The 510,167-nt window shown below is 39.6% G+C and overlaps 7 protein-coding genes across 14 annotated transcripts; 3 read left to right on the plus strand and 4 right to left on the minus strand.

Moving 5' to 3' along the window:
• Window positions 1-18,123: 18,123 nt before the first annotated feature.
• LOC131591382 (mitochondrial-processing peptidase subunit beta-like) lies at window positions 18,124-26,297 on the plus strand. 2 transcript variants are annotated; one of them, XM_058861998.1, is made up of 13 exons: window positions 18,124-18,327; window positions 19,728-19,868; window positions 20,143-20,229; window positions 20,694-20,823; window positions 21,181-21,379; window positions 22,025-22,104; window positions 22,673-22,785; window positions 23,413-23,556; window positions 24,046-24,209; window positions 25,422-25,507; window positions 25,582-25,670; window positions 25,882-25,957; window positions 26,053-26,297. In XM_058861998.1, the coding sequence occupies exons 1-13, from the start codon at window positions 18,139-18,141 to the stop codon at window positions 26,115-26,117; spliced, it is 1,563 nt and encodes a 520-aa protein (XP_058717981.1). In that variant the 5' UTR covers window positions 18,124-18,138; the 3' UTR covers window positions 26,118-26,297. The 2 variants fall into 2 exon arrangements, with proteins under 2 accessions (XP_058717981.1, XP_058717983.1); XM_058862000.1 differs by having other exon boundaries at window positions 24,049-24,209.
• On the minus strand, window positions 26,280-42,562 carry LOC131591381 (dnaJ homolog subfamily C member 2). Of its 2 annotated transcripts, none has more exons than XM_058861996.1 (17): window positions 42,369-42,562; window positions 41,616-41,806; window positions 40,966-41,041; window positions 39,146-39,244; window positions 36,768-36,909; window positions 35,540-35,620; window positions 35,088-35,153; window positions 33,222-33,313; window positions 33,004-33,125; window positions 32,034-32,183; window positions 31,640-31,728; window positions 31,487-31,556; window positions 29,743-29,927; window positions 28,410-28,510; window positions 27,346-27,453; window positions 26,925-27,079; window positions 26,280-26,416 (listed from the first exon to the last, which is right to left on the minus strand). In XM_058861996.1, exons 1-17 carry the CDS (start codon window positions 42,514-42,516, stop codon window positions 26,342-26,344), a joined length of 1,950 nt encoding a protein of 649 aa, XP_058717979.1. In that variant the 5' UTR covers window positions 42,517-42,562; the 3' UTR covers window positions 26,280-26,341. The 2 variants fall into 2 exon arrangements, with proteins under 2 accessions (XP_058717979.1, XP_058717980.1); XM_058861997.1 differs by having other exon boundaries at window positions 41,616-41,717; window positions 42,369-42,473.
• Window positions 42,563-42,593: 31 nt separating this feature from the next.
• LOC131591383 (26S proteasome regulatory subunit 7-like) lies at window positions 42,594-52,046 on the plus strand. The gene is made up of 12 exons (XM_058862001.1): window positions 42,594-42,852; window positions 44,724-44,761; window positions 45,928-46,009; window positions 46,859-46,958; window positions 47,282-47,413; window positions 48,036-48,108; window positions 48,247-48,342; window positions 49,005-49,169; window positions 49,664-49,751; window positions 50,369-50,571; window positions 51,583-51,679; window positions 51,774-52,046. The coding sequence occupies exons 1-12, from the start codon at window positions 42,642-42,644 to the stop codon at window positions 51,929-51,931; spliced, it is 1,443 nt and encodes a 480-aa protein (XP_058717984.1). The 5' UTR covers window positions 42,594-42,641; the 3' UTR covers window positions 51,932-52,046.
• Window positions 52,047-53,951: 1,905 nt separating this feature from the next.
• On the minus strand, window positions 53,952-87,083 carry LOC131591455 (prestin-like). 3 transcript variants are annotated; one of them, XM_058862175.1, is made up of 20 exons: window positions 86,986-87,083; window positions 86,221-86,340; window positions 75,340-75,553; window positions 73,561-73,700; window positions 70,306-70,416; window positions 69,569-69,750; window positions 68,893-69,057; window positions 67,423-67,575; window positions 66,107-66,189; window positions 65,865-66,012; window positions 64,137-64,250; window positions 63,749-63,826; window positions 62,290-62,385; window positions 61,396-61,502; window positions 60,198-60,267; window positions 58,693-58,785; window positions 57,665-57,787; window positions 56,590-56,799; window positions 56,290-56,344; window positions 53,952-55,736 (listed from the first exon to the last, which is right to left on the minus strand). In XM_058862175.1, exons 3-20 carry the CDS (start codon window positions 75,492-75,494, stop codon window positions 55,594-55,596), a joined length of 2,226 nt encoding a protein of 741 aa, XP_058718158.1. In that variant the 5' UTR covers window positions 75,495-75,553; window positions 86,221-86,340; window positions 86,986-87,083; the 3' UTR covers window positions 53,952-55,593. The 3 variants fall into 3 exon arrangements, with proteins under 3 accessions (XP_058718158.1, XP_058718159.1, XP_058718160.1); XM_058862176.1 differs by having other exon boundaries at window positions 86,221-86,306; window positions 86,986-87,051; XM_058862177.1 differs by having other exon boundaries at window positions 86,221-86,296; window positions 86,986-87,031.
• Window positions 86,347-111,970, plus strand: LOC131591456 (dapper homolog 3-like). Of its 4 annotated transcripts, XR_009280378.1 has the most exons (6): window positions 87,204-87,483; window positions 87,958-88,027; window positions 91,663-91,761; window positions 92,180-92,275; window positions 94,856-95,006; window positions 95,512-95,622. XR_009280378.1 is itself a non-coding variant. In XM_058862178.1 (3 exons), exons 1-2 carry the CDS (start codon window positions 86,547-86,549, stop codon window positions 87,958-87,960), a joined length of 492 nt encoding a protein of 163 aa, XP_058718161.1. In that variant the 5' UTR covers window positions 86,347-86,546; the 3' UTR covers window positions 87,961-88,027; window positions 94,856-95,476. The 4 variants fall into 4 exon arrangements, 1 of the variants encoding a protein (XP_058718161.1); XR_009280377.1 differs by lacking the exon at window positions 95,512-95,622 and having other exon boundaries at window positions 94,856-95,476; XR_009280379.1 differs by lacking the exons at window positions 91,663-91,761; window positions 92,180-92,275; window positions 94,856-95,006; window positions 95,512-95,622 and adding exons at window positions 107,742-107,878; window positions 111,834-111,970.
• Window positions 98,581-323,848, minus strand: LOC131591457 (reelin-like). Its single transcript, XM_058862180.1, has 63 exons — window positions 323,773-323,848; window positions 289,899-290,034; window positions 257,568-257,638; window positions 249,331-249,363; window positions 247,654-247,732; window positions 240,811-240,907; window positions 237,366-237,417; window positions 222,477-222,573; window positions 219,920-220,160; window positions 207,063-207,208; window positions 201,545-201,696; window positions 199,296-199,408; window positions 197,508-197,716; window positions 194,858-194,986; window positions 193,698-193,807; window positions 190,775-190,841; window positions 189,594-189,827; window positions 188,808-188,969; window positions 184,289-184,525; window positions 178,404-178,596; window positions 175,704-175,816; window positions 168,780-168,917; window positions 168,232-168,418; window positions 164,331-164,536; window positions 161,184-161,355; window positions 160,595-160,795; window positions 158,292-158,527; window positions 155,504-155,661; window positions 154,405-154,612; window positions 148,783-148,859; window positions 147,130-147,288; window positions 145,004-145,192; window positions 144,497-144,770; window positions 143,057-143,197; window positions 142,784-142,961; window positions 141,327-141,411; window positions 138,561-138,743; window positions 137,030-137,201; window positions 136,848-136,950; window positions 134,192-134,421; window positions 131,307-131,527; window positions 130,200-130,347; window positions 126,634-126,892; window positions 125,149-125,398; window positions 122,730-122,898; window positions 120,090-120,230; window positions 118,580-118,757; window positions 117,020-117,213; window positions 115,661-115,917; window positions 114,762-114,916; window positions 113,772-113,986; window positions 113,308-113,485; window positions 112,111-112,286; window positions 110,769-110,875; window positions 110,119-110,361; window positions 109,426-109,601; window positions 107,767-107,840; window positions 106,810-106,971; window positions 106,316-106,473; window positions 105,231-105,450; window positions 104,047-104,244; window positions 103,563-103,661; window positions 98,581-98,710 (listed from the first exon to the last, which is right to left on the minus strand). The coding sequence occupies exons 2-63, from the start codon at window positions 290,027-290,029 to the stop codon at window positions 98,581-98,583; spliced, it is 10,071 nt and encodes a 3,356-aa protein (XP_058718163.1). The 5' UTR covers window positions 290,030-290,034; window positions 323,773-323,848.
• Window positions 323,849-395,855: 72,007 nt separating this feature from the next.
• Window positions 395,856-459,217, minus strand: LOC131591743 (origin recognition complex subunit 5-like). Its single transcript, XM_058862761.1, has 15 exons — window positions 459,176-459,217; window positions 456,227-456,410; window positions 454,462-454,554; window positions 452,353-452,550; window positions 448,814-448,888; window positions 446,379-446,490; window positions 445,909-446,039; window positions 444,144-444,192; window positions 443,637-443,727; window positions 441,445-441,497; window positions 439,263-439,375; window positions 435,759-435,806; window positions 432,298-432,408; window positions 400,087-400,199; window positions 395,856-396,593 (listed from the first exon to the last, which is right to left on the minus strand). The coding sequence occupies exons 2-15, from the start codon at window positions 456,335-456,337 to the stop codon at window positions 396,548-396,550; spliced, it is 1,344 nt and encodes a 447-aa protein (XP_058718744.1). The 5' UTR covers window positions 456,338-456,410; window positions 459,176-459,217; the 3' UTR covers window positions 395,856-396,547.
• Between the last annotated feature and the right edge of the window lie 50,950 nt (window positions 459,218-510,167).

Consider the following 510,167-nt stretch of genomic DNA (forward strand, 5'->3'; position numbering starts at 1 on the left):
TTGAGGCACCCATAACAGAAGAATTGGGTTCTCAGAAATAAATGTATATTTTAAAAATATTTCCTTACTTCCTTAAGGACAGTTGGCAGCAAAAAACAAAGCTATGGAGGTGTGATGCGAAAAACGCCCCGTATTATCTAGCAGTAATATGAAATCTAAGACCATCTGGAGCTCTGATAACATGCTTATGTACATTTTATCTTGAAGCTTGGGACTGGATGTATGGTTCATTGGTAAAGACATCCTACCTATGTTCAAGGCCAAAGTTCTCAATGCATGTCTGGAGAGACTAGAAATATGGGCCCTCCTCTTTTGTTATCTGTCATTCTTTTAGTTTCCTTAAGTTAGAGGAATGATAAAACTATCAAACTGCCTTGTTCTGTATGAGTTATCTGTTTTCTATGTTCTTCACATATCGATACAGATATATATTGGTTGCTTATGGTTAGAAAGATTTGCTGACCTTTGCCAGTGGAAATTCCTAATCTATTTCTTACTTCTGCCCTTTCTCACCTGACATTTCCTGATCATTTAATCTACCACTATGTCTAATACTAAGATGGCCTTGTAGCAATGACTTTTACTCATTATACACAAATCTATATTGATTGAAGTTTTCTGCCTTTATGAGTCTAAGATCTCCTCAATGAGTTACGTGATAAAGCTATTCTGATTAATGACCATTAACAGTAATAATTGCTACTTTGTATAGCAATCTGTGTAAGCCACTAGTGCTCCAGGCAGATTTGGGGTGCTCATCCAACAGTTCAACTGAGTATCTCCTAGTAGGCAGCCCTGGCTCCACGTGTTGTGGAAGTAGTTTGTGTATCACCAGTGCCCCAAAAGCTGCAGCTTGGAAGGCTCTGCTTTAGTAAATACATTTTGTCTGTACTACAAATACAGATGTCAGTGGTTGGAGGCTGTAAGTAAAGACACTGGTATCTGTGCAGCAAGAAATTTTCAATGTGAAAGGAAACATGCCTGGTGAAGAATAATATTGTTTTATTGTTCAAGTAATTTCTGACACTCCTAGAAGTGTATATCAGTGTATTACCAACCGCCACACTAGTATGCACAACATGAGAAAATTCCATTCCAGAGGTGCTGTTCAACAGAACAGGATTTTAAACTAGTTTAAACTTTAAACTAGTTTCCTGTTTCAGTATTCCCTGGAGCCAGTTGAGATCTCAATCTAGTCCTGATTCTTTGGTGGGTTTTGATTTTTTAATGTCTTATGCACACAAACACATCTAAACTGAGGAAAAGTCCCAAGGGTATATCTGTGCTCAAGTTGTAGTGCAAACCCAGAACATGGATCTCTCTGACTCTTAATACTCCCCAGACATGCTAATATGCTTAGAAGACTGATGTTAGGATCCTGCAGGAGCTGGAAGCCAGAAGTTACTAACAGATGGGAAGGTTCCAGCCATCTGTGCATGAGGTAAGAATTTTTGCTTGGCGTCCAGTCTTAAGAAATGGAGATCTAATAATTTTATTTCCATCAGTGGCATGTACTCCTGACTACTCATGTACTTTTACTACTCAGACTGACTCTATATATTGTCCTTTGTTTATGAAAGTAGAAAGAGAGCTTCTTTGTACTGCAGAGAGGTACAAATACTGAGATAGGAGAGTGGGATTATTTAGGGGTCAGTGCATTTCTTTTTCCTCACAATGAAATTTAAAAGCTGAAACAGAATAATTTTTTATTGAAATTTTTAGGGTATACCATTTCATTAACTACTTGGAAGGATAAGTTCCTTAAACTAGCTCAATTTGCTTAATGCAACAACCTGTATCTTAATTAGAATCACATGGTTAGTATTTAATGAATTGTATCTGCAGCAGTGTCTTTCTCTTGGAGATAGTGCATTAATCATGGACGGGACAGCTTGACTAACTTGATTATAAAATTTCTCTTGATGAAAGGTTTAACCTTCTTCACAACTGAAGTTTATTATTATTTTGTTAAGACCTCTCAAGTGTAATGTTAATGTCTTTTTCACAAAGTCTAATTTAGTTGGTTGACATAAGCTGTGTCAGAGCAAAATACTCATTGTCTTGGCCAGTTACTGAAGCACAATCTAAAGGAAGAAAAAATTAGAAAATCTTATCGTTTAAATTTTATAGCTTTATAGCTGAACTGTCTGAACTTAATTGAAAATCCTCCTAGATGACAGAGTAAAAATGTTGTGCCATCTCTCACTCCATCCTAGAATATCAAGTCATAGTCCAAAATACCTTTTGGCTGAGGTTTGCTATATACTAAGCAATGTTAACTGCTGTTAGTGCAGATGCAGTTTATTGCAGAAAAAAACTCACACTTGCTGGAACGGTTTGTGCTGGATACCTGCGTGAAATAAACTACCTTAGCAAAAAAAACCAAACCAACAAACAAACAAAAAAAACCCCCACCAAACATCACTCTAGTATTGGAATACAGGAATTTTTAATAGCATAGAAATTTAGCACCAAAAGAAATTCTGCTAGGCTAATAAAAGGGTCTCTGGCAAAACTAGCCCACATTGGGAGGTAACCAGAAAGCCTAACCTTACCCTTCTAATTACAGTGTGCAGAAGTAACTACCCTTATAGTATCCACCCTTTCAGGAGGAAACTTGAGGGAGAAAATTTATTTGGCACCTGTTGCAGGCAGAGGCAAGCAGAATTTCAAATCATGTTGGATGTTAGGTTACTCAGTGAAAGAGGGATAGACAACCAGCTCAGATATAGATATATATATATATTGATATATTGTCGCTCTATTAGGAACGGCGAGAAGAACAACACAGACTCTCTCGGGAGTCGATCAGGAGAATTTCTCTTAGTTTATTGCTTCAGGTCTTTTTTATAGACCGATACATGAAAAGTGTGGAAAGGAAACTCTTATTGGTTAGCAAACTACTACATCACCATCATTGGTCAGTGGGGCATACCACCCCCTGACTTTCTCCTGCAAAGAAAACAAGGAACAGACAAACAGCACCTGCAAGGCTGTTTTCTGTCTCTGAGGATTGTTTTAAATCCTCCCCCTGAATTCTCAGGCCACTTTCTCAGGCAAGGCTGAGAAACTATGCGGCCTGTAATTTCTACAGGCACTCTTTTTCAGAGTTAGCATCCATAGATATATATATATATATATACACACACACACACACTCTCACACATGGGTACAAAATGCTTCACAGTAATGTTTAATGAAAACATTACATTGACTTATGTACAAAATTTATATATAATAAATATATAATAATGAAATTACTGTAAATGTTATGTTTACAATTACAAATCCAAATCTCTTCCACGTTAAAGAATGTGACAATTTTGAGAACTGTAGAGAAGGAACTTATGAGTTACAATTAATGCTCAAAAGCACCTTTTGTTTTGTTTTCTGTGAAATATTCTCTGATGCCTCACTGGTATATTTTAACTTCTACTTGGGGAACATGACTGGGGAAGACAATAAACTGGAACTATAAGAGCGACATTTACTCTGTGTTATACCAGTAACAGGCCAGGAACATTCTCCTGCCCTGACATTAAATTCTCCAATGTCTGTATTTTCACAGAGATAAAACCTTCCTAGCCCTGAGGAGCAGGTGGCTGTGTCAGAATTGCTGTTGAAAGTCTTACCAGGCCCACACTAATTCCTGACAATGCTTGGGCACTATGTGGGAGAATGTTATTCAGCAAAACTCAGGTAGCAACCTTGCTAGTGATTTAATGCTTATTAAAGCGCAGTAATGTTCACCATATGTTGTAATTTACTGGAACACATTAGCCTTGACAGCACTTGATCTTGAGATTTAACCTTGTATCTTAGAAGAAATGAAAGTTTTTAGCTTTGTTTCCAAAACTGGTAAAACTTGGCAGTGTCGTCGTGAGCAAGCACTACTATGAGATTATGCTGTTACAGTCAGTACCTGATACTGTATTGTTATTGCATAGCATTTTGCAAAATTGCTATCATTAAAATTTACTTAGGAAGTTCAATCACAGTGTTTAAAAGGCTGCATCAGATCCAGATTCCTTTGTGAGTGGCATTGTTCAGAAAGAAAAGTCCTTGCTCTTTTGTAATTGAATTTGTAATTGAGCACAAGGTAGGATAGCATGCTTAGTAAACAGAGAAAAACCCACAACATTCTGGATTTAAAAAGGAGAAAAAATTAAGAATATGTAGAATAGCTCCTAACACATTGGTATGAATGTCTTGACTTTTAATTGTAATTTAGAAATTATAGAACATTGTGCTGTTTTCATTGCAGGTAAGATGATGACAAACTGTTTCTTTGTGTCTAAATGCATTCTGGAAGAGCTGATACTAGAATGTATTGACTTTGTGAACTATCCTTTGTTTAAGGGAGTGTTTCTCATGCATTGTGCCATGGCCTGAATGTGAATGTTGGCAATTGTGAAGGTCTTAACCTGTAATACAAAAAACCCTGTAATTTCAATTTCTGATATGACCAGGTCACTGAATATGCAATATTCAAATATATCTTTTTTTTATTATTATTTTTTGTGGCTCTAAGAAGTATTTGGTTCTAGCTCTGTGTATTTATTCACCACAGAGCAAACAGGTTACTCTGAGACAGATACACATCATCTGACAACCCTGGTGCTGAGTCTCAATGGGTCTTTAAGATGACCTGTCTGCCTTCATGGCTGGGAATGTTGCCCTTCAGCAGAGTCTTCTGGAATGTGGGGTGAAAATTCATCCTGTCAAGACACTGTTTTCTTGTTTGGTATACAGTTGGCATGAAGAATGAGAGGGCTACCAGCACTACAATGTCCTCTGATGCGCAGATGCAAATGTGTAGGAAGGGAAGGAGGCATGGTAAGAAAGTATGGAAGAATGTACTCTTAGGGACTTCATAGTGGACATGCTGGGGCTGTACATCTGCAGGCATATCTAGATTGCCTCAAGGGGTGCTCATAGGGTGCACAGGCCTGAGTTCTCACTAGCAGTGTCCCAGATAGATTGATCTCCAGGTGATTTTGGAGCTGCACCCATACAGTGATGAGCTGATCATGGAAGTGACAGGTCAGTTTAACCGTTTATTTTATATGCTTCACAGGAGCTGTTTGTAAAGCTGCAGGATGTTTAAATTGTCTCTCCCTTCTCATGTATATGAATATAACACCTTCAAAATCCAATAGACAGTGTTGGAGGTTCATAGATGTTTATTCCCTGCTAAAAAGGGACATACCTGTTTGGAGAGCCTATGATTGGAACAACTTGTTTGAATTCACTGTCTGTCTCATTTTTGATTCTAAAGATGGTATAATACCACTGATAACAAGGTAGACTAAAGCCTGTGATAGTTATGGAAGATCTAGGGCTGCCATTTACTCATATACTTTCAGAGCACATGTGGAAAGACAGAGCCACATAGAAACCTAAAATCATGTAGAGAGAATGAAATTGTAAACAAGCTTGGTGTCCTCTTCATTTCTATTTACTGCTCTGCAGTTTCACCCTCTCAGTGCAATAATCCAAGCCCACTTCTTCCCATGCCTTCTATGACATCTCTTTTGGCAAGAGACAGTGAGTGCTGGGGTCAGTCCAGTTAGTCACATGTGCCAGCAGCCAGTACGCCTGCCCACTGCCAACTGGCTTGTGCTCAGATAACACATGCTGCTGTGTTCTGCCTGTGTTTCCCATACTCATGGAACTAATTTGAGTGTCCTTCCTGTATCTGGATACTGGTGTTAAAGAAAATTATAGGAACTTAATTACTTTGGGCCGTATTAGGCTTACTTCAGGCATATACTATTACCCTTCCTTTTCTTATTATGAGTAAAGATTTATAATATTTAAACAATAGTAAGGAACTAGTACTATTGAGATGCTCCAAGGCTTTGGTCCCTTGACTGACCAGAACAGATGGAGGATCTTTTATATCCTACCAAACACAAATTTCTAATGTTTGCTGTCTCTGCCCAAGAGGACAACACAGAGGTATATCTCAGACTCCAACATTTGCTTTCTATGAAAACCAGGCTGCAGGAAAAGACAAATGCACATCCAGGTTTCTTCACCATGTGAACTGGGATGCAGCTGAGTTGTCCACCTTTACTAAGAATGATGGGAATGCTCTAAAATTTCCTAATCCACCTAATCCATCCATCCTAATCTTCCCTTTTTTCATGTATCATTGAAATTGGCCAATAAGTTTGAGAGAAAAGCATAGAGCATGATTTCACATGTAGAAAAGAAAAAGGCTAAAATCAGATAATGATGATGATGGTATTGTAACAGACATTATGAATAATTTCAAATAAGTTAGGGTTTATATTACAATGAAAAATATATTGTGAAAAGGGAAAACAAGAAAAAAATCTACTTTTTATTTTAGTAATTTATAAAATTACTGTAGGGAAATAATCATAAATAAGGAAGTTGTATAACAATGAGGTGAGTTAGAGCGTCCTTGTGATTGCTTGTAGATATTCAGAATGACGACCATCTTTTTTCTTGTCTCCATAAAACTTTTTTTAGCTTTATCATATAATCATCACACAAATACAGGACTAGAAGGGGATTCAATGAATCCCATTGTCCAAATCACTACATTCAGTGAGGGTCTTTTATAATGGGAGTATTATTGTAACTGTCAGCATCCTATGCAGGCACGCTCTGTGCTATGTGGAGCTGCTTTCATCTGCCAAGCTGCTGCTCTGGCACTAATGAAACTTCTGGGTTCCCAGGCTGATGTCAGAACCCTGCTACTGCCCTCCTGAAATGTGTCTGAAACCTCTTCTTCATCCACACCTCCCAGGAGGGAGAGAGAAAGGAAATCCACTTTGGTTTTAACAGCTGGCACTGAATAGAGGAGCGAGTTATAAATAAATGGAAATAAAGAATGAGGGCATGTGACTGAAGCCATGACAGTCACTTTTTGGTATGGCAACAGATAAGCAGTGTTCTGAGTGACAAAATGTCAGTCTGAATATGTAGACACTATGATGATGTCAAAAGAGTCTCATTTGAATTGGGATTCAGGAGGATCCTCTATTTAAATCCTGTCTGAACTACTGACAGGCTGCATGACCTTTTACAATGTATGGAGCTCCATGGGTCAAATTGGTCTTTGCTGCAACTAAATTGACTACAATGGAATTATTCTGCGACTGAACTTGATTTCTCAGGCATCAGTCAACACAGCTGGTTCACTGAATAAATGAAAGAAAGCAATCATAGATGTCACTGGAAAGCAGATACATTTGAACTGAGTCTTTTAGTTTTGGAAAAACTGGAGCAGAAATGCAAAACTGTTCCTAAAAATGCATAAGTAATTGCTGACAGTGGGTTCTTGATAATGTAAACTCTCTGAAGGTAATAGATGTGAGAAAGTACCATTGTCTTTTCTAAAGGGAATGTGAATATCACATATGTTATTTAAAACTTGGAAAATGGTAGATGCTTCTCTAAATGTTCTGATATAAATTGCTTTTTCTTTTAAAAACTAATAATGACAAATGACTCGGGTATTTATGCTGAGTCATTTACATTACAATGCTGCACACTGGTAAGCTTCTTCCATAGAAAATGCTTTTAGAGTCAGATAACAAAATAATTGTGTTATTTAATAAAAGGTAATTGTTATAAGAGTGTCAGGGGCAGAATGAGAGCTTCAGACAAAGTTAATTGGGGAGACCTGTCTGCCCTGTTGAGTCACAAGGTGCAGAAAGGACCCTCTTGCTTTCTGAACTCCTTCTGAAAAAGAGTCTGGTTGGAGCTGGATCCAGACTTTCAGTGGTTTATTTCTGAAGTATTATATAGGTGTAATTGAGCCTTTATACAACACTGTCCCACAGGATTAAAGATGGCAAACCAAATATATTAATATGAATAAAATAGATGAGAATTTAAATTGATTATGATGATGAAAAGACTGAAAGACCTTAATCAGAATTATTTACTGCTCAGTATAGGTAGCTATAACTACTTGTATAGTGCACTATGTATTGAAGCAACATTGAAACAATTATATTAAAGCTAGCAAAATAATTATGGAAATTGATGTTATTCACTCATACAATGCCTGTGGGCAAATATCTTGCTCAGCTTCCAGGATTAACCTTGAGGGCTATCCCCACCCAAGGGAGGAATCTCCACACACACTCCGAGAAGGGGTATGTTAGAAAACCCTGACATTCAAAAGTGGGACTGAGCTTTTATAGTACAAACTGGTTGACTATCAGTCATGTCTCCAGGCTACATTATCAGTACTATCACTTGTTGGCTCCTTTATCAGGAACTCTGCCACATCCTCAGCGGTGCCAATTTCTGCCAGGAAACATTGTTTTTCCTCTGAATGTTAAATTTGGGGATTGATAAGTCAGGCTGGTCTCAGCACTCTTCACTATCAGTGTGACTTACATGAACTGTGAACTTCATGAAGTTCAGTGAGGCCATGTACAAAGTCCTATACACGGGTTGGGGAAATCCCAAGGAAAGTACAGGTTGGGCAGGGTATGGATCAAGAGCAGCCCAGTGGGGAAGGTCTTGGAAGTGTTTATAAATGACAAGCATAACATGAGCTGGCTATGTGCACTCCCAGCCCAGAAAGGCAAATATATCCCAGGCTGCATCCAAAGAAGCATGGCCAGCAGGTCAAAGGTGAGACTGCACCTGGAGTACTGCATCCAGGTCTGGGGTCCCCAAAGTAAGAAGGATGTCAACCTGTTAAAGCAAGTCCAGAGAAGCTGAGCCCCTCTACTGTGAAGGCAGACTCAGGGAGTTGGAGTTGTTCAGCCTGGAAAAGAGAAGACTTCAGGGCACCTTCCAGTACCTAGAGGGGACCTACAGGAAAGATGGTCAGAGGTTTCTTACAAGGGTGTGTAGTGTCAGGACAAGGGGCAACAGCTTCAAACTGAAAGACAATAGGTTTAAATTAGATCTTTGGAATAAATTTTCTCCTTTAAGGGTGGTAAGGTGCTGGAACAGTTTGCCCAGAGAAGTCATAGATGCCCATCCCTGGAAGTGTTCAAACCCAGACTGGATGGAGTTTTGAGCAACCTGGACTAGTGGATGGTGTCCCTGCCTATGGAAGTGGGGTTGGAACTAGATGATCTTTCAGCTCCCTTCCAACCCAGGCTGTTGGATGATGCTGTGAAATGAATCAGATCAAGAATATGTTTTCAAGCCTAGCTGAAAATCTTCTGTGTCTGTGCACCTGTGTCACTAAGTGTGCTGGTTTTGGCAGGAAGAAGGTAATTTTCCTCTTAGTAGCTGGTATGGGCTAAATGTTGTATTTGTGCTGGAAACAGTGTTGCTAATTCAGGGATATTTTTAATTTTGCAAAGCAAAATCAAGTATTTTTGATTTTGCTTTGTGCTTGCACAAAGTCAAGGCTTTTTCTGTTTCTTACCCCACCCCACCAGCAAGTGGGCTGGGGATGCACAACAAATTGGGAAGGGGGCACAACCAGGACAGTAAACCCCAACGGACCAAAGGGATGTTCTGTACCATACAGCATTATGCTCAGTACATGAAGCTTGGGAGAGAGAACGAAGGAGGGGTTTTACAAGTAGAAAAAAAATACTTGGCATAATTTAAGAAAACTTGGAGAGGTGACACTGGTACACTTCTTCATTTTTTCATGCCAATTTAGTAATGAGGACAATGGAGTTGCTTCTTTAGACATGATTGAAAAAGAGATCTGAAAGGGTTTTCCAGTTCATCCTCTTGCTTCAGAGCAGAATCCACTCTATCTAATCAGTTCCTAGCAGATATTTCTTCAATCTGACCTCAAGACTTTGCAGTTATGCTGTTTCTTCAGACCTCTCCACAGTCAGCTACTGTGTAACATTCTTTACAGTTCAAAAGCTTTTTGTAAAATATAACTGAAATCTTCAAGTTGCAATTTAAGGCTATTTCTTCTTGTCACATCAATGGTCATGAAGAGCACTTTGTATCTCTGCAATATTTTCTACATATTTGAGAACTGATATATCTTCCCTCAATCCTTCATTGCTAGACTAAAGAAATGGATCTTTCAGTCTTATCTCATGTGTCACATTTTCTATACCTCTGAAAATTGTTTCTACAGTGGTTTCTTTATTATTATTGTTATTATTATTATTTATTATTGTTGAGGGTTTTTTTACAGAATGTTGCTTTTAATTGATTGTTTTCTGGTAAAACCACATCACCTCTTACATATCACTACAGGATTGCAGGCTAATTTAATTTGCAGGGGATCATATGAAGTCCCTAGTCCAACCCTCTGCTGAATCCAGCTAAGAGTTCAGATCAGACTTGATCCTGGTGGATTTTGAAAAACTGGAAGAGTAGAGACTTCACAAGCTCTATGGACAACCAGTTCCACAGCTTGACTGACACACAACACACAAATGTTTTTTCCTTACATGTAGCTTGAACCTCTCACATTTCAATTTATGTCTATTACTTGTCACTCTCTCAATATACAGCAATCTGAGGAATATGGATCCATTTTCTTGATAATTTCCTCTTGGCTATTGTATAGATGCTTAGGAATACTTATTATTACTGTTGTTGCTGTTATTGTTGTTACTATTATTGTTGTTATTATTTGTAGTAGAGGGGTAGCAGTAGTAAAAAGGCAAATAAATTAATGAGTTTTGGATTCTCCCTTTTTTCCATTGGTATGCTTGACAATACCTTTCTTTTTTAATTTATGTTTTCCTTCTTTAGAGAGCAAATGAAGCATTTGCCTCCTTAATAGAGTACTAGTAGAGAATGGTTACAGGTTATAGCAGGCTGACACAATATAGAACATTTAATTTATCTAAGCTGTCTCTATCTGTTCTTTCCCTTTTCTACCTGGAAGTATTGTTCCATTCCCCAACTTACAAATGAAAGTAAGCCATCCCACACAAGTATTTGCAGAATTCAAAGCAAGAAGGTAATAAAAGAGACATTAGGAAACACTTCTTTACAAAGAGGGTGGGCAAATACTGGAAAAGGCTTCCTACAGAGGTGGTCAGTCCCCAAGCCACAGTATTTAAGGGGCACTTGGACGATGCCCTTAACAACACACTTTCAGTCAGCCCTGAATGGGTCAGGCAGTTGGATTACATGGCCATTGTCCGTCCCTTCCAACTGAAATATTCCATTCCATTTCATTCCATTCCATGTTCTCATTGTGGCAGCCACCATTATATGCAAGTAATCTGTTTAAAGGCAAGTACTTTGAATTAAGGTGAAGGTCTCATTGACTCTGCTGAACTTTGATTTGAGACTTTAGAGTCTATGGCTGTAAAGATCAGATAGCAAATCTCAATTATGCACATAGTTCCTAGTGCTGTAATGTAGAGACTGTGTACATGTGTTTTCTTTATTAAAATATACAAGATTGGGGGTGGAATCATAGAATGGTTTGGGTTGGAAGGGACCCTAAAGGTCATGTGGTTCCAACTCTCCTGCCATAGGTGGGTAAACACTAGCTCAGGTTGCTCAGAGCCCTGTCCAGCCTGGTCTCAAACACATACAGGGATGGGGAGTCCACAACCTCTCTGGGGTAGATTTTATGTAGACACAGAGAGGGTCAATCCATACATTTCTGAGAAATACATTAATACCTTATATGGATGAAATAAAAACTGGAATGCCACACATTTTTTTTCATTTATTTATCTGCAGGCTGCTGAAAACTTTGGAAAACAGTGGAACGGAATAGTTTCAAGAATATTTGGGGTGTTTACAATTTCTTGATAAATTCTTTATGTATAATTATATTAAAAATTACTCCTAATGCTTAACTTATAATTCTAAAAAAAAAAAAAAAATTGTTAAAAAAAGGTAGATAATTTCACTGCTAGAAAGCCAAGACTGGAAAATACAGGTTTATCATAGTGGCAAAAACAAAGGTGGAAAAGACAAAAGGAATAGCTGTGAAATTTGTGCACTGTGCAGCTGGAAGCAAGTTCTGAAGTGCTCTGGGTTTATTTTTTATTGGGAAAAATGTTTCAGGAAAAATAAATACATTACATAATACAAAAGTAGATCTGGCAGCATTAATAGACCAGCAGGATGACTGATAGGCATAGTCAGAAACACATGAGATTACGGCTAATGCTTGAATTAGTGCAACCCCTAAGCATTACTATCAATGCAGTAACTGCAATCAGCTAGAGGGAAACTGCCCATCCCCTAATTCTCCTGGATCTACTTAGTAGTAATGGCTTGGATTCCTATTCCAGACCTTATTTCATTTGACATACTATAGCTCATCTGCTATGAAGACCATGTCATGTTTGAAAATACCTCTTAGGTGGATCTCTTAAGCTTCTCATATTAACCCAGTTCTTACATACTTAGTTAAATGCGATTTCCAAATTGGAAAAAAAAAAAAAAAAATCTATTTCAGAGGCACACAGGTACTCTCATGCCTCACAGTCAGCATCTGAAGTTCCAAAAGCAAATGTGGAAGCAAATGTATTTAAGGTATACTGGATCTCTCTGTGTTTGAGTCAATTTGTTTGTCTTCTGGACATTGCAAACTTACAGCTTGTTTACAAATCAACTTATTAACACACATGCAGTGAAATTCTTGCACTTCAAGCCTGGTAGTTTTCTGAGCATACAACCATAAAAGCCTTGCATGGCTTCTGTGAGGGAAAAGCACCACAGTGCATATCAGCCACAGAGAAAACCTGCCCATGCACCACACTGTCTGGGTTCAGTAGATGTTTGGAAGTTTTCTTGGAATTACTGCACTGCACTAGCTGCCAAACATCTGGGAGTCAGAAGAAAAATGTAGAAAAGTGATAGGGAAGAAAATGACTAGCAAAACCAGCTGTCTCTCATAAAAAGGTGGTAGTCTGCCATTCTGGGCTATAATAGGATTTGAGAAAGGCATCAGTCTGGGACATAGAGCACTGTGGGTTTAAGAAGCTTCAGAAATTGTTTTCCTCCAGAGGACTGTAAAAAAGGCCAGTGAATCTGAAATCAGTCTGAAAAAATGCTAATTAGTGAAATGCATGAGTAAACTCAGTGCAATCAGATCATTAACTTGAAATTTAAAAGTTTGAATATCAGCTCTAGCAAGTTAGCCTCTTATGTGAGCAGAAATATCTGCCCAATTATATTCCACATTTCCAAACTTCTGACAGCTTCTCAGTACATAAAATCTCCAACTTTCTCTTTCCCAACCATCTGTCGACACTCCTAGCTTTTCCCTTGATAACTTCTACATTGTGGCTGTTCATCACACTAAAATCAGCACAAAATCCAGTTGCTACACAGTCTTTAACCTTGAATATATGCATGCATGAAAAAATAAACTTCTTGCAATATGAAATAAATAACTCAAGAAATACCCCTGTGATTACTGTGTATATATCTTTAAGCAAGCACTCAGTATTTAAAACTACATAAAGATGCTGCAAAATCTCCAGCCTCCTGCATTAAAATGTTGTAGGCCCTTACAGAATATAGGTTCAGATTGCTATGCCCTTGAGAAAATGCATTTATAATCTGTATAATATTCTCTAATATATTAAAATATATGGATCTGATATTTAGATAAGGGCTATTTAGATATATGCAATGAGCTCCTAGCCTGAAGTTCAGGATAAGGTTTGTTTTGCCTGAAGGTAGTCACCTGGAAGTTAGATGTTTGAGTCTGCTGAACTAGTAATTCATTCCTCTACAATCAGTGGGGGAGGGATGTACCATGAGGAGACATTTCTAAGTAACCACCCTAAGAGAGGTGTCCAGAGTACAAAGGATAACCCAAAAGTCAAGGTGCCTGTTTCCCCCTACTGACTACTGAAGGAGCACAGAGGAGTAGTTTTATAGAGCTGAGGTATGATGAGTGATACAACTTTTGTACATTAGCACAAGGGAGGCCCTAGAGCACAGAGACATGAGTTGGGACACAAATTTGGCCAGTCTGCAACAGTGTGATGAGCCCTGACAGTCTACAACACAATGGCAATCAATCAGGCTGGGAAATCAAGTAGGAAGCTGAACAGAGCTGTAAAGCAGAATGCTCCTATATGTTGTTTCCACAGTTAGAGTGCAACAGGGAAGCCTGATAGCTAAACAAAACCTGCCCTGGATCAATGACTATTTTGGGGAATCACACTCTATTATTATCAATATAAAACTACATGGTCTTTAGTTTGTGTTGGCTAACTTAAGCATTAGTAAGATTACAGGAATTAAAGAATGAGAAGGCAGGTTTTAAGAGAGGAAATAAAAGAGAAAACTCAGTTATCTGGACATTACAATAGTATGTAAGTGTACATTTACTGTATTATAAACTGTGATAAGTAGCATTAGCAGCATTTTTGGGTAAGAGAAAATCTAATTTCCTTCCACAGAATGTTGAAAAATGTCCATGGTATTGCTACCTGAACAATGCTGGACTGAGGAGGAATGAATCAAAGAATCAAAGAATGGTAGCTGTCTTGGCTGTATGAACAGGTGGCAAATTTTGATCTTTTCAGTAACTGCATTAATTTCAGCTTTCAGTGTGTTAGTTTTAGTTGAATCATACCAGAGACTCGGGTGACTTCTTAATAATTTTCTGGGGAAAATGTTCACTGAAGTGATCCTTTCTTAAAACAAGAAAAAGGTGGAAATAAATGTTGGAGTTTTGGAAACTCATCTACCATTGAATCAGACTAACGCTCTAAATAGTCACAAGGAAGGATGGAAATGACACTTGGGTACAATGCAAACAAAAGCAATAAAAAAGGACTGATCCTTATTCTGCAGTGAGTCTGATAAAGGGCAAGGAGAAACCTATCTGTTTAGCTAAATCTGATGAATTTACCCACAGGAATTTCCTGTTGAGTTACTGCATCTGGCAGAATCGTTTGTTTGGCATGTTATTATTGAAAATTTGTTGTTATGTGCTATTGAAACTCCTTCCATTTATCTTTCTGATAAAAACCCTCAGCTGTCAGGTAGTGGGCTGTCTGGTACTTACAGACTTATTTATTTCACTGCATAAATACAAGAAAAAAGAGAACTGCATTCAGACAGAATACTGTAATATTCCCTGAAGAAAGCTTTTAATCAACAGCTTCAAAAGAGTGCTCTGTTAATGAGCAACTGAAATGTTGTAAATTCAGCCAACAGCCTCTATGTTTAATTTAGACAGTCTTCCTTGCAGCTTGAGAGTACAAAAGACCAGTATCAGTGGCCTGTAGGCCTTTGCACTTGCAGTGCACAGTGGTTAACCATGGGAAAGAAAAGCTATTGAAATTTAATTAGCTGAAGGGTAACTTCTAGTTAATACTGATAAAAATAATCAGCTAGATGCCAGTGAACAGCTGGCATGAAAATCAGACAGCATAATGTCTGTAAAGTTTGATTTGTTTTCTCAAAACAGCTTTATTCCCAAAAAGCTCTCCAACTGACTCCTCTACAAAATAATGTATTGTTTCTTGAGCCCATGTTTTTAGGCTTGTTTGAATTCTGCTTGCTTGGCTGAGATCAAGCCAATTCCTGGCAGCTGGATTTCAGCATATTCATTAAAGGCAATACCGTATCATTGCTTTAAAAAGATAGTAGATTGTAAATAAACAGTGAACATGATGACTCTACAAAAAGCTAGCACAACATTAAGCGGTAGTTTAGCTGAAGGTAATTTCAATTGTTAATGTTTACTGTGTGATGGTTTCAGCAATTCTGAAGGTCTTTTTCCTGAGCAGTGCTGTTCTAAGGCTTAGCTAATTTTCCCTCTTGCTCTGGGGCTAGATCACCCTGTAACAGGACAGTTCTTCCCAAGTACTTCTGTAATAAGCTGATCATGATAGTGTGTCTTGATATGAACATTTTCTTTATTTCAGAAGAAATACTTTATATATACAATTGAAAGAAAAACCTTTCAAGATCATGCTTTCTTTGCTCCTATCAAGATTGCCATCCTAGTTCAGAGTTATAGAAGTGTGGATTTCACAGTGTTGTGTTCAGCCCCTGTGCTGACATGTGGTTAACACCAGATATGCATGAACAGATTTCTCATTTATATCACTGCTACCATGTTGAATTGTTTTATAAAGTAGAAATGTTACTCTAGAAGCAACAAGCTAGATCTATGAGTGCTGGCACCAGCACCAGCTGAATCTTTTTTCCTCTGGGGTAGTGTAGAGTCTCTCCCATGTGTGAGCTGATAGCACAGCACTTCCTCAGCTGGTGGTTCCTGGAATAGCCTTTTCTTCGAGATGCCTCTGTCATTTGGTTGATATTGTACAGTAATGAATGTGGAAACCTTATTTCCTCAGAAGATTTCCCAGTTGGAATTGTATAATTCAGATTGTGCATTACTACTGGTTTCAATGGAGTTCTTGACAAGTTTTAAGCTTAAAAACTGAAAGTGTCATTTGGTCCTTTTCCAGGCACCTCTTTATTAGGGATGCTGATCTAAAATAGCTACTTAGTGTGAAATACAAAGCTCCCATGCTTAGGGTGAAATCTGGAATCTAGATTTCAAGGAACCAGATTTTCATCTTGAGACTCTCACCTACATAATCCACTCAAAGGCTCTGTGGTATCTTGAAATTAGAAGGCAGCTATTTATCTATCATGCTGATGACACGGACATAATTTATATAGAACTTTCTTCTTTTAGTCTTGGCCTTTCTATTCCATTGTTGCTTGAGATTTGACACATTAGAAGTATTAAGGAAGGTCTAATTTTCTCCCTCTGGAAGCTGCAGGTAATGCTGTTTACCTAAACCAGAGGGATATTGTGAGCATTCCTTGTTGCAATAGCTCATTTCTAAATAATCTCATTGTAATTAAAAAAAAAAAAAAAGTTAAAGCCACTTAAAAAGTAGCATTTTGTAAAAGTTTATTGGTGAATATTTACATATTCAGCTTCTACTGTTAGAGCACCAGTATTTGTTTTATTTTATTGCATTTTTAGCTGGTTAATAAGATTTCTTAATTTAGAGTTGCACCTCTCGAATGACGTTTGCTGGATGCTAAATTTTAGATTACATTTACATATGAGACACTCCTATTTTGTTAAGTAGGAAACATGTTATGGGGATAATCAGTTTATCTTAAGCTGTAATTCTATGTCTAGCAAGGATTCAAATTTCTAGGATGGCTAATGGGTTAGTGAAATCTGGTAAAACATCTTTGAGATAAATCCCAGCATAATGAGATCAGTTAGATCTAGTTGTAAAATGGAAGAGAAGCTTAATTTTAATTTTCAGTTGCACAGTTCGGTGCTCTGCTTTTTTTTTTTTTTTCTTTTACAACTTGACAGAGCTCTATCAGAAATTTAGAAAAAATGCTGGAACTGGGTGGATCTTTTGAATATGCATAAACTAGATGGGAGAAACGAAACTAAAAAGAAAGAAGTAGCTACATTCATGTTAGGTTGGGTTTTCTATTCCATGGAAACTAATTTGACTGCACTGTAAATTCTCTGGTGAAAGGATGGGCATGCTTTGCCACTACAAAATCCTTATGTAGGCTATGTGGGCACTAAAATAGTACAGGCAGCAAAGTAACTAACAATTTCAATAAGAGATCTACAGTTCCATATGTGGTCAAGGCATCATTTTCAAATTAGGAAGCATCTGGGTTCTTGGCATTTCTAACACGTTTCTATGTGTTTGGAGTCCTGTCTGGAGCTGAGGTAGTTCACCAGCGCTGGCACAGGCTCGGCGGAGCGCTGAATTTGCTGCTGTGCACGAAGCCCTCCTATCCATAATAAGTGTTTCAGCCCCGTTGCATACACTTCCCAGCAGAGGCCGCCAGGTTATTCCAGCCTCGGGATTTCCCCAGCCAGAGCGGGTCTGTCCCGCAAGAAGCGCAGCGCCCTCAGCCAGCCCTGCCGAAAGGGCCCGGAGCAGCTGAAGGAGCCGCAGCACGCAGGGATGTACCCACAGCAGCTCACGGAAGGCAGCGCTTTGTGTTTGTTGAACCTGGCCATAAGGGGATCTCGGCAGGGAAATGGCTTTCCTGAACGGCGCTGCTCTGGGACACTGAGGAGAGCGGGACCATTAAAACCAAGGCCCAAGCCTGCCAGAGCTCCAGGAGCGCTTGGACAACGCTCTCAGATACACGGTGGGGTCGCTGGGCTTGTCGTGTGCAGGGCCCGCAGCTGAACTCGATGGACCCCGTCCGTCCCTTCCAAGCCGGGACATTCCCCGATTCCCACCTCCCCTGGCACTGCCAATGGAGTTTGCGCTGCCCCACTGCGCCCCCCCGCGGGGGCGGATGGAACTGCCCCGCGCCTGCGCGTCCCCGCCCCGCCTCGCCCACGACGGCGTCAAGATGGCGGCGTCAGCAGCACGCTTAGCGGCCCGGCGGCTTCTCTTGCCCTGGTCCGCCCGCCTGGTGCGAGCGCCCGGCGCGGCACAGCGGGTGAGACGGCAGGGCGGGGAGCGGAGTGGAGCGGAGAGCGGAGCGGAGGGAGGTGCGGGGAGCGTGGGCGCCGCGGTGGCTCCGAGCGCTGGTGCTCGGGCTGGAGTTGGAGGCCGTGGGGCGCGGTGCATGCTGGGAGTTGTAGTCGCGGCGATGGCGCGGTGCACGGCGGAAGGTGTAGTAGGTGATCAGTTGGCGCTGGTCAGGAGGTTTGTGTGTGGCAGCTGGTCTGGGGCTCTTCAGTGTGAGGAGAATGTCAGTAAACTGGAGATGTTCAGCAGGGATGAACTGGGCTGGAACATGTGTCCTGTGAGGAAAGGCTGAGGGCCCGAACTTTGTTCAGGCTGGAGAAACCGTGGCTTCAGCTGGACCTGTGAGAGGTATCTCTGCCGGCACCTAGAAAGTTGTCGGGAAGATAAAACCAGGACTGTCACAGTGGGGCACGGTGGCAGGATGACAGACAATTGGCGTAAGTTGAAACGAGAGTAAAACTGGATGTGTGGCAGTCAAGCAGCGGAGCAGGCTGCTCACAGAGCTTTGCATTTTCTCACCATCTTGGGGGAGTGTCATTACTCAGGTGCAAAAAGTCCTGAGCAAAGTTGTCTGACCAAGCTGATCCTGCTTGGAGCAGGAAGTTGGACTGGAGACCTCCAGAGGTCCCTTCAAACTTGAATTGTGCTGTGACTCTGAACTAAGTGAATTTTAAGAGCTCTAACTTATTCTAGGAGGAGAGTATGTGAGAGCTGGATTTTGTACTTTCATGTTTAGGCAGTTATATGGGGTGAGAAGTCTTTACTTATTTGAAACGTTTGAAATCACAGTTTTTGAGATAGTTGCTTGCTTTAATTTGGGATACATATTTGCATTTCTTGTTATTGAAAAACTGCAGTAAACTTCCCTTCTTTTCTACCCCGCTCTCATTTAATGTGCTTTAACTGCTACATGATTGTGCTGCTCTGATCAGTGGGTGATGGATTTGCAGTCCTGGCGAAGGCCCTTGGGCTTTATCTCCCTTCATTTTAGAAAGCAGGTATCCCAGGAGAGTTCCAGATGCTAAAGACTGCAGGCTCTTGCTGGCAGAAGTGGGAAACAAGCATGGCTGGCTGATGAGAGTAACAGCTCCTGCTGGCTGATGAAATTAATAGCTGCTATGTCAGACTGGAGGGCAGCAGATGCATCTCCTCACTTGTAGTTATCTTCAGGGTTTGTTTCAAATTCAGGTTACTGCTTCCTGTATGTGAAGTACTGGTGAATAGCAGTCCTGAATTCTTTTTCTTATAAATGCATGCTATAAGAAAAATCCACAGACTTAATGCTGAAGCTCAGCAATACATTTTTCAGAAAAGCATCCTTGGATATAACTAAACAATCTGAGTGTGACTGATGATTTTCCTTTCCAGTATGTACATGTTGGAACAGGGAGGCTCACAGTTTCCAAAGCAGCAGCAGAAGTAATCTTAAATGTCCCTGAAACTAGGGTGAGTCCTTTGGAAAATGGCTTGCAAGTAGCTTCTGAAGACTCTGGACTCTCAACATGCACAGTAAGTAACTTACAAAAGGAAGGGTTTTTGTATCTATTGCTGTGTGTTCATTTCCTTGTGGAACTAAATTGCATTTGCATTTCAGTATTTATTAATAACTGTTCCTAGAACTTAAGCCAGGACATAGAAGTCTTAAAGCTTTTGTAGATGTGTAATTAAAATTTTTGTGAAGATCAAAATTTTCTTTTTCATGAAAGCTTGCTCTGTTTAAGGAAAAAATCATAGCAAAGCTGTTAGCTGGTAAAACAACTTTTTTGTTTTGTTCTTCACTGAGGTTGGACTTTGGATTGATGCTGGAAGCAGGTATGAAAATGAGAAGAACAATGGAACTGCTCACTTTCTTGAGCATATGGCTTTCAAGGTGAGTGTGAATATTGACATAGATGTTTACAATGGATTTTAAGTAATTTATCTTTGAAGATCAAGGATGAAAACTTTGTCAGAATTGTGTAAATAAGTTTTCCAAATTGAAATGAGAAAAATAATATGGACAAGTAAGACTTTGGTTTCCATTAGAAAATGAAGCTAAAAGCCTAGTTCTGTGTAACTGTTACACTGCTATGGGTTACACGGATCTAATTTCTGACTCACTTTTACCTTCCTATAATAGTCTTAGAAGACACAGTCACCCTGTAGCCAACTTTTTATTTTCATTTGGGAGCACAGATTTATATCTGACTTTCAAGCTTGGAGAGGTTAGCATGCCAGTTTTATTTCCAGAACACATTTTCTTTTTCTTGATCATGCCTTTTCCAGACAAGAAGTAGTAACTATGAGTAGAAAAATTGAAGGGTCTAATGTGATTTTCTTATTGTTCTGTTTTAGGGAACGAAAAAGAGATCTCAGTTAGACCTTGAACTAGAGATTGAGAACATGGGGGCTCATCTCAATGCATATACATCCAGGGAACAAACTGTGTATTATGCAAAGGCTTTTTCAAAAGATTTACCAAGAGGTAATTACTCTCATTCATCAGAAAAGCTGTAAAGATCAACATGCTTATCCAGCTTCCAGTGAGATGACACAGAATGATGTTTTTGCAGTGTTACAGTCCCTTCCTTGCCATGTGAAAAGTCCGTTCTTGAACTTCACAAGAACTTGAGAATACAGGTTTGGAAAGGAGCCAGGAGGGAAGCTGATATTTGACATATTTTTCACTTCAGAGTCCCAAGATACCTTTTGGACTTCTCTCTTCCTGTCCCCTTGCTATTCTTATTAGCACTTGCTCTTTGGGGTGGGTTTCACTTTTGGAGCTAGATTTTTCTAGTAGTCTGAAAATACTTTTTTTGTTTCCATCTCTATTTGCAATTAGCTGTGGAAATTCTTGCTGACATAATTCAGAACAGTACCCTGGGAGAGGCAGAGATTGAGCGTGAGCGAGGAGTTATACTTCGAGAGATGCAAGAGGTTGAAACCAATTTGCAGGAAGTTGTCTTTGATTACCTTCATGCCACAGCCTACCAGAATACAGCCCTAGGACGGACAATTTTAGGACCCACTGAAAATATCAAGTATGTCCAAAACTATGTCTTTAATTGTGTGGTAACTTTTATATATTGAAAGAGACTTATCTAAAAATGTAGAGAACAGTGTCAGATTTCATTTTTACCCTGAAATTGCACTGAATATAATTTAAGCAGAACCCCTGTATTGCCTTAGTTTCCCTGTAGGCAAGCATCAAAGGGTATGTGAGCTTCTGATGTTCTGTGCATGACTTTGGGTTTTTTTGCCATATTCTCCTGTTTCTTAAAAGTGTATGTGTCACAAAATTGGAAATACTTCTTTTTCCTATAGTTCACATGTTAGGCATTATTGAAAGCACACACAAATACTCTTTCAGCATTTGTTTGGACCAGTAGAGATCAGGGGACTGCTAAATGTGCTGCTTTCTAAGGAAAGGAGATCGTTAGTGCATCTTGTCTCCACATGACTGAGTTGGAATTCCCACTCTGTCTCAGGAAGCTAGAAGAGCTTTTTATCTAGTTCTTATTTGCTTTTTAGAAAGTCACCCTTATTTTAGCTTTCTGCCTCTGCTCTGAACATTGGCAGCACTTTTAATTATTTTGTTAATGTATTGTTATATACATTTATCTCTTTTTATTTTAAGTAAGTAAACTCTACTGACATAGTAGTGCTGTCTCCTTTCCTGTTTTTAGATCCATAAATCGTAATGACTTGGTGGAGTATATAACAACACATTACAAAGGACCCAGAATGGTCTTGGCTGCTGCTGGAGGTCAGTATGGGATATTCACCCTTGATCATGTGAAAATGTGCTTGAAACCATGGCCTGAATATGTGGGAACAACATAATGAACTAGCCATTATTCAGTAGGTCCTGTTCATTGTTAGGCCTGTGTAGCCCTGTGTGTTTTGTGTCTTTATACCCTTTGAGCTTTTGTTCCCTTTTCCTCTCAGTAATATTCCAGAAACCTTAAATCAAGAGCAAGAAGTGAATTGGAGGCCAAAGTCATTCTTCCACGTGGGCAGGAAAATAGGGTCCTAGAAGGTGTGAAGAGGGGAATACCAAGGAATGCAGAGAGAAAGAAGTAACACTGAGGCTTGAAAGAGAGCAGAGAGTTTGATTTGATGTAGTTTTAATGGAAAGCTGTTAAAGAGAACCAAGAAGAGGGAATCATGATGATCTTGTTCTGTATAAAGGGAATGTATGAAGAGTCCAAAAGTGGGGTATTAAAACAGGGGCACAAAAAATTACTGCTTGGTTGAGTCTTTAAACTGTGAAGCAATTTACATTAACTGTTTACAGAGTAACATGACAAAGCATATGAAATACCTTTGTTCAGGGGTTTCTCATGATGAACTACTTGACCTGGCGAAGTGCCATTTTGGTAACTTGCCATCTGCTCCAGAAGGAGGACTGCCACCCCTGCCACCTTGTAGCTTCACAGGTAGTGAGGTAAGCTGCTTGGTGGCTTTTTGATCTGGCCCTTACATCCCCTGACATGTGCTCTCTGGTGAGGAGAGGGGGTGCCACAGACTCAGCACATGAAAAGGTTTCTTGCCCCCAGTGATGGCAGTGGAGTAGCTGCTTTCCAAAGCAGTGCTTCCCAGTCTTTCTTGGACAAGCCTCACTACCACCACTTTTTATGCTTCATCACTTCCTGGAGGAATACCTTCCTTATCCCTGCTCCTACTTTCCTTTTATCCACTTGATTACAGTATTGGAGCATTGCTGCTTGTTAAGAATCACTCACTTGAAGGATTTGGTAGAGAACTGAAGCATCCACGTTCTATTCCCATCTCTTTTCAGATTTTACAAAGTCATCAATTTTCCTTGCTCCTGGTAGTCATAAAATGCTTTAATTTAAGCATTGTAATGCTTCTCTTTGTATATTGGCAAAGTCATCTGAACTTGCTCCAGGGGATACCAGTTAAGGCTGGTGTAAAATTAATCTTCATATGCTTTAATTTTAGTGCATGTTTTATAATCCAGCTGTAATGAAAAAGTCCATTTTCTATTATTTAACTTGCCCTATGCTTGAGTGTGTACAGGTTGCACTAGAGCTGTTCCCCTGTGTTCCAGATTCGGATAAGGGATGACAAGATGCCCCTGGCACACCTGGCCATTGCCGTCGAAGCAGCCGGCTGGTCAGACCCGGATACAATCCCACTTATGGTAGCCAATACTCTGATAGGTAACTGGGACCGGTCCTTTGGAGGAGGAGTGGTGAGTGAACCTGCAAGCACCATCCTGCTCTTAATGAGGTTGGTGGGATCACCCTGACTCGGGTACTGCCAGGACAGGAAAGGGGATCCAGTTGTGAGCCTGAGAGAGTTTGTTACCCAGGATCTAGGAAAATATTAGGAAGTGGTTCTAAACCACTAAAATAGAGGTGACTTGAAGTTTCCAAGCCCTCATGAAAAGTAAGATGTTTTATACCTGTATATCATGAGAACCTGTGGGTATCAGTAATTAATTGTCCCTTTCTTGAACCTAAGTGTCTTTATGATTTTGGCTAAAATCTAGGGTGTTATTTTGCAATGTGGTATTACATGCAAGGAAAGAAAGGGTTGAAATGAAGAGCTGGTAATTAACCTTGTAGCTACTACTGCATGCCCTGTCATAATTGAAATGAAAATGGGAAATCATGGAGATGACTAGTAAATTTTCAAAAAACTTTATATAAAGTAATATCTTCTTCTTCTTTTACCTCAGCAGAATTTGTCCAGTAAACTAGCTCAGATTGCCTGCCATAGTAACCTGTGTCACAGTTTCCAGTCCTTCAACACCTGCTACACTGACACAGGGCTGTGGGGACTCTATATGGTCTGTGAGCCATCCACTATTCAGGACATGGTGCATTTTGTTCAGAAAGAATGGTAAGCAACCGTTTCTCTGAAAGATTGTTTTTCGTGGAGGAATACAATTTAAAAAGAAAGTTTTTAAAGAGAATATTTTTCTCAGTTTGGGCTTGCCTGGGAACAACTAATGCCTCAAATTCTATACTTTGGCACCCAAAGCCAAGTCCCAGCACCCAGGCTTTGGCACTCTTACTTGGAGTGAATACCTTAAGATGTAGGTTTTGTTCCTTGTACAAGAAAATGCAGCAGAGATGTTGTGTTTTTTTGAGTGGCAAATGACAGGAGTCATAAAAGTGTCAGACCTTTTGGAATACTACTCAGTCAGTGTACAGCCTGCAAGCCTCAAGTGCCACCACTGAAGGAGTAAATGATGTGAATAATGAATGTGCAATTACCACAGTGTTAGTAGTTACCCAGTCTGCAGTTGCTGTAGATGATGTAGATGATGTACCACGTTCTGGTGTTAGACAGCTCTAGTAAATGCATAGGGAAATAAAAGTTGAGCTGTTACATATGGAATTTTGAAACCTACAATTCTAGCCAATATTCATTCATCTAAGGCTTAAATCTTTTGAAGGATTGAGGGATGTCTATAGATGCAACTGTAAAGCTTGAACTGCAGATGTTATTAAAAACACCTATATGTTGAAAGCACTTGATTGGGTGAAGTTGAAACAAGTCTTGAAAATGAGGAGTTTCTTTAATCACATAAATTACATATGTTGTGGAGGAAAAGGTTATCACTTTGACTGTGTTTGCTGCAGCTTAGCACCAAGATGATTCCTGGGACAAGAATTTAGTGTTAAGCTATTTAATGCATCCTCCTCTCCTCACAAAATGTTCTGCAGGCAGTGTGGCAAATTATTACCTCAGCAAGAGAGGAGCCAGGAAGTAATGGATTGTTTTCTGGCTAATTACCTCTTACCTAGTTGCTTGGCCCCTACTTTCTTAGCAACACCCATTCTCAAGATAACATAGAGACTGCACTTGCCTCAAAATATTTATTTAATAAAACAGAATACAGCTCTTTTTAAGAGAAAAAGCTTGCTCTTGGGTATATACTGCTGCTTTATATCCCTGGCTTGTTTTCCAAGCTGTCTTACCAGCTTTGTCTACAGAAAAGTAATGCCTGATAGGTGCAGTAATGCCTATGCACCACCTTATCACAGGTAATCTTGTATGCTACCGCCTACCATTATTTAATGACTTTGGATTTAAACTGTTTTTCAGGATAAGACTTTGCACAAGTGTTACAGAAAATGAAGTAGCTCGAGCAAAAAATCTTCTAAAGACAAATATGCTGCTACAACTTGATGGTGAGACTTATGAAAACTTTTTATTCTTTGTGGAGCTGTAGGCTGATAACTGAAGCATTTTTTCCCCATTTTAGGGTCCACACCAATCTGTGAAGACATTGGAAGACAAATGCTGTGCTATAAGCGCCGAATCCCAATTCCAGAACTTGAGGCAAGAATTGAAGTAAGTGGCACTCATGTTGCAGCTTTTAAAAGGCCATCAATTACTTGCTACAGAAAGTAGAAGTTGTATTTCTTACTCAGCTGAGAAAACATTTCCAGCTGAGAAAACTTTCAAGTGTTTTGTTGCCTGCTCCCTTGGATTATACAAAATTAAGATCAGAAATGGTTTTAAGATGGGATTGTAACAAAGATGCGTCTTTTACCCCTTTAAGGCTATTGATGCCCAGACTATTAGAGAAATCTGCACAAAGTACATCTATGATAAGCATCCTGCAGTTGCTGCCGTGGGTATGTGGTATAAATTTCCTTATCCTCCCATAACCCCTCTACACCACTTGCTGTGATTTGAGCATGTGTCATGGCCAACTTTCTCTAACTTCCAGGTCCAATTGAACAACTTCCAGAGTACAGCAAAATCTGCAGTGGCATGTCTTGGCTTCGTGAGTAGTGAATAACAAGAACTTCCAGCATATTTTAGCTTTAAAGAAACAGATAAAACAACAAAAAACACCTGACAAGCCAACTACACCCCTCTTTAAAACTTTGGAGTTGCTTTTGAGAAGATTAAAACTCAAGAACCAGCCACTCCTGTGTGTCTGTATAATGAAGAAAAAATTTGAAACATGTACAGTATTTGCATTTTTATTATAAAACAAGGATTGTCAGTAAGAGTCATTTCTTGACTTTAGTAGCATTCATCACTTGTTCTTGAGCAGCTTTCTTTGCCTTGACCATTTCCACGAGTTCCTGAAGAGAAGGTGGGGAAAAAAGAAACATAACTAAACATGTAACTTGTGCACAACGCTGTAGTTTTGAACAATACATATATTCATTGTGAAACACTCTAGTTCTCAACATAATGAGAAGTCTACATAGTTTTATACTGTAGAGCAATTTCTCTTAGAAACTAGTCAATTGACTGATGGAAGGTCAATGCTCGTGTACCAGGAACTTTACCTACAGGAGGCTAGGGATAAGATTTTACCGTCTGCTAGAGCTTGCTGTCAAACTGTAAGACAAATTTCCTGACACAGACTTTCCTTCCCAGCTTCCAGAGCCACCATTTTCACTTTGGAACATTTAGTCCTTACTGCTTTTTTGGGGTTGAGTTACCAAAACCAAAAAGTTTCCTGTAAGGCTCCATCATCTTGCATGTGTCAGACACTGTCTCTGGGAGGCAATGGAACACTAAAAGCAAAGGATTCTCTCAAGACCTGGACTAGTGACTGTCCCAGGAGGAGGTGAGGGACCTTACCTTATATCGCTTCATGCAGTCTTTTTTTGACCGGCCTGGAACAGCTGCTGCTATTTTCTCCCATCTTTCAGGAGTATTTACTGGATAAGTCTTCAATGCTTGTTCTAAAAGTTTTTGTTCTTCTGTAGTCCAAGGGGATGAATCTAGAGGTGATCCTATTTTTAAATGCAAAAATTACAGAAAGAATAGGTATTTTTTAAAGAGTATAGAAAATACTGTCAAACCTATTATAGTTAGTTTAAAATCCATGCAGTTTTGGGGTGTATTGTGTGTACCAGAAACCCTCAAATCTGGTGCCAGAGCCTGGATCACTTACTTGCTATAAGTTTGTAAGCAAACCTTGAGTAAGTTCTGGGTTACTTTCTTCCTAAGAGACCCAGGGGAGACAAGTGCACAGGAAAGTTTCCCTTTTCACCTTTACCTTCAAATCGTTCTGAGGGAGCAGCACTGTCCATCTGAGGCACCACACCATGTTCTTTTTTAAATTTGTCAAATGCTTTCTTGTTTATGTCATCTTTTTGATGAGGGTCTATGAGCAACAGACATTAAAGAGAATAATTATTGCAAGAATATTAAAGCCAGACGTAATAATAACAACAACACTCTGTAGCAGATTAGTTGCAATAATCACAAAATCTTAAAAAACAATTCCTACTTACTTTAAAACAACAGTAAAGAGGGTGGTAGATTAAAAAAAAAAATCATTCAGGATCCAATAAACTTTTCTCAGTGTAAGATTCTCCAACCCTTATCCTGCTTTATAGTACTCAGAAAAATACTTGTTCCATATAATCTTAAACCTGAATCTGCAACTTCACCAAAATCAAGAGGGATTATTCTCTCGCCTAAGGGCTGTGGCACAAAACTCGATGCATTTCCCAGGGTATGGCCATGTCAGAGAGGCAGGAACACAGAAAATCCAGGTGCTTCTTGTGCCACTATGTGGTTTATAATGCAGAATAACTGCATAACTATTGAAAACTTAGCATGGTTCTTTTTCCTTCTGTAGTGAAATGTGTAATGTCTTTGCAACCTTATTCCAGAGCTCTCTAGGCTTCATTTTTCATTTTTATATTCATTTTTGAAGAGGAAATGAGCCGCATTCATTTAGGTGTCTTACTCTGGTGTTGGATTCCATTAATTTTTTTTAAGTATCTGTAGAGCTTCATCAGTTCCATTTATTTTAGATGCCTTTCTTTGTAGGGAGCTTTCTGAGAGGCCCATTTATCTATCTCTGAGCCCTCATTTCATGTGTCCCAGACATCAGAGCATCAAGCTACACTAAGAGAGTTCCTGAGAGTTGCTGACTTACAAAAGAGCCGTTAGGATGAAAACACTGAATCACATAAATGCTCCTCTAAATCCTCCATTTCTTTTGGGGCTCTAAAGAGGATTTTATCAGGAAACACAGCACCATTCAGAGAAAAGTCAGATGTACAGAAGCAGGCAGACCATGTTATTACAAAAATAACATAATATAGATACCAAGCTTTTGGAGACTCTTTGCTTTATTGATGACATCTTTTGCTGTTCGTTTTATTCCAGTAGTAGAGTGCAAGTTCATGTAATTGGCAATAACTTCCCATCTAAAGCAAGAACAGAAGGGATAAACCAGCATATTATGTAATATCTTCATACAAGCAATGGTCAAGCTCCTGTACACTTTTTTATCAACTCTTGAGTTAAGTTCAAAAATACTTAAATATGTATAAAATTCCAGAGTAGCTATTCTGGAAAGCTTTCAGTCACTAACTGAAGAATTCAACCAGCTTGGGTGAACTTCTTGGTTCCAAGAAAAAGGATGGGGTAGAATGTAGTTAAGTGCCAATTCTCAAAATTCTGCTTAGCTACTGCTTTCCTGAATTCCCCAAACACCTCTGGCACTAAATACTGCAGGCTCCATTGAGGGGCTGAGAAGTTACTAACCCTATGTCCACTGCCCCCCAGAAGAACGCCTAAACATCAGGTAAAGGGGATTAAACAGGAGAGAGCTGGAACAGCCCTAGCCCCAAGATTATTCCAAGTGGATTCTTACAAAATGGAAGGCAGAATGTACCCCTGATCAGACAGGAGCATTGTGTGCCTTGAGGACTAACTGCTGAGCTGCAGAAACAGGCACTGGAGGTATCACCTCCATGGAGTATGGCAGCTTTTTTTTTTTTTCCCCCGTAAGCATCCAAATCTTGTAATGGAGGTTTGAAAGCTGTGTAATCCTAAATGGAAGAAGGCATTTCATTTCTGGAAAAAATACTTAAAGCATGCTCATTTTGATGCTTAGCACTAAGCTGAGTGCCAGTGCTGCTTTCTGTAAACCCCAGCCTTTCCCTTTTCTCTCTGGCTCTCCCCTAAAGAAAGCTGGTGCACTTAACTCCTATCTTGGGATATTTTCCTTCTACATGTAGAGGAGAAACCAGCCTCACATGTATTGTGGAGCTCCTGGAAGTAGCTTACACACTTGCACTCCTACCCAGCTGCACCCCAGTCACCGGTGTGGTTTTGTTCTCTCCTTTAAGGACTGGAGCCTACCCTGGAGTAAGCCCTGTGCAAACAGGCACCTCAGCACCATCTTGGTAGTGGACTGAGGCCCATATCTCAGAGGAAACAAGATATAGGGCCAGAGCTAACTCCAGTGACACAAAGAGCATGGTACCAAGGAAAAACAAACCACTGGCTGCTTGTGAGTCAAGGAAAAGAAAGATGTTTAGGAAGTCCTTATACTGACAAAATACTTTGGGTGATCTGAAAATATGTTTTATTATGCTTGTTTTTTAATTAAAAATTGTTAGTAAGGGCTTTTAGCACCAAACCTGAGAAGTACCTTGAGTTAGTCCCTGCTGGAAAGAGGTTCACAGCTTTAATTAACAACTGTAAATCATCCTCTGGCCAATTTTTGCTTCCCCCTCCACCGCCAGTGGTTGACTTTTCTGAACTCTTTGTTGCTTGGCGCATACGAGCTTCTGCCTCTTCTTTCTCTCGCCTTATTTGTTCATTTATTTCTTCTATCTAAAGATTGTAAATAAGCATTATTTATTTACTTACTGAATTATTGTTACCTTTTACAGTGACAAAACCACCTCTCTGGACTTGCTTTGAACCTTGGATTTTGTTTAGTTTCTGTTCTCTATATTATACATAAGGAAACAGAGGAGCTTATCTGTTCCAGTATTATTTCCCTTATTCCATGTGTATATTTTTAGGATTTAAAGAGTAGGAATTATAGCAGAAGTCCATCACATGTTCACTAGGAAATTAAATTAAGACCCCCAGAATTAAAGCAAAAGTTTTCAACCTTGTGTGAATGTCTAGGCTAACACTTGACTTAGAGGGACAGATCCACAAAAGTATTAAGACCAGTAAGGGCAATTAAACACCCATTCTGAATACACCAATTCTCAAATCTTGCAGCCCATCTGGTATGTAAGCCTGATTATGTCAGTACAACTGTAGTAATGGAGAACTTTTAACTTGGTAACTAAAATCTGGAGTTCATTCTAAGTGGGGTAGATGTCTATATGTAGTTTTTTAGTGAGCTAAAAACGACTTCAGTTAACCCACTGCATATTTTTGTGACCTGTAATCACATCTCGAGACTGTGGTGTGACACATCTTTAATCATCTGCTTCTGAGCGGGCCCAGTCCAATCTTGGCAGTATTAGAAGAGCTGTGCACTTATGGGTGTTGGCAGGATGCCCAAAGGTGAGAGCAAGATGCCTATTTCATAAAACCTTCCTGGCAAAAGAAAAGTTACCTGATAATTTTTACTGGAATAGTTTTAACAGCTAGGAAGGGGACTGCCCTGCATTTGGAAACCCTCCTGGACAATGGAATACTGAATTCAATTCCATGTAGAACAAGAGGCACTTCAGTCTTAAATTGTCTATGAGTAAACTTGACCCTGGGCTGGGGGCAGATCATATTCCCCACCATGGAAAAAAGTTTGCAGCTGTGAATCCACAGTAGATGAGAAAGCACCTTACTCTTTCTGCAGGATGTAGGTTCAGCTTTTAGTTCAAATGGCTTTTCCCCAACAGCAAACATAACCAGGTCCTTGCTGAGTTTTGTTAATTTTTGAGTCCGTGTGTCTTGCATTCCCATTCCTTGGAATCCAACCTACCAGCCCTTCTAGTGCCTACAGCCTGCAGCACACTTAAGTCCTTTTGTGGATCTATCCTCAAGTCATAAACACTAGACTAGTACCTTTCCTGTGCAACAGAATATGTTAAGACTGCCTTCCTTCCCTCAAGGTAACTGCTACACATTGTTGGGCAAAATGAAATTCCCCTACTGTTTCTGTATACTGTACAAGAGGTAGTTTTTGTATTCTTTACAGATAAAAATGTTTATTTTTTTTTCTTGGTTGACCCTGTTAATTTGACCAGCCATGAACTGCACAATGTAAAATGGAGCAGACAGAGATCCCTCTGCCTGTGGACTCTCAAAATCAAGTCTTCATGTTTTAACAAGCACGATTCCACAATAGCTATGCTGTATCTTACTTCAATTTAGACAAGTTGATTTCACAAATTATTCTGTTATTTTGATTCGACACTCAGCATAATTACCTGTTTTACTACAGCCGCCTTTCCTCCTTCCCTTGTTGTGGATGTAAGTGCTTCATTCAAGCATTGCAGACTAAAAATAAATTATTAAGTTACAATGGAGAGCTAGTAGAAAAATGGGTATCAAAATGAACAGAAAGCAGCAGGAAGACTTACCTTGCTAGCTCAAGACGATCACAAAGCTTTTCCACCTCCTCCATCATTTTAACACAATCTGCCTCATTATCAGAAAAGTAATTCCAGTTCTGGAAGCAGAAATACACGTTCTACAAAGTTCTTGAACTTTATTGTCCTATTCCTTCAGACAAAGGCTTAACACACAGTATTCTGCATTCCACTGCTGCATTTGGACCTATTTGGTCAGCTTTAGTCATAACTCATACCCATGTAAGTATGTGTTTTAGTGTTTTTCAGTAAACTCATATTCCACACCCATCTCCAGCCCTAAGAACAAGCAAACACCTGATACAGTCTGATTTAAGCACAGTCTGATTTTAAACACAGCAATTTGTCTGACATTTGTCTGTATTTCACTGTAATATTTAAATACCTTGCATGTTGTTCTCAGTTTTTGCCTTTCTTTCTTGATTGCTTTCTTCTGTATTTCTTTTTCCTTTTTTGCTACTAATGCTTGCTGCCTAACTTCTTCTTCCTCCTTTTCTTTTGCTAACCGTGCTGCTTCTAATTCTGCTTGTCTTTGCTGCAATCAAAAGGAAAAAAATTCCAAGTGAAGAAATCCTTGAAGTCACATTGTTACAGGGTCATTCAGTCATCCAATATCAAAATGTGTTGTTTCTGGTTTGGGTGAAGTTTTGTGTGTATGTTTGAGGGTTTTAAAATACATAAATACTTGAATGTTTGGTTTTCCAAGAATTTTGAGGGAGATGATGAAATACATACCATTTGGCATTAAGTCAACTACTCACTCTGAGGACCCTCAGTTTATAAATCCTGACTTCCTCTACAACAAAGATACAAACCCATATGTAATTTCCTACGCCTGTCTCAGGAGTATAAACTTCATGGTCCAATATTTCTCCTGCATCATTACTGACATTTTGCAGTGTTCTAATGTCTTCTAAGTCATTTTTCTGGACATTACAGTTCACTTTCATTCCTGTATTTCAGAGCCATCTTTTCCAAATTGTTAGTATTTATCAAGTATGTTCTGTTACCTCAGAGCATTTCATACCAACCAACCATTCACAAACCACATGCACAAGGCAAGCAGACATATCCATTTAGTGCACTTAATGCTTGCCTTGAAACTAGAGGAAGTGTTTGCAACAAAAGAACTCAGTTTTCAAAGGTGTTTTGTTTCAGATCTGCATTCCTTGTTTCCATCTCCTTCTCAGAAGACTGCCAGCCTTGCACTGCCTGCTGCACAGGCATAAAAGACAACACATCTTTGAACCCCAGTGTAATTCTATCAGTAGTCTTCTGACACATGTAGGACCTGAAGCAGTTCATCAGGTGTGAATGAAGCAGAGTTTTTCAACCCAATAAAGTACTTCACTTACTTTTTCTTTTGCCTCCTGTTCTTTTCGTTTTGCTTCTACCTTTGCTTTCTTCTCTGCTTCCTTCTTTGCCTTTTCTTCCTCTTTAAATTTCTTTATCCTGGGATCACAGCTGTATGCATTGTCTGGCAGAAGAAAGGAAACATCATGTATAGAAGAAAACCAGGAGATTTCCACAGTAAACTAATCTTTCTTTAAAGAACAGCAGTTTATGTGCTCACCAACAAGAGTCCTAATTCTGTTCATTTCTTCTTTTTTTCTCAATGCTCTGGCAGCTCTGTTCTGCTTTTCAATCCACCTCCTTTCATCTCGACTAAAAGGGAAAGCATAGTTCGGTGCTAATGCTCTACAGTACCACTGTTAGAAATTCATCAACAAGCTTCTTAAATAGTTTCCCCCACACATATGTTCTTCTTTGAATACTTCAAAAATAGACTTCAAAAAAATGAAGTTCCAGGCCCTAAGCTTGTGTAAAAAATGCTAAGTGTTTACATAGTTATATAAACCTGACAAACCAAGCTGCTTATCTGTCATTGTAGGGAATGAGATCATGGACTTTTTTTCCAAAATGCAATCCACTTGCTTACCTAATGTTAAACTTAAGCAAAACAACAGAGATGCTAGCATATGGTTCAATTAAAGGACAGCAGTATAAGCAATGTCACAATTATCTTGTTTTGAAGGATATAGTCATGTCAAGTAAATCCATCTGCACAGAAACAACACTATGAAGTAGCATGATACTCTTGGTAAAGTCAAGCCAGATCCATTCCTGTAAAATACGGCTCAGGTTATAGATAGGCCAACTGAATAATCTGAAATATTTACCAGTGCTGTCAAGAAAGGCAAATTTTTAGTGTGGGGTCTATAGCCTCATCCACACAACCACACAGAGAACAATAGAGGGGGCAGGGAGGTTGGAACTATGTGGTATTTAAAGCTCCTTCCAACCAAAACCACTCTATACCTCAGAACAAAGAAAACAATCCACATAACTGAAAAGGACACTAATATGAGTAGATTGAAGCTTTAAAACATGAGCAACATCACCTTTGGCAAGAAGGGGTAGCAAGAATCATGACCATCTGAACAGCAGCTGTAATGTAGTTCTCTCTCCTAAGTACAGCAGACTAGGTACCATTTGTCTAAATATCTTTGAGAAAGGACACTAATGACAGGAATGAGCAGAAAAAAAGAGCTATGCAAATAATTCAAGATCCTCCCAGTGAGAAGCCTAGAGGTTCATCTGTATGATTTACCACAAGTACAAATGATAGGGAATTGATTACAGTGTCTCCACAGAATCTTCACAGGAGAGAATAATGGGTCTCGTGAGGCTCAAGAAATTCAATAGCAGAAGAGGCACAAGAGAAGAGAAATGCCTATCTACAGCCTAAATATGGCAGTTTCTAACACAAAGAAAGCCAGCCACTGAATCTAAATACAAAACTGATTTCTAGCCAAACTTGAAAGAGATTCATACAATGCAAGTTATGGTCTCACAAGGATTACCAAGTGAAAGGTTGTGTCCTGTGAAATGTGTGTTAGACTAAATGATTTGGTGCTCCAACATTAACATTCTGTGTTTACAACTGTAGGAAGGATAAAAACAATGTATTTTCCAATGGCAACATGGGCTGAATAATTGAAACTATCACTACATCAACAAATACATAATTTTTATTAAAATCAAGCCATAAGAACTCATCTCTCCAAATTCTAGGAAGTATCACTTTCTCAGTACAAGTTAAAGAGAAATGATACCTGCATGCTCATCCACTCTGTCCTGGCTCCAGGCTCAGCCTGTGCTTGGGACTGGCAGGAATTGCAAGTCTGAACTTAAATGAACACACATTTCAATGCACCTCAGATATACCTCTGTGAGGCAAGCAGGAACTACTTCAATTACATGAACAAGCCCATGATAAGTTCAGTTCAAGTCCATGACTGATGCCTAAGCTGGGAGAGTGGAATTCAGACTTAGCTTAGCTACCTTTCTTCCTATGACTTACAGTCTAAGAGACAGTTAGAAAATCTTGCTGTATCAATCTCTCAGTTTCCTGTCAAAATTATTTTTACTTACATACCATTCTGCTTTTTCTTTTTCCTCTTCATCTAAATAGGAAAACTCTCTCCAGGAATCAAAATTATACCTAAAGTAAATTTAAGGAAAAAAACCAAAAAACCATTACTGACTTTTTTGGACTAAACTCACCTCCCTTTACTAGGAGAGCTTAAACACCTAAGACATCTCCACTAGAAACACAGGTTAGGTGAGATAAACCTGACTTCCAATCTATGGGTCAGTTCAGTTCTCAACCATTGTGGTCAGAAATTCCCACTGCAACCATGAATTTACAAGTGCATGGATTAGCCAGGAGAAAGCCAGGTCAGTTTGTGGAAGGCACAAACACCTGTGGGGTAATACTGTGACACTATGAGGTTGGGACAGCCCACAGCAAACAACCCACACACCAAAGCCCTTTATATTGAATGTCTTGAATACTGTGAATAGAAACAGAGGCATCAGCTAACTTACCAAAAGGAATAGAATGCATCTACCTCCTCAAATGAGGAGTTCATGTCCCCAAGTTTAGGTACATTTTTCTTATTTGACCACCTGAAAATACATGGATATATTCAAGAAATAATATATACAATCTTCATAAAAGGGCATTTGTTAAGTACAGAATCGAAGTCCAAGGCTCCCTCCCACCAATACAGAGGGGGCTCCAGGAAAAAGGAACAGAACAGGAAAGTTCCTCCTAAGTATCCTCCAGACTGGGCATTTTTGGGGGAGTTTCCCCAAAAAAGCAACCTTCTCCTGCCTGAGTGCCTCCTGCCTTGTGCCTCAAGACAGATGGAGCACAAGCTATCTTTATAGATAATCAGTTCTCCATGCATATTCTTCTGGTAGTGGAGCTTACAAAAAGTGGGCAGAAAGTGCTCTGTGAATAACACAGCTCTGTGGTAGCGTGCAGGAAGTCTCCACATATTCTAATGGAGTGCAAGGGAATCATGCATACTCTGCCTCCACTGCATTTTCTAGGGAAATCTTCCACGAACTCTAGAATTTGTTGTTCCATGACACAGTATCCATTTCTATTGCAGTGAATGGAAAAACCTCATCTGACAAGCACTGACCCAGGTCTGAAGTCTATGGAATATTTGATACTGAAAGATTCAGTAAGACTAAATAATAATTGTTCAGAATGTTGTTAAGTGCCTCATGCAATTAAACACTTCTATACAGGGAAAAGTTGACAGGTTTCTATTGTAACAACCTTAATACCAAGTTAATTGTCAACCATGAATCAAATTCAGAAGAAATCACACAATGTAAGAGAGAACCACCAATATTGACAGTTAAAATTATCTTCTCTTTTAAACAGCTAAATCATGACTATTACTACTGTCTTCTGTTAATGTCTCACTCTCAGAAGAAAGTAAGTTTTAAAAAAATGAATTTTTAGTCAGCAGCCCACTAACATTTGGTACTCTAAGTAATTTTAAGATGAAACAATGAGTTGTACAAAAAGAGCAGCAGGTAATAGGAAGCTGAGAACTTTTTTTAAAATTGGAAAAAAACTCAATGCCATTAATGTGACAGTTCAGATTATTTTTAAATTAAATAAAAAATAATTGCAACTATTTTAGTTGTATTACATTTCTAAGAAATTAATACATCTCTTGTTACAAACACAATCAAAATGAGTTTGCAAATGCTTATTCTCCAGCAACAGCAGAGGCTGTCAGACATAGCTTACCTGGCATTTCTTTCAAAAACTGGTGAGAAAACTTCAAAGAAGTTTTCTTTTGCTTCACTTTTGGAAGGTACAGAGTTATCGAAAGTTGGATCTATGCTGTTAAATGCTCGTCGTTTCACAGGATCAGATAATATTTCATAAGCTGAAAGTTACCAGACATAAGGTTGTAAATGTTTAAAAAGATGTTCTCAGATCTGTGTTTGATCTATCTGTAACGTTCTGTAAAGCTTGATGTTTAATTATTTCAGTGACATCAGAAAGCATTGCTGTCTATTCCTGTTAAACTAAGTAGGAGGAAAACATTTATGAAAAAAAACACATTTAACCATTAAGATGTAAAAAAACAGATAATATTTAGTTTTATAGCAGTAAATTTTGTTCAGACACTGGGAGTTTGGGCATGACATCTTCAGACTTTTATCCTACACCAGATCCTTGCAGATAAACTGACAAAATGGTCTCCTAAGGCACAGAGTAAAGGCAGTCCCTGAGTTAATGTGTTGTTAGAATGGGCAAGAACAGGAACCATTCATTAGAGTTTTTGCAGTTCATGATGAAGTTGTACTGAGTTTTGGATAGAATATAAAACTCCACACGAACTCTCCAAAACATGCAATCACTCCCTGTTTTCCTGTTCTTACACCCCTGCAGTTGAGGAGCATCACATTACTAATATTCTGGAAATCACACAAACTGTATCTTCAGTACTCACTTTGTCAATGAAGTGTGGAGTTTTACAATGACCACTATTTTTCAGTAAGAATGAAAAAGCAAAGGAATCAAATTTGTGTAGCAATCATTCATGGACTTCTGTGCCCGCACCCCTACCAGAGGACACTGTAGCATGAACACTGGATGTAGCAGGTGATAACCTGGAGGACACCTTGGTGCTCTGCTGTTCTGTAAACTGATCTCACCGCACATGTCAGTGGAGAGAGGAAGGAATGACAGTGGCCACCAGTGAGCTGCTGTCTGCCAGTCTACCCTTTCCCTCTGGGAAAGGACTTCCCTCCACCAATACTCCAAATGACCCCAATTATCCTGCCTCAGTAAACCTTATACCATTTTCCTGATACAGGAAATTCTGTGCACATCCATTGGTTCCTCTTCCATTTAAGAGATGTCCCTTCCACTCACAGATCCCCAGTTCTACTCACACTCAGTTCCCCAGCTCTGTATCTCCCATGCATTCCTTTGTCAAACCAAGTTCTGAATCAATCTATGTTCTCCCAAGTGTTTTCCAAGTTTTTTCTCCTTGTTTCATTACTGTTTGCTTCTACTCCAGGTCCCCCTTTCCTACAATTGCATTTTAGTATTTCCTTCCTCCAAAATGCTGCCTGGGAGCATTATTCCTTTTCTTTCCTACTTTGTGCTTTCCTTTCTGTTTACCTCTGAACTTGGATTATAAGCAGTTAGGAGGGAAGATTCTATCATAGTTTGCTCCATGCATGTAGAACACAGAACATATTCCTGAATTCACGTGCAGGTAGTTCTCAACATAGATATCTGACATAGATTTCTGACAGGACTTCAACAGAGAAACTATTTCCTTTGGCAACCTTCCTCCTCCTGACAACTCCAAAGGAGGCTGAAAACATCATCTAACATATCTCACACTAACTAGTATGTGTAAGAAGACATTCAGAGAAGGAAGTTCAGAAACACAAACTCCAAGATTTCCTCCTGCTTCAACCTTACTGAGTGGAAATAATTTGTTTAAAATAAATGAAAAAGCCAAGCTCTCAAGCTTTTCTAGAGAAGTAAGTCATACACCTAGAACAGGCCCTATGGTTTTGGAATTGGCCAGCAGTGGTATTCCGGGTCATAGAATCTTTACAGTTGGAAAAGACCTCTAAAATCAGAGTCCAGCCATTAATCCTGCACTGCCAAGTCCAATACTCCAGGCAAGAGGGAAATGTTATTTACTTGAGTACACTTGCTCATCTGTGGGCAAAAATGAGCAGCTAAAGAAACTGATGACCTGGATCAAATCAACACATGTTCTGTTGTCAGAGCAAGCACATTAGAATTCAGATTTTCTGACTGCTGTTGGTGCCTGTAGGGAATTGCTCCATGGCTCACTAGTTTATCCAAGGTATGGGACCACCTCCAGGGGTTCATCTGTGTGTGCACTGCTATGAGTGTCACATTTTGTAACAGTTTGGCAGCCAAACATCTGTCAGCTCCCATTCTGCTTCTACCCACTGGGAAGTTATACCTAATGTGATCTATTGATGCAGTGTTCTAAAATGGATAAAGAATTTCCCCAGCTGTTTAGTCATTGATAATTTCTTAAAATCCTAATGAAGCACAACAGATACATTTCTGATGATCAAGTAGATTGAGAGAATATCTAACAAACGAGATCAATTGCTTACCTTTAGTTATGCAAGTAAAATAATCGTTATCACCTTCTCCTATCTGTTCCCCTGCAGCTTTTCGCTTGTCTGGATGATGTTTCAAAACCATGGATTTATCTAACACATAAATGCATTACAGTTAGAAATGCTTCATCAGAAACAGTTTCAAACTATAAAGGAATATAGTAATTCCAATTTCTCTAGTTCGAAACTTAAATAAAAATATAAACCAAGCAGTCAGATCTGGCAAAAACAGAAGTTAGTGAATTTTCTTTGACCTAACACTATAGTTAGAGTTAACATTACTTCGTCTTTGCTGGGACATAACCACAACTTAGAAACTATATTCTCTATTTCACCTCAACATCTGAAGAAGTCTCTGAGACTTATTCTACTATTACACCTAGCAAAGTGCTTCAGCATCTGTACGTGTACAGTTAGCTTCATAACTGAAAAAATAATTAATGTAATTTTAGTTGTTACTTCTAATGAAAAACAAAATAGCTCAGGTAAAATAAAAAAATTGTATTCTATTCTTTTACTGAACTTCTGAACATGATCCAAAGTGAAATTTAGCAGAAAACTACAGTCTATAAATGCTGTAGTGCACTTCCCCATGACTAACACTGAGAAGACACACGAGACTTTGGGTTAAATTCACCCTCTACTCAGGCTTTGAATCCTAAGGCACAACTGGCACATACAGAGAGAGCATCTACTGAAGGTGCTACCAAGGCTGTCTTGGTGTTTAAAAGGTAAAACCAGATTTTAGACCGACTTCTTTGCCAGAAGATCTTGCCATATTACCTTACACCGCACACTGTACCTTCTTGGTTCTCTCTAAAATACCAGAGAAGATACCCTGCAAGCAGTTACAGCAACCTGTCTCCTGAGAAACAAATCAGAATCCTTCTTAGAAACAGGAAACCACACTATACACAGGTGGCAAAGGCTCACATCTCTACAGCACCATGGAATGCTGTAGATAGAATAGAGAGTGCTCTCCAGAGAGAGGCTCTGGTTCTTGCTCAGAAGATCAGTGAGATTGCTGACCACCACCACCAAAACAATTGCTATTCTATTCCAAAGCAGCAAATGCTCCACAGTGGTGTGGAGCACCTGCTTGAGTCAACATGATTTCCTGGGTAAGTTGGAAATTCACTGATTTTTCATCCATTTTCATTTGGGAGTATCTGGAGACAGTGATTTTTACTACACCAGCACAATTATACAGGCAATTGTTCACAAGACCTGTTCACAAAGCCATCAGCTAATACCAGAAAGCCTACTGAACAATCTTCAGAGTATTTTAAAATCTTCCTCCAGTAAATATTTGCATCCCTCTTGCAAAGTCAAGAACACTGCTTTCCAGAAATAAAGTTCTGAAGCCCAACATGCTCCATTCCCATGCCACAGCCACGCTAGCATGACTGCTAACAGCAGCCTTTTTGTAAACATTCAGCAGGAGTAACGTGGCAGCTCAACACTCTCAGGTGGGCTGCAAGGGAACCTCTGGGAACACAAGGGACAGCCTATTCTTCTGCCTTTCACTAAGCCTGACTGCACACTCAAAAACATAGACATCTATAGTTACACTCTCAAGGCTGTTGAAAAATCACAGGTCAGGAAGCTGAGATGTGAAAGTTTTTAATTCCCTAGATTCAGGCTTCTGGATTTCAGAGCAGTGACATAAATTTAAGAGGCTGGTAGGCAACACAAATCAAACTTTTACGCCTGGGAGAGTAAAAAACCTTGTTCACAACATGCAGGTATTTTCACTGGAAACCAGTTGTGTACATCTGATAAAAAGGTTATGCTTATGAGAGAAGGGTACTTACGAGCTGCTTTTATTTGTTTCTGAGTAGCCCTGTATCGTATATTTCCCAGTCCAAGAACTGCATAATGGTCCTGATTCTGAGAGAAAACAACCACAAACCCTAATAAACACTCATAAATACAAACTAAACACCACAACACATGCAGAAATCCAGTTCTCCTCCCCATCTCTTAAAGGCAAGAGAAAGAATTCTTCCCTCTCTCAATAAATATTGGGAAAAGACTATAGGAACAACTGTCATAAATTATTGAATAATTACTGAATAACTGAATATCGATAAAGTAAGCCACTGACACAGAAATCCAAGTAGCTTAATCTAAATTGGGTTGAAGCACTAGAAAATTCACTTATTGGAGAACTGAACTGCTGTTGTTAATATTAATGAATGCCAAGGTAACTCCAGAATAAAGGAGATGGTGACAGGGGGAAGATACACTTAATACTTTCAGGTAGTAAAATAAAAAGCCGCAGCTCAAAACTAAGATCTTACCCTGATGTGTTTGCCTTCACACACCAGATATTATGGTAAGGGACACAAACTGATTCAGATGGGTGTACGAGGGGAAGAGGAAGGAGATCTTTAGCACCTGGGCATGGCAAATAACCTTGATGGGCAAAACTAGTTAACAGTAACCGGTATTGACTGAATACCTTCCAGTCCTTTGGGTCAAGAGTTTTTAACATAGGATATTCCTCAAGCTGCAGTTCTTCATCTCCTGATTCTTCAGAAAGCTCCTTCTCATCTTCTAGCTCCTGGAAAGAGGCAGAAACATTTATGTTTCTCCTCTTAATAAATGCTTCAAACCATCTTCCCACAGGTTCCACTTGACAGAGTACTGATGCTATAAGCAAAAACATAAAAGCAACTTCACCTTCTGTGGTTTCCTTTTTTTTTTTTTTTTAAATTAAACCCCCATCAAAACCCACAAAAGTGCAGCATCACACAAGGTTACAGATCGCTAAATCGTCTTTGTCTCTGTATACACCAGAGTGTAAAAAGCAGCACACGTGCCCATCAGACGGGACCTCCGAACGCTTCGCCGTGCGCTCACATCTGGAAAGGTGCTTTCAAGTTAAAGGAACACGCGTGTCAAACGATATTAAATACAGTCCTATTGGCAGCGGAGGAGGCAACCGCGGCAGCGATATTAAATTTGGATTGATCTTCCCCGCGTTCCCGCTCCCCCTTCCCAGGCCACTCCCTCCGGCAGCGAACCCAGACTTGTTGCTCGCACACGGGCTGAAACGATGCCGGCGAAAGCACAGCACGCGAGACGGAGACAATTAAAGTCAAATAAACAGGGAAGTTCTTCGAGACCGGCCAATTTCCCAGCTCCGGCACCCGGGCGGGCGCTCGAGGGCGGCCTTTCCGCGGCGCAGGCCCCGCCGGCCCGCGGTACCTACCGGCCGAGAGCGGCCTGGTGACGGCCGAGCGCTGCCCGTCCCGCGCGGGGCCGCGCAGCAGCGCCATGGCCGCGGCCTGGGCCTGCCGCGGGACCGGCGCGTGGGGCGCCCACAGCGCTTCCGGGGCGGCGGCGGCGTGCGGCGCCATAAGCGGCCCGGCCGGACCTCCCCGGGCCCCGCGGGGTCCGCCGCGACCCCGCCGCTCCCGCGCCGCCCCCGCGGCCGGAGCGGCTCCCGCGGGGATGCACCGGCGGCGCCGCCCGGGGCCGCGGGATGAACCGGCGGCGCAGCGCGGAACTCCCGGTGGCGGCCGCGGCGCCGGGGGGAAGGAGTTGCCTGGGCGCGGGCCGCGGTGCACCCTGGTTTGTGTTCCGGGCGGAAGCGGCGCGGTGCTGCGTAAGGCGGGTGGGCGCGATGCCGGATTACCTGGGAGCCGACCAGAGGAAAACCAAGGAGGAGGAGAAGGAGGACAAACCCATCCGCGGTGAGAGGCGATGGCGAGGACACTCTACGAGCAGCGCCCGGGGCGGGAGTGGGGCGGCGCCGCCGGCGGCCATGTCGGTGCCAGGAGCGGCGGGGCTGGAGGAGCGGCGGAGAAAAAAGGACTGAAAAGGCTGAAAAATGTTTCTAATGCGCGCTTTGGCGCTGCGGCCGCCGCCCCGGGGCTGTCCCCCATCCCGACCCGGAGCTCGGGCTCGGGCGGTGCCGCCGCTGGCCGGGAGGGAAGCGGGGCCGGCCGGGCCTCACGTAAACGCGGCTGTGAGGGGCCGGCTCGGGGCCGGAGAGCGGGAAGGGCCTGCAGGGCCCATCGGGGGTGCAGAGCAGGCACCGTGTGCGGCTGGCCCGGGGAGCCGCCGTGATCCTCACGGGAAGAGGGGACGAGCCACAACCGCCTTTAAAGTCTGGTTCTTTCACAAAAAGGTTCCTAAAATATCGAATTTCCTCATCGTGAGAGAAAAAAAAAAATGCCTTTTGTGGTTTAATACTTAATTTTATACTTAAAATGTCCACAAAAACGTGATACAATAATGGTACACATCCGTGAAAGGAGGCTGTGGTGAGGTGGGGGCTGGACTCTCCCGTGCCCGTAGGGAGAGAAATCCCTCGATTGAAGGACTGAAGGTGAGAAGGGGAGACTCGGATTAGATATTAGAAAAAAAATAAAATAAGCAGGTCGGGTGATCAGACATTGTAATAGGTTGCCCAGGGAGATGGAGTCATCATCCCTAGGGGAGTTTAAGAGGCGTCCGGATCTGGTGCTGCGTGATGTGATTTCGGGGTTACAGGGGCAGGACTGGGTTGATGGTTGGGCTTGATGATCATGAAAGTCTCTTCCAACCTTGATGATTCCATGACAATTTCTTTCTCTTGCCGGGGGAGCGCCGCAGAGCTTCCCGTGTGCTGCCTCTTTCGTTCGGAGTTCGGGAAGCAGGAGAGGGAAAGCGGCAGAGATTTTTGAGAATACCGGCACGGTGTGAAAGTTGCCGGTTACTCCTCATGTTTTAACTTATTGTGGCTGTGGATTTTTATTTCGTGTTAGTAAATATTTAATAAAGCATCTGGAAGCACAAGCAGTGCAAAATGTAATTAATGGTGGACTTCGAAGTGCTCCCATTCAAGAAAGATTTCTAAATTATAGCAACTATAGAGTGTTCAGTAGCTATAAAAACAATCAATGGGGTGGTACAAATAGTCAGGAAAGAAGTACGGATCAACATAGAAGGACTTCAGAATCCTGTATAACACATGCTGCACCCAGATCACCAATGCTGTGTGGTTTGGGCTCCATCTGTCTTAAAAAGAGTGGAATTAGACAAGAGAGGAAATAGGGATGGGAAGGGAAAGGGGATATTGAAAGTCTATTAAATGGCAAGTGATGTGAGAGTGGTGTGGCAGAGAGTGGCCCTAGCAGAGTTGTATTTTTCTTAGTCAACGGAGAGGGGTCGCTGGAGCCACCTCTGTGCAGAGACATCGCTAGTGGAAAGTGGTGACAGTTTTTCACTGATGCTTTCTTGAACATCTCGAAACAAAATGTTAAAAAGATGAAGTTGTGATATCTTCCATCCCTTTTTTGAGCAGTCATAGTCTGGGAAACTACTCTGAGTGAAGCAGAGTTGAAGTGGCTTGCCTGCTATGAACTCTGAGTGGTGTAGGTTTCTGGACTGAAGAGGGTAGCAGGAGACCCTGTTTCATTTTTCTTGTATATCTAATACTTTTTTGTTCCACTTTGATTCAGTAAAAAGTGAAAACTCAAAAGAATCTCCAAAATACATGTTTTGATCTTTTAGCAGCAGAATCAATACTGCTGGTTTTGTTTTCAGAACTGGAAGCTAAGTCTCTCCTGTCTTGTTTCAGCTCTGGATGAAGGAGATATTGCCTTGCTGAAAACATACGTAAGTAGCACACACATGTGGGAGTGTTAAAGACACAAAGCAGTTTCTGTGGGGAATACAGTGCAGGAGTGGAGGGAGGGGTGTGCACTTAGCAGGTAGAGAGTAACTGCTTCTGGTGCTTGTCTCTCCTGCCAAAATCTTCCCTCCCTTTTCACCTTCCAATGAGAAGGTCACAGCATGCAATAAATATAAATAATCCCGGGTTTGTTAACTTGGAAGTGATTAAGAGTTCGTTTCTCTATTTTTGTTTTGTATCTCATCACTGATTGCCATAGGGGTATAACAGCCAGGGCTTTATTAGGGCTTTTTCACTGGCCAGGTTTCTTAGTTTATGAAAAAAATAACTTTAAGACCCCTCGTGCCACCAAATTGACTTGCTTTTAGTCATCATTTTGAAAGAACATAACATTGGGAGGCACTTCCACAGACAATAAGGCTTGAAATGCCAATCTGCCTTTTCCACTGGGAAGTACAGTTGATTGCCAAAGAACTCTTGGAAGATGAAACTTGCAGCTTAGGTATATTTGGCAGAAGTCAGAATTTTGTTGATAACAAGACTTCTTTACAAAGACCTGAAATACAGCTGTACTCACTGCAGCTTCTTTTTTTTTTTTCCCGGTGGTCTACAAAAGAGGTATTGTAAAGCAAATCCAGGTCTGAATCTGCCTGTGTTAGGCAGATCTGGATCAAAAAAACCATTTTATCATGAGCAAGAATTATGATTTGCCCCTTGATCCTTCTACTGTCCTCTGTGGATGATGGAAAGGTTGGGTTAGGCAGTTAAAGCACTTGCACGGATGGTTTTCAGAAAGTGTATTTAGAATTCTCTGTATATATGATTTTACTAAGTCTTTTTTTTAAACTTGAGAAGAAATAGTTTGAAAAAGTAAGGCTGAACAGGTTTACAAGAAAAACAAATTATTCAAGTTTACAAATGTGGAAAATTTCCACCTTCCCGGTTGGTCAGTTGTGTGTAGCTGCACATCACTTTTGTAAACAGAAATATTGTTACTGGAAGTTAATTCTGTCTTTTTTGGCTGTCATCAATGGTTGGCTGTTGTACCAAGACAGTCTGTTGAACATCTTGATGCGTGGGAGCGCTTGTCATTTTTTCCTAAACATGAGGTAATTTAACTTACGAAATCCACATGATATTCCTTTTCCAGGGGCAGAGCACGTACTCAAGGCAGATCAAGCAAGTAGAAGATGATATTCAACAACTGCTTAAGAAAATCAATGAACTCACTGGTATGTGTTTGTCTTAGAAAGATTTCAGTAGAAGAGCCACAGATACCAAAACAGGCGTTGTAAGAAGTTGATTTCCAACAACTTCTGCCTTGTTTTTTGTTGTTATTTTTATCAAAATAACACAGTTCTTTTGAACAAGATATTTGCTTGTTAGGTGATTTTTTCAACTGGGCAGAACTACATCCGATTCTGTAATTTTGTACTTTAACACATTTTTAACCAAAACTGTGGATTTTATACCTAATGTTGGTATGAAACAAATGCCTCTTTCTGTCACCAGATAATGAAGTAGTAATAACAATAACAATTAATTTGTTTCCTAATTTTTCTTTCACTGGTGTATGTTTTTTTGCCTTGTTGCTAATCTTGCAGTGGCTTTCAGTTCTGCCAGGAAGACCACAATTTCTCTTGTAAAATAATCTCAGTTCTTCTAAATACATCAGGGAGATGGTACTTGTTATATGCATGTTTTGGAAGATTTATGGGGTTTTCATCTGTGTGAATCCCTTAGTTTTTGATACTTTGCACTGGAGCTCAGTGTTTCACTCCTTTAGTGAAATGCACTGATTTCTACTATAAGTGCTCTGTCCTGCTGTAATCATCCCCACACTTCAAAATTGTCTGAGGGGGTGGCCAGGCTGGGATTTGAATGTTCAGCTGGTGTGGTCATGTGGGCTCTTTCCTTAGGAAACTTGTTTTTTAGGAAATCCATCAAAGATATGTCTATATGTTGTTTTGGAGGTCTTTCAAAAAGCTTCCTGCAGGGTTATCTCTAAGGTTTTGGTGTGGGAAGGATGGCTGACGTCCCAGTTAGCTGCTTCCTCCTCAGCTTCTTTGTGCTACATGCAGGAATCAAGGAATCCGACACTGGCTTGGCTCCTCCTGCCCTTTGGGATCTGGCTGCAGATAAACAAACTCTCCAAAGTGAGCAACCATTGCAAGTTGCAAGGTGGGAGCACTCTTATCCTTCCAGTAGAGCTCCATAGTATTAAAAATCTGATTTATAGATTTTGTGTGGACGAATTTTAAAAAATAAAGTTCATATTGTGCATATTGGAAGTACTTTTTACCACCAAATCATAAAGTAACTATGATTGTGTGTGATGTATTTCATACTTGTACTTATTCCTGCAGTTGTTGTATGATGCTGTAATGGTGTAATGACAAATACAACAGGTATTCTGTTGTATTTGGAAAATGTGACTCTCTTGATGCTTATGCAGATAGCAAACAGTTTGTCTGCCTGGAGGTGCAATTGTGTTTGTGTGTTAGGTGCACAAAGATCATCAATGCAGACTCTGAGGATCCCAAGTACATTATCAATGTCAAGCAATTTGCCAAGTTCGTGGTGGATCTCAGTGACCAGGTGGCACCTACTGACATAGAAGAAGGCATGAGAGTTGGGTATGCAAAATCTTTGTGTTCTTGTGAGTCTTCCTGCAGACTGGAGCTTTCTCATGTTGTAGTTTGACAGCTCAACAAGCCCTCATTTCCAATTTTTGCAGTAGTTGAGATTGCGCCACTAATGTCTTTCTCTTGGATGACAGTAACTCACCTGTATGCTCTGCTGGAATCCTGTTTTGATGTTCTTTTGACAAAAATTGACAAAACCCATGTGTCATTGGACAGAAACCTTTCATTTTGGGCCCCAGCAGTCCCAGCTTTCAAAGGAGCGTGTGTAGGCTCCTTCTTTGGCACTCTGCGGTTACACTCAGGGCAGCCAGGAAATGTTCACTGAGGACGTAAAACCTGTTACTTTAAGAGTCAGTGTATTGCCAGCTCTGTGGGATATTTTGAATGTTAATTTTCAAAATACTTTGGGATTAATAGTTTTGGAAACCTTAAAATTTTCTGCAGAAATAATTCCAGTATCTAGCCTACCTGACTGTTAGCTTTCAGGGCTGGGCTCTCTTGATGCCAGAGAAAAGAACAGTTCAAGAATTCAGCTTCTCATTTACAGAGTTGTTTCTACATAACACTTTACTTAACCAGTGCTAAAATAATAGTCTTTATGCTTCCTCACCAGGGTGGACAGAAACAAGTACCAAATCCATATCCCCTTGCCTCCAAAGATTGATCCCACAGTCACCATGATGCAAGTGAGAGTTTTCTTTAATTACTTTGATGTAGCTTTATCTTGTGATTCCTTTCGCTGGATTTTGTTGTGGGCTGTTGAAAGCCCATAGAGATTTGCAGCACCAGGCTGGTAACTGCTCACTCACCTCTTTGTTGTGCAGGTAGAAGAAAAACCTGATGTCACTTACAGTGATGTTGGTGGCTGTAAAGAGCAGATTGAAAAGCTGAGAGAGGTGGTCGAAACCCCTCTGCTTCATGTAAGTAACCTCCAGATTGAAGCTTCAGTTACTTTGGAAGTATTCTGGTCATCTGTTAGCATCTGAAAAAGCAAGAAAAGACAATGTTGTTAGCATTCGAGAGCACACATAGTCACAGATTGATTATATGCAGGTGCTTTATTGAAGCGCGGGAGCTAGGGGATTCAGCAACCCAAATCTAGCTCCATCATCTTTGTCCAAAGTGCACATATTTATACAGTTTCAGCTATAGCAGTAATCACTATAACAACCTTATCAATACTGCTTCATTAACATTGCTTCATTAACTTTATCAGTATTGCTTCATTAGAGTTAGCTCATCCTTGTATGAACATGTATGAATCTTATCTCTGGGTGGGTATCTTAGAGACCCCAAGTACCAGTTCCCGTTACCATAAACATTTTAGCTTGCTAGACCATCCCTAATACCAAGCATACTTGCAGCCTACTTCTACATGATTTTCAGAAACATTTAACCCCATAATAACAATGTCAGAGTGTAAACAACTTAATGAGAAGAAGTCAGGTTTTACCAAGTGAAATCCGGCCCAGCCTTGTTTATGTTGCTCTTCATTAATGATTTCCTTAATTTGCATATACACTTTGATGCACATAATCTTTAATTTGCACATAACCTTGCCTTCTGGCTCCCTTTGTTACAGCCTGAAAGATTTGTGAACCTTGGAATTGAGCCTCCCAAAGGAGTGCTTCTGTTTGGGCCACCCGGCACAGGCAAAACCCTCTGTGCCCGTGCTGTGGCTAACAGGACTGACGCCTGCTTCATCAGGGTGATTGGATCTGAGCTGGTGCAGAAATATGTGGGAGAGGTAAGAGCAAGTACTTGATGGAGTGTGGAGGGGTTTGCAGATTTCCCTGCTGGGTACCAGACACCACAGTGGGAGTGAGGGATGGATGTACTTGGAAGGTGCAGGGGGCAGGAGCTGTCAAGACAAGTCACTGCAGGTCAGGCAGTGGTGACATGACCTCAGCTTTGCTGTCACTGATGAGAGGGATTTTTCAGTACAGAGTTCAGTCTGCAGTTCAGGAGGACTTGAGTTAAAATTCTGTTCCCAACTCTGCCACTTACTTTTCAGCTGGCCCTGAGGTAAATGACTTAATCTGTACTTCTAAGAGCAGTAATTTTTCTCTCCTTTATAAATTGCTTTAAGCTTTGTACTTGTCCCATTATATATGTGAACAAATAAAAAGAGTTTTCTCATTGGAAGCTTAGAAGTATTTGGAAGCATGAGAAGTTTGATGTTGATAGTTTTCCTTTAACGTGCCTCAAATCTCCAACAAAATCTTGATTTTTTGATTTTAGGGAGCTCGAATGGTTCGTGAACTCTTTGAAATGGCCAGAACTAAAAAAGCTTGCCTTATATTCTTTGATGAGATTGATGCCATTGGAGGTATGTTTGTAGTAGGTACAGTTCTAATCTCCTGTGAGAGCTTCCAGCTTTGCTTGTAGTTCTGTATCTGGATTGCTGCATTTTAAGAGAAGTGCTTGTAAATACTGAGTTAGCACAACTTCTCCCAGCACAGCCCATGTCCAGGAAGCTGTCAGGAAGTGGTTTATGCAGGCCAGATGGGAAGCCATTTTTGCACATTTGGAGCATCCAGATTAATCGAACTTCAGTGAAGAATCTCTGTATTTTGTTTGCAGAAAAGTACCATTAACTTAAATCCCCTTCAGCTTCTGGACTAGACTCCATGTCTTTATTACTTCCTGAACATTACTCTTTTTTCTCAAAAGTGCTTAGGTCTTTTGGAAATAGGACAGTTTTTACACAGATAGGGGAAGAAGGATGATTCTGGTTGAGGGAAGGGCAGAACAAAGAAACTATTCCAGCGTTGTGGCCCTGTCATACTAAGGACCTTTTTAACTCATCACACCCCTTTAACTCATCACAAATATTTGTATGCCATTTAAAACCATTTTCCCAGGTGTCCTGTGTTGCAGCCACTGTGAAACCTCTGTGTCCATGGCCTGGAGCTGCCTCTGTGAAACTCTGTGTCTCCTCCACAGGTGCTCGTTTTGATGACGGAGCCGGGGGTGACAACGAGGTGCAGCGCACCATGCTGGAGCTCATCAACCAGCTGGATGGGTTTGACCCCCGGGGAAACATCAAAGTGCTGATGGCCACAAACAGACCCGACACTCTGGACCCAGCACTGATGAGGCCTGGCAGGCTGGACAGGAAAATAGAGTTCAGCCTGCCTGATCTTGAGGTGAGAGCTCTTTCACTGCCAAGTGGGTCCTGATAGAAGAGTGTTTCTTCAGTTAGCACATCATTGTCTGGGAGTTTATGAGAATCAGCAAATGCAGCACTCTAAAATTATGTGAAACTACATGGAAATACGGGGGATTAATGATGTGCCAAAGGTTTTCCCACACTGCACGGATTCTATCCTGGCTGAGAAGCCATAGTAAGCAGCTGTAATCACTGTATGTTCCTGCTCAACAGAGAAAAAATCCTTTAACCAGATCCACAGTTTAGTTCAGAAGTTGTAATGTGTTCTGTTTGGCTCTTTTGAGAGATTTCTTGAGGTACTTCTATGATGAAAGCCCTTTTTAAAGTTACTTTCTTACTTTAGTGTCATGGGCACTTAGACATTCCAGTCCAGACATGGGAAACTATAGTTGGGCAGCAAGAACTGATGCCTTGAGAAGGCTGACCTAGAACAGAGGCTAGACAGAGGTAAGAATAAAGTAGGTATTTATTGAAACGCCTTAAAGGGCACACCTTGGGCAGTACAAGAGTCTGGCTGGGGCTACACCGTATATGGACCTAAAAATGGTCACAAAATGGACGACTGTCCAAGTGGTGAATGAAGTCTCACCGACGATGAAGTCTCAAATTTTTAAAAGTTTTGGTCCATCTGCATATCTGGGTTAATTGTCCAATCACAGCTTCAGGTTGTGAAGTCCCATCCTTGTTTTCTCTCTTCAGTCCACCCTTTTTTATGCTTTTGGGCCTGAAACTTGTAACGACTGTCCTTGGTATCAAACTAGAAAAGGAATTGTTTTGTCTACCTACTCTGTGAAGAGAGCTCACTAACAATATAAAGCTCAAAACTACACACCTAGGCAGCACAGAATATGAAAAATATGAAAGCTAAAACGTAAGGCATCAATACAGGATGTATTTTCCATTTGCCTGTGCTGTGGACACAGCTGCAGGCTGGAGTCATCGCCTCTTTCATGCCATGAACCCCTCTGTTCTCCTCCCTTTCCTTCAGGGGCGAACTCACATCTTCAAGATCCACGCTCGTTCGATGAGTGTGGAGAGGGACATCAGGTTTGAGCTGCTGGCTCGGCTGTGTCCTAACAGCACAGGTAAGCTGAATGTATTTATTTCTTTACTTCAGCAGTTCTGTGCATGCTCCGTGGCCCCTGGCAGTGTTGAATTGCTTCTCCCTGTCTCTCCCAGGCGCAGAGATCCGCAGTGTCTGCACAGAGGCAGGAATGTTCGCTATCCGAGCGCGCCGGAAAATCGCCACCGAGAAGGACTTCCTGGAGGCAGTGAACAAAGTCATCAAATCGTACGCGAAATTCAGTGCTACTCCCCGCTACATGACCTACAATTAATACCTGGGAAGGTTCTTCCTGTCCCCCCAAAACTTTCTCTGGAACAAAAGTCCAAGAGTAGTGATTCATGTTTTGTTCTTGGAAACTAGAAATAAATGGAGTGTTCCAAGCAGTATGTGTGTGTTCATTGTGAGTGTTCTGCTCCAGGGGAGTGTTGCTGCTGTAGGGAGAAGATCTCAGTGAGGTGACAGAAGCATAGCCTAAGCCACAGATGATTCTAAGTCAGATACCTGGGCAACGTCAGACATACAAAGTTTAGATCCCTGGTCACCATCTATACCCCAAAAGTTTAAATCTGAGCCACAGAGGTGCTGGAAGACCCCTGAGTGACTCCAGTATTTCTGGATGTACTGAGAAATGCTTGTGTGTCCCAAGAAAACGGGAGCTGCTGTGGGAAGGCGTGTGTGGTGGTCTGAGGCATTGTCCAGCTTAGGGAAAATATGAAGGTACATTTTTTTACCTCCCTTGATGAATGCTCTGGTGCCATTCTTTTTATCTTCGGTGGTTTTTCTATCCCTTTTGCTGAGATTCTTTGTATCATCTTACAAAACAGTAAATGTGTCAAGGAGAAGGAAGGTGTAATTTCTTAGTGGTAAAAGATGGAAAATTCCTTTTCCCTGATGGTGCTGTGACGAGTTTGACATCTCAGTCTGGTGGTGAGCTCTTTGGTACATTGTATGACTTGTCTAAGATGCTGCTGCACGCAACCCTGACAGGGTCCTGGTGCTCCATGGCTGAGCTATGGCTGGGAATTGGCCACAGGCAGCCTTGGAAGGTTAATCTTCTTTCATGGGACATGTTCCTGTAGGGATAGGTGTGCTCAACAAAAAACAACAGACTTCCATTTTCCTTTTCAGAGGAAGAGCTGGAAGAACTTGAAATACCTGAGTGAAAAAAAATGCTTTTGGGAACTGCTTTGTCTTGGAAGTGAGAGAAGTTTTATTGTCAGTTGTATCAAAATGAGACCCATCTATTTATCAAGTTTATATTATGAAGCCACTTCTATTTTTTGAAAGTGGAAGTATGTGCAATAGGGAGAATATGCAGCCATGGACTGGGTTAGGATTCTGGTTAGTGTCAGTATCATGATATGGAAACTTGGGCACTCTCAATACTTGTGTGTCATTTCAGGAAGAACATTTTAGGGAGGGATGCAAGTTTATTGATAGGACAGAATGTTTCTTTTTCAGAAAGCAGCATTGACAGCATCTCTATTTACCTGGAGCAGCACTTGAAATAAAGTGTAGCTTTTATTTGAGAAGAGTAAGTGAGGTATTGAGGAAGAGTTTGGATCTTACCAGATATCCTGAATTCAGCTGTGCTCTTGCAAAAAAAAGGAGGGGAAAAAGACATGACCCTGATTACTGTGAGGTACCAACCCAGATTGATTGATTACCATCCAGTGCAATCTGCTGTGGTGGAGCTTCAGCAGCAGGCCCTGCAGACAAACTGGAGCTCTGTTACAAGGTTAAAGGACTTGGGGTTGTTTATTCTGGCACTGACAAGCTTAAGGCAGGATTTAATTCTGAGATAGTGGTCTCTTGCTCCGTGCAGGGAAGAGGAAGTGGGTTTCCTTTTCAGGGGCTGGCTCGGGCTGCTAGGGGGAAGCAGTGCTGGTGCCAGCAAAGCACAGGAAGAGATGAGCAAAAGCTGCCTGATTTTATTCTATGAGGTAAGTTAGTTACCAGTACTGCTGGGGAGCTGCAGGAGCACTTGTTCTGCATGGTCTGGGATGTGGGGCTTTCTTGGGCAAAGGTTCTTAGCCCAGCATTTCAGCAGCTCCCCAGGAAGGGCAGCTGCTACTACCAGGATGGGAGATCCAGCTTTAGTTGTGTCCCTGTGAGGCCTGACCTGGAGAGGGAGGGCACCGTGGAGGTGGCAGAAATGAGGAGCAGGAACCAGCACAGCAGGGAAGACTTGCCTGGAGGAGGAAACCTCTCCTGGCCCCTCCCTTGGCATCAGACACTTTCATGGTGGCCCTCAGCTTGTCCCTCATAGAGTCTCACCAAGACAAAGTGGAAAATTTTGATAAGTGACATCACTTTATTTTGGAAATTGACAGGATTTTGATGTGAACTGAAGAGACTACAGAGTTAAAAACTGAAGCTGCGACAAGCTGAAAGTAGAAAAATATACTGTATGTAGATACAAAGGCTTATTGAACTAGTTAACATTATAAAATACCAAAAGTTGTTTAAATAAGCACACACAATGTCTTGACATGCATGCACTTCATTCTTTGAACTCCAGCTAAGCAGCAGTTTCTGATGCAGAAAGCTTCCCATCCCTATGGGTAGGGGAGTCTGAGGAAATAACGTATCTTCCCTGACTTCCCTGGGTCCTGGGAAACAATTTACCTGAAGCAAGCCTGAGCTGCAACAGAGCCTGAAGTAAGAGTATTACATTCTGTGATCAGAAGTGAGGAACATGTCTGAATTCCTTATGCACAGCCCCTGTGATTTGAGGGTGCTGAACGAGATGGCACTGATGCCCCCCTGGCCCTGTCTTGTTAAAATAACCTACAGAGAAACACTTATGTTCCTGCCTCTGCTGAGTTTCACAGTGACTGCTGTGAGGGAAACAGGGGCATTGAAGATTTCTTTAGCATGGTTTTAATCTCACACCTTAAGTGAGGCAGTACCACAGTCGGCAGGCTGACAATAGAAAAAGAAACCCTATGCTTCTGTTTCTTTTAAAAAACCCAAACATGTACGATTTTTGAGTTCCATTGAACTCCATTTCTTAAAGCACTTAAAAGCTGAGGCAGAAGCAGTACTGGGAGGAAGATAGGCAACAGAAAAGTACCTTTTTTTTTTTAGGACTGCTGGGAATTTAGACCTTGCTTAAATTTTCATTCCAGATTAAGAGACTGCATTTAGGGCATCAGTTCTTAACTTAAATAGGCTTCCTTCCTGTCTTAAACCATTTTGTCTTCAAACTTAGAAGCTAAATTAAGTTTAGCTTAAAATCACCCATGTTCCTTTCTAGAAAGCCTAACAGTTTTGGCAGTGCAAGTACCATACTGATAATGTAATAATTAAACAATGAGTTTCTGACTTGAAGTTCACTTAGAGATCAATGAAGAACTGGGTATAGTTGAGACAGGTTAGGTGTTTTTAAAGAAATAACTCTACCATCCAGGTTTAAAAACAGCAGCAGCCAAATGCCACCTGTGTGAATTCATTAATCCAGCTGGCAGATTATTATAAATTGTTGAATCTGTTGTATGTAGAAGTTGGCATCAGGCTTTAAAAGTCATCTAAGAAAGTTCTTTAAAGACACTGGTACAGTGTACTGCACTTGCAGAACAGCTATCGCCTGCAAGATCCCACTCACAGTGAGTTAAAGTGCCCATTTTCTCAACAGGAATAGGAATGTCACCTTGTCCACCAGATTCTGATTGCAGCAGAATACACTGAATTTTCTTTTTTTGCATAATTTTGTGCTTGTGTATTATTGGAAGGCTATACCCTGTTCGAAGGGAAAAATTCAAGAGCACGAAGGCTTCCATTTCCTTATCCACTCTTGCTACAAAAAAGAAGCACCACCCCCTACCCGCAGATACAAACAGCCTCAGGCTCTCTTCAAACTGTGCAAATTAAATATTCAGAAAGAGTCTCCACCAGCATAAATCTGTCTCCCATTCTGCTCAATGCCACTCTTCAAAGGTTGGAGTCAGCCTTTGCAGCAGACCCATCTTTCACTTGGCAAGCAAGGACAGCGTCGTGAATACTGTGAAACACCAACTCTCTTGTTACACTTCCATCAAAAAAATTCAGTCTTGTCAGCTCATCCATAACAGGGCCTGCAAAACAAAACCCAAACATGGCATCAGCACATACACTTAAGTACAAAGATGGAAGACAATGGCAGGAATGGCAGGAAGAAGATGAGAACTTGTTCTCTTGTTGTTACTAAAAAATTTGAAATAGCCAGGTGCATCACATGCTACTTATACTCCAAACAGTTAATTCTCTTATGCAGACACAGACAGGCCTATTCTTGGCAGAAGATGCTACAATCCCAATTATCAGATATTGGAACATTTCAGGCTTTTTTCCTTATTACATTGCCGCTACGATTTCAAGATACTAAGTTCAGTGTGGCATTCACAACTTGCCAGCTGGAAGAAATGGAAGCAGGATCCTCACAGAGCTCATTTCATCAGTGCTCTACTTCCACTAAAGTTAAGGCTCTAATGCATATGGGCTTGCTTTTCCTCAAATCCAATTTTATGTAAAGTGCTGGTACTACTGAGGCACTACTGGCAGCAGGAAATTCAGGAGCAGAGGGAAGGAGATAAAACACAACCTGTCCAAAAACTCACACAAAAAAGAAAAAAAGAAGTCTCAACTCACCACTACAGCTGGAAATGCAGACATAGACACCAACTTCTTTGTATTCTTTTATAATCTACAACAGAGTTAAGCTGAAGTTAAATGTAGATCAAACATCATCATACACATCACAGTTCTGGAAGCCCAATACTGTGAAAGCTGCAGATTATACATTCCCCACACATTCAGCTACAACTTACAGAATTAAACCAGTGATTAGGTGAGATATTGGATTGTATTTGAGCAGGCAGTTATGTCTCATGCTGACACATTCCTTATTAGGTATCTGAAAAGTTTTCTGGGGAAAAAAATCCTACTTACTGCTTTTAGTGTTTTTGCTCCAACTGAATCCACAAAGTTCACTGGGGTGAAATCCAGAATTAGAGAATGAATATTTGTTTTGGGCTCCACAAAATGGTCATGCTCTTCATGAACATCTGTGTCTTGTACATTAGAATCTTCAAATTTTCCATTCACAGGTAAGTCATCACTTGCTATCTCATGTTTTACTCTTGCTTCTACGTCATTAGTCTGGGAGAGAAGATGAATAAAGCTTAAAGGCAGTCAATGCTTTTTCAATGTAAATCCTTTGCTCCCCCCACTCGTGTTCTTTAAGCCTTTAAAAGGTGACAAGCTCCTGGTCACTACAAAAACTGGCTTGACATGCACACACACTTCCATGTCTACATCAAAGTTTGTTCTCTTATGCCCAGCCTTTTTATGGTCACACATAAGCAGCTTAAAGCTGTTATCTCAGGACTGAATTATCCATTTCCTTCAAACACTGACACCTGATCATCTTTACTTATACATTTTTACTCCATTTCCTTGTCTTATCCCTGGCTGATTCCATCAAGACCTATATATTCAAAATAAAGAACAGCAAATGGGCTCTCAATTTAGGCCTTTTTTAGGTCTCTCATGGTAAAATCACACACTCCACCATGGCAGTGAATTTAAACATGCATAAAAGTATAAGCATGTTCCAAATAACCCTTCTCAGTGTATCTTGGCCATACCAGGATTAGCAGAGGGAATGGCACCTTCTTGTTACAGGGGCTGCTAATTAGAATTAATTTTATTATATCTTATTCCTACATTATTATTCCAAGTGTGTGGAGAGGGGCAGAGGCAGGGTGGCTTTGATTTCTGCCAACACCACTGGTGAGACAGCATGACAGTGTGGAGAGTTTCTGTGCTACTCTGTGCTACCTGAATGCAATCAAGGTCCAACACAATTATCCAATACAGCAGTGAGTCCCTATTCTTACACTGTCCCTTCAGCCTCCTGTCCCCACTGCACAGCACTTGGTCCCTAAGCAGCACTCCCTGTATAAAACACGAGTGGTAACATGAAAGCAGCCTGTATGTTGATAAAGCAGAGGTAAATATTTACCGAAGAGCTCGTGAGCTTCAGCACAGCTTTCTTTCTTTGTTCATTTGCTGCCTTTATCTCCCTGGCATGGCGCTTCTGGGCTTTTCTCCTTGCTGCTAATAAGGCACCAGGGTGCACTCCAGTCTGTCAGGAGAAGAAAGTATGATCAGAGGAAATTCAGCTTGTTAGGATGGCACTGGAGTATCAATTTGCATTGAATTAATCACTGCCATAAATTTAAACAAGCCTGCATTTTCCAGCTTCCCTTGGTGGGGGTGAGAACAGTGTAAAGAAGAAATCATCTTGGAAAGCACTGTGTTAACAAGATGAGGGAAAGATGCATCTCATTTTTTTCTTGAAATCAGAGAGTATCGTGTTTCAACCAAATGCTGATTGGAGTGCAGAGAGCAAAGGGGAGAGAAGTGAAATTGGGCAACAATCACTATCATCTCTTGCTTTGTGAGGGCAAGTACCACCCACCTGTTTTGTATAAGACTCTCCATGGGAGCTACAGAAAAATGTTCAGAAGTTAGTACAGGTGCAGGTGTCACTGGGTCAGGTTCTGCTGTTGCCACTGGCACCCAGTGAAAGCAGGGGTGACACAGGCAGTGAGGCACACCCTGTGTGCAGGTCATCTGCTGCCCATGAGAGGCACTAAATGCCCACAGTATTCCACCGTCTTACACTCCAGGAAAGTTTGACACCCAACAAGGAAACTTTTATTGCCATTTTGTTTTCAGCTCAGCAACTAGTTTTCTGCTGAAAAAATAAAGGTTTGACCGGTTTGTGCTCTGCACCCACCACTTGTAATTCAGGAGCAGTCAGTATGAAGCTACACTTTGTCTGTTTATTCCCTCTCACCATGCTGTTGCTTCCTAAGGTAATTTGTAGCTGGGTGGATCATCACCTTCTTATACTTCACAGATCACCAGGGACTGCAGGCTGAGAAACACTGTGCTAAGGACTACACTAAACCGCTGAAAGATGTTTCAGAATCCAGTTTGAATTTTCAGGACACAGACAGAAATTAAATACTTTACTTTACTCACCTTTTTCTTCAGGGCAGTTGTATATGACTCAGTATTAGCAAAATAAAGAGATGTATTAGCTTGAAATATTTTGATTCCAGGATATTCTTTAACCTAAGGAAAATATTGGATGTGCACAGTTAAACAGAATAAAAGCCTCTGTGTGATCACAAGACATATGAACATGCTGCAGTGCAACAGCCAACCCTGGATGGCTCAGCATGTTCCAGGTAAAGAAGGCTGGCACTGCTGTAAGCAAAGGCAACCAGGAGATTAAAAACCTCCCACTTTCCCAGTGTAATTCTGCACACTATCAATGCCTGGTAACATTTCTCCTTCTATATTGCACCAAAATGTACAGCCATAAAAAAATAAAAATAAAAATAAATATTTGCAGTTCTCTGATGTTGCTATTTGCAACTGGTATTACCATGAGGAAACCATGCGCTCCCAGAATTGCTTCCTTTTAGCCTCCCTTTCTACAGGCAGAATAACTTATTTCCCTCTTTCTCTCTTTTTTATTTTTCTTGACTCCCAGGTACCAAAAAAAAAAACCTTTCAAATTTTTGGTTTTATCCATACCTTCAGAAAGGTCTTGATATTCACTTCTTTCCCCTACTTTAAATGCAGTCATCTCTAAACAGGCTGAACTCTGACATTTTGCACGCAAATGAGCTGGCCAGCAGCAGACACCCAGCCTGCCACATGCTGCCAACCCCACCTTTACCCAGGAGGAAATGCTGACTGCATTCAGTGTAACAGAAATGGAGTCTCCTCTCCTTTGCATACAGATATAAATGTGTGCACCCATACTCCTGCTTTGCATCATATTTAAAGAAGAACTGCATTATCTTTTTCCATAGGTTTTTATAGACTGGTTCCTCAGTAAAGGAGGATGCAACTTTCACAGCAGCATCTCTGAGAACATAGCAGAGAGTGCAGAAAATTGTTGCTGCTGTTTTGGAATATTGATTGGTGTTTATATCCACTGCACTGACAAAATATAATTCTTTCATCAATTTTTTGTTGACCAAAATGGCATTGATGAGAAGCTAAGTGCATGGTGAGCAATTGTGCCGTTAATCACATATATGTAATGAACAGGGGATAGGTGGGATGCTGTTTTCAACAGTATGTGCAATTCTGAAGAAGATACAAGTTTGGATCCTGGGTTCCATGGATTCTGTGCACTACTGCCACACAAATAAAGAAAGTGGCCTGGTATGCACTTGTGTACCTAGCAGGTTTAGCAGTGCTATTCCTAAACACTCGGACAATGGAACTAGTATAAAAAGTACTTTTCATCACCACCTGCTGAAATGTACCTGCAGTACCAAGAGCTTGCATTTTGAACAAAGCAACTTTTACTACTAAACCCAAATTTATTTCTTTCCTTTCAACACAGGTGAATGCTCAGCAGCCAGCACTGCATGCGTGTGCAGTGTGGTAGGGCAAGGCAGCAAATTGCCACAGCTGTCTTTGCTCCACTGAATGAAACTACTCAGTGCAGAAGAGCACATTCCTACCTCTTCGTACTCTTCCACGTCACAGTAGATGTCAGTGTTAGGAATCTGACCAAGGATTTTGTATTCAGGCCTAGAGAGAAAGGACAAACATTTCTGTATTATCATTTATAAAGTGGAAAAATGGATGTTTAACACAGACTGAAACTTATTTTAAATGGTCATTCTGCAGGGCCTGTCTGGTACAGGATTATCTAAACATGGTTAAATGCAGTGAGCAGTTTATGGCACAACACAATTATAAGAAAGTTTGTTTCTGTCAGTGAAAAAACAATTTATAAGCTTAGCATGGAAATGTTGTCATTTTCCAAAAAGCATGAGTCAAAGCATCCAAAAGTACAGGGCAAATTCTCTGCAGCACCAACTGTTGCAACTCTATTGACTGTCTTGCAAATATGCAAACTCATACTGGCAGAAAACATGCTGCAATTTCAAAGAGCCACTCTGCTCCCACGACAATGCCTAAGGAGATAAATATTCACAGCTCACAAGAACTGTGACAGCAAAGTACATTACTGTTCTGTTTGCAGAGATGGCAGAAAAATACTCTTATTTATGCAGAGTGGAAATCTCACAATTTGCTTTCATTCCAAGGCAAATGGAACTGAGACTTTTACGGAATTTCCACCTGAACCAGACCTTGATTCCAGAGCCTCACATGCCAGTCCTATCCACACATGCAAGAAATCATTTCACTGTAGACCTGGAAAGCTTCACAATAAGAGCTTTGTCACACTGAATGGGGAGAAGTGACTTGAAAACTAGAACAGCCACAGTATTTTACAAGTTAGAACTTTCTTTTAAAATACGTAAGCATTCATCCTGTGATAACCTGACACAACTTCATCTTGTTCGTGACAATTAACGCACGCAAAACGTAATCGTGTACCAAAACTGGCAGCAAGAACACTTAAAGGTCTAAACTCTAAGCATTAAAAGAAATAATAAGATCAACCACTATGAGAAATGAAAAATCTTCTGTTTATTACTGAGAGTAAAGTTCATGCCCTCTAAAAATTTTGTTCTCAGAAAAAGAACATGTGAACATTGGATCAAAGGGCATGACCTGTATTAGGAAGGAAATTCCATACAGTGTGCAGTTGAAGAAGGTGAAATGGACTTCTGTTTATTTGCACCCCTTAAAAAACAAAACCACATAGAAGATCAGCAAACACTAATTTTGATAAAGAAGAAATCTGACCTTTGTGTTCTGTAAATAACGGTTAGCATTGCAAATGTTACTGCAGTAAGCAAACCATAGTCTAGTCCCAGGAAAAGAGAAGCCACAAAAGCTACCACCCAGATGGCCTAAAACAAAGAAAAGGTCTGAATTATTATGCATCCTTTCCTGTTAACAACAAAAACAACAGCATAACCCAGCCTCAAAACCTTTGTATCACTTCTGATCAGGAACAGGCTCTAATGTAACCCACCATGATGCCAGATGGGAATTACCTCAACCTTTCAGAAGGGCATAAAAGCTCCAGGCACTCTAACTAACATCTGACTGTCACAGTATTAATTAATGCCTTAAGTCCTGTTCTCCAAGGAATCCTGTTCTATCATCATCATACTCCAAATACCTTAGGATAAAAAAAAAAAAAAAAAAAAAAAAAAAAAATCAAGGCTTGCAAGTAGCTGTAACTCAGTTCCATCAGCCAGTTCATCCAGGAGAGAAATACGCCACCAAAATATTCCCTCCAATACACTTTTAGCTCTGGCCCACTCCAGCCAGGTTTTTGGTTTATCTTAAAAGATGGCAAATACCTTCAAGTGGTTTTCTTTGTTACTCTGTTTTCAAATTCTTCTCAGACATTCCCACAGCCTTCAGTGCAGTTCCTATAGCAAAACTGCCAGAGCTTTGCTTTTACTGCAACCAAACCATTTCTGACCTGACTTACAAGATTGTTGAGCAACAACAAAAATATTCTTGTCTCCAACAGATCACTGTCCCAGGGTACTTACAGCTCCCTGTCTTCTGCTCATCTGCAATACAACACTAATTTATAACTCCTTGGTAAGTTTCTATGCTGTTTTGGCAATAGCAATGAATTTAATATAGTAAAATATATGCACTGAGCTGTGCAATACTCACCAGCTCAATCCTACTGGTTTTCCAGAAGTACATGATATCTCCAAACTGTCTAAACATTGTCTTCAGGTTCACCATGATAATTGCAGCTAGCACTGTCTAAGAACATTACAAAAATGCAGTTTTCAGAAGCAAAATAAACCCAATGCCAAGTGAGAACTTCAAAGAATTACAAATAACAACTTCTGTACTTTATAACTGATATAAGTCCACTGAACAGATGTTCTATTTAAAAACCCACAACTTTTTAGGTAGTTCAGTGGACATGTGCTTTTACTGCAGCTGCAAAAATGGCAAACCTATTCAGTTCAGTTTGATTTACTCTTTCCTAGCAAGAGGAATCACATGCTCCTATACTTCCTGCTGCTACACTTACAGTGCCTGAAGCAGTAGACTATAATCTTAAATTCATGTTTCTCTACAACATGCTGAAACAATTCCTGCAACAGACATATAGTTGTAACACAAGGTCCAACTCCTATAACAAGAAAGAGGAATTGTGTATTGTCCTTTGCATAGCACCAAAAATAGATTTTTTTTTAAGCCAGAAATATACTTACATAAACATATTTTTATACAAATAAGTATAAATTGCAGCAAACCCAACTCATTATGCTGAGCCATTATGCAGCCCCAGCCTTCTACCAGCCAAGATGTGACTTTAACTTTTTAACCTCAGTCCAGAATTCCTATGCTGCAATTGAATGTGGCCAGCAGGATTAGGGCAGGGATTGTCCCCCTGTACTCGGCACTGGTGAGGCCACAGCTCAAATCCTGTGTTTGGTTTTGGGCCCTCACTACAAGAAGGACTTTGAGGGGCTGGAGCGAGTCCAGAGAAGGGCAGTGGAGCTGGGGAAGGGTCTGGAGCACCAGTCTGATGAGGAGCAGCTGCCTGAGATTGTGGTCAGGTGGGGATTGGACTCTTCTGAGAGGAAATTGCCTCAAATTGTGCCAGGGAGGTTTAGATTGGATATGAGGAAAAGTTTCTTCATAGTTTGTCAAGAACTGGAACAGGATACCCAGGAAGTGGTTGGGTCACCGTCCCTGGCGATACTGAAAGCGAGTAGATGTGGCACTTAGGGACATCATTCAGTGGTGGGCTTGGCAGTGCTGAGTTAACAGAGAGACTCAATGATCTTAAAGGTTTTTTCCAACCTACATAGTTCTAAAGGGGAATGTTCTAAAGGGGAATTCCTTGGAGGTATTCTTAGGTTCTAAAGACAGATAGGATATCCAGTACTAAAAACAACAACAAAGAGCACCATGGATCCTTCAAAACATTGTTTATTTCTAGGCTAATTTACAGCAAAAATGCATACAAAATTTAAAGGTTTCTAAAAAATTTTAGAGGTTTTCTGTAAACTGCTATTTACTATAACCCTCCCACAATCTCAAGTTTTAGCAATACTCATGGGCTTTTGTTCCCAGTCAATGCAATGCCTAATATGTAAAACTCCCTTACCTGTGGAAGTGGTTCAAAAAGGTATCCAATAGCCACAATTACCAACAGAACCATAATTGCAGAGAGTGTACCTGCAATCTGGAAAAAAAAAAAAGCCAGAGATTATTTAGAAGTGTCCTCAAGGGAAAATATTACTGATTAGCTAACCCCTTGTGCTTTAAAAGGCTGGTTATTGAAATGACTTTTGATTCCTTCCATTTACATCACCCATTTTGCCTATCATGTCGGTTTCTATCCTGACCCAGTCTGGATTTGAAACATGAGAAACTCCATTTATTTCTTCTGGCCCAGGCACAGAAATATGGCCATCTAGATAAGCTTCAGACTTTAGTTTTGGAACTCCAAAGGGTAAACTTCATTTGGCTCAGGATTTGAGTATTCTACATACTTGAGTTTTTCCACCGGTGCTTTCCTGGACAAGACTCCGAGACATTGAGCACGTGACTGAAAAGGTTTGGAAAAATGACCCCACAGAGTTGCATATTCCCAAGGCAATAAGTTCCTGTGTTAAACAATAGAGCAAAAAAAAATCTAAAGGCAGTTACACTTAGCAGGTGTACCAAGCTGGAACTATCCACAGACATTAACAACCACATCTTATTTATAGTGCTTTCTAGCAACTTCATTGTAGAGAATAAACAACCTAATTGTAGCTTATAGTTGTAGTTCCCACACATGCACAAGCTGATGTATGTTAAATCATCTGTGTAGTGGTTTCAGTTCTGTTAAATAAAGTTTCTGATCAAATGTTGGAGACATTTCCCATGCCTAAATCTTACAAGAATTAATCAGACTGAAAACTAAAATGAATGACAGCACTGCTTGTTTTAAGGATTTCTTTATCTTGGAGATAATTTGAATTTTAACCCTGAATATACATGGAAAATAACCATGAGTGAGGTCGGAGCTCTGTACTGCATTTCTGATGCCTAAGTAATTATTTGCTTATAATAAAGCCTCCCCAGACTACTCTGCATCTTGCTATTTGTAATTGAGTGATTTGAGTCACACATTTCCAATAGTTCTCAATGAGTTTTTCTCTTTGTGTTTGTACAATCCTTTTTGGATTCATTTAAGCACTTGGCATGAACTTGTACTGTGACAAGGAGCTCTACAGTTTAACACCCAGGTAAAATAGCATGTGGCACCTCCTGAGGAAAAGATTTAGATGCTTAACTTGGGTCAGTGATTATTATGTTTAAGACAAATAGAGCCAATCATATTCATGCAGCTACAGCTTTGTCCTCTTCTCTCTTCAGGTAACAGAGTACAATGACATGAAGGATGAGATTCACCTGACCAGATGTAAAACTCTGTTGGTAAACTTCATTTACTCTCAAAAGAAGGCAATCATTTAGATTAGGGGGTAACAGCTGATCTGTGCTGTGTCAGATGTATGCTCTAGGAGATGTGTTACAGCACAGGAACTCTGTCTCCCTTGACACCACAATGATATTGACCAATAATCCAATTGAAGTATTGATTCTAAACTGCACAGGAAGGCCAAAGTAGGTGAGGACATATAATTTCTTTCTAGGGAGTCCTAAACACAGTCCTTATCACTCAAATCATGCTCAGAATGCTAAGTACAGACAGGACCAATTGCTGCCTCAGAAAATGACAAGTTGCCCATTTGCAATAGGCAGGAATAAAAACAAACTATAAAACATAACTGAAATTTTTAAACTCCAGACAAGAGTTCTCTGACACTTATGTGTCACATAACTGTCACACCTGTCACATAAGGCACTGTATTTATCACACGAGACCTCTATGCTTTGCTGTATTACAGAAAGCAAAGAAAATGTAGCTGCACATCAGGACAGTATGGCCAAGTAATGTCTGTCCCAAAAATTAATATTCATGTATATGACCAAGTATAGCAGAAACAGGTTTCCCAAAATGAAGCTAAAAGTAAAACTGGTTATTTAAACACATCCAGAAAAAAAGAACTTAAACTAATTCCTGCCCTTTAAATGTGTAGGTTGTCAAAAATCTGGCTGGATTCCTCTAAATCCTGAAAAAAACCTAATTTTTGCTAATATTGCACTCTACTTCAACAATGTAAGAAAGGTGCTACTGAGAATTTTCAACAAAACAACCCTGCTACTTTTACCTGATTCCCGTCGATGGTGTAATCATGTTTAAGGGCAAAGGTCTTGGCCATTGATACAGTCATTGAAAATCCAACTACTGCTATTGCTACTGCATCCCCAAAAATTGCTGGGATTAGCTGAATCTCAGGAACTGCTGGTGCACGTAACCTTGGAGATGAAAATAATATTTATAAATTAATATGATAAGAACTATATGCAATACAGAAAAGGCACAGTCTTAATAAGAATGTATCATCCCTACCCTTGAGGAATATTCCCAACAACATCCACTTTGTATGCCTCATTCAGCTTCATTCCAGCTGAAACTCCTGTGCCAATAATGACCTAAAAATCCACAAACAAATTTGTAAACATTATCTAAAAAGAGATAAAGCCACCTGAAGAGATATAAAGGTTAGCTGACTATGATTAATACACACAAGGGGTTACATTTATTTGTCAATCAGTTTTCTATGAGTTAGGGACGAAAAAAGCAGACAAAAAAGAGGAAGCATCATGATTCTCCCTTCATCATGTCAAACTCATCCTGATTTTACAGTTTTTTTGTAAACAGTTAAATGGAACATGCTATGGTATGATATGAATCACTCAATTTCCCTTTGCCTAAGCCAAGCTCTGGCAAATTAGTGTATTGGAAAAATTAAACGCAAGGGCACTCCTGTCTGTGTGCACTGGCTTATCTGAATGTGCATACCCTGTTACCTGTAAAGAGAACTGATGCAACAGCAAAGAAAGGAACACTGTTTTGCTATTGCCTATCAAAAAATGCCCTATTACACCATTACTCCCTCACCTCTCACCAGCATCTCTTTTTTTTGTTCCTTCTACCTAGATTGTGCCCATAGCTTCAATTATTCTGTTTCCTGACTCCATTATGTGCAGGTTTTTTGAGAGCTGTAGTAATTGGAGAACTCATTTTTAAATCAAATCACTTTTAAAGGCAAAAGGTTGTCTGAGCTGTAGGCTTTGTGTGTATTACGACAGTCTGTTTTATACAGGTATTTTAGAATAGTTGTTTGAAACAGAATCAGTGCTGCAGCCAGTTATTAGTCTCAGAAACAGAGAAAGGAAGACTTATTAAGTCCTGATGGTTCCTGCTCTTCTTTCTGCTACTACATTTCAAAAAGCAAGCAAGTCCTGCAGAATCTCTGAACAGCACCTTCCTTCAGGAATGGGTTCTGAGCCCTCTGGCTCCAAGTGGGAAATTCCCCTCGAGACACTCTGCATTGTCTTGCAGAGAATTAGTCAGGTTCCAAGGAGCCCAAACTCCTGGATAAGAGAGGGTTTTACAATACACAGATACCTACCCATTGATATAGGGAACTGGGGGTGTTGAAATTGTTTTTAAATTGTTTTTTATGACTTTATGCTCTCCATATGGGCATTCCAGTTCTTAAAATTAAGGGAATCCAAACCTTCAATTGGATCAAGGCTCAAATGAATTATGTTCAATGGAAGTTACTCTCAAGCTGAGTAAGATAAGGTAGAACATGAGATGATTTCTACAGCTTTAGAATAGCTATGAACTTTAGCCATAGAATTTCCCAACTGGCTTACCACAATGATCTCCATAGGAATAGGAACTGGGAGCTTCTCCTTAAACCGGAAATTGATTTCCTTGCCAATCAGCAGCAAAACAATGCACGTTAATCCAACAATCATTGCAGCAATGTTGGTTGTTGTTATTTTTGAAAGCACGGCAGCTATGCTCTGTAACATAACAGCAGCATCATAATTATTCTTAAGAAAATAGACTCTTCATGGAGATTTGCCACAAAAGAGCAAATTATACATTACTTTTCAGCTGTGGTTTCATTCTAAATTTATAACCAGAGTGAACGAGGGCCTTACCAAAATACCCATTGTTCCTACAAAACACAGAGTATCTCAGTGAGAGAAATGCACTTGAATCATTTACAATATCAGTGTTCCTTAAAGGGGGCAAAAATTTGGAGAAAAAACTTTAATGGGGTAAAAAGTCTAAACTGAACCATGTCTCTCATCCTAAACATTTTCACACATATTCCTCAGTGGCAGCTACCTGAAAGCAATAAATGCAAACTCCTTCTAATACCATCAAATATTCTTTGGCAAGTCACATTTACTTGGAGCTGCATGAACTATTCTAAAACAATAAAGCTGCTGATAGAACTACTGAGGTTGCCATAACAATATGATTAAATAACAGTGATCCTGCAATGCTGCTGAACTGGCCATAATTCCAAATAACCTTTTAATTGAAAATGCTTACTATAAGGGTGTTAGAAAAAAAACCTGCTGGAATACACAAGTTGCTAGAGGGTAAATAATTCCCCATACTGATTATTCCCCCTTCTTCCACTGCATTAAAATAAATAAATAAGTAATCTTTTTGGTTATTTATTAGGTTTTTGAAAGAAAATCAACATACTCTTCCATATGCAGATTGAAAATTGGTTGTTATATATTCAAGATGTCCTGGTAGTATGCATTTGAATTTATAACTTTCCTTCTATTTGTTTGGCAATTAGTATGACTGGTTCCCAGATTAGTGAACTGAACAGCAAATTTTGGAATTAGTCATTAATGCAGACTTGCTTCCAACAGGTTTGTTATATCTGCACAAACATACAAAATGGAAGTATTTTCTATAACCTACATGTAGATGAAATCCTGAAGCTTCATTATTGATGGCTAGGCCATCAATCTACTCAAAGCTTAAGTTTTCACAGACATCTGAGATCTTCCCTTTTCATCCACTGAAGAGTGGAAAGATTCTGAGAGTAACATTTCCTAGCTTTGAAGAACACACCATTCAGCAGAATCCTAAAATCTGCCCATCTCAGACCGTGCAGATCTACCAAGTCACACTTGGGCTGCACTTTCAGATATTCATATATTGCTATGGCATTTAAAGACCTCATACCCAGAGTTCATTTCTGAAGATTATTCCATTTAGTGCCAAATAATACAAAAAAGCATGAAAAAGCTTAGGAGCTAGATCCAGACAACACAGAATTTGCATGTTTGGTAAGTGTAATTACTCACATATACAACTGAAAGGGGTCCACTGTACCGGCTAGTCTTGATGCCAAGAAGGTACTTGAATTGGGAAACAGAGACATGAATTGCAGCTGCAGTGGTAAACCCGTGCACCAGGGGCTCTGTTAGATAGATGGCCACAAATCCAAATCGAAGGAAACCTAAACACAACTAACGAAAAAGAGAAGCGCCAACCCTGTGACTCCAAGTATCGCCTGGATATAGCACACACACACACCCTGCTCTCCTTTCCTCAATGCCCAGGCCAGATCAGACAAACCTGAACTTGGCTTTTCTAAAGCCAGTTCAGTAAGCAGCCATCAATGCACCCCATCTTCCATGCCACTGGCAGATACAGTGTGAGATATGGGTATGTATGTATGCATTGTTTGTGTGCATTTATGGGCAGATTAGAGAACATCAGTTGAGTTTTTCTGATAGGATAGGAAAAAATGAAAAGGGGGAATAACCCAATTTTTTTCCAGTCAAGCTAAGATGCCAGATAAAGTCCTGTCTCCAATGCATCCATCCCCAGTTCCATTATGTAGCTGCCATAAAGCAGCCTGTGTCCTACACGGTGCAGTGCAGAAGCACGTCTGCTTACAGAGGACCCACAGTGACCCAGCACTCCCTGCAAGTCCAGCAGCAGCAGCTGCCCTTACAGCAAACTGTGAGCACATACCTGGATAAGTCCTGAAAGAAAGGCGAGAGCCACAGCTACCTGAACCCTCTTAGTATCCCTAGCACTGTAATATTCAAGGACATCTGTAATATTAGTAGAATTAGAGTCCAGAGAAATAATTTCATCAGGCACTTCTCTCACAGCAACGCCACCAACCATCATACTAACCACAGCAAAGGTGCCTGAAATAAGAGGGAGAGGAAAATAATTACTTAAAATCCTGACAAGTTTTTTTTTTAGGAGTGGTTCTTACTGAGATATGCAGAATTAAACTAAAATAAGAGTTTTCTACCTTAATAATGTATTTTTTAGTCCCCAGATTTGCTCCAGTACTCAGCACCATTAAAGCTAGTTAGATAGTAAACATATACCTCGGCAGCAGGCAAACACCATCATTTTTTTCTATCTCAGTTTCTATTTTGCAAATTAAAGATTCATCCTGGCCACACAGACAGCTGACTGCAGCAATGAAATCATAGATCAGGAGTTCACAGCAGTCATTTCTAGAATGATTTCTAATCTGATACAAGATGCTCTTCTATTGCTTCCGAAGTAAAATAGATAAACTAACAATAAAAAGTACTGGTTATGTTCCATACCTTTGTGTTTCTTCTATGCACTTACATTTAAATTTATGGAAAACAACTACATTTTCTATTTCTCCAATTTTATTTTTTACAGCTTTATTAAACACACACACAACACAGACAGACTTTCAGTTATCCATACAGATATACCTATTGATATGTGCTTGGAGGTTCCAAAGAAAGTATATAGAATAACAGGATAAAATGAAGAATATAGGCCAAATACTGGGGGAACAGCTGCCAGCAAAGCATAGGCTAAACCTAGGAAACAGACACAAATATGTATGTTAGGTAAACAACAAAAATAAACCATCTGAAGCAAAGGGATTTAAGCCTACTAAAACTAAACACACCTAATAGGAAATCTAGAGAGTTGTATCAAGTTTAAAAAACAGGAGATCTTTCAGTGAATAGCCTTGAAAATGTATAATCCTCTAGGGCAGTGCCTAGAAACATGATGGGGTGAGTCAGGAAACCAAAGTCCCTAATTACAGTCACTGCAGGTGTCTGTGTTTGTGTGCACACTTGTGCACCTGTTTTGCCTTTGTGGGTGGAAGCAATCCTTAATGGCCAACAAATCCCTTTTGTTACTTTTGTTTTTGTCTGCAGAAGAACCTAGTTAGAGACACCCATACCCTCAAAACAAGGGGGACACATTTGACTTTCTCCTCCTTTTCTGATCAGACATGGTGTTCATGGCAACCTTTAACTGACTAAACACTATCCTCCTCCCTCACCCCAGAATAACTGGGATGATATAATAGTTTATGTTTCCACAAAACATGCTTCAAAATGTAAAATAAGCAGAGAATAATTTCTGACAATCTGTAAGGTCACAGAGTTTATACAGTCTGGTATTCTTCCCAAAAACAAAGTCCTTTTGGTCATTAAACATGGTCCAGCTCCATGCAGGGGAATGCAATCCACATCATTCCTATCTCTACTCTGGCAAGCACAACTGTGGAGCTGTGGGGAGAACAGCTCTGAGGAACACCAGGGAAGAACATCTCCCACTCTCTGTGTGACTCAGGGTGTGCTTGTCATGGGACCAGGCTCACAAGCAAGTGGTGTACACCATGTGATATGGCACATAACTGTCCCAAGCAGTTGCAGCCAAAACAACAGCTCTACACAGCTTGTGTTAAGGAGAACTGACACCAGAACAGAACAAATGGGCCTCAAGGAGAAAACACTGTATCCTGGCTTGGCTTGGTTATGCACTCTCACAAGTGAAGGTTGGTAACACCTGTGTGTTCTTGCCACACTTGGGCAGACTGGTCCAAGTGAGGGGTAAAAATCTCAATGGGACAGTGCAAATTCCAAACAGAAGCAATGGTTCTCCCACCATGGCGAGACAGTGATATCCAAAAACACCTCTCCCTAATAATTTAAACTGGGAGACAAAGCATCACGTTACAAAAAAAAAAAAAAAAAAGAAAAAAAAAGAAAAAAAAAAGAGCTAAACCACAAGGGTCTTCTGTGCCATTCAAGTGCTCTTGTGCAGTGTAGTAACTCATACAGCCTTGTTCTAGCCCTAAGCAATATCTGAGTCCTAACCAAAAATTAATATTCTCACCAAAATTGGACTGATGGTATTGTTTATTCTCTTGCTCAAATGAGCATTTCATTAAGCACTTGTGAAACTCATCCCACACATCTTCTCTCACCCAAGGGGTACCTTTCCTGACATCAGCCAACACCCTGTATTGTAACAGCCTGGCCCTAAATATGATGATGAACTTAACAGTATAACTAACCAGAACTGAAAATCAGTGTTCAAAACTGGGAGGGTGAGTCTGTGTGAAGTTCCTGATCTGAATACCCTTTTATTCCCTTTCATTTGTACTGGCCTTTTCAGAGACTGTCAGTGCCAAGGAAATAAAAGAGATATTGACTTGATAGGAGGTCATGGCTTAAACACCATGGTCATTGTAATTCTGCCTGGAATAATTCCCAGGCTTCTTTGAACTCATTCTTGCTATAATTACATCCATTCCAGAAAAATGAAAGTTCAACTTTTGTGTTTTTAGAAAGGGAAAGATTAGGAGCAATTTAAGGGCATGTTTACAGTCACGAAATGAATAGTGTTTACTTTAAAAGAGAGTCACATAATTAAGTATAAAGTTCACTGCTGACCACTTAAATTTTAGTGTTCCTTCAGGTCTTGACATAAATTATATTTCAGTATACAACTGGCGATGTTTGTGTCTCATATATGACAGATATGCCTGAGATTAACCACATGAGCTATCAGTTTAAGATAAGTTGATACTTCCATGTGTGGAAGAAAAAATAACCTTAATCATAAAACTTACACAAAACCAGGAAGATATGGAAATAAAGAAATTATCTGCACAGGCTAAGTTAGGGTACTTAATTATTTTAATGGGTTACCACCTATAAAAATCTTGGATTTACAGATGAATTTTTCAGACCTGCCTCAGCTTAAAGTGGAACAAGTGAGGGGAAAATATGAAATAAGTCAACACAGAAATAAACTTATTCTGAATTACATCACCATCTGGACAGGGCTCTGCGCAAATCAAAGAATTTCCTTGACTCCAAGACTTCCCAGAAAAATCTACTGAGACTGTGGCAGCTATTGTGAAGCTGCCATTACCAGAGCAGTGGGCACCCCTTAATGATATTCCTTAGAAGTGCTATTGCTTTCTAACCTCCTAACACTTCTGAAACTGCTAATAGTAACTGCTGGGAAAAACAAAAGATTCTACTGGTCCAAGAGCTGAACAGAATAGTGAACACTGGATTTCTCTGACTTCCAGAGCCTGCTCCTGCTTCAGGAATGGGCTCCATTTACAGTGACACTTCCAAGTAATTTAATAGAAATTACCACAGATTTTCAGTCTTGTTACAGAGGGTACTTTTGAATTATTCCCACCATGTAAATCACTGCCCATTACTATGGTTCCAGTGTAAACTGGTGACTTCTAGCCTTAGGTATCAGTCTTTCAATTCTTGCATGTTCTTCTCTAGTTAAATTTAGTTTGGTTACTTTGTCTCAGTTAGTCTCTGAAACATAATGTCTATGTGTCTGTTAGATATTGCTACCCTCTGTAGGAAATATGCCATGACTTTCAGAACAATGAGATCAGTAAATAATATGGTGCATTCAGCAAACGTTTAGACATGCATTTAAACTGTGAAAAGCTAGTCTGCCATTGAGAACTGTGATACCGATTAGAGAGGGAGCCTCTCTCAGAGTTTGGTGCGTATCACTGACTTGCACTTTAAAGGGAATCATTCTGAGCTGGTCTGCAGAATCCATTCTGATCTCCACACAGAGCCCTGATATACACATCTGATGTTTCAGGATGCCAAGCACTAGCATAAAAGCACATATGGAAAAAGCAAAGAAGAGAGAATTAAATCCAGAGGTACACTCACCTTGAGGAAGCTGCATGATCCCAGTGCTTATACCTGAGATAATGTCACCCAATAAGTATTCCTTTACTGGGTAACGAGGAAGCCATTTTAAAATTGGTAAGAAATTGTAAAGATGAGACTTGGCTCTCTTAGAAGAACAACTGGAAATACAAAGCAGAAAGAAAGTTAGACACTAGGGGACAAACAGGTTGCAAAAATTCTTTTCATCCCTATATAGGAAAATAGCTCCTTCACAGACAGGCTCAGACTCCTGATGACAGTAATTTCTGGACATGCTTAAGCACAAACGACTATGCTTCCAGTTAATTTAGCCCTTAATCACATGTTAGTGCTATTCACAAACAAGACAAAAGTCTTGTGAGCCTGGAGGTCAGTGGGAAGTAAAACTTCCAGTCTATGCACAATTGAGTGGTCACACAACACCTTTTGCTGAGATCATTCCTAGTAACAAACCCCCTGAGCATAACTTGCTTCCTGATAGTGGTTTTCACTCACCAGAGTACTTTGCAGTGCTTTTTCCCATTTACTAGTTCCATGCTTTATACTGGTTTGATCATAATGTTATATATTACTATGCTTTAGATTTTTTTATATTAATTTAATCACTACTTATTACTATCACTACTAGTACTGATAGACCCTTTCAGGCTATTTGAGTGCATAACCCTTCTTCACCCGGAAAGGAAAGGCACTGAAGCCAGCAGCACTGACCCTTGTGGCTCTTAGCAGAGCTATTAACCTTTTGAAAACCTGACTCATGATAGAGCCAGGAAACCAGTATCTCTATCCAGTAGTGCTTTGCATCATATCTTGATTATACTGTGGTAAGTTTAACCTTGGCTAAAAATGTAACACAGGGATTGTATAAATGCTCTTCTGCATAGGGGAATTGCAAGACAATTGCAGAGATTTATTAGCATTTCTGAATTGCACAGTGAAGAAGCTTGTTGCTACAAGTGAGAGAGTCATCCACACTTCTCCATGGTTAAGTAGACTGTATCACAAGAAGGAGGATTTTGATCCAGTTTTTTAAATTCAGGACAGATTCAGATTTCTGAGGTAGAATTAAGTGTCTTTACCATTGAAGTCATTCCATAAACCAAAGCAAATCTCCTAATGTCAAATTATGTGAACAGGAATACTTTATAGAAAAGCAATTCTGTTGTCCTGCAGAACAAGGTTTGAGAAAGAAATGGAAAAAACTCTGCAAATGAAGCATGGATAAACATAAAGCTAATGAGAACTTCGCTAGAACTTAAATCCCCTGGTATCATGGAGCACAGCTAAAGACATTTCACATCTAACCAGATGATTCCAAGGCAGTTAATTAAAAGCTAGAGAATGCCTTTAGTAAATTCTTATTAGACTAATAATTTAGAACTCTACACAGCTATCACACTTCTCCATTCTTCTGTGAAATGATCATGTGAAGCACAAATTTGGCCATAAATATTTCCACATAAAAAGAATAGATATTTTTCTGAGTCTTATGAATTTATGTCATGCGATTTGACTAATACTTCACATTCCCAAGCTGCATATTTTCCTTTTGCACTTTGATTGCAATTCAACTAATTTATCCAACATTTTCTAATATAGTTATACATTAACATTAAAAACACATACACAGCTCCTTCCCAGTCTTGCTCAATAGTCAAAATAGAATTAGTGGCTTTATCTTATAGGTTTCTTTGAAGAGATTACCAGCTAAGTGCATGAATCAATTAAGAATTATAATATTTCTAACCAATAAAACAAAGATAAGACAAAAATCCCTACCGACAAGAATGTGCAATCTTCTGCCCTAAAGTCTGAGGGGTTCTCTGTCGCCTGTGCAGCTGTCCTTGCAGAAGCTCCTGGTTGTATATTGGTCTCTGTACACAATACATCTGGGTTTGCTCAAGGTTTGCTTCTTGCTCTTGAGCATGTTCCATAGCTGATCTCACAGAGTAGCAGTGAAGGAGGAACAGTTCCACGGGCTCCACTAAAAAACCTAGTTGCAGACAAAATAAGTTTGGTTTCCTTTTTAATTCAGATTTGGCATTTCCTTTCAAATAATGTATTTTGACAAGCAAGAGACAAGAATTGTGATTGCAGCCTAATTAAATGGTCTGTAACAGCAGTAAGAAAATAAATCACAGTCTTTAGTATATGCAAGCCATTAATTTATGCTTCTCTTGTATAATGAAAGCTTTTGCATGAATTACTTTGTAAATAAGAGCTGAAATGAACTTGGAATGTTGTATTCATGCTTATCTAGATTTTCCCTCAGTTTTTAAAGAACGTGTCAATGTAGGAGGGAGATTCCCTTATTGCTGAGTTACTTCCTGCTTACTCACAAACTGGCATGTCCATTTTCAAAGGACCGAACTCTGACTTTAACACTGAGAAACACACTTCTTTCTTCCAGATTGTCAGTTGCTTCCTGCATCCGTCCACCTGCTTTCCCCTCTACTTCAGAAGCTTCTTTTTATCCAAACAGCATCTCAAGGATACACAATCCACTACTTTCAAACAATTATTATTTCGAAGGATGTGCCACTTACTGCTATTCTCAATCTGCACTGACTAAAACAGGAATTGGGAGATATGCCCAGTCTTAAAACTAGCCAGAAGGTTTGTAGAAATCTATCTGTCTGCCTGATTCAGTGCCACAAACATCTTAACATGTTTAAAAGACACTCTGCTACTCCATTGCCCCATGTTTGCTGCTTTCAGAAATACCGGGCAAGAAACACAACTCCCAGCTCTGAGCGAAGTGACAGGGCTGCTATGTTGTTAGGCAGAGATGCTGGCTAGTGCCACATTTGATGACAGGACGTGAGTGCAGTGGGAAACAGAGCCATCATTATGAACAAGGCCTTGGGCTCAAGTCCAGCAAGTCACTTAAGCATGTGTTTGCCTTCAACCAAGGGTGCTAACCCAGGGGTGTTCCGTTTTTAGCTGTACATCAATACTTTTCTGGGAAAGAGTTACCACACAGACATTAAACAAATTGCTACCTAAACACTCAGACAAAGCTAACTATGATTGGTCCAACATTCTGATTCAGCAAATACAGTCAGACCACCGGAAAAATACCAATATTGCTATCTATGCCTTCACTCTGATGAAAGTGCTGGAATTTTCCACTCAGGTCTTGGTAGTCTCCTAGAGCTGACACAGCCTAGCATCTCTTCAGTTCTCAGTATTTCATAAGCAATATTCTCCCTAGTCAGCAAGAAAAGGATATTTTTACTAAAATTGTAATGTTTTATTTACTGCACACTCTATATTGACTTCAGCCTTATTGTATGAAATAAAGGTGATCCTACTTGAGGATCCATGATCCCCAGAAGTCTCTTCAAGCCTCAAAAATTCTGGGATTCCATAATGATCCCTTATGTCATTATTCACACAGAATCTATCTTTTCCAGTAATTAATTTATGTGTTCTGGCAACATTAGCTTTATCTACAAATTAAGAAGCAATTTTAATCAGTCCTAAACAGAAAATCCACTCAAATTAGAACAAAAACTGCAGCTGCATGCAAAAGACACAAACCAAATCAGTTCAATGACTTGGTTTTGGCCAAACTTCTCCAATGAAATGAGAATGCAACATGAAAACATTTTTAGCTACGGTTTTAAAATGTACACCCTACCTTCTTTCTGCTACAAAGGACTGCAACGCAAGACAGTGCCCGGCTAACCCCAAACAATTCAGCTCCTGAATTTCCACCTTAGAGTACGTTTGGCTTCAGGTAGATTGGTTAATATATGGAAGAGCCACATGAGCTTGTAATGTAAATCTAGACCTGGAGAGGTCTGGACATCTCCACTTCTCTACACATGCTCCAGCTCTTCCAGGTACTATAAGCATTTACAGAACAACAGAAGTTCCATCCTGCCTGTGTTTTTCATAGTGAAATAAATTATTCAAATGGTGTATTTGACTAATTGAACAAGGCCCAACTCTAAATCAGTTATCCAGATCATGGCAAGTGTTAGTTTGGAATACTACCAGAGGTCACAACCCACGTTTCACCGTCACTCAGTCTGAAGTTTTTAAACTGCAGATTGAATGTTTCTGATTCTGTTAGAATAAGGAAGTTACTGAATTGTGAGAACCAGCTAGAAGAAAAGTAACTTGAGGAAGGACATGATAGGATCTTATCTTTACCTTCAGGAGATACAAGAACATGGAAATCAAATCACATGTCATTAAAAGAGATCCTAAATCTACCTAAAACTACTGCTGAACGTATCAAATTCTTTTTTTCCATGTCATGTCACCAACTTCATCTTAACAGCCCTGCCTAAGCATGTTCCCTGCTGGCAACCTAAAATACTAAGATGTAGATAATAAAGTAACTATTAAAATATTTTATATCATACCTGTCTTGCAAAAGTATACAGAGAGCAAGACTGAGATGGTTATCTTTAAAAGAGATGATACACATTGTCCATAGAGTAGCAAAACAGTAACATTTCATGACTGGTTCGACTGTCTCTCCAAGTGTATGCTGTAGGACAAACTGCCAACACAATTATCCAAGGCTCAGAAACTGAGCCTTACCCTTCACTCCCAGAATGCTTGAAGAAGAACAAAAGCAAGGTACTGTCATTTTCATGAAAAGAATGCTTACTGCTATGATTTCTGAAAACTCATATACCTTTGTCCAGAGGAAGAGAAAGGCAATAGTGGTTACTGGAACACTGCTTTGTAACACTGCTTTTGGTGGTTGCAACACCAACCTTTGAACTTCATGGCAAGAATAAAGTTAAAAAGCTGTAAGAAACCCTGTCATTAATCTTATCAGCCAGATAACAGTTGAGTTGAAGTAGTTAAAACCTGTATGCAAAAGACTTAAGAGTTGGCAGTTCTTTATCTGACTGATAAAGGCCTTATGTCTTTACTGCTATTATCAAATTGACGGTGTTAAAGAAAAAAAAAAAGTGAAGCAAACATGAATTTATAACACTATCACTAATAAATTAGCACTTTCTCTTCCCAATCTTAGCTGATAAAGGAGGTCTGTCAAGCCATCTGCACTGATTCTTGTAGAGGACAATAATTTCTGATCCAAATCACATTAATCAGAGTGCAACCATAAAATTTATAGGGACAGAAATTTGACTGTTGTTCCTTAGATTCAAAACACAACTATGTGGAGAAAAAAGCAAGAAGGTGGAGACATTAGGAATGGTGTACCATGTGACTCTTGCAGCTTTCATAGGCACTTTCGCTCCTAACGTGTATCTAACCTGAGTGTGTCTGAACTACCTAAGGAAACAGGGGAGTCAAATCCATTGGCGTGCCTGTCTTAAAAGAGCAAAACCCCTTTTGGAAGCTAAGCACAAATTGCTTTGAGTAGCAGAAAAGCACAGGTGGACAGTACTAGTACTGTGTTAAAGTGTGTCCTCTGCTAGAGAATTCCAAGTTTGATCATGAACTAAAAAGTCTACGGAATATTTTTTGTCTTCAAGCTTACAGAGGTGAAGGGCTGGTGGAGATACTGTCACTCGATGTAAAATATGTTCTCCCAAATGTACTCTGAAAAGCAGTTACTGAAAGGTCTGTTCCTACTGTCTGAAGAACCAAGACACAAACCAGGTGATTTTAGGAAGCACATAATGGCTCATTTCTTTCTTTCCTCTCTGGACTCATTCCCCAGTGCCCTATGGCCTTCCATTTTTCACCCTGAGTGACATGTACAAAGTTGTTTTTAAAATAAGCACAAAGGTGAAAAATGACTGGGTGGGGTCATAAGGAATGTGTTCTTCTAGTTTTATTGGACTGTTCCCATCATTCTCATTTCTCCTCCATTACTCCCATTAAATCCACTAACAACTAGATATTTTAAACCTAAAGCCTTGATGTAAAACTTCATAAATTTAGAAGTAACTTAATAAACAAACAAAATTTTCCTTGTGTAGGTCCTAATCTAAGTAATGCACTCCTGTAGTGAACCTTCAGGGAAAAAAAAATCATGACCTTTAATTTCTATGCAGCTTTTAGACAGGCAAAATTTCCACCCTATTCATTAGAAAGGTAAAATGATTACATAAACTGTGTTTGGTTGTGTGATAAAAGCTTCTCCACACACCTAGAGTGTTACTCAGAATAGCAGGACGGAGAACCTGGATAATACCCTGGGGCGCTGCTGCCAGGGCCACCACATGAGCCATCAGCCTACCAAAAGCTCAGCACCACCAGTCCAGAGTAGTATAAAAGGGTCACCTATGGGACCCTGGAAGTCCCTGCCAGCTCTGGGTGTGAACAGCATCTGCTCATCTCTAAGAGTAAGAACACTCAGGGGCAACAGAAGGGGTCCTGGGAAGTCCTGGCCAGTCACACATGTGCACATGATGGTCTGTACCAACAACTCAGGTAGGTTGAGGGCTCGTATGTCCAGCTCAGCTGGGAAGATTGGGATGAAGGAGCTACTAGACAGACTGTGAGCCTGTGCACTGGAGGGATCCACCTTGCAGATGTGTGATGTATCTCTGCATTATGTACTTATAGTCTCAGTACTGGGCCTCCATCCTGCTCAGCTGGAGAGAGCAGAGGGGATGCAGCTGTCAGTGTTGCCTCTCTGATATGCATGACTTGCCATGGACAAATGTAAGTACATTGTGTATGTGTGTTGTCTGTGTGTGTGCTTATGGGAAACACATCTTCAGACTTGGTACTGCTTGGATCTGGGGATACGGAGCAGCAGCCCCACTTTCCTTAGGCTGTGTGATATATTTTCCTCTAGTGAACCTATCTTAGTCACTGAAAAGAGCATAATAATAACATCAAGCATAAGGATCCTTCTCTCAAATTGGTAACAAATTAGACATATATATATACACACACTTAAAAATAATAAGATTATGTAACTGGTAAGAAGTAATTTATATTTCATGTTTCTTGCCAAAAAATACTTAAGTCCCCAGAGGTTCACTCCATGGACTAACGAATTCATTAGTGTCTTAACAGTACCTCTTATCAACCAGCAATCTTATGTTTGTTTTCATCAACAGAATGTTTTAGGAACCTGTTACGATGATTGATCTGTTTAATCCATTCCACATAAGATAAACACCTGGAGCACTTTGAGTAGCAGAACATTTATATCTCAGAGGGAAGGAGACCAGAGATGGCTTCTGTTTCTAGTGTAAACACACTGATGACTATAAGAACCCATGGCAATATGATCATTCTTATTACCACTTTTTGTAACTTCAGTGACCTTGGATCCCAGTCTGCCATCCTCCTTCCCTTTGCCAAAAGCAGTAGCTAGTGATAGTGGAATCAATAAGTTAATCAGAATGGTACTGTGGCTGATGACCCCTTTGTTGTGCTCAAGCCAACTGATAAGGGCATACACCACCTCAGAGACAGGTAATCATTAGCCTGCTTAATTTTCCAGAGAAAATCCACTGCCAAAAACTTTGCTGGAGCAGTTTTCATCATAAAGCTCCAGATGATCAGAGGAGATAACATAAATCAAGATCATCTATACACACCAAGCTAAACCAGGACAATTTCTTTACTTCTTGTGATCTCAGTGCACCAATGACCTCCAGCAGCTGGTTCATTTTTTCAGGCAAAGTGGAACATGCAGAAAGCAAACAAATGTCTGTGCAGAAAGAAATTACTTCACTCTATGATACAATTCCTTCTGCAGAGAAGCCACCAGAAGAATTCTCCCCTCTCTATCTGTTTCATCAACTCTTTACACACATCATTACCCTCTCAAGTGCTGCATCAAGTTAAAAATAAACAACAAAAAAATAGAAGGTTGTTATTTATAACCAAAATCATCTCAGTCATCATGTTTACAGTGCAAACCTCTCAAGTCACAGAGGAAACTGAAGGAGAGTAAAAACGTGTGGGCAGAGGAAAAAATGATGGGGGTGCAGAGAGGGAAGAAGAGAGGGTTTAGAATGGGATTACAATTTCTATTCCACTTTCAGTGCTGAAAATATGGCATAAAGTAACTACATTACTTAAGTAACATGAGGTTTTGAAAAGTCTCCAAGGATCCTCTAAAAGGCTCTCTTTCCTCTGCAAAACAGGCTACAGCCACTGCCCTGCCTGAAGAAATTCCTGAAGAACCAATGCTTCTGAAAGGCAACACAACTTCAGCATAGGGCAGCCACTCCTTGGGAAAGTAGTAGTGCTAACTGTTTCTCAAAGCTGCAGCTCTCTTCTGGATAGTTCTAAGAATTTCCCTATCCATATCAGGATCTGCTAACACTTCATTCTTGGCAGCTACTTCATAACACATTTTCTGTGGTTTTTTTTCTGCACTAGGTATCAAACCAAATCCTACATGAGCAGAACATGATTTATGATAGATCCTGTCCCCATTTATGCAACTGTTGCTTGGTTAAGATGTTATCTAAACAACAGCATTCTCCTGTCTCCTATGTACTTGAATGCTTCTTCATGATCTGAAGGTGAGTGCCAGGCAGTGGGAATAACCTTCCTCAACATTTTGATGCTAAGGTTACACCTAAAAGCCATAAGTGCACAGCCAACACAGGCCAACACTGCCTCTGCTTGAAATATTTAAAAAGCCACTGTGAGCAAAGAATGTGTAGAGAAGTTTCTCAAATAAGTGTTTCACAGCAATACTCTGCTTTATTTGCAGCTCACCTTATGGCTTCATATTTCTTCTGTGCTGATGAAATTTTAATGTGAGACAGCCTCATGTCTGTTCTTAACTGCACAAACAAAAAGACCAACCCTCATAGAGGTGAAAACTTTCACAAATGGCCCTTTAAGTGTGTTTTGCAGAACAACCCTGCATGAAAAGATTCCTGCAACAGCTACACTAGAACAGTTTGTCTTGATGAAGGAACTGGAAGAGCAAGAAGGGTATCTGGGCTGAGCATCACCAAATGAAATGAAGAAAGGTTCATTGAGTAATCTGACGATTTCTTCTTGCAAGAACCCTTTTTTCTCAGGAACATATATGCAAAAGAAACAAATGTCACCAGAAAGCAAGGAAAAAAAAAATCAGACTCACTATAACTGTAGTTAGACTCAGGTCATCTGTTCAGCTATTCAGGCATAAATGAAACACACACACACAAAAAAAAAATCATACATATATATATATATATATATTTTAAACATGAAACTGGCCAAGAAATTTAGCTAGAATAATATAATACAAAACTGAAAACAAGCAAACAACAAGTACAGCTCAAAATTCCAAAAAAAACCCGCAATGAACCAGAGACAGTAGAAAAAGAAACAGTAAACCTGAAAGAAATTGCAAGGGCTTAGAAAACAATGTTATGTCAAAGCTGTAAGCTGGGGCAGGATCCTGGTAAAGCAGGATATGCAGGATTAGATGCTGACCATGCTGAAGAGTTAAATGAACTCAGGTACAGCTTCCTCTGGGAAAAGACTTAAACCACGTTATGCTATAAAGTTAAGCAATAGCAAAATTTCAGTATTTAGCAAAGACATTACAGTTGCCTGCATCTGTGAAAGATATGTCATTTTGTTACTGATGTGACTCTTCAGATTTGCCTGATCTTAGCAGAGCTCTGTGAGAACAGGAATGGGCAGCTCCCTGTGGGTACCTCTGAGTAGCAATCCAAGTTTTCTTCTGCATGGGGTATGGATTTTTCTATTCCATGAAAACCAGGTAGAAATTCTGTAATCCTTAATCAGTTCAATCCTTAATTGAGCTTAATTGATCTGTCCTGACTAGACTGAACTTCAACAAGGATGTTTCAAACAACAGACACACAGCAATCTTTGATTTGGATTGGAAAATTCTGTCTGTGCCTTAGAATGGCAGAATGATGGAAAGGACCTTCAAGACTACCTATTTCCAACCCCCTCCCATGGGCAGGGACACCTTCCCCTAAGATCAGGTTGCTCAAAGCACCATCCAACATGGAATGAGAGGTTTTCTGAGGAGTTCTCAAATCTCAGCCCTGCCTCAGAACCTAATTTCCATAAAATAAATTAAAAGGAGCAATTTGATGTTCGCTCTAGCCCAGTCTATGTGTCAGAACCTCAGATTTTCAATTAACAGATTAAAATCTATTAATTAGCTAACCCACACCCTCCTCAATAACCACAATACTACAAGAACACAAATAGAATTGGACATACAAAAGGGTACGCCACAGTCAAAGCACGGTAGTAAAACTTGATCCCCCGTCTGGGCAAAACCAGTAAGTTTTCAATGAAGGCTGGAGAAAAAAAGATTTCACCCAGGCAGTAAAAATATAGATTGTCAAAATCTCCCAGGAAGGCAAACACACTATTCTTTGTCAAATGGAAGGTTTTCCCAGCTTGCTACTGCACAAAACAAAATAAATAGTTAATGCAACGTTTTGAGAAGATTAGTCCAAGTTCCTACATAGGCCAGTAGTTCATATATGTACTCTTTTAATAATAAATAAAAAAATCTAAATCCTATCAATGCAACTGACTTGCAAAACTCATTCAACTGCTTGCACAAATTTACAGCCATATCTTCAAACTCGTGGAAAAACTTGATATTGTCTGTGTATAGCTTTCCCATTACCTGAGCACACAGTAAAGACCTGCACTTTGCTACTGCTTATATTTTTGAAAAGCAAAAAGCTATAGATAGCTGGTTAGAAAATAACAGCAATGGCTGGTCTTGTAGCCATATGAAGAAATATTATCAAGGACTATCAAGAAACACTGTCTAGCAGGACAACATTCTGCTGACTAACAGATCTAGGGAAAGAAACATCTGAATAAAATGGTGTTTAATTCATTAAAGTTAACTGGGAAATCAACAGGCTAATTAGAGCTGGAGAGTTTTAGATTCAGCATGGTTTTCTTGTGCTAAAAGTTAAAGGATATGAAACAATCAGATAGAAAAAAAAAACAGAAAAGAAAGCTTTAGAAAATCAGATCTTACAGAAAAAATACACCAGCAATAAAATAGAAGAAGAAATTGCAGTCAGCAGTTCATTGGGCAGAGACCAAGAGAGGCAGAGGAGCTCATGGGACTTTGTGCTTTTCTAGGCAACTCAGTGGCTGCACAAAAGTCTTGGTTACATTTACGGAGCCTACAGCTGCAATTCAAATTAATAGTAGCTCAGGATAATACTGGTCTGTCTATACTATAACAGTCAAAGCAGACAGACATATGTTCAGTTCTTCTTTCTCAAGTTATTAGCAAAAGAGCAACAGTGTGACAGCCATGTGCTAAATTTGTGCCTGTTTTCTATGGTTTTAGCATCACTCTAAATAATAACATCTTTCCTTGTGGTTTTGGAATACTGAAGCTCTAAAAACATTGAATTTTTGGGGACAGACTACTATACCCATGAAAAACTGTGTGCTAAAGGTATGATTTGAACCACAGTAATGGACTAGAAATTCAAAACAAAAGGTAACATGTAATGGCTGTTCAGTGCTCCAAGTTGTAAGATCTGATGGCTGAATCCAATAAAGCATTTAGTAAGTATTCAGCTTAGAAAACAGGGCTCAGTTTGTGCCAGAGGCTAAAAACAGCACCATTTCCTAGGCCTTTCACCTAGATCATGCTCAATCATCTGCATTTTTTAAAATTATGTCTGCCTTTAAGCAAACTGTTACCCTGCACACAGAGTTTGTACAGTATAAGCAGAAAAAGCACATCAACTCCAGACACAATACTTAGAGGAAATTAGTTTAGAACCCAAGCATGGATGCAGCAGCAGGCTTGTTTCTTACTGGACTTAGAGCTTTCCTTCACTGAAATCTGATTCTGAATACAACTCAATATTGCCCCAACTCCCCCCATAAATATATGCAGTGAAGCTTTAAATGCAATGAAGCTTTTAGAATGAGACTGATGAGTTAAATATCCTCAAGCCTATACAAGGAAGTAAATGTTATTGCAAATTAATATGCTTTATCAGCTACCAACAGCAGCTCTGCATGTGTGAAACTCCATTCTCTTCCTATGCCTTTTCCACACTACATTTCAGAGATGTTTCACAATACAGTGTAAGACTATTAACAAAACAGTTCGGAAATAATTCTAAATGCAGAACTGAAACATCTATCATGTCTTGGGAAGGCTTAGGACTGTCAGAAACCACACGTTTCAAAGTGTGATTACTGTCCCTTGAGGAAGGCAAGACGTGATCCCCACAGAGTTAATTCAGTGCCAGCCACCTGCATGTGCTTGCTTCTGAAACAGTAATTCACCTCAGTTTTTCTATTTCTACAGCAGCAGTAAAGCAGCATCCTACTTAGGAAAATTCTGTAATAGAAGAGACAAGACACCTGTTAACCCAAAATACCTGTTACTGCATATTTAGTAAGACATTTTGAAAGTCTGTTTTCAGATTTAGTCTTCCTTTGAGAAAACTTCAGCCAAAATATTCCAGTGACCAGACCCTTGTTGTCAGTCATCGACATCAAAACCAATGCTGTACAACTGTGTAACTGTGATAGATATGAAGAATTATGTCTATTCTGCTGATTCATCTGCAGAAATAATGACAGCAATCTAATGTTTTTTCTTTTCTTTACTCCTGGACTATCCCTAAATGCCTGCTGCAACAGCCTCTTGGGTCCTCTGAAATTTCGAAGTATCTGAAAGCAGATTTCAACCATATTTCAATGTTCAGACAACTTAAAATTTTGCAATAGCAGCATGAGCACGAGCATAGCAAATTTAAGCCTACTTACTTTTCTGTCTGGCTTGTCCTAGTTGCTTTCACCGATCCCTTGTAAGGAGTTCAAAACGTTCCCACAGTTCATGAAGCTGAAAAACACTGACATAGGGATAGGCAAAATCTTCCTCTTTGCCTGAAAAGTGGAAGGGCATGAGAGGGTTGAAGGGAAACAGTTTAATTGAGGCTTTGGAAACGTTTTGACGGGTTTTGGGCTGAAGCTAGTAATGAAGTGCAGAGAAGGTAGTTTTTGTCGCTACAAGACTTCTTGGGAGAGTCGCTCTGACCTAAACTGACAGCCCGCAGCTTACAGTCGGAGGGGTGCAGCCACAACACGAGGAAATGACTGATCTCTCCCCCTCCCTCCTGCTTCCCCTTGGGTGCTGCGCGTGTTTTACAGCACCGAGCGGCGCGGGCACCGCCGCTGCCCGAGAGCCGTTGGGCGGTGCGGGAGGCGCGGAGCGGCGCTGGCCCGGCTCTGCCCCCGGCTCTGCCCCCGGCTCGCCGCTGGCCCCGGCTCGCCGCAGCCGCACGCGGGGCTCGGGCCGCTCCTCCGGGGACGGCGGGGAGCGAAGGGAGCGGGGGCGGCACGGGGCGAGCACACAGGCTACCCCCGGCCCCGGGGTGACAGAGCGGGCGCCACAGGCACCAGGAGAGCCCGACCCCACCAACGCTCCACAGCGAGGCTCGCTCCCCTCAGGGGAGATCTGCTCAAGGGGAAAGACCCCCTCCGCCGCTGACCCCGCGCTCACCCCCGGCCGGCCGGCCGCGCTCCGCTCACCTCCAGCCCGGCACCCCCAGCCCGGCACCTCCACCGCCGCTCGCTCCAAGGTGAGGAGCACAGGGGTGCGCGCGGCCGCCAGCCCCCGCCCCCTCCTGCCCCCTCCCGCCCCGCGGCCGCGGGCGCGCCTGGGACTCGTAGTCCCCTCGCAGCCCCCGCCGGGCGCGTCCCCGCCGCGGCCTACAAGTCCCAGGATGCCGCGGGGCCGTGCGCGCCCCCGGCGGTGCGGCCTGTGCGGGCGGTGCCCCGCCGGTCCCCCCGCCCGGAGAGAGCCGCAGAGCCGTGGAATGGTGGCGTGAGCGCGGATGGAAGAGTCATTTAACATCACCGAATGCAGCCGTCAACCAAGCAGTGCCCCTGTAACACCGAAACCGCATCACCCACGGCCTGATTCTGACGCCTCTTTAACACCTTCAGGGATGGTGACTCCCAACTCCCTGGGCGATGCCAGTGTCTGACCAGCCGAACTGTTCAAATTTTTTTCAGATGTCTATCTAGGTATAATTTTTCATCTCTTTAGGGGCGCAAAGAATACGTAGGTATCAATTTAATTGTGAATATGGAGGAATTAGTAGTGAAATACCTTCACAGATCTCATCTTTCAGTCCTTGGTTTGTAATGTTTTCCATCATAATGATAGCTCTCTCTCGCCCAAGACAAAAATGTTTTCTCACCTCCCAGATTTGGGTTTGTACACAGAATTTGTAGAAGTTTTTTTTTTCCAACTTGGAAACTCATGCACTAAGAACATGAAAAAATTTGTGAAACAGGTCTTCCTTGACATGGTAGCCCTTGTTAGAATTTAAGAGTAACTTAAATGTAAATGTAAAAGTGAAATACAGCACTTTAAATTTAAGTATTGTCAAACTGAGAAATTTCAAGGTCAAAACAATTCTAAAGTTGCTTTTGAATATGAGGTTTGTTTACTCAAAACAGGCTGTAACAAAAAGGCATTTTGTTGAAAAAATTCAGTGAAAGATAATGCCACGTACCTCAGACTTCCTGTGGACTGATGTTGGATGCCATTGTTATACAGAACTGGGTAAGTGGAAATACTTTGGGTAAGGCATGTTTGTTGATGGAGTTGTTTATCCAAAAAGCTAATTCTTTCCTGAACTTGGAAATCTGTAGCCTGCGTTAGAATGCAGGTATGATTCACTTACGAGTTTGTGGCCTGGTACTGAAATTCTGCCATTCTTTGTTACCAGTACAACATACATTGCAGTAACATACCACAGGAAGACTTGTTTATGCACCCTGCACAAAGAGAAAGGAGAAGAGAAAGCCTCAAACAAACACAGATTAGCAGATTTCCTGCTAGTAAAGTCCACCCATGTATAAAGCATTTTGAATGTTCCTGTAATCCTGAGGATTATGTTTCACTGTTTGTGTCAATGGTTGCATTTAAATACAAGATGGTTTTAATTTCTTGTGTGCATTTTAGTGTGATGCACTTGAAGGTTACTAATTATTTTTATTGCTTCTTTCCAGCATTGTCTAAAATGGTAAAAGATGCTGCGGTTCTTCAGCTCTGGGAGAAGGAGCTGAATATATATTATCTATATATTATCTATATACTATTATATAATTAATAATTATATAATATATATTATACATTATACATTAATTTAGATTAATATAGTTTATTAATATTAATATATTAATATAGTGATTAATATAGGGATTAATATAGTGCTAAACTCAGTAGCAGTAAGATGAAAAGAGGATTTTTTGGTCAAAAAAAGAATAGGCAGGGAAAGTTAATACAGAATAAACAATACAGACAATTCAGGAGAGTAAAAACACTCCTGTGGAGGAAATATTAGTTAAGGATGCACACACACCACTGGAGCTGTGTGATGACAGAGGGCTCAGTGTGAGTTTTGGGTGCTTAGTGTGAGCTTTGGGGGCTCAGCTGGCGCTCAGGGGATGGAGCAGGGGGAGCTACTGCTCTCCTGCAGCATAGGGAAAGCTGTGAGGTGCTGTCAAAGGCTAGATCCAGCACTCACAGCTGCCTGGAGTGGAGCCCCAGCTGTTGGGCTGGTTATATCTCAATGTCCTCTGACAGATGCTGATGGTGAGTATGGGCAGGGGAGGTAGCTGAGGGGCTGGGAGTGCAGAGTTCCGACACTTCCCATAAGGAACATCCCAAATGGGTCAGATGGGATCCATCCACTGGCTCACTCCTTATCACGCCCTAACTACTCTCATGGGTCTTCTGAGAATGAAACAACTTTCTAAGGCAGAAAAACCCCTGTATATATTTGCAGTCCTACAGAGGCCCTAGGACAGGTCAAACCAGCTGAATTAGTAAAGCTGTGGTGGATATTTCCATATGAAGTGAAACACATTTGATGTACAGGAATTTTCCCACAGATTTCAGTGGCAGTAGGCTTGAGTCTCAAATGCTGCTGTTAATTAGTTGCTACCCACATCCTATACAGACATATAACTCATGCCAAGCTTTGTAATTGTCCATAATAACACAATTACTCTAGCAGAGGCCCAAACACTGAGACATTTTCCTTTTTTTGCACTGAAGTTCCTTGAAAATAGCTGAACTCAAATAATTTAAAGTTTTCCCTGAGAAGGGTGTGATTTTAAATCAGCTAAGCTGTGTGTCCAGTTGTGAGTATAAACAAGTTGAATGGCTTTGCATGTGCTGTTTCTAGCCCACCTGGAGCTATAGGGGATCAGCAGAGTGTGTGTGTATGTGCATGATCAATGTGCAGAGAAAGGGGGACCTGGGGATATCAGCCAGCTTCATGGTGTCAGCAGTATCATCCTAATGCAGAAGTGGCCCTTAAACCTGTGACTACCTCCCCGAGTTCTGCCTTTGGCCCAGACGCAGTCAGGCAAACAGCTGAGCTTTCTGACATAGCTTCCTTGCCACTAACTTGCACAAATCTCCCCTGAGTAGCAGAGCTTAAAAGCACAACCACATTCTCTGCTTTTTTTAAAGAAGCTTAAGAAATTTGTTTCAGTCTATAAACCTAGCATTTGTCATCATCCTCCAGTATGATATTATTCCATTTCTGGAACAGCATTTTTATTTGGGCTTGTCTTGCTGTGTGCCAGCTAAAACTCTTCCCATCAGGCTCTGAAGTAATTAATCGCACAGGGACTAAGTCTTTAGGCTTACTGCCAGCTCAGTCCCTTTAGCTGAACCAGGAATAACATGGGGAAGAAAAAGCAACAGCCACAAAACATCAGCAACAGAGGAGAACACTGGACAATTCATCCACGTGTCACCTGTACAATGCTTGCATATACATGCTTGCATGCTCATACCTCATGGGTTTTTTTCCAGCAATAAAATCCACCACCTCTGGGTGGTGGGTGCTCTGTCTGCTCCTTCACTGAAGCACTGCAAGTGGTTGCATGGACTCAGCTGCTCTGGGTTGCCAACAGCCCTAAACAGCTCTTTAGGGCCATGCTTAACATAGGAAAGCCCTTTTGCTGACCTGGTTTCATTCTGAGGCTCCCTTGCCAGCTCAGGATAAAGGTAGCTTCCCTCTACAGCTGGCTTGTTCCTGTTCCTCCAGCTTTGAGTCACTAGTTAAACCTCACCAGAGCTGATCTGAGTGGGGTTTATCTGGGGCCTCACACTGGCTTCCTGCTTTGATAATACCCAACCCCATTGACTACTAATAGATGAATGATGAGGTGATGCTGTGGCAGCATTTACACCCTGTAACATTTGCCCTGAAGGGTTAGCAAGTAAATAAAACAGAACTATGTTTATAGATGTTGTCATGTCTCTTTCCACATGTTTTTCCTTTCTAGACTAAACAACTCTCTCTACTTGGAAGCTCATGGTTCAAGGGTCTTTTTTTCTGCTGCAGTACTTTGCAATCTCTAAAATTTGTTTACATCTGTGTTTAAGTGAAGGGCTCAACAGCTGACAACTACTGTCTTCTTTAGGAGCACTGGCAGCCGTATTTATATTTACTGTGTTTTATCATAAACACTTCCACTGATACAATGCAAAATGGCATTTTTTAAAAACTGCTTTATACTGTTGATTCTACTTCTATAGTTTTGTTGTCTAGTCCAGTATTTACCCAATTTGAGTGCTGGTACCTTGCTCTTTGACAATGTCTTGTCCTTGAGTGTATGTGTTTTGTTGTTTAATTACTACCCTTTTCTGTATATTGTCAAGACCATGTAAAGCCAGATTTGGTCCTTCAAAAATATTGGTGCTCTGCACATTTCCTCCCATTAAGAAAATGTTTTCATCTTTGGGTGAAGCAAGCTTGAGAGAAAAACATTTAGGCAAAATTATGAGAACTTCAGGTTTTGTTTACTTCAGGAACTCCAGCGGGTCAGAGTTTAATTTTTCTGTGCTTATGTTTCATTTCTCTTATGTTCTCCTTATTCTACTGAAACATGGCTTAGTGAGCTGATAGGAGAAATGAGGAAGATTATAAGGCATACTGAAAGAACCAAAAGCCAGTTTTCATTGTTATGCTAGTGACAATTTTACACCAGTAGATAAGCTTATTAGTACACTTTATAGCATTTTTATTGCCATTGATTATCCTTTGTGTCACCCTTGCTATTTTAACAACTGTTTAATGTCAGATGACTCATTACTTTCAGCCATATGGGAGGAACAATAAAAAAAACCACATTTACTGAATATACCATATGTGTATGCTGTGTGGGGTGTTCTAGGAATGGAAAAGGAAGAACTTCCTGGAGTCTGGAAAGGGCAGATAATACCACTTGGGAATCTTCCAGTGAGGAAGAGAAAAAGCTAGTGCAGAGCTTGTGGTGAGTTTGGGTAAAATGCTTTGTGGTATTCCCCTGTGGTTGTGATTGCATACATTATTCAAAGGAAATAAATACAACTGTGAAAAGCAGCTTCTCTAGTTATGTTGATCTCTTGCCTGAAAAGTCAGGCAAAGTGCCTCATTGTATCTAAAATCTTTAAAACAAATTAATTCCCTGAAAGCACATTAGCTGCATACGCCTTTAAGATTATCACCCTTCTATTGACATATTAAAGCAAATAAAATTATCTTAAAAAATAGGAATGTTTAGATCTTACAGTTTTGTTTGTTCAATGGGCAAAACTCTTATTACAATGTTTTAAAATCGCTTGCCCAAACATTAAGTTGTTATATTCTTTAATACCCTCATGTTTTGTCTTCCTGCTATTTCTCTGAATAGAATCATTATCTTTTTTCAGGGATTGAAAGTACACAAAGTACACTGGTTCTCCAGAAAAGTACAGTGAGTTTGCAGGAGGCTGGACTGTTGCAGCAAGTTTACAGATCATCCAAAGGTCTGTCATGATTTTGACCACACCAAGCTTGACCAGTTGGTCACTGAATGACCTCCTCTTTTTTTCTGCACTGCTCAGGTAACTGTGATCAAAAACCTCCTAAAAATTAAACACATGGTTCAGCTGAAGATGGATCTGTAACAAACATCATTCTGGTTCAGACAGGTATAGTGCCAGAAGCAGATGTGCAAGATGTAAGATTACAGCAATGCTTTGTCATTCTCTGATAAGGAGAAGCTCCAGTAACTGTTTAGACCGGAGAAAAGGAAGCCCAGGCAGGGCCTTATTGCTCTCTACAACTACCTGAAAGGTGGCTGTGTTGAGGTGGGCAGCAGTCTCTTCTCCCAAGAAGCAAAGTATAGGACAAGAGGAAATGGCCTCAAGTTGTACCAGATGAGGTTTTGATTGGATATAATGAAAAATTTCTTCACTGAAGAGGTTGTCAGGCATGGCACAGGCTGCCCAGAAAAGTAGATGCGTCACCATCCCTGGAGGTGCAGATGTGGTGCTTAGGGACATGCTTTAGTGGTGGGCTTGGCGGTGCTGGGTTAACAGTTGGACTTGATGTTAAAGGTCTTCTCCAACCTTAATGGTTCTATGATTCTAAGAATTACCAGCTTAGTCTGTTTGGAACAAGTTTCCTTATGTGCCACATTCTTTTTTCTCAGAGCTTGGAAACAGTGGTTTACATTTTTTGGTTTGCAGATAAAATGAGAGTGCGTATTGATCCTGTTGCATTCATTGCGCCAGGACCTGTTCCGAGGACCGTGTTATGCCCAGAGAGGAGACGGGGAGATCTGGTGGTTTATTTTACTTGTAAAGTGCTGTTGTGATGTGCTAAATATTAAAAATGTCATTAACGTTTGCTTTAGATTCTAGGTATTTAGTGGAAGAATTTGGTTTATGATTTCATGCAAAGCCCCCATGGCTTGAAAAGTCTAACATCAGAGTTCTTTGTTGACATTATCTTTATTGAAGCATGGATCTTTAGCTTGGTTCACCATAAAGTGAAGCATTTTATTTATGATAATAGACAGTTTAGGGCTATCGGGGCATTATAACGTTGCTGGTGTAGATACAACTTTATCAGAAGATACAAACATGACCCGCAATAGAAACAAACACCGAAGAGAACACAATGAAACGTTCACCTTTTACAAAATCACTTCATTACTACAGACACCAAATGGCAGTTACTGTAAGTAAATCAGTTTCAAAGAACTGACTACATTTAGACAGGGAATTGGGAATTTCTGTTTGGGGCTTAATCCACAAATCCTTAGTAGAAAAAAGTTTAATGTCAAGCATTCTTTTTTTATCCACAAAACAATGCTAACCAACAGACATATCAAAGAATAAGACCGAAGGATATCAACACCTTTACAACTACTTTTGCCATTATCTTCTGGATTAGGTACTTTGATGATTTTTTTAATACATTTTGTAAGAAGGTAAATAGCCCAAAAATCAGCAGCAAAAATATTACAACAACAAAACAAGTAAATACAGTGCCAATATGTCATGTTGTAGAAGAGAATACAAAGAGGACAAACAATGATAACTTAATCATATAAAATGACACAGAGCTGAAATACAGTGCACTTAAATAACTATGTGACAAAGAATGTTAAATTCTGTACTTAATATGTAGGTTTTTATAAACATAAAATCTGAAAAGTCTTTGTGCTTAAATTTTTTTTCCTGTTAAACAGAATAAGTTGCTTACTTCCAATACTGCCACTGTAACTGATATTACAACAGATCACAATTTTCACAGACACATCAACATTAAAACATTTACCTATGAGAAAATAAGTCACTTCTCATTAGTTCACAGTGCGAAAAAGTGGTGTACACTCTGTCTTGAGAAAGGCTTTCAGTTATTCATCAAGCCAGTTGCAGAAAAGTCCTGATACCAGATGCAGTGCTAGATTTAAAGAATGGAAAGCAACACATCACATGTTGGGAGGAAAAAAAAATAAATTTCTCGTTTCTTCATGGATATCGTCTAAGTGACCTTCGTCTTCTGTTGTAGAAATGCCTGAGCCCATGTTGCCGTGAAAAATTCATCATGTAATTTTGTTTGCGAGTGCTGTTGAAATGAAAGGGTGAAAAAAGAGTGTCAGTTTCTTTTATATGTAGTGTAAATTCTTTTGTAGCAGTGAGCCAGTGGGATTGATTCTTCTTTGTCCTTGTAGACAGACTTTTCAAGTCTGTGCAAACTGGTGTGAAGCACCTTTTGTTTAACTTTTGTTTAAATTTTGTTTAACTTCTAAGGTACAAGGCAATTTAGAATCAGTCCCACTTGGCTTTCATTTAGAGTGAGTTATCTTAGGGAAAGGTTAAGAGCTTTCAGCTAATGAAAACTGGTGCTGCATAGGGCCAGACTCACTAAAACTGTGTGCACACCTCATAGCATTTTTCTACGGGGTTTTATACTTCAGTTATCCTTCTGTCTTTGATCTTAACTGCTTTATCTTGAGAACAAAAGAAAAGCTTTACTCCATTTCATTATCTTCTTTTCCCGTATAGGAAGTGAAGTACAACACTTTTATTCAGATTAATGTTTCCCTCCCCTAGGCACCCTCTTCCAAAATGAAAGGAAGGTCTGGGAAATAAGCATCATCATATCTGGCAGGAGACCGGGCAAGAGAGCCTACCTGCAGCTGAATTTAGGAAGGCACACTTGTTTGGAAGACCTACCTGGAGTACAAGGCCCATCCCACCTAATGTAGGTTTCTACTTCTCCCACTGATGGAAGAAGGAACCATGAGAGGGCAGATCTGTGAAGTGACAACCTGCACTCAACAAATCTCCCATTTGTGGGTTTGAGGAATATTTTCACTAGTGAGTTTTGTCTGTAAGAGGTACTTACTCATAATGTAGTAAGTCATACGTTCCTCTCTAGTACGTAAGCTTATTTTTAGTGAATATGGCCCTTAGGAAAAAGGAGTAATTGTGTGCTTTGCAAAATACCTATGATTCTCCACAAGCAAAACCAGGTTTTGCTGTAGTATGCTAATTTAACCTAAAACAATCTGGTTAACAAAATTATGCCCCTTTCATGATCTAATCTTGAACACAATTGATTAAATTGATTAATAGTTGTCATGTCAAAATCTAGGTTATAAACCTCTAAGGAAATCCAAGTAATTTCCTGACTTTGCAAAAAAATTTTTTTTATTTTTTTTTTTTTTTTTTTTTTTTTTTTTTTGCCACTGGAATGTACATGCTAGAATGAAATAAAGACCAGCTACTGGTGACAGTGAAAGAAAACAGATGTACACTTGGCACAACTTTTGGCACTCTCAGGGTAAGGTAGAGCTCAAGAACATCTGGCAATTGAGAGAGGGGTTAATGCTGACTTATGCAAGTGCAAAGGAAAAAGGTCTGTGCTGATTTTTAAGTTTTGTGTGAGAGATTGATATTGGTGAGTTTATGTAACTTTTAATGCCACTTGGTAGCTCAAGTGCAAAGCAGCTCTGAACATCAGTCTTCATTCTGGTCGTTAAGTCATCAGAGTGGGAGGCCACCCTCACTCCAATGCCAGGTATCTCACTGATGAAGGCAGGAGGGAAATTATGACCCTGAACTCACTCCTGACAGTGGCTGCCATTGGTCATGAAGCTTCAGAAGTTCTTAATGTTTCCTTTTCTTTAATTCTCATTGCCTGGAAAGTGTGTGGTTCCTCAGACACAGGGCCTTCAAGGCCGCATCCCATCTCTCAGAAGAGCATCCTAACCATGAGAGGATAGAGCACCTAGCTGCTGGGGAGCTCTGCAGCCAAAATACAGCAGATGGGCCTGGGAGAAAGCACAGCCCAACTCAGCAGATTTGCTCTTTGCTCTGGGTACATGGGACCAAACAGAGCCTGCCAGTGTTTGGCTGAAAAAATTGCCATTTCTGGACCTGGTTAAATTTACGAATGAGCTTGGTTTTGTGAGCCTCAGCTTGGACAGGACTTGGACAGATTGGGCACATGCTGAGCTGCAGTTCTTGGCCCAGGAGCCTTTTCTATCCTGCCTTTGGTCTGCTTATGTTCAGCAACAACTCGGCAGAGATGTTCAGAACCTGTTTTGGACACTGCTATGTGCACATGGCCTCTATTTCATGTCAAATGACCAACCATTTTGGATCTGGCCTTAAAGGGATGGTGAAGATGTTTAAAACAATAAACAAAGGCATAAAAAAGGAAAAGAAAGAATTGAAAAAAGGAACAAAGGAATGCTTACCTAGTAGTGTAGAAGGGATTTACTTATTTTTTTATGTATATAATTTTGTTACATTGAAAGATGAGCCAGGTGTTAGAAAGAAGCATGTATTTATGTCTTACACTGAATACCATAGCAGTGCAGTGTGTGAAAAAGAAGATAAATCTAAATTCTCAGGAACTAAATGTTTTTGGGTTTTTTTTCCCTTGCATTAATTTAGTTTAGACTTGTCCTCACTGACAGGAGACAGACTTTCCAACTACTGGTTGGATGCCTCAAAAAAATCTTGATGCCTGCTGAAGAAATACTATGATTTTCACTCTTTCCATGGGTACATATATATACCCTATGCATTATAATATTGTATCTTATGGCACCACAAAATCAGAGTTGATCTATATTTATTTTTTAATTAATTTTATATATTGTATGTATTTATATATTTTATATAGGAGACAAGCACTGTATAAGAGAGATCAATAGTGCTTTATAAAATCACAAGAATAATTATATAATATAGTCTGCAAGAGTACTTACACATTCCTTGCATTTAGTGGATGCAAAAATGTTTTCAATACTACTAGTCGTGATTTTAATTTTTATTTTCACAGAATGATTAAAGACTTTACCATATTTTTGCTATTGTTTTCTTGTTCAGAACATCCAAAATGTGCTGGGCAGCATCAAGCTATATTAGCAATAGACCCTTCCATAATGGAGGGTGTGGTTTTCAGAATCAGTGGCAACTTGAAGACTGCTTTGTGAGTGTGTAATGAACTGGTCAGCACTTGCTGAGCTTTCTGTCTTTTCTGTGCATTCACTGAACCATCAGTCAATCAGAGTAGTTCAGATCCAAAGTTATCATCTGTATGTTACTGATGGAGCACAAAGCAAAAAACAGTTACAGGAGTGACTGCTGTATAATCTGACAGTTTTGAGTGCACTTTTAAAAAATAAACAGAAGATAATACTGCTTGAATTTATGTAAGAAACCCTAAAATATGTTCCAATGAAGTACCTGGAGTTGTGCTAGTGGGATGAAAGCAATATGCTGCCAATACAGAAGAGTGAAGACAAAACTATCTAGGGCATGTTCAAAAAAATACCTACAATAAAGCAATTTAGGAGAAGGAGTCTCTCTGGACTAAAGTCTCTTTAGTCTTTAGTAGAGTATTATGTTTATTGCATGTTTCCTAAAGCACAATTTGAACTACAGAGCTGCAATTTAAAGTTTATGAAAACGGAACATAGCCAAATGGAATGAAAAATATGCAGTACATAACCACAGTAAATACTAATGTAATTCATTATTTGTGTGGTTTTAATTGACAGGGCACAAAACAGGAACAAAATAGAAACAAAAATATTTGGAGAACAAAATTAAACATGAAAAAAGCCTTAGAACACAGCAAAGGTATGTCCCTCAAGATTAGGTTTGGAGTAAATTTTGATGCTGAATTACAAATGCTTTGTTAGGCAGGTACTGTAGTGATAAAAGTCATGTGCTCTGACTGAAATTCTGAGGGCTCATATCAATGGCAAATATTCTTTGGCTTTGGTGGAGTCAACACTTGAACCTAGAGCTCAGGAGCTATACTGGTTAGTGTTATCTGTTAACTGCGACAGCACAAAGCAGCTGGGTTACATGAAATGAAAGCTCTACCTGGGGCCACTGGTTCTGTGCCTAAGGTGTGGCTATGCCATGGTGCACTGCCTGGCTGCAGCTGCATCTCTGTGGTCATTTCTTACAGAAAAAGTGGGAATTGCCCCTTGACTGCCCATACAAGTCTCTGGGTGCCCTCCATCAGCAAGTCTCACTGTACCCTGTCAGAGGCAGAAGTCCTTCCCATCACAGCTTGGTGAAATTCCCACTGCAGTATGGCTCAATCTACTGAACAATATCTGCTAAGTTTAACTTCCCCCACGGCTATCTGAGGAAGCACTGCAGGATCAGGGCCCTCAGGAACTGTGTGGCACATCTCAGAGTATAAATGATTTTCCACCAACCCATCATTGACAAAACTTTGTGAAAGAGCTCTAGCTGTAACAGAAACATACATTTAATACTGATTCAGGCAAAGTACTTACCTTATTCTAGTGTAAAACCAATGACAGCAAACAATGAAATACAACACAAGTTAGAAAATGCCTTTCAATGCATGCAGCACTGTGATTAGTCATAAAACCCTGATGAGGTTTAGAGGCAATATAGGACTTTTCGTCTCTTTTGAAAATAAAAATTGAACAAATTATTTCCTCAGATTTTAAATCAATGTTTAGATTTTTATTTTCTATAAAATTCAGCATGCACTTTTTAGAAACATAATAGAAATGTAATAGAAGCACAAACCACATCATATTAAATTTGGCATAAATGTTGTGAATATTCAGATAGTCACCTGATGTTTGAACTACTAATGTTCTTTATTGTAAATATCTTGATACTTAATTTAAATGCATTTTTCAAATCTTTGTTTTTTACTAAAAAAAAGGAAGCCAATGAAAATGCTTTTCCATATTTCCATATTCCACTTTTTTGTTAAATCTAGAATATATAATTTGTATTTAATTATTCCAAAATAAAGATAAACATTCTCTGCACCAAATGCAACATAACTTCTCACTAAATCATTTGTGCCAAAAATGTGAGACTATCTCAACAATGAAGAGCATGGAGTGATGGCTATGGAGGGATTCATTCTGTTATCTATCAATTAACCATAAAATAGTAGATGGAGATAACATTTCTTGCATTCCTTGCACAACATAAATTCCTTTGGATCACATAACAAGTTTTGGGGAAAAGAAAACAATATCAGACCCTTAGTGTTCATCTTATAACTGTCCTTTATTTCTCAGTACCTTTGAATTAAGTTAATGAGATGTCTCTAAGGGCCTGCCCTATACACAAGGAAATGGCAGTTGTGTAATGCACATGCAAAGAAGTGTGAGGTGTGTGTGCAGTGGGCAGGCTGAGAGCTGTGCTTCCAGAGAAAAACAATGTGCAAATGAAATGCAGAATTGGACATGGGCTCTTCTTAGGGCAGAAGTACAAGGGAAGAGAAAAACACTCTTTCACCTGTGATAAAATAAATTTTTATCCTAAGAAGAGCCACATGGAACACATGAGAGTTGTGCCCAAAGCTTTCTTTGCAAATGGAGAGAAAAAACACTGCACTAATGAGAAATAATCAGCACTAGCTATAAAAGGGACTGGATAATTAAACAACTTGTATCCTCTCCCTACCACAGGACAGACATCAACTGTTAAGTTGGCAGGATCAGTTTAATGTATAACATTGTCAACACAGGTGTTTGGTTTCACCTGTTTAAAAGAGGTACTCAATTGAAGCACCCTTTGCAGCTGCCTCACAATCTTAAAAATACAGCTTTTTATTGAGTGACTTAAATAGTTCATTCCAAAGTGGAATGATTTTAAGTGAGATACAAAAGTTTCCATCTTTGGCCTTTTTTATCACTGCTAGGTATGTTGCGTGCATGTATAATCTGCAGGTTGATTTTTTTCCCCACAGCAATTTTCTTGGGGATAAAAGGAATCAAAGAAATGGCATCCTGAAGGAATGTTTGCTGGTGAGAAGATGGTGGCTCTTGACTCAGAAATCAGCTGAACTGAATGGTGTCATGACCTGACTGTGCATCAGCTGTAGCAGTATCTGCACTACAACTTGGCAGCTAGGCCTGTGACAGAACTAATTTCAAATCTTTGGATTGCTGAGAAGAGTTGGGCCATGAAAGCATATATTCACAGATATGCCCCTGGGGCAAGCACTGTAGGGAGAAGCAGGGACATCCTCTGTTTTGGATGGGAAATAAAATCAAGAAAATTCTTACTTGCTTTACATCCCTACAGATCAGCTCTCCCTGCTGGCAGGTGCTTTCCCTGCTTGTCCTTTTACTGCAGTCCTTAATCTGCTCAAGGAGAGCATGGCTTACTTGCCCGTGGCCTGAGGAAAAGCTGACACAGCACCTAGGTGTGTGTCTGGGGAGCAGGAAGCCAAGCCAACATGTGGGCTGGGAAAATCAGACCTCTGTCAGCCCAGGGTAGTGAAGAAAGCACAAGAGTAGATGTGTGGAAAGCCAGGAATTTCTCTATATCCCAAACCACACCTCCTGGTGTAGGTTGGCTCCTTGCCCTAACACCTCACAGGCTGAGGCTTGCCTGCTGCATCAACATGGGTACACAGGTCACAAACATGAAAATCTAGGACTGAAACCAGGGCCAGTGAGGATAATTTTGGTGGCTCTGGAGAGGTGTTTGTGGGTCTCATCTAGGTGAGTGGTGGAATGCAGGGTTGTAAGATGACTGAATACAGACTGTATTGGACATGGACCATCAATGGTTTTTTATCTAGGGATGTTCATGGCCTTCTGAGACCAGGCCAGAGTTCCAAAAGAAACGACTTCCAATTTAGGAGGCACGGATTTTTCCTAAAGTATCCCAGCTTTGGGATGAATAAGCAAGACAGAAGCCTATTGACTCTCCAATGACTCCCTGTTATTGGGATATTATTGGAATAGTATCCAAAACTCCCTATTATTGGAATGAATGGGAAGAGGTAATTACAGAACCTTGGTGAATGGTTTAAGTTCAGGCTGTGCCTCTCTGCAGCCCTGACTGAGAGCTCTGGGGTGTCTATTACCCACAGAGCTCTCCTCTGGCAATCTTGGTGGGAAGGGAGAGCACCCAGAGGACTCTGCCTCCTGACCTCTTACTGGAGAGCTGCCTGGGAAAGGGGGCTTGCTCTTCCCAGGAGGAAGCAGTGCTTCTGTACCCTTCATTGGAAAATGAAGGAATATTAAGAATGAAAGCCAACTCCTATCCCTAGTACTCACAGTATGATTTCTGATAGCCCTGGTGTGTGCAGGATCATCTGGGGTAAGTACTAACAGATACTGATCCAGGCTCCCTTCTTGATACCCTGAAGCATTCCATGGAGGTGACTGTCTTCATCATTTAGCAGGGGAAGAAACTGAAGTGCTGGGGGTAAAGTGATCAGTGTGAGGTGGCCAAGTGAAATAGCAGAGCTATAGAAAAACCCAGGTGAGAGTATTTATTGCTAAGGAAGTTGCAGGTTACTTGCAAATAAATCTGAGGAGGCCTATAGAATATTTTGATGAATTACAATGTGCAGATAGAACTTAAGAAAAACAGAGTTAAAGGGACCTGTCAGATCTGAGCACATGCCAGCATAGGAGCCAGAGGCACCATGACATGTAATTCTGCCCTTCCTGAGAGCAGCATGTCTCATGTGTTGTAGTTAGCAGGGACTGGAACTCTCCATCTGGCCTTTGGGAAATAAGATGTTATGGCACTGTGTTTCACAGGGCATGGTAAGGGAGAAATCAGTCCAGTTTGGTCTGTCTTTCTCTGTGGATTGTACCAGATGTCACTTGAACAGGGTGGAAATCCTCTGTCTCTAGCCTGATATTTAGGGCAATTTTCAGAAGAGCCTTAAAGCTCTTTAACAGGACTAAAATAATAGAAAGGAGGAGACGCTGTCTGCCCACCTGGTTCCTTCTCCTGCTAAGGTGTGATTACTTGCTATGGCCATTCTAGTATAACATATCTCACATGACTTGTTACCACTCAACTTGTGTGTCTGGTGTACAGCCTGGCAGATCTCATTGTCAGAGAAGTTCTCCACATTTCAGCCTCAGAATAAATTTTAAAATATCTCTTTTATTCCTACTTATGCCCCCGAATGCAGCGCTTGGGCTGATGGTTAATATTATGTCTTATTTTTCCTCGTACATGGTTTGTTCTGTTAATTTTATTTTTAATTGCAAGGTAGAAAGACATGTGAATATTTCAGAATGACCAGTTCCCTTTTCTGTGGTTTCCTAAACATGGTGAACATCCTGCAGGCTCATACTCTTCCATATCTTTCCTGATGCAGCATCATACAGCCATTGATTAACTAAAACAGGAATCATATCCATCTCTCTCCTCTATTCCTTCCCATTTTAAGCTTAATGTTATGGAAGCAGAGCCCAGCAAGGTGTGTAAAAGCAGCAGAGGGTGTACAGTTACTCAGTGTTGGGACCAGTTTGGTTTGGGGTTGGTATGAGTGCCATGCAAGCTGGTGCTTCTTGGTGGAAAGGAGAACAGGACTAACTAGCAATCAGACAATTCACTTTGCTATTGTTACAAAACATTACTTGCAGTGCTTCTGCTAATTCAGAAACATCATAGCTATAATTACACACTCTGGAGGTTATCTAAGCCTAGTTTCTTCATTGCTTGTTTTTAAATTGTTCAGTAAAAAGAATGTTTGAACCTATCTATGGAGCAGGCTCGCCTCTCTTTGCCAACCACTGCCAGCGATGAGTTCCTGCCCGGGAAGCCACTAGCATTTCACTTCTACTGGAACTAAAGTGTTAGAGAAAAAGCAGGTCATCTCTTCGTGATGCAACACAGGAAAAACGGGTTAGCTGCCAGCGAAACCCATCTCAAGAATGGGAGAATCAGGAGGGTGCAGACTTGGTAAAATCTTGACAAGGGGATGAATATAGAGCTCGGACCATAGGAACCTGATATAGTGAACCCTGTTTCTGAACAGTATCCTTCTTACTAAAAAAAGGAAATGAATAAGGCATTAGTTGCTAACACAAATTTTTAAGAGGCACAACAACATTACTTTGTGCAATGAACAATACAGAAGAATCTTTTTTATCTTTGAAAGGATATAGATCAGCCTTAAATGGCAGCACAGTGTTGAACAGGAATATCCTTTCTTACATCCCGGCAAAATAGTTTTTTGCTGCATTACAGGACCACAGCAATACTTGGAGATGATAAAGCCCCACTTTCCCTCCTGCATTTTTCCACGATGCACAATACACCCCCCTGCTGTGACACTTACTTTGTGTCCACATTAACTACTGACTGTTGCAGTCAGGGCAGAGCATCAGGAAAGATAGGATTTTAAAGGTTTCCCTTTGAGAAAGGATTCCCTGGGCCACAATGGTTCTTAATGAGCTTAATACTCATGTCATGCTGGAGAAAGTTCAGTGCTTTCTGAGGTGGGGTGGGATGAGGTGAAGCTGATACTCACAGGACGACTTCTACGTGGTCCAAAGCCCACTGATCATGACCTGTTCCGTTGTGGCGGGGCTGCCACCAGCGCAGTAAGACTCCTTTCATCCGTGCCTCCCTGTCACACAAACACAAGAGCCTGTGAGGCCTCCAGACTTGGTGTTTTGCATATCCCTATCTATCCCCAAACAGGAACTGAGAGCAAAGTCAAATCACTTTTATGTCACTGAACATCAACACACTGTACACGTAAAATACTTAATAGTTAAAAATGCACACAGGTAGGGAGGATTTTTTCCCCTTATCTTCAAAACAAGTGTTCTTTCTGTTTTTAAGTGCATTGATAAACTCTAGCCTGGAATTTCTTAATCAGCCTTCCTCTTAAGTCTTTGTTCAAACTCTCACCAACATTTTTTCATCAACAGTGATGCAAAGATAGGTTATTTTTTAGCAGAAATGTAACTTGTGCACTTAGAGGTAATGAAATATGACGGGGTACTCACAAGGGAACATTATAAGACACTCTTTGGGCTTGTATAAAGTCCTTTGGCTGATGCTGTGCAATTACTTGCCATGTAATTCCATTATTTACACTGTATTGGAGGAGCACTGCCTTGTCTACAGTGTTAGGATCACTCAGATTGGTATTGCAACTGTCTGTTTGTGAAATACTTCCAATTTGCAAAACAAACATGATTTTGCTGTAAAACACAGAGAGAAAAGGTATTTTCAATATGCAAAAGTATTCAAATAGGAACAATAGTATTTCTAGGTTTATTGCAGTTAACTTGTAGCATTGTCAAGATTCATTACTTTAACATGCAAAATAAACTGTTCTCACATCTTTAAAACACAGCTTTCCTTTCAAAATAATAGTTTGCTATGTATAACATTGTTGCAGGCAGGATCAAATTCTGTGATATATCTGCACAAAACTGAGATGGATAAAAATGCAAACATGTAAATGAGTGTATGAAAAATTTAAAAAGGACAAAGAAAGGCTGAATATGAGAAAGTGCCTAAAATATATATATATCATATTCTACCTGTGTGTTCAAGTAAGAAGAGAAGAGCCTGATTTATATCTGGACCACTGGCCAATTCATTCTGTTTCTAATCTTGCTTTGGACACCTAAATATAAAACAGTCCTGAAAGCTGTCACTCTGGTAAGAGACAGCACAGGCTGGTTACATTTGTTTTCCATGGCCAAAGAGGCTCAATAGACGAAAAAGATACTCCTGTTCATTGCCAGGTGAATATAATTCTATTTGACAACTGAAATGGAAAAATGACCCTGTAATTACCAAATAACATCTTTAGTCATAACTATTGTGGAGGCACATACAAACATGGGATTTGTCTTATCAGATCAGGCACTGGTCCAGGCAGTCTGGTGTCCAGTCGTTGCCAACAGCTTCATTGTCAGTGCTGGCTTACATAGACAGTGCTCTTTGGGCATGATGAAAACATCTGACTTTTGCATCTGACATCCTCAGTCTCCATCTCCCAAATGAAAGTCACAAAGCATTTTGCCAACCCTAATGTTTTCTGCCAGCCACATCCAACTGCATGGCACAGCCAGGTCAGTCCATTCTCATCTGTACTGGCCCACATGGCTGCACATACATGTGAAGAGTTTCCTTTCTCATGAATTGTTAAAAGAGCTGTTTAGGCTCAAACCATTACCTTGCTCGGGTGAGATCCAGAGGCTTGGTCACAGCTTGTCTTACTTGACATCCATTAAAATAGAGTGAATCTCCATGGGCATAGGGTGCCAGCTGTCCACATCCATTCCCTATCACTCCCCCCTGAATGGTTTCCCAGTTTATTTCAGTGACTCTTTCAGATTCAAAATTATCTTTAATATAGCTTGGCAGATCATGGCTAAAAACAGAGCAGTCATCACCTAAAAATGACACAGCGAGGTTGTAAAACGCAAAAATGGAAAGAATGGAGAAAATTGAGTTACAAGTCATTGTAATTCCTTTCAAGGTTGTGGCTCAATATACACTGTGAGGACAGTCTGAATATATTTCAGCAGATTCATTAATAATGTATTAATAATGATATACAGCAGTATCTATGTGCACATACATATACAGACTCAGCTGAGACTGTAAGTCTAATTTTTACAGCAATATAACTTTAAGAACTACAATACAATTTCTCCTGTTTTGCATTGATACAATAGGAGAAACCTCAAATTGCTGGTTGAAGGCAAATATGTCTAAAAACTCAGAAGGGATCTGGTCTTATAAAGTTATGAGGCTCTCCTGGAAGACATTAAACACTGGCTCCACTCCCACAAAGCACTTAGAGGTTACCAAGGGCACTCAAGTACCATAAGGCATGTGCTTAGCTGCATTGAGACTTTAGAGCAGAACACTCTGTCCTGATGGGGCACAAAGTCCCTTACAGATGCCAGTCAGCAACATCTGGATCCCGTTTGTGCATCCTCTGGGATGCACCCTTGGAAGGATGCATGGGGTGGCAGCCAATTCTGGGTAATCAAGTGGCTATGTTCTGCCTTCAATAAAGTCTGGATGGACTTTACATACAGTGCCAGACAGGAGAGACTGCTGACTCAATACATAATGAGTAAGGAGAAGAAAAAGCTGTAATTTGGAGCCCTGAAAAATTACTAATTTTGAATTTGTTACTCAGACATTCCAGTGATGAATTTGGATGTGATACATCACTTTGTCTTTTTGTTTAATTTTGAGCTAGACTAGACAGTAGTAGATGTACAAGAGAAAAATGAAAAATGGAACCTTGGAATCCTTCATCACAGATGCAAATGGCTCCAGTTGTGCAATACCCGTGGCCACTGCACAGCTTTGGGCATGCTTCCCCAATGTACACATGATCAATTGCCCAGCTCTGCTTCTCTAGTTCTTCTCCCTTCTGAATCCACCTGAACTGGGTTGCACTGCAAATATCAAAATCCAAACACTCTATTAGGAAACATAGCAATTAAACACATCTGTACAGTGGTGTTCTAATACACCAGCAGCAATTGTAACCAAAACTGTCATATGAGGGGGCTGTGACTTCAATAACTGGAAAGACCCATCCTGCTACATCATTTGCAGTAGTGACTTCTATTAATAAAAAGCTTCCTGAAGATCATTAATTATGTATCAAATCTAAATAGGCAATAAGAAAGAACTTTTAATTCACCTAGTAAACCTAGTTTAATTGTTCGTAGTAAACCATGCCAGCAAGACAGCTGTCACTTTATTGAACTGACCTTTCAGTAACCTACCTGGATGAGACATGGTCAGGCAGCTGGATAGTTATTCTTCTCCACATAGAGCTGTTGACAGAGTTATAGATGGTAGCTTCATGGAATTGAAATGGGGAGCAGCCAATGCTATTAGATGAGGAAGGAAGGCAGTGTGTCTGGACAAGTTGCCATGAGTCTGTCCTGTAAGAAGCACAAAAATAAAATAGAAAAAAGTTTTTGAACAACTGAAAAAATAATGAAAGGAAAACATTATTTCTCAGGGTGATGAAATTGCCTGTTTTACTAAACAAACACAAGAGATTGTCAGCAATAGTTTCCATGCTCTGGAGACACAAATAAACAAGAGGTGAGAGGCCAAAGCACAGGTGCAGCCAGGGAGGATGTTTGAGTGTTGTGGAGCCCTTGGTGGTGGTACTCCCAGCAGTATGGTACATACATCTGCTCTGGGCTGCGTGAGAGAAAGATTTATTTAGGAGGCTGCTCCTTAGCCTCTTACAGTGTTCAGAAGAGACCCAGTAGACTTTGCTACATTTTCAACCACATTTATTTGAGCACAGAATATACCTTCATTTTTATAAATTATAATATGCTGTTATTCTACAGCACATGAGGCAGTGTTACTGTTAGCTAGTTAAAGACCAATTTGCAGTTAAGTAACTCCCACTTCATTACTTGGTCTTGTATCCTACTAAATGACTTTCTTGAAAATGTGTTTTCCTGTAAGCACATTTTTAACAGGAACGTGCTCATGATTGTAACTACAAGCTCAATGCCATGAATCTGTCAACATCTGGGATAAATTATAAAGAGAACTTATGGGAGTTATATAGACAAATCCCAGTGCTTGCACACAGGCTTTGTTCAGATTCTGTTACAACATGAATAGCAAAGCAATTGCTTTGATAAATAGAAGCTCTCTATGTTTTTAATGTCATACTATTTCTTTTCAGGTCTGTGTATTCTGCTGTCATTTACCTGGCATCCTTTGTATACTCCAGCATCACTGAGTGGAGGTCCCCACAAGAATTTGCCTCACAGCCAACCACGATCTATAGCACAAATAAAATCAACTGCTATAACAAGTCAGGTAGACATTTAAAGTGAAATATAATCAAGTTATGTTCTCCTTTTTTGTGTTTCTTTATTGGGTGTATGAGGGATTGTCAACTTAGAACTTGGGCAAAATCCATCAAAAGTGGATGGAAAACAAAAGACACAGTACTTCAGATACTGTTTTTACTTAAAGAATTTTACTTCCTTGCTTCGGTTATTTCCTACCAGAATCCTAACACTTTATTTCTAGTCCAAATTAAATATCTGAACAAACATTGTTTCTGAAACAAAATATATGGTAGTTCCTTGGCATTTCCAAAAGTGAAGCACCTATGAAATTTAAAATCAATAATGATAAACATGTGGACATAAGCTTTAAATCAGTCCAATTTAGGAACAGAATTATTCTGAATATTTAAAACAATAGACATATTTGTTCCATATTACAGTAGAAAGATTACACTACCCAGTGTACATTACTGATTAGATAATACAATGCTGAATTTCAAAACCAAAGAGAAGCCATGCTAGAGCTGAGTTCTTAGTTTAGAAATAAAATCTTTGCTGTGAGTGGTGAAGAAAAATGGGGAGAAGATCAGGAAAGAAAAACTTTGCAGTAAGAGTTTAGTAGTATGAGCTATTAAATGCTGATGGGTTATCATAATTTTGGTCTTAAAATAGAGGAAAAAGATGATAGGCTGGGTAAAATAAGCATCTTGGAGGCAGTCTTGACATTCAGTAGTAAAAAACTTAAAAGACTCCTCTTTTATATAATTTCTTTGGTATGCTGAGTGGGGAAGCAGTGCTTTAGGGATTATATTAGTCAATATAAAATAGGCAGTGACATTGAGAAAAGGTGAAAATATTGATCAGTGGAAGATGGAAAATTCTGGAACTATCTTGTCAAACAGAAGAGCAAGAAAAAAGCCAAAGTAAGAAAGTGGATTACTATTTTAATAACCCTACTTTCATGCTAGTTCCTGGTTTATTTAAGACATGGTGCTTGGGGAATGGCCAAGAACTTTTCTGGAAAACAAGTACTTGTTGCCTTTGGCCCTGTATAGAATTCTGCCTTAAATCAAATTAAAATACTCAGAAATGTTTCTCTGATGGTTTAGATCATTTTCCATGACACAAGGAAGTAGAATGGGCACTTCTACTTGAACACACTTGTATTTTCCTTATGATGCTCTTCTCCAGCCTTTTCTCCCTTTCCTTTTCTGTTGCTTCACAAATTAGGGGAAAATAACTTATTCTGCATGGCATCTATTCTCACCTTAGAAAGCAATTCCTACTGTATCTGATGATCCAGTCATTTCAGGAGAAAGGTATTAGACTTCCAATTCCTCTGACTAACCCCAAAAGCATACAGACAGTCAGAATATTTTGACATTTTTCATTTGTGCAGTCTTTCTGGTTCTCATTACCTACATCTCATGTTTTCCTTGAATTTCTAGTAAAAAGTCACTATTAATTATTCATCCAATTGGGCATCCTAGATGGAAGAAGATTAATTTTTGGAGACACATCAGATGAATTTTCATTGTGTTATTTACTTTGGAGAGAGGGAATATTTCTTACTTTAAACTGCATCATGTATCCTGGCTGTATAATGAGCTCCCTGGAGGACAGGATGTTGTGTGTTTTATCCTTTTTCTTATTTGGCCAGTAGAGATGGAATGATGGATTTCCACAGAATCCTGCAGTTCTGACTGCATTAGGGTAAAAGCTCCAGTTTTCTTCATGAGAGGTGCCTTCTATTAAGATGAGTTAAATAAAATTACTGCACTGTCTTGGTAAACATCAAGGCTTAGTAATGAATCCACAGAATCACTAGATAGAGTACTTTAGTGATATGGACACTACATTTATGCTATCTGCAATGACACACAGTAAGCTACAGAGACATAATAAAGACATTAATCACCAGTGAGGTGATAAAATGTTTAAATAATAGTACTTTTAAAAAATATGATGAAATAAAAGCATAATACCAGAAATATAAATGAAATGAGTTGGACTGAAAAATTTCTGTGTATATACATGTGCACACATATACATCTGAATATACATGTGTATATATTTATATATATGTATATATGTTTACACATTTCTATTAATAGCATGAAAAATAGCATATAAACAGCATTAACCTACAAAATGAAAAGTTTACAGAGTTAAAATAAAAGGAAGTCTGCTTGCTAGCTCACAGGGCTCAGGTAAGATAAGAACAGATAATGCCAGACAACAGATGAGGTGTGGCAGCTGTTTTACCATCGTCAAACGTATCCACCAGCTGGCTGGGGTTGATCTCTGCTCCCCCGATCAGGATGTTATCCAGAGCCCACTGTGCCCGGTCGGGGCCGGGCACCACGATCCCGTTGCTGAGGGTGAAAGGCTGCCACCAGCGCAGACGGGTGGTGTTGGTCAGGGCGTGCTCGGGGAGGAGGATGTAGTCGTGCCTCACTGAGATGTACTTTTGGTAATCCATCTCATGGAGCAAAGTCCAGGATATCCCTAGAATGAAAAGATGCAATAAACCCAAGCATATGGTAGAACCTTCTAAAGGATTAAAATAAGATAATAGGTAACAAAAAGGAAAGCTCTATCAGAAGACCATAGCTATAACTTCTAAGGCTAGTTGGCAACTGTTACTCACTGCAAGTGTAATCTTGTAATTGTAAAAAGGAATAATCAACTTGGGTGGGAGCCACCGATTACTGAAATAAAGCAGGAAGATTATGGAAAACTTCTGAGCAATAGATTAAATTTTAGATGGGGAAAAAAATCTTTAAATGGACAAAAATAACTTCACAATTAAGAATTAGCTTTTTATTTTGGATCTCTGACAACTTCTCAGGTATTCATGGTAGATGAATACAGAACCAGACTGTAGCTCATCTGTAAATACAGTATGTACTTGCCTCCATCAATGGAATAGTCTAGCAGCACTCCCTCCTTTCTGCAAGTCGGTCTGTGGCATGTTGTCATGTTGTTTTCACTTCCAATTCTCCCCCAGTACTGTAGAAACCTAAGAGTAAATGTATATGATCACATCTGTTACACTTGCACAAATAGAGGTTGCTTTCTGCTAACAGACATGCTGAAATTGTTCCAAATGCTAGCATTTTTAAGCAAGGAACATTGATGCACAAGTACTACAAATGTTTCAAAAAACATTGTCTAGTAATTTTCATGTGAACCTCATGGAATTCAGCTAAGAGCTGCCCCTGGGAGGGAGTAACCCATTGCAAATGTACCAGCTGGGACAGGCTGGATGGGAGCTGCTTTGCTAAGAGTTCCCTGAGAGTCCTGGTGGAATGGGAGCTCACCATGTGTTAAGGTGCCCTTGTATCAATGAAGGACATAAAAGAAGTTGGTAAACTGAGGCAGGGTCAGTAGAAGACACCAGAATGATTGGAACCAGAGCTCAGAGCCAGTGGTCATACACTGAAAAAATAGGAAGTTGCAAATGGATTTAACAGGGGGAAAGAAAAGAAAAAAAATATCACTCTGAGAGTAACTGAAGACTAGTACAAGTGTTCCTGTACAGACAAACAGTTGGATCTCTGTTCTTGGAGGTTTTTAAAGATCCAATGGGACAAAGTCCTGGACAAACTGGCCTGAATTCAGTGTAACCTGGCTTTGAGCATGAGGTTGAACTAGAGACTCCCTGAGGCCCCTTCCTTACTGTGATTCAGCAAACTTGCAGAATTTCAGGAGTCAGAGTGTGTGGCTTCATGAAAGCCATGTGGTCAAGAGAAATGATGTTGAAGTTGCCTATGTCATATCCTTAGCTTGTCTAAACTGACAGAATTCCACTGCTCTCCTGATAAGTCATCCTTTCCAACAGCATAGGAGTGGAATGGGTCTTGTATGAGGACACAAGAGAGGACACCCAGCAGAAGTTCTGCTCGGAACTCAGTGAGAGACACAGCTGGTGCCGCCAGGACTGATGCCCTGGTGACTGGTGTCTTGCCTCTTTGTAGGACAGAAGTTGCTGATTCCAGGACATCTCTGGACAAAGGGACCTAGTGCTTCACCTGGACATATCAGACCCTTTCCACTGTGCTAGGGTGAGCCTTGCTCTCTGTGACTCACCTGAAAGCATCAGCAGCTTGAGAGTCGTAATCTCATCAGTGTGTGCCTCAGGTAGTGCTATTCTTGTAGTGGCCTAAAATTCCCTGAGCTCCCAGCTATGCTGCCTGCTGCTTTGCCAGTGTATGACAGAGCTCCCTGTGACAATGACACAGAACCATGACCTACTTTGCCCCCCGCAGGTCCAGATCTTGAGTGACAGCCTGCCTCACAGTTGCACCTCCAAAATACAGAGTTGTGTCTTCTGCGAGAATCCCACACTCGGTACAGGTATTTCCACCTTCTAAGGACATCCATAAATCCGGTTTAATTTCCTCATTGTCAAAGCGCTCTTTCAGGAAGGTCTGTAAGTAAAGTATGTAACATGAAGCACAGGTAAGTAAGATTTTGAAGTCTTTTTGATAACCACAGCTGGAACTGACCTAAATGTGTTTGAAGGGCTCAAGAACACTGTAAATTTTTCTCAGGGTGACTGAACATAATCACTTCTGGCTGAATATTTGGCTACTTGAACTGAATTGGCTAAATGTGAAAATATATTAGGGCTGGATTTTAACATACTTGGGAGATAATGCAGCAAATTAAAATTGGAATGTGCAAATGAATGAGCTGTTGGGTTTGCATGGCAAAGTCTTGATGGCAGAGGGCAACTGTAGGGGACTTCTGTATGCATGGGAGAAAAAATATTCTCTTTCCTCAGCAAAACCAGCAATCCTGGCATTAAGGAGTTAGCAGCAAAACTCCCCTAAAATTGAACCATTTTATCCCAAGTGTCCTTAATATGATTGATACATTACTAATTTAAAATTGCAAACAGACAATGATATTTGTTCATGTAATTTGTATTTCAGATGAAAAACAGAAGCTTATAATAATTCAAATGACATGATAATTGACCAGTTAGTTATTTTTAACATTTAAATTAGCAATATCCAACTAAAGTCCACTTGCTTGTTATTGGGTAACATGAGTAACAGTCAGGTGAATTAATTTTCTAATTCTATGCCATTTTCCTTTTTTCCCTACTTCAATAAGCTCTTTTACAGTAAAGACAATCTTTCTATTTTGTTCAAATACAACCATATGTGCAAGGGTGATTTACATCCTGTAATGATCAAAAGATTAACAATGAACTTTATCACAGTTTTTTCAGGCTAAGTGTTATTTTCAAAGCAACAAACGCGTTCTTGAATAATGCAGTAGTAGTTTTGTTAAAAAACTGACGAAAGGGCTGAAAATGGATTTGACTGTCTTCAGGCTGACAGGAATCAAAGGTAAATTTCCAGTGAGATCAATCTCTCCTCTCTATCCTTCCCAGTCAAACACATGCCAAAATTCATTCTTTAAAACATGCAATAAAATTACCTTCAGTGTCTGGGTCAAGTAGCAGTTTGGACCCGAATACCCAGGATCACAGATGCATTGCTCATTCAAGCAGTCTCCATGACCTCTACAGTTTTCCAGACAACCAGGGCCCAGATAGAAATTATCAATGGCCCACTGCATATCTGAGTATTTCTGGTAGAACCGAAACCTCACAGGACTAGAGAGAAAGGAATGAAGAAAACCAGACATATGCGTAAAACAACTTTTCTCAATTGAAAAAATGTGATTAAACACAATATGCTCACGGCTGTACTATCTTCTGAGCTTCCACAAGCAGTGGAAGTATTTACTGAAATTGATTTTTTTACATATCCATAATGTAATGAACATGAACACTGCTATTCTGCAATATCCTTGAAAGAAAATAAATAGGCAGATGTCCTGTCATGTTTCCAGGAATGGATCTTAATCCAAGACAAAATGAGTAGCAAATTCATACTTACTTGCCCACAAGGCTTTCAGGCAGTGTGTAAGTCACTCTTTTCCATCCTTTTGTGGGAAAGAAGACAGATGGCTGTGAGACACTCCCAGAACATTTTGGATCGGCTGGTAAGCACTGAGGTACTAAGTAACTCCAGCTAACGCCAAAGTCAGTGGAGTACTGCACATGGACCTGATTTTGTGCAAGTTTTTCTGAGGTTTTACATCCAACAGAAACCTAATAAAGAAGAAACCATCAGCAATTAAGAATTAATTGAGGTGGGGGAGTTTAAAAAGGGTTTGAACCTGAAAACAGACTGCAGAATTTTGCTTGAAATGATGGCAGTATCAGTGCCTGTATGGTGCCAGTCACCTGCAGATCTCTGATATTCTCAAGACTGAGAACAGACACCATGTTGTGAATTTTGTTTACTTCTATATAGCTCACATTTCTGGATTTCCAGATTTTGACACTTGTGCCTTAAACCCCAGTACCACATAACAAATAAAGTTAATATCCTCTCCCGCACAACCTGAGATTTGAATATTTCAGAGAAGGCCACAGATTAGGCAGACCACCTTTATGGATGGATGTGCAAAAGGTTCTTACAATTTCCATATATTGCTGGGTTATTTTCTTAATTTAGGTAGAGGGGTGTACGGAGGCCAGTTTGGGTGCAGGTTTGATGTGAATACATGACAACCCAGGAGCAGAGTGAACTACTGTGGAGCTGCTTTTCCCTCACCAGCAGCTGTAGATGTGCAATATCTTTATTTCACTATGCCCATGGAACTGCAGTACTGGAAGAGAAGAATGTGCCACCTCTGAGAACAGCCTGTGGTATTGAAGCTGACCAACACAGAGTAAGTGAGAAAAATGAGGATGGCCTAATAACAACATTTTTCCCAGAAGGGAACAGCTCCTGTGTAGGCCTATACATCATCCTTCCTCCTGAAAGATATACTTAGACCTGGAACAAAATGTGGTTTTGAATCCTGCAGTCAGATTTTACCTTGAACTGCATAATCCAGCCTTCTGTAGGAGTCAGGTCATGGGTGACTGCATAGACCTCTCTGCCATCGTGGCTCCCGCAGATCATGACACCATCAGGAGAATCACAAAATCTCTCAATTGAGCAATCATCATGGAATAACCAGTGTTCATTCACTTGAAAATAAATGGCCATGTCAGTAATATACAGTGACAATATAAATTAAACCGAGATTAGTGTTAACCACAAAAGGTGATTCATAGCTTTATTTTTCAGCCTACATGAGGATTATTTAGTATTGCTCCTGAGAATGTCAGTACCCCATTGTTCCCACATATGTATTACATTTATCACATTTATTGCTGAAAGCACCTTTTACTACTGTCTTACAGAAGCATTACAGCATTATGTTTTAATGATCAAGAAGTAAGGATCTGAGACTTACTTAAAATACAAAGTTCTATTGCACTGAACATTTTGGGAGAACCTTTTAATGGGTGTTGCCTACATGTCTGCACAAAGTCTTCCCCAGTGCTGGTAGCTGTTAAGCCTTATAAACATATTTTCTACAAAATTTAGTTGTAAAATGTCATTTAACTTCCCTAAAGAAAATTTTAAAAAGTTAGAAAATAGGGAACAGACACTCAGGATAAGAAATACGCTCAGAATAACCCGGCACTTTTAATTTTTTTTTTTTTTTTAAAATGAATTTTCTAAAGATATTCATGCAGTAAAAAAAAGCTGCATCACATCTTTTCATTTTGTTTTTTTGTGAAGAAAAAACAAAAGTCAAGGCCTCTATAGCAATGGGATTGTCGTCACAGTAAGACAAAGATTCAGAGGCTCAGCAAGATCTGCAGATCTTGTATAACTTGCATTGGCTTCCTGCTCCCTAGCTCAGAGCCAGGTGGAATGTTTACCTGTGGTTTTGTCCTCCATGGCCATGTCAAAGGCGATCCTGCCGGTGGGCCCCGCGTCGGCCGGGGAGCGCTCGTGCTGCGGCAGGGGAGCGCTGCTGAAGGTGTCGAGCATCACCGTCCTCTGGTCGGCTGAGCCTGAGATCAGCACGTTGTCGATGGCCCAGTCGTTCTGGTCCAGCCCGTCGTGCTTGGGCTGCCACCAGCGGAAACGTGTCCCGATGCTTTTGGCATCGTAGGGAAGGAGGATGTTCACAAAGCTGGAATAAAAGGTGGAAATCAGTTGTAGGAAAGCTGCAGGAGGAGGTCACTGCAGTGTGCTGTGCTGGGTGCTTTGACCATGTCTGTTCTCAGTGTTTCCTAGAATACATGGAATTTGGGAAAGAAGAAAAAGACCGGTCTAGTCTATGTTCCTCTAGGAGATATTTCTGAAACAAAAATCTTTCTGATCGCTCCCAATGTCATCCCTGGGACAGGGGCTCAGAGAGGGATGGGCAGGATCAGCACCCAGACTGTGGCATGGTTTGAACAGCCTCACTTGCTCCAGCTGTCCTTATGGGACTGAATGCAATGGTCTGGACTACCAGGGTGTGGCCATAAGGCCCTTATTGAGGGATGTGCTAAGAAGGAGAATGTGGAAGTAAAATGAAGATTGCTTTTTTCAGCCTGGAGCCATTCAGCCAATAGCAATGTTCCAGTAGAATTTTATCTGTTCCATTGCAACAGTAGACAATAATACACTGAAATCTCATGTCGAATTAAAGGACTAGTGATTTCAAGGTGTGCTCAAATAAAATAACAAATAGTGGGTTCCTTACATCCCCATTCTCTGTGAATCTTTTAAATTAGTTAGTGAGAAAAAGGTCAGCTCATATATAGGGATGTTTTTAATCTCACAAACATCTGAAAGTAGGGCTTGAGTGTATCCATTCTTTTGAAGGATAACTGCAGAAATGCAGTTTCTCATCTCCACACCATTTTATAACTAACTTATAACAATCAGTGAGTTTATGATCTTGCCAATAAAGAAATAGATTGCAAAGGTTAGCAACTTTAAGAACAGGATGGACATCACTACAGTAGCTATTAATCTTCCTGAAACCATTTAGAAATCTACCAGACTGCTACAGGCTCCTAGCTATTCTTGTATTTCTGGCCTAGCAGCTGCACAAATGCTGATGCTCTCAATACATGCACCAAGGCAATTCATAAATACCTGTAAGACTGTACAAGCTGAACTCGTACATCCAAACCTGACATGCAAACCACAGCACTAATATATCCCACAGGTTCTGGTGAAACATTCAAGACCAGCTGACTTTAGAGAGAAATTTACACAGGCAGAAAGAAGGTATCACAAACCCAGGCTTGCTGAATTGATCATAGAAAATTTCCATTAAGAGGCTCCAGGTGATTCCACCATTCACAGAATACTCCAGCAGCACTCCTTGGTTGCGGTTATTAGGAGTTATCAGACATCCATACATGAAATAAAACTGGATGAATTCTGCACTGGTGAGGTTCAAATCCACTGTAACTAACATACGGCTGCAGCCCTTAAAAGCAATGAAAAAATATGTTGGCTGGTGTTGTCTGGCAAAACTTAAGTTCATAAAAATTGTTAGACTATGCAGTCACTATTAATGTGGATTCATCCTGCAAAAATTTTAAAACTGTACAATATTTTATTAATTATTTCAAAGGTAAAGCTATAACAGAACAATATATATATATATGTTTTCCCTGAAGACATAATTTCAGTCATGCTTCATCTTAAAAATTCCTGTTGTGTATTTATATATGTTGCTACTTGTACCTTCAGTTTTACAACATTCATATATTCACCTTTCTTCTTAATAGAAGAGTTGCAGAAATCCACTCCTCCATTGTAAATCAAGAAGTTTTCCATGCAGAATTAATGAATCACTGATTATGTGCTAATGATTCAACTTATGCAAACCAACAAATGGCAAAGCAATTTTAGTATGTGTGTTTTCCACAAGACCTTATGTATTTCACATTGCTTGGTCTGTTGGTGTCTACTTAGTCCTACTGGAATTAAGCAAAAATGTAATGCTTCTGTAAGTTTATTTTAGAAAACTTTCATTCATTTTTGAACTTAGTTATGAATTTGACTGAAGAGCTCCACAAGCATAAATTTTACATGTTTCTAAAATACTATTTTGTAATTTTTTATAATTACAATGTTATCTGTTAGCAAACTGTAGTTCAGCAGCAGTCAGGGTTATATACCTACATAAGCAGCTAACCTAGGAAATTTTACTGTGAGCTTTCCCTGAAAACACCCACCTGTGAGACTTCTGAAGGATGAGGCCACACATGGATGCAATCTGCTCTAGGATGACCCTCCTTGAACAGGGAGGTTGGACCAGATGACCCACCATGGTCCCTTCCAACCCAACCCATTCTGTGTTTCAGTGGCTCTGTATTGTCAAGGACCACGTGCAAGTTATACAAGTGCAAATAGCTAGTTATTAATTTACCTCTGCCATCTGATTAGAAGCCACACCAAACTCTGGTCTGGAAGTTTGAAGTGCTATGAAGAGAGTCTTAGGAGGAAAATTAAAAGTCTACGTACTTACACTGTGCTTTAACCTACTAGGTTCTGAAGATCTCTCTACAGCTCCTCTCAGGAGCCACACACACTATATCTCATTTTCCTGACTGCAGCATAGCATGGAACGTGGTATCAGCTTTCCTGGAGTGTTTCTTTCTGACCATAGTCTGTAGGACCTGTTTGACTTTGGTCTTCAGTCAAGCAAAGGATTTAATTTTTAAAAATATTTGATATGCCTGCTATGTTACGCTGTTATTTTTTTAATGCCTTGCTATTTAACTTTTAAAATCAGTCCCATAGGTAGTGTCAAATGGAACAAGCTGGTCCCTGTGCTGGACACACACCCCGCTGAAGTGAAGAGCCATCCCAGAGGCGACGGCCCCGCAGACCGTGCTCAGTTTGCCCCCGTTCACCGTCAGCCAGTTCTGGTTGGAGGGCGAGCGGTTGAAGTTGTCTTTCAGCTGTGTTGGGAGGGGAGTCTCTGGCTCGTCGCAGTACAGCCCACCCCAGTGCTCGTCACAGCTGCAGAGCAAAACAAATGCACAAATCAGCTGGCAAAGGCTCTCCACGGAGGTTTAATCAGTGCCGTGTTATTAAGGTACCATCTTATTCTGCATAGGGGCATCATTTACCAGTGCACAACTGGTATGTGGGGGTTTCAAACATCTGGCATTTTGTCATTAATATGAAACAAAAATGACTTTTTTGAAGGCTTAGTGTTGTGTACCATTCAAGCTTCTAATACAGGGCACCCTCCCAAACACAGTAAAAGCAGTTAAAATACATTGTGCTTGGATAGATAAACCAAGAGAATGTACCAAACCTAAAAATGTCCTGCTAATGTTAAAGTTCAAGTTTCTGTAAAATTTTAGTGGATGGGTGCTTTCTTATCTCCATATAGTTCTCCCTTTTTTTTCCCCTCTGAAAAACATTCTTATAATGTATCAAAGACTGGATAACACCTTGGAACTGTGTTACGCTTCTATGAGATTTCATCAGAGATACTGTGTCTTGGTACTTCAGTGTTGTCACGTTAGAGGAGAACACAATAATATGTCTATTCTACAGTGAAGTATATTTCTAAAAAATACAGTCACAGTGCAATTATACAACCATTCTCCCATTTCTTCTGCCATTTGTGTCTGGGAAAAAAGCAATACATCCATCTGGAAGATATTTCTCTGTTGCCAAGACAGGCAAATCTGGGGGTTGTTGTTTGCTAGCTTTGCAGGACTCTATGTGGATTGTTATGCAAACAGTTTGAGGATCAAGCCAGTCTGCCTCTCCTGGCAAACCCTACCACAGAGCAGAGTCATCAGACCATCAAGGTAATGCCAGTCAAAAAGCAAAATCTGGCTCTGTGAAGAACTGGCATATATCCTGCTTAGTGGCTATGTCCCACCTTCAGCCCAGGTTCTCTGCACCCAGCACTAGGCTGAGAGCACAGGGACATGGTGTGAAATCCCTTGAGAATAAGGAGAACATATTCTGGGAAGCTCCAGGATTGTATGTCCCTGGAGGGATGTGCAAACTCAAAGGGTACCCTCTCCCTACCTGGTGGGAGGGGAGTTGATGCAGCAGAGGCAAGAGCAGAGGCAATGCATTGCCACTGAGGAAAGAACTGTCTGCTTTGGCCATGGAGCACGAACAGTCAGAGGTCTGGCAGATCCAACCCCTGCAGCTCCCCTTCCTCTTGTTACTTCTACTCCCAAGTGGCCCCAGTGCCCTGCTCAGTTTCAACAGTGAAATCCACCTCCCTTTGTAGAATTGTATCCCAGGTTTTCCTGCAAATTCATCAGAATGACAGAGGAGGACTGAAATGCTGCAGCCCTGGGCAGGACAGACGGCACTTACACACAATTGTCCTGCGTGCACTTCCCATGGCCACTGCACATGTCTATGCAGCCATCCCCGATGTAGACGTTGTCAATTGCCCACGTTTGCTGCTTGTCAAAAGGAGCAGGCTGGTGCCAGCGGAAACGAGTTGCCTGAGACCTTGGGAGAGAAAGAAAAACAGAATTCCGTGTTTTCTAGTGAAGGCAATCTTTATTTCGACTGAAAGGAAATATTAGTCTTGAGGCTAGACTGCTCTTAGAAGGTTTGTTTGATACCAGCATGACCCAGGGCTGGTTTCTGACAATGACAATATCCCTCCAAGAAAAGGGTGCTCACATTTTGAGAACAGAACAAAGCACAAGTGCTTGGTATCAAGCTGAGAGTGTGGGAGGTAGGAAATTGATCACCGGTGAAAGCAAAGCAAGTGGGCCATGGTTGGTGCAGTGGAGAGGAGGGTAGGAAGAAGGTGGTACTCCCAGCTGGAAGCTCAGACCAGTCATAAGCATGTCCTAGCACAGATCCAAACCTGAGGGATAGCTAGGAGCTGGATCAAGCCAGAATAATCCAAACCCTCTAAATTTCAACCTCAGCCAGTCAACAAGTCCAAGTCAACAAATTTACCTGACTTTTCTCTATGAATTCTCCCAACTACATTTAAGCAAGAGCAGCTCTAGGGAGTGGGCTGGGGACAGGTGAGGAGGCCCATGCAGGGCTTGCAGCATGACACTGGCTTTGCTCCCCTCCATCCAGGGCTCAGCTGGAAATGCTAAGAAATTATCTGTAGTGTGATCCTGGCTCTACTCAGTAAATTATATTCATTTGGTTGATTAAAACTGGCTTAGCTCCCTATATGTGAATTAAGTGTCCCAGCTCCCAAGATAGATGATGAAAATCTATTCAAAACAGTCAAGAGACACCAAATAGTTCTACAGCTCCTGCAGGTGTAGACTGTGAGTCAAGAGCTGTGAGCAGATGAATTTCTCTATGAATTAAAGCTAATCCCTCTTTACAGTACAGCACTAGATGGCAGCATTGAACTTTCTGTAGTCTGTTTCCTTTTGAAACTCAAAGAGAAATCACAATTATTATAAACACCAAAACCAAATAAACAGCAAAATCCCCAAAACCTATTCAGTGTAAAAATGGACCTCATATGACATTATTCTCCCATGAATTATTTCTTTATGAAAATGCTTCATGAGCTGAATAAATAACATGTTTATCCAAAGAGAAATCTACTGCTCTGAGCTCAGCTCAGCTGATCACCAAGCAGCATTTTAAAATTAAATATAAAAATTGTGAGGAATCCCTTTCAGAATAAAGGCAAGCACCTATATCTTACACTGTCTGCTTTGGCTGGGCACCACTAGCAATTAATGGAGCTGATGCTCCTGTGGGAAGCTTTGTATTTGCGTTTTAAAATCAGCTCCAGGTTAAAAGCAAGTGTCCATTTCCTTCTCGAGGCCAGAGGTGAGGTGCACTCTGGAGTGCAGGAGCCCTAAGAGGCTACACAGACATGAGTGGTGAGCACCAGGCCAAGCTACTGACTACCCAGCCTGTATGTGCCTCAAACATTCAGGCACAACTGGAGACACACACACCTGCTATTATATAGCTTGAAATAATAAAGCAGCATAAAAATTATATTGCATCTAGACTAAAAGGCCTATTAGCTGCACTGTTCTTATCCTAAAGCTTAACATCTCTCTTGCTTATGAGATAAGGTTGTAATAACCTCTCTCATGGAATGCCTATCTTGATAACTTTGGGAAATGGTAGTACTTCAGCCAAAAAATACAATTATAGGATTGGACAGAAGTGCAATTTTTGCCTCAGTAGGGCATCAGACTTCTTGTGACATATATACTGCTCAAAAAACTCTTCAGTCTTAAAATCACAGTTATTTATAAACCTGTGTTTATCTCAGGTGGTATCTTCCTTTCAGGTCCAAATTTAGTTGGTTTGGAACATCTATCCCAGCCCTGATTTATCCCATTCAACCCTAGAAAGATTAGTCTCAACAAAAATTTACAGTCTTCAAACAAGAACTGACAGGGTAATGAATTTTTACAGACAATATGTAGCAAAGCTGCACAAAAGAGGAAGCACAGAAAATTCATGCTGGGAAGAAGTCCTAAAAAAAATGCTATTACTTGATGTAACTGCACTGAAGATAGAGAAGAGTCCAGATGCTCCAAATGATTAGTAACAGAACATGGACTTTTCCGCTACTAATGTCAAAACGTGCAGCAACTCTATAGGCGCTTTCAGTACAATTGCTAAAAAATAAAGGTCTCAGTTTCCAAACTTGTATGTGCCTTTGGTGGCATCTCTCATGACAACCACCTCAAGGCACTACCTGTGCTTTGATACTTCTGAGCCAGCAGCAAGCTCAGCCTATGTCTATGTGAGGAGATAAGGCTCAGCAGGAGGAGCAAAACTGTGGGGTCTAACAGTGCTGAGAGCCTGATGCCCTTATTCCCTGGGTTTGCAATTTTTATAGGCTAGAGCTTCATTTACCTATACTTATTTGTTGCTATTTACATGGGCCAAACAAAAAGGACAAGGTATAATTGCTTAAACTCTATAATGTATCATGCATTAAAAATACCTAGTTATACTTTTAGATTTATTCTGCAGAAAACCAGAGGGAGTTACCTAGTATAGGGAGGCAGAGGCAAAGTAACCCGGGTCCACTTGTTGAAAGTGTCTGAAATGAGAATCCTCTGGAGATGGTACTTGTTGCATTCCACATTAGTGGGCAGACAGTCTTTCAAAATTGGGTGCCAGGTCAGCCCAAGGTCCACTGAATATTCCAGTTCAATAGCTAAGATTGGAAAGATGGTTAGTTACTTGATTTAGAGACCTATATCCATAGGCCTATAATAGAGTGCAAGCTCCTGACAGTATCACTGTCTGAACTGACAGAATACCCACCCAGAACTTTTGAAACCCTTGTGCCAGAAGCACAAAGCTACCTCCTTTGGTGGCAGTGTGGGAGGATGTGTTACATGTTGCTGAGCAGGTGTAGCTCAGGTGGAGTCTGCAGTACATCTCTGCATTGGCCACCTAACTCAAGATGCCACAGATGAAAAGACAGAGCCAACATTAAATTGCCAGGGTTAAGTCAATATCTGTAGCAGCAACATGCAAGAGAATAATGTGACAGCACCATGGCTACCAAACTTTGTTTCTCAGGCTTGAAGAGTGAGATTCAGCTGGATGTGATTGCTGTGTAAAGCAGAGCAACATTCAAATTCAAACTTTTGGCTGTCATAAGATGGCTTAGTCAGCCTTCCACCTCTCCTGCAGACCAGCTCATTTCATTATTCAGCACAATTTTAATTTGAGTTTGTTAGTTAGTGAGCTTGTTTCCATTCAAACACAGCCTAGTCACATTAAACTAATGTATTCATTTCTCAGTGAAAATCAGCAATTTAATTGTTTTGATGTTTATGGCTTATAAACTTTTATTATGAAAATTACGGGTTAGTCAAGTTTACTAAATACTTCAAGTCAAACTTTCATGCAGCCATGAAAAAGTAAATAATAATAGGCGCAGAAATGGAACTTGAAGTAAATGTTCCAGCTGCCAGGCATTCTGGCTGAGCTGGCTGTGTAAAACATGGAGCATGGTGATGGGGGGATAAATCTGTGATCTTCTTTTGATTACTACAGACCCATTTCTTCTACCTTCATGCACAGGGAATGACCCTTAATCACCCAATCAGTCCTACTTGATGTTTCAGCACCAAAGACAGTGCTATAGAAATACAAGGACAAGTAGATACAAACAAGGGTGAGTTTTTAGTGTTAAATTTCCCTCACCAAAAGAAATATTTTTCTCATCATGACTGGAAGCATGATTAGGTAGTCTCCTGCCTAATTTAATATGAAGTTAAGGTAATGCTAAGGGTTGTAGACAAAGAAACAAACAAAACTGCCCCCAATAAAATAAGGATCTGTTTCTTTGCCAGTATATGGTTCAGTTGCTAAAGTGCTTCTAAATTTAGCAGAGACGATCTCAGGATGCTGCAGTGTTCTTAATAACAAAATAAAAAAAACCCTTCTAAGCTTGTGAGTAGCTTCAGGTTAGAAAAATCAGAGAAGCTAAATCTGGGACTACGTGTAAAATATTTTTCCATTTTTATACAGAATTGTAGAGGAAAAGTCAGCAACCTAGTAAATTAACACATGCCACATGATGCAATGTATTATATTTTTGTCCTCATTAAAATCATCTGTACCTCAAAACCCTATTTTAAGAGGATGTGTAAAATCAAGCATGAAAAAGCTTGTTATTTAGAGAAACTTATTTTTTGTGTGCCTTAAAATTCACATAATGAACCAATTTTTAATTTCCATGTGATGTGTATTGAGTACAGAGCATGCTTTTATTTATTTATCTGTATGTATATATCTGTATATACACATATAAAAGCTGTCTCTCCTCTCAATAGACATAATTTGAAAAAAGGAAGCTAGGTAATTAAAAATTGCATTATTATGTATACATAAACAGATATATACACATGTGCATAGTATGTATGCACATATTCATACATGGAAACATATAGGTCTATGCATATGTAGAATTTCATATGGACAATACAAATTTTTGCAGTTGATGCTGCCTTAGCAAGTGTCAGATGTATGTTGGTATAAATGATTTCTTAGATATATAGATACAAGAGAGATCAGAACTGAGACTACAATGCAAAAATGCAAAACCACAAAGCTAGAAACATATGCTGGAACACCCAGCTGCTTATTATTACACCACCAGCCCAAGCAGTGGACACTATCTACTAAATGGATTTGAGTAAGGCAGCTGTTAGTCTTTTTCTGAGATGGATTGAACTGCAACTTAGATGCTCACAGGGCATAATTTATTTCCGTTTATCTTAGGCGTCAGACACCTGGAATAAAAAAGCTGATGTTACAATTTCTAACAGAAACAAGCAGGTTTCTTTTGTTTCTTAGTTCTTGTTATGATGAATAAAGTAACCAGAAAACCAGTGAACTTTCCTCTGCAGTGAAGGAAGAGGAATGGCAGGAATTATTAAGAAGTCATTACCATAACAGGAGTCTGTGACAGAGCAGGAAGCTGCAAAATCTATTTGCAAGAAAGAGTCTTCATTGACAACGATGTCAGTGGTGACAACATAGCGGGTGCTGGCTTTCTCAATGAACACCAGAGCATCCCCAGCAGAGCCACAGACTGGCATCTTTGTTCCACCAGGGTGGAGCAGCCACTTCCTACTGTCCAGTGTGGTGAAGTCATCTTCCAATACTGTATTGCCAGAGATATTTCCTCCAATAAGAATCTGAAACATCAGGAAAGTAATTGTTATTGAAAAGGAAAAAATCTAGAAGTCTTCACAAGCATGCAAGTGACATAGCAACCTGTAGGAGGAAGAGATGTACCAGACTAAGTGTATTTATTCTGCTGGTCCAAAATTAGTAAAGAATCTAGGCTATGAAAAAGGGGAGTATTTCTTTCCTATAAAGGGAAGAGATTGGCTCAGCTGTACAAATCTAAAATTCAGGGAGGTGACATCCAATCTCAATGAAGTAAAACTGCTCACAAAAAGCGTGTTAGTAGAAACAAAGTGATTACGCTTTCCTAGTGATTGTTGTGCTCTTCTATAATCTCGTGAACTGCTATCAGATTGCTGATAGAAGTGGGGAAAAAGCCTCTGTTTTGTCATTGACTATAAAACATCATAATTTTACTATTCAACAGCAAGTAAGGCAGAATTATTTTTAATTTGTTATTCTGAATTCAGTTTCTGATTGTTCTGAACTGTTACAAGTACATTCAATGAAGATATCTAAACAATGAATATTTTTTAATTTCTAAACAGAGAGCTGGGAAGTAAAATTTTGTAACCACGACATTGAAATGGCTGGTTAGGTTTGTCCCAACAATCTGAGCTAATTAATCTCGAAACCAGTCTTAAAGGTGCAGAACTTAATATCCAGCATAAACAGAGCAGATAACGGGATACAAGTATCACAAAGCCACCCCAGGACACTTCTTTTAAAAAAAGTAATAAATATTAAAGCAAATTGGACAACCCAATGACACTACTTTGAACATTATCATTTTGGAGATAAATAAGTTGTGATTTATACCAAGTCATAAGTAATATAATAATATTCATAACAGAAAATCCCAAATATAAAACTTTATTTTCATACAGATGGTTATTTTTCTGTAGTCTTTTTCTATTACATTATACCAAGCTAATTACATATTTGGATACATTTTAAATGAAGCTTTTTGAAGTTTGAAGTCAAACTTGCATTTTGCATGGTAAGGCCTCCTGCAATGTGAACCTACACATATGTAAAAGACTTTCCTAGAGTCAAAACAGGCAATCAGTGCCCCACATGGAAATGGTGCATTAAAACCGCAAGTTCAGGAAATTGTGCTCTAAATATCTTTATATAAAGCATTTTTGCTTGTCTCAGTGACATACCAAAAAAAGGGAAATATTAAGACTGAATCCAGTCTAAGATTGTGTTAAAAGAAGAAACACCTGCAAGGATTCCTCACCTGGTCGATCACCCAGGGACTGTAGAAATGCCCATTCTCAGATGGTTGCCACCAGCGAAGCCGAGTGGAGCTCGAACGAGCCTTCAAGGGAATTTCCAGGGCAATGTATCGTCCCACATTGCTGGAGTTACTGAAGAGGAACTCCTGGAGAAGGCTCCATGTGAGGCCCCCGTTGAGTGAATACTGCAGCAGCACAGGCTGGCTCCTGGGGTCAGGTACCCCCTTGCCACATCCCAGTCTCATGAAGAACTGCACAAATCTAACAGGAAAAATCTTTCCACTTACCAGAAAGATCAATTTTCTACAACATCCCACACAGCAAACCAGAGAGCCTTGGAGTTTGTCTATTGACTAGCCCTGTGTTTTCTAGCTGTAAGGGTCATCTTTAGGAGATCTTATGATTTCCTTTCCAAAGCTTCTAGAATATACCTAGACAGACAGGTGTTACGACAAAAATTCATTTTGCCTGTGTGGTAGTTTGCCAGGCATAAGAGGCTGAACAAAGCTGGTCATTTATGTTTTCAGCTTTTGTCTGCATAGCAGATGGTGTTGCAAGTATCAGAAACATAATCCTGGGTGAAATTTTTATCCCTGTATCCCATGAGTACAGATTTTAGTGGCAGAAAAGCAACTGTGCTCTAAGTAGATCATAATTTGCTATGAATTTGCTGAAACGCTTAAATTCAAAATAAGCATCCCAGTTTTCCATTGGCATAAACCAGAGAAAATCTGGATGGGAGAACAAAGCACATTTCACTTTCAGGGATCATTTTGTCCATTTTGTCAGCCTGGGAAATTTGTCTAAATTACACCGTTTAAATGTGCTGGCTTCCCTGAAGCCAGCCCAAGCCACCCAGGGACACCAGTGCTTTCATCCCCCAGTTAATTGGCTTCTCCAAAGCTGCACAATGGACCTGTATCAAACTGCGAAATCCTTCCCGTCAGCTGATGCTCATAAATAGCTCCACTGTGCACTTGGAGTGGAGGGAACCGTGCTGTAATGATATTTACTTATTGGACTTGCAGGGATATTACAAGTATTAATTCATGTTTGCACAGCTTTTGCACAGCTTTAGAGTGTTTTATCTGTTCTAATTATTATTGCATTAGTTCTGCCTGGCTCACGGTTAAATGACATGGTGCAAAAGAAGTTTTGTGTCAAAAATCTTATTCTGGTTTGATCTGCAGGTAGATCTGCTGGGAGTGGAGGCTGCAGAGATGCTGGGCAGACAAAGCTCCAATAAAACACCAGACCTACAAGTCAATTAATTCTAGTCCTTGCTGCGACTCACAGTTTCTCTTGCTGTAACTGCTTTTGCTATAGATCATATCCACCTCCATGTCCCAGACATAACATACTGCTTGTGCTGTAAAGGAGCACTGGGTACCCTCATGGATCAACATATCAAATGTAAAGGATTTCTTCACTGCTGGCAAGTCTTTCTGCCTCCTCAGATTTACTCCAACATTTGCCACATAATTCAGAGGAAATAAACCCAGGTGACCTTGTCTCTGTTGCATCTGATTTCTTTGCATCGCTATTCTTACACCTCAGATTTTACTAATATAGTAATAACCCACCCAAATATAGATAACAATGTCTAGCAGACAAAAAAGTAATTTTAAATATCTTGTCCTACAGATATTTTGCAAAGGCTCTGCCTATTTTGAAATGGAAAACACTTTTTTTTTGTAAATCTAGTAACGCTGAAATGTGCGGATATTCTTTTAGTAATTCAGAATTGAAAGGAATTTGATCAGTTGTGATACCTAAAATATTCTCTCCTTAGTGATATTTCATGTGGTGCAGTTTCAGCTACCAGTATCACCATGATGGTGATACACTGTCCCCTGTGTTAAATTCTTTAACACACAGATGTGATAGCAGTGGATTCCAGAGCCCACTTGATTTCACTCCCCAGGTGCTGAGTGTGGCTTGCAGCACTGACAGACACAGCTGCTCTCCTGTGTTCTTCAGGGGATCTCCTCATAAGGAAAGGGGAAATTTTAATGTGGCTACTGAACCTAGCACTCTTAAAAGAATAGTTCTCATCACTCCTGGCATAAATGGAAACCTCTCTCCAAGCACTATGCAGAACTTGGCACATCTGTGTCACAGCCAAATCTGTTGTGCTTTGCAGGTGGTTGATAGAGTCAGTCTGGAAATGTAGAAAATCCTACTGCAATTACTTCAGGTTGCAAAAGAGCAGCTCCCAGCAATGCCACTGCAGTGTGCCTTGCTGTTCAGAACAGAACATATAGTTATTTGTTGATAACTGTTATTTTTCATAATCATATATACAAGAAATTGAATGTCCAGCTTTGTTCTCCTAAGACAGAAGTTATTTATCTCCATATAACACCTTGAGGTCAATATTTGCAAATCCAGCTACAGACCATAATGAAGAAAAGATAAATGATGGTTCTTTGAGCATGAACAATAAGGAAAATATAATTTAGTCTAATGGAGAAACTTACAAGATCTTTTGTATATTTTGTTAAACCATCTTTTAATTTCAGAGTGGTCTAGGAATCAAATTAGTGTGGAGAATTTTGGTTTTGGGGTTTGTTTTTATCAAGTTCTGAAAAAAGTTTGCTGGGAGGAATCTTACAAATTACAGGGGTCCTTAATATTAAAAATCAATGAGGTTTAGCTAAGTGCTGATCTAAAAACTAAATGGTTAGATATTAGGTCTTTTTATTGACCATGAGTCTTTCCAATTATACCATTATTTAAAGCTTCAATACTAATGCTGACAGGTAAAAAGTAGATAAAATACCTGTTAAAATGTTTCCCACAGAACATCAGAGAGGAGTAGGGTGTTTATAAGAGATCAGTAAAAAAAAGTCTTGGAGAAAATGCAGTCTCTCCAAAATCATAATACAAGAACATCAGCTAAAATAGAGAATAAATTAGAAAACAATGCCTGTTTGTTAGCATGCCCACAATGGGTATGAAGTTTAATCTGTAATAGTGTAAATTTTTTTAATGTGACTTGCTTAGCATGTCTCACTCATCACATGTCTCCCCTGCAGGCTGTAAAGATACAACATAAACTGTAAATAGACTAAAATATTTGGTTTTCAATAGCTGGTGACAGCTTGATGGGAATTTCTCAGTGAATTATTGGAAACAAATGTGCACAATAAGAAAAAAACAAGCTTCAGAAATGAAAGAATTATGAGATGACAAATGTAAGAATTATACTTTCAGCAGATACTCCTGTTTCAGCAATGGCTCATAACACACCAGACTGTAAGAAAAGCAGAGCATTTCTCATGTTATGGGTTTAGGAAATAGAAACTTGCATGAGCTACTGAAGGTGTGGCATCAGTTTCTGGAATTCTTATTTAAGGAAAAAGAGCACCATTTAAATAGTTAATGCAATGAAAATTCAATTTAAACTTAATTTAACATGGTGGCAGTGGTTAAAATGGAGCATTTGCAAGTGTGAGTACCACAGAATAGGTCAGCTTGCTTCTACTAGAGAAATATCACACATGTATATTCTTCAGTATGGTATTTTCTCAATGAAATCCTGAAAGAATTTTGGGAAGGGTGTTACCTGGCTTGTGACAAATCTAGGTCTCGAGTCATCAGCATCCGTAAACCCTCTTCATTAAAGAAAAGGTTGTTTCCTCCAGACATGATACCACATTTCCTTGATGGCTTTCCACCACTCACAAGGAGGAATCTATCCGACTCCAGCTGACCTGAATACACAGTGAATACATATTTATGATTTACTCTGAAGTGCTCCTGCTGCAAGACTGCTACTTCCAGAGGAAGAGTGATAAATTAAAAATCACATGCTGAGAAATATTCAGTGTTTCCAATGCCATGTATTCTAGAAAGCTGACATCAATCAAAGCAAAATAAAAAAAAATAAACCCAGAAGTATGAAATCTGGGATCTTAATTTCCAGTTATTCACAAGGTTTTCCACCATTCATCATTTATCTTAAGGTAACAATAGAGTACTCAGGTCTGTAAAGAAACTTTGGATTCCATGTGGTAGCATGCAAGCATGGGCTGGCAGAATTGAAAATGCACAGCAGCACCTGTGAAGGGATGAGTTTGGATCATGCTCCTCTTGCTGTGCTTACTAGTGGGGGAAGCCTCGAAGGGGTTTTAGAGTTGTGTGTGTGGATGCTGTGAGTGCCCAGGCATGTGTGAGAATTTGGGTTCCCTCCTGCCTTCCCTCTCTTGGCCTCTGCTGTGGCTGCTGAGCAATGGCTCCCACTGCTGAGACACTCGGTCTGCTCTGAAACCATGTTTGCTGTAGTAGGGTGAGTCAGGTTTCCCTTGTAGTGAGAAATGACACGACCTGAAAGCCCTCTGCTGTTTGCCTCACTTGCAAATGCTCTGTCTGTGCCATAGCCAAACTACCATCAAATCGTAATTTGCTTACAAAATTACTTTCTACATGTAGAGTTTCAGGACGTTCTGTTTCAATGAAGATTTTGTATCCCAGCATTAACAGTGCATTGGGCATCACAAACTGCACTTCCAAGTGGCATCTGAACTACTTGGTTCATGGGAATACCCCCACAGCATAAATTCTAACCAGAAGCATGCAGGGGTGAGGAAGGCTTTGCTGTTTAATCCCTTGGACCCTGGGTTGCACTAAGATGGACAGGCAGCATTCAGATGCCCCCTCCCAAAAGAGATACCTTCAAAGTCATCCTTAAGGAAGTCAGAGTTCTTGGTGCTTATTTTGCAGGTTGGGCCCGAGTAGCCGGGGTCGCAGATGCACTTGGTGCCGTTGATGCAGCTGCCGTGCCCGTTGCACATCTCCTCGCACTGGGGGCCAATGTACACATTGTCAATGGCCCAAGTCACAGGCTGGGATCCAGCAGGGTAAAATCCTTGGTACCACCTGAACCTCGCCAACCTGAAAATGGCATAAAGAATACTTATTTTAAATAATAGTTTCATCTTTTTTTGTATTCCATACATATACCATTATATACACATATATATTATTATTTCTGTTGGAACTGGCTTGATAAATAGATTAATTCTAGAAAGGGACTGCTAGGTCTAATTTCTTCAGTACCTCATGCATCTTTATGTCGATGTTCAACCCAAGTACTGACAGAAATAAAAAAAACATTATTCATTAGATGTAATCCCCAAACTGAATGACAGACATGATTTTCAAAATTTGAAATCCAGCTATTCTTAACTCCACCGTTCATGTGGAAGATGAATGGCCAAGGCGTGGTGGATTCCCTTCTGCTTTGGTGTACAGTGTGTGGGTCAGACCCAGCCACTTTCACCCTCTCCTGGAGGGTGAGATTCTATTTCATGCTTCCATTGCGTCCCCAGGGAGACCACCTGTGGGGTGGAGTGGTAGGATCTCACCCTCAATTACCCAGAAACAAAACATGATCTGTCATGTCACCAGGTATTCAGCTTGCTTTCAGGCAGCTTAATCTTAAACCAGCCTGATATTGCAAGTTGTTAATTTGAACTATATTCTCCTTTGGGTGCTGTCCTGTCATTTTTAATTCATCTCCTAAGTGCTACTTGCATCAATGCTGCATATAAAACGGAGCCAACTGGGGGAGGAGGAAAAACAAATTGAGATGAGGAAAATACTTGAGAGACTAATTTTATTCCCAGTTGAGAAATGTTTTAAGGGAGGAAGGAAACCAGAAGATTGAAAAGGGGGAAGCACTTAATTGCCTTGCGTGTTTAATGTGTCTTGTTAAAGATATCTAAATTCAGCAGTCAAATCAATTCCATAGGTAACTGTAGCTGACAATTCTTTTTCTTCAATTTGCTAAAAAGAAATTTTTATGAGGGGATGTAGGTGACAACCACTAATTGATGGGTGTGGACACTACTAAGTGTCACAAGAAAGATGCCGAAGAACCAGAGCTCTGTTAGAAGTCAAAATCATCGACTTTAGTGTGCCCTGAGAGGAAGGACACAAGTGTGAGATGGAAGGTATTGTAAGCTCTTTGTGAGAGTAGACTTCTGTGCCACAAGCTGGATTCTTTTTCCTGAGACAAGTCAGCTCCTCCTCTCAGGGTCACTCCTGCTGAGGGTGAAGCACAACTTGTGTCTGAAGCAGAGTGAATCACTGCTTATTTGAGGTTTCTTCTCTGGCTCAACAGGCCCTGAACTTTCCCTCCAGGACATAACTGGAATACTAATTATTACTTACATCTGTCTGCTGAGAACATATTAATTTCTAAAATTACATATGTAGTGGAAATAACTTAAAATGTCTTCATCCTCAGTTAAAATATTGGGGGATGAAAAGGCTGGGCGATATTTTAGAATTACAAAAGGAGAAAGGTTTGGATTTTTTTCTTGTTATTCCCTTGGATTCTGGTGGAGAGATACCCCCTTCAGCCCTCTGGACCAAGGATTTAATGCATTGAATGTAAGCTACTCTGCACTGCTGGTCTTGGCTAGCTGTCAGCTCCTGGCCTAGTGTGTTGGGAAAGGAATAGGAGAGAAGAAAGAGAAGAACAAGAAAAAGGCACTCAGGAACAGAGGACTAAATCAAAATCCTGGACAGTTTAAATGAGTTGGGAGTCTGCACAATCAAATTTTTTATTTGGAGGGATGCACTGATGGTTGGCTAAAGGGTAAAATAATTCTTTTGCACAAAATCAGGAAGTACAAGTGAGCTGCTGAAAGAGATGGTTACCTATTCCATGCTTGAAATGTTAACTGTCATAAGCGAGAAAACTCAAGTTTAAAATTTAATAGTTTCCTTAAATTATTAAACATTCAGTCTTTCCAGACTTGATTCTTTTTTCTTATATAGGTCTTCTCATACTTTCAGAGGCACACATGGGGTCATTTATTTAGTGGAGGACCCATTGACTGCAGTAGTTTCATAAATACTCAGTCTCATAGCTGCATAGATTCATAAAGTCTCATGGTTGCACAGCTCATTTTCATTCATACATGCTACAGTTTAATCATTGATGGTGTGATCTTTTACATAAAGTGAGTTGATGCTAGGTGACAGTTATTTGTGAGAAAGTAAACAGTGGTGTTTTTAGTTTGAAAAGTTACATATTACTATGCCTGCTAGCACAAATTATTTCTCTGTGTTATCATCCAACCTTATTGAATGAGACTGTATTTAGATCAGACCATTTCTTCATACTGAAGTGGAATCAAGCTTCTACTAGCTCCCGTTTTACTGTATGTTCTTATGAAGCTCAAAGTTCATGCAAGAATATCATCAGTGAATTCAAATGGCTGATGCAGTAAAGAACACTCAGAACACTCTAAGAACAGTCAGTTTTGCATTAATTTCACCAAGCAACTTTCTTCTATTAAATTGTCACTAATTAAATATATGGGTAATAGGAAATTCCTGTAGTTTTTCTACATCAGCATTAGGCACAATGGGATTTGAGGAATCACCTGAACACTAGCTAACATTCAGGGCAAAAAGCAGAGAACAATTGGTCATTTGGTCTGCTCTAGTGCTGCAGTTCTTATGCACCACTCTTATGCTGGATGAAAAACAGAAATAAAAGCAAAGCAACAAGCAGTGGGGCAGGAACAGAAGCTGGACACTTACCCACAGAGGTGCAGTTTTCCAAAGTGAATGACCTCTCTCCTCCAGCCCTGGGTAGTGCCTGCGTAGTAAGTGCTACTTGGGTGATGCTCAGTGGAGCAGAGGGAGCTGAGGTGGCTGCTGCTGCTGTAGCACAAGGGGAGCAGCAGGTGCCAGGTGGCCCCCAGGTCTCTTGAGAACTCCAACTTCACTGGGTCAGCAGAGGAGCTGTCAGTGGTGCAGCCAATATTGATCTGGGGGCCAAGACATCAAACACAGATGGTGACACAGGGCAGACCATGGGACTCCCAATCATTCTTCACCTTACTCAGCCTCCCACATTGGGTATGGTGTTTGTTTAGTCCAGGAAAATGGTGATTTGAGAACCCATTTAACAACAGGGATGATGCACTCAGAACACACAGATGAACAGGAATTCTTGCACATTGCTCTCCTGTCCATGAGTATATCTCACAATATGGGTTATGATAAAATTAATGTCATAAGAAATCCCCAACAACTTCTACCTAGAGAAAACTGTGGAGTTAATTGGGAAAATCCCAAAGGAGAGCTCCTAACATTGCTGGAATAAATGTACCAGCTCTTGCAGTCCTCTGGCAGACACTGAAGTTATCACAGCATCAAGAAAATGTGCATTATTAAAAGCAGAACTATTAAAACAAAAAATGCAAACATTAACTTTTTGTTTATGCCAAGCTGTTAATTGCTGAGCTGCACTATGATTCTCTTTTATGTTACATATAAAAAAATAAGTTTATCACCTCAATATGTTCAGCATTCACACTCACTACCTATTTGTTCATGGTTAATGCCAAAGCCCTAGAGCATCATAGCTGGACTGGACTTAGATTCAATGTCTTAGCTTGGCAGTGTCAGAATTCTCAGGGTGTGCTCACAAGATTCCTGATATAAACAACGGTAGAAAAAGCAGAACATGAAAACCAGTTCAAAAAAAATACAGAATGTTTAATACAGAAACTGAGACAACCAGTGCAAATTAGTCTGTTACACTGATATTTAGATCTTCTTATAATTTCAAATTGCTTTTGTAAAAGAAGACAAATTAGTTCTTTACAGAATGACTATCATATAAAATAAGATGTACTGTATTTACAATGCAACAAATAAAATCCAATTGCTGATGAAATACAAAGCCTATATTAAAACTGTGTAACATTTTAATATTTCTATATGTCTTTGCAGAAAAAAAAACCCCTGTCTTCATAGCATGCTGTTCTGTTAAGAAAATTTATTTGTTTCTAAAATGCAGTAATACTTGGAACTGTGCATGAATGTTGAAAGTGTATCCTACATCAAATTTCCTTCATCACTCTTCAGTGCACTTGAGTCCCATCAACCTACATTTGACTAGAAAGATTGTCTACTCATCTGGAAGCTTAGAGAGATGCTTGACCCAATATAGGTTTTGACTCTTGAGACACAGAGAGAAACTACTGCATTATGCATCACTCCTTCATTTACACTAATGTTCTCAAAAACGTGAGCTGAAAATGATGTTCTTATCACATATGGAAGTAAACATGTAGATTTTATGACTTAATGCTACCAAGGCTTATGAACATCTTAAAGTGACCTCAAACATTTTTGTTCTACAGGCTGTAATCTATATTTTAAAAGAGAAAATGGTTTGCATTCAATAATTTATGAATTAGTTGCATGACAAATTGAAGAGTGAATGAGTACACAGCTAAACCTAATTTTCTTGGAAAACCCTTAGTATCATTTTGGTAATTTTTATAAACTTGTATCATCTGCTGATTATTATGTAGCTCATATTAATGCAGCAACATGCCACATTGTTAAAAGCAGCCTAGTAGATGTGGCATGGCAATTTACATTCCAGATTCTTTTCCAGTTTCTTAATGACAATATAATGACCTCTCTAAACTAAAGAATTACTGGTTACTCCCATCAATAGCTGCCCCAGCCAAAGAACAGCTTAGATTCTAGGATAAGTCAGAAACACAGTTTAGTTTAGACTCTGTGTTGTCACTGGGGTACCTGTTTCCACTGACTATATGAAACAGAAAAATATGTTCCTTATTCATGTACTTTCTTTAATTCCCAAAAATGGGATGACCTCAGGTCACGAAAGCCAAAAACCAGCTCATCTAGAGCAGCTATGATGTGGGCACGAGCAAAAGAAAAGCAGAAGCTTGTCTCTCTGAGAAAGTACAACAGTGCAGTTAAGCCAGCAGGTAGGAAAAATTATCTTCCACTGTCACAGATGAAGTTGCAGCTCTCCACTGGTCAGCTTGTAGAAATGCTGCACTCTTACCTTGAGCAGGCTGTGAAGTGGCAATCTGGACCCTTACTATATTTTGCTCTTCCTCTTGCCTGCCGGCCATGACTCTCCAGTGCATAGGATGTGGACCGTAATGCTATCAGTGCAAGTGTATAGGCATGGACAAAGCAGTAATTTAGGTAAGAAAGTAGAAGACTTTGAGGCAGAAATTTCCCTTATCTGTGTATTAAAAGCATCATGATACATTTATGAGGGAGAGTAATGTCAAATCAATTAGAAGGGAAATTAGACAGGCTTCACTATTTGGCAATCAGAACAGCTGGGCAAATACACCAGAGCAGAATATAGAAGAACATGAAGCAAAAGGCAAAATAACTTTCTGAGGACAAGTACCTCAAATTGGATGATAGTATTTTCATTCACACTCAGGTCCCTTGTGGTAATGGAGTGCTCCCCAACTTCATTTGAAACAAATACCATAGCTGAATCTTCTTCCCTGAAAATCAAGGAAAGGAGTGCTTTAGACACAGTCTACAAAGTCACTTCTTTCTATGGAATTGCTCAGAGAATCTTACGGAGCTCTTTTAGATGAATATGGGCAATAAAGCCCAATGTTTCCACCAGGATAGAAAAACCAGTTGTCCTCTTTAGGACCGAAGTCAAAGGTATCCAAAAGAATAACAGGATTCTTTAGGTTATTTCCATCAATAATGAAGTCATCAATAATCCAGATTTCTTCTTTTTTGCCTACAAAGAAAATGGAAATATTCCTATTAAGACCTAATACTAATATTAGAGAGCACAACAGCAGTCAGTATTTATGGATTATGTGAAGAAGAGGGTCTAAAAGTGTAGGATCATTATTTTCACTTTCCATGACAATAGTTCCCTTACTGTTTTGCAGCCTGACCCTATGGAATTAACTTTTATTCCCTAAAATTTATAGAAGTCATAGCAAAACAAACAGTGAAAAGCAATGGGTGTTGAACAATTATCTTCTATTTAAATCACATTTATTTTGAAATTCAGTCATTGTCTTCTTCAATTAAGAATCATCTAAATGAGCAGCTGCTACAGAGTCAAAGCAGCCTGAAAGTGCAATTTCATTCTACATCCTTGCACTCAGCAGCTTGTGTTTGTCTGGGAGGAGTTCTTCCATAGAGAAGGAAATTCTGAAACTCCTTCTCTCCATTGGATTATGTATTCATATACATCAGAAAATTTGTATTCTCAAATTGAAGAGGAAGGATTAAATTGACAGATCTTCCATGTAATGTTTCTTCATTTATCTAAAAATATTTGAGTTCATCAGAGAAAAGTTTAGATAATTTTTTTAGACAGGACATATCAGAAAAATGGACTGAAGCAGGATTGCCAGGACCAGATTTGAATTTGACTTTTTTTTGTTAGGGGTGTGCTAGGAATTTGCCTACATGGAATAAACTCTTGCTGAATCACCATGTCTAAATGATTGCTGGAATTCTTCAGAGCTGTTAATGTCAGTTTCTGCTAGGAGCTGTGCTTAGAGTAACTGAGAGCAGAGGAGAGATTCCTTCAGCTGGCACATCTCCTGTAAGGAGGAGGAATGAGCTGCGTTCCTCTTGTGGTTTTCCAGTCCTTTACAAATTAATCAAAAGATTAACTGCTCACTACATGCTCTTTCTAAATGGGTTTTTAATGCCTAGTTAATTCTGAGTAAGGTAGGCCCAGTTCCCATTTACACTTGGGACACTTTTGTATAATTGGAGCATCCTAATGGGGCCTCAGTGTAAGTGAGAATTATGTCCATTAAAAATAATGAGAAGAACCTGAGTGAAGTTAACTTTATTGGTGTTGCTTGATCTCCCACTCCCTCCAGGGGAAAAGCTGATGCTTTCTGCACACAATCCAGGGCTATCAGGTGAAGGTACTTCACTTTAAAGCATTTGACTGCTTTATAAGAACAGTAAACATAATCCTGCAGTAATTCTAATTGAAGGAATTCAAACACAAAACCCCCATGATTTAGGAGTCTCTCTAATTGTTCTGTTCAAAAAATGCACTCTCTTAGAGATGCTGAGCTGTGCAAGCATGGACCTGGATTCCCAGGGTGTGTCTCTTCCTTACCATTGTTGTAAGGTTGCCAGAGCCGGAACCGTGTTGCGTTGCTTTGGGCTGCGTAGGGCAGAGGAACGTTGATAAAGAGAACATCTGTAGTCTGGGTGAAGTAAAACTCATCTATCAGGTGCCAAGTGATGCCACCGTTGACAGAATATTGCAGGAGGATGGAATGAGACCTCTCAGGGGTGCCTGGAGCATAAAGAGCATGGATTTATATTCATTAAAATCCAGTAAATTCCAACAAGTATAAATTAAATTATTTTGCTCTGACATGCACTACAAAGTATGGGCTTCCTTTAAGTACAGTGTAAGCTGTTGAGATGTTATATACACATTGTATACATACATCCTTCTGTGCTTTCCCTTGCTTGTTTGTCTGAAAAATGCAAATGAAATAGGGCCTAAATTTACTGTTCATTATACATATGAACATAGTTAATTACTTAGATGGGCAGCTATCTCAGTGCTATACTTTTTTAGATTAGATTTTTTAGATTAGAACCAGCTTCTTCTACCACTAACATATTCCAGTAATACAGTATTTATTTGCTTGTTTTGTCCAGGTACCAGACATTATCTTCACCATCTGTAGCACCCGCAGATAAAGTCACAGTTTCTATCCTCATAAATTTATGAGTCTATGGCTCTCATTGCAGACACTGGGATGAGGATACTCGTGCCCAGAAATAGCATAATTGATGGAGAGCACTGAGGATCTTTATTAGCATGTTTTAACACTAACAAAGCAATATTCTGTGTTTTAAGCTGGGCCTAAAAGTCAGTGGAACTGACAGTAAAATTTGCATTTTCTGGCAAACTACCAGCTTCTCCTATTTTTTTCACTTAGAGCTTTAAAGAGTAAAAGACAAAAGCTCTTTACAGCCCCAGTTATTAACACATGCTAATTAGAGCCCAGCACTCATCCCTAATGCTGGTTACTGTACACAAGCTCAGCCCCAGCCTTTATTTGTGCCTGTCCAGGAATACCAGTGTCCAAGTGATGGTACCTCTGAACTGAGGTCTCACTCAGACAAATTTAGTCTCTGCACCCTTCACGGTGTGGCACAGTGTTGGCATACCCCCAAAAACTCAGTCAGGAACCAGCAGAAGGAAAGGACTAAAGGACAGTTTCTTCATCCCTGACTCACTGCATGTTACTGTGCAAACTTGTCCCTTGTTCTATTCTTAAATTAACCACATTTGCTGAAACCAAAGTGCCTGGTGCACATGCTCCTGCTCCTCTCTGCTCCAGTGCTGCATACTCAACCACCGGCTGCGGAGCAGAGCAGGGAGGAGCTGTTTGCAGTCAGGAGCTGATTTCAGCTTATCTGTGGCAATTGTCAGTAAACAACACACTGCTTTTAACATTCACAGCTGAGAGATATGCCCAGCTATATCAATTTGTATTCAACATTAGGGAGCCTGTTGGGACTAAGTCTTGGATCCAACAGTCAAGCTAACAAGTAATACAGGTTCAATAAGGAATGATTTCTTCTGGAGTTTCACTCCTTTTGGGTCAAGTGGCAAAATCCAGGCTCGAGCCTTTGGCTATTCCTGCTTTCAGAACAATATTTTTACTAATTTTTTTTAAAATATTTTTTCAATGATCATATGAAGAAATATTACCAAGGCATAATTTTGTAAAAGAAGTCTTCACAAAGACTTCACTTATAAACATGAAATATTTGGCATGTTATCATTTTGGGGCATGTTATGTTTTTGGCTGTTACAGTTTTCTCTCTTTTTGATGAAGTTCTAAACCCAGTAATAAATAGCCAAATATATATGATTAAATGCCTGTTAAAGAAAAACAATAATAATTCACACAGAGCTATATTTTCACTTGTACTTATACAGATTTGGCTAAGATACTTATTTAGGAAGAAAGAGGGGCTTCAAAACTATTTTCAAGCTACTGGTAAGTGTTGAGTCAGAGTCTCAGAGCACTGAGCTTACCACAGAAACTATGGACATTTCCAGAGTGAGAGGAGTTTTTCGACATTAAGAGTTCAGCCTGGAAGTGCCGATTCTATCAGAAAATTTGGGGAAAACTACTGAAATTGCATGGGAGTGGCTCAAACCTTCAAGCAGTTTAGTGGTTCTCCATCATGTCTCTCCAGACTTAGGTATAATTATTTTTTAAAGCCAAGGATGGCAGGGCCTTGGAGCAGGGTAAGGCTGAATCATTGGCTTAGAAGTCCTTGTACTGGAGGAACTGTCAAGTTATTTACAGCAACACATAAAACTTGTCTTGCAAAGTCTGACTATTCCTCATATCAATTAAATAGAATTATGGAGTTTCAGTTATCTCTAAGATATCTACTAGGCAGTCAAATGTTGAGAGATTTTAATGCAGTGGATTGAAGCTTGAAAATGAAAAACACTGTAGTTTATTATTAATCCCTTAAGTAATTTACTGTAGGCCCCATTTTATAACATAAAAAAACTGGACAAATAATTTTTTCCTAACATAGTGGGAAATCTCTACAAAATCTTGAGATCTTTTGTTCCTTTTTTTGCCCAAAACCTTTACTAGGTGTGTTGTTTTTGATGGTACTACAGTCCATTTTTTCCTTAGGAACTGCACGGGCAGCCATGTAGGCTGGGAGCAAGGTAGGGATGATGCAAAATTTCAAACAAGCTCCTATATAATCTGCTATAAGCTGTTGATCACTATCATACACTGAAGTTGAAAATTCTGTATTCTTTTCTGTGTTGCTACTGTGTACTAATATAGCTAGAGAAGTGATAGTAAATCAACAGTGATCTTACCTTTGGCAATAAATTTAAATGAAAACTGGATGTACACTGTGTTAGTGCAGTCTAGATCTCTTGACACAAGCATTCTCAGCCCTTCCTGCAAATACAGAATATACAATGTGAATATCAGTTCCCATTATTGAGTATGTTCTGCAGCTTATTGTTGCTTGGATGTTGTCTGCTACTGAGTGCTGGTGGCAGCAAGAGGGGAAGTTCTCTGTACCACACGTTTCCCCAGGCAGAAAATGGGGGACAGTGACACCCTTGGTAAAGTGAGCCAAGATATGACAGAGGCACAACTACATGGCCAGGTCCAGGCAGTTCCAGCTCATTCAGTTCGTGCTCTGAACCCCTGGGATGTGATTGGATCTGCAAGCACTGACTTAGACACTGAGTCCAAGCTACTACACTATTTTTTTATGCAAACTGTACAGTTGCCAAGCACCCTAATTTCCAGGCAGGGACAGTCCTCTCTAGGAGTTCTTTTCTGTACCTCAAAACAAATTTTGTACAAATATCCTCTTCTGGGGCAACCTGCTGACTCGTAAGGAAAGGGAGCATACAGGAAACCTCTTAGGGACCAGATGAGCTCGCTGTTGGATCCTGGGGCCAGAGCCAGTCCCTGTTCTGCAGAACAGATCTGGCAAACCACCTCTCAGAGCTTCCCTCTTTCTCAGACCCATTCCCCTAGGGGAACAATCTGCAGGAGCAAGCAATGCTAATTTTAGACAATTCGCATCTCATGATTTGGGATTTAAATAATCTAAAGAAGTTCAACTGAAGCTTTTGCAAATAAATACTTCAATGAATTAATTTATACACCAAACATTATTTAACTTCTCCTTTTGGGGGGCACCTGAGTTCACAGTGTCAAATGAAGACTCGTGTGAGCTGAGAATTTGTGTGCTTGCAAACAAAAGTCTATTATTCATTTTGTTAAGAACTGAAAAATTTAGAAAATATATTTCCTGGTCTTTTGAAATATGCAATCAACAAAAATAAGTCTTTAAAGAACTAGAAAACAGAATTGAGTAAAATCAGGCAAAATACATAAACATTGATTACACAGACTACAGCCCTAACTAATTTGTATTATTCAAAATACTAAAAAGCCAATCAGGAGACTTCAACATGATTTTAATGTGTACCAGATTTCCAAATAGTTCACTTCAAGAATCTCAGTGTAGAGTTTCATTCTTTTCCTTTGGTGGTCAAGGAGGAGTTTATATCACAAACAAAATAATATACAGCCAAGAGATGAAACCCATCTGTTCATAAAAAACAACTGTGGAAAACATGGTGCTGTGGAAAACATGTTTAGGGTAGGAAAAGACAAGATAAACAAAATGTCAAATTCTAGCCAAAAGACTTCAATATAAACATATGGGGCTAACAAGAGAAAAATTACTTTCTATTTTTAACTTTACTGATTTTCATTAATTGTTGTTCTAATATAAGTAATCTCTCACCCCTTTAAAAATGAGAGCAGTTCCAGACTTGATGGTGTCACCATTCAGGTTTCCCCTCTCAGCACCGTAGACTTCAGGCCACAGGTCTGGATGCAAATTACCATTGAAATCATCCTTCAGAACAGACGGCAGAGGAAGGACAGGGACACAGTATGGACCTCCAAAGCCTCTGTCACACCTAGCAGCACATTGGGAAGAAAAGGTATTATTACCCATCTGGCCTGGATAAAACACATCCTTTCTGTGAAGCAGCTTAAGCAGTTTTCTACTCACATGCAATGACCTGAATCACAGATGCCATGCCCTGAGCACATCCAGGGGCATCCTGTAGCCAGAACCACATTATCAATAGCCCAAGAATCAACTCCAGAAGCATAGTTGTACTGAATCCATCTGAACCGTGTTCTGGGAGAGCTATTAAAGACAGAAGAAATGTATTTCAGGATTCAAAATTCTGATCCAGAAAGTGCTAAATACAAAAAAGAAAATCCCACAGACTTCTGAAGAAAAGCACATTAATAAGCATTGCCCACTTATTTAAAAAAGATTCATATTCTGGAGGAAACTGTGAGTTTAAATTTCTCAGGTTAGTCTTTGGCAAAATTCCAGCATATTCTAAAGAAAGGTGCCCAAAGTGATAATCAAGAAAGAACATTGCTGAGACACTTGCTGATCAGCAAAATGGTTAAGCAGAAATTAGTAATTCCATTAGCATTTGACAGCTCCATGTGTTGCTAGCAGAATGGAAACAATAAAATTGCATCAATAAAGTATGAAGTTATGAAAGTTCATTTATACTAAGTGTTGTGTGAAGAAAAAAACAATAGTTCTATATGTTTATATACATATATATAAGAATGTATAAATATAAATGTACAAATATGTACATGCATACACACTGCTGCCACTGCTGACAGCCTTATTATCCTCAAATGAGGAAAGTATTTTGGAAAAAATAAATTCTTTGGAAGATGATGTATGATCTTCTGGAAGGAACTGTGGAATTGGAAACTGTGAACTCCAGGCTCAGTTAATTGCCTATGTGTCCATTTTTACCACCACATTTTCTGGGTGATGAAAAGTACAGAAGTGTGTAAGGTGCTCTGAAGGATTACGGAACTTCTCAGAACCATGGTAAGCAGTGTCATCATTATCTGTCATTCCTAAACTAGAGCATGGTTTTATTTAGAGAGATGGATGCCAGAACATCTGCCACATCCATTTAGAGCCCTGTGATATCCTGAGGAGGTCGACAGAACTCTCCTCCTAGTCAAAAGGGTGAAGGTGGCATGTCCAGTGACGTGTTCTGACTCGTTGAATGCTGTGACTAACATGTCTGAATGTTGGATAACAACTTAATGTGCAATAACAGAAAACACTGCTGTAGGAAAGGATGGATCAGGGTATTTATTCTTGCTTCTTATTGCATAAATGTTAGAAAAGCTGGTTTAGCATTCTTGCTCTTACTGTCATAAATTATAGGCAAGACTTAAGAATTCATTCATTCATCAAAGTTGTAACATCCTTAAGTCCCTACACTTCACATTATAGCTGATGAAATATTTTGAAGTGAAATTTAAAATTCTGGTGGCGTGACAACACACGTTTAAAAATTTAAAAGACATGCAGAACATTCCCAAGCTGGAGGATGTTTGTTCTAATTAGATCAGCAAATCCTTTGTCATGCTAAACAGCCAGAAGAGCAGCGCTCACTTGGTTGAGGGTGGGAGGTAGACAGTAACTCTCTTCCAGTTTTGGAATCTTTCTGAAGTGTAGATGGAGCTCTCGGTGTACTGCTGACAGCCGATTGTTGGGGGGACACACTCCTCTGTCACCAGGTGCCAGTCTCTCCCGTTGTTTAGGGAATACTGCAGGTGAACACTGTGGGAATTGCTGTATGGCTTACTGCAACCCATGCTCAGCTCAAACTGCAAGAATGTGGAGGCTGATACGTGGAAGTCCCAAGTCTCAGCGTAACGAGGTTTTCCTAAGAAAAGAGAGGAAAACAACAAATACAACAACAAAGTGTACCTTCAGCATATGTTTTCAATACTGTCATTCAAATTTGTTACTTCGATCTTCACCTTTTTCCAGCCATCTCTTCCCTACAGATTACTAAATACCTGGATTTGCCTATACCTCCCATCTTGTAAAGCTTGATCCTTATATAATTTATAAAGTAGGCTCATACAAAATTTAGCAATGTTTGATGACACATACCAATGTTTTCACTGAACATCAGAGCTGTATCCATAGACAGGCAGTCAATGTCTACTTGACCTCCTTGTATTCTGTACCAGCTTGCTTGTAAATCCACAGTTCCATCAAATTTATCCTGGAAGCCGGTCTGAGAGCTGTCATTCATCCCTATAAGCACATCATCCAAAGCCCACTGAGCTGAATGCTTCCCTACAAAAACCAGAACAGACAGGTTAGTGGAGTCCCTGTAAGTTGTTTTTAATGCCCATATGCTGTGTTCACTCAGTGAGCAGTGCTCAATCACATAGACTGAGCACTGTTAAACAAGCCTAAAACATTGCTCAAGGATGCACCTGGGCTCTAGAGCATGTTTCTATTACAGACAAACACAGGTATCTCCCTCTTCATTTCTTTGGCTTCAGTGCCTTCGCCATCATATGCTCTCCCTCTGTTTGAATGAGACACTCCCTGAGCCTCTAGACTGGGGATTTTCATTTTATGGATCACAACCCTCCTGCCATTCCCCACAGCTAAACTAGAAAGGCCTCTGTAGAGTTCCCAAAATAGCTTTTGTATGAAAGTGAATAGAACATGAAGGAAAATGCTGAAGGCTCTGTGTACAGATAATATTTAGAGAAGTGCTGTTCTCCTTCCTGGAAATCTCTCTCCTCTTGCTCTCTAGCCTACAGGCATTTCACTTTCATCATCTCCAGCCCATTTCTTCGGCCCTCATTTCAATTCACCTTTCTACTGGCATGCTGAAAGAACATCTCACTGCACAATTACTACCCTCACAGGAGAAGGGAAGCCTTTACAATAAATGGTGAGCTTGCAGCAGTGTGCCAGGACTTTTGCCTTGCCACCAAGAGGAACGTGGGTCACGGCTGATAGGGCCACTCTGCACTGAGGAGTGGCAGAGCATAGTCCATGAAGGAACTAACATCTCTAATCAGAACTGGTTGCCACCTGTAGGTGCTGGTGTGGAAGGTGATACTTCAACTTCCAGTCATAAAACCTTGCTTATACTGGGAGCCATCAGTGGTCATCAGAGTGATGACCCTCAGCAGGGACAGATGTCATCCAGGTGCCACCAAGGCAAATAAAGGGAGCAACAGGTTGGACATTGCACCACTCACCAGTGCAAATGATCATCACAGAATGATGGTCTGTGGTGCGCCTGTCATTGCTCAGCATTTTTTGCCAAAGGAACTGTCTTCTTAACTAAATCACATCCCTCTTGTCTATTCTCTTACCTAGCAGGGACAATTATGTACAGCACATACTGGACCTACCTCAAGTAAATGTATTAATAAAATCAGTCATCAAATGATAAGTGATGTCTAAGAAGCTGTGTATCATAATGCATACCTGAATGTAAGCTATGTGCTTTGCTCCCCAAGGAATTGCTGTTGAAATGTACTTTGCTATGTTTCTCAATATTGCCTTATATTTCCGTCAGTTCAGGAGCTGCTGCCTTGTGCAAAGGTAAGACTTAATCAGGACAGTTTTAGTAGTGGTAATGTGTCCCCATGTGAGGGGAGCTCTCACAGTGGCTGTAGGAATCAGTCAGCACCAGGGTTTAACTTTGAGTTGAGGATGTGGGAAGTGGCTGAGTGGTTTTGCATGGGCAGGGGACCTGGGCTCTGGGACACTAGAAATGGTGGGAGGAGGGGGTCCTGTTCTGGAGTGTGGAGATATTAAAATAGTGAGATGGGAGCCACCAGGTAGGCAGATTCAAGGACAAGTTATGCCTACACTTCCAAAACAGAGAAAAAAATTAGATGAAGAGTGTAAGCCATTTGGCATCCCAGGTCACTGTATACTCAGGTAGAACTCTGATTTTATTTGGGCTTTTTTTTTTTTTTTTAATTGTAATTTTTTCCCCCCTCCCTCCTTTTATCTCAGCATCTTTGGTTTAAACCTAAATAATTTTACTCTTAAGTCCACTCATCATCCTGGTGCTATAAAAGAAAATCATGGCCACAGTGTGACTCAGGAAAGCCCAAATGTGCTCCTACAACATCCAACTGTTCAAAATACTGTGTTTTTATGAGCCGAGGTTTCTGCACAACATGTTTATGCTGAGTAGCACTGACATGTGGGTTGTGCAAAGCTGCTTAAAGAATTTTTAGGATGGCCTTGCTTACCATGTTGTGGCTGCCACCAGCGGAAAGCGGTGGCAGGGGTCTTGGCCTCTCGGGGTAAGTCTATGGAGACAACCTGGGGCTCCAGGTATGACATGAAGTCCAGCTCTCGCAGCAAACTCCAGGTGATCCCGTTGTCATTTGTGTATTGAACAACAAGTCCTTTATTTAAAATGAGGAAAAGAGTCAGTGTGACTGTGCAGAGCAAAGAGGGGGCAGTTCACCCTGTGCTCTGGAACTGCCAGCTCCCATCCTGTGCACAGACCTTTTGACATGTGCCCCACCCTTCAGGCAACTCCTGGTCCAGGAGCATTTAGTGGACAAAGTCCTACTGCAAAGGTGATGTGGTCATCAGCTGCCACACGCTACCTTGACCATTTTCACCAAACTCAAAGAATCAAATCTTTCACACCCTCAGGGAAACTAATGATCATACCACAGAAGTGATAGGAATAATATGATTTTCTTTCCACAGTATTTATTTCATGTTGGGTATACTTGCAGTTTATGTGAAAGACTAAGTTATAATTCTGATAGCTGGGATTACAATCCTCCTGCTATGTATGCAAGCTCACAGCATCCTTGGAAATTAATTATCACAGTATTTAGATAATTTAAGGTAGTCTTTGTATCATGCACACAGTATGGCAAATACTAGGATACAACAGAAGCCCAGCAGAGCTCATCAAAAGGGATAATACAAGAATGAAGCGCCTGTACATATTTCTTCTCTTAAAACTCTTTTATATTGGTGTATGTTCAAAGATAAAGGATATTTTTTTTGGTGTTTTATGCTGGTGCAAATGAGTAAGGAATCAAACCCTTGGTGTAATCTGTGCTGCAAGATTACGGCTTTCTTCAGAGAGTGAGTCAGTGCCAAATATCAGGAAACAATTCATTGATGTTAAATGCTTTATACTGAGAGGAAAATTAAATTTTATCATCTCTCATGTCAGTGGTCTGTCTTTATGTAACTAGACCACTTTATATGGGAATCTGCTCCCAGAATTCTGATCCTTCCCAAACACTATCCCAAAAGTATCAGTCCTCCACCACAGGAACTTTAAGCATATGGGCCAAATAAGAGTGGAGACATCTGGGAGAGATGAATTTATTCAGACTGAAACTTTATAATCTTGTGTTTTGGGTAAATCATGCATAAGCTTGTTTTGGAAGGCAATTTTTTATTAGACCCACTGGTGTAGTTGAGAAGATGAACAAGTTCTCAGGTACACAACTCTTCTTCAGGTCAGAAATGGAGTTTTCCCACTTTATCCTGAACTGGAATTTCATTTCTTTTATTTCAGACCTTATGTAAAGTCCCATGGACTTGTAAATTTACCCATTTTCCAACACTATCAAATAGTTTAATACAAGCTCTTATACCTTGTTTTGTAAATGTTGTCTTTCTTAGACCATCACAGCCCCCACAGTTACTCCTACAGATGGATCACCATTAGGTTTGGTGTAACTAATTATAACTAGAAATGTCTATCAAAAGTAAATAGCTTTCTCCAACATTTACAAAACCCAGGAGGTAACTGATTGATGTTAAAAAAACCCCAAACTTCTTGATTTTGTAAAGGCAGAAAAAAGTAAAAACACTGCTGAAGACACAAAATGAAAAAGGCTTATTATAAAGAAAAGGGGCTTTACCTTCATTCCTGGCTCTTGGTCTGTTGCAGGAGTTACCAACAGTCTTGCTTCCAAGTTGTACATAAAATTGAACTAGCCTTTTAAAAAACACAGGATAGAAAAGAAGTGTAATCATCTTCTGATAGCACAAGATCAGTCAGGATAATTTGCCTCTCTTAACTAATGGCATTTTGAGTTAGATCATAATTCCAGGCTTATTGATTAGGCAATATTCCCAGAGAAACCAAACACAGGCATGGTAAATAGTGAAGGACCCAAGACAGAAGAAAATGATGTGGTTTATTAATCTTGTGCCTAATAAATGTGTTTTTGAGTGAGTACAAGAAGTCAGCAGTTCCATCACACACACAAGTTTCAAAATCTCTGAAGCAGGCAAAGCTACTCCTTACATCAGATCTTACGTTGGCCTATTGTAACTGGAATTAGGTGAAGCTTTAAAACACAGCATTAGATTTGTAATAAAATTATTATATCCTCCTATACCACCAATTCTTTTTAGATCCTTAAATTCTCAATGTAAACAATTTTCAGTGAAATGAGTTCACTGAACATTTTGTGAAGTAAACCCTTTGATTCTGAACCTATAAATCATTACTTAATTGAATATTCTCTTGTTCTCACATCACGAAGTGGTGAAGAAAAATGTTCCTGAGCTCCTTTTCTTGCAACCTGCCCTGTAGTCAGTGCTTTTATCACTTCCCTACCTTCTCTTATTCCTTTCTACTGTAAACCATGGCAACCATTGCATCTGAGTCTCTGCATGAACATATTTCTTTGTCTTCAATTCTTCCCAAAACGACTTTCTGCAACCCTTCTAATGCCACAAAACTCCTTGAGATGGGATTGCTGATTTTATTGTCAGAACTCTGTATTAGTCTGGAACATCCCTGTTTAGCAATATTTGAATTAAGTATTATTCCATCCTTGTGCTCCAAAATATTGTTAGGTTGGGTTTTTTTCCCAAGCTACAGTAATGCCATATCCCTGCTGAGCTTGTTTATTATTGTGACTCTGTGGTTTTAGAGTAGTTTACATTTTACCCTAGATACACGCTATTCTGCTATATAGCTACAATTAATTTCAATTGATCGCCTGCTGCTCACTCCCCAAATTTCACTGCATGTCTCAGGCATTCATCTGAGTCTTACTGGGTCATAACTAAGGTAAAGAGCATTGAGATGACTCAGAATGCCATCACCCCCTAACCTACACATTCTTCACAGGTTGTCCCCATTGCACACCAAAAACAGCACCTGAGCAGAGAAACTGGACTCAGCCCCACGAGGAGATTTTGCATGCTGCAAGTTGGCAATGCCATTCTCCTCCTTGCTTCCTGGCCAATTTTTAAATTAGGATGATAGAAAAGCAGGCTTCATTAATTCCATTGCATGTAGATAACATCTATTTAAAACATAAATTTTGAGGTGTATTTTTGCCACTCAAATAATCCTTCACAAGGATAACTCTTTTTGCTCCAGAGGATTTGGTCCTAATTTGTCGCAATTTTGGTAAAATCACAGACAAGCTACAGGACTACAGCCAGAACCAGTAAAATGCAGACAGGACTCCAATTTCCCTCACCTGCTGTTACATACACAATATCATAATCCTCCTCTAAATCCAGATTCTAAATTCAGTCACTTTCCAGTTCTGTCAAAATCTGTGTCTACTGTCAGAGATGTTTTGTATATCCATAGGGTCTAGGACAAGCCAGAATATCCCCATCAATCTCATTGCTAAGATAACCCCATAGATAGCTCCAGACAGTCAGGCTCACAGTACTACACCATTTAGCCAGGTAGGCTCTATTAGTTTGCTGCAGCTCTGTTGTTGGAGACAGTATTCAGGCAATAAAACTCTAGACAGAAGCATCAGAGGTGAATAGATTTACAGTCCTGTTATGAAATTCTTTTATTCTTGCCAAATGTGAAGATCGTTAAAAAGCAAAACCAAAGAACAAAAACTCTTTCTGCAGAAGGGTGAATCAGCCCATCTGATCTCTAAGTGCCTGACCCAGAACAGCTCCCAGGGATGGTTGCACAATCAGCAACCACTCCATTAGCAATGGAGTCTGTAAAGCAGATGGGAGCCAAGTCAGCTAACAAGCCAGATGTCACCACTTGGAAAAAATATATGTATATTCCATGGTTTTCATCTAGATGCCAGGTAGGCACCGTGTGCAAATGCTCCCACCACCAGATAGTTAAGAGTGTCATAAGGGACAGGCCATCAAAATGGGAGGCAGCAGCTCATCAGCAACCAAAGTGCATCCATGTCTCACACTGTCAGTCAGAAGGATGGAAGCAGTGCCAGTGAAATTGTGCCTTTGGTGTGCTGGGCCATGCAATAGGGAAGGAATGGAGAGACTCCAGGGGGCTTCTGAAGTAGAGGGCAAAATAATGGTCTGGGTGAAATTAAGTTTGACACTTACAGCTCTCTTAGTGCTATGTGACATTCTCCTAATATCTGGGAAAAAAAGGTATAGTCAATCATATAAAGGAATAAGGAGGCAATAGGACAAACAAAGCTAAGATTACAATACCACTTAATGTATATACTAAAATTTGAGTGTCTTTTTTTTAATGGTCATTTGCTCCCAGGCACAACCTTTAGTTTAAAATGCTGTTAGTGTGACACATGCAAATGCAGACAGGACTCCTGTCTGTGGAGACATCCTGTTGTCTACAGGATGGATACAGGATACTGTGGAGGTATCCTGTTGGGCTGCTCCCCTGAGCAGCACCACACTCCTCAGGCTGGCAACCCCTTTGGAGCAGAGCAAACCAGGGACACCAAGCCCCATGGACCATGCTGGGTTGGGAAGAGAAGGGTGAAAGGGAAAAAGGTCTTTGTACTTAAAAAAAAGAAAAAAAAAAATATTCTTTACATAAAATTTACACTTCATGTTCAAAAAGCTGATGATAGGGAACATGCATAGATAGATCTGCAGGAATTCAGAATGAAAATAAAAAAAAATAGTGTCTTACAATATTTTTCAATTTTTCTATCAGGCTCTTCCATGCATGATTTAACAAAACAAGATCTTAAAAGGTCTGGGAAAACACTATTAACCTGAAAAATAAGCAGCTTAAAAAACTACTGCAGGAGTTTCAGCCTTCCTATTCACAACCCTAAATCCACATATCTAACAGCATGTCTTTCAAGGCATATTTTCCTGCTGTTTACTCAGTCACCAAAACTCCCCAGACAAAAAACCCTTGCAAAAATAAAAAATAACTATGCAGGGGCTAAGATGACCCCTAATAAGATAACTGAATTCTATGCAAGGCATTACTGAATGCAAAAAGTAATATCAAAATATGAAAAAGTACTTCTCTTTAATCTCCCCTTTCAAGTGACATTAATTTTAGCTCCAATAATGAAAAAAATTTCTAGGCTGAGGAATTATTTTCTTTTTAGTGTATAGGTCTTTCAGTTAACCCTTCACACGCTCACACATTTTGTGCGCCTTTGCTTCTAGAAAAAAAGACAGAGTTAATGTTACAGATGGCCTCAAACATGTAAGTGGGATGCATCTGTTTAGAGCAAGGTGTCTGAAGCTGAATGTCTGAGCTATATGCTGCCAACTCAGGCTGCCTTACAGTTAACGAAAGAAAGAAATACGTGTTTGCAGAAGACAAACCACTGGCTGCTGTTGGCTGCTTTTTTAGGATGACTTGTTGCCCTTTTAAAGTTGCCCTTTTAAAGCAGCTGCTCTCTCCTCTGAACACAAAAGCAGCCTGGGGTAATTCCTGTAGTCTAAAAAGTTCATGTTCTGGCCAAGCAGCATCAGGTGGCTACTACCTTTCAGCATACACTGAAGAAAGCAAAAAATCCATGTTAGTCCCATTTGTGTTTGAGATGACCACTCTGTTCTGTCTAGCAAACAGACCAGGGATGTGGCTTTGAGCTTGAATTGTTCAAGGGAGTTAACCTGCTCACTGTGATGCTTACAAAAAAAAAAATAAATGCTGATTTATTTTGACATTACAATCAGTTCCATCAAGAGAGCAGCTCACACTGTGAATACATGGCCAGAAGAGAGATCATAGCTGCTCTTACCAAGTAACTCTCTGGCCATTTATGTTTTTGAATCAATTTTAAGACACAAGATAACCATATCCTTGTGCAAAACAGAAGCAGTGGTATATTAAAAACATCTAGAAGGAGCATTGCTCAGAATTTTAAAACATCTTTTGGCTTTTAAAATAGTTCAAACTTTACAAAAATGGAAAGCTACAAATATGAATATCTGGCATTAGAAGGGTTTTTTCAAAGTAATATTAAAACTAAAGGGAATTCTTTATAAAAAGATTTCTCCATGAAAGAAGGAATAACTCAAAAATACTGTTTTAAATGCTGACTTCTTGAGGAAGTAGTCTAGACTACTTCCAATATAAGGCTTCCCAGGACTAATAACATAGGATTTGGAGACAGTGGAATAGATGTGCTCACATCTTCCCAGAGTTCCAAGGCACACATGTACTTGTCCAAAGCATATTTGTCAATTAATTAGTTTAAGTAATAACCAATTTACATAATTATACAACTGTGACATGTATTTGTCAGACATGCAGGGGACAGAAGAAAGGTGGCTGGTGCAGTGCTGTGCAGTGCCAGGGAGCAGCTGAGGATTTCCCCAAACCAGCAGACCCCACACTGTCCCTGCTTGCCTGAGCTGGAGAGTGATCACAGTAACCTCTCGCCAGTGTTTGCTGGGTGAGCTCACAAATTCCATAATGGAGCAAATCATGGCATTACTTACTCTCAGAGCAGTATTTGTCAGGAGAAATAACTTTTATTAAGCTAAGTGCCAAAATTGTAGGGTGCTCAAGGTTTCAGGTGCCTAATTTCTCATGAGACTGGACAAAGCAGCAGCAAACTCCCAGCTAAATAATGGTTAGAATTAACAGCCCTTTGTTCATCCTAATTACATTAATCAGCTAGGCAATTTGAGACAAGAGGATAATTGCTATCAGTGTAGTGCGATTCAGTACCAGCAGGGAGAGAGGTGAAGGCTTGTTAGCCTCTTGGCTGTGCAGAAACAATTCACATTCCATTCCTTTGCACTTTTGACAAGTGGAGTAATTCACATCTGGCAAGTAAACAACAGCTCCTTGCTATGCTATCCTCATGCCTGCAATTCAACACAGTCAGAGGAAAAGGAGCTTTTCTCCCCAGCTATTGCCAGAGTTTGAGGATTTGTACATTCTCAAGACCATGTCTTCTGCCTTAAAATACAATGCAAACTATCTTCTCAGAAAGATAAATATTTTATTTTATTTTATTTTATTTTATTTTATTTTATTTTATTTTATTTTATTTTATTTTATTTTATTTTATTTTATTTTATTTTATTTTATTTTATTTTATTTTATTTTATTTTATTTTATTCTGCTATTCCACTGTTTCTAATGTAAGTATTCTCTTTCAAAAAAAGGAAATAGTACACCAGGATGAACAAAAATGGATTTTTTCCATCTTTCAGAGTTCTTGTACAGATTACGACTACCATAAAAAGACTAAAAATATTTCCCACCTTCTCATATCCAGACTTGCAAGAGGACGGAAGAGAGAACATGAATACACAGAGATCTGTGAGAAGCAGCACTGAGCACTGACCTGATATTTGTGGTGTCCAGGGGGACAGTCCTTGCCTCCCTTTTGCCAGGTCCATTGAAGTACAGAGATTTTCCATCGCTGAGCACACCACAGCCTGTCCCGACCTGACCTCCTGTTATCTTGTACCAGAGAGGGCTTAGCTTCCTCTCAAACCTGTCGAACATCTCACTGTGATTAGGCACATTAGACACACAGGTTCCATGTGATGCTTCAAGAAAAAAGAGAAGAGGGAGATGCTTTGGTGAAACTGTGTTGGACAGAGTAAGGGTCATATGCAGTACACTGGCACACGGTTCTGTTGCATTTATATGTGACAAAGCACACTTTTCTAAGAAAATGCCCTGATGACTGGGTTGTACCTTTTTAAACCCACTTCACAAATTTCTGTAGGAAGAATAAGCCCTCTTCCTCTAAACTCTAAGATGGCTTATTTCACTAGGTGAAAAACAGCCAAGCTTTATGTTGATAAGACATTTTTTGCAAACAGAAAAATATTATCCTTCTATTTAATTTTAAACAAATCGAACAAAAGATGTTATTGCTTTGTTGCTTGAGGGTTGAAAAGACTGCAGTATGCAACTAGTTGTGTCAATCATTTTTTTTTCACAGGGTTTGCATTTTGGGATTTTTCCTATTTCAGCATAAAAGCCCCTAAAACCACAAGTGAGCAGAATTTTCCACAGAAGGGCCTGTCAGAACATATGTTCCTTCCTGGTCCCATGTCATCTGATGGCCAGGGGATTCAGAAATGGCAACAATTCTTTTGAAGATGATCCAAAGGCTTTTAAGCAGACTTTTCAGTTTATAATATTTTATTTTGTTTTCTCTTTTATTGCTAGTCCCTTCCCATTCATACAGATGGTGATGTTCAAAGATTGTGGTTGCTAGAAACATCAACAGTGTCCGCTGCCTTCAGCTGCTCTGCTTTGCCTGTGCCGAATTTAATTTAACAAAACAAGAAAGATTCCTCTTGGCAGCCCATGCAATATATGTCATCATATATTTCTGCGGAATATTGGAGAGGAAAAACGAGATGTCAGGTTTAGAGGTTTAACTCAGGCAGTGCTTACTGTAATCCCACTGAGGAGGGTTGTCTTACCCGTGTAGCCCAGGTCGCAGAAGCAGACCCCCGAGACGCAGTCCCCGTGGCCGCTGCAGTAGTTGGGGCAAGGCTCAGAGATGTAGACGCCATCCAAGCCGAAAGGAGGCACGCTCTTGTGGGAGCTGCTCTCCTGGATCCAGCGGAATCGGGTCTTACTGCAGAGAAAAAACAACACTGTTGCTCCTCCTGGCTTCAACAGCTGCTGATCCTTGCTTAAGATTAAGAGGACCTTTCACCAAATTAGCCATTTGCAAATAGGATGCCTGGATTTCTGTCATGCTACATTTGTGCAACCTTGCTTAAGGATATCTCTTCCAGACTTTTTGGCTGCATTTTGATTTCCTCTGTTTCTCTGGCCCGTATCCATCAGCGTGAGGCAAAGAACAAATACATGGTTTTATCAACAACAGTGAATGATTAGATGTGACTTTGAAGATGCTTTTTACTGCTCAGTCCAACCTGAACTGCTAATTATGTATCAAAATTCCATAATTTCATTTCTTAAAGTATTTTTGAAAGGAACTCAGTAACAGCAGTGATACAGAGTTTATTGTGGCATTGTACACTTTTGAGTAAAAAACCTTTAAGTTATTTGGATACAAGAAAAAAAGCCACTTTCTAAATAGAATGGCAAATAACCATTCTGACTCTTTAGTCCCAAAATTAAGCTTCCTGATGGTGAGATGGAGATATGGTAGACCTGGTAAAACATGGATGAAGGAACAAAAAAGTGATATCACTAATTACTTATCTAAGGCTGCTGAGCTGACACAGCTGGACCAGAGACAGTCCATCACTTCATACTCTAAAAGCCTAGTCCCAGATTTTAATGGCAGGGTCTTGTGACATACCCTTTCTTGGAGTGGCTGCAGATTCCTCCATTGGGTGGGGGTGCCCCTAAAGATTAATCCTTAAGACTGAGCAAGAAATTTGTCCATGGTCATTGTATGGGTGAGTAACATCAATCTCTACTTAATAATTGTTTTTGCTAGCTTTAATGCAATTGCTTTGATACAGTTGCTTCAGTGTTGCTTCACAGTACACTTTATTACAATAGTTGTTATAGCTCCAATACTCCGTAGTAAATAATTCTGATTAAGATCTTCTTGTCTAATTGTTACCATAATAAATCATAAATAAACATATTTATATAAATAGATCTAGTTTGCCATCCCTAATCCTGCAGGACAAATTTGTGAAAAGGTTCAGTTACACCTGTATAATCCTTTACATATAAACCACTGACAAAGTCTAGGGCTAAGATTGGATCCAGATGCACCCAGGCTCCTCTCTGAGAAGGAGTTTAGAAAGCAGTGGGGTCCTTTCTTGACCTCATGACTCAGTGCGAGGGTTTCTTTAATAAACTTTGTCTGAAACTCCCACTCTGCCCACAGCTCTGACTCGCTGCTTAGGAAACTTGAAGAAAAAAATATTGTGGTTATTAATTTCCAGTCTTTAACTTTTAGCTGAATCATTTTACAGGAGCTCCAGAGAGGGGAACAGATTTAAAATCTCACTGCCAAGAGAACAGGTTAACTAATATCCTCCTTGCTACTCTGCCTAAAAAATAATAAACCTATTGCTTTTTCTTTTTTGCTGTGCACTGGGATTTGGTGATCATCATGCTCATGCTCTGTACCAAATAAAGAAATGGCATGCTCTCCGGGTAACGCATGAACCATGATTTCCTAAGTGGCTCTCCATAAACTCAATTCTCAACATGCTAAAACACTCATTGCAGTCACAATACTTACATTTTTAATGTATTAGCATGAGCTTCTTATTCCTGATCACATTACTGAACATAATGCCAAACAGATTGCTGCTATTGATTCTGCCCTGCTTGTTTTGGGTAAATCAAATCAGCTGGTGTCATATCTGTGCGATTTGGCACCTGCTTTTATTGGCTAATTACTGAAGAAAGGACAAACTTGTTATGGTACACGCTGCTATTTCAAGTCCTTGCGGCAGAGGCACTGGCTCCCCTGCTACAAAATACACCACACACTCAAGTGGGATTGAGGATGAGGGAGGAGGATGGCTCAGAAACCCCGAAGCAGCGCTAAAGAAGCTGCTGGGGGTGAGAGACAGGGGCACATGGCCAGGGGCCTGGTGGGGTGGTTGTGCTGGCAGCGCTTGGTGCATACAACAAATTAGATTGGGGTGTTTCACTGTTGAAGTCAGAAGCTTCAGCCAAATCCAGATAAGACTGAGAAAACCCTCCTGATTTCAAGGCTTGTTTGTGTATTACACCATCAGGTGTTTTCTCAGTTGTATTAATCTGATGCTGAGGTTGTGCTTGCAGATGGGCACATCTGCCATTCTTCCTTCCTTTGCCTCTGGCTGTCCTGGCTGCCTCCAGTGACACAGCACATTATGCACCAGCTCAAATACCTTGCTAAGGTTTCTTTGCCCAGAATGGTAACTAAAATTAATCCTGTTGAAATGGCTTATTTAATTCATGTGACTTATTACACTCTTGCTGGTACCTCTGACCTAGCTGACATGGATAAAGACAATGAAGGGATTGATGTAAAATTAGGAAGTGCTGGGTACCTCGCTGCTTTGTAATTTAATTATTTATTACAGACCAATCTGACACCTTTAAAATGGAAAATTCTCACTGTTTTGGGCAGCATAGTACATTTTCCACAGATCTGCCATATTTTAACACTGCTTTTATTCACAGCTTTGCAACTTCTTCCTAATGTACCATTCTAGAAGCAGCTAAAAATCAGCTAATCCACGGGTCCCCCTGGCATCACTGGGTTACAGTGCACCGTACCTGGCTGCAAGCGACCTGGGGATAACAATAGTAACTCTTGTCCAGTCCTCAAAGTCTCCCGTGTGGTACACGGAGGGCTCGCTGAGCTCCCGGGAGCTGCCCTCGCAGCCCTTCGTGCCCGGGGACGCGGGGTAGCAGCCCTCCTTCACCAGCGACCAGAAGAGCCCAGCATCGTGTGAGTACTGCAGCAGAACGGGGGCAGAGCTGCTGTACTGGTTGGTGCAACCGATGTTCAGCTGCAAAGAAGCAGAGAGTCAGAAATGATATGAAGAAACCTGCATTGTTATCAGTATTTATTGGCTGCACACCAGCTTTGACTTTTTGTGCTGGAAGGCTTAACGCTCTGAGCACTTGCTCTGAACCCTGGTGGCAGACACTGACTGATGCTTGGAGTCTGTTTCCTAAACTTAAATGACATTTCTTGGTGAAAATTTCCCACTATTCCTTCATTAAGGTTGCTGAATTCATCACACAAAAAGGTGCAAAGAACTTTCCAGGGGTCCCTGTGCATAGCAAGCCCCAAACAGCAAACTCTGTGCAGGCACCTGCATGCCCAGGAGTGGGAAAAGCTGTATCCTCTGGGATCCATCACATCTGCAGCCCAGTGTGCCCAGAGGATTGGCCTGACTCCCAGGTTAGCCCTACTGGCCTTGCAGGAATGATGTCTGCGAGTTGGCACTGCAATTTGGGCCCCCAGAATAGAGTAAAATCTGGATTAAGAAGAAAAATGTATACTAAAATATGAAATGAGAATTCAACCAGGACTAAAATCAGCTGCTGATTTGAAGTTTCAGTTTCATTCCTCAAGCTATCAGAAAAATATTAGTTTTCATTATTTTATTACAGAAATTCTACTTGAGCTGTAGAATGTAAGATGTAAAACAAAATCATTCACGTAAAATGAAATAATTCTAACAAATTACTGTCTTTGAGCTTATCAATGCAAAATTATTCCAGTCTGCTATTTAAAATGGAAATTTCACACACTCACAAAAGCATGCAAATAGGACTAACACATTTATGTGCAGGCTGAAAAGCTTTCCAAAAAAGAACAAATTCAGTCCTTAAATAATAGACTTTTAAGGAAGAACACACTGTTCTGTGACACATTCTTATGTTTTATAGTTATGTTACATTGTCAAGTGCTTCAGTGATGGAAGGTGTATGAAACATTTTTAAGTATTGAATTTTTTTTTAACCTAGATGATTTTTTAATTGCTGGTGACCATCAAACCTAGAGAATGGAGACTTAGCCACTAAAGTACAGGAAGGTGGTAAAAAGGCAAATAGCATCTTTTCCAGGTTAAATGGTATTTATATATTGAGATATCCTTGGGTTCTAGACAGTTTAAAGTATAAAACTGCATGCAATACTCCAAGAAAATTGTACTGAAATCCCTCAGTTTGTATAGCATTTTATTAGCATATCTTTTAGTTGAAATTAGATTATTTTACAAATCCCAGTATTTCTAACGAACTTTCCTATTTATAGAACTGTGGGAATTATATTTGAAAAGCTGCCTGTAAACATCTGATCTTTTTAATAATTCCACTTGTAAATTATTCAGTGTCTGTATCCACCAATTATGTAAGGACCATGTATTTGTGGGGAGCTCATTAAAATTGCATTGCAACCAACTTCCAGAATTCACCAATGGGATTTCATTATAAACTCAATAAAATTTTGATTACGGTTCAGAAACAAGGGCTTGTCAAAGCAAATACACTTTCTTTGGAGCCCATATTCTGATGTATTGTCAGACCACTGAAATTTTTGTAAGCTCTTTAAAGAAGAAAATGCTAATTGGAGCCTATATTCATTGACACAATAAAAGCAAATTATATGGAAAACCCACACTGGAGTACAGAGCAGCTTGTAAGTCCTTAAATAGTTTAAAATACAAAAAATGTACCCAAACCACATTGGAGCTTTTGTACTCACAGAGCCCCAGACAGGATAAATCCTTTTTTGCTTGACAGTGCAGTAGCATTTCCTAGTACTGACTTGAATATAATGACAGTCAGTTCAACACACTTCTGAAACGTGCTGAAGAACAAAAACCTTTAAAACTTCTCCAGTAACAGCAGTAAAAATGCTTTCCTCCACCAAGATTTTGGCTATTCTTCTAGGAAGCAGGATGGGATTTTATCTGTATGAGTTCATACTTGTGCTCTTCACACCTTTTTACACAATTGTCTAATTTATCACCTTTGTTTGAACTGTGGCCCCAGTGGCATCTTGCAAGTATTGGCTAAGGGCAGTTTTACTGATATTCTTGCACAGATTAATGTTTAAGGAATACCTTGAACTGCAGGACATATCCAGGCTTCAGAGTTAGATCTCGAGTCACTGCAAACCGGTCTCCATCTGATTTACCGAAGAGCATGGCAGAGGGGGTGGCAGAGCAGAAACTTTCATTTTTGGTCATCCCTTCGTTGGCCAGCATTAACCATACACTCATCTGGTTCATAGGGTAATCAAATGCTGGCTTTTCATAAAAGTTCTGTTAGAAATGAAAAGGAAAGCCAGAGGTATTATCCCCTTGCAGTGTAACTTCAGAATAATTCCCAAAACTATGACATTTCAAATGTTGCAATTTTTCTTTTCTGTAGTTTTCTAAAAAATTTGATTTAAATAAAATAAGTTTAATTTCCAAAACTTCAGTCTTGACTTTTTGCAGAGATACATCATTACATCCTCTGTCACAAAGCTTAGGAGCCTGACTATTTTGTGGAAAGACGCAGGTTAAGCCCACACAGATACGCAGCTGCAAGCACTACAGCTATCTTTTTAAATAGACCCAGTATTTTCAAAGAAAACTATGTTCAAACAAGTCTCCTAACAGGATAGTTGTTATATGGGGATACCCACAGCCGGCTCTTGCTTGTTACCTGTGGTAAGGTGGGATTAACAACAGGAATGATGTGCTTCTGCTTCTCTGACAAAATGATGATGTCGTCGATGGCCCACTGATCGTACCCTTCCCCTGAGAACACTGGCTGCCACCAGCGAAACCTGGTACAAGGGGTCTTGGCAGCAGCTGGCAGCTCCAGATAGACAAACCTGAGGAACACAAATTGAGCAGGACTTCAGAGAACACAGTTTGTAGAAGAATATATCACACAACAGGGAAAAGAGGCAGGAAAGGCAGCATCTATCTTATGTGTACAAGTCCTCGGAAATTTGTGTGTCTAGAGAAAGGCAATGGAGCTGGGGAAGGGTCTAAGAGAGTAATTCATAAGAGCTTCACCTGAGGAAATTTGGGTTGTTTAGTCTGGAGAAAAGGAGGCTCAGCAGACACCTCATTGCTCTCTACAACGACCTGAAAGGAGGTTGTAGTGAGATGGGAATCGGCCTCTTCTCCCAGGCAACCGGGGACATGAGTACATTGCCTCAAACTCTGCCAGGAGAGATTCAGGTTGGGCAACAGGTAGAGTTTCTCTGCTGAAAATGTGTGGCCTTTGGAGCTCCCTGGGCTGCCCAGGGACCTGGAAATCTTCAGAAAAACCCTGGATATGGCACTTAGTGCTGTAATTTAATTGATATGGTGATGTTGGGTCAAAGGTTGGATTTCATGATCTTGGAGGTCTTTTCCAACTTTAGTGATCTATGATGCTATTGTTCTATTTTTTTCCATATATCTAGATACCTATTTAGATGCTGAATATCAAGAAGCCTTTGTTCTTCTTGTCTGTGAAGAATGTAAACTCTTCAAGACAATGTCTGTTTTTTATGCTCTATTACTATATTGCCAAACACAATAAGGAACTGATTTGAGCTCTAGCTTTGAATCAAACTATTCAGCTGATCCATGTTCATCAAGTATTAATGTTTTTCTGATGCCAGGAAGTAATAGTGGCATATCCTAGAAAAATTAATTTCTCATTCTCTTCTGCTGATTGGTCCTATTTGTAGACAAAAGCATCCTGCTGTTACAATGCAATAGATTATGTAGCAGTTTTCTTTGGGTAAAAATATTTCAGGCCTGCTATAAAGATCTTTGTAAAAGAACTTCAGGTCTGCTCAGTTTGCTTTATGTTCAACTTAAAAAAACACCTTACAAAAATTATGTTAAAGAAAAGTTCAAGTTTCAAGCCTAATCATACTTATGTCAAAAAGTACAAGTCCAGTATATCATATACATATCCAGTATAAGTGCCCAGTCCTATTTCAGACAGCTTATATATATGCATACATACATACATATATATATACATACAATCCTTTATACATACAAACTCTCTATATCACATTTTATTGTACCATGTACTCCGCTTCACTTGCCAGTTAGGCATAGAGAGGAGAAGGAATTCTTTTTCAGTTCTTTTCAAGAGAATTCTTAGGTTTACTGTTGGAGAATAGGAATTGGAAAATGAGATCTGGACCACATTTGAAACAAGAGAAAAATAAATCTGCATAGTTATGTTCAGTAAGGACCAGCACTCTTCTGGTGCTCAGAAGGGCAAATGTTTTGTCTAAAAATGTGTTGGATAGTCCATCATTGAAGCTTTCGTTATTTAGCTTCTTTGTTGGGTGTGTCCTGTAATTTTGACCAAGAAGAGACCAAAGCAGTCACCTAGTAGATGAGGGGAAGGGGGTAGCCATAGTTTGGATTTTAGTAAGGCTTTTGATACTGCACCTCACAGTGTCTTTATGGACAAGGTGTCCACCTGTGGGATGAGTAGGTTCACAATGTGCTGGGTGAAGGCCTGGATGAGGGGGTAGAATTCAAAGGGTTGTAGTGAATGGGGTCACATCTGCCTGGTGACTGGACACCAGCAGTGCTCCTCAGGTTCAATCCAAGGACAGTCCTGTTCAAGGCATTTATCAGTAATATGGATGCAGGAGTTGAATGCACCCTTTTGCTGATGATACAAGCTGGGAGGTTCCATTAGCTCTCTTGAGGGTCAAGAGGTCTTGCAGAGGAATCTTGACAGAATGGAGCATTGGGATTGATTCATGGGATAAAATTTAACAAGCGGAAATGTCGATTCTGCATCGAGGATGGAGTAACACTGAGCACAGTTTTAGGTCCCTTCTACCTGAAATATTCTATTCTATTCTATTCTATTCTATTCTATTCTATTCTATTCTATTCTATTCTATTCTATTCTATTCTATTCTATTCTATTCTATTCTATTCTATTCTATTCTATTCTATTCTATTCTATTCTATTCTATTCTATTCTATTCTATTCTATTCTATTCTATTCTATTCTATTCTATTCTATTCTATTCTATTCTATTCTATTCTATTCTATTCTATTCTATTCTATTCTATTCTATTCTATTCTATTCTATTCTATGCCATGCCATGCCATGCCATGCCATGCCATGCCATTCCACTCCATTCTATTATATTCTATTCTCAAGAGTTTTATACTTGCAAGAGCCTAGATGACCTCTAGAAAAGAATAGTCAGCCAAGTAGTTACAGAAATCCTTCTGAAAGCATTGTTCATTGCAATGCAAAATTACAAGATGAGAAGATAAAATTATTTGCATGTTGAAAAGACATGGACTGCAGGTAATAGAAATCAGATTTACATCTATGAAGACAAATACAGAAAATTTAAATTTTCACTGACAAGGAATTTGACAGTGAATTAGAATGGCTGAACATGATTTCTTCTCCCTAAATATTTATTTAAAGGAGCTTTTGCTTCATATGACATTAATACATGTTCAGTAGATCTGAAACCAGAGTCAGAGGAAATTAAAAATTTCTACACCTCTTTTGGGCAATTTCTGTATTTGCTTGCTAATGTTTTGCAGATATTAGCATTTTAGTAATGTTTCACATAGGAGATAAGTGATAGGAAATTTTATATTTTACTTCAGATTTAAAGGCCCACTTTCATTCCATTTTTCATTACTAGTGACAGGAGTTTACTGTGCCAGCCAGAAAAAGTTTCTATATAATGGTGACTTCTAAGCATTATAACTTTAAATTTTTTATTCATGTTTTCATAAGTTGAGAAATATATATTTTAAAAAGCTGATGCCATATGGGTTGGTTAATTTAAATCAAAATTATACCTGGGTTTGCTGAAGTCAGAGAAATACATTTCTGCTAGTAGCTGCCAATTGATCCCGCCGTTATTGCTGTACTGCAGCAGCACACCTTCTTCTCTGCTGTCAGGTTTATTGCAAGAAGAAGTCTCTCCTCCAATCTGGATGTAAAACTGTACAAAATCCACCCATGTTGTGTCCAAATCCCAGCTTACCAACTGTCTTTTTCCAGCCTACAATACAAAGAGCAGAGGGACAGTAATAATTTTAATTATGGCACCTTCACAATGAATGGGCATATTTAAAGTCCATCACAGATGAATATTACACACAAAATTACACAACATGGAGGACATTGACTTCTGTATCAAACTGGCATTTTTTGTCTCTCAGTTGTTCTGCTTGGCCATCCTTTATGTCACCCAGATTTGATCCCACAAGAACTTTATTATTAGATTCCAACACACAATGTGACTTCACAACACAATTTCCACACAAGAATTTAATCTCATTTCCCCATGGTCTCAAGTGACTTCAGAGAACAAAGAGCAGGTGCTGGATATCCTGAATCAACCCAGGCTAAATTTTTAAGTATTCAGCTTTCTATTGATAATGGATAGAGCAGTAAAAGGCCATTTCTCTAGTCTTACTTCCCTGGTCAAATCTTGCACTGCACAGGGCTACCCAATCACCTGAAATCAGCTCCTATAATACCTTGCTTAAAGTCCATCTCCTACACAAGAACCAGGGAGCAGCATTTTCTCTTCATGCTTCAGCTGAATAAGATTTGTTCCTATGCAAAACTATATTCTTTTCCTAGTAAGCATTGTAAATCAGGAGTGTCTCAACTAAAACCTGTGGATTTAGTTTCAAGTTTAAATGAGCATAGCTGAGAGAAACAAATAGCCTTGTAAAATTTAGTGAACAGCTTTTCCAAGTATGTTTTTGAACTTAAGAGGTCAACATGGTCACACTATGCATATTCAGAAGACAGAGCATATTCATCTAAAAAAAACTTTAAGGTTTAAGAGCCTTTTATTGTAACAGAAATTATCCCATACCCCTCTTCCCTTTGTGCCCTGGGGCTTGAGGCTGAACCTGTGGACTTGCACATCACCAAACCTACAAGATGCTGATAAGGAATACAAAGCTGCCTGTGACAAGGCAGGACACAGGATGAGAGCAGTGTCCCCAGAGAGGTGCCCTGCATGCCCTGCATCTGGCACAGCCCTGCCCCAGCACAGCATCCTGCTGCCACAAAGGGCAAAGCCATTTGTGTAGAGGTGGAGAGAGCATGTAGGGATTGTATTTCTGCATTTACTAAAGTAGCTGAAACCTGGCACCATCCCCCAAAATGGACCAGGACTGCTCATCATGACTACTGTTTCTAATTCCCCTAAAAAAAAAAAAAAAAAAAGAGGGTTTCTGTCCATCTCCAAGCATAAAACAGTTTATAAAAGGAAAACCAAGGCTAAGTTATGACACCTATGTTTTAAGTAATGTTTGTGTTTTTCTCTCTCACTTGTACATTTAGGATCTTTACGACAAATTTCCAAACAAACTTGAGATAAGCAAGTGACGTAATCTAGCTGGACACAAGTAACAAGATTTAGGAGCTGAGATTTAAAATACTATCTGTGTTTTTTAATAAGGTGACAGATGAATTTAAATCCTGTTTCATTCATCCTCTTTCTTCTTTCTACACAGCTGAGGGTAAACCCAGCAGAGATAAATGTCTACTGCTTTCCTTCTCAGAACATATTATTTTTGCTGGTGTAACAGCCTGGTTGCTGAGCTCATTTGCAAACCCTACCAAATAGGCCACCTCACACTGTGAGTCTGACTTCTGGAAGCTGAATACATGGGGGTCTGAAGTTTTGTTGGCTTGTACCATTGATGACAAGGCAGTAAAATCTGTGAAGAATCCTTTGACTCGCAAAAAGCTTATACAGCATGCAATCATACTGATTTCGTCTGGAATTGTTCTTGTTGTTTTGGTTTATTTGGTCATTTATTCCCAGCTGAGATGGGAATTCCCTCCTGGATGGTGCCCTGAGAGTGAGAACTCAGTCTTGGATGCAAAGCTTCCTGGTACAGCCCCACATGGCTAATGCTGGCCAAGGTGACACTGATAATCTTTCTGGGTAGCTTGCTTTCAGCTTCATAGGAGACACTGGAATTTGAAACTATCACCACCAAATCAAGCCAGTAAAGGGTAATTAAGCTGCAAACACCCTTGCTGGCCATGGGCTGGTGTGTCTTGGCTAGCTGGGGGCACCCAGCATACTGACCTGCAGTGGGTAAAGCTCTGCCTCTAAAACTATTAGAGGTGGGTTTCCATATCTGCACCCCACAGCAGCTCTGCCTGCCAAAGGGGAAATCACAGAACCAGGTTAATTGAGAGAGGGTATGAGTGACATGAAGCCTTGGGGGAATTGCAGGGGCTAATTGAAAGAGCTCTGAATTGTGAACACACCTACAATTGATTAAAATGAGCTGTAAAACAAAAGATAGAGGGTTGTCAGAACGAAGCCAACATTAATTCTGGCAGCAATAATTGATTATGGCAGCAAACATTAGACATTCAAATAAAAAGTGGCTGTTTGAGCAAATGAAAAGAAATGTGAATATGAGCTCCCCAAAACAATACAGAACTGTTTGGCAACTATAAAAATAATTTTTTATTATCTACCAGTATGGCCCCTTGGCACCTTGAGAAAGATCTAAACAGAAATTAAATAAACCACCTTCTGTTGACAGCACAGACTGCTACTTCTCAAGAAATGAGTGATAACATAACCCTTAGAGATCAATAGAAAGAAGCCAAGAATTTCTAAATGAGTTTTTCACTCCTCCTTAGCAGGAATCAGAAGAAAGATCATAGCAGGTTAATTCTAATTTAGCAAACTACTTTTGAGAAACTTGGCATAAGGAACCAAGCCAGAAGGAAAAACATCTAACAGGGAAGACAATTATGCATAAAAATCCAATTATCACAATTAGCTAGTTATACTGATTGGTCTATTACGAAATTTTCAGTGCAGAGCTCTATTTCCAGGGGAGCTGGATGTGAGACTATGTAGGAGTGCTGAAAATTATTTCATGGGTTAGATTTTTGTAATGAGGTAAACAACACACAATTACACAGTGTTGCATATTGGGTTATTCTTCTGGGACTAATCTGACTTTCATGACAGCAGTGGCAGTTTGATCAAACTTTTAAAAGAAAGCACATAGCTGCATTTATACACTTCCTTTCAATTAAGAACAAAACAAACCTTAGTACTAGACCTGAGGAGCAACAATACAAAAATAAATCTGTGATTACAATGCATAATCTTACATCTGGTCATAAAGATCTCTTTTTATTTTAGCTATAATTGCTACTAATTAGCAGAATTCCCTATATCTCCTTCCTGTTCTATTATTGTTTTTGTCTGCAAAGTATCCAAGTTATACAAAAGAATATACTCCTTCTGGTTAAACATTTTCTAAAAGCCTGAAAAAACAGGTTTTCTCAATGGTCCTGTTGCTGTGACCTCAAATTAAGCTGCTTGTGCCCCAGAAAGCCAACCTTTCCCTATCTCTTACCCAGGGCAGTACAGAAGAAACAAATGGGAGCTGCTGGATGTTGCGAACTGAATCTTAAAGAAGATGATGTACAAGTAAGACATTGTGAATTTACACGCTTCCCAGCACACTGGCAATTTATTACCTTTCATTACAGCTGCAATTTCTTGAATACATCGTGCTTGTGTCTTTCCCTATCTCTTTTGACTGCTTTGTTCTTTACCTGCAGAGCACAGCTGTGCTGTTTAACGCTCTTCTAATACTACGGGCAGCTTTCTGCCGCCTCCCTTTTCTTTGCCACACAGCCACAGAAACCTACAGTATGTGCCTTTATCAGACTCCCAGCCCTCTGGAGTACCTTGTTGAAGTAAAGAGAGGAGCCAGATGAGATGACCCCACAGCCCTCCTCAGGCTTGACGATCTCTCCCCCAATAACTTCCTGCCACTCTGTCTTCAGGGTATCTGCATTCTCAAAATCAGACATGATGGTTGAAGAGAGGGAATTTTCAGGCTGACATTCAGTGCCCCGAAACCCTGAATCACACCTGGAAGGAAGCATAAGCAAAACAATTTTTAAGGACTTTATCTGACACTAACAATTAGTTAAGGTAGCATGCTGACCTTATGAAATTCAATTTATTATAATAGCAAATATATTTATTATATAATAAATTTATTATAATTAACAAATCATTCTGGGACTGCAGTTTTGCATTGTGGAAACAAGCCAAAATAACTACTGTCTGCTAATGCTGCTTGAATGGTCAGCTCCTCATAGTGCTTTTGTTTTTCTAATGTTTCGTCCAAAAATAAGAACAACAGCCAAGAAAAGGAAAGTATGGAAAATAGTAGGGTACCTGAAGATCAGGAGAGCATTGTTAAGAGGGACTGACAAATGCTTCATACCTGCAAACACCGTGGTCACACCAGCCATGCCCACTGCACATGTTGGGACACTGCTGGCCGATGTAGATGTTGTCCAAGGCCCACTCATCCTGGGCTGTGTAGTAGCACTGACTCCAGCGGAAACGTGTGGCACTGGACCTTAAAATCAATAACAATGCATTCATTTTCGATTCTTTACAGAATGGCAGGAAAAGAGGTAAAATGTAACAACAACAACAAAATAAAGTGAAGTTAGTATCCCAGTCACAGCCTAGGGTGCAAAGGCTGGACCAGTCAAAGACAGATTCTTGCAATTTAACTTTCTAGATGATGCCACTCACTGCACAGGGCTATTTAATGGCCTTTCCAGTGATTGATGACTGATGACAGTTATATTTCTGAGGAAAAGCACATTGCAGGGGTTTTGAGCATTATTTTAAGGTAAGCCTAGATATGAATATTACTGGATTTTTATTGTGTTATAGTTGCATAATTGGAAAGGTGAATCTAGGGCATGATTTTGGTTTTTTTATTTTTGGTCACAGTTAACAGGTCATAAACTGTCTAAAGAGGTTTCTCCTGATATTTATTAAAGTTCTTGAGTGTAAGTGAATACCAACTATTTCCATTCAACAATAGTTGACTCTTTTTCTTAGATATAATTTTTTTTTTTTGTCAGGATGATCCTAAACTAGATTTTGCTCACATATCGCTAATGACACTGAGAGCACAAGTTTTTGACAAAGGTCCTGTTTCATTGCACCTATTTTTTTTCCACACTGCAAACAGCTTGCTCTTGGCCACCAACCCAAAATCTGTAACACCCAAAGTTCATGGTGGTGAATCATCAAATCAAATTTCTTGCCTAAATAAACTCTGGATATTTGTAATATTCTTCAAGCACAAAACCTTGCTTTAGCTTCTCCTTTCTAAATAGTTTTATCATTCACAGCTTGTTTTTCTTTACAATAGTGAAGTCAGCTAATATTATCCATTAAAAACTCTTCCTGTTGGGCCTTTAGGAGATTGTCCAATGGAACATTGACATTTTCCATGGGAGTGACTCCTGCTAGCCAAACCCAGCCTGACACCCACCAACCTCAAAAACCAAGGCTGGAGAAGAAAGTGAATCATGAGAAAAGCAATCTTTGTTATCATGAAGCCTTTTCAAGTTGCCCTGCCGAACTGGGCACATCCAACAGGTCACAGACACTGACTGGTGGCCACTCCCAAAGGGAGGACACAGAGACCTTCCACATGTGTCAGAGTGAGATTAAGAAAAATTCATTGCATGTGAAGTGAAACAAAGGTGGGAAATTGTTCTTCATGGAGGAGTGAAAGGAGCTGTGCTGGCTGCACAACCGGTCTGGGTAAAAAGGGGTGGTGGTGGCAATGTGGGCACTGAGGCTGGATTGCACTTTTGTGGAGGAGTAGGACACAGAAAGCAAGGCTGACTGAAGAGAATTAAAAATCCAGTTTCAAAATGGGACAGGACTATGTCTGGCCAAGGGCTGGTTGGGGGTGCTGAGGATGAGAAGCAGGTGGTTCCTATTAGAAGCTTCTTTTCTAGCTTGTTTCTGAGCCATATGGTTACTTAATGATGGCACAGGATATAATGCTGTTACTCTTCTTTGAGATACAAAGCCCTTTCCCCACCCCCAATAATTTATGTAGAATAAGACTTATTAAAATGAATATTGTAAAGGTGGCTGAGCCACCTGCTCACACGTATGGAAGTGAAAAAACGAATAGAGCAGGCCTGTGCAGCTGAAGTGGACAGAGTGTCAGAGCAATTAGCCACTCGGGCACATATGAGAAGTTTGGTACATGTGTGGATAAATTTTTAAAATATCAGTTTGGAATTTCTTTAAAAAACAAGTGAAGCTGCCCAAGGGCTTGATTTTTAATTGAAATGACCCTTGTTGCCTATTTTAAGTATCTGTTTGATATTGCAAATACTGTGAGCATTTTTACAGCACTCAGAGTTAATCTGCAGGGGCAAATCTGCTGATTAAATAGTCCCTCAGGATATAATGTATTGATGGGTTACATTACAAGAGCTATGAATTATCCATTAAAAGTGTACAGTGCCAGTAATCAGCACATGAAGGACTTCCTAAGCTTGTGTAGGCACAATGGGCAGTCAATATTGACTGCAATTATTTACTATTTATTTTTGGAGTGCTCTGAAGTCAGCACATCACTTTGGTGCTGAGGTTCATGTTCGCATCAATGGCACCACAGAGAGCCCTCACAGAGGCTGTAGGCTCTGGAAAGAGCTGTAATGACTGGTGTTAACTCTAATGTGTGCTGGGGAAAATGACAATACTGAAACCAAAGAACAGTGTTAGAGCAGGCAAACACTCCCCCTGTGAAATCCCAGCACAGTAAAGCTATCATGTTATTTTCCCAGGTAACAGGAGGGAGAGCACTGTGTTTGGGCATCTCTGTTTTTCATCAGGGAGGGTGTATGGGTGGAGTTGGGGTGTGAGACTCTGCAGCCCCGGGGTATTTACAGCAAACTGGGGGAGATTTACAGCGATACAGAGGCAATTTTGCCATGCCATGGAAGTCTCATGGTGCCCAGCAAGTGGTGGTGCCCCTCAAAGAGAGCTTGGTGTGGCATTGATGGCGTTGCCTCGGCTGCTCGCTGGCTGCTGGCAGGCGCAAACAACCCTGAAGGGTGGCTGTGCAGGGCTGGTCCTGGGCACAAGGCTCACACCTGACCTACACCAGCAGTGGGGAGAGCCCAGGCCTGAGCAGTGACAGAGGACACCTCTGTGCCCAGGGGAGCAGCACACATGAGCCCCAGCCGAGGAGATCCCTGTGCAGCTCTGCTTTGGGGCTGTTGCCAGGGCTGGGCGCGCACCGCAAGGCACAGAGCTGCACCGGAGCTGACAGCCCTTTGCTGGGGATCCTGTGGGTTTCACCTGACCGAAATGTTTCCCTGGAGAGCCTCATGGTCCCATTCCTGCTCCAGGGGACTGCCACCCTGCCAGGCACAGAGCTCCATCTGCCTCCTCGCGCTCCAGATGTTGGCTGCATGTCAAGCCAAGGGTGCTCTCAGCTCCGCTTGTTATTTAGAAGTGCCCCAGACGAATGCAGCGTTTGCAGGTTTGTTTCCCTCATTTGAGGGGAGGGGAGGAAGGAGGCTCATTACCACCTGGAGATGAACATGTGGCCACATCCCAGCAGGGAGGAGTTACTTTATCTGCAGACAGACAGCTCTGCCCTGGGGACAGCACAGCCCTGCCCTGGGGACAGCACAGCCCTGCCCTGGGGACAGCACAGCTCTACCCTGGGGACAGCACAGCCCTGCCCTGGGGACAGCACAGCTCTACCCTGGGGACAGCACAGCTCTGCCCTGGGGACAGCACAGCCCTGCCCTGGGGACAGCACAGCTCTACCCTGGGGACAGCACAGCTCTGCCCTGGGGACAGCACAGCCCTGCCCTGGGGACAGCACAACTCTGCCCTGGGGACAGCACAGCCCTGCCCTGGGGACAGCACAGCTCTGCCCTGGGGACACCTTTGCCACCACGGGAATCCCTTTGCCCCAAGCCTTAGGGGACAAGGGGCTGCCCTCACCTCCCCACCCAGGCTGCTGCCAGGGGTCCTGTGGGAAGCAGTGCCATTGTCACACGGCTGTGGGCAGGTAAAACTCTATGCATTCGGATTCCTCCCTGGGTGAGGGATAATGTGTGTGAGGCTGAATTGACAATTGTAAAAGCAATGCTGCTGAAAAACCAGTCCTGCTCCTGTTTTTGAAAGCTTTCCAAGGCTGCTCTGCTTCTCAAGGTAACAACAGCTTAAGAGGATTATGCTGTTAAAAATGGTAATCAACCATTTAAAAAAGCCATGTTAATTAAGAAAAGAGAATAAGGAGATGAGTGTCAGCTGCATTCTCAGTGATAAAACACTGGTTTTCTGGACAGTCACCATTTGGACATTATTGAAATGGGAAGTGCAGCACCGAGGAGCTATGAAAGCAGAATAAACTTCCCTAGCTCTTCATAGCTTCTTTTTTTTTTTTTTTTTTTTCTTTTCTTTCCTTTTTTTTTTTTTTTTAATGGGACTGAAAAGTAATCTGGCTCTCTAATGACATTATATCTAAGTCAGGTTGATGTCAAATAAAAGTCATTTTTGTTGTGTGACATTTTACATAAGCACAAGGAAATCGTCTCCCAGAAGTACTGTGAGTGAAATGATGTTCTGTTATAAAATTTTTCTGATATGTGAGTTAAAATAAAATCATTGCCTTCCCTCCTGATATTAAAAGCCTTAATGATCTAATGCAAATTTGTGGCTGATAAAATTATATTTGCTACCTTCTGAGTTACCATAATTACATTTACCCAATTATCCTGAAGCTCTCATTCAGTCATTAGGTGTTGATTTGTTTATGAAGTCAGCAACTGACAGCTGCTTGTATCTCATTAAAGCCTGTTCATATGTAAATGCCTTGCATGAAACTGAAATTAATTTTCATCAGTGTTAGAAATGTTCAGTTCAAGTACAATACAATTTCAGCAAGCAGGTGCTTACATTTCATTTCTTCAATACAACTCTCATTCTTGCAGGGGATTTTCTACCATCCCAAACCTCACGTAACATGGGGACTTTGTAAACTCATGCTTGCTAGATGCAGAACATCTACAGATCTGCAGAAATACCAGCACACCCAGGAAGTTTTACAAGAGAAATAGGTGCTGTTTTGAACAATTTTCCAGCTGCCTGAGCACAGTGCCGCAGCCTGACACCAGCCACACGCCCAAGGTGCAAACCCTCAGCTGAGAGCTCTGCATCCAGGGATAAAAGCTCCAGCAACCACAGCAGGGCTGCGCAGGGGTGTGAGGGCATGCCGAGGCCAGCAAGGGCCAGAACAAGGCTAATGAGACATTCCCAAGTCCTCGCTCAGGTGGTTTGTCTCCCTGGCTCTGTATTTGGTAGGCTTTGTCTTGTGTGCTTGAAACAGAAGGTCCAGGGATCTCTCCTCCTCACCCCAGTTTTGGGAAGGCAGACCTGGCTCTCCGCCTCTGCACTGTTCTTCCTGGCCATCACTAAGGTTTTGCCTCTGAGTGGTGGATGCAGGTGGGGAAGGGATAGGAGAAGGAGGGAGAGAGAAGCCCTGCAGAACACACTGCCAGGCCCTGGAACAGCGCTCTCTGTGTGGCTGGGCTGGCGGCGGAGAGCTGCACACCAAACTGTCACCAATAGTGCCCAGGCTTTGGAAACACAGAAACTTGCTCTCTGCTCACAGATCTGCTCTAAAAACCTGTAAAAAAATCCCCTTCCAATCTCAACCCAAAAATGCTGTTGAGCCCTTGGCCTGCTCCTAGCCAGTGGAAAGGAGCATTAGAAAGAGGGAAAGCAGTGAGAGACAGATGCGTGTGGTGTGCTGGATTGCGTTTGGTTGGGAACATGCAGCCAGCCTTCCTCTTCACCCTGATAACACAACACAGAAAATGTGTTCTATGAAGAGCAACGAGATTTTCTGTGGTAATTTGTGCCTTAATTACAAACAAAACTCTGCTAACAGACGGGAATCCCTTCAGATACCAGAGTGTGAAATATTTATGATTTGTGCACAGCATAGAACAGGAACCCGGCTATTACTTTATCATAATTTCTCCCTACAGTCTCCTAAATTAAAATGGAATTATATGCTTCTGTCACCTCATATGCAGAGAAAAATTAGTAGTAGATCCTAAAGAAAAAGAGGGCCACAACATTGGTATTTTCATCAAATACACAATGTATAATAACTTTGAGTACAGTAAATATTTTATAAATTAGGGATAACAGCCTACTTTAGATTGTAACCCACAAAGTTGTAGATGCTTTTTAAACTCTTAAGTGCCCAAGATTTTGCAGATGGTGGAACATAATGGCATGTAAGATTTACTACATTTATAATCTAACTACAAAGCAGTTACTTGTGGACTTATTTGCACCGTTTGGAATTATCTGATATGATATGTTCTAAGGATTCAATATTTGCCTTTGAGGTTTTGCCTAGAAATAGGAGATTCTGAATATTTGCTGTACTGTAAAAAGGGCCAGTGTGTTGAAAGAAGGTATCATTGTGGTGTGATTGATGGAAATAGGCTGTGCTGAGGCCATGCAGAGTGCAAAAAAATAATGATGAAAGATGGGGAAATACAATGATAACTTAATCTGAGCAAGCTCTCATTGCAATTGCTGTGATGGATTCAGGTCAAACATAATCAAAATGTAACTCTAATTGCGGTAATTAAATTCTCAAATGAAGGATGCCCTGAAGATTTTTGGGATTTATGACAACTTTTTATTTGTATGTTATAATAAAGATTTAAAAATAAACAATGACAGAAACAATTTAGTTAATAAACACAAATTTTAGGGGAGGCAAATCAAGTTTGATTACAAGAAGATGAATAGGCTTTCTGTTAATTTTTGTTTCTCTTTTTTTTGCAGGAGAGAATGTTATTTTTTAAGACATGCTATAAAAAGAAATAAGAGTTAAAAAATTCCCAGAAATGAATCATTAGTTATTGTTTATACAAGGCTTTGGTCTGAAGATAAAAACAATAAGGAATGTACAAAATAAAAATTAACAATCCAAATAAAGCTTTCCTTCAATAGGGCATTTATAGACAAGTGCCACTATTTTTGAAAAGTATGAACTTTATTAGGAGAGTCAGAGTATGTATTAAAAACAATCCTAAACAATAGTTTCTGTTGACTTCACCAACATTTCATTTTCTAGTTATGTAAGGAATGCATTTTCTGGGAAATACCTGGGACTGGGTCAGCCCTGGCACTGCACCTATTGGCTTGAGTATGACCTGCAGAGGACTCGATCTTTGTCACAGCAATTGATGTGATAAATTTTCTGCACAACATCCCCCTCCCCTGCCCCCCCCCGCCCCCCAAAATAATTTAAAGATAGGACATAAATGCTTACCAAGTCTTCTGTGGTAGAAGAACGGTAATTCTCCTCCACTGAGTGAATTCACTGGAGTGGTAAATACTTGCTGATGTAAACTCCTGACAGCTCGGCATACTGGGAAGACATTCCTTAAAATAAAACATTTAAAAATCAGATTTAATGCTGAGGAATAATTGGGAACAGAAACAAGGGTCAAACATTCACAGAAACAGGAGCTTGTCTGGGTCCAGATGTTGGAGTGAAAGACCCAGAAGAGAAAAATCCTGGCATGATATGGAGAAATTTCTCTGTAAACTAGTAGTACAAGTGAGGATGGAGGAAAGCCATATGAATCTATTTAAAGAGTTTAGCATTCATGACTGATAATGTTTTGCTTTCCTCCACGAGGAATGTCTATCTCTTTGTTTTTCACTATCTTCACCCCAGCATCCACCATGGACTATGAAGAAAGGCTACAAGACCAATATGAAGTAAGTCTATGGAAGTGACCTCCAGACTATCATAAAGGTCATTTTAGAAACCTGCTTGTGGGGCTTTGCCTGGGCATCCTGGCTGGCCCCACACCCTCCACCTGCAATGGGGAGCAGCAGTAGGAACAAACAGAGCCACACAAGACGGCCCAACCACAGCCTACTAAAGTTGTTTCCATAGGCCCTTCCCAAGCTCTGCAGCTGTGTTAGCTTTGACACGTACAGCAAGAGGTGTAAATTCTTCCCTACTGCTTCTAGGACTATTTCTGCATTTAATTCAGATTCCTGTTGAGGTCTGTTTCCCAAATTCTATATCTTTTTTTTTTTTGATTCAGAAAATATGATCATTGTCACATCTTTTTAATATTAAATATAAATGAAATCCATTATTCCAGAGTCTTACTGTTTTCTGTGTTACTTCATTTTTTGCAATGTTCCATTAATTTAATTATATTTTTCCAGAACAGCACCCAAGAAACTGCCCTATGAGGTATTAATAAAGTGCTTGGAAGCTACTACCAACCTGAATGCTCCTCTTACAGCTACCAATCTAGAGTCCCTTCTCCCCCTTCCTGCCACAGCACAGCTTCTCCTGACCATCCCCACATGCCCAAGAGTATTTTGCTGGTCACTGCTGTGTTCACCCCCAAGAAGGGTATCAGGCAAGAGAACAGACACCTGCTCATGCAAGTAGCTGACTTTAACTGTTCTGAAACTGATAATAAAGCAGTGACTCTCTACAGAAGTTATGGCAATTAAGAATATTCATTCTTATACAATTATACAGTAATAGTTATTAATTAAATATGAAGAAAGGGAGAATATATTATTTTACAGAGAAATTTATTGCTCAAATATCTTAGCGTATTAAATGAAGATCTGAGACCTTGTTTTGTTTTTTTAGTAGATTTTCTAAAGGCTTAGTTCCCTTTCTAGCAATTTTCAAACATTTTTTCTTGATTCATCTCCCCAAAATGATTGCAGAAAACAGGATCTGATCAGTGCTCACAAAGCAAACAAAATTTTCAAACATTTTAATTAATTAGTGTTTTGTTTATTTGCCAGATTATGTCCTTGAAATATACTACAAATACTCCTTTATCACAGCAACATGGGTGGTGTGAGAAAAATAATTTGGCTGCATGTTCTCTCTGAACTCAGCCCTACTGAACAAGGAAAGAAGCACTAAAATCTGAAGGCAATGTATCTTCAACTGATGGCAAGTACAAACCCCAAACACCCACTGCTAGGAACTATTCTTGGACACCATGATGATGCCTGCTAGGTATAAAATACATGAACAGTGTTTAAAATAAATGACTTATAGCTTTCCTCTGGATTCTGTTTAAGGTCAGAAATCATTATTTGGATTTCCAGAGTTTAAAAATTCATTTATTGCCATTTCTTTATTATGCCCACCAAAGTAAATGTGGCAAAACACAACATGGCAAGACTAACCAGCAAAGCTTTAATTGCTCATAGAAGGTTTGGAACTTGACACACAAATCCTTTGGTGAGCCTGCAGAGCCGGCAGTGAAAAGGCTGTAGGACAAGTTCCCTGACACCCTCTGAACCTGCTCAGAGGCAGCCAAAGGACCTTGGTGAGCTCACCCGAGGCCAGGGAAAGTCCAGCTTTCAATCTAAGAGGGAAAACAAGAGCATGAACTATGGCCAAATGTGCTGCTCACATTTGTGCTGAGACAGCACTGAGCCACCCAGGGAAAGAGCAGCCACGGCTGCTATTTGCACTTGGAGCAGAGAGGGGGAAACAGCCGGTCATTACAGCCCTGGACTGTGTTTGAACCAGGGGTGGGAGATGAAAGGCTCTACATTACAATCCCCTGAAGGAATGTGCTTTCCATTTACGAAATGGCTGCGCACAAGGGCAGAAAGAATTTCTATCCATTTAAATTCCAGGAAACAGTAGATGCATTTTGCTTAAAAAAACAAAGCAATAGCACAGGAAAGATCTCAGCCATTGCCCTGCAGCTCTAACTGTGGGTCAATTTTTTTTCCCAGCATTGGTGCATTCCTGTCACAATTTTGTATTTCAGGCTTTCAGATACCTTTCTTCCAAATATTACGAGGAACAGTCTAAATACCTCTATTAGTAATTTTGACTGATTACAACTGAGCATTTCTTTATTGGAAGGTGAAAAAAGGAAACCATCTTTGTTCAATGCCAAAAGTGTACTTCAGACTATCTTTATAAAAAGCAGAGTTTAAGGAAGACAAACGACCTCACCTCCTGAACAAGATGCCATGTGAGACCGTGGTTGGTGGAGTACTCCAGTTTCACCTGGTTGTCCATATGAGGGGTAAAGGCCTGACCACAGCCCATCACCAAGTTGAACTGGATCATATACGAAGCTCCAATCTGCATAGACTGTGTCTCCACGTAGCGCATGCTAGAGGCTAGCTTTGAATCTCCTGTGAAACTGAGAGATGTGAGGAAAGAATCAGGATGGTTCCCCAAAATAATTCAAAAAGAACATAATGAATGGTTCTGGGTTAAATACAGTGTTCTGTAGATTGGCATGTGGGACGAGACCATGCACGGGAGAATCCTTCTGCTGGTACTTCCGCAAATTACCAGGACAGACTTGATGTATCCCCCAGAATGTGAAACACTGAATTATTCTGTTAGTTCTTACTATGTACTCTTTGTATTAAGGATCAAGCTAGGATCTAGCAAAGGGCAACATAAGGAAAAAACAACATAAATAAAGTTCTTTCCTCTGGAGTGTCCATTGCCTAAGGTCATGCCACAGTCAGCAGTAATTTCATTCTAATACTGGATAGTTAAGATACTCTAAATCTAGTTTAAAATACTCTTATTACATAGACAGTTCATTTCATTGTTTTTCAAGTGATCCTATATGAAATTCATTCACTGACTCATAATTGTGATTCAGAATTAATCTTCTATCTTTGACTTCTTTTCTGTAGGATGTACTGATATAAGAGTTGTATTTTCCAGTGGATTGGAGAACAATAGTAATGTTTGGAACACACATATACACATATGTATTGCAAAGTACCCAGTTATCACATATATATATTAATACAATCTATAGTCTGAAATTTCGAGTTTATTTCACTTCAAATGCAGGTTTTTATCCTATGCACTATTCAAAATAAAAAGGAAACAACCAAATTCAAAACCTCAACTGTAACAGAGGCATAAGGAGGAAGTAATCACAACTTAAATTTGAATCCTGTTCACAACCCTTCAAAACAGTATTTTAATGAAAATTCACAAAGAATGAAAATTGCCTCCCTCTCTTCGTTTGAGATGTTTACTTAGTGTCTTCAGAAGTACTGTAGTCCTTTCAGCTTCAATATTTTCTAAGACTATTCTCAAATGTGAACAATTTAGAAAAGGTATTGGCTCCTTTTAAAGAAAATCACTGCAAATCATCATAAAAAAAAAGCTACATTCAATACAGTGGTGATGAAGAGAATAATCTAGTTCAAGGTTGCTCTTATGATTGAATAAGCTACCATTTATTATCTTAAGTAAGAAATCATAATCTTTAAATACAATACAGTAAAACATATTAGCTTCTACTCCTGTAAAATTCAAGGTCACAACACAGTGAGTGGGAGGACAAGGAATACAAGCCAGTGTCACTTAGGACTCTTCTAAATTAATTCACTGACCTACATTGGTTTCTATAGAGTCCTTTCCAGAGAGCACTTAAGCCATAAATGTCAGCATCCTACCTTAAAGCTTTAGAAGAAATTACTGAAAGCTGACATTAATTTTGTCATTATCAAATTTCTATTACTTGGCATAAGTTAAGATCCAGGCAGCTTTCTACTCTCTGAGCTTACTTTTTGTCACTTGATTTCCTAAAGGATGATCCAGCTCTTGACATTCTATGAAATTTTTCACTTTGTCTTGTTGCTCAGCAGCCCAAAGTGACTGGATGGACACTCCCTTCACTGCAAGGGCACAGGGGCACTGTCATGGACAACTGACAGTACAAGGCAGTAACCTGTCTTGAGAAACTGAACTGTTTGCCCTTCCAGTTGGTTTTGTCAGTATTTTTCTTCTCAACAGGAAGGATAATTTTAAGTTGAGCAGAGAATATAATGTACACTCATCAGAAGTCCAGCTGGCAAGCTATGGTTTGTGGCTTTGTGGTTAGATCTAAATGCATCTCAGAAGAATTTGACTGGATAATGTCTGAATTTATTTTCCTTCTAAACTGTATCTTGTATTTTATAGAACGACAAATATCTGGAAATTTAAAAGCTAAAGCTAAAGATTTGATCTGACATGGGCTGAAGCCCTATTGGGAAATCTGTGCCAATACAACCAGGCTCTTCAGTTATCAGTCAAACATGTGCAGTGTAATCAGCTGAAAGTTATGTGTAGCACTGCTTTGGAAGAGGATTTGGCATTGCACACAAAAACCTGGGTATAGCAGCACATCACAGTTACCTAAAGCTTATATGAACAGAATAAAGGAGTTGAAACTCAACAATTTGATGAAACATCTGCCCAGAAGCTGTCTTCCCAAAATAATAGAAGACAAGTAAAGGACTTGTAGTGAAAAAAGGGGCAAAGAATTAAATGTTACATTTTGCTCTTGTCTTCATAAAAATTCCCTTTACTCAATACTACTAAATAAAATGAGAAAAAAAAAGGTTTACACTCTACTGTTTTCTTTCTGGTACCATTCAGGTCATGATTAAAATATTTTAAATTTAATATTAATTTTAATTTAATAGCTTAGCCACTGGATATTGTACACATTATATTAAGTAAGTATATTAAGTAAGTTAAAAAGTCAAACCAGCTCTTTAAAATGTGTATTAAAGAAATGTGAAAAAGGAAGCTAGTGCTGAGATGCAGACAATATGTGATGCTCTATAAGAAGTTCTTTTGAGGGAAGGAAATCACATTACAGGTATACAAAGTCCTTTATCATCTACATTTTGCCTCCAGCTGAACACAAGTAGGATTAAAGTTGTGGGTCCACCTTACTTGTCACTTCTTTGCTCTTCAGATCTCTCATGTACATGGTTAGGGGTATGCTCTTTTGCTGGAATACCAAATGTTTTCTTTGTTCTGGCAGCCACACAGCTGGAATACCTTTCTGGATTTTGTGAAAGATGAAGTAATGTCCCTGGCGTAACAATAATTAACTAAAAAATCTTCAGAAATGAGAATGCAGAGGCTTCACTTTTGTATAAATTTGTTGCTGTGAGTGGGTTTCTGGCACGTGTATAATTAGACCAGCGGAGGCAGGAACACTATACCCATAGGTGCCCTCAGAACAATCACTCTCCCTCCAAGCACTGCCAACTAATTGGTACTTCTGGGAATGGTATCACAGTCAATGTCAGCCCAACCTGCATTGCTCCAAACTGCTCTGAGACCCCCAGAGTTACCATATTTTCAAGCCTTTTACTTTTAGGAATACTGAAAAGCCACATGGATACAGCTTGTTTTGTAAAGCTGCATTGACTGAAAATATTGACATGATGGCCCAACGCTCGCACCAGACACAGCTTTGCTTCCATCAAAAGCAGGGGATGTTTGTGCCTTTTTGCATCACATCATACCGACTTTGTTACATAATTCCTAAATGTATTAACATCATTAACATAATTAAGTTGATTACCTGAAAAAACTTTCTGCATGTTACACGGAGTAACAATTACTCTAAACAACGAAACATTTAAGACACTGGTAAACTAGCAAGCTGATGTAGGACCACAGTATTGCTCCATAAAGACAGCTCATGGCAAGGCAGGTTTACAGCCTTCCCCCTGGCTTCTACAGGGACAGTGGGACACTCTGTCACTTCCTACACTGAGTTAAATAATAATGATTTATACATATATAAACATATATATATATATATATAAAGTGTTAAGCATCCTTATCAGTATTTAAATGAATTTCAGCAAGTGGATGTATATAGCCTGAAACACCCCAGAGGTATTTGGGTCAAAACTTTGCCTGAATATGAGCATTTTGGAGAAGTGATGAATTAATGTAGATCATCAAACACTTCATTTTAAAGTTTTCCATTGTCCTTTAGTACAGTCATACACTTGATGTAACAAACTTAAGGATCCATTCTGAAACCAAATGATGATGATGACAATCAAATAAAATTACTTTTCAGACATAGACCATGAAAATACTCAAAAAATCACCTTTGATAGAAACACATGTCTATCAACAAACTTTTTTTTTGTTTTTTAACAAAGCCAGGTACAGAAAAGAATAGCCTGCCTCTTAAAAAAATTAAAAAAAATTTAAAAATCCCCTCCTCAGGTTTTTCCAGTTCCAAGGGTAAATGTTTCAGGTTTACAGGTTCTAAAGCAGAAGTGGAGGCCTAACAGACAATCAAAAGCAATTTGGTGAAAATGGGCCTGGGGATGACGCCCTGTAAAATGATTAATAGTGTATTATTTCCCATAGTTGTACTAATGAAAAAGCTGTTGTCAGACTGTTCTCAAGAGGATGGTGTCAGTGCTACTGCAAGATCTGGTTGCGACTTAGAAACTCCTGAATTAGAAAATGAGAACCAAATGGACTCACAGCTGGGAAAACCCAACAATAATTAATTTAACTAGCAACCATTTGTACAGACTTTGTGTAAGGTTAAAAATTTCCCTTGAGGGAAGCAAGGTCAATGAAGGATAGAGTTCATGTTTTCCAGTGATAATGAAAAATACTTACACAAAAATAGTGAGGAAGGCTTTGATTCTTTATTTGATGCATGGAAAGTTCAATGTTTCTACTATGACTGAACACTACAAATCCAAGTCCATCTCCATATGGAATGGAGAATTTAGCTTAGCATTTATAACTTTGATTCTGATTTAGAGTAATGGGAGGAAAAGAGAGGAACCTCTGCTATCTTATCTGCCCTCCTCCCCATTATAAACTGGTCTTACAGAAGGTAAACAGTGTCATTAAAAGGCTTTCATTCCAGATCTTTGATGAGGAAGATGCAAACAGTTTGAGCCCTAACATGTTGTTTCATTTTAATGAGCAGAGAGTACCTTCCTTGTCCTTATTAAAGTGGTTAATGGTGCTTCTACTGCCTCATTATCAGTGCTAGGACACATTTGGTGTTGTTCCTACTGCTAAGCCAACTCCTTTTAGTTTGACAGATGATCAGAAAGTCAAATCAGATTGCTCAGAGACACTTGTTAATAAAATTCCAACAGTGTTTCTCTGAGTGTCCGTGGGGACGCTAAAATTATTTTATTTTCTTCAGGTTTTCTATAATTACTGTGATTGTACTTTCTCCAAAGAAATATATCTATGCCAATTAAAACTATACTGGGTTTACAGGTTGATCAGACTAGCATGCAACTGTTATTTGGTTTTAATCAAAACACACAGATTAAATTGAGCTTCCCTTGTATTAATTCCAAATGTTACACTCAAGTGCTCCAGATTTTTTTTTTGTGAAGCATGTTAGTGTTTTAGTAAAAAGAGCTTATTTTTATGCAATCCTAACAATTTTCCCTTCTTTTGCTTCTTTTGCCTTTATTTCCTTTGAGAGGTGTGAAGTTTTCTTGCTTTTGTTTCTAAATACACAGCACATTTGAGGCCGCATTGCAATATGTTATAATGCTGATCACAGTGCAAATGCCTAAGTGTATATAATACCAGACAAAGCAACTACAAATGGATAATGTCATTCTGCCTATATTCTGCTGCCTTTACTTTCAGGATTACAATATAATGGCTATGTACACAGATCTGAACAGCACTTACAAAATATTCAGAGTCTGTACTTAAGAACTTATTTCATTACCTGCATACCCATATTATCTTGCCTGGATTTTAAGTGAAGATTATGAAACATTTCTGATTCTTTTTTTCAATTAGGATATTCTTTAAATATTTCATGGGAAAAGAATGCTACATTCAATGTTCCCATCAAACATAAATCTGTGCCATGAGGTGAAAAACATACTACTAATTGCAATGAGATTAGTGACTGTATTTTTGTCCACAATGTGAGGGTGATCACATTATTACTCTAAATAGCTGCCAGATAAATGCATTTCCAGGAGTCACTTGATCTTTAGCAGGATGAATAGATGAGAAAAACAAAAGCAGAACAGGAAAGAATACATGTTTCTCACCAGAGAGTCCAGTCATGCCCACAGTAGGGCTGAACATTTCCCAGGTAGAATCCTAGAGACTGTGTGACTTCAACCAGGTTGGTGAAGTCGAGACTGATGCTGTTGAAAAGCACAGAGGTCATGATGATTTCATCGATTGCCCACACATCTTCGCCTTGAGAAGAGTGATATGGCTGCCACCATCTGAACTGGATGCCAACCTGCCTTGCATCTTCAGGCAGCTCCACTGAAATTATTCTGGAGAACAAAGCAAAGTTATTATTGCCAGTTTTTGCAATAATTTTGTAATAATTCCGTGGGGATGTATTTTACGGTCATTTTTCCTGCCTGACCCTAAAAATCATGGAGTAAATTCAGCCCACAAATACTGTAGCATCTGCCAGTATAGCTCTTACCAGTGACAGGGGAATTGTTAGTTCTCTGGGCAATCAATTAATTTACTGCAAACTAGTCATGTGCAAAAGCCACCAGAAGAGTTTCTACCAAATCTGCAGGTTTTGTTTCCACTCTGGAGCTCTCAGTAAATTTAAAGGTGTAAATTAACAAAGGAATGATGAGCTGGCAAGGATTTAAGAATTCCAGTTTCCCTTTGTCAGACTCAGTGGGTTCTATCCTGATCTCAAGATATGCATCTTGTAAACATCTGCACTATTTCCTGCATAGCATTGACATCATTCTAATGGTGCTCTTGTCCTAGAAGAACCCACCCCTGTAAATTGCCAGAATAAGATGGGAAAGGTTCATCTTGTCAGACAGTGTGATTATGTGTAGTCTTTTTGGCAGACACTCCTTTTTTATAGCTGCATAGAGATGCAACTGGAGGTGAGTCCCAGGTGCTTCTGGTATGCAAGGCCACCTGATTTGTCATGGCAGCTATGTCAACACACCTAGAATTGACAAACTGCAAAGAAAATTAAGAGTAATATCTAATTTCCAGGAGCAATTTTCATACACTGCAGGAGGGAGTATGCATTAATTGCCACAGCAATGACACTTTCTTGAGAGCTCCATAAATCACTTGGACCATGGTACCCCACACAGCCACGTCAATTGTGAGACAGACTGGCAACAGGGACATTTGTCTCCATTGAGGTACAATTACTTGCTGGCTAAAGGGTTTTCAGCAAGCTCATCAAATAGATGATATTTTTCTTTCTCTCTTAGAAGAAATGTGGATAAAATGATAAATCAGGTAAACTGGAAGCAACTTTTTATACTCTAACACTAAATTTTTGTCAGACTCAAGGCTTTTTAAGCTGCCTATTGTAGTGTTTTGTTCTCTGCATATGAAAGAGTCTTGCACCTGTGGCACTCAGTGCAAAACCCACACTCTTAAAAATGACTTGCTACAACATCCTTGTGGAGAGTAGATTTATAATACTGTTGTTTAGTGTCACATTCATTTTAAAGAAGAATAAATAAATCCATTAACCAGAAAAAATTCAAATAGCTTGGCTAAACAGGTGGGAAGCACTCAAAAAGTCCTGTCTGGCTTTTCTAGGAGCTGCTTTCTGCCATCCATTGACTGGAGAGAGAAATGTGGAGGGACAGCCAGAGGTGACGTGGCTGTGTCCCTGTGGCACGGGACAGCACAGTACACACTTTATGAATTGGTGGGTACATTTCATTTACACTCAAATAAAGATGTTTGAATGACTCCATACTCTTCTAAGAGAAAGACCAAGCCCCACTGCTCTCTGGCACCTGACTAAACCACAAGGGTTTCTTTTCTATCAAGGATTCCCTCCTAAGAAGCAACTCTATAACCTTTTGAGTTCATTTTTAAAGGCACAGATGACAAGAAATTGTTACTGATGCCAAAAGGAACCATGTTTTTTTCTGCTATGATGCAGCGGTGTGAACCTGAGGAAAGCTGGTACCCTGGCTAGGAGGAGCACTGTATCCAGCAGGAAGCACCTGGCTCTTGTGTGAGCTAATGATCTGCCATAATCCAGGGCATATTTCTCTGCTGGTGGCTGCCTCAGATGCCTGTATCTTCCCTTTCATTCTTAACCCTCATAAGCTTGCCCACGTGGACACTAATTTTCACAGACAGAAATATACAGAAAATCCTAAATCATGATATACACCACAGACATGCATATCAGATGATAAAATATTTAACACATGTTAAAATAAATTCCCCATCCCAGGGGATTAAGCTAACACAATTTAAAAATGTAGGTGTAAACCACCAAGTATGGCACATATGTTAGTATGCAGAACCTGACTACACCTCCAGTTGTAACAACTCCTGTCTGGCTTTGATTTGTTGGAGATAGATGGAGAGGGAGGGGGATTCCTGCTAATGACTTTTCTGCTGCAGAGAAGAAAAGTGTTCCTACTTACATTACCAGCCACCATTAAATTTCTTAAAAACCAGCTGGGAGACCTTTGCTCTGATCTCATTCTTTCAAGCTATGCGCATACCTAATATTGAAAAGCCACCGCTGTTCTGCTCAGAAGAAAAATGCAGCTGTCAAATGTTAGCAGATTAAATGCACCTTTTCAGCAGAACATTAAATGTGTAATTATTTTTTGTATGACTGAAGATTAATTAAATTCATGGATACAGACTGATTGCCAAACTTTGCAGCAGTCCATCTATGTTACTAAAAATGCTGATATTTTCAGACAACATTATATGAAAAGGTGAAGCTTTGTTCATAATTATTGCCAGCATAAGTTTCAGGTTTGAATGCATGTCATTTTTCTGTCTACCCAGAGTGGACTGCATATCTATATCTATATCTATCTATCTATCTATCTATCTATCTATCTATCTAATCTATCATCTCCCACGGCAAAATCTCTCTAACTTGTGTGTATTGTACTTTGCTCTGTACCTTGTCAGAACAACAGGAATTGTCTTTCATACCTAACCTCAAAAAGCTAAAAAAGTCTCTGGCACCTATGTTATTTATTACATTTATATCCTAAAATTCACTAAAATCAGTCACCAGAATATGTATTTTCCTTTTAGTTATAAAAATTTCATAGTGCTATATATTAAAAACCTTTAGGGAAATATAATTTCTACAGTTGTAATCTTGAATCTAAGAATTAGAAACAGGGCTATATAAAATATATATGTGACTATAATGAAGGCAGGCAAAGGAAATTTTGAAGAAGACTTATAAGTGTTCTAGTCTGTGGCATCTTTTCTTTGGAAACATTTAGAACTTCAAAAAGTAAAGTCTATAATATATTTCTATCAAATACAATCCTCCTCTCACATTTTTGAGTATTTCTTATAGCTCCAAGGAAATATTTTTAATGTTACAAGGGTTTTTTTTCCATTAGAACATTCTTAATCACACTTTGAATACTGCAATTCTGTACTGAGTTATTGACAAGATGTGGAATTTTTTTTTTGTTTTTAAAAAAGCACTCACCTGAGCTCGATAAATATAAATAATGAAAGTTATGTGAAGCTAAAGTGACTTGCAGGCTATTTACAGTTCCACCCCTGGGGCTGACTAAGATGTTTTCCTTGCATTCAGAAGGGAAGAGGACATAGGGCAACACCCAGATCAAAGCTACCCTTGGGCAGGAAATGGACCTGCTGGAATGAGTCCAGTGATGCCACTGTCAGTTCTGCCTCTTCTGGGCCCTTTTGCAGAGCATCTCCTTTAATTGGCATTTATTGGCTCTGCTGCAGCACCCCGTGAAGGTGGCTGCTGCCAGGTTTGAGAGGGTTTACATAGATCCAGACCAGAGTGTTCCAGGCTTTTGCTACAGGCATGCTCATGGGGACTCCTGATTCTGTATTGCTTTACTAAATTGGGTGGATGGTGTCACAAACGCATCAGTAAGGAACACCTTCTCTAAATACAAGAGATACATTCCTCTCTAATCTGACACCAAACATAGGTGCTGCTAGATGAGATGAGCTCTTTGTTCAACTTCTTTTTGATTTGTGCGAGTCTCAGGCATGGTCACCAGCAGACTCTCCCAGGGCACCAAGCCCAGCCCAGGCAGAGGCACAGCCATGAAGTCATGCAAGTGCCTTGGGAGTGGGAGCAGGTGTAGTTTTCCTGCTGACCTCAGAGATCCTCACAATCCTGCAGAGATCTCCACAATCAGATCCTGTCTCAGCTGTCCTGTGCTGCCTGCAAACTCCTAATCCCAGAGGATGGTGTAGTGAGGGTATCTATGGCTTCAAAGCTACAAATAATTTATGTTAATTTTTCTTTACAAGTGGCTGCTTCCATGGGAAGAGACGTGCCCCTGTTTCCCACAAGTACACTCCTATCCCTCATCCTGCACTGCTTCAGCTTGTTCTGTTGTATCACCTGAGACTTGAAGGCCATTAAAGCGATGTGTTCATTTTTATAGAATGACAAAATGGGAAGTGCCTAGAACAGCTGCAAAATTTTAAAGATAGGTGGTAACTTTCAGAGTGCAATAAAAACTCTTCATTCCCTCTTGCACCACGTACTCAGTCTCCACATTGCAGTGACCACCACAACCAGCCTAACTGCATACAAATAATGCTCTGTAATATTTGTGCATGTACCTTGGCTCGTGGTAGTTGAGATAAGAGTAGTGTTCCAGCAGTTTCCAGGTAATCCCGTTGTCGTAGGAGTAGTGCAGCAGCACTCCTTCTCCGGGCTGGTCAGGTGCTTTGCAGGTACTCAGCACCGACTTGCTGCCCAGGCGCAGTGTGAACTGCAGGAACCTGCACCAGAATTACACAAATATTTGCAGGGTGTCATTTTCACTGTGGGTTTTTTCTTGTTGGGTTTTTGTTTGTTTGCTTGTTTGTTTTGGTTTTGTTTTTCCCCTAACCAGGTTGTTGTCAGATCTTCTCAATTTAGGCAAATTTTGATAAATATCGGTTATGGGGTTTTATACATGTGATTTGTTTTTATTGTTGAGTAATACATTGTGGCACATACAGTTAAAAAAATGCCAATCATTACTGCATTTAATTATTTATTAGGCACTGAAGGGGAGGGAGAGATAGTGGATGGATCTAATCAGTTGCCACAAGCTGTCAAATAAACACAACCTTATAAATAATTAATTAGCACTTGGCTTTGACACTCAGGTTTGATATTAACATTTCATATTTTCCATCCAAACTGTACAATAATTTCCCTCCAGTCTGTTTTGGACTCTGTTGTTTAAAAAGAAGGAGAAAAAAAAAGGCAAGGCTACAAAATCACTATTAAAATATGGAACTAGGAGTTTTTTAAAGGCTTTTTTCCTTGCTAAAACAACAGGTTTAATAATAGACAAGGCTGTAGCTGGAGGGGCTCCCCCATTTCTTTGCTTCACACTACTCCTCCTTCCCTCTCACCTGGACTGGGAGCTGTCCAGGAAGGAGGTGATGAGCTGGCGCCTGCCGTCCTTGTTGAAGACCAGGGCCTTGCCGCTGGCCAGGACCCCGCAGCCGAAGCTGACCTCGGCGCCCCGGATGGAGTAGAAGCTGTGGTAGGAGGAGAGGCGGGAGCTGGCGAAGCTCTCTGAGATGAACATGGGGAAGGTCTGTGATGCTGTCTCACACGCTGGCCCTGAAAAGCCGGGGTCACACCTGCGGGAGAGGAAGGGTGAAAACACGGTTGTGACCCATCTTTGGCTGTGGCCAGTGGTCAGCCAACATGGTGGCTGCAGGTGCTCATGAACTGAGGATACCCACAAGGTCCCTCTCAAATCTGAGGCCCAAGAACTTCTTTGAACTTCACTTAGGTAAAGTGCATAGAAAATGATTTCTGTTAGCTAGTATTTACTTTTCAAATTAAAAAAAAAAAAAGTATTTATGAGCACCCCATGAATCTACACATAACACAGTACAGAAATATTTTTATTAATTTTTGGAACAAAATCCCTGCTGACATAATTACGGTTGTTCTTATGTAAAATCACAAACTTGCTTTTATCTGTAGCATACTGGATGTGGTTACAAGAAATTAATTTACAAAGGAGAATGCCCTGTAGGTCACACTGTTGTTAATACCCAGATGTAGTTACACCAATATTTAGAATGTGCTTACTGGTTTTGAGGAAGTACCTTTTTATTTTTTAGAATGGAACCCTTTTAACAAGCCAGACTATCAGAAAAAAGTGGAATGCTGGTCTTCTGTCCTTGAGGTATGTTAGGTTATGGGATATTAGAACTATTAAAATTGTATTTCTTTCCCAACATTTAATACAAAAGTGATAAAGTCATAAATCACCTCTATAACCACTATAAAGTATACATCACTGACATTTCAGTGTGCTCTGTAACACATTTTAAGATGAACTGGAAGTTAGACACTATACCTGAAGGAAATCATTAAAATACATATTAAGCATGCTGCTGTTTAGAAAGATTGATCTTTAGCTTTCCAGTGAGCTTTATGAATTCTGAGGATTATTCTGCTTTTATATTTAGTCATCTAAAAGAGCAAGGACTGAAATGAAAATCACTTCAGCTTTCACACTACCAAGTGAACTCTGTGACAGAAATTGAACATGAGTACTGAATATAACACTTACTTGCAGCCATTTCTAGTACACTGTCCTCGCCCTGAGCAGAATTTGAGGCAAGATGGACCAATATAAACTGCAGAGAAGAGAAATCAATTAAATGGATGGTTATGCTATGTGATAAACAGAATATGATGACTACAAAAAAGTGTACAGATCTGATCACTCAATTATTGTATTTATCTTAATCCCACTACCTGGAAAAGGACTATGAAAGGATACGAAGCTTTTGACTGTGTCAAGGATAGTCAGGGATAATTTATTATTTAATGAGTCATGTCCATCTGTGGCTAAAGACACAATACTGTGGCCACTAGTACTGTTTTAATTACTAAGTCTGTGAATGAGATCAGATAATTTGGTAGGCATTGACCTTCTTCATCATTTTTCATTGACAGTCCTTTAATCTTAGTTTGGAGATGTAATCCAATCTATATATTGGTACATTCCAGTAGCAGTCTTGTAGACTTAAAAAAACCACATCTCTGCTTCTCTCATTGAAATCTTTATACTTCACTGGACTTAGGGGAATAAGAATTTGCCCTGATATGTCTTAAGTAACTATTAATTATCATACTGTTTCACTGATTCTTTTAAATGGAACAAAATTGCCCATCCTAAGTACTCAAAAATACACTAGACTTGTTTTACTCTTTTGCTTCATCTTCCTCCAATGACTCCTAATTGACAGTGTTGGCATTTTGTGAAATATATGAAGGATGGAAAAATGAGAAAATCTCAGTATAACCTCTTGCACTACAATAAAGAAAAGTCATAACTTGTGGGCAATATTACTTCAATACATTATGCCAAAAGGCCTTAACCATGAAGAGTGGCATATTTTCTGCTGAAGGTTACTTGGAGTTAATCCACTTGCGTCGTGACATTTGGAAGAAATAGCCACCAATTTGAAATAATCTATAAGAAGCAGTACTTCTTCCTTTTCCTAGTTTTATACTGTTGCCCATCACAGCAGGGTGTCACCTCTCCCTAGCAGACACACTCTAAATCCAGGTTAGCTACTCTCTATAACTAAGTCCTCATCAGATTTCATGTGATTTCTAGATTTTCTCACTTCTCAGGGTGCAAAAATTCAGTTCTGTCTCTTTGATTTATTTGTGTCTTTTGAGGTCTTTTTGAGGGGGTGGTAAAAGTAGAAGGGTTAAAGATGTAATGATGTCATTCAAAATGTAAAAACTTTACAGAAATTGGCATTTTTCCAGAGTTTCTGAAAGATGGCCAGCTTCCAGATTTCATTTAAAACTTAATTCACATAGGAAACAGTTGTGAAGCTGAAAGTCAGAGTTCTGAATTTTTGAAAATCTTCCTCTCTTCAAGAATTTGAGTGGTTTGCCAATACTTAAAGAGTTTTTCCCTACAATACAGTGTAAACTTCAGTGTCACTAGTATTTAACAAAGGAGGCATTGAAAACCTCAGAAATATGTCTTTAAGACTTGATTCCTGTGTCATGGTTCTGCACCCCAAATTCAGAGCAGATTTTCTTTTTAGGCAGATGGTTGGCAAACCTCTTCCTGGGACTGTGCACACAGGAACACGCAGCACCCTTTCATGGGGTTGTAGCAAAGGTTGTGCAAATAAATGAATTGTCAAATGATTTTCAAAATCTTGTTTTGTTCTGTTGTAAGGAATTTGTATCCTTGGACTGATTTCATCTTGCTGTGGTTTCTGTGAACCTTTAATGAGTGTCTCAAACACTTTGAGTCTGCGTTTCTTTTAGACAGCAACTCATCTTTGCAGACCCAAGATGACAGACATCTTCTCATGTTTATATACCTATCTTTTCCCTTAATTTTACTTCCTTTCTGACATATACCACATCCCTAAAGAGAAGCACTAATACTATATCCAGAATGTTAACATGATGCTACTTCCCATTATGATTAAGAGAACAAATTTCATTACTTTTAGAGACAAAATTTCCTTTATGATATTACCTTAACAGCTTCAAGATTTTCTTGTGAATAATAGTCATCAATATATTTTAAGAATTCTGCAAAATGTAAATATTTACTATTCCTAGGCACCATATCAAGCCTTACAGGGAATTACTGCAAAATTTCACTGGCTATTGTACAGTGTATTGTATAGGGTAAATCTCTAAATTATGTATTTCATGCATCTAACCAAACAAGTTCTGAATGTAGCTTACTTAGTTCCAAATCAATTAAGGTTAACAAGCAAGCTAAAAAAATTTGCAGTTACTCTTAGTTAGCCCTTTCAATCATTTAATACATTTCATGCATTTCATACATTTACTCCTGTGCTCCTAAATACTTTTTACTGCTCTTCAAAGTATTTCTTTTTAATTCTGGCCCTGGTTTTCCTCTGTAATAAGTCATAAAAATATTTATCAACATAAACTTCTCCCAGTTCTTCACATCTATTTAAAGAAAATGTATTTGAAAAATAATTTTCTAAGAGAAGAACAGTTTCCTGAAACAGATGGCACTTTCCCCTGAAGATGTGGTAAACAATGTAAGATTTTTTCAGTGTTTTGGTAGCAGCATTGTTTGAAGATGGTCTTCTGTATCTAGAAGCCAAATATGTCCCAGATGCTGCTCCTGTTGCTTAGGCTGGTGCAGTATATGTCTTTAACAGCCAGTGTGGAACCTATTTATGTAATTAGGACTAAGCAGACATAATAAATGTCACTTTAAGCCCCTGCCACCAATATTTTTTCCTGGAAAACATTCAATTAAATGGGAAAAAAAAATCTACTAGATTATTGTAGTTTCTAATGGCAGAATCTCTCTGTAGCTTCAAAATGCACGTGCTACCAAATGCAACTAAACAGAACAGGAATTTAGCAAACTGTAAATTCATTGACATGTAGTGGTAGAAAATAGAGCTTAGAGCAGGATATAAAATTTACTTTTCTGATGTGTCATGATTATGGATAAGAATACTAACTATTATCGATTGCCCACATATTTCCAAGGATTGGTCCTGTTTGCCTCCATCGAATCCTGGTGTCACTTGTTAGTGCAGCGTTGGGAAGGGGAATAGTTATTCTGTTCCACCTGAAATACACATAACACAGACTCTAGCATTTTATACTGATAGTTATTAAGCAACTGTATATTTTGCAGATATGTTTATGTATTCTGGAAGCTTTGTGAGAAGCTTAATTTTAAAATCTTCTCAAATGAAGCATAAATTTACAGCAGCTTTAGAAAACACAAATGAAAAATAAGTCTGTATTTTCATACAATATATGAATGTTCATTATTGTTTTGTAAAACCCAGCCATTTTCCCCCTGTAGGAATAACTGAAGATGGCAAAGACCATAAGCTCCTTTGCTGTAGCGGCTGAACTCTGCTGAAGACCCTCGGATGGTGAGGAGTGGTGCAGAGGATTTGGCATGCTGCTGCCTGGGCCATCATTCTCTATCATCCACAGAGGCTGCACTTCCTGCACACACCAGGAGTAATGGCTCCTATGAAAATTGCATGGGACTAGCGGCTGTGTGTCACCAGATCATAGCAATGCTTCAACTGCATTTTCTTTTTGTGTTATGGAAGTTGGCATACTGAGGGATTTTGTGCAATGCATCAAAATGCCACAGTTCATTTTTCAGTGAGAACAGTAGAGGAGAGACTTAATATTGAGAAGGGTTGATCCAAGAAAGTGACACTAATAACCGTCTCCATCTGCAGAAGTGCAGAGGATGTGCTTCACTGTAACCCAGTACTGGGATTCCATCTGAGTGAATGTGTCTGAGGGTGTACATACATCTTTGAGTAGTGTTTTTTCTGACAAAGAAGAAAACTTTTGTGGCTTTGGCAAGGTAAAAGTTTTCTTCCTCTTATGGACATGCTGTCCATAAGTGAGCTTTTCTTGTAATTTCTCTTTAGCATCAAAAAATTATTATTATACCACAGAAGCAGCCCCATACATTTCAAGTTTCATTGCGGGGTAGCCAGGGAGCTCAGAACACTCCTTCCTTGCTGTCCCCAGGTAGTCAAAAATGAATGATGACACAGAGCTGCGTGCTTTGCTGCTTTCTCCTGCCACCCACAATTCACTAATCCCTAATCCCGCGTCTCAGTTTTGCAGAGAATGTTCTCACCCGCTGTAGTTTTCAGAGGCGTAGATGGTGCTGTGGGGCAGGTGAGGCCCTGCACATATCTCAGGCAAACACTCCATGTGGAGCAGCGACCACGAGCGACCATGGTTGGTTGAAAACTCCAAGCTGACACTGGTGACACATTGAAGGAAAGAAAGGAGAAGAACACCATGAGGGTACCTGGCATAGATCTCAATGGAGGAGTACCAAAATTGAGAAACCACCAAATCTATTTCTAATAACTGATGAGGAAACAAGAAATAATTTCAAGCAGGATTTTAATACAAAAAACCCTGCAAATGCAAACATGAGACAAAATTTCATAAGTGTTTAAAAACCCAAAGTTTTTTAGACTGAGGATTGCCTGAACACAGAGTTCTTATTGGGCCACCATCTAGCCAGTGTTTTTATGCTGGTGCTGTTAAAAGAACTGCATTACTTTTATATTTCGTATTTCATATTTTATATTGAAATTGTTTCAGATGCAAGGAGAAACCTTGGATTAATCAGAGCCAGACAGCATCGTGTGAGCACAGGACACCCATAACTGCCAGCTGCTAACTATTACATCTGCAGAAGGTGGTAAAAGACCAGTAGCTGTTCATGCACGGGCTGTCTCTTTCCTGGAATAAAAAAGCCCAAATTGTTTACAGCCTATGAGTATAAAGAAATCCTTAGATGCCTTACACTCTAAAGACCTTGAAAAAGCAATATAGAAAGTGCTTGATTTTCCACAGATTTAGTATTTTACTGAATTATTCTTGTAATTTCCTCCATATAATTAGCTTGTAACATTCTGTTTTATTTTAAGTAATGCCAATGGAATATTATAAGAGTCATAATTCATCTCCTCAATATTAAATTATTGGATTCTGAATTTTTATTTTTATGATAATTTTCTGACAATATTACTTTATTGAAACGTACTGTCTCTGTGATATTGTGTCCATTAAAACAGTTTATGGAGGTTTCAACTAATTTATTTCAGGTTTAGCTGTAGAGATACCTTAGAGGGTTATATTTACTGCTTATATCCAGTATGAGTCTCTCACATTTGCAGTAATGAAAACATTATGAATAATGCTGCAGACTGGGAGATGTGAAATGCTGCAGTATTTGGGAAATACAAATAGGAAAAATGGTGACCTAATGCTTCTTTAGTTATGAAGAAGCTCACTTCTCCTTCAGAAATAGAAGAAAGAATATTAATCTTTCAAAATATATACTAATCTCCATCAGAAAACAGGTTGAGACAGAGACTTTATATAACATGTTTACTGGCCAGGAGTGTTTACAGGAAAAGTTTTCACTTTTCATGTAGGAAAATGTTGCTGCCTTCTCTTCCTATCCAATATAAGTGCAGTGCCATGATTTTTGCTTCCCCTTGAATTCTACTACCCTGCACGGATACAAGAACTGTCAGTGTTAATGCAGCTCTTTCCAGCTGGAAGTAGATGCCATGGGACACAGATGAAAGCACTCATAGTCTCTTACTTTAAACTCTCAGCTCTACAGAATATAAAGTAACTTAACCCTCATAAAATACCAAGATAAATATTCTCATATGTATATAATGGAAGAGGGACAGTGGCCAGTTTGGTTTTGGGCTCTCTGTTTGAAGAAGGATATTAAGAATTTTGATAGTGGAGTAAAGGATGGGCAAGATGTCCATGGTTTCAAGCACCAAGCCAGGATGGGCTCAGGAGCTAAGGAGCTTGTTCAGCCTGGTGAGCAGGGGTGAGCTATAGAATCCTGTGATGATGCAGAGGGCACTCAGAAGGAAACTGGAGTCAAACTCTCCTCAGTAGTGCCAGGCACACTACAAAGGAGAATAATCATAAAGACATGGTTTCATGTCTTTATGATTATTCATATAGTATATTATTATACTGTACATTAGGAAACACTTTTTCACTTGAGCAGGTCACTCAGAGAGTTAGCACAGTGTCCATCCATGGAGATTTTTCAAGTTGTGGATAGACAGAGCCATGTCTGACCTGCCCAGTAACAAGCCCTCCTGCAGCAGCAGGTTTCACCAGATGACCTGTGCAGGTCCCTTCCAACCAACCTTTCTATGATTCTACAAAACACGAAGCCTAAAATGACTCCCTTCTCTCCCTTTCCCCATGGAAAAATTCACAATGAATGTCCTGAAGAAGTAAAGCCAGCAAGAGCTCTGTGATCAGCTTACAGACAGTGAGCTCCTCACACTGATAGTTATTAAGATGAGGGTAATTTATCACCAGTCTTACAAGAATTAGACATGCTTGTGGCATCAGTAATCTCAGAGAGGTCAGCAGGGCAGGTTTCTACTGCTGCCTTTTCCTCCTTACACAGTATTAAGAAGTAAATCTCATATCCATTAGAAACTGAAGCAAAAGTCACTCTGAAATCATGAGCATATTTCAGAATAATGGGCTAAGAAAAGCAAGTTTTGACCTGGAAAGCTATTAAATTACTATTTATTGCATGAGAGATACATAAATCTGGGCCTGTAAACATCAGGAGAAACATTAGCTTTTGAGCAGCTTATATTTGTCATTATTAATGGGATACCTTCTTCTGAAAAAAGATTTACAAATCTTCATATAGATTTTATAAACCAAAATATACTAGAAAGCTGATAACCAAAAGAATATCTCGCCAGTTTTACCTGTTACCAGGTTGATAAGTTCCACAGCCCAAATTGATGGAAAACTGGATCATGTGAGTCACTGAGGAAGGGAGCACCGGAAGGACGTGGAAGTAATCCACAGCCCAGACATTCCTGTTGTGGCCTTGGTGACTCTTTTGCTTCAGGCAAAATTTGGTTGCAGGAGTCTGAAGGTCCGGACTAATGACAACAGAAACCAAAGATGGCACCTTCAAAAGAAATTAAATAAGGCTTAAATAAGTTAAAAAGGTCACAACATACCATTTAAAATTAAAAATTCACTCTAATTATGCTGAACCAAATGTGCTATTCTCTCTCTTTGATGAATTTTGTTAACTTTTTAGCCACCTTTTTCCACACATGATCCCAAATAAAATCATTTACTATTGTGTGGATAGGTATGAGTACCCTGGGTACCAGTGATGCTTATCACCTCAGAGGGATCACACTGTTCGGCTGTAAAGGCACAGAAGAAAAGACTGCACCTTCTGTGTTCTGAGAAGGGCAAGTTTATGTTGTCAGCTGCAGCTGGGAAGGAAAGGTGATGTTTGTCCTGGAGCCTTACAGCTCACAGAAGCTAAGGCAGGGTAGTGGCATGTCTTCTCTGGAGACGTGAGAATGGAGTAACAGCAGGAGTTCACAGGCATAAGTGGAGAGGATGTTATGTTGCTGAAATAAATGAAAGCACTGCCTCACAAAGCTTAGCCTTTGTCCTAAAGCAATGTAATTAGAATTTCATTATGTCAAAAGAGGATGTCAGCTTTAAAACTGCTTGTTTTAAAAAACCTCCACAATGAATTCCATGTAATTTCAGATCCTATCTCTCCCCAAGTTCCCTAATTAATATTTTATTATTTTACAGTTACAGTTTCCTTAGTTTTACAAAAGTTCTACCCAGTCTTTCACACAGAAGCAGCAAGGAGGGAAGCCATGCACAATAAAACAATGCAAGTGACTCAACTGAACTCAGGCCAAACCCTGCTGTAAACATTTGGTTTCTAAGTGCTAAAGTTACAGACAAAATGCACACAGACCTGGGCTTGAAATCATCAGCATCTTTGCCATCAAACTTCCCTCAGACTATGTAAGCACGCTGCATTTCAATATCTAGCACATCTATGTGCACATGTATGAAATACCAAATTTGCTTGTTTTACAGCATTAGAATAAGGAGACCTCAGGGCTAGATTATTCAGGGTAGACATAGTATAAGTGCTCCCTTGCCCTAGACAGTAAGGATCCTGAAGGCAAGTTCAAGGTGTTTATTGTCCTGCCTGAGGGTGGTGGATGTGGCTGGAAGGCAGCTGCACTTTGGGCAGAGGAGATGCTGCCTGCAGCTCCCTCCCACGGCTGAGTCCGTGCCCCCATCACTGCAGACCCTCTCCCAGCCCTGATCCCACCATGGATGACCCTCTCAGGACCCTGCTCCTCAGCATCACACTGTGGCTAGGACGAGCTTGAGTTGAAACAAGAGTAATCTTTAGTGAGAAGATGCTACCACTGAAGTTTTCAGCTAATTACTGACAATGTTTGCCCATTGCTTGCCTGCCTGTTTCCCCAGCCCCAGCCAACACTGCACAATCCTGCCTGGGGCTGGAGTGAACACCAGTAACTGCAGAGCTGTGCTGCAAAAGTGCCTGATCACTCACAGGTCTGCACATGATTTATGTGTTTGGGAAGGCCACTTTTGAGTGTCCCTGTGGAATTCAACACACAGTACTCTTGTGATGGCTGGGGAAGAGAATGATCTGTCCATCCCATCCACCTGCTTTGCTCATGACAATTTACCTTGTAAGCAGCATAGGTCAGGGTATCAAGAGGTATGTGCTCCCTCCTGCCTTCAATCTTAGCATACAGTATGACATCATTTTCATGGGATTCTCCAGAATCACAAGTTCCCCCTGTACAACACATATTTGAGTGAGAAAAAAATTAATTGAAGCCCTTGTTATTGGAAAGTAGAATCATATATGCAGCCTTAATTAAGAAAGTAATTAAAGTCAGATGCTATTTAACTTGGGATCTGAAACAAAAGAACACCATCCCTAAGGACACAGTGGATAGGAACCGTTTGATCAGATACACCATGGCGGAGATCAAGGGGGTTGACGATTACGAAAACCTCAAGTACCTCTTTTAATCAGCTTATCAAAACAATTTAAATAGAAAATGCTGTGCCTCAAGCAGTACTTCTATCTGTGTGCTTTAAATCCTATTTACATAGAAATGCTTTGCTTTTGAGTTTTCAGTAACATCTGAACATTGGTAAACTGCTATTTACTACTCACACTTCATGTAGTCACTGACTGCTGTGTACCTTATTAGTTCTGCTGCTCCTTCTACTACACCATATCCTGGAAGGGATGGCTAGCTGGCTGGAATTTATTGTACCACACAAAACAAGTGTGAAATGCTTACCCAGCTGGAACAGGGCAACATTTGAAAAATCTTCCTATCAGTAGAACCCAAAATACTCACTAAGCTTCTGTGAAAGCTTAGCGGATGTATTGGCAAATATTGAGCATTATAATTACAGGACAAACATCATCACACAACTTTGTTATTCTGGAAAAGAAGTTTTTAAAACAAAGTTTCTGTATTTGAAACAGGAATTATTAATTAATTATTTCCCTGTACAGTATGGTTACGGCAGGCATTAAAAAAAAAATCCCAAAATAGAAATAAAAATGGAATGAAGAAGGCTCTTTGAAAAGACTGCAGAGTAGAAAGATTGCACATATTGGAACATTTTCTCTGCCTTTTTTTTTTTTTTCCTACAGTCAGCTAGTTTTTGTAATGGTCTAGAAAAAGCAGTCCAGAGAACTGGATAAGATACACATCTTTAATTTGTTTTATACTGTAATAAGGAACATCCATTTGTACTTTCAAATATTTTTCTTGCCTGAATGCTTAAACAATTATTTATTTAATTAAAAAATATGCACAGAATACATTTTTCAAAAAATATCCTGCTATCCTCTGTGTCTGCATCTGCTGACAACCTCTCCCCTAAGTTCAGAAGGTTGACAAAATTTCTTTCCTGTTTCTCATGCAGGTGTTGTAATGCTTGGAAGAAATGGGAAAAAGCATCATCTTTTTCCTGTGCTTTATTCATAATTCATGTAACACAGAGGAGATGTGCAACAATTTAGGACAACAATATGAGGTCTTCCCCTCATTAAATAAAGTGTGTTTTTTCTTGTTGATACAGAAGGTTGCTTGTTGAGGTCACAGGTTTATTCTCTGCTTCCTCCTTTATTATTCTATTATTCTCTTTTAAGCAAAATTCCCCACTTTCTCTGAACATGGTGTTGAGAGAATAACCTCACAGAACTTCCTTTATGTGCAAAATAAAAGTCCTGGAAAAATACTGTGAGCATTAACTACCATGTTCATGGGGATTTTGGTCTGTTGCAACACCAAACCAGTGCAGTTGCACTGACAACAACAGCAGGGAGGGGAAGTGACAGGACAGGTTAGTTCTTGGCTGCCTTCCTAGCTCTGGTAAATGACTGATGTTGTACTTTGCCCCAGTAAATAAGGTCCACAAATGATGCTAACACCACACCAGTGTTTTCATGAGGGACGTTCCACATGTAGAACACACCTCCTCCAAGAGCATAGCATACTCTGTGTGAACCTCACCCTGGGCCAACACATCAGCAGAGGAAGGATTTTATGAATGGAGTAAGAGCTTTTGAGGTGAAACTATTCCATGGGCTCATCAGGGAAGGCTGCCTCACCTCTATGCTACTCCCATCTCATCCTCGTGTGCAGCTCTCTGGACTCTGATGGATTAACAATAGGGTCTACACAGATATGACTACAGGAGGATATGAGAGCTACCTGTAAAAACTCTAAAAATGACAAAGGTATGACCGTGTCTTCTAAGTATGGACTAAGGGACACTGAGCGAAATTGGTGCATACAAGACAAGAAGATGCTTCTCCACATGAGACTCGTTAAACTCTGGAGCACTGCATAATGTAAATCTCACATGCTTCACATCCTGTATTACATTAGTAATTTATACTCACCCATACTGAAATAAAATCTCAAGTTCCCATAACCTGTGGTGTCCATGTATGGAGTACATATTTTTCTTTCTCCATCTCTGAGAAATACCACAGCTGAGCCAGATTCCAGGGTCCCACATTCAGTACCAATGACGGCTCCAAAGATGTCCCACCTGCAGAGGCCAGCAATAGGTGGAAAAGGTGCAGAAGCACACTACTGAGAAACTCATATGGAACATGCCATAGGGGTTCATTGGGACTTATAAAATTATCTTTTTCTACTCTCACGGAGGACAAAAAACTGCAGTGTTTCAAATGTGATCCCTATGCCATTACTTACGTATTCAATATTAGCTTTTAAACTCGTAGACTCAACTAAGGCAAAGTTAATATAAATATTTAAAAGAATTTGGCAGAAATGCATGAATTAATAAAAAAATGAGGCTCTTAATGAATGCTGTTACCAAATACATAGTGTTGTACTGTTCTACCATCTTCATTATTTTTTTCTGGTGTTAAAAAATTTAAAATATAAATGCATTCTGATTAGTTTTGCATAATAAAAGATTTATAGATCAATGAGACTTGAAAAGGCACATGCCCACCATATCTGTTATACAAATATTAAATATGTAGGTAATAGCATAAAATGCTCTCTTTTCATCTTTTTGAGAATTTAGGGTAACAGTTTTTAACTAACACATGAACAGAGTATAAAAAAAGACTGCTGTGTTTCTAATATGTGATGATACGATCTTTCTCAGTTTTTCTGTACAACATTTTATCTTATTTTTATTCAGTGATAATTAAAAGAGCTGTTGCAGAATTTTCCAATTAAATATTTTACATTGGAAATCCATTTTCATCATGAAAGTGATGGTTACTTCAAAACTCAATCAAAATGTTTTTAAATATTAGAAAGTGTTGAAAACTTGTGCATTATTCTGGTCTGATACATTATTATTATTCATGTCCAAGTCTTAATTCATAAGTAAGCATTTAAGAATTATAAAGCTGATAAAACAATGAAATTATTTAGAATCATTAAATCCTGATAATCCAAACATTTAACTATTCAGCATGATTCAAGAGGAATGAGAAAACATGGAAGTTCAGAAACCTTTGTGGGAGGCAGTCTTTTCCTGTCTCCTTCCACAAGAGACAATTTCTAGCAGGTATGTGCCATATCATAATTTCAAAAACTGTCATTTCAAGAACTAAACAGTCTATTTATTAGTTTAACCATTTCAATGACTTCAAAATGCATTTCTAGGATCTTCTTAAAAGCTGCCAGTTTCCCTATGGACCTAAGCTATGACAGACTGGTGACATGCCTGTTTGGAAATCCTGCTTTAAACCTGTCAGTCATTTACACAGGAATTAGCAAGCTTAGTATCACTGAAAAGCTTTATGATATAAATATTTTAATGGAAGCACTGTTTAATCTAATCCTAATTCTATCGTGCAGATTTTTAAAGCTAATGTGCAATATAATCAAAACACAATTTTGAAAATGGGTCTCCCAGGCTGAAGGCAAGTACAGAATTAAATAGTTGTACCTACTTTAACTTACACAAAAAAAATCTCACAATGCTCCATTGATCTTTTGTATGCTCTATTTAGCTCAATTAAAACACTCTCTGTAGTGACCCACAAAAGAGCTCAGGGTCATGAATGATGCAGATCATGGATGTTTCCAGAGACCCTTTCCTTTTAGGCAGCATCAGGAATGAAAACCAGAGAATTCTACGTCTTTTTTTAAAAAAGGCACTTTAATAGAAGTACATCAACACATTGCTAGTAAAGAAAATGGAGAAGGATCCTAGGTCATGGCATGATTTAGTATTTATATTTGAATTAATTTATCTTTCACACGACTTGGAATTCCTCTTTATAAAACAGGTGATTTATTGACCTAAACTAGACCAACTGAACATGGAGGTCCAAAGGAACAGTGTGCCTGCTAGGCAGCCTAGTGTGGGGATCTGTCCATGTCGTGGTTTTAAACCAGTAACTAAAAAATTACTTATTTCCTGCTGTGAGATATGGATTAGAGCAAGAGCAAAACAGGCTTAGAACTTAAAAAGGAATAAGGAAAGTTTATTAACAAACTACAAGAATAAGAACACCAGAATAAACTTCCAGAAAACCCTTTTTATCCCCTACTACCCACCATTCCCTTGTTCACATGACAACAGAGACAAAAACTTTGAAACTTTGGTGTTTAAAACAGTCCCAATTCCTGCTACAGTCTTTTCATCAGTCTTTGTAGAGGAACGGAAGTCTCCTTCTGTTAATCTGTAGAGTGTCTCACAAGAAAACTATTTCTGTTACAGCTTTCTATTTCCCTGATGTCAGCTGCCCAAAAATCCTGTCATCAGAGCTCACTCCTCCCATCTCACATCACTCTGAGGTGTGTATGGGCCAGTGAGTCTAGGGATGTCATTTTAAGGATGAGTTATTCAAAGGCAAAAGTCTTCTTCATCTGTCTCTGTGAGCTCCACTAGAAAACAGTTTTCTCATCACCCCCTAAGGCTTCAAATCTTCGCTTCACTGTATCACAATTACTCTACTTTTTACTCAAAATCCACACTTTGAACACTCCATTCCTCCCTATATACTCTATCATGAATTAAAGGAGTTTTTTCAGGACCTTATTGTCCATCTCCATAGCTTTAACAGAAAAATATTTCAGCTTATAAAGCATCTCCTTATTCTCTACCTTTTCTGAAGCTTCTTTTCTTTACTGTCTCTGATAGTTTATAAAGTCTCTTTACATGTTGATTACTCTCTTTTTCTCTCTCTGGATAAAAGGATTAAAGTCTCGTCTGGGTAATGAAAAGGTTAAAATCTTGCCCAGGCTTTGTAGATGGTTCTGTGATCTCTGCCGGAGCAGCAGCTGGAGCTGTCTGCAATGGAAGATTCTTCATGGCTGCTCTGGAGAGTGTGGTCGCTGTCTCAGCCTGCCGCAGGTCCAGAGCTTTTACTCCTTTCTTTACTCGGCAGTTTCTGGTGAATTCAGTCACAGCAAAAACTGCAGCCAAGCCAGGGACCGGCCTGGCCCGGCCAGAGCCCGGGGCAAGCCCCGCAGGCCCCATCTCCCGGCCGGGAGCCGCTGGGCCCAGCCCAGCCCCCGCCCGGCCGCAAGGCCTGGGCAGGGAACGGGAGGCCAGCCGGAGCTCTGTTACCTTTCACAGCCAGGAAACAAAGAGCACTAAAGTGCCCTGACTTTACATCTTAAGGAGGTGTTCACAAGTTGATCTCACTTTTCAATGGTCAAAACTGCTGTCAATTCTTAGAAATGACTGATAATTGGTCAGGAGGAAAGACTCCCATCAGCCACCAGCAGCTTCAACTTCCCTAGCTCCCAAAGCTATCTTAAAGGTAAAGCCACCCCATGACAGTCCACTTTTAGGATCAGGCTGTAACTCACCCAAGTGAAAAGAAGCAGAATGACATTGGAAATATGTGTGGTATAACAGCCCTATCCACATAGCCTCTCATTTTAGGTGGTACACACAAAAAATACCAACCAACTCTTATTAAAAACAGTGATGGTTTCATCAGCCCTCATCTCCAAGAGCATTTGGTGCAGAGGAAAGTGGTGGTGACTATACCTGAGCTTCCTTTTGCTCTCCCTTATGAGAGATGCTTTTGCCTTTCCCTTGGGAGCTGGCAAGCTCCAGCTGATGTGACAAAGCAGTGCCTGAGAACTTCCTGCAAGCTCTCTCTCAGGTATACAGGATTCTGTGACTGTATGATTACAGTAAAACTGTATTTCAAATATAGTTTAAATAACATTCAAAAATATTTCTCTAAGAAGTCATTAAGGAAACTCATATGTGTTTGCATTTCTATACAGCACCCAGCACAAATTCCAGAGAAAGCTTAAAAGAGGAACAGTATTGGTGACAATTTAACATGATTAGGATGTAGTCCATAACATCACCCAAGTTCGGTGTTTATTTACCGTGGCATGCAATTTTAATCTCCATTCTTATAGAACAATAGAAAGAAGGAAGTTTCTAACATGGAGTAAAATTTCCAAAGGCAAAAATAGGAAGAGGTTTGAGGCCTTGGGCTGACAGAGTGGGGGCAGGTCAGGACCTGATTGCTGGGACACAGAATGAGAGAACTGAAGGAGGGCTGCACCCTCCCTTGCCACCTGCAGTTGGACCTTGACACCACATGATAGGGAACATGACATTTTCCTAATTCAGAAGAAACTGTACATTTGCTAACCCAGACTGCAAGTTGCCCAACTTAACAACACTCAGATGTGTAGAGCCAAGATCTACAGACAGGGAAGATGTCCACAGATAGCACTCCCATTCTGTTCTTTTTCAGGATGGAAAAAAGACAGAGACCACATCTCAAAGGTGTCCCACATGGTCAGATAGAACCCAACACATGTGAGCTCATTTTCTTCCCTTTGTCTGAAGCAGCACCTGCTGCCATCGGCTGATTATTTGAACTGGGACAGAGTTCAGAACGAATATTTTTTCTGTAAATCCTAAATATACCACATGTCCACAGGACATAATAGCATGTGTTTCTTAAAAGGTGCTCTTTACTTTCAGCACAGCATAGGCAGCATTTGAATCAGTTGCTAATGATCTGAAGTACTTTGTAGGTTAAAGTCAACATTCAGTGGAGACCCATAAATTAGCAGTGTATGTTTCTCATTGCCCTGGGGTTAGAGGGACTAATGATTTTTATACTTTTTAAATAGAAAAGAATTAAGACCTTACAGAGGTTATTTTCTTTCTGTCAGAATTTCTACAATGAGGTATATAAAATGAAGCTTCTTCAGGACACATTTTTTAAAGCTCACTCATATTCTGGTAAGAGTAGTAATATTGTTGTCCTGGACAGTTTTGATTATTTTCTGCATCCCTGCAGCAGTCCCTGCTGGATATGGCTTTACAGGGACCCTTTGAATCACAAAATATATATTCAAAATATAAATGGTAAATTATCAGCCAGACCCTGAGCTCTTGCCCAGCAGGTATGGCTATGCTCTTGGTGCTGCTAGATGAGAATGGACTGCTGCTTCAACTTTCCTGCCTCCACCTTCTCCTCCTTTTCGTCCTCCAGCACCTATAGGCATCTGCATAAGCAGGAGCTTTCTCTCAGTAAAGTGAGGCTCACAGCAGTGATCCAGAGGAGATTAATTTCTCAAGGAATTCAATTTTATATGGCTATGAGCTTGTTAACAACACTCTGGTGTGAATTATAAAAACAGATCACCATCATGTGTTTCTTTAGAAAGGCTACATAAGTAATTAACTACTTTTTAAAAACAGTGGTGACAGGATGGTCCAGAGACAAACTGTTCCTCCTGGAATTCCTGGTCTTGTTTCTTCCAAAAATCTGCAATCATGCTATTTACAGTATTGCAATTTATCCTAGTCCCAATCTTCCCCGACTACACAGCAAAGATAAAACATGATTCTCTGTTTTTCCTGTTTCCTGGAGCTCATCCCTGGAGTAATGCTGCTCGCCTGTGCAGGGCCCCGCTCGGGCTGGGGACACTCACCCTTTGGGCTGGCTCTCAAACTCTTCTGCCCACTGCTCCTGGGCATCCTCCATGGAGAGGTCCACATCCCGGGTGGTGGCAAAATTGAATTCACTGCCCTCTGTCCCGTGGAAGTAGATGGAGTTCCCATCAGACTGGCAGCTGTGCTGTGGGCAGGAGCACATGGAAGATGAGGTTATGTTGGGTTTGTACAGTGTTCACACATTGTCAGGGCTCAGCATGAGCTGTACTTTATCTAAGGACTTAATGATGCCTGAAACTAAATAAAAACCAGATGGTCATCTTGTATCTTTCTTATCCCACCCCAACAATTATTGCGTCCTAATCTTGTACCTGCTTCCCTACAAACCCACTACAGACCATGGTAAAACTGTTTGCAATGAAAAGTCGTGTACCTTATGTCTGGGTGTTTATTTCTGTTTTAAAGTATCACCTTTATGTCTGGCCCACACACAACTGTGTCTGCAAATAACTTATTTTTACAAAGTAGTATATCAAATATTGCTATGGGTATATTGTAGGCGTAAGAGTTTTGTGCTGTGAAACATGTCAGATCTCTGTGTTTGAATTTTTGCCAAAAGATGTATTTGTGTGTAAAATTGCTATGCATTGCCATACAGTAAACTTTGAGCCTCAAGTGTATGAGTGAAAAGCTGTATTTGCTGTATTTAGTCCAAATTGCATAACAAATAGCTTTAGAGGCAATGAGCTCTTGTGATAGAGCAATCTCAGGGGTCCTGAGGCTGCTCCCAAACCCAGAGTGTCTGCTTTTCCTGCTGCATTTCTGCACATACTACCTCAGCAACATCAAATGATGCCATGTGTCTCCCCCAGCATGCCATGACTACCACAACTCTCCAGGAGTATTGGCCTGGAAGGAGATGCCTGTGAGGTGTACGAGGGGGTTACAGTATAGATTTTCTTCTTTCTCCCATGCTACTTTTGCCTTCTTGTGTGTCTGATAACATGACAGTCTGCCAAATCTGTGAGGCAGAAACAGGAACTAGAAGTGTTTAAAGAAGCTCTACCTTGTCTTAATGCAAACTTAACACTTGGCAGATTTTTTAATTGTTCATATTACAAAAATACTGATAAAAATAATATTTCTCTCAAGCACTTCTTTTATTCATAGGAGAGTGTGCGTGTGTGTGTGTGATCTTGGTCTTCTTAAAAATGGAAGCTGAATTAAGCAATTATTAATTAGAATAATTCTGCATTCTTACAACATTCCAGTATTTAAAACAGAGATACAATAATGCCAAATTGCATTGACCTTTTCAGTATTGTCTATGCAGTGCCCTCCTGTCTCTGAACTCCTTCATAATGCGCCAAGGGAAAATATGACAATCACATCTTCTGCACTTAAAAAGGTCATGGTAGTGTCACATAAGGGAATAATTAGATTTTTAACAAAGAGAAAACTGGGGCAAGAAATGAAAACTGCTCAGTATGTCTTTGCCTATTGGTTTATTATGAGCTAAGTACAAAATAACACATTTTGTCAAATTCTATAACACTTTATTTATCAATGCAATAAAGTGAAGTAATTGAAATTCTTTTATTGATGATTTTCAAGTATGGTTGCCAATACCTCAGCAATTAATATATATAGAAGAAAGTAATTTTTATGTTTCTAGAAGTGCCTACACATTGTTAGAAAAAACTGTGAGTACTTGAAGCCCGATTTTTGTATATAGACTTTCTGGTCCATACTTGAATGACAAAAGCTCTGTGTTTATTAACACAGACTAAGTATCACGTAAAAATATAACACATTGTAAAAACGCTAAGACTGTTTCAACTGCTAAAATAAACAAATTGCTGTTAAAGTGTTTTTTTACAAGGAAAGGTCAAAGCAATAGAAAAATCCTGAAGTGTTGATAATTTATCACAGAAATGAAATAGATTTTGTCACAAGTCTCCTTTCTCCTTGGTCTGTTAATGCAGCATACACACAGTACACCATATTTGCCACTGAAAAGACAGAATAATTTACACATCAAATATATTATAACTAGCAGAAATTAATGAGACAGTTTTATATCTTCTCTTTGAAAAACAGGAGTTGTTCTATGCAGTTATTTATAACGGACTGAGAAATTGCTTTTGTTTACTGATTTTAACCGTCACACTCATCGGTATCGCTAACATCAGAATTTTAAGAATAATTTGTTTGTTGTGTTTCTTGATTTTCAGAATTTTCTTCATTTGCTGAACACAAATGAAGTATAATTTATCTGTCAAGCAATCTGCCACAAAAGTCTTATTATCTGCAGTCAAATAAATGCATTAAAAATAAATATTCAGACTAAAACTTTATTCAAATTTATACATAACCCTTCATCTCAGGGAAAAAGTAGATAAATAGATCTTAGTGAGCTAGATATTAGAATTGCATACAAGCATTGGAAAATCCTCTAGAAATCCAACTTATATCTCAGGTGCTAAGTTATATGTAAGTGTGCATCTGATAGTGGGTTTTTAATTAGTAATCTTTGCCTGATGAAAACGATCTATTAAAATAAACACAAACCAGATACAACCCCATTATCTTTTTAATATTTGTACATCCTTCTGCTGTCTAGCAGAATATTTATTGAATGGAGTTTTCATTTAGGTTGTCAGGATAAATAAATAGACAGTTTGGCAAGGGGGTATAAATAATTATTTATATAGTGGTGTATGATCAACCCTTTACAAAAGCTCAAAATCATAATTTATTTAATTAGTTCTATAAAGCTATATTTATGCATTTATACACAGCTCCCCAGTATCTATGAATATGTATTTTATGCATATTTTATGTGTTAACGAACCACACAACGTATGGCTCAAATCACAATCTGCTCATGTCAGCTTTGGCTGGTGAAACAGCAATGCAGAACAGAAGTTCAGACTGGGGTTTAACTCCCCCATTATTCCAAATACCTATGGAATGTCTAACAGAAGCTTATGACCTTAATGGTATTTTAAAATAGTGAGAAACATGCTCAAAACACAGGTATGGCTTTAAAAGAAGTTCTGAGGGAGTGCCACCATTTTCTTGTACGGTTTTGTCCCGGTGACACCACCTGGAACCTGGGACACCTGCCCATGGGAGAAGCAGATGTGGATAAGCTCCATAAGCTGAGCTGCCCAAGCGAGCAGCCAGGGCTCCTCCACTGATGATCTTATTCTCTCCCACCTGCCACATTTACCTTGCCTGTATAACCATCACCCTCAGGTTATTTTCTTTTAACTTGCCAAGCAGTCACTATCTGTCACTGCTTTTACTGCTCATTTTTTTTTACCTGATGGGCTGCTGAGGGAAGAAAAACCTCAAAGGGCACTCAGCTAAATTTTCCAGGAGCAAAAGAAGTTCTGCAGGAGATGGTCCCTCACCAGCATTGCCCCCAGCTACCTTGTCAGTCTTGTTCAGCATCCAGGAGGCTGCTGAATGTGTTGGATTATTTTGTGGGTTTGCAGTAGGGCTTGAACAGATTAAAAACAGAATTGAAACCATCAGACTCATTTTCTCTTGGGTTCAACCCAAGACTTGAATTAAAATCTTTAGAAAAAAACCCCTAAAGTACAATTTACATATTCTGTTATCTCTTTCCCAAATTAAAGGCTTTACACTTGCAATGGAAGTCCACATACTTCCAGTATAAAGGACTGAATTTCACAAGTGTTCATTTTGTTATTCTCAAGAGGTAAAATATGTGGAATGGACACATAATGAGTTTTAAAACTATCTGGATTAAGTCCTCCCTAAACTTGAGATCCTGTGGATTACGTAGTTTCAGGGTCCTCTTTTATGAATTCCAGATTAAATTTGTTCTCTCTTTAATTTTAATTTACGTTTACATAATTTATAATATAAGAGGAAATTAATTTGCTATGCAAAATTTGTAACTAAAAGAACTACATGAAAGCGACTTGTAGGATATTTGTCCTTGTTACCATGGAAGCATCAGCTGTAGGTCCAGAACTAAAGCACTGTTCAATTTTGTTTAAAGGGGATTAAATGCATGTGGAACATTTAGTGTGTCCTTGTGCAAATTACAACAATGAAATGTTAGCTAATTTGTAAGGAAAAGTTAATTTAAAGAATAAATATTTGACAAATCTGATACACCTCATTTAATAAAGTTTACTCCCAGATCACTTACATTACAGAACATAAGACATAAACGCTTGAATGAAGCCACTTCACAACAGTAGCTGTTTCCCATTGTTTGCAACTGGAATGGGACTATCAGCCTGTCATATGTAAACTGTTGTATTCATAAATAAACAACCCCTCCCTGTTGCCAAATGGAAAGAAGCCCAGTTCTGTTCAGGGACTGTGGTGATCCCAAGAGAAAAAAAATCCCCAAAAAACAACAAATAGTTTAATTTAATCTGGCACTACCTTATTCACTAGCTGTAATTGTTAAGCTATTTCTCTGCAAGAATAGGGAAAAATGAAAATTGGCTGGATGTATTCCTGAATCTCAACATTCTTGGATTTACTTTCAATCTAATCTTTACTCTGAATTTGCTGTGTTTCTGAAGTTTGTCTACTGGATAGTTATGGTATCACTGCTTCTTCCCCATTTTCAAGGCCCTGCATGGCTCATCCTCATCTCATGGGCCACTTTTCCTTGACTGTCAATGCTTGTCACTATGTTTGCTGGTGAGACAACCAAATTTTCATGCCCTTTCCCATTCTGCCTACTGCTCTTGTCAAATTCCCACATGATTTCCTTCAGACACTTCCTCAGTGTTCAAGTCAGCAAGCCTTATCCATGATTGCACTGAAGAGTGCACTGGTGACCAGCATGAGCTTTCTCCCCTCCTGCAGCATTTCCTTTTACTCCTTTTGTCCCCATCCCCAGCTTATCCCATTTTATAAATGGATGGCAATGTCCTGATACAAAAGCGATCTTTTTGGTTTGTCTGGAGAGGCAGCAATGGTACATTTCTTGATGAGAGCTCTTTGTTGCTCTTTTTGCAACTACACATATTTTCACTATAAAATTCCTGTTATCTATGAATATTTCCAGTTTATCAGTACAGTTCTTAGCCAAATTGTCTATAAGATGCAGCAAGTCTTACTAATTCATCTGAGATTTCTACAACACATTCTGAAGACATTAGTTAATGGAAGAGAGACCGATGTATGGTTTTAAAATTAAACTTTTGTCAACAGTCTGCCACACACTTTATCCTACATTACACTTGTTAGATTTTAGGTTCTTTTAGAAAAGCCTCTTGATCATATGAGATGCAGAATTGTTGAAATTATGACTGCTCAAAACCGTTGGTCAACAAAAGCAGGAAAGTCAGATTTGGTGAAGCAGACACTTTACAACTGGACCTCTTTAAGGTATCATGACTAAGTAATGACCCCTAACTTTCTGTAGCATCCAAATGGCTTAGGGGCTCAGGGTGAGATCTGGGATCCTACATCTTGTAGCATGTCCAAACAGTCTCCATATTTTCAAAGATTTGCATGCAAGCACCATGTAAGGAGACATCAGCTACCCTCAGTGTGACCTCTTGGCAAGGAGGATCTGGAGATCTACAGTTCCCCCTGCAATGGGAGGCAGCACAAACCTCAATCAGATCAGCCTCTGTCACAGCTGCAGGTAAGCACACAGCCCTGAAGATTTTTAGAAACTCAAAAGACAAATATAAAGGATGTAAACAGGAGCACTAAAGTTCATTCAAGCCAGCTTCTGTCCCGGTTGTTCAAGTCAAACTTGTGAATCAATAAATACCTCTTGGCTTTACAGTATGGGATTTCTTTACTTGGAGAGTGGAACAGAGGGCAACTAAATGATACAACTGTGCCATTCGGCAAAGCATCAACAGGAAACACTAGTGTGAAAATCCTCAGTGTAACAGATTTTTGGCTGAGGTCTTGCATATCATCTTCCTGAGGTTCATTCCTGCACTCCCATGAAAATGTTGTTCACCTCTACGCCTTTAAAGCATTCACAGTCATCTTTACCATCATTTAATTAGCTTTTTATCAGTGACGAACACTGATGCTCCTCTTCATATTATCTCCCCTGGGCCTAATGGCCCTGATGATTCTTTCAGACAGCTGTAGCCTCACAATTTATTTTTTGGCGACATTTCTTGCGTTGGAATGAATGTGTTGGGCATTTGGGCAGTGCCAGCTTGCAAAGGGCTGACGGCAGATGGAAAGAAATCTGCCCAGTATGCCTTCACCTCTACGCAAGCAGAGGGCCATCAATTTCCCCCATTAAGGAGTTGTCACAGAGCCCACCCAGCTGGAGGAGCATCTCTGATAGCCAGGCTGGCTGGCGTATGCTATTCAAATACAAAATGCACTTTAAAAAGAAACGAAAATATCATTTGTCGGCAAATTGAAAATGCGTGGCTTTGACCACAGCCAATTTTTTAATGACTGTAATATTTTAAGTGATTATTTTTGCCACTTCAGATTGCTCCTTAGAGAGGAGGGGTATTTTTAATTAAAATCTAGGCAATGCAAACAGATGAGATATGAGAAGCAGAGGAACAAGAAGAAAGATGAAGAAAATTAATTGAAGCAGCATTGTCAATGGAGTGATAAATTAGATATTGTGTCTTTCTGGAAATGAGTCATTCAGGTTTTAGAAATTTTAAAATTTTGACATGATTGCAGGTACAAGGATAGATTAAGTCCTGATAAAATCATATTTTGTATGCAATGCCTCAGTCAGCAAAGGTACGGTGACAGAATTTAGGGACAACTTCAAATTCTAAATTCTGTGGATTTGGCTGTTAATGCTCCTGGCCTGAAATCCCTTCTTTAACCAAAGGAAAGAACACAATGTGATTAGGATACCTTCCCATGAGAAAATCAGAGCTTCAGTATTTCCCATGTGCTACATTTTTACATCAATTAGTGTATGCTACAGAACAAAAACCTTGGCTGCACAATCAGGCCAGGAGCACAGAGGGTTATAGCGCACTTTCCAAAACAATGGGATGAAACTTGTCCTGTGATGCAGCAAGAAACATTTAATAAAGTGTGTTTTCACTCATCATTTCCGATTGTAGACTGTTATTCAAAGGCTACTGCTGAAAACACTTCGCTTGTTTATGAGTGATTTGTATGATTTGTATGGCTCTTAGTTTTCTAGGACATTTCATGATGTTTATACAACACTGATCACTCTGGCTATGACCGGTTTCCTTAATGAGTCATTTTACTGGCATGATCTGAGCTATTCCTCCATGCTTTCAGGAACTACTGATGTTTGGAGCACTCTGCCCTGAGCATCATCTGCTCTTCTGAAAGCAATGCTGTGCATTTACACCATTGAAAAATCAGTGACAAAGAGTCAAGCAAAGTCGTTTCTACTCTTTGGCATCTAATGGGTCAATTAATGTTGTTCTTATTGATGTGCATCTCACAGTGACCTGTGAAGATCAAATTCTTTCCTTCTAGGAGGCAGGAAAGACCCCCTGTGCTTTGACGCCAGCTCAGAGCTAATCCTGGCTCCCTGCCATCCTCCCAACACTTCCAAGCCATGGGGAACTGGCATGGAGAAAGGTGTAGGTTCAGCATTGCTGCTCAACATCAATTCTCAGCTGCCCAAATGACTCACAGCACTACAGCCAACCACCTGTCAGTTCTAATGAACTCCTAGGCATTGTATCTAAGTATTATTATTCTAATTACAAGTGTGATTTTTAGAAAAAAACCCAAATCCATCCATGGGCTAAATTGAGCCCTATGGATACACAAATGCCTCTTCATGGGCACAGCTCAGAATGGCCACAATCTAAAGGGAGCTAGTCGACAGGTTTTGTGCACCCTGCACTACTTTCTTCAGCTCTCCCCCCCTCTCACATTCCTCCTTCCACCCACAGAGAGGCAGGAATATCTCTCAGATGAGGTGCAGCAGGAAGTCTGGCCATCTCTTCCCAGGAAGATGTGGTGGATAAGGGCTCCTGCAAGGCAAAGCAGCTGCCTAGAAGGCTGGGTTTGGCCCACAAACAAAATACTGCCTTACTATATCTTACTCAAAAAATAAAGGAATCTGGTCAGAAGAATCTATATATTTTTAATTTTGACCAATATAAGGTCACAGCAATTTCAGTCTGCCATTTTCAAACTGGCATACATAGACTATCACCTCTCCTTTTTCAAACAAATACATTTTAACTGATTCAGAGAATGGATACCTGAACATTTTTAAGCATGAATTTAAAAGCAAAAGAAAAGGAAAAAAAAAAAAAAAGTGTACATTTTAGCACAAACAAACCCAAAAGATATATATATGGATCAGGATGTTTGTTTTTGAAGAAGACTTTTCATTAATTAACAGAGTATTCAGACATTTGGAAGTCTACTCTGGAACAAGGGAGGATCAAATAGCTTAATCAGCCTTTCTTTTTGCCAAATTCCCAGGCCTGTGTGCATGTCTTCTCTGCTCAGCAACACTCAACAATGCAGGTTCAGGAAGGACTTGCAGATCTAGGATGTGCACAGCCCTGCTCCGCTCAGGGTGTGGTAAAAGATCACAGTGTTTTATACATATTTCCAGCATATTTTTCTGAGTGTGTTTAGTTCTCCCACTCTTTTCTTACGCAACGTTCTCTTCTGCTACACTAGCATGCATATCTGGGAAATGAAAATGGGCTGAATGGTGATGACCTGTTATTTAAAGGGCTTACTGAATCTGGATACTGGGAGTGGAATATTTTCAGTGTTTATTGGTCATGCCCACAGTAGTAAATACATCAGTCACCATTCCCTAGTCCTAAACCCAGCCTGCTCAGTGAGGCTGGCATACACCTGCCCCATTGCCCCATCCCATGACAGGCTGCACACACAGAGCTCAGCACCAACAGCCTCAGGAGTAGTCCCCAAACCCAGCAGACCAAACAAACCAAGCTGTCCAGCTGAACGGCAACCTCCAGCCCCAAAATGAACAGTGGCTGCAACTACTGTGAGACAGCAATTCTGTAACTTGACTCTTCTCAAAGATGATAAGTGTCACTGGGTTAACACACCATGACCAAATACATTGTCACTCTGATGTCTGTAATGATCCATATTTCTCTTTCACAATGTGGAAAAATTCCAGAAACAGATGGTTTGGTCTCAATGTTATTTTTTTGCAATCAAAGCACAGCATAAATAAACTCTAGGATACTGAGGTTGTCTCCCTTCTCAAAATTAGTTTTACATCTTGCACAACCAATTTTGGACTAGGGCAACCAGAGAAAACAAAAGAACTTGCAAATTTTGTGCCTCAAAGCTCAGCACTTCCTGGTCAAATATACAGTATATATGAAGTGCCTGCTGAAAGCTGAAATCACTTCTCTGTTCCATAGGAGTAGAGATCCAAGGAGTTTCATTGACAGAAGCACAGCATTCTTCCATGCATTTCAGCAATCTCAACCTCCAGAGCAACTCTCTAACTACGCTCAGTTGTAAGGCCATGCTCATGCTCAGAGAATTTATCCTGTTCAACACCCTTCCACACAGTCCGACACAGATAAACACGTTCCAGTGGATCCAATTAATCTCCTAAGGGTTGCTTGGCCTTGCTAACAGCATCTCCCTTGCCTTTTGCTGTCTTCTTTGGAACCAAAACCCACAAGCTCAATGGCTTGTCTCTCAGCTTGCATCCTACTTCAGTAGCCAGGTCCAGCTGCGTCTGCAACCAGCCATGTGCTTTCAAATGAGTAGCAACTGCTCCTGAGGGCAACAAGAAATGTAAGGAAATCCCTGGGCCAAGCTTGAGCAGACTGGGAGAGGAGGAGAAACTGCTTTCCAAGCTGGGCACAAGAAAGTTCCCACAGTGTTTATTTAGAACACAGCATCCAAAACCACCAATCAGGAGTAAATACATTGCTGCAAATTTCCCAGTAATACTCTCACTGTCTGCTCCAGTGGCGTTATCTTCAAGGGATGTACCCTCAAGAATGAGCCAGGGACTCAGTAGGCAGAAAGGATGACACCACTCCTCTGGGAGGAGAGCATCTGCCCAGGTGGATGCAAACTGCTATGTCATTTACTGTCAAGGACAGAGAGTGGTCTCATGGCCTAATCTTACACATTAGATCCTCAAGAAACATTTTTAAGGCTAGTTTTTCTAAAAATAGTAATTGAGAGATTATGGGAGGATATGAATTGAAACTGGTATGGCACAAACAGGCCTTGTGAGATTGGAATGAAGTTCATCATCGTGATGCTGAGTATGGCAACTTCAAGCATATAGGTGAGAGTTAAAAAGGTATGATACAGCAATGAAACTTCATAGAATCATAGAATACCCTGAGTTGGAAGGTATTCTCTGAGACTATCAAAGCCCAACTCTTGGCCTGCCCAGGACATCCCAAGGGTTACAACCTGTGCCTGAGAGCATTGTCCAAATGCTTCTTGAACTCTGTCAGGCTGGTGCTGTGACCACTCCTCTGGGGAGCCTGTTCCAGTGCCCAACCACCTTCTGGGGGAAGAACCTTTTTCTCACAGCCAGCCTACATCTCCCCTGACACAGCTTCATGTCATTCCCTCAGACCTTATCACTGATCATCAGAGAGGAGATCGATGCCTGCCCTTCTCCTCCCCTGCTGAAGAAGCTGCAGACAGCTATGAGACCAGAATTTGTTGATCCCTTAATAAAAATGTAAAGAAAAAATTTAAATTGCTATGCAGACTTTGTGAACAAAGATCAGGACTATTTAGCAAGTTCTTGTTGTCTGGGAAGCAAAAAAGACTTGTAGAAAAAAGGGAACTAGAATTATCTGTGATAATTCTGTAACACTGTTAGGGTTTCTCAAATATTATTCTGTATGACAATGACTTTGGCTATGATAGAGAAATCTCCTATAGCCTTCCTTTATGCCATATTTAATGTCATTAGCACAATCTACAAGGATTCTTACCTTTCTACTTACACAAAACATGTTTGTGATGAACTGAGATTTGAGCTAAGCATTTTAAAGAAAATAATAAAATATTTTGTAAACTTTTATATAATATTCCAAACATGAAAAGCAAAAAAAAATTGTCAAAAAATTGTTCTTGGTGTTAGAATGCTACGACAGGTTTTATGCTGATCTGATGTAAATCTTGACCCAATTTATAGTCTTACTTTTGACATAACATGAAATTCACATTGCAAAATCTGTTCAAATTATATTTGGCAAGATTGTTCCTGAAAATCTAAGGAAGACTGTAGCAAGAGCTAAAAATGAAGGAGTGCTCTTGTGACAATACACACTGTGGGGTCCCATGAAGAACTGAAGTCCTGCCTTACACATAGCTTTAATCCAGCGTGCCTACACCACATCTTACACATAGTTTTAATCCAGTGAGCCTACACCACATCTTACACATAGCCTCAGCCTGGTGTGAGTGGCTGCACACAGTAAGAGGTCAGCTGGAAACAGGCATTTGCACATTTCACTTGTACCAAAACCAGAAGATTATCTTGGAGGAACGGGTTTGTGAAACCTCACTCATGTCACATATAAGGCTTGAACTTGATGAGATTTCTGTCTAGAAATTCTCAGTGCTCAGTGATCTCCAGGTTTAGGTCTTTTGTCTTTCATAAACGCCAAGTTGTGTATTGGCACAAACTAGCTGAGTTTAACTAAACAAATGCCAAAATAACCTCCACAACTAAACAAAAAAAAATCATTAACAGTAACAAAAAAGAGGCTTATTTGCTAAAGTTTAGATGCTGTTTATACATGTTAAAGAAAGAGCAAGCAGTGTTTAGACTTGGACAACTGAGAAAAGTAGCAGTGCCTGTGGTACATTAATCCTTGCTTTTCTTTCACACCTTCACATATGTGGGCTGGATTTCAAAATCCAGAGATAACAACAAGTATTAACCAATCACATAATATTCATTAAATACGCAGTACATTATTTGGTTCTAAAATCTCACGTAAAAACTTTGCTAATGTAGCCTAAATGATCTTGCTGAAGTAAAAAAAAAAAAAAAAAGTGTTAATAAGATGGCACTATGATTCGTAGATGAGTGGGAATATTTATTTCTTAAACTATTAATCTGAAGCCATTTGTATCAGCTTCTGTGGGAAAAGGATGAGGCCAAAACCAAACTCTTACTGCCCTCAGTATTCGACATCTGTTTCCTGTGCAATTGCCAAAACCATTAACAGCATCAGAAATGAACCTGACATCAAAACTGCTTTCGTGAATGAAAATAGGATGAAACCAGAAAGTCATCAGGTGTTGAACTTCTGGCTGCTTTGAAATATAGACAGCAATAATCCAGCTGTTTTCCAAATGCTGAACAACTCTGCATGTGAAGGGACTCTGTGCAGAGAGACTTAGGCTCCTTAGACTTTTTCTCAAATTAGAATGGATCTTGGTCTTGCTGTCTCTCACATATCAAAACAGGATCATACTGAAAAAGAGAATCCTAAGGAGCAGCCTCTACCCAAATGCATGCTGCAATGGAGATGGGATATTCACAGACAGAAGAAGTGGGAAACCTTATTTTTTTGTGATAATTTGTGAAGTGAGTAGCTGTAGCTGAACAAGACCAAGTTAAAAAGGTATTCAAAGTATCTAATAGAAAGACTTGAATTTGTTTCAAAAATATTGCACTGTTTTGCTAAAAGGAAGCTGTTTTCCATTTTCTGTTACATGATCTTTGACATGACAGCATAAACTGCCATTTGTTTTTGATAATGGCAGAAAAGTTGCATTGTTTTAGAGAGCCCCAATGGGATAGAGAAAGGGTGAAAACAAAGCTAAAAAGAGCCCAATGCTAGAAGAGGATGGAGCTGCCTGAACACCCTTGTGATCACAGTTTGGTTAGATGTTACTGTCTTCTTCTACTTGTAAGAGTAATAATAACATTAAGCCATGGAAAAATCAGACTAACCTTAACTGTGGCCCCAGGAAAGAAAAGCCAGTTGCCAGTATCCACAGGATCCAGATTATCTTCTAACACAACCTTTCTGTGAGCAGCATTTATGATCAGGACATTGTCCAATGCCCAACAGGCTTCATACACATCACCAGCAGGAACATAATCCTGTTTCCATTGAAAATGGATGTTCTCCCCTTTAGCATCCTCAGGAAGGTATAAGATGTGGATGATTGTGCTGATGTTGGAAGGGGCACTGAAAAACAATGATAGGGAATTAGACCAATTTTAAGCCACAGTCAGGAACAGTTTTCCCTCAATTAACACATTTACTAGGTGTGACACGGTTGTTATCCCTTGTATGATGATAAAGCTTCTCTGGAGATCAGAAAACACCTGCCCTGAGGCAGAGTCCCACTGTGCCAGGCAGTGCACATCCAGCCCAAACAGGCAGTCTGGCTTCAAAGAGAGTGCAATAAACAACAGATCAGTGCAGATGTTTGGAGAGCAGGAGGATAGAGCAGGACCACGTCCATGCTCAGTGCTGGTCACAGATGGCGACTGGGTATTGTCAGGTATTTTGCAGGTATGGCCAAAAGGAAATGTTAAGGAAGCTAATTACAAAAACAGGTCTCACAAAATTTGGTTTTTCCTTCATCAAAACAATCTGCTGACTTCTGATGTCTCAGTCTCTTAAGACTTGGATGGAGCAGAATGGTTGGAGACAAAAGCTAGGAATTTTCTCTGACAAACGTCCTTCACAAACTGAGGTTTGCAAGATGTCAGCTATTCAATGTTCTATCTACCTTGGTAGTGATGCTTTGAAGGGTGAATAGCTTGTCAGAGACAATCCAGAGCTTTTAGGGAAAAAGGGCACCAATAGCTTTCTTTTATAGCAGAAAATAGAGGAACTTCTCTTTAGAAAGAAAAGCAAAATGCCAAAAAGAACTGCATTTGTCCCATATTCACGCCCAGAATGTGCCCCCACAAATCGCCCTGCACTTGCTAAGCATTGTGTCTGTCACCGTCAGTGCAGTGCTGCTCTGAGGAGCGGTCCTCGCTTCTCCCGGAGCCCCCGCGCAGCCCCCGCTTCCTCGAGAGAGCTCTGCCCTGCCTCCCTCCCAGGGCTCCAGAGCTGACATCCCACTGACAAAACACAACACCTCCCCTTCGCAGCTGCCCTCCTGTCCCCTCTCCCAGGCTCTCCCACCGTTCCCTGGAGCTGCATGTAGTGCTGTGGAAGCTGCTGAAGCACATTCGAATAAACACTGCGATTCATACGGACCACAGGAGAAACGAGCATCCTTCCATAATTCATCCTCTCCACTTCGCACGGCATTGCTCTACTGACCTATTTTCTACTGCTGGCTCCAGCATCAAAGTTGAGGAAAGAGAGGTCAAACTGCATGCACATTAACTTAAAAAAAAATATGGTCTCGAGGGCTTGCGCTTGCATCCTCACAACCCTTAAGTTTCCTGGCTTGCAGAGCTATGAGAGCAACTGAGCTGATGTTGTGGACTAGGTGTGTAATTTTGCTTCAATGTAAGAAAAACAGAATGTATTGTGTGGTTACTCTGAGGCAACTTCAGTGCCTGCAGTGAATTACTCTTGCTTTATATTTTTCTGAGATAATTTGCACAAATTGTTTTACTAAAATTGAATACAATTTATGTTTTTGTCAATGAAATTGTAGTCCCACTCCCACAAGGAGTTGGAGGATGAGATACTGAAATACACAACCTTGCAGATAGAGTTTTGGTTATTCATCAGAAATTAAGGACCCTTTTGCTCTGCGAATTGCCTCAATGGACTGAAGATGGGCTCAAGCAAGTCACCTGTATAGCACTGACACTGAGGTAATGCAAGAAGGCACACTGAGATGCTATGAGTATATTGCATATAAACAACAGCTTTTTCTTTCCCAATTGTATAATTATATTTTTATGCTGTTGCACAAAATGCCTTTCCTATTATTACTTAATAAAATCTGCTCTTTTACAAAAGTCCATCTCTGACACTGGCTCCCTCTTTAAAGGTGCATATATTGTGATGAAAATATTTATATTTTCCATTCGTAATCCTTTGTGTTTTCATGTATGCCAGTTGGTTTAAAAGCAAGGCATCATTCATCAAAATCTTGTTATTACAAGAGTGATAAAGGCCAAGTGTTCATATCAAACTATAAAATGTTCTTATTGAACATTTTACTCTACCAAAGTAGAAACTTGAAACATTATAAAATATGGCCATTGCTGACATTAAAAATGGTGTTAAAACACAAAAAGTCATCAAAGTTTTGTTTTTTCAGGCACCTGAACCTGCTGGTTATTGGAGTTGCATTTTAAGTCTGAAGTGATTCTCTTCCTCACTTCCCACATAATCAAAGGATGAATTTGTGATTTACCAAACCTGGTGCTAGTTCTGCAATTAGCCAAAAATTTCACCCCTCATCTTTTGTATGAACAAGGAGAACTGAAAAGTTAACAAATAAAACAAGTTTTAAAAGAGCCAGGTTTAAACACCACCTGCTCAGCTGGAAAACATGAAAATTATTAAAAAGCTGTAACAAACCTAATTTTCTCCAGCTGAGTCCAATCTGCAGAACTGTTCTTACTGTAGGACACCGTGATGCTGGGGTCTGAGTAACTGAAGCGACATGAACCTGATCCTGGGAAAGCAATAAAATGAGAAGTGTTACGACACAATGAAGCATAAATGATTCTCCAATAACCACAGTTGCTGACTGTGCCTTTGTCACCTTATCACTTCTCCCTATTTTAAAGTGCTTTGATTGATGATGAAATTTCCTGTGATCTGTTGCTGAAAGTAAACACAAAATAATGCATGCTTTATGAGTCGGAAATAAAGTAGAAATGATAAATCACAGCAGTGCCACGTAATCTCTTCAAATTTCCCAGGGGAAGCCAAGTAAATTACTTAACACCCCCAACTGCAGAAAAAAACTCTCCATCTAATGTTTAAACAAAACCTTCTTATTAGAGAATAATCCACATAGCGGAATTCACAGGGAAAACAGTAAAAGACTGTTTTTCATGTTACTGTATAAATAAAAAAGTCTAGAAATAAAAATACAGTATTACAGTATAATTACAGTATATACAGAATTACTTGAGCCAAGAGCAAATGTGATTTAGGAATTTAAAAGAACAAAGATGTTACAAAATTAGTTATTTTAAGGTTGCCTGAAGGTAATTAAATTAAGAAATCATCCAATATACTCCCTAGATTCTATAATTAATAACAAACACTTGATGCTGATCTGGGAATCTCAGAACACTTTACAGAAATGAACTAATTAAGCCTTATGGCACCCCTGCAAGATAGGGTAATATATTTACTTTTGATTTATAAAAGAGTGCCTTCTGGGTGTTGTCACAAAAGATGAGATTAACAATTAATACATGGGGCAGTCAAAATAACACGAAAACAGGATTGAGAAATTCGTCCCAGAAAACATGATAAACAATCTGACTTTTAATTTAACACACTAAAAATACTATTTTTCCTCAGACACCAGATAATTCATCCATCTCAGAAAATTCGATGCTCGGTGAAACAGACGCATCCTAGCCTGTGCTCCAAAGATCAAAATTTCACAAGCACACGAGATTCAAAGCAACAGACATCATGTACTTTCCAGGTTTAAGAGAAGCAGCTCTCAGCATCTCTGACGGTATCAGAATACTACTGAGCGAGTACCACAGCTTTGCTCACACTATGAGTATGTATTATATGTGCCACAATTCGTGAGTTATGTTTATGTGTGTCTCAGATAAGTTTAATCACACAGAAAGTTGTATAAATACATATTTTAATATATGTATAAATATACATACACACTGCTGACAATAAAATACTATCATTTTCCTACCGGGGTGCTTATTTCTGTAAATGAAATAAATGGCCTGATTAAAAAGGTGTTAACCACTTTTACAGGAGAACAACTTACACATTCTAATGGGAACATATGTCATTTAGCACAAAGCTTGCAGCCCCAACTCCCCTGAGGCAGTGTTCACATTCACAGCTCTCAGCCCTACAGAGCTGCTTTTCTTCTCTGAGACACACATCACATACCTCTGCTGGGGGAAAACCAGTCCAAAACATGGGATGAAGTCTTGTGTCTATAATTTTGTCTGATACATCAACTAGATTCCTGGAAATGATCCACAAAGTTGTTTTCCTGTATCTCTCACCAATGTTAAATTGCTAATAGAGTAACAGATACTTCCGAGCCACTACAGCTGCATGTGGTATGTTCAGCTGGTCTGACACGTATTCTTGCTGTAAAGAGGCACAGAATAATTAATATTGCAAAGGCAGCAGGACTTTGAATTACCAGCCATGTATCCAAAATGACTACAAAGCAACTGTCTGGTTATATTTTACTGACAAGGCATTTTATTTCTATCAGATTAAAACCAAACGATGTCAGGAAAAGCCTTTGCGTTTCATATTTGCCCATCTGCTGAGATGGTCTACTTTACTGAGTGACATCTGCTGTCACTTCCTACTTCTGTGGAATTTAGGAGTTCCAACCCTTAATCACATTTGTTCATTTTATTTTAGAGGAATTCAGTTCAAAAATTAGGGAACTACAGCTGGTTTGATGTCTTTGGCCAGTCAGAAGCTGTGAGGTAAAACAGCAACATACTGAGTTTTATGTCAGACAGAAATTAAAAGAACATAAATAGTAAAAATAATCAGAAATATAGACTTTATAGCATGTGCCATTCCAGTAAGTGTTACAACCAGCTTTTGGTACAGTGCTCTTAAAGCTAAGTCAAAATACGCTGCTTAAAAAGGGGAAAAGGCCAGATTTGCTGCACAATCAACATGAAAAATGTTGTCTGTTAGTTGAACACCCTCAACTATGCAATGAAGATCAAAGGTATTGCTTAAAAGAAATGGGGCCACTCAGAAATGGTAGGTGTGGTATTTCACTTTTGATACTGGAAAAAGAGCAGTGAAGACAATAAAAAAAGACAAATTCTGGGATTTATTATTATTTTAACAAGCAGGGTGGACTTTATTAAGATTAAAGATAGAGAAAATTAAGATAAAAGATTAAGATTAAAGATTAAAATAAAGATTAAGATAAAATATTTTTTAAAATTAAGATTAAAGATAGGGAGATTAAAATTAAAGACTGGGAAAGTCCTCAAACAGCAATTTCTGGCTGTGATCACAAAGATGTCTTTATCAGCATTTAAACCCTCTTTTTGTATGTTCTTGACTTAGAATCATAAAATAGATTATTTTTCATGTACCTATCTAATTATGCAAAATGCAAACTAACAAAAAAATAAAAAAGTATTGATCTGGTACTCAAACCTTTTACAAAACTTACACACATCCTAGTTTACATTAAGAATTTCTCCCCAGGGAAGGGGAGGAGGGTGAATATGCAATTGCACTACAGGACAGGGTTTACTCAGATGTTTTTGCAAGTTACTGCCTTTCAATATAATTTTCAGTATTACTTTCAGTATTACTATTACTTAATACTATGGCTTTTAGTTCATATCACTGTTATTTCAGTAATCCTAAACTAGGATTATTTAAAACAGAAATCTGATTTTTGGATATTTGCCTCTATCTCGACCAGCAGAGCTATATTTCTGGCTTTCTGAACAAATATATGATCAGAGCTCAAGTAATAACATTGCAGGAATGGGGGGCCAATTCAGCTTGGGAGGGAGGTGTCCTTCCCACTGCTCCCAGAGATGGTAATAAACAGTTTGTCAGCTCCGAGCAGAGAAGCAGGGGCAGGATATCATGCCATAAATATTCACACCTTCCTGTTCTCTGAAGGAAAAGTTGTGCATAAAACCTTTTGAATGAGTTTAAATTCAGTTTACTTTAAATCAGGAAATCCCAGGATGTGAATTAGACCTGAAAATGGGTAGTAAAACCTGCACAATGATTGCTGTAAACAAGTCTGTGTTAGAAAGCTACTGCATTAGAGAAAAAATGCTGTTTATTCCTTAAGGTGAGTATGTCACAGCAAGATTGATGCCTTGGTGAGGTTATTGCTAGATAAATCTGGCTAAGAGTTAGGATTGTATTTTCAATATTAAGGGCTTGCATGTGTAATTATCTGTTGGGAGCAGGAGGTACCCCAAACCATCCTCTGAGCAAGAACAGCCAAATTTTTTCTTGACATACATACAAGGCAAGCTTGTCCTTGTGTTTCAGGAACAAAGTATTTTTTTTCCCTTTGGAGTTATATAATTCCTTTTGATAGACTTTCATCTGATGTTCACAGACTTCCAAAACTTTCAGAGAACAGCTAGAGTAAAGACAACCTTCATGGATTTAATTTTAAATGATGCATTTGAAGCTCAAACAGCAATTTTGTCTGTTGTCAAAAATTATGAGCAGCTTCTATTATAAAACCCAGCCATTTCCATATACTGAATATTCTGAAACACTAATTTATTTGGCTGGTGTTTTACATCTTTGGATTTTTTCCCAAGCCAAATTTCAATAAAACAAAATTTTCTCAATGTTGAGTCCAGGCACCAATACTAATAGAAGAGGGCTTTCACTGGTAGAGTATGGGAATGCTAAACATGTCCTGACAACTGCTTTGCTAATTCTGCTCAGCTAAACAGGAAAGAATAGAAAAGTGAAACAAAAGTATGTTTCTCAATTGTTTTTCTGCTTGTTTCACAGGAAGGGTAGCCCATAGCCAGGACCTGACTAACCCTGACCACACTCAGCATATCCAATTGAAACAGTCATTGGTTTTTTGTCTCTTTTAATTTAACGTCTTAAGCTGATTTTGGCCATCCAAAGTACTTGTGAATATTTTACCTACCTTACTTTTTAAATGTCATGTAGGTAGCAGTACTAAGAGCATAGTATTTCAGGAGAGATGTTGTGAAGGCACCACATCTCAGCTGTTTGTATCCAGGTATTCAGTTATTTGTATCCAGGCTGACAATGGCAGGCAAAATTAATTCTCACTCCAGCTTTGCCTCCAACAGTGTCAGATTTGCAGAAACCCAAGTCCTAAAGCTGTTGGTCTCTAAGATTTCTTAACAACACTGATCAGAAGCTAGTGTTTTGCTGAGATAAAACTGGGTGCCATCTGCAAGGGAAGCAATATTTTGCTCCTTATAGAGTGTGACGTCCTCCGCCTCTTGACAGCCTCTTGATAGTTCCTGCGAGTGCTTCCGTGGATAAGCAGATGAGATATCTAATGCTGGCTTTAAGGAGAATGAGTCTAATGGGGACTGCACAAGAAAGATTCACACAAAAATTGTGCACAAGGGTTCAAACTGTGTCCTGAATGCAGTCTGAAAAACAAAAGGGCGCTGGGAAGAATCCCTTTTATCTAATGCTACAAGATTACTTTTATTAATTTTGTTAATGGGATGAATAATGATTAGTGTTTGCTAAGGATTATAGTTCTGTTATATCAACTGAATTAAGTCAAACTGGATAGTATAAATTACTAGTGGTCAAATCTGTCTGGCTTTCTAATAGTTTTTTTCCAAAGTAATGAACCATAATGTTTGGTATAATGAATGGTCCATGGGTTCTGGTATTTTTTAGGTGTATGTTTATCTTGGATTTTGATCAAGAAGAAGATGGTTTCAATAATTTTAAAATATAGAATATTTCGTGCTGGATATATGAGATGCACTGGTACAAAAATATGCAATGCACTGTTCATTCCATTCTGCTTCTATAACTTTCTCAAGAGAAGATCACAAAAGCATTTTGATTTTTCTTTGAAGACACAACTTTGAAATTAGTTACAAATGTGTTTTTTAATTATGACACTGTAGATCTTTAGATTTTTAAACAGCTTTTCTGTATTTATAGAGTGAGTTCAGAGCACAAAGAGGTATTTTGAATGCAAAAAATATTCAAATTAAAAAACTGTAAGAACTGCATTCTATTTTCATAGTCTATCTGTTCATAGAAACAAATATTTTTATTTCTGGCTACTTTTCTTCCCCTGGAGGAAAAGGATTTTGACTATCTGTACTCTTGTATGTGGCCTGCTAAGCAATCTGAAAAAAATATCTGGCCTTAGGGAAAAAAAAGTCAATGGTGTTTGCCTTTCACATCAAAAATCAGATCTACTTTAGCATTAGTGAGAATTACAAATTTTGTAATATAAAGTCTCAGCTATTAATTTTCTGCAGGTTTCTGAGAGAAGCTATTTTTTGTTCCACTGGCAGATTTAGGCTGTTCCATTTTGGAAATGCTGGATAGTTATTTTGTATCTAAATAAAATTAAAGGGTTGACGAGCAGGCTAAAAGCCACCACTGTAAAACTGTAAAAGATGAGGAGAACAATAATTACTAAATACATTTGATAAAAATCAATCTGGAGAATTTAATAAATGAAGTCCTAAAAGTTAATCTGAGGCTAAAGCCTAGAGGATGGGGCTCTGAGCAGTCTGTCCTTGCCGGGGGTGTGATCCTGGTTGGAGCATGGAGCAGGTGATCACCCACGGGTCCCTTCCCATCCACCTCCTGCCAGGATTCCCAACAACAGCAAATGTACTTTTCATGATTAATGCAGCTAATTTCCTTTAGAAGAGAAGTCTGAGGAAATACTTATCTGGTTCAACTTCCTCTTAGTCTATTTATATTCAGAGTTCTGATGTGCTTCCTGTGCTCACACAAATTTGTTCTCTTCTAATGAACAAGCTCAGATCACAATTCATATTGCTTTTTGTGCTGAGAACATTAAGGAGGGGAAAATAATCCAAGCAGAAAGCTGTATTTCCCTCATGCCAGTGTCTGATTTATTCTGATGTAAAACTATTTATAGTGTCTCTTTCTCAGATACAGCCAGCAGGTATGAGCTTGGGTAATAAGTCTGTTGCCAAATAAATAATTAGCTGATGCTAAATTTAACCATGCTCTTAAGTGCACCAGCATCACATAACAAAACCCCTTGCTGAAGGCAAAGTGAGAAGACTTGTTTAGACCTGGCTGAAATGGACACCCAGGAACTGTAGCTACTGAAACAACAGCATTATTAATGCTCCCAAAATACCTGCAGTTGCTCTTGGATGTTCTGACAAAATAGTGCTCAGGAAGCATTTTCAGCTGTGGTACCCACATCCTACACTTCCACATTATTGCCATTAAATAGTTAATGTCAGATTATGTGGAGGTTCTCTAAGTGAGAGGGCGACCTCTCAGTGAAGCTGGGCAGAATGTAAATGATAACATGTGAAAGCAGCTCAGTAGTAGTACACTAACACATATCAATAAATAGAAAGAGATGTTTTATGTAACTGTGTTGAGCAGCCAGGGTCAGCTGTGAAGGTCTAGAATCAAGAAAATGAGCACCATAAGGTGCTGGTAAAGATATTAAAACACTGCAGGAAAATACATGAAGTTTTATTTAGATCCCTACAGCCAGTCCACTCTAGAGAGGTAGTAGAAACACACACTGGTCCCAAGAACTGCAGTGTAAAAGGAGGTATCTTGAATTACAGATATGAAAGCCCTTTCCTTGGCTGCTTTAGTGAAATTCTCTGGCATCAAGAAAATCTAGGAAATAATTTTTCTTAAGCCAATTCTGTGCTGAGGTATCTCTCTTTTCTGAAACCTAGTAAAATTGATTGTCTGCCTTTAAATGTATATGAGGTAGATAATAATTAGCTTGGTAAAAATTGTTTTTTTGTAATTCCTGATGGGTTTTTCTATCTTTACCTGCTTTTACTTTTCAGTTCCTCACCCAATTGAGGAACGGCCAGGGCTGTTTTGCTGAGGCGGGGCCCTCTCAGTTCCCCCCCACCCTGGGAACTACAGATGCTTTGTTGTATAATTCAAAAATGGACCTTTTTAATCATACAAAAGTGTTATCCTCATACAATGATACGAGCAGGATTAAGATGAGTCTGTCTGTAATCCGGCATTTATTATTTGCAGTGACCAATTCCATAATGGCCCAGGTTTGACTGCAAGGTGCTGGCACAGCCACCTGCCCTGGATCTGAATTCTGAGGCTCTTTATCTTTTCTGCTTTTCTCTATGTAGTAAATCTTTAACGCTCACATTTTAATTCCCAACAGAGGCTGAGAAACCCTGGTACAGAAGTAATAAAGACAATATTTCATTGTAACCTTGGGCTAGCCAAAACAACACAAATCATTTTGCCCCAAGGCCATTAAAATGTCTTTCAAATACAGCATCAACTTTAAACCCTGGTTTCAATCTAGGTATTACCGAGGCAGCCCCTCTTGTAAAACTCAGCAAAATCAATAAACACCACCTAACATTTCTACATGCTCTGTGAAGAGTACTTGATGATATTACTTACCTGTCTTATTCTTTCACATTAGATGTAATGTATAGCCTATGCATCAACACAAAGAGCTTTTCCACCGGAAAAGGGAAATTAGTCGGTTTCACGTCAGAGAATAGAAAATGGCAATTTGGGTAGCCAATGAAAAAAAAAATAACCCAAAACCCCACATTGTTTTACTGTGGGGAAAGGGGAAATGAAGCAAGAAGAAGAAATGCAGAATGGTGAATGACACCAATTTTGGTATTGAGTAATGTTATATTAAATTCTCAAGATTTTCCCAAATGCATAGGAAAGAAATTAGGAAAAAAGAGCCTGAGGGTTCAAATATTTTTAATGCTGTGCTCTTGTTGCTTAGAAGGGACAGAATTTAACTCTAGTAACAATTAATCTGTGGCCATCAGAACTACCCTTCCCTGCTGGTACCACTATCAACACGACTGGATGGATGTGCCATACCTGCACAGGAATCCTGGTGCTCCGTGGAAGGCACTGGAGGAATAAATTTGTGTGACTGAGGGAAATCATCCATGCAGGTGAGCAAGGCAAAGGAGGTGGTTCAACGTGCCCAAAACACTTGGCACCACAGCTTCCTCTGTGAGGCTTTTGGTGTTCAGCTAACAAGATAGTGATGAATTTAAAAGATCAAATGCTTTTCCATACTAAATTCAGAAGGGATTTATTTTTCACTTTGGTACTTCTCTAGAGATGTGTGAGTAAGTTTTGCTAAAAAACCTGAACGAAATCTCTTTCCAGTTCTGCTGATGTTGTTTCACCAAATGCTGTTACAGCATTTGTCTGCCATCCAATAGCTTCTGCTAATTGTAAAACTGACTAAAACTGAAAATTAAGAGAAAATTGTCTGCAGTGGTTCCTTTCAGCCAAGCTAAGACCTACATAGCACAAGATGTTTGGAAATGTTCTGAATGGTCTGAATTCAAGCAGAGGATAAACAGCATAAAAACACTACCGTCAATATAACAGCTGCCACCAGATCTGAATTAAAACATGATAACATAAATGATAAATGCATTCAGACTGTTACATAGGGCCAAATGCACTCATCATTGTTCTCATGGCTGAGCCAAAGTGGAATTGGGGTCTTTCTGGTGGGAAGCAGAAGGGATCATCATCCCATGCACACTTCTGCAGAGTAAGACAGAGGGGACAGCCCTGGCAGTGAGACTCTGTTTCCTCCACAGAAATACGTGGAGCTCAGTGAATCAGCTGCACTATTTATTTTTTAAGATTATTTTTTCATCATGATCTTCTGTTTGCTGAGGTTAATAGCAAAGTAAATGTGAGTTCTGAAGCACGGAATCCCATCAGGTAAGGACTAATCCAAAGAGCACATTTAACAATTCTAATGATGATGCTGATGATACAATAATAATCTGTAGATTGAACACACATCAAGGTAAAATAATATTTCCATTATCTACATAATCAAATAAACTTTATAATTTAATTCTTCAAGACTACAGTGGTAACAAAGGCAAATTGCTTCTACAAATAATAAATGGAATAAATATACCTGAAAAAAAAATAATTTTGCCTTGTAAAGATGAACACTATCCATGCTTTGTCTTCAACAACCATCACCAAGACCATTAGGCCATGGATTTTTCTGAGTAAAACAGCTTTCACATAGATCCTAGTGACCTTAATAGTTCAGGGAGAGAAATAAAATCTGCTGCTAATGATTCACTAACCTGATGTCTTAGGGTGAAGCAGACATGACATGAAAATCTTTTTGGAATCATTATGTCAAAGATCTGCACCCAAATCAGTGACCCTTACTCATATACTAATTAAAAGCAACAAATAGCAGATTTTAAGTAGTTTTCTGAATAACAGTCACAGAGGACAGTGAAATCAACATCATTAAAACCAGACTGTAAATAAACTAAGCCACACAGAAATCCTTGGTATGTGCATTGCACATACACCTCACCATTTAAAAAACATGACATTATAAATGTAAAGTCATCACAGGTACTACAATTACTCTGCAGTTAAGTACAGCTGATGGTCTGATGGATTTTAAAGGCTCAGGAAATCTGAAGTGAAGACAGGGGTGATTACTCAACCAGAAAATAAAGTTGCAAGAGTGGAAAGTGTGTTGAACAAGGTTGGAGAAATTATTACTTCTGCTAACAGTTTAAGTGATTACACTGTAAGATTGTCAATGAAATATTTATGCAGGTAAAAGCAGAGAGTTTGTAATTTTATTTCCTTTGGAGGAAGATAGAAAATGGGAAAATTTTACTATAGAATGTATACTATACTACAGAATAGTATATAGGTACTATAGAATGAAGATCACCCCTAGCAACATCTCTGCACCAAAAAGTTCTGAATAGCTGAATACCAATAGCAATATTTCTTTATAATACTTTAGCCATATTAAAACCAATAGAAACACACATTTACCCTTACTATAAGGTTCCTTTGGAAAGATAGTAAGGAACATTGATAAACTGCTGGCAGGTATTTTTAGTGGTTGCAATAGATTAATTTAATACATATGGAACCCTCTATGGAATACTTGTCAAATGCTGCAATCAACAATTAACTTGGTGAAATAATTTGGAACAATGGAAGGTTCAATAGCAATAGATGGCAGAGAACTGACCGGATGATGTTAATGAAGCTAACAACAAACTGTAATGCTTGGTCAGCCCTGAAATAGTTGGGTGGACAATCATTGTAGGTTCCTTCCAACTGAAACAGTCCTATTCTATCCTATCCTATTCTATCCCAGAAGCATCAGGAGAAAAGGGCCATTCTTAATCTACAAGTAAGGTCCAAATGCTTGTGATTCCCGACCAGCGAGCAAATCACGAGTGGCCCATCTTCCAGATAATATCTACTGGGATTTTCCTGAGAGGAAAAACAGAGTCCATCTGGCAAAATCACAAAGCATTCTCACAGATTAAAGCCTGATACTAAAACCTCACTGAAAACTGTTTTTACTGGAGGTTGATGTGCTAGATTTGATTCATGTCTTCTCTTTAGCAATAGCTAAGGCATTTATCATATGTTCTGCGCAGGGAAGATGGCTAAAGAATTTCCAGTGTCAAGGCCTGACAGCCTTCAGGCACTGAAGATCACCTTTGCTCATGCATTAACAACAAATTATACTCCCAGAGAGCAACCCCTTCCTTTCCAGCTCAGTGGTATTTTCAGGGTCCACCAAAAGTTTAGGGACAGGCTTTATTATTTTATTTACTGCAGGAAAAGTATTTTGCATCATGTTGAGATTCTTGTAAGAGGTTTCATTCATCAAAATAAGCATATACACCAATATTACTCACATGGAGTGACCATAACTCAGGTCTCTCATAATCAGTTAGGGGAAGATGGTTTATGATTACAAACAAATACTGAAGGTCATGGATTTTCCATACAAAGGCAGTTTGAAGGGGACTGAAAATAAGGATTAATGGTTGACTCAAAGTAAAACCTGATAGATTAGGGAACCCAACATTTGCAAAAGTTTGTTATAATAATATTTTGGAAGGGAGAGGCCAAGTCCAAGCTTTATCACCAAATAAAGCCAAAAAACCTTTTGAACCTGTGTCTGTTTCTTTGTTTGCAAGACTAATGGCTTGGTCCTTAAGAAACAGAGTGGAAATGCCAAATATTTGTAATATTTGAAGGTGTATTCCTTCTCAGAAGATAAAAAACCCTTCCCCCATAAACCAATTTTGGTTTATTGTAAAATAGTAGGGAGGTTAGATTTTTTTAGTAAATTGGGGGGGGAAGAATTGCTAATTTGCTCTAGTAATGACAGAGGATCTTTTTGACAATGGCATGAATGTTGAAGGGAAAGAAATTTTAAAGTAGGATTATGCTTTACAAACATAATGTATTTATCCAGTATATGATACTGACAAAGTCATCCTGTTTTCAGAGGAATGTGAAGGAATTTTCATAATCAAGATGAAAAGTGGGAGGTTTCCTTATCAAGGTATTATCATTTCCAAATACTTTTAAACAGCCAGAAATGATCTAGTAATACTAAGACATAAGGAGAGAGCCGTGGAACAAAGTTTTTCAAGGCAATATTTTCCAGTAACAACTTAACCTTGTTACACACCTGGCTCCAAGGAGCACGTGCCCTGGAGGCCAAGCTGAGTGTGGATGCTCATCACAGCATCTTCAGCTGCAGAGGAGGGAGGGATGGGAAGCAGCTCTGAACTGCCCACACAGAGCCTGCACAGCCACACACACCTCTGCCTCCAGAGCACGTGCTCAGGAGAACACCCAAGGAACAAATGTAAGCACAACAACCTGCACACCGCACACCTTGCCATTGCTCCCTCAAAGCCTTGCCTCTTCTCCCCAAGGGATTTTATGTCTCTTTCTCCCTGTATTTAGCTCAGTTTCTAATCTCTCAGTACAATGAGTCACTTTCCACCGCAGTGGCCTATGTGAATGACAGATCATGTTCAACCCTGGGGAAGCCCAGGGATGCAGCTGGGGGAAAGAGGCTCAGATTTGGAGTGAGAAACAGAGAATATTTCAGCTAATGAATCAAACTAATGTTGTGTGGCAGCTGAGTCCAGAGGCTTTTGTGCAATATCCTGCAATTCCCAAGCTGTTGAATCAGATGTTCTGGCCTTAGAGAGCCCAAAGGCATTGCTTTAAATATCTCAATTAACAATCCCTCTGAACATCAAGGAAACTGCTAGACATGTCACTGTTGGGTCTTGGAGAAATGTAGTGATGGATGATTAAGACAGTTGAAGTAATCAAAATTTTCTGCACACTTGTGCACAGAGTGCATGAGTGTAAATATCACCCCAGCCCTGGACCAGCTCTGAGTGGATGCTGCATGACAGACAAGTTCCTCTCATTCAGAAAGGATACTGCACATAAATGCTGTCCTGTGTGCTGAAAATTCCTTACTGATTACCTTTCATCCTAATTAAGCCGTCTCCTTAAGTACACCTTTCCAACTGCCTTGGCCTTTAAAGAGAAAAGCTAACAAATACATGATGCATGAAGGAAACCACACAGAATATCAACTAATGAAAAATTCACTACTTTGTTACCCTTCCTGACCACAGAGTTTAAAAGGATCTGGAATTCATGGTGAAACTAGAATTTAGCTTCAGAATTTTTAGCTTCATTTTCTAGTTCCCTACTGCCTGTATTCCTGTAAATACAAAATGCCACCTGGTAATTAGTGGCAAGAGCATTTAAAATGTGCGCTCTTTAATGATGCCAAAGCTATGTGACAAATTTAACATAAAGATACCCCCAAAAGGCTACAGCTTAAGCTGTTCCATGGTTGATAGAAAGTGGTAAGCATTCTTTTTTTTAAAAAAAAGCAATTCCCTTGGATCAATCCCTAAATAGGGTTATGATTAAATCGGACGTTTGGGAATAAGCTGGAAACTGGATTCTAAAGCCAAGTATTGCTGAGCTCAGCAGCAGTCCCCTGGCTCACGCTGGCTTCTATCAGTTACAAAACCAATCTGCATTGTATTTCAAACTCAACACAGGCACATGGGGAAATATGATCCATTTTCAACTGGAAGCCGAAATTTGATTTACTTGGATGTGCATCCACCCCTCTCTGCTCCATCATACTGAGGATTTTACAGGTTCCTACTGGTATGGGTTCAGACATTCTTAAGATATATTCATGAAAATCCTGTCATATAGAGCATTTCCTGCTCAGCCTTTTCTTACCCCTATTTTTTATTTGACCTTTCCCATATGATAGGCACAAAAGTTCCTAGTGAAATATCAAGTCTCATTTTGAAACTTTTGGGAGCCTGCATTGTTCTGCAGTTTACCTGCAGCAGACACCAGGCACTGGGCTGCTACAGCAAATATATACCTACCAGCCCTACCTTGCCCTGCAGTTAACCACCCTGGGTCACTGCAGAATAATCCAAAGATTTTTGTAAATTTTAATGAAAAGTGAAATTCCTCCATCATGGCAAACTTGCAGCTTTATACGAGTCACATCTCCTTGTGCTTCTGCTGGTGAGCAACACATCCCAGTGGATAAGTGGGCTACCACCCTTCCACTGTCTGAATGAAACTGCAGGGCAGTAACAGGCTGGTTTTCATCTGAGGTACCAAATATTTATGCACTAATTCAGTTGAGGATTGGATACATTTTTCTGGCTTTTTAAAACCAGTAATTCAAAATAAAAGGATAGATACCAGTTAGATGTATTAACATTGCAGTCAGTTGCAGGTACTGATGACTTGCAATACCCAAATGAACAGCTTCAGGTAAAAATCAAATTTAAATGATGTATTTCTGAGCCTTCTAGGATTTGATTTCCAATCCATTAAAAAACCCAAGCTGTTTTCCAAGCTACATGATTGTTCTTATTTTCAACTGAGATTTCCAGTGTTTAATCACACGTCTCTTGAGATACTTTTGGAGAATTACTTTTTAAAAAATAGGAATATGATTTGGAAACACATATCCAGGGGTCCAGAGAGGAAGCAGGCTACATTTCCTGCTTGCTTTTTTATTGAACCATTTATATCAAAAGAACATTTTTCCTTCATATTTTGAACACTGAGATATGAGTTAACAAATCAGGTGTGTTCCAAATTTGCCCTCAGCCCTAGCCACAGCCTCTACTGTAATTTATAGCCACAAATGCACAGTGAAATGTGCAATAACTCACAGTGTTCTAAGTAATATAGCATACAACCAGCTACTGATAATTTGGACTGAATAGCATTTAGTCTTCATCTGCCCTACCTACTCTCTTTGTACAAATGTGTTAAAAACAGCACTACCTAGGTGCAACTTGGAATACATCAGGAGGATTAAATGATAAAAGCCTTCTTCTTTTTTTTTTTTTTTTTGAAATTATAATCACACTTCAGAGAAAGAGCAAGAAATTATAATGTTAAACATCAGGCTATAACATAGGAGAAAAAAACAAAACTCAAACACAGCTCATCAGAGTATCCACTGGAGTCTTTCATTTCCAAAACTTAAAATGGTAGCTCCATATCATAAAAAAATACACTGCAGTTTTTAAAATATTTTCTTAATCCCTCATATTGATTGTAATGTCAACCAAAAGGTAACCCTGGACTTTAAGGCCATTTTCCTTTGCAGAAATGACCTTTTGCACTTTCTCAGGTGGAAAGGTAATCTAAACTTACCAAGGGAAAACTGAAGGATGGATGCAGTAGTTGTGTTAAGGCCAGTGGTGGTCTATGGGAAGAGAAGCAAATATTTTTGTTAGATCAGCAAAACAATACATTCATCACTTGTTTTTCTTTGAAAGCATGGGAAATCTCTAGACACCTACATCTCCAGTGCATAGGACTGTTAACCACCAGCCCTTTCAGGCTGAGTGATCATGGACATTTTTGTTATGTCATTTTGATTATTGAAATCTCATCATATGTCAAAGCCAGAATTTTTTTCCACCATACTAATGTCTACAGAAAAAAAGCACATTTATGTGCAACAGGGTTGCTTGACCACTCCTTAGAAGATTGAAAAAATGTACATATAGAAGAATCTACCCACGGCTGACATCCAGACAAGACCTAGAAAGAGAAACACCACCAGCTCACCCTGTAGTCAGCAACCCACCCTCCTCTGAGGCCTCTCTTTCTCCTTTCTTTGAATGCCTCCACATTTCAGTAGCTCAAATTAGAATGGTTCTTCTGAAAATACTATAAAATAAAAAGCCCTAGTGTGTTGTGAAGGACACCTAATTGTTTGCAATTTATTTTGAAAGTTTGATTTAACAATACTGCTACTTAAGAACCAATGCATCCAAGAGCAAAAGAGACTGGACTTCTTCCACTGCCAGTGCACACCTAGTTGAGCTATTCATTAAATGATGCCTTTGAAAGTAATGGATGGAGATCTGCATGAATTGGCATGAGGTTTTAGTTTTCTTTCTTTTCTACAGACTTATTACACAGAGAAAATAATATAAATATTAAGGAATGGGATCTTCACTAAAATGCATTCAAGATTAGCTAATAAAAAGACTACATGTCCTAACAGGTAATTTTAATTTTTTAAACAAGAATAGGAAAGCTGCATTTACATAACCCCTTTAAAAATACAGTCACATTCCCATTTAGGTCATTCTGCCAGGATCAATTCAGTATCAGGTATCACACTTACCCAGCCAAATAATAAATTGCTTTCTGATTTGATTTAAGACAACCTATTATATTATATTTCATTCAATTAATTATGTTGTGCAAGTTATAATTTGAAAACAAAACCTTTATTGAGGTTCAATAGCTCATATCATCAAGAAATTAAACATATCAGTTATCACAGAAGGGATGTTCATGTAGACTTAGACTGTGTTGAGAATCATTTCAGCAATGCTTTGGGAAAGAGCACTAGACTTACTAAAAATTTTTGCAAAATTCTGCATAGGGCTGCTTAGTTCAGACACTGCAGAGAGCATAGTAGGGAGCCTTTAGTAGGCATTTTCCTTTGCTTGCAACCTCTCTGATGCTGTACAACTTTCCAGTATTTTGCCAGTGGTAATTTTTCACCAACAGACAGAGACAGCTGTTATTAAAAAACCCTCTGCTTGCAGTAACAGGTGGCTGTTGGAAATCAGGAGAAAAGAAGGAGGTCAAGGTAGCAAATCAGCAGCTGTTAGAGCTGCTGATGTAAAATATTTCACAAATTCAACTCTTCTTGACTAAGTATTTTAAAGCAGTAATTCATGTACTAGGAGCCATTAACAGGAACAGAGGTTTCATGATCCATTTCAAGCAAGGACAGAATAGGACTAACAAAAATAATGGAAAATTTAAACAGGTATTAAAATTTGTGACAGAAGGAGGTATGTTGTGAAATTGCCAAAACAACTACAAATGAGAAACAGGCTGGTTCTAAGACAATAGGTATTAAATTTTGTCCATATGTATGATTTTGAGTATGTCCATACTCAAAAATAAAACTAGATCACACCTCTGGCATGAGCACTCTTGTGCTCATCCATAATGTTAAGCCTTTAGCATGTCCCTGCAGAAGTATTTGATTTTTCTGCAACACTGCTGTAATATTTATAAATACTTTTATTTTTAGGCTGGCAACTGTTTATAAGCATAACAATTTTTTCAGATGATTATTTAATCACACCACTTTGGTAGCATAACAATTTTTTTTCCAAATTCCTGATATTCCATGGTAGTGCTACTTTACCACACAGCAATATGACAAATGCAGTCCAAGAATGGATTTTGAAGCCAATTCCTGATTGCCAAGGATAGCCTAAATTGAATATCAGCAGGGAGAAGACAGCTAATGAATGACAGTTCAAAACCTGCAGAGCTGGGACCCTGGGTTTGTTAAATGTCATAAATAGATTTTTTCCAAGTAGTGTTACCTATGCTCAGTACTATAACTAAAAATGAATGTAAAAAATGGGAAAAAATATCCCAGTGGTGTGACTTTCCTTATGCACAGGACATAAACCAACACATTCCCTCTCAAGGCAGTTGGCAAAGCACAGCACATTCAAACAGGATGCAAAGTAGCAGAGAGGCCATTTAACACCCTCAAGAGGATTCCCTGGCTGGAGCTGGCTGCAAGGGAAATTATTCTTTATCTATAAAATCTCTAAATCAGTTTTATGTGTGTTTATGACTTTTATACGCCATGTCAGCACTATCTACATTGCATTTGTGTAATTCTGGTCCCGGTTAAGGAAGTAAAATCAACCCTCTGAAAAGAATTGTCAGTGTCTGAACTGAAGGGAAGATGCCTGGCCAAAACACTTATGGTTTATGGACCTCTTCCATGTTTGCTCTTCAAATAGCTTTAATCAGCCTTTCCCTCCATTCAGAAGAATGTTGAAAACATGAAAATTAATTTTGAATTACATGGGCTTTGATCTGGCCTTTTAATTTTTCAGTGCTTTCCAAATCTCCCCTTTTATGTACATCACTGCAGCTAGCTGCCCAGCACCAGCATGTGGGCGTTGGTTTATGTATTGCAATTCATTTTCCACTCCCGGATCACCTCAAGTTAATGCAAATTGCACCATGTTGTTTCTTACAGCAATTTTATGACCAAACTACCCCCAACAAAATTAATTCTGTCCCATTCATCATGACTCAATCTGTTACATACACCTCCCTGTGACTGGCAGGTGCTTGCTCCAGGCTGCATTTAAGTCTGTAGGATGCATTGTTCACAAGTAATGTTTTACAACCAAATTAACATCTATCAACAGGGACAAGAAAAAATGGGACAAGACTAAAAAAATAATAAAAGAAAAATGAACCCTGTCTCTATTTAATTGTTGGATATAAAAAGAGAATGATGCCAGTTCGAAAACACAGTTCTATGTCCTTGACTTTTCAGTATTTCAGAGATACTTTACATGATTCGGATACATGCTGGATCAAGAGACTGTCCCGTGCCAACTATTGCAATAACTTTTGCTTAGCATCTACAGTTTCAAGCGCTGGGATGTTGCTGGGTGTACTTCTATGGACCTTGCTCAAGAGCACCTTTACTAAATAGCAAACTTTCAAAGCACACCAACACCCCTGCAGCTGACACAGCTCCACAGCCTGCAGCCCCAGCCCCACAGACGAGGCAGCCTTCACTTACCAGCTCTCTGGGACCGTATGGCTCGCAGAAGGTGGCGGCGTTGCCGTGCATTATCACCCCGCAGTGTTCCCCCACCTCGCAGTTACTGCACTCAGACCTGCAGGGAGAGCACACCGTGTTCAGAATGGAAATCAGAGACTGCATCTTTGAGACTGTGTAAGATGTAAAATCAGGCTGCTGCATCTTGGTGCTCAAATTGGACGGTTTGTTATCACGGTGCTGAGCACAAAGCAACTGTGGGTATGATCCACTGGAGCTTCCTCTTGTGAAAGGCCCTGGTGATTCAGTACTTACTGCAAACTGCCCCTCTAAAGTGGGGTGTCCCTGCTTGCTGAATGCAAAACATCTCACCATGGGAAAACCAGTTGAAATCTTACATATATAATTTACCCTGAAGCTACTCTTATTACAAAATCCTCGTGAACGTTTGATTTACCATAGATAAACCCACCATCATGGAGTCACCACAAAGAACAGCTGAGAAGAAGCGGCTGGGATCAGCCCCCTTCCTGCTTGCAGGGTGATTTCCCCAAAGACCAGGCTTGAGGCTGCAGTGTAACATAGCATTTGCTGTTGCTTCTGTTTGCATTTGTCATATTCCATATTCCTAGAAACAGAGTTTCCACTCTGCTCACTTCTTAGGGGAAAAATTATAAAGAAATTCTCAGAGAGGCTGGTAAGTGCTGCAGAGACAACTAAAGACACCTGTCCTGATAATTCTTAATTTAATATGAAGGACTTTGTGGGCAGCCTGACTGTAGAACATAGGGAAAGGTCTGTTTCCCCCACCTTCTAGGACTGGGATATCAGATACTGGCATGAGGACCACATTTTCAAAAAACATTGGATATATTCCTGGTCCCCAAGAAGCTGCCCGCAACGGTTCTGACCAACATTGCCTTTGGGCATTCAAAGCTTAACTTAATAATCAAACCTGCAGGGAAATGTTTACTCCAGAAAAAAAGTCAGACATAAAAATATTTGAGTTGTTTTTCCTGTATGAACATGCCAGTTAAGTAATTCAGCAATTCACACTGACACCATTTAGGATTTTGAATTTAAGCAGCAGAATAAAATATTCTAATAAAGTAGAATAGTTCAAATCAACTTCAGTGAATTAATATTTACTTATAGATGTCACAGTCAGCAAATAATTTTATTTCTCAATAAAAGGCAAGAAGAGAGCACGTGAGTGAATAAAATATTATTTTAGAGAAAACACAGAAGCAGAGTTCACAGAGGACATGTTTAGATGCTATCTAATTTCACTTGATCCCGAAGTTCTGACAACTGAAGAGCAGAGGGAGAGGAACTAGAATTCCTGGGGTTCTGTAGGAGTCTGGCTGTTATAAAAATAATTTTCATTGTCTGCCCCTACATTTTGAATTTTATAGCAGAGCATCTACTCAGACTCCTGATAGGTGTAAAGAGACAGACACGGCAGGAAAACTTTGTCATGGATACATTGTAGGGATCACTTAGTCCTTCCTAAAAGGTCAGGCTACATAATCCAAGGGATATTTTAATTCTGTAATTCTCATATTTCAACGAACAAAAAGCATTTCATCTGTTCTACTTCTGTAATGTGGTCTATGAAATATTGTCTGGAAATCCAGAAACGCTGTCCTGCTAATACAGCAGTTTCATCATTGGTTGCCTTTCCTAGGATGACTCCTCTCATACAAAATTGGATGGCTGTTGGTAATCCTGATTCAAACCTTTGTGCTCTCTTTGAAGTGCATTACCTTTGACAATAAACTGCTCATTAGCTTGACAAGAATGCATGAAGAGCAAGATAATTGATCTGCTGTTCCTCAGATCATCGTCATAGTACTACGTGTTTAGAAACGATCCAATTTGCTCCTCTCCTGGTGCAGACAGGAAGGTTAATTCCTTTTCTATTTATACAAACAGAAGACACTATTAATTGCCCTAGCTGGGTGCAGCTTTCCACATTATCCTTCTCACCTGCCTCATCTAAGATCTTAGCGCATTAAAATCACTTCAGCTTTCTCTTCACAGCTGGTCCTCGCTGACACTGCTGACATGTGTCACATTTATCGAGATGACTTCTCCACAGACCTGCCATCTCTCTCATCTCTGGATTAGAGAGTCCCACCTCTCTCTGCTATTGTTCTTCACTTTGCTGAAGGGGAAACATCTGCTGTTTCCCCACCCCTATTTGTAATTTTTTTTCCCTCTACAATACCTGAGCATGTGGATATTATATTGACTGATGTCTGAACCATAAAGAAGATAAACATCTCAAACTGCCAAGAGATTTTTAAACATAAATCTTTCTGAAGTTTAATCCCACAGTTTTAGTGCAATTTGGAAACCACTTTAGAACCTCTCTCCTGTCACAAAGCTTTCCTCAACCTCTTTGCCACTGGAAATATCACTGTACCTGTACATTTCTCATATGCCATGAAGAAGTGATGACCAAGAGAATCTCTGTTTCTTATTGATTGATTTTACATGCTCAGGTATTCTTCATGTCATCTTTGACAAGTGTGCCTTCTGTAAGTGACTACTGCTTGGTGTGCTGATAGGCTTTGAGATGAAACATGACATCAGGTTGGGAAGGAGAATTAGTCAGCAATGCACTTCTGTACTGGCTCTTTCTCCTTTAAATGTACTGAAACCCTTATTTTCTGCAGTCCTACTATTAAAACTGTTTTATACAGAAACATGCACAAATGCCAACATTTATTCTTTAGTAATTTATGCATCTTCTTAACACTAAGAATATCTAATCATAGCATTAAACAGAACATTTTCTTACATTTGTTCTTGTTTAGCCTGGTTTAGTTCTTATATCACCTTTGCACTTTTTATGCTCTCCACTGAAGTTTGATGAGGTTACATGGAGGCAAGATGGTCACAGGAACAGGTGATCAATGACTTAGACAGTCTTCTTCATACTACACACATTGGACCTCTACTCATCCAGCCATTCCCTGGCAAGTGGTACCTGTTGCAGGTTCCCTTTCCCTGCTGAAGAGATTAGTTACTTCCATGGTTCCTGAGGTTTCTGATCTAACAGTGTCCTGTCAGTTTTCGGAAAGTCTCATGGACACTAATAGCTTATATTATTTCAATTTTCTAATTGAAAAAGGTACTAAACACTTCTAGTTAGTTCAACAAGTCAGCAGTGTCTGGCTGAGCATGGACATTGGTGCTACATTTACAATGGTGTGGGATCACCTACTTACCTTAAATTCCACAGCTAATGCACATCAGATGCATAACACATTCAACATTTATGATTGTGTGAAGCACACTTTTTTCACAAGACAAGAGATCTTTGTAAGGGTGGTGGCAAATAAAACCCAAGAAATGAGGAAATCTTTGCTTAAGCAAGAAGGTTTTGCCTATGGGTTGGGGACTTTGGGAACAATCATATTCTGACATGACAGGGTACTGGAAGAAAAGATTATAAACATTAGTTGGACAAACCACACAAGAAAATTCTCATGGTGGGTGGTTTCCCAAGAAAATGAAAAAGATGGGACATGGTCCCATTCCTACACTCCCAGCAGAGAAATCCTTCTTTGTTCTATGTATCTTCCGTTCACATAAGCATGCGTCCTGTCCTGTTACTTCCTTCTCTCTCGGTCCATTTCCCACTTCAGCAGTTTCTCCTGTTTTCATTCAGTCACCAAATTTTGATACAGGTCAGGAACTGTGGTGCTGTAACTTTTCTTTTACAAAGAGCCTTATCCCAACCTTCTCTTTCTCTGCAGCTCCAAACACACTTGTAGCCACTCCTCCCCTGTTTCAGAGCCTCCAAAGAAACAGATGGCTGCTGGGAAGGATGTGTCTTATAATGCATTTGACAGAGCAGGCAGTCACTCTCAAAATCATACAGTGCCCTTGTGCAAAAAAGCTATGAGATGTGAGGTCTCTCTCAGCAATGGAGTGACACACAGGCTCTGCTGGGACTCATAAAATTGGACACACAGAGAGGATATAAACTGCTTAGCTGTGCACTTGGATGGTTCATCTCTGCCAGAGCTGCACATGCCAGAAGGGCAATCAGGAGGGGTGGGAAAATATTAATTGCTTCCAAGCCAGTGTTACGTAGGATTTGGGAAGAAAAGCCAGGAGGAAAACACAAACACTTCTCTTTTCATCTGTACAAATAATGGCTTCAGAAACGATTAGAGTGGCTGGGTGTAAGTGGCCGCATGGCATGGCCCTGCTGGGGTGTCTGTGCACACCAGGCACTGCTCCCCACAGACTGAGAAGAGCTGGAAATACTGCTCCAGCACTTGCTGCAATTGGTTGTGGTAAAGATGGGATTTTAGCAGCTGCCAGGGGAAAAAACACAATTTTAGGGAGGATGGCAACAACTGTTAATAATTCCTGATTTTACTTCCACTAGACAATCAAATGAGAATGAGCTTTCTGCCACTAAGTGGGTCTTCACTGGAGGCAGGGCTACTGCAGAAATTCTGTGTGTTGTAAAGCTCATGGTACTTCATTATGGTTTTCTTTTATTTGTGTTCCACTTCTGTTTAGCACTGCTGAAAATGCTGGCTTTCTGCTATTACAGGAAAATCTGTCTCAGGACTGGTGAGTTTTGGGGACTCTCTCCTAGCACCCACCTCTCTGCACTGATTCACCAAGCAAGGTGGTGAAATTTATTCCAGAGGGACGAAATCCAAATCCTGGGGACAAAAGGAGCAGAAGACTGGGGGCTCTTTTAATCTGAAATTTCTCTGTTGAGACTTCTCTGAGCAAGGATGAATTTAAAGTTGAGAGCAATGGATAAATAAATTATGGAGGCTCCCAACAGACAAGCCCTCGGTGAGTTATGAGGCATCTGCAGGGAAATAATGCCTCTTCTCATTTCTTTCCACTCAAGTCCATTTAACACACTGCTGCTAAAGCAATCTACCTTGGCAGCTATTCTGCAACCCATTAAGAGTCCTTGATCTGTTCATACCCGTAAAGAAAGAGGGGATTTTATGTTGTAGTACTGCAGGTCCTTAATACCTCTAGACCAGAAAAAACATTTAAAGAGCTGATACAAAAGGAACAAAAGGAGCAAAAATTGTAGGTGCATATTGAAAACTATTAAAATGTGTATGTACAGAATAAAAATATCCATAAAATTCTGTAAACTACTGCATTTTTACATAAGATGGTTAAGCTATGAAAGACCTGCACAGATGGAAAGTTGTGACAGTCCTTAATAAAAAGGAAAATTAAGTCAAATGTCACAGAATGAATGTATTAACTAACAAACCAGGTAAGTGATAAAATGCTCATCAAGGATTTATTTGAACAAGATAAACTAACCCAGTAAAATATTTCCATGTCTTGTATGAATTAAAACAATAAAGTTAGTCATATTTTTGACATAAGATTGAAAGAAATAGAAAACTCAGAAGCAATCATATAAAAAAAGGAGGCTCCAACCTTCAAAACCTCAGATGTGTTTATCTGGGTATTATATACTGTATATATACTCACTATACAGAATAGAATCAGCTTTGTACTAAGGGAGATGTGTGACTTCCTCTTCTGGGACATTGTACACATATATTATCATCTATCTTTATGATCACTGTGGTGGTAAAATTATTAATATTTAAGATTCAGAGGTCTGCCTAAGAGTTATCTTTGCTAAAAGAACACTCCTTTTGACTAAAAGCTAACAGTCCATCACTGTTTCCAACTCCCCTCTTCTGAGCTAAGAGAGCACTAAGGGGTCACTCCTATAGGCTCCCCCAATCATCTCTCCATACTGTCCTGTTATTTACTGTTGGACAACTTAGGACTGTGACAGTGACTTTAGGAGTCCACCCCTCACAGGGATTGATATTTAACTTTATTAACATTGAAGTGATTATTTTTCCTCAACTTTTCCCTTGTTTTCTGAACCAGTGCATGGGTTTGGTCTCTGCAATCACTTGGCAGAGAATGGGGAAGCAGAGGGAGAGATGGTGTCTGAGAGCTCTCCCACTAGGGTCACAATTCATGAAGCTGCTGCCTGACCTGTCCCAAGGTGTACTTGCCTTATTATGTATGGGAAGGTTGAGATTCTTCTATAGCATTTATTGGTTAAAGAATGATAACATCTTGTGCTGGCTGTTTCAGATATAGGCTATGATAACATGAATGACCCTACTCATGAATCCCAAAACCCTCCAAACCCTAGCAATTTGGAATATATATATAGAGCAATCATATATATATATGTATATAGAGAGAGAAATCAACTTGCTCTATAGAACTGAGAAGCGTTTTCCTTCTTGTACAATACAAAACTTTTGAAAAAGTTTTGAAGAAAAAGCCTTCCACAAAAAAAATGAAAAAAAATTCAACCTCAAACACTTTCATCACATGGAAATTAGACAGAGGTATTTAATTCCAGTTGGGGTTTTTGGGAGGGTTTTCTTATGATTTTTTTAATTATTTGGAAACAATTTCAGTTTGGAAGGAATTATTGCTATAGTTAGCTTCACCAAAAACATGTACAACATGAAATTAAAATAAAAAATTGAAACAACAAAGTTTAATTATTGAAATTCTTCTCCTTTTTGATGAAAAGCTGTGTTTTCAGTAAACCAAAATCTTAATTTATAAATATTCACTGAGCTCAGCTCTAGTCCTACTATTTTTGGATTAGTTAAAAATTTGAAATCAACAAGAATTTGTCACCCACTTCAATGTGCTTAGAATTTCTCAGTCACTCATTAATAAATTAATTAATAAACCAAAATATTTAGGTCCTAATGAAGCAAACCCACACTTCAATTTATACTTCATTTCATTCAACAAATATAATGCTTTCATTTGCTCAAATTCATATAAAGGAGTGCAGAAACTCACCACATGGTAGGATTCAATTCTTGCTGATGGTAAGAGTCAAAGTCATCTCGTAGGATAATGCTGTCACTGTGCATTTCAGCTGCAAAGAAAACACAGCAGTATATGAAAAAAAAAAAAATCCAGTGCAATCATCCCATGCTTTCTAATTTAAAATTTTAGATTTCTAAAAATCTGCATTTTAGGTTATGCTACTAATGAAAGCCAGGGTTTCTTAGTTACAGGTTTTTTTGCTTACTATTGATCATAGTACCACAAAAAATTAAGAAGTGCCCCTATCATGAAAGTGTGATGGCTATGGAAAGATGGAGTCATCAACTACACACTAAATATTTTAAGAACTTTTGTTCCAAATTGTTGGTTTTCTGAATGTTTAAAAAAAATCCTTCCAAATCCAGATTTTGCAAACATGGGCAGAAGAATGAATGGATGAGAAGTCCTAATGAGTTTATTGCAGCTCTTATAGTCAGGAGATTCATTTTGACAACTCATAAGCAAAAATCCATGAGTTCATTGGAATTTCTCTGCTAGTATCAGCAGACGTGGCAGTAAAAGTCAACTTATCTAAGGAACATAAATTGTGATTTATGTTATGCAAATATTCCTTACCACTGTTCTGCAAACTTTGGACTCCAATATTCCACCTAGATTTACTGTCTCATTTATGTATGATGATCAGTAAACTCAAAGTCCCAAAACTTTGGCACCTGTGATTGTATTAGACAGACTCTTCTCTACAAATAGTTCCACTAAATGAATGAAGTAACTGTCACCTGCCATTTAAACTGAGGAAGAATTCCAGAATCTGTCCTGGACAAACCAAATTGCAGCACAAGCATTGGTGGTTGCAAGGCTGGAGAGCAGGAGCAGCAGTGCCTTGCTCCAGGGTCCACCTTGGAGATGCACTGGGACAAAATCTTCCTCACAGTAACCCTGCTCTGGTGTGAGGTGCTGTCCCACACTGAAGGTTATGGGTCATAGAATCAGAGAATGGTTTGGGTTGAGAGGGACCTTGAAGATCATCTAATTCTAACATCTCTGACATGGGCAGGGACACCTCCCACTATGCCAGATTGGTCGAAATCACATCCAGCATGGCCTTGAAGGCTTCCAGGAATGGGTCATCCACGGCTTCTCTGGAAACCTATTGCAACTGACAACCCTCACAGTAAAGATTTTCTTCATGACATCAAATCTAAACGTGCCCTCTTTCATTTTAAAGCCCTTTATTTCTCCTTGTTCGATGTCTACAAGCCCTTGAAAAAATTCCTCTCCAGCTTTCTTGTACCCCCTTTAAGTACTGGAAAGTGCTCTAATGTCTCACTGAAGCCTTCCCTTCTCCAGGCAGAGCAATCCCAACTCTTCCAGCCTGTTTTCATAGCAGGCATGCTCCAGTCCTGGTTCTCTTGCAAACAGATGCTCTAATACATAACGAGGAGGAAAAGGTCTGCAGCATGATATACTCACCCTGCAAGGATTTAAAGGCAATAAGGAGCAGTAAAAATCACAACGAAGAAACAACTGATCAGAATTAGACATAATTCAATCCATTTTACATGAACCTCCTTTTAATTTGAATTCCTCAGACCTAGTTTCTTTTGACATTACAGATTTTTTATTATAATAAAGTCAGTGATTCTGAGTTTAAGTAGTAAGAATGATTTTTGAAAAATCACCTACCTAGGTGAGGATGTACTGGAGCTTCTGTCGGGGCTGTGGAAAACAAAGACACACAGTGTGTGAATATCTTCTGTGAACAGGGATCAACTGCAGCATTAAAATCAATTCAGCTTAAAACAAATTGTACAGTATATACTCTCTTAAATCAGCTATCCCAGTAGTTTAATTGTGAAAAACATGATAGGCCCCAAAAGCTACAAAAATATAATAGGAAAACAAAAATAATTATTCTCTTAATTAAAATAAACATCAAAATAAGTGAAGGTCAGTACTGGTTTTATGGTAAAGTAAAAAAATAAATTCTAGTCTAGAGTTATGAGATATTGTTAAAAATAATTTGGATTAAGATTCAACACCTCAAGTACTGACAAAGAGAGAGGAAATTGGGCTCAACAACAGAAATAGTCTAGGAGAGGCAAAAAATCCCATACTTTGATCTTTTATACTGCACTGAGCAACATTTTACTGGGAATATTATTGGGGGAAGTGATTCAAATATTCTTAGGACAATAAGTAACAGATTACCTCTGCAAATCATGATATCAAGCATTTATATCAAAGCATGTTTTTGTAGGCAATGCTGATCAATTCCCCAGGGTCTCTGCCTCCCAAGAAACACCAGAATGTTGTAAGGACACACTGCATGGGGGGCACATGTGAAATGGCACCAGTTCATTAAGTAACCTTCTACCAGCACTTTGCAACAGGAGTCTTGGTGTAGCATTATACAAATGGAACCAGACTGTACCTGAAAGGGCACAGCTACATAAAAGTATATGGCAAGTCTAGAAACTGGCTACACAGTGTGTTAGATCCTCCGTGGCAGCTACTACACCCATAGCCTTGCTTGATCTTAAATCCAAAGTAGGTTACATCTCCTTCATGAAGGGTGCGTATAACCATTTTTTTGTCTATCAGTACCTCAGCCATGGATCTATATTTCCAGCTGTCTTTTGGACTTTGATAAAATAAAACCAGCAAAAAGGAGAATTTTGGAAGCCAGTATTCATTTGATGATTCTGTGTTTTTTGTTGGGCACTGACCTAAATTGTAGCAGTACTCCTGATTTCTTCAGCATATTTGCAATAAAATACTGAAGTACTGCAATTTCTGTCATAACATCTGACAAATTAAAAATAGATTAAAAATAAACATAAAAATGAATGCAGCAATCTGTGTAGAGCTCTCACATATAGTTATGTGAATAGAAAGTCCAATACAAATCTCAAGAATTTTGCTTTTCTCTTCCTGCTTAGTCCTTAAATACTGGGTTTGCAAGGATGCATTCCTGTAATGAAATTGCAACATTTCATGGAGAAGTAGGTGATGAAGAAGACCGAGCAGTCAACAAATGAGGTATCTGCAGACCAGAAAATGATGGCAAGCAATCTGGATTTACCACAGACAGAAAACTTTGATTTAACAGACTTAGCAAGTAGTGCTAAGAGTGACATGTTTCACACCATCCACTAACCACATAAATATATACATGTAAGTGTGTATATATGTATCTCTCCCCTAACCTTATGTACATCTATACATACATATGTATACACAAACACACACATAAATGTACATGCATACATATATACATAGGCATATATAGCTATGGACATATGCATATGTAAGGGGTGTGTATGCATGTATACATACACAGAACACTGAAAAGCACCACTGAAAACTTTACTGCAGCTGAGAGAAAAGACCTTCTTAAGAGTCTGTTGTTTCAGAAATCTGAAATGTTTCTTTCCTTTTCATGGCTAACTTGGTCCATTTTGTATACAAGAAATTCACCCATACTGCTTTGTCTTCCCTAGCAAAAATGCCAATAATGACTCTAACAATGGCAAAGACCTCTCATCATGCTGGTACAAAATCTGGAGAAATACAACTCATGCATGTTAAGCGTGGCCCTGTGTCCAGAATAGTGCTGGACTGTACTGGTGAACCCTCCAGTGAAATAGACTGCATTTGTCCTTTGCAGCCCCAGGTACTGTTTTTCTCCATGGGAATGTGTGAATTTCATAAACCTTTTAAAAATTATTTGCACAAAGAAATGGAATGAACTGGATTAACTGAATTATTTCCCAGACTGAGCAACACAATCTGTTCTGTATTTTTCCTGCAGGAAAAGAAGCACATTATGTCATGGGATTTGTAATACTTCTCTTCTGAGAGGCTAAGTTTCAAATGAAATCTCTGTCCCTGATGTTCTGAATGCCCCCTTCTCAGTAGTTCCAGAGCAGTACTGAGGGGAGATCTGCTGTGAACACAGGGGTGGCTGAAAGCCATCCTGCCAGGGCTCACCCACAAGGAGCACGGTCATGCCAGGGCACATCATGGGCAGACTCATCAGCTGCCCAAGCAAATTCCATTGGCCTTTGAAAGTAACCCAACTGAAAGAGACCACCTTCTCCAAGGAGAGCAGTTCAGACCTCCAAATGAAAGCAAAGGACTGTGTGATCATTCACACTAGGTTGTTTGGCTCTTTGGAAAGGGCTCCAGCCAAGGATACACACAGTCATGAGTGACACTTCCTGAAGATGGTATGCAAAATTTCAGCATTCAGCAGAAAGGCACAGGTATAGCACAAACTTGGTATCATTACATTTGCAAATTCTTTCAGCTTCACCATTATTTAATAAAACTGGCTGTTCATGTGATTAAAAAACATAGACTTGGGATCTGAGATTTTTTCCTGAAATGGCTCCTCCCCCATATGCATAGTACATTGCAAAACAAAACTGCTTACCGATGGAATGAAAGGAAGGAAATTGTGCAGGTACATACTAATGCCACTGATCAATCATTTAAAAACTAGAGGTGGAACTAAGCACACACTTCATTTTAGACAAAAAGGTTGTTGTTACAAGTACAGATTTTATGCTGGGGAGAGGTTACATTCCCTAAATCTTTACAGAATCTAAGAAGCCCAAGTATTTTTGCCTCAGGTATTCTGATTGTAATTCAAATTCGTGAGCTGAATATGACAAAGGACTCTGAAGGTACCACTTAATGAGTGATAAACATAGACTTTATTCTCTCTATAAATAATTTCTTTATTACATTTTATATTTCATTGCAAAACAGCAATGTGTTGATCTTCAAGGGTTGTATTTAAGGCTCACAAATAATAGAAATTCAAAACATAACACAAAACTAAATGTAGTTGCTTTAAAATATTTTCAGATCTGCCTTTCTAATCAAGTTATAGAACTACTTAAAAATAACATGGATTTTTCCATAAGCCATACAGTGTGGCTAAAGTCAAATGGAGTTTTTTTGTACAATATGACAAAGCTAAAAGAAATTATACAGTGTAGAGTAGCCATACAATGTAAAAATATAAATTTATAATTTAGAAGGAATCGTACAATACTTCAGACTGAGAGGGAAAGAGAAAGGCCACCTCAGTTCATATTTTAAACCATTATTCACTTTGTTAGATGTTCCTTAGGCACATGGTTGGATGGTTTTAAATTTAAAATCAGTATTTATGTGGCTCCAAAATACATCTTAGCTTGAATGAGAATGTCATACCTTTTTAAAAAGTAAAGTAAATGAATTTATTATTTGATTTTTTAACTAGCACCCTTAGTATATACAGAGCTTTACAAGAGATGAATTGTACTGAGCAAAGAATGGAAGCAGAGCTCAACTGAGGTCACCATCTAAGAGGCCTCAGCAAACACAACATGAGAAAATGTAAGGAAATGTAGAGTGCTTGCCTTGTCTTACAAGACAATCTCTTTGGCAAGAAAAAGCAGAGAAAGAAGCATGCAACACAAAGTGCTTCAGAGAGAGAAAGGCCACAGTCAAACTGGAAGCATGAGAATCTTGAGGAAGCTAATGGGAAATTCAAAAGTCAATGGGGACATTGTGGGGGTCTGTGTCAATGGGATGAGGGAGAATGAAGGCATCTTTTGGAGTAAAAGGTTAAATTTGTCTGCAGATGAAGTAAGGCTACTGAAAGGTTAAGCCAATTTAAATAAGACCCTTTTTGGTTAAACTGGAAGGGGGGGAAATACGAAAGAATTTCGTATTTCGGGAACGTCATCTTCTAGAAACTGGAATGTGAAGAGGAAAGAAACAATTTTTTTGTTATCTTGTTGTCACTGAAAAAATAAGAAAAAAAATCAGTAAAAATGGTAATAGTCAACTGCTAAGTAACATCAGTCTCCATTCAGATAAAAAGGGCAAGCATAAAGCAAATTAAACACATGTCCCAGAAATATCCATTTGTACTATTGACACCCATATTCCATAGAGTTCTAGGGTCAAGACTGTGTATAGGTATAGGTAAAAAATGCAGCATAAGAAAATATTCTTAAAATCCACTAAAAATATACCTTCTTTTTTTTCTCAGAACCATGAAGTTTGTGTATTTTTTAATAGAAAGGGGAAGTGAATTACAGTAACACAAATGTCCACATGCTCCCAGACAAACACAGTGCTCAGAGTTCTACAGCCAGTGGCCATCAGCTGTTGCTCATCAATTCATGACAAATGATGTGTGGAGAGAGGTATTTTCTGTTCTGCAGATTATGAAGTCTAATCTCCTTGTCATTAGCAGCCAGATGAGGATAAAAAAGGAAATAAATGCTTTCATTTAGACTCCCTCCAATACTTTCTCTCTACTGGTAAATGAAGTTGCAATTGAATGATAGAGGCTGAGCATCCCCTAGAGACAGTCAATGAGTTAAATATATGGTTTATTAAATATACTTTTACTGACAAGAATATCATCAGCTATTATGATCCTTACTTGTCCTTAAAAGGATTTACAAGACATCTAACTTTTCTAGCTTACAGGTTTTGTTTGTTTGCGTTTTTTCCTGTTTGTGCTAGATTAACTTTTTCTACGATAATTTTTATGTCCCCTTTCTTCAATATAATTCTCATAAAATTTAAAGCTTACATCAGCTCTCAAACATCTCCCTGGCTTCCTAAAATATGTATTATATTCTGAACACAGAGCTTTTTAAGCAATTATTTTACTTTTTCTACTATCTTTACTTTCCCTATGGCATCATTTCTTACTCCATTTACATTATACATATGGCATTGCCATCCCTTAACACTACCCTTTATCATCCTCTAATTCTCTTCAAAATACAAAAAACCACTTTCCTTTCACTGCACAAATTCCATTAACTCTACTAGGATTTATTAATGTACATCTGAGGGTAGAAAGTCACAGTGAACATGATATTTGAGATTCCTTGCTACTTTCACATCTTCATGTATATCCTTTTTACTAGACATTAGGAAGTCTGATATAACCTCTAGTGAACATCCTTATTAAGAAGGTGTCCCATAATAAATCTGTGAAGTTGCCCTGCGGTTTTATTTTTCTTTACTTAATATGTCACATCATTCAGTGCATTATTTCAGTATAGCAACGTTTAGGGCTAGAAACAGACCTCATTTATGTCAACCTACCTTGCTGTTTTGCATATATATTAATATGATATTTGCATCTAAATAAATTCAGTAATTCTTCCTGAAAGAATCCTTTGTTTACATTAGTGGTGTTGATAAAAATGGAATAAATGAAGTACGGTCTACTTCAAAGAAAGTCTCTTTTCTTTGAATATGAAAATTAATTCTAATAGTATCAGGATGGTAATGGTATGCAGTGGTTAGAGACTAATGCAATGCACACTGTGCTGAAGAAATAAGAACCAAAAGGCAGAGGAGAGCCTGGTGCTGGAAGGGGTGAGAGCCAGGGTAATGGCAATGCAGTGGTTGAATATCCAAGTCAAGGAAGCTGTGTCTGAGCTAGGAAACCAAGGGGAGAGAAGCCATGTGAGGATTAAAATGTGGGAGAAGAGCCATGAGAACAACTGAGAAGCTTGCACCTCAGTATTGCAGTCTCTGAGCACTGCTTCAGTTGTCATATGCTGTCCACTGCTCACAGACCAGCACCTCTGGGTGACCCTTGCCTAAGCCAAATCTAATGGTTGCAGAGGTACTGCTTTGACAATACATATTTAGGGGATGATAAGTCCAGGATGTGTCTGAAGTGACTGTGTATAAAGCAAAGAGAATTGCTGGGAAAATCATGGGAAACACAAAGTTATGAGGATGTGAGAGACTGTGACAAGTTGGGGAAGCTGAAGGCCCTTTCAGGGAGCTGGTGCAGGATGTGGCCATCAGTGGCTGGATGGAAGGAGGAGGCAGCAACGGGACTGTCACAGCCCAGCAGCCTGTGGGACATCAGCATCCTTCATTCTCTGCATATAACCAATATCCAAATTCTATTTTTAACTTGTTCTGCAGAGTTCCTCTGAACTCAGGGACAGCACACAGTAACATAAGGACTTACTGTTCTAACCAACATAAGTGTTGCTAAAATGTTGATCTGAGGTTAGGTTATGCTCCAAAATTGCAGAACTGTAAAGCAGAGAGGAGTGAAAGAATAAAAGATTCTTTTGTCAGCTCTCCCACTAAGATCTCAGTGAACAGAATGTCTGAAGAAGGATTGTCAAGTCTGTATAGATGGATATCTACCCGCTTGTCTCTGCTTACCAAGGTATTTTCTTCTAGCAGGGAGAAATCTTGTTGCTTGCCCATATTCTCCTTGCCCATGTTGCCAGTCACTGACACTCATGTATTTTCATTCAGCTTGCTTGTGCATAGCTTTCACTATCCTGGTCACTCCCAGCTCTTTGTCACTGCCATCAATATGACTCCTACTTCCCTGTCCCTTCCTTACCTGTGCTGGCTGCCCCAGACTGTCTTTGGCTGTGGCGTGCTCATTCTGTAGTTACACCTTGGAGAATTTCATCTGTTTATGAGGTTTTTTGTCACTTTATGCTGGTTACTCTGCAAATTTATTTTTCCACTCTTGACTCACATCCATCCAGCAAGCAGCCTGTGTGAGATATCCTTCCCATCCTCCTCAGCACATCCCAACTTGCGATCCTGCCAACCCTTCCATTCCAGCTCCCCATACACCAGATGCTGAAACACTACACTTTCACACTCCCATTACAGGTGCACAATTACCTCCTGTTAATTTTTCCAGATGCTCTTCCTTCCCCACAGCAAAAGTGTGGCTGGCTCAATCACTTTCCATCCAGATCACCAGAACACTCTCTTCTCATTGTCAGAACTGTGTTACATATTTCAAATTCCTCCAAAGTATAATCAACATCCTAGACTGCTTGCTGGCACTTTTTCACCTCTCTGAATCCCTCTTCTTACTTCCATTAAACTACAACAGAAGTGTAAACTTCAATATTGAAGTTGACAGTTGAAATATTTTTCCCTCATTATCACAGAGCCACTATTGATACCTTATAGGAATAACTCAATTTATGACCCTGAAATAATATTCAATTACTTTTTATTGCAAAAGCCGTATTCCAAAACTCCTGGGAAAAAAACCCCAACCTTATAGCTCTAATGATTCTAAGGGATGTGTTTTGTGGGATTTTCTCTTGTGTGTTAATTTGACAACATGTTTCCCATTTTAAAATCTTTATTTTAAATAATTTGGCCCATGTTTCATTGTTGCTTTTCACATGGAAATATCACTGGAATTTTGCCCATATAACTGGAAATTCCTTTCTTTCCTGTACCAAAAATGATGGATACTTTCTCTAATTCTCACTGTCTTAATGAAGCAGGTTCAAAGTAAAGTACTGTTTGTAGACAACAGAGGACAACAGGACATTTATTTTTTAGGTTATTCATTGAAAGGGTAAGCTGTGAAAACAATTAGACTTTTAAAGTTTGTGTAAGTCAAACACTTTGTTTAGCTATAAAAATGATCAAATGTTGTATGTGACAGGCAAAAATTCAATGGCCTGCTTTCACGAAATGGGAAGGCAGATTTTTCATGAGGACATGTGTGAACTGGATAGTAAACAAAGCTTTTGCTGCAGCCATATTACTTAAAGCTCATACAGTGAGGGTTAAAACTCAGCTTGTGGTTCTGACAGAAAAGAAATGTTGGCTATTACAGGCTGATTTCAGGCATAATGCTGATTTCATGTGCATAATGCTACTTAAAGTTTTGTGTGTTCCCCAACATCTAGGAAAGAGGAAAGGTGGGATTCCTGGATAGACAATGGGAAGTATGAAGCCAAATAAACTCAGTTTCAAGAATGTAAATAAGATCCTGATCCAAGGTTTTCTACAGAATAGCTTTCATGAAGAGTAATTTTGACATGCAGGTACAATGGAAAACCACATTTGCCACATATTTTTAGACTTATGGTGACTCTTACCTCCCTGTTCGCACAGCTGTTGTGCTAAGGCATCCTTGAATATAACTTGGCCCCTATGAGTAGCTGTAGCCCTGTAAACATAAAAAGGACAACAATAAATCATATAAACTTATTTATACATGTATATGTATATCTTTATGCATATCTTTATGTATATCTTTATGCATGACTAATCAAATCAGAAGTCCCATTCTGCTTTCTTTCTGTTTTCTTCTTTTTGTCCTCTTCTAAATTTATAGAATAATTTGAAGTTTGTTTTTGCATAACAAAAGAAAACTCCTAAACCAAAACATCTGGGTTGGTAATAAAAATCACTGTCAGGTAATGAAGGACATCTTTGACATATATCTGTAGCTTCACATGGAATTTCTATATTTGAGGCCTCAAAAGTTTTGTCTAAAGAATAATTACTTCCCATTAGTGACCCACATCTAGAAGACCTCTAGAATGTACCACAAAACTTGTCATTCTGTTTCCTCATGGTCAGGTAGAAATACAACGCAATGTGATTTGTTTTTCTCTTGCAGAGCTCTCATGCTAACAGTAATAATTTTATTTTCTTTCCAGTTGCTCATTTAATCTCTCTTTTCCAAGTGCAGTGCTTCACAACATCAGCTTTATCTCAGAAATTTCAAAACCTTTTAGTATTTGCAAGTGTTGTATTTGAAGTCTGATTTCTTTCAGCCAAAGTTCTCCCAATATCTGTCTAGACTCATACACAGTCTTCATACATGTTCTTTAGCCTTTCTCTAATTAATATTAATGAAATCAGTATAGATCCATGTGAAGTCCTTGAAATGGCCTCTCAGTTCAACAGTAAGATGTTGAAAGCTACTTTATGAGTGCAGTTTCTCAGTCAGCAGTGTGTCCTCTCTAATGGATCATGCCTAGCTTGCTTATAAAATGTCAGAAAAGACCAGAAAGGAATGGTGTGAAAATGAAAGTCAAAATACATCATCTTTTTCTTGGCTACTAGGCCAGTTACCCTGAAGAGGAAGAACAATAAAAGTAACACATCTAATACTAAATTTTTCCAATACAGTGGATCTTCAGGGTAAAACCCATCTTCAAACTGTCAGAGTACAAATAGGAGTAAACAAAAGCTCCTCTGGGATCTACTTTGCTTTCTGCACGTGTAGGAAAGCTCTATTTACACCAATGTGTGTTTCCTGAAATGCAAAACTATGCTCACCTGATGCTCCTAGGGCTCTTAGACACTCTCTTCCTCTGCCGGAGGAAGGAGAGCTGTGTTGTCTTTCCCATCTTGGACTTTCAGAAGCAGATGTAAAGCTGGAGCCTTGCCTCACCTGGCAGTGACAGTATTTTGGCCACAGGCCCAGGATCATATTACCAGTGTGAGGTTTTGGTTGCACTCCCTACCATGTGTCCCACTGAAACTATTTTAGGATTTTCAGTACTTTCATAAAATACAGCAGAACTTCATGCTACAGCTCTACATTATCATTTCTATATCTGCTGGCAAGACCAGTGACCATGCTAAGTACAGAGTAAAATAAAAACTAATACACTCCTGCAGCACATAAAGGCAAGAGAGCTGAGGCTTTAAGTCTCACATAAAAATATGAATGAAAGTATTTATTAAGGTCTGTTGTGATGAACATGCATGAAACTATGACTACTACATAAATTTCTGCAATACACCACATAGGTGTATTCAGTCATGCAAGTCAGAATTGGACCAAATAATCTCCAAAATTAAACATGTGCCCAGATTTCTTTAGAAGGACGAGATATGGTGGCTTCTTCTGGCAGCTGAAATGGCAGGGCATCCTACAGCCAGCTTTGTGGCCAATGCAGCATCAACAGACACATTTTGCATACATGTTCCAGTGTGGGAATTTCATGTATTGAGTTTCCCTGGCTCAACATACAAGAAAAAGCTACACCAAAGGTGCAGAAGGTATTTTGTACAACAATTCTATCCCCCAAGCTGTCGGTGGAAGAGAGGCCTCTTTGCAGACAGTGGGAAAGAAAACTTTTATTAGCAGTGGACCAGGACTTCAGAGATGCTGTTTATGTAACAGCCCAGGATATAATTCAGAATGTACACAACAATGGCAACCAGAGCATTCCTTTATGAAGCAGAGAAGAGCAAACTCTTGGAAAACAGACCACATGCAGAGGAGAACTTGAGTATGTGTCTGAATGCAAACAAATACCAAGCAATACCAAAAATACCAAACTCTGTACCGTTTACTGGATCTCTGCATGCGTGTGAGAAAATGGGGATTTGGGCAGAGAGCCAGCAACCAGTTGAATGATCGGCATCTTTCTGTGTCTGTCATCCCCTGCTTGATAATGCAGACTAGGAGCCAATTATTGCTGTTCCATAGCAGGAGAGATCTGCACCCTGGGGACAGGAGTGCCATGCAGGAGGGGAACTGCTTGCTGCAGTGTGTGCTCACATCGGATTTGTCTTGCCATGGGCATAAGCGCCGACAGTGCAGCTTCAGAGACTTGTTAAGGGTGTTGCTACCGCCACTTTACCAGTATTATCTGTTCCATCTTCTCTGTATTTATGCTTTATTAACGGAGCAAATGAAAACAATGCAGCACAATTATGCAGGAACTGAGCTGCTTCTAGAAAGAAGTTCAAAATATACCTTTTCTGTATTGAACTTTCTTTATTGGCGACATTCCTACCTGACAGGTGAGGTTCACAGAATAGGATCATGAATTTGGATTATTTTCTTATAAAGACATGTAACATATCCAAACACATTTCAATTCCTATATTCACACTCCAGTCTATAAAATACATAGTATTTGTGATAATTATTACAAAAATAATACTGGCAATGCCTGAAAGAGATCTACTAAAGAAAGAAAATTGTTCAGTTATAACTCTGGGGCTTTGGTTTTGTGGCATATATATAAATCCAGTAACTGAATGTTGTGCTTTTTTTGAAAAGTTTCTATGATGTTTTAAATGTAGTTAAATATTGCTTAGAGGAAGGGCACTTACTAACTACTATTTGGTGTTGCTCCACACCAGTCTATAGTCCCACTCTGACATTGTCTGCTATTTATCCCCAGCTAAAGGACAATTGACTAATCAGATTTAATGTGCCAGTCAGCCAAAAGGCAAGATGCATGTTCCATATATCCCCAGAGATATTTCCAAGTAGAAATTAATCTTTCCAAAGGGATGAGAAATAAAAGAAAAATGGGAGAGAACAGGAACATCCTGACATGGTGAGAGCTTTGAAAGAAAAACAACTTAGGGGTAATAAGGTTCCCCTTTATATTAACCTCACTCTTCCATTAGCCTAGATGTATTTGTGTGCTTGGGGCTATGCAAGATGGGGATGAACTGCTTAGAGAGGAATACAGAGGTCTGAACACAAAAAGACTACATCAGGTGCCAAGGCTCACTGGCAGTTCAAGGCATTGCTCACTGGGTTTCAAGGCAGCCTCATACTTCAATTACAGCAATTTTTAGAAGAATTTTTGCTTCCTAAACCACAACTACATGAATTGAAATCAGATGCCAATAAGGACTTCCAGATTATCTGTCAATTGGAAAAAAAACAAACCAACCAAACAAAACAAGACTTGCTGATTCTTTACTTAAGCTATTTGTAATGCATGTCACCTGTGAAACAGGGCTGGAAGTGCCACCCTGCTCAAGTGCCAACACACTAAAAAACACTTTTCTAGTGCAGTATTGCCTGCTCCTCTGAACATAGCCCCAGTAGTATCAATTTGTCTCCTGTGTGATGGCACAAATCCATTCCAGGTGATCTGAGAGGAACACACCCAGAGACACTTCCACATAATATCCAATAATGATTGGATGCAGCAGGCTGAGCTGTGCATCCAAGAGCAGAGTACCTGGCCTGGGCCTTCCCCTGGAGCTCTTCCCTGCTCTGGGGTTCACATGCTTGGTGCTCATTCTGTCCTTACACAGGTGCTTGGCCATCTGCACCTTTCCCTGGGACAAATTCATGTGAGAGGGGGTGTCAAAAAGGCTCAGGTGCCTTTTTGAAATAGTAAAATACCTCATCTCATTATGAGCCAAAAAGGGTATTCTACAGGATCAGAGAAAAGGAGGTTATTTCTTACCTGCACTAGCAGAGTTTAACCTTGTGCCAGTTGCTGATAGTTAGTGGCTGCTTCTACCTGAGGAAATTCAGAATGACATCCACAAACTGGCTCCAGTAAAATCAGTGACTATATGAAGCTGCAATTGGTCTTCCCCAACCCCACAGCACTGCCCCCTAAAATCAGGTCTGTGATCAGACTGTGCTGCTTCCCCAGCACTGTGGGGGACACAGTTGATGAGTTATGAGCCCAGGCTAGAGACTAAAATAATGCATAGCCAAAGACTGCTGTTGGCATTTTGTGTTGAAATATCTCATAGTTCACGCTGGCTCCACATGGATTGCTAATATTGCATTTTGGAGAGAATATTTGGTCTCAGGAGAGCTCAGGCAGGAGGCTGCATGGGTCTGACACTTGTGTGCTGCCTCTGCTGTCTGACCCTGCCAGCTCCATCTGTGGAAAGGACGTGCAGCCACACAGCCCAGAGGTGGATAGTTGCCCTCCTTAAGCAAATAAATGGTCTGATTTTCAATGCACTGTTAAATTAGCATGATCATCTCTGTAGGGTTGTCTTGTTTAACCCACTGCCTTTAAAAAATATATTCTACTCCAATACCACCTGATTAAGCGATCTCTGAATTAAATAACTTGAAAGCACAATGGGGAAGAGGCCTTCTGGGACATGGGGCTGTGTTGTGCACAACCTTTCATGGTGGGACTGTGAACTGTTTTCTTCCAGTGCCCTGCAGAGGTTTATTGACCATTTACTGTGTGGCAGGAGGTGAGGTTAGGCAGGGGTGCATTTTGGATTGTGTTTCCTACCAGGGCTGGAACCTTCAGTGACAATTTCTCCAAAAGCAGTCAGACCAACATGTTAAACCTGCCTGGGAGATGGGGCTGGGGCTGGTAGGGAAAATGCACAGAGCACTCGTGGCTGCTGATCCAGAAGGCACTTGGGTGGGAGGCTTCCATCTACTGGTTAAATGCCTCCAAGTTGTTATTTCAGTTTTCACTTGACATGCAAGTTCAGTCTAATTAAAGCAGCAGAAATGAGATCTGTGTGTTCTGAAATACACATTTTGACTCTGCTTTTCTCTCCCTGTCCCCAATGGTTTCCTCACTGAGATGTTATAGAGAAAGTCATCTGTCCTGACCATATTCAGCTGAAATTGTCAGGGAAATTTGGCAAGTAAGATGCAATTACTTATGTAGACATTTGTTCAGGAGACTGGAATTAGCACACTTGCTCTAAAAACCTCAATCAGAGGTGAAAATTCTTCAGGGGGAAAGGACTTATATGGCCAGCAAAGCCAGGGTGTGTGCTAAGCGCAAAAAAAAATTATTTCTTTTGGGGCAACTGTCCTGAGCTGAAGTTTGTGGTTCACATGAATAAATTATGCTCATAACTTACTTCATGGGTGAGCCTTCAGATAGGGTAAATGCAAGGGGAACAAGTGCCACCTGGCTTTGTCTTTTATCTCTGAGTTTATCTCGGGACTGCACATGTGGGGAAAAGTACCCAACCTAAAGGTTGTTTATAAACTGATTTAATAAACAAACAAATAAATTACATTAAAACAAACATTGTCAAATAGAAAATAAATGAGAAGGGCCTACAGAAATTTTGTTCCAGTACCTGAAGGGAAAGATGTAGAGAGACTTTTTACAAGAGCATGTGGTCACAGGACAAGGGGGAATGACTTCAGACTGAAAGAGGGCAGGCTTAAAATAGATATTAGGAAAAAATTTTTACTGTGAGAGTGCTGAGGCACTGGAACAGGCAGGCCATTCCATGATTCTGTTCTAGATTCTATAATTATAATCCATATTATAGAGGATGGATCTAAGAGTACAACACTGCAAACAGAGGGGTGCACAGGCACCTCCAGCCCCTACACATTATGATTTATAAGAATCCTTTTTTTGTTGTCCTAAAGAAAAAACAAACTTTTGTTTGGTTGCAAGGTGCATGTACAAAATCTGAATACAACATAACAAACTATATACCTCATAAAAGAGGTAAAAAGTAAGATTTACCATTTTAAACTCTATATAAACACTTTCATTTTTTCTCTTCTGTCTCAGAGAACAAAAAGATGTGTTTTTCTTTTAATTCTGTCTAGTTTTATGTGACTGGAATGATTAGAGCTTTTTGCTAACAAAAGCAGATTAGGACAATACTTTCTTCTCAGCTACAGGAAATCCAGCATTTTCATTAGTATTTTGCATTGTGTGATTATAAAGGAAACCAAATTCTATTTTTTCTATACTTGAAATAAAGGGTTATTGCAGTGGCATCTGCCAAGTAGAGAGCTCATATAAATAATAGAACAACCACCCATTGTCTCCCTACTGATGTGGTGCCAACAGCTAGATCCCTGTTTTCCACCTTCTTCAGTCTTTGGGAGAAGACTCTGTTCTTGTTTTAGGCTTTGCAATCTATTGTACTTTTTTATTCAGTGAAACATTGATTGGATGAATTTTAGGTTTTTAATGCATTGAATATTTATACCTATTTGAAATCTATATTTAACCATAAGCTAATGAATATATTACATTTTTTAATATAAAAATACTGCTTTTCCTAAATTTTGCTTATGTAGTCTTTTAAAGCCTATATTCAATGAAGATATTATTCAATCACCTAAATTATCCTTCAAGAACAGCAAAACCTTTGTCTTTTTTGGTATGAAAAGTAGAAATGTTGCAGTTACTGCAGATTTTAAAATTCTTGAAATCTCTAAATGATCACAGAGATATTAAGTAAATGGGCTTGTATGCTATGTCAATGTATGCTTCTACAATGACCCTTTTCTTAACAAAATGTACTACTTAAGTTTGGCAGTGCTGGTCAGCTGGGGGAAGCTCAGCTGCAGAGATGGGCTGGGCTGCAGCACCTACTCTGTGAGGAGAAGCTGAGGGAGCAGGGCTCATTCAGCCTGCAGAAGAGATGATTTTGGGGGAACATGGCAGCAGCCACCAAGTGAATTTGTGCAGTTCATCTCCATCATGGCTGCATTTAAAACCAGACTGGATAAAAGTCCTGAGTAACCTTTGAGCAGGATTTTGGACTAAAGACCTCCTGAGATCCCTTCCAGTCTGCATTTAACTGGAGAACCATTATTCCAAGGTTTTGAGTATCTGGTAAAAGCAAAGAAATGAAAGCAAGGTTTCCATCTAATCAGATTAATCATCACTTGAGAACTGGTTTTCACAGAACAAAAGAATTAACCAGTTCATTATGTTCAACACTGCATAAATATCTGTGACATTGATTCTCCCTAATCATGAGTTTATGGCTGGGTATTTCAGAGTATCTACCCAGAAAACCAGGAGTTTAAAGGTAGCTCTGGGGTTTTCTGAAGTGATACATTTTTAAACGAAAGCTCATAATAAATAACATACTCAGCTAACGAAGTGAAAACTTAAAAACATTTAAAATTAAAAAGAAAATTCTGGAACAGCGTATGAGATGTTGGTATGAAAACGATATTAGTTTTTAAAGATCCAAAATAATGGGAAAAAGGATTATTTTAATGCCATCTTTTCAGTTTGCTGCTCTCATGCCATCTGTACTCACTATCTATTTCCTAGTTAAGATTTCTCCAGTCTGCTCTATCCTGATTTAGCTGCCCACTGCTCCCAAAGGACATTGCCACTAGCTGTGGATGAGCTGGACCACATAAAGCTGGAACCTTATTCCCTGTATTTGCTTTACAGCCCCCACAAAGAAATCTTGAACAGCCAAAGTAATTCCCTTTCTTAAAGAGAGCTAATTTCAATATTAATTACAGATATGTAACTGGTGTGTCCACAATGTGCAAGTCAGCTTGCAAGAGAAGGAAAAAACCGGTCTCTTTAGTCTAATGCTAGAAAATAATACATCAAAAATCAAAATTTCCACAGACTTCACCCCACAGCACATGGGGCAGGCTTCCCTTCCTAAAGCTGCACCAAACTCTGAAATATTACACTCCTTGTCTAACGTTTCTTTGCACTCTTCTCACCAACCTAAATGTCTTTAGAGGACAGAAAATAAAAGAAACACGGTAATCTTTCACAGACTGATCAAAATCAAACTAAGAGACAACCTGATACAAAGGTTAGTGAAGAATTGTTATTCTTGCTGTGAATATGGTGAACCTCTGGAAAAAATTGCAGGGTCACTAATCATACAAAGGACAGTTATTTCTCCTGCATGGTTTTTAATTTTCATCCAGAATTATGGCTTTGAAGAAAGCATATATCCCTGAAGACCATACTTGCTCACAAATAGAAATAGGCAGGTGAAATATTGCCTTAGGAGAATAATTAATTCCATCAGACACTGAAAAAAAAGAAAAATCTGTGAAGTGTCACAGAACTCCAGACAAAAGAAGCAGGTGGAATGGCATCATGTACACAGCATAAACTGGAGAGACAATGGTGTGGAGCCCTGGCAGGAGCTGGTTGTGCTAGAGAAGGGTAGGAGGTCATTTGGGGACCTTAGAGGTATTGAAGGCAAGACTGAGGTGTAGTGCGAGGGCCCCTGGAAGTACTGTGGTGTGAGTGCTATTGGGATTTACTGTCCAAAGCTATAGGAAATTTGAATTCTTGGATCCTGCTGCTCACAGTACAGTTTGGCCTTTCTTCAACACAGACTTTTTTCAGAGATGCCCATTAGAGGGTTGTCTTAGGGTTGGTGGGATGTCTAAATCACATCCAGCCTTTCCCACCTCAACCAGAGGGGTCAAATTTAAAAGAGAAAAATCTGTTCTCTGTGTCCTTCCACAGCAAGTCCTGTGTTCCAGCCCTGCTTTCCAAGCCAGCAACTTTTACCAGCTCCTAGGGCCGAGCAAAGCCTGACTCCCCTTGCAGGGCGCTCAGCATCCCTCGGTGCTGGCTTCCAGCTGTGCTGTGGGTGGGAGCTCTGTGAGCCACAGCTGGGGTCAGGACCCACCCTCTGCCCCTGCTGCCAGCTCCAGAATGGATTAGTTCAGCTGCTTACGAGTTAAGGGCAGTTTTATCTTCCTCCATCCACGAAACCGTGGCCTGCCCAGCGACTCACTGTCACACCCCAGAGAGGATCATAAGAAAATCCAGTATGGAAGGGACCTTGGGAGGCTTCCAGACCAACCTCCTGCTAAAAGCAGGGTCAACTACACTAACAAAACACAAACAGCTCTGCTATACCTTCTACCACTTTGCCTAACAGCACATCAAGGCTCACAGTTCTGGTATTTGTGAATGCTTTTGCATAATAAAATAATAATAGGATTTTTAAAATTATGTGAAACAAAATCTGAACTTCACCTTGAATTGGTCAGTCACTTGACACAGGCATAAATATGCTGAATTTACAACTCATTGGGACAGCAGCCTCCCATATAATATACTGCTCCAACAATAATGAGTTTGAGTCCATGTTTCTCACTAGGAAACAATCTGATTTGTCTTACTCAGAAACAAATTACCTGCTAAGCTACATTGCTATACTATCTCCTTTAGATACGGTGTGGATAATAATTCTTTAAACCCATTATTAAAAAAGACATCAAAGCCTAAAACCTTTCTCTTAGAGTAAAGCAATAATGAAGAGATTTACAACCCTAGCCTCGAAAGAAACCAGAGTAACAGAATCCAAACAACAATGTAAGTACTTCCAGGATAGATGGTTGCTCTTGCTTTTTTAATACTGACTAATTTTTCCTGAGCACAGATTTGTTTTCAGAAGTCTGGCAGAATGAGCACAACACTAGAATGAATCTTTTTAGGAAAATATCCTGTTGATGCTCTGAGATTCTTTAGCACCAGCACTGGATTCCTTATGTCCCTGCTGAACAAAAAAATGGTGAAACACAACCAGACTTCAACTCTTCATTTATTTGCTAATGACAGATTCCTATCAAAATGAATACATTGGGAATTCAGTTCAGTAAAGTTGCCAGGAAGGTGAACTTTTCAAATACACACAAATAATTATTGCTTTTTTTAACACGAAATATTGCTTGGGAGCTCAAATTCCCCTGTCTGGAATCCCAAATTCTAAGTACTACAGATGAAGGCATTCATTGGAGACTTGCACATCTGCTGCTGTACACAACAGAGTGGTGCTGGAAATTAGAGAAATTCATCTGTAATTTGTGTAGCTAAGAAGTTTATGGTTGATTAATAAAACATCAAACTCAAGCTAACACTTAATGATAAAAGAGGATCTCTTCTCATAACTGATATTCTAATGGGGTTTTCAGAGTGATACAATTTTTAAGATTTTGTGAAAATACTGCATCAAGTAAACAAAAACAAAAAAAATATGGGTTTGTTCTTGCAAATCTCTCCTCTTCAGCTGAGGAACTTTATGTAGTAAGTCTACTGTTGCATTTAGTCCAGTTCCCTCTGCCCTTCTGGAAGGGACACTTCTCATGAGGTGCCTGGAATAAATTCACCATTGTCAGGGTAAATTGAACAGGTTTTCTACAACCTTGGTTTCCTGAGCACTCTCTTTGAAAAAAATATCCAAAGTATTGGCTCCAGACAGAGTCCCCAGGAATGGCAAGCAGTGACATCCCATATGTGACATAAATCTTCCCGGCGCAATCTAAGTAAAACTGACCAGACTAAGGATGGATTCATAACAGATATTAGATTTCCTGAAAAGTTACATAATGGTACTGCAAGTGCAATTAGCAATTTCCCATTTTGAATGAACATCATTCTGCTGATATCGGGAGGAAAAAAAATTCCCATGTCTGCACAGAGAATGGCTGAAATCTTGAAAAACTACAATGGAAAAGCAATATAACATAAGCTAGAAGGTACCTTGTTGCTATGAATGAAATGGATGTGGCAGTGAGTCAAAAGACTTGAAGCAAGATCCATCAGAGGGATGGAACAAATAGCAGTAAGCTGTTAGCTGGTAAAGGTGTGTGGATGACAAAGATACAATTATAAATTTAGAAGAAAATAAGACATATCTGAAAAACAGCATCTAAAACAATGCTGTAAAAATAGCAGCACTAACTGTGCTGTACCACTTGTTTGGCACATGGTAAGAAAACAGGCAGACTTCATCCACTGGCAAAGATAACTCTATGTTATTCCTGTATGAAGACTGTTAAAACCAGTATATTGCAAACAAGAAATAAAATGTTTTAAAATACAGCTGGTGATGTGTGGCTTTTAGCTTCCAGGTGCATCCATTTCTGAGGACCCCTCAATCAAACAGCTCACAGTAATTTTGGATGCCTTGCATGATATTACTGCCCTTTCAAAAAAGAAATTATATACTTTTAAAATTTTTAATTTTATTAACCTGAGGTCAATCCCTTGCATTTAAACTAAAGAATTTGGTTTATGTATTAATAATACCCAGTGGAGACATGTTAACCTTTCAGCTTAAGAATTTCAAATGGTCTATTTCTTTCTATCTCTCAATATGTATTCCACTTGACCATTGTTCTGGCTGTACTGTTGACTTCATAATTCCTAAAGTAAGAGATACAGAAAACATTATAAATATTTTAGATACTTTTAGTAAACCAGAATATGAGTCTTTTCTGAGTTTCCATTCACAAATCTTTTGATCTGTGCTTACCACAAAAATTTACATGTTGTCTGCTTGCAGCTGTCAATAGCATTGTGGAAAATTGTTTTCAATACTTCTCATGCTGATACTTGGTCTTTTGAGGCATTTACAATAGGAACATGGTAAAGAACTTTGGCCTATTGGTTTTAGGAAGCATGAAAATGAAACTGCTTTTTTTTCCCCAGGCTATATCATATGCTTCATTATGCACAACAAAATACATTAAACTTCCAAAGATCTTTGCTTTTCAAATGCTAAGATTTGTCCGGTTGAATGGGAGTTTAAATGAACCACACCTAGATTTTTAAATAATCTCTTCAAAATACTATACATGATTTGAAAAAACATTTATACCAATTAACACTTCTGAAACTTGTACCAAAATAAATGAGAAAATGCCATTTTAATTTTAATTTTTGGGAACATACTTTAAAAAGTTCCTGTTTGAAGCCTTGCATTCCTGAACTCAGGAATCTGTGTCTGCATTCCTGGGGTCAGGTATGCTAAATGATGCTACTTCATGACCTCATGACAAGTATGGGTTTATGTGGTATTGGTTTAACTTTGTGTATTTTCCTGTGCCTGTTCATGCAGAAGGAGTGTGTACACCTCCACACCTGACGTAAGGAGAAATGATTTCTAAGCCACAGAAAGCTCATCACTTGCTCATCATACTGATACCATCTTTCTCTTGGTCTCCCAACTCCATCCCCTCCTGGCTGAGGAGGAGTTTGCTGAAACGTGCTCAGCTGGACCTTCTTGCCAAGCCTGAGCTTCCTCAAATTCTTCTCCATTTGTATATAACAAAGCTTCCCAATATGGTCCTCTATAGTCAGACATCCAAGATAATATTATTAAAGACAGCTAAGTTGTTGTCAGCTTTCAATGGAATGCACCTAAATGTTCTGAAATAATTAATGCAGGGAGAAAGAGGGATGGACAAAGCAGCATTTTCACTCCAGAAATACATCCTATTCTACATTAAGCTGAATTTCCCTGCATGTTTTGTCATTCTGTTTTTAACTGACATGGGCACCTTTTAATGCTGGTGACAGAAAATTTTAATATCAGGTGACTGGAAACTGGACAGCTGCCCAGGAAATGGATCTGTACTGTGACACCCTGTACAGCAGTTACTCATTTTAGAACAGCACCCTCTGAACCAAAGGACACCCAATATAATGAAGAAAAATTACCCCAGTCACTGTTATTGCAGAAGTACTTGTAAATGAAATGAGCTTGCAGTTAATTCTTGCACCATTAACCTCTGATCCTAAATGAGCTCTGTGGTCTTGAGCACATTAATGACATTAAGTAGGTACATGACAGCTCTGTGCTGAGCACCGTTTTGCCCAGCCTAAGGATGCCATAACTAACAAGATATCCATTTTCTTTGCAAAACTGAGCAGAAGGTGTTCCAAACTACGCTGCAGTATGGGCAAGGCTGCCAGAAGAGGTGGGAGAGATGCCCCATGTACTGGAGGGAAGACCTGGAAATCTCTGGGCCACAACCTCCTGAGACCAAGGGATCCCTCAGAGCCCACACACCTTCCCAAAACTCACCTTAACATCACCCAGCACAACAATGGGAGGGAAGGCTGCTCGATGTCAGGTGGCAGGATGAAGCATTTTTGGAAGATTTGGGTAAAATACTAATGAGAATTTCTAATTTTTACATACAGATGCCTTTTGTTGTAAAATATATCTAAGTTTTGTTTACAAACTGAGTAGAATTATCCATTACAAGTGTCCTATTCCAACTAATTTTTAAGTGAAAATGTAAAAAAAAATTCCCAACATTCTCTTCCAGCTTTATATAAAAAACTTCATCGTATATTTCAATTGATTTTTTTCTCTTGTTAGAATGTTAGAAATGTTAGAAAATATTAATGAAAGGGCACACAGGATATGGCATGGAAGCTGGGACAAAAAGGACCTGAAGTCTGATTTCTCTGCTTCTCCAGAGATATGTTATTTGTTTTACTGTCCTTTGTTTCCACTGAGAGCAAATGTTTAAAATACTGAACAAAAAGAATTCTTTCATTTTCATAAAACATTTTTCTAGTTTTGATTTATGTGTAAACATTAGTATTCTCCCATGAATGTAATTCCTTCCAGCCATTTGAAATACGTGATGACTATTTTGTTAACTCCAAGAAGTGTCACAGAGAAAATGTCCTGCTTCTTGCAGAGTTGAGAAAACTTCTAGCAAATGACAGCCCCAGTTCCTGCATAAGTAACACTCCCAATAAACTGCATCCTAAGCACAGAGATTTAAATCTTACTTCAAAATGAATGATACTGTCAAGAGTTCATATGCGCTTGGATTAATAGGGAGGTGAAAGTGCATTTTCAAGTCAGTGCCAATCCTAAACTTAGGCTTTGTAAGAATAATTTTTTACAAAAGCCAAAGGAAGAAGAAATACTTATATAAAATTTATTAAAAAAAGTAAACGGACACTAGTTAATTATTTCGACAGGTTTTTCAATGCTCTGGATTTTAACATAGTAATTCAAGAGAAATTTAAAGAGCTAAGAAAAGAAAGACTAAAATAAAAGTTTATTTACATTTCTGCTTAGAAGTAAAAATAAAAGAAATACTACAAAATATTGGCTTTTTAAAGTGTAATTTATATAGTTAACAATTGTATTTATTGCAGAGAATAGGCAAGACTTGTCTTTAAATTTATAGATTCCCTTAAGAATAGTTTTAAGTATATTCATGTAAATATATTCCTTTTTGGCTTGTAGTAAAAATAATGATAGCATTTGCACCCAAATATATAAAACCAGAAATGTTATTCACTTGACAAACTGCACTGTATTGCTATCTATTATTCTTGCAGAGAACATAAGGGCATATAGAGAGGGTCTGAAATGCAATCAGAAGAGGTATTGTAAAGCATATTTTTGACACCATCTAGCCCAGCCTACACTTAAATGAGAGATTGGTGCTTCTTATGAATTAAACATAATTCTTGATTTATGTTCTGTTACCCTTGTATCAAAACCCATAGTTCCAGAGCAATGTCACTGTGAATTCATTTAATGATATTGATGATACACCTAACACAGAGAATACAAAGTAACAAGCAGTGCAGAGTATGGCTTTATAAATCACTCCTACAGAGCATTAGGCAATAAATAACAAGCCATTAATTCACTCTAAATTATGCTAAAACATGAAAACTACTTGTGCAGCAAATTATAAATACCTGCCATTCCTGGTAAAAATGTGAAACTTCTGATCAAGAAACTTTATCAAATCAGGATATACCTATCAGATATCAAATTAAGTGGGTTTGGATTAGGCCTCCTTTCTTTAAAACAAGACACAGACTGCAAAAACAGTACAGCAGTTAAGTCATCCTCAAGGCAGCCCAAGAACCCAGAGTCTCAAACTGCTTCCAGCACCTGCATTTCATGTGTGATTCTCAAGGTCCTGACTGCACAGGCAGCTCTCCCAAAAACAAATATTAGTGCTGCTGCAGCTCCTCAGCTGGGTATGAGGCCCCAGGTCCTGAGAATCTTGCACCAAGTTATCAGCACCGTACCACAAGGGAAGCTCTCGTGTCCTTGTGTACACCAATACTCACATTACTCACACAACACCATCCTGTGCATGGCACTCAAAAAAGCATGATCTGGTCTAAGTGAGATTAGGAAACATTTTCCTTGAGAAAATTGAAATTGGAGGGCAATGAATGATTAATTTGCATATAATCTGATGCTGAAGATTGTTAAGAGCTGTTATGGTTGAGAGATTTTGGCTAAGATAATTTGTTTCTTATGGTCTACTTTGTAGTATTTGAGGAAATTATATTTCAAGTGTTGGCTTTTCTGCAATTACTCAGCATGAGTTGAGTATCTTTTTGTCTGTGCCTAAGAAAAAGTTTTTGAATCCTGTAGAGACCCAAATTTGTACAGTCAACAATTCATGAGGTATCAACTGTAGAGCTGAATGATCACCCTCTTGTGAGGAGCAATGTCATGAATGTAACAACCATAGAAAAAAATAGTTTGATTCCATGACAGCCATCTCTCTCCCTCCTTGTTGGATCTGCTAAGGGCTACAGGGGCATGATGAGAGAAATGTAATTGTGCTAAAAATTACAGTAAGACTGTAAACCTAAGAAATCTGGTTAATAGACCATGCACTGACCATGCTGACTGAAGCCCAAATCTTTCAGGACACTGAAAAATTAGATACTAGCCTGGTTAGTCAAGAAACAGGGAAAAAAACAGTCTGACAATTTGCAAGCTGCTGAACTTAGGGTGGCTATTTTATTCCTCCATTCATCTATTAATAAAAAGGGAAAATTCTCCTATGAAAAATGTCATTGAGAAAGCTGAAGGCTGAGGCTGAGTGCAGGAGATGGACACTGTCCTCATTTCATATAAATGAAGATAAAACCTTTTCATGATCACTTTTTATCTTAGTTACCCAAGAGTGCTTAAGTGAAGAAACAAAATTGCCAGAATTATTACAATGTCAAGCCTTGATTTGGGCTTCCCCAAACTGTGTTGGCTCCTCTCTCTCTGCTCCTCTCCCCAGTGAACTGTAATCTCCAGTACTGAGTCACATCCTAACCTGAGATTTTGATAGTGGAAATTTGAGGATTGCCATAGGCACAGACATGCTACTAAAATGAAACAAAAAAGCTCTGTATGAATAACAAAGTTGTCTCTCAAAGGTTTTTACTTTTTCCAAATTTCTGTAGTCAAGGTGCTGACTTTCAGCACAAAGTCTTCGCAGACATGGCTTAACCTGTACCCCTAAGAGCTTTGCTCTCTCACCAAAAGCTCGCTGCTCTTTTCTATTTCCCAGACTGTATTTTTGTGTCCCCACCCATTTCTGTATTTCCCAAAATAATCTTAACAATATGCCAATGAGAAACACAGTAAACAGTTCTTTCTAACTATCTCATCTGGAATTATATCTCCCATTTTAACTTTTCTTTTGAAAAGAAACCACTTAGTCTTACATTGTTTTAAAGACATTTTTAGAATAAAAATGTAATTATACTCTGCTTATATGAACCTCAATGCTAAAATTTGGCTTCATCTATCCATAACTGTGCATCAGTTGCTGGGAGACCAAAGACTATGCTACTTACTGTCTTTCTCTTGCTTTGTATTTCAGCAGCCTCCAATATCCCTTTGCATACTAACAGCTGCACAGTACTTTTGCTCTTTAATTTGTTTCAGTGATTGGGTGAGCAGATTGAGGTCAGTATAATGCCCTCGAAATTCCTAGTGGCAAACCACTTGTGTTACAGACATTAAATCTGAGATGCCCATAGCCCAGACTTTTCTACATAAAAAATATACTGTCTCTGACCCAGTTATCCAGCTTTGGCCCATGTTACTCTGTTAAAAAAAAAAAAAAAAAAAGTCCCAAACAAACACATTGGCAGTAACTTAGATATTGCAAACATTAGACACAGGCAAAGCATCAGGATACCAGTCTGTAGAGACCAGCTCAATTGTAAAATTCATCAAAACATAGTTCTAAAGTATAAATACAGACATTCTATATGGACAATGATAGCCCTTGCCATTACTGGTCTTCTAGCTACCATCTCCATTATATTTCCTAATTCTCACAAAATCCTGAAATTAAGTACTGCTGTCAGTAAAAGTTACACTTTTCATGTTTTGCCTTAGTAATACTAAGCAACTGATAACAACAGCAATAACTCTGTAGCTGAAGACAGCTATTCTTAATTTGATGTTATTTTGCTAGAATTACTGCTGATTTAACTTTGCCCATGCAGACTCTCTGAATCCATAACTCCACATCCATGCAGCAGGCAGTCAGCTTTCAGGGGTGCATTGTCTGGGGGTGCTGCCCAGCCCTGGCTGGAAGTGCTCTGGTCTCTGGCAAGTGCTCAGTGACAGTCAATCTGCAGGAATGCACAGACATGAAAGGTATTATTACATTGCTATTTGTTATGCTAATTTTGTTAAGGGCCTGTCGGACTTTCATTATAAACCATATTTTCAAGGACCTCATAAATCAACCATGAAATGTATTCTGTGCTCACACTTTCACAGACTAAGACCCAATGACTTGATTTTGCCAATTTAAAGAAAAGGAAAAAAAAAAAAAAAAGAAAGAAAAAAGAGAAAAAAAGAGAAAAAGGGTTTCTTAAAATTCTATTTGTTAATTTTTTCAAACATAAATTGAAAATTTAAAGATATTATTAAAGCACTGCTGAACAGAACACTGCAAAGCTTCCAGCACTTGTGAACACTGAGCTTCACTTACTCTATAATATTTTTATTGTCTGAAAATCTAATTAAACTCATGAAAACTTAATAAACTTGGCTAATATCCCTGTTTTGGCTGAGGTTTGTATCCCTCCCTTTCTCTGTGTCACTGGGTGTTCAGTGCTGCTGAACCTTCCAGCCTCACACAATGAGCTGCACGCAGCTGGGAGCCCCAGGATGTGCCACAGCCTCTGCAGACCCAGGACAGGCTCTGGGGTCAGAGGACCATTAACTGCTCTGTGCTGCCTTTGGCACTCCCTGCTAGCTCCAGCTGGGAATTCACATTCCAAGTCACATTCTGCAACAGAAAATCCCCGCTGCCAAAAGTGAAACAAAAACTCAGCCTTGAAATCCAGCTTGACTACCTGTGAGACAGATCATCATCAAGAGCAGTGAGTTGCTGATGCAAATTAATTCCTGTTACCAAATTAAACTATTTCAACTAAACTGCCTTTACTGACCACTATAATAGCCATCCAATAATTATCTACATCACACTGCATGACATCAGTCAGCCTCAGAAGTACTTTCTTATAATTTCTTTAATTTATTTCTTCTCCTAGTCCACAGGGTTTGTAGTCAAAAGTATTTCAGAGCTCTGAATATAGTCACAATCAGCAAACCTAGCTACTAGTTAGATCCCTGGTGGGTTACAAATCAACAACAGAAATACCCTTACAAATACAAGTAAACATTCCTGACATATCCTAAACACTAGCAAGAGTTAAGATCTATTTTATTTTTATTTCATTCAGGAAACACATAATAAAAATTTTTAACTGCAGATTGTCCTCCTGTGAGATGCTTTGTTTTTGTATCACAGCAAAGCATTAAAAGATCAATCCTTAAAAGCTTAACAACAAAAAAGGCCAAGTGCAATCTACATACACTGAAACTAATTACTTTTATGACAATCTACTTATCCACCACATCAGTCTGGCAACCTAATTCATGAATTCCCAGAGTCTTAGTGTCTACAGGTTGTGCCATATGGCAGTGCAAAGTTAGATTTAAATGTGAGTTCAGTATCAAAATGGTTATGTCTTTAAATGCACAAACAAGTATACAAATACATGAGAAATTAAATTATTTTTAGAAATTTAACATCGAATAATTTGCACTTTTCTGAAGTGTGACTCATGGAGACCATAGTGCTCTGCCAGGATTATGGATTTTTTCACTATTGATGGGTATGTTGCTGCCACAGGAGAGCTAAGAACAAACCTCTTAAGAAGGAGGATGACATGGATGTTCTGTGCAATACTGGAGACGGGTTGAAAGAACAACAAAAAAAAGATGAACTGTTATGTTAGGGAAAATGCCAACAAGGAGAAATATTTGTGAGAACACATTTCATATTCCCTAATAAAAGACACTGAAATCCTTGCAGAGGTTAGGTGAAATGTGATGCATCCTTGATGTACTTCAGAACAAAGACAGTGTCATCATGAATTCCAGATCTGCTTGCTCTCCCCCCATGAGAAGTAAAGCTGACATTCCTCATCCATCAGCAGGGACAATGGCTCACAGTGATAAAACAGTGGTTTCCAGTCATGGGACACCTCATGTGGCTTTGAAAGAGGGAGGAGGATTGGAGCACCATGTCCTCTCCTTTCATGCAATGCAAGATGCAGATGTCTTCTGGTGGAAGAGTCAGGAGCCACCACAGTGCAGTTATTTCCTCCAGTCCAGATGGGCAGAGATGTCCCAGCATTTACAGTCACAGCCAGGTTAACCAGGAGAGAGATGTGAGCTACAGACACCAGCTGACAATGCAAGGAGCAGCTCAGACAGAGAGCTGCCTTTTCCAACCCTTTACTCACCTGACTCTGGGACTCCTGATGCTGAGAACAATCAGAAAGAAGTTCCCATAGAAGTTAAAAACTCCACAGAATAAGAAAGCCAGTGCTCAAAGCCACCGGGAAACACACCATTCTTAAGAACTGACATTTCATCATGTTAAGTAACAGCAGAGCTCCAGCCTTTTGGAACATTTTTTGAAACAAATAAGATAACAATTTGCACATAAATAATTAGAATGATGGCCTAATTGCCCATATATATTTAAAACATGAAGTTCTGACTAAGAACACTAGTGACTCGCAAAAGAGTGCTAGCTCCAAGAGCAAAGGAACAGTAGCTCCAAAGCTGGACACTTCACCCGAAGGAAAGGTCAGCTCTCCCTGGCAAGCAGGAAAATATCTGAACAGATTTCATGGCTTCTGGCAAGGTAAAGAGTCACAGATGAAATGTCTGCCCTTGCAGAAATCACAGTTGAAATTTTACATGACTTTCAGCATGATTCAAGCGCCGCGGGGGGATCTGGTGATATGTAGGGCACATGGGCCTGGGAAAGCAGCTGAGAAAGCCCAGCTCTAGATGCACATGGATGCCTCACCAGAAGTTTCCCAGGCACAGGGATTCAGGCACATGTAGTTTTCAGCTGATGAAGGAAGGGGGTCTCTCCCAAAATCTCAGAAGGGACTCCAGTAACTGTCCAGCCATGCTCCCACACGTCTGTGTGTCCTGAATCCAGGACTAAGAAAAGGGGCCTCAGTCACTTCACTAAGCCATGTATATTCTATCTTATCAGTAATAAATTAAAAGGCAAAGCTTTGAGCCTGTAAACAGCTGAGACTGACTCAGTGCCCAATTTGGTCCGCGGCTGGGCCAAGGATGTCCCCTCACAGAACAGGGCTTTTACATTTACGTACAAGTTAAACTTTTCATTAAACCCTGGCACTGCATAGCTTCTGACAGCCAGAGGAAAGAGTCAGAAAAAAAACCCCAAACAACAATGAAAAGCCTAGAAGATAGAAAATGGATCTAATATTTAATCCTTAATCCTTTCATGAGGCCAGAGCCCATGTGTCTCTGTGTCCTACCATGTCATACACAGCCGAGAGCTGAGCTCCCTCTCCTCCTAACCCAGAATAGCTCCAGGCAAAGCCACCTACAATATTTCAGCTTTCTCCATCCACTTAAAGCTTACATCATGAGACTTAATGAGCACACCCACAGCCCAGCAGAACAGGTGCCACCACTTCCAACCCCAAATTCAACCCTGCAGATGCAGGTCAGGTATCTCTGGCCACAGTCACCAGCACATCATGCTGTGGCTGGGTTTATAAAGAGCCTACACAGCAGCAGAGACCAAGTTTGGAGCAAGCATTTCCCAGGCACCTGAAATGTGTTGGAAAACATGAAGAAGAGACACATGTGATCACCACTACCTGACAAGCTCCTCCTAAGGCTGGATGCTGCAGAGGTTTTCATTTTGCTTTCATTTGTTTTCATTTGCTATGCTAAGAAATCTTCATGCTACCTTCCCCCAGACCAGAGAAGAAGTGACCATTTAACATTCGTTTCAGACTTGGTTGTGCTTCACTGAAGATATAGTTAATATAAAATTAGCAAAATGAAAAATCACTAATGTTAGTTGCTATTATTTATAAAGGATGAACATTGTTTTCGCTCCAATGTTTTATGACAATAAACCTTTCTAATTGTGCAAAATCAAAGAGGAAGATATGGTCCTCTGTTTTAAATATACTTCTTATATAGTTTTTGTTGGTTTGTTGTTGTTGTTGCTTTGTTTTTAAAGTTCAGTATCTTCTAGAGATGTCATTTTCCTTTTTAATTTTGGCAATTTTCCAAATTCTAAGGAACTTTCCCAGTACTTCACATGCTGTCACAGCATCTTCAAGCCATCTTTACAGCTCTTCCATCGTATTTTGTGCAAAGAAAAACTTTTAGCTCATCATTGCAGCAGCTGCTAATGAAGATCTCTAGGCTTTCTTCTAATTGATGAAGAGAGAATGACAAATATTTTAAGTATCCATTAAACTGTGCTAAATCAATGGTGATTTAGCCAGAATTTCTATAGAAGCATACAGCACATCCACTTTAATATCAAGTGAGTTAATTGTGATCAATGATACTACAGCAGAAGGCAAATGAATTCTTAATGACAAGAAACTTCGCATGTAACAAAAATAGATGCTAACAAGAAATCTCTTTGCTGCATTTTCCATATTACATCATTAGTAACCACTGTACTCAAAAAAACTAAAATGCAAATATGAACATTTTGAAGACTTCTATAGATCAGTCAATTTCACAAAACAGAATAAGGAAAAAATTGTAAGCTTTTCTATCATTCTTTTTCTGCATACATATATTTTTGAAATTTATTTTAACAGCTATTAGATTAATTAAAAAGTTATCATCAGAAAATTCAGGTGTTTTTTTTTTTTTAGCCACTGAATACAAGACTGGGGCCTCTACGGGTGTCCTTGTCTCACTTTTACAATCTTTTTTGTATGACTTGTAGGTTTTAATGTGCATCATAACACCTCTCATCCAGCAGTAAGAAATTCTCTGGGGAACACTTGCAGAAAATAGGACATTGAGTCCATAATTAAAGTAATCTCTTCCCAGGCAGATGCTTCAGTTGGCTCTGTTATCACATATTACAAAAGGCATCTTGAGGCCTATAAAATGTGTGGCAAATGGCTTTGGAGATGAGAAACAGCAATTTTTCATCTAATTTTGATCCATAGACATGTAAGTACTGTATTGCCACTTTTTGGTACGAAGCCAAATAACTATTGTGGTTGTTGAAATAAGCTTGGCAGTAACCAAAATTAAAGAGTACTCCAGCTTTTATCATCAGTCAGGAAAGCCATCTTTGCACTTAGCAAATAAGCATGCCATCTCAAATATGCGAGTTAATGCCTACATCTGGATTTAGAAGAAAGGCTTTATGCAGCTTAACTCACCATACATATTCTCTCTCTATTTGTGTGTTAAAACCATCGTTCAAATTACGGCCCTGACATCTTCACTGCTTTGCCAAACTGTCTGTGATACTGATTGGGAGTCTTTCTACAGTTTATTTTTTTGTGTTTTAGCATGTTTAGGACATTGCTCTTTGAATGTGTAAGTAGGTTCAGCAAAGTAATTTTTTCATATCAGCCATAATGCTTTGCATAAACACTAATGGTGATAGGAGCTAGCTGAATTTGTGGAGCGTGTTTTCAGTTCCTGACTGCAGCAACGTGTTCAATGTGGGCAAAATGTGACCTCAGACTACTGAAGTACTGAAAAGAAAGACAGAAAATTACTTTCTTCCATTATTCATTTCTTCAAAACTGTTATTTTAAACTATTCCCCATTTGGGTGGGAAATCACAGATTGCTGCAGAGCTTCTTATTCTTTAAGACTAAAAATGCATTTTTCACAGAAAATGGCTCAAGTGAATGTACAACACTACTTGAGCTAAACAGCTTATGTTGATCCAAGAGGGATATTTGGAAGGTTAAAAGAGAAAATGTTTTTGTTACATTTCTAGGAAGAGCTAAAAAGATTCAAGCCACTCCAAAACAGTAAAGAAAACAATGCCATTAACTTTAAAACATAATGTTACAGTGCAATTTTACCTGTAAAATATGTAATGAAAACAGCCATTAATCACCAACAAGATCTGAAGAACAGTATATGAAATACTTCAATAAAACGCTTTTAATTAAAAATGTATTATTTGAATTGGTGTAGCATCTTCAAATCTTCTTCTAAGTGATAACTCGGCTGTAGAACAGAGTTCATTCTGTCAGATAATTTGAGGTCATGGTCACTTTGAACACTCAAAATCAAATTTGCCAAGCAGGAGGGCAGGAAAAGCTGATCAAATTTTTTTGTTATCTTTATGTTTAGGCATTCCTTCTTTTTTGTTTTTAAACTTTTGCTAGAACTCATCATGAGGAGACCACTGTTTTACAGAAAAAGGGAGAATTTCTTTCTTGCTGAATATTACTGCGTGTCTAACATAGTATTTTGTAGATCACTCTATTAAAGTTCCTCCAAACAAATAAGGCAAGAAAAGTAAGTTAATTTGTGTGAACTGAGAATATGGTCAGAATCCTTATATGTCCTTGCTTGTGTACACAAACAAAGCAAAATTAAAAAAAAATAATGTGAAGGCACTAATTTTAAAAAATTTGAAAAGTGCAGCCTGTGCCTTTGATGACAGCATGAACACACCTGATTGCTCTGCTGGATCCAGGGCAGTGCTCAGCACCCTGCAGAATCAAGTTCCTCACCAAGTCATCTAGCAATAGCCCCTTACCAGAAGTCAAGGGCTTCCCAAAAACAAGACAATGCACTTGACTTCAGCTCATGCATGCACTGGACACATTATCTGCTTAAGAGATGGCATGGAAATGATCAGGCTCTATCAGTCCACCAGGAGACATTCCAGAGCTACCAGGGGTTTCTTTCCATGCAAGCATGGTCTTAATTTGTACAGGTTCATCTGCAGTACTGAAATTTATCTTCCTAAAACATCTTTTACAACTGTCCTCTGCCTGCACTCATGTTTTATGCACTATATGTCTACCTGTAGACAATGGTTCCATGTATGTTTAGTGCTCACTCTTCTGTGTCTAACATTTCCAAAAGAACTCCCCAAAACTGGTTTGTGGCTATTTCATTCAGCATATTTCCTCTAGGATGTCATTTTGAAAGGTTTGTTGTTGATCAATTATTGCTAGGCAAAAGACATTTCATCCAACTGCTCTGATACTGAGGAAAAACTTTTTAGTGGAAACAAAGTCTTAAGAGTGTGTGTAATATGTTCTGTACTCCAGTCATGTTTTCAAAATTAAGCCATTTTGAGAAAAGGGAAAGATAAAGCAATGCTTTGAATGAAACAAAGGTTTATGCTGTTGATGAATTAAAATACATTCTGAAAAAATCACCCTGAGGTTAAATTTCAGAGATATTTTTTATCAAAATTCAAGAGAGAATTTTAAACACAATTACTGATAACCGATTCACACATTGTGAATTGATGGTCTCATGCACAAAAATAATGAGAACGTTGCGAAGAAAAGGAAGAACGTAAAATCTAATCTCTGCTTCTAGAATTGCTAAGTGAATATTTATATGAAGGGAAGTAATTCTCACAATTACCATTTTATTATTTAGATAACACCAGTAGAAAATTACTAAATTTCATTTTATTTCATGCAGGAGGTGTCAGAGTCCTATATGAAGCCACAACAAAATCTTAATAGAAAAGCCAAAGGCTATACTGAGCTTCCTTCTGCTATCATACATTATGAGTATGTGATATAACAAATTTGCATCACACAAAGAAAAGAAACCATCCTAATATTGTATAACATTGCAGTTTCTTCTCTGGCATTACACAACATTGACAGAAGAAGCATTTTATGCTTCTTACTCATCTTTGGAATTATGTTAATTAACTAATACCAATAGAATTTTCATGTGCTTTTACTTTAAGTACATGCTCACATAACCATTTTTACTTTCTTTGTTGGTTCTGCTTTTCTTATACCTACAGCACAGGATGAGGAGTCTAAAATCACAAATGGCTAGTTGTCTGCACACTTGGAGAAAAGTTTAAAAAGCAGTCTTCTCATTAAAGTAAGCTTTTAGGAATATCAGTCATTTGAGAGAATATTACACAACAGATTTGACCTACAAGGAAAAAGGAAAAAAATTGCAAGATTTTATGAACTTTACACAGTTGCCATTTTTATTCATACCCTTCAGCAGATTTCAACTGTTGAGCAGCCCACTCATTGAAAATTCTTGACACAGAAAAAAGTTACTTACTGTTGAGGGTGGTGGTTATGAAAAAGTCATTTTATTACTTAATACAGATGCTTATGTTTAGGCAGCTGATTCTGTCTGGGTGGGATTCAAATTCACATTTAAAAAATCTTAAAACTTGTGCCTATATAAAGGTCTACAACCAAGCTATGTAGCTAGTGATCCCTTTTGGTCAGTGGAGATCTAGATGTTAATTCTGCTGCCTAGAAGTTTGAAAATAATTTGGAATATCCTAAGGAAGCTGAGACCTTCTATTCCTGCAGGTACCTCTCCCTAGATGTAGAACTGATTGTCTATGGAACCACCCATTAACCCTCAGGGGAATTACAGACACACAGCTCACATAAACACCTACCTGGAGATAAGAACATATCCTACATCCAGCTGAAACAGCTGGAAACCCCTTTTCAGGAGTGGACAATTAGGTGCAACCAGCTTTCATCCTCTCCCATGGTTTTTGTGCTTTGCTCTGAACACTTCTGAGTACTCACCATCACAGTACCCTTTGTGTTACTATTTTCTGTTAAAAAAGTTCATGAAAACACCCACAATTTCTCATTAGTCACCTCTGTCTGCTTTACACAAAATAGACAATACTAAGACAAAACTAACAGACAAGTTAAATTTAATTCCTCATAGTCAGATGAGTCTTTGCTGTTTGGGGTCACAGCTAGAGGAGCCAGAATTATTCCATGCACAGTGTTTGCATTTCACTGGAAATTAACAAACACAGAAGATGAAGGAGGTAATCTGGGCAGCACATCAACATGGGACATGAGAGCAGAGCCAAGACAGGAATCAAATATTGGCTCGTGATTTTCAGAATATTACACATAATGTTGATTGACGGCACAACAATGCCTCTACCCAGGGAAGTGGAAAACCAAGCAAGGGAGTAATTTTTCTTCATAGTTCCACTAGACTGACACACCAGCAAGGAATAATTGCTGACGATTTTTTTTTCTACAAAGCATAACTTATAAGCAATATGGAAAAATAAAAATTACTGCAACACTGGGCTAATGTTGGAACTACTCTGACTGTAAGCAATGACTGTCTCTTATTGGGTGCTGCCCATACAATCCCTGACTCAGAGTCCACACCAATATAACAAAGAGTGCTATGAAATATCCTGCTTCATGCTTTTGTTGCAGTAAAGAGAAGGAAGAGAAGTGCAGCACTTGTTGAAGCAGGGTTTCTTTACAAAACCCCAAAGCCAAGGCTATCTGCATTTTAAGGTTTCCATATGTGTTACGGCACACCTCAACTGAATGCAGAGATTTCAAACCGTGGCAGCAACTAGAATGCCGTGGAGAACAGTGTATTCCAGTGCACAATTCTGTGTCATCATAACAATGTGAGGGAGAAAGACATACATGACCATATAATTGAGAGATGATTATACATAAGTGCAAGGGACTTAAGGGACCTCACTTCTGATAGATGCTGGTTTCTGCTTACTTTTATGTTATTATTAGTGTGCATTTTCGTTGTGTTCAAACATAACTGTGTACTTAATCTTGAAGATTATCATTTGTACGTCTTTCAAACAGTTGAAAAAACCACAGTAGACAGTGTCTTAAGTGGCAATTTAGCTAAGTGGTTTACCAGGGGAATGTGTTTCCTTCAGACAAAATAGACCTTTCCCACCCTGGCTAGAGGACTAATATAGTAAAGCATGTAATCTTCTTGGATGTTTATTCAATATTTCCATAATTATTATCATCGGTTTTCTATAAATGCTTTAAATAGATAACCAAGTCTCTCAATCACAGTCTTTATGTTCTGTAGTGTTTGTACAGCATGATATTTTGAGTTCATACATTAACACCATTGCCAGTTCCTGAAACAGGCTTAAACACATGGGCATGAAAAGAGCAATTCTGGAACAGGGTACTTCGAACTTCCCAGAAAGGAGTTGTAACTTAAGGTGATTATGGGGAAAGGCATATTCTCAGCGAAAAACACTGAGATTTTAAATTTCTTGAAAATTTCTTCCAAGAGTTCAGCTGCCTGCCTCAGCATTCAGTCCCAGACTTTTCCCAGGAGCTGTGCTGAGAATCAGTTTCTCCTGCCTCAACAGAAGTGATGTGCCAGTGCCCTGCCTCATCTACCACTGCTCTCTCACCTCTCTTCATGCAGAGCCACCACCACAGCTATTTCCATTCCTATTGAGCCGTGTGCACCATAAGCTGTGCTGATTAAGCATCACATAATATGTGACTGGGCCTTTTAGTACTTACTAGCTTATTAGACTCTGCCTACAGACTCAGGCAGATACCTTTACAGAGGTCCAGTCTTCTGTTAATAGAAGTTATAGTGAATGTATAGACACAATCATCCTTATTAAACACCGGTTCAGTGACTAACACAGCTGGTTGCATAATAAAAATATATTTTTAGGTACATTCTACAGGCTATAATTCTATTTAGTACAATAGCTGAAACTTCTGCAATAAATCCTGCTGGTGGTCAAAACACAATATGCTTTTGCTATTTAGGTCAGCTTTATCACTCTTGCAAACTAGTAAGTTAAGCCATCTATAAAACAACAGGCTTAACAACCTAAGATGCAGCCCAGCAGGCCATCCTGCTTAACAGCCATTATTATCCCTGCTGTCAGGCTGAGCTTTAACTAGGTTAGTGTGAGCTTAGAGCAGAAATTACAAACCACGAAACCTAGCTGAAGGATTGTGAAGATAATATTTTACAAATTTGCACACAATCAGAGAAATTACTTGTTAGTGCAAAGGAGGACCTACTATTTTGTGGTGGTAAAGAGAATTTACAGATCCTGGCAATTTTCTTGGGAGGCCCTGTGCTCAATACCTGTTTAACATCCGTTATTGCTAAGAAAACTATTCTGTAATAAATTATGCATTTTAGCTTTTATTTCCTCAACTCAGCTGGAGGTACCTATGGTGAAAACACACTAAAGGATTTTGCTAAGATGTACTACAGGAACACCAGCAGCACTCAGAGTTTCTCTTAGAGGTGTATTTCAAAAAAAGGTACTTTCAATATTAATTTAATAGCCATAATAAGGTACTTTGAGGACAAAATCCCAACAGAGTGAAAATAAATTTGCACACAACTAGTGTAAAAAAACAGCCATTGCCTCATTTTGCACAGACACGGGTTGGCTCCAGCCACCTTCCCCCATGGAGCACAGGGCTCTGCACCATCCCTTTTCCTGGTGAAACTGGTGAGAAGGCTTGTTGAGTGAAACACTGAGACAAGGAAAGATGCAAAGCTCCATCAGGAAACATTACATTTCGATCCAGCAGTGGCACAGCACTGTGTGCAATGGAAATAACTGCACTACATCAAACTGCAGAGATTAGGAATATTCCAGTGGGGCTGGAAAGAAACTGAGCACTGTGCTAGCAGCTGGTGTAAATCCCTATTTGCTGTGCCTTTGCATCTCACATACACAGAAATAAGCCCATCTCCTTGCAGAACTGTGCCCCACATCCCTCCCCAGAGCATCCCTTCCTGCAGCACAGCAATACTTTGTGTGTCCCTCACTGGCTGTTTCAGTAACCTAAGTGTGGCCAGGAGCCATCCTCCTCCACCATGACTGGGAAATGCAAGGTGGACTGGGAACTGGGAACTGACACATTTATGCAGGAATATTTCTGGCAGTTTATAAACAAATCACGTTGTGGCAGGAAGGATTGTTGCTGGGAATGTCCAAATTTACAGGTATAAATGCTCTGCCTGGCTACTGATTTTTATGAAAATTAGTATCTTAATATCTCAACCACTTTGTCATGTTTGTTTGGTTACCAATGGATAAAAAAGCTGCAAGGAAGAACAGGCTGACAGCATCACTGCACAAATCTCATGTCTTAGCTCTAGGAGAGCACACCAAAAAGCACAGATGGAGTGAAAGGGAATTTTGCCCATGATGCCTACAGGGTCGTGTTACATCTACAGAATTCCACTGCTTCAGTGGAAGCCAGAACAGGTCAATAGTGTTTGTAGTTAATAAAATATATCTGTGCATCTATAGCAAAAGCTATCTGGCCTGTGAGAGATTTGCCTGGTGACCTTTGTCCAGTTCCTCCTGAAAATTGTCCAGGGAGAGTTATCAACACTCAAAAATCGCACGTCAAAGCTAATGCTAATTAATAACCTTATTATCCATCCGCAGAGAGGTCAGAGACTAATGAGCTGATCTGAATCACAGTCATGTTGGCAACAAACAGTATAGGAAGCTCTTACCTATACTGAAGTGTTGTCAGAGTCTATAAATTCACATATTTTGTAAATACTTTCAATTTATACTAAGTTAAACAAAAATTAATTAAATTGATACGTTAAATGTAATCTATACTAAATTTAAACTTTATATTAAATTTAAAATGTTTTAAAAACTTATTATTTGCTATAAAGGAGAAAAAGGGAGATAAACAAGATAGAGTACTCTAGAACTCTTTTATTCAGGGGACTGAGTAAGGTAGACAGACTAACACTGCTAAACAAAACACTAAACAAAAATAGCTTTGTTTACTGCAACTTGTGATTTAGTAAGCAGGATAAACACCAGCTGAAGCAAGAAAGTGTGGGCAGATGAAGAAAAATTGAGGAGGAGGATTAGAGGTAAAACATATTTGTCCTCTTTACATTTCCTTCAGCTGATGATCACGTTTACCCAGTATTCCTGCAGACAAGTGTGATCCTGGGGTAAACACCAACTTCAGAGAAGCTGAGCCCTTCCACTCTGGTCTGGATTTGTTCTCAGGGAAAGCAAACTGATAAAACGGCATCATTTTGCTCATCCTCAAAGATAAATCATGCACCCATGGAGCACCCTTTTACCTCACATGAGACATTCTGGGAAGCCACTGAGTCTGACTTGGGAACCCTGGGAGCAGCTGTGGTGCTGGGCTCCCCACTGCAGGATCAGACCTCTCAGCCCTGCCAGATGTAGGTTTACATCCATGCTGCAAATTACCTAGCCAACAATAAATTCAGATTTCTGCTATGCATAGCAAGGACTTCACTAACATAGCGCAGACCTTTGTTCAAGGGGTGCTAATGCCAAAGAGGTGGGTTACAACTTAAACAAACAGGAAATTACAGGTTTGATTTCCAAAACTGTTCAGTTCTGGTTTAACTCTGTTTCCACTGAAGCCAGTGTTGGATCTTCCATAGATTTCAAGATAGACAAGCACCCATTGCTTTAGAAAATAACCCTTTAATTTCACTTACATGAGAATCAGCACTCATAGTCGTATTTGAATTTCTGCAGTTATTTTTCAGCTCTTCTTCAACAATGGCAAACATGAACAAAAATCCCAATACAAAATCATGGAAAAAGTCACCCGCAGGAAAATGAATGGCTGGTTAGAAATTGACCTCAAAACTCACAATGGAGGGTCATATCTAATAGCAACTACATTCACAGTCCCTGTGCAAGTTAGGACCAAAAATTCAACAGTTATTTCTTGAATTCTAGGAAATCCAAAAAATTCAAGAAAGAAAGGGAGTAAGCAAGAATACACAGAGAAGCTGTACAGGCAGCTCAAACAAATTTTAGCTGCTTCGACTTTGTCAACAAAGGAAACTATTTTTAGAAAGGAATTAAATGTTGTATAAACCCCATAGTTGGCAGATTTCCTCCAGGTATATACAACTCTTATATTGACAACAAATATACTCTCACAATTTAGTTACCAATCATCAAAACTATTATTTCTCAATTTACTGTTAAATGTTTAGAAGAAAAGAGAGCTAGAAATAAAAATGTCTTGACATTGTCATCACAGCTAAGAAATAATGTATCCTGACAGTATAGGCAAAAAAACTCCCAAAACAACATTATTTAGGTATGGTGAAATATCAAAGTCACAGGTAAATCAATCTACAGGTACTGTGCTCACCATCAACAGCTTCTGTTCTCAAAGAAGTCAGTCACTTATTTTTATGTTTTTCAACAGTAAAAAAACTTGATTATGTAGGGCACTTACCTGCTGCTTCCCATTATGGATTGAAAGGGAATAATACTCAGAAAGTTTGTTCTGACAACAGGACAGTCACAGAAACATGGAAACATGTCTCTGAAATGCTGCAATTATTCACCTATTGAATTAGGGAGCCATCTGCCTTTTTTGTCTTTGAAAATGTCAAATTTTTCTACTTTTGATTGCATTTTTGGGGTATTTTCTCTCAAATCTGGTCTATAAAATTCTGGGACAACTAACTATAAATTACTTGAAGGAAAAAGATAGTAATATATACACTAATAATTCAAGATAAGCTATTTTGTTGGAATCGTTTTTGGTACTAAATCATCAAATGATAACTTATGCCTTTGAAACAAATTACAGAAAAAACCCCCTCTTGGTCATGCTTGGTTCATCAGAAGTTCAGAGTTTAAAATTAGGAACAGTAAATACTTGAGTATAGTTACTCTCAAATACTTGCATTTTATATTGATGCTTACAATATGAATAATATATTTATGTGATGTTCTAACTCATGTTAAATGCAATAGTTACAAGACTGTGTCAGTGCAAACGGGCTAATAAAGGATCAATGATAGGATTAATTACGAAGAAGAATCCATTTATTTTAAATGCTAGACCTCCTACATGCTTCAAAAATAAGAAGCTTCAATATGTACAGAAACTCTTCAGCCAGGAAGAACTCAATATTCTCAGTTCAAATTACAGTCTGCTCTTGGCAGTGAACTCTGACTCTTTCATGCAGACAGTGTGAGCAGGTGAGACTTTCGCTGTCTCCAGAGTGATTTTCTGCTCATGGCTTTGGTGTATACGTACATGAAGTTGACACAGCCCGTCCCTGCAGGTGGAGCAATCCAAACAAAACTGAGGTTTGTGGTTGGAAGATGGCTCACATGGGACGCAACCACGCTGCACATGAACTGGTTTCCAAACTGGTGGTCGGACATAATTCCTAGGAGAAGAACACAGAGGAAGGAAACAGTAACACGTGTTAATGGCTCGCTGCAAGGTGCTAACAGACCGAGAAATGCATCTGCCATGTGTTTTATCAAGGCAACATGGAATGAAAAAACCCCAGGGGTATGCCATCAACTAATTACAATTAATGCCAATGAAAATACTGAAGCTGGCCTTCGCCTGAGCCAAGACTGACTTTGCATTTACTGTGTATTTACTGCTATTCGTTTTTATGAGGCCAATACCAGAGGAATTAGCATTTTTGAAGGAGGAGCTGGATCACAGCTACTGTAAATCAGTTATTCCATTACCTCATTTACACTCATTACAGATCTAAAAGAAAGTAACACCTGAAGCAAAAAAAAGTTCTATTTTAATAAGCAAAATGAAGCTCTTAGAGAAAGGTATTATTTCCTAATAGACACCTATTTGGAAAAAACAGGTGAATATTGGATTCACAAACTCTCTGATCTGAAATAAAAGCAGCAACCTTCCACAGTTTTACCAGTACACATTCCTTTGATTTTTTTTTTAATTTATTTTTCATACATGCCTCTAATACATGAATGAATGTAAATGTCAGTTATTAATCCCTCCCTCTGGAATTCACTGCAGTTCAACATTAGACAAAAGAACTGTATTTTTTACATAAAACAATGCTTGACAGCAATCTTTCTCCCCTCGGAGTCTTTTGTAGTTTCCTACAAAGTAGTGCAAACTTGGTTGTTTGTTTGACATCTTTGGCTTAAAGGAAAGCAAACTTAGCAGAATGGATCACTACACCTTTACTCCTAGAAAGAGTAAATGATGAAATATTATTTTAAATGCAGTTATCAGAAGAGAATGCCTTGTTCCAAATTACTTCAAATATTGAACCTTCATGTCAGAAAACAGTGAATGGGCTGAAACATTGCTAAAAGGATCAAAAGGAAAAGGCAATGGGAGCAGGCACCACTGTGCTCAAAAATGTCACCGTGAGCTATTTGGTGATTGCATCTCAAAGTTTATAGTGGCTGGTATTTCCCAAATTTGCTTGTTGCAATTACAACAACAACTGAGAAATAAAAACCATCTCTGACTTTATTACTGGGTTTTTCATTAATTCTCCTGTAATGTGAATGCAGAAATTTCTCGTAAACCTCCACAGATCAGAGGTGGAAGGAGTTTGCAAGTGAAAGGTTTACATCAAGGAGAGGGATAAATCCTTCCTAATGCAAACAAACTGCTCCACCTGCCGTCCCCAGGGACCAGATGCCAGCAGCACCTTGCATGGTGTGGGGGGCTGTCTCACGAGCAAACCTTTCCATATTTCACAGACAAAAAGCAATGTCTGAAATCCCAGTCAGGTACTGGTGAGGATGACAGACTCTAGCTCAAGGCTGTGGATGCTATTTATCCTCAGGGCTATGAAATTCTAAACCAGCTCCATTTTTTTGGGGGAGAAATGAGCCACAGTGAATTTAAGTGATCCATCCCAGGAGTGACAGGAGGAAGCAGGTGATGATAGTGATGCCTGTATCTTTTACAAACAACCACAACCTCCTCATTCAGGGTTTTTCAGTTAGTTCCCCACTGAGAATCCACATGAGATTTGTCATTCACACAGTCACAGCTCAAATCCCCAAGTGATGCTGAAGCTCATCATGTCAGGACAGTCACAGAGAAGGCTCAAGCTCCCCTGAATGGAACCTCTTTTCTGAAGATCAGTAGTAGAGAAATCCAGGGAGATGGTATTTTACTGACTCTTCTTTATTGCAAGAGACTAGATACAGATGAGGTTTGGCCGCTCCTTGCCATGCTGTATTGCTTTCTTTGCCTTTCTTGGCTAATTGAGAGGGGTGGCAGTAACATCCTTAAGGAACACTGCTCGACTGGTGTCCAGGCTCACCGCCCTGCTCCCATTGCTGAAGTCCTGCAGCAGTGCTCTGCTGGGACAGGTGTGTCCAAAACTATGCCCAGAGAGGTCCCTCAGAGAGCAAATGCTATTTAGGCAACTGCTTTGCTTTGCCCAGGGTGTCGGGGGGTAACTGATTCTTTCCCAAAGCCTGTCCCTCTCTCTGAAGCCTGGGCTAAAGGCAGTGAGTGACTCCAGTGCTGTGGGCTGGGGTCCGGGGGCTGCTGAGAGCACCAGCTCTCATCTGCCATCATCCCTGGCTGTGCAATGGGAAACAGCCAGCCCCAGACTAGCAGGGTAATTAAACAGTAGATGCTGTCAGGGGAGAAGCAGGAACAGCCCTTCAGTTTGAAGAAATTCCCCTTCCTCCAGAGCCAGCCAAATACAAGGGAGGACAAAGGCTGTCCTAACACATCCCCCAGCCAGGGGACAGGCACAGCAGCCTGGGAAATGCGACTGCTTCACTCCCAGGCAGCAACTTGTGAGTTAATGAATTCCCTAGGTTTCAGGCAGTATACTGCAAAAATGTGTCTAACACATCAAACACATAAAACATCTGTGGAGAATTTCTTTTTCCTTTGATTTACAGTTTAAAAAAATAACAGTTTTGCAGTTACTAGAATAAATTCGAAACAAGAAAAAAAACCCAAGTTATTCAATTTTTTTTCCAGAAAAAAAGTCAATGAATAGTACAGCAATCGTTCGAAATCCCAATTTTATAATTTTATCACCATGTAATATTTATATTTTATTAATATTTAATTATTATATTTTTACAATAAAAACAAACCTCTTCCTCTGCTGGACCTTTACTGAGTACATCAACTCCATTTAGGAGTCCAGAGCCTCCAGGATATTTAACAACAATTAAATACTGAAACTTCAGTGAGTACAGAAATATTAAAAAACTTTTGGATGCTTAAATTCCAAGGTTCCCTATTGAAAAGGCGAACGTAAAAATGATAAAAATGCAAAAAAAAAAGGAAAAAAAGAAAATTCAATTGATACTAAGAACTTGTTAAATTAAGGGCAAAGAATGTTATTTCACCTTTTTGCTTCCATCCTTTTTGCAGTTCCTTGTTATGGAAGGCAACTCCTCCCTTCCCAACCCCTCTCCAAACTGCACTCAGCCTGCGTGTTTGCCCCATAGCAAACCAAAGGACAAATGTGAAACAACATTCTGCTACAAAAAATTTAAATTACTTTGAGATAAGCCTGATTCTACAGCAGCTCTAAGAACAAAACTGGATCCTCTATGTTCCTCTGACAGCTTCAGAGTGGCTCAGGTCAATATTGTCTGCAGGTACCTCCCTCACACCCTGATGACCAGTGCAACAATATACATTCAAGTCTAGTGTTTAGAAAACTAATGATGTAGGTAAAAATTTAAGATCTTCCTGTATAAAACTCTAGAAACACTTTAGCAAAAAATCAAGTGCTTCCATGTGACTTCATGAATACTGAGATGTTCAAAGTTTTGTGAGAGATACCCATCTACAGCTCTAAAATGTGCTGCATGCAAAGAAGCTGTTAGAGTCCATCTGAACTCCTTTTGCCTTGGTTTTTACAGCCTGCACTCATCATAATGACATGTTTCAGACATCTGCACTTTCTAGATTCTCCATCCTCTAAAATTTCTGAGGCTTTAGGAGTCTTGGTATAATCAGTATAATCATTCAAATCCCAGACATGCTTTGTACCTGCCAACAGCACTGCTAGGAGAGGAACTAGACATTCTCAGTCCCTCTCAAGGGGGAATTCAGCAGCTGTTTCTATAGTGTAAACTTTAAAAAAATATGGGTAGTGTTATTCAATACACTATCTATAGTCACTGAATCAAAGAACTTCTATGTGAAGAGGTAGATTTCAAGGGATAAAATTTCAAGGGATAAGAAATGCAGGGATAGAGGAAAGTATTGGAAGGAAAAGCTTAGGTAAAGTCAGATGACAAATACATAAGTTCAGTCTTTAAATGTTTAAAATTATTTTATTGGTAATCAGATCCACTAGTAGGGTTATAATAGCTAATGCAGGGAAATATCTTGCTTCTTTTATAAGATGGCACTGACAAAGGTCAGTGAGATGTGAAAATGGGGGTCCACAAATGCCTGAATTCAGGTGTTGATTCTCATCAACACTCTTGATCCTGATCAATCATTATTACTTCCACCTTGTTGTGTGACTTCTCCAAAAAGGAGAACCACAGATTATAGCAGCCATTCATCTGGGCCTCTGGAAGACAATCCAAGATCTTTTCTACTGATAGAGCTTGGGAAGCATCTAACGGTACAGATATATGCAGGAAAGAGCCATATCATTCTCTGCTTTCTAAGTCTGAGAAACATCCATCTGGAAGAGCTCTGACTTGCACCCTGTGTTTTGTAACTACATAATTTTATATATTACAACATATCCTCCTTAGAAAACAGTTTTCTAAACCAGAACTTCCCCGTGAAGGAGCTCATCTGCATGTCAAGGTCCTTGGTAAGCCCTTCATTAAAGCTAAGGCTCAACAGAATTTCCAGTGATGAAGCAGCTGGAAGGTGGTGCCATTTCCTATTTATTACATGAATTGAGTAAGATATTAAACAAAAGAGTGAATATTAAATACAGGTGTAAAATGAATGATCATGTTTCGGCTTTGCTGCTTCTAAACTGATTATCTTCTACGTGCTTCCATTTTCAAAGATTTGTGTAAGCGAGAGCAAAATGCCAAACATAAAATATTGATGAAATTCCAAGAAGAAAGAGCTCTAAGTAACAAAATAACTCTGGCATATTTGAGAAAGCAATAATTCCTGATTAGGAGATAATAAATTTGATTCAGAAACAGACATTTTCAAATTAGATTTTGCATTATGTAAAAATAAAGTACCTAGTCCTAGGAACCAACTTTTCCCTTGGGAAACAGAGCTGGAGGCTTACATTCTCCATCCAGGCTCTAGCATTTCAAAGGGTGATCTACAAATCCACAAGGTAAGCACAGTTCTGGCTGGTGTTACACAGCAGGGAGTGATGCAAAAGTGACTGTTCTTGAAAACACCTCCTGTGCTGAATCCCATGCTGAAGTGGCCAAACCAGGGCTTGTTACTTGTTTTCCCCATGCAGGAGCAGGGACTTGCTCTGAGGGGAAAAGTAGGATGATTAATTCTTTTTTCAAAATGGAAAGATGCTGGTAGCCATTTTTTTTATGAATTAAAGTAATCACTTTGTCAGGGAGCTAATGCCCACAGCCTCTACTTTCTAGAAGCACATGCTCTCTATGAAACTGAAGGTCAGTCATACAGAGAGGTGCCTCCACTCTCCTGTCACATGGGAGACCACATCACTCAGATACAGGAGTGCTGGGAAAAGTGACGACTTCCTGGCCACTGACAAGGAGCCTGGCTCCTCAGTAAAACCCCTGTAGAACAGCTCTCCAGGACTGCTGCAGAACCAAGGTCCTCCTGCAAGTTCAGGAGAAGCCATGTGCCTCTGCACATTACTTGAGGTGCAGCAGAGGCTGCAGCTGGACTGGTGGCTGGCACAACCTGAACTCACAGAAAGCCAACTCCTTAAGGAACATTTCAGAATAAAATCTGAATGTGTATACACATAAAATGTTATTTACAGCAGCTAAAGCTGCAGCTTTCAGACCACATTTTCAGAGGTAGGAACCTCCCTTTCTCCTACCTTCAGAGCCTTACCTGTAAACATATGTAAAAATGAAATACATTTTTTCACTGAATGCTATAGATTGCCATAATTTTATTTCTTGTTAGAATATTTGAGCAACACCTTTAAACAGTTATGAAGCCCTTTCAGGACCCTGCAATGTAAGTCTTAACATTTTAGAACTAGTGATGGGAAGAAAATCAAATTGCTTACTGCTTTTGGTGGTTTTCTCTTTTTTTTAAAAAAAAATCCAAAATACGTTTAAGGAAAACATCAATAATCCATGTTAAAAGAGACCATTGGGAGTAAAGATATAACTGGACCTGGTAACTATAATTTCTAAAGCATGAACACAAATGCACAATTACGAGCTCATGCGGTTTCTACCCAAGCAAGTAGCCAGGTAAAGGTTTCTAAATTACACATGCAAGCTCCCTTCAACTGGAGTAAAAGTGCAGAATATGGCCCTAAATGAACTACACCCACCCAGCTGAAATGTGCTGCTGCCAATTGATTTTTGGGGGGTGATTTCATTCTGCTTCACAGGAAAAAACACATCTCATTTGACAGAGTGTAACAGACTGCTAAAGCACTTGGTAGCCCTTGTGATCAATTAAGGGTCAGGATGGTTTGATAAATTATTAAACAGTGTGAAGAAAGAAAAGACCAGCAAACGACAAATACATTATTTCACCCAGCAATATGTTACCTTTATCTTTCTTGAAGTAAGGTGCTTGTTTTATTATTATTATTATTACTACTGCTTCACTATTAAATAATAAATCCTTTCACTATCTGCAATGCTGGGGGGGAAACACCATCCACATACTAATCAGAACACTATGAAAAAAACAGATATGTATAAAACAGCCTGTCAGTCACTAAAAAATAAAGTCTGTCACTAAAATCCATCAGTTCTTCTGTGGTCAGGAGAGAACCAGAGCCTGAATACAGCAACCTGATTCTTCAGAGGGTATCACTGTGCTGAAGTGACTCACACTTGAGATAGGAAGCATGGGTTTTATAACCTTTTTCCCCATATGAGAAATTTAAATGGAATTTCTTTATAATTCTGAAAACAACAATTTATTGCAAATTCACATTTGAATTACATTCACAAATTGGGATTTGGAGATTAAATAGTTCTGTTCAGGGCTTTTAGGTGCTTACAAGAGAAGCACTTTATATCCACATTTGTGAATATTTACTGAAGCAAGCCCTTCACCAGAAACACAGGTTTGCGGGAATGCACCACTAATGAACAGATTTTTTAAAATTTGCTCTGAAAGAGAGGATATATTTTTGCTTAATCTCCCTTTTAATGTTCCTCTTTAAAGGGATTGTTAATCAAAACTTTTGAGCAGCCTTTTGTTAGAACCCACTTAGGGTTATAATTTCATCTCAGGGATTTATGAGTACCGGTCTCATTAAACCTAACAGGAGCTACACATATGGAAATTGTGGAGCATGGGGAAGAGAATATCCCCTTTCTATAGCACAGTTCCCAGCACACTGAATGAGTCCCTTGTGTAATGTGTGATTTGGCTCCTTGAGTCAGGGGAATGGGGTGGTGAGACCCTGGTTTACAGCGTGTTGGTAGTTTCAGGCCACTGTCAGAAGGTATGAGAAGACAATTTACTGCTGAAATCTAAATGTTCCACAGAGAGCAACACGGCACTAAGTGCTCCAAGGCAAGTAGATTTAGTAACAGTAAACAGGGACCAGGCGTAATATAAATAGAAAATGCTAATAAGTTACTGTGTTGCTGAAATACAGAAGTAAAAAACAATCTATTTTCAAAGGCTTGAGCCAAAATCTATTTTAAATGTTTTCCTAATAGTCCCAGTATGTTTTATAATAGCAACTTTTATATATATATATATATATGTATATATATATATATATTTCTTTATAGACCTGTTAGGCTGATACCTTCATTCTGCACTTTTCACAGTTTCTATTTTAGCACCAAATTCCAGTTTATTCTGTTGAAGGAAAACAACTGTCCTTGGTTTGCATCCACTCACTTTTTTTTTAATTCTTGTTGTATTTGACTGGTGTCTCATCCATATGAGTAGCTCTCGTACAACTTCCAAAAAATATTGCATTGTTCTGAATCTTTCCACTTTGCCAATGTAAATCTTTGTCTCATGAGCCAAATATCAGATACTCTGCTTGACAGGGCTTATACTAGTGACAAATGTGGCAAAGGGACACCTTGTTATCACACCAGACATCTGCTCCCACCAGGCTCATTGTCAGAGCCTGCAGTAAGCACATCCTTCTTCTTACAGCAGTAACAATTCACCAAGACAGACTTGGAGTCCCTGGAATTGCCCTGGATTTGCTTTAGCAGAGGTGAAATCATGAACCAGCAGTCTTTACTGACAACACCATCCTGACCCGCTGACTAAACAGAGCCATGAACCAACCAAACCTCCCTGCTGACCAGAGCAAGGAACACCAAATGAAACATTGCTGTGCAATACCTAAAAAATCACCACACAGGTCAGTAAAAAAGTAACTGCTCAACACTCATCTATAACCACATGCATCCTGATTGGATCTATAAAGCACCAAGTTGTTGCTTTTTTTTAAAAAACCACTCTTCACCCCAGACTCAGCTGAGCTGGTCTGAGTGGCTTGCAGTGACAAGATCCCTGCTCGTCTATGTGGTTGCTGCTAACACCTCCTGGTATCCTGCTTGCTCTTCCATAGCCTAGCATGACTAATTAGAATAATGGCTTTACCTAAAAAAGCCTAAGTCTCTCTTTAATTTATTTTACATGAACTTAATGGTTTCTGGCAGCAGTCTGCCTTGTAAAGCGTTTCCTCTATTTTGATCCTTCGCCCGCAGCCATGTTTTGCATTTGCCTGCATTGCCGTCACTGCCTCAGTCACCTCAGCACCTCATATCTTGGTTGCACTTGCACTGTCCCTAATTACTCCTTATATCTCTGTTATCAACGTTACTGGCAAACTCTGATGTTTTAAAATTGATAGTTTTCTCCAAGGCAAATTAAGTCAGTCAAACCAATCAATAACGATAACTACATAATGAAACCAGAGGGACTTACACATAAATCTTTCCAGATGGAGTATTTATCATTTGCAGACATCTCCTCCTGTTTTGGAGTGATGTTGTTATGGAAGTTATCCTGTTCTATCCCCCAATTCCTTATCTCAGATGATCTGAAACTCAACTTGAAACCATACTGTGTTGTCTGGGTTAGCTGGGATAGAGTTGGTTTTCTTCCTAGTGCTGTGTTTGGGATTTAGTATGAGAATAACATTGATAACACACGGATGGTTCAGTTGTTGCTCAGTGTGCTGACCCCTAAGTCAAGGACTTCTCAGTGTCTCTTGCTCTGCAGGGAGCAGGTGCACAAGAATCCAGGAGGAGCATGGCCAGGGCAGCTGATCTGAGCTGGACAAAGGGATATTCCACACCACAGAATGTCATACCCTGTCTATAAACTGGGGGGAGTTGGCCAGAATTGCCAATCTCTGCTCAGGGATGGGAGGGGCATTGGTCAGCAGGTGGTGACCAATTGTGTTGGGCATGATTTGGTTTTTTCCCCTTGGGTTTTACTCCTCTCTCCCTTTTTCATTTTCATTACTATATTTTACTTTATTTCAATTATTAAACTGTTCTGATTTCAACCCATGAGTTTTATCTTTTTCTGATTCTCTTCCCCATCCCCTGGAGTGGAGAGAGGGTTGGAAAGTGAGCGGGTGGCTCACTGTAGTTGGAGTCTGGGGTAAAACTACAATGTGTACAGAAGCCATGGTTTGTCCCTCACCAGTATCAACATCTCCACAGAGCTGGAGACAAGAGGCACTTTCCATTCAGAGGATCAGTCCTGGAGGTGCTCCAGGTCTCATGATCCCCCTTCCCACAGCTGGGCTTACAGCAGCCTCAGCAATCCCTACACTGAGGCGACCTATGTAAGGCCTCCTACAGCCCTAGGTGCCCCTTTGGGACATCAAAGTGACCTGTGGCACAGCCAGTCCCAGTCTCTGGGAGACTTTTGGGACAGCTAAGCCTCACAAAAGCCTATCTGCTCTGGAAAGATGGCATGCAGGCAGGAGAGATACATATGTCAGGGAAAAGCCAGCTGAGGTAATGACAGACTGTGGTTTTATCTTCATACACGTGGCCAACCACAAGCACATGTGCCATTTGTAAGCTCTGCTTACAGCATCTGTAACACTGTGATAAAGAAGATGTTTGTCTTTTTTCAGCAGCTGACACCAGTGACACAGTAGTGCTGGTTTGCTACAAATTCCTCAGAATTCATAAATACTAATAAACTAGAATTAGAATACATAAACTAGAATTGTAAAGTTGCATAATGAGCACCATGGCCATTCTCAGCCTCTGCAAAAGGGTGAAGAGAGCAGAGGAATCACTGACCAAGTTGGTGGGAGAGGTAAGGGAGAAGTGGGGCTGGAAAAATGGTATTATGGATTGCATGGAGGGATTTCAATTAAAATTGTCAATCTCCAGGAGTTCTTGTTTTCAAAGTATACTGAAATTCAATGCTGCTGGCTGAAATCCACCACTGTCTCTGTCCAGATCAAACTAGTGTGGAAGGAAGCACGGTCCTGTACACCACCTGTATGCTCCACAGATATTCTGATGTGCCAGAAAAGAAACCTGACAGATTTTCCTCCTCTGAGGCCACAGACCTGTTACATTGATCACTTTTATAGCATAATTATAGCATTTATAGCATTGATGAAGGCATTAGGTGTGGGCTAAAGCATTCCTGTGCGGGCGAGCGTGTGCTCTGCTGTGTACCAGCAGCAGGATGTGGGAGCCAGTCAGGGACAGCCAGCCTGGCTGAGACCCTGTCCCTCAGCAGCACCCCCCTGACCCCCAGCAGGGTGATCTCACCTCATGTCACCACACAAATGCACTGGGGGAATGGAGGCAGGTACTCAGTAAAGCTGGAGTGTGAAAATCAAACTTTCCCTGATACACATTGCTCATTCTTTCCCTCATCACCCAAACAGAAATATGAACTGTGATTTTCAGACTTTTGTGGCATTTTTTGGAAACAAAATTTAAAAAAAAATTCCTTTTCTACGAACACACAAAAAGTTGCTTTAATTCTCTATGCATTTTTAACATCTCTTTTCAGAATTTACAGGACAAAACAGTTCCCTTTCTCTTGTAAAATTGTGCAGTAATTTACTTTGCCTGCTGGTTTATCTTAACTAGTGCAATGATCCAATTCTTTGCAGTTTCATAATGCCTCTCCCCCACTGGTTCAGCCATGGACCACAATGTTGAGAGTATTATAAAGGGAAGGGCAGCATAGTCAGCAGGCTGAATTTCTACCCAGTGAAGGCAGAATGGCACCCATAAGAAGAAAACTCCACGAAAAATGTATTGCAAACTAACAGACATGAACAGCAGCAAAAAATTCATGAAACAAAACCTAAAAACAAAGCTTTACACACCAAAAGAAGCAATAAAATCACAGCCAGCAAGCTCAGAAGGAGAGTAAATTATTTTACTAATTCATTCCCATTTTACTACTTTAGTGACAAAAAAATCGCCCATGAAAAAAAATCTGATGCATTTCCCTCTGCCATGTGGGATATATTAAGACATACATACCATAAACAGAAAACTAACACTGCAGTTTTGTTTCTATCTGACAACACATACAGTCAGTCAGGAATCACAAGAATGCAAAAAGAAAGAAATGCTGCATTTAATTTCTTTGCCTGAAACTTACTTCTAGACAAAACATCATCAATCCTCAACATGCAAAAGCACTTCCAGATCAGATGGAAGAAAGGCAAATAAAAGCAAGCTACCAAGAACAGTAACCTCCTTATAAACTATCAGTCAATGTTAAGCAAAACCCTGAGGGAAAAAGGCTGCAGTTATTGAAGTCTGTGTCCTCAGAAGAGCACTTTATGACTAAATGGTAAATGCTGATTTCCTGCAGCCATTTCATGTTCAGTTTACTCCTGGGGGTGCTGCCATGAAGCTGGTGCTGGGCTGGCCCCAAGGCAGGGCTGTGTCCCCCAGAATGGCACACACTGCTCCACACACCTGCTGCAGCTGCAGCCCCTGCTGTGCTTGGTGCCCTATGCACTTATGGAAAACAAAATTAAAGCAGAATACAATATTCACATCTGAAGCCTAGTCAAGGCTTATGTGATAGCAGCCAATGTAACAATGTGCATGAAAATCAAGTGTGCCACAGAAACGGGGTGCAGGAACCCTCTACTAGACGACTTCTAAATCAACTCACAGTTTTGCTGAAAAGAAGAAAGCTTTATTCAGACCTCTGGAATTATGAGGACTCCACCAAACTAAAGATCATGTGTAAGAAGGTCTGAGTTGCATTTTAGAATTTGGGATGGAAATGGAAAAAATATTTGGACTCGAGTTGTGAGGTATGAGTGTGAACAGAGCATCCCAGGTGCTCCTATTGCATTAGCTAGATGCTTGAATTTAATCTTAAACCTTGCCTCAGTTCCATGAATGAACACTTAGCTGAAAGCCTGCCTCTCCCAGCTGATGCCCCCCACTGTGGCTGTAGTAGGATAAATGTTCCAAGATTTTACAGTGGATTTAAAAAGGGTTTAAAAAATATGCTAAGTCAAAGAAACACCCAAGGGACTTACACTAGAGAGCTGCAGTCCCATTAATGTATAAAGAGAAGGCTAAAAATGTAAAGATAAAACATGGTTCTGCTTTTTGACGTGCTAATCTGCCCTTAAAAATAAAAATACCTTGAAGAGCTGTGGCTCTACTGGGAAGTTCTCCCCTTCATTATTGTTTTGCAATGAAAAAAGTGTGTGTTTCACTGAGGAAGAAATTTAACTTTACATCCCAAGGTCTCAAATACATTTCTCTCTTGTTCAAGGCAGATTAGCAGCTCAGAAAATGAGAAGGTTTCCTAATTTACATTAATCTCATCCCCACCACACATGCTAATTGAGGTGTTTTCTCCTGGGATTTCCAGATACTTTGCAATTGTAACTTTGCTGTTGCACACTGTAACATCAGCTCTCACAAATATCAGTCCTTGTCCACATGTCCATGTTCTCTAACCTGGCACTGATTTTTGTGGAAGGCATCTATTGATTTATGAATGCAGATGGTGCTTCTGGATCCTGTTGCTCATTGATATAACATTACATAAAAGGATATTTCTGGTAAATAAATGCTTACCAAATCTGCATAGAATAGGGAGTTTCCAATTGATCTACAACTATGGGCCAAATATGCCAAATAGTTTGATCTGGAAGAATGTGGCGTCCTAAATCTGATTAACAGAGCATTATTTTGTGCAATGTCCAAATCACTGAGGAAGGATACTGTATTGCTTAAACTGCTTCTTGGGTAGATTGAAGCCATGTTGTACAAGTGAATCCAAAGGGAGCCATTCCAGAGGGAGGCTGAAGACAGCACCATGGTGGCCACCTGGGGAAGAAACTCCATGTCTACAAGTTCACAAAGACATGGAGGAGTGGGGAATGCCTGTGTCCTGCTTCCCTAAAAAATATTCATAATAGAACATTTGTGATCACTAATTGTGGCTGTAATGAATTTATGTACTCCACACTTCTAACACTGCCTAATCCTTATTTTGAAATTTATCTCAGCAAATCACCATACTTCACTTTGAAATAACTTCCATAATTAGTTTTCCACCTATTTTTCATTTAAATGTTTTGAAATACAAGCACAACTGGAGCTGCAGATTGTCCTGGCAGTAAGTCAAAAGCTCCAGGGCTGCCAATGCTGTGTATATGGGTGTACTATTTTTCTGGGGTGATACATACAATTTTTTTATTCCTTACATAGGTCTATGCAGTGTAGTATGAAGTACAGATAGCTCTTTGGAAATGACAACTAGGCTTCAAATACATAGCCATAGAGACATAGTGATGATGGAAAGACATGCAATATGATCTTCTGGCTTTTGAATGCTTCTTTTTGCCTTGTTCATTCTTAAATGATAGATTTAAGAAATCCTTTAAAATAGAAAATTAAGGAAATAAGGCATTTTATCACACACAAATACACAGACATGACATAAGCACAGATCTGTCCAAACCATATCAACAACTTTTACCACTTGAACTAGCTATCTTAAGATAGTTTAGTTGTGCTGAAATCACTTTTCTGAATAATTAGACTCCTGTGAGCAGCTCCAAATTAGCTTCCAGATAATTTCAGTTTACATCAGCCACTGATAAGAACATATAAAATTGTAAAACTTATGTAAAAACTGAGTAAACACTTGAGCCCCTGATGACTCCCACAGGAAGGGTCCAGACCACTTGAGCTTTAGATGTGTAATGAGGCAGCTCTCACACAGCAAATGATTACAGTCCTTTTATAAACAGCATGGAGAGATGGGTGCTCGTTATGGGCTCCACAGAAAGCTACCCATAACTTATGTCCCATTCCGTTTAAAAGTATTCCTTGATAACAGGGATTACAGAGAGCAAAAGCTTAATATATGCAACAAAGAGATTATGATCCCCATAGTCAGCCTTACAATACAACTATTTCCAAGAAAATGAAGGAAAGAATTTTTTTTCTTGCTAGCAGGCACCTTTTATTGTACTATCAAACAAAGGACTCTTGATGGAGATAACAGCCTGTGAGCTGAAACAAATTCCCAATATTCACTGCAGATGTGGCAATCAGAAATTTTAAATCTTTTTTATAACTAATTCTACTCATTCTGTGCAACTGGCAATTTTCAAAGACATGTAACATGCGGATTACTTCAGGAGAAACATGCCATTAGGGATAGCTACCTCAGTAAATTTAATTTGCTTTCAAAGTGGGAAAAAAGGTAAGATTTACTGGAAAGTTGGTCAGAGAAGAACATTATTAACAAAAAGGCTGAATTGAAGAGAGGCCATGATAGATCTCTGAACAGTAGTGGGTGAGGCAGGTTGATTTTGGTGCTCTCTGGTGTGCTTTGAAATCGTGAAAGTAGCAAAAGATGATGCATTAGTACAGAAAATTTGAAAATAACCTTCAAGACAAATCTTTGCTGCTGAAGGGGATCGTTTTAATGTGATGTTTTATTCATAAAAATCAATGTATGGCGATATTCAAAGCTGAGCCTGAAATGTCTCAGAGCATTTGGACAAGAAAGTAATACCTAAACGACTACATCTGTACAAGTATGGTTGTAGATATAAGTGTGCTCCACATCAGTATAGGCCTTCTCACAGGAAAAATGAATCAGCTAGGACAGTATCAGATATCTTTATCCTGTTAGAATTGGATCTCTGCTAGAGAATATACCAGTTTGATCACAGCTTCATTCCTGGAGCTCCTGTTGTTCCAGCAGTACTTATTTTTTGTGTATAAAATACATCTTAAAATCCAGTATATCATAGAAAATCTTTATTAGAGCTTCTGAGACTTCTGTCCAGAGGATATTTCCTGAAGGAAAGTCTTTCTTTGGTCAGATGGTCTAAGCAGGAATAGCAATACTTTTGCTTTGAGGCTCATGCTTTTCCCATGGAGCTTTACTGAGCTCTAATGTGTGTGGTCATGCAGTTCTTCCTTATAACCACTCAAAGAAAGAACATCCTGTTCTTTACTCCTTTCTGAAAGGCCACCAATGGATTGCTACATTCAATTAAAAATGCAGCTATGCCACATATTACAGTACATTCCAGGAGTGTTGACTGTGAATTGAAGGCTGACTTCGAAACTTTTTATGCGCTTTGTAAAAACTCAAACCAAACTCAACATCTGGGTTCTTGGGTTAATTTTTCACACTTTGATTTAAACAGCTTCATTTAAACAGCTAATTACTCTGGGCTCATGCTTACTTCTCCCTCACTCCCATTGCTCCAGCAAACATCCTTCCCCTCAACCTCTCCACCATTCCATTGTTACTGCTCTGCTTCCACAGTGTCTGTAGATCTCAAATATCTCTGTTTGGATTTTCTCTGCAACCCATCCCTTCCATCTCTTTCCTCAAGCAGCTCTCAAATGACAGTCCTCATGACAGGACTGCAGAACAGAGTTGTCTTCACCATCCTTCCTGAGAAGAAGTGGAGCTAGGTAAATATCAAACAACTAATTCTAAGGCAAACCCCCAGGGTTCACAAAATCCAGAATATGTTGGCCAGAGTTTTTCTGTCATCAGTTTTCTCAGAATGATATGCTCACAAAATCCAAAAGCTTCTGTACAAACCTTTCAAATTCTCAGCTGGCATCTGGAAATAAAATGACCCACAAAGAATGAAAAATGTAATTTCATTACCATGAAATTGTAATGAAAAGATTGTCACCAAAAGAGCACCTTTCCCTATGTTGTTCAGCCATTTGGCTGAAATCTGCAGAATTCCAGTTTGGCTCATGACAATTGTTGATTCTCTTTGTGTCATACCCGTTATTTGAAAGGCTTATTGTTTTCAACATCTAAACAAAACTGGCCTATGTTGTAATTAAACTTTGATCAAGTTTTTAGTGGGATCTCAGAGGAAAACCGTATTTGACTAATATGTATTATTCTGCACGTATTATTCAAGTGAATTCTTGTTTAACTGGTGGAATTTCACATAAACACTACTCCCCCCAACCCCCAGTCCTGTAGGAACAAGAAAACTTGCAAGAGCAAGGACCTGCAGGTGGAAGAGACTTCACCTAAGGCCTGAGGTGCCCATGCAGAACAACTTCACTGCTCTGTAGTACTGAAGAGGAAAGACCCATCACATCAGGATTGATGCTGGAACTGAGTAAGGCAGCCCCATTTGCTCCCTGTGCAACAGCCAGAGCTCGTAAGGAAAGAAAGGTGGCAGGTGACAGCAGCAGGCAGCTCTCTTCTGAGACACAGAGGCACCCTTTGCCAGCCCCACACACGCTCTGTCACTCTGCTGAATCAACAGATGCTCACAGGACTGCCGCCACAGCCTTGGTCTTCAAGTGCTCCAGCCACGACCTAAGGGGCAGGGATTGGCAGAACAAAGAACCACCTGCTGCAGGCGAAAGTCAGGTTAGAGACCCTCTAGGGAGCCTGAAAGTGCACAAGACTATGGGACCTGATAAAATGCATCCATGGGTCCTAAGGAAACAGGAGGATGTAGCTGCTCATGAGGTTCAACAAGATGAAGTGCAAGCTCCTGCACCTGCATCAGAATAATTCCAAGCACAAACACAGTCTGGGCAGAGAGTGGATTGAGAGCAGCCCTGAGGAGAAAGACTTGGGGGTGCTGCTGGATGAGAGGCTGCACATGACCCAGCAACGTGCACTTGCAGCCCAGAAAGCCAAATATATCCTGGGCTGCACCAAAGGAATGTGGGCAGCACATCAAGGGAGGGGATTCTGCCCCTCTGCTCCACTCTGGTGAGACCCCACCTGCCGTGCTGCATCCAGATCTGGGGCTCACAACAAAAGAAGAACACGGACCTGCTGGAGTGAGTCCAGAGGAGTGCCACCAAAATGATTAATTAGAGGCATGAAACACAATCAGAATTGTTCAGTCTGAAGAAGAAGCTCCAGGGAGACCTTATAGTGGCCTTCCAAAACCTTACAGGGGCCTACAGAGAGAGGGAGAGGACTTTTTTCACAAGGGAATGCAGTGATGGGACAAGGGGGAATGGCATCGAACAGAAAGAGAGTTGGTTTCGATTAGATATTAGGAAGAAATTCTCTGCTGTGTGGGTAGTGAGGAACTAAAACAGCCTGTCCAGAGAAGCTGTGGCTGCCCCATCTCTCAAAGTGTTCCAGGCCATGGATGGGTTTTGAACAACCTTATCCAGTGGAAGATGTCCCTGCCCATGGCAGGGATTTGGAACCAGCTGATCTTTAATGTTTAATGATCTTTAACATTTCCAATTCAAACCATTCTATGATTCTATGAACTGAGGCTACATGGGTTCACAATTTAGAAGGAAGCTGAAGATTGCCAAAGTCTGGGAAAAAAAAAAAAATCTAATCTGCCTTATACCTTCTGCTTAGATATAAAAATTATTCCTTATACCAAAAACTCACTGTTTATAGGTTATAAATTATTTCTTAAAAGTTAAAAGTGGTTTGATTTCAGTAGATAAGTTACCCTAAAGTAAAGAAAATATCACCTAATAAAGGACTTGTAGACATACTGCTAAATGCACAGAAAGAAACAGCTCCTGGAAGTTCAAAGGAGAAATATCAAAATTAGAAATTAGGCATATTTTTAAACAGAGTATGATTAATTACTGGGAAAAGAAGTACACAAAGTGGATTCTTTACTTCTTGTAGAACATGTAAGGTCATGCACTTCAGTTAATAACAAGAATACTTCCAGCTATAAGCTGGAAATTACTGAGGAGGAGAAAGCTCAGTTCACATTAGTCAATCACTGTTTGACAATAAGCTACCAGTGTGAAAAAAGACAAACACTGCCCTAGAATTCATCAGCTCAATTATTTCTAGTAACGATGGGGGAAGTGTTAGTATGGTGCTGGTAAAGTACTGCTAAGACATCACTTCAATTATTGTGTGTAATTATGAATGCTTGTGTTCAAAAAAGATTAACTTAGGCTGGAGCAGCTGCAGAGAAGGACTACTAGGATGATGAGAAGAATGTAAAATATGTCACAAAAGGAGACAGAGCTTGTTTAGAGAGAGGATGACTGCTATCACTAAATATCACGGGGCTGTAAAGGAGCTGTTTAAGCCAAAGGACAACCATGGTATAAGAACAAAGGGTTGAAACTGGACTTGAATAAATTTACTCTAATTTAGATCCTTTTTAATCACTAGGCAAATGAAGCATTGAAACAATTTTGCAATAGGAATTTAGGAGATAAACGACTATAACCAGCTTTAAAATGGAGCTTAAATCCATGCACATTCAAGCTACAGCATCATTGTCACAGCCCCTGCAGCACAGGGACCAGAGCCAAACTGAAAGGTTCCCTCCTGGGGATGATTCCCTGGTACCACAGGGATCATGTGCCAAAATGGCCAAATCACCCCAAACTGGAGGGCCTCCTGAAACCATCATGCTTAAACTGTGACCAAGCCCAGAGGTTATTTAATAACTTGTCTTCTCTTAAAAATTAAAAAATTAGATCTACCAAAAAGCAGCCCTGTTTCCAAGTTTTCTGTTAATGTCAGAAATCTACTTTTAGAAACTAATCACTCATTTATTTTTCCCAAAGCAAAGCTCAGATTACACTGAGAATGCCATGGTTAAGCAGACTTGTACCAAGGTTCATATACAAAAAGGCAGTATTTAGATCATGCTGCCAAAAATAAGAATTACCTGGATATAAAAGACTGTTTATTCACTGTTCCTCTCGTACTTTATGTGAGTAGGAAGCATGGCTCCAGTCACAAAGTCAGGTTAGCATTGACTATCAGTGTTTCAGCTTAATGTTGTCTGTCTTGTTTAAATAACTCCTACTGCAAGTACCTTTCTTGTTGCATGTGGAGTGATGAAGCAGTGCTTTAATAGAAATCTAGCTGTGGTATGGTCATACATTGGTCTCCAAACTCCTTCTGTTTATCATAAAAGGTTATTTCATTACACTGATTTCCTGAAACCCTTCAGATATATTATTTGCCTTTAGGGCACAAAAATACAAAATCTTCTTATGAAGACTCTAAGCTATTTTCCCTTGTATTAGAATAATTATTAAACTACTTTTATCTTCCTACTACTTCTTAAATGCCTGCTCTAATTAGATTGACAGCTTCTCACTTTGTTATTCTGAAAGCTGTAGGACTGTATTAATAAAAAACAAACCACCAAACACTTCAAGAAACAAACTGCAAATAAATGGGTGGGGATTTAAAGTGCAAGTTCCCTCATGTTTAGAATTTTTACTAAGTTTAATGAATTCAGTTTAAATTTAATAGCAACAACAACAATAATTATAATTAAATACATTCGTAATAATTATTATTCACATGAGCAAGGTTTCTTGTTCATGTGGTTTATGTAACCCATAAAACCATGTCTGTGATCATTTCCACTGAAAATATCCACTTGACTATACCCCATTTTTAACCACTCCAGAATTCATGTTTTTTTCATCTGGTGCAAGTACTTGTCTTCAATATGTTTTGGGGCAGGGGGAGCCTGTGACAGATAAAGTAGTAGCAATATGATACATTTTCATTTGCTAGTAAAACAAGGAGGAAATTATTTTCAATTAAAAAAGACAATGAAAATAAACACAAACCAGGATCTTTACTTATTTTTATTATACTACGATTCATGAAAGTGAGCACTACTTGAGGGAGTTGTAAACATGTTTTCATATTTGGGTGGGATTTAGAAAATTTTTGGCATTGCTTTTGAAGATATTTATATTTCATTTATAATAAAAGACCTAGTATAAGCACAGGAGACTCAAAATAAAGAATGCCACAAGATTACAACTGGTAGTTCTGAAGAACCAAGACCTTCTTATAAATGATCAGCAGATGCCTCTGTTTGGAAATTGCAAATGAATTCAGTTCAAAATTAAATGCTTTCTGAGTCATTCCCTAGAGACTGGAATTCAGCCTTTAAATGCACGTGAGAAAGCATCAAATGTGAATCAATAAAACAATGCATGAAAAGCCACTTGTCTTGGCGAGACTCTTCTACACCAGCTTTTTAGAAAGTACTTCAGAGGGTTTGCAACAGCACAAATTCCACAGCCAGCATAAAACCAGATTGTGTTAACAGTAACCTTTCCTCCTTTTTCTCACCCTGTGCCAATAGGGTGACATTAAATACAATTTCACTTAAATAAATTTGCTTATTGAATAAAAAAAAGTTGCTCCATGTAATTTCAAAGCTATGTTGATAGGATGCTGTAGCTGCACTGCACTTTAGCTATTCCCAAGGCTGAACTACGAAGCTGTTTGCTACCAGAACCAGACAATACCCTGAGTCTGAAGGAGGAAGCCGGGGTGGGACTCGGCCCCAGGCGCAGACGATGGAGACGTGCCCGTGCATGAGAGAGGAGTCTTGGCTCCTCACAGACGGTGCAGGTCAGTCAGCCCACGGCATGGACCTGTGTCCACCTTGGCACATTAAAGCTCCATGTGTCACCAGCCAAAGAAAATTAACCAGCTGTAGGCGGACCTTGCCTCATCCGTGGGGAAGGGGCAGGAAAGGCTCTTATGCAGCGTTTTATTAGCATTTTACTTAAAGGCCATGCGCCATAGTCCATTCCTTCTGACCAATTTGTAAGTTTATGCTTCGGATATTAACTAAAGTAATTAATCAACCTCCAGCATCAGTGCAGGCTGGGGGACGAACAGATGGAGAGCAGCCCTGCCAAGAACACTTGGGGGGGCTGAAGGGAGAAAAGCTGGACATGACCAGCCATGTGCAGCTGCAGCCCAGAAAGCAAAACATATCCTGGGCTGCACCAAAAGGAATGTGGGCAGCAGGGAAAGAGAGGGGATTCTGCCCCTTTGCTCTGCTGAGACCCCACCTGCAGTGCTGCATCCAGATCTGGGGTTCCAGCACAGGAGAGCATCAACCTGCTGGAGCAAGTCCCAAGGAGGGACACAAATCATGGTCAGAGGGTTGGAGCACTTCTCCTCTGAAGTCATGCTGAGAGAATTGGTGCTGTTCAGCCTGGAGAAGAGAAGGCTCCAGGGAGTTCTTGTGGAGACCTTCCAATACCTGAAGGGAGTCTACAAGAAAGATGGAGAGAAAATATTCACAAGAGCATCTAGTGACAAGACAAAGCTGAACAGCTTCAAACTTAGAGTAGGTTTAGTTTAGACCTTAGGAAGAAACTTTTTGCTGTGAGTGGTGATACACCAGAACAGGTTGCCCAGCCCCTGGAAATGTCCATGGCCAGGTTGGATAGGGCTTTGAGCAATTAGGTCTAGTGGAAGGTGTCCTCGCCCATGGTAGGGGCAGTTGGATCTTTAGGGTCTATTCCAAACCAGGCCATTCTACAATAACTCTGTAATCATAGATTTACCAGATGGAAGCCCTCTGCTTAGGGTCAGAGATACTATGCCACCGACTTCTTTGTATGAAACTCCTAATATTCTCATAACATACTTGAAGTAGACAGCTTTTATCTCATGGACTATTGTGGACTTCTAACAAACTTTATATATCTCTTACGATAAGAGCTCAGACCTCAAAAGCTAGATTTCTAGGGAACATTCCAATTAAATTTAAAATGTTTCATATGCTATTAAATCAAAATCCTATGTAGTGAAACATTCTAGTTTTACAAAGTCCTTCAGTCTCCATGAGCCAATCTGTCCCACCCCTATGAGTTCCTTGAATCTAGAGGGTTTTTTTAATGTAAAGCTGTCACCACAACACCCTGCATAACTGAATATGACAGTTGTCTTTCAAAACTCCTCTGGATGAACTGCAGCAAGCATCAGAAAACTGCATCTCCCTCCAGAAGAACTTTGCATTTCAATCAGTCCTTGGAAAACAGGGAACCTGAAGGCATGGCTGTGTGTGGCCTGAGCCAGACAGCCAAGGTCCCCAAGCTATACACAGCAAAAATGAAGTTCCTAATAGAAGGATGTTCAGAAAGAGGCTGAGGAGATCCAACTAGGAGTAAAGCACAGAAGAAAACACTAAACTTTCCTGGTTTTAAAGACAAAAACAAAAAAAACCCAGCAACTAAATTCCTCATAAATGTTCCAGGATAGAGACTGTTACTGAATTTTACATATCCTGCTCAGCATATTTAAGTGGAGAACAAATAAACATTTATTTGTCCCATGCTAAGCAAAAATCCTTTAGATTTTCACATATATCTGATAAATTCTTCAGAGCAAATCTGAATTCCATACTCATGCTAAATCTTTACCCAAACTTTCATCAGAAGCTAGCACACACCTCTTTGATGGTCTCAGGGAAAATTGCAGCTAAAGCATATTCCAGTTTATTTGGTTGAACCCTTGGCAGATTATGACTAAAGATTATTTAAAGAGTTCATTACATCTTTGCACTCCTTAAGCAAAGGTTATCACAAAGCTGCCTGTTTGAGAGAATTATGACTACTGGGTGGTCACTAGTGCCTGTGATATTAGTTATTACATGTTCAGTGATAAATTTAAATCAGTAGATAACAAGGAGAAATCTCTACCAAGACCTTCATTATGGAATCTAAAAATAGCAAAATTACAGTTACAGAGAGAAAATGATAAGCTTAATGTATACACATGCTGAGCAAACAGATGGTATATTTCAGGAAATTTACTATTCATATCAAAATTAAAAATTTAAACTTGACCCTTCTAAAAATTAAAACTTGCAGGATGAAACAGATCTTAAAGTCTTTCTTTTTAAATCTAGACTTTGTTAATGTTCATATTTGTCATCCTAAGAGCTAATGCTGTCAGCATTTATTGATTCAGCCTTCTAATAATTACATCATTCTTCCAGCATGTCAGAGACTGTCAAGGTGACTATGATGGCATATGACTGGAGTATGACTCCTGTGCCACAAAATATTTGTGTCACTAGTTTATCCAGAAACAGACATATAGCAAATGTCAGAGTGATAGAGAAGAAAAATACTGACTTTATTAATAAACTGCTATGTAAAATGTCTCATCACTTGCTGTAATGCTGCCAAAATAGCCTTGTCAAGTAATTGTTTCAATAGTTTTTTTTAAAACAAACTAGTGAGAGTGCTTTGAACAACATCAGTTCCTCCCAAACCACCACAAGATCTTTCAACATTCAGCTATTTAATTTGATTCTATCTGGTAAAATAAATCCAACCTTCTCACACAGCTGCAAAGTGTCTTTACTTTCCTACACTGACTACTTGTCAGTACTTTTGCTTAGCATGGGACTGGATTTCTTCTAAAGGTTGTGTTCCTTCAAGCACTCAAACAGCTCAAACTAAGCCTTATGAGGATACAACAGCTTTGATTACAAAATGCACCAATTTTAATAATTGTATTATTTTTCCTAAGGGTTGAAAGGAGCCAAGAACTACAGCAGATTGACTCATTTGATAAATTTAAATAAATCCTTCTTACGGCTTTCAATATCTTGAAGATATAGTTTTCACCTAAAAGACATATTTTCTTTCTTTTCAGAAGCAGAAGTCAGTGTTCAAATGACACTATGTCTAATATGTCACCAAAAACAATGAAACTCAAGCAGCAGATGAACTACTAAAGTATTAACACACATATTTTGTTAAAGAAATTGAAAATCATAATTTTTTTCTTCCTCTCTTTCAAGAACTTTAAAAAGTAAGGTGTAAAGCCACAGCCAGAGTGACATGACCACCCTGGAATTATGGACCTCATTCAGTAAAAAAATCCAGCAGAGCAGAACTGCAGAACAACCCTACTCCTAAGAGTAAGGACTTCATGTGAAGCTCTGCACTTTTTCTTCCTGGGGATTTTATAGCAAGAATGACTGGACTGACAGGCTCCTCTGAGGTGATGCTCACTTACAAGCAAGTGCATGTTAGATACTTTACAAATTTCACTTCACTTCAAACCCCGGTTTTCTAAGCTCAGTAAGCAGCAAACACCTCTTTTAGCTGTGGCACAAGCTGTAAGAATGACCTTGTCTGTGCAAAGGCAGAATCCCTTCTCTCCCCCCTGCCAACATTGCCAGTGATAGCTGAGCTGGAGCAGCACAGAGGCGCTCTGAGCTTCCCTCCTGTTCCCTGCTCCCACGGCCACCAGGAACCTGGGAACCTCCTTCTCTAGTTCATGTGTTTTAGCACTCAATAAAGGTGCAACCCTACCAAACACTCCCTACAAACAGCAATCACCTTCCACTGGTACATTCTTGAAAACTGGGATATTCCTTTTAGCAGATTTGGAGCAGATTTTTCTTGTGAACCATCTCTGAAAACACACAAATGATTATCAGTCACAACACTGACAAGAGACAAGCAAACAGTGAATTCAGCTGGTAGGACAGGTGATGATCAGGATTTAACAGAGGGCTCCATTTTCCTGTTAGCCTGATTTTTTACCATATATAATCCACTCCACTTTGAAATGTAGCAAACTGGCAGATATGGGGGAAGCAGTCTGATGACATTTGTCATAATATGCCAGAAATTAGTTTACAAACTTGTCTTCAAAATTATGACAAAAACAATTTCCAATACCATTTCACATTTGCAGGAGGCTTCCATGCATCTTAATTGATGAAGTCCAAGAGCTCAGTAAGTTTTTCTTGAATATGCTATCACATCCTGACAAACACAACATGCAAGGAAAGTAATAGGCCTGGAACAACCAGAAAGTCAGGAGAAGGGGCTCTGACTGTCACAGAGCCAGGCAATGGACAAGAAGCAGTGCAGGCAGGCACACTGGCAGTGACAAGTTCAGGCAGCCATGGGAACCATTGCTTGATCTATCCTTGAGGCATACACACACACAGAGAATGCAATTTTAAGATGGCCCTAAATTTCTCGATGATGGTCTTTTCCCTCTACTTTATTAAAGATACCCCTCTCTTACTACAAGTTACCATGCAACTCCAGCCTGTCAGTCTTGCTGAATGTAGTTCTCAAAGCACAATGACAACATCTTTTGGAGAGGAAAGTATTTTGTTATTGTTATTGCAATCAATGAAGGCTTAATTCATTTTTCCTTGACTTTTCTGCACTATTATCTGTATTATAATGACAGTCATGAACAGTAAAGATTGGGTTGTATTGTGCCAGCATGTCTGTACAAATTATAAAGAAGAAAGTCCTTGCTTTTAGAGATCACAGTCTATCTGGTGAACAAATAGGACAAATGTTATTGCTAAGAAAATAAAACAGTAACAAAAGAGAATTGAATCATACATTGACATTTCCTAATCAATGGCAAGCAAGAGTGATTTACCCATTAAAAAAGCAGAGAAGATTTTAAGGCAAGATTTAGAATCATAAAATCATTGCGGTTGGAAAACATGTCCAAAATCAAGTCCAACTTTTAACCAAATACTAACTTGCCCACTAAACCATATCACAAAGTGACCCATCTAATAATTTTTTGAACACTTCCAGGGGTAGTAATTCTGCCACTTCCCTAGGGACATTTTTCAATGCTTAACCACCCTTTCAGTGAAGAAATTTTTCCTAATACCCAATCTAATCATCCCCTGGTGCAACTTGAATCCATTTCTCCTTTTCCTGTTAATTGTTGCCTGGGACAAGAGGCCAACTCCCACCCCTCCACACCCTCCTGCCAGGCAGCTGCAGAGTGTGATAAGGGCACACCCTGAGCCTCCTTTTCTCCAGGCTGAACACCCCCAGCTCCCTCAGTCTCTCCTCATCAGACTGGTGCTCCAGACCCTTCCCCAGCTCCACTGCCCTTCTCTGGACTCGCTCCAGCCCCTCAAAGTCCTTCTTGTAGTGAGGGCCCAAAAGCAAACACAGGATTTGAGCTGTGGCTTCACCAGTGCCGAGTGCAGGGGGACAATCCCTGCCCTGGTCCTGCTGCCACACTGCTGTTTATACAGGCCAGGTGCCATCAGCCTTTTTGGCCACCTGGGCACACCTGGCTCATGTTCAGCTGACTGTGGACCAGCACCCCAGATCCCTTCCCAATGGGCATCAGCTTTTTTACAAAAAATGAAAATTTGGAATATGTTTGTTAACAAGACACAAAGACACAAAGAGTGTTGAACATTGTACTTTAAATTAGGAAGAAAAAAGGAGAGTGAGGAATAAATGCATATGTCTACCTAGATGGGGGTGGGGGGTGTGTACCTATTTATATATTATTTTCCTTTATTTAAAGGACCTACAATTTGCACAGTTCAAAGAGTGTTTCAAATTACTTCCAATATATATTAGTATAAATAAAAATAACCAACCTATCATAATGAATATTTAATGTCTTAATATATTTTGAATGAAATCCTTACCTTATTGGAATCAGGAATATTCTCAGTGGTATGACGTATAGCAAAAACACTGATCAGATCACAAACTTTCACGTAAGTTTTTTTATTACATGCATTTTATAAAAAATTAGGAAGCAGTTGAAAATTCGCATTAAAATTCAATTATTCTCTGGCTTTTCTCCATACCACTTTTTGGTCACCCAGGGGGAAAAAAACGGATTTATATAAGACCTGAAAAAAACATCACTACTGAATAAATGTACTTGCAAAATTGGATAAAAATTGGCCCCAACACTTCAATTAGCACTCTGGTTTTGGCTTTGTAAAAGTATTTCTAAAGGAATTTTCCAGTTTAAAAACTCCAGGGGCCCCTTCATGAGCACTGGCACATGGAAAATGCTCCTCTGTGTCTCCAGTGCAATCATCACCCCAACTTCATCTGCAGGGTTGCCTGTAGAATTAAACACTCACCTGCACCCACTATTCAGAGCTCACAAATATTCACTATTCAATACTCACTATCCAGAGCTCACAAATACAAGCAATGTTATATGTTCCACACCTCTAAGGAGGTTCATTCTCTTTTTCAGCCTTCACTACACAAATGCTAGCAGGAACTACAGGTATATTTAAAAAGCAAAAGGTTTGAAGTATTTTAATGTCATCTTCATAATGCTACAAAGATATTTGAAATAAATTGTGGACTAACTCGGAGTTTTTCAACAGATTAGGCAAAATTGGATTTTGATGTCCAAGAGCTGCTGCTGCTGCCAAGGCTGGAGTTAGACAAACCTGACAAGTCCCAGAGTAGTTGCAGAAAAGGATGAAGGTGTTCAGGATGACTGGACTGGATGAAGCTAGACTAAAACTAGGCCACTTTATGTATTTTCTGTGTAGACTCCCTCTCCAGTTAACTTGTTTCTCCAACCTTGGGGCATTGGTGTCTGCCTTACTCAATTACGTTTGGGGAATTTTCTTCCTCAGCAGTTAAAATACTTGGGGACAGTTCCTTGCCAGGCAAGCACAGGTAATTACTGCCTATGCTGTGATAATGAATATATGTTGTATTAATAAAGCTAAAACCCTTTCCACAAGGCATATATGACAGTCAGTCATTTGCAGAAATGGTCAACTTTTGGCCATGAAGACAATTAAGCAGTAATTAACCATCATGACCCAGAGACTTTCAAAGTTTTATCATCATTATGGTTTCCTTACATACCATTTGTAGGTGGAAATATCTTAAAACTCAAACGTAAACTTTCTTGACCAATGTCAGTTTGGCATCAGCTGACTATTTAATTGACTGTTAACAAATTCTTCCAGATATGACTGCTATACAGATATTTTATCTTCCTGTTAATTGGTAATTATACATTGGCAGAAAAATCACTGTTTCTTTCCAATTATTCCAGAACTCAGTGACTATTTAAACTTTGCTAATTAGCAGCGGAGGGCTGTTACATCTTCTGGGCAAATTGTATTTGATAATCCCTATTAAAATATACATGGCAGTAGTTGACTTGTAACAAAGAAAAAAAAAAAAAGAAAAAAAGTGGCAGTTCAAAGGGTATTAGATACAGCACAAGGCAAACGGGGGCCTATTAAAATTTCCCCAACTGTTCTAATGAGAATGCCGAGGGTCATTTCTTCCTAGTTTACCATCTGTTTGGTTTCTGGCAAATATCTCTGGTGTGAAGGGAGGGTCCTGGAGCCCATTTGGCTTGTCACAAAGTAAACCAGGGATCTGCAGCAATTTCAGTAAGTTACAAAACTGCACTTCAAGATCAGTAGCATGTACATGGCTGAAAACTTTTTTAAAGAGTCGTCATTTACCGACTATTCCTTACTTTTTAGAGCTGTGAGCAAGCACAGAGAGGTAGTCTGAGCAGAGATCTATTTTATAGGCTCACCTAACAAGAAAATGCAACAGTTGGTCTTTTTCCATCTCACAATGTTAGTGGGGGATATTTTCCTTTATATGTCAAAATCTGAAAGCAAAACATTGTCCCAGAAGCATCAGTGTTTGAGCATAAACTGATGCTCAAAACAAAGCCTCTGACAGCTGAAAACCACAAACCCCATCCAGGATCGGGGGAGCCTTGGATGTCACCAATGCACGGCCCAGACCCAGGCTCTGACAGAGTTGGGTGCACGGTCTGTGGTTCCCCCTTGGAGATGACATGTGGGTGTTCTTCTGCCCCCCAGGCCCCTCTTTGCTGCTTCCTCTGGAGATGAAACCAGCATCAGACAGCATCACCTACAGCAACTCTGCCCTAAGCCCGCTCAGAGTCAAAAGGGATACTGAAAACCACTCTTTTCCCCAGTTCCCAACCCATACAGAACCAGATCAAAATGATCCTCCCTCTATAAAATGTAAGGGGGTTTTGGTTGGCTATGCAATCACACATGTAACCAAAATACCCAGTGAAGGATTATGTGAGGGCTGCTTTAATCCTGTCAAAATGCAATGGAATAGTAAAAAGCAAAGAGTATAAGATAATTTAAGTGGCATTACATTATATCTGGTGATTGCTCTTTCCAGGATTTCCTCTAGGAAATGTATTATTCACCATATTTCAAAGAATATTTGTAACTATTCAGTTTTTATATCCCAGAGAGTCAATGTATTACTTAAAATAGGTATGATCATCTTCATGGTATAGAAACAAAGAATTGCAATGGAAAAAAGACTGCAATATTATCTTTTATCTTCTATTTTTTGTTTCCTAGAAGATGCAAGTTTAGGCACTAAAATGTTTCCCGGTAACATCACCCTCCTAGTTTCTTATAAAGTAGCCCACACAGTTAAACAAAACTTAAATTTCACAAGGAGTTTATGACCTCACAGTAGAATAATCTGTTTTGAAATATTGCAAATTACAAGTTGTGTAAACCTACACAGAATATAAACAAAAAATTTCTGTTATCCAATTAGACATATGGCAACACTTTCCAGTGTAATCAGCTTGGATTCCACTGCCTCTACTACAATAGAACCTATGGACTTCCAAGAGGATCTTTGCAATTTAGGTTGGAAGGTTAATGCATATATAAATGTTATCATGAAATTACTTGTTAATTCCACATTTACTAAAAGGTACACATCAGTGTAGTCATTATGATTTTGCATAAAATTGGGTTTTGGGGGTTCTTAGTTAGGAAGGCTCATGTTTCCCTCTGTAGTTTGTAAGAAACTAATTACAACAACCTTAAATATAATTTGTCACGTATTTATCATTGCAAAGCTACCAGGGAGCCAGGAAGCCTTGGGAAGAACCGTGGAGATGCAGTGTGAGTGGCAGGTCAAAGGCAAGCTTTGATGTGCACAGCCCAGCACATCTCTCTGCTCAGCCAGCCTGTCACCAGGATCATCCTGTGTAATGAGACAGATTTGGGTCCTCAGCTCACGGCACTCCTTATCGCTGCTGAGGGATTAGGCTGTAATCTTCTCCTGTAATTGTAGAAATGATAGCGTGCTCCCTGCTCCCTGCTTTCCAGAGCACACAGCTTTGGAGGAGCCATGTGGTATTTTCACACTCCTGCCAAGCTACACAGTGGTTCCCCTCTCACCCACCAAACCATTTATCCTTACTCTTGTTTGCAAGCAGTCATTCCCATCAGACCCGCCACCACTTTTGTAGCTTTCTAATATTTTTTTTAGTACTCTTGCCTCCCACTTTCTTCTTTTATATATTGACTACACCAAGCAGTGAGAACCCCTAAATTACTGTATGGGAGATTAGTCTTGGTGGGCTGATAAACCCCAGAACACAGCCACATGACCCAAGCAGTCAAAAAAAGGCCAAACACCAACAAGAAGCCTCAGAGACAAAAGCAGAAGAAAGAAAAAGCACTGACGGATAGAGATCCCACAGAAGTCCCAAATGTGTCTCCAGAGACAGACAGGGTGGGAATAAACTGAGGGCTACCAGGTGGCATGTGAAAGGAGGAGACTAAGTGGGATTGCCCATCAGCCATCAATGCTGAAAGATGTGGGAACATTTCCCTGTACAGACCACACTGACCAGGAACGGAGAGTGGAAATGACACTGAAGAGATGCAACTGAGAGTATCTGTTGTATCAGAGGGGTCTAATGAAGAAAGAAACACTCTCCTTAAAAGCTACTTTTAAAGATAATTTCTTTGCTAAAGGATCCTCCCAGCTTGGTTTAGTGAAGTTTCAACACATTTACATTTGCTCCCAGTTCTAATTCTAGCTTTACACTTTTAGTTTTACCTTAATCTGAACACAGAAAATGGTTCAGCCTGGGACAAAACTGCTATTAACTTTTGTACCTCAAAACTCACACATTTCTCCCCAAGAAATTGTATGAAGGTTTCCCAAACAAAAATTTCAACTAGCTTCATGTCAGTGTAATCCCACAGATGAAATCAGGAGCTATTTATTTGCCTACACAATATGTACTGAAGAAGAAAGAAAACGTAACCCTAAGAATCAAAATATTTCATTATTTTTTCTTCAAAGCTTCTTGACATGGTTAACTGTTATAAGTGACAATGATTGTGTCTCCATCACATAACTTCCTAAACTGGTAAAAGATAATTGTAGTCACAACACAGTAGCTCATAGCACAGAAGAGACATATGTGTATGTTAGGGAGACTTCAAATTGTTGAGCAGTCTGGAAGATTATGATAATCTAGTGTGACCTCCTGTGTGAGACAGACAAGAGCATTTCAATGGTAATATTGCAAGGGAGAAAAAATATTCTTCCCTGCACCATAAGCAACCACTATCAACAATTTCAGAATATTACTATCTTCAGGTTTAAAGGCCCAGCTTTGCCCCCCTCTGCCCACATCTAATCTATGATAAACCACATAAATCTTTGAATTGAGGTCTCTGAACCTGACTAGTCCTCAACATTAAAAAAACATAATAATTTCCAGCAACCTAAACTTGGATATCACAATCACTTGCCTCAAAGGAGAAACTGCTTCTTTGCTGATTGGAAATGATGACACAACAGATGGATCTGGGGTTTCTGGAGAAAGTGCTTTATGTTTTCTTCAGAAAGCAAACAATGTCACTCCCACCTACTATTTCAATAAACAACATATTAAATACTGTGGAGACTGCTCTATTTTTCTATTGAAAATGGTAGATTTTAAAATATTGTTACTTTTTAAAACTACTAAATAATTTTTAAGCTTATCATTTACACGCTAAATGCTTTTGGAAGAAGCCAGCTTTTTCATCTCTCACTGCAAAGTAGAGACAGGAAAAGTTTAGTTTTAGTTCTTAGTCCTGGGAGCCATCAGTACATCATAGATTGAGCATTCATATAAAATTGCATTTGAAAGCCATTGCCATTTTTCCTTCACTGTTTATTTTTTACTGTGACTTCAAAGACACTGCACAAGAGCATAATCTGTTATGAAACATTCAGAATGGTTTTTTTTTTCCTTTCTCCAATATATATACAAGCTTAGGAAATAGCAAAAAAATCCACCAAATTGAGACTTTTCTTTAAAATATTTTTAAATTAACACTGTGATACAACTGACCCTACAGTTTACCCACAGAAAGCTAAAAAGAAAAAAAAAAGAGAGATGGCAGCACTTTTTCTCTAACACAGATGGAGGCATGCTCAAGATAGAGCATCAGATCTCCTCAGGCATGATATCTGAGAATTTGTATTGATGAGCAAAACAAAGTAGCTCCAACTCTGCATGACTGTTTTTGCATCACTTTAGCTTTTGCATTTTTCCAGCCTGTAAGCTTGGAGTTTCTTTTGCATAAAGAACACTCATGTCACCAGTTTAATTGTTGGTTATCTTACAGTGACAGAATGGCCAAAGTAACACATCAAGAGCTAGAGAATGACCTTTGGCAAGTTAAAAAAGGTCACGTTGTTTTTTTCTGTCATACATCATCTTACTTTAATATCTGTCTCAATAAAACATCAACTGGAACAGACTTAGTCTACAAATGTAGATACACATTTAGGGAAAAATAAAGACATTCTTTGAAAATGCACAGAGGTATTTAGGTTCTTAAAATTTTACTTAATTGTCATTCTTAAATACTTAGTTGCAATTAAACATGACCTGTATACTTTGGCCAGTGAGTTTGCCATGATTTCCCAATGATGTGATACAAACATTTCTTTTACAGCAAGGTAATAGCTTGCCAGTGACTTGACCATCCCAGAAATTTTACATTGCTACTTTCTTTCTGTCTTGCTTACTCCTGTAATCAGTGCAGTGGAAAAGGAGAAACAGTAGTACAAATTCTTCCAGAAAAGAGAATCTTTCAGTGCCTTTTGCACAAGGTATGAAATACTTGTGCCAGCCATGATCTTCCCTTTGAAAGTCTGAGGTTGAACTGTGGTGTTATTCAGAGAAGCAAAGCCCTTCTCAAATTATCCCTCAGTACAGTTTTAAATAATGTGCTCTTTACCTTACATTCTTTCATTTACAAGCAAATGTATGCCTACTGACCGACACTCAAATGCCCAGACCACTCATGCTCTACATGCTTTATAACAAAAGCAAGTACCATGAGAGGTTATTATGAAGAAAATACTGAATTCTGGCCCAAGCAGACAAATTAGCATTTAAACTTGCTACTGCAAGTGCAGTGCAGCTGGTGTCCCATACGACTGGTATCTGTTTTTGTACCTTCACCACAGATTCCTTGATAGGGTCACTGAGTTCCTCCAATTCAAGGAATGCAATTCTTACTATTATTTGTAAGGATATAAAAAATGCTACCAAATAACGAACTGCAGAGGGTATAGCTGTCAATTACTTGCACAAATTTAGAAAGGATTATTTTTAAAATGTTTGTCCTTAGCACAGCTGCTACTGCTGAGGGCTACAGCAGAACCTGAAATACATGATAATTTTGCAAAGCCTATCTTATCCCTTTTACTAAAATTCTGCTTTTTAGATATGGTAAGTAACTGGTTGCATAAAATACCTTGACCAGCATTCTGATTTTAAGGAAGATGCTATTAACTGAATGGAAAAGTAGGTTGACATAAGCTTAAAGGAAACAGGTTTTCAGCCAAGAAACACAGAGGCTTTGGACTAAATGCTTCACTTTATACAAAATGTCACACAATTTAGAAATGGCTGTTTAATACAATTTATCTGCTGAGGCTTTTCTTTCTTAAAGTGTATATGATTCAGCATCTAATACCAGGGCTGAGCAAAGGTGAAGGTGGTACAAGAAGCAATAAAAGCTGCTTAAAAGCCACCATTGCCTTATCTCATTGACTCCCACTGACTTCCATCTATTACTCATTACTCAAAGTTAACCTGTTCCAGTAATTGTGTTGCCACTGATGTCCTCCGTACAAACAAGCACTCGTTACCCTGGGCTGCAGAAGGTAAATTACATTGGACTTACCAAATCCAAAAGCACTGGAACCACCAACACTCTGGGAAGCCTGAACACTGGTAGATGTGTAGAGTCCAGTTACCAGTAAGCCATCAAAGAAGGTACTTGTTGAAATAGTCACTGAAATGAGATAAATAAAATATGTGTAAATATTATGGTTAAGATCCTGTACATGCTCTGTGAGCAGGCTCTTGCTCTTGAATGACATCCCATCATACAGTCCAGTGAATCCATCTGAATTCTCCCAATATTTAGGCTACTTTTACTTTCAGTTGGTGCTTGGGCAGTTGCCTTTGCCAGAAGCATAAACTATGGTATATTCATGAAATGCACAATGAGTTGTTAAGAAATAACACACTGCAATAGATGTCTTCTAAGCAATTGTCCATACATTAAACTGTAGTAAAAGCAATGAAATAACCAGGATTGTGGTACTGTTCTTTCCGGATCTACACAGAGTGCCAAGGTACAGTTATCATGCTTAGTATAGTGTGATACATTAAAGTTACATGGCCATCTGAGACATTACAAATTGTGTGTATTTAAATAGCTCAGGAATGCACTTTTAAGAGATTCTTAAGTAATAGCAGAAAACATCCAAATAGGAACTACAAGTAACATTGGAATCTATACATTCTTCGTTAGAATTGACAATTCTTGCAATATTTATTCAATTTTTGTGTGCATTAATTTTCATATTTTTTACTTTGGTATGTTTGCCAAGGTAACCCACAAGGGAAGCCAGTTGATATAACCTTTTTGGATTTCAGCAAAGCTTTTGATACTGTCTTTCAGGATCCTCATGGACAGGATGTCCAGTACATGGCAGGATAAACACATCACTGACTCACAGGTCGGGCACAAAGGGTTAAAGTGAATGGGGTGACATCAGAGTGGGGACCTGTCACTAGTGGGGTTCCACAGGACTCCATCCTGTGCTCTTCCACATCTTCATAAACTCTTTGGGCACAGGACTGGAAGGGATACTGAGTCCAGAGACGATACAAAACAGGGAGGAGCTGTTGACTCTTTCTAAGGCAGAGAGGCCCTGCACAGTGACCTCGACAAATCAGAGGGCCAGGCAGCCACCAACCATATGAAGCTCAATAAGACAACAAAAAAGCTCTTTCTGCTGAAGAAGAGTCTCATGACTTGTAGCCTCATACACTGAAGATGCATCCAGACCTCACACAGTTACCACACTCATTCTGCTTCATGCTACAATCCTTCCTATTCCTTTAACTTGGGAACAATACTTGTCAGGGATTGCTGATAAACTCTGATCACTTCCTAAATCACCTTCTACTTCCCTACATTTCCCTCTTTTGCTGGGGTCATCATGAGCCAGTGACTGGCCAGGAAATTGAAGCAAGGTACTCTGAGGTGACTGCTAGGACATTCATTGGTGATACACTTTCAAAAGAGAAACTGGTGGTTTTCTTCAGTCCTAATAGTCAGTGTTTCCTCTGTGGCACACATGTGGCTTAAAAATAGTGTTTAATATTTAAAAAACATAAAAATGTTGTCAGTAGCTTAATTTACTTTGAGCAGAGGAGCAGTATTTACCATGTTTCATTTATTCTTCAACTCTTCATATTTAATTATCTTCTTTTCTTTGATTATTTAATACTATACTGAATAAACCCTGAATCCAACTTTTCTGCTCCCATGACTCCAAATTTCAGTGTTTTGCAATAGACACTTCCCTGGATTCAGATGCAGGTTCAGAGCCATATGTTCAGTTTTTAAGAACAGGCCACTTCTGATAGATGTTAAAAGAACAGCAAAAGACTCTAGATTTTTTTTTTTAAATAAAAGATGTATTAGGGAGAGTAAAATAAAATCAAACAAGCAAACAATGATTTTTTTTCTGCATTTGATGATGAACTGGTGAATAATACATGACCTTTTCTTCCTGTTATGCCTTTAAACCAACAAAGAAGAAAAACATATGTTGAAAAGTATGCCTATGTGTTATTTTTGAAGACTTGGCAAAAGAGTCAGTGAAAAGCACTGATAGAAGGGCACTGGGCCAGTACTTTTCTGCCATTTTGTTTCCCTGTAGGGAAGCATCTTATTCTTTACTGGATAGGATATAATGCAAAAGCCTACTGTGAACAGGTGACCAGTTTCTCTGTGGGAAAGAAGTGATATTTCACAATGCCTGTATTTGACTTTGGACATATTTGTGTGATTGTCAACCCTCATTTTACATAAGCATCTAATAGGTCAATTTTTATTGTTGAAAAATTTCCAACACAGTATGGCTCCCTCATTAAGCCTCTGGGAAACTGCACAAGGCCTCTGGCACATTTTTTAAAAACAGAGGACTAGGCTGTTATTACACACGTGTCATACATTTCAGAATAATTCCATAGTTCTTCAAGAGAAAAAAAAAATAATCACGACATTCTCAGTGATGATTTTTTTTTCCTACCCACTGGTGAAACACATCAAATTCTCATGAAATGAAAGAAAACACACTCTATGCCAAGTGATAATGACCAAGAACAGGAAAGCTGTGCTAATGCACAGCCCAGCAATAGGACTGTGATTTTATATAGGGGCTAGGGCTTGTTACTGTGGGGTCCTAAATTCCGCTTCCAAAAGCACAAGAAGTTTCCCTCCATCAGGCTTTGTTTGTGCCTTCACAGTGGCTCATGCCATATTGTAGTTGATGTCAAATATCTGGCACTACAGGAGCAAGGACCAATGCCATGACCCAGTGGGACTTTGGAAAACACCTGGAAGGACACAGGGCAGCCAGGGCTGGGCAGGCAAGGGGGGCTCTGGCACTGCCCCAACGCTGCCCCACAACACCCAAGGGACAGCACAGCAGCAGGTGTCATCTACCAGCCTGAGCAGCCCTGCTCCATCCTCCACAAGACCCTTCTTTGGGAGCAGAATTTGCTGAGTGAAGCAGTGAGAAGGCCTTCCTGGGGACCCTGCCAGCCCACAGAAGCAGCCCCCCGTGCCAGCCCTCCCGGCTGCTGCCCAGGACAGGCAGGGATCCCCAGCTCTGCCCGTCTCACCCTCAGCCAGCGATGGGAGCACATAACCCAAGGTGCAGATGTAGGCAGGAAGCCCTCAATTGCTCTGAAATGGTCCAGTAGGAGGGACTGAGAACATCTTCCCAAGAAATGCATGAGGGCTGCATTTTGGAACAACCTACTGATCAGACAACATCACATTGCAAATTTTAGAGGCAAAGGTGGTAACTACTTTAAGAGCTGCTCAACACTTCTATTTTCAGTTCCTGAGATATTTGCCAATTTTTACCCCCTTGGACTATTTGGATTGGTTTGTTTTTCTTGGTGTCTCCCTCAAACTGATTTAATTATTCAAGGAAGAAGGAATTTCAGTCAAAACATTTCATTTCTGAGATGAAGTTAGAGGAGAATATGTTGCCCTGGATGAAAAATTCCACTGTCCTTTGCTTTCATCAACTCTTCTGCTCTGAAGTGTGAGAGTGTTCCTCCAAGTTTGGACAAACTATATTTTATATATATATATACACACATAAAAAAAAAATCAGAGTTCACATATGCTCAACAGAGACATTTTCATTTTTAGTATCTAAATATTTCTGCAGACTCTGTCCTCACTTAGTACTCTTAGAGCACTCTGACTAATAAAAGCTCACTGAAAAAAGTTCCATGAAAAATATTTCAGTTCAGCTTTGTTGGAGCAGAAGTGCTTTGTGGAGATATCATTTTTTGATGACGTTTTGATCTGGAAAGTTTCTCAGTGTTTTAAAGTAGGAAGTCATATCTGCTGGTTGGAGAGAAAGGGGAAAGAGAGTGATCTTTATCAAAAGTCTAAGCCTTCTCTGAGAATACATCAATTCATCAAAATCCCACTTCTCAAAACACTGAGACATGTGAAATGTCACAAAAACAAAGTTACTCCAAAAGTTTGACCAATACCATCACCAAAATCTTAATCTTAGGAGACAAAAGAGTAGACCTGAGGGCAAAAGTGAACTAGGACGGAAGAGGTGGTGACTGGAACCAGTACAGGGAATAGGGAAATTTTTGGAGAAAAGAATGGGGTGTGATGGAGAAAGTAGCCAAGAGAAGGTGATGAAAAGCAAATTGGACTTGCACCTGTAGCCTGAAAACCCGAGAAAGGTTCAGTATGAGGGATTCACACAACAACTGGGAAGAGAGACCAGGTATAAAACCCAAGAGCGAAGTGTGGGTCAGCTTCACATGCTGGTCATCAGCCACAAAAGCAGTCCACTGTCTACTCTTAGTCCACCTTCTAAAAGTGAACAGTGTTTGCATGATGGGTATGGAATATTCCTGTCCACAAAACACATGGATAGGAATACATGGATGAGTGAATAACTCCAGGTTCTTTTGTAAAAGCCTTGGAAATGGTTCCATGGAAAACAAATCATATTAGGGCTGGGCAATACCATGGAGGTATCCTCTGGGCTGCTTTGCCCTACCTTTCTTTCTGTACAGTGACTGTGGTCACAAAATATGTTTCTGAGAATCATGAGGCCCTCAGTTCAATTTTCTACCAGGAATCACGGGGAGCTGCTGACTGCAACTCCTGCACACTCAGCACATACCTGCTGCTGTGCTCGGTTGCTAACAAGGCTGGTTTGGCAGGCACACAGGCTGGCCTCATCCTGCCGAGGCCACCATCTCTGGGAAGCTTTGGTGTTCTTTCCTTGGGAAGGGAGGGGATGCAGCAGCCTTTTCTGGAGAAGCCTTTCATTTTGCACAACAAGTTTCTGTGAGAGCCCTGGCACTGGTGCTTCCCGTGGGACAAGGAACAGCAGAGCCTCTGGCAATGCCAGGAGCTGACATGTCTCAAGGAGGAAGCAGGTCAGGAAGAGGAAAGCTGGCAAAGATGCTGCTGAAAATATACCACAGGTGGAGGTAGCAGCATAACAGGAAAGACAAAATGGATTTTGGACTGTAGTTATAGTCAAATATTTTAAAGAATTTAATGCTATACTTATAAACATCATTTTCACTGTTTTCCAGTGCTGTATGCCACATATACTGCATACTGATATAGAAATCTATTAAACAGTGTAAGTAATTGCTTAAAATTTGCCTTACATTCTCTTGAGGGACTGATCTACTCTCCAAAAAGGCTGTATTTTGATTGATATTCAAAATACTCAAAATATAGCAAATGCATCTAAACTGTAAAAGTAGAAAAGATGCCAGGTGGAAGAAGGAGATCATGTCAAGAGATATCTGCCTCTGACAGGTCTTACCTATTTCGGCTGTTCTTTAGCACCAGCTGAATGTCACTAAGAGATTCAGAAAGATACAGAAATCCCACAGAATTTGCAGCTGCTGTTGATGACAATCACAGAGTACAAGACAGAATTGATAAAGGCAAAGATCTTTGATGCCCCCCACACTTAAGTGAGACAAGACATAGCCACAGTATAAAACTGCACTTCTGCATACCATAGAGAAAACAGAAAATAATTCTGGTATGTGAAATGGAATCACCACAGACAGTGGACTTCCAGAAATGAGGCTTTCTTGCATCAAGGCAATGACGGGCACTTTTTAAGGTTCTTCTCAAGGTCAAAGCCAGTTCCCTATAACACTGTAATATTGCATCATCACACACCTGAGTCATGGCTGGAAAACATCCTCTTTGGAAATAAATTATTTATACTGAAGTAATGCTTTTGGGGTTTTTTTTTGGCTTCACTCCTAAAAAAATATACCAGCATCTGCAAGTCAGGTGTGCAATGGCACTGTCCAGAGAGGCCTCTGTCCCTTCACAGTGCTGCAGCATCCTGCAGAAGGAATAAACACAAACATCACTCAGCAAAGGCTGTCAGCACCACACTACATTCACAGAGAATGCTGAATGGAAAGGGACCCAGCTCCCAGCACTGCGCAGCACTGTGCCCAAGAGTCACACCTGTGCCTGAGAGCATTATCCAAATTCTTGAACTCTGTCAGGCTGCTGCTGTGACCACTGCCCTGGGGAGCCTGTTCCAGAGCACAGCAACCCTCTGGGGGAAAAACCTTTTCCTAATATTGAACCTGAACTTCCCCAACACAACCTCAGGCCACTCCCTCAGGTCCTGTCACTGGTCACCACAGAGGAGATCAATGCCTGCCCCTCCTCTTCCCCTCACAGAAAGTTGTAGACTGCTATGTCTCCCCTCAGTCTCCTCAACACAGAAGATGCTCTTTGTCCCTTCCCAAATTTGTTCCCTTTTTTTGGCAATGGAACCTTTCTGCCACCCTCATACAATGCCAAGCACAAGTGACCCATCCAGGCACGTAGTGCTCTCAGGGCACAGATAATACCAAGTCCAAATCCTTAAAATACCAGACCACTCCTGAAATGCCAACTACAGATTAAATTGCTAGTAAGAAGAGAATAAACCCTTATGCCTTATTTAAAGGCAACTGTTAAGACACCACAGTGATTAGAAATCTATAAATACTCAGGTAGAGTTTCAGAGGTATGCTTTCCAGATAGTGTGCTCATAAATGTACTTGTAAGTGAATGGTGGAAAATACATTGTTACAAGCATCCAGAAAGTGTATAAACTGAATTGCACTCAGAACCTTATTACTAAAAAAGAAATGTTTAAAAGACTAGTGAAAAGCATGTTGACATCAAACTAATTTTTATGGCTCGCAGACATACTTTGCTTTCAAAAGAACACAAAATCAAGAAATTCATAATTATATGGCTATTTCAAATATGAACACCAGACAGACATGCAGGAACAGTATGAATCACAGGTCTACACATCATTCTGCAACAAAAGCAGAAAACCCCCAGGGTTCTTACTCATACTTGTTTTGATTTTCCCCAAGTAGGTGGAAGAAAGCAGAAAAAAGACATTTCAGCATGGTTAAGTAAACAGACGTGCAGTCTTACAACTGCAAGCATTCTCACTTAGCTATTGGTTTTCTGAAGCCCACAACCAAAGCATTTAATTCAAAATAACACACCAGTGAGCTTTTCTTGAAGTTCCTGTACAGAACTGTACATCTCTAACCTGTGATGCCCTCACCAGTAATTCCATTTAGCGATTACTCTCGGATGGAGGGGGTAAAAATGCACAAGTTTTGAACTTTGTACTAGACAAAAAAATCTTTCTACTAGACTTAAAAATCTGATCTGGCCTTGCTTTGTGTTACAGTATGGTTTCAGTTCTTCTTCCCCATGCTCCATCAAATCTCTGTGTCTTTATAGCTTTTCAATTTCTTTCCTAAATTGGTAATGAGAAACAGAGAACTGAAAATAGATTGCAGATGTGTGGCAAGATGTCTGTAACATGATATCCAGAGACATCATTTGTCATTGATGCAGAGTAGCCTATCAGCCTTGTGAAAGAACTATTTGCAGAGACATTACTTATATTTTTGAAAGTTCATAGCAAGACAGTGACAATGACATCAGCAGCAATATAAAAAGTGTTTATTCTTATATTCCTAAATTATAAGGAATTGGTCATATTTGTTTACATGGCCCAAGATGCTTCAGAGCTCCCATCTCAGTAAAAGTGAGGAGTCCCATGATTAAACCTGCAACAAATTTCCAATGTGAGACCCAAGGGTCTGACTTCCTATGTATCAAAATCCCTAACTTAAATACATTTCTGACCATATTCAAAGCCACCAGAAACTTGGCCACATTGAGCAGAGAGGTGCTTTGTTCCAGCTGGCATCACCAAACATGTTGGCACAGCCCAGAGACCTGACAGAGGAGAGGTAAGACTGGCTGCTGTCATAGCTGCCTGCTTATAACCAACAGATGGGCAATTAAGGCTCTCACCTAGGCAAGAGGATTCAAATCTGAATTTCCCAACAAAATATTGGTTCAAAATACTTTAAACTCCAGTGCCTGTGTGGCCCAGCCAGTGTCCCTTAGCTGCAGGCATTGCATTTTGTATGGGAAAAAGGGAATACCAGCTGGCACAGAGAGAGGCACGTCCTCTCTTCCTTTTGGGGCTGCCTTCTTGGAAGGAGGAGATGGAGGTTTCAGTCAGTGGCCCAGTGAATATGTGCTACTGCTATATAAAGCTCCAGAGAACATCACATCTATTTATGTCACCCCATTTAGGCTGTAAATCTCACCCTAATGTTGATGTTTAAAACATACCAGATGAATCACACTCCAGAAATGTCTGATTCTCCTCACTGACTATAAAGGGAGCCCAGACTGTAAAGCTCAGCTGTAGATGTCAACACTGAAGGTGGCTAAACTGAGATTATTCCCACCAAGAGCCATTCACACAGAGTAACTTAATTATCCAATTTCTGTTAAAATGTCCAACCATCGCCCACATCAGAGGGAACTGAGCAAGAATTAAGCATCCCAGAACTCAGAGCTCACCCGAGGACATCCCAGACAATGACTATCTTTATATTCTTTCTTGTGTTATGCCAAACACACCACTAATGCTTAGCAACTTAGCAAGCCCTTGTAGTACCAAAACACTCCAAAGGGTATCAGCAAATGTCTGTTATTCCATTTGATAATTCACAGAGGCCTGAATAGTATTAATGGAGTTTAAACAGTAAACACAATAACCTGCATATGAAACAGAATGTGTTTCACTAAACTGTGCGTCAGCTATGTCTCTAAAAAATTAACCACTGAATTAAATTGTGTGCCATAGCCAAAACAAGAATAATCATCAAAATACATTTCCTGTAATGATTGAAAAGGACAGTTGTTTATAGTTTTAGCTTAAGAAACACAAGCCAAATCATACTGAAGCATATTGAAATGCACCTTTGGGCAACAGAATATTGTAAACGTGAGAGTTATCAGCATAACACAAAAGGCAGTAAAATATGCTTTAAAAGTATTTACATGATGGTTAGACTAAAATGATTGTGCAATGTACTTTGTCAGTGGTAGTATATTATTTCTCTTATCCAAAGTCCCAGGAAAAGATGGGAGGAGATGATGATCATGCCCAGACCTCACCAGCTACACAGGGCATGAAACAAGCCTGGTTACTTATGTATGTTGGAACTCCTTTGTGTCCTTATTCAGCAACCTCCACTCTCCTTATTAAGTTTTGAAGCCAAATTCTGTCATGCTTCTACAAAAAGCACCAACGTAAATTCTTTCTTAAAAACAGATTAAATGTTATTGTGATTATCTTTTTATCACTCTAAACCTGAGAATATCGACCCCCATTTTGAAGACTAACCTTATTTTTCATGCCTTTTAAGTTTATGTGAGGTTGCCTGTTTGATACCCATACATGAAAATTTCATATTGTTGGCTATGGTCTCAATAAATTATTTAGAAGGTTTGAATATTTCTGCACTGTGTGGATTTTCAGAAGAGTTTGGTAAATCCTTTTATTCTGCTGTCCTCAAAAGAAAACTTCTCAATACCCAGTTAACAACAGAATTAAAAGAGAAAATGAAGACTGGCTTGAAAAGAGAGCAAGTATAATTATCTACTAGGAAGTTATTATAACTCAGAAATATCTAAACATTTGCAAGAACTTTTGTCTTAATTCCAGCTATGGAAGCACACCCTCTAAAACCAGATTGCTGAACATGCTTACCTCAGGCTAAAATAACACAAATCCTCTTACAGACACTTGAATTATGATGAGCAAATATCATGAAATGCAGGAGTTCAAGTGATGCTGGAGAACAAGGAAGCATCTGGCTGCCCACAGCTTGAAAAGGTGCACTGTTCACTGGGTGAAAAACTGAATGGCTGAGCCCAAAGAGTTGTGGCCAGCTGCAAGTGGTGTTCCCCAGGCCCAGTACTGGAACCACTCCTTTTTAGTGTCTTTATCAATGACCAGGGTGAGGGGATCAAATTAACCCACGGTCAGTTTATACTTTTACAGCTCCAGGTTACAAGGAGCTCCACCTTTCAATTACATCATGTTTTTCTTTATTTTTAAGTTTTCTGTTAATTCTTGTATTTTCAACTAAGTGTTATATATATATCATTTATAGATAACTTTCACAACTCTCTCAACTATCCTTTTTCCAAAATTAAGGAAACTTACATTAGTGTCCTATTACAAAGGAAGATGTTCTCTCTGTCATCATCATCATCTAGTTTTACTCTATTTTTTTTGGAGCAGAGGAAACCAGATGCATCCATGACACAGAAATCTGAGTATAAAGTTGTATTGCACACCCAGTGATAAAAATTCTGCCAGTTGTTTCAGTCTTCACTCCTTTCCTCATAATTCCTAAGGTTCAATGTGATTTTTTTTAACTCATGCTTAGCATTGAGGTGATATATTTCAAAATTCACTCCCAGTATCCCAAATTCACTCCCAAATAATCCCAAAATTCCACATATTCTGTATTATTTTTGCCTCTGTTCCCAACCACCATCAACTTCATTTTTCAGTAACACAGCATTTAATTTTACTACCTTGAGCAACACAGTATATGATGCTGTTACCTTCTTAATAAGTTCCCATTATCATTTTGACCACTTTTAACTTCAGGCATCAAGCCATGACACTTCTTCCTCATCAGTCACAGTCCTCCTTCCTCAGAGTGGATTCCTTGTGGGATATAATTCAAGTGAAAGCTGGCATAGTCTAATAGCTAAGATCACGAACAAGAGTGAGCAATAAAGTTTCTGATTCCATTTATCTTCAATATATTAGTCCCTGTCTTCCTTAAACCAGAGCTTAACAAGATTGCTTAATGGACTGCAGAAATGAGACCTTAAATAACCTGGTAATTTGCAGTCTAAATATGTTGGGCATTCAATAGAGCAGCTGCACAAGGGACATACAGGTGTTTTTTTAATACCAGACTTGGGATTCATCTGCCTGGCTGTGAGTATGCAGAACATCATCCTCCTCACCCAAACTGCTCATCTCAGAGTCTTCTCTATACAACAGATGTGCCCAGCACAGTCAGCAGAGTCTGAGCTGCAGCCTGTCCAGACTCAAAGCTGTTACCAAGTCAGGCTCTGGGAGGGCTGGCTATAGACTCTTGGGAGCAAGGGGCAAGAGTGCACAAGTGTCCTGATTAGAAGGGAGAAAATAAAGAGAATTAGCATGGAAAAGTGAAGACTGAAATGCACTGAAAGTTGCTGAGAACCATGAACAGAAGGAAGAGGACCAAAATACATCATACTGTATTATTATGGGAACGGACACGAGTTCAAAAATATGATTTAATTTTGTATGTATGATTCATGCAACAAAATAATTCTGCTTAAGTACAGTCCCTCATTTAGCTGGTGCAGAATGCTAGTAAAAAAAACTGGCACAACCCCCATCTATAAACTGGAACAATACTACAAAATAGCCTAGAGATTGATTGACATTTTAAGTTAAAGAATGGATCAAAGAAGGATATATATGGGAAAATATAGTGGGGTTTATACTAAATATAAAGCAATATTTGTACTCAATTCTGGCATATGAGTGGCTGGGCTATAACAAATATTAATACAATCCTCTGATCATACACTCTATGTTAATACTGCAAGGTCAAATCAATTAAAACTACCTTTTTGCAAAGGTTTAAATCAGAACATGGAAAAGAATCTGAAAAAATAAAAAAAATATTTACTAGTCCTCTGCCAGATATAAACACCTATTGAAAATTGACTCAAAAGAATGAAAATAATGTGCTTAAGTAATAAAATTCCTAAAGTAAGAGCAATACTAAAACTCAGTGGCATCTGTTTGTCTCATCTTTATGGTTATGTGGCTAAATGGGTCAGAGGCAGAGATGGGGACAGTCAGACAATACATATGCTTATTCTTTACAGTGTAATTCTTCACAGTGGGGTTTGTAAAGGCTGAGCATCCCAAATAACTGAGCTACCTCGGGCAGGGTGTGGCTGTAGGTACCTCACTTTAGCAAGAGCTCTTGGTTCTTTGTGTTAGGATTGTTATAATGGTCAACTACTGAACAAGAAAGACAGAGGGCTGGAACAGCAGCACTGTGGCAGGTTGTGATTATGAAACATTTGACAGGACTCTGGGGGAAAATCATCAAAGCACCTTCTCTCTATTTTTCTTGGGCTAAGTGTTGAATCTGCATATAAAAACAGGTTCCTTCTAGACTCCTGTCTAGACAGGTAACAGATACTTTACCACCTCTAAATGTTCACAAAAAACTCTGAGTCCAACATTCTGACCAGGCAACCAGCCAAACCATGCACACACTAAAAAATACAACTGCAGCACAATAACTTGTGTTGAACTTGTCATTATCAGTTAGTTGCTTGTTAAATACTTTATAAATACAGCAAATTCCCAAGTGGTCACTTTCTGTTCTTAAAAATAAAAAAAAGGGGAACAGCACAGTTCTTGTCCCTGGTGTACATAACTATCCCAGATAACACCAGTACAAATTCCCCTAGCAAATAATGGATTTTTAACAAATCACTTCATGTCCTCTTTCCATACTGAAATTCCTTCTGCTCTGCACATCCCAGTGAAAGCGATAAGTATTCACAGCCATGTCCCTGCTATGACTCATATCTTGTTAGAACAAAAAGAGGCACTTGGCTCTCCGGAAAATAAATCCCAGAGCCGCCTGCCTTGAATTGCTGCAAGCCTACAGCTCCCTGGCTTGTGCACTGCTGTGTCACAGAGGTCTTCACGTCCCTCAGGAGACAATTACTAAGAAGCACCTCCAGAATAGGTGAGGTTCTGCATATTATAATAGGAGGGGGAAAGGGCTAAAATGGCAAATATATTTATAAAGGTTCATAAAGCACAGTTACTCTGCAGGAAAGTCAGTCACCTGACAAGCTAAGCTGTGCAAATAGCACAGCCACTCTCCTAGACAAGATATTATTAGCAATAGGAAGAACTAAAATAATTGCCATAATAGCTTGTATTGGTATCCTCAGCAAGAAGCCAAGCTAGCCATGAGCCATGATAACTAGCAGATCTCTGCCAGAAAAAACAATGAAGAGGTTTTTTTATCTTCCTAGCATTTCTTCATCAGTTTGCCAATGAAAATTTTAAATGTGAAACAAAGAAACTAAACAGCCCCCCCCTGGAAAACTCCCTAATAAACTAAATTAAACAAACAACTGGTAAAGTTAATCAAGTCCATTTGATCCAAACACCACTGACTGGACAAGGCACAATATAACACACAGTTAAATCCACAGACCCCAGCTGGTCATTCTGTCTCCTGTTCTGTGGCATGTCTTTACATCACTGAATGAATATTGCCACCAAATAAGCTCCCAGTAACACCAGACACCTATAATAACATAGGCCAGTAATGCAAGAGTACCAGCTGGTCAACATCTTACCTAAATGCTGAAGTTCTTCTTTCAAACCCCTGTTCCAGTGCAAATTAGACAGACACTTCTGTCAGATTCCTCTCAGGAATTACTACAGTCAAGGCAGAATTGACACCACTGTGCTGTGGTGGGGATAAACCTCAACATCCTTTCCCACAGAATAACCAGGAGGAGAAAATACTCCAGGTATTTTCACCAGCAGATACCTACACTTGCAAAAACAAAAGTTCTGAGCAACCAGTGAAAAGAAACATGTGCCTAAATATGGATGAGGAACATTTAACATTCTGTTCCAGCTCCTGGCTCAACAAGTAACATCACTGTCAGTCTGCAATGCCTTGAATAGGAGAAAATAACAGAAACTTTTTGCATAGGAGACTCTGCATTGGTTTTACTGCAGCTGTGTGAAGTTGGACTCCCTGAGAAGTCAAACATTTTGAGAAAAAATGGCAGAAATCTCTGGTTCACCCTCAATGTTGTCCTCTAATTCAGAAATTAAAGCACAGAGGAATGGCCAAACACTAACAAAAGTAGTCACACCACCTCATATATCATACAGATCTAGCTATGAAGAAATTAGGCATAAATAAATATAAATACCGTGCTTCTGGGGAATATATATTCAATATTGTCTTCCACTTCTGTCTTTTAAATCCCACAGTTGGGGACTTAGTCAAAGAATGACTCTGACATCTGTCTAAGTGCATGAGTAAGAAGAATGAGATATGCAGAGTACAGAAAGAGGGGTCTGGATATGAGTGTGGTCCCTGCATCAACTGCGATGAACTGTACACTGAATAGGCAGCAGTCAGCAAGCATGGAGAGAAATACATTTAAAAATTTCTAAAACACGCAAAGAGTGTTTAAGGAATCCACCTCTGTACATCCTTCACCATATTAGTTCAGGAGCAAATGCATTTTCTCACCTAAAATCTTAAGGAACTTTGAATTTGCCATTTTTCTAAATAAGCTTATCCAATAAACAATGGAAACAGTGCATTGCCAATAGTATTTGAACATTTATTATTATTTTGAATATGAAAACAGGGAATAATGAATGGCTTTTAGGAGGCTGAAATGCCTAGAAATTCATAAAAAATACAGTATTCTTATTATGCCATTTTCAATGAAAATCAAATACTTTGATCTTCTCCAGTATCATTTCAGCTTGAAATTGAATATTTCAGTTCATTTTGTTAAACTGCAATGAAAAAAAACTCTATTTTAATCTAAATCAAGATTTTAATGTCCTTTCCAAACACTTTGTGCCATGGGCTCCCTCTACCTCAGGGGCAGAACTTCACTGTGCTCCAACTTTTACAATCTAGTTAATACATCCAACTTTCCAATAGAGCAAAGACAGAGTAAACAAAGACAATAGAGTAAATCACTGACTTTGTGATACTACATACCAAAAAAATACAATTTAATCTTGAAAAATGCAATTTAAATCCGAAGGTTTATTCTGATTTCTTATTATTTTTCTTTTAATTCTGTTAATAAAGTTTTCTTTATACCCCTTTAAGTTTGAGCCTGCTTTGCTCTCCTCCTAACCCTTATCTTGGAGCAGAAAATAAGTAAATAATTCTAGTGGGTGCACTGGCGTGGGTCAGCACTAGACCCACTTCAAGGTGACAAAGAATAATGTGGATTTCATAGCCAATTCAATGAACTTGAAAGCAAAAGTAAAAAAAAAAAAAAAAAAAATTGAGTCAAACTCACCTATGCAAAATTTTGTTTTCCAAATTAAAAAAAAAAAAAAAAGTCAAGAAAAATGGTAGGTTTTTTTCAAGTAAGGTTCTCATTCTGCAAAAGTTGCATTTTCTATTATAAATCATTCCTGCTGGAACTCTTTTTATTCCATTTCCTAGAGAGCAAAGGGGCACTTTGCCTCTACTTAACTATATTGTAATGCCTTCTCATGACTTTTTTTTTTCTCTTTCACATCTGACATATTTTTCCTTATTGCTAACTCTGAAATAAACATGACTAAACACGGTTTTCCTGTTAGCTTACATACAAAAGTAGCTTGGGTAATGTATTCATTTTGCTGTTTATATTATCCTGTCAAAAACAGGGAGAACTTGGCAGTTCCTCAAGTCTTGAAGAACAAAGTCAAAAAGAAACCAAGGCAGCATTAGGCAGCATCTCTGAGCACACTAGCATAGAGCATAGCAGGGCTTGTCTCAGAGTTCAAGATGAGATCTGCCTCGAAGATCCCTCAGATAAAAAGGTCATTTTATATATATAATATAATTTATGCCTGTTTTAGACTTCCACTTTCTCACTCCAAGACAACTTCCATGTCCCACATCTTTGTAATGAGACAGAGCATGCTCCTTTTCCTTCTCACAGGTCTCCAAGGACAAGGAGAAATATGTGCTACAAAGACATATTATATCTAACTATCTCAGGAAGTCAGACAGCAAAAAATTCAAGCCATTTAAGTCAAGAAAACACTCTTGGAATCAATATTTTTGGATGCACTGCAGAGCATTAACCTGTCCCATGTTGAGCTCATCCTCTTCTCTGTTAAACTTGAAGTTTGCTTTTTGCAACAACCACAATTCTGCTTCTTACTGTGGAGAAGCACCCTTCAAAAGGAAAAAGCACTGCATCAAAGCAAGATTTCTGCCTTGGACCACAGCAAATTGCTTGGCAGTCCTTTTATTATATTCAAGGCATTCTCAGGCAGCTGGGCCTCATTACAAGCAATGGTGCTTCAGCCATTAGCTTCAGAGAGATCAGGATAAAGCACTAAACGCAGTGAAGATCATTTAAAACATGTTGAGGAGGAAAATTAACTAGTATGGAGCACTGCTAATTCTGTGTGCTAAACATGCTTCCTGGTGAGTGCTGCAAAAACATATCTACGTTGGCACAGGTGCTCCTACAGAGCTTTTGCCTTTCTTCCAGCCTGGTGGGGCACTGCTCTGGTGGACACCTTCAGAGCACTGTTTAAGTTTTGGGGAACAAAAACATGGTGAAGAATTTTTCTGTATAGAAAAATTCAAATTTGTTTGTTGAGAGTTTTAACAGCACTAGTGTTGTAAATTAATAAAGATAAATGATACTGGCATTTGGGCATAAGACCAGAGTTAGAGCTAAGTCTCAGACAGACCTGTAGCCTTCCATACAGATCTTTATGTTCCATACACCACCAGTAAACACAAGAGGCTGTCTCACCACTGCAGTTGGGTGCTTTGGTCCAAACTGGTGGTTCAGCAGCCACATGCCAGCCTGCCAGTCAGGACTATCCCTTCTCCCCCAGAGACACTGACACTCATTCTTCATCTTTTTAATGTAATTTGTTCATTGTGAACCAACAAAGCTATAACCTGGTCCAAGTTTAACCTCAGACCGGATCCACGACTTGCATAGTCCAATCCTCCCCCAAATATTTCTGCTTTTCTAAGGAAATGCATAAATGTTGCAAATACAGAATTTCAGCTTTCATCCTACAGAGGTCGTACAAATTTTAACTGAACCATATTTTTTGAAAGGTACACTTAAAAAGAACTTTAACAGCTGCTCTCAGACTTTAGGTGATTAATTTTGAAGTAGGTTCTATAAAAGAATGAACAATAACAGCCAAAGGTTGAGGCATTAATATTAACCTGTAATAAAAGGAATGATGTTTAAACCATTCCTAGAAATAAAAGATGAGTACCTGGTCCTAGAGTGCTGGAGAAGCACATAGCTTAAATTATATCCAATCAGGCAAAATACAGATATTAAACATTTATGAGCAGCTCTGATATATTCTGAATTAATCAGTTCTGCACATTTAAATGTTTTAATATTTAATGCTGCTACCTCAACAGTCCTGAAGAAATATTAAACTTTTGTATAGTCCTTTAAAAGAAATAGCAAGAGATTTTACTACACATGAAATCTGAATTGTGGCTGCAGGTTTTGTGCTGTGCTGTGTTTTGTGGATAACCATGATTATAATGTATTGAAGTACAACTGAAATTCTGAACATTTTACCACAGATAAAATAGAAATAAGGGCAGTAATAACACAAGTAACAATTATTAAGCCAGGGGTAAGTACATGTCCAATCTGATTAAGTCTCCTAGGCATGATGGATTACTCATGAAGGCTTACTAATATCATACTTTTGTGAAATCTCTCAGATGAGTGTAAATGGCATGCTAAAGGCATTTTAGACATTGCAGGGTATTAATGTTAGTATGTTAGTAAAGTAAATCTTCTCCAAAACACCAGCTGTGGTAAGCAAAAATTATATATAGATAGAGATATTTAGCTCAAATGCCCTCACTGTAAAAAGCAAGCTGTGAATAATGATAAATTCAAATACAAGAACTGTATACTAATTTATGAGCAATTTTAAAATAGTGTTTAAAAGCATATTGAAGATGAAAATGAGGACATAAAGACCTTTTTTAGAAGAGAGTGAATCACATCTGACGCTGATTCCATTATTAAAAAATTTGCTTTGATTGTAAACATATTTCTGAGTTTCTCTGCTTTATTACCTCTGAATAAAGTAAAAATTCCTAGATAAAACACTACAACAACAAACTAAAAAACTGCCAAGGTTTGAAGGAAATTTAAGAGGACAACACACAGCATAAAGTCTCTGTTATGACCATGTGCTCCTTTCCATATCCCTTTGACTGACGGTTTGGAGTTCAGACCCTGCAACACCTGAACTCCTGCCCATCTCTTTGCCCCTTGTCACTCAGTGTAAATTCAATAAATTGCTCTCATTCTGCATGGCTTTGCCTGCATTTTCACTGCAGACCACAAAACTGAATTTATCAGTGGTATTAAGTTTATAGCATGGCAATTTTAAAAAGAACAATAGCAATTATAATTGAAGAGATAGCACATAAAAATCAGAATATCTATGCTCTGAGACCAAAACACTTGCTCAGCTGATTGGAAGGCCGTGTGATGACCAAAAAGACTCTCTCATGTTGCTCAAGGAAATCACTCAGATCATCTGATCTCCCAATACATTCAAGAAAACAAACATACTTCAGATTAAGGAGGAGATAATCAAAGGAAGAAATGGGAGTTACTAATTTCTTTTCTTACTGCCAGTGATTTGTATGATCCTGAGAAATCTCAGTTGGATCTACTGTCAATGGAGAGGCATTACAACCATTGAATCAAAAGGTGCAAATAACAGACAGGTCACAAGACATGCCAGTGACCCTCAGCCAAGAGTTCAGAAGAGGTTTAAAACAAAAGCAAAATGATGAACAAAAGCTGGCATAATATAATTCCTAGAAACTTTTGAGCTTTGCCAAAAAAAGTCAGGGAGTCCCTTGCAGATAGATATGATTCTTATTGAGACAGCCATGGCAGACTTGGGGAATTTTCAGGGCAGAATGGTGAATTAATTAACCAATTAAGCAGCCTGACCTCACTGCACAGACCAAGTTTCTCACAAAAACAGGATAGGGGAAAATTTGGACTAACTTGAAATATGCTAAGAGAATAACATAGGCCTCAACAAATGAGCAATCACATTGAGAAAGAGGTTAAAGAATTACAAAAAAACCCACCAAATTATTACAGAACAACACAGGTATCTACGCAAGTGAACTTGGACTTGCAGAACAATATCAGAGAAAGGAAGTTTGTAACATGGACTACAAATGGAAGGATAGTAGATACTGGTTTGGACATCACTATTTTCTCAGCAGACGCAGGAAAAAAGCTAAGAGGTGAATCTCTAAATGGGTTGGTATGTTGCTGACAAGGCTGTGGAGACAACTTGTCCCCTTGAAATGTAGGAAAATGGGTTTTGATTGAAAGTGATGGAAATTTGAGGAAGAGATTCAGACAATTCTGGAATTACACAGTCTTCTACCTTCTTCAGACTTAATAATGGCAAACCCCCCACAAAACCCCTATAAGACAACAACTTTGTATGTAATATATTAAATATTAAATGCACTGAGATGTAGCTTCTAAAGATCCTGGCCATTGTAAGTGGTGCTCTGGTGCCCCTCTGGGCAAAAACACAAAGGCAGCAAGAAAGGACAAAGAGTCACTCACACCCCTCCAGAGGCCCCAGATCTCAGAGGAATCTTAGCTGCTAAAATTTCAGTGCATTTGAGACAGCAGTTCATCCATTTGCAAACTGTTACTAAAAAGCTACAGATATATAAGATAATAATGAAAATAAAGATGGGAACTGTGGTTGTAAAGGTCAAATGTGAGATGCATGCAATGGAAGCGTGGAAAAGCTGAAAGCACAAAGAAGAGTCTCTGCTCAGTGATTTTACATTTAAGCAAGGAGCAGCAAGTTGTTCTTTATGAGCATTAGGATTCCCTCTCTAAACCAACAATCATAAATGAGAAATTATGTTGCAATGGATCACACCACATGGATAAGCTGTAGAGAAGAAGTATGGAGAATTTGCTTTCTGTGTGGTGCAGAGAGCTAAATAGAGATATTTTAAAGGCTTATTACCTTTTATCATGGGTAAGCACTATAAATGTTACACCAGGTTCATTGTGTTCTTCCCAAACTGACCTGAAGAGTGGTAAACAGCCAGTAGAAGCAGATCTAGGTGGCAATGAAAGCACAGATTTATCATATACACTAATCCTCACCAATTTACATTGATGGATGCTGCTTTTTGTGAGGGGTGAAACAAGCAGTTTTCCCTGCCCAGATTGCTGTATCTAGCAGATATGGTAAGGCAGGGACTGGTAGAAATTAAATTAAAGGAGAATGGAAAGTGACTCTTGTGATATATATACAGATACAGATATATAGATATATGATAAATATGGAAATTAATACCACATACATAGCACAGCAAAGACATACCTAAACTATTCCAGTCATTTATGCATAACTAAGTCTTCTCTGCTTGTGAAACAAATTCCTTCAAACTTGTCATGGATCTAATCATAAAGTAGATGAAACCTGTAGGTCCCAGCAGGCAGTCTCTGAGTTACACACATGCAGAACCACACAAGTTTAAACTACTGATCTGAAACCTGATTTTCTTTCTTTCTTTTATTTTTTTTAAGTGAAAATCTTTTTCAAATTAGCCAGCAATTAGAAATAGAAATACATAAATCTGCCGAACATCTGTGCACTATTTTAATGAAAACAAACCTTTAATAAACATTGATCTAAAAGGTAAAGTTGTTGGAAAGTTATAAGCAAATGTAACAAGACATTTGAAATGAAAAAGTCTTCAAGTTACAGCTAGAACACTGTGTAGATTCTTCTGTGCTACGGGGGGTCTAGGAAATAATACCAGAAACAAAATTGTAAAACATATTGGGATGGCAGGTGCTGCAGTTCATTGTTATGCTAAGAAACTCCTAACAATTGTCTATAGCAATTGCAGCTGTCTTTCTTTTACCAATGTATAATAATTATCCATCTGATTAGCAAATGTAACCACCTGCAGTTAACTGGTTTACTGGTATAACTACTTGCAAGGATGAAATGCCTTTCAAAATCAGGCAAGTTAGTGCTAAAACTAAACTGCCCTGTCAACATTTCATACTGAAAGAGTGCGTCAAGTGGCTTGGGACTATCTGCACTTTGGTACAAGTGCTTAGAAAATGGTTTTTATAAGATGTGAAAAATGTCCTAAAAACAGTTTCAACAGATTTTAAAAGGCCAGGTAGCTCAGACACTATTCTATGAAGGAAAACTATTACAACCACATTTTTATTACTACTGCCACTACAGGCACCTAGGAATCTCAGCAAACACATTTAAATATATACAGAAATCATATGTGATCAAGTTCTCATCCTCTCTCTCCTCTTGCCTCAATAGTTGTAATCTTGTTTCTTCTATGAAAAAGCTGCTCCTCTACAGTATTCTTCACCTGCGCCTGTAAAACTCTACTCATGCCCAGGGCATTTGACAGCTGTGTAAAATATTATTTCTTTTCATTAGCATAAGTCATCATGGTAAAGGATGATAAGGGTAGATTTTCTATCTGAATGCTCAAATTTTTATGGCAATTTCATTGGGGTGACCTTGCTCTTCCATTTGATTTGACCAGACAACAAAATATTTTAAAATATATTCAATTTATGTCAGTGTCCTCCTATGAGATACAGAAGTAAAACTGTTACACTTTTGGACACAAATTTTCATTAATCTCTTTAATGGCTCTTTTTCTGTATTTCTGGCTCAAGGTAATTTGTAGATAACACAAACCTTCCTCTTTCCTTGTCCCAGCTTTGCTTTCTGTATGTTCCATCAGAACAGACTCACTTTGAAACCTGCAATTCTATTTATCTACCTTCGTAGCTTCCTTTTAAATCTGAACATGAGGTTTTTTTCACTCCTTTTCTGCTTCCTCTCATTTAAGAGAAAGCAGTCCATCAAGGAACATTTGGGTAAGTCTCATTTCCATATGGAAAACAGCATAACAGAATCACAAGTGTGTTTCCCCAACATGTCTCTCACTAACTGTTGATCTTACTAGCTGATTTCAACCAAATGCAACCAAAAGGTAAACATCTGCAAACTACTGCTTCTCTAAATCCTCTGAAAAATCAGTACCCTGAGAAAGGTGCTCCTTCATTCCCCTCCCTGTTTGGTCATTCCAGGGCTCTAAGTCTTCGAGCATCCATATAGAAATATCTAAAATCTGAATTTTGCAAAGATTTGAGCTCCAGGATTCCCATTAAATTCATCTGCATTCAAACGTGCTGGAAACCCTTGAATACCTCATCAGCACATGCAATAGGTATTTAGAATCTGAGGCAGCCCACATCAAGCCTGACATCTTGGAAACTGAGGGCAGTTCCTGTAGGAACAGCAAAGGAAGCTGAACCACAGCTTTGAGCAAGGTTAAATCAGAAAAGGATAACTAAAGACAGAAGTGCTCAGCACTATGCAAGCACTAAGCAAAGGAGTTCTCTGTCCCAAACCAATCACCTCCATGGCTGGGCTGGGCTCTTTGTCACCTTTGACATTTTATGTGCTTTCTCTAGTTAATTTCTTTTCAACAATTGAAAAATGCCTTTCGAAATTTAATGTGCATCAAATATAATAATGCGTTTATTAATTTTAGCAATTGGGGATACATTTAAAGCAAGATTTTACCAATGCAAATTTTCTATTCAGAATGTAATTATAAAAGTAAGGAAATATGTCTAAACACTGAAGTTTCCACAGACCATGGACAAATATATATATAATCATCTGACAATGATTCATAGCACAAAACTATTTAAAAAAACTGTAATTTTTATGGTACACATTCTTGGGATTTCTGTTCACATATAAGCCTTACTGCTTCCATCAAATCTGCAGGCTTATTTGTGTAAATCATTGTTGCAAAGTCAGGTGGCAAATCTGCTAAGAATCTGAAATTTTGCAAAGAACAGGGAATTTGGAAATTTTTTCTTAGGAATTTTTGGGAGGTCTTTAAAGGAGAGAGAGGAGTTGATAGTTTGAGCATCTGATCTTCTCGGCACCTTTTCCAACTTGTCCTCTCATTGAACCAACACAGCTCTCTTTTCCTGTTTTCTCTTCCTGAGTGAACACCTTTCTTGCCTTCCAAGAAGAGGCAGCATTGGGAAGCCCTGTGTCCCCAGAGCCCAGCTGCCTGCCAGGATGGAGCCCTGTGTCCCCAGAGCCCAGCTGCCTGCCAGGATGGAGCCCTGTGTCCCCAGAGCCCAGCTGCCTGCCAGGATGGAGCCCTGTGTCCCCAGAGCCCAGCTGCCTGCCAGGATGGAGCCCTGTGTCCCCAGCTGCCTGCCAGGATAGAGCCCTGTGTCCCCAGCTGCCTGCCAGGATGGAGCCCTGTGTCCCCAGAGCCCAGCTGCCTGCCAGGATGGAGCCCTGTGTCCCCAGAGCCCAGCTGCCTGCCAGGATGGAGCCCTGTGTCCCCAGAGCCCAGCTGCCTGCCAGGATGGAGCCCTGTGTCCCCAGAGCCCAGCTGCCTGCCAGGATGGAGCCCTGTGTCCCCAGCTGCCTGCCAGGATGGAGCCCTGTGTCCCCAGAGCCCAGCTGCCTGCCAGGATAGAGCCCTGTGTCCCCAGCTGCCTGCCAGGATGGAGCGGGAGCAGGCACAGCGCACAAACTTCCAGCTCCAACCAGAACAGACACAAAGGAATGTTAAAGAGCCTCTTGCTGCCTGCTCTCCCTGCTCCCTACAACAGACCTTCAGAAGGTGTTTGAAACCCTTCTACAAAATCATAATTTGAAATGTGTCTCATCTCTGCCCTCACTGAGAGTAAGTTGATGTGTCAGTTGGAGGCTGGCATCAACCATTTTTGGATTATTGGCTTCAAATCCTCTAATCAGCTTACCATCCAAATAATTGAGCTGTGTGTTGAGGAAGGCCCTTCGAGGCGTGAGGGAAGACATTCTCCCTCAAGCCCCAGAGCAAAATTAGAGCTGTCATTTCCAGCCCCCCACATTGCCTGCACCTTCCTGTGTCAGCCAGCCAGAAGCTGCTTCATGTGCCTCAGAGTGTCCTGACCCCCAGGTCCCCACACGTGTGCAGCTCATAGAAATGCTGGGCAGCACCTTTATTTTTCTAAGAAATACTGATCTACAGTATACATGGAGATTTAAAGCAAGGATTCAGACGCGTTTTTCTTCTATTTTATCAAAATCTATAACCCTCTCCAAACTACCCTTACCGCCCCTCTGCGAAACAATAGGAGACACACTGGGACCCTCATAGTGGAAGCCTAACTCAGAAGTGATAAAAATAGCAAGGAAAATGTAAACATTAGTAGGGGACACAGTAACAGATGCAGAGCAAGATTTTCTACTTGCGCAGGCAGCCCATAATGGGCTTTAAAACAGGGGCGGCATCCTGTGGGGTGATTTCCTCCCATGCTGTCCTTGCTTAAAGGGAACAAATTACTGCTTGCCAATAGGGATGATACAGCTGCCAGCCCCAGCACTCCCTTTGTGGCCATCCCACCTGCTGCAAAGCCCCCTCAGGAGGGTGAAACACCAGTTTGCACCCAAAATCGGCACCGACAAAGTTTGCCCATTCCCCCTGAGCTCACAGCTCCCCTGTCTATGCCACCCAGGACACCTGCCCCCTCCAGCTTCCTTTACCAGCCCTCCCTCATTTCCAACAGCTAAAGGAGAAATGCACTGGGAGCTCTGTTTTCCTCTTCTCTCACAAACTAGCATGCCCTGGTTTTTATATCTTCCCTTTATTATCTTCCTTTTATTATCTTCCCTTATTTCCTAGTTCTCTGTAATTACATATTGGGACATCAAATGGTGAAGCAGGGACTGCTTTTGAAGGCTTTTATAATTAGCTTTTCTATTGTGTCCTCTAATGCCTCCTCTGGCTTTAGACTTACTTTTTTCTGTTCACAACCTCCTGAACATATGGCAGTAAATATGCAGCATGCTGTGAGCTTCACCTGGAGTCTACTTACAATATATCTGCAATGTAAATAACAGACTTCATGTCAGTCAATTAATCACACACCAGTGCTTGGCAGAGGGCAGGCAGATTGCAGGAAGGGAAATTGGAAAGTGGCATCTTGATCAGCATTGGACTTCAAGTATTAAATATTACCTAAGTTGGCTTGTTTCTCTGGCATCACTGCTTTTACCTAAAAATATTCTGTTACAATTGCATTAGAATTAATTCAAGGCCAAGTTCTCCACCCACCAGGACCATTTTGGTAACATGTCACCCAATGGAATAATGATCTCATTTCCACAGAACATGACCCAAATGCAAATATCATGCAGAAATTTAATTTGATTTAATTTAATTTCATTTCATTTCATTTAATTTAATTTAAAGTGATCCCATGATGATGCACAAAATTAAAATATTGCCATTTCAGTAAAAGTGTTTCTTTTTGGTAAAAAAAAATCAAATTAATTATGTTACAGATGTGTTTCATTCTTGTTTTTGCAACAATGAATTTGAGCAAGATAAAATACTTTGTTTACCTGATTCACTTTATTTAACACAAGGGATTCATGAGGATATCATCAATTATAATCACAAACACATCATTTTATGCTTAAAAAAAAGGACTCTATTCCATTAGAGTTCTTCTAATTTGAAGATCTCAGAGGATTTTCTGTACTACATTAAAATCCTTATCATTCCCATGGAGGACAAGTGAAAATACAGAAATAAATCATCTAATATTTAAACACACTTGCATAGTGCACAGCACAAAAGTTAAGATCTCATGGGAATAGCTTTCCTAGTAACAATAAAAATCTCATTGAAGGTAATGAAGAAGCCTGCTTAGGGCTGAGATCCTCCCACATCTCACTGTACCTGGCCCTGAACTGGTCTCTGCCAGTCTGGTGCCTGAGAAGGGCTTTGCCCCAAGGCTAGCTTCAGGCAAGGGGGCAAACAAGTGTCTTCAGCCACCTTCCACCCAGCTTACACCATTGCACTTCAGCCCTGCAGGTCTTCAAAGGCTTTGTATTACTGCCTTCATCCTGCTTCTTCCAAGAATTTACTCCCACAGGGATCCCTATGCTTTCTTTGCAGTTTCCCTTTACAGAAAGCTCCACTTTATTCAGGAGATAAAGAAAAACTTCAGGGACTAGATCAACCTTTGGCTTAAAAGCCACTGACCTCTGATGGTCACCAGAAGAACTGGTCCAGGACAGTTATCTTCTATATATGAAAAACTAGAAACCCAAACCCCACTGCTGCTGCTAAGGGAGCACCTTAGGTGCAAGGGTGGGAGCTGAGGCTGCCCAGCGCTGGGGCACCCCTGTTACCTTGGGGACCCCATCCATGCCCACCCCAGTGGAGAGCAGGCAGCAGTAGGGCAGAAAACCCAAAGGTTCAGCCCAGGCCAGACCTGACATCCCCTTCCAGTGTGAGCGCTGCAGGTGCTGGGCAGGGGGATGTGCTGCCAGCAGCCAGAGGGGCTCAGGGGGGCTGGCACTGCTCCACATGGGGTCCTGAGCAACAAACAGGAGGAAAAGCCACAGACCTAGAGGTCAACACACCTAGCAGTCCATAACTCCGTGATTTTGCCTCCAGAGTGTAAGCATTTAACTTTACCCACACAGCAGCCTGGGTGCCTGCAGGTTTCCTGGCAGCCCTGGTACAGCTGCAGGCTGTGCCCAGTCCCAGGGAAACGGGGCTGTGCTTAACAGCAGCTCCAGCTCTGCCTCCAGTCACAGCAGCCCAGGCTATCCAGCCCCCACTGGATTCAATTAAGCAGCTTTTTTCTCTGGACAGGACCTGACCACGGAGCAATGCTTGAGTCAGAAACAAAGACAAGCCCCCAGGCAGAAGATCTGACGATATTTTAAAGTTAATTTATAATCGCAGTGCTTTTGCTCTTAAAAGATAAAGTAAGTAAGACTTGATGTTGTGATTAAGGTGCAGAATATCTAATTTGAGAGATGCATAAAAGGAAATCAAGGAGTGCTATCTATCAGGAGATAACAGCAAGTCTTCCTCCATCATCACTATAAATCTTCCACTTAGAAGAACTACTATGTTATAAAGAACAAGAACTTAAAAAAAAAAAAAATTAAAAAGAAGACATGTTAAACACTACCTAACAAGCTTCATGACATGAGCACAAAAGTCTTAAATTCAATGTCATAAATTCAATACCATCAGAAGATTCAGATACAATGTCCTTAGAGACAGTGCCATGTAAGTCAAGCACAATATTAAAAGACACTGAAATCTTTAATATGTGTTAAATATTTTAAATTCATAGATCTGATTCAGAGAAATATCACAGAGGAATCATTAATCCTTTTTCCATTCTGACATATGTTTTTTATAGATTTGCCACAGTTTCTGCAATTATAAGATATCCCAAACACTTAAAGAAAACAGATGAGACAGAAAACTGACCTTGTGGACATGATCACTTGCCATCATTATGCTTACTCCCATAAATACCCCCAAACAGGCCAAGATTAATACCTGCATATATTTAAATTACCGCTTTGAAAGAGATTAGGCTTAAGGCATCCCACCTATTCCCAGAGGCAGCATGCAGTGATTATTCCTTACAGGTATTTCCAAAGGGAAAGTACCTTTTTCAAAAGTACTGAATGTTGTGACAGTGCCATACATAAAACCCTTTCCTTTTAGTTTCACATTTAGGGCACATAAGCCTTTATTTTCTGTTTAAATGTACTAATCTTCTTAACAGTATAATCAAGCCTTTAATATACAATATTATCAGTTTATATTTAGAAGGAATAACCATCACGTTAGTGGTGATGGACATATCTCTCCATTCATCTGACTGAAATACCCTGGATAAATCCCTTTGCCCAATTCATTTCTGCAGAGACAGCAAGCGGCTTTATTTTATTTAAAAGCATTCAGTTTCAATATATTTATAGTTAATATGTAAAAATCCTGCTTTAAGTTTGAGAAACGTTTCTTTCTTCTTCCATTTCTCATGGGGAAATGTTCCAGTTTGTAGCTTTTTAAGGAATACAGGATTTTGCAGGCTACAAATTCAACAAAAGGTACTCCTAAAGTGAATAGGTCACAAAAACTTCAAGTATCTTTGCATCCTTCCAAAGTTTTGTGTTCTTGGAAAGTAAAAATGAGCCTGAGCCCTCAGGTACAAATTTAAGGAAGTTTATATTTAAACATATTCCAGAACCCTTTTTTTGTTTTTTTTTCTTCTTTTTCTTTTTCTTTTTCTTTTTCTTTTTCTTTTTCTTTTTCTTTTTCTTTTTCTTTTTCTTTTTCTTTTTCTTCTGTTCTTTAAGTAGAACTGGAAGATTCCCTAGTAATTCCTTATTCCTGCCCAATATACTACCAGCTTTGTACCACATAAAAAGTGCCCACCACCAATACAAAATCTGAGCCAAATCTAAGCCACTGAAACATGGTCTTTCTGGGAGATATTGCAGGGGGATTATAAAACACCAACAGCTCTAAACAGTAGAGCTATCTTTTGGCACATGACAGGCATTGCACTAGGCCTGCCATGACACATGCATTAAACATAAGAAAGAGCTGCTATAGACCCAGGTCCCCAAAATACATATAAAGGTCCCTCACATATATTTCCTTGTGGCATCTCTTCTGATTCTGAAGAGCACATTAAATGTTTAGCCACCCAACATGTACCTATTCATCCTAGCAGCAACCTGATTACCTGCAACAGAAAAGCTCAAGGAACAATAAAATAGATAGGTATTAACAAATAATATCATGGAACATGCTTTTAAGTGTATAATTAAAAGAAATTTATTATTATCCTTGAATTATACCTAAACATTTCCAAATTACTCCAAAATAAAGGAGAAAATGTGATGTGTTATTATCATTCATTCCCAATTCATCTTAAAGGTAAATGCCTATATAAGATACTCAGAAGTAAAACCCAAAATCAAAAGGGCCACCAAATTCTGACCTAGCTAATTACAAAGACATCAATCTCTCTTTGTACCAGAGCACAGTGTTCTTGATGTAAAAAAAAGCACAAAGAGAGTGATTCCTCTCTAATTCAAACAAATTACAACCACTGTGCATGCTAACCATAACAAACACATGTTAAATTCAGCAGAAGGGATGAGAACTGAATGGAAGTTCATGCTGAATGTTGCAGCATGCAGCTGGAACCTCTTCCAGATGGTTTCACCAGGCCATGTTCTTCCCACCAATTCATGTGCCCAGCAATGTGGGGGGAAGTCACTACCTGGAAGCTGTGGATGTTAAATCTCTGAGCAATGAGCCCTGCATTCTGAAAAAGGAGTGAAGAGGGGGAAAAATCTGGTAAGCTGAAAATCTGACTGCTCCCTCACATGTGGTCATCTCTTCTGCCTCAGCTGCCTGCTCCTGGATGCCACAGTCAGCCTTGCCCCAATGCAGCACTGCCCCAAGAGGGATGGAAACTTTCACCCAGATGTTCTGCATGAGGAGTAAATAAGGAAAATTTTCAAGAGCAGAGCAGGGTTAAATCTTGTCCCGCTGTCCAAAGATTTCACCTCATCACTCTTATTATGCAATGCATCAAGAAGCTGTGGGCTTTGCTGGCACTGATCCTCTTCCATGGTGATGACAGTCCTCACCTCCCAGAAGTGCTAAAAGCTGGCACACTCCAAGACGGAACACACAATTTTTGTTTGTCAACAATTTGACCATTCTGAAGATTTGAAGTACCATGCTTACCAGCATCTGTATGAGTTCTGCACCTCATCTATAAGCTCTAGAGAAAATACATCAATTAGAACAAAAATGTTCCCTGTTTCTGACTGTTTGTATGTAGAAAATACTGCAAAAAGTGCAGGCTTTGTAAATCTGGAATGAAAGGTTACTTGTTACAGTACAAGTCACTTACTTCTGTTTCTTAGCGGTTATTGAAATGCAATCGAAAGAAATATTGTAATGTAACTAATTTTACAATGTGCTTTCTCAAATGGAAAATATTGCAATTAGGAGGATTTGCTCTCTACTGTAATCTCACTAATTGGGCAAAAGGCACTTGAGGGGGAGCTTTTCGTTGGGGTTTTTGGGCAAGGTCCCAGAAGAAGAGTAGTCAGCGTGTAATGCACCACTACCACTGCTCAAAGACAGTTTAGAGTTTAAAAACACCATTTGTACTAAGAAAACAGCCAGATGCCACCACACTGGCATTCTGTCAGTGAAGTGTAGCATAAAGGCTCCCTAACACCTGCTACCACTTGATGAAACAAAACTTACATCTCTTTGAGTGAAAAGATCCACAGAGTAATCCAGGCTGCCTGAGGCTGGGGAGGGACCAGTGCTGCCAGCTCCAGCCAAACCCACACCTTTTCATCTCTGCTGGTTGAGGCAAATTCTGCAAACATCACAGCTCTGCTGAAACTCTTTTATACTTCACAACTGCATTAACTACGTGTTGAAGGAAAAGCAGGGCAATAAAGAACACAGGGATCACTTCCCTGAAGGAAATAAACCTGCATCTCTCAAATGCGATTTCTATGTCTGCTCTCAGCAATTCCTTTCTGTTTGAGGTGGACAGCTCTGTAAATACTATTCCATGAAGAAAAGAGATCATTTTAAAGACATGAAGGTCTCTTTGTCTAGTTCAATGAACCATAATTCTGTCAATGCACTGCAACAGGTTTTCCGGATCAGAAGCAGAAGTACCCCTTAACTGTAAGACATGCAGGAGGCAAGTGAGAGATTTCCTCAAAGCCTACATTACCAAACACTGCAACAGGAAAAAAGATTTCTGCCAAAAAGAAAGCTGAAAAATTACTAGATGTAAAGGAAAGCATGGACAACACATCAGTAGCCACACAGTTACCACAGGTATCATTATAGAAAACATGAGTTTGTTACCTTGGAAATGTTAGCATTGCTACCAACTGCCCTTGGGTGCCCTAAGGAGTGAATTATGATTCTGCAATTTATTTTGGGAACAAACACGAGGAGAGTGGTCTGAATCACATCTGTGCAGTGGCCGGAAATTAAATGGTCAACTTGTCAGAAGTAGAACTGTTTGATTTTTGGTTCAGTGACCAAAGTGAAAAGAAAAAGAAAGAAAAAGAGATCAGCTTGGGCCAACATAAAAGAAGTACTGCGGGATCTGGCACAAAAAAATAAATTAAAATATCAGTTCGGTCAATACGAAAATCTTCAATGAACCCAAAAAAATTAGATAAAGACTTTTGTTCAGGCAGAAAAGTCTCATTCCAATTTCTGATTATGCATGTAACTTTTTTTTTTTAAGTGTCACGATTAAAGTACTTTTTCAAAACAAAAATAAGAACTATGTTTTGAAAATAACAGTAATATATTTCAAGTATTTCACTCCTCCCCATTTTCCATTAAAACTTTTATCAAATCCTATTCAAATACATTATCAGTTTTTGTCTTTGACAAACTCAGATTGCAAATTAATTCACTACAAACATGGAAATTCCAACTAAATAAATTCAGAGAATCATAGAATAGTTTTGCTTGGAAGGGACCTTGTTCATCATCAGGTTTCAATCCCCCTGCTGTGGTTAGGGACACCTTCCACTAGATGAGATTGCTCAAAACCCCATCCAGCGCGGCCTTGAATGCTTCTAGGGATGGGACATCCACAACTTCCTTGGTCAACACGTTTCAGTGTTTCACCACCCTCACAGCAAATAATTACTCCTTAATATCTAATATAAACCTCCTCTCTTTCAGTTTGAAGCCATTCCACCTCATCCTGTCACTACATGCCCTTGTAAAATTCCCTCTCCAGCTCTCTTGTTGGCCATCTTCGGCTACGGAAAAGCTGCTCTAAGGTCTCCTCAGAGCCTTCTCTTCCCTGGGCTGAACAGCCCCAATTTTCTCTGCCTCTGGAGAGGTTCTCCAACCCCCTGATCATCTCCATGGACATTCTCTGGACTCACTGCAACAGGTTCAAGCCCTTCTTATGTTGTGAGCCCCAGATCTGGATACAGAACTCCAGGTGGGGTCTTGTGCAAGTGGAGCAGAGGGGCAGAATCCCCTCCCTCACCCTGCTGCCCACGCTGCCTTGGTGCAGCCCAGGACATGTTTGATTTTCTGGGCTGTGAACACACATGGCCAGCTCACATACAGCCTCCCATCCAGCAGCACCCCCAAGTCCTTCTCCTCAGGGCTGCTCCAAGTCTATTCTCCACCCAGCCCATGTTTGTGCTTGGGATTCCTCATGCGAGAATACTATCAACTTGAAAACTATCTGACTGGGTATCAGCCATCAGCAAATGAACTATAATACTTGGAAAGCATAAAAATATTTGCCAGACGTTTTGGATCTTTGTGCTAATCTGAATGGCATTCTGAAGACCACTTTGTTTGGGCTAGAGTTAGAAGAATTGCTGTACAAAAATGTTTAACATTGAACTTTAGCCAGGGATTCTTTTTTTCAAATATACTAGGAACTATTTTTTTAAGTACTTTTAAATACTGTTTCTGTGACTTTGACACCTGGCATACCTCTAAACTGCTGCACTGCAAGGCTGGGCAACAGTTTATTAAACCAGGATCTCTGCCTTGGCCAGTTTGGCTGTTTTGTTTCTCTCTGCAGTTCTTGCTATAATAATCATTTCATCCAATGTCCAGATGAATGTGTCTAATTCTGGAAGGAGTGTTGTTTTCTTCTAGCAGTGCATTTCCCCTGTGAGATAGGAACACTGGAAGGGTATTGTGGGCTGGAATCCACAGCCTGTTTAGCCAGAAAGATAAATATTATCTATATTTCATGTTCTTTCCTAGGCATTGTATTGTCCTGGAGAGCAGTGGGAACAGTGGAAGGCAAATGGCAGAGACCTTGCCAAACCCCGTGATGTGATGAATGACTTCTCACATCCCAGGGCCTGACATGAAGAGAGGCCACAGAGGGTCACACCACTGTTTTCAGATGTTAAAAAGGCTGATCACCCACCCATTGCTTTCATTTCTACCACAGGAAGAGCTCCCCCATGCAGGATCCACAGGGAAAGACACAGCTCTTCCATGAAGTATTTCTCTGCAAGAACACAGGCCTCCTGGAAAGCTGATTTTCTGCAGTTTTGCTATTTCATTTATGAATATTCTACCCGATTTATTGAATGATATGACCACAAACTAGCTCTCAGCCACAGAGAGGAACATATTATCAGACTTCTTCAAGTCTTCTGGGCAGTGAGTCTTGTGTGCTTTCTCTTTTCCCATTTCCTTCCCTCTGCTATCATGTGCACACAGACAATCAATTGTCACTATTCTCCCACACATTCCCAAGGAGCAACTTACATATGCCACTTGTGGACAACCAATATGAAAATCCCTTCAAATCCAAGATGGGGCAGGAGCTGCCTGTAGATGGGATGCAGCAGGAGGAGGAGGGGAAAACAGCATTTGCTTCTGGATGCGTGCCTGTGCACGAAAGGGGGCTTGCCTGATGGATTTCCCTGTACAGAGTTTTTTTCTTTGCCAACTTTTGATTATCTAACTGCACTCTTGAAAATTACACTGAAGACATGGAAAGAGGGAAACAGTGAGGTCCCTTATTCTGTGTGCTTTTCACCAGCTGGACAGCTCAGTGTACAGCCACATTGCAGCCAGGCTCTGGAAGGGGACATGGGATAGGAGCCAGCATCCACCCGTCCATGGCAGCAAGGAATGGTGAACTGGACAGTCGGAAACACAGACACAGCTGGAGCTAGGGCTGGCAGGCAGACCCATTTCTTGTCTCAGCTCTCTTGGGTCAAACCTGTTTTTGTACAAAACTACCCTTCAAGCAGACATGGGGAGGAATGAGCAACTGTCTAATCTGAGGCAATCAGAATTTTGCTAAGCGTAGTGCAGGAGCTCTTGGCATTTCATCTCAGTCTGGTTCATAGTTCAGTTCCCTCAGGCCAATGAGCACAGCCCTGTCTCCTGTGGGAAACAGCAGTCACAAACCTGTGTGAGTAGAAACCACTCTGGGAAACACACAGGAACCTTCAGCCCCCTCTCTGATGATTAATCTGCTCACCCTGCTGCAGAGGACCAAGGGCACTCCAGTTCCCTCTCTGCTGTATCTTGCAAAAGCAAAGACAGAAACCAGCAACCACCCTGCATGGCTGCATACCCCAAGGCTTCTGCTCCAGGAGAGACACAGCAACAGTTTTACACATGGCTTCACAATACATCCAACACCCAGTGAACCCCAACACCCAGAAGGCTGAGCTTATTAATAATGCTTCTCATCTAGCAAAACAAAATTTTACTTGGGGCATCTCAGTCAAATACTCAGAGAGGGTCTGTGGGCAGCACTGGTCCCACTCAGGGCTGGATACACACTGGCATGTTTGTCACCCCAGAACACAGGAAACTGGGACAGAACTTGGGCATGCACTGAAGCACTTGCACAGTACAGAGCAGCACACAAAATTTTAGGAAGGTCAATGTAGAAGTTTGAAAGAAAGTGGGGAAGGGCAGGATGTAAGACAGGGTAGTGCAAGGTAAAGCTTGTATCTGAAGGGAGATAGATTCCTTGTCTACTGTCACTCAGGGCTCTTGCAGGTTGAACTTCAATAGACACAGTCTGGAAAAGTGCCATCGATTTCCCTTCCCAAGGAGATGCTTGTGAAACTCTCACAACCATTATTAATATCAAAGTGCTAGAGAGGAGCAGGGAACAGATACTTCTGTTTTGTTCCCAGGATGGAAAAATATGGCAAGAGGGATGTTATAACGACTGTAACAAACAGTCTTCACTTTGGTATAAAAGCTTTTGGGAAAGTGCCTGAACTCCCTCCCTGCTCCCCAGCAACTTTCACACTCATGTGCAGTCCCCCAGGACACATCCTGCTCTCTAGACTGAGATGTTCACATAAAAGACGTTGTTTAAAATAGGTCGTGTGGAAACACTAAAAGATAGCAATCAGTGATGTCCTGATTCCCTGGGAAGACCAATGGTCCCCCTTGGGTGGACAGAGAGGAGCCTTGGGGAGATCTCTACCAGCAAAAGCCACATCACCAAGCAGCATCCCCAAACAGAAAGGCACGCTGACAGCAGCAGGACAAGGATGAATAGCCAACACTGCCGGGAGTCCGGAGTGACGCAGGTGATGCTGAGGTTGGCGAGACAAACAGCAAACCCACAGGTGCCTCAGCCTGAAGCTAAGCTGAACCCAGCTGCCCAGGAAACACTGATGCCACAGAGACAGCAGCCACTCCAGATGGTTGCAGGAGACAAAGTGGCTCTGTGCCTGGCCCTTGGTGCCCTCTCCAGCCCCAGCCAGGACCTGTCCAGCTGCAGGAGGACAGAGTAATGTCTGGTTCTGGACTGTAGAATAAACAGGCACAAGCTCTAATGTCCCCACAAACTCCAGTACTCCCGCTCCATGTGGGATATACACAACTCCAACATGGTCTTATTTAAGGCAAATGTTTAGTGAGAGATACATTAAAACAAAACAAAGTCTTCAAAAAACTCCACTTCCTTGACCCTTCTCTTCCTTTTAGGAAAAGAGTAAAATATCTAACTGTGGGACACATCTGAGCACTGAAAGGACCAGGAGAAGGTCCTGTGGGCATGGACCTGACAGACCTCTGTCTCCATGATGCTGTCCATTGGCAGAGCCCAGTAGGAATTGTGTGACACATGCTATGGCTTTCACTTTCCAGGACTGACCTAAGGGAAGGAGGAATGGAGGAAGACTGACTGCCCAATAAAAAGGCATCATCTTGACAACCTAGAAAGGTCTTTCACCATGCAACCTGTTACTGTGCTTTGACAGATATCAAAGATTGCACTTACAGGGTTTGTCCTATGTTTATTCCAGAGGTGAATCCCAGCTGGTGGGGGAAAAAAAGGTGGGAATTACACAAACATTCCAGACACACGTTGCACTCTGTACCTTTCATGCCCAATGAAAAGGCAGGAAATGTTAAGACAAAGAAAGGAAGCATGTTAGAAAGACTGAACCTTTCATCAGAGACTATTGAAATTCTCATAACAAGGGCTGGTATGAAAGGTTGCTTATTCTCAGAGGTGAGACAGTGCCATTTCCTTCCCTCTCCATGCAGCAAACACTCATGACAAATCTAAACCACAGCTGTAGGGAAGGAGCCGCACAATGCAAATAAAGGTTGCATCTGAATCCATCCCAGCTGCATCACCACAGCCATTATCAAATTGAAAATCATACTTCAACCAGTCAATATGCAAATACTGTAATACTGTACCATCATTAAAAGCTACAGTTTCAAAAGAAGTGGTCTCCAAAAATCCAAATCAAGGCAATAATAAGGAAAATGAGAAATTATGCCAGTCTGAGAGTCTTGCCCTGTTCTGCCTAATGAACTAACAGAGGTTTGGTGGAATCATCAGTGCAGGAAACAGAGAAGTGTCCTACACACCACTGTGCATAAATATCCAACTAATAAATCATTTACTGGTAACCTTTGGTCTTGAAGGTTTGTTTCTTGTTATATATATATGTGTGTATGTATATGTATATGTATATGTATATGTATATGTGTATGTACACCTATTAATATATACACCTATTTATATATACACCTGTTTATATATACACACCTGTTTATATATATATATATATACAGTTACAAATATTAATTATTTATAAGAAAAATACATGTTAGATATTTCTACTTACAAGCAGTTTACATGGACAGATTTTGGCAATAAATTCCACTGGTAAATTATGCATATTAGAAAATACCTCTGGACACAGAAATCAGAAAATATGTGCAACATATGTACATAACACTGAGACAATATTTTTGCACCCTTTAACCATTTACAGGTTTCTTGTATTTCCTGAGCCCAGTGCTGGGGGACATGCCATAAGAAAGGTTCATGCACACATGCCAGCCCCCAGGCAGCCCCAGGATTCAGACAGTGAACTCTCTGAGGCAGAGATCATTTTTTCATGTACACAGCCCAGCCCAGCCCAGCCTGCCCTACACGGACCCACAGGACCAACAATGCCGTGTCTGTCCCACAGTCAGATGTCACCTCACAAATGTGGGTCACGCCAGCACGCCATGCTGGCTTTGATTTCTGTTATTTGGGGCAATCAAGTCTCCTTTGCAGGGGGGAGCAGCCCCCTGATGAGGGGAGAAAGGATTTAACCGGAGATTACATCTCTTCTGCAAATTTGCAAGAAAGGCTCATTTAGGCCTTTGTGGACCTTCTACCTCCTTTCATCAATCCTGTGCCTGACTACATCTTTGGCTGGGCCATCTGCTGGTGCTTATGATGCCCACAAATTAGTGATGACAGCCAAAACCGTTGAAATTTAACATCTTCCCTAGCGAAACACAGTCTGTAAGAGGCTGTCAGTTGTGACCTTGCCTACCTTTTTCTTTCAAGCTTGGCACCCTTCATCAGTTTCTGGTCACGGGATCCTAAAAGCACAACTCTTAAAATTTGCAAACACATGCCACATGAGCTTTGGGGCCATACAAGAGCTTCAGAAATGCAGAACATGCATTGGTCAACATCAAGACCTAGAAACTCATATTGCCTCAATAACATACTTTGTAAGGCTCAGATCTGAGAAATTCAAACCGGCCACAGCACTTATAAATCAGCATTCCTTTTGCAAAGCTTACTTCACACAAGAAAAGCCTAAATACAGCAGTCAGGGTGTGCTCGGGAGGCTCTGGTGGATGAAGGCATTTTTAGTAAATGCTGACCCAAGATTAAATTTTTATGTGCTATGAAACCCTTATGCAGCTGCAAGATATTGCTAGGGACCTCAGAAGAAAGGAGAGACTTGAAGATCAATGGTCTTCCCCCTTCCTAATAACTCCCTGACCATTGCTACCTATTGCCAAATTCAGTTTTTTTAATGTAAGGGTCCCTAAAGAGAAGAGTTCTAAAATAATCCCTGGAACTAACTGGACTTCTATGAGCAAAAAGTTTTCCACACTTCTTTAATTTTAAACAGAAAATGATGGAAGTCTCCATTCTTGCAGGGATCAGAGGAGAATGTAAGTGGGTAAGACCAAACGTTTTGAGGGAATAGGCTGCAAAAGACTCAAGAAGCTGATGTGATTCTTCGGCTGATGCTGGAAAAGAGAGATGCAAACCTTCTCTTCTGTTACCAATGCACTAACATTGCTTCCTGTGCATTATTTACTTCTACTGATTCACTAAAAGCTTCCTACACTTCAGCATAACTGGTACAGAAAGTATGCCTAGGTTTGTGCCATTCAGTTACAACCCTGATTATACCTCAAGCAGCATCACTACTTAAATTCCAGTTTGTTTTTTTCTTCCCTTCCTTTGCATCAAATTCAAACATGTTTTTATTTAATAATGATCTGAATTTACAACAATGAATACTGAATTTTAATAATTATTTGAATTTACAACAATTTTAATTTACAAAAATGCCCATCAGAAGTGTAAATAATCCTAATGAAAAGGGGTACTAAGTCACAATCTGTATTTCTAAAATACAGTGGCTCATAACAAAGGTGGAATTGGGCAGACTTTAAACAACTTTTTATCAGTGCTGAAAGAGTGCACAAATACCACCTAAAATAGTTAAAAACTATTTTTTTACAACCTACCACAGCAACAGTTCTAGACAATATACAGTATACCTAAGAATAGTAGCAGTCATAGATGGAAACTGATAACTGAAGGTTAATCCGTTCTCAAAAAAAAAAGGAACAATGGAGAGTGAAATAGAAACTCAAGTCCCATTAAAGAAAACTATTTTAAGGGCAGAATGATGAGTTTTAGCATCAATCATGGGAAAACAGTTCAAAGTTGTTCTTAAAAGATCTAAATTTGAAACCTTGGGAAAAATGAACTGTTTGCAGTGACAGCAAAAAAAAATCTTAAGGGATAAAACAAATACAGTGTAAAGATAATCCGTTTATATTTTTTAAACACTATAAATCTGACTGTTCATTTTGAGCTTTCTGTGATTAAGGTCAGTAAAGACTCAATGTTCAGTCAAGTTTATCCTTATTTCTTTTTGCAGTTCCAATGTACTTATCTGTAAATCATGGTACATGCTCTCAGCACTGAAGGCGCATTGACACGGATTTAAAAAATCAACTTTAGATTGCAAATAAACCCAAATGGAATTGCATAAAAATTTTCAATTTGTAGTGGTTGGGGCTTGATGATTTTTAAAATTTTTTTTAAAGAAATTATATTCTACTCTGCATATTACAGAAGAAAACCCAGGAGAAAACCAAGAGAGGATAGGGATGACCCTATCTTCCAGGAAAGCTACAAGCCAGCCAGGCGAGCCCTGATGCTGCTCCCAGAACACGCAGCCACCCCTTGGCTGAGAGGAAGCTGAGCAGGTGCCTACATTAAACCAGTGAACACTTTGTCAGTTTGCATTTGAGCAAGCCCATAAGTGCTTTGCCAGCTCAAGGACTTAATTACATTTGAAATAAGCTAATTCAAGGAATAAAAGTCTGCCAAAGGTAATAAAATTGTTTGTTGATGTATCAAGTCAGTCCTCTTAATATGAAAGAGCGTATTTATATGCAGCCTGGGTCTGGTCCTATTCAACCAGTGATTAAATATTTACTGTTTGCAGGAATAGGGCCAAATCTGGACTAATTTTAAATATTAGGGGAGAAGCACTAAATCCTAATGTATCTAATTTAACTATGCAAAGCAGGGAATATTATTGCCTTTGTTTTACTTAGGAAATTCAGAGGCACAGGGAAATAAAATGCCAGATTCAGGGTGCCAGAGAAGCCACTTGCAGAAGCTCTTGTGCTTCCCAGGCAAGTGTCCTCTGCAACACACGCTGTTCCTCTCCTGTCGTGCTGGGCAGCACAAGGGACAGTTGGGCAAAGGGCCGAGAGCCCCTGTCCCTGCTCCACTGGCTGCACCATGGTTTGACTCCCCCTCTGAGTGCCCAAGGAAATGTCTAAACAAATTAGCAGAAAGTCAGTGGCTGATTTTTTTAATCAGAATTTTTTCTCATCCACCCTTTGGCATATGGTTTCATCCAATTCCCTCCTCTTTGAGCTCCATGTTTGTGGATGCTGCTGTCACCTGTTCCTGTAGAATGAAGGGGAAGTAACACAAGGCCTTACTGGAACTTGAAAAGATTCAGAGCATTTTAATATATGCTCTGAGCAGGTGAATTTTCATTGTACATATGTAAATCTCCCCTCATCCTGTGCTTCTGTGCAGCCTATTAAAAATCCTGCTCTGTGTCCCCACAAGACCACCTTTAAAGTTTTATTTTTAAATGATAAATTCTCAACCAGTACAGACTGGCATGTTTTCAGCATCATTAAACTATATCATATAAAATTTCACATTGCTTGAAATTTTTTCTTCAGATTGTATACTCTGGTTTGTTGTTTTGTTTTTGTTTTTGTTTTTTTTTTGTGCTATATAACATTGATAATTGCTCTATGTTAAATACTCACATATTTCAAAATATCTAACTGATTAAGCGTGCTTAGCTCAAGAATATGCCTGCTGCACTGTGCATAGCAAATACAGTGCTTCTTGACATGGTTTGGCATGGGTAAGTTTTTAATCAATGCACGAATTTGAAAAGAAATCACCATTGCAAGTTTGATATAAATTGAGTCTGTCTCACACCAGGTGTACCTACACCTTGCACTGTGTAAACAAGTTAGTTTTCAAGTTCTGCTTGGGAACTTCCTTCTGTGTTCATGTTTTGAACGCGTCCGATTTGTTTTCACTTGCTTAAGACGGTGGCTTTAGGAGATCCCCCGAAGTGCTCGGGCGGCAGCCCCGCGCAGAGCTGGCTCTCTGGCAGCGATGCTCCCGCAGCGCCGGCCCCAGACGGGAGCGCGCAACCGAGGGATGGGCGGATTTTGGCCGGGGTCAGCAGAGGCTCCGGGGAGCTGCCGCAGGAGCTGCTCCCCGAGCGGGATGGGCGGATTTTGGCCGGGGTCAGCAGAGGCTCCGGGGAGCTGCCGCAGGAGCTGCTCCCCGAGCGGGATGGGCGGGGGAGCGGGGCAGCAGCAGCTCCGCAAAACCTGAGAGCGGACAGGGAGAAATCCCACGAGGCGCAGAGGCAGATTCAAAGACGCCACATTTTGCTCGGTCAGACGCAAAGCAGCGACGGAAAACCCACCCTTGGCCACCTGAAAGGTCTGGCGCGCAGCTGGGGCGCTGCTCCGCGAGCTGGTGTTTCAAAATTCAAAAGCCCTTTTAAAAGGACGAGCGTCAGAAGAGCATCCCCGGAGAAACAACATCTGTCCCTGCTCCTCACCATGCAGGACAGCCGGACAGCCCTGCCCGATGCAGGACAGCCGGACAGCCCTGCCCGCCGCGCTCCCGCTGCCCTGCCCGCCACAGTCCTCTATCCCTAGACAAGCAACGAGGCTGAAATGCGGGCTGAAGGCTTGGGGGGAAAGGGAAGCAGCGAGAATAGAGGTGATTCTGTCATTTACGTGGTTGAAATATAATTTCAAAAATTCAGCATTTAAAATAGTGCAAACTGGAAATCCCAGCTTCTTTTTTTTGCTCCGCACATCTGTGGTTCAGCAGGTTGAATGCAATTTACGTAACCTGAGTGTGTATTATGGGCTGTAAAATCTAAGGTTCTAAGGAAAAAAAATCCGGTGAAGTCATATAACTTACATATGTGGGTTTTTAGAAAGGCCACTAGGTATTTTAAAATCAAAAGTTTCCAGTGAATTTAGTAAAACTATACTGTTAAAGCTTACACATGGAGAAAAACTTCAGGATGCCTTATATTGTGTGAAAATGAATATTTGATGTGTTTGGGGTTTATGTATTTACAGGAAAAAATTCAATAAGAATTTTCATGTAACTATTCAATAATTTACCTGAAACTTAAATTTTGAGCTGAAACATATCAAAGTCAGAAGTTTAATTCCATCTTTAGCCAGGGACTATCATACAGTATCTGCTTTTGAGCAACGTGTTCTAAACAAATATTTCTTGTAATTTTCTCTGATTTCCAATTGCCTACTGCAGAATTTGCTGTTATTATTCTGTGGCACTGCAAACTCCAAACAGACACAAAGAGAGAAGAAGGATTAGCGAATATAGCCTTAAGCAGTCTCCCACCGTTAAGAATTAAAAAATGTTTCACATGTGGAAGTTTCCTATACAGAGAAATGGTGATGAGGCTGCTGCACCGCACAGAGCTGGTGTCCAGGGGCACTCTGCAGCCGAAAGCAGCTTCCCACAGTAGGTTACCTGCCCCATTCAGCCCTGGGTTCTGCCCCTCACCCACTGCAGCTCCAAGTAGAGACACTACTTTGTGAAAAACTTTGCCTATTCTTTCTTGTTCTTTCTCCTCCGCCCGGGCGCTTATAAAAAGCAGGGTTTTTTTATTAATTCTAGGCAAGACCTTCCATCTCCAAAGCCACCTGTGAGTGCCTGACCCCCGCCTGTCGTCCGTGGCCCCTGCAAGGGAGCAACAGGCTGGCCGGGTCCGCGCTGGGCACATCGCGGTGACACACGGCGGTGACACACCTCGGTGACCCGATGGCAGCCGCCAGCGGCGGCACCGTGCAGCCCCCCAGGAGAGCCTGAGCGCTCGGTGCTCCGAAAGCGGCTGGAGTGGGAAAGGGACAGACCGCCAGCAAGTCGTGATGCTCCGGATCCGGCCCAGGGCCGGCTGAGCAGCGGGGACTCGGAACTCGCTCGGCTCCGGGCAGCGCCCGGCGGGAGCCGCTCCGAGGCGAAGCGGCGCTGGGACGGGAGCGCAGGCGGCGCTCCCGGGGCCCGGGGCAGGCAGGACGGTCCCGCACGGACGGGGCGCTCCGCCGAGCCGCCGCCGGGGCTGCCCTGGGGCACGGCACCCGGCACCGTCCGGGGCTCCCGCTTCCCCCCGCCGCTTTCCTCCCCGCGGGACGCTCCGGGGCCGCCCGGGGACCAGCAGCGCCGAGCGCCACCACCTACCGTGGTACTCCTGGCCAGGCACGTAGGCGGCAGGGTTGCCCGCGATGTGGAGGGCGATGAGCACCTCGCCCTGCTCCCCGTCGCCCTCCAGCTCGCCGTGGTGGGTGCAGAGGAAGAAGAAGGGCGAGAAGCGGGCACGGGGGACAGCCGCCCGGCCCGCCGCCAGCAGGGCACCCAGGGCGGCCAGCAGGCAGGGCCAGCCCCCGGGGACGCCCCGCCGCCGCTCCATGCTGCTGCCGCCGGCGCCGCTGGGGCATCCAGGGCACGGCGGGGCCGGGGCGCAGCTCCGCTCCGCGGGACGGGGCGGGCCGGGCCGGGCCGGGGCGGGCGCTGCCCCCCGCCGCGGCCGCGGGAGCTCGTGGGGAGGCGGGCGAGGAGCGGAGCGGAGCTCAGCGAGGGCAGGGGCGGCCCCTCCGCGCCCGACGAAGGCTGAGCCGTCCCCGCCTGCCGCTGCCGGGGTGCGGGGCACGGAGCTGGGAGTGCGAGGGCTGGGAATAATTTATTTCCCCCGGTGCCGGGGTGGGAGGGAGGGGAAGGTCCCTCCCCTCCTCCTCCTCCTCCTCCGCCGCCGCCCGCTCCTCCTGCTCCTCGCTCTGCACGCCGGTGTGCGGTGCTGCCGCCGCGGACACGGGGGCTGCGAGCTGGGCTCTGCTGCCCGCCCTTTGTCTGCCGCGGGGTCCCTGTCCCTGCCCTGTCCCCGCCCTTGCTTCCACTAACCAGCTTCTGCCCCTAGCTCTACTCCCGGGTGCCAGCCCCTGCCCTTGTTTCTGTCTATGCCCCTGCTCCTGCCCCTGTCCCAGCCCTTACTCCCCACCCTGACACCTGAGTCCCTGATCCTGCTCTCTCCTTGTTCCCTTGTCCCTGTCTCTCAGCCTCAACCCAAATGTCTCTGCTTCTATTCCTTTATCTACCCTTTTGTCCCTCTGCTCTATCCCCAGACCTTTAGCCCTGTCCATGTCCTTGTCCCTCTTTCTCTGCCCCTGTGCACCTGCCCCATTCCCTATCTTTTTGCCCATATTCCTCTGCCCCAGTCCCTGTCCCTTTGCCTCAGCTCCAATTCCTGCCCTTCTGCCCCTGCCCTGTCCACATCCCAGCCACAGCTCTGCTCTAACTGCACCCACTGTAGGGGAAAAGTGAGATTTTTACTTAAACCTTCTGCACTGCCATTTCAAAATGATACAAATGCATCCCCAGAGGTGGTTGGGCAGCTCTGGAGTGGGCCAGGTCCCTGGGAGAAGGCTTCAACTCCCCGTCAGTGTGCACCCAGGCCCTTTATCCCAGACAAAGGGGCAAACCCGGTGGAGACCAGAAGGGGAATGAGAAACTGAACATAAACCACTGGCAAGTTGAACAATTCATAGCATAAATTTTTAACAAAGCAGGACTGACAGAGGGCATCAGGAGATGGGAGCAAATCCACAACGGTTTAAAGCACCCACCATGCTGCTGCTGGATCCTGCCCAATGGCCAGAGACAGCCGGGGTGAGCGGCAGTGACATGATGTAATTGGAAAGGAGAGCCTACCTGCCAGCATATTTGAAGTGCGAAACTGGCACAGTCCAGGGGCTCCCTCCTGGATTGGTTTCAGTGCCAGAGGAAAAGGTTCCCTCATGGAGGCACAAGCCACATGGATGGCACCACGCAGCTGCCCCACGTCCATGCAGGCTGCTTCCCTGGCCCACCTCCCACCCAGCTGACAGAGAGCCCATCCACAGTGGCCCAGGGGACATCCTTGCCATCTGCCCAACCTGCCTTTTCCGCTGGCTCTGCACAGAGCCTGAGTTCACCACCACCAGCAAAACTTTGCTGTGTTTCCTGTCTCACTGGATTGTGCCTCACTAGGGATGGAGTGAGGTGGTGTTCCTTATCATCTTGGATGGAGAAATGCACTGCCTTTGCTATAAAGACAAAAGGCACCAGTGGTGCACCACGTAGGGGATGGAACACCTGTCCCACCACTGGCTGGTGGGTGTCTCTGGCCACTGCTGTGGAAAGTGGACCTGACAGCAGCTGGTGAGGAGTCAGTTTGGCTCTAAGGCTTCCTTTTTGGGTGGTTTATTTGTTTTTCAACTTTGGGTATTTGTTTGCTTTGGTGGTTATTTTTTAACATCTGCGCCTCCTCCATATATTTCAATGCTTGTAAAAGTGACAGACTAATAATATAATCTCCTCATGCCAAAATCTCATGCAGGCAAAAGCTGTGCAGGCTCACTGGTGAAACCGCTGCCAACAGGATGTGTTCTCCCTCGTGCACTCCTGCTTCCCTCCAGCGAGGGCTTGCCAGCGAGACCAGGCCATGCCAGAGGGGCTTCAGCTGAGCAAACACACCCTGGCTTGTGCCTGCTCTGCCTAGCAGCCGTGGAAAGTTGGCCAGTCATTTTGGAGGAGGCTGCTAGACACATCCAACTCTCTTATAAAAAAAGGAAGTGGTAGGGAAAGGGGGTGATGGGGTCCCACTGCTCAGGGAGGGGATGCCATCCGTCTCTGTCAGGATACTACTGTACCAGTTTCCAGCAAGCCTTTACTTTTTCTTTGCTTCAAGAGATTGTTCCCTAAATAATCTTGGGACCATGGGATAGCTAACCTGCCAGCAGATTTCGGGGTTCAGATTAGCACACCCTGAAGTCACTGGGATTTGGATAGGGCCCATACTGATAAATTTTACACAATTTTCTTTGTTTCCAGCTTCTTAGTATCCAGAGAAGCCAGGGCTGTTAGTGCAGCCAGCACACCCCTTTCTTCTAGGAGGTGTGCATTACTTACCAAAAGGGGACTTACCAGTCAGTAAAAGAAGATGAAAATGTAACAGCTCTACTTGGAAGCCTTGTGCCTCTCCTTGGTAACCTCCATCCTCCATTTCTTTATGTTATGCCTTTCTCTCTCCTTTCTCCTTTGTTTCTTTCACAAGATCTATAACCTCCCCTTCACCGGGCAGGATGAGGAAGTCTCACGGTCATGCTCTGTTGGTGAGAAATCCAGTAGACTCCCCACTAATGTTCAAGGAAACAGGGGTATTCAAAGGGACTTTTTGGGACCTCAAACCTCATTTCCTGCACCCTCCAGGAATAATGTAATACACCTTCAGTTCAGACAAGACACCTCAGACTCTACACACCTAGGTCAAAAAGTGCTTCCCAAAACTCTCTTGCACATTTCAAGCTCATTTTTGCATAAGAGAGTGATGCTAGTAGTGGCCTTCATCAAAAACCAAGATGCTGCAGAACCCACAAACCCCAAAAGTTTGTGATGTCCCTACAATAGCAGGAAGACATTTGCTGAGACGTTTGCAGGGAGCCAAAGCTGTGACCAAGGCCTGTGCACTGGGGGGAAAGAAGAAAAAAAGCTTCCAGACTCTGCCAGCCTTTCTTTAAAGGCAAATGTATTCCTAGTCCCAGCTCCAGCACAGTCTCACTGATACAAGCATGATTTACCCATAAACCACCCCAAATTCTTACTTGATGTGAAAGATTTTGCTACAACCTGGAGCACCAGCACACCTGCACAGCCCCTGCTGCTGAGCAGCCTCCAACACGGCAGGGCATGGAGGGAGCCTCCCATCACACTGTCCCCACCATCTCACAGGGAACAGCCACATCCCAGTGGGTTTTTGCACTGGCTTCATATCCCCTCACTGCTCTGAGTAAATACAGTACCTGATTTTTGAAGGTGAGGGTTTTATGAAATGTCTTTGGCCGGAATTTTTAATACCTCTCCTATGACAGCAAGGCTAAGATATTATTATTTATAACATCAAAACAACTATTTAAGAAGAGTATCTAAGACCAGTCATCCTGTAATAGGAATAAAAGCTTGTAAAAATCATAATAATCTTTATTTTCTCTCTTGTCTGATCCAAGATCTTTGTGTAAGTTACAACTATTCCCTGTTAAAGGCAGGACCTACCTAATACTGCAGGATGGAGGTTACCATGAGCTTTCACCCCTCATGAAGTATGTTTTTTAACACAGAAAACAACAAGGAATAAATTGTGTTGTGAACTGAGTGAAGACTGTTGTCTGCAATGGAGAATGCAATAGGTGGAATGTAAATAATTACTTAGGAGGTACAGGCCTCTCTCAAGCATGGGTGGTGGTGGGAAATCACAGCACAGATGGACATGGCTGCAGTCCATATTAATTTAAGGAAGTGATTATTCAGGCAGTAGAGCTGCTCACTTCATTCAGGGAGCGAGCTCACACCCCAAAAGCAGAACTGAAAAACATCAGCAGGCAAGTAGCTGCTTTATTAACATGACCACAGCAGATAATTCTGAAAATATATGGGCAGGTTGTGGAACTATTAAATAACATGGAGCAATAAGGGGCTTTGTCCAGGCTCCTTGGGACTGGGAAAAGGCTCTCATGGAAGTATGTAGAAAAACCTTTTTGTCACTGTCTCCATGTGGAGAGTCCTGATACAAATCTTGTCCCCTGTTTTCTATGACAAAAATTAAGGAAACTTCCTCGGGTTTCTACATAATCAGCTGCAAATAAGAAAGAGATATGGAGCACCAAATTTCATGTATCATTTATCCATTGTGGTATAGCATGTAACATCTGAAAGCAGGACAGCAAGCTGGGGCACTTTTGATTTTCTCATGCTAATGAAGCTATAAAGTGGACTTCCCAGAGTCAGATTTTTTCACCAAGTCTTTATTTTCTACTCATTCATACAAGCACTCAGTGTTGTCTTTGTATGTCTTTCCTCTTGACAATCAGATGTACACACAAAGCAGACCTCCACAAATTGTGGAGAGGGACCTCTCCTGCCCACTGCAGCAGGTGGGCTGTCAATCCATCGATGCACTCCTGCAGGCTGGAAAGCCCCCCTCAGTCATCCCGAGGTGTGTGGGGTTTCTTTATAATCCTACTCAAGGAAAGAAATTGGGAGGATGGGTCAGAGCATGCTAAAGTAAGATGGATCCCCCTCTCTTGGGTCTATCAGTGAAATTAAAGCTTCAGTGTAAGTAAAGTTTGGCTTCAGCAAAGTGGAAACCTCTGACCTGTGAATGCTGGACAGGAAAGTTAAAAGTAATTAATAGGTAACTGATCTTGCTTTTTCTTCCAAAACAAAGTCTTCAGTTCATGCAGCCTCCTTGTTTTCTTCTCCTATTTATGCAGGGATTTACCAGAGAGGCCTGGCACTCTGGAGTTGCCTTGGCCATGCCAAATAACCCTTTGGGATGAATCCCTTTTTTGTGCACAGGACTTGTCACAGTCAGATAATAAAGCAGTCTTGCCTTGCCAGTTTCATGAACTTTGCTCTTAAGCAGAGCCCAAGTCATTTCTAAACAAAGGCCTAAATGTGAAATTATAGGCAACTTCCATGCCTATGTTATTACGAGATGTTAATTTTTTCTAGGGTAGGAACAATAGCAGCTGTTTGGCTGCTCCATTTTCCAGTGGGCTGCTACAATATGCACCGTCTGTAAACTGACATCTCATGATTTCATCAGAAATTGGAGTATTTAACTTTACACATTTTTCTCTCTCTCCTTTAGTGCATTTCATTCAAATGGGCTTAAACTTGTATTTCTCTATTTCTTGTTAACTCTTTTGAGGTATGAATATAAAAGAGAATATTAAAAGGATTTTCTTTTTCAGAAAGACATTTCTTTACAAACACTGTTGATGATATCAAATAGGTGAGCCCAAACCCTAAAATTTACTATTGATCTTGTAGCCATTAAAAAGAATATAGGATTTAAAAGTAACTCTATACTGGGGAACAAGTATTTAAAACTTTCTGTTGTCTGGATTAATAATAGCATTTAAGGGTGAATACTTTCAAAATATAGGAAGTTTTTGTGTTCAGTATCTTATCTATTTTATGTGATTTCTTTAGAGATGTAAATCTAGAAATTTAACACTCTGCTCATGCTTATAAAAGTAGGTAGTGGGAGGGACTCTGAGCTTAAAATTAATCTCATTATCTATTATGAATAAAACCAAAAATTGCTGAAGACAAATACATCACATTCATTATGGTTCTTGCTTTTATATTTTCCTAATTTGGATAATGTTTCCCTCAATGTACTGTTTTGGATGCAACACAGGCATAAGAATATCTTTTTGCCTGTTTCTGATCCATGGTGCTGCTGTGCCCTATCAGCACTGTGTGAGAAGCATCCCTAAGTATATTTGAGGGAATTCAACTTGGCTCTGGTTATTTACAATTCTAATGTTTGACCTTGTTCTGCAAATCTGATTTTCCATTACATTAAATACACACATCTTACATAAAGAGGTATCTCCTACAACAAGGATTCATGTCCACGACTGCTCTGTCCTACTCTCCACTGGCTGCTCTGGCTTTCCATGAAGAAATGATGGGTATTTAGCCATGTTACATCTGCATACTGAAGTTTCCAAGGCTTTCATTAACTTGCAAATATTTATCGTGGGTAGCCTTTATCTGAAGAATTTTTTAAATGTCAGTGCCCACAAAAGAAACTCTTAGTTCATTTTACTGCCTAATTTATCTCTCCCCTTTGCTATTCTAACTTCAGTAACCCCAAGGACCCAAGGTACACAGGGCTAACAGGCCAGGACTGTTTTAACAGTTTACTTTGTGAAGAAAAGTGGGATGCAAATCCTGTGGAAGTCCATAAAAGATACTCCTTTTGCTTTATTTAATGATCACTAAACTTTTAAGAGCCTCAGAAAATATATTCTTTCTCTTTCATTTATTGATCACTAAACTTGCAGAGCTGGAAACACATTTTACTGCAGGTTTAGAGGGCTTTCTCTTATCGTATCTGTGTTTAAAATGTATTTAAAGTACACAATTTGTGTGAGTGCATGTCAGTGGACCTCAATGCGGAGACACAAGATGCGACACTTTTATCTGCAGCCCGTGGGACCACAAGCATTTTGCAGGATCTGTTTTGTTTGCCCAGTGGCTACTGCGAAAGCTCTCCAGCTGCAGCTGCAAATACAGTTTGAGCAAAAGCCGAATGGTAGCTGCATCAAAGCTGTTTAAAATACCCACGAATTTTGCAGAACAATTTTGAGGATAAGCGGGAGCCGGGCTGGGGCGTGCGGGAGGATGGCTCCCGGGCAGAGACAGCGCAGGATCCATCCCCGCTCCCCCCTCCCTGACCCGCAGCCGGGGCAGGACAGACACGGCGGTGTCACAGCTCCTAACTTATGTGACACCCGGTCACAGGGGCCGCTGGATTCTCAGATTTCTTCTTCAGCCCATCGACATTGGGGTTAATGTGTTGCCCACCCTCAGAGATTGAGATGCTGTACTTTATGCACTGAACTAAATGCCTTTTTTCCTTTTTTTTTTTTCTCCTTTCTTCTGTGTTTAAAGAGGATCTTTTGAGGTGGGAGTGGGAGCCTGGCTTTTGACAAGAACGGGCTCCCAGGGCCGCCCCGAGAGACGCGCACGGGATGAAGGAGCGGCTGCTGCGCGCAGCCCGGCAGGATGGCTGGGGAGCCAAAAGGACCGTGTGAGTGGGTGTGAGTGGGTGTGTGAGTGTGTGAGTGGGTGTGTGAGTGTGTGAGTGGGTGTGTGAGTGTGTGAGTGGGTGTCTGTGAGTGTGTGAGTGTGTCTGTGAGAGTGAGGGTGTGTGTGTGTGTGAGTGGGTGTGAGTGTGTGAGAGTGAGTGTGAGTGGGTGTGAGTGGGTGTGAGTGGGTGTGAGTGGGTGTGAGTGGGTGTGTTTGAGAGTGTGTGAGTGGGTGTGTGTGAAAGTGAGTGTGTGTGAGTGTGTCTGAGTGTGTGAGTGTGTGTGAATGTGTGTGTGTCTGTGTCTGAGTGTGTGTGTCTGTGAGTTTGTCTGTGTGTCTGTGAGCGTGTGTGTGTGTGTGAGTGGGTGCGAGAGTGTGACTGTGACTGTGACTGTGTCTGTGAGTGTGAGTGTGAGTGAGTGTGTGTGTCTGAGTGTGAGTGTGACTGTGAGTGTGTGTGAGTGTGTGTGAGTGTGTGAGTGTGAGTGTGACTATGAGTGTGTCTGAGTGTGAGTGTGTGTCTGTGAGTTTGTGTGTGTGTGAGTGTGAGTGTGAGTGTGTGTCTGTGAGTTTGTCTGTGTGTGTGTGAGTGTGAGTGTGAGTGTGAGTGTGAGTGTGACTGTGAGTGTGACTGTGACTGTGAGTGTGTTTGTGAGTGTGAGTGTGTGAGTGTGTGAGTGTGAGTGTGCCTGTGACTGTGACTGTGACTGTGACTGTGACTGTGAGTGTGTCTGTGAGTGTGAGTGTGTGTGTGTTTGTGAGTTTGTCTGTGTGTCTGTGAGTGTGAGTGTGAGTGTGAGTGTGAGTGTGCTGTCCTGGGCCCCAAGGTCAGCCATTGCCTTGCCCCGTGCACGGGGCCGCTGGCCGCGGTGAGCAGCTGGCCTGAGCTGTGGAGGAGCACGCTGGGCACAAACCACCTCTGTGTGTGCTTCAGGAACCCTTATCAGAGGTGTGGGGCCCAGCCTGGAGATGACAACAGCTGTAATGTCTGTATTACAGGTGTAATGGTATGGGGGATGTGAAATGGATGATGCTGTGATGGAAACATGGGAACGGAAAACAAACCGTGGGGAACTTCTTTCTTTTTCCCAGCACACTTAATTTACTGAAAATATCTCATTAGTGTCTTGCACCCCCAGAACTGCATGGTCATACTACTTTTATTTAATTTTATCTGCTTGCAAGCTGTAAAATTAGCTGTTTTTCACAGCAACTATTCTCCATGAAATACGTCACGACAACAGAACACAGGGCCAACATACAGCCATGATGTGAATGCAGTAAGAAAGTTGGGAATGGAACTTCCACTTCAGTTTTGAGCCACAAGATGACTTTTTCAACCAAAATAAGACTGGTTGGAAAATCAGATTCATAGGTTAATTTAAAATAATCTTAATTCTTATTAGCAGCAAAGCAAAGTATTAAGATAAGGCAGAATATTATAGAATAAGCAGATATTTTTCATTATTCCAAATCCTCTGCAAGAAGTCTAAAATTCATCACTTATGAATCAAATATACCTTCCAGCTCCCCTTAAGAAGGTCTCTGAGAATCTGTTCAGCGTGATTGTTGATGAAAATATATTGTATAATATAAAGTATAAAAGAGACCATAGCACTTTTATCCCCAAGAGGAATCACAGTTACACTGCTAAGGAGTGTTCTAACCGTTCTGAGAAAAATAGCAGGCTCCCATCTCTGCCCAGAGCTTCTCTTGGTGAAATCCAAGTTTTCCAGCTTCCGCCAGTTTTGACATGAGACCCTATCAGCTGGCCCAGAACAGGCAGCAGGCTGAGGGTGTGACTGGGTTAGATACTGATGGCAGTGCTACCAAGCTCCCTTTACAATAATGATATGAAGTGGTCTGTCCTGGGTCTGCTTCAACAACTTTTAAGTGCTCCTGACATCATCCCAATACAGGGTGAGGTGGATCACAGGGCTCTGCCAGGGACACTGAGCTCCAGATCAGGGCTTGCCGGCCAGAAACTCTAGAGAGAGTCACAGTCACAGTCACAGTCACAGTCACAGTCACAGTCACAGTCACAGTCACAGTCACAGTCACAGTGAAAGCACACCAGCTGTGAAGAGGTCTCCTCTTATCCATCTCTTCGATAAGCCGAGCAGATCAAGCTCTCTAAATCCAGTGAGCTCCCTGCTTGCTCTTCCACACCTTGGTGACCCCTCAAGAAGTGCTTCTCAGAGAGCAACATCCCCAGCAGATGTGGGTCCTCCTATTTCATGTATGACACAGGCACAACAGTGTGAAAACACACAACACTCATAAAACTGAACAGGCTCTTGGAGAGCTGCCACTGAGGGGAGGGGGTGAACCTGTGAAAGTGGTGTCTTAAAATACACTGCTGGGTCCTTGTGTGTTGGCTCATACTAGGTTTAAAGATTTCTGATGGGTGCTCATGGGTTGGAACAAATCCTAGGGTGTACCCGTAGATCCCTGCCCATTTTTACATTTATTCTGTTTTCTCAAAGTTCATCTGAAGCCCCCCAGAATGCCCCAGCCCCTCAGAGGGGACCTCAGTAACTCCAGTGCAGTCCCATTGCTCAGTTTCATATATCCACATAGGAACTTTTGCCTGCCAATAGTAGCTCCCTCTACAATAAAATCCATGATCACCCTGAGTTCCTGTATGCCCCTACAGCCCCTGTCCTGACCCTGGTCCAGCAACTGAACTGTCAAGGTGGCTGCTGTACCATGATCTTCTCCCTGAGACACTTGCATAATTTGGAAGAAATTCTCAGGGGTGTGGACTTCTTTGTCTCCAAAATTCTTTCTAAAAGGACGTGTGATACAGGAGCACATGACACCAGCTTGTGTCCCTAAGGAGCAGGCAGGTGATGTTTCCAAAGTGACCTGGGGAGACTTGGTAACTCACACATCCTCCTCCTCTTGCTCTCAGGCGGGGCTGGGGGCACAGCATTGTCTCTGCTGTGACAGCCTTTATCAGCTGTCACAGGGGGCTCGGAGCACTGCTCCTGGCAACACTATCGGGCCAATTTCTTGGCCTTTCTCTTGCTCCTTCCAGTAAGATAAGAGGAAAGGAGTTATCTTTATTAGCTGTAAACACAGACTTAATTCCTCACCACAGATCTGGAAATCCTGTGTTTCCAGGCATGGGTGTCACTCCCACACTGCTGCAGGTGCAGGTGCAGGTGCGGCTGCAGAAGCAGCCCTGTCCCAGAGCTGGCAGTGGTCTCTGCTCTGTGGCCAGCTCTGCTGTTCACTCTGCCACCCTCCTTGCTGAGTGACCAGCCACGGCACCCAGGGCTGGGAGAGAGACCAGCAGCCATCTGGGACCTGGGGTGTCCCAACAGGACTTACTGCAGAGGTACCACCACCACCACTGTGTCCAAGTGTGAAATGAGCACTGCTTGGTTTGCAGGAGGAGGGGAAACTCATCTCAGCCTGCAGCTGCCTTTGCCTTTACCCTGTTATGGCTGCACATCTGCAGCTCTCCTGCAGCTGAACACCCTTGTCCTGCCCAGGGAGTGGCCAGGGAAACATTTCCTTCGTAAAGCCAGAGTGGCTGCATCCACCTGCCAGCAGCCTGGCTCAGAATTAAAGGGTGTTTGTCAAATACTTGAGAAGCCTTGAATGGAAGAAGATGTAGAAATGCAAAGCATGGTATTCGGGGTTTGGTTGTTTTTTTTTTCCCTTTGGCAAATGGCCTAGAAAAGTAACAAAAAAGAGACAGAAATGCCAGAAAGTAAACCACCTACTGTTGACTCCTGGAGATAAACCAGAACATTGTTCCAAGAAGCAGAATGCTGCTGTCATTTCTCCTGGAAGTGAAGAGAGCATCGCCCAGTACTGGGGAGGGGTGACGAGGGAGAGACAAAGAGAAACGAGTGGTTCAGACAGACCTCTCAAAGGGGAGTCAAGGTAGTGCCTTTAAATGTGTTTGGCAGGGAGCAGAACAAAGCACGATGTCACGTATTTAGAAAAATCATCTCTGCGGGAAGTTAATGTGGCTTCAGAGACACTTGCGACATTTAGCGGGTTACAATAGTTTGTTGTGGATCATTATGACTCCCACTCCTGAGGAAAGATCTTCTGGGTATGAGTCATGGGGACCCTGCCTGGCTGTGTTGTTCTGTCCCATGGCACCCTATTGTCTATTATATTTTCTTCTCCCCACACCAAAAATGCACTGACTGGACCAGAAGGACTGCAGTTTGCTCCTGGTACTCTTTGTGCTATTTTCATTCAGTTTTTGCAATTTTACTTCTTTTGAGTATAATAGTGAGTTTTAAGCAAGATGTATGAGTACTATTTGAGTACTATTTTGTGCTTACTGAAGCGCAGCCCCATCACTAATGAAGTTAACATCAGGCTCAGAAAGATACGACATTTTATGTGGGTAACAGCAAGGTTACAATATTAGGTTTCTCCTCTTTTGAAGATTATTGGCCAACAAAACATAATCCTGGGGAAAGAAGTGCAAAACATGCTTGTGGGTTTTGGCATAGCTGCTTGAACAAGTCCTGCAGTGGCCCCTGCCCTGCCCCTGTGCTGCTGCTAACATCCCTCTGTTCTCCAAAACAGAGCTGATTCAGCACCTACATCTCTGCTGCTCCACCCTTGTGCCCCAGCTTGAGCTGACTTGGGCAGATATTTTCTGCTGCTGACACCATCAGAGCAGCAGTAACCTCTGGCAGGCAGGTGGGAGACAGCTCCATCTTCACCTGCCGCTGCTGTTTGCTTCACTGCCCATGAGCTGAAGCCCTGAGGAGCTGAAGCTCCATTTGCAGCCAAAGCAAACTGTGGAAAGTCAGCAATTCACCTTTCTCATATTCTTTAGGGATAAAACAACAAAAGCAGCAAAAGATTTAATATAGCAATGTGCTAAGGGAGTTAGATTGTGGAAATCATGTATCAAATAACTCACTGGCCAGTAGCGAGAACTATTGATGGCATCTTTACTCATCACAGTCAGCTGAATTAAATTTCCTTAACGACCACTTCCCAGCCGCAATCACCACTTTATTTCTTTGTGTTTTCACGCAGTTCACCTGCTGAGAGGATGTTACCCATCCGCCTTCGTGCTGCTGGGTAGCGGATGCTCCCAGGTGGCAGAGGAATGCTGTATCTCATTCCTGCCCTCTGCTACAGTCACACACATAACAAAACCATTGATGAATTGTATTCTTCCTGCAGGCTACTGGGTCTGTGAAGGATCAAAGTAAAAGTACATCTTCGTAACTCCTGGTGCTTAAGGAAAGTCATAAATAACGGCAATGCTGTGGCTGTGTATAGATTCTGTGCCCAGGGACAAAGCATTTCACAAACGCAGTTAAGAAATGTTATTCATATTTTATACAAAGGGGAACTTACAACCCAGACAATAGGTAATATTTTTTGTTCTATGTGCTCAATGTATTGGAACAAAAGCTATTTTGGTAATATCACATTTGGCAGAGCTCTGCAACATGCACTCCAGTGTACAGCTCCAGAGCTGTTTCCTACTGCAGATTATGACTCCTCTGAGCAAAATTTCTGGGTTCAGCACTACAGCTGAGACACATCAATGCTCTTGTATACTGGTATGAACATGTCATAGTAAATTACTTACTAGGTGAAAAAGGCATCCAGCCCTTTTAAGCCCCTATATAGGCTGAAACATTGGGGCTGCACAGTCTGAACAGGGCTGGGGTTGCTGGTCCATGACGTGGGGCTCACTGCCTTGGCATTTTCACCTCACCTTGGCCGAAACATCATCTTGTGAAGCAAGGTGATGGGAGGCATCAGCCCCCAAAATGTGTGTGAACTCTTGGGGCTCAAGCCCGTTGGCTCAGGACATGCTCAAAGGACATCATGTGCAGAGTGACTTGGCAACCCAGTGACTAGTGCAGGAAGCTGGAGGCAGTGGGAGAAACTGGAGAGGATGACTTTGTTCTTTGTTTGAAACAGTATTTTTCCCACTCTGATTAAACTGCACTGCAGTTCATTAACTATTCAGGTGTTGTCTGCTCTTTACAGAAGGAAATGCAAGATGACAGACTATTTAACAAGTTCATTTTGAGTACAAATTGTGTTTAAGGCAGGAAAAAATATTACCTCATGCAAAACTTGGGTCGGTGTAATTGCAGGTCTGACTGCTTTGAAGATGAAAAACCTCTTTCTTAATTCAAGGCAAATGTAGCAGAAATAATGTTGAGGAGAGAGGTGCAGGTAGGTACACACCAGGGAGTGCAATTTTAATATCCTGAGTACAAGATTTTTTAAGTCTTTGTCTGACCCGCATTAACACACTTGCTTACATTTCATTTGCCACATTCATCTTTGTCGGTTTCTTGTTCCCCTCTGTAATTTGTTTGCCTGTGTTTACTCATGTTTATCTCTAGCACTGATGCTCTTGGCCCAGTTCATGTCTCCTTGGAGGCCCAGCACTCACCCTCTGAGTGCTGCAGGATGAGGTCCAGTTTAATCCTCCACAGGCAATGGCTTGTGGTTCCTCCAGAGTCCGCCAACACAGGCACTTCTTCAGTACCAGGAGGAAACACCATGTGATCCAGCCTCTGGGTACCTGCCCTCAAAAATATGCAGTGAGACTGGGAGTTCATTAATCAGAAGGCAGAAGGTAACTGCTGGCACACTCTGAAACTCAGGCCTGATCCACACGTGATGCTGCAGCTGCACTGTCAGAGCACTCCCAGGTCCAGGGTCTATCCTGGCAGCATCTCAGCCCTGCTCCAGGGCACTGTGGAGCACCACCAGGCTGGGCCAGGCTTCTGCAGGAGCCAGAGGCCTCCTGTGAGGTGCTCTGAGCTGCCACTTGGATACGGACTCCAGCACTGTGGCGACTCGCAGCCCTTTCCTCCCTGTGCTCTGCAGGCTGGCGGACAGGGTGCTCATTCCAGCACAGGAATTTTCACTCAAGGGATGTACCCAGAGAGGGCAGGACCTGGAAGGGACATGGGCTGAGGCTCCTGGACATCCTGTGTTGAAACACTTTGGTTTGTGCTTTTACCATCAAGGCTTCTAAGCCTGGGACTCTGCCAAAGGTGGGCACCCTCCTCATCACCGACTCATGGAGCAGGCTGGAGTGCTTTGCTGATCTTTCCTGAATTCTGACCCAATCCACAGGGGACAGCCATCAGGATGGGGCTGGGCTTTGGGAGGGAAAGGCACAGCTCAGCCACGAATTCAAATAACATCAACCACCTGTGACCATCCCAACTTCATTAGTGGCCCCAAAATACTGTCACTAAACATGGCTGAACCAGCAGCTGCTGCCCAGGCTGGGTCCTGCCAGTCTGTTTGGCTCCTCCATCCTCTACACTCATCTGCCTCCCTGGTTTTGTCTCCTCTTCTGTCAAGCTCTGCAGAGGGGTCCTGAGCACCCCATGAACTGCTGCAGAAACTCTTGAAAAAGTTGAAAACCCGATGATTAGCTGTAATATTCCTTGTTGTAGTCACTCGGTTTTGCGCTGTTTACCAAGTCTCACATACCTCCTGATTCAATGTTTTGTAAATTCAGCTTTCTCCAGCTTCAGCTGATGTGTGGATGCAGACACTCTTGGATGCTATTTATTCCCCTAGTGAGAAATGACTTGATAATTTATGGATTGTTAACCCAAAGTTTTACAGGTTTTTACCTCAGGGAGAGAATAAATACATGTCTCGTTTCAACACATTTTAGACAATGTGCTCTTTTTTAATGGCTTCCTTTGATTTTACTCCGAAATATGTAGACAATTTCTCCTAGGATTCTCATGTGGAAGCTTCATGCTGTTCTGTCAGGTTGCATATTTTCCCCCTGAATTTCTTAAAGAAGATCTGGCTTATCTGAATTACAAAGATGTTAACGTTGTGTTGTCACTGTGAATATGGAGTTTAGGCAAAGGTTTTATTCGTATAAAGAAATGGAAGAGCTGGAGAATAATTACTGCATTGTCAATGTGAAACTTATGGATGTTTAATATGAATCAGAACATATTTACTTATTTATAGTGTTTAAATTAGAATATGCTGTAGCCTGCAAGCAAAAGAACTCACACAAACAGCTGGGAAGTGTAGCTGAGATGATGTGCACACTCTTTGTACCCTAGAATGAGAATATAGCTGTAATGGATATAGATTGGTGTGTTGGTTGAGGAATTTTTAGGCAATGGCATTTGACATTACAGTTCAAGGATGGAAAAGATTTATTGATCCATGAGTTAAAGAGTGACCCTGGTTTCACCTCTTGTTAGTGCTCTGCAGGTTGCATTTAAAAACTGTACCATAATGAACTTTAGGCTCTAATAAATGTAAATCTGTCCCTTGATATATCATAGGGGAGCAAAATCCTGGATAAGATGCTTAGCTCCACCACCTGTTTAATTTAGAGGGTATTTTCATCAGATTAACCCTACCAGGTTTGTAGGGTTCATCCATTTTCACTTTCCTGATAATATGATTTATTTTGATCTACAAGGATCTCCCAGGCCAGTATTTGTAAACAGTAATTGAAGTCAGAGTCAACATCAACATACAAAATGTCAAAGTGGACAGGAAGTTTTACTGTGCCACTGGGCTCAGCTTTGCATTGCTAAGGTAATTATTAAACCTGGGATAAACAGAACTTTGATCCCATGTGTGTTTTTAAACCATTGGTAACAGTTGATTTTACATAAATGCCATTTTGAAAAGCCATTCTGTATGGGAATTTGTTGTGTCAACATGTAAGGTGTCCAGTGCAAGGTTTAGCAAAGTAAATTAGCCTGTAGCAAAGGTGCTGGCATGGGGGTGCTGTGCAAGGAGCTGCAGAGCCTCCTGCAATTCCCAGCCAAGAGGAGTGGGAAATGTTCATCTTCCAAATGAGAAAGCAATTCACTGGTATCTGTGCTACTGATTAGCAAGAAAAGGTGACTGTGTCTGGGGAAAGAGTGGACGTGTAAAAGGCTAAAGAAGTGCACTGTAGAAATGGGGCAGGACCTCTCTCTCATGAGAAAGTGGCCAGTGAAAGAGGTGGGAACCTGTGGGATGGCCACATGCCAGGCACTGACCCAAAACCATCATCTGTAACCAGAATTAGGTGCTGGAGGTTTGTATTCATACATATGTGAAGGTAGGGAAATTTTGGGAAAATAAGCAGTTAGGGAAGATAGAAAATAGAGGAGGACTGAATTTGGGTGTGTTCAGGTGAACCTCTTACTGCAAATGGGTCAAAAGCACCCAGCATGAGAGGTGTGGGTGGGAAGGGACCCCCCTGCACCAGCCTGTCACAGGGAAAGCTCAGGCTTGCAGCGTAGTAACTCATCCCCAGGAGAAAAGTAAATGCAACCTTCCTACTCACACAGTGAGGCTGTGCCTGTGAAGTGCTTCCTTGTGCCTTGGACTGTGGACAGTTACGAGTCCTGTAGATGGTCAAGAAATGCTGTGAGGGCAATGAACAGCTGTATCTTGGCAGTGAGCAGCAGCTCCTTAAAGTTGCTAAGAAAGGACCAAAGCAGTTGGGTGTGCACAAATGTGCACCTGATGGGCAGCATAGTGAGCAGCAGCACTGACATCTCCCCCTCAGCCTGCTTTGCTGTGCTGGGTTGCTTGAAGCACAGGAATAGCCAGTCTAAGCACAGCTGCAACCCCAGCACATGAAGTCTAAAGAGGGATAACCTAATTCCTTCATTTACACTTCTACTTAATTAAAGAAATTTTTCCTATGATTTCATTATAGAAATAATTTCCAACAATGTGCCGGAATAAAATTATGTTTTCTCCACTAACAAAATTTTGAGGAAGTATGCAATTACACAGCTCCTGTATTTGAATTACAAGATGTACTGCAAAGTGGTGTGTCTTATGACTATGTAAATTTAAAGCCTTAAATATTTCATACTAGTTGTAAAATAACATAGTGTAATCAGAAAGTATGCCATGGCTGGGAAGGATGGGCTACGCATGAAGATGATGAAAACTCATCTGTTTGCTTGGCACTGTCATTTGGCTGTTACCTGGCTGCCTTTCTTGAGATATCTCAGGTAATTTATGGCAGATTTCACCGCTATTCTTTGTTATCCACCCCTGTAGGTGCAGATAATGTACCCACAAAGTATCCTGCCTTCTGTATCTGGAGAATCACTTGCAGCAGAATGCCATGGGAGACAGCCCCAAGGCCTGGAACAGAATTCCCCGAATCAATGCTGAAATACAACTGGTGGCTTGAAATAATAACCAATGAATTAAATGTCCTCTTACTTATATTGATAAAAAAAAAAAAAAATCTGCAGATGGGGAGAATCTGTAGAGAAAATCTTCAAGGAAATAGCAGGTGAAACCTCAGCATGCTGGCTAGGCTGCTTCTTTATCACCTCCAGCAAATGGATATCTACAATGGTGTCGTTTATTGTTGATGACTGATAATAGGATTACGGCTCCCACATCCAAGAAGTATGGCATCCCAAATAGCATCGTTTCATGCTGAAGACATTATTATCACATCCTGTCTTTGTGTACTGCTCAACCAGTTATCTATGCAGGACTCAGTGTAGAGCTCTGAGACTTTATAGGATATTATCATGTTATATGAAATTCAGGCTACTGTAGCTATAAATCAAGAAGACACCTTGTATGGTGGCTGGTTCTCCTTGGAGCAGCATCCTAAGCAGAGGCTCTGTTCTCTGAAAGATTAGAGTGTAATTTAAAAAAAAATGTTGCCAGTGAATTTGGAGTTCACTAAAAGGGCAGATTTAATAGCTTTAGTGTTGTCTGTTTAGTAGTCTCATATGTACAGCACGTGGGCAGCGTAAGTTTGTCCACAACTCCTAAAGAAGATATCCCAAACATGAATACAGAGTCCCTGCTTTGGAAGACTAAGGCGCTAATATTTTTGAACATGATAATCTCTATCTATAGCCACTGGCTAGAAGTGCCCAAGCTGTGCCACTGGCCAAGGGCAAGGAACATCCACATACAGGGAAACAGGAGGGACTGTATATATTTAAGGTTGGGTTTTGAGGGCAGCTGAGCTGATCCTAAACTGGCTTGTGGCAACCAAAGCACACCCTTCCCTGTCCCTTCTCACCCATCCCTGAGAGATAGCAGAAAGATTTCCAGTTTTTGGCTGAGTTAATTTGAAGGTCTCAGTGTGGCGAGATCAGCTCCAAAGGAGACACAAAGCAAATAGGAGGAGTACAGGGCACAGGGCTGGGGGGAGACAGGACCAGACCCATGGACAAGGGGAGATAGCTCACTGAGTCTTGAGAAATTGAGCCCCTTGACTGTGGGTAATGGGGAAGGCTTGGAGATACTCAGCTGAGGCTTTGCTCTCCAGCCTCACACAGCCCATGAGGATCGGGGGTGCTGAATCTGTGGGTGCCCATGGGAGCTGGGTTGCCCCAGGCACCGCGTGTTCAGTAGCACAGCTCTCATTTGAGTCCCTCTGTTCCACCCCAGCAGGAGTAAAAACTGCCTTTGTTGGGCACAAGAGGCTGCCTTATCCTTGATGAAGAAACTACAGCAGGAAGAGAATCACCACTTTCAAAATCCATACAGCTATAACTGCTGCTAAATGCAAAATTTGGGATGTTAGCAGCCGAGTACCAAAGGTGACAAGCAGAAAGCTTTGCTCAGATCCACACAGCTGGTCCAAGCTTTTCACCCTGCCCCAGTTAGAGCCTCAGCTGGGGCCATCTCTACTGGGCTGTTGACTCTGAACATCTGAGCAAATATCTTGACTGCTTTTGCTGATAGGAGATCACAGTATTCACAGGCCAACTGCACCAAGGCACGCAAAGGAGATTGGGGTCAAACATTAAGATATATTTATATAAACTGATCCGTAATTGAGCTGCAAAAAGGTCAATTCCATTTCCAGGGATCAAGATTCAGAGGTAGGCTCTCCTATCATTTACCTCAGGTGGCCTCCTTCAAAACCCACTGGAGTCAGAAAAATTCTTTGGATCTTCCCCTCAAATGCAATTAATCCTCAGAATTTAGAAAACTTATAATAAGAGATCAAAGCTAAAATTTCAGCAACAATGAACTAATCCTCCTGATAACTAAATACGCTTAGTAGCCAATCCCAGGAAGTTAGACTGAACCACCAGGTTTTCCTACAGACTTTTCATCTGCACTTTATTTTTCCACAAAGACAAGTGTTAAATTAATTGAAGAGACCAACCTTTGCACTCCCCAGGCTTTATATTTCACCTGTGTTTTAAAAAATAGATCTGAAAGGAGAAACAGCAGGTTATAAATTTGCACTAGGTTTACGAACTCTTGTATGCCTCTCTTTGGGACATCCATATAAGAAAGGGAATTACTGGATGTGCTAGAGAAAATTATGTTAAGGACATTGTAAGTGAAAAACCAAGCAGTTTATGAGGAGAAGCACTGATGAAGTTTATCGTTTAGGATTCACTCGATACACAAAGGGAGAAGGAGAAAAGTTCTGTTTACATAAAAATAGTCACTTAGTAACAAAGTTCTCTTGGTTACAAGTTAGGGCTTTAAAATGCCCACTGACTACAAAGGCTTGTAATGTTCCAGCAGGTTATTGCCTCTGAGATGTGTTGCCACTTCATTATACATTTTCAGATTGTTCAAAAGCCTACAATGCTAAAGATGTGCTTTCTTCTGCCTGAAATAATGCTTGAGACTTGAGTGAGGGGGTGAATGCATGGCGCATGCTGCTCATGAATAAAAGATACTCACCGCTAAGCAACCTAAAGTGTTTCTCTCTTAGGGGATTAACTCTATTTACCAAAAAAATTTAAAGAATAATTTTTAAACACTGTTTTTTGAAGAGGAGATATCCAGGTGCTTTGGGAGTGCTGGGGATGCTTTCGCAGAGGGGATGGCAGGGAAAGAGCCAGGGAGAACACGGGGCCTCGCAGTGGTCATGGGAGATACCTCAGCACCGTCCCTCACCTCGGGCAGAGGCGAGCTCTGTGCACAGGATCACAAGGCCCCGTGCATCCTGCTGGCAGACACAGCTCTGAGGACAGGCACAGGGAAACTCTCCCTGTGGCAGAAGCTGTGCTGAAAATCTGCCTCTTCAAAGCAGGAGGCTCATGTTGTCACTCTGACACTTCAGAGGAGGTTATGAGAATGGCCCTACACTGTAGAACTTTAGCTTTTCCTGCTTGTGCCTGGGGTGCCCAACACTAAATTGAGCTCCTGACTACCCCAGACTGTCTGAAGGTCTTACACTTCAAGCTGAAGGAGGACATCTCTCACCTACCCCTGCAGGGCTGGTCCCAAATCCTCAGGGCATGCTTGAGTCACTTTGGGCTCCCAGGTACAGCTTCATAGGCTGCCTGAGACATAAAATACCCGGACACTGTCTCCCGAGCAAACAGCCAGCCAGGTGTCTTACAGGATTTATTGGGAAGGGTTTGTGCAGGATTGAAGTAGCACAAGTGTGAAACTGCTCTGCTGAAGTGTAACTCAGAGACTGGCACCCACACTGTGCTGCTGCACAAGCACCCAAACCACCCCAAACACCAGTGACAGTCAGGCAAGAGGAGGGAGTCATATGAGGAGTGGCTGAGGTCACTTGGCCTATGCAGCCTGCAGGACACTGAGGGGAGACCTCACTGCAATTACAACTTCTTGAGGGGAAGAGGAAGGGCAGGCACTGATCTCCTCTGTGGTGACCAGTGACAGGACCCAAAGGAATGACCTGAAGTTGAGTTGGAGAAGGTTTAGGCTGGCTAGTAGGAGAAAGACATTCACCAAAGAGGGTGGTTGGGCACTGGAACAGGCTCCCCAGGGAAGTGATCACAGCACCAGCCTGACAGAGTTCAAGAAGTGGTTGGACAATGCTCTCAGGCACAGGGTGTGACTCTTGGGGTGTTCTGAGAAGGGCTGGAAGTTGGACTCAATGATCCTGATGGGCCCCTTCCAACTCAGCACATTCTGATTCTACAAAGACACCAAGAAAAGGGGAACATACTACATATGCTGCTACAGGCAGCTCCCAGCAGCACAGCCACACCCATCTACCTGCCTACAACAAGTCACCCCAGAGACACCAAAACCTCTGGCCACAGTGCCCACCTTGGGCCTGGAGCTCCTGGAGGAGGAGTGAAGGCTGGTATGGAGAGCAGCCACATAGTTCCAGCCCAGAAACACATGCATGGAGCTAACTGAGCTTCCTCACAACAGCAAGGACATTTCAAGCCTGAAAAGGTTTCAAATAACACCTTGAGAGACTGCCAGTACTCTTGTGTCTGGCTGAGAAGGAAGACACTACCAGTGCTCTCTGGGTCTCTTTTCAGTGTCACAGAAGTTCACACTCCTGTGCTCATGGCAGGCCCATAACCAAGCCTGTAATGGATGGATGTCCCCCTGCTTGTCCCAGGCCTCAGGGGCACAGCCAGGAACAAACAGCTGCAGTGTTCCTCTTCATGGAGAGGTTTCGTATGTAACCCCTCAGGAACTGCTCTGTACATGGCAAGAAGAAAGGGAAGACCCTGTGTATCCACGGCAGTTTTATCCTCCAGCTTTATCCCATTCATCTTGTAATCCCTAAAGCACAATTTTCACCTTCCAGCTCTTTTTTTTTTTTTTTCCCAGTTTGGCAGCAAATGATCAAATTTATTTTGTGAATATGAAGAGTCTCAAAACCTCACAGCCCTGAAAATGTGAGAAAAATAATGAAAATTCTTCTTTTTCTCTAGTGCTTTGGCTCTACCTGAAGGGTTAGCAAACAGTGGATTGCAATTACAGTTTGAGCACCTATTCATTTTATTGCATGAAAACTATTAGCAGTTTATAAGAAATAAGATTTTACTATACATAATTTTATGTGCTTGTACAGAGAATCCATAATCCCACTAAGGAATGCTAAATCTACCTATAATAAACGAGGGGGGTTTCAAAAACAAAACTTTTTAGTTTTGAGGCCACAAATACCTAAAATATGGAGATTAAAAGTAGCATTGGAATACTCCAAATAGCCGAACAAAATCATCACATTTGTTCTTAAAGACTGCAGTATTCAGTGGTCTACATTTTCCCAAGAAATACTTTACTTTAAATTCTGTATTTTCTTTTGCCATGTTTCTTACTTAAAAGTCTGCATGAGCTTTTTTACAGTTGCCAGGCTTATTTTTTGTTTATATGCAGGTTCTTACCATGGAGATATGTCCCTGACATTGAAGGCATCCAGTATAGGAAATGACATGCAATGCCTTATTCTTCTAGTTTAATTAATGCTCTGACAACTTGGCAATAAGGCTACAGTGAAGAAAAGGTCTCTGCAGGGAACCTCAGGTTTTGAGCAATAAGAAAGCTGTCAAAATTTTACTATATATCTATAGTAACATATCGAACATCCAAAGATTTCTGGAAGGCATCTGTAGAAAAGAATTCAAAAGGAAAAAAAAAAAGTTAGCATAAATGATGTTACTTAACCTGCTAAAAATAAAAGAATGGCTTTCTCAGCAGTCAGAGATGGAACTGGGTAAGTCTATGCTGGCTTACTTGTTTCCTGCAAAAAGAAATTCACGTTTTTAATGAGCGAGGACTGTTTGACACAAACAGGAAAAAGGATTAACCCAATCCCTGTTGAGACTGGTTCTCTTCTGTGATTTAAACAAGCTGAATGAGATCTGTTCCACACAGCAATCTGTGTAACCATTCTAGATCTCTGTGTCCAAACACGTGTGTCCAGGTCTTCTGCTCCAAACTTCATGTCCTACTCTGCTGAAAAGTGCAACAGCAACAGCTTGGCACAAAAGCAGGAAAAGGTGTCCTCTCCCTCTCTCCTCTGACTGGTTCAGTAGTTTGAGGAGCATCAAAGATGACATCCCCAAAGAGAATCCAACAGCTCTAAAGGCAGCCTGTAGTCACAGACCTTGGACCACAGAAACCTGTGGTGATCCATGCCTTACTGAGAGTATCATTTAATATTCATGTGCTCTTTCACCATCCTCACTTCCCCAGGAAGGGAAATTGAGAAGGAAACAGCAGCACCACTTGACTTCCTCCACTATCTCTCTCTTTGGCTATGAACATGCAAAGACAGCACTGTCTTTTCTGATGGATGAGCTATTCTTCAGCTACTGATGGAAAACAGCTGCCCCTGGTCACACATTTAATTGCCTTCCACAACAAAAATTCATGAAGTTGTGCCATCTGAGGAAAATATAACCAGCCACATATTTATGTAGCATTCTGAAATCATGATTTCTGACTTCTGTCGTGTGAGGGCTAGCCAGTACAGAGCAATTTGAATTTTCAGTCTAATCCCCTACTTCCCCACTTTTTATTTTAGGAATGAGATTATTTATTTCTGCAAATACACCCCAAATAGATCAGAGGGATCAGCTTCAGTCTCTTCAGTGGTCTGACTTCAAAAGAAAAAAACTGGATGGTGAATACCAGAGGCATTGCTGAGGACAAATTACTTTGCAGGAAGTTACTCTATTTGCACAACCATCATATTTGCTTTTCCTATCATCAACCAAAGAGACTCCTCCCGCACTCTTGACATTAGATAAGATTTTTGTAAAGGATTCTAAGCCACTGAAAAGCAACACAGTCAGGATATATAAACACATCTTTTTACTGATAGCTACAGACATGTTCTATCTTGCTTAAAGTGAAGAGGAGCACTGAAGAAGTTATTTAAGGCTCCTGCAGATGCCCCAACCTCAGGCTTAGTCAAGTGAAAGAGCCTGTGCTGACAGAGAGGAAGCTCCCCACCCCGGGAGGCAGGAGCTACAGGTTTGTTTACATCACTGGAGAAATCGTGTACTTGTCTTTGGTTGTTCTCATTTTGTCTGAAATTCCCAAATCTCAGCATGACACTGTTCTCAGAAAGTTTGAGCAGAACTCCCAGTTATTTGCTGTTTCTTAATGATTTGCATCCTTAAGAAATAATCAAAAACAGCACAAAAAATGTAAATGTGAGGAAATGGGATGGATATTCATTCAGCCATGCAGCTGGAATTCAGGAACTGCTGTAATTGCACACAAATAACATAATTTGCCTCCCTTGTAGATGTTTTTGCTTATTCACATCACGTCTTTATTTTTCAGGGGTATTGCTGAAGCTCCTACACCCTGCAAGACAAAACAATCACTCTCTACTGTTGCCATCCCAAGCCTGAGATGTTGAATTGCCCTAGGATGGCAACACAGGGCTGCATCACAGGGCAGGGCACGCCTGCACAAACTGCTGGCCCAGGTGGGAACTCTCAGTGCACTGGCTGCAATGGCAGAGGAAGAAAAAACCACAGCTGGGATTGTACTAGGGGTCGAGGGAGAAAAAGCACCATCATAAATACTGTAAAAACTCTTTAGCTAAAGAAAAACAATGCAAACAGCAAGAATATAATCAAGGCTTGTGCCATCAGAGTAGTTAACAATTTTGCTCTCCATCAGCATCTCTTGGGTACATTCTTCTTTTGCTGAATTTTGTAGAAACATGCTCCCCTCATCTGGCAAGGTTGTTTTAATGAGAGGTTACTTATATCACTCTTGGCTATTCTCTCTCCACAACTATTCTCTGCCTTGGGATTTAGGAGGTGCCTATGTGAAAAGCCTCATTACCTACGTGAAGACACAGGAAGTGCTCAGCTGCTGAAGTACCACAATGCATAGGCTCCAGCAAAGCCTGATAGCAAAGGTTTCCCTGCCCTCCCAGCCCTTTCATTCCTCTGAACTCAACTATCTTAAAAAAGCACATGAAATAATGTGCAGCATGTATTTCCCTGAACAAGAATCCAATGCAGAAAAAAACTATTTGCATATTAGAAATCTTGTTTTGTAGGAAATCTGTGTGCCAGGAAAATGGAACATATGTGCTGAATGAATTTAGGCAAAGCTGCACCTTTGCTGTGCTGCCTAAAAAAAATCACATTTACTGCATCAGTCTGAGACTGACACGGGCTTTACATCAGCATTTCATCAAAACTGAACAAATACGGAATACGAACACTAAGTAAAAGATGACAGCACAGCATTCATGGTTCAACATACTGCACCAGGTTTTGAAAAGGGACCTTGCATGAAGCCAAACACCCACCCCAAGTACACAACAGACCCCTCTCCAAATATCCAAACAAGTCCTGGCAGGACAGAAGGCAGTATGTGGCAACAGGTTAGTTGAACAATGCACACGTGCACCACAGGGGGACAGACAGCCCACAGCAGTCTTCCTGCTCTGCTCATTTGTGGGAGATCCCCTGGGGGATGTCACGCCCGGGAGCTTGCTCTGCTTCTGGTGCAGATCTCTGCAAGAACCATTTCGAAAAACGACACAGAAGTGCAGTGGGGGGGTACAGGAAGAAGGAGAGAGGAATACAGAAATCCGGTAGAGTTCTGGATACTTCATAACATCAAAGCTACCAAAAGGGCAAGTTCATCCACAATTTCATCTCAAAGGAAAGCCCAGCCTGTTTCCCTACTGGAGCTTCCCAGCTGCCTACCCAAACAGGAGGCAGTGAACATATATTTTCTTTCAGTACTTTGCTGCCTGTTAGTGGTAACTCCCTTGGAAGAGCTGTATAGCAAATCCTTTTTGGCAACTGCAACACACTAGTGGAAATGATTTATTACCAAATGTAGTTTGAACTAAATGAAAGAAGAGTTAGGGATACTTCTGCTGCTTTTGAAAAATCGGGTATTGGTCACTGGCAGAGGTGCTCTAGGTACTAAGTACAACACACTACAACACTTCAAACATTGAGTCTACCTGTGGTACTTTGGACATCATGTTCCCACTCCAAGACTCCCTGCTTACAGTCAGACATTCACTTGTTCAACAGCATGGAAACACCTCCATCCACGGGCTGCTTGGCAGTGTCTTACTTCAATCCCATACTTCAATCCCATACTTCTGAGCTCCCTGGTATCAGACACCAGGGTGGATACTTGGTTATTCAAATACATGCCTGATATATTGCTAATGTCCAATAACAAGCACTATGATATTTTTCTGACTTTTGTTTTGCACAGGCACTGGCATTGCACTGTGGCTTTTTAAAGACATAAGTTTTCAGGAAAACATGAATATGGTCATTTTAAGTATTGTAGCTCTGCAGTTTCAACTCGGCATACACAACTTCTGTATTGTTTTCAGATTTATTCTTTAAATGGTTTTAATAAACATGCACAAAATTAAAGAATCAAAAAGTTACCCTTATCTGAGTATTGTACATTTGAATCAGCCTGTTCACAGCAAAAGATCTCAAAAGGAAGCTGAAATAAAAAATACATGTTTTTTGCTATTAATCTCCCATTCCATTTTCTAGTGGAGCCATTCCAGTATCTATAAACACATAAAAATTTTGTATTGTCTATGATTAGACTTGCTAATCAAGCTGTATCTTTATCCCAATGCATATTTACCAGAAATGATAAGGCTCTTTTGTAAGTTATGCCATTCTGCCATTGAGAAAAGTGGAGAAGTTCACCTCTGGTAGGATTTACTTCTGGAAGAGAAAATGTTCCAGACAGTTCCCCAACCGTCTGGGCTGACCAGAACACAGTGTGCCAACCCCCAGGCAGCCCTCAAGAACCTCTCGCTCTTCCTTGCCATCTCTGCCAGTACAAGTGCAGAGGGAATACTGTACTTTCGCCCACCGGTCACAGACATGTCATATCTCCTATATTCCTGCTGGAAATCCTGTCCTTTACACTATTCTCCTGGCATGGCTGGCTGTTCCAGTTATGAGAGGAAACACAGTATCTGAATGGCTTTGTCAAAATGGTACTTGGTAGATACTGGAAAAATTTCACCAGTGGCAAGAATGAATGTGTTTTTACACAATATAGAAGTGTATAGAAGCATCAGAACTCAAAAGGTACTGAAACAAACAATGTATTTCTTTATCTCACCCCAAAAGAGTCAATAGCTAAAGGAATTGTTAAAGTAGAAGCAGCAGGTTCTGGGTAAACCAAAGTAAGACAAATCACTGTCCAAAAGGAGTGAATCAACTACTGTATTACATGGGAATGCAGCCTTGCAAGCCTTCTTAAAAATAAAATTTCCATGTTATATGCATGAAAATGCAGCTGTTGATGAAGCCAGAGCTATTCAAGGGCACTAATATCTTCACAACTGATGATAGTTGCATTTCTTTTTCCATTACCTTATCGTGGCAAGAACAAGCCCCAGCTCCTGTTAATGTTTGGATCAGCCACTGGAGACAAGCACTGTAAGTCTAATTTTTTTCAGTATTATAATGCTTTGTGACTCAGGAATTATGAAAAAAAATGGCTATTTTTAAAATATATACCGCAGCACTAAGGTACTGAAGGTTTTCTGATTAAACTATCTTGCTCTACATTGTTTGCACAGTTCTCAAAACCACCTGTAGAAGAGGTGAAATCCTGGCCCAAGGGAGGCTAAAAGAAGCCTCATCCATGAAAATGGGGTTTCAGAACAGAATATTGCTAAGGTATCTAATAAGAAACTCAGCAGTAATTTATAAACTCATTGACATGGCTATATAGAAATACTTCTAGTTTGTCAGAATAAATCCTACTATTCATCATCAGCATAGTTATAGCCTACATCAATCATTTGCACTTCAGTCACCTTGTTCATTCTCATACTCTGCTGATTCAGCTTTAAATTTTATTTCACCGATAGGAGTCTTTCACAAAGGTCAAAAAAGTGCCTTCAAAGTAAGGAGAGTGGTTCTGTCTAATGAATCCTCAGTTACTACTCCTTCTCTAGTTAACCTCATTTCAGTCAAATTAACTATTTTACAAAAAATTAATATCCTTATCCTTTGGATTTACACTGGAAATAATCACCAATACTCATAAGACTAGTACAGAAGAAATTAGACTGAAAAAATATCAGCAGCACCAAGTTTTCTTGGTGCTTAATTTCTAAGACCATTATTTTATGTCTAATTTGTGCTCCAAATTTGGAGCAGAAGACTTTTGAGGGTCAGGTCTATCTGGTGGCAATGATTTGGGTTACTGAAAATGAAATTTTGTGACTCAAGTTTTGGAGCACTTAACGAAACAGTATCCCATCATGTTTCATATATCAAATTCTAATCCAGATCAGAAATTACAGATCTCTATGATCTACTGCTACTGTTTTACATAGACTAGCTGACATATTAATACCTCAAAACTTCTTTCCACTACAAACTGCAGCCCTAGGTAATCACACAGGACATCCACAAGAGCCAAGCTCAGCCCAGCACTAGCTCCACGACAGAAAGGCACTGTAAAGTTTAGTCCAAAGTTCGCATTATGGACATTTTTATAAATAAAAACAAAAGCAGGTAGTAAACATTTTTGAAGCAGGCTTTGTGTTTACATCCAAGCACTTCAGTAAGTGTGACAAATGTTGCCACCTCATGGACAGGTGCAGGGTTTGATCCAGCTCAGCGGTAGGAAGGAAAACAGATCACGGAGATGACTCATTGCTGCCCTTTCACACTCCCCTGAGGGAGGAAGCCAGAGCTTGGCCAGAAGGATGCTTTTGCCACTTGGGTCTGAATCCAGAAGAATGGCAATGCATCCACAATTGGGGGAAAAAAAGAAAACAACATAAAAAGAAAACATAGGAATGGGAAAGGGGGAAGGGGCAAGGAGCTACATATATTCAGAGTATTTGACCATTTATGATATAAGAGCAAGGTGGGGAAGACTCTTGATTTTTCTTTGTAAAAAACCTGTAATGTTCAATTTAGGACCTGGCATTGTCTTTTACTGTCAAACAGTCAAAAGTGAGCACTCAAGAGTAAAATATCAGTGTTTTTAAAAGGCTGTGGGACCTGGAGTTTCCAAGAGGGTTACCAAAATCTTCAGATTCATGACGACAATAACCTCCAACTAGACTAGATTTGAATGCTCCATAAATTGTGTATCTTCTACTTGTAAGCTGCAATTGTAGTGCATTCCATCAGGTATTTCCAAGACCAAAGTTTTATGTTACAGTACCACATTGGTTATTCACTGTTCCACCACTTCTGGTGAACTGCTGCAAAGACTCTGTCACCTGTTGAATTTCTCCCTTCCTGAAGAAAAGGCAGCTGTGCTATCCTCCTCTACATGACAGAGGCTGTTACAAAAGTCATTACAAGGTGTGTATGTTAAAATTATGTTCATTCCACATGGCACTATAATTAGCACTTTATGTAACTGGATAAACATAAAAGGAGCATAGAATGTCGAAGCAAAAATAAAACATTTCAAGTTCAACATAGGAATAGAACTTTAAGAATCATTTATTTTTTTAAAACAGAACTTTGTAAAAATACATTCATAGTCAACATTTATGAATGGTCTGCAGAAGACAGTATAGTGACTAATTGTGAGATTCCTATCATCATGATCTCCATGTAACAGGGTAACAGTCTGCCTACATACTACTGAAGAGAAAAAAGTATTTGTACCAGCTTGATTTTTAAACATGTTCTTATGTTTATTATACTTTGCTACTCCACTCTCCTAAAATGGTGGCCTCAGGAAAAGCTGCTTTGGCAGGCAATTGCAAAGATTCCTGTGGAGAGGAAGTGAAAAGACTGGGCATACAAACAACGGCTGCTGCCATGTTCAAAGCACTGGGGAGAGTTCATAGAGCAAAATGCAGTCCTAAGTAAATGGGTTTCAGGCAATTTCAGTGTTAAGATAACATCATTAAGAGTAGAACAGATTGTGCTCAAACCCTGCTGTTTATAATTAACACATTGCTTCCAAATACTCCAGGGTCCCTGGTAAATAGTCCTCTGCTCAGATCCACCCAGACCAATCAGAGTATTTTCATCAGGTTCCATGCTGGGCCAGCACCTGTTTGGACAAATCCAAAAGAGCCAAAATACTCTTCTTTCTGGCCGGCTAAGTAGAGAGATGAACACAGCTTGCCTTAGTCATTGTCACAGTGTCCATATGGCTGTGAAGCTTGTTTTCACAAGAAATCGTACAAGTACTTTATTATGTCGAAGTTCACGGTCCTATAAACAAAAACACAGTATATTAGAGCAATCATCTTCACACTGCTAAGACTTTAACCTGTTTGGAGACAGCACATGCAGGACATTCTGCACAATCAAAATCAAGCAATTCCCCAAAAGAAATGCAAGCAAGAATTAATGATTTTTTCATTTCTCTCATTATTTACAATACCTCTCTTCTGATTATTTAAACTTTGTAAAATTCTATAAAAGAAATATAGCAACTTCCTAGTAAAGAAAGGAAGACTCATTTCAATAATGAAACAGTAAAAATATAATAATATTAATAAAATTATATTTTCGTATGGCAAACTTGATGTTCTAGTTGGTGATGCAAAGCAACAACCTTTTATGCTATTCAATGTTTTGTTCATCTCCCAAACCACCTGTTTTAGCATGTACTACGCAGCTCCTTCATCTGTACTCATTTGGAGCCTGCGTTCTTTCAGTCTTGACAGTAGTTGACCCATGTTCATAGCTAAATTTGAAAAATCCAAGAATGCCAATCAATGGGATACAAGATTTTAATGTACAATTTTGTACTTTAATGGCAGGAAAAAAGAAACAGCAGAAGAATAAAACATATAATTATTTTTTTTGTCTCTAAACTCATTCTTCTATACAATCTAGCACTCAGACTTTAGGGTTTACTGTTTGAATAAATGCAAATTACTGCACATAATGACACGTATAAAATTAAAAGGGTTTAAGTATTCAATGATGCAAAAATAACTACTAACAATACTAAGAGAGATTAGCTAGCGGAATTCTTATTTGTTGGACTACAATCATTTAATATTCTCTGTTCATGCATCAGCCTGTAACCCACTTTTCAAAAAGTTTTTATAAAACATCATTTTGGACAGAGAAAAAGTTTAGAAATCCCCAAGATACATAACAGGAAATAATCTGTTGGAGTCTATTTATTAATCTAGTGATAAATTCAAAGATATTAACTGCCACTGTTAGACTTGCATGACAATGTGTCACTCAAAAAAAGTGCTTTAGTTACAAGGCTTTCCACAGAAACAAAATCACACACACTAACAAATGCTGACCTTATCAACTAAATGAAACAGAACTGTCCTGTCATAACAACTGGGTTTATTACAGACTCTCTGAAAAGATCTATTATATTCAATAAACACTACAAGAGCCCTACTTTAGCTAGAGAAAATTTATGAACGTAGGTTTGAAATTCTTAAAGCAGAAATTATTTCTAACAAAGAAACATCTAACTTAACCTTCAGCTAAATGTTTAACTACTATGTGGTAAAAAACAGAGATATTTCCACAAAGACTGAGTATATGCCACAGAATAGAGCCAGACATGAGGTTCTGTGTTAAAAAAGAGAGAATGTGCATTTCAGCAGTTACCACATTAAAAGCCACCGGAAAGAGACACAAGTTTTTTACTCTTTTCCAAAAATAGGTGGCTTTATTTTAGTGCAAACTTCACTTTTGCTTAAAAAACACAGAAAATGAAATGACAATCTGAATAGCCTGAATGGGGGTGGGGAGGGAGCATCTTTTTCTGACCCATTCTTTGCACTCCTCAGCCTTCCATTAGGAAATATGCTGGAGAAACAAGGCTGAGATATCTGAAGATTTTAGTGACTACCAAACTTACTTTAGTACTATTTCAGTAACAGAGAAAGAAGAATCAGAAGATGGCCTGCTTACTTGGTATGTATTTCGGCCGCAACTGCAAAGTAGTTCCTTCTCTGTGACAAAACCAAAACTATTGCACAGATAGAAAATGAAATTTCTTAAAGCACAGAAGATCACGCCTTCATCCTATAGCTATTCCCCCACCGAGGGAAGAGAGCTCATTTATAATGAATTCATGAAACCTTCTGTTTTTATGGATCACTCTCCTTTAAGATTTAATAAACACCATGGGCTGAAAAGTGTATTTCAATAAAAATTGTAATGAAGGAACAAAGCAAGATTTTTTTAAAAAAGGGAGAAACAGGAGGAAAGCAGAACAGGCCATCTATAAAATCTTTCTATCTACCAAATTTAAATAGTCCTATCTAGGCAGCAAATAAAGACCTGCAAACTGCTTGGAGGGGGTGAAAAAAAGAACTGCTTTCTTCCTCATAAAATGTAGGAAAAGTCAGTTTAGATACATATATATGCATATACATACATATATATACACACACACACACATCAGATCTAAAGAAAAGCAAGCTAAAACACTGTACCATGCACTGAGCTTTGAAGTGACAGTGTCTCTGACAAGTACTTCCTCCAGCAAGTGTGAGATGCATGGCACAAGTTTTGGTCCTGTTTTCTGGCCATCTCTACCTTCCAGCAGCAACGTTAATGCAGTCACTGAAACTTCTAAGGATGTCAAAGTTGCAAGGAAATGGCTGTCAAAGTATCCCAATTCAAGGATCCGTCCAACCTATAACTGTATACACAATGATCCATGTTGCTGAGCAGATGGTCTGCTGTGCTTGGTTCCAGGGGGAGCTTTTTCAGGGCATCACTCACAAGTGACTTTACTGCCGGGAATAGCAAACTGACATAGCAAAGCTGTGGAGGTCCTGGCAGTGTGGTCTGGCCAGACCTGAGCCATACAAAGTTTCATTCTATGGCCTGTCCAACTGAAAATTGAAATTAGTGTATCTGTTGCATTTACTGACAAGGCTACTGGACATTCAATAGCTCAGGAGAGCAACATGTGCACTGAGTTTATGAAATACAGCCTACACCTCAGGTTGCTCTGAAGTCCCACATTACAGAGAAGAGTTGGCCTTGAGAACATTTCTCCCTTTTGACACTTGTCATTCCTGGGCTCTGTTCTGGTTATAGACTGTTTATCCAAGACTTGCTAATAAGATGGCAGCAACAGATAAAATATGAGACAAAGGCCTAATTGTTGCATTTGTATTGCATGTATTTCTTCATGCAATAATTTTCTTCAAATTATTGCAGTCTCTCCTGATGGATCTCAAACTGTTCTCAGACTTCACAACTGAAGGCTCTGGATAAACAAAGACACTGATGTACCTACATCCACTTACTGAATTAGCTCATATCAACACATGATCACACAAGATAGTCTATGTGCAAGAATTCTTATTACCTATGTAGTTTTTATATCATATGCACAACACTGTTAAGAACTAAATACAATTTCAGATTCAAATACCATAATATGCGTTTTGGTAATGAAATGGACTGACATTTCAGAGCAATATTTTCACATGAAGTCCCTGACCTTTATTAAGCACAAAGACAGTATGTTACTGTAACACATACTGCCACCGTAACATAAATCTTTTTCAAAACAGGAATGGATTATACTTACCTTGGGTACAACTTTTCTCATAAATAACATGACTTATTCAGTCATTCTTAGAAAACATCCACAGGTTTTTTATTCTGGTCTGCAAAGAGCTATAGACTGAACAAATACTTGGTCTGAAGTATCTTTCAAGTCAGCACATACAACGGGTAAATGAACTCTTAACAGGCTCACCGGGCAATAGCTCTGATGAAGTCCAGAGATACAGTACATTTGTATCGTGGTCCATCAAGCTGGTCGTTCTGGTCAACCATGGATAACAGCTGCAGTGTCACAAGAGAGGTGATCTACAGACAAGAGACACCAGCAATGTTAGAAATTTTTGTTAACAGAAATAGCAGTGGCCAATTTGTTATTTTGGGTTTCGGTTTTGTTGGTTTTTTCTTTACATTTGGCACAATTCCCATTTTTCTCTGGAAAGTCAGTCCTACTTGCTCATTGTTCACTTCCACATAGCTCCACAGCAAGAAAACCCAGGAATGTACATACAGCTTGCCATTACATTTTCAGCACTAGCAGTGATAGACACAGGCTAAACCCTTCATCCTTCGTATCAAAAGTTATCCTGGAGTTTTGATCAGAGGAACAGTAATAATAGGCATGAGCTGAACATTTTCCAAATCTCTGCCTGACAATCAGAAGGGACTAGGATTTTCTTTCCTTTATCCCTAAGGATCGCCTTTTGAACTCTCCCACTCAAAGTTGGATATTCCTGTGCCAGATCCTATCACATTTTGAACAGATGGATGTATCACTCTACTCCAGATAAAAAAGAATTTGAAAGTTGGAAAGAAAAGGCTAGAAGATTGTATGCTTAAAAAGAGCAGGGTCTGAGTTGAGAGAAATTTGCCTACAAACACACTACAGTGTCTTGACAGAGCCATTGATTATTTTACTGAAATAGCAATGTACCAGCATACCTTTTCACTTTGCTCCTCCAGTGATGGCTGTGGTACCACTGAAGTGCAACCATGGGGTGTCACCACTGAGAACAGCCAGCCCATTCTGACTCGGTCAGGAAGAGACACTGTAGTGATTCCATTGTCTCCCTATCTCCTCCCAGATACCATGGAAAGAAAGAGATGAAAGGAGGAAAGAAAATTTTCCCTGGCCTTTGCAATAGATACCACTGACAATTTAGGGCAATGAGGTTACATTCTGTGACAAACTGGTATCTATCTGGCCACAGGTTTCAGTTTCAAAAAAACAGCCAACCATGACCTACTTCTGAGTAATGATAATAAGACAGTAAGGAAGAATAAATGTATCAGGAAAGAAAGTGTCAGTTCAAACGTTTAAGGAAGCACATTGCTATAAAAAGCATCAGCAAATTCTTACCAGTATCAATAAAAAAATAATCCTAACTCAATAATAACCCCGCTCTTTTGCTGAAAGTACTTGGTTTTCAAATTTGTGACAGTGCTTGTAGGAGGTAGGAATAATACAATAGAAAAAAAAAAATTACACCTACCTGTGAAGAATAGAAAAAAAATATGGTGCCCAAGAATGAAGCAATTTTTTTAACAGCCTGCACTTAACTTTCTTTCACATGGCATGAGACGACAATAATTTGGATGCCAAAATTCTGCAAAGTCTTTGGAGATTGTTTAAGGAATGCTGGTCACAAAGACAAATTCCATTTACTTAATTCAGATCTATAATTTACACAATTTATCAAATTTTAGCATTGAGAAAATTTGAGAAAATTGAACTCAGAATACAGCAAATTGCTCAAATTCCAGTTCATTAATAATTTTGCACGTATCACTGACTGGGATAAACCTCAAACTTGTTAGGTTTTACATTCTTAAAATACTCATGAGAGTACATTTTTCTCCATTCTTCATTCAACAAAGCCCATATTCACAATGGAGGAATCTGCTGTAACAATTCCATCCAGGTGCATCAATATCAGAAATCACACTTGGAGCTGGTCTCACGTTCAGAAATCTCCAGTGAAGGAACAGCAGGAGGATTCCTTGAAGTTCCTTATGACTACAGAAAAAGTCTGCACAGTTTGGAGTCAGATCCATCTCAGGTTTTTGTGGGATTTAAAAGTGACCTTGCTGCTGCATTAAAAATGCTCCACCAATACTTCAACAAATTGTGTATTTTCTTTTCCAAGTAGCACCAAACGCTCCGCGAGTAATAAGAGGTCAGCAATGTAAAACTCCCTGCTGAAGACTGACTCAAGAAATCTGAACTAGCATCAGACTTGACACCAAGTTTCACTAATGTTCTTGACTAAAGAAATTAACCCAAAGACTCAATATGCAAGATAAATGAAGCTACTGATCATCAGAGTAATGAACTTAGGAAACTGCAACCTTTTACTTACTTCTTCCACAATCCTTAATAAATTTCATCACAGGGAAGGAAGTGCAAAAACATCAAGTCCTAACCCTGAGACCAATTAAAAACCTGTAGAGAGAACTGCCATTTTCAATTCATGCAGGCAAGAAATAGTTTTATATCCAAAGAGGCTCAGTAGAGATAAAGAGAAAGAATGTATATTTGAGGGGAGTAAGTAGGGACCAACTTTCCTACAGACAGCCAAATGTTAGAAGCTAAAATACCTAACTTGTTAGTCTTTGGAGTAGAATTCAGCATGCAGTAGAGTTACAGATGCCTGGCCTGTACATGGAGAGAGGCAGAGATCTCCTAAGGACAAGTCCAGAAGCCTGCCTGCTGAGGGGGCAGCAGCCTGGAGCTTTGTTTGCACAGCTTTTTCAGAGGATTCAGGGGGAATCAAAACCAGCAAGGGAGTTCAAAAAGCAATGTCTTCTTAATTTTTTCTTGCTTTATACAATACACCAGGAGAGTTCTGCTGCTCTCAGCCACAGAAATGGACAAGACACCTATTTTGTGCAATGAATTGACAGAAAAGACTGAATTGTGGTAGATGGGGAATTATTAAGTTTCTCTAATATTCTGTGCTGAACCTAGACCCAGTAAATAAAAGATGACTGTCTTCACCAAAAGGTTCAGCAACACGGAAAGTCCAAATCCCTTCTGACACAAGAGGCTTGAGCATCTCTGCTGAACGTCTGGCAGGTAACTGGGGTGGCAGCAAAGGAAGGAGGAAGAAAAAGCCAAGTACAGTATTAAATCATCACCAGACCTAACTTGCACTCTAACTGCTTCTGAAGCTGAGCCATTTTGCATAAAACTGCAATCTCTCTTGGCCTACCTAGGGCATTCACCTGCAAAAGCAGAATACAGTGGAATGAACTGGGTTTAAGACAGTGTATTTGTAGCATAAATTTAAAATGCACCAATATTCATGTCCTCTTAGTTCTTGAGTTCCAAGTGCCACCTATAACCTAAGCACTGGAAAACAATTACTACTTCAGAAGTTCAGGTATTGTAAAATTTTGGAGGCAATATATTCTTAAATTAAAACACATCAAAAGTTTGAAACACAGATGGGAAAAATATGAATGCAATGCCAAACTAACTGCACTTCTTAGTCAAAAATACACCACTGCTTTTGAATTTTTTTTAACTTCCCTTTTTTTTTTTTTAAATATCATGGGTACAGCGGCTCCATTTCATTATCACAAAAGCTTGAAAAGAAACATCTGGCAAGAACAGACTAGAAACAAGCCAGAAAAACTGTGTGGGCGATATAAGAAAGAATATTTATTGAGAATCTTTTGAATAAAAGAAATTACAGTTGAAATAAATATTCTAGAATTAGTTTTAAAATTACTCAAATTTGTGGTGATTTAATATTAGCAAAAGTTAATAATTAAATGAATTTTTCTACAGGAATAGTAAGAAAATCTGAAAAAAAACCCAAAAACAACTTACTGATCTGAAAGATGTAGAGAAACGGGTTTCACCAGTATGTTTAAAAATAAGTGATGACGGAACTTGCTTTGAAATATATTTGTGTGAGAAACCTGCTGCTGAAATCTTGGGTCCAAGGTGAGAATAATCCTAAAAGCATAGCAGACAATTTTTCCCAGGAGGAAATGACCACTCAGATTGCTTCTGGAGATTCATTGGTCAAACATGGACATTGAAACCTCTGGAAAAAAACAAGCAACCCACAAGCCATCCTTCAAGGCAGCTTTTTTTTTTTTCTATCAGCCTGGACTAACAGATGGGCCTTGCATCATTCCCCAAGCAGACACAAAGACTGGCTTTGTGAGCACATGGCTGTGTGGAAGTGAGAAGGATTCCAGAAGAAAGGGCTGTCTGCTGAGAAAGGCCGGGCTCTTCCCAAAGACACCACAAGAAGCCAGAAAATATTCACTGAAGTGCAAAACATGAGCAGAATTAGAATCTATGACACAGGGAAATGCATGGTTAGCTTGGGTAAGCAATGGCAGACTATCTGGGAAAGAGCCTGGATGATGTGTGGATCATATCTCAAATCCATAGCATAAAACTAAACAGAAAATGATGCTGACTATTTTGGGGTGGAAGGGGAGCTATTTCCTCAGAGATGTGATTAAAATCTCACCAAGTGTACATTTTAAATTGGACTGGAAAAATATTAATGAAAGGAGGAACAATTTCAAACTGGCAGAAATATACTAGATGATCTGTTTTTTTTTCATCTCCACAGTTTATAATATTCAATTATCTTGCCCAAGATGTAAAATTAATTCTAACTCTTCAGTCTGGCTTACTGTCACACACACAGATTTTGAATGTCAAATGTATCAAGAAACTAAGAATTTTCCATATTCAGCACCATCAGACAAGGGTACTACACTCTTTCACAGTCACATGAATGGTGCTTTGCAGCACCATCATCCTGTAGCTCTGAAAGCCTGTGCACTTGATCAAAACCTACGACTGCCAGCAGTCACATTTGGGCACATGGAAAAACCTCTGCTATGCAACAAGGCACTTGGAACACCTGATACCATTTACAAAACACATTTCAGTCAAAATGATTGTACAATACTCTCCTGGAGTTAAATTCAATAACCTCAGTACAAATTATGTGAGTGTAAAAAAGCTGCTCAAAATTATTTCAATGAAAATTATAGCCAGAGTATGCTCACATGTCAGCCTTATTTGAAAAGCTAAAAGATAACCATAGAATATTACAACTATAAGTATTTAAGACAGCAATTGTTCAAAATTGTTTTTATAAAAATTATTAAAAATAAATCAACATTTTTCTGAATGCTTCCATAGAACAAACAGGTTTGGATACTGAATTACATTTTGGACAAGGCTTTTAATGCATTAAAAAAATACAACAGGAGGGACAACCCCCAGCTTACTTAGGGCCTTCAAGCCTGCAGTTAAACATTCATTACAACATGCTTCAGCTAGGTATTTTACCTTTATCCCAGCATCCGCCTCTATTTTAAAACTATATTACGAACACAGACAAAATGTTTCTGACACTAACAGAGGCACCAAGAGACACAGCCACAGCCTCAGTGCTGCTCCAGAGACAGCATCCTGTGCCCCTCCCTTTGGTGACACACGTAGGTGGCTGTGCAGGATGCGACAGGGCAAATACAGTGACCCAGCCTGCTTTGCAGTTTCTTTTATGAATGTTTGCATTTGATGTCTTTCTTTGTCCCAGATTAGTTTGCAGTTTTTGTGTTTCTGTCGCATAAATATTATTTCATTATTTTGTGTTGAGTCTCCAAGACCTGTATTTCATTTCACTCAAGGCAAATCTGTGATTTACAGATTTAAACAACTGACTCCATTCGCTTTTTCAAAGGTTAATCGTATCAGTGATTTAGTCATTTATTAAGAAGCCAAAACTTCCTTTAGTCTCTAAAAGACAATCCAGAAGAAATGTTTATTTACCCTCAACTACATGACCTTGAATTTCTTGCTGTTAAACCCATTCTGTTTGCAGCATACTCACCACCTAAAATATTTTTCTTGCGTCTCTTCAGAACAGAAAAGTTTACTAAACCAAATGCATATAACATTGAATTTTACTAAAAAAATATTCCAGTTTTTACTCTACCAGTCATTAGAACCATTCACACACAATATTTTCTCCATCATACAATCACTCTCCACCACCTCTGCCTCCTTTTGTGTCCCATTTACACAAAATGACGCTTGACAAGAAACAGTGCCAATTTCATACACTTAATCAAGGGATAAATGTGCATATTTTGTCTTTTTCCTTTCCCCCTCCTCTTCCTGCATCACTGCACCCTCTCCTGTATTTCAGAACACAGGACACCTTCCTTCATTCTAGAAGCTGCCTTATGTCTAGACCATTCTCCTGCAATTGGCCTCCCTCGTGGCTTTTCTCTTCAATCTCTAGAGAAACAAATGTATTTTCATATTTTGAGAAGACACTTCCCACTCTTGCTCTATTCATATTCATATTTTAGAATACTTTCTCTTCAATAAGCAGTCTGTCTTCTAGTGTTTGTTTGGTGACTGACTAGCTGCGAATCTTAACTCGTCAGTGAAGCTACAACTCTTCTTTGTACTGTCTCATAATCTCTACTCCTCACATATTCTCTTCCCAAAACTTCTATTTTAAAAAAAAATCAAAACAAAACATACCATATTTTTTCTAAAATGGGGACACTGAATCAAGATCCAGGAACCATTCCAGGAAACCAAAAAGGCAATTTTAAAAAGCAAACAAGAAATCCAGACGGAAGTATTCTTCATCCAAAGATGTAGTTAATCTGTAACACTTTGCCTCTGAAAAATCAGTGTAGTGGTATAGAATTTTGAGGAGTTAAGAAAGCCACACAGGGCACATTCACAGAAGCAAATAAAACCTTGGGCTGCTGAATGCAAACAACATCACCTCTGTGGCAAGCATTTAAGCCATAGGTAGTAAGAAGTTGTAACATACACAGCTCATCCTCTGCTTTCTGGTCTTCAATTTCTTCTACTCACTTGATATTACTCAGCAGTAGTGAGACAGTTTTACTGTCTAAGAAGTAAAACAGTGGGTAAGCCCACTTTCGGTCTGACTTAATGTGCCTGCTGTGACGCATTCATCAAAGGTAAAATATATCATCTGCATCTTCTACATCCTACCACTCTGCTCCCCCTTTTAACCTTCTCTTGGGCCTCTGCAAGGGCTCTCTCAATATTAATTATTGTATTCTCCCCACACTTTGCAGTCTTTGTAAAAACAAAAAAAAACCTATTTGATGAAAATTCAGCTTCCCCCACCATCTCCTGAAAACCTTCCCAATATGTCAAAAGCATTTGCACAGATTAGCCTTGCCCACTCATTGCTACAATAGCACCACTTTTTAAAGCAGTTCAATAATTTATTCATTTGGGAACTATTATTAAAGAAATCTTTCAAAGTGCTAATGAATTTGCTTTCTCTTCATTATTTTTATTCAATATAGAAATTAAGGAAAAGCTCATTTTTTTTTCTCTCAGCACATTTACTTTAGCATTAATCAATCTGCCTAATAAGAAGGAAAAAAAAGGCAGTTCACAACACACTTTGTCTTGCTCGGCTCATCATCTTTAAAAAGAAGTACAAAAACCATAGAGTGATGCATGGATAAATCAGTATTTCTGAGTCAGTTCCTTCACTTTGAGGATCAATTAAAGTACTTCATAAAGGTATGAAAGGCATGCTAGAAATTTGCTTAATGTGGTATTTTCTGAAAGGATCAAATTATTTTCTGTACATGAGGATTATTTGGAAATATTTTCAGAACTTTGTTAAGACTCCTGGAAGTGATGACAGGAATTAATTTTGATAGTCAAACCCAAGATTTGAATGTGTCTGCAATCTGTTGAAGATGTTTTCATCTAATTTACTCTTTAACAATCAGGAAGCACATAACTCCTAAGGAGAAGGACTACAGATACAAGTTACAGACAGTTAATTCAAAAGTACTCCCCTTTCTAGTTCATACCTCCAAAATCTGAGAAACCAAAGATGGTAACAGATGGTCAAAAGAACACTTGGGGAATGATGTTTACAGTTAATGTGATTACTTAAGTCAGGTAGCTTCACAAAGTGGACACCAGACAAAGGCTGGCTGTTTTTCAAGGCACAGGCAATAGCCAACACAAGTATCCTTCTGCCATCCCCTCATTCATTTTTGCATCAGAGGTCTCAGGTTTCAGGCAGGTTTTTTTACAAGATAAGTAAAACAACAAAAAGACTGTTTTCCAGAAGAAAACCTCTGTTCAACTGACCAAGCATTTTAATTACCCAAATCTACAATTTTTTTCCTTTTTTTCCTCCCTTTATTTATTCCATCTGCCCCACAATGGCAACATTTCTAGATATTGCAAGTCAAGTTCTATTAAAAACAGAAAAATAGTAATGTTAGAAATACTACCCAGTACCTGTGATACTGATAGGACTTGATATATTTACAGAAGGCCCCTAAATTTTTAATGCTATTTCAGTAAATTATAGAACTGTGTACACAGAGTTACCAGCCTTTTACTGCTACATGACGAAGTTCTGTTTGTAAATACCATTTTGAATTAAAAAATAATTCAAGCAATTAGGATTTCAAAACTGTCCTGAGGATAAAAATCAATCTTCTGTACTTGGCAAGAGCAGAAATAATGAAATTCAGACATTGCTCAGAATCAGATGTTCGGGAGTAAGTCCTAAGTCTAAACTACCTTTCCTTCTCCAAGAAAAAAAAAGATATTCAGTCTGTTTAACTACAGTATATTTTTGGATGATTATGATAATTAAGTGTTTAAAGAGTATTGATCCAAATATTATATAAAGAAACAAGATATTAAGAATTCTTTAATTAAAATAACCACTCCAGGAATATTTGACCCAAATACTTCTGAAATACAGATCTCAGGCATTTCAACCACAAGAACTGAAAAATGGTAAAATACACTGTAGTCCCAAATGGCAGTCTTCTCTGAAAAATAACTATTTAAAAATTGTTATACACTGATTTTAATATCTTTTAATACATTGATTTTAAATCTTGAGATTTTTAAAACAGATCTTTAGAGACGCTCCACAGTAGCATGCTGCTTCTCAATTACTCACAAGATGCACTGCAGAAGACTGCAATTAACTCCACATTCACTGTTACTAGATAAAACTGCAAATTTTAGTGGTTCTGTAATAGGAATAAACAGTAATAAAAACAGGAATAGAAAAAAACTTGTATCAATTGCTTAAGTGTGTAAGTACAACATACTGGTACAAAACAAAAATCCTCCCTGGACCAGTCTGCTGCCTCTAAAAAGTACCAGCAAAGGAAGCTTAGGGAAGTGTGTAAACTGTAAGGAAAGAAAATTTCCTGACATACTGGGTCCTAGTGTTCTCAACTTCAGAGACTTCAGTAATTAGGTATAAAATTGTCCACATGTAGGGATCTGACCTGTTGAAATATGACATTTCATGCTCGCCTCGTATTGTTAAACTGGAGCTAAAAAAGATTGCTGACTTGTAACATTAATGCACTCATCTACACATTGGAGGAGAAATTTATTATAAGGGTGCACATCAAGAGATTAGAATTAACAAAACTGCCTAGCTCTCAGCAATATATGGCAGTGAGTCATACTAGGTTTTATGCCATCCAACCGAGGAAAAGGAAAAACCCCAAACACCTGACTTACTTTCATGTTTTCATGTAAGACAGTAATTAGAATTTGATTTGGTAAGGGACATCAGATCATAAATAAACCAAGAACTACAAAGTTCACGTACAACTGAGAGGAACAGTTAATTTCTGTTTGGAATACTTCCCTAACAAAACCAGGAGATTTAACATATTCCTGCACCTTTGTTTACAAGCACCTTTAAGAACAGACTAAACACCAAGGATGAGTCTAAGTTGCAGTTTCAGGTTGGCCAACTGTCACCATGCAGCACAAGGGAAGAGAGGACTCCTGAAAGTCACTCTGGTAGGAAATGGTTATATCTAGAACCTTCCCTCTCTGAGCTTGCCAAGAAACTAAATAGCCCTATGGAGAACACTCTACTCTTAATCAGTAAACCTATGGCATTTGGTTCCTACCAGAAGGATGGGAAAAGACCAGGATGAAGACTGTCACTCAAGAAGCTCTCTAGATGCTTCTAGAAACGAAACAAAACAAGCCCTATTTTAACAGCACAAGGTGATGGTTGTAATCTACAGTGAGACGTGTTGTTTTCATTAAAGAAAGGTATAAGTTTAAATATGTTACGATAGAGGCTCTAAATTCATAACATCCATTTCTAGAGAAAGCAAAGCTTTCAGCCAACCATGAATTGAAAAGTCATAAAATATTAAAAATCTAGGCTCGATGACCCATTAAATATGCTAGATGCAACTTCAAAATATATCTATAAATATCCTTATATCCCTTGCATATCCTACAAAGCGGTCAAAACTACCAGTTTTCCATCTCTTGTTCAGCTATACTTGGTTTTATTAGATAAAGAGCATGAAATATCATTTGTCAGCATGAAACATCATCTGTCAGCAATTAACTGTAAATCAAAAAACTGTGTTCTTGTAACACAATACTTGTTTTTATGCAGTTTCTGTCACCCTTAAATGCAACTGTGAAATTCTGCTAGTTATGCCATGTAGCACTTAACTTTTCTAACCTGGAAACAAGCAGTTTCTGACACCCCTGTCTAGCAAGCACATGTGTTGGGTAAAAAGGCAACCAATGAACCAGTGAATCAGTGTGCTGCCACACCCATCAATAAGGCTGGTCAATGGATTAGACAAAGGATATGTGGGACGGGAGTAACTGCTAAATTTCTTAGTAACAGTATGCAGTCAGTTAATATTTACCCCACCTTAATAGCATTCAAAGATAATTCTGTCTATTTCGATAGAAACGTTCAAAAACACAACCACTCCAAAGAGTCCGAGAAACATCTTGCTATATATACAATGTGTTAAAATTTGTGTAGTTAGCAAACATTGACTATACTGCTCCTACATAATTGCAAATAATTTATGGGGTGGAGTCCAAAATAGTAATGTGGTGCACAAGACAATTTCCCTGTCATTCATGAGTGGAGCTGGGAAGGCATGTAGCAACATCACCTGTGGCTACAGCAACTTCTGGGGCAAAACACTCCAAGGATCTGGACAAGGACTTCCCAGGGTCAGAAAAACCCAAGAGAGCAGAGAGATCCAGCGGGACCTGGCAGCTCACGTGAGGGAGGCTAAAATGGGGAGAGTGATGCCAGAGCACCCGAGGGAGATTTGAAGAGATCTAGGGAGCACGAGTGACCAGAAGCACAGTGAAAAGGGTGGGCAAACAGGACAGACAGGATGTAGCACAGTAGGTGATGGCAGGGCTGTTTGTACAGCATTTCCCGTAGGCAGATGTGTAGGAGAGTGCAGCCACCTTCCTGGCTGCTGAGTCTCAGTGGAGACCTCTTCACTCTCTACAACTTCCAGAAAGGAGTTTGAAGCCATGTGGGGATTGGCCTCTTCTCCCAGGCAATCAGGGAGAGGACAAGAGGAAATGGCCTCACATTGCAACAGAGCAGAGGTTCAGGTTGGACATCTAGAAGAATTTCTGCACTGAAAAGATGGTCAGCCATTGGCACAGGCTGACCAGGAAGATGCTTCAGTCATCATCCCTGGAGGTGTTCAAGAAATGACTGGACATGGCACTTAGTGCTACAGTTTAGTTGTTGTGGTGGTGTTCAGTCAAAGCTTGGACTTGATGAGCTGGGAGGTCTTTTCTAAGTTTAATGATTCTATGATTTGAAAAGCATAAAAGAACCTCCACATGGTATCCTATGTTAGTTTCAGTGGAATACAGTGTAGTCAAGGAACAATTTCTTATGTTTCCAGGACTAATGAATTTAATTCTTTTTGCAGTTGATAGTTCTGATGGCCACTCTATTTTGTGAGTAATCATTGTGTCAAGACTTTTCAGTAATATTCAGTAATTATAAATCTGGACATTCTGAATATTAAAATTAAATTGCTTCACAATGGCTCAATCTCCCAAAACTACTATACTGATCACCAAACTGAAAAATCCATACAAGAGATAATAGAAAGGTGTGAAAAAACAGGACAGAATCAAGCAAGCAATGAAGTCTTTTGATCTCAACAGATTAAAAAGTCACCTCATATTAAAATGCCTACTGTAGTGAGAAAATACAGGCGAAAAACAAAACTGAACAAAGAGAAGCAGTTATGACTGGCAAAGACGCTATTAGGTTGTGATGAAAAGCTATTTGTCATTCCAATCAACTGTTATATCCAAACATTTTCCCACCTACTGGAAGCCTTTCACATAAGCTTTACATAACGGGCAGTAGCTCCCATGGTTATCTTCTGGAATCTCTGCAGGAAGCTCAAGAGTATTTTTAAATGTCCACTGTAGAATCTGCATTGCAGTCAATAAACATTAAAAAACCACCCTATCAAAGAATGAACTGGTCAGGAAGTGGTGCTATCAGTCTGCTATTCCTCAGTAAGAGAAGCACAAGCAGCAGAGACCAAACATTGTGTAGGGTATGCTCTGGTTCTGAACTATCACCCTGGGCATCTGCCCCTTTGCCACTGAAGACTCAGACCTGCTTTTTAGGAAGTTCCCATCACATCTTGTCCAAGGTGACACAGAAACACAGCCAAGGTGTCAATACCAGGGGCTGGTTATTGGACCAGGCATACAGACCATTTCTCTGAGCTGCCAGGCAGTCTGCATCTGTCTGAGGCTGAGTTCAATTTTACAACCAGAGCTTGCACATCTTGTCCTGCAGAAGCACTACATACTGTTAAAAGCTGACTAATTTTATCTGGAAAGCGCACCAAAACTTTTTCATTGCAAGAAAATTTTAAGACACACTTCTGCACTCAAAAATACAGGAAAGAAAAGGGTTCCATACAAAGACTTTTCTGACTCTAAAACTGTTCTCATTTATTTTATAACAGAGAAATTGTGCAATATAAATGTTACCATGGAAACAACTCACTTTATTGAACAAGAGAGAAAATAATTATCCCAAACCTGCATATCATGCAAGCACATGCAATAAATTTAGCGCTGCCCTTTTTTCCCCCTCGCTATTTTTCTTCTTGAAAAAAGAAATAGATTTTAAATTTATACCTTATAGCAAGCCAGGCATCATTTTGACTGTCCCTCCCACTTCTTTGTATATTTTACACCTCTTGAGTGCATGATGTGAAGGACCCAGTTACTTAGAAAAAGAAAAAGGGATTAATGAATCAGAAATGCTCTTCCCCCTCCTGAGTGAAGTACAGAAGACTCCTATGTAAATGCTTCACGCATTTGAAAAAAATGAAGCCCTAAGGCAAGCACAGCACATGCTTAGTATTCACTCAGTATACTTAAACAGGAACCCTTAGTTTATAGAAAACCAAAAGTTATTCAACTCCAAACATAAATTAAACCTAATTTTACTGTTCTGTCCAAATATTTCTTGTGATACTGTATTTGTAAACATATATTTATATTTTATATACAAGGGACAGCAATATTTTCAGAAGAACTGCATGGATTTAGCCATACAAATCCAATTAATCTCAATACAACTTGTATGGCTAAATCCCTGTGCTCAGCTTTGACATTTTAGAAGCAGTGGGGGAGGCTTTTCAATGAGTGAATATGTATTATACAAAACTTAGTTTTCTCAGAAATAAAATACCATGTAGATACTTAGAGATATCAACAAACATTTATGTGATTCTGTCAAGAAAATCATATTCTTAAGACAGCAGGCAAGGATTTCCACAAAACTCTTATTTAACAAAAATTAAAAGTATTATCCTGCAGCCTATGAGATAAAACTAATCACATGTACATATTAGTTGGATAAATTATTCTCATTTTACCTCCAGTTTTGATCTTTTTACTTCATTTGCAGTGCATCTGCCTCTCTCAAATGAAATGTTAAAGAATGAATTTAATCTAGTGCTCACAGTTGGAGGATGTGTTTGGGATGCATAAAATTCATGTTTTTAAAAGATCATTTTAAAGAAGTGACTTAGAAGTACTGCTTAGAAATATGATCTTGTCACCACCTTCCTCACTTTTTTTGTTTATTTACAGTCCTAAACAACACACAGAGTTTAAGTGTAGAAACAAAACTACACTCAACCAATTTCAGCAATGAAGAGCACAGCTAATTTTGGTTATCTCCTAGAAGATATCTTCAGGTACTAGAAACAATTTATGTGTACACACATTAATGCACACACACAATACAGGCTGTGCAAAATCTTAAGTCACTAAGCTGTCTTCTTCACGGAACTGGAATTCTCCAAGTCATCCAAATATAACTCATCTTGGTAGAAAATTCTTTCTGAAACACAGGCTGCAATGGTATGTCCTTCATAAATACACACACACTTATGCTACTGAGTATATTTAATACCTCCCTATGAAGCTCTAACATAAAAATATAATATATAAAAGTATATAAATATAAAAATATAATTCCAGTAGTTGGTAAAACTTACAATTCCATATAAAGAAGGCTCTTCTTAGGTGCCTTCTCCCATCCCCTAAAGCCCCCAACAATCAGTACCAAAATTTCAGATCCTAAACCAAATACTACTAGAGATGTATGTTTCCCATACAGCACTGGAACAGTTAAATCCCAAGAGTCTTGCAATTGCAGAAGCTATATAAATAATGTCTCCTTTCACAATAATTTAGATTTTGCATTTGCCAGTCATTTTTGTATGGAAACCTTTTTTTTCCAGTTCAAGTATAAATCATACAGATGGACTGGAGACATTTTTGTTTGTTTTTGTTAAAGAAGAAAAAGTGACCATTTTGGAATTAGCTGGACACAAAGTATTTAACCAGCCACTAAATGATTAGGATAAATTCACCCAATATGACATCATGCTGCTGTTTATTCTTCCTATATATGAATTGGTTAGCTAGTTGCTCACAGAAAGCCTTAGCCCACATACTAGTTTAAAAGTTTTATTTAATGCTTGTTATATTTCAAATTAATCATGATCACTGCAGTACTGCATCCTCAAATCACACTTTTTGCCTGATACGCACGATAAAGTTACTACCTCATGAAAAACTAAAGCCATTAAAAACAGAAACAGTGCTAAATGCTTCTGCTAAACATTGCGAAAGTAACATTTTTCTGTAACGGTGTGTTCTGAAATCCTTATGACTGGACTTGAAACAAGTTCATAAAAGCAGCAGCATGTTCCAGAAAATATACATTATGAATTGAGACAGTATCTGACATAACAGACTCTCTGGCCAGAAGCCCTCCAGAGAGTCTTCCTTGAATCTTGTATTATTAAAAAGCTGTGTATTTCATTGTACAAAAGTTCAGCAATTTAAAAATGTTGATCTTAAATAAACATATGTGATAAAATCTTTAATAGACTAAATATGGTTTTTTTTTGGTGAGAAAGACATATTCATAAGCCTTTCCCAATGCAAAAATCTCAAAGACATTGTTCATGTCCTTTACAACCTCAGCTTTTGTTCAGTTCAGTTCTGAGCTTCCTCACAACTCAGAATCACAGAATAGCTGAGGTGGCAGGGCCACCTTGACCAGGCTGCCCAGAACCATGTTCAGACAGCTTTTGAGTACCTCTGAGGATGGAGATTTCACCACCATTCTGGCCAACCTGTGCCAGCACTCAAGTCACCCTCACAGTGAGAAAGCATTTCCTGATGTTCCTCCTGTATTTAGATTCCTGCCAATTGCATTGGAGTAAAACAGCAACTCCTTGCTGTGGCTCATTATATTCCCTTATCCTCTACATGCCTCCTGCTCCTCCTGCTTCCCCACTTCTCAGCCTAAGATGCTCCACATTCTGTTCCTGGGTCTTGGTTAGGGCCTAAGGATCATCACATTCAAACACATTGAGCACTTGGGTGGGGCAGTCTTAACAGAGCTCTCCTCAACTACTCCTGCTGCATCATCCTGCTCCATACAAGCAATGTTTGGAAGTGGAGAAATGTTTAACTCAGAAACCAAACACCAATATGTTTATCCTTATGACAAGTTGGTTTCTTGGTGAGATTTTTTTTTTTGTGTTTGTCTTGTTTCCTGAGATATAACCCAAATCCTTCTCTAAAAGAAATTAGAAAATCCAGAAAACTGAAACAATCATGAGATTCCCATGCAGCCTCCTCTGACCAAACCATCTTGGTGGTTTCCAATAACAGTAGCTCACTGAAGAAATCAATATGAAATACAGTCAGTAGCCATAAACATGCTCAGGACCACCTCCTTCAAAAATAAACTTTTAAAATTAATTCAGAAACATAATTTCCATTCAGTTGACTAACAGAATGATACCTTACTGTAAGAATTTTCAGAGGCTATTTTTCATCATCATTACCTAGGCTCAGGGTTCAACTTTTAGTTTCTAAATGCTTATTTTCTTCCAAGTGACTAGACTCTCAAGCTCCTGCCTGAGTGCAAGCCACAAAAAAAACTGTGTCCCCCTGCTTTTAGGCTAGCTCATCACCAGCCAGAGCCTGAGTTACAGTTCCCAGTGGCAGAATGCAGCCTATTCAAAACTGCGTGATTAATTTAGCTAAAAAGAAAATCACAAGCAGAGAGAAATGGATTAAATAATAACAAAACCCTACATACATATGGTCTTATCTGAGACTTGCCTTGTTAACATTCCCCTTTTTTCAGCCAAAGGGTGAAGCACTTGCTGCTACTGCCCGAGTGCAACTGCTGCCTCCAACACTATAACCTGAATCCTTCCCCCTCTCCAACACAAACCAAGGCTGAATTCAGGTATTGTTCCTCCTCTTACAAAGCAACTGAAAGAAAGCCACTGCCAGGTTCCCAGAAAGCTAAGGAAAAGCTTAACTGCATTTAACCCTTTGGGCTCCCTGGAACCAGCCACAAAACATCCTCTGGTGCTAGGGACCCACACAGAACCCACAGCTCCCGTGTTCTTTGTGGCCATTAAAAGCTCCACTTGAGAATGCCACAGATGACACAGGCAAAAAAGCAGGGAAATGGGGCTGCAAAACCATTCAGGTGTTAATTCTCCTGTAAAGATCTAACGGGAGGACTAGAAATGTAAAAATGAGATTAACAAATACTCCCTTTCTAATTTTTCCTCCAGCAAATAAATGTATTTGACTTTACAAATTTGTTCTCTGTTAAGTGTTGAATCCAATAAGGCAATGAACTGATGAGAAAGCTGCTGTGCCTAAAAATGCACTATCAATTCATTTATATCAAAATTATTCACAATAAATGCACACTGCTATGTTTCTTGTGCTCTGAAAGGGAAGTAAAGGTACTGGTATATATGTAATGTTTATGGATGTCCAACGTACCACAGCTGCAACTTGATATAGAGCCAACAAAGAAAAAACTGGAATAATGAGGGAAAAATATCTCAAATGCTGATGAAAGTGACTAGCAAATATTATTTAACCAAGAGGTTAGACTTATATTTGGAAAAAAGGGATTGATGACTTACACTGGATCCACTAAATATCTGACATAACCAAAGATTCCAGTGACACATATGAAATTATCACCAAAGTCAGCTACTCAGTAAGGAAGCAGTCCAGATATCAAGATTTATCACAGCTGCTTTTTTATCCAAAGTGTTTAGTCTGACATCTTAAATTCAACAAAGAATTAAAGAATTTCAGAAAAAGATGGCTTTTTTCAATATAGATGGATGCTTAGAGGTTTGCTTGCCCTCTACGTTTTAAGACTAAGTTATATATTATTTATTAAGTGTTGTCACTTAATATTACATCCTCTTTCCTTGAACTTCTACTGTAGATTATTACAAAATAACTAAGACAAAACCTGCACATCTTTTCAAGCTAGAAAATGTCATTTTACAAATGTCTCCATTTATAAGCAGTGAGCAACCTGAAGATGCCTGTCCTGTGTCAGTGACTGCAATTACAAAGTACCCCTAGACTAAGGATGTGTCTTGCATGCATGCACGTGGTCATGTGTCTGGAGAGGAAGGCAAGTTCCAGCATTTATCCAGAACTGCCTTCATTTGTTCTAACATCATGACAAAACAACATAAACAAACAGCAAAACCCCCAACATCAACAACAAAAAACCCTCCAAAAATTAAAAAAACAGGCAAACTTTCATGCCTGTTTCAAATTCCTGCCTGTCTCTTTTAGAACATACTCGGATTTAACATGAAAACGAACAGCTTTTCTCTTACTACCTAACCTAATCCAGTTAAAAGTATTATGAAGATGACAGTGATTGACAGTTACATGATGACACACTTGACACACATCACATCTGCCAATACTTATATTTTTTTCCTTTTCATGCAGGTTGGTTTTGGTTTTTTTCCAAAAGAATATAGTATTTATTAGGTCAACATTTCCTAATTCAACATGCATGAAAAATTATTTAACTTGCTTTTTAACATTTGGTTGTAAAGTAAGACTTGATAATTTTTAAACAAATTAAACCGCTCTTTGTCAGTACTTTTATTCATATGAAAATGACCTTAAGCAAACCTATCATCTGATGCAATAGATACTCTATATGGATTGCACTTTTATAGGTAACATAGATAAGAGTATTGTTCTGCTTATGAAGCAGAGGGAGTTAAATCATGAAATATTCAGTTTTAATTAAGATTACTGTATCAAAGGCAAGGCTTAATGCAGAAATGAAGAAAGGATCAAGGTTAATGCCTATTCTAAAGCAAATTTACATAAATCATGTTTCAGTAGTATACTGTGAGTCTTATTTTGTTAATTTATATCATGTGAGACCACAGAAATTAAAGATGGAATGTATCTATTAAGTCATCTTCACTCTCCACCCACCAATGCAAAATTCTTCTGCCTTCTTTAAAGTTTGTATCTGAATGCTTTGTCTACTGTCACATGCAATAGCTCAAGCTGTGGGGCAGTGCACTAAAACTTCAGGGGAGACTATCACACACTTTAGCCTCCCCAAGAGAAGCGTTTTTTGTAGTATTCAAAGCTAAGATTCCCCTCATCTTATTTCATTACTCCTACTTAGACCTTTTTTGAACTCTTCTAAATGAATCCTTTCTTGGCACTTGAAGACTATAAATACCTTCAGACATTTTCATCATCCCCTAGTAGTTATTTAGCCAAATTAGTGTAGGGATCATCTCTCTTCATCTGAACATCACCAAGCACACAGATAGCTATAAGTAATAATTACATGTGTTCATTTCCTTTAATCTTTCTTCACAAGTCATTCCCTTCTAGCCTTTAATTTTTGCCAGTCTTCATGCCTATATCTTCTTTTAAGTGTTACTGCTTTGCAATTATTTTCCTTTCTCTGAACAGATTTATTTCAGGTCATGTCCACTTATGCATGCCAGCATTTCCCACTTTTCACTGATGTGTGTAGGTTTTTGTGTTTTTTTCCTTTTGTTTGTTTTAATAAAACATCAGACTCAAATCTCTTATCTGCTCATTTCAAACCATCATAGAAAAAAATGAAATTACCTGCACTGGAGACCAGCATTTCTCCTAATTAAAAATATAATGTAAGTGCCTAATAAATTGTTTACATTACTCATTTTTATGTTTGGGTCTTTTTCCAGGTTTTAGGCACCATCTATTTTGGGCAATCAGTCTGAAATACCTTTGGTTTTTGGAGTACAGATAATTAACCTTTTTTTCGTTTGCAATTTGTCTTTTTTAGTATCTGCATAAATATTTGCACACATAAGAAAATTACATGAGGACTTCAAGCATTACTTTTTATCTCCTGTCAAACTGATGACTCCCTATCCTGTTTGCTACTACCTTTCTTCCTCATCACTCCAACACACTGAGCTATCCCCTGTGCCCCAGCACAATGTAAAGTTACAAAAGTTTCACCTGAGCAAGATGGAGACTGCAAATTGGACTGGAGTCTGGCTCACTCTGGGGAATTCCAGACGATGAGTAGAATTAAAATTTGGGATATTTTTAATATGGGAGAAGAGGATATTGGTTTGAATATTAATCTAATCATGAATAAAAGTAGATTTCTTTACTGCTAAGGAGATTCTGCCATGCCAAATCTCCACCTGCATCTTTTCATTTCTCCCAGTCATCAAGAGATTATCTGGTTCTGGTCACAACTGCATAGAAAACATGTTAAAACAAGTGGTCAAAATGCATTCCACAGGGTAGTCCCACAAAATGCCTAGTACAAGTGTTAAAAACAGCAAGGTCTCAATTATTTGTCTAGAAGGGAAGGAAAAAGGCAGGCTAAGGACATGATGACCAGCAGACCAGCCTACTGTGCAACAGCTCCAGTCACCATGTGTTCCCTGTTAGTCATCCTTCCCCCTTCACTACTACTGAAAGCCCATCATATTCTATGACAGAAGTTGTTAATTTAAACAGAAAGCTTCTCTATGTCAAAAGCTCATCTGTAAGAGCTAAGTACTAGGGTGAACAGCAACTCTGTCACTATTAACAAAGACTCAACCAGCTCAAAACAAAAGATAGATTTTTCAGGATAAAATTAAAAAGCAATACACAGATTTTGTGCCATTGATGCCTCTGCTATACCTGTTCAGTGAATCAGAACAGATTACTTCAGACTCCCAGTCTTCTAGACTGTCAGTCTAGCATCTTTCACAAGCACTACAGTCACACAAATTATTAAAAAGCTTTTCTCTGCACCATCAGTGTCATACATCCATTAGAGGCCATTCCACACTAGAATATATCTGTTGCAAAAAGTCTTCCTAGGCCATATGCTAGTAATAAATAAAAAAGGCTGGAAAAGATCATTTTATAACAACAATCTTCAGTTTTCTTCTCATGTCTGTGTGGTAATCTCTTGAGTCAATCTGTTTACTGTCTGTATCTACAACACCAGGGGGTTTTTATGTATATAATTCACTACTTTATCTTTTGACATTGTCTTTCATATTTCTTGCCCAGATATCTAGAACATGGAATACCCACTAGTTTATTTTATGTGGGTCACAGATGGTCAACAACACATCCAGCACTCTTCAATTATTAAAACAGACCAACCTGATTCTTCATATTCTCTAGCTATACCTTTCAAAAAAAATCCCAGCTACTAAGTCTCCTATGTTTTTTTAAACTCACTACTAGGAAAGTTCTGAATTCAGAACTTTCCAGAAGACATAGATATATTGCCTATATATACTATTTCTCATAGTGGATTGCTTTAGAATGTTCACAATAGGATGATGAAGCTCCCATAGTTCATTTATATTCTATTTCAGGAAACATTTATGAAAGATGAGCAGGCAGAAAAAAAATAAAAGTATGTAAAAATATGGACAGAAAGATACCTCTCAATATTCTAAGAGAACTGCTATGGAGACTAGAATCAGGTCCTGTTAGAAATGGCAAAATATATATATTTAATCACATTCAAAAATAACTACTAATTTGTATAAAAGACAGCAACCTAAAAAGAGTTTGAAAGTACAGAATTTTTGAAACTAAGATTTTTGTCTGTTTATTTGGGGTTTGATTTTGAGTTTTTGTTCATGTTTTGTTTTCTTTTTTTAAAAAAAACTTTCTCTACCTGGAAAAAAGCAGCGTAATGAACGCTCATCTGAATCAAGTTAACGCTGCACCATCACATGTTAGTGAAACACACCTACAGATCAGCATCTGCTCATCTGAAGTAGATCTGTCTTCCAATATTTCAATTTTAGTTTCAGGTAAACTGTGCCCAAAAATCCACACCGAATCTCAGTAATATTTTTAAATTTTACCTCTGAAACACTTCCTGAAATTTAAATAACTTATCAGTCTTTCATTTTTTTTGATAAATCTTCTGACTTGCTCTTGCAGAGGTTATACCTAACCTCTTTTATTTCATATTTCACAAAATAAAGGTAGAAGATCCTTTCTTGACATATTTGGCATTCTCACATTGAAAAACATCACTTTCAGAGTGTTTTTCCCAAACACTGAGCTAGTCTATAGCTGCTGTAACTGAAATACAGTTGAGAGATGTAGGGTTCGGATTGAAAGTTAAAGGATGTAAAACGGTAGGTCATCATCACAGAATTCTGCAAAATAAGTTTCTATCAGAACAAGGCAGTTTCAGCACCCTGCCCTTAGGAACAAGTCAAAAGCAGTCCAGCAAAAAAAGGGCAAGAAGGCCAACAGCAGCTTGCCAGCCATGCAATGCAACCCTGGACATGCTCTTCCCAAGTACTCACCACACAGTGACAGTCCAACTTCATGTACAGGAGGAATGAGTGGGAAGGTGTACGTATCAATCAGTGTCCCCATTCTTCAAACATTTTGACAAGGAATATGACATCCAAGCAGGGATATTTGATGGTGGCTTTTCCTTTTGTTTTACAAGAAACCCAGATTAATTACTGAGAAAACACTTTGTAGTCCTTCAGGATAGAATACCTTTACATAGCTATAATGTAAATGTTTGCATCTGAGGTTGTTTTGATTCTGTTTCTAGCGGACAAAGGTGTGCTTCAGGACATGGTTCATTGAAACTTAGTGCAGATTTTAAAACTCTTTCATTAACAGTGGGTTTAGATGCTCATGTCTACATCAGGGTGCATGTCTGTTTCTCTCCATTAGCTAGAAAAGCACACTGACTACTTCAGACTACCTCTTACTGTTCAGACACATACATAGGTAGAACCAATCCCACCTAAAACCACCACATTATTTCTAGTATTGTCCACCCTCCTCCAGGTAATGTGAGAAATTAAATCATACAGCAGTAAGGATGGAAACTTTTTGCAGCACCTATGCACCTTCACATATATAGCACCATTTTCAGCCATAATAATCATCATTGTCAACATCGTCACTATAGCAGCTTTCCAAGTCTAAGCTACTCTAGGATTTGTCTCACCTTGTTTTGTCATTCCCCATATTTTAAATGAACAATATTTGCAACATTTACTAAGAATATAAACTTTTCATAAATGAGATTTACACACACGATGCTATCAGTTTTCCACATTGCCGCCCCCCAAATATTTTCCAGTTTTCATTTTCATAGATGGAGAAGAGATTATGTAAATTCCTAACTATTCCTCATCTACCAAGAGGCATTCCTTTTGTGAACAAGCTTCATATTTTGAAATCCTCTTTCAATGCAGCTGCTTCTTTTGTCCAAGATACTGAGGCAAGCCCCACTATCTGCTATCAAATGAACACAGCCAGCAGCAGAGGGTCTTTAGGGGAGGAGGGGTGTCAACCACAAAGTCATTAGCTAGAACTGACTGCAGCTGGCAGGGCAGAAACAGTACAAGCATTCACCAAACTGATCCAACATTTTTTTATGTATCATTTTGATACCTTATGCTCTGACATTGTTCATGTTCACAGTCTCAGTACTTTTCAACCTCATAAAAAAATGGAAGGTAGAGATACAATGCTACAAATTTATTTCACATGTGATACAGCAAATTCATTTGTATTGAAGTGACAGGCGAGTATAAATACCTAAGGAGAACAAACTGTAGGTAGGGAGTGCATTAGGCAGGGACAGGAGGACAAGGAACCATATAACAACTAGTCCAAGGAGCACATCAATAAAAAGAATATAACATTATAGCTAACCCTTCAACCAGTGATTCTGAATCATCTTTCTTGCCACTACTGAAATTGTAATTGCATTCATTACTGTATGTGCAGGGAAGTAAAAGATATTAAATAAGCAAAGGATTGTCAAATAAAGATCTTGACAGGCTATCCATGTCCCTATGCTCGCTGAAGCCAACACCAAGGAGCCAGTAAAGCTGTTTTGGCTGAAAGACAATGACAGCAAAAAGTACAGCAGGTAAAACTGGCCTTTAGTAGCCTTTCAGCTGGAATTAGACTTTAGTTCTAGTTATCAGGGATGTGAAGAAACAGGCACACAATGTAGCTATTTAACCTCAAGTGTTAGTTCTAGTTTTGAAATTGTACTTCGATTAACCAGATTCTAAACAAATGCTCAGTAAGATGGTTCATTGTCCCAAACAGGTCATACTCCAAATGGTGAGAGAAAACAGCCAAATTACTTCTAGGAAAGACAGAATTTATAAAGAGTATTATAAATGATGTCACCTATGGGCTTGAAAGGTTCTTTTAAGTCTTTAACCATGTCTTTCTAGGTGTATCAGCTTAAAACAAGAGATTTGAGAGAGCGCTAATGAATTCTATCCTAATGCTCTAAAATTCACTTTATGTCAGGATTGTGTCCTATCTTATTTCCAAGAATAGCTGGTGATTCTGGAGTAGACTTTCTGCATACAGTAAATGGTTAAACCAAAGTGATTAAAAAAACTTATACAGGCTGGTTTTAGATATATATGTTATCAAGAGAGGTTGTGCAGTATTTGCTTGATTAATCTTTGCTGTCTTAACACATGAACCAGATGTACTATTATGTTCTTTGTTCTTCCCTAAAGAGGGGATGAGCTGATCATTTATCTCCAAACAATAGGAGTTCATGTACCACAGTGAAGAATTTTTTTTAATTGGGGAGGCAATCACTAACAAGCTTCAGCTGCAATTGCCTGATGTAAACACAGCACAAATTTGTTCCTGGAGTATTAAATGATATTCCTTCCAGTAAGCACATGAAACCAATTTCTAAATAAGTGTGTAAAGAAAGGGATGGCAAGGACAGAGTTTGGAAGAGGAAAACTCTGCTTTGTCTTTCATGTATTCATATTTACTTCTTTGATATACTAACACATTTTCATAGATAAGTTAAGATTTGAAGCTTCAAATACTGTTTACAAATAATGTGCCGAGAGAACAGAAGTTAAAGGAACTTGGTTGATACAACACATTCCCTATGTTATATAGCATGCAGTCTAAAAGATGTGAAAGGCACAAGGGAATATATAAAATGTTCACAGGGCCACAAGAATACTTTGTGAAAGTTATTAACAGATGCACAGAGTATATAAACTCTTCGTCACTACATAGCAAATTTACATACCTACCTCAATCACAATTTCTATTTGATTATATACTGGAAAGTACAAATCTATAATAGATCAATTTTACAAAGCCTTAAACATAGCTACTTCCTGGTCAGCAAATTCTTAGGGACATGCTACACAAATAAAAAAACTAAGATCAAAAAGCAAGGAAGTTTAGAAATTAGTAAACTGTTCTAGATAAGATATTTAGGAATTCACTTTATCTTCCCGATAAACTTCATCTCATCTGAAGTCCTCACCGCCCCTTCCCTCTCAGTAGTCCTTCCCTTGTCATAACCATAATTTCTTCTGTAAAACTAGTTTTCAATAATTCACAACAATTTGTCCTATCAAATACACTGTTTTTAAGACAAAGAGTAAATGCTAAGCAGGGACTTGCTACAATAAGCTCTTCACCGAAATAAGGTATATTTTCTACTTTACTGTAAAGAAAGAACTCAGAATAGAATAGAATAGAATTTGATTAAGAAAGCCTTCTAATAAATTGTAAAGCTATATTATCAATATACCTCCAAAATGAAAATAAGATCAAGTTAGGTCAAACAACATAATATAGGTAAAACAGTGTTAGTTTTTCTAAAAGATCTTCTCTGCATCAATTAAAATTAGAAAGAATCAAGCATATCAGTCTCTTCACAATTTTAATTAGAAAGTACTACTTGAAGTAAGAACACTTTTATTTTTATTCACAGCTATGCTCAAAGTTGAAAAAAAATAGAGTCAGCTATTTGGTTAAAAGTAATGTTTTCTCCTTTCTTTTTGCTTAACAGCAGGCTCTCTCAAGCTGCCATAGCCGGTGCTAAAGTGCTAACTATGTCACCATGCTGTGCATCACATTAAGTTCCCATCTCAGCTCATGAATTTCTGCCAGATTAGTCCAGTAACCAATAACAGAAAATGAGAAAATGAGAGTTATTTATTACCTCTTATCACCGTCTTCCTGAATCTACATAAAATCAACAGAGTGCTGAGATCAATACAATTCAGGGCAATGAGATCAATAGATTACAATATTTTCTAACCTATAGGCAGATCAGGCAAATAAAGTGTGTCAGATTCATAATATACCTATAAAAGGATACAGAATCAAAACCAGTTAGGATCAAATACAACAGTAATAATATAAAGTTGTCCAAAAAAACCCCCACAGCTACAAATTAACAACTGCTAAGAATGATTTTCTAACAATACAAAAATAATCTTTTAGGTATGGGCAACCATGAAGTCATGAAATCAAAAGGCTGTACTACAAACCCACTTGGACAATAAACATGCAGGGATATACAGATTAGATATGAACAAATATATACATATATGAATTATATATATTTGTGAGACACATTATAGAAGACTAACAGATATTCTGTGCTGGCAAGATGTATCTTATGTATCTTCACTGCACACTGAAAAAGGAGGGGAAGTTTACTTATACGAGTAATGAGAATGAGATAAACACAGAGTCTACAGTTTCTGTTGGCTCATTCCTGTCACTGGGAAGCTCTAAAGATCTTCTGACTGACCAGATAGAGAGGTATACCATAATTCTAAATAGTTCTCATGAAGAGAGGAAAAAAAAAAAATAAAAAATAGGCTTTTAAGACCCTTTTCCATATAGTTCAATTTTTTGTAAAAGTAAATGCTTTCCCCTGCATGGAATTATTGCAGGATCATTTCAGAGATGATGACTCCTGTGGTCAGAATGGATTAAGCTGAGCAATTTTATGTACCTTCCTCCAAAGCAAGATGACAGTGAAATGAAGTCATTTTCAGGTTAAATCAATAGGACAGAAGCAGAGGCTGATGACATCTTCTCTTGTAATTTCGGAACTCAAGAAGTGATAAATATAGGGAAATACATGAGAATATATTTGCTTATATTCCAGAAACAAAATTCAAGAAAATCTACATACACAATCAACACCAAGAGAAACGTAACTCTTACACTCATCTCCCTTCTGAATATTCACTACTTAATGACTCCACCTTTCAACAATGTGTAAAATAATTATTCAAACATATCAACATTTTTGTACACAACTACTCAGATCTACTAAACCTTAGTACTGCATAATGGATCTATAAAGCAAAGACAATCTCCAAAATCAGATGCATGATACACCTCAATTTTGTCTTGAATCAGTTTGCTATATTAGCTATGAGATAGAAAGGGATTTTTTTTTAAACATTCAACCAGATAAGAAATCTCATTGTAAAACAAACTTTCATCATGAAGATCTAAATGCTAATTTCATTTGAGAACAGGACAGAAATATATTCTTCTGAAGTCACGCCCCACACTGATGTAGCTAATGTCTGCTATGAACTTCTCCATTATTTCAGGTAAAATTTTAGCAATAACTCTATCCATTTATCCAAAAAAAGAACAAGCACACTTGTGGAATTTCAGAGTAACAGGGAAGCAAAGGAAGGTGGTCTAACAGAATCAGCAGGAACTTTCATTTTTCCAGCATTTTGCTTATTTAAAAAAATCAAAAATTAATTTACTGACAGTAGAAGAATATGCTCTGTATTTCTTCGCTTATCTTCATTCTGCTTCATAATAAGGCCTCTTAGGGAGTGGAGAACAGCATACATTTAAAACTACACCTTTTTCTGTAGAAATTCACCTACCTATTCACTTTTTAAATGGAAAGTATTCTATTAGTCTTAAATAATAGTGTCAAAACCAGATGCAAAATGTTTCTGTGAGCAGCTCCTGCAACAGCAAGGAAAGCTGGAATACAATACAGCTGATCCAGCAAAAATGAGTAATTCTTATTCTGTCGAGAGTTGTCAAATGTGGAATGAAAAACTTCGTATTTTTAAACATTAATATAATCTGAGCTTGTAGAAGTGATTAAGAGTGCTTTCCATTTGAAAAAAAACCAAAACTGTTGACAGTATTCATAGAATCAAATCACAGAACTATAGAATCATAGAATCAAATTCCTCTTTATCAAATTGTTCCATCAAGGGAACCTAATATAATGCAGTAATAGAGTTAGAACTGTAATTGGGATGTGGATATTTGGTGTCCAGAAAGGCTGTGACATATATAAGCCATAACACAAATCAAGTAAGTAGATAACAAAACCAGGCATCTTTCCAATCCTGTTATTGAAATTTTTCCATAGCTGTCAATTTACAAATAAAGGGCAGTTTAAACATCAAATTGTCATCCGAAAAAGGAAGTCTAAAGCATGCTTCCAATCCAACAGGGACAAAGAAATCTAGCAGGTAAATTGCCTCATAATGTTCCAGTTTACATAAAGAATATTAGATATTCCCTATTCTATTCATGTAAGGCAGACAAGAAAGCAAGAAAAAAGAAAACAAATCTCTCCAAATTCTTGCATTCCAAGAAAGGGCATTTTCTTCCTCTCTTAATTACAGAAAACTACATTCCTCTGGCTCCCTCCAGCTGGAACTACGTTATGTACATCAGTGGTTTGTGTGTTTCTCATAGACCCATATCATACTGGCACTTAACACACTACTCAAAATGTCATATCTGCATTTATTTTAACTTCAGATGAAAAGTTCTTACTCTTTGAACAACAATTTGCAATGCTATTTATCTTTACAACAGATCAAAAAATTTTAGGTTTGTTAACCTTCATTCCAAATTCTTACACACTTATAACTAAATTAGTTCTATGAATCTGTGATACTCTCAAGAAAATTAAAATGTTTTCGTTAGATCCAGCATCAAAGAGATAAGAAATATCTAATGAAATACAGACTATGTGTAAGATACCTGATGTATCTCCAATACTCATAAACAGCCTTCCTAGAAATCTCTGATTGCAAATGCACTACAGTCAGAAGTAAATTCTAACTATACAACTATCTGTAAGTAATTGCTAAATATGAGTAATATTAAAACCACACCTAGGATGACCTAACTTTAGTACATTAAAGTAGAAATGTAAACAAAACTGAAATTACTGATTAGTTACCCAATTTTCAGCTATTATATATTCAGAGAAGTTATCCTAGATGTTTTTCCAAATATTCAGAGATGTATTACCAGAAATAAAATACACAAAAGTATGCCAAAGGGTTTAGTTCCATTTTACCTCAGATAACACCATAGCTCAAAACTACAAGTAGATCTAATCAATCCCCTTTATGAAAACCTATTTCTCAAGAAAGCAGAAGCAAGACAAAATGCCTAGAAAATGAAAAATGGTCAGGAGAGCTGAACTGACTTGAAGAAGCAATTATTGAATGATTTTGGTAGAGGAAAAAACATTGGTTAATTTTGGCTTGTAAACAGTAACAACAATATCTACTTGCTCATTGATTGTGATATGAACGGCCGTTGTTCTCTTCAATATAAAATGACCTCATTTAAATTAAATTGGTGGTGATAATTCTTGCCCAATGCTTTGGACATAAATTAATTTGTGTCCTGTACTAGGGCACGTTTTTATGAAGAGCATTATGCTGTATTTCTGTCTATTTTCTGTGGGAAGCCTAAAATGAACTACTATTCTTATACAAAGCAGGACTGAATACTCTCAGAACCTTTGCAGAATGCGTTTTCAGGAGGCTTTACAAAGTTTCTTTGTATCCCTCCATTCTGTTGTAATTGCCCTTGGACACAATGAATATTTCCTACTCTGCACAATGGGTCCATATGGGGACACAAATAATACTCCTGGTTGTTCCTGCTGTAACAAGTAAGGAAACTCTAAGACTTCCCTGTTGTTGTAGGATGCAGACTGCAAACCTCAGAGTCACACTGTTTTCAGTACCGTGTCAAAGTGCATTTGCATCTTTCCACCATTTTCTCCATGTTTTACCTTTTAAAACACTTCAGCCACAAGCTCAGCCATGTATCTAAAGAGACCATCAACTGTGTAAGTTCTGTCCCAGCACAGAATGTACTGCCCACTGGTGATTGCAGTATCATCTTCAATCTGTTAAATTATTATACAGACTTATATCTGAAGAAGAACATTTTAAGAACTCGTCCTCTCAAATTGTTCCAGAAATCAACAGTTCTCTTACCTCTAACCTCTTGGTTTAAAGAGTAAGCAAATAAATTTAAACAAATTCAGTAACCTCTTATACTAATACACAATGTGCTAAAAAAACAGTATTATGGCAAATTAGTAAGAAAAACAGTGACTTTCCTAGAGAAAAATGAACACTGGGAACTTCTCAAATGAATACAAACAATGCGTGCATGTACAGAGATCAAGAAGCTATAAAACCTCCAAGCCTTACATTAACTTCATGCCAAAAAATCCTCACTAGATATCTGAAAAGTTTGATTAAAAAGAGCACAAACCCAAGAGAAATTTAAACTTCCAAGGGAGCAACTAAAACATTTTCATTTGCAGAAGTGGACATTTGCCTCCCCCAACCCCCCCGTGCTACTCTCTTGTACTAGTTATTTAGGAAAACCAAAAATGAATGGGCCAAATTCTATCTCCTGTAACCTAATTACAGCAGAAGTTGTTCCGTTTTTTATTGGTTGCAAAGATCACACTTGTAAAACAAATATGTTAACTCCTGGTTTAAAAAAAAGTTTGAGACCATTTTAAAGAGTATAATATCAAAAAACCAAAAGATTAAGATTCAAATTTTAAGTTGAAAATCTGTTTAGAAAAATGAAACATTTTCAATAAAACCTATCATTAAGAGGAAAAATGAAATTTTGCTGCTCATTAGCGAAGACATTTCACTTTTGAAAAGCTAACTGGCAAAATTTTCATGTGAATAGAAACTATACAGAAAAGCAAGAAGCAATAAGAAATATCACAAAATCAGCAAGTGACAGATCTTAAAGCAGCTGCTAGCCCTTCTTGAATCTTGACTGCAATTGTTGATCAACTTTAAAGCTAAGGCATGCTATTTTCTGATAGTACATGGGGAGGATTAACATGCATTTGGCTCATGTACAGCCTTTGAGTTTACAAATTAAGAAGCACATAAAATTAATCGTGAATCAGATAAGAAGCCAAATATTTGACATAAATATTTTAAACTTCTGTACAAATTTGTAATTATTTCCATGCTGAACAAACAAACAAAAAAAATTAAGACTGTGTTATCTAATAGTAAAATGTATCAATACTGCTAAGAAGCCAGATCCTAAATATTTACTTTGTTTGAAAAGTATATTTACATAACAACAAATGACAAAAATCAGTGAAATGAAAATTATTTTAAACTATTCCAGAAAGAAAGCAATTAAATATTATGCCTGGTTTGAACTACCTCCCCAAACCTATTTTGCAGTCTGTTGTAATTTTTATTATTTTGCAATAGAATTTCAATATTTTTAATTTAAAAATAATGTAAAAATTGCTTTATATAAAAAAAAAACTTAAATAATTTATAAAACTTAATTTTTGTATAAGGATATTTAATTTCAAGTTCTTTGCCCTAACTCGGGTAAGATTACATACAATTTTTTTATATCTTTATAGCTTAACCTCCAGATATTCAGAAAATAAATAATTACAACTATTCTTTGATAACACTGCCACCTAGTGCTAACTTGAACTTAGAATGAAGCATTTCATTGAACTTTTCCATTCTGTAATTTAGTCTAAGGTGGAACTATACTTTGTACAAAGTATCCAATGTACTTAACTGTACATTGGATTAATTTGTTCTCTTACCTGGAATGCCTGTTAAATATGCAGCTACACTAATTCTGAAAATATACTGTAAAATACTGTTATATAATACATTCACATTCTAGTGTTTACCAAAATGCTTTTGATAGCCAAAAATAAAGAGAATACACAGCTAACATCCTAAAAAACAAACATGTATGTTCCTAGAACTTTACATGAATACAGGCAATAAATTGAAATATTATTTGGTTTAATTTGATACCTAACAAGGAAAGGTGGAAAATATCTTAGTAAATTAATTACAACTGGAAAGAACAAAGAAATTGAGAATTTCTAAGGTGGAGATGATATCCAAGAATCAAACTGATAGCAGGAAATCATTTTTACTTATACAGAACTGGTCAATACACACTTGACAAGCCCAGAGCTCTTGAGAAAATACTAGATTTACTTAATTCCACTCACTTCCATAGCTATGCTGCCATCTAGTGAAACAGGATATTCATTCTTCTCTGCAAGACTTAAATTTTGTCCAAATGAAAAACAGTAGGTACATGTACCACAGCAAACACTGTTCACATGTAAGTACCTTATTCCCTCTGCTTCTTCTTCAACACTACATTTTTGTAACTGGTGTTATAAGGTGACTAATTCTGGCCAAGGGACAGTGAACATTCATACACCTAACCTGAAATGCAAACAGGCTTACAGACTTCAGGGAGAAAACGAGGAACTGAACAGCATAGACCACAGTCCAGGATCAGGAAAAAGTTACCTATTAGCAGATTTCAGATTACACAGATAAAGTACTGGATTCACAGGTAGTAATACAGATAAAAATTACTCCAAACCTTCAATTTAAATTACCTGTTGTGGCTGGTTTTTTATTACATTTAATTAGAATTCTGACTTACTAAAAACATTTAAAACTTGGTGAATTACAGACATAAAAAGCAAATAAAAAGTAAGTACACACTCACCTGGGAAAAGATATTTGCAGTTGGAACAACTCTGTTGTCCACGATACTATATAAAATTGCTAACAATCTGTCCAGGGGAAATGGCTTTGGCCCAAGTAGGTGATTGCTGGTCTGCAACAGAAACAACACTTTTTAAGTCACTTTCAATTCCCTGGAGTACTACATGATGATATTCCTATCTTTTTGGCCACTGTGGAAGCACTATGATTCACAGTAGTGTTTCACAAAGCCTACTTACGTGTTATGGAAAACACTGAATACATGCTTAATGATTGAGAAAAAGATACAGACGGGAAGATCTATTTAACATGGCAAGTGTTCAAACTGCACAAGAAACAGGAACATTTTTGAGCTGTAACAGAGAATCTTATGTCAAATTTCCTGTCAGTAGATTTATACATTTACTGATCTTGTCTAATGACCTTGCCCAATCTAAAGAACAAAGAGGAAAGGCTATGTTTTATGGCATTCAAGGAATCACAGAATGGCTTGTGTTGGTAGGGAGCTTAAAGATTTCTTCCAAAGGAAGAGGACAAAACTGGACAGAGTATTCCAGAGGCAATGCAAAGAGTGCTGAGTGTAAGACTCAAGAGTGCACATGCCTCCCACAGGTTTAGCTGGCTAAAATAAGGAGTTCAGTTGGCTGAGCTCAAGGTCAGCTTTTTGGCTGGTAAGAGCTGCTGTATAATGAGCTACCAGCCCAGCTACTGTGGTATCAGAACACAGCATATTTGCTCAACTTCGCATCTACAGAGCTCTTTTGCATCATGCACACCTCACACCTCAGCTGACACTGATGGCCATTTTAGGCATTATGGATTATTTTATGTGGTAACATTGCTTTCACTTGAATTCAAAGAAATACAAAGTCCTGATTGTTCAATGCTAAGCATTTTCAAAATAACCAATTCCACAAAAAAGAGATGTACAGTTTATAAGGCAGAACTGGGCAGTATTCCAACTCAGGCAGCACTGTTAGGACTACAGAGATTTATGACCCACACTTCTGATACCTCTTACAAGGGAAATACTTGTTTTATTTTAAGTTTCCATTTAATTCTCTCTCCTTTGGCATCCAGTTGCCTTTTTTGCAGTGTACATTGATTTATTTTTACTAGCAGAGCATCCAAGATGAAAGGCAATTTTCAAGAGAAAGTTTGTTTCAAAATGCTTCTGGGAAAGAACACCTCAAATATACCACCAGCATCTCTGTGGCATTAGTCATCAGTAAAACACAAGCACTCATTTCTTCAGCAAAACCAAAAGTTATATCCAATACACGTTTTAACTTTTCAAATCCAGGAGATGTCCCCAAAGCTACCTCTTGGCTAACAATGCAAGCAGTGTGAAAAATCATGGAAACACATAGCCAAGACTTTACCATGGCATCTTCAGTCAGAATGTAGATGTGGTGTAAGTTATAAACTGTACAATCACCTGCCCTTCTGCTTCTACACATGCCAATTCTGTAAAGCATATTCTTTACTGTCAATAAACAGACTAAAATCACTGCACTCCAAGCAGCTAGCAAATGCAGTTAGCATGGAGTAATCTCTGAAGCTCTGTTTAGTACATACAGTTACTTCAGAAATTTCTTGTTCTCTATTTAGACAGCAGACTGAAACTTTCAAGTTATTTAAAAGAAAAGCTTTCCTCTAGAAAAAGCAGATGAGTTAATTCTAAAAGAATAACTTCTTGGAAGAATAACAATGGTTTAGAAATTCCTTCAAATATAATGTGGTTACTAAAAATTTTCTGCAAGGAGATAAGATAGAATGCTATACAGGATAGTACTTATAAAACTGCAAAGGACTCAACACCTCTCAAAAACAAAGAAATCTCCCAGAGTCAAAAAGTCTAGTCAAAATGTTTTATAAGCCATCAAATCAATTCTGTATGCCCCCTGTCACCTTTTTACCAAGGCAATACATTCATTGTTCAAAAAGACTTTTTCCCAGTTGCCACTGTGTGTGCTCATACTTTTTATCTGCAATGCCAGTTTCATGTTCTCTCTGTTTACCTGGCCTAAGCCTTTCACTATCACACAGCTGCAAGCCATGTATTCACTTTCCAAAATTTCATGAACAAGAACCCCAAGAGCTCTTTAAAGAGCAAAAGCTTAACCCAAACTCAATTATCTGCACAAAAAGAAGAAACTCCTTAACCACAACTGACTGAATTGTCAACCTTTACAGCATGTACTTGAAGACCGAATGATACCTCTTCCTTTTTTTGTAATGCAGAAAGCATTTCCAAACTTCTCTGGTTGCTCTACAATGAAGTATATTCAGGTGTAAGCTATAAATTCTGATACAAAACAAATCCTAGGCTGAAGCAGATATACAAGATAAGCTCATTTCCAATAAAAAAAAACAAAAACAAAAACACACCAACATCAACAAGTCTGACAGACTGACACCTGAAAAAGTTTCACCTGCAAGAAGAGATTCACCAGGAAGATCTCTCACTTGTCACTAAACTGGAAATGCATCGTTCCAGGCCAACCATGCACAGAAACCAAACAAATGCTGCTTTTATCAGCAACAGGGCAATTAATAGAATAGTAAGTCAGTTTCTTCCCCTCATTCACAATATTTTTTTCCAATTAAAAAAAAAACCCAACAGTCTCTGGACTGACACATTTAAGAATCAGAAAACAGATTTTCAGTCTTCCTGTACCTAAACTTTTACAGAAGGGTTTCTTTCATCTAATGTCAGCTTCCTGCCAAGCAGGTATGGATAGCCTGGATATGGATAACCAGTTTCCTCAGTTCCAAATATAGCCAGCAGAAATCTAATCAATACAATTTGTGGTGCAATTCATCTGCCTGAACATGAAGCCTATGTAAATATGAGCCAAATCACAACACCCTACCCTCCAGTGACTGCATTGACTGACTCTGCATGGGCTATAAACTGGTTTATATCCAGGCACCCACTAGAGTTAGGTGAATCTGATCTGTAAATCAATCTTTAGACAAGCTTCTCTGGGCAAAGCTATATTGACATAAACTGTCACACCAACTGAAGCAAATGAGTATATTTATAACACTACACCTGCAATTGTTTATCCCTACATTTCAATTTCACTCATTATGAAAATCATTCTATAAAAATTAAAGAATTTTTATATAAAGAATATAAAATTATTTTTGAGAGAAATGCTGATACTTGGTGACTCCACTTATGATGACCTTTAACTAGCTTTATTAAACACACTTTCTTGTATGCAAAAATATGGCATTAGGAGACAATTTTATATTGCAGTTTCAATTTTCAATAAAATTAAAATGTCTGTATCTCACAGAAATTTGAAGAAGATAAAACAAGTGCCCCAAAAATTGCTATTTCTGCAGTTCAGCTGTTTCTACAGTAATCAGTGAAACAAAATGAAACACAAACCCACAAGTGGAAAGAAAATACTTGCTGCCAAGCTCAGCTTAGAAGGATAAAATACATACCTTCTCATGCTTCTTCATGAAATTGGTCTTTCTAATTTTCCCATGATGCTGCAAACAACAGACAAGAGCAAAGATAGTTAACACAATCAATAAAGAATGTATACACTAAAAATGGTAGTTTGCTCCAGGTCTACACTTCTTTACTACACTTCCAGTACTTGCCTTTGATGTTACTACCAAGCTTTCTTACTATAAGTCCTAAAATTACACTTGCCTAGCTTCTTGCTTCACCTTGTCCCAAGGGGTGCAAAGCCAAAACACAGCATGCTAATATTTTTTGGTGACATGAGTAAGTTGGCTTTTTTTAATCCACTCAGGAACTGATGAGATAGTAAAAATTTGTTTGCAATATGACTGCATGCCACCATCCTCCTCATATCCTCAATCATCTAATAAAGAAGACAGATGATGACTATCATGATTTTTAAAAATGTATCTATGTATAAAATCCACCAGAGTTTTCACCTTTTATTGACCCTATTTCAGAATTTGGATGGTACGAAAGTTGGCAGAATGACAACCAGGAATTTAATCAATACAATACAAAGGTAGTTCAAGGTTCTTGAGCTACATGACAAAAGGAAGGAGGAGAGGAGGGTGAAGGGGTAGGGTTGGGAATTGAAGAAATTAATATAATTTAAAGCTGCACATTTTTTAAATTGTCTTAACGAAGGAAGGACTACTGAAAGAAAAATAGAAGAAAAATAGCCAAATGCACTTGGATCTCAACTAAAATGTGAGGGCAAGACAAGGGCAGAAGTACAAAAGTATAGTAAACAATGTCACAAATTTAAAAAATCAATTTTAAAAGAAACAAAAAAAGTCATGAGACATGATGAGTGAGGTGTAAGTGATGTAAAATTAGTGAAGACGTGTAGTATTTTTTAAACATAGTTAAGTGCTATTTCTCAAAATATCACCTGATGAGTTTTTCCTTCTTCTACAGCCTTGAAAAGTATATCTTACTAATATACCTTATAAGCATACCTTATTAATATACCTTATAAGCATGCTCAATGAATCAGGGAAAAAAATAACTCAAATGAAGGAATTATTTTTTCATTAAAATGTTTAAAATATTGTACTTAGTATCTGTGCCCCTCAATACTCAGCCATATCAAAATTAAATGTGGCTTTTCTTAACTGACTTCTGAAGAGCTAAACAGTAGACAGGGCTTAGGCTCACTTCATATGATTTGTCTGATTAAAAAAAATAGCTAATTCAGCTAATGCTTATCAAACACAATTAGAGACAGCAAAGTAATCATTCTATCATGCCTTTGAAAAAATCACTGCAGTGATAACCATGACCTTTCAGAGGGGAAAGTGATCAAGCCTGAGGTTACACAGTATGCTCTGGATGGATCACAACAAACTGCAATAGTGCATTTTGCAGGTTACACTGGAATGTCCATATGGTATATATGGTATTCTAGCTCTGTTCAAGCACAAAATCCCATGGAATTCAGAGCTAATTTTCAATTAGTTTTTAACACTGTTTTCTATAAAGACTTCATATATACATATTCCTATTCATTCTTGTTTTAAAGACTGCCAAACCAGCTTTGTATTTTTATCTCAATCTACTGCAAAGCCCTTGAATTTTTCACACAACCAATAGCTGTGGTGCTAATTATCACTTCCCTGCTCTGTCGAGCTGTTAGTATTCCAGGCTGCCCCAAACTGTGACTTTATTTTTAGCTGTAGTACAGCCTAGCATCTAAAGAGAAGTGCAAATGAGCAACTCAATGACCATCTTTTTGTTTGCATCCCTTTTGCTTCTCTTAGTCCTTAGTTAAATCACTCCAGAAGATACTTTTCTGTGATCTATTCTGAATCCCATTACAAACCTGATAAAAAACATATTCTATTGCCACTGTTCACATGACTCATAAAAATACTCAGCATGAACCCCCTCAAAAGAGTTGGTTTTGTTGGGCTCTGGAAGGCAGCTATTTCTGAAGTTCAGTTTTAGACCTGATGAAAGGGTAACTGATACTACATGACACACAGGAAAAATGGTGACTTCTGCTTCACCAGTTCTTGGAAAAAATACCCGATAGCTCTGATATAAATAGCTTCCTGATCCCTGCTTCAAAAACCTTAGAAATTCATGTTTATTGTACAAGTTTAATATGGTTCATGTACAAGAGTAGAAACACTCAAAGATACCACAAAAGGAGAAACAAGGAAATAAACTAAGTTGAAAGGGTTATTCAGTGATCACAAGGAAGATGTGGCACATTTTAGCACATTTTGCTCTACTTGGCAAGACTTGGCTCTTACATGTTTCTGTGTAGAAACATTTATTCAGCAAAAAATCTCTAACAAACAAAATGCTCCAGCCAAGTGCAAAAAACAAGGCTTGCCCATAGAGTAAATCTGCCAATCTGCACTTACTACAAGTAACCCTCCACTCAGGAAAGAACTAAATAGAAGGGTGAAACACCTATAGCTTTCAGTAAGATCATTCTATAGTTTAAACTGAAAATATACTAGCATTTCCTCACTAGAAACAGCAGTAACTTCTCAAAATATGTATCTGTAATACATCCTTTAGAAGTGGGATTAATATTTTTACAAATTTGTCTTGCCCTCATTTTAACTGCTTACATCCATCCATCATGAATACCATATATTTTATACACACATGCATATATCAATACATACTGTAGTATTGTAGTTGGCAAAATGCACAAAAAGCCCAACTGCCTGATCACGTTTCTGATACCTGTCTTCCCACCTACATTTTGTCAAATAACTCAAAATGAGGCAATGAGGCAGGCTTGAGGAACTTGAAGATCCCGGGTCAGGAAGAGACATACAACAACAACCAATGGCACCACAGCACTTGTCTGCAGTATGACCACAACTTATCTCACAGGTAAAATGAAGAAAAAAAACAGTCAACATGTACGTGGCAAGAACTTACAGAAAATGATGTTTAGCCCAGGAGCTGGTAGTAATGGCTAATGCATTCATCCTAAAACATGCATTACCACCATTTCAACACAACACATCCCAGCTAATGTAACCACATCTCCTGCAAAAGCAACTGCTTGTATGCTTCTGTTTCAAAAACCTAGAACTCTATAAAAACCTAATAGTGCACTAAGTCATTTTACCTCATTAAAGGCCAAGGCAGTTGTGGCTTGTACTTTACTCTGGAAATCTAAGTTTGGCTTATAACTAAGGACACGGTGGTGACTCCATTAAAATGCTTTTAAAACAAAGCTGTATCAACTTGGAAAAGCAAAGCACAGTGCTCATGCTGTAACAGCTTTATATATAATTTGACATGAAGAAGTTTGGTTTATTAGACATTTAAATTTAAATTTTGATCATTACCAATCACAGTATGTGATCTACAGAAAACCTGCTCATCAAATCAAACAAAGTGCACACAGAAACAGAGCTCAAAACAAAAAAAGTTGAAAAGTTTTAAACCAGGAAATTCAATATGCAGGAATTCAGTTAACAGCACTAAGAAATGAATTTTGTTACCTTAAGAAAGAATCTCTTATCTGTCCTAACAGGATTGTAGGAGGCAATGTAAGCAGCTATTAGAAGAAATTTGGAGTAATAAGGAAGTTCCACGTGGGTATGTGCAGAAAGTCCTGTAAAATAAACAAACAGTTTATGAGTTAACCAAATAACTCCTCTCCTGCTCTAGTGCTGTAACTAAACGAGTAAGACTTTCTCAGCCCTATTATCACAGATACAAACTTGGAGAAGGGCCAAGGAGCACAGCACAAAGCTAAACAAAGGTAACATTCTGAATCCTTTTCAGACTCTCAGCAACTACACTTTAAGCATCAGATTCCTAAATCTTCATGAAAAAAGGTATAAATAATTCCAGGCTACTTCCATTTAAGGGAATTTTCCCGACAAACAAGACACATGAAGGGAGATGTGTAAATACAATAGCAATTTTTTTTAAGATTCAACTTTTAGATTGCTACAGCCCACCAAACATCTTCTTCAGGAACAAGGCTGGCATGGTAAAGGAAGCAGCAGTTCTGCACTTCCAATAAATAGTTCATCTGTGATAAATGATTTTGAGCCACTATTCCATTTCCTACAGAAAACTTTTTTAAAATTTTAAACTTCATCCAGTTGACTTTGCCTCCTTGTATACATGTATACTTAATTAAGATTAAACACACATATTAAAACCCACAAGAACTACAGTCTGGTGAATATTTGCTTCCACTCTTTTTGAAGGGAACTCGAAGTATTTTCACTTTGTATTTTTTTTACCTTTACAGTCCCCTGCTCTTGTTTCACATGGTTATGCATAAGAATAGGATCATCAAACCACCCTCCATCAGCTGGCTAATTACAGACACCATCAAAAGGTCTCTCTCATGCCCTCTCTGCTTACAATTTTTTACTTCAACAGTTTCTTGTTCTGTGAAGCACCTGTACCTTTATATTTTAATCCACAAATATCAGCAAATAAAGATCAAAGAATTAAACATGTTTAAAAGTTATGATTCAGGGTCCACAGTATATAGAAAAGCAATCCTAGATGACCACTAGTAATGATTTCCTCTTATGTAAAAGCAGAGAAGAAAAGCAGGTTTAGTTTCATTTACAATTAAAATATTCTCTTGTACTGCATGCTATTTATAAAATGCAACACCAAATAAACTCTTGCAGACAGACAATTTAGTTCAATACAAAAACATCTGTTTTTTCTCCATTCTTCTGCTCTGCCAATATTGCATCACACACTGAACTATTTGATGATTTACACCTTTATTACAGTTAGAATTTTATTTATTAGAACTTCTTTTTAACCATGTTACTATAACATGCTGTTTTAAAAACACAACTTTTTTCCTACTACATGTACCTATCAAAATGCATTTAAAATTAATCCCTTCATGGAGTTGTCAAGTGCAAAATATCATCTGGGAGAGAATTTAGTAAGAACACTTTGAATCAAACTCCTTTGGTCAAAAATGTTGAAAATTCACCAATTATAAACCAAACACAGAAAACAGTCTGAGGACTGCATTTATCTCAAGAAATTATTTGTCATGACAAATAATACAAAAAAGTGTTCCCAAACTACAAATTGGTCAAAAGTCTATGACCAACTGACACCATCAGGAAACTATTTTGATATTGAAATGAAGGCTGACAAATACATTGAGATTTGACTTTCCAGCCTGTCTAAGTATAAAACCAACAAAGCTCTACTTGTCCAAGGAAAAAAACAGAGAGAACACTTGCAGTTCTGACATTTCTCTTTGCAAGAAATCTGGACCCAAGACAGATGTTTTGTTTAGGAATGTGCTAATTCAGTGCAATACACCAGGTCTAACATTCTCTTCTCTACACTTGGACAATTCTGCCAGTCAGCACAGAGAGGTTTGACCATCAGGGTTCAGGCTACTCCTCACCCATTCTGACATAAGAAATACTGATGTAAAGAAGACTGTTCTTGCCTGCAAAGGATATTAGGAAAGGTTACTCCCAGTATATATAATAGGGGAAAAATATTCCTTTGTAGAACACCTCAAAAAGACATGATTTTTCTAACTGAAAACTAACAGGAAACTAACAGGTAGCCTTGTCTATGTAGCTTTACTCACATGTTCTCAGATGACAACGACCAAGTCAAACTGAATAGCACATTTCACATTACAAGCTCCTACACAGTTACTGTGTTTGATACCTTTCAATTGCCCAGGCTCTCCACCATCATGCTGCAAACGCTCCCACTGTGAGCTGAAAGACAGATAATGCAAATACGTAAAGACGTAGCATTTGATAGCCTTTTAGATAAAGCTACCTGCTTGTTATACTCTAATTTTGCGACACTGGCTAGGATACAGTTAGTGAGAGAATAATTAAAAATACAACGTCTTGTATTACTTGTATTACTATCTCACACGTAAATTTTAATAATCTGCAGACTACGTATTTGATAAAAAAAAGCAAAAAATAGTGTTAGATTAAGGCATAAAAGATCTAATTGCAAAATACTATTTCTTCCCATCCAACCACCATGAGTAAGCAAATATCCACAGTGTTCCAACTTTCAAGAATAATGCAGAATTGCATAAAGAGAAAAACACTGATAGTTTTGATTTCTTTTTAATCTGCTTAATAACTGTTCATGTTTGTGAGAAGAATACTATAATTACTCCATAATGTAATTTTGAAGTCAATAGAAGTCATCCAGATGGATTATTCTGTCAGACAAAAATGCCCCCAAGTACTTCGGTGTTTTCCTAAACAATATAAAAAAAAATCACTTTAAAACTTCCCTTAAGGAATGACACTGCTAGCATATTTTGGATCATTTTGTGTACAACAAGGGGATTACAAAAAAACAGGTTTGCTTAAGGAACTGTCTTGGCTTGTTTTGTAAAGTTCCTCGTAACAGCTTATCAGCCATAAGCCATAAAACTTATAAAAACAGTGTAATGGAAGCCCAGGTAGTACTTAAATTACAATGAAGACAGAACAACTCATCAATGAGCTAAGGTTTTAACCATTTTTTATTTTACAGGCAGAAAAAAAAGAAGATTCATTTTCCTTTCAGTTCGGGTTGAACAAAAGCTGATAGCAAAGTTCTATCACTATAAATTACACAGTCAACAGAAAAGCAAAGTATCATAGTTCCATGGGCAGAAAAACTGATATAGTGATTTTAATTCCTCAAGCATTTACTGGTACAGAGAGTTAAATCCTAGAACTGGAATTTCTAATAAAAATCAAGTCAAGCTCAAATTTATAATCAAAGAAAACTGTAAAGGGAAATTACTTATTTGGAAACAATTCACAAGCTATTTTGTATCATAATCTTTTATTACAACCTAATTAGAGTAGGCAATTACACAATATAAAAAGTCAGGAAGATCCTGAGTAGACTGTGTAATGAAGATCAATACTGAATAAATATTTGAGCCAAACAGAAAAATGCTGCATTGTACAGTGAAGACTAGCTTGTACAAAGCAAAATCAATTCTCTTTTTGAAGGAATGATCATATCTCTATAACATTAGCAAAGACTTCTACTACACACTTAGGTTGTGACCAGAATACTCTATAGCCTCAATGACATTCAAAGGAAAGAAATCAGTATGTTTTTACCAAGATAAAGAAACAAAGCCATACTGAATGATCTCTCTTTAGACAGCATAACATCAGAATCACTCTCTTAAAGGTGGAGAGAACATTAAACCTAAGCCAATTACTACCACTGTGAATGAATACCACCATCCTTTCTTCCAGCAGTCTGGTAGCTTACAAAATAAACAAGGAATCTAAAACAATACCAAGAAAAATAGCCATTAATAGAACACCAGATTTTAATGCCAACAAAAATGGCAATTCCAAATACACAAAATATTGCCTTTGGTAAAGAAAATACGGGATCGGAAAGCACAGTCAGCAAACGAACCTAGCTCTATCAAACAAAGCTAAGAAACACAGATACTCAAAATCTGTAATGTCTCAGGAATTTTGAGGCTTGCAAACATCCTTGGTACAGTGAATATCTGGCGAGCTAACAAACACAGCAGTGTGTTTTAAACTGTGTCTGTATATTATGGTGATGGATTACAATGCTTGGTAGATTCATACATTACAGAAAATGGATCTAGCATCAGTGAGAAGGAGAACAAAACCTGCTGCCACTGCTTTACTTATTGAATCTATTATATACTACAAATACCATTTTGTTTAAATTTCCTCCTGAGATACACTATTTCTAACAGAGTATGGCAAGAAAGAAATGCACATTAAAGAAAAAAAATTACATCTAGCAAAAAAGAAACACTAGCCATGAAGCACAGTGAGAGGAAGGTTGTTAAAAATACAACCTCAACAAAGCAAGCAAGCCTATCCCCTCCAAATTACCTGGATATTTCCCGAAGATAAACAGTCTGCATTGCCTTCTTCAAATGAGGTTCGATATTTTTCCAGAGTTTGCGGGTGTCACGTTCATTTGCTGCAGCAAGCCAGAATCAACTGTTAAACATTTAACTCTTAGAAGACTAAAACTCATCCCTGGCACCTGAACAGTCACAGGCCTGACATGGTCTAACACCCTGACTCTGACATGCTGCTTTAGGATGATGCACCATCACCATCCATCCAGCAAGCACATGCTGCCACACAAGGCTGTTTCTCTATCTGTTCTGAGATAATCTGCACCAGTTTGATAGTACCTCTCCTCTTGGTTTCTTTCTTCTCTTAGCCTTGACAAAGAAATAATGACAGGGTACAACTGGAGTAAGCAATGCTGTTGTGACCTGAGGTATCACTGTGCCACCACAGCATAAGGATCAGAGCCAAGTCCTCACCAAAACCCACTGAACAGCACCTACTCTCATACACCCACTCAAATTAAAGACACAGCCTTACCTTCCCCTCTGACCACTGGTTCACAGTATTTAGCAAAATTGAGTGCAGCCTACAGAAAGCAAAAAACAGAACATATTAAAGTACTATCTATCTGATCCAGCTACAGAGTATAACTAGCAGGGTAATTTATTCCTTTGCAAAGCCAACAAACCCTTTTTCAGTCAATAATGATGCCACTTGCTTACAAACATCATACTGTCAATCATGGCAACACTTCTGTACCATAAAACACAAACAGAAGTAATCTACCGCAGGTTACATAGCTTTGAGCTCAGCAAGATCTGTTTATTGTACTCTGGGGTTATATTTTTTTAAACTAGCATAATAATTTATCATTATAAATGCAATAAAAATGTTTTCATGAACTTTTCGTACTCTCTTCATTTTCAGACAAACTTTCCATTCCAGGAGAAGTTCAACATACTTAGGCAGAAATTATTTATTTTTTCAAAAATTATTTATTTTAAAAGTATTCTAATATATTCCATGAACAAATGAACTCCTTTTGCCTAAAGTAAGATTAAGAGATTTTTGACAAGACTAGAATCTAGACTTTCTTCAAAAATGTTTAAATTAATATCACACAGAATTTTGTAAAATACCAATTCCCGGAGTTCATTCTCTTTTTGTCCTATTGCACTTTAAACATATCTCTGTGCTAATACACAAAACTCGAAGTGTAACTTCCATATATAAATCTAATAAAATTCTAGAATGTACTACTAATAATTACACATAAAAGCGTACACATTTAGAGTCTGTACTAGACACTAAGGAGTTCAGATGTCCGCAGTTATCTGTGTCTGCCACTATCTTCTATGGAAGAGACTTGTCAACCACATAAAGAATTTAGGGTCTAATTACATTAGTATTTTTGTAGTGTTGCACAAGAAAATAGTGCATCTAAAGCTAATGAAATTCTCACAAGCAGAGCCACTCAAGCACGTGTCTGCAAGAACTGTGACCCTGATTTCTATTTCTGTCTCCAGCAATCTGATTTACATATAAAACCTGTATGGTTAAGAGAGAAGTTCAGCTGAAATTTAGCAGCACATTGCTGAGGGAAATGCAAGCAGAACATGCAGATCATCTCTTGAGCACCAATTTGTTCACTGGTCACGTCAAACCTATAAAATTTCCTTGTACACAATATATTTAATTAAATAATAATTGGATTAGATAATGTTTGTAATTGTTATTAAGCTTATGTAAATGTCACCATCAAGTAACTTAATTTTCTTCTGTTAAGTTTGTTTACTATTACATTACATGGTTAAAACACCTTTTTCCAAATACTTTAAATTTATTACTAGAAAACTACACAATACTGGAGGCCCTTTACAGCCACCAAAACAACCGCCACCCCTGTTATGGATTTTTAGGGCGACTACATTTTAAGCTAACACATTCTCAGGAAAGCAAATTTACACTAGATATAAGGAAGACTTTTTTACCATGAAGGTGGTGAAACACTGGAACAGGCTGCTCAGAGAAGTTGTGGATGTCCCATCCCTGGAAGTGTTCAAGGCCAGGCTGGATGAGGCTCTGAGCAAGCTGGTCTGGCGAAAGTTGTCCCTACCCATGGCAAGTGCTGGAACCAGACCTTTAAGGTCCCTTCCAACCCAAACCATTCTACACTCTCTGATTTTCTCTTTGTCTATATTTAACAACAAATCTAGACTTTCAGAGCAACAATAAATCTAGACTTTCATTTGGCAAAATACATCCCAAAACAAAATAGTAACTCTAAAGAAACTCATCTCACCAGATGCTGAAGTTCTTTCAGGTCCCTACAGACCATGTAGAAGACACCAAGCAAAATATTGATATATGCAGCATAGAAATCTGCAGAATATTCTGGGGGATGATTCTGAGACAAGATCTTCTGCAGATGTCCTGTTTAAACAAAAATAATTTTTTCTGTTTTCAAGCCAACTTAATAAATCAACCATATTTATGGAAAATCAAATAACCATCACTAAAAAAAACCCAATAAAATTCACCAAAACCTATACTGATTTGAAGAACCAGCAAATGTAATGGAATCAAAACGTTACTTTGAGATGTTCTGGCATGTGGAAAAAGACAAGACCTTTACAGGTTGTGTGAACAGACTTTTACATTCCAGTAGCTATAACATATTCTGGGTTCTGTAAAAGGCACACTGATAAACCTGAAAAAAACTTTTGACAGTGTTACACAATCCCCAGAAAGCAGATTAGAAATTTAGTTTACCTATGCTGTAATCTGGAAAATACATGGTGAATGGCTCAAAGCAACCAACGTTTGGACGGAACAGTTCCCACACTATTTCACTGAGCAGAACAACTGTCACATTTCTGTCAGTCTACACAGGGAAGAGAAAAAACTGAATGAGAGAGTGACAGGCAGAGAAATAACAAAAAAACAGTGCATGTTAGAGCATCAATGAGAAAAATAATTATTGTGACTTTTCTTTTATCATTACATTTACAGTTTATTACTATGCTAGTAATTTGCATTAAAGCTTCTGCTGGCCTAATCAAGCAGCACATAAATTTGCAAATCTTCATAATTATATGATATTTCTCCCCAACCCTTGTCATTTTACTGTCATGTAAGCTTTGTGGGGTGATACACAATACCAAGTAGATTCCACCCCAAAATTAAGAGAACATTTTACATTAGTAATTAAACACAGACTTTCAGAGCAAACAGAAAAAGTTAAAAAGCAAAAAGAAATCTCAGCACCTCTGGAACCAAGCTATCTTGTACTTCATTTTAAAGGCAATCTGGTCTTTAAAAACACACACACACACATCCCAAACAAAAAATGTAGTACTATCTGTTTACCCTCCCAACTGTTTTCCTAGTTAATAACAATGGGGCTGCTCATAGCAATATATTTTTGCAACCAAGTTTTTATTGGCAAAATACCTGCTTCAGATCGCATGTTTCGATCAATATCTAAAAAAAAATTATTCATATTAAAAACAATATTGTTTTATTTAGGTCACCCTTCAAAATATTAGCTACTTAATATGAAGCTAAAATTATCTGTTAAGATGATGTGTCATTCTCCCTCTTTGCAAGGTTTTTGCAACCATACTAAAAATTCTGCCTAACAAAAGATGTTTGTAAACATGGTTCTTCAAGACATCTGAAAACTATTATGGCACCTCCACAAAACAAAAAGAATCTGATTGAATTGACAGTGCTCTGAATGACTTGAAAGACACTTAAATGCTATTCCCTTCCCTGAAATGTAGTGATAATCTTTTTTTAATTACTTTTCCCACTTCTTGGTGAAGTGGCACTCACCCATATTCTTTACTGTTTCTTCTTCATTTTTATGGAACATAAATATTTTCTCCCTTTCAACAAGAAACTATCTTTCTGCATTTCTTTTAGTTGGATTCCTCTCCCAGAACTCCTAATGTTTCAGCTGACAGAAGTACTAAGATATGTTCAGTTCACTTCCTGACTGATCATCCAGTTTGAAGAAATTTAGTATTTACTACCACAATCCTCAGAGACATCAAGCATCTATGACCTATTCTTCAGCAGCAACCCGCCAGTCCCATGACATCCTTCACTACTACTAGTGGCGTTCCTGCTCTCCTTCCACTCCAGGAGAGGAAGAGATGCAAGAGATTTGCTCCTACAACATTGCTCTAAACCATCTGGCTGCACAACTCCTTTAGAAAGCCCCAGCCCAGAATTCAAAATCTAACCAACTGGAGTATCAGCACTCAAGACAACAGACTTGTCTGGAGGTTAGGTTTGAATCTGGGAGTGTTCCTCTAGCACATATAAGCTTTAGTCTATGGGGTTTTGATCCCTGATCCCCATATATATCTCTGTATATAGCAATTATAGACCCAAGTTTGCCTCCCTTCTCTGCAGAACTGGTTGTTTATGCTTCATGAGCAGCCTAGTCCAGAACATGGGCAGAACAGATAAAAAGAGACAGAAAATGCACCAGCTGTCATGATTAAGAACACAGCTGTGAATCAGTCTTCATTTAGTAGAGAAATCAATGTGACCAGAAGATTAAGAGCACCACACAAAAGCTTTGAAAGAACAAGTATAATAATTTCAGCTATTTACATATTCAGACATTTCAAAGTACCAGCAACTTCTGGTTTTGTCTTTAGTTTCTTTTCAGGGAATGTACCATTTTTCCTTATTTCAAAAGCTTTGATGCTTCAGAAGTGAGAAAGGAAAGCACACAGTGGTTTACTCCAATTAGAAACTTACTGCAGCACAGTTCCAGGAGAAGTGTGAGAAAATTCTCTAGCAAGTCAAAGCACATTCACAGCTGCTGAGCTGTGCAGCTCCAGCCAAATTAAACAGCTGGTAGTCTCCTGAAAATCTCATTCTTAAAAAGACAATCTAGAAAAGACAGATATATATCTGACACAAGCCTCCAAAGAATCTACTACACATCAGATATTGTAAATAATATACCATTAACCACAATTTGTTTTTAAAAAAGGATTTAATAAAAACCTAATGTTTACATTCTAGTTTGGTTTCTGGTTTTGACCACTGTTTGGTGGGAACGAGGCTTAATTTTTCAACTTTTCTAATCTAAAGAATCATATCTTGATCTGTGAGCCTGGATGTACAGGTACCACATGTTCAGTTACTTTCAACAGGCAGGACACATTTTTTTTCCAGACACTTACCAACTCTTGAAGCCTAAGAAATGCTGGCAGGATGTTTGCTTCCATTTCCCTCAGCTGCTCTGCTCTATCCAGAACCTTTTAACAAAACAATGATGTTATATAGACAAAGTCAATTCCCACTCTCACATGGACTTAAAATTAATTCTTAGTTGCTGGAAACTGGATTGGAGAGATTATTGCTTCCAACGCACTTCCAGGAAGCCCAAGCAGCTCTGCATCTAAAAAACCATACAATCCCTAGACAAGCAACACTATCATGCATTATGGCAGGAAGAATTATTACCCAAATCCAGTCAGAAATATAACAATAAAACCATGATATCCTTAACAACCACTGAAACATCAATTTTTTTCCCAAAATTCTTCTTGTTTCAAATGTACATGTAGTACAGTAGCACTGTTAACTACATGTATACTCTAGGAGAATTATATTTTCCTACTATGAAATTATTTTTCAGATAAGAACACTAGTAAGGACTGGCATTTAAAAAAATTTAGCTAGCATCTAGAATTCACTGAACTGAATTTTGAGAGAAACTCTTCTTGCCATAGTTTGCAGCCTAGGAATTTACAGGATTTATTTTATGCAAGTCTCACATAGCAGTAACAATATGTAGCACTTGGACAGCTTAAACAAGAAACATCTTAAGCAAGTAACATTTTAGAGTCTGAAGAAATGAAACAAAAGTATGAACACACGCATGGTTATCCTTTGGTAAAAAATGTTTTTTTTATTCCCAGCACACCTAAAATCTTGACAAGAATGAAAGAAGATAACAGAAACACGTTTCTTTTGTGGCTTATTTACTACTTGCAATATAAATCTAAATTCTGAAGTTCATTACTTCTTTTGAATTATTGCTGTTGAGATAAAAACTACAGGTCCCTAGAAAATTATGTTTTTTATCCTATTACATGTCTTCTCTCCACCAAAATGTTACAACATCTCTCATTCCTGTTGTCCACAATAAGGCAAAGAATTCTATGTGTACAACCAAACATTTTCTGAAAATATTATTTCAGAATCCCACCACTCAAACCTAAAAGAACTCTCTCTACATCACTATCTCACACTTCTTGGGAATTTATTTAAAACTAATACATATGATTTTATATTGATATCTGCATTTGGTTCATGTAGTAAGTGACTTCAGGAATGAAGACTGCTTTATACTACAGACCAAAGAGAGGCTATTTTTACTAAAAGAACACTGCTTATTGGACCAAGTGCCATGCAGCTAGTAAACACAAAGCTTTAAGGTCTTGACCTAAGCAGATCACACTTTTTAGTAAATGGGAATCTACAGCAGAAAAAATACACCGTGATCCTGTTTTGTGGAAAGTGTCAAATGGTTCATAGAAACAGCCTTCCCCCAGGTCTGTAAATCTATGCCTTACTCTTTGGTATCCATATAGACTTGTCACTCTTCAATTTTTTAAAAAAGCCTATACTTTAAAAAAATGATTGCTCACATTCAAAAAAGTAGCTTGATAGTTCTGTAAAGTACTAAATATTGTAAATGTATGAATGACTACAAGTCATATCTACTCCAATTTTTAAGGTAGTTAAAATGAATAAATTCGTTTTTCATAAATAATCACAAGCATTTAGCACCTATGCTTGGGTTAAAAGAAACATTCAGAATTCTTTGCTTGAAAGTAAACATTTATCTTCATTTACTCTGAGTTAATTGAGCTGAAATATTACATTATTTACCACTGAAATGAAATAGAGTAAGTTAGCATTGCCAGTTTATGTTACCAGCATGCTGGTCTCCCATCAGCCTCAATTTTAACCACTCTATAATAAATCCAGATAACATAGGTTAACAAACATTAATTGATTTCTCCCATTCCTGTCTGTTTCCATACAGAATTTAACTGAAATACTAATTTAATACTTAATTCTTCTGAGGCAACAACTATTTTCATGATACAATTGAACCTTTGTAGTGATTTAATGTTTTATTTTCTACAACCATTGCTCAAGAACTTTCTACTTTTCTGAGTGATGCCAATTTTCATAGAATACAAGAATAATTCTTTACTGAATAGATTTTAATCCAAATACTAATCCAAAAGTAAAATTTTACTGTAAGAAGTATTATGTGAAATATACTGAAGATTATTAGAGAGATAAATTTTGTGCCTATGGAATTGCTGAAGAATATCAATATCACTTTTGTGACAGTAAGCTAAACTACTTCTCTATTTATAACTTTTTATCTGTTTTTATCTTTTCAAGTGTTGGTACATTATTTTCTTCATTCTACTTCTAAGAAGTATGTCAAATTTATTAACCTTGTAACCTATAGGAAATTATGAGATAGTACTGTTTCCACTAAACATGATATGAAGTTATTTATCTCAGTGGCAAAGTACTTCCAAATAGGAATAAAATGTATTTAACTGTAGTATATGAAACAGAATGAAGAATGTTCAGTATAATTATGAACTGCTTGTTTGACTGCAAAAAAAAAACCCAAAGCAGTATGGGGACATTGAGAGCATAATGACCCTGGGTAATCACTCTGTATGTTTCTCACAGCAATCAGTCTTAACCACATTCTCATTTTCTTAAATAATCAGTTTCATGTCTTTTTAAAAAAACTTTAATTCCCACTGCTGGCCTGAAATTTAGTCTACAAATTCTGTAGGTCCACACTATATATATACATTTACACATCACAAATACTACAGCTTTCGTATTGTCCTTCCATCAGACCTCTTGTATGAATGGAATTTGTTTCCATGGTCATCTCTCAGCACAATAATGCTGTTATAGTCTGCAAATTTTGACTCCTTTGTGAAGTTAAGATTATCACAGTAAAAAAACCCCAAAGACCTAAACCAAATCCTAGTGTTCTAGTATTACACTGATTCAATTATTCCTGCAACCTAAATTCTGATTATTTTTTCCAGCAATCTGCTATTTATTCCACTTGAGCATATCATCACTTCTTTCATTGCAGCCTTTTTTTTCCATCTTAATTTTAAAATTACAGGTCCTGTCTCTGAGGGCCACAAGTGTAGCTGAAGACGTAAGATTTTACAGAGGGAGTTATGCACTTTAATTCCTTAATATTATACTTAAGTTCTATTCTAGCCAGCCAAGCCTTGCCATTTGCATTCTCCATATTCCCTTCTGCCCTATTCACTACCTCTTTCTCATTTGTGATGCTAGGAAACAAATAAGCATGACTTAAGAATAATAAAACAAATACAGTTTCTCTATATTTAAGGACTTTGTAACACTATTATATCCCCCATTGAAATGTGTGGTATAATTTATGTTCATTATTAGTTATGCTATACAGTTTTTGTGTAGAAAACATTCTAAAACCAGGAAAAGTAAAGAACCTCACCTAAAGCCTGTAAGCCAACAGAAAGAATCTCTCAACAGGTTCTGAATGACATCTATGGAGAAATTTTGTGCAAACTGCTCTATAAGGCACACATTTCACACACAAATTATCAATAACCATTACTCACACCCTCTTAGCAGGAATGAGACTGGACATTAAAATGAAATTACTTACAATGTATAATGTTTCATCTTGAAGCTCCTGGCTGGCCACAGCCTGTTTAAACAGACGAACAAAGTCATTCAATGTATCACAACGCACAGGAGAGGTCTGCTCTGTGCCAGGAGAACTGTTTTGCAACTGGATGAGAATTTCTTCTAGAAGAAGTCGTGATGTAAAGTATTCCACACAGTTCACAAACACATGAGGAAGCTGAAGAGAACAAGAAAACAAGAAAAATTATACAACTGCATTTGACTTTTCCAGTGTAAATACTCCAGAAAGAGTTTTCTCTTCCATATGAGAGAATAAAAGAAACCATACCCTGCCAACAGAATATACAGCAAGAACCAAAAACACTTGTTAAAAAAAAAAGGATCAATTATGTACCTAGTCAAAATATTATGTATCACAAACTGAAGAGAGAGAGCTGATACATCTTCAAATGGACATACACCTTCTAATTGTGTTTAAAAACTGAAGCACAATGTATCCTTCAACTATGTTGAAAAACTGTGAGCAATACACAAGAAAACCAAACAGCATTTAGTTCAAAAAAGTTTAGACAACTATAAGACATTACAGTATCATAAAATGGTTTATTACGAATTAGTGTCTAGAAAACACAGACATCTCAAACTTACGTTACAAAGAAAGTAATCACCCCAGCACACTCCCCAGAATTACTGTGAACATTTCTGGCATTTAATGCACACAAATGATCAAGTGTAAGCTTCTATATCAGGCTCATGGGATCAGCATGATTGTGTGAGACATTTTCAGAAAATCAGATCTTTCCAAAGTAAAGAGTGAGTAAAAAAAAACAGAGTATGAGATACGCTTTAAGTATCGATTCATTAATATTGAAAATCTACTGTCATTTGCCTTTAAATAGAAGGCACTATAACCTGTAAAATAGTACCAGTAATCAAACCTACCTAGGGCAAAAAAAGATAATTTTCTAGCAACCCTATATTTAAGGCATAGCTTATCTGCACAACTCCATAATCTCTGGTAAGGCAGATGCTCTTTTTCACACAAAACATTAAAACCTCTGGAAAACATTAGTCACTGGTATGCAGGAATGTAGTTGTCTATAACAAAAAAAAAAAAAAAAATAATCCAAGTACTTCGTTCCAGTCTTCTACTTAAAATACAACATGATTCAGCAGATGTGGGGAAGGGTGGGTACATGCTGGCAATCCACTCACACAGCATATAATAAAAAGCTTTTCTATGATTTTGAACACCTCCAAAAGGTAAGGGCTACATCACCAAAAAGCAGATAGTGCTGTACCTCCCTAGCAGACGGAAAACTGGGTGCCTCAGATGCGATTCACACCAGCACAGTACACAGCAGACACCAGACATGGCACAAGGAAGCTCTGTAGAGAGCTGCTGCTAAAACCAGCCATGTCCCAGGGCCTGCCACATCTTCGCTCATGGTGCGAGCCGCCAGTACAGTGCTGTGAGCAAGGCACAAAAGGCTACTTCATGGAAGAGGATCATAAACCCCTGCCTTCCACCCTTCTCCCTCTGCAGAATTTTTAACGAACGGGGTTTCTGTATAAAACCTGCAGATCCTGCAGATAAAGTGATAAGCTCACTCTGGACAAGTTTAAAAGTTTCAGGGCCATAGAAACACACAAGTGGAAATTTACAGTTTAGGCATGAAATGGGCACCTGTCTTTGGATTTAAATCCCTGAACTGCATGACTGACAAAAACAGAGATATTAACAGATCTAGATGGAAACTTGTGTAATGACACCCTTCAACTTAGGAGGACTTTGAAACGTGTTTTGGAAAAAATTAAAACAAGGAGTCAATGGAACTACTTCAGGCTAAGTCATGGAGACAAGGTGAACAATATCTGCCTCCTTTTTTATCTTTTTTCAACTTCCTCAAAAAAGTTATTATGATTTATATTATATGTCAGTATATACCATTTCATTTTATCCTAAGTGTCCTAGTGAGCAGAGTGATGCATTCATGACACAGTAAGTGGAGAAGAATCAGGAAGGCAGAAATGCTTGAGGAAACACATCGTTTTGAGAAAGTAAAGGCTATTTTGAGGAACCATGGTTATAAATTGTAAATTCAATATCCTTTGTGACCATTCTTACCTGTAAGGTAGTTAGAAGAGTTTGCATCACATAAGTCTTTCCACTAGATGTATGTCCATAGATAAAGATGGATGGAAAACTAAACTGCTGACGCTAAGGGGAGAAAAAAAAAGTTGTTGCTGTTTGAGTTCTTCTTTTCATTCAACAGATGAAAGATTTAAACTTTCCCCCAGAAGAAAAGTTATATCCTAAATTGAGGCAGTAAATATAAAATACACCAATTATTATGGAATCAACAATATCAAGTTTTACGTTATACCTTTGCTGAAGTGCTGGGAAGTTGCAAGAAACAAGTATCACATTACTGCCAGTGAAAATGCTATAACAAACAACAAAAACACACACAAAGAGAAAAGCAGCGGGCTCTTAATTCAAATTAGTCAACTAACTGAAACAAAATCTTGGCAAGCGCAAATTGCAAACCATACATTCCCCTAGCTTCTGCAAACACTACGAATTGTTTCTTTTCATTAGCACCAGAGGAAAAAGAATTAATGGTCACTTTTTAATGGTCAGATTTGCTGTCAATTCTTGAAAATGGCTGATAATTGGTCAGGAAGAAAAACTCCCATCAGTCACCAGTAGCTTCAACTTCCCTTTTTTTTAACTCAGTTTTAAAGGTGAAGCTAACCTACGACAATGGTATGAAGAAGGAGATGGTAAAGCTTGCTCCTCCTTCACAAGGTAATATTTGATGTATCTATTTATTTAATGGTCCTGATGCTGTTCATTTCATGTAATTTTTTTAAGATCCAGGGAAAACAGCTGAATTATTCTTTTTTTTTCCACTCTGAACACATTTTCACACAGGTTTGTGTTTTCATTTCTAAGAATTTTGTATATTGACTTAAAAATTAATACAAAAATTAAATTGACACTTTTAATGAAAAACAATAGTCAATTTATGCAAGATGAAACACTCTTGTGCAAGACATGCAGGTTTGAGTATCTGCAAATTGATCAATAATTGAAGTATCTATTTTTAAGAAGAGTTTTTGCCACTAGGCTTGTAACATATACATAAAACTTGAATATTGTAATTTGATACTATTAGTATCAAATAATTTGATATTATTAATATCCATAATTAAAGACAGAAAACAGATACTAATTTTCAGTTTGTTACTGAATGGAAGCAGACATTCTGCAAGCAAACTGCTTTTTTAAGTTTGCAGATAAAAATCCCCATTACCTTTTATCACAGCTTAGTGAAGCAGTAACAGAATCAATTAACAAGCCAGTGATTTCTCACTCTTACAACCAGCCTCAAAACTACTAAGAATCAGAACAATTTAATGTACTTAGAATTCAGGCACTCAGATATTAGATTAACAGGTCAAAACCAAACAGAATTTCTACACTGACACTGAAAAAAAATTACTTTTTTAGTTCAAAGAAATTTAGACAACTGTCAGATTTAGACATTTAGAACTTTAGGACCAGGAGGAAGAGACTTAACTCCCTGGTACTAACTGGCAAAGACAGAATAGAGTCGTGGCAAAATCAGGCTTCAGAGAGACAAAGGCACAAATAGGTCCAAAGTTTGTTTAGGTTCTTCCAGCTGTAATACATCTTTCAACCTTCCAATATACTAGAATCTACTGCCAAACACTAATGTTAAAGATGGTAACAAAAAATAAAACTTCAACAAAGAGGGAACCAAAGTATGTTCACAGTGACATCACAAAAACACCCTTAGATTTCTCCCGCCTGAGGCAGCGGAATGCCTTTGTTCTGTTCAAACATGGAATACAAAGAGCACTACCTCGCCAAATATTGACAGCAACATGGACACCTGGGATTCTCGACAGGGCACCAAACTTTCCAAGTGTAACAGGTCATCTGCTGGGTATGCTGGATGTTCAAGACTAGGCATTTTGATATTCCTGTAGTGAGTCTCCTAAACATGCATGTCACTTTTGAGGTGCAGAGACAAGGAAAGAAGTGATCTGGAAAAGAAAAAGTTTTCATTATCAGTTACTTCCATACATATAAAAGGAAAAGGAATGGGAATTGACATAAAATCTAAACAGACATTCTAGCTCAAGATAAGGGTGTAAATATGACATACTTAAAACACTTCAGCAAAACTGGACTTAACTATGTACGGCACTATACAGACATTTCCACACCAGACAAAATCCAAAAAAGCAAATCAAAATGGAAAGGTATACAGGATATGAGTAAATCAATACAAGAAAGAATTATCCTAGTCTAGTTAACTGAGGAATTACACATTTAATTCTGATTTTATATACATTAAAAAGTAGTAAGAGAATAAAAATGAGTAAAGTAGATTAGTCACAGATCATCACCTCCCTGAACAGTAAATAAACAGGGATTTACAAACAACAGGAAAGAGGTAGGACCTAAGGAAAGATAAAGATTACAAAGTAATAGATCTCTGGCTGCTAACAGGAATGCTAGCCCCATCTTGAAAGAAGCCTCAGAGGCATATGGAGAAAATCCAATTGATGGTAAGGACTGGAAATACTCCTTAAAACTAGTAGGAGTCCAAACCATACATAAAACTGCAATATTAATGCCAATCCACCTTTTAGACAAGCACTAGACAAGGAAAAAAAAAAGGTGTTGACTGCTGTAACACTGGGAAAGGCTGGATTTTAGTGACAGAATATAGAAAGATAGTCTTTGTGCACTTCTACAACTGCTGGTAAGATGCACTTTTACCTGTTGTGATACAGATAACATGCAGAGAAATAACCTCAACAGGTGGATTCTGACTTTGTCAAACTCAACATGACAATAAAAAAGTTTGGAAATTTCATTAAGGCAATAAAGATATCTCATCAACTGACAGGATTATCTGTATGTTATCAAGACAAAGATAATAAACAAAACACTCTCAACTATTTAAAATGTAAGTATTTACCGACAAATACATGATGCTGGTTGTAAGTACAAAAGCACAGGAGAAGAGATTAGGTTAGCAATAGCAATAGAAATAGCAAGGTAAAGGGAAAGCAAACTGTTCTGAAGGAAAAATGCAGTAGTGGATCACACTAACAGGAGAGCTACTGGGGTACAAGGAGGTTTGCAAACACAAATGTATTTATGTAAATACTTTAAAATAGAGTTCCTTTTGGGACCTATCTCTGGTAAGTATTTCCATAAATAAATTTGAGAAAATAATTTTTCTTTTATTTTTACACTTTATCTTCAGTGTTTTCTGAGGTAAAATGTCTGATTGTAGAATCATCAACAGAAAAATAAGTGGAACTAATGAGGAAAAAAATGGATATCCATGATGATATAAGTAAATCAATTCTTATATTACACCTACTTGAAAGTAACATCACACACAACAAGGACTACAGTTAGATACCAAGAAACTAAGTCTGAAGTAACTTAAAAAATAAGTTTATTTCTATTATTTATTTATTAGTCAATCACATATTAAGTATGGAAAATCAAAGTAATGCTGCTATCAGGGGCAAAAAAACCTCCACAATCATATTAATCGTATTAAGCAAACTATTTCCTATACAGAGAATCATACAAATGGCCTTGGCCCATTTTACCAGCTTTGAATGGCTCTGTGCATCCCCCACTGTATCTACTCAGATATCTATTCAAAAATGGAATGAAGACACAAAAGCCCAAGTAGCTTGATTAAGGCTGGTCTCTAAAAAATTAGCTAGGTATATCAAGAAAAGAAAAAAATTATGACGGAAGCTTCTAAAACCAAGGACAAACAATTGGGGAAAAAGTTCTAGAAAAGGCTGAAAAAATTGTGTAAATTTAACAAAAAAAAAAAAAAAAAAAAAGCTAGCCCTTTTGCTCCACTGGCTACATGAGAACAGGACTTGACTGTGTCCTAAATGCATCTAAAGCCATAAAGAACTTCAGCTTTTCAAGGCCAGTCCCAGGCAAACTTCCCTCCGGGAAAGCACGAATCGCCTGCTGATGGCACCGTATCTGCCAGCCCTGCCTGCTTCCCACACCCCTCTGCAAATGACAACTTTCACCGAACACATTTCAGCCCCCGGATGAAAACCTACATCTCTACTGGCTATAAATAGGTGTCCTAATCTCCAACGGGACCCCATTCACGAGCTCACAAGAGAAAGGATGCTTAGAGCAACGTGTTCACAAAAGAATTCATTTAGAATAAATGGCAATGATAACGCAAGCATAAGTATTAGCCAAAGTTTGGATTCAGGATGTTCCAGCCCGGGGAAGGCTGACTCCAGCCAGACCAGGAAGATGCAAAAAGCACTTTTAAACTGAGACCGAGGAATGCTGTTAAGAGCAGAAGTTAAACTTCATGGCGGGACTTAATGATTTACTAGGACTCCTCTCAACTCACTGGTCCTAAAACACCTACACTTGGCAGCCTTTCCACACTCTAGCATAAAAGATGACGTCCAAAAATGACTGAACTTAATGAGATTAGCACGGTTCTGCGTCCCCTCAGGCCCTGCAAGCCCCCTGGCCATTACAGGCGTGACTTGGCTGAAGGGGAATGACGACCCCCGGCCTCCATGGAGCGCGGCTTAAGGGCTCCTTCCGCCACGCGAGAGGCTGAGGGTGCTCCCAGCCCAGGGGGCGGCTCAGCCTGCGGCAGGTTTCGTTCCCACACCGATTCCCACCGGGAAGGCGGAGCAGAAGCAGATCTACCCCTTCTGCTCCTCACTGCCCTCCCTCCTTCCTTCCTTCCCACCCGCCCCGGCTCCTCTCACCGGCTCCTCACCCGCTCCCGCCGCCGCCGCCACCACCGCGCGCAGCCACCCCGCCTCCCCAGCCAGTGCGCATGCGCCGTTCCCATGGCGGGCCTGCCTGGGGCGGGGCGGCCGGGAGAGGAATGTGCCACTTACCCAGCCGGGTATCCCACAGGATGTCCCGTGTTATCCCTTAGGGACAGCCGCCGGGACACTGTGCCCCTGATCCAGCCGGGTATCCCACAGGATGTCCCGTGTTATCCCCCAGGGACAGCCGCCGGGACACTGTGCCCCTTATCCAGCCGGGTATCCCACAGGATGTCCCGTGTTATCCCCCAGGGACAGCCGCCGGGACACTGTGCCCCTGATCCAGCCGGGTATCCCACAGGATATCCCGTGTTATCCCCCAGGGACAGCCGCCGGGACACTGTGCCCCTGATCCAGCCGGGTATCCCACAGGATGTCCCGTGTTATCCCCCAGGGACAGCCGCCGGGACACTGTGCCCCTGATCCAGCCGGGTATCCCACAGGATGTCCCGTGTTATCCCCCAGGGACAGCCGCCGGGACACTGTGCCCCTGATCCAGCCGGGTATCCCACAGGATGTCCCGTGTTATCCCCCAGGGACAGCCGCCGGGACACTGTGCCGCTGCGGGAGCTCCAGGGCTGAGGCATTTCTACCCCAGGGACAGGCATGAGGGTGCTGCAAAATTCGAAACGTGTAAACTTTTCTTAAGAAGGGGTGTTCTTTGATCTTTGTATAATTTGAAATCAAATCGACAAGAAGGGAGAATTAGACTGTGAAACAGAGAAAGGTTAGCAAGCTCTCAGTGGTGACCAGGTGTTAGACAAGTCACTTGGTAGAGCTGCCCTGTTAAGGTCTAGGGCTGGACAGGTTTCTCTCATCTCAGACCTCGGGGGAGGTTAGCAAGGCTTGGGAAGAAGGACATGCTACTGCTAGTGGACACAAAGGGATGCCTCAAGGACAGTTGGCAGAACACCCAAGATAAGCAAAAAACCTAAAAAGCCAATTGTGCTAAATCAGCACAATCCAACTGGGTAAAAGGTAATTCCTGCAGGGGCCGATGGCGACCATGGAGCTAAGAAACCCCCAGACCCAAAAGAAAAGAAAGTTTGAGCATGCAGACTAATTAGCATGAGAAGCAAGAGAATTATTAGCTGATGAATACTAATTAATAAGAGAACTCTGTGACTTGTAGGAAACGAACACTAACTCCATTGTTTGCTAAAATCTATAAATAGTAAAAAGTTTTGATAGTTGTGGTGTTTGATTTCTGGCTTGTGCAACTCAGAAATAAATAATCAGTGCCCCTCTTGAGTGTAAAATTATTGGCTTGTTGCACACCAGATAACAAATCTGATTTTTGTGGACAAGTGGTGCCTAGCTTACACGCATGAAGTGCATTTAACTTACATGTATTTATACACAAAACTGCTTAAAGCCAGGTCTTTGGAGCCTCCGCTCCAGTCAAGCTCTGAAAATACATAACCATAGGTTCAAATTACAGCTGAAGTTATATTATGCATAAGCAGTACACACAGTATTAGAGGGATAAACGTGACAGCTGCATGCTGGGTTATGAAAGCTAAAGTAATAAACTCCTTCTGTACTCAGAATTGGGTGAAATGTTAAATAAGTAAATAAGCCTCATGTGAATCAAGCATGGCTGTTTTTAGCAGTCAGGGTTTTTTGTAAATATGAATGTAAATGCACAATTATCATAGTTTGGCCTGAACAGTATTTCAGATCTTTAGATATATATTGTAAACTTATAGACAAAAACCAACCTGATTAGAATTAGATAAATCCCAAATATAATGACTGAAGGAACTCCCTGTGAGTCCACATTTGTGTAGTATATGTGGGAGATGAAATGAAATGTTTTGGAAGCAGTTCTTAGTGATGTTTAGAATTTGCATCTTCTAAGGATGACTACTGAGCAAACCTAAAATTTGTGTTGGAGTTGAGTAAGAATCCTAAAAAAAAGAGGTCCGTTTTTAAATATGTAGTTTTTGATTCAGTGGTTATGTTGGAGAATCAATGGTTCAGGCTGGAGTGCCTTCCAAGGTCACTTCAATACAATGTAAATCCATATTACCTCACAGAGGAGAGTCTTGCTCTCCCTGTTATGTCCCCACTTCCACTCATTTTCTGGTCCTATGATTTGTGTGGTTTATAAAGAGAGCTTGTTGAGGGAACCAGTCTGGCTGAAATCAAACCAAAAGATACTTCAGCAATTGCAACCTCACCTCCAAAAGCCTGCTTATGAACTGGGTGGGACCCCCACTCCTGTCTCATTTAGCTTCTAGTCTGTAGTTCAAACAAAATACCCAGTAAAAATTCTGTTCATTAATCCAAAGTGCCGCCATTATTACCATGAGATAAAACTGAAAAAAAAAAAAAAAAAAAAAAAAAAAAAGAAACCAAGAAATCTGTATAGCTTTAAAAATTTAAAATAATTTAGAATGTTGTTACTGGTTGAAGTGGGTGGGACTATAATGCTATGGTTTTGCAGGACTTACCTGTACTAAGTACCACAGAATCCTGGGCTCTTAAATCTGCAAATGAAAAGCTATCACAGAAGACCAGTGAACAGTTCTGCCAGTTACTTGGGCATATCAGTGTCCATATATTCCTACAGAAAGTCTCTACTTCCCAGTAAAACTGCTTAAATCTCATGTGACCTTTTTTTTTTTTTTTCATTCAAGAGGCCAAAACTGTTTAGTAGCAGTTGCTAGACATAGAATTCATGCCTAAGTATAGCTGGTTATGTGTAGCATAATGAATTTCAGTTTAGATCTTTCATCAAACACAGTTTTCACTGATGCCACTCAATATGCATTTCTGAAGAGTTCAATTATTTCTTAATTTATACTAAGCTGTCACGTCTTTTTATCTTATTTTGATTATGAGTTGCTTAGATACCAAATAAATTCAAAATGAGAAAGTAAACAGTAAATTGAGTCTTGGAACTTGCATGTAACAGGGCAGGAGATAGACCTTTCTCACTGTGTTTGTGGCCTGATATTCTATATTAACACTTTTTTCTTTGTGAAAGTAATTTTCAGTGCAGGTAGTGATTAATTTTCACTCAAGTTTTTGCACCCATAGTTCCAGTTCAGCAGCAAACTTTAAATATAGAATATTTACTCATTTGGTTCAAATCACTGGGATTCCTCATTTCTTAAATGTATGTATTTAAGTGAATTACCGGATTAAGTTCTTTATATATGTCTTTCTATATATCTAAATAGAACGATGTATAGAACACATACATATTTATCTAGGTTCTGTGTGTATGTAGAGCTGTACAGAGGGAATTATGTATATAGAATATGTGCAGTATTTATTTTTATTTCTCCCTTTCTTTCCAAGACACATTTTACCAGAGATGCCATTGTGCATTGTGCTATCGAGACTGCATTCAGATTATTTTTGAGCAGTCTCTTCCTACTCCAAAAAGTCCACTGCATCTGACAAAGGTGCAGAAAAGCAGTTTGACAAAGAGCAGGAAGAAATTATTACTTTGGAAAGATGTTCACTTGAAAGCAGGTTTAAGAAATGACTGCCACCACATTTCCCACCTTGTTGGATGATACACCTCTTTCAACAGAGCAAGTGGAAAGGATAGTGTCATTACCTCTACACAAATCATCCACTTAAATTTCCAGGTAAAGATTATTTAAAATACATATGGGGTGATTTTTCTTCAAAATGGATGAAAAGATCTCAAGTGACTTATCTCCTCATTGTCCTGATAATGACACAAGAAAGTTCAGGGGTGGTTAGGCTTTATAAACATGGATTTGGATGAAAGGGCATTGAGTTACATCAGGAGAAATGGTCGCTGGAGAGAGTTCTGTGGGCTGTGAATGGCAGGAACACAGTATACTCCCTTCACATCTTTTGCTGACTCCCAGTCATCCCCTGCATCCATGCCAAGGGGTACCAGCAGTGGTGACCTGGCACTGCACACAGCCAGCAGGGGTTCTCTTCCACCAGCACTTGGCAGCAGAATCAGAAACTGAGATTTGATCCATAATTTCTCATTAAGTTTGCTAAAGATAGACAATGATGAATGTTTAACAATCTAATCGTTAGTGATTATAATCACCAACAGTGGATTTTCAAGGAATTAGGAGTAATTAAGCTCTCATTTATAACTCATTAATATGAAAAACAGTAATTCTGTGGATTAAATACTCCCACAGTATGTAATGCAGAGGATTTGCAGACAGAAATATATGATGAACGATCTAGAGTTTGAGATCTCCAAATGAGATCTGACAAAAATATCACCATAGGCAATTACTGCTAAATTTCAGCTGGTTGCTCAGACAAATCTGTTGCACAGTATCATAACAGTTTACTTAGAATTTAGGCCTCAAGGGATGCAATCTGTTAAAGGTGAAGGAGAGAAAATAAATACCTTTCCTCAAGCTGCCAATAAACAAAGTCAATTCATACTGAAGATATCTTAATTTTTAGTTAGATTTTGATTAATTTTAGGCAGGTTTGTTTTCCAAATAATTTTTCTGGGAAAATGATGTTCTACCACCAACATCCTCAGTTAAATCAGTGTATTAACTAGTATGCTTATTTCTCTGAGAAGGTATATGGAAGATTGTAGGAATGTACATTTTCCTCTCAAAGAACATTTACCAGGAGTGAATCAATTTTGAATACAAAACTGCTGAGGTTTAATAAGTTATTTTATATTCTTTAAAAATCAGAAGGCCAAGGTGAATGTCATTATGAGTATGTAAACAAAACCTGTTACTTATCATTATATATTTAGATTATGAAAGTCATGCCTAGGTGATGCCATTTCTAGCTCAGGTTAGTTCTATCTGGAAATTCTTGGTTTACTTGCCTAAATGCCTGAACATACACTGAATAAACTAGGCGTGTGAGTCTGAACTCAATGAACTTGCATAACTGGCATTTGTTTGTACATCCCAGTGTAAATTGAAATAAAACTGAACTTATTTTCATCTATATTAAACTCCCCATAGTGCCAAAAAGTAACTCACACTACATTTATCTTTGTTCATGTGCTGGGGTCCCCCAAACAGACCCTGTCAGTCTTGGCTTGCAGCTTTACCCCAGTTGCAGTTTCCAGCACCGGGACACGACATCCTAGCAATTTTAAAGTGATTTTTTTATCTCTCATGACATCATCTGTGATGCAGGATTCACATTCTCAAAGAGCATAAACTGTTGGGAGGGTTTTGCTTTCCTTAAATTGGAACTGTTGATAAATTCATTGTGAAATGATTTTCTTTCATGTGAGGTTGGTATTATTTTGAAAGTGGTTGAGTTGATTATTGTTTCATACTCACAGCAATATCATTTCCATGGGATTGGTTTTTTTTCTAGCTTCCAATAAATTATGAGAGATAGAGCCCAACATATTTTTGTCAATATAGAATTGAAAGTTAATTTAAAAAGAAATTCAACAAAATTTTGAGTCTGCAGGAGAATGCGGCAGCTGAGTCATCACATTTGTGGACTGAGTTTATTATCACCTTCTTAATCTAGAAAAGTAAAAAGCAGTTAAATTTCACTGTGGTCAGATAGACTACTTACTGAGGCTAGTAAGAAATACTATCTACTTCTTAGCTTGAACTTTTTCTTCAGCTTATATTCCATGACCATATAACTGTCTCAATCTTATGCCAAATTCTCAGCAAAATAAATTTGGCATTTAGATAACTGCATTGGAAAAGAATTCCATGCTAACAATTTTTAATAATCCTAATTAATCATTGATTAGTGCTAATGACAGCAAGAAATTTTTTTTTGTTTGCAATGAGCTGAATTAATTTACTTGTAAAATGAATGCAATTAACCAGTAAGACTAACAGTGATAATGTATTAATCTCCCATTTCTAATGCACTATATCAATAAAAAAAATGTCTGTTAAGTGATAAGCAAAGAAAAGCAAGGTAGTTTCAGGTGGTAGATCTTTCATTTCATTTATCACCATTGTGTTGTAGTTTCTTTCACCTACAATAAATAATAAATGTTTTGGAGAGAAAAGCAGTACAACCCTTGGTAGATACAGGTATTTTTTCTTACAATACCTTTGGGTAGCAGTAAATGACCATGTAGGACCAACCTCTTTCTTCTTCATGTCTTTCAGCTACTTTGTCAATATTTATAGCATCTGTAGTTTTTCTCAAAGCATTCTAGCACTTAACTTACACAACCTATACTCAGCTTTTATCTACAGAAAAATCTGTGCTGCCTTTGACAACTTCTGCACTTAGAAATGTATTTTTCTTTACTTACTAGTACAGTCTCATAGTCAGGTATGCCCAACTATGTGCTTGTGACTGCAAAAAGTATTTTTGCTTGTTATTCTTTTAATAGTCAAAATTGAGTATTTAAAAATCAGTGTGGAAACTGCATGCAGTATTTCACTGATACCATGTCCTGAGCATCACATTCCACCTTCTGGCTTCTGTTTGGTATCCCTATCTCTAGATCCAGTGATTGTTGGCCCCTTAATTTGCCTACTTTTAGGAGAAGTTCACTGTAAACAGGCTGTTTATTGGACCACATAGGTGACAAGTATATATAGATGACAAATATATGTCCCCTTTTTGGGTTAAGTGAAGGTGGCCCATCCACCTATGTCAAAATGAGTAAGTTGTATGTGTGGGTGATTCAGTCTGTCAGCACTTCTCAATGCAAAACAGATTTTGCCCAACTAGTAGGACTCTTCCCCACCATCCCCACCATATGCAATATGGATCATTGCATAATATTATTTTATTCCAAGGGATGATCACACACTTCATAATTATGACCTGTATATTCTGTTCTCATGTGTGAAGTTGCAGTTCAAAAAACTGGAAACATATAGACTGGAAACAGATCAGGTTGATCACCAGAGTAAACCATAATTGCAGTGTAACAGAAGCCTAATTTTTGCTTTGTTTCTTCTTTTCCTTTTTTTAAAAAGGGCAGTATTAAGGAAGTATTAAGGAAGGAACTGGAAAGAGAGAATTCTGCTGGGATTTCAGATGTATAAAAACCTTTTTAACTGTAGATGGTGTTGATTAGAAGGACAATGTTAGTTGACACCATGAGCTGATCAGAGATGCAGGGAACATTTCCTGTTAAAGAATGAGGAGATGGTGGGTGGTGATGGGTTATATATGTAAAAGTCCTGCTCTGAATGAGACATCATTTCAGAGTAAAGAGATCCATGATGGTGATTGGGTTACAAGTGACCAGGAGGATGGAGATGTTGCCCACAGGAAATCAAGAAAGAGGATTCAGGCAGGTTAAGAACTCTGGATTAGACCCTTTAAACTCAGCATGACTCAGAGGACTGATGTGAGAAAGAGAGGCTGTGATTTTTACTTTTGTACAAAAGAGGACTGACTTAAAAAGAGAGAGTTATTGCTGAGCTAGAATAGAGGTAGGAGCTAAATCTGTTTTCAGTAGAGAAGATGAGAAGATTTAAAAGAAAAAAGGTGTGATAGAGCTGATGCTCTATCAAGAAGAATTCTTTCAACTATGAGTAAAAAGGGCTTTCATTTGAAGACATTTCAACTGATGATTTCAAACTTTCAGGCTACAGTAATTGTTTTCTCTGCAAAACTAGCAATTCTGCCAAACCCCATCTTTCTGTCAATATGTAATTGCTGATACCTCAGTTTTATTTGTTTATATGTCTCAAGACACTGCGTGTCTAGAATTATGTTCCATTCTGAAAAGATCAAAGGCAAAACAGTATAACAGCTACATGGATTATTTATTAATCAAGCCATGATGTTGGAGGTGCCATTAATAAAATACAGCTATGGCTCAAAAGAGAATGCTGACCTCTGCTCCAGCTTGGCCTAATGAAGAAACTGGTATGTCAAAGTTGTTCATTTTTAAATTGTCATTGTTACCAAGACCGCTCCAGCAGATAAAACCCAATAACATCAGTGATCTTTGAATCCAGGCATGGCAGAAATGCCCAGTGCTATAGACCTCCTGTAGGTCTTGGTGGGTTGTCACATGTTCACGGAATACTCCAGAAGGCACTGCCTCCCTTTCTGAGAATGTGATGCTGTTAGGGAAAAGGGAAGTTTCTACATTTTTTTTTGTTTGCAGCATCATGTGGAGCCAGACTGGTGCTGTAGTGGTGAAAATGAGTCTATTTAGTCTCTTGGCACCCTGGCCTACTGCACTGGGGATCCTGAGCCTTCTGTCATGTGTCTTCATGCACAGTCACTGCATGAGCAGCACTGGCTTAAAAGGACACATTTCAATCCATGACAATAAGAGATAAATCAAGAAGTAAGGAAACGTGGTACAAATTGCAAGGGTGATCCCACACTCTGCATGCAAAGTTATTGATGGAGGATGAATACATCCTGCAAAAAAGCCCACTTGGAACATCTGTCAGGATTATAAATAGCTGCATATTCCCAGAAGATACAAGAAGGTTAAAAAGAAAAGATACTCTGCTTTGTGCCTGCTGCTGCTAGCCAAAATATTCATTAATATGGATCACAAGGTAGGAGTGAAATTTGTAGCCAGCAGGTGATCCAGGTGGAGTCCATTTCTTACTAGTAGTTCTGTACCACAAGCATTGAGGAAGCCATGGGGAGAGCAGGCAGAAATAATTAAGGAATCTGTATATTTAGGGTAAGGATAAGTCTCCTGCTACTGACCCCTACTTCAGTGTTGTGCAGGGCTTGGCAGTGTCTACAAGCTGCCAAAGTGTGCTGGTGGAGAATGCAAATGGAATTATTCCAAACAGGTTTAAAGAGCGTTCTAACATCCCGGTGCATCACCCCCCCGCTAAGCTTCATTTCAGCACACATTACACAGAGCCAGCAGAACCAGTAGTGACAGAACAGGAAAATAAAGTTTTCTCGTGTCTGTAACCCCTTTTCCCATTCTCCTGTGGTGGAGACTGTTGATTTGGGCTTTGTGCCTTCCTTAATAACCTCAGAGACTTAAAAGCCTTTTGGAAATGAGCACACACTATGTCATTCAGAACAAGTGATAACTTTCAGGATGTGTGGGATAGTGATGCCATCCTGTCTAACCACTAACACAAGAAACATGTATCTACAGCTCCAGCTCAGAAAACATGAGGGAACTTTGCTCAGGTTAGAGTGTTCTCCTAAGTGAAGATGAATTTTGTCACATAACTAGATTTTCATTCAAGAAAGCACTTTTGCTTTCTAGTGTAGCTCTAAAATAAAATTCAGATATATTGCTTTGGTATTAAATTTGTTTAATACTGTTACCCCAAAGCTATGTTTCACTTCTAAAGCATTATATTGAAGCAAAAAGATATTTGCAAGTCAGTTTTTAAAACTATAACATTTCACTTGAGTTGCATTTATGTGGGGTTAGGAAAGAATCTCTCCAATGTTTGGTTTGGTTTTTTTTTTTTGTATCATTTACATTGCAGTCAGGTTCTCAATAGCTCACTTGGCAACTATTCAGTATTTTGTGGTTTGTGCTGTATTCTCCACTAACAAACCCAGACAGGACAGGAGGCCACATGCCACACCACTTAGGGATGACCAGAGACCTGCTCCTGACCCAAGATCTATCTGGGTGCAGAGGGTAAAAATCTGCCTCTGCTTTGAATGCTGCTTAGCTTGTTCAGAGGTTATAAAAGCTCTTATTCCTTTCTCCGTGTGCTAAGGCTTCATCCAAGTGATGCTGGCTACAGACTAGCAAATGGAGCTCACAGCCCTGCTATTTTGTTTGTCCAACAGCTATGGGAGTGGCTGAAGTCCTCCATAAGAGCAAGGACTTTGGTGAGTGAGGCTGTCCCTATCTGTATATAGAGGTCCTCATCTGCTTGGTGTTCCTGTAGCAGAACCTCACATACTTAATGTAAAGCATATGCTTAAATGCCAACAGGATGCCTGGAACAACCTTCTACAGGGAAAAAAAGTGATCAGCCTGAACTGATGTGCATCAGCCTATATTTGAAGCACACTGGTTTCAAATGCATTGTCAAATCCCCTGTGTGACTCTTGTGTGTGTTTGATTTAATTACTGCATTTGATAGCCCTAAGGGGAACTGTCTGATTTTTTAATGTACTGTATCTGTTGCTAAACCTCGTGTGAAGGAAACCAGCAGGAAGTATGTGTAGCATGAGAAAGACTAATGTTCATATTTCTCCTGTATCATTCAGGCTGTAACTAATATCAGCCATTCCTCCAAAGGTAAGGGCTCTGAAAGAAGCTTATACAGCCCCCTTACTGATGGAAAAAATAGGAGGCTTAACTTTGGACTCTTGCCTAGCACCCCTGCAAATTCAAGTCTTCATTAGAATTGAAATGGGAGTTGTGGTGGGGGCACTCTGTTCTGGAGCAGACAAACAGAGGCTGCTTCCCACTGTCTCTGAATCATAGAATTCACCAGAGCTTGAGTTACAGTTTCCATTAAGTGTTCAAACTGTCTTTAAAGAGAAATGGCTGTCCTCTTTAGGTTTTCAGTATGTCCTCTGCAAGAGACTACAAACATTAATTAGTATCAGTGCCACCTTCTCTCTTTCCATTTCCAAAGGTCTGCATTGGATTTTCCATCTCCTGTGTTTAGGCTGGAGGCTGCTCAGGGCTCCTGCCCTGCATTTGTTTTACCTCCTTTCACAATGGCTCAGAAGAGGAGACTGTTTCACAAGCATTACTACAAGAAGGACCTCTGAAAATGGGGTTGTTTGTATCATTCAGAACAGTGCACTGCATGCCAAAATCCCTGCCATTCTCTGGGTTTCTCTGTCCACATAGACTGCTCACAGTCCATCCAAGCAGAGTAATTAACAAATCATTTGTTTGATGACAAAATACTAAACAATTTCATCCTTCTTCTTTTGGATTTCTCTGTGACAGGCAATTCTTCAGTCGCAGCTTTTGTTACCTATGTTATGCCCTGTACATCCATTCCAGTCTTGGAGAAACACACAAATCACTGAGTGTCAGCCACTATTAAAATAAACTGAGTAAAGTAAAAAAAAGGCAAGCTCAACCATTGTAATTTAATTTCAGCAGCTGTTTCTTTCAGCAGCTTTTAAGTCTGTGCCCTAGATTATGTGGGCGTACTTCTCACCAGTCATAAGAGACCAAAACATACCTTGGAGCATAACAAGAAGCAACATTTTTCAAGTCTACCCTAAGAATGGGCATCTATTAAAATAACAAAATAATATAAAGAGATACTAGCATTTCCTAAGACACATGGACAGCAAGTACAGTACTTTAATCAACCCCATGTCTCTTTGTAATAACATGCTTTTCCAGTGCACTGCACAGCCTTAAATGAAAGTGCGTCCTGGCCATTGAATGCCATAGGTCTGGCTGCAACAGATTCCTAATTTCAAATACACTGACTAATGCTTATTTCATCTTTAACATTTCTTACTTTGAATATTGATAAGGCACAAATGACCAGGTGAGCTCCAGCAGTGGCAGTAACTGAGTGCTGTTCTTCCCCCATCGGCAGCAGAGGAGTTAACCAGGCAGTATCTGAGATGCACACTGGCCCCCAGGATAAAAACAAAGCTAATGGCAAGTGACAACCTGCTCTCCTGCAGCTCCAGCTGCAGAATCCCTATGGCAACTTAGCCAAAATGAAACTGTCCTCACCCACGTGTCTCTGCAATTGCGGGAAGCTCTCTCTGAGTGCCCAAAAAAGCAAGTGAACCTGACAGCAGATGCGCTCTCTTGTCACCACAGGGATAAGGTATATCTTCAGCTATGTTTTACAGAGACCATCTTATCCAGATCATCTCCGTAACAAAAACCATGACTACTTTTCACTCTATTCTTAGCAAATAGAATACTCACAAAAAATCCTGCGTTGCTCAGCAGTGCATAATTCACTGATCTCTGTAACAGCCACATATCAGCAGTAACCTGGTCTTTTGTATATATTGTTAGCATCACAGAGAGCATGAACAGAGACTGAAACAGATGAGTATACTAATGACATTTTAATGGTTATTTCAGTCCTCCTTAATCCAATCTGTGTACTTGAATTTACAGAATCCATGCTACCAGCTTTGTATTTCAACATCATTACATCATCAAATACTGCTGGAGGGGCCTCAACATACTTAGGTTTTAAAAAAGTCTAAAAAAGCTGAAGAAACCTTCAGAAAATATCAAGCAGCCTTTAAGGAAGCTACATTCCCCACAAGTAGCAGGGAAGGTAGCACGATGTTTTTTGCCTGTAAGCTTTTTTTATTACTTCTTAGGTCTGTACTATCCTTGAGTAAAATTTGGCTGGGCACATAAATTAGCATTTACTTGAGCCTGCCCTTCCATTCTCTTAACTCTTGATGTTTTGATTCCTGTATCAATAAAGATCATCTCACTTTTTATTTCATTTAATATGAAAAACCCTAATAAAGTTTCTCCAAATTTAATTTTAAAAACAAAGAATGCACAGTAGTCTGTTGTTCCTAAACCCATAGAAGAGCAGTAAATTCGACATTAATAATGGAGGAGGCTCTTGATCACTGCTACTGCACATTTAGTAATTCAAAGCTGTAATACCTGTTGCAACTACAAGACATACTTGTTATTTACTATTTATGCATTAAACATTTTGAACATTTCTATGGGTATTGGTCATTGTCTTATTTTTATATTAATGCATTTTGGAGATTCTTTTTTTGCCAAGGAAGTAACTGTGATCCTGCCTGCAAGGGAATTTCCAGATTTCCCCATATCAGAAAGTCATGTTGATGGGTGGAATCTTCAAGAGATACAAGAGGACTTGGAAAAGGTCATCCTAGCAGCATTAGAGCTGTACAGACAGCTGGCATTTGGGCTGCAGCAGACTAGTTCATTTGTGCACCAATGCACAAATTACTAAATACACAAATTACATTAAAATGTATTTTAACCTACAGCTGCTGATCCAGAAACTGATGTTTTGACCCTTACCTTAATTTTCCACTGGAGAACATGCAAGAAACTCAGTATTTCCCCATTTTTTTTCACTTTACTGAACTGTCAGTCCAGTATATGTCCTCATGCCCTGGTTTGCATGGCTCTTAGTGGGTCAGATTCATATAGAGCTCTGGTTCGCATTCACAGGGTACAGTCAGCAGCCAGGAAGAGACAATCATCTTCAAATACCTGATGTCAAAGAAGAAGAACTTGGACATTTTCTTCCCTTTTTTGCTGGTAGGCCAGAGTATGAAATATGAAAATTTTCCTGGAATACAGACTGGAATACTAAGGTATAAGATTTGCTGACTTTTTCTGTCCATAGAAGAAAAAATGCTGTTCAGTCTTTCTTCAGTGCAAAGACCTGCTACTGAATGCATCTACCTGTTTCTGAGACTGCTGAGAAGTTGAAACTCCATTGTCTGAGGCTTAAGAAGGCCTCACCAGCATTTAATAGACTCTGATGTAAAATGTTCAAGAAAAGGATTGTTTAAATAGGAATCCTGTATGTGATGATTTAAGAATATAAGCAAGGTGGGCCTTTGACAGCACAGTAAAATCCTATTAAACCAACAGAAATTTGGGTGGAAGGGGTGTGTTTTTCATTCTACACAAAAAGCTTTTGCCTGAAGGCTCTGCTCTCTGATTCCAGCTGCATCAGGCAGTCAAATGGAGAGATAACATCTCTGCACAAGGTTTGTCTCTATAAGTAAGAAATAGCATCTCTCCTCACCTGCTCTGATGTGGGATTGTTAAAATTTTTAACTTGATTTTCTTCTCAAAAGTCTTCTCACTGTCTGAGTCCAAGTGTCTTGGAATGATTTCAATAATAACACATTTCTCCATACTCAATGTTCTATTGCCTCCCAACACAATAATTGTTTTAAAGCAAACTGTCCTTCCACAACCAATACAATAAAACCCAGGTATTTTTTACTTTTCACAGCATGCTCAAAATCTTCATAGAAGAAGCAGTGTGATTTACCAGCTGGGATGTGGATCACAGGTCAGGAAATCTGTTTCTTGTCTGTCCCTCAGCAATTTTACCAGGTACATAGGGGTCAGGCTGATCTGTGTCCAAGAAGGAGCTGCACAGCTACAGTTCAGATAAGGCTCACCCCCACACACATCCTCTATGAGAGAGTTGCACCTGCTCTGGGTCAGTGCCATGCTGGCACAGCACAGGGCTGGCTGCAGGCTCAGACTAGAAATATGTTTGCATCTGCCTGCACAAGAGCACACAAAGAGGTATTTGTGCTTCCAGATCTTCTCTCACTATCTGCATGGCCATTTTACATTCTAAGGAGCAGAAACTTTTGCATCCAGAATTTTATAGTAATATTTGCAGTTAAGCTGTGATTTTCTCTGGGATGATTCTGTGGACATTATTCATTTATATGCCACATTAGTTAATACTAAAAAAACCCAACTCTTGTCAGGGTAGTAGGGTACGTGTAGTCCAGGGAACGCATTATCATTATTAACCAGATGAATTAGAAATGCAGTAGTACATGCTAAACAATGAAAAGATGTTCAGGTGCCTTTCCCAGGGAAATTACTTCCCTGTTGTGTTGTTGTTGTTATGTATTACATAATCTGAGATGGTGATGCCTATCTCTTCTCTTGAATGATTAGAAACATTTCTTGTCAGAATATATTTAGAATATGGTTTGTCTTTCATTGCTTTCAGTTCCCAAAGCAATTACATCAGAGAGACTTCCGACTGGACCAGAGTGTAATTTTTTTTTAACAGATGAAGTTTTATCGCTGGAAACCTACTATTGATGCATATTGTGGTTGTGTGGGTGCCTACTCTGCCAGAATTGTTATTTCCCTGATGATATTGAAAGCAGTCTCTGCAAGAAGGGGATGGTGCTGCTGTACCTAACTCAGTATGGCTAACATTGTTATGTTATGAATTCCAGTTTTAGGAAGACCTAAGAAATAGATACAAGTTCAGTTTGGAGGGCACCCTGGCTTCTCATTGCTCTTGATTCTGATTTCTGTACCTAAGGACAGTTACTGCTCTGAGGGCGCCAGCTCTGGGTTGCCTACAGCCCTTACATGCAGAGATAATGGCATACGCTTCCATAAAATGAGAATAAAATAAAGAATAATAAAATAAAGTTATAATGGTGGCTGGATTGGGTAACAATCCAGTGTGTGTTTGTAATTATGTCATCTAAATTTATTTGGCAAATCATCTCCGGAGCATACATGATCATGTGGTACAGTGCAATTCCCCTAAATGCAAAGGAGAACACTGATTTCTGAGCAAGGTCATTGTATCTAGCAAAAGCATAAATATGCAACTAAAAGTCAGATGAAATCAACTCAAATTCTTTACTTTTAATTCCTCCTTACATCCTAATAGAAAAAGAAAGAGATGGTAAAGCAATAGCAGAGAACAGAAAGAGGACATCTGGCAAGTGAGTCAAGTTTCTTAGAGTAGGATATTTATTTGAAATAATATAAATTAATTTAAAAGTGTTGAGAGTGCAAGGAAAAAGAGACAGAAAATCCAGAGTATGGAGAGGAGATGGTCTAGTCTTGCCTCTTCTAGAACTGACCAACAAAAGTTTACTGGCTTTGGACTTACTTTTGCAAAACCCTATCTTGCAAAAAAACCCAATCTTCTTGCAAGGCATCCAGCTGTGGCCCATGCTCTATAATTCACAGAGAGTTAAGTTCACTTCTTTGGTAACACAAATTGGGACAGGGTTTCTGGAAAGAACTGACTGGGATTGACAATGGGACTGGAGAGGCTGAATGGTTTTGTGAGAGAGATGCAGGGATAGGGGGAAGAGTGCCAGCTCCATTCTGCAGTGCAGGGCTGAATTTTAATTTCCATTAGATTTAGGAATACAACACAAAATTTCTATGTTTTAGCAGGCAGATTTAAAACATACACACAAAAAAGACAATGCCGCTATTGGTTTGTTTTGGTTTAAGCCCATTTGAGCATATAAAATACTCTTCTGACTCAGGGTATTGACACAGTTTCACACCTTTCTGCATGTAATCTTACTGTCTCTTATAAAAGCAATACACATTCAAATGTAGAATACTGTGCTGAATAGTTATTTGGAAAACCAGATAACTTTGAAATACAATAAATAATCATCCATTGTCAATCCATTTCGACAACTGCAGCATAGAAGGCAGTGACTATCTCTCGAGTGATAGTGAGTGGGAGATAATCACTTGCTAGGCATTAAGAACCATCTTAAGATAACTTTGAAACAATAAATATGTAGACCAGTTTCTAAGGCAATACGCAGCAGTCAGCTATTTCTTCCTTCCCATACGTCAATGTCTTTTCCCTTCTCTCTCTCTTTCAGATCAGGCCTCTGAAAAGATAAGTTGTGTTTCTATAGTAATCTGGAGAACTGAGTACACAAAAGGGCAACATCTTTCTCAGCATTAAATAGCCTGTTCATCAGCAAGACACTGTGCTCATGTGTTAGGACAGTCCTTTTCCTGCTGTTTCTCTGGTAACAATTGCTCAAGCTTTCAAACCTTGACACTTTAAGGAGCATTAGCCTCATAATGCTTAGAATATTTGCAAATGTGCAAAATTTCTTTCATACTTGTCCACACAAAGAGAAGGAAGTAATTTAGAAAAAAATAATGTAATCTAGAAGGAAAAGGCACAGCTTCCATGTCATCAGTTATGTGGTACTGAAGGTGAGGTAGGATCATTTCTGCAGAGTTCAGAGGTCACCTGCCCTTTGCTTCAGTATTTTCAGGAGCTTTGGCAGGATTTGGGGAGGGCAATGGAAGTCTCTTTGATAAGGATATATTTCACACATGGCAAAGTCTAAATGACTGCTCTGAGCACTTCATACTGATCTTTCCATGGGGTCTCAGCCTCTGCTGCACTTGGCTGAATGAATTCAATTTGGACTGATTTCAGAGTTAAATGTCACAGGCCTGTGTCATTACTTGTAAACAGTGGATACCAGGGACACAAATGAAGGAGCTGTGGCAAAACAAGGCAGCAGGCTGTAGAAGCTGAATAAAGATGGGGAAGACAGGAGAGTAATTTTGACCTTTCCCTTCTAAATGTGTCTTTCACAGTTACCCATTTATAACTTTTGATATCGTTGAAGTGGCAGAAGAGTAACAAAAGAAAAAAAAGAGGAGGAAAACCAGAAAGTTACAACAGAAGGAGACATCCTGAGGTGTTTTGGGATAGTGATGGATGAGTACCCCCACAGTACTTGAGCTGTTGCAGTTTTAGATGTCATCTCAGTACCAAACATGAGAAATGGATGTGACATACAGGAAACATAAGCATCTCACACTGGTGGGAGGAGGGACTGTGAGGGTCTGAAGTGACTGGAAGGATGGCTCCTTCCCATGTCTCCAGTTTGAAGGTACTCTGGCTGCACTTCCAAGAGGCCAGCAGCACTTCTCAAAGCTGTTTCTGGTTCCCAGATTCATAGCCCCAGGCTGGCAGGCCTTTTCTGTCAGTATTTTTTCAGCAGAAAATTTCTGCTGAATCTTCCTTTTCTAAGCAGGCTGTCTTGCTGGCTGCTCACATCAAGGTTAGTTTCTGGTCTTTTTTTCCATTGCAGTTGTCTGCCAGTTTTGAGTTTGGTTTATTGCTTCTGTCTTGTCCTTATTATCTCATTGACAAAGTCCTGGATCAGATAATGTTACCAAAATTAACCTTATTATATCCAGTATCCTTATCAGTCAGAGTGACTGACTCCCATCACTGCCTCATATATCAGTTGTTGTTTAGGTTTGCATCCTTGTGCCTTCCTGCTTGTGGTTTTCTCCTTTTTTTGTGACTCCCTTTTGCATTAGGAAGGCCCTTGGCAAAACACCCATCAAGGAGCAGGTTCTCTCTCCTTCCACTTGCCTTTACAGTAATAATTATGATCTTGCTGAGCAGCGAGGAACATACTGCCAGCAAAGGGAACCAGTGTAACCTGCAGCATAGCCTGTACTAGTTGCAGGACTTCGATCTTGACACAGAATTTTACCACAAGCCAGCAGAGATTTTAAAAGGGGAATACTATGTTGAAATAACTGAGTTCCCAAAAGGCTGTGAGCTGCTGCATCCTGTATCAGCTGCATTTGAGAGATAACATGGTTGGTAACTCCTGCAAACAAAGAATTGCAATAATCCAGCCCTGACAAGTCAAACCAATTCAAAATCCTCCCCCCTTAGGTAGGAACACAGGCTGCTGTTATTTCATAGGCAGCACAAAGAGGGCCTGGTAGTACAATGCACACATATCTGTTGATCAGTCTGACAACAATACCAAAGCTTAACTCTGGGAGATGGATTTAAAAGTGCAAGATGAGGTGAATCCCAGGATGGCAGTCACATCCAGCAAGTGTCTCCGATATGAGCCTTATTCAATTCCACAGTCCTGGCTGTTGTGTTCAAGGACTGACTTTCACCTCCTACTTCTCCTTACAGCTTGGCCTAATACAGTTGCTGGTGTAACCTTTGCCGTGTCCTAGATCTGTCTCCCTGCTGTTGGTTTTTTTCTGTCTTTGATCCTTTTTAACACAAAAAGCTTAAATATGCCGTTCACAGCCACTGGGACCCCTTAAAGGTAAATGTAAATAGAAACTGTTAAGGCATCTGCAGCTGTAATCATCAGACAAAAGAGGTTTAACTGATAGCACTGAAGAATACCAAAAAATGAAGATTAAAATTAATCATTGTTTTTTCTCCGTTTACCTGTCAGCAGTTACAATAATGAACATGGAGTGGGACAGGGCGCAGTGAAGGAGAGTTAGAACACCCATTTTTCTTTGTACAAAAACAGAGTCCCAGATCTACCATACTGTCCATACTCCCCTCTGCCACAAGAGCCTGTGTCCACCCCCACCACGAACGACACATGATGGCTTCTGCTCTCCACACTTCTTTTTTCAGAAAATCCTACCTCTGTGGGGTAAGACAGTGTTAATTCAGACTGTAGAAAGCCCAAACTATTGCAGTTAAGAGAGCAGTGTTAAGACAGCGAGGGCAAAGAGGCACCTGCTACCTTTACATTAATTAACATTTCAAATCTATCACATGCCTTGAATTAATTTCCAGCCAAGAAGCAATCATTTTTCAAGCACTTAATACAAACCACATGCAGAAATTAGACATAGCTTTGATTGATGATGATTTTTCCGATCAAAATGGTTATTTGTGACATTTTCAAATTTCATTTCAGTAAACTCCAATTTTTTTGTTGACAAAACTGAAGAGCATTCCTTTGGCAATTCCTGTACCACAGAGACCCCACCTAATCTTGTATTTGAGTAGTATCTCATTGGCACAGTCAGACCTAGGAGATGCTTCTGCTGCAGTCACTGAGGTGATTATATGGAACAGAAATGTCCACATTAACTCTGAATTCACAGGGGTGAAGGAGACCGTGCAGTTGATGGAACGCCCACTAATAGAGCACAGTCAGGTAAGGTATCACACAGTGCAGTGTAATTGTGGAGTTCACTTCTCCTTCCTTCTTCTCTCAACCAAATCAAGCTTGATCCAGTTTTAGAGGCAGCTCTGTCAGTCCTGCAGCATCCACACAGGGCACCGAGAGGACTAATTTAGACTCATCAAGAAAAAATACTTAAAGAAAAGAGCTCATTCCTTACTCATCACTGTGAGAGAGGAGGCACAGAACTATTCATTTTGAATTGCCCTAAAAGTGTGTGATCATTCCCTGAGAAAAGCTGTAATCTCAGCAAATTACCACAAGGCAGGGCAAGGCGTGCACAGCAGCACGTTTGGTACGTTAATGACTGACTCTAACATAAGAGACTCATGCACAGAGTTCTTACAGGTGGATCTCTCAAAGAACCAGACCAAGACCTCAAGCCAGCATCCAAAATCTCTTGAACACATCTCCTGGGTGCTTAGATGGGCTTTTTCAGTGCCCTTGAGCTCTTATACCTTCTCACTGATCATCTGGAAAAAGGGGAGCACAGCTCGGGAATGGGATGCTTCTCCTTCCACCCTGAGACGCAATCCTGATTGCTTCTATGACACTGGGGGAAACATTCCCATAGGAGAAGGCCAGTCAAGGAGAGAAAATGCTCCTCCCTTACCTACTGCAGGATTCGTATGTGACAGTCACTCGGTGAAGTGTCAGTCACCTTCCCCAGCTGAGCTGTCTGCAATGAAATAGTCACACACTGAGTTCACTCTCTGATACGAGCACACACCACTGCCACACTCTTCAGAGGCAATCCAAAGTGATTTAGTATCACTTTTTTAGAGGCCATTTGTGATGCTACAGGAATAACTCACATAGCTCATCCAAGAAGAATAATCTCAAAATAGATTTACTTAGTGCTAATGAGAAGATACTGGTATTCAATTGCACATAGCTTCCATGCATTGAAAAAAAGACATGCTGTCTCGTTAATCTGATTTAACTGTGAGCCATTTTTCTTTTGCTTTTAATATTCTCAAGCTTAGGGAGTGACAAGGGGAATACAGGACAGGCTGACTACAGAGGAGTTATTTCCTCTGAAATCATCGTCATCTGTCTGTCAGGAGTTCTTGAAACAACTGCAATAAATCCTGAATTTTTAATATGGTTCACAAGTTCAGAGACAGAAAAATAAGTGCTCAGACAGCTGAAATTGTGGTAGTTATCTACGATGTCAGGGTACACATGTCTTTGTAAAAGGAAATCAAACAGAAAACTGCACTGAAAAAAGTGATCAAATACGTTTAGAAGACAAAGAATGACTGCTGGCAAGCAGAGGAAGACAGGTCAATAGAAATGAGTACGAAAGGTCAAGAGAGAAAAATGAGCTCTCTGCCTGATTCCTTATTGTTCTACATTGTAGACAAATATACGGGTCTCTATTTGCCAGCACCATACATGTAAAGTAGCAGTGCCCACCATGGAACATGGGCTGTTGTGTTAACTCAAAAATCCAGATAGTCAGATCCTCAGTTCCAAACACAGCAAATGAGACATTTCTTTGGATGGCCTTGCTGTTCATGGATCACTGATTGGGAAATGCTGGTATAGAGTGAAATCTCCATCCTGGTCCCTTCAGCCTCAGGAGTGAAGCACACAGGGTATCCAGGGAAGGAAAAGTATACAGCAGGAATGGCTGCTGCTCTGCCTCTGTTTCACTGCACTTGTGGCCCCACCAAGGCCAGACAGTGATCACAGGAACCCAGACAGCCCAGCCCATGAGCCTGTCCTAAGCCCACCACAGGAGAATGATCGAGCAATTGCCCTGTTCCAGAACCCATTAAGGCTCTTAACAGAAGAATGTTGCTCTGCAGTGCTCTGCAAAGCAAAGGGGACTTTGCCCAAAGGACTTACTATGGTTTGTTGGAGTGCACTAGATCTGAGGGTCCTTAACCAACACCTACAATGCAAATGCATCTCCACAAGATCCTCACTGTGGAGAGGTCATCCTTGCAGGGCACAGCTGCATCTTTGGCTGCTGAAGATTAATTAGGTATTGGCTAGGTCAGTCTGAAACTGATGTAAAAGAGTTTGGCAAGTTAAAACCTACATAAATCCCCTGCATTTCAACATATGAGAGACGAAAAGCCTGAGTAGGAGTATGTCCAGGAAGAGAAGGTGACCTTGGGCAACTTGACCTTGTATTTGGACTTGGACTTTGTAGGTTGGGACTTAAAATGTAGCAGATTGGTTAGCTGTTTTCACCTAAATGGGGGTCAGATGAAGAGATGGAGGCAAGAAAAGCAGAAGTGCTGCTCCCACCAACGATGGGGTGGAAGGCTATAATGAGGTCTGTCCAGCAGTTTTCTCTGGGCAGGATCTGCACTGCTGTGCATTATGAACGATGCCAAGGAAGGTCTCTCCGCTGTGTACCTCCAACAAACATCCCCCTTCACAGCTCATTCATCTGCACACAAATCAATGCTTGCACTTTGCCTACAGATAGCTCACATCCATCACAGCCATGACAGAACCTGTGGCATCAACAGCCCACAAAAAATAGAGGCAACTAGATAGCACAGGCTGTTGCACAAAATAAAACAAAAATGGTGAAAAACATGGAATTGGTTGGCAGGAGCTAAGAGAGAGATGGGTTAAATTCTGTTTCTTTACACATACAGAAATAAATGAAAGCATTTGTGAACATATAGAAAAATACCATGCAGACATTGAATTGCTATACAAAACTTTTTAAATGGTGAAGATAGTGCACAACCTCAGAAGAATGACAGCCAAAGACTTATTTATTATATTCTAAAAACAACACAATTATTCTTGCCACTCCTTTTGCATGACATGGATTTTAGTGGGAGATGGAACCAGTTTAGCTGTAAAACAATAATTGCAAACCCTCACACAAGCATTGACTGTGGATCAGGGGAAAAGGCCTCTTTCTGCCTCAAATGCCCACTTTCTGTGAGAGGAGCTGCCAGTGAGAGCTGCTCACAGCCAAAAGGATGGCTCAAGGATGGCTTCCACACACAGTGCTCACCCAGGACTTTCAGGTGTTTGGTTGCCTGAAATGCTGGGTATCTGAAACCTGGTGGTAAGTGGAAAGTTTCTGGTGAAAACAGAAAGATGAGGCAAGTGTGTGCAATGACAGGAATTTCTACAGCAGCAAAAGGTCCTTTCAGAATAATTTCAGGAGACCAGGAAAAGCTGGTTGCTTCGCATAAAGTATATCCAAACAATAAATAAAAAGCCAACCATTCTTCTTTTTAAATTCCCATGGCTTCCAAGGCCTGATTCTTTATTTGATGTTTTGACTGTTAACTTCAGATCATGAGTGAAAACCTGAATCTCACCTCTTTCATTTGTCTCTCTGAAGTGGAGCTTAGGACACTCTGAGCTCCCATGCAATTGCAGGGGTCATTGAAACCATCAGGTCAAGAACAACTTTCTTTGCAGCACAGTGTACTTTTCTTTATCTGTTTGTAAAAACACAGCATGGACTTACAAGACCACCCTGCGACAACAAAATTGGTGTACATGGAAGGAAACAGAATGGCAGAGAAGAAAAAAGTGAGTGGGTATTCAAATGCGAATAGTTTTTAATTGATTGCAAATAATTACAATTAGCAACACTACAGGATAGTCTGTGGATTCCTATCAGTTTTGGTGATTTTTTATTTAATTGAATGAGAAACACTAGTCTAAAACCTGAATATCTGTCAGGGCCACTTAGTGCTGTTTTGATGGCTTCCACTTTTTATGAAGATTTCCAGCACATACCTATCAGTTTACTGCATGCACAGAGTCCATGGCAAAGCACTGATGAAGCAGTCCACTTGGCAGATGTGGCAAATTCCATGATTGTTGTTACTCACATCTCTGCATCTGCTGGTCTGGAGCCCCAGAGGGTCAGAAAGTCATTGCTGTCATCCTGAGTACATAAGAGCTGCATGAGAAGAGACACAAGGAGGCTGCTCACTCTCAGCATCAGAAGATCCAAACTAGACTTGAACTGCAACCCATTTAGGTGGAAGTTTGGCTATCACTATTTTATTAATTTGCTCTGTAAAATTTATGTTCCTCCTGTCTTCAAGTTCTGTTTGGTTAAAATCAGTTTAAAATCAGCACTCAGATAAGGTAAAGCCTCAGGTTTCCAGAGGGAAGCTTGGATTGGAATTATTTCTATTGTCTATGTCTGTGCAAGAACCATAATATGATGATGTCCTACTAATAGTGCCCTATTTAATGACAAATGCAGCTGGCAAAGTAATTTTGTGTCTAAAAATACCATGATTTTGTCCTTTACCAAACATTTGCAGTATTTTTCTGACATTTATGTGATGCCTTTCTTTTTCTAATTAAGCCTATCAAAAATAGCCATGAGTCCATCAAGTAACCCCACTGCTGTGTCATATGGCCATTAGCTTTCCTTTAATTGAAAAATTAATTCAGATTTTGTTTGGTCAAGACTGTATGCATTTACTATAGTAGTAGTGGCAGCCCAGTCTGATTTTTGGTCTAGAAAAAATACCATAAACATATGTGATTTCAGTAGGACGTGATAAGCTGTGGACTCATTCCATCTCCTCTTCACTATTCATGAAACCTCATCCCAGTTCAAGCATCACATGCACTTCCTTGCAGATTCCATCTTTGCCCTTTTCCACCAACCTTCTGCTTACTTTGTCCATGTGTGAAGATCTTTTGTGATCTCTCCCCATTCTGGCTCAATCACTCTGATATTGTTAGTCTGGAGAAAATCCTTTCCCAGATCTGTATGGGCTACTTTCCAGTCAGGGAGGTAGCTCTGAGAGGATGCCACTGTCTCTTGATGTCTGCCTGCTTGATCCAAATATTCCTGCTGAACACAGTTAATGTCCACATCTGTCATCGACTGCCAGATGCGCTGTGTCTGGGTGGAAGAGGATTAATGCATGCATACTGAAAGTAAGTCTGCACATTGTTTTCCAACTTTTAAAATCCAATTTTTTTACTAATATCACAAAGTAATCAATGTAGTTAATGACTTTTTTCATATCTCTTTGCTCCCAGCACCGTGATTATTTCACACTGTGCAGTGGTTTTCCTCACTAAGACTATATAGGCACTGTTTAGCACTTTAAAAAGGACATAATGGTCTTCCCCATATTTCCAAACCTCCTCTTCATGCCTAATGAAGGGAGATTGCAACAGAGGAAAAAGCATGAAGGAGAAGAGATAAGACAGTAAGAAATCAAAACCAGGATTCTGCTCGCTGGTTTGAAAGAGAGTTGAAATCAGGTGTTGAAGAAAGAATTCACAAAGAAATGGGGGTCAGGAAGAGAGAGAGAGTAGCAAAAGTGGGTAAAGAGAGTGTGTGGAAGAACAAAAGATGAATTAGAGATCCTGATGCATCTTCCTTTTGGAGGAAGAAAGATATGTCCTCCAGAAAGAAAGCAAAAGACCTTCCTGAAAGTCTGACAAAATAAAATGGAGGGAGGGGGAGGAAGAAGGGTTTGTGGGAGAAAAAAACAATCCCATAACCTGAAGTATCATCTGTGTTAGAGATGCAATTTCTCCTAAAGGAGAACTGTAGATTTTCTGTAACCTGAGCATTTTTATCAACACTGTGGAAGAAAGGGAAAAACTACAGAGGAGAATCACAAGAAGAAGTACTGGCCTGCTTGTCTCAAGTAAAACATCCTTCAGTTAATTGCTCACAGGAAGGTTATTCATCCGTCTTTTGAAAAAGGATGTTAAATATTTTGGATGCCACACTTGACCAAGAGTCTATGCTTGTTGCTTTTGAATGCCAGGGATTGTTGTGCATGAATCTTTCCTGCTCTGCACACCTCTGCTGCCCTCCACACTGGGGACTGCAGGTCACACTGCCCTCCACTTGGAAACACAAGATGGCACCTGGGTCTAATGGTGAGGATAAACATTTTAGTACATGTCCAGGTTCTTTAATTCCAGTTAGTGAAATGAGCAGCTGTGCAGGCAGCTTACCTAATCCAACTGTACTGCTGATGTCTGCAGAGGTAATCCATCTGGAGTGCTGCTTACCTGGATAGCAGCTGCTGGATAACATTTCTCTGGGTCACCAAGAGAAATGTTTAAAGGAAATCTTCAGCGATGAGTGACTGTATCTTTGAATTCCTGTCAGCTTTCACTCACTTAAGGTAGTGTACATATGCCTTCTTAATTGAGAGGAAAATCTGATTTTGAAATTGCCATGACACCTGGCATCTGTGCATGCTGTGTACAAAGGGCCATGTGAAAACAGAATAAAAATCAGCATCCAAGAAGCAGAACACATCCCCACATCTCCCCATTTTGCAGTGGGTACCAACTTCATAAAGTACTGGCACCTCCTTGCTGCAGTTACAGCTGCAGTGTGGACCTAGACCTGCCAACTGCAGCTCAAGTGTTGGGGAAGGTTTTTGCGTTGGCAAAAACGCAAGTGATGGAATGGAATTGAGAAAGGTGAGCAAAATGGTTCAGCTAGCAGAGGATGGAAAAGCTTGAGTGAATGAGTAAACTCAATGAATGCTACCAAAGATTTCTGGCACTGGTAGGTCTTGTGCTGTGGAAGCAGGTGCTACTGGCTGGTAGGGGAGCTGCAGCTGATACATCAGTTTTGTCTGCAGAACATGTTGAACTTCAGTGTGTCACACTGCAGTCTGCCTGTGTGCCCTGTCTTGCATGTGTCAAGGGATGAGGATCAGTTCACCTGCCCTAAGCTATTTTTGGCTGCTGTCAAACGCAGCAGAGCAGCAGGAGGTGATCTGTGCAAACACCCTCCAAGCAAGCCACCCTACCAGTGCATCAAGTTACCAGCACATCCCAGCTGAACTATCCTGCACCTGCAGGACAACAGGGGAAACCTTACGTCCTTCCAGCTTCCTGGTGTAGTACCACATCCCAACACATCCTGTTCTGGGTACAAGAACTTCTCTGTAAGACTTCTCTCAGGCAGGTCAAAGGGCATTTCCACCAGCAATCAGGTGTTCCTGGCACTATGTAATGCTCCAGACAGAAGTGCACCATTTGTCTTAATTTGTACACTAGTATGTTCGGTTTCCAATTACTCTGAAGTCCATACTGATGGCTCTACTGCCATACTCAGATCTTGTCCCTCAGGAAATTTTTGTCTTTTCTGAAAATGACTGCTTCATACAGTGGAGATTTAATTCTCCATTTCATTTGCATTAGCATGGTACAAAGTGGCTAAGTAAATTAGAAAATTTAGTCCGTGTCCTACTGTCTTTTTTTCATCTCCTTCTACCTGGACAGATTGCTTATCATGGTATCTATTATCACCTCCACTTTTCATTACCACTTGCTGACACTAGCCAATTTGAAATCATCATTCAATGTCTATTCCCTTTCCCTCACTAAGCTCACTGTGAGCTGGGATGGGTTCATTTCCCTGAGTTCAGCACCCAGAAAGGAACAGTACATTTGGCAATTACAGGAATGGTGCATCCTCCCTGTCACATCCATTACCTTTTTAAATAAGTTCCTCGCACATCTTAAGAAAAGCCTACTCTTCTGGAGTCACCCTCACTTGGAAAATGGTCTTTACCCTGCTACTTGCTGCATTTTGCATGATTCCTCATTAATCTACCTCCTAATAAACCACTTCTGCCTATTACCAGTTATGCATCTGTACCTGCTTTTATCTACTTCCTGGACTATTGCAAGCCCTATCAGTAGAGCTTCAGGTTAATATTCCTGTCTTGAAAGACCTCTCTTTGTTTCCTACCACCAACAAAGTCACCCTAATCATCCCAAAGTCCCCTTCTGGGGGCTAATGTTGGTACCTGGGCGTGATGCTGCAGTCACTCTCTGACCTGGCTGTGGCTCTCAGACCTTAGACCAGCAAGAGCAGAAACTCTGGAATTTCTGTGAATCACAATTTTCAGTGAATCACAGGATTCACTGCTGCAGTCACTCCAGATACAAATAGGATTGTTTTTCATGCTATTATACACCTCCCCTATTAACACCTTGCATCTTTCAAAATTGCAGCTCCCTAGTGCTCCAGTTTATTTTGCTTACAGTGTTCCAGGCTGTGCCCTATGCCTGCCTTACTCCTACCAAACCATTCCCTGGTGTATGGTCTCCTCTGATTTTATACCACTACACCTTACATCATTTTCCCTTGTGGCAATTACTGTGATTCCTAGGGGGTTTTTAGGCACAATGCCTTATAAAAATAAATTGAACCTCTGCTCTTTTTACTACACATGGGGGAAAGTAATTTGTTTTTTTGAGGAGAGGGATGTTGAGGAGACACCAGCACTAGGTCAAAACACCTCAAACCTGAAAGAGATTATACTTTGCAGAAAGACAGAGAGGAAAAAATATTTCTTCAGTAAGTATTCTGGACTTTTGGAGATCAAAGTAAGAAATAAAATTGGTTTGTATGTATTTCCCTTCAGTTTGTGTCACTTTATTAAATATAGTAAATTTCAAAAATGTCTCAGTAATAAATCAGAAATAAAGCTTTGGAGAAACCAATGAATCTTCACTTATTTTTCAAATATGCTTTTCACTGGATAGCATCCCACAGATATGCATGATCTTTCTCTGCATGGATATTTATTACTGCTTCATCTGCCTCTTGTGCCTTTTAATAAACATATTAAAGTGTCAGCTAGATTCATTGCATCTCTGGAAAGAACAATTTTGCATCCTTTACTTAAAAACCAGTTTTGAAACATCCCAAAGCAATTATTCCTCAGTGAATCACAACAGACATCTTGGTATTGTTAGAGAAAAAGCGCCGAAGGGTACTGCTCTTTTTTTCTTAGGAACCAGAAAAACAGCAATGGCACACTCACACCTCTAACACCTCTGCTCTCTATGTCTCATCCCAAAGAAACTCTGCTTTTACAGTGATGTCCTCAAAAAGTGTAAAAAGGCAGTTACATAAGAATGCAGGGGAGTATGAAGATAGTTAATGGCAAAAACTTACACAAAATTTTACTCAGAATCTTACAGCATTTTATTTCTCAAAAAATATATAATTTATTGCATCTTTTCACATCAGTTCCTCATAATGTAATCTTTCCAGGAGGTACTACATCAGTTACTGCTCGCCTCTCTCACAACAGGAATTGTGCACAACTTCATTTGCAGTTTGTATTAATTACAGAAGATGGCAGTACTTAAAGTAATTATAACTCTTGGCCAATTGGAGGATTCCTTCATCTTTTATTCCCTCCAAGTGTGACTTTAGAGAGACTGTAGCACACCAAAGTTAGACTGGACTTTGCAGTAGAAAAATTACAAGCTCTGAGACAAAAAGAAATTCCAGTACCTTCAGATGAATTAAAAGATTAGGGTTATATTCAGTATGAATAGGAATGCTTCCTTGTATTACTTAATTATGCTCTATAATATTAGATATGCTATTTCTATTAGTTCTATATTTCTGTCCACTTTCTCCAGTAAAACATCTGGGGTACCCTACAGAATTTTTGAAATTAAAAGTGGGAAATCAATCCATCAGTACTGGAAACATTGTTCAATGTGAAAAAGGTGTAGGGGAATCATTCCTCCATACCCAAAAGGAGTGGGATCATCTGTGTGGATTTGAGGGTCTGGAAGTGAAGTCCTCTCTTCCTCATTCCCTGTGCTTTGTGGGGCACTCAGTGCCTCGGGCTGAGGGCAGAGCAGGGGATGTGCCAGCAGCTGTCCTTGGTTTCTGGGTGACCAGCAAGCCCAGCCCTGCTGGAGGCTGCAGGAGAGCTCAGTGTGACTCTGCTGGGTGGCTGCTCCCTTCTGGGGACTACAGTCAGCTTTAAGGAGCTTTGTAACCTGGAGCAGGACAGAAGCAGTGAAAGTTCTTCAGGATGGACTATTCTGAAGGTTACAGACAGTAACATTGTTTAATGTATTTTTCTTTTAATTAGCTTTCCTAAATCTATAAAAAAAATAGGAGATGGTTTATTGCTACAGGATATTTTTTCTTATTAGATCCTCTGTATAAAGGGAAACAAAAATTGGCTTCTGGGGATCATAAGACTCTTCTTGCAAGTAGCTGGAAAAATTGCTATCTGCATTTCTGTTCAGAACCTTTAAGATGCAAATTCTGTTGCAAGTGCACAAAGCTTTACTAAGAAATCTGATGCAAAATGCTGTTAAAACCTGAACCACCAAAATCAGAGTTTAGGCTCTTTTAATGTCCAAGGAATAAATCAAAGTATTGCATGATTGATAAAAAAGTATATGCATGTATAAATATGCATGTATAAAGTATATGATTGATAAATCAAGCTTGCATGATTTCATTATTATTTGTGCCTGGACTTCATTATTTATCTTCTTCAATGCAGAGATCACATTCTGAGAGATAAAGACAAAAATCTAGTTTTGCTACTCATTTCCATGAGAGTTAATAGCCCGGTTACTTCAAAAGAAATGGCACATAGCTCACCAAGCCTGAATTTGGTTCACAAAATATAAAGTGAAATATGCTTATGCAAAACACAATTGCATAAAAGTCTTAAAGGATGAAATCTCACAGTCATGGAGCCCACAACAGATGGAAAAATTGAACAGGAGAAATTCTAACTCTGCTACCACAAGATTTCACAATATTTTGTAAGAAGTGTGGGTAAAGTGATTTATTTCTTTAAGCAGGTTGTTTCTTTACTTAAACCTCCCCAGTCCTCAGTGATAAGCCTGCTGCAAATAACACAAGTGAGAGAGTGCAGATAATATTAAAAATGCTGCAGAAATGGAAAGGCTTTTCCTCTCAACAGACCTCAAGTTCTTAGTTTAATTTTTGTAATACTGTTTTTATTAAATTATTTTCCATAACTTCAAAGTTAATTCCAAAAGGAATTGAGGATGGCAGAAACTACTTAAAGAACAAAGTGGGTAAGCCTACTTTACATTAACCTGCAAATTGAGGCAGACAACCGACAATTTGAGGGAGAAGAAGCAACCTTGATGATCCACTTATGTGTATAACCTGGTTTCCAAGTAAAGGATATTGTCAAAAATAGGTACAAAGCAGACAGGAAAGAAGGGAACTCTCCTGAAATATTACTGGGATATGTCCACAGTTGTTGAGCAGATTCCTTTTCCTCCTGAACAGGCGCCTTTTTGCCACGTAGGTGCAAGTTGGGAATACAAAATGGATTTAAGTTTGGCTTAATTAGATCCTGTTCCTGTCAATCTGTCTCCTCTTGAATAAATTACATCATGATATTTTTAACCAAAGCAAAGCCAGGGCAGCTCAGCTCACAGTATCCAAAACCCAGCTGTGCCCTGTTCATCATTGCCCAGCTCTTGTTTCAACTATGAACATTTTGAAAAGTACCCTGCCTGAATGGCACTGCAAAACTTCCAGCCACCTTACAGGAGTCCAGTTTTGCAAAATGAGGACAAGATTGTGATCAGTGGAGAGTAACTTGCAAGAAACTTTCCCTTTCCACCCTCTCTTGCTCACAGCTGCCTACAGCTGCAGTCTACCTCTGCCAGGCACAAATTCATCTCCAGGATGCTCCGGGTCATTGCTGTGAAGCTGAAAAGGGTCTACTTTATTAAGCACATCTCCTCCTAGATTTCCACTGACACAGCACTATTCTGTCCTTCCAGCATACACTTTTTTTTACATCTGCTGAGCATCAGACAAGCACAAGGTACACCCCATATATTTGTTCTAGCCATCTGACTCTCTCAATGGTACTGTTCAAACCAATCAGTTCTAGAGCAGATCCTATCAAGCACTGCTCCTAGTTCAGTTAACCTGGGTCCCAAATCTTCCTTGGATCTTGGTCTCGTACAGTCCTTGGCCCCTTGACCATACTTGCACAGGCCATATTTGGCCCTAGCTAGGGTTTGGATGGGGGACCTGAGAGTGGAATGATTTATATATAGACCATCATTTATTAATGCATCCAACCTCCAGCAATACGGAAGAGGCAAGAGATCTAGAGCTTCAGAATGCAAATTTTAACAGGCAAATGAAAAATGTGATTGTGCTTGGGGAGGTGCTGGTATGCACCCTCAAAGCAGTGATGGGGTGTAAAGCCATTACAGGCCAGTCCGATTAAAATAAGAAAATAAGAAAAATAAGAAAAAACATTTAAAAATTGTGTTTCCTTATTAAAAAGTAAGTCACAAGTGTTACTCTGTGGCTTGGGATAATGTCATCAGCTGTGAACTCTTTGTGTGATTTAACCACTTTGAGGTGATATTCAGTAAAGATGGTGAAAGTAGTGGGAATATAATTTGAATGGTTTTCTTTATTATAGGCATAAACAAGCATCTATGAATAGTATGTGAGAGTGTTCAAGGATTTAACAGTGAAACCAGACAGCTCTTCACTAGTCTTTCACTAGTAAGAAACTCAGCACACAAAGAAATAAGAGTTACATTCTTCTAGTGCCTTTCATTTAGTAATCTTGGAGTGCTTTGCAAAGCAGATTCAGCAGCCAGAGAAGTTGAATTGCTTCATGTTCAGTGCTACAAGGCCAGTCAGCCTGGGCAAGTCAGGAGCATGGACCCAGTAACTGATCCCTGGGGTCTGCTGCAAACCTATGGAGCTCAGATTTATCAGGGCAAAAATCAGCATTTAACAAAAACATTAACTATCAAGGTGGAGTTTTGCATACCATAAGAAGAGAAAAGTCTAGCACTGGCCTTTTTTTGTAAACTATTATTTACAAAACCAGACAATCAATTCTTTTTTGTTGATGTTAGAATTCAGATACCAACAAGCCTCTCCCATAAATCATTTTGTACATTTCCTTTTCATTCCTACTGAAAAAGTCTTAACCCTGTACTTGTTTGAAACACCATCTGCATTGACTTTATTGAGGTAGTTCTTAACTTGGAAAAAACTTCCACTGTGTCCCCTTGAAGACTCTAATAAAAAGCAACACAGTTCCTTTAGCTTTGCTTTATAGCTTGTTTTGCAGAGCTAATGTAAGCTTTGTTGACCTGGCCTGTACCCACTCCAAGGTAATAATAACCTACTGATGTGTGCAGGGACGGATGTAATGCTCAGTGTTTGAAAGAGTGCTTGTCAAGTGGCTCACACACAAAAAGCATTGGGGTTTTTTGTTGCTTGCCTTTTATTGATACAACATTAGGTGTACTTTTTTTTTTCTGAGGCATTTATTGACATGAAAATTCCATTTATTGTTTTCATATAGACTCCTGGTATTATTTGATTGTTCCATTTAGCACCTATTTCTTGGGCTGTTTCCTTGATCTTGAGCTAATTATTTTACAGAATTCTACACCAAATTTCCATTACTGTCTGATAGTATAATCCAGCTAATGATCCATGTCCCCTGGAAGCAGATTACATTATTTCTCACTGTTTGCTCCGCTTCTGGCTTTACCATCACTCTCTTTGTAGACTGAGGACTTGGCTCCATCACTTGGCTACTGATGAGGGCAATGGCAGCAGCAGGTTCAAGCAGATGTTAGATAAGATTACCTCCAGGGGTACTGGTATCATCTCCCAGTACAACTCAGAGTAGCCTAAAACCTGCCTGAACTGAAAGCAGGCACAGCTGATCCCCCAGCTACAATCACTGAAATACAGAGATTCAAAAGAATCGTGAGGGGTGCTGTGCTCTAAATGGTGCCAGAGGAGGGGGATGACACAAAAGCCCACTTTGTGCCTATATGCTACCAGTGATTTCTCCTACCAAGACTGACTTGATGGCAATTTTATATTGTCTTCCAGGTGTAAAGCAGTTAAGTACTGCCAAGATCAAGACCTTATTTTCAAATACTTTTTTGATCATTTCGATGTAAAATTGTTGAATGTATCAGGGCCCTTAAAACTGACTCAGAGCTATTCCAGCTGTAAAACCAGTGAAGGAGTAAATAATTGCTCAGGATGTCACTTTTTTTTTTCCCTTTCTGTTTTAAAGACATACAGCTCTACAGGAAAAATAAAAAAGCTGGAATTTCAGCAACAACTGATGTTTAAGCTCAGATTCTGGGTCTAACACAGCTGGTCATCCTCACTACTTCTTCTGTGGAGGCAATTCTAGAAAACACATTGGCCATCAGACTCCTGACTGAATTCGAAAAACCTATTGAATAGGAAAGATACTTTTTCTTACAAGCTGAACACTTGCCTCCTCAGGTATAGAAGTTACTGAAATCATTCATAAGATGTCTTCAGAATACAAATCTACAGCAATAAAGTTTCTGCAGGGTTGATGTTAGTCACTGGAAGGATTTCCTGTAGAAAGGCACCTTGATTTCCATGTATCTTCAGAAAGATACCTGCTTTGTTTTCTTCTGCAGTGGTGAACATTAAGGGGTCTATATTTGGTTTCCTACAAACAGGTTGTAAAATACCCTACAGTATCAGAAATATGAGGGCAAACACTAGTCAAGACCCTTGGGAAACCCTTCTGAGATGGCAGTGAGAGGTGCAACTGTATTCTCCAGGTGATATCAAAAACTCCACAACAGCCAGGGTGAGCCCTAAGTGGAGCTTCAGGTACCAGTGCCTTCCCTAGCATTATGTAGAGTTACTTTTCAGAGACCATCTCTGTTGGTAAAAAGCCCTAAAAATGGTGAACTGTGGCAAAGAAGGGCACAGGGATGGGGAGAAGATGTTCTGAATGGCAACTTGGTTATCTCTCCAATGAATATGTTGGGTGTTATTTTTGCAAAAACCCAGTGAAGCATCACATACTGTCAGCCCATCCAGGACATTGCACAATTAATATTTTTTTTTAGAAGCTGTGATTTATATGATCTTTCAAAAGGATGGAAAAGATAACCATTGCACATTCAACTGCCTGAGAAGGTAAAGCACAGATAAGAAATCAATGTTGCATAGAGGCTCTACAGAGAGAGTGCATCCTGGTCCCAGACAAGCCTGACAATGTTTGCATTCTCACAGAGAAGAAGAGCTAATCAAAGCTGTGACACGGTTAAGTTCCCCTAAATTAGAAGATAAGGAGGAAGGAGAACTGAAGTCCCCAGGAAATTATTTGATACTTCATTTGCACTCGAGAGGCAACCCAACAACTGTCACTGTCAGAGCGGGGACAGAAACACAGGAGAGATGCTGATTCCTTAAGATAACACTGAGGGAGCAGAGTGCTGCTGATTTGTTTCTTCAGTTTCTGTGCCCCAGAGAAATCTCACAATGACAAGTACACCGGAAGTTGCTTTTGTTGTTTATTGTTTCCCTTTCAGAACTTGATTTGTAATCAGGAATTTAACCTTTCTTTTATACATAGCTTGTTTCATAAATAAACTTGCTGAGCTTCTGAGGTTGAGTTGAATCTTGTAAAGCTGTGCATGTGTGTTGCTTCAGAGGCAATGAATTCAGTGAGAGTGTAGCTTGCAGGCATTCACTGAAGGGGATCAGGTCTGGAAATTCAGAAAACTGGATGTTTTGTGCACCATCTGGAAAATTTGGGTTTGGGTTTGCAGCATCATGTGCCACAAGGAGAGAATTGCCGCTGGCAGGACATTACCAGAGAGTTATATGGGGAGGAACCACAACAACACTGTGGCCCTGAAGATTATTTAATACAAATAAATGTAACAATATTGTTTCAAATGTTTGATCCTATTTAAAGCGGGCATGGCAAATTAAAGTAAGTTTGAAGGCAGCTGCATTCTTTGGGCAAGAATATGTGAACCCCTCTCTGCTATAAACCAGGGTGAGAGTAACCTGACTTGCATGGTTCAGGCTAAAAAATTTCCTTATATGAAGTTCATTTGAGAAAACATTTTTCAGAAAGACCTCTGTTCCTCACCTTCAGGGTTCCTGCATGCAGGAATCACAACAGCAACTCTCAAATCCTGCCACTGCTTTTATGAGCCTAAATGAAGCTGGAATTCATCTGAGCTCAATTTTGAGCCAGTGACTCATCATCTCCATTTGTCTAATGTTAAGAAGGTATCTATTACCAAGTTTCTTTTGGAACAGAGGAATGGGTTGATTGAGTCCTATTGCAGCCTCATATGTGCTAATCACACAGATTTGGGGTGTGGGGTCTTCCAGGTTAAAGAATGACCTCTCCTTTCATTGCTTTTCTGATTATTATGTAAACCAATTTTTATTAATTAATATCCTCCATTGATTGAGGAACCTGCATTAAACATAACAATGTGAAATGACTGCCAAATGTTCTCACCTGTTTTTCTTCTGCATGTGCATCCCAAAATCCCATCTGTAGAGATATTTGACATCATTCATATGTGATGTTGATTATTTATAACTTCAATTTGTAAAATTAAATGTAGTACTAAATTAATATATAGAGATTAAGTAATATTGTGTAAATGGCATTAATATTCCTTTAAAAGCAAAGCTGCAGCTACAAGTTCTCTTTTTTATTTTTCAGATGTGTGTGGAAGGTTGTTCCATCTTCCATTAGAAATTGTTATCTGGACTTAATGCTTTGTCTGTCTCAAGAGCATCTCACTATTACATTATTACAGTGTATAATTCTCTGAGTGGGACTTTCAAAAACCAAAGTCTCTGTAAAACTGATCTCTGGAAGTGGTCCTGGGAAAATTGTTGCATGGAGGACTCCTGTTTCTTTTGTTGGCATAATGCAGTTAATGCTGGTAATCCTGCAAATCAAATGTAGTGACATTACCCTTCATCTTTCATATTTTAGTGCCCTCAAGGTTTTTGTTCAGTTTTATCTTGGGATGATATTATTTCTTACTTGTCAAGACAGATATGAAATTTTATGGTGTACATGGAAGGGAGATTCCACACATTTAATTTTTTGTCTCTGGTGTCAAGGCAGATGAAAAGAATAGATAAGGAATCAAATGCTCAGATGGTTTACAGCCCTTATGGCTGAAATAATTCATAAAATTTTTCTCATTCAAAATGCAAAGCAAAAATATTAATGCTTGTGTGTAGGTTGGCCATGCAAAAAGGCAAATTTTGTAGAGATTGATCCCACATGTAGAAAGTTGTCTGTTGGACACTTTCAGCAGTATTTAAGAGACTTGTAATTATTAGACTAAGCCACTATTAGCCTTTTCAGTGATACAGTATCATGCTGAGATTATGATAAGCAGGCAAAAAGATTGAATGTACAAGTCCTTCAGCAAGGACAGGTCATTCTGCTCCTGGTAGTGAGGGAAGCTCCTATCTCCCTCTCCTGGGGGATAACAACTTTTGGTGAGGTGCTAACCACCCCACAATCGTCTCAATTTGCCTGCAGCCTCACAGACTAATTATGTTTGCAGAGGGTGGAGAGGGGGATCGAGACAGCCACTCACTGAAACAAGCACACCGACTTCCCACCACGAGGAGTCTGGAAATGAAGGGAAAATTTGCTCGGGGATGCACATTTAAGAAGGCTGCAGAGAAAGAGAGGATGTCCTGCCTGGGAGCTGCTGCCTGCTGTTGTATCAACGAGTCTTTTTAGATTTCCAGCTGGGTTTCATCAAACACTTCAAAGTCCAGGGCAGTTGCTGTGAACATGCTGGAATTGTACCTGAGTGGCATTGAGAACTTAGTGTAATGTCCACAGTCATTCTGGCATTGTCTTCTTTCCAACCACAAAGAAATTAGTAACTGTTTAGGGAAAAAAACCCAAAAAAACAAACCACTTTTTCAGTCTAGACTTTTTATGCACCAAAATTTACTTCTGACTAGCATAAATTATTATGTTTTGCTTTCATCTGATATGCAGAAACTTAAGAATAGTCTCTTTTTTCTGGTGACTTGGCTGTCTTTGAACAGCTGCAGCAGGGATTTTCTCTTCTTTTGGACTCATACAAAGGAGGAGATTTTAGGGTTGTACTTTGCTTTAATATCCTTATGTATTAAAAAATAAGATAAGAAATCTGCAACAATTTTGTTTCAGGAGTCATACTGCACAAAACAAAAGTAAGGAGTAACTAGAGGAATTTCAATAACCTTCTCATGCAAGATGAAATACTTAAACATCATATCATTCAAGGAACAGGGACACCCTTCACACTGAGAAAAGAAGATCTATCCACTGAATTACTGTAGGAAACATTTAAATCTCTGCTTGAGGGCCAAATACCATACACTATCCATGTAAAAGAGCAAGGAAGAGGCAGCTGATAAAAAACTTGAAGGCAATCTCCTGCAGGCAGATTTCTATGTGATCATTCTTGCTCTATTCCTCTGGACAATAGGGAAAAAAGCCCACAGGGGAAAAATAAACAAGAGTGGGAAGAAAAGTTTTTGCCCATCTAAATTTTTCTTGAATTCATGAAAAAGCTGCCAAAAGGCAGAAAGGCAGCTCAGCTTGCTCCTAAACACAGTTTCTGTGGACAGCATTAGATCAGGTAAACAACTTCTTTTTCCAGTCCTTTTCCTGTCCTGTGTAGGTGTGTCATGGTCCTGTGAACTGCTCAGTCCTGCAGCCACCATAGCTCTGCAGTCTTGAGCCATCCACGTGCCACATTTGGGCTTTTGGGTAAGGCAGATGGCCCACACTGGCTGTGAGCAGCTGTGCCTTAGGAGCCATAAGCAGGATGTTTATTATGGTGAAGACTGGGATCCACCAGTTCAGGTGGAGCTTTGGGATTTCTGCTTTCTCCTGAAGGGTAGCTGCTAGATAACTCACAGCCTGACGAGGGTGGACAGGGGTCTGCCAGACCACGGACTGTTTGTGAGGTGTCTGCAAAAAGTGACAGTGAAAACTTGCTACACAAGCTCTGTGCCTTCCCTGGGAAATGTTCATGAGTCTGCAAGCTGGAGAAGTCTGTGCCTCAGTGCACAGCTCTTCTGGAACGTGGTGGCTGTTCTGCTGCAGCACCACAGAGAAAACCATCTCACGAATGTGCTTCATTCACCCTGCATGGGAAGCATCATGTATGGATTCCCCAGCATGCAGCAATTTGAGAGCCACAGGAGAAACATGTGGGAGTGAGGAGGGAATCAGCCTGTTCTCCAGGTGGCAAAGAAAATGTGATGTGTAACTATTGAGTGGTGGCAGGTTCTGAGGCACAGCTTACTCCTTCTCCTGCAGACCTAAGGGACAGCTCAGCTTCTGCTTACCATGAGAAGGTGCAGCCTCCCTGTGCTCCCCCAGCTCGCCAGCTGCTCCTTCCCAGGACAGTGCCACTGTCACTTACTGGCTGCCACAGAGGCAGCACAGGATGTGCCACCGTGGCTCAGGGCATAGTCACCAAGGTGCTTGTTTGAGAACTACTGTGTCCCAAGATGAGAACACCTACTCTTCAGGAAATTATTTTCATGAGCATCCAGATGGTTGGGAGGCAGTTTGCTAGCAGGAAAAGGATACAGGAGGTGCAGGCTTGGAAAAGAACAAAAATACCTGAGAATGAGGAAAAGCAAATACACTGAGAAGGATAACAACCTTAAAAACCCAACTAACTAAACAAAAAATTCTCACAACAAAACCATACCACAAAACAACAGCAAAACAACAAATTTATCACACTCACTCCCCCCCAAAAACACAAAATTAAAAAAAAAAAAAACCACCAAAACCACAAACCCCCTCAAAAAAAAAAACAAACCCAAAAAAAACCCAAAAAACCCCAAACCCATCAGACTGAAGTCTGTCTCCCCTGCAGTGCACACCACTGAATACAGAAGAGGGACCAGAAGCTGCAGTGACGCTGTCAGCTGGGTCAGGTTTGCCATACAGAAGGGACAGGATGTTACCTAGGGCAACAAAACATCTGTAGCTGCTTAGGAAGGTGGCTGCATCCCTGCAGCAGGTCTGAGGCTCTGCCTGCAGCAGTGGCTATCCCTGGTTGGCATCTCTGCTGACAGGCAGCTCGTCAGTCCCCAAGGCAGGGACAGGGCTGGGAGCACAGCAGCACACAGCACTGCTGCCCTTTGAACCAACTCAGAGGTACCAGGATGCATTAGACAAACATCTTCATCCAATTTAAGCAAAATAATTTATTCATAGGTGTCTCATGAGAAAGGAAGGCACACCTTATTCAATATTTTATGTAGCTGATGTGGTTTGCTAAGGATTTGTAGCTGACAGGCTAGTAAACAACCTTTTTTAAACTACAGGAAAAGTGGGAAAATGGTTGCATTCAAACTCCTGCAGAAAACATTGGGAACCCAGGCACTGCCATGTCTCTTCCTTTTAACACAGTATGTTTACAATTTTGCAGAATGCAAAGGAAAAGAATAAAAAGTTAGAAGTTTTTTCTCCAGAAAGGCAATTATGCTGAAATGTGTTGAAAGATGTCATCTATTTCAATTACATTTGAAAGAAAAAATCATAAAAATTCAAGGCTAAGATGGAATCTTCCTTATGTTTGATTTCTTGCAATTATCTTTATCAATTGTTGTTAATATATGTAGATGTTTGTTTTACATGTTTGCAATTTTTCTTACTTCATTTTGTGCAGAGAAGGCTATTCAAAAAGGTCATATCAGCATTTATGAAGTGAATTATTCTGTGATTTCAAAATTTTCAGTTTTGTTATCCCTGGGCATAAAAATCAATCCCATCACCAATTCTGACCTTGGAGGTGGTGGATTGCACTCTGCATCCACAACTGTGCAACACAAAGCGTAAACAGAATGTAGTGTAGTAAGGTCAGGAGAAAATCCTACTCTGGGACTTCACAGTTCCTTTTATTTTGTCACTCATCCAGCATTCCTAGGAGCAGACTGAAGGAGAAAAAAATCTAAGCAAGTTCTGTATGAAAGAGTCTGTCTATAAATAATTGGAAGTGTTTTGTAGTGAGGACTGTAATTCCAAGTCTGTCTGTTTTATAGAGTGGTTGGGATTTAATTATACTTGTCACAAAGCTTTCCCAGGCTTTCTCTAATTCCTGAGATTACTGAGCCCATACTTAAAGCAGTAAACTCTGCAAATTTTATAGACCCTGGAAAAGTGAAAATTCTGTTCAAAACTGCTGGGGCATTTTTTAATCATGCTAAATGGATAGCCAGCAAATCATGGATCACTCAATGGTACAGTCATTCCTAGCAAGAGAAAGGGAAATGAGACTTTTTCAAATTAGTGTGTCAGAGTGAGAGTTCCACAGAGTATTTAACCTCCAATTGTGTGACATTTTGATTCAAAAATTAATGCTGTCCAATATCAACATCACAAGTACTAAGTTATTATATACTTTACTGAGTATTTGTTAGAAAGAATGCTTAAGAAAAGAAGGTGTCTCTGAGAATTTCTGTAGTGATGAGTGGATGGCCCAGTACTGGTCTTTTTTAGTTGCTGTTGTGTTTTTATAAAGTTTGGGAAATTTTACACACTATCAGAATAGCAAATCATGATAAGAACTTCTGGAGCACTGTATAAACTGAAGGCATATCATAGTGGAAAAAAAAACCAACAAAAAAAACCAACCAACAAACAAGTGAGCCAGCCTAGATGCTTTTTCCACCTCAAAAGTCAAAATATTTATAAATTAGCAGAGGTTCGGAAGTGAGGCAAGTAATCCAACTTCTGGGAAGCACATATTAGGTGATTTGTATCTTTGGCATCTCTGTCAGCCTGGCTTTTTCAAAGAGTAAGAAGCAACTTGATCAAGGTCTTTATGTGGGAAGAAAACACCATCTGATATATTTCAGTTCTCACATCTCTTAGAGAAAGGTAAAACAAAATCTAATACCTGGATGCTGAATCTAGACAGATAATTACCATTCTATTCTATCCTAAATCTTCTGTGGGGTCTTGTCACAGGCTGTCACTAGGCACTTTTCTGGACAAGTAAATCTGCAAAACAGACCTAATACTCCAGTGCAGCATCCTGATTTCAAGACACACATTTAGCTTCTGACAAGTTACTGTCCTTAGTTCTTCCCCTCCTCCAGGACAGGCAGAGAAAGAAGCACCACAAAGGAAACAACCACACTATTTTTTAGTCAGATTTATTTTTATTTATGATATTTGACAGATACAAAGCCTGAAGCAGCTTCCCTCTGCCAGGTCTCCCCAGGCACACCAGCTCTTTCTATCTCCTTGGCCACAGCTTTCCCATGGTGAGGGAGGGACAGATGTGCTGCAGGATGAATGCAAGCACCTCTACCTGGCTTCTGCAGAGACATCCCACATGGCCCTGTGCTAAAAATCTCCATGGAACAGCAGGGAAAGAGCTGCATGATGCTGATGGCACTTTGTCCCATCTTCTCCATCCCTGGTGGCTGGAAAGGACCAAGGCATTGCTGTCACATGAATGCACCGGCCCATGGTGACAAGATTTTGACAAGACCAAATGAAATTTATAGTTGGATAAGGAAAGCTCCTTGAAAACAACTGTGAATTGTTTTCCTAAACACATATCCTAAAGACCATGCACAAGTTTTTGGTGTGGAGACAGTGCTCTGGGTGAATTTTTACAACCCATGTTTTGTAAATAGGTCTATTGTAGTAATTTCTCAAAAAGACACACTATGAATCAAAAATCAATTCACATGTTGAGATATTCATTTTGAGTAATAGTACCAGGGGAACAAAAACAAGCCAGAAGTGCTCTGTTGCAATATTTTCAAAATGAAATTGTGTTGGCTTTGTTACCTAATACTGTTTCATTCTAAAATTGATCTATGTTTAGTGTTAATAAATAGTAAAAATTTGTGAAAAGTGAGTAATGTATCTGAGTGGATATTAGTTTTCCCTAATTTATTTTCAGTTTGGCCAGAAAACACAAAAATCCATTATTTTCACAACTCTATTCAGTATGAGTCTCTTCCAACATAATGCTCTCCACAGTTTTCTCCTCTATTATGGAGACTCTTACTTCAACTGTTGTATTAACTTGTGGTTTTCCCCAGATGATGACTTCTGACATTTTCATTTACATAAGTTCCCTTTAAATTTTTCTGCTGTTAGTTGTGATTATAATGAGTTAGCCTCTACTGTAAGTTTCATTAACATAATGTTTATTGCCTCCTTTGGATAATGAAGCTATTAATTAAAGTTCTATTTAACAAAGATCCACTGGGTATATGACTAAATATTGCTCCAACATTGGTTTTGATTATTTTCATTGTCTTTCAAAAGGTTTTCAGTACATATTGTAAATAACCTATCCAAGTCACTTCAAAAATTTTGGACAAGATTCTATAAAATGCAGTATCACATTTTCCAATAAAATCAGAATGTTATCCAATTTCCCTCCTATTGCCTGTTATTAACTGGTAAGAACTATCTGTGTTGGATAAAACATATGCTGTGTAAACTCCCACTGATTGGTATCATTTTGTTTCATTAGCCTCTTCATGTTGGTGGCCATCTCCATCCATTTTTCCCATCATTGTACACATTTTACTATGTGTACCTTTTTTTTTATGTGTACTACTTTTTTAATAAGTACTACTTTTTTATGCAAAGTGTAAGAATATTGTCTTTTTTTCATTTTAGAAGTCTTGATCCTTTTTTTCAGAGCTATTAAAGTGTAGGCTTTATTTAATAGCTCTTTACCTTGGTACCACCATTAAAATGAAAACTATTTCAGAGACATTTTTGGGCCAACTATAATTTCAGCAGTACATGTGAGGTAAATACTTATTCAAACAACTGCTTGGGGCTAAAAAAAAAAAAAGGAGGCATTCCAGAAGTCCATTTGCATCAGGAGAAGGACCAGAAGCCTACACAAAGTATTCTATTTCTCAGTGGAAAGGGAAAATTTATAACAGGTGACACAAGGACTTAAATTTAGTGGGATTTTTTTTTTCTTCCTCCTGGGTGTTACATTTGATCATATGATTAGTGCCATTATCTTTACTATAAAGAGGTGAAATTCCAGGTGTGGGGTAAGAAGAGCTACCATGTAGATGAGTTTGCTTATTAGGGGAGTCTGCAGAAATTACTGAGGGAATTGTAAATCTTACAGATAAGAGCCTGAGGCAATATTACAGTACACAAAAGGGACAACAGGTTTTAGAACATTAGGAAGATTATAAAAGACAAATATAGCATCAGCATTTAGAAAGGGGTCATGGAGGAGTATGAACATGAAGCATACAACTGAAGAAATAACAGATAGGTAAGCTTTAATTCCTTGAGTAATATGGAAACAATGTTTTTTATGGATATATGGAAGACAAAACAGGGCTGAGATTTATACAGATAAATACAGATTTATCGAGGAATAATCTTGTAATATTCAATATTATTTACAATTATAATTATTATTATTAATTTATTAATATATTATAGATTTATTATTATTTACAATTCAATATTGTAAAGTTTACAGTAATGTATAATTTGTTTCATTCTTTTGCAGGATAACATGTAGATAAAAGTAAGGATGTAGGTATCTTCTATCTTGCCTCCTTTGAGGCTTTTGATGCCCTCTTAAGTAATATTTTCATAGCCAGATGAGAAAAGTTTTTAGATGAAGCTCCTGGAAGGTGAATGCATAGGTAGGTGGAAAGGTGTAGGAAATAGAAAAGGTAGAAAACTCTCAGAAACTGTGTGAAAGCAGACCTCAGAACAGAAGAATGCAAGAATACAGACATGCAAGGACAGGAAACAATTTTGAGCTTTCTAGAGATAAGCCTTAGAAAAAATGGCAAGCAAGATAATAGGAAAATATAAGTTTAATAATGAAGCTTTATCCGTTGTTTATAAGTTATGACAAGCAGGCATTGTTAGAAGAAAAATGTACATGTAGTTTTAATGATTGGCTTAAGCAAATACTTGTAAGCTTTTAACATTATCCTAATGGCTAGGAAGTTTTTAAAAAGGCATTGTAACCCAGAGAATTTGGCAGTTGTAATGGCACGAGCTTTCAACATCTTTGGTGTCTCACCTTGTACCGATCAGGCTGATGCTGAATAAAAAGCTCAAGGAGAGCCTACCAGCAGCCCCATCCTGTTATTGGTAAGTAAAGATCCAACAGAAAGGAACACTTTAAAAGAGCAGCTACTTGCAGCTCACTGATCTATTGTATTTGTGTATCTTTAGCAGTTCCACACGAGTCTGCCTTAGGTTTCGTGTTACTCAATGCTGTTATTAATGGCTTGAAGAGTGAAATAGGTTATATGCTTATTAAGTCACTGGATTATATTAACCTAAGTGAGCTCCAAGCACTCTGGAGACTTAAGCAGTTAAGTACTTAAGCTGTGCCCAGGTTAGTATAACCTGCTTGTCATCAGGTCTAATTAATCACATTAACATCTTTCTAATGTGACCATACTGCTTGAGGTAGCTGTGATATCCCTGAATGGTACTGCATTATGCCACAGAGATTCTCTCAAAAGGAGGAATTCCACACTTCCTGCATTTAATCACATTCCCCAGTCTGCTCCAGGTCAAGATGCTGATTTACTGGCAGGTCACTTAGGTACATTTAAACATTTTACCATAAATCCTCCTGCAAACAGCAGACTCAGTTGGGCTGTGTTGTGTAATGCCAGAGTGAATGTTCACTTTATGCTATCATCTTGCACATCATCAAAATCACACACTGCAGCTCCAAAGCTTCCCCTGCAGATTCCTCCGTCCAAGTATTGATCAGGCTCTGTGTGTTAGAAAGGTCTGCATAGTGCATTACAGAAAAGTGGTAATTTTCCTGTTTTACATGAAAATATATTAGATTGCAGGAGGACTATGGTTCTAGCAGATCAATGCCAGAGGAGTTAATATCACCTACTTTTGTCTCCCCGTTGAATAGTTCTAAAATTAGAAGCAAGCAGAAACACTGTGCAGCATCCTAATTGGCTTGTCACTAGGGTAAAGCAACTGGCTAGCTTCTGACTAGCTGGAGATCAGGAGGTTCTCTTGATACACCCTCAATGGTCTGTTGCTTAGCCTCTTGGGAAGAAATATTTGGAAATAAATGTAACGTGTATTTGATTAATTAGAATTTTAATGGATTTAAAACATAATTTTTTATCTGTGTGAGGTAAAATATTTTAGTCATTCTCCACTGTGAAAAAAAATTACCTGCAAGCATTATAAGTCACATCCTGACTGCAGTAATTTTACCTTGTTAAAGGCAAAGAAGGGAACTTCACCACTGGCAGGTACAATTTTTGAGAGCAGCATCAAAGTTATATTTAGCATCATATAATCCTTATACAGATGACTGAATGTTTGTGTTGGTGAAGTTTTAGCTACCTATGCGATGCCTGGGGCTCTGGAAAGGAAACCTAAAATGCATCTTGCTGGCAGATGAGTTTATGTACTTACCTTAGACTAGACTGGTCCAGAGAAACATAACTCCTTCTCCACGTGAATTTCAGTCTAGGAGACATGCATTAACTACACTTTTATTATATGAAAAACATGTCTAGACAGCAGCCTTAGCTGCACAGCTGTCTTTGAAGAAGTACAGCATATAGCCTGCAGCACGGTATTTCACAGCACCTTTTGTGTTGAATCTTCTGACCCTCTGGCAAACAGCTGCCGCAGCAAGAGCAGCAAGATTCTGTCACTTCAGGGGGAGTCTCGGGTGCTGTGTCTGAACAGCACAACACAGCAAGGCACCTGAAAGCTCTGTCTGGGTTAATTAGCAGCACTGACAAGCAGGCTATACTAGTGAGGCAGAGCACTGCACTGAGTGGCTGCTGCTGGCAGTGAGATGACTCGCTCAGAGAAGCCCCAGGTGCAGCACTGGGCTGTGCATAATGCCCCTGGCATTGTCACAGAGCTTACTGGGCCTCAAGAGGAACCATTCCTTGGCGAGCAGGGACTGGAAAGTTTGGCTTCCAACTGGTTCATAAAGTTTTCTATTTTAGACATTCAGTTTCAGTCATTCTGCAACTCCTCCAAGTCAGAGAGGCTGAGGGAAGGAAGCTGAAGTAGGCCTTAGCAGAGTCATGTGTCATGGTGCCTTATGGTTTCTACTTCCTCACCATGGATCTTAATAACTATGTTCCCACTTTCCCTGTACTTACTTCATCAGCTTCATCTGTACTCCCACCTGCTCTCCCCTTCAACAGCCACTGCTCATCCCTCTTTTATGCAGGTGAACCTACCCTGGGTTATGAAGTCCAATCTGCCATCACTGGGAACCCTGCTACTAAATCCCTTTACAGAGCTTTTCTTTTCGAGGCTGGTGGGACCTTTCCTTCCTTTCAGTCTGTGGTTGCACATACAGCCCAGGTACTTCTCACCTTCCTGGCATTCTTTCCCTCTCAGGAAAGCCAGGGGTCCTTGCCTGACCACTGTTCTCCCCCTCTCTGTCTACTGAAGTGGACTTCTGTCATTTGCAGCCAAGCACCTTGACTCAGGGTAGACTTTGGAACATGTGGCTTTTTTTTCTGATGATTGCACACCATTCCCCAGTGCTTTGGGATATCAGGTCCTGTAGCCTTCTGGGAATGTGGCTTCAGAAGCCACGCTGTGCTTTCCCATCTCTGCCCTTATGGGTGGCCTACAGGACTCCCCCTCCACTATCACCACCACCAGTAGGACTAAACTCAAGATAAATGGTGTAAATCTAAGCTACTCTCTAATTTTTACAGTAGACCTGAATCGGACCATTTCTGACTGGAACGGTGATAGCAAGAATGGTTTCAGCAACATCAATAACAGTAATTCTAGCCAGCCCTTTGCTGTGCCTCTCCCACGGTTGTTAACACTACAGAAATAGAAAGAAATGCCATTTCCTACTCCCTAAGAAGGAACATTTCACCAGTGCAGCTGAGTCCCAGGGGAAAGAAAGCCAAAATGTGCAGAAACTATAATAAAATAAGACATAATGTGAAAGTTAATGCTTTGTGATAGACCACTGGCGAGGCTGTGGGTTGCCACAGCAACAGGACTACATACACCAGGCTGCACCGTGGGGCTGCTGGGGCTGCACATTGGGGCTGCTTAAAGGCCATCATGCTGCTGCCCTGAGCAAACACCCCAGCAACAGTTTGCAGCCAGCTCCAGACAACATGGAACAAGGGAAAAATCAATCCAGACTGATGCATGACTTAAGATGCTGTCTACCAGCACTTAAGCTGTAATCAAGCCCAAAACATGCATAGGTTATTTCAACCATCAGTGAAATGGCACAAAAAGTCCTGCTTGGCCTTTAGCATTGCCCCAGCTTCAGCTCATTCTGAATGCTGGAGAGCAGAGAGAGACCTTCTGATTTTTCAGCTTCTGCTCTGAATATCCTTGGACACAAGCCGGAGAAACCTCAAGTCTACCATGACTTGCCTTCTGTCTCCTCAAGGCCCAGGATCTAGGCCAGCCCAAATTAAATAAGCCTGTTATTTGTGTGTATCTGTATCTGTTTTGTAAAAAGATTGTAACAGTTATATGTAGCTATTTAAGTGTGGTGAGAGTGAAATCCTGAGGTGTTGACAGGCAAACATGGTAGCCAGTGGGTGATACCATGGAAAAATGGGAGGAAAGCCCCTGAGGGGTAGAACAGCTCATGAACCCTTGGATCCAGCTACAGATGTGAAATAACTCCTGGCAGCCTGGACGTCTCTATGCACCAGGAGAAAAAAACTTCTGAGGCAGAGCTGCATTTTAAGAGGGTTGGATGGGAAATACTTCTCAGAAGGGTTGGCAGGAGTCAGTCATGTGTCTGAGCAGGGACATCCCTGTCATGGAAGTTTACCTATGTTTGTGTGACCCTATCCTCATGTGCTCAACAATTTTTCCCAGTTACCTCACTGTTATCAAAATTTATCATTCATTATCTGACACTTTATTGCTATTGATTCATCGATATGTAACTTCCTACTACCCTGTTCTCGCCTCACAGAATTTTGTAATTCATCTCTTGATAACTCTTCTCCAATCATGCATTTACCCCTTCCCCTTCTGTTTTTTCCTTTGTTTCCCACCATGTGAATATCAATGAATTCCCAGATGTGCATTTCTTGCCAGACATTACCCATGGCCCAGAAAATGAATGCATCTGTTCTTCTTACCCACCGTGTCCAAGGGTTTCCTGGCACAACATACAGCTTCTCTCCATGGTGCTCCAAACAAAATATTCAAGTAGTTCTCCACCACAGTTCCACCAGTGTGAGTAACTGACATGTTCCAAAGATAAATGTTGGCATTAAAGACATTAACTAAATAACTTCTATTATAAGCTTTTATTTTGTGTTTTGCGTAATGATCTATATAAACAAAAAATGAGCACATCCATTGTCAGATAAAATGATCAGTGGTGTGCTCCAGACAAATTTGGGGCACAATTATACTTTGAAAGATTGTATAAATTCATTTTAAACTCACCTATTTTTAACCACACATGCACATGAAAATGTTTTAAGAGCAATATTATGGTGAGAAAATCGAGTACTGAAGAGGATGTGCCAAAAAAAGAGCTGTCTGTGCCACTTTATTTACATCCCTTTGTTCTGCATTGCACGCTCACATGCTAATTGGTAAACAGGATCCTGCCTTATCAGGTGCGGGAGACAGCAGCTGCTGTCCAGAAAGATCAGGATGATGAGAATCTTGTTTCACCTGTTGAAGAAGCTTTTGGTGAAAATCCTGGCTCAAAAGTCAGACTTTTTTACATGAGACTAGATGGCAGCCCCAGGGCTGGGACCCAGTTAATTTTCAAGGAGAAAAATCATGTGGGTACAATACTGTTGGAGAAAAAGGATAATCTTCTGAGGATTAAGGTGATGAAAGCTATCTGGAAGAGTTGGGTACTATCCCTGCTTCTGCCACAGAATTCTTTTGTGAAGCCAGGCACAATGCTTAAAACCTTTCATAGATGAACAGCACCTCAGTATGGCTCCTTCTGAGGCCTCATTTTCAGAACTGCTGAAACCAAAATCTATGCAAAGTCTGCTCTGAGAAATAAGGTCCCAGCTTTTAACTATTCTGTCCAGAATATGCCAACCTTGTATCTCATAGAGACATTCTATTTTCTAATACTATGAAGCACACATGTAATTGTGGTAAGCACCATGGAAATACCTCCTAAGCCTGCCTTCAGGTATTCTGAAGAAATTCTGATACCAAAATGTGAGACTAGAGAATTCAATGCTCTAGAGAGTGACACAACCAGAGAGATTCAGGCACCCCCAAAATCAGACATCTTGTACCGCTTCCCCCTTTCCAACATATTAAACTAAAGGATTCACTGGTATCACCTAAAGCCCATGTGAAATACATGTCCATTTGGTGCTGGAGACAAGAGAGGACATCCTAGGACAGCCAAACCAATCACTGCTAGGCTTTTTTTTTTTTTTTCAGTCTTTTACTCAGCTTTTCAGCAGAATCCTAATTTCTTCCCCTGCTTCTGGCCCTTCCTTTTCTTACCCAGACTGGTTCCCACATTTACCTACCCTAACCTGACTCTTGTTCCCCAGCTTCTTCTCCAAACTCAGTACTTTGTCCTCATCAGCTCTGTTGGCCCATTTCTTCTACGAGCAACTCATTTCTGCTCTCTTGACTCTTTCCCAGGTCCAAACCTCTTCTTCCTGCCATACCAATTCTTAGGTTCATCTTTATTGTACATGAACCTCCCATTTGGCACAGATCCCTTCCCCATTACCTCCTTTATTTATTTATTTTATTTTTTTTTTTAAATCTCACAGAACATCCTTCCCAATGTTCTCTCCGACCTCCATCCCTAAATTGTCTTGGGCCACTTCAGGCTTCCTCCTGCCTTCTGTATCTGGCTCGTATTGTCTGCACCTCCACTGTCCTCCACGGCCACTTAGAGGACAGTGAAGAGAGGCATCCTGCACCGAGCCCTGGGGCCTGGCAAGCCTCAGCCTGAGGAAAACAGGAGCGCACACCGAAGAACCATCACTCCTCCTGGTGCTCGAGGCTGGAACAAGTTCAGCTCTTCTCTGAAGGCAGCGTATGAGCAGTCCGGTCACGCACAGCAGCTGCAGCAGGAGCACGACGAGGCAGCAGAGCACACCCGGCCACCTCCAGCAGCACTGGGCAAAGCGCACTCGGTGTGAACCGAATCTCCAGGAATTTTAGCAGTACTTTTCACATTTGGACCCGCCTACCTAAGAAAGCGAGGCAAGTGTGGGTATTTGGGGTCCACACTGCCCATGCAGCCCGTGTGTCTAAGCATACCCGTGCCGTGTGTGCCAAGGGCAGTGCTCCCACGGCCTGACTGCCCGGACACGGCTCCCTTTGTGCTCACACCCTTCGGGCCCTCAAGCTCTGACTGTCCCCGACACGAGCGCGGCGGAAACTGCTGGCTCGGGCTGCCCCTTCCTAAACTCCTCTGCGGGAAACTTGGGAAGGCCTTTGGGAAGCGTTGCGGCTCCACTGGGCTGCTCTTAGTTAGTGACAGTCGTGGGGTAGAAACCAAACTTTGCTTGAAACAGTTGAAAATTTGAGGAATGCCATGAATCATTTCCCCGGGAGTCTCCCTCCCTCCTGCCGGCGCCGCGGAGCGCCAGTATTTAAGCGAGCGCGGCCCCTGCCGGCACCGCGCTCAGCCGGACCGGACCGCTGGCTCTGCCGAGCCTCCCGCCGCTCGCTGCTGCGAGCTCCGGCTCAGCGCACGGGTCGGGGACTGCAAATCCAAGTGTCACTGGCACAGGAATGATTATTACCAGATGCTAATTGCTCGTTAATGTATGCTAATCGCTGCTGCATGCCAGTGCGCTCAGAGCATCGAGTGCCAGGCAGAAGGCGCTCGGCTGGAGCGGAGCGGCTCCTCTCCTGGCAGCCTCAGCCCCGCGCCGAGAGCGTCCCCACGGCTACGCTCACACAGCGCTCTCCTCCGCGGCCTCCATGCCGCTCCCGAGGCGAGGAGCGGCCGCTGGTGATTCCTGACTGCCCCGAGCTCCAGACTTTGCCTCCCGGAGGTTTC

This window comes from Poecile atricapillus, chromosome W, assembly GCF_030490865.1.
Source record: "Poecile atricapillus isolate bPoeAtr1 chromosome W, bPoeAtr1.hap1, whole genome shotgun sequence".
NCBI lineage: Eukaryota > Metazoa > Chordata > Aves > Passeriformes > Paridae > Poecile > Poecile atricapillus.

Excerpts from the sequence above, each read along its gene's own strand:
- LOC131591455 (XM_058862175.1), bottom strand. The coding sequence starts at position 75,494 with ATGGAACATGCTCAAGAGCAAGAAGCAAACCTTGAGCAAACCCAGATG. Across the intron at positions 66,013-66,106 it reads GTTGGGAATATTCCTCAAGG|GTTACGTGCACCAGCAGTTC; the intron begins GTAGGGATGATA and ends TTCATCTCCAAG. Across the intron at positions 63,827-64,136 it reads GCACCGGTGGAAAAACTCAA|ATTGCAGGTACACTCTCTGC; the intron begins GTATGTAGAATA and ends TTTTTTTTCCAG.
- LOC131591381 (XM_058861996.1), bottom strand. The coding sequence starts at position 42,516 with ATGGCGCCGCACGCCGCCGCCGCCCCGGAAGCGCTGTGGGCGCCCCAC. Across the intron at positions 41,042-41,615 it reads TTGACCCAAAGGACTGGAAG|AATCAGGACCATTATGCAGT; the intron begins GTATTCAGTCAA and ends GTTTTCTCTCAG. Across the intron at positions 28,511-29,742 it reads CCAGCAGGGACTAACTCAAG|ATGGGAAGTTATTGCCAATT; the intron begins GTACTTCTCAGG and ends TTCTTGCTTTAG.
- LOC131591383 (XM_058862001.1), top strand. The coding sequence starts at position 42,642 with ATGAACCGGCGGCGCAGCGCGGAACTCCCGGTGGCGGCCGCGGCGCCG. Across the intron at positions 46,959-47,281 it reads CAACCATTGCAAGTTGCAAG|GTGCACAAAGATCATCAATG; the intron begins GTGGGAGCACTC and ends TTTGTGTGTTAG. Across the intron at positions 49,752-50,368 it reads TGAGATTGATGCCATTGGAG|GTGCTCGTTTTGATGACGGA; the intron begins GTATGTTTGTAG and ends TCTCCTCCACAG.
- LOC131591382 (XM_058861998.1), top strand. The coding sequence starts at position 18,139 with ATGGAGTTTGCGCTGCCCCACTGCGCCCCCCCGCGGGGGCGGATGGAA. Across the intron at positions 21,380-22,024 it reads GGACCCACTGAAAATATCAA|ATCCATAAATCGTAATGACT; the intron begins GTATGTCCAAAA and ends TCCTGTTTTTAG. Across the intron at positions 22,786-23,412 it reads GTAGCTTCACAGGTAGTGAG|ATTCGGATAAGGGATGACAA; the intron begins GTAAGCTGCTTG and ends CCTGTGTTCCAG.
- LOC131591456 (XM_058862178.1), top strand. The coding sequence starts at position 86,547 with ATGACTGATCTCTCCCCCTCCCTCCTGCTTCCCCTTGGGTGCTGCGCG.
- LOC131591457 (XM_058862180.1), bottom strand. The coding sequence starts at position 290,029 with ATGTCCGACCACCAGTTTGGAAACCAGTTCATGTGCAGCGTGGTTGCG. Across the intron at positions 247,733-249,330 it reads TCCAGTACATCCTCACCTAG|CTGAAATGCACAGTGACAGC; the intron begins GTAGGTGATTTT and ends TTTTCTTTGCAG. Across the intron at positions 188,970-189,593 it reads CTGGACAGCTCCCAGTCCAG|GTTCCTGCAGTTCACACTGC; the intron begins GTGAGAGGGAAG and ends ATTCTGGTGCAG.
- LOC131591743 (XM_058862761.1), bottom strand. The coding sequence starts at position 456,337 with ATGCCTAGTCTTGAACATCCAGCATACCCAGCAGATGACCTGTTACAC. Across the intron at positions 444,193-445,908 it reads TGAAAGAACTTCAGCATCTG|GCTGCACTCAATTTTGCTAA; the intron begins GTGAGATGAGTT and ends TGCTTTCTGTAG. Across the intron at positions 400,200-432,297 it reads CTGCAAATATCTTTTCCCAG|ATCACCTCTCTTGTGACACT; the intron begins GTGAGTGTGTAC and ends TCTTGTCTGTAG.